Source organism: Leguminivora glycinivorella, chromosome 13 (genome assembly GCF_023078275.1).
Source record: "Leguminivora glycinivorella isolate SPB_JAAS2020 chromosome 13, LegGlyc_1.1, whole genome shotgun sequence".
In the NCBI taxonomy this organism is placed as follows: domain Eukaryota; kingdom Metazoa; phylum Arthropoda; class Insecta; order Lepidoptera; family Tortricidae; genus Leguminivora; species Leguminivora glycinivorella.
Genome location: NC_062983.1, coordinates 11,401,473 through 11,969,335, shown reverse-complemented (window position 1 = coordinate 11,969,335; position 567,863 = coordinate 11,401,473). Strand labels below are relative to the sequence as shown.

The following is a 567,863-nucleotide window of genomic DNA, read 5'->3' as shown; positions in this document are numbered from 1 at the left end:
ATAACAGTCCAGTCTGTATCGAACCGGGACCAACGGAAATTGCTCATTGCGCGCACACTTTTTAATAGTTTTTAATGACCATTTCCTTAATGAAAGCTTAATGAGCAATATGGTATGTGAATAATGTGATAAAATATGGCAAGTTTACATATTTTACGTGCATAGTGCAGTTCATGGTTTCCCCATTATAACTGATACTTTTGTTTTTCTTGTTAAATTTTATGATATGCACCTATTGTTACATGTTACATCATACTAAACTGAACTAGACGTATCCTATCCCGTAGCTAACCAAACAACTTGATGTGAAATCGCCTGCAAAGTTACGCTTCATAACCACAAAATAAATAATATAACAATATTATTTTATCTGCCAACTAAAATCAGGCCTGTAAGGTATTTTTATTTCCAATGATATATTTTTCTTAATCCTGCCAAAGGAAAAAATAATGGCCGCCCTCGTTGCCCCCTGGAAAGCTTCCGCGATAAATCCTAATTCACTCACGCGACCTGCAGTTCGGCAGCTCCTTGCGTTTATCCTCCCTTAATACTTAATAGGTTGGCGTGCTTCACACTGAGTAATCAATTGCAGTAGGGTGCAGTTTGCTCCTTGGTTACTATGGTCGTTGATTTTAATGAAGATATGATAAATATTCTCTTTTATACCTGTACCTATTTATAATATTTCCTCTGTTTAATTCGTCTTACCAAATGTTATCTTCAAAACTACACAATTTCGATAATTTTAGTACCCCGGATAATATCCATAAAAAAGTATGACCGGATTCGCCGCCAGTGATCAAGCACCACTGCTTCCGCGCCATCTGTTTTAAATTTAAATGAAACTATTTGGTATGACAATCACGTGCATCGCGAAGTTCAAAAACCTCGTTCTTTTACTGAAAACACCTGTCACTAATTATTTATACATAGAGTCTCAATTTAATTTAACTAATATATTCCATAGAATTTACTTACAAATGCCATGGCCAAAATTACTTAATAAATAAATCCGAAGTCTGCGTGAAGTACACTTCTAAAAGTTTTTGGTACAAAATGATACTTGAAGGAGTATGGATGGATACTATGGATGAAATTATTTAGTTTTTTTGGTTACTTTATGTTATCACCTGAAGTATTATAGTTCAAGCCTTATTTTAGAACTTGTATTTCATGCCTAAAGTTCATTATGATTCACGTCCAGGAGCCATTGAGCCACATAGTACAGAAAGTATAATTTGAAATTGCCCCAAGTTTTTAAGTCGGCAAATTGCCAATATTTTTGCGTGCTGTATGCAGTGCACATTCTGCACGTGCTTAGTGCATGAAAAAGTTATGATGGTATAATGTGTCGATATAAATTCGAACGGTACCCCTCATTTTCCGGTGCACACACCAGCAAGGAGACTGGCGGTATCCAAATTATCATACGTTTGTTTAATAACTGTGTAATGTATTTTTAATCGCAACTTCGTGATTTTTGATCGCACTGTCATTTACGGAGGTAGAGTCCGTGGTAACAAACCTCGAGTTTGGCTCTCTTCGGCTCATAATTGCTATGTAGCATTGGAACAACGTGACTTCTGTTTTCGTGCAGAACCACTGATAATTATCCTTCTTGAAATTTGACAACCCTAAATAAAAAGGAATAGTGCCGTGAATTAGAAAGGGACTATACTCGGATACTTCCTGAATCGCTGTCAAACTTCGGTTGTGTAGGAACCAGTGGCGGCGCGTCCATAAAAGCTGATTCCCACCGGCTTGCCTGTTTTTGGACATTTGAGCAGAGTTGTAAAGGAAATATGTAAGCCAAATTAGCCCCGGCTTGCCTATGAATATGTTTGACGCGCCGCCACTGGTAGGAACATTCTTGTATATACGGTATGGCAGTGTTTATCTCAGTTGTTCAGAAATATGTACTAAGACGCTCATAATAATGTATACTAACCTTTTTTCGAAAGAGTAATATTGATATTCTGACTAGTTGTACATATTTAACTGATAATAATCGGGTAATATGGCTGCTTATATTATCGATTTATATTGTATAGTCACCTGAAATAATATGTTTCACAACGAACATCGCAAAAATATCTGACAGCGTCTTATTTGTAGAGCCATAAGAGCATGTCACATATTTTAGCGGCCTTCTAACAATGTAAATTATTGCGGGCGACTGTACTTACGTAGATAGCTAATTTTTACCTTTCTATTAGGTAAGTACTTACACGTACATTTCCTGCCTGTTACAAAGGGATAATCGGTTTTAATTTGTATTGTTACCTGTCCAATTGTTATACTATCATTGTATGTCGGCCCGCATAAGCCTTTATCTATCATGGCATCTGATTTGCTATTGAAACATTTCATCACCAGATCAAATTAAAGATCAGACACTTGCAAAGTCAGTCTTAAAAAGTCGCTAGTCTTCTATTCGATATATATAACAAATACGCTTTGGATAGTAACAATCTGCATACATATTATTTGTGTACTTTGTCATGGTCTCAAAGTTTTTAGTAACTTTTGATGTATTGTCTTGTTAAGCATTTCTCGAATCGGACATCTAGTCCTGTTTAACTAAATTAAAATAATGTGATATGAGTCACAAAACCTTATGATTTTTATTTTTTATTTTGGGAAGCATTTCAATTTTCAGGGATATAATACAGCCTTTCACGTTCACTCTTCGAAATAAAAGTTCGAGTTACGATGCGAACAGCTAAAATGTTATCTAAAATTCAAGAAACTCAAATGTTATGCCTCTGATAGTATAACATACAAAATTAGAAATAGAAATATCAGAGTCATCTCGGAAATAGGAAATCCAATATTAAGGTACAACACATTGCATTTCGCAAATATTTCCTCCCGCTGACCTAGATATGGGGAACGTCGAAATTGCAATTTGCACCTCCAATACCCGCCCTGAAAATCAGGCGCCGGGAGTGCTGGGACCTGACTTTAGATCTTCATAATTATATTTCGGGACAATTAAATAGTTGATCATACCTACATACTAAAATATGTTTTTTTTAGGACATTCTGACTGAGATTGATTGATGTTGTAAATGACAGAGGACAAACTAAGCAGTAAGCAAACAAATCCAACTAATCAACTAAAAGAAAATACTTTATAAATTTACTTCAAAGTTGAAGTCTCATTGACTAGTCTGGAGTATTTCATTCGTGTAGTAACTGCTGAATAAAACCGATAATAAGTAATTTGCGGAATTATACTTAACCCCAATGTAATTTAGTAAGGTCTACAGACTTAACTTTGATATCTCTTGTCCTAATTTTTACATTCTGATATAAATTGTTAAACCCTTCCTAATTCTATTGTAGACCTAACAGACATCTTTCTTTTTTTCAGATTTTTGAAGGATGAATCAGCCGTAACTTTGCCGGAGCAGTATCTCCAAACAGGTGAGTTTGACAAGGGTTTCACCGACGCTGAGTGACGTTTCAAACGTTCCGTGTATTCCATTCGCCTATTCCGCCTCCATTGATAAGATAACAATCCTATGGCACAGTCGAGCCTTCAATGCGAATGTTTGTTTGGCTTTATACATCTTTGTTCGGGGTATAACTGCATAGTATCTAGAGTTGAAGAGTTTAAGGTGTCAGGTGCATATAAATTATGTAAAGATTTATCTTTTTAAAATAGTCTTTAGGCTGTTAAAAATATGATTTAGGTAGAAGCAGTGCTTTATCCTTGGAAAATTCCAATACCTGACTCAAATAATAAATAATTCGCAGGTATAGGTGATTTGTTTATGTTTCCACAAGTACCTATTTATAATATCACAGGTAGCTATGTAGTGTACCAAATAACCCTACGTGTATGCATAAGGAATTTTCGAACTTATGTATTGTTTTTTGCTTACTTTTATTATCAACTCTGAAGTACGACTACTATGAGTATACCTATTTATCAATATGTAGGTAGGTAGATAAGGTAGGTGCATGTGCTATTATGCCAACTACAATCAGTAGATAATTGTACGCTAGTTGAGCTCCTTGGGCATGTTACATACAGTCCATTTTTCTCAAGATACGTTTTAAGGGTTCAAAACCATCCCATATTCCACTGACAATAGACAATAGCTGTTTGTCATTCCGGTTGCCCGCCGGTAAAGGAAACACATACGTGTCGAACGGTGCCAAAGGAATACATCAGCTTTAATTATGGTACACCTGACGCATGCTGCTTCTCTTTTCAACTTTAAGATTCAAGATAAGTATAGCCGAGAAAAAAGAAGCTCGACCTATTAGTACTGACTTTGCTTAAATACATTATGCGCTGTGGATCTCAGTATTTACTTGTGTCGTTTTTCAAGTGTCAATCTAGGTATCTTGTACTAATGACGTGGGTGGGAATTAGGTGCCTTAAGATCAGTTTATGGATGTTAATGTATTCATTCATTGCATATTAAACACAGGGGTTAATTGTGCCCATTGAGTAGGCAAGTAGCACAATTACGAGGTGATAGGTACAGATTAGACTCATGCATTATTCAGGCAATATAATCTTTGATATTTGCGCGACCTTCACTAAATGCTACTTAGGATGGAACAATTCTAATTACTAAATAGATTATGTATAATTGTATTTGCATGGCTTTCGTGTCTATATTAGCAAATCATCATCATCATCCTCCTCCTTGCGTTATCCCGGCATTCGCCGTGGCTCATGGGAGCCTGGGGTTCGCTTTACACAACTAATCCCAAGATTTATTATATTAGCTATCTATACAGCAAATAAAGAACTGAATACTGAATGGGGAATATTTTTAAGGGTAATTTTTCGCAGCATGTTGTATTATATATTTGTAACACAAAAGCTTCCTTCCTTGGTTGTAACTTGGCTTGGCCGTGGCTTGTGTTTTGGTTGTCTTGATGCATTATAAATGGTACGATGTATTACGTTTCTTTGACAGTCCATATTAAAAACTTAAATCACTATTTTATTAAATGCTGTGTGATAAATTGAAGGCATGTTTACAAAAACAACATAACTACACTAGACATGAATTTACAGGAAACGAAAAAAACTAAATGTCTTCTTAAATATTAGCTATTGGACATAAACGTTGTACACGTTATTTAAGTAAGTGGCCATTAGTTCCGAAACACACGATTACACATCTCAAAGACAATTATTTTTAGAAAAAATATGAAAAATAAGTTCGTCAGTTATGCTGTTTTTGTAAAATTTTGTTAGTTATGTTCTTTTTGTTAGAAAATAAAACAAGTTTCTATAGAAATTATGTTTTGTATTCTATCATTTATCTTACTAAACTAGTGGATCTACTTTAATCTTCACATCCGCTGCTGTTGTCATCGTTATCTACCTCCAGAGACGACGATTCTTGACACGTATTATACAAAATTGATTGGTAGAATTGATGGCTCGATGGTTTGACCAAAAACTGCATCAATTTTCTCAAGTCGCCTACTTTGTGAGGATTAAGGGGAAGTGAAGACTCATAAGCACGTTTTAAATTGATGTTCTTGGGCATTTTCTTAATTTTTAAAAATTTTAGCAATATTCTTTAGGTAAGACTTTTCAACGATTCTGGGGATGAAATGTTATTTCCACTCATTTTTAAGATGTGAAAGAAACTTCTGGATAGGTTATTACGTACATCAAACGCGATAGTTTTGTTTCCATTTTTTTACAATCGTACACTTATTTGCCAGTTACATAACCTAAAACGTTACGTAAACTAAAAAGAGTTCACAGTTATGTTCTTTTTGTAAAAAACAATGTAGATATGTAGTTTTTGCCAAATGGGTATATTTTTGGGGACTGAGTGTGGACAATTGGGGTCATTTTTGGACACTATCTTTTGCTCTACGTATAGATCCTGCTTAGACGAATGCTATGATACCAAAAACTCAAATCCGCAAAAAATGTTAGTTATGTTGTTTTTGTAAACATGCCTTCAATTAATATCGTAAAATACTCACCAACGAAGATCCGCAAAAATATAACATGTGTTAGATTATGTTTAAAGTAAGCTAAATATTGTTTTTAAGTACTTGATTTTTTTTTATATTATTACAGGATTTTATTTAAAATTTCATTAGGTGGCACGAGTTTACGTTTTGTGGACGATGTCATGATGTGTCAAAAAGAGGTTCTTACAAATCCGGGATAATAATCATCTAGTAGCAAAATGCTCATTAAAATCAAGCCATGTTTACACTAGCTTAAAGCGGTCCCATAAATAAAGCTTAAAACGTAATTCACCCACTGCGCGACACTCGGGTTCGTTAACCCTAAACTGCTGGACGGGCATAATGGGCCGGAGAGCTGTCCTATCATTCACAAAAGATTCCCTCTTCACCGAGAGCTCGTCCCAACTATAACTTGGCCTCGAGATTCTTATTAACTGTGCGTAAGGGAGCTATAACTTATACTGGTTAAGTTGAAACAATTCGCTTAGTGATCATAGTGAATAAAGTTCCAGCTCTCGTGTTCAAGTGTGGCCCAGTTTCTTATACAGACGAAGCCACAGATTCAATCTTAGTTCTAAGCTTGTAGTGTTCAGGCCTATTGTGTTGCCGTGAAAAATGCCACAGACTAACCGTCGTATTCATAAACTTTCCTTTTCCTTCATAGCTACTAGCGCCGCTACTATTGTAATGGAAGGTAACTGAGAGGTAGTAATTTTTAACCCCGACGCAAAAACAACGGGTGTTATAAGTTGGACGTGTCTGTCTGTCTGTCTGTTGTGTGTGTGTGTCTGTCTGTGGCATCGTTGGTCCCGAACTGATGAACCGATTTAGATTTAGTTTTTTTTTTTTTTTTGTTTGAAAGCTGAATTAGTCGGGAGTGTTCTTAGCCACACTGAGAGAAAATACAACCAGTTTTCATGTTCGTTCAACAAGTTTTTGGTTAAAATAGCGCCTACGTGCTCTTTGGTTCAAACAACAAGCTACTTGTCATTTGAATCGGCAATATATTTGAATCAACAAGTCGATTTTATAAAAACAACCTGACACATATTGTTTTAAACATACGTTTGGCTGATTCAAACGGATAAACCGCAACAAGTCGAACTTGTTAAATTCACAATGCAAATTTCTCTCAGTGCATGTTTCATGAAAATCGGTCCACTATGTCGCGGTCGGGGTTTTTTTCAAAATTTTAATTTTGTGGTTAGGTTATTACCTATTATACGAAGACAACCGACTCGCTTAGAACGTGTATCTTTGCGTTGATATTGCCAGCACTGCTAGCAAAATGAGCCGACATTACGAGGGGTGCGCGAACGCATTCGTGGTTAGATGTAGATGCTCCTGCCTTCTTTTCCTTCTGTAACAAATTACTCGACAATTTTCATCGATCCTTTTTTCTCCACGTGCTCTCTACTGGATACATACTGGGTATTTTATCATCAACGCTAGTCTACATATTTGAATACGAGACAATAAAGACATAATAACTGACAACCACGAAACCAATTTAACTTACTTTGTCTGTAGAAAAAATAAAATGATAGCTGAATCCGTGTTCCTGTCAGCCCCGTAAGCCCGGTTTTTTTTATTATATCCAGCGCGTGCTGATGTCATTCTCGTCCTGCGTGGGGTGTTAAACGGATCATTACGTATTTGCTTTGTGTTGCGTGACGATTATTTTATAGGGCGGATACTTTAGCTCACCTTCCCCACATATTAACTAGCGTTTCCCTTTTTTTATATAAACCTTGGTTTCTCTTTAGATCACTGTTTAAGTGGGACTGTGATGGAGGGTACTGTTTTTATAAGAAGCAAGGAGTTGTGATAGATTTTCGAACACTTGGATTTGTCAATGAATGGTTTCTTAGTTTAAGACTTGTAAGACATAAATTAAAATGCATCTTTGCATCTGTAAAGACGTCTATTGAATGTTCTCTTCTAAAATAATTTTTCCTTGCTTCCGCTCTTGGACGACTCGACCCAATTCGCCTGTCGAGTGGCCTGTCTTGACTCAGCACTGTTGCGTAAAATAGTTCCTCGATTCACTAATTAACTCTACGTAATTTGTGCTACCCCAACTTTAATTACTAGTTTTTAATTAAACAAATTTGTACTGAAGTGATATCATACTATTCCAAGGATTTTTCTGAACTTTCTCGCCAGAATATCAAACCAAACTTTTGGCGATCAAGACACTACAAGTAGGTACTTCAAAAGACTTACAAACCGTCCAAAAAAGTACATAAATAACCTAAAATATTGTTTAATCATACTTGTTTTTAATGTTTTTATTGATCATAATAGCAATAACAGTACAGTGCTAAAAAGAAAAAAATATCAAGTCCCATCTAAAGTTTTTACAATAAGTACTACTTACATTCATAAATTAGGACGTGGCCGATCTGTAAGGTGTAATATCTCCATTTTGCCGTGGTAAAAATACATTGGAGGTAATAAACTGAAAAATATTTTCACTGCAACGAATTGCCGGGTGTAACGGCCTACACTGCCTACATGCTGCACATTTCGCTTTGAGAGCAAAAATGCACGCAGACTCATCCATTGTGGAAGCCGCGACAATCACTTTGATATGCGACAGCCTTGCGAACCTATCGTGTGGAATGTGGATATCCACTAAATATTTACTGAAATGTTAATATTTTACGTGATAGCAAATAAAATTCAACACACAACAAAGGTGAAAATAGAATATCTTTTTTGATATGCTATGTCAATTAAACGCATACGTATACATATTCTAAGAAAAAGCAGTGCCAGTAAAATTATTACTTACTAAAATAGCATATGACGAGATATCCAATGACAATAACCTAACCACAAAATTAAAATTTTGAAAAAACCCCCGACTGCGACATAGTAGACCGATTTTTATAAAACATGGCTAAGAACACCCGACTAACTCAGCGTTCAGATAAAAAAAAACTAAATCTAAATCGGTTCATCCTTCGGGAGCTACGATGCCACAGACAGACACACACATAGAGACAAACAGACAGACAGACGTCGTTTTTGCGTCGGGGGTTAAAAACTGTACAAATATTTGCTTTCCTGTAATTCTTGAGACTGACGGCGAAAGAGAAGAATTGTGGAATAATGTAAGCTCTATTACATTCCACGACACTTCTCTTCCCGCACAAACTCGACGTATGGAAACAGACAGATAGGTAGTATTGGTATCGCTCGGGGATGGTTTCGGGGGTTACGGTTATATCTTAAATTTAAACATTCAATTTAAATACAACAGCTCTACTGTTACAATGCCTTTGTCGTAATTCAGCCTTTGTCGCAATCCCAGACTGCAGATAAAAGGAATATACTACTAGATAATGATTTAACTATTTATACATATATGTATATACACTTCGTCTCGAGTTAGGTCTCCTGATACTGACGTGGAAGGAGGCGACCCGAACACAAAGCTGAATCAAGTGGAAGAAGTTAATTTTCAGGCTACACTCAAGCTAAACGAGGGTTAAAGTTTAAAGCCTAGACAGAGTGCATCTATTATGTGAGATATGAAAATAATAAGTAATTTCACACCAATGTTGCCATGTTTATGGTTACGTTTTAGGTGCAAGATTTTTTTAAATTTGCTAAATAATAAACTTTTTCTTCACCCAACTGGCACCCCTAGCATTTTAACTTTCATCTCTGTGTTTAATTTAAAACATAATGTTCTGCAATAAATTCCAAAGCGACACATTCACCGCGTTCCCTCATGTACGTAATCGCTGACGGCTAAACTTTCGTGCATAAAGAGGGTGTGGTGCATAAGTAATGTAGCTTTTTAATCTAATTAATATTTTCCTTTTACAATTTGCGCATTATACTGACCATGCTCAACTCCGTTCGACATAACACACTTTTTTTTTATAGAGTTGTTCTTATTGTTAGTCACAACTGTCACAAGTCAGAATATGTAGCCACATGGGACTGTTCATTTGTAGCTTAGCATATACCTATCATAAACTGCGTAGCCCAGTGGACTGTTTGCTATTATGATGATTCCGCTTGAAGTCTTGCAAAATTAATGATTCTCTCAGAAAGGCGAGGCTTATTTCAGAAGGCTCTATTTGTTACACACTACGGGTTTGCGTACATAGGTCACCGGGTTACCAGGACATCAAACCCACTTTTAGTTTTGACCCAATTTAACGCTGGAGGAGCGACTACAGCATTCACGGCTTTGAAATAAGCTGCTTTGAATGAGAACTCAATTATTTCGCCGCTTTGTGTACTTTGCGGTTTGTAATGGATTCACGTTTTTCTGACGGCGGCGGCTTGTTTTATGCTAGGACAGTTGGCGCTTTTTTAATGGAATTTATAACTTATAAGTGAAATAACAGTCATTGATTAGTTCATTTATAATTATTAATCCTGTAATTGGCTCTAGAATGTTGTTGAAAGTAAAATGTATTGTCTATAGCATATCATTAGAATTAGAATATTATGTTACGGTTCGTAAAAGTTAAGATTAAACCACTTTGCAAATGCGTAATACTTTTATATCCTAATACTTTGACTCCCCGCATAATATTCTTATCAAAAATATGTATTATGATGAATACATTGATGGTAACTCAATCCAATTAATGAGACATACGAGTAGGTCACATAGGTTCTTAATTGGATGCATTGAAACCATTGCATCGGCTATCATCTTACATCTAGTGTAAACTCTCAGCTGTTTTCGGTACGGTATTGTATTTCAGGCATTACTTAATAGGAGCGGACGTGCAATCCAAATAGGTCAATAGGGGAATCATTAAGTAGTTATACTCGTAAGAAGTAGATGTAAAAATTATATTATGGTTCTATAAAATTGGTAATATCTCTTAGAGATTACAAAATTAGTTCACAGGGTAAGTGCCTGGTGTATCAAAATACAAAATCATTTATTCAGCAAATAGGCCACGGGGGCACTTTTACATGTCAACATTACAGAGTATTCATTAAAGTTAAACAAATGAAATTAATAGAAATATTAACTAAAAATATTAATCATAAGCAAAGTAGCTATACACTGATATAGAATTAGAGATGTATAAAGTCTCTAAATGTCATATTATTACTAACTATAATCAATACATAAAGAAAGTGCAAACAGATACAAAGATAAAAGAAATCTATAATACTTCAATAGTTGTAAAAGACTGAATATTACAAGTAAAAATATTATACTTAATCAAATAATCCATGGAGATGTATAGCGTCTCCAAGAGTCAAATTTTATAAAATTAAAATATTTAAAAGTAAAAACCTTTGTCAAATAATACAAAAAAAAAAAATACAGAAAATGAACAGCTAAATTACACATTTCAAGAGATGTACAAGTCTCTAGTTGTCAATCATTAAAGAACAAATCAAGTTTACAAATAAGGGCCAATCAAGGATACAAATTAAGTTTAAAAATATAATCAAAATCTCAGAGATGTATAAGGTCTCTAAGTGTCCAAAAAACTAACATTAACTTAATCAAACGACAACAAGGTCATTAAAGTAAGGAATCTATTTTAAAATAAAATATAATCAAAATCTCAGAGATGTATAAAGTCTCTAAGTGTCCAAAAGCTAAAATTAACTAAATTAAACGACAACGTGATGGTCTCTAGTGTCATCCTTAAGACATTACTTACTTAAGTTTAATTCTTACAAGAACCGAATGTAGTGTCTCGCAATCCGCTCAAAAGTAAAGTTAAATAATCTAACAAAACATGTGGCCCAGGTAAGCTTGAACAGACCAGTCTCCACAAACAGCACCCGTTCACGAGTATGACGCGTATCTCAGCCATCGCCTCCCTCAACCTCCATTCGGGAAGGTGGCGACCCGATCAACACGCCACCGTAAGCAAAGACTTTTAAGCGAGCATGACATGTTCAAGCTAACAGCAAATTGACAAAAGAAAAATCGACACAGTGAAACACGACATTAAGCTTGTAGGTGACATTAAAGAGGGCAACAATGCCTAGTATAGCTATACATAACTAATTACATGCTCAACGTGACTTAGAGATGTAAAGGTCTCTAAGGGTCAGTGTACTATCATACTTTAAATAAATTTTATATAACTACGCTATATAATGAAAACAAAAATCTTAGAGGTGTATAAGGTCTCTAAGCGTCCTACTAACATAACTAATGATACAATACAATCACATGAGAAAAATTACGCTGTGTCATTTTTACTGGATACTAGTACGGTTGTATTACAAACTTCTGCTACCATAATCAAGCTACTGGCTTAAAGGCATTTTTATCATCTATAAAATCATTTACCGTATAGTAAGCTTTACCTAGCAAACAGCGCTTAACATGTGACTTAAATTTGCCGAGTGGCAAGTTCACTACATCAATGGGGATTTTGTTATAAAAACGTGTACAGTTCCCAACGAAAGACGTACTAACCTTACGGAGACGGTGGAAGGGCACGGCAAGTTTATGTTTGTTTCTAGTGTTATAGTTATGGATATCACTGTTAAGCTTGTATTCATGGATGCATGCATATCAATTTTTATACTTAAATATGTGTTGTTTTATTATGTATTGTGGTGGTTGCAATACTTCAGTTTTCAGTCCAAAGTCTGGAGTCGTTACTGTCGTTATGTTTATAGAAACTTAATAAACTAGTGCCTTATGCCTTTAATCGCAGTGAAGTGTTTATTTTGTTAATTAAATAAACACAAACTAGCAACAAGTGCACTGCACTTTAAAAAGTCGAAAATAAACTGCATATTTTACCGAGATTTAACCGAGGAAAACAGTAAGCGTCTCAAAATATCTATGTACATAGCAGCTGAAATATTCCAACCAGCATATTCTTTATAAAAAGCGGTACCGTCTCAAACTTACATTGTCTCCAGCTCAGACATTCGGAATGAGGTGGCCAGACTATCCCACTATCTCCCTACTCCTACCACCCCTTTTCTCCATTCAGCTTGAATACTGTAACTAAGTTAATGTACTGAATGTTAATAATTTTATCCGGAAAATAACACATGTATTTTTTTTACGCTTAACGAGTCCTCAGCAAGCTCGGCCGAGTTTATTCTTTCCTTACAAAAGGAATTTCGTTCTGATTGCACACTTCCCGAATTGTCATGGAACTCTGCACACGTGGAAAATAACATGAGTTATGTCCAAGGCGGGAAACACTTAGCTTATTTTGGTCCAGCTCATGTCATAGTAGAGCAAAGAGGAGTTGTGTATGAATATCGCTCTATTCTCTGGGATTTGAAGTTACAACGTTGATTGTATTTAAACATTTTGTTTAAATAACAGCTCTTGTGTGGATCAAGTTTTATTGCTGACCTGAAAACTTTACATTGTAACTAAACAACTTTTTAATGCCTACTCTTATGAACACTGTTAAGGCTAAATCGTATAATGGCTGCAGTACCTACAATTCTGTGTAATAGAAATATTGTGCCTTGACCAATGCCTTTAAATTACATGTAATTTAAAGCCCGGTAATCATCGTCACAACATTCAAAACTAGCGTAGTCTCGTAGTCGTAGGACTGGCCCTCTAGCCAAGAGTGCATTCGTTGACCTTCCGTGGCAGACGATACTCAATTGATGCCAGGTATGATATGACGATATCATGACAGGCATGGCACCGCTTTACATGTAGACGACAATATGATATGACTGATACTTTTTGAAGATCGAGATAGAGTATGCTTCATCTGTCCCTTTTCAGTATACAAGTGTGTTTCTTGAGAGTGTCTTTGACCCTGCTTAAAACCTTCCGTCTTTTTTTTTCTGTCTAAAGTCGTGTTTAAGCTACGAATGCTACACGATAGGATACGAAGCGTCAATTCTGAGGATCGTGACATCATGTCATTCTGATAAAGACTAGGTCCCTCCATAGTCTTGGCTAGCGGCCCTGTAATGATAGTGCAAGCAATCACGCGAGTCGCGATTGGAGCACAAAGGTTTGTAAGCTCCGGCGAATATTACTTAGTGCACTACTAGGAACAGACAAGGTTTTGTGGAAACGAGCTTTGTAAAATATTTTTTATTTTATTTTGATTCAATGTTTTATTATAAAAGCTTTTTTTTTAATGATTTTATGTGAACAGGCACTGCAAAATTAAGTTATCATTGGACTGCCTAGCTTGCATTAGGTTATTTTCAAAATTCGGTATTTTCAGGGGAAGTAACATCTCTGATAGTTACCAGTAATTGTGTGCATAAATGTTAACTGCAAATAAAGTTACTAAGTGTACGAAAATATATATGAAAAGCCAAAACTAACAATTTATGGGCCGTGCGAAATATTATATCGTCCTTAGTCTGGGATCGGTCTGAAAACCAGCGCCGGGCATCTTGTCCCGGCACACGCTGAGACCGAAACCCTTTGCCCAATACAAAAAATTATCTCTTTACTCACTATATTAATAGATATAACTCATCTGTAATAGTTTTTTAATAATTGCATGTATTTTGTTGTAACTGTATGTATAAGGCAATAAACCTTTCTTATTATTATTCTTATATGACAGGAGTTAAATATTTTATCTAATTTGCAGACACCGGGGCAATTGTTTCATTTGTCGCACAATTTTAAGCTTATTGCTGAATCGACTCAATCTATGCCGTATCAGAAAGGAGAAACGGTCAAATAAACGTAAACCTTGTCTTGTGGTGCGAGTTACATCGGGATGTGCAAGAATCTACAGATTTAATGACACTACTCTATATATTTTGTTGAATTTTCGCTTTTATCCTTTACAAATTTACTTGTTACTTGCTTGTGTGGTGATTTGTTAAACATTTCACCACCCTCTTTCCTCTCGTGGGTAGAAGAGTTCTCGTTCATAGAAATCGCCTGTGGGATATTGGTTTAATAGTGTGGACGATAGTTAGCAACCTGTCATTGCAATATCACGATTTCGTTTTCTTTTGACCCCTTAATTACTAAGAATGACACTGAAACCTGACATGTGCTTCGCACTCCTTTTGATATACAGACGAGAATGTATGTATGTATATTTACATTCCAAGTAACTCAAATAATGCCCCAATTCCACAAAGAAACGTTAAAGTAAATACTTGGAACCTAATACAAATATAATGTAATCTTACACGTGGATAATTTAATAAGAGTCCCGAGAATACGAGTACTACCTACATCTTGTTTGTCTGGCCTATTATATTTTTCTAGGTCAAACGGCAATGTTCTAGATTAGGAATATTAGAATGGATTACATGAGCATAATGTGAGTGGAATGTGTGAGACATGAGTATTATGATATATCTGGCCTTATAGAATATGGAATATGTTAATCTTTTAGTTGAGTGCATCTTTATCTGGAAATCCTAAATGTTTATTTGGTATATTTATTGTTTTTGTTTGTAACAAGTAATAAAGGAAAATATAGAGTGACGGTAATACGTTTATTTATTTTCCTGTTTTCCACGTGTAACATGAGACCCGTGCACAAAGAATAAAAATAAACTGTATTTCTTGGAGAATGGAGAAATGGATTCAGAATTAAAGATTGACGTAGGTATTTATCCTAGCTTAGCCTTCAGTCGACCTGGGTGAAGATAATTTATCGTTGTCTAAAGACGCCTGGCAGAGGACTAAATGTCGTGGGATTCGTGGGACAAGTTGACAGAAAAGTCAGAATACATTAATTATGTCAAACTGAACCGACAGCTCCTTATGAATAATTCCTTATAAATATCTTTCAGCATTTTAAATGGTAATGATTTAAAATGGCCGACTTTAATAGTAACATTCGGTTTTCAGAGCAATAACAGCCGTGAATTGAGTACCATTCATTAAATTAACGAGCAATTTCTTCTAAACATAACATACATAAATCGAAATGTTCGTTTCGGATGTAGACTTTAAAAAGCTAAGAACAGACGTAACAATTTCCCAATATCGATAGCCTTATTTATAATTAGTTCAAGTTACCCTAGGGCACAAGTAACATCGTATTAGACAAACCTAGTGCATATGAAACACAAGAATACAAATCTAACACTGGTTATTTTATTATGCAATATTTCTCGAAAAAGTTACCTCCCATTATTTCAGGGCTATTAAAGGTTGACAAACTTATAGAGAACCAACTGATATACAAATCACCAGTTTTCGGTAGCCTTAAAACTGTCTAGGATTAATTTTATGGGTGACTTCATTTGTACCTCGAAATCTCTAATAAGTAATTGTAGACCCTTATCAAAACGTGCTATTGAAATTCAAAAATGACAATAACACTTGTTTGAAGTGCCTTATGTCGCTAAATGGCCTCTGCCTTGACAAGGGTTAAGCCTCGTTAAAACAAAGCAATTACATTAAGCAAGTGGTTTATCCCATTATTTGAACCGCAACCCCATAGAGCTTGAAGTGAGTCAAGTGAGACGTAGCTCTATGGTATCTATTTCCGACGGCACGCGCCGCTTTTTGTTCAGCCAATTAGATAACAGGAGATTTACGGCGCACGCGCAGCCACTGCAGCGCCACAGCGCAGGGGACAGCGCACTCACTACAACGTCTTTTACAGCAGGGTTTTTCAAACTGTGAAAGGGCCCGGACCGTAAGACAAGTGTACATTTCATTTTTGACGACAAAATATGCTTGCTTAAAAAATATTTGGGAACCCCTGTTTTACAGAATGCATACGGGTCTACCATGTAAAGTTTTATTTTTATTTTTTTCTTGGTCACTGTGTCAAGTGAAAAAGAAATGAAGTTGCTTGAACATACTCCAGTGTAAGCCAACATGTGTCAAAACATCATTGTTTGCAATATTATTTAATTTTTTGTTTGATAGCATAGTTTAATAACATGTACGAGTATTATACAAGTATGAACTTCACATTACTCATTATAGTTTGTAGTGTTTGTTGCCAGTGTGCAATTATTAAATTGTTCCGTTATAAAAATACATAACTTGCACTCGCACTTGAAAAAAAAAAACATTATCAAAACCAATGTAGGTAATGATTATGATATGACACAAATCCGATATTTAGGGCCAGTTTCATCAACCACATTTGACAGACACATCATCGTCGCTCAGCAGGCGTCTATGGAATTTCCCATACAATAAAATTTAACGAACGCTTTAACGGTTTCAGACGGTTTGGTGTAACCGACTTATTGTTATTATAATTAATTAGTAATTACCCTATAAGTAAATGATCTCTGGTTATGCAAGTATATAATGCTTTGCATGCATTTATAAGCGGTTTTTATGTACTTGCTGTTAGCCGTTGTTTCATCTTGACAAATAGCAGCAATATCTTGGGAATAACACTGATTAAAAGCTTGCTTTTTCTTACGAGCTGCAAATTACATTACGCTACGATGATGAAACGACGGCTCATAAAAGAAAATAAACAGTGTTTACATGAGTTTCCGTTATTTTTCTTACAATTAAGTCTATGAGCTACAACAAACAACTTCTCTTTATTTGATATACGAGTAATAAGTATTAGTGCGTTTTGAACTTTTGACATTATCCGATCCGATATCGGGTGTAGGACCGATATCCACATCCCTTACATTTAAGCCGCCATCTTTGATTTTTGCTATTCAAATCCTTCCTACATCCGATATCGGATCGGATAATGTGAAAACGCACTTAGATGGAGTACTTACAGTCTTTTGTAAGGCTAAGGTAATCATTAACCAATGTCGGTGTTAACATATTACCGGTCTGGCTCAGTCGGTAGTGACCCTGCCTGCTAAGCCGCGGTCCTGGGTTCGAATCCCGGTAAGGGCATTTATTTGTGTGATGAGCACAGATATTTGTTCCTGAGTCATGGATGTTTTGTATGTATATAAGTATGTATTTATCTATTTAAGTATGTATATCGTCGCTTAGCACTCATAGTACAAACTTTGCTTAGTTTGGGGCTAAGTTGATCTGTGTAAGGTGTCCCCAATATTTTTTTTTTATTTTTTTATTTTTTTTTTATTTACTGATTCGGTTACGAAGTTTCTACACCAATGTATTATCAGCTGCCAAAGTGCATGGCGAATTTATCAATGAATTCATTCATAATTTCTCCATGCACTTTTGCAGCTGATACCTAGTACTTTCCCACCTTGTTACACCCTACTTACATTATACCTTTTAACATATTCATGGTCCAGAATCGGAGACGCAAAAATTAAACCATACCTATTTATTAAATACGGTAGGGAGCGATAATCCAAAGTTTTTAATGAAACAAATTCCATCAAAAATAAAATTTCCATAATGTTACAGTTATCTTCCAACTATGCAATGTCATCATGTGGTTTCACAACATTAACAGAATCCCTACTTTAGTGGGCGAAATCAACGGGACCGGCACTGATTTATAGAACGAGTATCGAAAAATTCAAAAACTCCACATATTTCCGGTTTGAAAGTGTACTTTAGATTCCTGTAGTAAAGTTGTTTTTGAAGCAAAATAATCTTCTGAAATAATGGTTAGTAAAGTTATTCGTAGAAGCACGTAGTTATTGGACAGTGAGGCGCAATAAGCAGCCGAGTCGACGAGCGAATGTAATGAGCCGCTATTGTATTGGCCGTCTATTGGAAAATGTTGTGAGAAAAGCTTATTCAGGGCTTGCTTGTTATCTTCTGTATTTATGATATTTTGTTATCCCTAGTCAGTAGTCAGACTATGTTCGATTGTTTTCGTCTGACCAAAATGGTAGGTGCCTTATAGTGCACTTGTTTTTAGGTTAAAGTTTTCCTCAATAACAGCATCATTTTTTTCCCTCGGCGTCGTCTACTTGGTACTTATCTCCTAGCGAGCTATTCTTTCAAATCTTGAAAGTTATTTTTTTGGCATGGCAACTATTATTAGCAGTTAAATCGTTCCTTTATTCCATTTTTTCCCGCTCCGCGAGAGCTCAATGAAAAATATATACACACAGAATTACGAAACTAAACGATTGCATTGGTTCAAATACAAAGTGGGGGAAAAAATCAACTGTACATTTCGCCACGCAGAACAAACACCTTTAGGGTGTAGTTGTAGCTCTAGCTGCTCTGGCTGGCTACAAAAAGAAATTAAAACTCAAAGCTATATTCCCACTATCAGAATCCGTAATGACTTCGCTAAGTGACGTCCTGCAATTCTGCATCCACAGGGGGTGGGGAACTGGAGCAACGGCCGCGCAGCTCGGAAGCGATGTTCATTTCACGCCACGTCCGATGAAACGGGAGGGATGCATGGGGCTGTGCGCTTTTATTTTCATCCTGTATGTTTTTTAGAATTAACCTAGCGAGATGCAAGTTGGATAAATCGCAAGAAAGAAAGAATAATTTATTTGCAAGAATATGTGCAGAAAAGGTGTGACATTGGTATAAATATAGTATATCAATGCGGCATGCAAATGTTTGCAGTAATCCCATTAGGTATAGGTAGGTAACTATATACAAATAAATCCCTCGAAGATATGAAAGTCTTTGAAAAGGTTATAGCAATACCTATCATATTTATTGCTTCGCGTTCAATTCTGCATCCATGCCACAGTTATTACTTTTATTCTCTTTTTCTGCAGAAGTTAAGTTGGACCCTCCTTTTTAACCGTGTAAGTGATTAAATGCAACCCCTGCGTCAGATTGTATTTGCGTTATTTTATAACCCACTGAATAAAACATTATTGTGTGGCTTATTGAAAATCCTAAAACTTGCAGTTATTACTCCGTTGGCTCATCGTCTGTTGTCAGCTCAAAGCATTAAATACTTATATCTGTGGTTGCCAGTGTCTTCGTCATTGTCTAACACGACGCGTTTATTAAAAAATTGGTAATCTTGAGTTTAGTCACGGCGAATCACATTTATCCATACTAATATTATAAATGGGAAAGTGTGTGTGTCTGTTTGTTTGTCCGTCTTTCACGGCAAAACGGAGCGACGAATTGACGTGATTTTTTAAGTGGAGATAGTTGAAGGGATGGAGAGTGACATAGGCTAATGTTTGTCTCTTTCTAACGCGAGCGAAGCCGCGGGCAAAAGCTAGTTACATATATTTTCGACAGTAAATTTGGAATTGTTATTGAATTACTAATATTTCCAAATGAAAAACAATTTAACTGCGGCTGGAGGTGTAATTTCCTTTAATTTATTGAGATAACGCCAAAATTGCTGTAAGTCCTAACCTAAGACTAATTTAAAACGAGTAATTTCGTACCAACTGCAGTTCAGTGTCCATAAAAGTAAAACGTCAACACTCAACAATGTAATCCCTCATAATTCTCATAAAGCACCACTTAATCCGTTTCACAGCGGATAATGCTGTCTTGAGGTAATCGTTAGGCTCGGGTGGCTATGTCGGTACCTCGGTACACCTCATTATCTACAGTCGTACTCTTCTAATCGACTAAAAGTGATTTATGTTGTTCTGTAAAATACACCCTGTTTTTATTGAATTCCGTTAACTTTAAGGGAAGATTTTTAGTTCAAATACAATCAATTTCTCTAAGAAACTAGCCTCTTAACTCTTACGGTTATCGAATTATTAAAAAAAAAACTGAACAGGTGTGTGGCATCCCTTACCAGTTCCTAATATTATTTGTTTTGACATGTGCCGTCAAACACTTGACAATGTCTTTTTTCTACTCCCGAACTGTTATTCGTCATTTACAGGGTCGTGCATAGATCTTTAAAACCCTACATAAAGGTCTATTCCCCAAAGCCAGCGTCCGCCGGCTATCGGCGCATGCGCGCAGTATCGAAAAAACTGAAAACGCATTGTTTGGCTTTGTAACCATGGCAACGCATTGTTATAACAATACAGCGCGCGTGCGCGGGAAGGCTTTGGGCAGCTGAGCTGACAGTGCAAACCTTCGCGTCAAAATACAGGAAATAGTGTGAATTTCACGAAAGTTATTCAAGAAAACTATTAAAAACTAAGTGCATGGTCGTAGAAAAAGTATTGTATGCAACGGTGTTTAACTGGGTCAAAAAATGCTCGTGGCTGGCGTCTTAATCACAATTTTCGGCTTCGCTTCAAATTGTTACCCACGCCATGACGCCACTCGTCTTTTTTGACCTCCTTTAAACGCCTGTTGCATAAAATACTATAACGTTATAATGTATGGAAACGTAAAAAAAAAATTGTTTCGAATTTAACAAAAAGCGATATACAGGGTGGTTTCTGATGATGAACCTAACTGCGTGTCAAATTTAACGGAAAACAAAAAAAACACGGTGTATATGATCTATCGGCTTTTAGTTTAAACACTCAAGCAAATGCAATGATCATTAGGTAATTATCGCCTTTAAAACGCCTGTCAAGTTATAATGTTGAATCAATTAAAACACCGCCTTATACGAAGACACAAAGAAACCCGTGGCATCCAGTTCCAGTCCTCCCAAAATAACTTTCACATGGTCCTTGAGGCCGGCATTGTCTTCCACATTAGGTAAGGAATGAGGACCTCCCCTCCCCCCACGGGGCTCATCTTGCGGGCTCACGCTCTGCTCCTGCACTCGGTAAACAACTTGTGGACGCTATAAAGAAAATTACGATGCAGACTTAATTTTGTGAAATTGTAAGTCGTAAAAAGAGGAATTTGAAATATGTCCCCTATTGTAAAGGCAATGCACGTCGCTGTGTTGGCTATTAACTACAATCATTTGCTTGAAGATAACTAGTTCTTTATACATACAAGTTTTAAACACAGTTGTCAATGTTTAAAGCTCTTATAACATGTTATCGCTTAATAAATGAGCCACCTACCACTTAGTACATTATTAAATTGATTTACTTAAACGTTATTGACAAGGAAATACACGGTACGTACACTTATTTCCCAGGAGAATTAAGTCATAAAATTGCTAGGGAATTTCTTTGCCAGATTGTTTTGATCACGTTACGCTTCGTGGAGGTAATAAAGCCTACTTTACTATGAACGTCGCCGTCGCTCGTCAATTTGTCGCGTAACAGGTCGTCTATGATCGCAATACCGTTTCCTTACTATCCGAACCTATCAACTCCCTTTAGGTTTATATTCAAATCTGAACGTTGTAACGCACAAAGGAAGGTTGTGTTCATAAACGTTCAATAAAGTAAGATACGAGGTTGATAAGGTAAATGTCGAATATCTTTGTTCTGCGTCGGCTTTGATCGAAAGTTATGATTTAAGTAGTCGGTTCTCAAGGGAGCGAGCGTTGTGGGACGTTTGGTTACGCTCAGTGAAGACCGTGTGAATCTAGCCTACCTACATATTTAAATGAAGTACATCGCAAGCTTAAGGAATGCAACAGTTGCATTCAAATTCGCAACTCGTTTATTGTTTAAGAATTGTTAATGGCGCGAAAGAGATTTGCGCGTTGGGTAGAGTTATGCCTGTTGATCGTCTTGTTCCCCCGTAAGCTTGATTCATCAAATCAAAACCATACCAGGAGTTTTTGCACTTTTGATTAATTTAATTGTATAAAACAACGTCCATCCAGCAAAATTATTTATTTGCCGATTCAATGCCGCGTCCACGGGATTTAAGTAATTAAAAGTAAAATAGTACTCGTACCGTATATTTAGCTTTTACTTTTGTTACAAACGGGTCAATTAGTGGGATATAATATAATAAGGAATGAAACAGGCTGTCTGCAAACAAGATTTCATATTCTATTAGGTCTCTAAAGCCCCTTAATTACTTTCGCATAATTTCAATCTGCGTCTGTACACGAATTCTTGAATAAAATTATTAAGTTAGCAGATAATATCTCAAAAGTACTTGGATCTTAATAACTTCCACGTCCCTGAACAATGGAGGCAGTTTTAATTTTCGTTCATTATGGTTTACATCGCTGATCTCCGACCACTGAAAGATTCTGAAATGGGAACTTACTTATTAAAACTACATTCATCACATGGAATCATATCACACACAATATTAAAGAGGCATTAACTATGTAAAAGATTTTAAGATTAATGTGTACAGTCCTCAGTCCTGTAGAACTGATTGTTGTACCTACGAGTTCGAACGTAGCTGCAGAGCCCTGAGCTGCGTGTAAAGTATTCGGTTTTGCAGTGTCATTGCCCCAATTTGTCGCATACCAGCAATTCTTTATACGCTATTACTCATTTCGAATGTGAAGGACGCAAAATATTCACTATTATTATCACGAGTTTTTAACCCCCGACGCAAAAACGAACGGGGTGTTATACGTTTTACGTGTCTGTCTGTCTGTCTCTATGTCTCTGTTTTTTTTTGCTGTTTGTGTGTGTGTGTGTGTGTGTGTGTGTGTGTGTGTGTGTCTGTGGCATCGTAGCTCCCGAACGGTTGAACCGATTTAGATTTTTTTTTTGTTTGAAAGCTGAATGTTCTTAGTCATGTTTCATGAAAATCTTTGCATTATGTCGGGGGTTTTTTTTTTTTCAAAATTTTAATTTTGTGGTTACTAGCGTTTTACGTTGCTTGATAGCGACGATAGCGTAAGCGTCACGAAATATGATATTCATTGTATGAGGAAATCAAGAAGCGCCCCTAAACGGTTACTTGCTTGATCACAAAATTACATATACATTTCCTGTGACGTTTACACTATCGAGATCGAGTAACAGCATTGTATTAACTTCAAAAACTCACGCTAACAGCTCAGTAATACTGCTTGGCATTTTCAGATTTCTGGAGATATTTTCACACTTCGTTCACTTTAATCCCCCTCCACAAGTGTCTCATCCAAATAGCAATTAACTTCCCAAAGGCTTCGCGATTAAACTGGCTTAAATTACATCCACAGACTTAGCCCTTATTAGATATTTTACTTGCGGTTTCAACATATTCAGCTTATGTAAATAAATACGGAGTCCCGAATTGTTGAAATAACTTTTAACTTTACAAACTTAATTACGCACAAAGCTTTGCCCACTGGCATCTGGTGTTAAAGTTTTCCACGGAACTCAATATTTCCTTGAAAATTGCCTAACTAACAGTTGTGAACTCCTTGAGAGTAACCATAGAACGTTTTCATTAATAGGGAATGGTCTTGCAATTAAATTTGGTTAATGTTTATTCAGCATCAGGTCACAGGTGCCGTAGCCGAATGGCATTTCTGCGACGCGAAACGAAAACGAAACGCCGCGAAAGGTAGTCTGGCTCTGTCGCGCCAATGAGCCAATGAGCAAGAGTGATAAAGATAGATATCTACGAGCGTTTCGTTTCGTGAGCGTTTGTGCCATTCGTCTACGTACCCAGTTAGTACTATTAAAATCGTACCAGATGTAAAAGAATCCCCGTGGGCTAGAATTAAATAACGAAACGAATTACAAGCACATACTTATTTTCCTTCATTCCAGCTTGATGCATTTATCATACACCCACGCTGAAACTGAACTCACAACCATACAGGTTCTAGAAATTTCTTTTTACCCTAGGCAATGTCACTAGTCTAGTCCGCCCACGAGAATCCATCTATTTTTTCTGTAGCTAAAGTAAATTTTATGGTACTATTTATTTTTTATTCGATTACCAATCTTACCGCTGCTCCGACCGTTTCACAACTTTATTGATGTTAAATAGTCTATCGACGCCCACGGATTAATTTTATTTATTATTTCATAAAAGGGCTTTTGATACGGGTAGGTGTCACAAAGTAAGTATTACTATGTAGAGTACTAGAAATTAGAACAGAATAGATAGATCTTTCTAGTGAGAATAAAAACCCGGGCAAGCGTTTATCAGTCCACCTATAATGGTGGGAGAGCGCAGGGATCAACCCCCTTAATATCATTTTTGGCTACGAAACCCTAAAAGCCGAAGCCTGATGAACTTAGTTCCAAACAAATTGAATCTGTCTAGGTTAAGTTAGACTCGAGCTTGACAAATTTTACAGAGTCTCGCTTCTAAACGAATTAGTATAATCGAATGATAGTTGTAAGTATAATCAGATAAGAAACGGGCGGCGTGACGACCCATTTAAATCCAAAGGGAAAGGTGGTCCTTGGAGGTCACGAGTACAAAGTTGCTAGGGACCGTGGGCGACGGCGCCCGGCGCCTCCCTCCTACACCTAGCGCAGGGGGTTAAAGGTACAGGCAGCTGTCGATCTTCATTATTTTAATAATGTTATTATAACGGGAAAAAATATGAAGTAAAAATAGTATTTTATGCAACAGGCGTTTAAAGGAGGGCAAAAAAGACGAGTGGCGTGTGTAACAATTTGAGGCGAAGCCGAAAATTGTTATTAAGACGCCACGAGTATTTTTTGACTCAGTTAACCACCGTTGCATACAATACTTTTTCTACGACCATGCACTTAGTTTTTAATAGTTTTCTTGAATAACTTTCGTGAAATTCACACTATTTCCTGTATTTTGACGCAAAGGTTTGTCAGCTCAGCTGCCCAAAGCCTTGCCGCGCAATGCGTTGCCATGGTTACAAAGCCAAACAATGCGTTTTCAGTTTTTTCGATACTGCCGAAAGCCGGCGGACGATGGCTTTGGGGACTAGACTTTTATGTAGGGTTTTAAAGATCTATGCAAGACCCTGTAAATGACTAATGTTCGGGAGTAAAAAAAGTCTCTAAATTGTGTAGGACGTTCTTAAAACGTGAATACGTGAAACGTGATAGTTAATTTTAACTTATAGACGGAAATTAAAATATAGACGACGATAATAACAAGAAAATTTAAAAGTATCTAAATAAAGCTTTACCTGCCTACCTTTTTGCTTAGCCATGATTCTTATTGGATTTATTTAATCTTACAAACTTCCCTCTAAAAAGTATAAATTCACCATAATCAAAAATGTTGGTTGCGCTGTCGTTCATTGCTTGAACCACACTACAACTCTACGGGACTCTTTTAATGTCGCATCAGGACGACAGTATTGTGTACCGTCCAACGCTACAGTCCTGATGAATGGCGTTAACTCGCCACGCGCTGCACCCCAAAACTAGCGATTATCGACCGGCTCTTATTTCAATTTGTTCCATAATGACTTCGCGTCAACTACGATGACTGTCATGATGACAATTTACTATGTTGTTACGAGAGGGGTCCGTTCGTTAAAATGGATTTGGTTTCTTATTTTCTTGTCTGTCTGAGATGAATCACAAGGAAACTAAAAAACAATGCCGTAGTTCTTTATTACAGCTGCTAACAGCAGTGACGTCGGCAGTTGTAGTTCTAAGTAGCTTTGAAAAGTTTTAACAGATCAGACCAGTCCGGTTCGACATTATCACCCCAGCAACGTCACACTGACAAATGACAGAAATTATAAACGGCCCACCAAGAAAGCAGAGCGTATCCAATCCCCTTAGGCCCATAGGAGCTTGAATTGAATAAGCTCCTATTCATTTGTTTACCATAAACATAATCGATAAACATGGCGCCGCTTCAATTGAATGAGACGCATTCGATTTAATTCGATTACTATTATTTGTAAATCGATTTGAGACTGCCAGGTGTTTTGTAATAAAGATACACGTTCAAGATCCCTTTGTTTTGAAGAACAATTAACTGCATGCCTGCGACAAGATAAGGCGTTATGTTGTTTACATACATAATAGGTATAATATAACATACGTGTACCCAATGCTACAAGTATCTTGCTGCTGCGATTGTGTAGTGTAGTCAATGTAGGTACGAGTTCCGAGGTTTTCAAAAAAAAAATTTGGAGCTGTGCACCTTTTGAAGTAATGGAATAGTGTGTGTAAATACTTATACTGTATCTTATAAATTTCCTGAAAAAAGAGATTTTTAGATATCCGATAGACCAAAGAAGTTATTTACGTCCAGACGACTTTTTTACAATGTAAGTAATAAGTCATAAAATGACGTCGGTGTTGTAAAAAAATAGGTAATATTTTCAAGGAAGACAATAATTGTATCGTCTTGTTTATCTTCCAAGGATTCCTCCTTATTGTGCTCAACGATACGACTTTATTGGTACGTGGAAATAGATCCACGTGTTACAGAAATAAACTAGCTTTCCTTTTTACGTACGGGAAGTTGTGACAGGCGATATTAATTATATCCAGTTTTGCCTTTTTGGGCTCACCTCGCCGAGTGCCAATTATAGGCAGTCTGGGTAACATCGGCACGGTTATAGGCTTAAATAGGATACAGACGACTTAATATAACTAGATTAAATATAGTATGTGCCGGTTTTAGGGCCACAAGGCAACCTGGCAATGGATTTGATAAGGGCAACATACATTTAGCGGACCCCTTGGAATCCCAAGAGGCATATCAAGTACCTAAGGAGGTATACGATAGATTTCTAAGTCTAGACTTGTATATAGGTAGTAACCAATTGGTTAAAATTAGATAGCCTTTGTTAAAGAGCTTAAATTAATCAGAAATTTAATGTAAAAGGATCCATTTTTGTATAAAAATAGAATTCCTAAGGGAAATAAAAGCCTTCTGGTTTTATTCCGAAGAGAAGCTACGTTCGCTCATAACATAACATAATTAAGAGGGGGTAGAGCAGGGAGAATTTTCAGAATCTGTCAAATTACCCCATTACACACACAAACACCCTTCACTCACACTACCTCAATTTACTGTGAAAGGTCAGTGACCCTTAATTTTTTTCAAGAGTGTTATTTTGAGTTTGTAGTCAACTACTGACCTCCTTTGAGAAATTAAACTGTAAAAAAGGTAGCATACAAGAAGACAGAGAAAAAATACGCATCATCTAGCTTTCCTTCTCTGTTCATGTCTCATGTGACTTAAATTTACCTAAATATGTAGATAACGTTCCTTACTCAGTTGATTGTTTATCTAGGTGTATTTCAAATTACTTTGCACTTCATTTTGCGTTACTTTTCTATACTTATTAGATTAAAAATCGTCAGCCTGCCTATCCCCGCAAACATTATCCAAAGTCGTGTGTGAAGGCCGATACCTCCAGGCAGACAATTATGGTCGCGTGATAAATGATAAAACATTCAGCCCTATCGCACTATTTGTAAGTGCAATAGGGACGGTCCGATGTTTTATCATTTATCGCACGACTATGATTGCCCTGCAGGTCTTCAGAGGCCTGTGCTGTGCATTACGTATATGCGGGTTGTATTAAAGACTATCAGATATTTTCTTTATTCTTTTTGGTCGTTAGGTTTTTTTATCATTTAGTTTGATACAAAATAAAGTATGTATATAAAATAAAAACCTAATGAATAGAGTACAGCTAGCAGCAGTCAAGTCAGAGACACAAAGAAAGACAGGGAATATCGACGCATATCTTATCTTACCCCAATACCGCCATCGCCATCTGCATCAGACTCTTTATCTTACACAATTTCCGAGTCTCTTCTCTAAATTTCAGTTTCTTGAGTTGAAAATGTTGAAACTCATACTTGGTAATAAATAAAACACAAAAAAACATATAAAAATCACAATATAATTTTAAATTATAGCTTAGGCCCTGTACCAGTTGCAGTTGCCACGTCTGTAAAGTCCCTTGTAGTTTCTTTTAAATGGCTAAATACCTAGATGTTATGTCATAAACATCTGTGACTTGACTGAAAATTAAAAAACATCGCTCAGAGATAAGGTTCAAATTAGCATGGCAAAAAATACAACAGTGCGGTCAAAATACGAAAAAGCAAATGTCAATGTCAATAATGTCAATATCACTGCCGTATTTCAGGCAATAAGGGCTGTTTTCTCAAATATGAAAAAATCTCAAAAGCAGGACTTTATAAAGACTTTCTAGGAAAATTATTTTGAACTTGATAGGTAGACCAATTTAATAAAAGTTGTACAAAAAAAAATTCTGAACTAAGTTTGTAACTATATATGAAAAGCATTTTTATCTTAGATTGCATATTTTAGAATCGTAACGATTTTTCTTTCAAATAAATAGAGAATTATTAGAATAGATTCACGGTGTCTACCGTAAACTGGGGTTACATTGACCAATTTGGGAATTTAAACTTCTCTAGCTTCTACATGTAATGGGTAGCTATAGCTAGCTTCTACATTTAATGGGTATTTATTAATGTAAAGAAAGAAAAAAAATGGGACCATCAACTTTTTTAGTCTTTTCCTGCTAAAAATCTAGAAAAGTAACAAAATAATGTACGCAAAAAAAAACTATGAGATCAAACATAAACTGACATTGGGGTTAGTTTGATACCCTATGTTTTTTTAAATGGTAATCGAATGTAACCCCCTGCAAAAGTATTTTATCTCAAGAAAAGATAAAAAAACGGTTCGCACAGTCAAATATTACAACTCTTTAACGCTATTTTGGGGTTACTTTGATCAAAAATAAAAATTACCTACCATCTTCGAAAAACCAACTTTATTTGTAATTGTTTCAATATTTATCACACGAAGAGATCAAATTATCTGCCTCAACTCAACAAGTACCGTGACATAATCAGACAATAATCAACTATGTGTCATTATGGTCAATATTACCCCATGCAAGTGATCAAAGGTACCCCACAGAGTAAATCATTAGTAATAAATGCCTAGTTTGACTTTATGATACAAAACTCAATACTTACAATGGTAGGTATAGCTAAGCAGAAACACATTTCTGGCAAGCTACTTAATATTCACTGTGAACCTTTTACTTGAATACCACTACGTTAATTTAGAAGTTATTTAAACATGAAAAATAGCAACAAACTATGCTTATATTTTAACACGTTATCCGCACTGCCCACGACCATACTTACTTGTTCACTGCGTCAGAGCACCATTTATAAAGGTTGGTTTAAGGTTATCATATGTGTAGATTTCGATAAATTTATTTTATTAATACATAACCGACTACTCATAACATATTAGTTAGTCAGGTTTTGTTCGTAGTCCAAAAGGGTCAACCCTAGCACATTTCCCTATTCACCCCAACGTTAGGGTGAGCGAAAATTACTAAATAAAACGACATATTTTCAAAGGCAAACCGAAGTTCACACCGCTGGAAGATTTTTTGTGTAAAAAATTAGCATGGAACATATAAAAAAGTGCTATCGACGTTCAAAAGTCGGTTTTGGTCCTATTCAGCACAAATTACGGTAGTTCATACCCGTTCCGACCCCATGAACCCAAAATCTTCAGAAAACGATGTACTAAGTAGCCCAAAGTGCAGCGCCGTCTCTAGGTGAATTGGGTTACTAATTTATGCAATCTACTTAAGTCGCAATAGATGTCATTTCATTTAGTATTTTAGAGGTAACTAGTAAAGATAATTTAGTTTTACAATTGTGCGAAAAAAGATTCTCATTTGGCGAGATTTTTTAACTGACTTCTAAAATTCAAAAGGTTATAAATGTATAGTTTTTTTTTAATATCACTTCTGGTCCAATTTCAAACCCCACAAATATTAACGGCAAACTGATAATGACATTAAGTTTTTTTGAAATAAATTTGTGACATATGTGGGTAGTTTAGTAATTATAGGCACCGACTGATTGTGGGTAGGTTTATATTTTCGCTCTCTGCTAATAAATCTTGTATGGAACGGACGTGTTTTCTTTGGTGCCTCTTCATCAGCGCTGATCTTCGGCTGGGAGCATACCTTACAAAATTAAATGCCAAAAACTTTATCAGTAATCAGTAAAAAATACTTATTTGAAAATAAAGTCATAACCGTTTTCATGCTTATACATTGAAATAGATATCACGCACGAAAGTAAGAACAAGGCCCCCTGGTGGCTGAGCCGGGAATCGAACCCGCCATGTCTCTCGCTATACCGTAATCCTCTAAGTGCCACTTGCACCAACGAAGATGGAGGATTAACCTGAGGGTTAACCCACTATTTTACATGGAATTTGACAGTTGACAGCCCATTAACCCTGAGTTAAGTGGTTGGTGCAAATGGGCCTTATAAGATTCATATACGAGGTGGTCAAAATGTGCCTATCAGAGATAACATGTATACACTAGAGAAATATATTTCGTTGGGTACTACACGGCGGGCGGGTGGCCTAGTGGTAATGACGTTAGCTGCGTAAGCTGAAGACCCGGGTTCGATTCCCGGCTCGGCCATCAGTAGGCCTTGTCGTTTTTTCTTTCGTGTATGATATCTATTTCAATTTATGTATGTATGTATGTATGTGAACACTTTATTGTACATAAGACAAGTTAGGACATATAAATACAGTATAGTTATGGTGTACAAAGGCGAACTTATCCCTATAAGGTGTCTCTTACAACCTTTGAGCGAATTGAGAATTTATTATTTATATAAACTTGAAAAAGAACAAATCAAAAATTATTCAATAAAATAATTTTATTTCTTCCCTAGTTGTATAGTTTCATACTTATGATTTTTATTTTAAAGTAATCCATTTATATTATAGCAATCATGGGTGAAACGTGGAGGTTGACAGAAGTGTAATTAACATTTCTAAATGTTGATTTCTTGTATCTAGTCTAACTACGAAGCAATACATTGACGTATAAATTGCGTCCATATACAGAGAGGTCATTCATAAAAACATCACTTTAGGTAAGTTATATATCTTTTATACAATTTGACAACCATTGACCACATATCCCAATTCACCCCTCTTCCGACCCTAATCACCCTCTTCGTAAACCTATTCACCCCCTTTGCGACCCGATTCCCCCCATTCCTGATCCTATTCACCCCTCAGGCCGCGGATATTTATCCATCAAATTGAAATTGAAAATTGAAATCGTCTGTCAATGAAAAGAAAATTGTAGTAAGTATGTATGGAACATAAACTTTAGAAGTGTAGGTATACACTACATTCAAAAGGATAATGAACAAATTCTGAGCAAAATTTCACACAAAAATAAAGTTAAAATGAGTAAATAATACAATAAATTTAAATGCCAACTTTGACAGACATTTTCATGCCCCTAAATATATTATTTTCCCTGGAACTACGGAACCCTACACGTACTGACCGTGACCCGACGCGCTCTTGGCCGGTTTTTCTCCTCAATGAAATGCAGAGATAATAAAAAATTACACCTCCCAATTTATAATATATTTTTTTTGCAAAAATTTCATTTTTTGCACAAGCTTTACCTTAGCCGACTGTACCTTTCTTTCAACAATCATCTATTGCTCTCCGAGATGTTTCTAAAAACCCCTTACTCAATGGGGATACGACGTTTCATAACAGAGTTCCTCTGACCACCTTTCTGCTCCATCATCAGATCACCTACATGATACCATAATATTGCAATGTCACGTGATTTACATATGTGTGCAAAATTTCAGCTCAATCGGAAACCGGAAAGTGGGTCAAATTTAGCTTCTACGTTTTGACCCAAACTAACAAGGCAAGTTGAATAAAAGCTTGTAAAAAGGCTTCTGATATCAGATTTGTAATAAGTTTAGTTGTCATAGTTTAAGAACAATGAGACAGACATATGCAACGACAATATAATACTGCACGTGTTTTGTGAGATGTCAAATCACCTCATACAATTTACCGCTCTAAGGCAACTAAGGTAGGGTTTGTTATTGCACTTTAATTACATATTAATGATTTTTAGCTCGTAAGATATATATTTGCTTTAACAATGGATAGATAATTATGCGAGTGAGAGTGTAATTTAGATTTTTATAAGGAAACAAATATTTTTAAGCGACCCGATCAGATATTTATACGGATAAGGACCCTCCCACATCTACCGTCTCGCGATCGTAGCGTCGGGCCAACTGTATGGCTAAGCCGCGCCGACGCGACGCGGCGTCTTTTTCCATACAGTTGGCCCGACGCTACGCTCGCGAGACGCTAGAAAGAGAGACTATGTTTTTGCCGGTCACGAAGCATCAGTGCAATTTCTTGCCGGGAATATGTCGTCATATACTTATGGCCCCTATAGAGAATCGGATATGTTGTCACGGCCGTTCATAGTCATATACGTATGCTGGTGACTGTTCCATCATTCTGTTCCATCTGGTCTAGTTGAATGGAGAAGTGCCATTCAAAACGAGCGTTACTTTCTAAACAACGATGAACTTAAACGTGTTCGTGGTATGCACAGGGTAATCTTTAATGAAATTGAAACATTTTTTTATATAAAAATTTGAACCAGGAGCACACCATACGGAATATTGTATTTAATAAATAGGTACTTATATACCCGCCCGCATTTCCCTTCCTTCTATTCGTAAGTAAGAATCGATTAATAAGTATCTAAATATGTAAAAATAAATTAAATTATAATTGTTTACATACAACCTGGTTGACAGAACTTGACGTAGGTGCTGTCATATATATTTTTAAAATGACGTACTGTTAATACCAGCGTAATGAAAATTTATTCCAATGAGTAAAAGAAAACATGAAACTCTTTTCAATTTAAGCGAACTAGAATGAAATCATTTATACTCATTCGGTTGTGTTCGTTATTTTCTTTAATAATGTGATATATTTTTATTTATTTTTTATGCACAAGCCATGCACCTTTAAACTTTAAATGAGATTGGATCTCCACCTGACATATTTGATTTACCCTATTTAATTTGAGCACAGTTTTACACTGGTATGGTTTTTCGTGTACGTACACTATTTTCTGTCAAAATATTTGTCAAATTTAATTGTCAACGCGGAGCGACCGGCGACACGTCTGCCTCCGATGAGCCGCTCACGGCATCTAATCGAAAGGAGAATTCTGACAGCAATGGCGAATGTATGGAAATTTTACGATAGTTTAAATTTAAGGTAAAATTTCTTTGTTGCCTTTGAGAGGAAAAATATAAAAAGCCTCAAAACTTGTAGTCCATTTATCTGGCTTTCAGAATCACATAATGTTATAACCAGGGTATTGAATTTTTTTAACAAAGTTTACTAAACGGCGACATACGTTTTTCTCATTTTAGGTCAACTTTGTGTGGGTTTAGTTATTACACCGTTAATAATTGGAGATTGTGAATAGTCAAAAGTTGTAGACACACTCTTTAAGATAATAACTACATTTATTTTATTTCATTTAATTTAGAAATGTGAGCAGCATTTGTTAAACGCCGAATGCACTTTTCGAGGATTTCGTACGACCCCCTCTTAACGGGGGTTTATTTTTCCTAAATACGATTTCTATATATGGTTATTTCTGAAGATTTTTTTTATACGTAAAAAAGATGTGATAATACGTAGTGGTAATAAATGGACAGTTTTCTAATTATTAAAAACTTAGCATTGCACTAATAAATCACGAAAATGCCAATATCCAGTTTCCCTACGATTGCTCCTTTAAACGGACCTAATCCATTTATTTTATTGCAGAGCCTATATTAACATTAGTATTAATTGTGATAAATCATGATACCGGAGCGAGCTACGAGGGCGCGAAGTGACGTAGCTACACGTCAGCCCAAGTGACATTTCCGCCCGATAACTTGACCGGGAGCGTCCTGCCTCAAGGCTCTGTTCTCTTTGCTAAGGGACTCGAACGATTAGGTGCACCCGTGTAACTGTGCCCTCAAAATACCTAACAGGAAGATGAGTCTGCATCTTCCTCCTTGCGTTATCCTGGCATTGGCCACGGCTCATGGGAGTCTGCGGTCTGCTTTTTTTATTTTCCGATCATTTCTTCTACCAAAAACGTTAATGACACCACACTGAGTCACTGATACTACTGACAGATCAGATTCATGATGTTAATCAAATTGAATAAGTTAAATCTGCATGGCCACGCTTGAAACAATTCATTAATAAGACCAATGTAACACACGCAATTTTAGTCATTCTCACTACATTTTTTCTTAATCACTAAAAATATGTGAGCGGACATAAAACTTAATAATAAATGTGAAAATACTCTTGTTATTGTTTACTCCATCATCTTATAGAATGCATTTATATTGGTTTACGTTGGTACTTCACAACAAGCAAGGGGAACAACATCCAAGGACTATTTTCTCTCATCACTCGCGAATATTACGCCTTTAATAGTACAGTTTATGCAAGGGCCAGCGTGTGTGAAGCGAATCTGATTGTACTAACGAGTGGGAGTGGGAAACATCCGTCTCGCAGCTCTTAGGACTCGTTAAGACGTTTTATCTTTCTGATTATCTCGGGAGCAGCGAACCGAGGAGTTAAAGGTGAAATAGTGGGGTCAGATGGGAAGGCCTAGGATTTACTGAGGAGCTTTGGTTTTACTGGGTATTGACGTATGTACTTATTGTGTATAATGGAAATAGCTTTTTAACGAATGCACTTTCACAGTTTTGTAACTTGTCAGAACACAATATTAATAAAAATATCTGCAATTAGGGTGTAACTTCCATTATAAAAGTATTTGACTCCCCTTTTAATATTTATATCATTAGTCAAGTCAGAACAGAACGGCGATGATTTCTGGTATTAAAGAAACAAATCGATGGGTGAAATCACTCAACCATCCCCAGTCACACAGATGGACTTTAAAAGGACCTGTATGCTCGAAAGACGCCGCGGGACGTAAGCGCCATCGACAATATAAGGTCCCTTTACCCAGATAATGTCACATTTTTGAAACTTGGTTACAAATTTACAACGCAATGCCTGATCGCTTTAAAAACAACTGTTCTATTACAGAAAGACGAAAAATAAATTGCAAGCATAACTTATCTGAAGATAAAATCTCAATGAATTACTTAATGACGTCATAAGGTAACGTCAGTATCGCGTGTCCAAATATTCATAACAGCTGTACGAATATGATTTAAAAACGGGAGTCAGCCGAGCGTGCGTAAATGTGGAAAGGGTGCGGTACCTTCCAAATTCACTGGGTTTCCACCCAACGACGCTCCATATAAATCGCTTAGACACATAACACTTTAGGGAAACTGTTAAACTATTTTAGTTAAAAATGATAGAATTTAGATTGGATTAGGAAATTTTAATGAAAGAACGTTATTCAATTTGAATGAGCACTGGTTTATTCTAATTCAATATCGTTGATTCCCTAAACTTCAATATTAATCGATTACTAAACACAAAACTAAACGACCGAACTAAATTGAAACCATTGTGGTCAACCGCCAACACGGCCTGACATCGACAATTAGTGCCTAGCCTAGCCCTTGGACCACATTTGTTAACAATTTAATGACCACAATAAAAAGGCCTGCGTGATTCAACCCGATTAGATTTTTTTTTTATGTTGTCATCTTTGCTTATATTCTTCCATAAACGGACACAAATATTTTAACTGAAACTTTTAAATGGCGATGGCGATTTTTTAATGTGAAATAGGTAAAATAATATTTAAATTGCCTCGCTTGATTTTGCTTTTAAAATGATAAAATAACCTGTGAAAGGGAGTAAGAAAAACCACTTTAAATTCGTGTTAGCGAGACTATTCGATCATGGGCACGCGATAAATATAATAAAATCGTTTAACAGTCGATCAGCGGCATAAAATCATATCTCATGGCTCCCCAGTGCAAGGGCCCCGGAGGGCGAGAAGTCAGCCAAGATCGATGTAAATTGAGCCCTGGATACCTACCCAACGTCGCAATCGCTCTCGCTTCGTTAGCGTTTCGTAGCTTGCTCTCCCTATTCCGTAGTGGCGCGACATAGCCAGACTGCGTTTCGTCAACGCCTGTCTCTTCGGCTAGGCCGGCTGATACTTGCCCGGGAATTACATTTCGAACATCTTGTTTGTTTATTTCCTTACCAGGGGTGATCTCGAGTACCTATTTCTCTCGTTATTCAATACGACGTTTCTTATTCTAATTCTGAGAAGGAAGTCAACGACATCTCTTAAATTACAAATTCTTTGAGACAGAACGCTCAAAATAAATGCTCAATTAGCTACAATTATCATCAGAGCGCGTACGTGTTAACAAAAAGCGATTTTGTAAGATAATTATATGTTTCACGGTCACGGTTTCTACGATTAAATTATAAGTTTACTGCATATGATGATAAACAATCTTAATTCGAATACAATTATTTACACTCAAAGAAAGGGTTCTTTGAAAAGGCCCTTTATCTATTTCTTCGTGAATAAATTCTCATATTTGAATGCTAAACTTTGCTGTGAAACTTCCGTTGCGTTTAAAATTATTCCTGTGGCCATTTTTCCTTGTATTTTTGCCTAAGGGTATACTTACCCTTTCTGACAACTGAACCCATCTGTCATCTCTGCTGCGGGGTGCGCGTCACGTGAATTATTTATAATCCATCAATCACACCGTACCTAATCGATGCCCGATCTTTGCTTTTAATGTAGAATAAATATAGAAAGTTGTTTAATTGCATTCCTCTGATATTTATTATTAGCTAGTATTAGGACAGAATGAGTGTCATATAAGGTTCATATCGGAACTTTGTGAAATATTGCCCCTAATTAGTGTGCCCTGAGCTTTGACGCAGTTATTGCGGTTTTGGTATTAAAAAACCTATCGCTGTCATAAATAACGATTAGAATTTTAACACAGAACCAATTTTATTAAAGTACTGAACCTTTTACCGTATTCAAAAATCCCAGAGCTTTATAAAATCCGTCCGGTGTAGAGAGCTTACGTACAGTGCCGCAACCCGTTTGTGTGCCCTGAGCTTTGAGTTTTGACGCAGTTATTCATTTTGCAAAAGCTAAAATACAACCAAAAGTCTTGTTTTACATTTGTAATTTGTATGTTTAAATCCTATAAAAGTTAAGCTAGGTACTCCAAGTTTTAAAACTAAAAATCTCGATGTATTTGTAACATTTTTTCAAGTCCACATGGTGCTACTTTATCGCATTAGTGCGACATGTGGTACTTTATTTGGGCTTATGGTTAGGTTAGCTGGAAGAGATCCCTTAAAGGGATAAGCTTGCCTTTGTACATAACCGTTGTAATTATTCACTATACGTGTAATTTGTTTGTTCTGTACAATAAAGTGTTTACTACTACTACTACTACTTATGTCGAAAATTTAAATAGCCATATTATGTACTGAAAAACGTCGTACAATACACGTGCGAAGAAGTAGTTTGCAACTAATGTCGATTTAAAACATTTCGGTCGTGTCATTTTATCGGCTTCGCCACTCGTTTCGAACTTCCATTTTGCCGCGCTTGTATCGTAATGTACCAATTTGTAACTAGTGATATTTTAGTAATTAATGTTATACTTTTGTGTTGTTGCAGCCACCATGGAGGAGCGGGAGGCGGAGGGCCCGGGCGTGCCCGACATGACGATGATGCCTCAGATCACCGAGGACGCCATCAACGACAACCTTAAACGCCGCTACAGACACGACCTTGTATATGTATCCTTTACAACTTAAACAACACACGTTTATTCACATTTAAATATAAATTTGGGGTCGAGTCTCCCTTATCTAGTGCGCCAGACAATTCCGTTCTGGGTTGTCGTTTCTTGAAGTGCTGCAGCTTCCAAATCTCTTTTGACATTCGACCACCACGTTTCTTTCGGTCGTCCTCTTCCTCGGGGGTTTTCAGGCAATCGGAGGGCCACTTTAACCGCAAAGTCATCGTCTCTCCTCATAACATGACCGTACCAGCGTAATCTACGTTACAGCATTTTGTCTGTGATAGAAGCCACTTTAAAGCTTCCGCGGATGTACTCATTACGTATTCTGTCCATTCTAGTAACGCCGCCAGCCCATCGTAGCACAAAACTGTAGAAAAAACCAATGAATATTTGAATCAAATTCACCTTTTCTGTCTTACCGACTATTATAATTATAAATGCTATCTAAACTAACTTTTCGAAACCGTTATCATTACAATTTTAATCCAATATTGACAACTAATGAATTTGCATGCCTAATTCAAATCTATTACATGCCGTATTTTGTAAATTGTAGCGTAACATAGTTTTTCTTTTGCTTCACGCGCGAATACCTACAATGACTGTGTTATTTTCGACAGACTGCGAAGTATTTTTATTTTATGACCTGGAACTGGAATTACGTATTTAAATATTCAAGGATTCATCCTTCATGTTTTATGCACCGTGAACACCAGTTATTTTAAAATAAAATTACGTGCATGTAATGTGAACAGTAATTATTAATTAATAGTTATACTAACATATTTTCCTTAATTATTACATAACAGACATACACAGGTTCAATTCTAGTCGCAGTGAATCCCTACAAGGAGCTGGGATGTTACACAACGGTAAGCACCGATCTATAATATTATTATAGCTATAGCGATCAATGGTATCAAAGCAATCTAGCCGATGAGTAAGATACGTTGATCCAGAGGCTGTGTCATTCTCGTGAGTAATACGATAATAACAGAAAGCATGTTCACATAAACATACGAAATTATTTAGGGAGACCGAAATCGTTATTACAACCAACACAGCTTTCATGTTTCCTACAATAAATGTCGAGCATTTATATAACTCGGATCATATGACTATATCTCTTACTGATACGCATCTCGCCAATCTTTTATCTAGATTCAGTAGTCGAGTTTAGTCGAAATCTGATATGCTTCTGTAGATGCCGGCGACTATCGTATCGTATCACTTTGTTTGCCGCTTATTCCCAATTCCATTTATTTTGTCATACCAAGGAGGATCGAGTATTATAGAGAGTTACTGTCAAAGTAGGTAAAATGTGTAATCACATTATCACAGTGCATAGACAGCCATCTCTCAAGTCTCAACACAAGCTTAAAACTTTTGAACCTCAGTTTTGACAATTTGGCCCATATTGTTATAGCTTGATATGTGTTAAAATGGCAAATATTAATATTAGCGCCATCTAGCCGAGCGTTCCCCAAAGGTGTAACGCCATCTAGGCCACCGAACCTACCTTTTTCTCTAGGGCTTTGAGGTACGTTTTTTTCTTAGACTTTATCCGTCTATACGGAGTTATATTGTCTTTGGTCATAAGTACCTATGATAAATAATATATTTTATAATCTACTGTAAAACAAGAGCGCTTCAAGAATAAATGACATTTTCGTTATTAATTTCCTACATAAATTTAGATAAAGATAAAAAAATCATTTATTGTATAAACCATTCTACATATGGCGCCTTAACCTACGTTACAAGAACAACTTACTCTCTAAACATTTAAGGTACTAGATACTGATTACACCTAAAACCAGTTACACAAAGATAAACGCAAAAATAGATGGTGCATCAGTAGAACAAAAAAATAAAAAATAAACAGGGATTGTGGAAGAAACATTGGCGCCTGTGTAGTGGCAACAAAAGGACGCCACTCAGCATATGCTATGATATGAGTACCACAGCGCTGGTCTTCCGTAGCAATAATATAGTTTACAATATCGGTCGACCATTTGATACAAACATGTTATAGATAAAACTTCCTGTTTTCATAGAAACATTTGCAAACAATCGTTCACTTTCTAGGAAGTAACGCGCTATGGTCGGAAACAATGAAGATCATCATAAAAAAGTGATTAATTATACGTCACACAGTAATCAATCAGAGGAAATCATTGATGAAGACGCTTATTCAATAAGCGAAGCTACGCTAAGCCATGTCATTCATGTCTTCCGTTTATGTATATGACATTAAAACATACCGAACCGAACCCTGTATGAAATGAAACACTCCCGCTCACTGTCTCAACTTATTTTAATAAATGGTGACACATTTTCATGTCCTAAATTTATTGTCGTTCTTTAAAAAGTGAACGTTGTTTTCTGCGTTCCCTTTCAAGATTTTGCACGCTTAACACATTACTGAAAATATGCAGTAAAATAACTTGAACGTTACAGGAGCACATGCAAGAATTCCGAGGCAAAGCCTTTGGGAACCTGCCGCCGCACGTATTTGCTTTAGCCGAGTCCGCCTATAGCTCGCTACGGGTAAGCAAACTCTAACTTTATATTAGAAACAGTTTCGTTCCTAGCCCCTTAGTTACATATTTACTTACACAGTTTCACGAGTAAGCGCAAAATTAAATCATTCGCATTATCATGTGACCTACTTATCAAGTTTAAAAAATATAATTATTTGTTGGCACATTTATACTTCCGTAGTGACTCGCTGTTGCCAGTTTCATCATCGACCAGATACATGTATCTCATCCTGCTTAAGATCGATAATCGATCCAGCTTTCGGGAAATAGCTGTCAACTGTCAATCAACATTAAAACCCTTTTAATCTGCAAGTAATCACTTAGAATTAATACTTATCTTTTTAGAATGGTGAGAAAAACCAGTCCGTAGTGATTTCGGGGGAGAGCGGTGCTGGCAAGACGGAGACGACGAAATTGATACTGCAGTACCTTTGCGCTGCCGGCGGCCAGGCCACGTGGGCGGAGCAACAGATTCTTGAAGCCAATACGGTTTTAGAAGCCTTTGGTAACTTAATACCTTTACCTTTTTGATTTAGAAATGCGCATATTTGTTTTTACTTGAAACGGTATTTTAATCTTACTCATTATTTAGGCAACGCGAAAACAGTCCGCAATGATAACTCCTCTCGCTTCGGTAAATTCGTGGAGGTGCGGCTCGACAACCGAGGAGGCATTCGCGGCGCGGTGCTCCGTGACTTCCTCTTGGAGCGAGCTAGGATCACCGGCCCTTCGCCTAGGGAGACCAACTACCATGTGTTCTATCAGCTGGTTGAGGGCGCGAAGGTATGTTCCACTGCGATCTAAAAAGTCATAATTTGTCTGTTTGGAAATGTGAAGTGGCTCTATCCTGAATCCTGATGGTCTTATTTGTTATTCAAGACGCTCCCTGATTTCTCTGAATGCCCCAGAATTATTTACCTTCACGGGAGCCAAGGACCTTGGTGTGGGCTCTCTTAAGCTGTGTCAATATGTAACTGACTTAATTCCCCATTGAATATAACATTAACATAAAAATGTGAATGATTTTTTTCCATTACTCCAGCACAACGCCGAACTACGAACAGCCCTCCGTCTCCGCGACGGAGTTCAGTTCAAATACCTTCGACCGGAAGACGAGGACCCTCGCAAAGGGCTAGGCGGCGAGCAAGGAAAGTTGGAAGCTCTACAACTGGCCTTAACAGTTCTACAAGTGCCGCTGCAGATGTGCGAAGGACTATTCAAAGTGCTGGCAGCGGTGCTGTGGCTTGGGAACATACAGTTTCAGGTAATCTTGGTTAACATTGGAAGTTCAAGCTATTTGAAATTAACGGAGTGCCCCTTTGAAAAACTAGATCACTTATGCTTTAACAATTGTGATGATAATTTGATAATGAAATATTATTTGGTAATTTTTAGGATGTAGACGGAGAACGCAGCGCCCTAGCACCGGAAGATGCGGAAGCAGTGGACGCGGTCGCGAATCTATTGGGTCTGGCGCAACCTACCGCGCATAAAGTTCTTCTAGAACGACAGATCAACGTGCGGGGCAACGTTACAGACATCCCGCTGAGGTTACATGAGGTAAGGAACTACGAGTATTGAGGATTATTATGTAGCAACGTAGCAACGGCACTATGTTTACAGTGGATGGGATATACATAAGAAGTGGTCGCTCTCGCAAACCAACTGTGGCTGGCGCAGTTACCGCCTTAAAGGTGATCTTCGAGCGAAATATCAACTGAAGCCAATAATTTCAGATCGATGTTTTCAATTAGATATAATTTTTAACGGCACTTATGAAACAAACCTTGTCCACAGGCTCGTGAAAACCGTCACGCCATGGCGCGAGCGCTCTATTCGCGCACATTCGCGTGGCTGGTCCGGCACGTGAACAGCTGTTCGGCGCCGGGCCGCGAGGCGCCGCGCTCGCTGGGCGTGCTCGACATATTCGGCTTCGAGAACTTCGCCTCCAACTCGCTCGAACAGCTCTGCATCAACTACGCCAATGAGAAGCTTCACATGTTCTTTAATAACTACGTGTTCGCGCTGGAGCAAGAAATTGTGAGTTGATTTTTCCACGTAGACTCTCTTACGCACTAGCGAAGGGCAAATAATATTGAGAACGGGTCATTTTCGCTAAACTGTGTTTACTGCCGTAGAATGTTACGAAGTCACATCGGTTTCGTCAATAGAGGATGTTCGTTTATGAAAATGCAAAAGCATAGATCTCTGAGTTCAAAATCTTTAAGTTTGATATGTGCTAAGGGCAACATCAATTTATGTGCAAATTTTGACACAGCCTTTTCGCCGACACTACTTCACCATGCCTAAACTACTGACCATGTAACTAAAACGTGCTTTATTCGATCTGTTTGTTTCAGTATCGCCAAGAAGGCATAGTGTACAACCAGATCCAGTTCACCGACAACGCAGCCTGCCTCGAGCTGCTGGAAAAACCTCCGAGAAGTTTGCTCAAACTGCTAAGTGAGCAGTGTCATATGCCTAAAGTAAGATTTTATATAACTTTATTTATAGGTAATAAAAATAGTTTTTTTAAGATTTCGGAAACGAATTTTCATTCAGATTTAATTACATAAATAACCTTTCTGTACCTAACACTGTGCGTAATAAATCATTTCATTCATTCATAAGATTTTTAATATTGTAACATTTTACGAATTATTTCAGGGCTCCGATGGCGCATATCTTACAAATATTCAGGGTGAATTCGGCGAGCATCAAAGCTTCGTCAAGGGCTCTCGCCGCAAATGGGAAGAAGAGTTTGGCGTTCAGCACTATGCGGGCACTGTGAGTAAACCTTAGAAAACTTAATTCTTTAACCTTTTCTGACCTTATTGAATTGTAATTCATTTTATCGCTATTGACGACATGTCTCGAATCAAATTAGTTGATTCTTCGTCAGGCCATGACATGAGTGCTCGTAGCGGTTACACTCCGTGCACACATGTTTTTCAATATTTAAAATATGTTATGAAAGTTAAACGTGCTATAATAGTATGTAAATATTTGCAGGTATGCTACAGCGTGCAAGGTTTTGTGGATAAGAACAGAGATACACAACAGGACGCGTTTATAGACCACTTGAGCCGATCGGCGAATCCCTTCGTCAGGGAATTGGCTGATTACGTCCAGGATCTGGCGCCTCCTGGACAGGTTTGTTCTACAACTTTATACCTATACTATAATCTTCGTGGTAAAATAAGTAGAAGATAATTATACGATATACATAACCTCTTGGGATCCGATGTCCTAGTACTACATACCCGGTATATGCAATGTACCGTATTTCTCGGCAATACGGTCTACTCTCGACTTCTCACACTGAAACGAGATACATACTGATCAGACCAAGAGACTCATCCACACGATTTAGTTAATGATTATAGGTCTCCGTTTAGGAATAATATCATGCAATATCAAATGTATGTATATCCGTCACTCTTTGAGTGAATTTAAAGATACTGTATTGTTATAATGTTTCATATTTGACAGGATCTATCGCTCTCAAGTCCAAGCTCAATGGGCACTACTCAGCGAGGGACGTCCAAAGGTCGGCCGACTGTTGTGGACACATTCAGAGCACAACTGCAGTCGCTAGTTGACATGTTACAAGCCACCGACGTGTGGTAAGTCTTTTTCGAAAATAAAGAGATTATATCAGCTTATTTACTTGGTTTACTTGTGCAAAACAAAAAAAATTGTTTCACAGCGACTTTCAGTATCTCTTAGGTCTAACAGAATTGTTATAAAATTGTCTTTTTACATACAACTTTTTGTTTCCGCCATCGCGTCGCTGCTGCCCGATCTGTGGAGTGTGATGGACTAATACATTTCTTGTTTTAGGTACGTCCGTTGCATAAAACCGAACGAGAACAAAGAGGCGGGCACATACAACGACCAACTAGTGCTGGAACAACTGCGTTACCTCGGCATGAACGAGATCGTGCGCATCCGCCGCGACGGGTACCCGGTGCATCTGGCCACGGCCGCCTTCCAGGCGCGCTACCGCTGCCTGCTGCCGCATCCGCGCCGCCAGTCCGACGTGCAGTGAGTACTGCAGATACTGTTTCGGCTGTTGGCGTTTATGAGCGTACGGGAGATTCCGAATTGTACTCACATTAGCTCTTTTGGGATACGGTTGGTCGGGAGGGATAAGATCGCATCCCTAATGCTCAGTTATACGGACTATTTTTACTATTTTATACCCCACATGGACTGTTCTTTCAATCTTATCCAGCGTACTTCAGTAATCGCCTAATCGGCCACCAATGATAGAGTTACGCGGCGGAAAAGATTTGTGCATGATTACCGGCAGTTCTCGAGGAGCGCAACAGATGGATGGGTAAAATAAAGATCTATTGAGATTGGCTCAATTACTAGTACTAAAACCATACCATCTGTCGTCAGAACCGATATATTTTACCACTTTGTCATATAAAAATATTATATCGATATTATTTTGTTTTCAGAACTATAATGTCAGTTGTGAGCGCGCCTCAAGGTGACTGGCAGATCGGTCACACGAAAATATTCATGAGAAGTTCTGTCCACATACCGCTGGAAGCCAAAAGGACACATTTGCTTCAGTCTTCAGCGTTACGGATACAAAGAGTGAGTGGTAATTTTAAGTTTTTTAGTGTACGCCACTTATCCTGGTCTGGGCTAGTAAATATAAAAAAAAAAAAACATTTATTTCGGACCACAAAATCCATACAAGGTTAATTAAATAAACACCTAAATACTAGCACTATGCACTAGGAGCCTACTCACTTTACAAGCCATAGCAGTACACTGATAGATTTGATTAGTAGCAACATTACCGTTTTAAATACTCAAGTAGATTATATACCTACCCTTAGTCACCACGCATTTTTATCTTGTGAAGTAAATATTAAGAAAAGTAAACTTATACCACAAATAATAACGTTAAGACCTCTAAACGATATTGACTCACTAATATTTAATCAAACACTTGAACGTCTCCCATGGGGTTGCATTACTTCGCTACCAACTGTAAATGAAATGGTACATTCTTTTAATAGCATGATTATATCACTATTTGACTTACACGCTCCTCAAAAACAGATTATTATCAGAGATAAAAGCTATCCCTGGATAACATACACAATTAGGGAAATGATGCGGTTGCGAGATCAGGCTCATAAGAGGTTTAAAGCATCTGGACTAAATGAACATAAAAAATATTACTCTGATTTAAAAAGCTGCGTCAATAAAGCTATTTTTAATGAAACACGAGCATATTTCAATCAACATATAAATCGTAATGCTAGTAATTCTCGATCTTTATGGAATAATCTGAAACGTACCGTGAAAATAACTGAAAAACTTCAAAACTGCGATATTCCTTTGCATTTACAAAACCCAGATCTTATTAACTCACATTTTCTCGATATTCCAGGTAACCCTGTAGCTTCGCAGTCATATCAGACCTACTTTGAATCCAATCGCTATCACACCTCTTCTTTTAAATTGGAAACAGTAGATGAGAGCTTTGTACTAAAAACAATTAAATCACTGAAATCCTCTGCTCTGGGCGATGACGGTATTTCATTAGATATGCTGCTTTTAACTCTTCCTCATTCACTGGGTACAATCACTGCAATAATAAATAAATCCATAATAACATCAGTCTTCCCTGATGCCTGGAGAGTAGCGTTAGTAACACCCCTTCCTAAAAAAAGTACCGTCAGTACTTTAAAAGATCTCAGACCTATAAGCATTCTTCCTTGCATCTCTAAAATAATCGAACGGCTTGTATATGCACAGCTATCCGATTTTCTTGAAAAACATCAAATCCTCCCTATTTTGCAATCTGGGTTTCGTAAATCGCGTAGTACGGCAACAGCACTTCTTGATGTAGTAGACAATATATTATCTGCAGAAGATATGGGCAGAGGAACCATAATGTCACTTCTCGATTTCTCCCGTGCCTTTGATGCAATTAATACAAAGTTATTGTTATCTAAAATGAAATATTATGGCTTTGAACCAGACACAATTCAATGGTTTTCAAGTTACCTTAATGACCGAATGCAAATTGTTAAACTTCAAGATAGTAGTGGTACAGTTTTGAAGTCTAAACCATCTATTTTATCTAGAGGAGTGCCGCAAGGATCGATCCTAGGCCCGCTATTATTCATTTTATACACAGCAGATGTTTGTAACGTAATAAAACATAGTAACTTCCACATATATGCTGATGATATACAAATATACGTCCCGTGTGATCTAAATAATATTTCTCAAGCAGTTGCGAAAATCAATGAAGATCTGAACAATATAGCAAATTGGTCATCTTCTAATTCCTTAGTGCTAAACCCCAGCAAATCCAAAGTTATGTTGTTTGGTTCTAAAAACCAAATTAAAGTAATAGATAACCATAAACCAATAATCTCTATCTCGGGTGAAGAAATAGATCGTGTCTCTGAATCGCGCAACTTAGGTCTCATAATGGATGAGTCTCTTCGTTTTGAAAGTCACATAGCAGATATTGCCAGAAACTCGTTTTATAGACTAAAAGTCCTGTATAGAATTCGTGATTTTCTTAGCGTTGATCTTCGTATCAAACTTTGTGATACTCTTATACTTTCAAGATTTGATTACGCGGATGTAGTATATGGTCCACGGTTATTAGCAAGAACAGATCGCATTATACAAAGAGTCCAAAATGCATGTGCACGTTACTGTTTTAAAGTTCCCCCACGAGCGCATATCACCCCTTATTTAAATTCATCAGGTATTCTCAAAATGGCATACAGACGAGAACTGCACCTATCTTCCTTGTTGTTCAACGTATTAAAGTCTTCTAAACCTGAGTACCTTTTTGAAAAACTCATTTGGCGCTCAAACACTTTAAAAAATTTTGGTCTCAGATCAATCAGCAACAAATTAGCAGCTTCACATCACTCCACGACCGCTTTTCGAGGTAGTTTTAAATATCAGGCATCTAAGTGCTGGAATAATATTCCTCCTCCATTACAGACTTTGAACCATCTTAATACTTTTAAAATTAGACTAAAAAGACACCTTTTTCAAATTCAAATTAACCTACCTCTTGGCATTAGAGTAATACCTTCCTATCTCTGATAATAGCCCAGCCAAAGTATATAGCATAATTAAATAAATAAATAAAATAAATAAATAAATATTGGGGACACCTTACACAAATCAACTTAGCCCCAAACTAAGCAAAGCTTGTACTATGGGTGCTAAGCGACGATATACATACTTAAATAGATAAATACATACATAGATAAATACATACATACATAGAAAACACCCATGACTCAGGAACAAATATCTGTGCTCATCACACAAATAAATGCCCTTACCGGGATTCGAACCCAGGACCGCGGCTTAGCAGGCAGGGTCACTATCGACTGAGCCAGACCGGCCGTCTTAATATTAATATTGTACGCATACAACAGTTGCTTTTTGTTTATAAACGTTGAATATGTATAATGTATACTTGTATACACATATAGGCTACTTGCTTCTTAGTGAAATCGGCTTCTTTATAAGAACTGTCAAGGCGAATTTGAACAACTTGCTAATATGGAGTTTGTATGATGTCGAATTGGGTGACGTCACGGTCAACTCAGTTACTTTATATATTTCTACGTGACTTATTAAATAGAAATTGGATTTAAAAATAACTTCTGTCCATGTTTTTCTTATAATTATCTGATGCTTTATTTTGTGCATGGTATAAAATATTTTGTTTTGACTACAGTTCCCTATTATAGCGCTTTTATACGCAATAGGTTCACACGCGCGCCCACACAAACACACACGCACACACACACACACACACACACACACACACACACACACACACACACACACACACACACACACAAACTAGTTTAGGTTAATTAGTTTAGGTTTAGTGAAGTACTTAGGGTCCGACTGAAAACCAGCGTTGCAGTAAAAAAATACTGCAACATTATGCTGAGTCGCGCCCCTTTTTAATATCCATGTTTGACCTAATTATTTTAATTTTAACATTGTAACATTGTGAAATTTGTGATATTAAATAAAGCCATTCTATGTCTATGTCTATGTCTATGTTAGTTGCCTCGCGAAATTTCGGATGTTTTTTTGCCCAATGAGTTTGTGACCTCGCTATAAGCGGACAGATTCTTTTTTCTTTGATTCCGGCGAAGTTTAAATACCTAATCGTAACACATTAATTCACAGTGGTACAAGGGCTCCGTGAAGCGTCGCCAATACCTCCAATGGCGCAACGCAGTGATCGTGCTCCAAGCGGCGTGGCGCGGTTGGAAGGAGCGAGCCGCTTTCCTTCGACTACGCCGCGCTACTTTAACACTGCAGAGGCACTTGAGAGGCGCCTTCGCGAGGGAAGTGGCAGCCGCGCTGAGAGAGATGAAGCGAGTCAACCAGGAGATCAAACTGAGGGAAGAGAGGAACAGGTTAGTAAATGATAAGACAGAGACAAAGAGTAAGCAGCGTAGCGCAGTTGGAAGGAGCGAGACGCGTTCCTTCGACTACGCCGGGTTACGGTAATGCTACAACGACACTTGAGAGGCGCTTTCGCGAGAGAGGTCGCCGCTGCGCTCCAACCAGGAGATCAAACTGAGGGAAGAGAGGAACAGTTTAGTAAAAGGTAGACATGGGATACGTGCTGCTGGTGAAAGGAACAAGCAGTGTTCTTCTGGCTAAGCCGCGGTACGGCACTTGATAAGCGACTTCTCGGGGGGAAAACGTGGCAGCACAGAGAAAGATGAATCAGGTTAACTGAGGGAGGAGGCGAACATAATGGTAACTAGAGAGTAGTTCCGCTTATGCCTTCATTGGATTTATATGCAAAGAATTCGGTAAATAATTCATTTTTGCAAGCAATCTTTAACACGGATCTTTTTCGTAACATCACCAATTATGTTTCAGCCTGGCAGAGAAAGCGGACCAGGAGCGAGTCGAGCTGGAGAACATGGCCGACCAGCTCCGCGGCCTCGCCAACCCGAGCGGGCGCGTGGATTCCGTCAACCTGGACAACCTGTTCGACTTCTCGCCGACGTGCCGGCGCAGCGCGGCGCGCCCGACGGCCAGCCCGCGCACCAGCCCAGCATCGCCGAGATCGGGGACTCCATGGAGCGGCTGGCCGAGGACCTGCACCAGGAGGTATTTATACAGCCACCGGACGCCTTACTAATACTGTCTCTGGTCTTTGACAAGTTTAAAAATTCATTTAGAGCGTGCGCAGACAGAGAGCGTTCTGGAGTTCTGCGTTCCGCGTTCAGAGTTCTGCGTTCTTTAGAATGTACCGAGTCTGTAGCAACAACGCATACAGCGGGCAGTCTGATCGCGGCGGTCAAAGCGGAACGCCGCGTTCTAGCGTTTTTTTCCCACCGAGACAGAGAACACCGGAACGCGGGGATGTCTGAGGTTGCAAACACAGAAAAAATAATGAATTGGTTAGAGAAAGGAGGGATTTCTGATGTCGAATCTATGGACAGTACACGACGAAATGCTGTCATGTTTATTTTATCCTTAAGGCCATGCATCGATAAATATTAGGATTTTAGATTCACTGGTGTGCTTAGCCCCGGAAACCTAGAGATCTGATTTTTGGATATGTATATCTTGACTCATCATCATTCTCCTGCCCTTATCCCAGTCACTTGGGGTCGGCGCAGCATGTCTTTCTCTTCCATACATATATATCTTGACTATATGATTGAAATTTTTGTACAGCTCGAAACACGAATGCTTACAATTTTCTCGATAGAAATTTAATCCAAAGTAAGGCCTTAATTTTTCGTTTAACTAACATTGTGAAAAAAATATGCAACTTTAATCAGTCTAACCTACTTTAAAGTGAAGGTTTCCAAATTATCTAGTCTCTCGTAGAAGGAAATATTTTTTATTATCGTATATACAAAGATTTATCATCATTTACGATATCATGAATTCAACAGAAAACGGCCATTTTATGCGGTTTCGTTTCTCTTTCTTTCATACGTCAATCGTATACATGTGTCCTTATTGTCAAAAATGTCAGACGGCCGGCGGGCCTCGAGGAGGCAAAACCTATGTCAAATCGCGCAGCGTTTTTGACAATTTATAATTACGAAAATTTGGACGTAGTTTAGCGAAAAGGATTTATCTCCATAAAATTGCCATTGAAATGAATGACTATTGTTATTGTCAGAAAGTTTAAATTCTATTGGCAATGTTTGTGGGTTAGATCCTTTTCCATAAACTACGTTCATTTTGTATATTTATTATATATACGCATGTGTGCGTATTGCCAAAGCTACGTCAAACTCTATACTATTTGAGTTACAAGATGCTATGAAATTTCGACAGGAACGATAATGTGTCCGTGGCCCTGTGGTACCAGCCATCAGCTAAATATGCTAACTTCTAGGTGATTTTTTTCCATTTTATTTCGAAATTTCTACTTTTTGTTTTTTTTTTTTCTTTCTTATTATACCAAATAAATTATAAAATAAAGAAATTAATATTAATTCATCTTCAAAAGAAGAAAACCTTTTCTGAGGGAGCCTAACCTAATGTATACAATGTTGTTTTGTGTGTTGTACATAATTTACACAATTATAAGTGAAATAAAATAAAACAAAAATAAAAAAATACATTCATTGAAAAATAAGAATAGATATTGCAATAAAAAAAATACAATGTTTAAGTTGGTTGGCCACGCAACGGGATTTGAACCCACAACTCTGGAGTGAAATCCTTGTACATATTGGATTGGACTGGCCCTGCCGGCCTGCTAAAGCTGATGTCCCTTGTTCGAATCCCGCCAAGGGTATTTATTAGTGTGAGGAGTACTTACAGATATTTATTTGGCTCATTTTCTCATTTCATCATCTCCAAGGCCATTTACATAAACGACTCATGGTTTTATACGTACTGATAAGTTGGATGTGTTTCAGTACAATTTTAAAATGTTAAATCTGCCGTTTCGGCTTGGCTATTAAAACATAAGTAATTATGTCGTTCTCTGCTATAATTCTTTGATATTTTCTACTTAGTACGTACTTCGCTATCAAACAACCTGTATGGTCTGTGCAGTGATCTTTCTGTTCTGCGGTTGTCTGTGATTAAAACTCGTTGACGTTGGTATGTCAAAATATTTTCTGTAGCTTATGCTAAAAATACAAAAGATACAAAAACAATGGTATAAGAAAGGGAAAAGACAGACTCCAGGTACATGGTTATTTTTTAAATACATCCAGCAGCGGGGCAGGCAGGGCCCAAGGTGACCGACCTACGCGCCGTGTACAGGAGTACCGCCTTCTGCATCTCACCCCTAGCGAGTGTCGCTCACTTTTGCCTATGAGATCGTTCGCCGAAACGACGATGATCATCGAATCAACCAAGTATCTCGACCATTTTCGAGAACTGGCGCAGGTAAGTACCTACTTGTAGTACGGTACTTCGCGGTCCACAAGATTGTATGGAAAATACTAACTGCTGGTGAATTATCCTAGTTATGAGGTCATGTCTGTGCAATGTGCCCGAGTGACTCGCCGGGATAGTGTCCGACAAATGTTATTATTATTGTTTATATATAGCTAAACTCAAGCTTAATCCAGAACTTTAAAATAAACCTAAGAATTGGCTTTCTCTTTTTTAGGGTTTCATACCAAACATAGGCACCAAAGGAACCTTTCTGGTGCGGTTCGGCCCGTCTATTTTCTGCGTGTTCGGCAAAATACTCGATGACTCTATGTCTCTTACATAGTTTCTCTTAGTGCGTTTTCACATCATCCGTTCCGATATCGGATGTCGGACATGGGTCCGATGGGATGGCCCATGTCCCGTATATTTACGCCACCATCTTTGATTTTTTTTATTTTGAAATCTTTCCTACATCCGATATCGGATCGGATAATGTGAAAACGCACTTACACACTACTTTACTTTTTAAGTAAGTAAATAAGTTAATCTTCTTTATTGCCCCACAAAGATAACAGGTTTACAAATTTAATAACAGAATTACATTGAAAATAAAGGCAGCAACAGGCGGTCTTATCGATGTATGCGATCACTACCAGAATTCCTTATTAGGGTAGCACGAAATAAAGCATAGTTTTGGTATTTCCGATGAACTACAGTATGGATTCTTCAAAAAAGGAGTGTACTTAGTTTCTAATGGGTCGGCAACGCGCATGTGACACCCCTTGAGTTGCAGGTGTCCATAGTTTCCGGTGACCTCTTTTCCTCTTACCTGCCGCCGACGTGGTATAAAAAAAATTGTAAAAGGTAATTTAAATAATATAAGGTACCTAGTTTTAATTTTCAATTTTAAAAACTTGTGTTTTTAACCAACTTCCAAATTTCGAGGAGGTTATCATTTATCAATTCGCGTGTAATGTTTGATGTTTGTTACTAAGTAGACAGGTTTCGATTTTTTTTAGTGTATGTACATATTATTGAAAGCCAGTTCTGATAATTGGATTCTGGAGAAATCGAGAAAACTCCTAAAGTCTGAAAGGCGCATAATATATAGTGATTTTTGTGTTTTATTAGAACATCATGCATTTCCATTCAAAACAGTCACATATGGTGAAGTGGAACAGTTTATGATGATCAGAGCGGAACTCTTCAACGACGAATTTAACGAGTTAAGTTTTTTAAGCACTTTGAGGTTTCAAGTCAGATTTCGATCATGCTGGAGTTTTGGTGATCTCTTTTGGATACCAATCCATGAAAGATCAAGGGAACTTCTCAAATTTGAACGGCACACTTGTAGTGACTTTTGTATTATCACCAAAGTCTCTCTAATGTTTTGGATTATGAATAAGGACACGGACTTACATTTGACGAAGTGGAACTGATGATGATCAGAACGGAACTCCTCAAAAACGCATAGCTCGTGTTAAGAGATTAATGAAAGAACTGCTGATGATGATCCGATTAGGAGCCCTTCAGTGACACATAGCTCATGTTAGGGATTTGCTCATTTATGCGTTTGTGTGTATGTAAATAAATAAATAAATAATAAATATTGGGGGATACCTTACACAGATCAACCTGGCCCCAAACTAAGCAAAGCTTGTACTATTAGTGCTAGGCGACGACGATATACTTAACTATATAAATATATACATAGAAAACATCCATGACTCAGGAACAAATATCTGTGTTCATTACACAAATAAATGCCCTTATCGGGATTCGAACCCGGGACCGCGGCGTAGCAGGGTCACTACGCGCTAGGCCAGACCGGTCGTCATCATTTCATGTGTCTCTAAACATTAAAGTTTATTATTTCTTCAGTATCGATCGCAGTCGCATGTGCGTTTCGTGTATGAGGTGCCTGGCTCGCTTTTATGTAGTGTTATATAAATCCGGATTTGTGGCTAGGTCCGTGTTATCAAGGTCCGGGTACCCAAGTTTAATATGTCCGGATTCACGGATTCTAAGTACAGTCCAGTTTGCTTTCTACGTACAGTAGAATGGATGCGTTTTTAATTTTATAACAGTGAGGAATGTAAATCATTCTGTAAAGGATGGGTTCGGTACCTCGGCAACTTAGCACTGCCGGGACTACACGAATACACAAGCAGACATTTAGAACGGGTACTTTTTTCTTTTGACAGAGAACAGGTCTTGGTAATCATAACTATCTAGGAGGCAAACGTTAATTAGTTTTCTTACTTTCATTTGATAATCCGGTAAATTTTTTTGCAAGGTTCAGGTGTTCCGAAATAGAATATTCATTTATTTTCGAACAATACTATAAGGCCCAGAAACTTCAAGGTACTACGTCTTTTAATATACACATAGTTTTAAGTAGAGGAGTTGAGTAGTTTTATGTGCTCTGCCTACCCCTTCATGGGATACAGGCGTGATTGTATGTATGTTGTATGTATGTATGTATGTATAGTTTTAAGTTTATAGTTTTAAGCACAATGTTAAAAGCATGGAGTAGAAGAAGCTCATGTGTTAAAGAATGGTACTTATGTGGTAGCTTTTACATGTGATTAGAAGACTGTAATCAGGTCCGACTAAACAGGTTCGTCCTTGCCACTAAAAAGCGCCGTGATGTCATCGGATAGTGACGGATGAGAGAGTGTTTAGAAAAATGCAATAAAAAGTGTAGAGACTTGAATATCGACCTGTGGTATACTGACGTATGCGATATCTGCTGATTCCCGAACCGTTACCACTTTTTATTTATTTGTTAGGTAGATAAGCGACCAATTATATATACCTACTCCATTTTTTTCTATATAGAGGTATATAGAAATAGGAATCGAAGATGGTATGGAAAATATCCTTGTACTGCATTAACCGTCATCTTCATAACTAAAACATAAATCATGTCTGTAAAAGTAAGTAAGTAAGTACAAGGAATCTCTGGGCAACTTGCTCGGTGAAAAACCAAAAAGCTATTTATTCTATAGTGCGTTTTTAAATAGTTAAGAGACAAATATTTACATGTTAATAAATATTTTTAAGAAATTTCACAAACAACGAATGGGTTTGTTTCTACAGGACGACGTGTAACCATCATCATTTCTTAGCATAAGGAGTATACGATAAGGCATAACATCGCTTCTGGTATTTGATAGGTACTAGTACTACTTAGAAGGATTGATCATTACTAATATGTAGTAAACTGGACTGGTATGGTGAAGTTAGAGAGTTACTTCAGATAATATATAAAGAAGGTCCTCTTCGATAGTACTAGGAAACCCTAGGCTTGGTCCATTCCTTGGCCAAAGAATTTAGCGAGTAATATTGATGTAATAGGCATAGTTGACTAATTACTCGTACTTCCCGTGGGAATTCATTTTGGTGGATTATTTGGTTATTTTTAAGTTAGTCTATATTTACTGTGTACCTAAGTTTTTATTTCAGATACCATCAGTTAAAGGATTTTATACAAATAATGCATAATATTTATTAGTTCATTATATCCAGTACCCGACATGCTAAACGAGCATAAGGTACAAAGTAAGCGTAGGTATATACCTAAGTCTGTATTATGATAAACTTTTATTTCATATATTAATTTCCACTAATTTTTAGCCACTATTTATAAAACTGAACAGTGTAGTTCCTCTAGGTTATGATACACATATGATGGTTTTGTTAGGTTGTTTTTACAGCTTCAGGTTTTTTACTGATCTATCACATAAAACTTGTCAGTAAATAAGTTCGAATTTTGTACTTTTTTAATGAATTGTGCAATAAAGTTTATATAAAATAATATTTACAAATATACATACAATCAGCCTGTATCCCATAAAGAGGTAGGCAGAGCGCATGAAACTACTCATGTTTCTATGCCAGACTTGGCAAATAAGGGGTTGAAAGGAAACGAAACTCTGACAAAATGTAAAATAAAATAATCATCATCATCATCAGTTGATTTACCTTGTACGTTAGTTTGAGCTAGCCAGTGCGTTTATGTTTAATTTACAGTTTTAAATTAGTCTTGACTAAACTGAGCTTGGCTTAAAATAATAAATAAAATTAATACCTTTCTGATGGATTGGACTTTGACTAAGGGGATTCTAATGTCAGCAGAGATAGGTTCTCTATACGTACTAGATAGGTACTACCTAGCTGTGAAAATTGATGAAGATAATATGTTAATGACTAAGGATCTGTCTACAGCTTCAAAACTACGGACAGTTTTTGAGTAAAAGGGTTCCTAATACCTAGATTTTTTACTATGTTTATGGGACAACATACGTATTATCTGAAACCAGTTCTGGTAACAATTAGCATTCATAAGTCATAACTACTTATTAATTTGGGCCTCAATCCTCTGTTCTTGAAATTATCGTCCAGTCGTATCGAATTCCTCAATAATTTCACACCCTATTTTTGTTGTTATAAAGCCTCTCTCTCTTTCAGTTCGATTAAAGAGATTTTTTTATGTTCAGCTGTTTACCTGATTTGACATCTTTGTTTTAAAAACGTGATTTTACTACCTACTAAATTTCTTTAAACTTTCAGTTAAATGTCAACAATCAGGACAAGGTTTCGCTTTCATCTTGGCTGCAGAAAGAGGAACCGCCGGACTACCCGAGACGTGTTGAAGATCCACCTTCTGAGTGAGAAAAACTGAGAGAGATACAGATTCTCTCAAGACATATGAATATTCTACAGGGTGTTTTCTTAGTTACGTTAATTTTAAGGATGCATTCCTATTATTCCTAATCTTATAATATCATTTACTTGGCACCCGAGCTTGCCTACGATTTTAATTGGATTCCAGACCATTGAGGTCAAATGGATTCTTGCAATTAAAAATCATCAAAAAGAAATTTGCACATAGCATACCTGTATTCTTCATCTCCTTGAATACATATAAAATAAAACAACATAACTACCAAATTGTTTATTTCAATCACTTATTTTCAGAATTACATCCTTATTTGGTTATGCTTGGCATAGTTTGTATTATACATTATACACAGTAGTATATTTTATCTTGTACAGGTACTGTATTTATACCTCCAACGACTGAGACCATACCGCCATTTAATCGTTATTCTTTATTTAAAATGTATATTGATTCACGGTGTCCTCATAAGTGTACACAATCAAGATACTTAGCCCCATTGAGTGAGTGTTTTTGTTAAATCCAATGTTTGTAGTTCTTTAAATATATCTATGGTTTATTTGACTAAAGGTAACAATATTTGAGTAAAAAAATGTGTGACCTTCGGTTTTTGGAATGATTGCTGGTACCATATGAGACCGCTAGCCTCGCACAGGGTTTTCCCTTGAATCGCCGACAGACATTTGTTCGAATATTATTTCAAAGACAACGTTTCAAATAATTTCATTTCATCGACAGTTCATATCGTAGAACAATCGATACAAGTAAAATCAAACCGTAGACTTTTGTTTCGTAGATAAGTTATTCCGAGTATACTTTATATCGTGGTATTTCGTTTCGTGTTTTTTCATTTCATTTTGTTTTACATTAAATACAGTTCATTACGCATAATATTATTTCAATTATGTTTTTTTCTAAAATTTTACAATTTGTTAACTGTTTGTTTGGTCACAGTTCTAACCTAACCTAAACCTACTTTAAAAATTATTCGTTGTTGTGTAGGGTCGCAGTTCTAACCTAACCTAAACCTACTCTGTAAACTGTTTGTTTTTGTGTGTGGTCACAGTTCTAACCTAACCGAAACCTACTATATGTGTAGACCGTTCGTTGATGTGTAGGGTCGCAGTTCTAACCTAACCTAAACCTACTCTGTAAACTATTTGTTTTTGTGTGTGGTCACAGTTCTAACCTAACCTAAACCTAATTTAAAAGCCATTCGTTGTTGTGTAGGTCACAGTTAACTTAACCTAAACTTACTCGGTAAGCCGTTTGTTTCTGTGTGATCACAGTTCTAACCTAACCTAAACCTACTCTGTAAGCTGGTCTCTAACCTAACCTAAACCTACTTTAAAAGCCGTTCATCGTTTTGTAGCATCGCAGTTCTAACCTCACCTAAACCTACTGTAATATAGGATTTAAGCCAATGGTCATAGTATAATTATGGACTGTATGTGATGTGCCACGATAAAATATGTAGTACGAGAAATGAAAAAGTTTTGTAATGATACGTCGAATAAATGAATTGCGATGTTTTGTATTTCTGCTATTTGAAGTACTTTGAAACGAATCAGCGATGAAGAAATATTAGTTGAATAGTATTTATAATAACTAAGAAAATTTTAAATAAATAGTAGTTGAAACAAAAATACTCGAAACAATTTTACTCGAACTAAACTTTCGATGATTTGTTGTCGATGAAATGATATTCGATGAAAAGTTTGTCGGCGAAACAAGGGTACACCCTCGCACAGAGGTAAAAGCACAGAATATATAATAGTACAGGTACAGAAGGCTCACTCCTTTGATGTCCACAAAATGCCGCCATTCTTATTTTTTACCTACATTAACAAACGGACCGCACGCGAGCAGGCGACATTGAATTTTATTGCGCGGCGCGAAAGTCGTCACCACTGAATGGGCCGCGAATTCGCGGCCGCCGACATGTACTTGTAGCGCGGCGATAAAAGCGCGGAGTGAGCCGCCCCTGGTAAAAGTAAGAAAATACTATAAAAATCTGTTATAATTATTTATTAACAAACATACCTTTTCAACATAATATTATGTAATAGGTAGACATGTTAGACTACATTTAATAAAAACCGGCCAAGAGCGTGTCGGGCCACGCTCAGTGTAGGGTTCCGTAGTTTTTCATATTTTTCTCAAAAATTACTGAACCTATCAAGTTCAAAATAATTTTCCTAGAAAGTCTTTATAAAGTTGTACTTTTGTGATTTTTTTCATATTTTTTAAACATATGGTTCAAAAGTTAGAGGGGGGGGACGCACTTTTTTTTCCTTTAGGAGCGATTATTTCCGAAAATATTAATATTATCAAAAAACGATCTTTGTAAACCCTAATTTATTTTTAAATACCTATCCAACAATATATCACACGTTGGGGTTGGAATGAAAAAAAATATCAGCCCTAAATAGGTACCCTAATAAAACATTTTTTTTCCATTTTTTATTTTTGCACTTTGTTGGCGTGATTGATATACATATTGGTACCAAATTTCAGCTTTCTAGTGCTAACGGTTACTGAGATTATCCGCGGACGGACGGACGGACGGACGGACGGACGGACGGACGGACGGACGGACGGACGGACGGACAGACAGACATGGCGAAACTATAAGGGTTCCTAGTTGACTACGGAATCCTAAAAAGTAGGTTAGGGAGACCGGGGATAGTTGACTAACTTTTGGCTTCAGCTCATATATCTTTGATGTTTGAATCAATTTAATGAAAATAATTGTTGTTACAGATAGAAGAACTATTCGGGTCTCTAAACCCTTTATTTTTGACGCAAGTATTTATTTGCAATTATAACACGTATCTATTCGATTTTCTAAACTCCAGACTCTTAGTTAACCTACCCCATCTTCGGAGTAAGTTGGCTAGGCGATAATTAATGTAAATAAAGAAATTATAAATTTAAATAAAATTTAAATATAGCCGGGGGCGCCACCCGGGGGCGGGCGAGTGGTCTAGTGGTAAGGACGTTAGCCGCGTAAGCTGAAGATCCGGGTTCGATTCCCGGCTCAGCCACCAGTGGCCCCTGGTGGGCCCTGTCGTTTTTTCTTTCGTGTATGATATCTATTTAAATTTATAATTTATATACATATTATAGTAGTGTGAACTAGTGTGACTACTTGAAAAAAAAAACAAATCGAAAAATATTCAATAAAATAATTTGATTTGTTCCCTAATTGTAATGTAAATACAGAAAATTAATAATTTACAATAAAACAAAGTGTACGGAATGTTAGTAGCTTTTATCGAATTACAAGACACACAAACTTCAATCAATTCAATCAAATGAATTTAAGTGATACCATACGGGACCGCTAGTCTAAAATGGGTATATCTGTTATAATCATAGTACCAGGTAAGGTACAGAGAGGCAAATCTTGACTGGGGGGAAATTGTAACTGATCCATTTTATATTATGATAAAAAAAATCTGTTTCTTTCTAAGAAACGTTTATTTATTACATACAGTCATGATGATGAGTTCTACATAGATCCACTGCACACGCCTACCATATATAAGCGGGCCGGCTTTTGAGTCTCACGCGTTCGAATTCAGAAAATTCTTATTTTCAACCGGTATTTTAGTGACAAAATCCCGTATCGCCCCCAGTGGACACTCTAATTAATAATTCAAGCATTATAAAACATGAAAAAAATGGACCAGTTACATTTGCCCCCAGTCGAGATTTGCCCCGCTGTACCTTACATTAAAAAATCATAACAATAAGCGCTTGCATAATTAATTAATTATACAAGCTATTACTTCTTCTTCCTGCCAAGTTCCATCCCTGCCATATTTATTGTTAATAATAAGCAATTATCATCTTTTTTTTTAATATTACAGCAATTTATTGTTGTGATTAGCAATATTCATTTCAAAATTCAATTTCATGAATTTCGACATACGACGTAACACGGGTACACGGACGTTCATTACATGGACCCTAATTCGGATCCGTGTAACAATGAAGGGACCGCAAACTCAACGTTCTTTCTAAGAATGAAAAGAGATTAAATCGCGTATAATTAATTTACTTATAAATATATCCTGATGTTTTCCGACGACAACATTAAAAGCTAGTTTTATTTCATGAGTAATAAATAACTATCGTCCTAACCGAAGACAATATAATTATAATCTAATGTAAGTCTATGTTGATTGGTCTTCGCGTAGTATCTGAGGTGCCAGTGAGTTGAGGTGGTGTCCAGCCAGAAGTTGAATTTCTGAAATGTTGCATTTGCAAAAAAAAAGTATTTGCAGCATGTTGTGTTAGAATGACGAATTTACATACCTAAAGATGAATTTTCTTAAATTTCAATTGGCATGAAGTGGAATTTGCAGCTTGTTGAATTTGCAAAAAAAACTCAATTTTTCCCACTTCGTTACCATTTTTCAAACACTTTGTGCTGCGGTTACAAAGTGAAAAGTATGCGAAATAACAGAAAATTTCGGGACCATTTTTTTATCTCTTGTTTTTTGCCCCAGATCGAAAGGGCTCGTAATTCTGAGTAGGAAAACCATAAATTTTACCTACCTTAGAAAAAATATTTTTGGTGATTATTCTCGCGAAAATGCCAAATGTTAATAATGTACCTACTATTTCAGTTCTTACATGTATGGTGTTTTTCAGAACAAGTTCGCATACCAGGCTATTTCTGTCAGGTCGAAATTTCAAAGGGTCATATGTAGGGTAGGCACTGAAAAACATCGTACGATACCACGTGCGAAGAGGAAATCCTAAACAAGCTGTCAAAAATTCGACACGAGTTTCTGCACTTGTATCGTAATGTAGGTACTATATACCATTCTGAAATAAAACATAAGGGACAACTGTTCGAGAAACATGAACATTTTGAATTAAAATTTTATTAAGTCTGATAAAAATATGTAAAGTAAATAAATGAGTTGGCCGTGGCGTCAGTAGCTACTCAGTTGCTTTTGGCAACTCTAGTTACTAGCTGTCACCTTTAATTTGACAATAGAGTCCATTGATCATTTTAGAACAATTGAGTGAGACTCAATTTCATATTATTTCCGTATCAGCAAAAAGTTCAGAAAATTAATTTTGACAGTTATTAAAATGAAGTGTTTTTTTCTTGCAAAATCTGTAAATTACGCCAATTTTCATTAATTTCAAACCTAGAGGTTTCCTTAGACCGTTTCCGTATAGCATCACCTGTATTCGCATAGTGGCATAGCAAGATCTGGTAGCTGATGCGCCACGGGTGTGAAAAATAGAACCACAGAATATATAATAGTACAAGTACAGAAGGCTCACTGCTTTGATGTTTACGAAATGCCGCCTTTTTAAATACCTACAAAATACTTACAAAGAAACGAGCCGCACGTGCGCGGCGTCCGGCGATAGGGTTACCTATGGATTAAAACGAATTAATACTCACATAAAATGTTATACTATTATATTCAAGTCTTGGGTACTTTCTAAGTATATATACTGTATTTATATATTTTTGTTCAAGTTCCAACATTACAAGCCTTACTGAACTTTTTCGTGGGACTTAATTAGTAGTAGATCTGTGTAAGAATGTCCTATGGTATTTATTTTATTCATGATGTCTATTAAACTAAGTATTATTAGCCATTCAACACGCGGACATCGCATATGAACCTTAAAAAAACTCGCGACGTAAAGTAACAATAGAAAGTGCGAACGTGCATTCCGTGAGAACGCGCGCCACCCCTGAGTAGGCCGCGAACTCGCGGCCGCCAGGATGTACTTGTAGCGCGGCGATAGAATCGCGGAGTGAGCCGCCCCTGATAGAACTAAAAAATGGTGAAGAGGCCGGCTGTGCAATTCCCATTAAGTTTGTACAGTTGGATCACGTCTCCGATTTGGGTAAAATTTGGTAGGCTGATAGAGTCCATGATGCTGAGCAAGAACCTTCCTTTGTTGTTACCAGATTTCTATGCATTTTCGGTAACAAAAAAGGAAAGTTTCATACAATCAATCTAGGACATTTTGGGAAACCTAGTGAATCTTGCTCAGCATCATGGACTATCAGCCTACCAATTTTTATCCAAATCAGAGACGTGATCCAAATGTACAAACTAAACGGGAATTGCGGGGCTAGTGACTCGCTGTAGGTACGTAGTGCGTTTTCACATTATCCAATCTGACATCGGATATAGGAAAGAAGTACAAGGAAAAATTTAAAGATGACGGCGTAAATATATGGGATATCGGTCCTACATGTGATATCGGATAGGATAATGTGAAAACGCACTTACCTACATCACGGGGCTAGCAGTGTTGCAGAACGTATGGTATATTCCAAAGGGTAAGTAAAGTAAGTATTGCAAAACAAAAAAAAATACAACGCGATTTAGATACCTAGGTAGCAAGGAAATGTTATTTGTAAGAGGGGTTAAATAAACTACTTAAACCTATACCCAAGAATAATTCGTTAATATAGATATTATAGCTGTCTCTATAAATCTCCTAAGGCGCATAATATGGAGTGTAGAAAAAACTCCATAAGCTATAGTAACGTATAGTAGCTTTGATAGAAACATTAAGAACCATTCGTTTTGTTATTTGACATTGGGCGAATGAATTGAATACAATATTAGTTACAACGCCATCTGTGAAGCGTGAAATTGTCAATGTCATTTTGCCGAAATATTTTTCTTTGGCTGACTGCCGATAGTTGTAGTTTACATTTATGAAGCTAGATGGAGCTTTAGCTGGGCTATTGCTCCGCGGAACGCATTTCGGCGCTTCTATGTGTGCGTGCTTGCGGGGGCTGAGGTAATTGACAAGCGCGGCCTATGAGCTGTCAGTCGCTCCTTTAGTAGCCCCTTAATAAATAATTACATACCTCAAAAATACAGCCAGCCTTTATCAAGTAGCCTTAGTCAAGGATGAGTATACGCGTTTCACACGCTTTTTTTATTAAGGAGGTTTGATTTTGCTCAATTAATAAAACTATTCATCGACATGCGAATATAAATATCGAATCGCTGTTCATCTGTAAGGAGAATTTAGTAGATGGTATTTTGAAAAATACTACAAATTTTGCCTTGTTTTTCTCGCGTTGTGTTAATTTTATATTCTTTTTAGAAGCTTGTATCTAAGCTCCACAAGAGAAATATTTCTTCATAGGAAAATGAACTTTCCAGTGACACGTTGCATGTACAAAGACACAAACGAAACTAGAACGTGAGTATTTGAACGCCGCCTGTGTGCGTTGCAACTCTTGAGCGGTCAACGGTCACCAGAACTCGGAACTCTCACAGAATGTACACCGCTCTCTGTCTGCGCACGCTCTTACGTTTTCTTGTACGTTTATTAATCAAGTTTATATATTGTATTGCATTTTTTCTTCTAGCTGGAACATGTACTGGCTGCCGAGATGAACGAACTGAGCAAATCCACTACCGAAGCGCAACGCAAACCAGACGGCGCGCCGTCAGACGCCATACCGCCCCCACCGCCCTCTTCCCTCGCCCTAACCTCCATCCTCCAGCCGTCCACTCCCGTATCCGGCACCCCCATGAACGGCACCAACGTCATGACTGCCTCTATGAACGGCACATCGAACGCGATGACGTCGTCGATGAACGGGCCGATGTCGACGTCGATAAACGGCGCGATGACGTCGTCGAGCGGCAGCGACATGCTGTCGGCGAGCCTGCCGCCGCCGCCGCCGGCCGAGCCGGTGCCGGAGTCGCCGGTGTTCCCGCCGCCGCCCGCCTGCTCGCTGCCGGAGCCGGCCGGCCCGCCGCCGCCGCCGCCTCCTCCTCCAGGAGTTAAAGGTGTGTACTCTTCTTTAAAACCTCTTCATCATCCTCCTTGCGTTATCCCGGTATTTGCCACGGCTCGTGGGAGCTGGGGTCGCTTTGACAACTAATCCCAAGATTTGGCGTAGGCACTAGTTTTTTACGAAAGCGACTGCCATCTGACCTTCCATCCCGAAGGGTAAACTAGACCTTATTGGAATTAGTCCGGTTTCCTCACGATGTTTTCCTTCACCGAAAAGCGAATGGCAAATATCAAATGACGTGAATGACGATTCCTTAAAACCTCTTCATGTTCTGCATATTTGGCGGTTACGGCTAGTTTTTACAGCTATGAAATGGGTGACTGTCTTAATATTAGCGGTGAAAGGTTTGTTTGTAGGTACGCCTACAAGTTTTGTTCTATTAATGTTTCGATTTCTTCTAGATACAACTCCGCCGGAGCTCACAAACGGCGTAATACCGAATGGAAAACTGTCGGTACTGAACGGCAAAGAACCGATATATGAGGCGGTCATACCACGCCCGAACGGAGAACCCGAGCCGGCGCCGCCGCCACCGATGCTACCCCCAGAAAACGGGTAAGTTACCAAATGTTATTCATTTTTATAGCTGTATAGTGCTGGTGCTAGCTGATTATCAAAGGTTTTCCAGCCTGTTGATATTCGTATCGCGAAAGCAACTAAGGTGCTTGACTATCGCCTGGAAGGTTCTCAAAATCTTCTGTCCTATGTACGCCTAGAGCCTTTGATATGACACGTTGCATATCCAGGCATGCACGTCCTCAAAACCTGTGGGTTGGCTTTGTTGTCTTCAACAATACGTAGCGTTTTTCGTAAGTACCTTTTTGTGGATAAAAAGTAAGTAAGACATAGATGTCGTGCCAGGTGGTGTTTGCGGTGTCGCGCCTGCGCGGAGGCACGAAGAAAATCAAAGACTGGCAAATAAAAATATGTGGTAAATAGTTTGCTTTCACTTCAATCGAGGAAAGGGACGGGAAGAAAACGAAAAATTACTACCCACAGGGAAACCAAGCCCTTCACTTCCCAACCAACAACACTCATCACAGAATTGCACATTTTTTTTAATTTACTCTACTAGATTTACGTCCAATCTGTATAAAAGACACATTATTAACTTAACACTTTTCGTAGATTCTCAACGCGGGAGCCCGAACCTGAACCCGCGGCCCCTCTACCGCCGCTACCAGTTCAAAAGACGCCACAGCCCAGACCTCCTAACATCATGACTAGCAGCATGACGTCACAGAAGCTCCCGCCGTCGATGACCAGCAGTATGACGTCACGCAAGTCTGCCACGCCGCCTCCGCCTGTACCCATGGATACCTGCATGAGCCCGCCGAATATGATGAACGGGGAGGCTAATGTAAGTGTGTGTGTGTGTGACTACAGACACCCCTCGACGTCATGACGTCATACAAGCTCCCGCCGTCGATGACTAGTAGTGTGACGTCACGCAAGTCTGCCACACCACCACTCGTGCCAATGAACACCTGTGTGAGCTCGCCACACTACATGAACTACGAACAGAGACTACTGTGAAACATGACGAACGGGAGCCTAAGCCAGGTTTAGACGAGCAATTAAATTTGCAGAAGTTGACTTCCACGAGTGACTTGCGTCGTGTAAACAGCTAACTTCTGTATTTTTTCAACTTTCGCTAGCTTGCTGCAAGCTCTGCGTGTAAACATCAAAAAATAGACTCGGCAAGTAACTTCTGCAATTATCGTAGGTTGTATAACTTGCACGTTTAGACGAGCAATAAAACTTGCAGAACAATACTTTTGCAATGTAATGTCCATATGTAAACAGTCGCTGCAAGTTGACTTCTTGCAAGTTTTACAACTTGCAACACTTGCCGCAAGTACAACGTGTAAACACATTTTAGATATCCCTGCAATAACTTCTGTGTTTATTTTGTCGACGGAATAAAGTTTTCTTGCTGACATGTCGGATAGAAAAGTTTAGACCCGTGACAAAGTCATCAAATTGATATCGCACTATGAGCAACATGGAGAATTATGGGACACAAAGTGTAAAGATTATCGAAACAAAATTAGGAAAAAAAACCGGCCAAGAGCGTGTCGGGCCACGCTCAGTGTAGGGTTCCGTAGTTTTCCGTATTTTTCTCAAAAACTACTGAACCTATCAAGTTCAAAACAATTTTCCTAGAAAGTCTTTATGAAGTTCTACTTTTGTGATTTTTTTCATATTTTTTAAACATATGGTTCAAAAGTTAGAGGGGGGACGCACTTTTTTTCCTTTAGGAGCGATTATTTCCGAAAATATTAATATTATCAAAAAACTATCTGAGTAAACCCTTATTCATTTTTAAATACCTATCCAACAATATATCACATGTTGGGGTTGGTATGAAAAAAAATATCAGCCCCCACTTTACATGTAGGGGGGGTACCCTAATAAAACATTTTTTTCCATTTTTTATTTTTGCACTTTGTTGGCGTGATTGATATACATATTGGTGCTAACGGTTACTGAGATTATCCGCGGACGGACGGACGGACGGACGGACAGACAGACATGGCGAAACTATAAGGGTAGTTGACTACGGAACCCTAAAAACAGCTTTGCTGCAGCTAATCTAGCAGCAAAAAGCAGGCAGCAAAAATTGTTTTTAACTTGATAGGTTCAGTAGTTTCTGAGAAAAATACGGAAAACTACGGAACCCTACACTGAGCGTGGCCCGACACGCTCTTGGCCAGTTTTTACAATTTTTTTATACCGTGAAGGTTCTTCTTATCGTAGTTCGATTAATAAATTGCGTTGTATTCCTATAACATCTCGTCTTAAAATCAATCTTTTACCCCCTTCCGATTCTTCCGTGTTTTCTTCCCCACTACTATTATTATCGCCGCAGATGCACGCATTTTACTATGAGCGGGCATTTTTAATTTGTAAATACTTGTGGTATAATCGCCAACATACTTATCCCATTTAAACACGTATGCAAGAACTTGCCAGGAAGATCTTGCTAATAACTTCTAAAAAAGACTTGCGACAGAAAAATTGCAGGTAGTCTAAACAGACCAACGATTTGATGCAACAAAAGTTGCCACAAGTTATTGCTAATATAAACAGTCCTGCAAAATCTTCCAGCAAGAACTTGCTTGTCAGCTTGCAGATGTAACTTGTGCTACAAAAATTGCATGTAGTGTAAACAAAAACGCAAGTTATTGCTCAATTTATTGCAGCAAGAACTTGCTCGTCTAAACCTGGCTTAATGTAAGTTTGTGTGTCTGTGACCAAACCGCCAGACATCATGACGAGGACCGTGACTTTGAAAAACACTGTCTTAATATTATGTTACAGGGATCAGGATTATTATTATTCGAGATTTAGAAAAGGTGATGCTTTTCCTAATACATATCCAGGTTATAGTTTTAATATCTTCCTCCAATGTCCACAGAGCACTGAGCGCAACGCGCGTCGCAAAGAGCGCGTCGAGCGTCGCCTCCACCAAATGGAAGCCGCCGCCAGCCCGCCTCCCTCCGCCGTTCCCCCCACCACCCCGCCTGCAGATACCACCAACGACCTCAGCGAGTTCGCCAAGCTGTACTTCAATGATCACCCCAGGTCGCCTGAAGGTAAGAATGGAATGGGATCGCTTAAAAATAAGTTTGTCAAAAATTACCTTTTCACGCATTCTGTCATCCTCATCATTAGCCTAAAACAGTGTCACGTTAGAGGGGCGAGCGCATTTTTTATGGCTGTGCACGACTGCAAGCCAAGAAAGTGTGGTGTGCCTGTATGTTTTACCAGAATCTAAACGCTACTCTCCTTTTGTTTGTATTTGAGGGAAGCCTTCGAACACCATTTTCTCGTAGTAGCTCGGGATCTAGTAGATGCAATCACTCACCAAAAACGAGAATCTACCGTGAATTTATGTTCCTTCCTGAGAGCGGTTTCGCGTCCGATCCGAATCCGATTAAAATAGTTCTACGGCTATGACGGATCTTATGTTCATGGATTCGGATCGGACGGAGTGCGAAACCGCACTGAGATTTTAAAGCAATACATATTATAGGTATAAAACAAATGAAAATAGAGTTTTATGGTATCGCGTATTTACTTTTGACACTTGCTTTCTATTCAGGTACAATAATAGCAACGCTCACACGCAAGAGCAAATCCATGGAGCTGCTCACCAAAGAGGAAATGATAACGTATCACAAAGGAAACAACATTCCCACGTCACACATACAACTGCACGACCCGGACAGTGTCACGGCCGCCGTCAACATATTCCGCGTAAGTGTGCATTGCAATTTTAATCTTCTTTTTAGTGACATCTAGTAGTAGTAGTTTTTTTTTAGTTCGGTCTATCACAGCTCGCTTTCTCGCGCGCGAATCCGTACATCTAGCGCAATTTCATGTACGGACTTGGGCTTGAGAACGCAACCATCTAAATCTGATTAGAGGATGTGTTGTGGTTATGTAGTCCACCTCATCGGTTTCGATGACGGCGACCTCAGCAAATTATGATTTATTTTGCCTGTTATGGGCCTTATGTGGCTAGCCAGGCCAGGACTTTTGCAGACGTTACAATAGAGTTGACCAGGCAGGCAAGCATGGTCGCGCAATAAATTATAAAATATCAGGCCGTCCTATCGCACTCTTCGTAAGTGCGACAGGGACGGCCTGATGTTTTATCATTTATCGCGTGACCATGCTTATACGCCAGATGTATTGAAAGTATAAACGTAGGAGGGCTTTGGTCTCTATTTGTGTTGTGCTTACTTACAATACCAAGTTGTAAATTGAAACTTATCTCAATAAGGTTAAAAAGTCTAATAACTAATGAGGTATTATCTTTCAGGACTTGTGTCGGTATATGAGAGGAGAGTTAACCGCGGACAAGGAGACGCAAGTGATCCAAGCTTTGATCGGCAAGGGCTTAGAACGGGAAGAGTTGAGGGATGAAATATTAGTGCAATGTGTCAGACAGGTAAGATCGTCTGTAAGATTCCTCTAGATTGATTCTTCTAATTGTACCCTACCCTTTAAACGGTTTTTTCTAACAGATTACCGAATGTCCGGTCGAAGAATGGGCGGAGCGAGTATGGCTGATCCTCTGCCTGTGCGCCGTTGCCTGGCAACCGTCTCGCGGCCTCTCGCGTTACTACTGCGCTTGGTTACGACAGCGGGCACGTGTGTCCCCTTCAGCGCCTGCGGCTCGGGCGGCGCATTGCGCGCAGTGGTGCCTTGATAACTGTCGAGGCGCCGCGCCGAGGTTGTTACCACCCAGCACTGTAGAAATTGCGGTAAGTTATAAAAGTAACTCTAAATTTATCACTTTGATAACATAGTTTTTCTACTGCCGAACTATTATTCGTCATTTACAGGGTCTTGCATAGATCTTTAAAACCCTACATAAAAGTTTGTTCCCCAAAGCCAGCCCCCGCCGTCTTCCCGCGCACGCGCGCAGTAACGAAAAAATTGAAAACGCATTGTTTGGCTCTGTAACCATGGCAACGCATTTTTATAACGTAACTGCGTGCGTGCGCGGGAAGCCGGTGGGGAGGGCTTTGGGCAGCTGGCTCGAGCGCTGGCAGTGCAAAATACAAGAAACTGTGAATTTCACGAAAGTTATTCTAGAAAACTATTAAAAACTAAGTTTATGGTCGTAGAAAAAGTATTGTATGCAATGGTGTTTAACCGAGTGAGAAAAAATACTCTCGGCGTCTTTATTAACAATTTTCTGCTTGGCCTCAAATTGTTACTTACACCACTCGCCATTTTTGACCTCTATTAAACGATGGTTGCATAAAATACAATTTTCTTTCAAGCATAACATAACTTAACATTTAATACTTCAATACCATTTTTTAGGCGATGCGGCGACTCGGCACGATAGTCTGCCGCTTCTTCTTCCTCGACGGACGCACTAAAGCCATCGACGTACACCCGGCCGACACCGCAGCGGCTGCGGCGCGCGACTCGCCGACAAGCTGGGACTCGCGCCGCATTCGAGGCCGGCTGGGCTGTGTACCAACAGCGGGGGAATCGGGAGGAGCATGTGCGGGCTACGCACTATCTGTATGACGTCATCGCTGCGTGGGAAATGTGAGTAGTGTGATTAATCAGACCTGGCATTTTCGCCGACAAGCTGGACAACACCCCCAACTAAACCTAACAGAGTTACATCGGTATTGTTTTGTTTCTTAGGCAACAAGGTCCCGGCGGTGGTTCTGCCGATAACCGCTTCGTGTTCAAGCGACGCCTCTTCCGCGGCGGACGCGAGCTACCGCACGACCCCGTCGAAGTGGCTTTACTCTACGCACAGGCCGTGCATAGTGTTGTCAAGGTAAACATCCATTTCCATAATGAAATGTACCCTTTTATTCCTATTTATCATTTCTGAGTTCTGTGTGCAATATTGGCCCTTTATTTTCTATAAATTACCATATCTCACCTAATGCGTCATTGTCAAAATGCGTAACAGTTGCGCGTGTACTGTCACCATTCAGTCGATCTTGCAATGGTTCTGAGCTCTTGGCGTATTGTTTCGTTACAGATGGACGAGTTCCCAGTTAGCGAGAAGGTGGCCTTGCAGCTAGCAGGACTCCAAGCACAGGTGTCGCTGGGCGAGCCGCCACCAAGCCCGCCTCCGCCGCACACGCGCGCCTACTATGCTCACCCCGACCAGTTCTTACCGCAGCGGGTAGCGCGCGCCCGCCCACAGCACCAATGGGTAAGTGTTGCAGGTGACCTGGCTTTCAGGCTTACAGGTGGCTTGGTTTCAAGCACAACTATCGCTGGGCGAGCCGCCGCCGCCGAGCTGTTACTTTTGCAGCGGGTGGAACGTGCTCGTTCGCAGCACCCGCCGCCATCGAGCTGTTACTTCTGCAGCGGGTGGAACTTGCTCTACAGCAGCACTGGGGCGGCCTAAATACATACTTCAATGACGAACAGTACAGTGGAAACAAGTACATTCAGTAAGCGAAGTGAATTCCGCGGTAACATGACTTGTAAACGTCGATCCAAGTATGGATAGCTGGATTAATTGTTATTGTATAATAATACCTAAAGTTTAGTTTTTAGTCTAGTTTTAAGTTTCTATTGCATGCCCTTCCAGGGTGTCATGGCCTTACTTGTATCTTATTAACTTATTATGTAAAATCTTAATTTTATTGTACATGACTACAACAACAAATAAATGAAATGAAATAAATGATGACATCAAGGTTTGGACTGCGGTTCGACTATAGACGTGTTGCCATAACCATGGAACATTTCATTTGTTTTCATCGCTCAGAGTGACGTGATTCCATTGGTTCTTAAAAACACATCTTTGTTCGAATCACAAAATTCACTATGAAATGTTAATGTTCATAAATGTATTCTTCTTTTCACCCAACAGGCCACAATTCTGGCTCAAGCACACCGGCAATTTGGCGCCGGGCGAGCAGAGCTGACAGCCAAAGCTCTGTACCTGTCCTGCGTCATGCAATACCCCCTTTATGGAGTCACTCTCTTCCCTGTCACGTACAAAGGATACTGGGCGCATGGTAATTTCTAAAACCACTAAAGTATAGCCAGTATTACATACATGTTTTATTATAAATCGTGTTTGCACATACCATACACAATCACATAGTATCATCCCCAAATGATTTGCTAAAATAAATAAATATTATAGGACATTCTTACACAGATTGAATGAGTCCCACGGTAAGATCAAGAAGGCTTGTGTTGCAGACCTACTCAGACAACGATATATATAATATACAAATACTTATTATACATAGAAAACATCCATGACTCAGGAACAAATATCTGTGTTCATCACACAAATGCCCTTACCGGGATTCGAACCCGGGACCGCGGCGTAGCAGGCAGGGTCACTACGCGCTAGGCCAGATCGGTCGTCAAATGTTTTGTTTTTGGTCTCTTAAAATGTTGATTTGGAAATGAACATCCTAAAACTTTTTTTAATTCCTCAGGTCCCAACGTTCTTCTGGGAGTGGGCGCCGAAGGCGTCGTTCTAGTTCGTCCATCAGACAAGGTGGCGCTCGCCGAGTACCCGTACAGCAACATCGCGGCGCTGGTCATGGACCCCGTGGACAACGGGCTCACCATCAGCCTCACGCACCACGGCCAGCACGACGGACACCGGTACCGTACCTTAGGAGATAACATTAGAAGAAGTGGTTCTTAAGGATTATTTGGAAAGTAGAAGGAGAGTAATCCTCACTATGTTCGTTTTCAAGATGTCACTTGCATCAAGCCATCTATTTTATACCTTTAAACGAGCAATTCTTGGTTATTTATTTATTTATATTAAAATACTAGCTTTTGCCCGCGGCTTCGCTCGCGTTAGAAAAGACAAATGTAGCCTATATCACTCTCCATCCCTTCAACTATCTCCACTTAAAAAATCATGTCAATTCGTCGCTCCGTTTTGCCGTGAAAGACGGACAAACAAACAGACACACACACTTTCCCATTTATAATATTAGTATGGAGGATATATACCGACGATCTCGGAAATCGCTCTAACGATTTCGCTGAAATTTGTTGTGTGGGAGTCTCCGGGGGTGAAAAATCGATCTAGCTTAGCCTTAGAACGCGAATTTTCGAGTTTTCATGCGTTTTTCTTTCGCGTTAGTAAACGCAAAATATGGTCGTTAATTTCGCCGACCGCGCATCGGCTGGGCGTAAGAGGTCGGTCTAATGTTCGCAAGCACATCGCAGGTGTCAAGGTTTGAATTCCGCCCAGAAATAAAGTTCTAGTTTTTTTTTTGGATTTATAAGAGTTCTTTTATATAATCCAATATAATACAATAAAATAGATCCGAGCGAAGCTCGGTCGCCCAGATATTTCACCGTTAAAACTAGGTTAGTTTTTGTTGTATCGGAAGTTTGTAGTTGTTATTGCAACCGACCCATTACACAACCCTCGGCCTGCTCGTCTTTTCAACTCGTAACGTGTGTGCAGGTGCATAGTCCTCGAGTCGGCGCAGAAGAACGAGGCGGCGTGGCTGATGGCCGCCTACAGCCCGGTGCTCGCCAACGGCCTGGCCGACGAGCCGCCGCGCCGCGCCGCGCCCGCCTCCGAGCGGTCACGCTTGGCCGCCGCGCTCAAGAGCGCGCGCAGGGCGCTTGTCGACTCTGGCATGCTTCGTCGACCTACTGAAGTCTCAGCTGGGAACTTCTTGAGAAATACGCTAAGAAGGTCAGTCGATCTCAAGAAGGTCAAACCGATCCTTGTCAACGCTCTGTTCGACGAACGATCCGGACTCCTTAAGAGCGCGTGCACGGCGCTAGTCAACTCTGAAATTGTTATATAAATTGCTATAACATCATCATCCTCCTTGCGTTATGCCGGCATTTGCCACGGCTCATGGGAGCCTGAGCTCCGCGTTGACAACAATGACAACTAATCCCAAGATTTGACGTAGGCACAAGTTCTACGAAAGCGACTGCCATCTGACCTTCCAACCCGAAGGGTAACTAGGCCTTATTGGAATTAGTCCGGTTTCTTCACGATGTTTTCCTTCACCGAAAAGCGACTGGCAAATATCAAATGACATTTCGCACATGAATTCCGAAAAACTCATTGTTACGAGCCGGGGTTCGAACCCGCGACCTCCAGATTGAAAGTCACACGCTCTTACCGCTAGGCCACCAGCGCTCTTCAAATTGCTATAACAGTGTAATCAAATATCAATGTTACAGTCCTATAGTGAAGTTTCTCTTCATACATTCAGGCTGAGCAAGCATCGACTAGAACGGGTGCGACTAGACATGGCCGCGGAAACACAAGGAGAGTGCTACAAGGGCTTCCCGGCCGGCTACTGGTGCTGGTCGCGCTCGCTCCCGCACAGCCTCACCAAGCTCAACGAGGCCGAGGAGGTGGCCGCCATGCAGATATTCAAGGTAACTCCATACTTGTTGAAAAGGCTAAAGAAACCGTAGATGTACCAATCAGTGGAAGAGTAATGGAAAAAGCTGACGATCGATTTTAGCCGGTCTCTGAATGCTGAGGATCGTGACGTCATGTCCTGAAGACGAGGTTCCTCCATAGGCTTCTGTTTTTCCCCAAGCGCATGGTTTCTCGTGCAGTTTTTAACCCCCGACGCAAAAACGACGGGGTGTTATGAGTTTGACGTGTCTGTCTGTCTATCTGTCTGTCTGTGTGTGTGTCTGTCTGTGGCATCGTAGCTCCCGAACGGAAGAACCGATTTGGATATAGTTTTTTTTTTGTCTGAAAGCTGAGTTTTAGTCGGGAGTGTTCTTATAATTGCATAGTTAAAGTGTCAAATTGTGAAATCACTTACATTAGTTTCATTGACCAATCATCCATACTAATATTATAAATGGGAAAGTGTGTGTGTCTGTTTGTTTGTCCGTCTTTCACGGCAAAACGGAGCGACGAATTGACGTGATTTTTTAAGTGGAGATAGTGGAAGGGATGGAGAGTGACATAGGCTACTTTTTGTCACTTTCTAACGCGCAAAATGTAGTTATTAATAAAGTTAAAAATTGTCCACAGGATATAATGAGCCACGCAGGCCTGAACACCAACGAGGGCAGCACGACGAACCTGGCGAACAACAACAGCGTCAGCAGCCAGGAGAGCGATAGCGACGACCGAGTAGCTCTAGCCCAGTCCTTACTACAGCGATGCTTACAGAAGGACACATTGCTCAGCGAACTTTATGTCCAGCTCATCAAGCAGGTACGGCTTACCAATATTAGCTTCATGCGTGATTTTTTAGGAAATATTGCAATTTTTTTTTTTATTGAAAACAAAGATTACAGTTATACAGTTTCTAATTTTTTCGCCAAACTTACGTTTAACGGCGAAATGAAGCACTAATTTTCAAAGTTAGTACCTTAAATTATATTGAAAGACTTATTCTAGACATAATAATATCTTATCAACTACTAATGGCGCTTTTCATTAATGCTTTAAAAACCTGTATTTGCCAAAAATCGCTTGTCCTTATCTGTCATGTTGACTTACGTATATGTGAGAAAGGGACCAAACACCATTTAACTAATCAGTTCAGTAACTATTTTATAATTGCGGGGGTAATTTTTCATTCAGGTTTTCTCCCTGTAAGATCTAAAATTCAATTTCCAGTGCAATTTCAAACGTGCAAATTCCAAAATTATGCGTCGTATACGGATTCGCTCCATATAATAACCTAACCACAAAATTAAAATTTTGAAAAAACCCCCGACTGCGACATAGTTGACCGATTTTCATGAAATATGGCTAAGAACACTCCCGACTAACTCAGCTTTCAGACAAAAAAAAACTAAATCTAAATCGGTTCATCCGTTCGGGAGCTACGATGCCACAGACAGACACACACACAGACAGACAAACAGACAGACAGATAGACAGACACGTCAAACTTATAACACCCCTTCGTTTTTGCGTTGGGGGTTAAAAAGCGAGCTCTTTATGACGTCATCGGTCATTGCGCGTTGCATCCGAATATATCGTAGTTTGGAACCGGTGTAAGATCTGACAAATAACACATACCTAATGTCTGCACAGACGACCGACCATCCGGAGCCGTCATCGCGCGTGTCGGCGCGGCACTGGGCGTTGCTATGCGCGGCCGTGGGTGCCGCGCTGCCGCCCACCAAGCCCGTGCGGCGACTGCTATTAGCTCACCTGAGATATCGTGGTACCGCGTTGCACGCTGGCGAGGAGGGCAAGTTCGCGCGCCGCGCTGAACAGGTATTTGTGAAATCACGCAGCATCACAAAACCTGACCAGAAATATACTACGCCCCATTTTAAGGAATTTCACTACAACTATTTTCCGCATACTTTACTGAACTGTCACCGCATACATCAGAATAACAGCTTGACAATTTAGTCATATATTTCTGGTCAATCTTTACAAGTTTTACAACAGTGAAAACATTTGCCACCGCCTCTTCATGGTATTTCCTGGATCGCACCGTACAGACCGAATCGTGAGAGCCGCGTTTTACTTGCCTCTAGTTCTTACGACACCAAAATTCGAAAATATGGTCCCTGGCCTTTCTCCCGTTCTGGGCAGGCCATCTACCTGTAGCATCTCCAACGTCCCAATTTGGGCTCGACAACACGCGACGTTACTCAGCGTCTTTTCTAAATTTGATCTGCTGTCCTCACTCTTCAAATTGACTTCAAAAATGAAAACAGTGTAGGTAGTCGACCGACCGACGATTACAAATTTTTACCTTATTACAGGTGGCTTTAAGCATAGCACAAGTTCCTCGAAGAGCGGCTGCACCCTCCAAAGAAGAGTTATTATGCGCGGCAGCCAGAAGGCCGTTACACGTACGAGTGCTATTACTGGATGGAAAACAACTTGGACTTGTGTTCGGGCCGGCTGCTACCGCCGACCACCTAGTGGCCATGCTGCGTGAAAAGATCGGCCTCAGTGAATCCGCTACAGGTACTTCATGTTACATATCGTCACTACTTTTAAAAAATCTCGTATCTCACGCTGTTCCTCAAAGTAAAAACGCAGTAAGTCTATATGCATTCCATACATACTTACTACAAATTTCTTTTCATTGACAGACGAAGATACAAGTTTTTTTTAAAGTAGTGACGATATCTCCTTAATACTCCCTCCAAAGAGTTTTATGCGCGGAATCATGAAAACAATGGACGTTGAGCCGTTGTTATCGTCTTAGAGCCCTAAGGCAACTTGTATGGGAACTGCGCGCTGACGTTGCAGTTGTCGTCAGGTCACATTCGTAGCAAAACTTAGCTACGTCAGTCACCTGAGAGCACACGAGCGACGCTCTCAACCGTAAAACGCAGTGGCCGTAGACGAAATCGGCTTGGAGCTCATAACTTGCATGCCTGGATTATCTGTAAATGTACATACATACAACATACATACAATCACGCCTATTTCCCATATAGGGGTAGGCAGAGCACATGAAACTGCTAAAGTTACAGTGCCACTCTTGGCAAATAAGGGGTTGAAAGAAAACGAAACTGTGACATTGCAGTGACAGGTTGCCAGCCTCTCGCCTACGCCACAATTTACCCCATATCCCACAGTCGCCTTCTTCGTAGAACCCACGGGAAGAAAGGAGGTGGTGAAATTCTTAACCCGTCACCACACGGGTAAATGTAAATGTAAGTTGGTTAAATATATGAATAGGAGATGATGATGTCTCCAGGGTTTCAGATACTCTGTATTTGCTCTCATCTATAATTCCTCGTTTTAATTTGCACCCGTTTTATAATGCTTCACAAACCGTGTCCCATACATGTCTCATAAACAGGGTACGCGCTGTACGAAGTGTGCGCGAACTCGACGCCGGCGGGCGCGGGCGAGCGCGCGCTGGGCGGCAGCGAACGCGTGGGCGATGTTCTAGCGCGCTGGGAGAAGGCTGGAGCCACCGCTGCTGCCTGCAGGTCTGTGTCTATCTACATAACTTTTAGCCTTTTAACCGCTTAGAACTATTCAGCGTAATGACCTGGCGTATAAGCATGGTCGCGCGAAATATGATAAAACATCAGGCCGACCAACTTACAAATAGTGCGATAGGGACGGCCTTATGTTTTATTATTTTTATCGCGCGACCATGCTTGCCTGCCTATATTTCCATAAATTTCAACTTTAATGCTATCACGATAGTTCGCTTTTTAACTACATTGTCGCATTAGCACGTGCCGTGAAGATGGGAGCAGCTGTACATAATATAAACAGAGCATTTTGTTAACACATTAGGGTCCGAGAAGAGGAACACTAACCCATGTCAACTGTATTCTTATATAAATCTTTAATTTCGTAAACAGGCTAGTTTTCAAGAAACGGTTGTTCCTCGGCGAGCGGCCACTTCACACGGCGTGCGCGGCTGAAATGGAGCTGTTGTACTACCAAGTGCTGCACTCTATACGACACGATCGCCTGCCCATCGAGACTGACGAAGCGGTAAGTGAAGAAAATGGCCAAAGAATTGGCCATAACTCCGTCTAGTGTACTACTGTGCCTGAAATTTATCGGACACGACTTTAGTTACCAATGTTACCATGGAAGTAGCAACAGTGCTTAGAGAAATTATTAGGCGCACTTTTAGTACCTACATGCATCCTTGTTATTGTACCACCCTGAGTGAGTTACATTTGATTACATTTACTAAAGCTTCAATTCTTGTACAGGTCATGGTAGCAGCCCTTCACGCGCAAGTAGTCGGTGGCGAGTGCGCTGGCGGCGGCGAAGAGTGCGCCGCGGCAGCAGCGGCCGTGCTACCAGCAAGGATCGCCCTACCAGCACCAGCTGTGAGGCTACACCATCTGGCTTTGCGTGGAACCCCGCCGCATGCAGCCATGCAACGCGCGCTTACCCTAGCGAGCTCTTGGCCGCTTACCAGGGCCACTATCTTTGACGTTATGGTGAGTTGATCATTTATAAGTAGTAAGTAGCAGTGCTACCAGCAAGGATCGCTCTGTCTGCTCCAGCTGCTCGTTTGCACTATCTCTTTGACATTTATGGTAGTCGATGAAGTAAGAGTTGCTTTGCTTGCACTAAAATTCAATCTAATATATCTTATACTTTTAAACTAGCAATTCTTGTATATTTATTTATTTATATATACCGACGATCTCGGAAACCGCTCTAACGATTTCGCTGAAATTTGTTGTGGGGGTTTTCGGGGGTGAAAAATCGATCTAGCGTAGCCTTATATCCCGGAAAACGCGAATTTTCAGGTTTTCATGGGTTTTTCTTTCGCGTTAGTACACAAAATATGGTCGTTAATTTCGCCGCGCGCGTTTCGACTCCGCTTAGCTCAGTCATACGAGGTCGGTTTAATGTTCGCAGATAGATCGCAGGTGTCAGGGTTTCGAATCCCGGCCAGAAATTAAGTTTTTGTTTTTTGGTTTTGTATTTATAAGAGTTATTCTTTATCTAAAGACGTGATATAATAAAATAGAACCGCCCAGATATTATTATTTTTATCTTCACTGTCATCTTCCGTCGTCCTAGCTATAGCTCAGATTGTTCTATGTTTTTTTTAAATTATAATGTTAATTTCCAGCAATCATTCACATCGAACTGGCCCCGCGCGCTCTGGCTAGCCGTTGACGCGCGCGGGCTGACCCTGCTCCGGCGGGGCTCTCGCGCGGCGCTCGTGTCGCACGACCACGACCAGCTGCTGGCCGTGTCGCCCGCGCCGCGCGCGCTGCTGCTCGTCACGCGCGCCGAGCGCAAGCACGCCAAGCTCGTGCTGTCCACAGACCAGGTAACTGACAACTTGATGTACATTCGTTCACATTGAGCTGGGTACGCGTACTATGGCTAGCCGTGGATACGCTGCTCCAGCGGATTAAAAAGGTTCTGGCAGTGGTCGGTCGGGACAAACGGACGCGTCCCGATCGGGCGTTCCAGCTCCGTTCGGATCGCATTCCTACGTAGCATTATTAGGGTTGGTACAACTGACGTTCATTTTTGACAACCTTAAATAGTCGAAAGGGATAGTGTCTATGCATTTGAAAGTGATAACTCGATTATTCCTTACTGTACGGTATAGCACTACTATTTATTCTGTGCCCTCCTGGATACATTCTAAGAAGTATTCTCTCTTAACACCCGTAGTTTTAACCAACAGTCTTGATATAGCTCTGTGCTGCTGTAATACGTGTCAAGGTTTGAGTAACCCGTGTATTTTTCCTCCAGGCGTACCAGATAGCTACTCTCATAAAGGACTACATCGAGGCGGTGCGCGGGCCCGTGTCGCCCGCCGTGCCGCCGCCCGCCGACCCGTGCGGCGCGGCGGCCGCGGCGCGCGCGGCGCCCGCCTCGTGACACCCGGCCGCCTAGTGCCAGTGCTTCCACGTCCGCCAGTGAACTGCACGCCGAGCCGGCAAGCCTTATACCTGAGATATGAGGCTTGCTCGCGATCGCGTGTGCCGACGGTTGAGAGGTGGCGATATTGCTGACCGATTGTAGACTGACTGATGATGGTGTACGGTTGGTCAGTGTGTCGATGCTAGTGCGAGCGGGTTGCGGTTTGGCTGATCGTTGATACGGTGTTATCGCACGTATAACTACAGGTACAATGCGCTTCGGTCTTCTTGATGACCGAAGTATGTTAGGTGTTTGGTAGAACGAAGGTCTAGATTGACGTTGGCGTGAGATGCCCTTCGAAAACCCACTAAGAAAACTTTCGATGTAACTTATAAACTGGTTCTACTGTGAATGATCTTTTACAATATGTTAGCTAATCTTTTTTTCGAAATGTAAATTATGAGCTTCCGATTCGCGTCATAATGTCTTCCGTTAGTTATCGTATTATTCGAATATCGATATTGTACGCGGCAGCCAAACCTTTCAAACCCCAACTTAGCACTAATTTTATGTAAAGTAGCTAAGTTGGTAACTACTCCTTGTTAGCTCCTTCCTCCTTGGTTAGTTGAGAGGAAAGATTAGATCATTCGAGGAGTAGTTTCGCTCGTAAAGCCCGAAGATGTTAAGCCATGACGGAGAAGTAAATGTCGAACTCACACCTGAACGATAAGGAATAACCTTACTGCTATAGCAGAAGGTTTACAATACGAAAAATACGATGCTAAAAAAGTTTACTAAGTTGGTTGCAAAACTATATTTTAATATTTATCTAAAAGCATATCAACGAGACAGTGTAAAATCCACATTTACTTCAGATAACAGCAGGCAGGTACAGTGGTGTTCGGTTTCGAGTGTCAGGATGGACGATTTCAGTTACCAGAAGACGGGGAAGCAAACAAAATTAACCATAGTATACAGTAATCTAAAACGCTAATTTACCCTCATTTAATCCTAACAGCCAATGTAGGAGTTTGTGACGAGGGGTGCGGGTAAATTAACAGATATTACGGATCATAGAATAACCATAATCAATCCATTAAATAAAATAGAAATAATATTCCACTACCCATTTCCTAACATAAAACTGCCAGTATTAATGCTGTTAAAATTAAAGGTGTTACTAATTAATGTTGCAGTTTAGACTTATTGAGTGTTAAAAATTATATTCAAAAGTTAATAGATAGCGTAAAGTTAATCTAAATCTATCCCTTCTCTGTGTACTGTAAGCTGCTCGTATCGACATTTTACCCTTTAGCTAAGCTACTTATACTGTGCATTTTGTGACCTAGTAAAATATACATTTAAATTAATTATATTACTCATTGATATAGTTGCTCATGTAACGGTAATGGCGATACGATTTTACTCAATTTTCTTATCGTTATCGCCTCTCAATAGTATAAGATTAGATGTTATATGGCCACGAAATGTACTCCATAAGTAAATTTATTCACCGACATTGCTTAGCAAAATAACAAGCAAATAGGTGTTATTTAATTAAATTCCAAATGGAATGAAATATTGCTATATGTATACCCGTTAGCTTAAATTCTAGCTAATCAATGGTGTTTTAAATAAACGTAACATCATCTAAGTAAATGTTGATGCTAGCTAGTGTAACCTGTCTAATATAATCCAACCCACAAAATTCTCTTACATCTAAAGGTAATGTTATAGGTAAAGGTAGTTTCTCACCTTCTCATATCACTCTATTACTTGTATACTTCTTTAGGTATAGCAGTTACTAGGTATCCTCGAGCCACCATGTTATGATTTTGTCAAAATGATTGCAATGCTATCGTTCAATGAAATGGGACTAATATGAGATCTTTTTATAAGTTCCTGGGCTAGAGGATCACATATTTCTATAATCACCTGGCATTCTGCTGCACTAGAAAATGATAACTGAAATCTTTTCTATTACTGCCTTTTCAAATCTAAGTTGATCAAACTAAAACATTTTTAGGCATAATCAAACCCTTGCCATCGATCGATTCGGCACATTGTGTCAATGTTCATTTTAAAAATTCAATGCTAATTTTCGTCACATATTAGTGGCTCATTTATCATAAGGATTTATGAAATCCGCCTTTACTAAATTATAAAGTATTTTTCATAAAGTGTTCGCAATGATCGCTTTTCAAAAGTATATGGATCTTTTGATTCAATTTTATTGATAGCGCAAGAATATCTTGACATTGGTTTACAATATCAAAAATGGGCATTAATATTATATTCGCATAAATCTCTTGATATCTTGTGTTGTGCCTTGAACAAGCAAGAATAATGATGCTAATATCCACCTGGACCACAATGTCTGAGGTATGTCAGTAGCCATTATTCTAGCGACTTATATTCAGTGAGCGACTTGTGCAAATTTATTGTGACTGCGAGATAATTACTTATTGTTTACAAATTATATAGCATCATCTATTATTATACTATACTAATATGCACAATGTTATAAATCAATATTTTATGGTTATACATAATATAGATCTAATTATGAATTTCATGCTAATGACTAATGACCCTAGGGTAACATACACTAGCTTAAGGCTCCATACTCTCCTTTAGTTGAGTCTCACATATTAGAGGTTAATTCTCAACAACGTCACTCAACGCTTGCGCTATGTTGACTGTTTATCAGTTTTGTACTGGTTTGCTTACTTGTATTTCTGATCTCATAATGAGTATTATTTATTTAGAGGCCATATTGCGTTGTAATTAATAGTTATTTTTCTAAGATTTATTTATTGCGATTAATGTACATATTTGAGAGAAACAAGTAAACCAAAGATTTTGAATCATCCCTTTGGATATTTTTAGTTTTGACAAATTTAATTACAATTTATTATTTAATATTACATTTTGTATATAAAATTATCATTAGAATGATAATCTTAACGACGTAAAGTTGTCTTTACATTATAGGAGGTATTTAAAGCAGTAGGGCTAATGCAACATTTGGCATTCAACAGATATAGTTAGCTTCAGCTTTTAATACTCACTAGAATTGTTTTTGCATGCATCAGTTTCATGCTCTGCATTTATTGGATATATTAACTTATTAAGGTAAATTGTAATGTTCAGTGCTGTTAGTGATGACAATATTTCGTAATGGACTTGTTTCTTTATAGGTTTAAGATTCTAATTATAGAACTAACATGACCTAGGTTTTGCGTGACTACCGCACTGTACTGCCCAAATAGACTGAAGTGTCCAAATATTTCCTTTTTGATATTTGATAAATTGTTTTGTTACATTATGTATGGTATTTTACTCCATGATTTGAATGCCAAATAAATAATAATTGATACTTGTCGAGTTTTATTTCAAAATTCATAATTAAAATAGTAAATCTTCACTGTGTTACTAATCCTAAATAGTCATCCATCAATGTCCCAATAGCAAACTGAAACAAAAGAAAGTATTATATTAAAAAAAAATGTTTTTAGTAAGCTGTATTCACTGTACGAGAACTTGCATGAGAGTTTCATTACAATAAATCAATTCAAGTTGGCTGCAGGATCTAACATCAATAGTCCGCAATGTATCTAAAATTGCATGCTTAAATGAGCCTCGGGATGATGTGCACGTTGCAGAAACTTTCAAAAAAATCTTAAATTTCTTGAAAAATTCACAAAACTTTCACGAAAAATAAAGGGAATTTAAATTTATGAAATGGAAATTTTCCATGTATAAATTTCTGAATTTTGGAAACCAAAATAGCAGTTGTATACAACCAAAGTATACAATGATTAATGACTCAATTTTAAAGACACTCACAATACCAGTGGCATCAACACGGGTGCCCACTATCTTCAGTCTGATGACATCCTCCTCCTGAATCACATTGTCCTCCTGTTTGCTCTTATAACAGGGTGGGTTTACATTTGGGCAGAACTCCATATCTGCTGGAATGGACTGCAAAAGACAAAACAAATTTATGACAAACACACAACCAAAAATCTGCCAGTCAGGGTGTTTTGAAAAGTGCAGACATATGGTGCTTATACTTACCTTTCAAGAACCACCACTACCACCAGCTCCCCAGGGAGCCAGCTTATAAAATGGTTTAAAAGATAATCAACCTTTTAGCAGAATGGATTTACCCAAGTTTGAAGTTAAGCGACATAATTTTGAATTATGCCAGAACTAAGGTGTCATTTAATTTTGTAAGCTGGCTCCCTGGGGAGCTGGTGGGTCTTGAAAGGTAAGTTGGTAAGGTTATATGTCCGGATCAAGTGTTCATTTTGACATTTGGTTCTCAACAGGTTAATAATGTGTTAGCAACTTAGCACATTCACAATCAGGACTAACACATTATAGAATGATAGTAAAGAAAAGTACCTACAAATAAAGAAATAAAAATAGCATTAAGAAAACTTACATGATGAGATATAAAACAACTGAGAGGTCCAATTTGAGCAAACATTCCAACCTGGAAATAAAATTACAATTTATAGTGAGTGTGAACGGGAAAACATCCCACAGCCGTTTTGTCAGTTTATTCATATAAAGAGACAAGTAAATCTCGCCTTAATGGTAACCAACAAAGTGGGGCGTTTAACTAAACACACTCACTTAGCCTATTTAGAAAAAATCGCAGAATGTATAAGGCCCTTAATACATTTGGATATTATAAGTTATACTCTAACTCTTACACAACAGTATATTACTTACCTTGTTAACTTGGGTGACAATAGCATCAAGCACTTCACCCTTGAATGGCCGGAAAACTATAGCCTTATATTTGATTGGATATACTACAAAGCCTTGCCCTGGCTGTATGAGGCCTGCACCTATATTGTCTATCGTGGTAACAGCTATCACAAAACCGTACCTGTAATAAAATGATCAGTCAGTACTTAAGGCAAGATTCATAAGTTTAACATAAATATAACCAAAGTCTTCCTAACAACATTAACTTACTTTCCCGTGCATGTTCCCTCGACTTCAGTGTATAGTTTTTGTTTTACAGTATCCAATAATTGAGGCCCAAAATACCGCGGATGAAGCAAAATTTCATGTTCCAAGGATATCTGTGAAATAATAAGAATGTAACAACATCATTGCAACATTACATTATATTCACAAGGCACGTATTGAGTAAACTCACATGATAAAACATTGTGCTTTTAAATATATTATTTTAGTTCAAAAACATTATTTCTTATCATAAATCTCGAAAAACTCCGTAAATACCGCGACCCGCGTAGCGTTGCGTCCGCGTCCGAGAGCGGCGAACTGTTGACATGACATTGACGTTATGTTCGACAATGTTGCCATGCTTTTGTTAACTTTAAAAGCAGTTTTACAATAGGCTCGAACACTATGACTTGTTGAGGACATTCAATGTTTTTACCGGTTTTTGTAATGTGGAAGTGGAAAACAATGTTATCTTATCTGTAGCAAACTGACACATCACTAGCTATTACTCAAAAATGCTAATGAATGGATATGTGTGTTCTATACTAACTTTGTTGTAAAAATGGCAAAAACTTACGATTATTTATTTAAATTACTATTGATTGGTGACTCGGGAGTGGGTAAAACATCTATATTATTCAGATTTTCAGAAGATGCTTTCAATATCTCATTCATATCGACGATTGGTAAGTGCTCAGTGTAGACACCAAAGGTTATTGTCAGATAACTTCTACCTTTTTTTTTCACATAATTTGTCATTGGAGAGGCCTTTTTGGTTTCCTGGTCTTTGTGATTTTTTGTACTCATCGGAACAGAAGAGTGCTGCAAAAGGGTGCGGCTCCATGTTTAACAGAACCCTTATCGAATTAATGAAGGAACTATTCATGACATCATACACACTAATTTTAATTATTAGAAGGTTCTAATTTATCAACTGCTTGTTACTTTCAGGTATCGACTTTAAAATTCGGACAATAGACCTTGATGGAAAGAAAGTAAAGTTACAAATATGGTTGGTATTGTAAATTTTAATGTTTTTCAGATTATAACTATATGACATGTATTTAATATACCTACCTATTTATATATTTTTTATTTTTATAGGGACACGGCAGGCCAAGAGAGATTCCGTACAATTACTACTGCCTATTACCGTGGTTCAATGGGTATAATGCTTGTTTATGATGTTACAAATGAGAAGAGCTTTGAAAATATTAAGAATTGGATAAGAAACATAGAAGAGAATGCCAGTGCGGATGTGGAAAAGATGATCCTGGGCAACAAGTGTGATCTGGATGCAAAGAGACAGGTAACACTTTAATTACAACCCACATAATGTTTCCTGCCTCTGGTTCAATGGTGTTCTATGATAATTAAAATTAATTGTTTGTTTCCCTTTGACATATTTCTTGATCTGGCCTCTTTTTGGGTCATTGGGACATTAATTCAATATTATAGAAAGTAATTTATATTATCACAACTTTACTGTGCTTTCATATAGAATTAAAAAAAAAATTATTATGCATATATAAATTTTTTCTCCCCTTAGATACAGAATGTAGATGCTATCACATAACTTTTTTTCCCAGTTCTTTTATATGTAATACAATTATACACTTTTTATTAATGTGACTTCCTCATAACTTCTAATATTAAAACAGGAAACTGCATATATCTACAATAATTAATGAATCATACCACTACTTCCTTTTGTATGTTTCTGAATTATTGTTATTGCATGTCAACTATTTTTATACTTGTTTCAAAACATTTCCTATAATAGTTCCTTTTATTCATAACACAGGTTTCAAAGGAGCGAGGCGAACAGTTAGCTGTAGAATATCAGATTAAATTTGTAGAGACATCAGCGAAAGATTCTTTAAATGTGGAATCAGCATTTTATACCTTAGCAAGGGACATAAAAGCAAAGATGGAAAAAAAACAGGTATGTAACTTTTGTACTACTTTAAACATTCACTTGTATTTTCTTATTGGGATAATGTTTTGTACACTGGTGGCAGGTTGAAGTAACAATCTCTACTTAACATTTATATTTGTTTAATTAATGGGTTGTTATGGGTTCTGCTGTCCATTATGTTTGAACATGATAAACATTCTCAAGTTATTAAAAAAACCATAGGCCTGTTTTTCATCTGCAAAACTATAATGTATTATTGTAGTTGATGCAGGTAAACATATGTGTGTATTGTATGTGTATTTAATAATTGGAACATTATTTTTTAACTGTAAAATATTAACTTCCAAGTTCCTTGTTTTCTTCAAATTATAGAAAATTAAACCAGGGTATGTCACAGCTTAACTAAGATACTAGTAGTACTTACTTTCATTTGTACTTCCTTGTGGCAATACTTTCTAGGTAAAAAGGTACAGAAAAGTAACTTAGCTAATATTAACTTTTTTGTTTCATGGCTGTCTTTGAAAACAGAAGGTAAAGGTCTTAGAAATGTGTTGGTGTTGTGTTGATTTTATTTTTAGTCTATCTGTGTTGCTTTTTATGCAGCTACCAGTATGACCAATGAAAGAGCATTGGTTGCTTTAACCCTTAATAAGACAAGGGGAATATATTTCCCACCAGCACTTGGACTCTATAAAATAAAAATCATTTTGTCCAATTTTCCTTAATTTTTGAATACATGCTTATCTCATTAAGGGCTAAAAGTTGCTTGCTCAGCTTGTTTGATGCCCTACAAACAAAAGGCCTAGCATAGGAGCAGCTTGATTAGTATATTAATCGCGAGCTAGACTACCCATCCCCAATTAGAAAATAATGGGTAGGTTTCTTGTTAGCAAGACTCTGTCACAAATCTGTGCTAGGCCTACAGCATTGGTCAAACTGTGTTAGTACTACTAGCACAATTGGTTTTTTATTTATGCTACCAATACTAATTCATTAGGTAGTTAAATAGTGAGACTGAGTTAGGCATCTCAGGAAATTAGTTGTGCTAAGGTTGCTAGATTTCTAACTGTTCAGTTTTTGCATGCATCAAATCAACTGTTTCAAAGTAAAACCATTCAAGATAAATATTTTTGATGTTTGAAAATAGGTGTTGATTTGAGATATCTGAAAAGCTTGTTCATTACACGCGTATCCCATTAATGAAAGTTATCTTACATATAGTAAATCTTTTGCAATGAAATAAGGGTGGATTCTGTTTGTCATTCTGTCGGCACTCCAGACAGCCAGAGAATAATAGTAGCACAGTTACATTACACAGTACAAAACATACTATTACTTTTGACTTAATCGTGATGTCACGATCCTCAGCATTGACGGAACGACTGAAGAAGAAGCAGATGTGCTCTCGAAAGTCGTATTTCCGAGTTGCAAACGATGTTCTTCGTCACATTTACAACAAAAAGAAAAACGATAAAAATATAGATAATCATGGGACAGTCAACAACACAGCTGTGAAATTGTGAATACAAAGTGCCAAAAATACGTATACACACCTTAGAGGGTGCGCACACGGGCTACTTTTCGAAGCAACTTTTTTGTCGCGACCATAGGCTAGTACGAAAGTGCGCACATGAAGCGACGCAACTTTTCATACAAATACTAAAGTCGTCGAGCAACTGTGTCGCCCGTGGGCGCGCACCCTTAATGTACAGACTATAAAGTTCTGTATACATATTTCTGGCACTTTATCTGTATAATATTTCATAACTCCCTCAGGAGAACTGTTTTTCTATAACTCCCGCGCCGCCTGTATGCAATTGCACATTTACAGTGAGAGTGTGATGAAAATGCTTTATCACTCAGGTGCAAGAAGTGTATGCTTCAATTAGTTCATGCCTTACATTTTCATTGCTATTCATGAATGATTTTTATAGTTTTTTGGTTGTTTTATGTACGTGACGTTATCTTATCGATCATGAATCATATTGTGACGCTGCACGGTTTGCAGTTCGATACAATCACAAGATCTTATGGGTTTACGTTGCGTAATCACGTGTAGGTACTTGTAGTACGTAGTTTGTACCTATTCCATAATTAGACGTATACGTCCATGGACTATTATACTTTGTAAATAAAACGCAGCAAATGTTCGTAGGTACTTAGTGCGAGTTGTATTTTCATACTATTGAGGATGCTTAATGCTTATGGCCTGCATATCCTTCCTCGTTTTCGTTTCTATAATCCTTATTGCTTAGAAGGACGTAGGTATAACTAATACAAAAGGCATTCGATAACAACGCTTTTGTTCAAGAGAAACCTGCATTGAGTAACAAAATTTGAGTTTGAAATTACTAGTTATACATATAGGTACTTTTTACAAAGACGAAACACAAATGCACGCTCTAAATTCCTAAGTTTTTTTGGTCCTAAAAATGAGTAACAGGAAATATATGATTATTAATGCATTGTATTTTAACCCCGATAACAAGGTGATAAGGCTGGGTTGACATTGCTCTTTAGCCAGAAAGTCCCCTCGTATTAGTCAGCCAGCTGAAGTGTTGTTTATTGTCAGGAGGCGAGCAACCCGCCGGCGCGCGGCGACCAGCGCCAGATCAAGGCCAGCGACCAGCAGCGCAAGCCCGTGTCCTGGCTGTCGCGCTGCTCCATCCTCTGACAACCCGCGCCGCCGCCGCCGCCGCCGCCCCACCACTCCCGCGTTTTTCAGTTCTCACCGCCAAGGCGATAGCAAACATCCTCGGTCCATTCACTGAACCCTCATTTAACTTTGCATGCTAACACATTCCCAAATTAACTCAATTCACGAACGCTCGACGACCTTCGGGGTTTGTTAGCGTGCTCCGTGTTTAACTCGCCGAGCGTTCTGCAATAATAATGTAGACTGAATGTTTGCTGCTGAAAAACCGAATTTACAACACTGTGACCGTGTACGATACCCACCTCGACTATATTTTTCGACCTTCACTTTATTAAACTGGTGCGATAACTTCACACGGGATCAGACTTGCTTTTTGTATTTTTATATCCAGGATTTATTACTTTACTTAGTTGAAAAAAAAAACAGTATTTTTGTCTGAAATTAGCTGTAAATTTTGTTTACTACTGATGTGACAAGTTTATTTTTATAGGGCAAAATTTAAGGGTGATGTTTATATTGAAAGAAAAAAAGTGTTTTAAAGATATTATTTCAATAGTTTTATTTAGTCGTACTTTTCCATTTGCTATTTTAATTAAGATATATATTTTAATGTAATATATACTATTTAATTTGAATAAACAGTGCTTTTTTACACATTGTTAATTGTTATTTTTCTCCCATAAAAATAAAACAATATTTTTACATTAAAATCTTTATTGCCAACAATATATACAAAAGACATAACATATTTATTTGTTTTTGTAAAACAATTGGAAGAACTTGTTAGCAGTGACCAATCAAATCCCAATTAGTTCAATGTTCTTAAAATTTAAGTAACAAAGTGGTAAATGCTTCATGATGCCTGTATCTGCTTAGGTGACGGTCTCAGAGGTCTCAGTACCAGGTTCTTGACTCCATTAAAGGTTGCACTAGTGATAAAACCTACAAACTTAATGGAGTTTTTAGCTGTTAGGATAACTAAATCACCAATCAACTGCAATCCATTTCTCCAATATACAGTATATACTGGGATAGGAGGCAGTTTCTCTGACCAAACACCATTGCGGTACTTTTTGGCATGTTTTTCTGCTGACAGTATGGCAGGTGCTAGTTTTGACTCAATGGAATCCTTCCCAATGCTTTGTGGTACAGAGGCTTTAGCAAAACCAAGTTCAACCAGCTTTTGGCCAATGTCTAGAGTTTCCACTTCTTTTGTCTGTAAACAAGGAAAATATTTAGATATGAAGGTACAGAAGGTAAGGACAATAATTATGGAATCAAAATTTTGAATGAATACTTCCATTACATATTTTTAGTTCTGTAGTTCAATGGATAATTATGAATATGTGGTTATTCAATAAAATTATTATTTTGCAGCATAGAAGAAAGATTGTGATGTGTGTGTGTGTGAATGATTGTGTATGACGACCGGTTTGTATATTGTTGTCTGAGTACCCACAATACAAGCCTTGAGCTTACTGTGGGGCTAATTCAATCTGTGTAAGAATGTCCTCTAGATTATTTATTTATGAGAAAGAAGCCTTCTATTTGCATTACTACTTAGTATCATATATCCTCCTTGCAATATCCCAGTATTTGCCATGGCTCATGGGAGCCTGGGGTCCGCTTGCATTACTACTTAGTAACCCTAGGATATTTATAAACAGTTTTGGTTATGAATGAGGAGGTAACCTGGTAGTACACAGTAGTAGTATTGGTATAAAAATCTCCCATTAAAATTCCTATGGATAAACTTGTTTGCATAGATCAAAACAATAAGTATTGACTTACCTAAATGAAAACAAAAGATTACCTTGGATTTTTGTAAATGCAACTGAACAGTGGAAACCAGGCTGTCCTTGTCCCTGGCTATGGGCTTCAGAGTGACCTTCTGATCTCGCGCCACACACTCCAGCCAGTTGACAGCATTCCCACTTACTATGTCAACACCCCACAACTGCAACAATATGAAAATAATACATTTTTTAGTAATCTTGGCAGTTTCTCAAGCGTGTCAATGTCAAGCTCATTCAAATTTATGGTGTTTGATACGTAACCTTCACTGGCAGCGGCGGTTTACTGGAATGCCATAGTGGTAAGTAGATTGGCGCGCGGTGATCCACCAGTACCCTCATGGGGGAGTGTTGTATGCCGGCATACCGCCCTCGGAGCGGTTCATGCTGCTTGATGAAGTGGTTCGGGACTTGACTTGCTTTAGAAAACTTGCTAACCTGATTAAAAAACATAATCCAGTTATGTAACGTCGTTATAAATATACAATTATGGTAGATGAACTATATTTACCGGTCGGATCTTATGCAGCGAGACAGCGAGGCCTGCGGTAGCTAATGCGTAAACCGCTATCTGTAGATAGTACAGGCATTCGATTAGTTGTTAAAAAAACAAGTCGTTTATTTTGATAATCTTTGTGACCTATTTACATACATTCACCCCGCGGTAATCCTGTTGTAACAAATTGTTTAAACTTTGTAAATACCCGCTGTCGGCCGCAGACATTTTGTTATTCAATAGTAGAACAAACTTTCATAGTTTAGACAAGAATTAGCTCATTTGTATTTTAAGAAAAATCCAAGACAAGACAAGATCTGATTTTCTAACTTGAACTTGACAATCAACTGACGTTTGGGCCAGTCTTGCAAGTTGTGAAAAAATGAATGCCACGTTTACCGGTTTATACCCTCGGAAACTTTTTACTATACTTGTAAACGGGTATAGTATAGAGTTTAAAAAACAAAATAGCGCTATTAAGCTAGGAACACACTACGCGGACGTCCGTCGTGAATCGACCGCGGACGGGAATCTGGACAATGGAAATACACATAACCGTGCAAACTATCGGTCGACGGACGCGGACGTGGCCTTGAGCGCACGGACGTCCGATCGAAATCTGGCTCTCTGGATGTTTTGTTCCGTGCACACTGATAGGTCGCGGTCGCGGTCGTTTTACGACGGACGTCCGCGTAGTATGTTCCTAGCTTTATCCATGAAAGTGTCATAACGATTACGACTCCTTTAGAGAGATACTATGTCCTATGTCAGACTAAAATAATTAAACGCTACTTTACCGGTTTTTTGGTTTTCTGAATTAATTCGTTTTTACATAGCAACATTACATTCCACGTCAACTTTTTGACAGCTTGCTCGCGGAACTGCTGTTTGTACCTCAAATTTGTGTTCATTTTAGAAAAAAACAATAAAAATGATTACTGTGTTAAATACTATTGATACCGGCCATGAAGATATGATACACGACGCCGAACTGGACTACTATGGGTTGAGACTAGCCACGTGTTCGTCAGATAACTCGGTGAAGATTTATGACATCAAAAGCGGCGCCCAAACACTTGCAGCTGACTTGAAAGGACACTTCGGTCCCGTGTGGCAAGTGGCCTGGGCTCACCCAAAGTTCGGGAATCTGTTAGCGTCTTGTTCCTATGATAGAAAAGTGATCATATGGAAAGAGACCGGAGAGTGGACGAAGTTGTACGAGTATGCAGGTCACGAGAGTTCGGTTAACTCTGTGGCGTGGGCGCCTGCGGAATATGGTCTAGTGCTGGCGTGCTGTAGCTCCGATGGCTCCATCTCTGTCCTGACGTACAACCAGGACGGAAACTGGGATGTGAAGAAGATATCCGGCGCACATGCCATTGGCGTAAATTCCATAAGTTGGTGCCCTGCTATCTCTGCGGAACTCAACTTGGACCCTTTAAATAATAAGGATGCACCCAAGAGAATTGTTTCTGGTGGATGTGATAATTTAATCAAGGTTAGTTCTTTATCTTTAAACTTTTAATATGTATGTTTACATTATCTCGTAATACTCTTGATTTAGAGCTTTTGGAGTAAATAATATTAAGAAAAGCAAACAATCACACCTAATAAAGTTAATCATTTGAAAGTTACTGTCTTTGCAATTGTAATTATTATGACATCATTGTTTGCACAATCATTTTGAGCATTTAGTATAGAGAATTCTTTATTACAAGCTTATTAATACTTATTCATATCAATTCATAGATTTGGAGAGAGCAAGGAGACCAATGGGTTGAAGAGAACCGCTTGGAAATGCACATGGATTGGGTGAGAGACGTTGCCTGGGCACCTTCACTAGGTCTACAAAAGTCCATGATTGCCAGCTGCTCACAGGACAAGAGGGTCGTCATCTGGACCAGCGATGACAATGTCTCCTGGACCCCCACCATTCTGAATACATTTGATGATGTTGTGTGGAGCGTGAGCTGGTCTCTCACAGGCAACATCCTGGCTATCTCGGGAGGCGATAACAAGGTTAGCCTCTGGAGGGAAGGCAGCGATGGCCAGTGGGTGTGCATCAGTGAGGTAGCTAAGGGATTGGGACAAACGCCAAATGATGAGAGGAGTACACTTTAATTTTTAAATAATTGTATTACTAAATCTTGTTAATATATAACGATGTGCTAAAATAATGATTGTACTTGATAAAAGTTGTCTTTTTCACTGAAACATCATAACATAAGAATAGAAATGTTGCTTCAAATTAATGAACATCTATTGAATCATTTTGTTCCATTTAACATTCCCGACATTCAGCAACTGAGAATACAATATTGTAAATAATTAAACAACAATTCAATTGAGCTAAATGAAGTACTCGCAATCTCTTCGGAGATCACGAATTTGTTCAATTTATTAATGAATAATGGTACAACATTAAAACTCAGTTTAAAAAACATAAACAATTTTATTTAACCTTAAATTATTACTAATACTTATATTGTTTAAATATCACATGTTATTAAGGTGGAAATCTATTAGTTCTAACAGCAGTGGCATCTTGTAGTACTCTGCTATGGACTTGAAGGTTTCCAGCTGTGAGTGCACCTCCTTCACGGGCACTAGTGGACCAAAGTCCCCGGCGCAGTCACACACTGTTGACAAGTTCTCGCGTTTCACCTGAACAAACAATTGTAAGTAGCTATAGTAATTGGTAACATAATGATATATATAATCCTTGTGATAAGACATCTGCCTACTTTGGAATTTATTTATTTTATTTGTTAGGAAAACTTACAGCTAAAGTTACAATAAGGCTTATAACATAAAAACAACAATCTGCCAAAGTTACAGAAAATTTTGAAATATATTTGAAGATCTAGTACTACATATGTATAAGTCAAGCTTATGAAAATAAGATTCAAATCATTGAAATCAATACCAGTTATTAAACTGCATGTTTAGAAAAGTGTATTTTCAACATGTAGTCTTACAGTCAATCGTGGTTAATCAACTTCAATTGAAAATAATTTTATTGATGTCAATGGCCTATTTTTATCATCAGCTTAAGCGCAGCTGCGTATGAACGATAATGATATTGACTACCGGTAAGGAAGTACGTAAAATACAACTGATAAATTATCATGCTGACATACGAGTTACTGCAGTAGGCCAATGTCAGTACGTTAATAAACTTATAAGAATAATGATTTGTAGGGGGAAACTAATATTAATATGAATCTCTAAAAATACGCTTTTTTAAAACATGCTTATTCTAATTTCTGTCTCAAAATTGATGTAGGCATTGCTTATCTTTAAGTACCTTATAACAAGAATAGTCGAAATTGGATTTATCGGTAGATTCCACGTCACATCTGGTGGCAGAATGCAGATCAGATTCAGTAAAGTTACGCGAGCGAATGCCTTCGGGCATTTTCGCGAAAAAAGATTCAAAAACTTTTTTTCCTAAAATGGGTAAATTTAATGTTTTTCCTACTCAGAATCACGAGCCCTTTCCATCCTACTAGGCGGAAAAAAGCGTCCCAAATTTAATTTTTCCACTTCGTAACCATTTTTCAAACACTTTGTACAGTGGTTACAAAGTGGAAAATATGCAAAATAATAGAAAATTTTGGGACCATTTCTAACCCCCGACGCAAAAACGACGGGGTGTTATAAGTTTGACGTGTCTGTCTGTTTGTCTGTGTGTGTGTCTGTCTTGGCACCGTAGCTGTGAACCGATTTCGATTTAGTTTTTTTTGTTTTGAGTTAGTCGGGAGTGTTCTTAGTCATGTTTCATGAAAATCGGTCCACTATGTCGCGGTCGGGGGTTTTTCAAAATTTTAATTTTGTTTGTCTCTTGTTTTTTGTCCTAGATCGAAAGGGCTTGTTATTCTGAATTGTTATCTAAATTTACCTACCTTAAAGAAATATTTTGGTGATTCTTCTCGCGAAAATGCCCCTTCATGAGCATATTGTATAACTTGTCACAAGGGTATAAGTAGGGGCCACCTGTTAAGTACTCAGTACCTGGTGGCAGCGGCTGCAGATCAGGTCCTGTAATGTGTAGACGAGCGCGCGCCGATCCATGGCCTCGATGAGGCGCCACTCCAGCTCCTGGTTGTCGTAGGCGGCGCCGCACGTCGGACACAGGCAGACAGGGCTGTCAATATAAAGGCAATGATTCATTTCAGGGTAAATCTTCAAGAAGATAATACGACTGCCAAACAGTTTTCCGCTGGTTATCATGCTTACAATAAAATTTTATCACTTATTATAAGACATCTGTCACTCTCACACAGACAGACTTGCCAGAACGTGACGGATGCTTTATCCACTTGGTTAAGTGATAAAACTAACTAAATTTGACTTGTGGTTAACATCTGACACAAACAGGTTCTTAGGTTCAGAATCCTATGCACAAATTTCCTACACACCTTGCAGACGATCTCGGACAATCAGCACCGCAGGATTTGCCGCATTTGGGTCTGACACTTGGCAGACTATAACTCACACGTCGTCCACGGTGGCGATGTCAGTCTCGCAGCTCAGGTCGAGGTCGTGGCACGTGGTCGTACACCTTGCAGCTGAGCTCGATCAGCCCGCAAGAGGCAGGGGTCGACACTGGCGGTATACTCACACGTCGTCCACGGTGGCGATGTCAGTTTCGCGGCACAGGTCGAGGTCGCGGCAGTGGTTGCACACCTTGCAGATGAGCTCTGTCAGCACACATGTAGCACAGGGGTCGCGCCACTCGGCTGCGGCGCTGAATTCTCCGACCCCGATTAGTCGGAGCAGATTGCGACGGACCAGCGTTATCTATACAATACAAATAGTTTATTTCCAAAAGTTCACATATAGACATTTCACAAATAATGACGAACTAAAGCGTGTGCGCGCGGCACCGTTCCGGCTAAGCCTCCATGTAACCAGGCTTTAATCCATACGATACTGGTGTGGATTTCTGACATCCTGAGAAGACAGTTGAACTAAGGGTACATGTTCGTCCAGATTGGGATCCAGCGAGATGACCTTGCGGAACGCGTTGGTAAACTGCGCCGCCCCGGTCACGCTTCCCCGTCACCAGGATTCAGTACAATGCGGTTGTGAATCTCTAAGAGATAGTTGAACAAAGGGTGCGATATTTCACCTGCTCGTCCAGCTTGGGGTCTAGTGAGATGACCTTGCAGAGCGCGTTGACGAACTGCAGCGCGGGCGCGTGCTGCGCGCCGCGCCGGCCCGGTCGCACCTCAACGTCGCTCGGTTTCAATACCGGCATGCGCGTGTGGATCTTTTCGTCATCCTGGCAATCAAAACATCACGTTATTGAGATTTACTACCACAACATTTTGAATCCTACTCAGTGGCAGGACTCTGCCGGTCAAAAACCCGTAGTTTAAAATGGCAAGCTTAGAAGTGTAAAAATCCGACCACTAATAGTTATTATATACTAGTTTTTGCCCGCGGCTTCGCTCGCGTTAAATTCGAAAATTGTGGAATGCTTCATACAAACTTCCACCCCTATTTTAGGGAGGTGAAGGGTTAGAAAGAGACAGAATGTAGCCTATGCCACTCTTGATCCCTTCAACTATCTCCACTTAAAAAATCACGTCAATTCGTCGCTCCGTTTTGCCGTGAAAGACGGACAAACAAACAAACACTCACTTTCCCATTTATAATATTAGTATGGATTACTGCTTCAGCACTTACTGGAACGGAATATTATTTCATGCCATTGTAATCGCAATGAAATGGAACACTGCCATTCACCGCGATCATACGCTCCTAGTGTATAATATAAGACATAGTCCACGTGTAGTACTCACTGGAACAGTTTCTGTGCGATCTCGCCAGCGAGCAGGTTGGGCAGGTTGTCGGGCTGCGCGGCGGCGGCGCCCACGAAGCCGCTGACGGCCGCCGCGAACGGCTCGCGGACTCCGCGAGGCAGGAACAACGCCAGGTTCCAGTTCATCACGATCATGCCCTCCTGGTACACATAATAACATTGTATAAACAGCTTGAGGTGTCGCCATCGAATATATCTCGCAGCTAAAGTGTACACACATATCTAAAATCTAAACACGTCTGAAATAACCTAACCACAAAATAAAAATTTTGAAAAACCTCCGACTGCGACATAGTAGACCGATTTCCATGAAACATGGCTAAGAACACTCCTGACTAACTCAGCTTTCAGACAAAAAAAAATCTAAATCGGTTCATCCGTTCGGGAGCTACGATGCCCCAGACAGACACACACACAGACAGACACGTCAAACTTATAACACTCCGTCGTTTTTGCGTCGGGGGTTAAAAAGAGTAAATGGGTCGATACGATATTGCCATGAAAATATTTAAAATACACTGCTTTAAGATATTTACCTCATCTTCTCCATTCTCTTCCGCTGGAGGTAACTGTGACGAGCCAACTTCGACGAGTCCCTCTGGTAATTTACCCTGTCAAAGAAAAAAGTAATCATTTAAACAAATTACTTATGTCACCCTCTTATGGGTTCCATAGTAAAAACTTCACAATAATTATCACAATATTCACAATTACCCAGGGCCTTATATAGGTAGTACTTTTTCCCTCCATTATTTTTGGGCGCCGGCGTAGGCGGCACCAAAAACCTAACAACGTAAATGACCTAAACAACTTTATACTAGTTCGTTATAAGTAAGAATGAGTTGTCTATGAATATGACTAGCTATGATACCTGCACGCCTGCTTGATTAGCTGGGTCCAGCCACAGCAGGTAGCTCCAGCATTGCTTGTAGCGGATGTCCACGCCATGGAACAGCTCCTTGTTTCGTATGCTCTGCACTACGAACTCTACGTAACCTAGAACACGATTATACATTAAAATAAACTTCTACAAAAATTGACTTAGGTAAAATAGAACAGTAAACTGTATTCGTCTCGTCTTAATCTTTTGTTGACGAACGGCAACGACCCAACGACTCTTTAGGTAATGCACTGAACGTAGCGTAAGGGGTCAACGGAATACTCAAGCATAATCATAATAATCATAATCATTTTATTGGTAATAAATAAATTACATGTCAATATTTCAAATACAATCGTAATAAATAAAAATTATTAGTACAAGACTAGGAACTATTATTGTAAAGAAAGAATTCCCTATAATCATAGAACGTCTGCTCTATAAGCCAATTTTTCAGTTTGGTTTTAAATGTTGCTATATTAGGTGTAGCGATTATTGCATTCGGGAGGTTATTATAGATCTTGCGACCCATGACGTGTGTGAGTTTCCTTGACTTAGCGAGTCTATGTGACACGCAGGGCAGCTTTCCAGCGCGCGCGCTACGGGTCTCATACTAGAGATGTGCCAAACCGAAAATATCGCAAACCGGGCTGAACGGTTTGATTTTCTACGTAAACCGGTTTCAACCCGGTTTGACCAAACCGCGAGTTGCTACGACGGTCCTTAGCGTATTAATGTAGCGGTTAGGTTTGGCCCGTGTGAAGCGATTCGTCAAAATTAAACACGAATCAAGTCGGTCGGGTTGAGTCGAGTCGAGTCAAGTTATGCCCGAAACACATTATATAACGTGACGCGCGATATATCGACTTAAAAAGCGTCACAATTAAAGTTGTGTTTGAACAAGCTAAACTAAAACTAAGTTAATGCAAATAAGTATATTTCATTTCATTTCATCAAAATATTCGTAATGGAGACAGAATTCACAGAATATCGGCAACGGCAGAATAGCGGGAGCATTTAATTATAGTTGTAAACTGTTATATTTTCCCATTTATTATTAGGAAAAAGAGCACCATCTGTTATAATTGATTTCAAACTAAAGCGCGCACGGCCGGGCGGACCGCGAGCGTGTTTCAGATTCTGGCCGTGGCACCACTTCCGCGCGAAAGTACAGCTGTCCTGCTTGCACTCGCTGGCTTGCAGTTCCGATGCCGATATTGGCTTCCCACAGACAGTCTTAAAAATTCATAATCTTAAAAAAAAATTGTATGCAAATTGACACTGACAGATCTGCCAGTGTCTTGTCAGTGTCAGTTTGAACTGTCAGATTGCATACAATTTTTTTTTAAGATTATGAATTTTTAAGACTGTCTGTGGGAAGCCATTGCCGGTTTCGTTATCAACATTTTCGAGTCGAGTCATGTGGGAGTGGGACCGATCGGTACGTTCGTTCGGCTGCGTTCAGTCTGCTCGTTGGAACCGGTTTGGTGAACTGTCAAACCGAGTCGGGCCGAGTTGAGCCTAACTCGGTTTGAACCGGGTTGGCAAACCGGGTTGACACATCTCTATCTCATACCTGCGCGGGGCCGTGTTACAGTTGGGCGTTGCGTCTACTTCTTCTCGTGTGGTCACTGCCATTTTAAAAATAAGGAGAGATGGTAGCGTCATAATACCGAGTGACTTAAAGTGAGGTTTGGCAGTTTCGGTTTGAGAGATCCGCACCATAGCTCTTACTGCCCGTTTTTGTAAACGAAACACCCTTTCCCAATCAGCGGCTCCCGCCCACAGTTCGACCCCATACTGAAGGTGTGAGTGTATGGACGCAAAATAGCACGACCGAACCATTTCTTTCGGAAGTAGTCTCGCTAATCGTTTAAGTGCAAAGCACGATGTAGCCAGTTTACTGCAGACTTTATCAATATGACAACTCCACGTGAGACTGCTGTTCAACTCGAACCCAAGAAACGTGGCATTCATTACTTGTTCTATGCGCTTACCGTTAACCGTTACTGACAGTGGTCTTGTTTGTCGGCTTGAGAGGTCAAAGTGGATAAACTGAGTCTTTTTGGTGTTTAATATAAGTCCGTTAGCCATAAACCACTTTGACACAGATGCAGCGGTTAAGTTTAATTTGTGTTCGAGTTCATCATAGGTCGAGGCGTCAACCACCACAGCTACATCATCAGCGTACATAAACGTCTCTCCGGTATCGATGGCGTTAGGAAGATCGTTTAGCAGTAGCGTGAAGAGGATATTGCAGACGGACGATCCTTGGGCATACGGAAGTTAAAGGGAACCTTACCTACATAGCGATCTTGCCATAAGCCGCGGTCCTGGATTCGAATCCCGATAAGGGAATTTATTTGTGTGATGAGCACAGATATTTTGTTCCTGAGTCACGGATGTTTTCTATGTATTTAGTATTTATTTATTTAAGTATGTATAACGTCGCTTAGCAGCCATAGTACACGCTTTGGTCAGTTTAAGTTGATCTGTGTAAGGTGTCCCCAATACATTTTTTCATTTTTATTTATATTATTTATGTAATGTTTATCAAACCAAAAGGACAACAAGAAGTCACGTTATTATTACTTAGTGGACTTACCAATGCCATCCAAGACGGACTTCTTCTTAGTGCACAGCAGTATCTTGTTGAAGTCGGCGTACACTATAACGGACCCTAGTCGCTTGAACTCTGCTACCAACATTAGAAACAGTTTTTTCATAAGTCCGTATAGCGTCCGCCGAAGGGCAGGGTCGTATAGAAGAGATGTGGGGGTTTTCAGCCATCTGAAATAGTTCTTTGTGTTAAATTTGCGGAAAGCAAGCAGTTTTCTGGTCATATGAAATGTCATGTTGAAAACATATTAGTAACATTAAACGTAACTAATAAAAGCCAAAATTGATCATGTACATATTTAATCCAGCCGTATTCAGGTCTTTCAACCCAAATGCAATTTGAAAATAGATTTCAGTCATAATAATTGCCCACAGACTAGATGTAAAGATACATAAAATGAGAAGTAAAACAAACCTGTAGAAGTGCGTTATCTGGTAATCGGCAAACACATTTTTATAGACTGTGACGTCTCTAAGCCAGGACGCGATCATCGTCCTTAACACTCGGAAGGCGGCGCTGCATTGAGCTGTCTCGTCGTAGGCTACCGAAGCGTTCACACCTGTGAACATTGTGAATAAAACTTGTGATAGGAGATCAAAACAATACTACTAAATATTGCAAAGGCCGGTGTTCCAAAATATTAATGGAATTGTGGTCGATTTCAGATGAGATGAGTGGCAAGTGGCCGTTGGCTCGTTGGGTAGACGATATTCGGAAGAGATTCTGGATGAGATTGGCTCAGGACCGGAATTAGTGGCGTACTCAAAACTCGAAGAGATAGGCTCAACAATAAGCAATTAATTAAAATAAATAAATCAATATTGGGGGACACCTTACACAGATCAACCTAGCCCCAAACAAAGCAAAGCTTGTACTATGGGGGCTAGACGACCATATACATACTTATATAGATAAATACATATTTATATACATAGAAAACATCCATGAGTCAGGAAATCTTACCGGGATTCGAACCCGGGACCGCGGCTTAGCAGGCAGGGTCACTACCAGCTACACCAGACCACCGGTCGCCAAAACTCGGGAATTATTGATATAATGCTGAAATAAGGATCTCACCCATAGGATCATTTGGCTGTGTCCGGCTGAACGCCGTGGTCACGCTCGTTCCCTCCTGCTGTAGAATGTGGTGCGCTTGCAACAACGCGCACACACATAACGCGTCGCTTTCCAGTTCTACGCATACAGAGTCATACGCGCCTGACGCGTTGTGTGTGCAGCCGGATAGCTCTTCTACTTCTGTCACTAGTCTGTAAAAATAGTTGTTGGTTTTTTCACAATATATGGCTGATATATGGACATTCATAGATAAAAGCGGGTTAAACTATATTCCATCAGATAATTAGTACTAAAACATTGTACAAATATAGTGCATAATAATATTATATTCCATCGTATTATCTCGGCAACGTTCGTATAATATTGTACTGAGTGGCCGAAATAGCATGTTCGTGAGTTTCCGTGAAAATACGAAGCAAAAACATTTCGCACTATATCTGTATTGAAGAACTTATATTTTACTAGTGATCAGGAAATGTAATCTCTTAAAGTTGTTTGAATTCGTACCTGTTGTCATCAGTCTCACGGCCGCCTAAGTCAGGGCGCTCCAGGTTGGAGGCCCACAGCACGAAGTTGTGCTTGACGAGGTGCCGCGCGTAGAACAGGTCCGCGCCGAACAGCGTCGGGTCCGACGGCAGGTTGCCGAGCGGCACGTGGAAATATCTGCGTAGAAGTTCTGTTATTAAATATGTGTTTGTTACTAAACTACTTATGTTGTGTAATTTAAACTGAAACCTGAGAAAATAAATCTATTATCTGAGAAAGACCATAAATTAAATATAACAAGATCATACCATCCCATACATTAAAATGCGACCGCCTACGAACGCGCTTACACTCCACCACACATAGATGGCGCCACAAAAAATGCCTTGTTGCCACCGATTATTTGTAGATTGGCATTAAGTGTCAATTCCGAGCCGTAAATCTATGTCATAGTCATGAGAAATGACGGGTCACCTGCACTGCTCCGCGGTGAGAGTGAGCACGGACTCCAGGTTGAGGTAGTGCCGTACAATGGTGCGAGCGCCCACACGCTGCCAGTCGAGTGTGTTGTACAGTGTTTCTACGTCACGGTACTAGAGGGAGCTACGACAGATCTGTAGTATGACGGGTCACCTGCACTGCTCCGCGGTGAGAGTGAGCACGGACTCCAGGTTGAGGTAGTGCCGTACAATGGTGCGAGCGCCCACACGCTGCCAGTCGAGTGTGTTGTACAGTGTTTCTACGTCACGGTACTAGAGGGAGCTACGACAGATCTGTAGTATGACGGGTCACCTGCACTGCTCCGCGGTGAGAGTGAGCACGGACTCCAGGTTGAGGTAGTGCCGTACAATGGTGCGAGCGCCCACACGCTGCCAGTCGAGTGTGTTGTACAGTGTTTCTACGTCACGGTACTAGAGGGAGCTACGACAGATCTGTAGTATGACGGGTCACCTGCACTGCTCCGCGGTGTGTCTCAACGAGTGAGCACGGACTCCAGGTTGAGGTAGTGCCGTACAATGGTGCGAGCGCCCACACGCTGCCAGTCGAGTGTGTTGTACAGTGTTTCTACGTCACGGTACTAGAGGGAGCTACGACAGATCTGTAGTATGACGGGTCACCTGCACTGCTCCGCGGTGAGAGTGAGCACGGACTCCAGGTTGAGGTAGTGCCGTACAATGGTGCGAGCGCCCACACGCTGCCAGTCGAGTGTGTTGTACAGTGTTTCTACGTCACGGTACTAGAGGGAGCTACGACAGATCTGTAGTATGACGGGTCACCTGCACTGCTCCGCGGTGAGGGGTCAGCGCTGATCTTCCGGCGAGACCATGTTAGTGGGCCACGAACGCAGCTGAACGACCTGCCCTTCTAAAACATCTGAACGCGGCCACAATTGCGAGGCGGTGTTCAGCGCCATCTAGAGTGCGGGTAGGTGTAGGTACATTTTAACATAATTAATAATAAAATAGCCGGTCAGGTCGTACAGCGTACCAATGACTTATACAACAACAACAAACTTTTCGTTAACGATCATTTAGCTCCTCATAATAAATTGTTATACAAATCAGTACGCGAACTCGGCAAGGAACGCAATTATAAATATATCTGGATCAATGACTGTAAAATTTTCATAAGAAAAAATGATAATACAAAATCAATTCATATATCATCTGAAAATGATCTTAAAAAAATTGTATGACTACTCATTAGCGCATTCATGGTACTCAGATTATTATTGTACTTAAAAGCGTCATGTTCATATGTGTATGTTAATAATATGTTTCGCATTTGTATAATGGAAATCATAATATATAAAAGTTTGGGAATGTCTTGTAATCTATTGAGACAGGAGTTTAAATCAATTTATTTTGTAATAAATTATTGCACGCATGTTAGATCGATAACAAAATTGCTTAATACATATAACTACGTTCTTAAAATAGTAATGTTTTACAGCTGTTTTATTCACATAATTATAATTTGCGCGGGAGGAAAACAAATAGGCATATTTTTATTAATCTATCAAAGTTATAAGTCTTAGCAATATTTCTATTTATTACCAAAACGTGAGGGGTTTGCGTACGAAGTCACATGAATTTCTATGTAATTTGATAAACAACGACTACGACATACTATGTATCACTGAGACATGGCTTAATGACTCCTTTTACAGTTCTGAATATTTCGATAGCCGCTATGTGGTGTTTAGATGCGACCGTGATGCTGAGGCTAGCGGGTGCCAGCGGGGTGGTGGTGTGGCTGTCGCGGTGCGCCGCGAGCTGTGTGCGTCGGAGCGAGCCGAGTGGCGCGCGCCGCCGCCGGCCGACGAGCTGTGGGTGAGCTTGCCGCTCGCGGCGGCGGCGGTCGCGCCGCGGGCCGGCTTCGATTCGCGCGACTCGCTCGCGCCTACACATCTACATATTATATGCACATACATTCCGCATGGTGAAAATTACGACCGACAATTTAACTCATTTTTATCTAGGGCTGAACAAGTACTCGATACGTATAATAACGATTTGTTTCTCATACTCGGTGATTTTAATATATCTAACGCAATTTGGTTCCGCGATGAGGATAGTGGCTTAATCGACATTACAACCAACAATGATTACTACAGCTCCCTATTATCTGATTTTATGAGTTTATCCCTACTGTCCCAATACAACTTTTCATTTAATACTAATAACAAACTTTTAGACTTAGTGCTATGTAATAAATTCTGTAACGTATTGACATGCAAGTCACCTTTAGTTTCTGAGGATCCTCATCACAAAGCCCTCGAGATAGCCTTGTCCTTGTCCTTACCAACTTCACTTATAAATAATAAAATCAACAAAAAAATGTTTTTTAAAGCAGACTTTGAATCTATACGCGCCGGTCTTTCGATTATAGATTGGTTAACCGTATTCTCATCTATGTCACTGGTCGAGGACATGGCCACATATTTTTATAAAACTCTTAACGAACTTATAGCTAAACATGTTCCCTGTAGACTCATATCAAATAATAGTAATAAACACCCCCTGGTTTACTAAGCCTCTTATTAAATTAGGTAAAGAAAAACAAAAAATACATAAGAAATGGAAAATATACGGAAATAGAAAAGATTACCTAACCTATGCCACTTTAAGAAAAAGATTTAGAAAAATGGAACGAGATTGCTACAATAATTACATTGATTTTAGTGAACAAAAAATAAATGAGCACCCTAAGTACTTTTGGGCCTTTGTTAAAAATAAAACAATGAATAATGACATTCCTGACAAAATGATTTATAAAAATAATGTTCTAACTGAGGGTATAGATATATGTAATGCTTTTAACAGATATTTTCATTCCGTATTTATAGAAAACAATTCAAATATTACGTTAAACTTCTCAAATACTTCCGAAACAGCCGTAGATATAGAATCTATTAATTTGAATAAAGATATTGTCCTTCGGGAGTTGCGACGTGTAAACGTTCATAAGGGCGCCGGTTCCGATGGAATACATCCACTTTTAATCTCTAAATGTGCAGCTGAACTTGCTGAACCTATTACGTATATTTTCCTATTTTCTCTAAAGACAGGAATATTTCCGTGCATATGGAAATCTTCAATAATAACACCCATACCCAAAACAACTGAGGGTAAGGCACTCGTTGATCAGTATAGGCCTATCTCCAAACTGTGCGTGCTAGGCAAAGTTTTTGAAAAAATTGTTAGTGAAGAATTGTTTGGAGCATTGAAACACCATATATCCGAACATCAACACGGTTTTTTCAAATGTAGGAGTGTCGAATCTAATATGTTGACTTTTACAGACTTTATACTTCAAGCCATGGACAGAAACCAACAGATCGATGTCGTGTACACCGACTTTTCAAAGGCGTTCGATAAAATTAACCACGATTTGCTTATTAACAAGCTTTTGGACGCCGGTGTGCACGGCAGCCTTCTAAGATGGATCGACTCATATGTACGTAATCGCAGTCAGGCCGTATGTGTTAAAGGGTACTGTTCTAATTATCTTAGCGTGCCCTCTGGTATCCCTCAGGGATCTCATTTGGGGCCTCTTTTATTTACAGTTTATATCAATGATATTGGCACAACACTTAACAACTCAAATCACTTATTATATGCTGACGATACGAAACTATTTAAAGTAGTCACCTCGGTCAAAGATTGTTTGGATCTGCAGGATGATCTTAGAGCCTTATCTTCATACTGTTCACAAAATCAATTGTTTTTAAATTCAGATAAGTGCTCTGTTATTAGTTATACCCGTAAAAAACATCCAATAATATTTAACTACAACCTTTGTGATGACACACTTAAACGTACGACCAATATTAGAGATTTAGGTATTATAATGGATGACAAAGTATCTTTTAATGCACACATAGACAAAATAGTTCAAAGAGCATTTCGAAACCTAGGCCTAATCAATAGACTCAGTAAACCTTTTAAAACCAATAAAACCCTCAAAATTTTATATTTTTCATTTGTACGATCCATATTAGACTTTAGTAGTGTCGTATGGAGCCCTTACTTCCAATGTCATAAATCGAGAATAGAAAAGGTCCAAAAAAAATTTATCAAAATTCTTAACTATCGCAATTTTCGTAAGAACTCCAGTTATCAGGAATCCCTACAACACTACAACATCTTATCCCTAGAAAACAGACGCAAATTAACTGACGCGACAATTTTATTTAAAATTATAAATAATCTAATCGACTCCCCTACTTTGCTATCAAAAATTAAACTTTCATGCAGTACTCGACCAGCCCGCTCCTCACGTAAAAAATATCTGTTTTCACCCCCTCACTTGAAGAAAAAATATACAAAAAATTGTTTCCTCTCCCGCGCGCCTGAAATGTATAATAATGTCTTTATGCATATAAACCCTTTTAATGTATCTATTTCAAAGTTTAAAAATGATATATCTAACTGCCTGTTAAATTATGCCAATCAATAAGTCATAATGGCTAGATCTCCACTAACGTAATAACTATAACTCAGTAACTAAGTAATATACCGATATATGTAGGTATAATTATAATGAACTTATCGATCGTAAGGTATAAGAACAAATTACTATAACTGAAGTTATTAATTAATTATCATTTAATATTGTCTGTGTTACTGGATCCCGTAGGCAGCTTAACTGACAGCGTTTATAATTTATTTATTATTTGCACATATGGTGTACAAGATTATCGGTTAAAATGTAACGCTGCCGGTTGGGTTGCACGTAAAATCTATTTCTACCGCTCAGTATCAACTTTTATAATTATTGAACAATACCTATTTGTTAAATTTTCGGCACTGTTTGTCTTTTATGTATTCCATCTATTGTATCTTTTGATGTAATGACTGTTTGTTGCCATAATAAAATAAAATAAAAATAAAAAAAAGATACGAATATTCCACAGACAATAACAATTCCGGGCCGAAAGGTTGTAAGTAACCGAAGCTTAATATGAAAACTTGACGTTTTTGTGTCGCTTTGCTAAATACCTCGCTCCCGGTCGGCGCCGTCACACACTCTTTCTTGATCCAAACCGCTCGCGCTCGCCGATCCTATACTGAACTAAATGAGCAAAGACCGATTCACAGAGCACGGAAAGATTCAGTTCATTTCGGTCATCGATGGGATTTTATTCCTAACAGTTCATAGTTCGTGAACGACACAAGCCTAGCGGTGAGAGTGAGCACGGACTCCAGGTTGAGGTAGTGGCGTACAAAGGTGCGAGCGCCCACACGCTGCCAGTCGAGTGTGTTGTACAGTGTCTCAACGTCACGGTACTAGAGGGAGCTACGACAGATCTGTAGTATGACGGGTCACCTGCACTGCTCCGCGGTGAGAGTGAGCACGGACTCCAGGTTGAGGTAGTGCCGTACAATGGTGCGAGCGCCCACACGCTGCCAGTCGAGTGTGTTGTACAGTGTCTCAACGTCACGGTACTAGAGGGAGCTACGACAGATCTGTAGTATGACGGGTCACCTGCACTGCTCCGCGGTGAGAGTGAGCACGGACTCCAGGTTGAGGTAGTGCCGTACAATGGTGCGAGCGCCCACACGCTGCCAGTCGAGTGTGTTGTACAGTGTCTCAACGTCACGCACGTGCAGTGGCACCAAGGGGAACTCCGATAGACCTGTAATATAAAATGTAATTAATAACGTGTAACATTATGACGCCCAAATGGGAAATACATAACACCCAATTTGAGCGAGTTGAATTTGGTTTACTTTCACGAATTAACCCTTTAACGGACAAGACTAAAAAAAAGTGGATTCAAACCACATTGCCAGAGTCCTAAAAATTTTGTGTAAAAGAAAAAGATACAAAAAGATATTCTTACAAGGTGGTCTTTTTTGAGACCAGTGACCTAAAAAGGGTTAACCCTGCTATGAAAAAAGGCCCGGGCGGTGATAGTGATAAAACAAGGAAGTCTGATCTATTCCTGCTAACAGGCTATCTTCCTTAATGAGGCCATTTTTCTCTGTCAAAGCATGTCTTGGGAACGCGCGAGGATCCGACTCTACTGCTACTTCCCAAGTAAGAGTATGGACATTTTCAGAATTTGGGACACGGCAGTTAGCGACAGTTGTTAACAAAAATTAACTCGCTGTCAGTTTTATGACAATTAAGCATAAAACCTGTCTAAAATTTTACTTTTTTCACATTCTGAATGTAGATTATTGCTTAAAGTTTATGTTATTAACATAAAAACAATGTTTTTATAGACATATCATGCTTAATTATCATCACGAAACTGACAGTGAGTTAATTTTTGTTAACAACTGTCGCTAATTGGGTTGTCCCAAATTCTGAAAATGCACGTATGATAGATTACTTTCAACTGTGTAACATATGTGTGTGTTAAGCTAAAACTAGGATCTTACCAGGCACTAAAGCGAGTAGCGCCGGCACGCTATGTAGAGTCTGCAGCGCTACCAGCGTGGGCCCGGAATGCTCCTCGCGGTACCGTTGTAGAGCGCGGCCTATTCTCCTGTACACTGCGCGGGGCTCCGTCTCTACCGCTACTTCCCAGGTCAGGTCGGTGCTCGGAAGGGTACTTTCCTCTGTGCCCAGGTTGATTCTATGAAAAAAAATAAAATTGTATTGTGATCATCAATTCTTCCATTATTACACTATGATTTGAGTTCTGCATTTATCCACTGAACACGCCAACCATATATAACCGGTGGACACTCTATTTAATAATGCAAATATTGTAAAACATGGAAAAAATGGACCAGTTACATTTGTCCCCCAGTCGAGATTTGCCTCGATGTACCTTAATAAAGTAATATCTGGGCGACCGAGCTTCGCTCGGTTCTGTTTCGTAACCTTGACATGTGTCGCCATTAAGTTCAAAAATGAATAGTACCTACATCGAGCGAAAGAATTCTCAGCCTTAACAACACAACTACTCCACACGAGATGGCGCGCGTTTCGCCACAAAAACTCAAATAGTGTATTTTTCTATTCGTTTTAGCCTTGACCTGTGTCGCCATCTAGTGTTTGCAATAAATAGTACTTACATCGACCGAAAGAATTCTGTCTTAACAGTACAACTACTGCACACGAGATGGCGCGCGAAGAAAAACGCATGAACACTCGAAAATTCGCGTTTTCCGGGACCTAAGGATAAGTTAGATCGATTTTTCACCCCCAAAAACCACCACATAACAAATTTCAGCGAAATCGTTAGAGCGGTTTTCGAGATCGTCAGTATATATAAATATATAAATAAATAAATAAATAAATAAATATACAAGAATTGCTCGTTTAAAAGTATAAGATTTAGAGAATGTTGTTGATGATTTGGATTTGGCCTACTATGGAAGGGGAGAGGAATTTTAGTTACAATTTATATATTTTGTACACTACTCCTGCGCCAAAAATAATCGATCTTTGGAGTACAAACAGTTTACGAACAAATTCACAAACTACTGTTTTTAAACTGGATTTTTTTATTGCAAACGCTGCTCGTTATAGGTAGCCTGATAGTAATCACTGCTGCTCATGGACACCCGAAACACCAAAAAAGGATTTGAGGTGCGTTGCCAGCATTTAAGATGCATGTACGCTTTTTTTCTTGAAGGTCGTATTTTACTTTCCGATTCCGTGTAGCACTTAAGCAGAACAACTTACTTGGCGGCTGCGGGTAAAGTTTAGGGCCTAGTCTTGGCATAGGTAGATGTATGACGTATAGCTTACTTGGCAGCGGTCTCGGCGGCTAGCAGCGTGTGCATGTTGGGCACCTGGTTGGTCTTGACGGAGTCTTGCACTATGACGAGCGCCTTCTTCGAGGGCCCGTGAGTAGAGTTCTGTACTGGTATAAGTAGAGTTATAGTATAGTTTACTTGGCAGCGGTCTCGGCGGCTAGCAGCGTGTGCATGTTGGGCACCTGGTTGGTCTTGACGGAGTCTTGCACTATGACGAGCGCCTTCTTCGAGGGCCCGTGAGTAGAGTTCTGTACTGGTATAAGTAGAGTTATAGTATAGCTTACTTGGCAGCGGTCTCGGCGGCTAGCAGCGTGTGCATGTTGGGCACCTGGTTGGTCTTGACGGAGTCTTGCACTATGACGAGAGCCTTCTTCGAGGGCCCGCGAGTAGAGTCCAGTACTGGTGTAGGTAGACGTGTTATAGTATAGCTTACTTGGCAGCGGTCTCGGCGGCTAGCAGCGTGTGCATGTTGGGCACCTGGTTGGTCTTGACGGAGTCTTGCACTATGACGAGCGCCTTCTTCGTGGGCCCGAGCACGAGCGCCCACATACTGCGAGTTGAGTTCAGGGCGGAGTGCTGGTATAGGTAGATATGCTTTAGGGGGGCTACGCCGTTCTGTAAGAAAACAGGAGAATAGTAGGTTGAAAAAAATGTATACATAAACGTACTGGACTTACCTTACCTGGATCGTACCTTAGCGAAGTAGCGACATCTACAATAAAAGCGTTACACTTCTGATACGGCTACCGCAGTTCATGTCATAATTAGTAACGCCGACGCGATATTGTATACTTACCCCCTTGGGCCACTTGCACCACCCGCTTAACTCGAGGTTAGTGGGCTGTCAACTGTCAAATTCCATATAAAATGGTGAGTTAACCTCGGGTTAACACTTCATTTTCGGTGGTGCAAGTGACCCTTATTCGTAAACGTTTATTTTTTACAAGTTAATAAGCCACTAATAAGTAAATAAGCCGTTTTTCCCTTTCTTACGTATTGGCATGGGTTAAATTGTGGCGTAGGCGAGAGGCTGGCAACCTGTCACTGCAATGTCATAGTTTCGTTTTCTTTCAACCCAAGAGTGGCACTGAAGCTTTAGTTGTTTAATGTGTTCTGCCTATGTTATGTTATGTGTGTTGCATGTGTTATGGGATACAGGCGTGATTGTATGTTGTATGTTGTTGGTATGATGGAAAGGAACAAACGATTTTCATCGGCTTCTCATATTCAGTAAACGTTTATGAATAAGGAGGTAAATCAATAGTGGAATAATCATTGTCTTGGAAGGGACTAGAATCCACCCACACCACACACCGATAATCGTGTCGTTCGTCTATATTTTAACTAATCTCATACATAAGGCAATATAATAGATTTACTTGATGTCTAAATTTAGTTTTACTTGATCCTTTTCCACGAAGAAGAAGAAGAGTTGTTGTCTTACCTGTTTCTGAAGGTATGGTTGATGAGCAACGCTTTTGAACTGCAGTTGGCTCAGTGTGAAGGAATCCGAGTTCGAGCCTTGGTGGACAAGTCTGCCAACATAAAACTAGAATTAAATATTGAAAAAATAAGATATATTACACATACAACATACATACAATCACGCCTGTATCCCATAAAGGGGTAGGCAGAACACATGAAACTACTAAAGCTTCAGTGCCACTCTTGGCAAATAAGGGGTTGTAAGAAAACGAAACTGTGACATTGCAGTGACAGGTTGCCAGCCTCCCGCCTATACGCCACAATTTAACCCATATATTAGATATATTAGTTTAATTAATATTACTTTGTATCTATCTGTGAGATCCTGTAATTGGCTTTCTGAATCATATCTTGTTGTACACTATTAGTTTAATAGCTGTTGGTTCTCCATAACATAAATAAATAAACGCCTTACAGCAAGTCTCTGAAAGTTGGAATCAGTTAAATCATTATATTAAAAACAGTCAAACACACTCTGGGGGATTGTAGGCAAGGCGCGTATGTATAGGATTATTTTAATCATTTAAACACCAAAGATATCTGACGTACACGGCTACAGCAAAATATCAAACATTCCGACGGTGTTGACGCTGATTACGCACGATTTGCGTGGCGCAAAATGAATTACGACTTATTTATATAGCCTTCGATCTTGGAGTAACATTTAGGCACACCTCGGACACTGGCGATCAAATATATGAAAGAGGCGCGTTCCTATCACACATTCTAAGCTCGTGTAGGTGAACGGGCACTCTGCTTGTATGAGTGAAGTATGACAGGTCGACTGTTCGCGTTTTTGACAGGCAGTAACTGTGAGGTAACCGAGAGGGGGTGGGCGGCACTTTCAGCGGGGAGCGGGAGTGGCCATACTGTACGATAGTACTATTTATTATACTGTGATGTAGGATTTGTAGTAGAAGTTCTTACCGTCTGGCCTCGTCGGGGTCCACCGTGCATATACAGCCCAGCTGCACTAGTACTCGGAATTCGAGACTCATCTGCGTCTCGTAGATGCCTTCAATCTCGGGCGCCGACAGCTCAGCTATCAGCTCTCTGTAACAATAGTTATTTGTTTTACAAGGGAGCAAAGTTGTTTAACCGCACGTGCCAATATTGATACCCGAGCAAGCGAAAGATTCCAATATTAAACCGCGAGCGCAGCGAGTGATTCAAAAAGTGGAATCTTGAGCGTTGCGAGGGTTTCAAGGCACGAAGGTTAAACACCAACCATTTGAAACAAACCGAGTGAAACACAACATTATTCATCACACCAACACGAACAAAATACTGACTCTAAAAGACCAAATTAAATCAAATCCATCAATTTATTAGATTTTTACGATTCAAAATCATCATATATAGCTAAATTCTATAAGCCAGCTTAAGACATCAAGTTAAAATTTGTAAGAAATTACTTTGCACTCTTGTGAATAAAATGCAATTTTGCTATCTGTTTTCGAATAGCAAAGTAAGCCTTTATTAGTTGGTATAGTGAAACATAATTTTGTTGTATTCAATACGAGATATAGTATATTTTATTCACTTTATCGTCCACAATAACTTGTAAAATCCAAGAAAATGTCGTCCTTTGAGACTTTACGCCCCAGCTATTGAATGAATAATAGTACATTACATCAGAGGCCGGGAAAATGAGGATTTCCGGCCAAGTGGGTATATATATCGCCGAGCGAGCGTGCGAGCGAGGCCGGATAGGGATACGAGGCCGGGAATCCATTTTCACGCCGAGGCATGTATAGTGCTTTTCTCAAACATACAATGAAATAAAAAAAAATGCTCTAAAGGACAATATTTTATAAAAAAAAGTTACTTTGCAGGCCTAGGCCTAAAAAATAATATGAAATCCCTTTACAGTCCTCTCGAGTTGTTGCGCCCAAAAAGCGATACTTCCCAGCCCATTTTAAGGAACGTAAAGACAATATTTCATTGCATGTTTGAGAAAATGTATTAACTTAAGTTGTGTCTGCTATCAGGAGAGCTACTCGACCGTCCACTTACTCCTGATGCTCCCTGTAGAGCTGCTCGCTCACACTGTACTGGTACAGGTGCAGCACCGGGTGCGCTCGCGGCAGTACTCGGCTGCACTTGCGCCAGTGCTGGCCGCTGTCTCTTGCCACTCAAGCTACACACTCACTCCTGATGCTCCCTGTAGAGCTGCTCGCTCACACTGTACTGGTACAGGTGCAGCACCGGGTGCGCTCGCGGCAGTACTCGGCTGCACTTGCGCCAGTGCTGGCCGCTGTCTCTTGCCACTCAAGCTACACACTCACTCCTGATGCTCCCTGTAGAGCTGCTCGCTCACACTGTACTGGTACAGGTGCAGCACCGGGTGCGCTCGCGGCAGTACTCGGCTGCACTTGCGCCAGTGCTGGCCGCTGTCTCTAGCCACTCAAGCTACACACTCACTCCTAATGCTCCCTGTAGAGCTGCTCGCTCACACTGTACTGGTAGAGGTGCAGCACCGGGTGCGCCCGCGGCAGTACTCGGCTGCACTTGCGCCAGTGCTGGCCGCTGTCTCTAGCCACTCAAGCTACACACTCACTCCTGATGCTCCCTGTAGAGCTGCTCGCTCACACTGTACTGGTAGAGGTGCAGCACCGGGTGCGCTCGCGGCAGTACTCGGCTGCACTTGCGCCAGTGCTGGCCGCTGTCTCTAGCCACTCAAGCTACACACTCACTCCTGATGCTCCCTGTAGAGCTGCTCGCTCACACTGTACTGGTAGAGGTGCAGCACCGGGTGCGCTCGCGGCAGTACTCGGCTGCACTTGCGCCAGTGCTGGCCGCTGTCTCTAGCCACTCAAGCTACACACTTACTCCTGATGCTCCCTGTAGAGCTGCTCGCTCACACTGTACTGGTAGAGGTGCAGCACCGGGTGCGCTCGCGGCAGTACTCGGCTGCACTTGCGCCAGTGCTGGCCGCTGTCTCTAGCCACTCAAGCTACACACTCACTCCTGATGCTCCCTGTAGAGCTGCTCGCTCACACTGTACTGGTAGAGGTGCAGCACCGGGTGCGCTCGCGGCAGTACTCGGCTGCACTTGCGCCAGTGCTGGCCGCTGTCTCTAGCCACTCAAGCTACACACTTACTCCTGATGCTCCCTGTAGAGCTGCTCGCTCACACTGTACTGGTACAGGTGCAGCACCGGGTGCGCTCGCGGCAGTACTCGGCTGCACTTGCGCCAGTGCTGGCCGCTGTCTCTAGCCACTCAAGCTACACACTTACTCCTGATGCTCCCTGTAGAGCTGCTCGCTCACACTGTACTGGTACAGGTGCAGCACCGGGTGCGCTCACGGCAGTACTCGGCTGCACTTGCGCCAGTGCTGGCCGCTGTCTCTAGCCACTCAAGCTACACACTCACTCCTGATGCTCCCTGTAGAGCTGCTCGCTCACACTGTACTGGTAGAGGTGCAGCACCGGGTGCGCTCGCGGCAGTACTCGGCTGCACTTGCGCCAGTGCTGGCCGCTGTCTCTAGCCACTCAAGCTACACACTCACTCCTGATGCTCCCTGTAGAGCTGCTCGCTCACACTGTACTGGTACAGGTGCAGCACTGGGTGCGCCCGCGGCAGTACTCGGCTGCACTTGCGCCAGTGCTGGCCGCTGTCGGTGTCTCGCGCCACGCGGCTGTTCACGTAGAAGATGCGGGGGACCGTGAGCTTGATCTGGTGGAGGTCGCTGCCCACTAGGGCCCAGAGGCGGAAGAGACCGGGTTCTGAGGTTTCAAGAACCTAAAAAATAGAACAAACATTTAGTCACTCGTAATTTGTAAGAATTGTGTGTTGTGTAGGAGCAAGGATAATTTATATAGGATTTACAGTCTTCATACTAAGAATCGTAACTCCAGTTTTAGCGCCACCTATTAAATACTATCTATGTACATCCTCGAAGCAGCGCTATTCGTTAGGAATAACATTAACTTGTTTAAACAAAAAGTAATAAAATCCCAGAGACGAAATAATGTAAACGAGCTTGAATTACCCCCTTCAACACTGGCAATGTTCAGAAATGGTCCGTATTACCGATGCATATTAATAGCTAACAAAATACCAGATGAAATAAAAAACGAAACTAAAGATGAAGTGTTTAAACGAAAATTAAAAGAGTTATTAATTAAAAAATGTTATTATTCTATAGATGAGTTTTTCAATGATACAATGTTAGACATGTAAAATAATATATAATAGAAAGAATTAAATAATATATCAGTAACTTTATAATTTTAATAATCCAATTGATTTCTAATTTATTATTGCATACAATTAGGTTTTTTATTATTGCATTTCAATTTAGTTATTTTATTGTTGACATTTAATTCCATTAATGAAGTATTAATTAAGTGAAACCTAAAAATGAAAATGCTTATAAATTAAATTGAATTAAAATGTATACCAATAAATTTTATCAATTTCAAAATAAATTTTGCCACTACATGTCCGTGTAATGTTGCTTAAAATGCATGTTATTTAAAAATCCATTTTATATAAATAATTATAGTTTTAGTCTTAGTTAAGTAAGTATATTGCTGTATACCCTAACAGGGTTCATGTGATCTTTTGCTGTAAATAGCCTATTTAAGACCTTGTGTAACACATGATTACAAATGCAATAAATGAATTATGAATTAAATTAGGAATATCATAACTACACTGATGATGCCTACAATTATTTTTTTTTCAAAATGTGTATTGACGTGATATCATGATATTAAAATAAAGAAGCATGTAAATTGCTCTTATAAAAAATAAAAACCTAACCACAAAATTAAAATTTTGAAAAAAACCCCGACTGTGACATAGTAGACCGATTTTCATGAAACATGGCTAAGAACACTCCCGACTAACTCAGCTTTCAAACAAAAAAAAACTAAATCTAAATCGGTTCATCCGTTCGGGGGCTACGATGTCACAGACAGACACACACAGAGACAGACAGACACGTCAAACTTATAACACCCCGTCGTTTTTGCGTCGGGGGTTAAAACACGCAAAATTATATGGGGAAAATATGATTCTGGCCACTTCTAGGCTGCGAAACAGCGCCATCTAGTTTTAAGCCTAAAAGGCTCATAAATTTCAGGGGTACGCTTTTTTGTATGGGCTTTGTCAGTCCCGTATTAAATCGTCGATGGTAGAAGTAAAAGATTTTAAAAATTAGTAGTCATAAATTTGACAACCTGCTAGCTGTAGGAAATTAAGTATAAGACGTGTTAGTGAGGTGCATACCTGAATGATCTGCCACGGCGTGTTGAGTAGCGTGCGCTGCGCGCGCTTGATGAAGCTGCCGAGCGTGGCCGCGGGGCCCAGGCTGCGGGGCGCCGACACGGAGCTCTCGTTATCCATCCTACCTGTTGTAAAATTTATGGTAAACTATCGTTGTCTCTCATTACCTTAATTGCTGAGTGGCACTTAAACTTGAGCAGTTTCATGTTCATATGTAATGCGTAATGGGTTTAGTAATAGTACATTACATCAGAGGCCGGGAAAATGAGGATTTCCGGCCAAGTGGGTATATACGGATAGGGATACGAGGCCGGGAATCCGTTTTCACGCCGAGGCATGTATAGTGCTTTTCTCAAACATACAATGAAATAAAAAAAATGCTCTAAAGGACAATATTTTATAAAAAAAAAGTTACTTTGCAGGCCTAGGCCTAAAAAATAATATGAAATCCCTTTACAGTCCTCTCGAGTTGTTGCGCCCAAAAAGCGATACTTCCCAGCCCATTTTAAGGAACGTAAAGACAATATTTCATTGCATGTTTGAGAAATAGTATTTTGTCGGAAACGTTCGTATTAGTCGTGTTCTTTCGGTCAACAATAGTACTTCTTGTACTGAGACTGATTGAAATAGCCCTCTTTCGTGAGTTCGCTTGAAAATACGAAGGAAAAACATTTCGCAAATCTGTACCCTGTTTCGACCGTTACCCTGTACACTACAGACGTGAATTTATGTAAGGTCAATGCGGGTAAGTGTTCCTTATGGCTATTAAAATAGGCGGTTCTGTGGTTAATTCACGTAATCCAAAATTATGTCAACAAGTTAATTACCTCGTTTACTCCTGTTGGACATCTTTCGTTGCTCTATCTGCCATTTCCATTTCTTCTTTTGGAACAATATCCAAGCTCTTCGTTCTTCCTGTAATAAATATTTTAGTTTCAGATGTGAAGGAATGAAATGAAAATAACCATGAAAGCCTTTGGGTGGATATAAGTAGAAACCTGGCGGGCACGGTCGCGTGATAAAGCATATCACGTCGGGCCGTCCTTTTCGCACTATTGGTGAGTGCGATAAGGACGCATCGACGAGATAAGGTTACTAGTATGGTACGCCCGCTGACCCTCCACACGAAGAGGCAAAATTGCAGACTCTTTCCCCCTTATTCATAAACTTTTACCAAAGTTATCAAACCCATAAAGTTCGTTTGTCCTTTTCTATGGCACCAATACGTCGGAAAGGGATAAACGAACTTTATCGTCTTGATAACTCCCTCTATGGGATAAGTTCGCCTTTGTACTTGGCATCTCAATGTATGTTATTTTTAATGTGTTTTTGTACAATAAAGAGTTACTACTACTACTACTACTACTAATAACTTTAGTGAACAGTTATGAATAAGGGGTTTGTAGATATAGACCTTCTTGAACTGCCTCACACATATAAGCCTCCTAAATCTTACCCGCGTAGTGCCAAAAGGTGGAGGCGGGCCAAAAGCCTCCCGCCAGGTGGCAGCTTCTTTCACAGGCGACTCTTCCCGTTTTCGCTTCACCGTCACCATGGGCCGGGACGGGCGAGGAGTGTCATCTTTGCCGATATCCTCCATATCCATTTCTGTATCCTGTGCATTAAATTCTAAGTTATTATGTCATAAATTGTAGTTTATTTTTATAAACAATAGTAGTAGTATAACTACAGATTTATCAAAATTAACTGTTTAAACATCCTATCCAGTGTTAAAGCAGGTACGAATGGAATGAACAAAACTAAAGGCTCTGCTGTCTCAAATTATATTGAGAATCATCAGTAAAAATGACCCACCCACCATATTGCGAGTAGTTCAATTGTTTTTTAATGCACATATTAGACTGTTGATTGACGACTTCTCTATTGAATTTGCTGGTTTTGGAATCTTACGCATCTTGGTATACTGCAAACGCGAGTCCGAGATAACTTACCACGTTCCCATCATTATTTTCATTGGTATTGTCCCGTTTCTCCTTTGGCTGCGCGGTGAACATGTCCGTGATTTTCCTTGTCTTGAACTTGTCGGTCTTGGCTAGCATTTTCTTGTGTAGCCAGTCGGGGTACTGCACGCGAGGTACCGGGTTGTCCAACTAGTCACAGGACAAAAATAATGTTAGAGAAATCAGGAATTAAAATATGACATGATTGCGCGTGTAGCCATGAATGCTGTTAACTAAGTTGCATTCAAGAATAAATATTAGTTCGTGAAGATCAGGCTGTGGAAGTATAGTTTACCCCCTGCATGGCGGCTGGTATGGTGATGATCTTCTGTAGCGCTTCAGTGGCACTCCACTAAGTCGTTCAATATAATGCGCCGCGTCGAGCACATTCCTTATGTCGATGCTGCTATCTTTGGGCCAGTTGAAACATAGTGTCAGACAACGCCCCCCTGCGCTTGGCGCTGGGCCCTCTGGCGAGTAACTTGCCTTGTCGCGCGCGAGTCCATACTGAAGTTGCGTTTTTATGGACTCGCGCGCGACTAGGCAAATAGTGCTAAAGGGTCTGGAATGGTATTAATCTTCTGTATAGCGCCACTCAGCCGCTCGATATAATACGCCCAGTCCAGTACGTCTCTGATGTCGATGTGTTCGCTGACGCTGCTTCTTTGGGCCAGTTGATACATAGTCACACAACTTACCCCCTGCATAGCAGCTGGAATGGTAATAATCTTCTGTATAGCACCACTCAGTCGCTCGATATAATACGCCCAGTCGAGTACGTCTCTAATGTCGATGTGTTCGCTGACGCTGCTGTCTTTGAGCCAGCGCCGCAGGTGGTGCCGTTTGACGCCGGGCGGAGACTGGAAGATGGCCAGTGGGATCGCCCGCTCGGTGACTGGCGCGCCTTCTGGCTTGCGCGATATTATGAACCTGAGGGTTTGAAGAATTTGAAAGTTTTTTTAACGAACGAATTGTCTGATGCTTCTGATGGTAAGCGCACATGCAACTCGAGGTGGGCAAGCATGGTCGCGTGATAAACCCTATCACGCGAGGTCGTCCTTTTTCGGCACTATTTGTAACAATCTTATGCCGGTTATGCTCGGAAACTTAGTGGTTAGTTAGTAAATGTTTTTTTTTTTGTTAAGGCAGTAGTTTTTTTATATTTAATATTACGCAGCATACAACATGTCTTACCTGCAGGCCAACCCAGCATCCTTCACCATCTGGTCACCTAAGAACTCTGCAAGCCGTTTCGCTGTAGATATAGACGTTGATTTCTGTCCCCCGTAGTCCTCGAGTTTTTTGGACATGGATCGGTTCTCGGAGATAAGCTCGAATAGCTCTGAATCGGGCATGTTCGAACCCTTGCTGTACAGCACGTCGAGCCAGTAGTCCGCCACCTAAAATTATTTTAATCGTTTACAGAAACGATAATGCACTTCTTCCTAATAGTTCGTTACATTGTCTTGCTGCCGACATTTAGGGCCTTGATTTTGATCTCAAATTATGACATCAAACAAGCAAGCAAAGAAAAACGGTGAATAATAGATTCATATTTTTATCCTTCGTTGCAAGTTGCAAGTGATGAGACGAGGTCATTACGTGGCACTTTATTATTCTATGAGACCGTGTGCTGTACGAATACATCATAATTCTAATTTATTAACATACAAGTAAATTAAATGGTACCTTGGCGACAGACGCGTAGCAGGACTTCAAATCGTTTCCCTTCAAAAACGCCTCGAACACAGATGATTGGAAAATTTTGATTAGCTGTAGTTCTCCACGCCGTTTTACTTCGAAACCTGATAATATTAAAAAACATATATTATGTGTATAGTAATTTTAAATATGAGTTATAATTAAATATGAATCAAGTTCCTGTCTAAATAAATAACTACATACACAAACCGACGCTAAGCTTATATGCGTAATTAAGAGCAACAAACCCTTCAACTCGGCCAAAGAGCCGTCAAAATTAAAGACAGCGTATCGTTTCTTCAACCTCTTGCCCTCTTCCTTCGAAGCCGGAAGCACCATCGCCAGGTAAGGCCCGTCCACTTCAAAGAAGATGGAGTTTTCGGCGCGTTGCTCATACTTCTTGGTGACGGGGTCCACCAGCTCGAAGTATTGGTCATTTGTGAAGTGGTCCTGATTAGAAAGGTTTTATTTATAAACTTTTTCATATGTGAGTGTGCACGGGAAAACATCCTACTTTGTCGATTGCTGTAACGCCGCTTTGTCAGTTTATTCATATAAAGATACAAGTAAATCTCGCCTTAATGGTAACCGACGAAGTGGGACGTTTTACTAAACACACTCACATATATATATTTTAAAACAACTGTTTTTCTTTCTCCTATAAAAATTACAAAGTAATATGACGAAAATTTGCTATTTCAACAAAGAAGAATTATAAGCATTGTTAATCTATGAAGTGAAAATCAATTACATGTGTCCATGAACTCGAACTTCTCATAAAACCAATTAATTGAATAATTATTTTGAATTAAAATAATGGTTACATAAATAAATAAATATGTGCACCTTGACCATGGCATTTAGAACTGCATTAGGATAGGACACGTTAATCTTCTTCTTCTTCTGATGTGTCGTAAGTACCGTCACGTTCTCAGGGAAAGATGCTGGCAGTACACACCAAATACCTACAAAAATCTTAGGTTTAACACACATTACGGCCTTCGTTCAATCTATTACATCTATTTCCTTAATAAAAATAGAATGAAGTGCATAACCCACAGAGTTATAAATGTAACATAATAAATTAGTATTTTAGATAAGAACAGGCGGTTTAACACAACCTGAGCTCTTGCGAGTCCATACTTGAAGTCGCAGTTGATGTATGTTCTCTTCAAGCTGTGTTAGACCGCCTAGTGTAATTGAGAAGAGACTGTAAAAAGTGAGACATTTAACTTCAGTGTATGTTTGAAAATTACCGTCAGTGTCCAATTCCAAGGGCCTTCCGACTTGCTCGATGATCTCCCGGGCCTTCATAATGATGTTGGCGCCAGTGTAACACACGATTCCCGCCATCTCCATACTGTGCCAACGAGCTCTGTAATACAGAAATAAATATTATAGGACGCGGTATCTTTGATAATGTCAGCACAGACTGCTCCCTGCGTATTACAAAGCTGCTGACGCTACTTTGAGGGCTGTCCCAAAAATCGCTACAATGCCGTTTGTTAGACGATTCGTGAGTATTTTTGGGTCATATTTAACAAAATGGTAGAAGTAGAAACTTAAAATAACTACAAATTTTGGTTTCAAACTCGAGGGGACTGGAACTTAACAAACTTACTGGGATCTGAACTTTTGTTTCGTTCGTGTCAAAAATACCAGTCCACAAATGTTAAAATCTCACCCTCGTCGCATGACGTATCCGTAGAAGGAGTTGAGGATGCACTTGTGTGCCACTCGCTGACTCGTTGAGAAAGCGTTGCTTTCACATAGTGCTACTGCTGCTGCCTTTGGTCAAAGTGTAAACACTGGTCAAGCAACCTTAAAGTTAAACTGCCGCCCGAAAGACCGCTTTGAACAGTCAATCCTGCTATGTCTACAGCCGCATATAACGTGAATATAATAATAATATATAGCGGTGTGTCTCACCCTCGCCGCATCACGTATCCGTAGAAGGAGTTGAGGATGCACTTGTGCGCGAGCTGCAGCGAGTCGTACAGCACCTCCCGGCTCTTGGCGGACTTGATCTCGGCCGCGTCGCCGCTCGCCACCGCCTCTGCTACTTTGGCTTTGGCTTGTTTGTTTAGGGCTTTGTATTCGTAGCGACGGTCTCTGTAATGGGAAGGGAATACAGTAAGTTTCAGATGATACAGTCAGTAATGAGCAGTGTAATTGCAAATCATCATCATCATCATATTAGCCCTTTATGGCCCACTGCTGAGCCTCTTCTAGTACGCCACTTGTCCCGGTCTTGAACTGGTCTCATCCAGTTGTGACCCCCAATTTTCCGGTGTAATTGCAAAACCGGTGGACTTTAACTCAAAGTAACAAAAATTACAAATCGTTATCGTTGGCTAATATGATGGTAAGTTGAAAAGAGATTTTCATTTGTAGGTTTGAGAAATGGGCCACTGGTATTAGGGATGGGATGGGAGGTGGCTAACCTAGCTGCCCAGAGCCGTGGTCAATGGAGTTCGAACCCTACACCCAGAGGGTGTACAGTAACATCAGGATTTCCCGAATGCAATTGTATAAAAAAGCGATTTTGTCTTACCTTGGTAACTTCAATGAGAAGCATGTAAAAGGCGAAAATAATTTTAGATGGTAACTACTGACAATTTCATAATGTTCGATCTATCGTCAAATATTATTTTGAATACTTAGAAACCTTTGCTTGATCATCGTATGTTAAGATTTAAGTCATAACATTCAACGTTAATTAAATCCACTTAAAACTAGTCTATGTTATCGTAGATACTACAACAGTAATGTATTATCATTAGCACTGACCTGAAAGCTCGCACGGTGTCGACGTAGAAGGAGTTTTCCTTTTGACAAATGGTGGTAGTCCGTACTTCTGTCTTGGTCACTTTGGTTTTCTTATACGCGACCTTACAGTAATCCGCTAAACGCTTTTTCTCGTACGCAGCCTAGGGGACGAAGATGTAAAAAAAAAATGAGTTGAATATGCACATGATGCACATCGAATTCATTTTATGACAATTTGAGGAAAGATAATGTGTAGCCTCAAGTATGGTGGTTCGTAAACTTGTCTCTATGAATTACTAGTTATTTCTGGAATAAAAGCAGGGTTCGAAAATATCCGATATTTATAATAAATATCAAAATATCGGATATTTATATATATCAACTTTGATATATATCCATTTTGTATGGAAGGCATTTTATTTTTTTGTTGCATTATTCATGAATACTACTTTAGCTAAGGAAAAATGTGATAAAAAACATAAAATTTAGTAGCAAAACAGTAACAAACACAAAAAAACTATATTTTTAACAATGTTACATTTTTTAAAACCATTTTATTTTGAAATATTTATAAAAAAAATATAAATATCGGATATTGATATATATCGTCAAACCCAGCTGGATATATATCCGATATATATCGGACATATATCTTGATATATATCGGATATATATCTTGATATATATCCATTGATATATATCCTCGAACCCTGAATAAAAGTACAGTCATCGATAATAAAGCATTGACATAAAGTCAAAATTATGACAAAAAAATGCACAAGTTCCATAGTCGACTGCTGTCAGTCCGACAAGTGTCATTGGTGACGGCTATATCTCTGACCTGGTATTCCTTAGACAGGATGTATTTGCTGTGACACATTTTCGCGAGGCTGCTCGCTCAGTGTGGACCCGGCTACTGAACCGCTGCTGCTGGATGCGCTGGTACTGGCTGTAGTCTAGTACTGGACTACTGGAGTATAGCCAAGTGTTGCAGTAGGAAACTAGTCCTGACCTGGTCTTCCTTGGGCAGGTTGTGGAAGTATAGCCAAGTGTTGCAGTAGGCTAGTCCTGACCTGGTCTTCCTTGGGCAGGTTGTGGAAGGCGCGGGGCGGGCCGCCGGGGTGCAGCGGCGGGAACTTCTCCGTCTCCAGCTGCTGCTGGATGCGCTGGTACTCACTACGAGTCGCCGGCACTGGAATATAAATCATTCTTTTGAATAAACATTATGATCTTTGCAGGCATTGATTTAATGACTGGAAGAAGTGGAATTCCTTGCTGGGGTCTATATTTCCCAGCTCATATAACCCATCAACCTCTAAATCTAGTCCATGGGCCAGCTGGTCCAATTTTGCCAAACGGTATAATTTGGGGGTACTAAGTTTCCTTTTTACAGCAGTTAGGTAGGCTTATAAGGATGTTAAAAAACCATGATTGCCATCTCAAAATGGTAGCTAAACAAAATGGCCGCCAATCCAAGATGGCGGATATTGAGTTTTAAAAAATCGACCATAACTCCAGAAGTATTGGTCCGATTTCACTTTTATTTTTTTTAAACGAAAGCTCTTTTTATTTACTTATATACTTGTCATATTCATTGTTTCGCTAAATTCAACCATTAGTTAGTAATTAACGAAAAATGTAAAAAAAATATCTTTTTTTCTAAGACTTTCTGTCAAAAATCATGTTTCTACAAAATACCTTGCATATTCTAATAAATATTTAAATGTAGAAAAATAGTGGCATTAATCACCTTTAATTTGATGTATAAAAGATACAGATTTAATTTACAAAAACAAATAGAGGCTTATATTTAAAGCTGCCTTCGTTGAAATTCACCGTTGTGCAGTTGGGGTGCATACAGTACTAAAAGATGTTGTAGAGTACAAATATGCTGTTTTTAGTTTATTTTAGCAATTGTACAATTAGAATAATAGTTTATGTTAATAGAACATGATAGTATCCATGAGTTTGTAGATATTCTATAGTACTAGGATAAAATTTGTTTAGATACCATATGTGCAACACACCTCAATGATGAAAATTAAGTATTTAAGTGTACTAGGTATATGACTAACATGTATCGAGACTGTCAAGATAGAACCATTAACCTTTTGACCGCCACGGACGGCCACGGTGGTCACCGGAAATTCTTGCCAAGGACGCCAACGATACGGACGCCAAATGCAATAAAATTGGGACTCCGTAATGCCTAATTTCGCTCATATATTCGCGAATTCGCTATGCAATTCTGTTGCGATTGTGCCCGGGAGACGGAATACTCCGTCATCATCTTGCGTATAAGGGTTAGATCGTATTCCGGATTGAAAATAGTTCCGCATTCAAGGACTCTCAGATTTGAAAAAAAAACCTACGGACGAGCGGGTTAGTGAAAAGCACCCCCAGAATTCGGGCAAACTTTAGAAATGTTCTTTAGTACAGCATTAATAGATATTCCTTACCTATATTTTACCGATTACCAAACAACGAAGCCGTGATATACCGGATGGACAAACTTTGAGACATTTATCACCGCTTAAAGTAGAGCTAAATATTATTAACATGTATTGTTGGTCATTACCGAACGAAAAACGTTAGAAGACGTTAATAACAGACGTTTTAATTACCTACTCACGTAAGTTGAATTTTCATAATAGGTGTTCCAAAATGCGAATGTTTCTATGCAACCTGCTATTGAATCAAGAAAAGTTAGCACCCGTATCGACGAATCTCAATTAGTAGAGAGTAACTCCGGGGTTATGCAATCTGGCCAAGTTTTTAAACAGGAAGGCATTTATAAAAGCCGCAATAGGGATGATAGATGTATAAATGTATGCCTCAATTATCTTCGATATGCGGATAACATTGTCATCTTCAAAGAAGCACATGTTCCCCTTCAGAAGCCGATGATGTATGCCGTCGGTGAGTGTTGGGTTAAAGTAGTTAAACATATAGAGGTATGTACAAATTGAAAGTTATGGCAAGGACAGGCTTATCCAAAGCTCCATATTTCAGCCTTTATAACAAGTAACAGAGGACAAGTTATCCGGAACAACAAATAAAGCTTGGGTTAAGGAATGCCATAAACGACTAACGGCGGTAAGTCATAATAACTAAATCATCCTTCAATGGACCAAAGGACACAGTGGATCTCGAGGTGATGATGCGGCCTACGAGCTGGCCAGGCAGCTGGGGTCGACTGCTGATTCTCCCGATGCCCTTCAGCAAGGTATGCTGAATAGGAAACTACACACAGCACACTGGCAAAACCAGATCAAATGCTTCAGTCAAACAAGCCAAGCCTAGCATCAATGGAAAACTCACAAAGACACTCCTTTAACTAGGGAAAGTCCGCCTGAGAATAGTAACCAATGTCAGAACAGGTCGTAGACTATTTAACAAACATATTTTCATAACAGATGCTATGAACATTCCCCTGTGACGAGGGTGCCTGTCACCTGGTGATTGAGTGAGCAGAGTGGCTCCATACAGGAAAAAACATCTCAGATCCCCGAGAGACCTCTCCAAAGTTCTCCTACTCAACATTAAAGGTCTAATAGGATTTCTCGAGGAGATAAGCTGGCAGGACTAGCTAAATCCCCCACATCACGCAAAATAGGCACAAAACGTCGAGTTGTGGCGAACCATAACACAATACAGAGACTTGGGTCGGCGTCCCTGCCGGCGGAGATCACAGGGAGGACTTGGATGCCTTTTGTAGGCTAAAGGACGTATTAAGGGTAAGGATACCAGTCACTGAAGACCAACATGTTTGATCAGTGTGTAACTGGGTACTTCTCACCGTGACATAAGCTTGCGAGATGTGGACACTAACAATGTACTAAATAAAGAGGCTAAAAGTTGCATATAGAGCACAACACGTTCGGTATGTCTTTCTACGATGGAAGCGAAACGAGATGATGCTGATGCGGCGACGGGTCAGAGTTATAGAGATCGGATTGCTACTGTAAAATGGGCTTGGGCCGGGCCAGGGCACGTAAGTCATGATTGAAGGTGGAATATGCGTGTATTGTTTTGGAAGCATAGCTCAGAGACAAGACCTGCTATAAAAGTTCGAAAAATTAGGAGAAAATTAATCTGTTACCTGTGATTGTCTTGAAGGCTTGATATTGGTGATATTGGCTATACAATCTACATTATCGGTAATAAGTTATATATTTCTGTGCGTAAATTAAGGTTTATTCGGTAGTACCTATATCACGTTATTTAGTAGTCGGATACTTCATAGATATGCCTTATTAATGCATTATAGTGCATTTCTCAAGACTATTATTTTAACTAAATATAAGTTTTCTCGAACACGGATCAGAGTTAGGCTTAACCTTTTAAACGCCAAATATTGAAACAATATGTCGTGCCCCGGACACCAGACAGACGTGGATCGCGATTATTTGAGCAAAATTAGGCATTAAAAAGGCCCGCATGGGTCCCCAATGTAATTGACAAAACTGATGGCCATGGTTGGCGTCCTTAGGAAGCATTTCCAGCGACGGCCATATCCGCCCATGCTGGTCAAAAGGTTAATGTGATGAGATAGGACCTCAACTATGTCTAGTTTATTTATTTTGTATTACCTCGGTTGGTTGGCGCTGCATCACTAAAGAAATTTTATAAAAATAATAAAATATCTAAAACAGTACTTTACCTATGTCATATTTTATTATATTGTTAAAGCTAATGGATTTCGGATACTATCATGTTCAGTTATTTTCTTAATTGTAAGTAAAATTGCAGAAATATACTAAAAACAGCACATTAGTAATCTACAACTTCAACCTGAAGCTTTTAGTACCGTATGCACAACGGTGAATTTCAACGAAGACAGAATTAAAATTAAGCCTCTATGTGTTTTTGTAAATTAAGTCTGTATCTTTTATACATCAAATTAAAGGTGATTAATGGCACTATTTTTCTGCATTTAAATATTTATTAGGATATGCAAGGTATTTTGTAGAAACATGATTTTTGACAAAAAGTCTTAGAAAAAAAGATTTTTTTTTACATTTTTCGTTAATTACCAACTAATGGTTGAATTTATCGAAACAATGAATATAACAATTATTTGAGTACACAAAAAGAGCTTTCGTTTAAAAAAAAAGAAATGAAATTGGACCAATACTTCTGGAGTTATGGTCGATTTTGTAAAACTGAATATCCGCCATCTTGGATTGGCGGCCATTTTGTTTAGCTACCATTTTGAGATGGCAATCATAGTTTTTTAGCATCCTTATAAGCCTATCTAACTGCTGTAAAAAGGAAACTTAGTACCCCCAAATTATACCGACTTCTTCACTGGCCCATGGACTAGTGACAGCAAAGCGATCCGTGTGATCCGACGCCTTTCGACCGCAACCGAACTAAAACCAACTGACTCGGACCGAGAGCGCGCGAAAACGTCCGATCAGCTCTCGGCTAGTACGAGCGTGCGTTACTGTACGCCATATGCACAATTTGTCTCTCGCTCTCTAGGTGTACTACTGTACTAAATGTCCTAAAAGAACGAACTACACTTTGGAGATCGTACTAGTTGGGAGCGATCTTTTCAGTGAACGAGCAGGCACAACTCTTATCAACTGTGTCATATGGGTTCCATTGTGGGCCACTTTGAGGCGTAGGCGAGACGCTGGCAACCTGCCACTGCAATGTCACAATTTCGTTTTCTTTAAACCTCTTATTTGCTAAGACGCACTGAAAGTCGAGCAGTTTCATGTGCTCTGGATATCTTCAATGCCATTCAGGGGTTCCCAAACTATTAGTACATGACTCAAATTTTATGTTGCCATTTGCCGGTTTGCCCGTAATAATACAGTAACTTTGTCGTTTGAAAGTATGGGGCCGTATGCGTCAAATCCTGTAGTTCTGATTTTTTGCAGACTTGTTTAAGATGTTGGCCTAATGAATAATCTAAGTTTATGACCTCGAGCTCCGAACGTAACTTTGTCAAAAATCAAATCATAAGTCTCGTTTACGTCTTAACCCTTAAATGCATGACCTTGACAAAGATTTATTCAAATTCAAACTTTGAAATGCTGTCAATAGAGTCAAAAATGCATGATGCATATTTACATCACTATGCATTTAAGGGTTAATGCCCCTTAATGCAGCGGCTTAGTGGGTCAATGAGGGCCTTAAAACCTTTTATAAATAATCTTTTTATCTTAATAGCGTTTTGCACTACTTTACCTGTTCGTCAAAATAATATTAGGGTACATGGCGCCCACATCCAAATGGTATATCAACGGGTTCTCATCTCTCCTCGGATGGTCCCTCATGTGCTGCAGTTTCTCGCGTATCTCCGCAACCACCTCGTCCAGGTTGGTGACCATAGACAGAGGAATGCCTTCTTCGACCTCTATGGCGTGCTTCATGGTTTTGTCTATGGTATCGATGAGTTTGTCGACTGCTGTGGGCTCGACGCGGAACTTGCATTTTATGTCGGCGCGGAAAACGCCTGAAACGGTTGAAAAAAGATATATTATGTTTGGCTTACAAATTAAGATTGGCAAAGATTTTAGTGTCAGCCTAAAATCTAATAATCAGCTTTAAAAAAAAATTGATGAACCTCAAAAAATCCGCCACGTGCCTTTTTAATGCGTCCAGAATGCCAGATCTATCGGTAAGTGTAACATGCGTTTGCGTATTGATCTGCACGTACGAAAACGCTGCAGTATTGCGCGACGTAGGCTAGCCGTCACCGAGTATACCGCCATTGCACAAGTCGTCATACCTGACTCAAGCGCCTCCACGGTCAGCAGGTGCCCGTCACCCATGAGCTTGTTAAGCTCTTCCACCTGCCTGTTGGGGAGCAGCCGGCGGCTGTCGCGAATTATAACACTCGTTATCAATATCCCCCTTACCTTGTTGCACAAAGTACTAAGTCGTCATACCTGACTCGAGCGCCTCCGCGTGCCCACTAACGTAGGTCTCCGCGTCCAGCAGGTGGCCGTCAGCCGTGAGCTTGAGCTCTTCCACTTGTTTGTTGACTGCCTGCGGCTGTCGCGAATTATAACACTCGTTATCAATATCCCTCTTAGATCTCTTGTTACAGTGTACTAAGTCGTCATACCTGACTCGAACGCCTCCACGTGCCCGCCGACGTAGGTCTCCGAGTCCAGCAGTCAGCCAGCAGGTGCTGTCCGTCAGCCGTGAGCTTGAGCTTCCCTTCTAGAAGGCGACTTAAATTTGTTCAGGCTGTCGCGTTTTCTTTCAACCCCTTATTTGCCAAACACTGAAGCTTTAGTAGTTATCAATATCAGGCATGTATGTGTACTAAGTCGTCATACCTGACTCGAGCGCCTCCACGTGCCCGCCGACGTAGGTCTCCGCGTCCAGCAGGTGGCCGTCAGCCGTGAGCTTGTTCAGCTCTTCCACCTGCTTGTTGGGGAACACGATGTTCGCGTGGAAGGCTTCCACCATGAGCAGCGACTCGCAGAGTGTGCCGGAGCCTTTACGGAGTACCTATATTGTAAAAAAATAAGGTTTTATCGATTTTTTTAATCTGCTTGTTATTGAAAACAACTCTGATACTTTAAATTGGATCATTATGTAGTCCAAGACATTTTAAAAGGACCATCAGACGTACCTGTTAAAAGCAGTTTTATGCTCCTCAGTTTATACAAAATTAAATTGTAAATAATAGATTTTAAAAGTGTTTAAAGTTTTACTTAAACCGTTTTTTTAATCTGCTTGTTTTTGATACTTTAAATTGAACTATTATGTAGCCCAAAAGGCATTCCAACAAATTCGAAATTGCCATCAGACATTCTATTAAAAGCAGGCTATACTGTATTAAGCTCCTGAGTACATTAAAATTAAAACTTGATAGTGTGTGGAAAGTACTTTTTGTAATTTAATAGTATTTTTTTTATTTATTTCATTAAATATTAATTGATAAGACTTAATGAATGATTTAAAATTAATCAAAAGAGATTAGAATTCATCTTTGTCATGATTCTCCAGGAAACTACAAGGTAGTATTTTCAGATGTGCTAAAGTTAATGGCTTCTCAGCCGGGCCAAAAAAGAATATGAATTAAAAAGTGGCATCACCATGTCATCCCGTTCTCTTAAACATATTGATTAGAAAGAGACGACGCCACTTTTTAATTTAGAATAGAATAGAATAAACGTTTATTCGTGAACACAGGTAAGACAAAATTTCTATTCATTTTTGCCCGGCTGTATGGTAAAGCTTACCTCATCTGGCTCCAAAGGGATAATCGTGCAGAGAGCGAATATGAAGGGGTGCACGTACTTCATGTACAAGTAATACGTGGCCACGGCGTCCGACACCGAGTAGTTTGACAGCACCTGCCGGCAAAAATCAAGTATAAACATTAAGTGAAGATATATAAATAAATATTGGGGACACCTTACACAGATCAACTTAGCCCTAAACTAAGCATAGCTAGTACTATGGGTGCTAAGCGACGATATACATACTTAAATAGATAAATACATACTTATATACATAGAAAACATCCACGACTCAGGAACAAATATCTGTGCTCATCACACAAATAAATGCCCTTACCGGGATTCGAACCCAGGACCGCGGCTTAGCAGGCAGGGACACTACCGACCGAGCTAGACCGGTCGTCATAATTATATGTTTACCCATGTAGTCATCATCATCCTCCTTGCGTTATCCCGGCATTTGCCATGGCTCATGGGAGCCTGGGGTCCGCTGTGACAACTAATCCCAAGATTTGGCGTAGGCACTAGTTTTACGAAAGCGACTGCCATCTGACCTTCCAACCCAAAGGGTAACTAGGCGTTATTAGAATTGGTCTGGTTTCCTCACGATGTTTGCCTTCACCGAAAAGCGACTGACAAATATCAAATGACATTTCGCACATAAGTTCCGAAAAACATATTGGTACGAGCCGGGGTTCGAGCCCGCGACCTCCGAATTGAAACTTGCACGCTCTTACCGTAATGTGATTTTTTAAGTGGGGATAGTTGAAGGGATGGAAAGTGACATAGGCTACTTTTTGTCTCCCTCTAACGCGAGCGTAGCCGCGGGCAAAAGCTAGTAACATATAATTCTAAGTGTACATTGGGCGACAAGAGGATATCGTTCAAGTCCAATACAATAAATTAGAGATTACCTGCGGCTGCTCGGCAGCCATGCGGCACATGTCCTCAGGGTCGAGTTCCACGGGGTCGTAGCGCAGCTTGGCTTTAGCCACGGCCTTCAGACCCTGGGACCCCACCGGCAGGTAAGAGTCTCGCTTCACCCAACTAAAACAAGTACAGAATTGATTATGCCGAAAAAAAAGGTCAAATTAGCCTTTAAAAAACTAAACAATTCGACATAATATTTTATTTTAATTCAGAATCTCTCACTTCATTCTGATTGGTTAGGTTTTGGAGGAAAAAACCGGTCAAGAGCGTGTCGGGCCACGCTCAGTGTAGGGTTCCGTAGTTTTCCGTATTTTTCTCAAAAACTACTGAACCTATCAAGTTCAAAACAATTTTCCTAGAAAGTCTTTATAAAGTTCTACTTTTGTGATTTTTTTCATATTTTTTAAACTTATGGTTCAAAAGGGAATATATTATTGGAATATTTAATACAGCCCGGACAGCTTGAACATGTCATGCTCGCTAAAAAGTCTTTGCTTACGGTGACGTCGTTGATCGGGTCGCCACCTTCCCGAATGAAGGTTGAGGGAGGCGATGGCTGAGATGCGCGCCATATTCGTGAACGGGTGCTGTTTGTGAAGACCGGTCTGTTTCAGCTAATAGGGGCTATGCTATTCTATGTAACATTAATTTTGAATGAGATTACGTTGAGGCACTCTGTTCGGTCCTACAAAGAGCGGACGGACGTATCGGACTCCTATCAATAGATAATGTGATAGAATGTTGTGCTGTGGAACTAGAACCAAATGTAGTGGTGATAACTCTATATAGAGTCGGCCGAGAAATGGATCTCTTCTATGATAGTTTGTATAAAATACTAAATAAGTTTAAGTACAGAACAAATTTGCACCTAATAGTACTGTTTGTTTATTTTTCTTTCTGACTCTTGGAGACCATATACATCTCCAAGGTAAAAAAGTAGATTAAGTATACTTAATATTATTTTTTTTTTCCTTTGCTTAAGACAACAAGAGTCTTTTACAACTCTAAAGTTATTTTAGTTATTCGGCCTAAATGTAATTTAAAAAATATTACGCTAAAACACCAAAACACCACAATACATTGCCCTCATGCTGTAGCAAATATGTTTAACGATTACTTTTTTTTCTTCATGTATAATTTTTTTAGATGTACTTTGACACTTAGAGACTCTATACATCTCTAACATCTCTTATTAATAATCATAATAGCTTTGTACTTTGTATAATTTTGTTGTGTTAATATTTTTTTTTATGAATACTTTTGCTTATTAAATTGTATCTTGTTTTTTTTTAATGCATGTCAAATATAAGATGTAATGTTTTGAAAAGAAGTGGCCCGCCGAGTTTCTTGCCGGTCCCATAGTGTACCTCCTACTTTACAAATAACAACTATGATATGTGCCTCCTCCAACTGAGGGGGACTGAAATCTTCTCGAGGCTGAGGCGTAGGGTTAGAGCCGGCGTAGTTTTATTTGACGTTCATAAGCGCATTGTAATATGCCTACTTGGAAAATAAATATTTCATTTCATTTCATTTCATTTCAAAGTTAGATGCTGTGGGGGGACGCATTTTTTTCCTTTAGGAGCGATTATTCCCAGTGAATAATACCATGAATATCCCACCAAACGGTCAGCATAACTTTTTTCGGGTGAGACTCTGTTTTTGGTGCCTCTATTCCTTTTTCGTTTGGAGCTAGCCACTGACGTTTGCGTGTGTGATTTATATATAAGACCCATTTTTCATCTCCAGTGATAAGATGGTCCAACCAGTTGAATGTGCGGCGAAAAGACAGAAGTTGTATGCAGATATCGGCACGGCGGTTTAGTTGATGTCTATCAAGTTCGTGCGGTATCCAAACACTGTATTTATAGTTTTTTCCCAACTCGTGTAAATGTGTTACATGAGAGCAGCCTAACTTGGTAGCAAGAGTTCGACTCGTTAGCCTCGGATCTCCTTCAATTAAGGTTTTTAATTTGGCTACATCAATCTTCACCGGTCGACCAGACTTAGGTTGATCTGATAATGAAAAGTCGCCACTACGAAACCGCTGGAACCATCGTTTCGCCGTGGCCTCAGACACAACTTCAGGAGCAACACGCTGACATATATTACGCACTGCTTCGGCGGCTAAATGGCCAGACTGAAATTCATATAGTAAGCAATGCCTTACATGCACTTTTAATTCGTCCATTTCTTCCTTATATTAGCTCGGCGACAGCTAGTGAATGACTGACGAGAAACTGTGCGACTCGCCCTTTATATACTTTCGACCATAGAAGATTCTAGAACTCTCTCAAAAATTTTATGTGGAATTCAATCGATCGCTCATTACTTTCTTACCAACCCAATAAATACCTATCCAACAATATATCACACGTTGGGGTTGGAATGAAAAAAAATATCAGCCCCCACTTTACATGTGGTACCCTAATAAAACATTTTTTTTTCATTTTTTTATTTTTGCACTTTGTTGGCGTGATTGATATACATATTGGTACCAAATTTCAGCTTTCTAGTGCTAACGGTTACTGAGATTATCCGCGGACGGACGGACGGACGGACATACAGACATGGCGAAACTATAAAGGTTCCTAGTTGACTACGGAACCCTAAAAACAGGCAAGAGCGGGACGTCGATATATAAATTCTTTCGCAATATCTCTTTCACTGTTATTGTCCTTAACGCACTTTTTTGTTCTATAAATCCAGTTAGTAACAAAAGTATATTTACTTCCTAAAATTCCTGTATTCAAACGGGGGCTTCTTTCCATTTTAGCAATTCGCTTACGTTGCGCCTTAAGGGGCATTGATCAGTCACCGGCATGATTTCTATACTTACCTTGTCATATTACGTCTTGATTAAAATGTCATACGAAATTGTCAAACGATTAAAAGCGACAAGGTACAGAAATCATCACTTCTTTATGACGATGACTGTTCCCGTTTTTCGTTAAAGACATTTGCACGTATGTAACGCTGGAACTTTTTTTTATAATCATCACCAAGATTCTTGCTTCATGTGCATATCGTGCATGTGCTAGATTTAAGCGTATGGCGTATACTTGTAGACAATTAATATTATAAGTCGACATCCAGGTTACGCAACCAACTGATCGCGTCAGGTGTCAAGTTGGTATAGAGATCCACCGGGCTGCCTTAGAAACGTCTCTTTGGGCATCGTTCGACTATGTGCTGGGTAGTTAGATCCTCAACGCAGTCGCAGTTTTCTATATAACAAGCTTAATGCAATTTTGGATTTATACTCACTTAGCTACACGAAGTGTAAGGAAACTCTCCGAAAAGCCCTCCAAAATATGACGTACGAAGACACAGAGAATCTACTATTAGTTATAAAATGAATATAGATAGGTAATAGGTAGGTCTAAACATAAAAGATAAATAAATAAATTTTGTAAGTGAACATTAAAATTAAATTAAATTAAGTTTGAACCTTGTTTTGCCGTACTTCTCGCCTGGAACACAGGGTTTCCTTAGTTCGGGCAAATGTAAATCATCGATAATTTTAAGTATTTGTTGGATGTAATGTAAATATGCAATACTTGTTTTCAATAAAAAATATGTTTATGTTTACATAACGGACTCTCGTTCCAGCTAGCATGTGTGTATGTGTGTGTGTGTGTGTGTACCAGAGACAATCCATGTGCATGGCGGGGCGGCACGCGTAGGTGCCGTCGCGCGCGGCGATCTTGCTGAAGCCGATCTCCTGCTTCATATCCAGACCCAGTATGGCCGCGCGGGCCTCCACGAACGGCCAGTCGAAGAAATCACCTACAATGTAAATGCAATAATATTAGATAGTTTGTAGATTTTCGTTGGTTTAAAATTGGTCCCTAGTGCTATGAAGTTAGAAGTTTATACTAAACTGAAATAGAGACCATACATCAAAGAAAAAGCGACGAAGCCGGGAATCGAACCCGGGTCTCCAGCTATCGCGGTTGACGTGATTACCCGAAGCCGATTGGCCGAAGTATGTGTGTGTGTGTTTGTTTGTAGCATCATCAGTTTTGGTGTCGACATTAAAACTTCACACTACGACGTACGGGTACTTCCCAGAACGATAAAAAAATTTAAGTAGGTATGATGGATCCTTCAAAGGACTGGATTAAATTGATGCTCAAGTGATGTGGTATCTACCATACCATAGATACACCTACAGAAAAATGCTTACCGTTATAAGTGACAAAAATATGTGGTTTTACGTCCATAATGTGATCAAAGAACTTCTGAATCAAAGCCATTTCGTTTGCTTCATTGAATATTATGAATTGCCTGTAAAAAAAAATAACACGCACAATTCATTTATTGGATATTTCCCATTTCTCATTTATTTATTTACTCATGCATAAACTTACAGCTAGGGTGCCAAGGCACTTATGCGGTAGATACAAAATAGCATTTTATACAATTATAACTAGTACATTAGAAGGTTCAGATTAAACATAAGATATAACATGATATTGGAAGAAAGGATAGTCTTTCTAGATATTGTTCTATTACTTCTTTCACTTAAAAAATACTAGGTAAACTTATTCCTACGTCTGGCACCATAGCAAGTTTATTTACATTGATTGATTTATTTTACATCCTGTAAAGTCAAGCAACACTTACCCTTCAAACTCAGGCTTAGGCGTGTACTCAAAATCCTCAACATCCACCGATATGATCTCTCTATTCGTTATCAAATATCCTTGCCCGTCTATCATGTAGAGATCATCATAATCTGGTCAGTCTGCGAGTCAGGGAACTTGAGAGGTAGCTTGGTGGTTTCTATGTCGAAGGCGAGCACGATGGGGTCCGGGCGTTCTAGGATGTCGTCGCGTTTGGTGAAGAGCGGGGTCTCCGTGCCGCGGCTTTTGATGGTATACCAGGAGCCACAGAATATCTTCATGTCGATGGATACGCGAGCGTGGTATGGTACGTCGTGTTCTCTGGTGGAAGAAGTTATAAAATAAGTTAGATATTTTTTTATTTTAGAGAACTTAAAATGCCAAATTGATTTTATACGGAAATAGCTATTGCCGGCGGCTTCGCTCGCGCTCAATTCGAAAATTGCAGAATGCTCCATACAAACTTCCACCCCTCATTTAAGGGAAGTGGGGGGGTTAGAAAAAGACAAAAAGTAGCCCATGTCCTCTCTATCCCTTTAACTATCTCCACCTAAAAAATCACGTCAATTCGTCGCTCCGTTTTGCCGTGAAAGACGGACAAACAAACAGACACACACACTTTCCCATTTATAATAGTATATAGAAGTATAGATATAGTATGGATTAATAATTAATTACTTATATCATGGAATTCCTATGATGATAAAAAAACATACTAGCCGATCGACAAGGTAATGCGGCTTCCAATCCGAAGATCGTGTACTTATTTGTCAAATTGTTTTTTGGTGAGAAGTAAGACTAGGAGTGAAGGCACCAGTCTGCCGGGGCTTTTGAGCCAACTAACTATTTATAATCCCTAATCTTACCTAATTCTCAAATAGGCATTAGAATCATCATCGCTTGTAGGCAATAATGGAACTAAATACATAAGTCCATACAGAACCAGACCTACATCACAAGAAAAATAGAAGACGGCTGTGCTGACCATCAAAGCTACACTTTATAAAATTATACCTGATGTCTAGTATATTTTCCATGTGGTCTGTGGTCTTCTTGGCGTGTTCGATGGCCGCCGCGCTGGTGAGCGCGTTCGTCAACATTTCTGCGTAAATGGCGTCCTTTTTCTCTCGCTCCTGGAATTACAGTCAAGAAGTAATAGATTTTTTTTTAAATATAAATGGAACCAAACAGTGAGTGATTGTTTTTGTCCTTTCCTGTATGCAAATACGAAATCATTTTGCGATTCCTATCAATATAAACATTTTTTTAAACCATCACAAGAGATTTTTATATTAAAGGAAAAAATGGAAAAATTTACGCTTCCGGCGGGACTTGAACCCGCATCATTTGCAATCCGTGCAAGGCTCTTAACCAATTAAGCTACGGAAGCCACGCCGGACATCGCAAATCTTTCCAGGCCTTTCCTTATGTACACACGTCTTGGGGTGACGTCTAGCGCCATCTACCGACAGACTATTACATCTTGTAACGGCACTGGAGTCTCAAGTTATATTGAGAATTCACCAGTAACAATGTGCTAACCCATACTAAATTACAATTAATTAGTGCCGTTACAAGATGTAATAGTCTGTCGGTAGATGGCGCTAGACGTCACCCCAAGACGTGTGTACATAAGGAAAGGCATGGAAAGATTTGCGATGTCCGGCGTGGCTTCCGTAGCTTAATTGGTTAAGAGCCTTGCACGGATTGCAAATGATGCGGGTTCAAGTCCCGCCGGAAGCGTAAATTTTTCCATTTTTTCCTTTAATATAAAAATGTTTAGAATCGTTAGCAGACGTTTCTGCTTGTTAAAAATACATCACAAGAGAATAAGCTCATAAGAAATAATATTAACACTTTCTTGCCTGCAAAACTTCCCGCTATTACGGTGCTGTTACACGGGCAACACAATTGACAACAATTCACATACCATTGCCACGTTTGTTCAATATGCACCAACGAACTATGGAGCAAACGTGGATTTGGTATGTGAATTGCTGGCAATTGTGTTGCCCGTGTGACAGCACCTTTAGTTTCACTAACAAAAACGTTTAAGGATAAAGACTTGAAATAATTTTAATTATGGCTATAAACCAAAAGAATATAAAATGATCAGTCTCATAATATTTTATAATAATTTTTATGGATCTTCAATCATCTTATTTTTCGATCATGTTTTTCAACAAAAACATGTCCAGATTACTTACCTTGCTAAAAACACAAATTAAGAACTATTATTTCACCTTATTTTTGTTGACAGCCGTCAGGACCTCGCGCCGCACTTTCATCATCTCGTTTTGTGACATGAAAGAAAGCTTCAGGTAACGCTGCTTGAGCCCTGAGAGGTGATTTAGCTGTAATACCACATTATTAACAATTACTTGTTTGTATAGCAAGCATACAAAACAACTGGCAAAAAATAAAAGGAAAAGTTCAATAGCTGTGTGGACCTGGATAATAAAAATGTGATTGATATACCATACCTATAAGACTGTTGTAATCACTTACTATCAGGTGAGAAAGAAAAAGATTTTTCCCCTCACTAACTCGGAAACACGTGTTTTGTCCTTTAATACCAGCGGGTAAAAACGCATTTTATCCACTAGTGGGTAAAGTAATTTGACCTTGAATAAAGTCAATTTAACTGCTTTAAAATTGATAAAAGTAGGTGAATCTAGTAATAAAGATTATTTACCACCTGTGGAACTACTGGAAGCAGTGATAAACGCATTTTTTGCGTTGTAGTTTCCTCGCTATAGTGAGGGGAAAAGTTTTGTGTTACACTGGTGCAAATGTATTTTACTTCTCGTGTGTTAAAAAACTCGCAAGTTCAGGATTCTATTCTCGAACCACTCGCTTCGCTCGTGGTTCAACTATAGAATCCTTCCACTTGCTCGTTTTTCAATTCCACACTCGGCGTTAAAATACAACTTTGCCCCCTTGTATAACAAATAACTATTATTTGCACACACACATCAACATAAACCATAAACAGTAAAAACAAACAGTAAAAAAAACAGACTATAATACTAAAATGCTAAAATGGTGCAATAAAAAATAATTACTTACTTACTTACTTATAGAGATGGGCCGAATACGGACTTTACCGAATACGAATATTCGGCCGAACATTCGGTTCAGCTGTTACCGAACTGAATATTCGGTTCTGCCAAATTTTAAATCCTGGCTAAAAACATTTCAAAACATTTCAATGATTGGTAAGTAAGTAATGGATACTAAGGCTCTTAATGTTCCTACAATTTAGTGCACAAGAAAATTTTGGTTTTTGTATGTTAAGCTACGTTATTTTACTTTTTTACATAATTAAATTAATTATTGTAGGTATATTTTAACGCTTTTTTAACTCCCTTTGGTGGTTCCTTAGAATGCTGAAATAGGATGTAATTATCTGATGAATTACGAAACAACTTACGCTACTTATTTACTTTGTTTATTCGGTAAATATTCGGCAATATAACCAAACTATTTGGCCAAATACGAACATTGAAAAACTTGCCGAATATGCCGAATACCGAATATTTACCGAATATTCGGCCCATCTCAACTTACTATATGTGTCAGCAAAAAGGTGAGCTGTAAGGCCTGTAAGTATGCTGGTTTGCTACCAACATTTACTCAGTTTAACATTACCTATGCCAAATCTTGGAATTAATTGCAAAGCAGACCCCAGGCTTCCATGAGCTGTGGGAAATGCTGGGATAACACAAGGAGGATGATGAACATTATTTCATTGTCAAATTTCAATCACTGATCATGTGACTGCAGCTTTTATGACATAACTTTTTGTAGTATTCCATACCATATGCATACAATCAGCTTAAAGGCATTCGAGGGGTTTATGCCTAAATATTAAATTTAATCTCCTTTCATGTGACATACCAAATCCAAATCTTCTTTCTCAATAACTTCTATTTTATGAATGGTGCCAGCAAACTTTTTGGACAGGTACTGTATGACTTCCTGCTCGCACTCCTTACGGGCAAGCAGGAGGAAGTATGGCTGGAATGTCAGGGAGATCTTGAACCGGCTGCCGTCCATCTCTATGAAGTAGTAGTCCATGGCTGCGACCAAACGCTTGTCTTCATCTAGGACTTCAGCCTGAAATGAGACATTTGGTCTGTCTCAAGTTTATGTTTTTACAATAAAGAAAGATATTTATGAAAATATTTATAGTTTAATTTGGTGAGTCCTTGACTTGTCATAGTAAGCAGAAATAAGAATAATTGTTAGGTCTGTAATTTAGACTGACATTGAATTTCCATGCTTACGATAACTCCAAATATTGATTAAGCTTAAGGAAAGGAATTGATTATACAAATAAAGCTTTACCGTGTGCATGTTGATCAGGTAACCTGTTCGCTCTTTGGTATCGCGTACTCTGTCGAAGCCATACTTGGAATCGATTCTATCATTCTCCAGCGCGACACGGATCCGGGATTCGGAAGATTCCTCGCTATGAATCAAAAATAATTTTACATTATACAGACAGCAGATTTAAGTTGTTGAATATGGGTAAATAAAATTGTGTAAATTAAGTACCGTGAGCTCGAAGATGTGCCTGCATCTCGCTTATTAGGCTCTTCTTTGTCAGATCGATATTTCCCAGTATTTTGGAGTACCATTTGTTAATGTTTCCTTTAAAATATAGATTGTTTTTAATTTGCTTTTGCTCCACTCCACATAAGTCGATTCAAACTGTCACTTACGGATTTAAAGGATTATTAAATAAACGGAAAATACGGAATTTTGGGGAGAGGATCAGGAAAAGGTGACATATTATGTTAAAGTTTGATATTATGGCTAGAAATAAATGAATATAATGATTTAAATACATATGGGGAAGAATCGGAAATGAGAAGTAATGATGTAATAGAAGTGGGAAATGGAACTTTTAAATCTGACAGTTGATTCATCAACATGGTACGGTCATATAGGTTACATGAAAAGAAAATATGATTTAGATCAGCGGGATCAGCTCCACAAATACACGCAGAGCTGTTCACGCGTCCTAGTAGTTTAAGATGTTCCGGAGTACAAACGTGACCCAATCTCATTCTAATCAACATACTAGTAGCAGGTTTTGGTAGTGAGATTTTAGAGAACCAAGGTTTGGCAGGAACTGACTTTTGAATGCTGCGGTAATGTGATGCAGCCGCACCCGCACCAGATGTCCATAACTTTATCCATTCCTTTCGTAAATATAATTGGGGGAGTGCCAGCAGGTCTTGAGCAACATTCTTATACGGAAACATGTCCCCACAACGAATAGCGTCCTTGGCTAAAACATCTACTTTTTCATTGCCCCTGATCCCCCTGTGTCCAGGGATCCAGGCGATGGAAACTATGAACCCTTGGTCGTGACATTTTAACAGAAGGTTACGGATTTGATAAATGATTGGGTTGTGAGATTTGCATTTAAATGGGAATTTGGCTATTGCCTGAATCGAACTTAGAGAGTCTGAGAAAATTATAGTTTTATTGAGACGCATTATTATGATGAACTCTATTGCTTTAAGGATTCCTAAACACTCACCACTGAACACAGAGGATTCTGGAGGCAATTTTATTTTTTGATATATCTTAGATTGGGTGTGAAGTACACCGATGCCAACACAACCCTTGTCAGATATCTTGGAGGCATCTGTGTATATATGTTGAGCGTCCAAGCCATCTGTATCAATGAATTGAAGGAAATGTTGATTTTGTTCTATATCATTTTTGGAGACACCAATATCAAGAAGAACTGAAGGAACAAATGACAGAGTTTCATATTTATGCTGGAAAATGGGAAGAGTGGAAGAGTTAAAAGTGGGAGCTGAAATAGATTTAAATTTCTGGAAACTTTTAATTAAACATGGAAGACTCTTGTGTTTCCAATAGTTGGAAGTTGAAATTTGAAGCAGGAGTTTGGACAAGATACACCATAGTTGATGATTTGAGAATTGGGAGCAGCGGAAAAGAAATCTATCAGAGAGATATTGGCGTCGTAAATGCAGTGGAGGCTCAACACACTCAACTTGCATTGCGTTAATAGGACTTGATTTCATAGCACCACAGATCAATCTCAGTGCTTTAGATTGGATACGATCTAGTTTTTGAAAGCCGGCTACATATCCTGGCTCTAACAAAAATGTCCCATAATCTAGAATACTTCGTATCAAGGCATTGTACATGAGTTTCATGCAAAAAGGGTGTGAACCCCACCAAACACCTGAAACACACTTAAGGATATTCATATTTTTCTCACATTTAGAAATTATGTAATCACAATGTGGAAGACCTGTTAATTTACTGTCTAAAATAATGCCTAGAAACTTGGTTTTATCTTTAATGGAAATAGAGTGGTCATTAAATTGAACATTAATCGGAGGCGGAAACATTTTTCTTGTAAATAAAACTACTACGCTTTTAGGAACTGAGAGTTCTAAACCATTTGAATCTAACCATGACTTCAATAAGCCCAAAGAACAAGAAATGGATCTACTGGCATTTTCAATAGAAAGGTTTGGTGAGTATAATAATAAATCATCAGCATATTGCAAAACTCTAACAGTACCATTTAAAGAAGGTTCTAAGTCAAATGTATAGATATTATATAATAAGGGACTTAATACTGATCCTTGTGGAAGCCCTCTCCACACTAGACGGGAAATCTTATTGTTGTCATCTATGGGAAGGCTAATGGACCTTTCTGATAAGAGGTTTATTATGAAATTGGTTAACATAATCGGTATATTCAATTTATGTAGTTTTGCCTGTAACACTGATACTAAGACATTATCGTAAGCTGCACTTATGTCAAGAAAAGCAGCTACTACAGACTCATTTTTAGAAAATGCTAATCTAATGTCTGATACAAAAATACTCAAGCTGTCATAAGTAGATCTGCCTTTTCGGAATCCAAACTGACTGTTAGAAAGTAACTGGTTATGTTCTACAAAATACTCTAATCTATTTTTAACTAAATGTTCTGCTATTTTAGCAAATACTGAGGAGAGGGCAATTGGACGGTAAGAAGAAACATCTGAAGCTGGTTTGGTGGGCTTTAAAATAGGAATTACTATCTGAGATCTCCAAGAATCAGGGATTTTACCAGACTGAATGACCGTATTTACTATGTTAAGATAGTAAGCAAGAATACCTTCACTGGCATTTGCTAAGAAGGAATAAGGAACACCATCTTCCCCAGGTGAAGTATCTTTTAAACCACTTATTACACCTTTTAACTCCTCCATTTTAAAAGGTCCATCAAATGTAGTATAATGGTTAGACTCGAAAGAAAAAGCAGCAGGGTGAAATACATATTCTTCAGGAACAGATGCCGGGCCAATTTGTCCATGAACTGAGTAGCAAGGTTAGATGGAAGGATCTGTCTAGAAGACTCATTGAAAGCATGCCTAAATCTTTTAATATTATTCCATACTATGGACGGTTTTACGCTAGGGCTAAGAGACAAACAGAATCGTTTCCATCCCTCAAACTTTTTCTTTCGCAATAGTTTTTTAGTCTCTCGAGAAACTTGTGTGTATATTTCGAAATTTTCAGTTGTCATTAAATTGCAATATTTTCTTTCAGCGTCCTTGCGGTTTCTGATTGCTTGAGAACAATCATCATCCCACCAAGGCGGAGAAGGTATTTTACCAGATGCACTGTTTTTAATTGGAAATGTTTCATCAGCTACTTCAGACATTGTCTGAGCTAAAGCAACTGAGCAATTAACTACATTACTATCATCTATAGAGGGTAAACACAACAATTTCTTCTCTACCCGGGATTTAAAAAGTGTCCAATCTACATTAGTTAAGTTATACTTAAGCCTAGGGCTAGGTCTTGAAGATGATGGAATAGAAGATGGGAATGTAATAATGATAGGGTAGTGATCGCTCCCATAAGTTGATTCCAAAGTGTGCCAAGTGAGAGAAGATGCAAGATCAACTGAACAAATTGACAGATCAATAGCGCTAATTGATTCAGTGGGTGCTGATCGGCGGGTTGGAGAGCCATTGTTTAAAACACAAAGATTGTGGTCGTCTAAGATATGTATGAGGCGATTACCACTATAATTAGACATTGAGCTACCCCATACTGGGTGATGTGAGTTAAAATCTCCTAAAATCAAAACGGGCCTTGGAAGAGAAGAAATTATTTGTTCAAGCTCAAGGAAAATGGAGGATGATGAACTTGGTGGAATATATACAGAAATGATACAAATGTTATTTACAATGGCAGCAACAATTGAAAAATCGTCACTGTGGGATGGAAGATGATAAGGTGAAAATGATATTGAATCCCTGACGAGTAGAGCCACTCCGCCCCACCCGCCAGGACGGTCTTCTCTGAGGCATGAATATCCCGTAACTCTAAGAAGAGCTCCAGGCTTAAGCCATGTCTCAGATAGGGCAAAAACAAAAGGTTGAAATTTGTTTAATAAATGGATTAAATCTGTTTTTTTATTTACTATACTTCTGCAGTTCCACTGAATTATTCTGGCCATTATTTTGTATAGTTAAAACAAGTTCTTCAAGCATGGGGGCAACGTGGGACGGTATTTTTACATTAGGCTGGGATAAAAGACGAATTAGAGTTTGAATTTCATTAGCTACTGAATACTCTTTGTGATCCTCTTGCTGTAGAGCACAGCCGTTTTGAGGAGATGGGATAACATATTCCTTAACTAATGCATTGTGAGCCGCTACATCATACCCTACTGACTGCTTCCTAAATGTACGTGGTTTCACAAAAAATGTTTTTTTATAACTATGTGACTGTGTGGTTGCACCACTTGTACCTGGGGCTGTACTAGGAACACTACGGTGTAATATAGGTTGAGACTGTGGTTGAGTTAAGAGGACATCGGCAAATGATTTTGAAACTGCTGGATGTAGTTTAACAGCTTCACCATATGAAACGCAATTATTAGCCATAGTGACTTTGATTTCCTTCTGTCTCTTATGCTCAGGGCAAGCCCTGTTAGTGGCAAAGTGAAAACCATTGCATAGGCAGCAAATGGCATCTTCCTCCTCCACTGAACAGGTATGACCGGCATGCAATTGTCCGCACTTAAAGCACTTAGGTTTTGATCTGCAATGCATTTTTGTATGGCCAAATTTAGTACAATTGTAACACTGAATAGTGGGAAAAATATAAAGTTCAACAGGTAGTGAGTTATAGCAGGAAAAGACTCGTTTTGGTAAAACTTGGCCATCAAAAGTTAGAACAACTGTTTCAGAGGGCTGCCAAGACACGGACCCACTGACTGTCACTCTGTGGTTCAAACGCCGAACTTTTAACACTTTTCCACACCCAGTGGGTACAGAAATGATTGATATTATTTCCTCCTCCGACCACTGTGAGGGAATACCCCGCACCAGGCCCATGCGAGTTACAGAAAATGATGGTATGTAAGCTGACAGATTTTCTTTATCAAGACTGGGATTGGTCACAAATAGATTGGCATCAATGTGATTGGAAAAGGCCATGGATATCCTTGTTCTGCCAATTCGTTTTACGCTACCATTAATGACGTTCTTAAAAGCATTTTTCACTAGGAACCTTCCAAAGGACACCGGATGAAGGGACGAGTTAGGGTCTGTGTGTTTTAATTGAACGTGCACCGTAAACGGTGCAACATCAGCAGCTGTAAATAAATTTCGGCCAACTTTTGGTTTTTCAATTTCTGTAACAACTTTATCTGCGATTTTTGTATCAGAATTAGGTATAGGATGAGATTGGGTCTTTTGAACACTTTCACACTCACATACATACTCCCCAACAGCATTACGTTTTCGTTTTTTGTTGCAGTCCTTGCACCTTTTACTCTTGTGTACTTTTCTTTTTAGATCATTTTTATTAACAGATGCATCCGTATCTATGCTAGATTCTACATCTATATTCATGGCGACTTGAAGGTTTTCGCCTCCCGGGTCGGGAGGGTCGTCCTCCTCCATCGTGAAAAATGAAAAAACTTACCTAATATGAGTAGATGATGTTATATATACAAATTAAAATAATATTTACATATGCAACTATCTAAAATATATACAAACGACCAATTCACTGATCCTAATCCTAGTGAAATTAATTAAAAATGTACAAGAAACCAAAACACACAACCGCCGCGTTTCACGTTTCCCGCGCTTTTTCTGTCACTTCACTTGTCTCATGTCAGTGTCAATTTTCGCGCCAATAGCTCGAGTGTGCAATTAATTTTTGTATTTTTATCAATGTTTTTAACAATAACCGGAACAGCGTATAGTATTTCTGTAGAGCCCTTAAAAAATATATTAGAGCTGTCAGTGACTGTCAGATGTCAAAACAATTTGCGGTCACCACATAGCGTATCGTGCTGTTTTTGTGTATTTTCTCAATTGGACAACAATTTTATGAACACGAGTGTGTGCACTACCATGCAAATAATTATAAGTGAATAAAGAAAATCTGACTGATCATCATGGGTGATATATATGAAACCTCTGAGTATAAATCCAGATGTAAATCATTGGACGAGAGTATTTCCGATCAACTTGTAGATTTTGAAAGATTACGCATCTCAGCACTCACCAAGGCCGCTGAAATAAGCCCTGTTGTAAGACAAGTCACTATAGGCCCAAGAAGTCCTGCAAAGAAAGAACTGCAATATGAAGAAAATTTGGAGGTTAGCCCAAAGCCGAGAATTGTCGAAGAAGACTTGGTTGATGATAGAGTTAGCGACGATCTTAGGTATGCCCTCATCATTAAGCAATATGAAAAGAACCTGCGGGACACTTCCGACGAACTGTTTAATAATCTTTTAAACAGTATGCTAGCTAGGCGGGCCGAGAGTATGCGTAATTATTGGGCGAAGCAATCTGAGGAGTGCGAGCGGCGCGCGCGAGAGCTCCGTGAAAAGAAGCTGCAGATGCTCCAACACTTGCATGATAATGATAACCTTACAGTCTTAGAGCAAGCCAAATTAGACGAGAAAAACGCACAAATAAGTAACAAGCAAACTATAGAGAATATGAACCGAATTCTCGAAGAACAAAACCAAGCTACTGCACGCTTCGCCGCTGTAACAGACAGCCACACAAAAATATGTATATGCTACAATGAAATCACAAATATGTTACAAAAAGATCCCCAGGGAAAGGCAGTATGTGAGAAATACATTCCGGCAATTAATTCTGTAATAGGAAACATTAGTGCTATAATGGATTTATGTAAAACAGGGGCCCTTACTGACAAGAGTGTGAAACAGGCTGAAGTTTTAGTTTCAAACATTGAAAATATTAGAAAGAAAATGACAGAAGAATTAGCCAATATAAAAAAACAGGAGTTAATCAAAAAGCAGGAGGAAGAGGCTCAACAGCAAGAGATTTTACGGCAGAAGCAGTTAGAAGAAAAAAGAGTACAGGAAGCTAAAGCAGCAGAGATTGCTCAAATAGAAAAAAGTTTGACAGACCAACAAAAAAAATCGCAACCAATGTTTTATTCTCAAAACAACTATAATTACTTCCAGGAATTAAAAAACTTTTTAGATCAATATGAAAATCAATATAAAGGCTTGCTTGAAAATGTTAATATGAAAAAGTTTAGATTTGACTGTCAGAAAGCTGTAAACACTCCAGTCAATGCCATATCTTCTGTAAGCGGAATGCACATGAAGGACAAATTTGACAAGCTTGCTAAACTTCTAAGAGGTGAGCAGGTGCAAGTTTTAGACACTTACGTCACAGCAACACAGCATCCTCAAGGACTCTACTATTGCACTGCCTTGTTGGCTAAGAAGATAGTAAGACAAGGAGACTTGCTAGTGTCTAGCAATCCTGAGGCAGCCTTTCCTTTAGCTGCTGTTACTGCAGCTCTCTGGTCCCAGTTTCCTGAGTTTGGCAAGCTCTTAGAAGCCTACTTCCACAGGTTTTGCCCATACCTAGTGCCAATGTTTTTACCTCAGAAAGAAGGACAAACAGACAAAGATTTCTACCTATCTAGAGGCTACACATATAATGATGAAGGTGTAGTAGAAAAACAAGATAAGTTTCTAAAGAGAATGTCTGGTATATTCAGGCTAAGATGTGCAATTTGGATTGCTAAAACACCTAGATTTGTAAATGCTCCCAATCCTCACGGCCCTCGGTTTGGTTGGCAGTGGCTGGCTTCCTTTGTAAACCTAAAACCTGAACCTGACATAAGTGCCACATTAATTAATGATTTCTTCAGTGTATGTGGTGCTGAATTCCATAAGCTGTATGGGAAGCAGTTTGTGAAAATAATTAGACTTATAAGCTCAGAATATCTTGCCATATTAGAGAATATTGATGAAGGAGGCCCCAAGACCAGATTGGAAGTGTTCTTGCAGGAGGTATTAAAAACAGGAGTAATACAGCCTCCTACTGGTATTTTACCACCCAATACTTGGTAGTTAGCATGTAAGGATACTGTGTTACTGACTATACATACTATGTTGTTATGGACATACATGACTCATAAAAATACCATGTAGTGACTAGAGTCAGGCCAAGCTAACTCTGCAGCAAATATGAGCATGGACTACAAAATATGTTAAATCAAACTTTTAGGAAATGAAAAAATAACACAATTTGTCATTTTTAAATGCTACAAAGTTGCTTTGGTCTAACAATCTATTTTCCTAACTTTGCTATTTAAATTAAAAAGTGTTAGTAAAATAAGATCCTATGTTGTTATACAAGCTCTAAGCACAAATATTTGATCTGTTTTTTATCTGTATAAAGTGTTTTAAGGAATTAGTAGTTAATGTTATAGGACAATGCATGACAGTTGTGGGTTAGCATTTTCATAACATTGTACAGTGTTGTTTGATGAGGAAACTAAAACATTTTAATCACACATTTCTGAGACCAAAAGAAGGAAAGAATGTCATAATAGCCTAACTTAATAATTCTAAAAAAGTATTGTTTTCCTAATATATTTGTACATAAAAAGTTAATGTTACTTGTAGAACTGACACTTTATAATAAATGATTTTTTTTTGCAAAAAGTTTCTGGACTTTGTCCATCAATAGGAATATGGCCCTATAATAGGTATCATCACACTCAAAAAGGTTTTGTGCAAAGTAATAATAAGATTTTGTTATACATTTTTATATTGGTAGTTTCTCTGAATCTGTCAAATCCAGAAAAGTTTATTATTCCATTTTAATATTTATATAATATAGTTTTTAAATCTTTTGGTTCCATGATGTATATATCATTCTGTTTCCTCTTCAAATTTGCTGCTGGATATTTAAATAATAATTGCTCTTTTTTGTACTGGAAATTAGTTAACAGAAAAATGAAATGTATAAATTAATGATCCTACCTAATAGACAAGCTTTAATCTTAGTGAAGCATAGTGCTATATTTGGTGAACATTTATGTAAGTGCAGTGTAAGCTTTAGCCACACAGACTATTCCAGCCGGTGTATTATGCTTCCAGTTTTATCACTTATCCATGTGAGAAGACATCTGTTACTCTCTCGCTGACATATTTGCCAAGCGTGACGGATGCTTTATCCACATAGATAAGTGATAAAATTGGAACCATAATAGGCCGGCTGGGAGGGACACAATGTCATCAATGTGAAACAGTCAGCATACCATCAGTATTCAATCATAATATCAATGCTGTCAATCATTCTGTCAATTCTGTGTAGCCTAAGCCTTAACATTCACTAGCTCATGACTGTCTACATCTACAGTAATATGTCTAAACATGGAAATAACATGTATGTTTTGAATAAATTTAATTTTTCTATTTGCATTTGCAAATTTTTAATTACTTATATTATAAGCTACCCAAAGGTTGTCTGGAAGAGATAGGGTCGCCTCACACCGGAATGGCAGCTGTGAGCAACGGCCGGCCGGTCGCTGCTGAGGTAGTTTTAAACTTTGTCTACATATTTAAAAACACCAATATCCAAGGATTATTTATATAGGATTTACATACTTCATACTAAGAATCGTACCTCAATTTTTTAGCGCCACCTATTAAATAGAATACTATCATAACTCCACTGATGATGCCTACAAATTTATTTATTTTCAAAATGTGTATTGACGTGATATATTGATTTTAAAGTAAAGAAATATGTCATTTGTTCTTATAAAAAATATTTGGGGAATTTAAGATTTTGGCCACTCTTAGGCTGCGAACAGCGCCATCTAGTTTTAAGCCTAAAAATCCCATACATTTCAGGGGTACGCTTTTTTTGTATGGGCTTTGTCAGTCCAGAATTATGCTAGGAACATACTACGCGGACGTCCGTCGTAAAGCTAGGAACATACTACGCGGACGTCCGTCGTAAAACGACCGCGGACGGGAATCTGGACAATGGAAATACACATAACCGTGCAAACTATCGGTCGACGGACGTGGACGTGGCCTTGAGCGCATGGACGTCCGATCGAAATCTGGCTCGCTGGATGTTTTGTTCCGTGCACACCGATCGGTCGCGGTCGTTTTACGACGGACGTCCGCGTAGTATGATCAGTGTGCACGGAACAAAACATCCAGCGAGCCAGATTTCGATCGGACGTCCATGCGCTCAAGGTCACGTCCACGTCCGTCGACCGATAGTTTGCACGGTTATGTGTAATTTCATTGTCCAGATTCCCGTCCGCGGTCGACTTACGACGGACGTCCGCGTAGTGTGTTCCTAGCTTGAACATGCCAATATCACTTGACTAACTCAAACAAGTGGCCGCTGCCATTCCGGTATGAGCCGACCCATAAAAGTCCCAGAATCGGGCCCCTTTTGCTATACTCTGACCGCCCCTGTCTATACTACTGTAATGTTTGACGTTATCACGTCAATTTTTTTGACTTTAACAACCATAGTTTTTTTTGCAAAGATAGTCCGATAGTTAATTTTCAGTACAGATGGTGTTTTTTTTACGCACTAGTGCGAGAAGTGGTTCATTATATCCCAGGTCGAAACTTCGGAGGCTCAAGCTAGGAACACACTACGCGGACGTCCGTCGTGAATCGACCGCGGACGGGAATCTGGACAATGGAAATACATATAAAGCTAGGAACACACTACGCGGACGTCCGTCGTAAATCGACCGCGGACGGGAATCTGGACAATGGAAATACACATAACCGTGCAAACTATCGGTCGACGGACGCGGACGTGGCCTTGAGCGCACGGACGTCCGATCGAAATCTGGCTCTCTGGATGTTTTGTTCCGTGCACACTGATAGGTCGCGGTCGCGGTCGTTTTACGACGGACGTCCGCGTAGTATGTTCTAGCTTAAGCTAGGAACACACTACGCGGACGTCCGTCGTGAATCGACCGCGGACGGGAATCTGGACAATGGAAATACACGTAGCCGTGCAAACTATCGGTCGACGGACGTGGACGTGGCCTTGAGCGCGTGGACGTCCGATCGAAATATGGCTCGCCGGATGTTTTGTTCCGTGCACACTGATCGGTCGCGGTCGCGGTCGTTTTACGACGGACGTCCGCGTAGTATGTTCCTAGCTTTAAGCTAGGAACATACTACACACACCTATCAGTGTGCACGGAACAAAAGATCCAGCGAGCCAGATTTCGATCGGACGTCCATGCGCTCAAGGCCACGTCCGCGTCCGTCGACCGATAGTTTGCACGGTTATGTGTATTTCCATTGTCCAGATTCCCGTCCGCGGTCGATTTACGACGGACGTCCGCGTAGTGTGTTCCTAGCTTTATACTCACAAATGTAGTATCTTCTTAGTAGTTTGTGCAAACTACTAAGAAGATACTACGGTGCCATAGTATCTTCTTAGTAGTTTGTGGTGCCATTTGGTTGACCCGTCATACAATTTGTAAAATTGGACAATTTCGTTTGTTGTCTATGGTAAACAAATTGTCAACCAACACAAACGTCAAAGTTCACTATTGACCACACTCTTTGATTCTCATACTGTGAGAATTGCAAGTATTTTAGTAAAGAGCTATGGATAATTAATTAATGTATCTATCCAAATCAATTATCACTTAAAACGATGTAGTGACTTAATTGTTACGTTCCAGATATTGTTGCATTTACTGCTATGTATTGTACTTAATAAAGTAACTTATATTGATTCCGCCCTAGTCTTGTATAGTATAGCGTTTTGCGATGGGTAATAAAGACGATACTGTGTTCCTGGCGAAGTATTCAGCCTTCAGCCCATACCGGTTGTTCCGGCGTGAGGTGGGGTTCGCGCCGCCCCTGGGTGCTGGTGACGCGCTGGCCCGTAGCCTCTATTGTGGCATGAAACCCATCGCCTCTTGGAGCTCGGAAGATGCGAATGCCCTTCCCACAGGAGGCGTGTTCAACCTTGAATTTTCACCGGACGGGTAACCAAACGCTACTTAATCGTATGTATATGCTTAAGACTCACTTCCTTGTGAGGTAGCCTTGATTTTGCACCTCTCTAGTTGGCACAAAAAACATGTCTGAAGCTTCCTGATTCTGTTGCATATCTGAAACTTTCTGATTGTGATCTGTTGTCGTTGAAATATACAATTTTTTTTTTCCTACAGTAACAAACTAACCTACATAAGTAAAGAACTGAACTGTTTTGTTTATAAACTGGAATCAGCTGATTTCCTTAAATGTGTTGTTTCCTTAACTGACCATATAAATTTATGTTGCAAGTACACAATTTAAAAGCAATATGAAGTTTATGAAAAAAGGCAGAAAATGTAAATATTGTAATTCCATTATAATACCTCCCCCATTATGCCTCCGGGCATTAGACGGGCTCAATCTCTTTCTGTTTTCAAAAAAATGCTTAAAGAACATTATCTATCTCTCCCTTAGTGATTGTATTGCTATATTTACTCTGTGGTTGGTATAATTGCTGTAGATTTTTGGTTTGTTACTAAATATCTGGCTTGTTGTATATTACTATTTAAGTATGTTTATGTAATAACAGATGCACCTACTATGACAATTTTCAAAAACAAACTCAAAACTTGGCTTGTTGAGCAGTCGTTCTATAGCCTTGATGAATTCCTGACTAGTAAATATTAATTATATATAAGCCAATTGTAATAACAATTACTTGTTAGTAGATACGTAAGATGACATGTAATTATATATTATCAATAAATTATGAGTATGAGTATGAGTAAGTCTATTCATATTCTCTTATGTGTATGTTTATTTAATTTGTGTGTTTGAAATCAGAATAATTATGATTTTTTATTTTGTAGTGCCTACTCTTTTTGATTATGTTTTTTTATTTCCGCTACCCAAAGGTTGTCTGGTAGAGATCACTGTTTAGCAATAAGACCGCCTGTTGTCAGCCTCTATTTATAATCATCATTGTCTCCACTGTATCTTTTGCTGAGGTGTGCGAATAAAGAGTATTCTATCTATCTATCTATAATCTGGAAAGCTTTTGTAATTCCATTTTTAATTTTTATGGTGGTAGTGGTTTGAATAGTTTTCAAAGGAAAAGTATCATTAAAAGACATCATTATAATGAAAGACTTGTTTTCAGCTCCCTATTGGTAGCGGCCTGTGAGAAGAAATCTATTCAGATATTTGACTCACTCACTCACCGGCGGATACACACAGTCAATGGAGCTCACTCGGATTGTGTCAATTGTGTCAAGTAAGTCTCAATTCTCATTTTTTTTTTTGCTTTTTATTGATTTTATAGGTGAAGAAGACAGGCATTAAATAATAAATGTGTTATCTTACTGAAAAAAATACTGATTAGATGGCATTTAAAGTAATGGTCTGTTTATTTTGGTAATTAAGAGCATTTCAAAACAGATAACAACATAATTTGGTAGCAGAGATAGTGATGTCTCATGAAGTCAACAGCTTATTTGCATATTAACCAAATTACATTTGTTTTGAATATTTTCAAGTCAAAGTAAAATGGATCTGGCAATGGATTAAAACTTCTGAACCTCACAATTTTATTCTGTCAATTTGGTCCATATTCCATTTTGATATGAATTAAAATTGCAAAATATGAATCCCTCTAGCCGAGAATAAACCAAAGGTGTACATCTAGACTACGATACATTTTTCTTGATATCTGTCTATCAACACTGTTTTTAATAAAAGTAAAGTGTAAATTGAACCTCAAATATTTTGTTAGAGAATTTTGATCCTAGTTGCAGTTTAAATTAAGTTGAGTTTTCATTCATCATTTCAAAGAAATGCTACTTTATTTATTCACATGATAGTTAAAATTCCAATGAATCGAAATGTAATTCAAAATAAAAATAAACATTTATCACATTTAGTTGAAATATGTAAAATTTTGCTGTCAAAGTTGACTCACCCAATTATGAGTGGTTTGTATTTTTGATAATTGTGCAAGTAACATTTCCTTAAAGTAAACTCTAATATTGGACATGTTTTAAGTGCCAAAAATAAACAGGACTTTATTCCCATACATTAAAGTCGTGTATACTTATTATTTGCACTTTGGCTGCATTCTTATCTGTGGCTGACTGTACAATGAACTGATTTCCAATCTGTTTATTCAGATACCACACTAATTGATTCACAATGTAGTCATTGTAGCCAACAACGACCTTGTTTCCAAATATAGGAAGTCAAGTTACTTGAGCTAATTGTGCTAGGAATTCAATCAATACTGACTTGTCGTTTTCTAATGCTGTTCTCAATTAAGGATCACCTGTAATGGAACTACTTAATTGAATGAGAGACTATTAATTACATGTAAGAATATCAAGATTGCTACGACATTTCATTGACAATAATTCAAGTTAATTAGTTGATATAATATCTTAGTCTTATTCTCATCAAGATCAAGAACAGATTATGGATATTTTTTTGTATTAGGTATGATTTGAAAGATACAATATAGACAGTCAACCATTTGCAACTAAAAAAGGACCGAAATTTAAATTTACTGTGAGAAATAAACCTTAATTACTACAGTTATAATCAATTTTAAAAACGATTGGCCGCCGAGCCCTATATTTTTAAAATTTGCCGACTTTTTTAGTGCCAATATTTGCTTGACCGTCTATAGCTTGCTTCATTATTATTATTTGTTTCTCCGTTTTTAAACTCTCGGGTCTTTCGAGCCCGGTCATTTATAAGGCGTGCGTGGGGATATAGATCCAACACGTAGAGGCCGTTTGGAGATATTTGATGTCATGTAGAACGCCTGCTGGAACCCATTCACGGGTACATGAATAAGATACCCGTGAACCGGTTTCAGCAGGCATTGGAAACTATTGTCAATAAAATGGAAAGAATAGATCAGGTCTTTGGGTTGAAGTTTGGATGAGTTATGAAAATGGGCTATTGCAAAGGTCCGGACACCTACCATAACATTGCGTTAACAAGTTATCGAGGCAGGCGGTGACTCGCCACTCGGTAGATGGGCACTTGATTTGCCATCATAAAGACGGCCAGGCGCAACACCGGCGTGAGTGGCTCAGGGGTGTCGAGAGGTGGTGCTGCGCTTTCTCCGTAGTTACTCGCGGCGTTATGCCCTTTAACACTTCCACCCCTGGAGCGATAGCTAAGACGTTCCTCTCTGGACGGCCAATGAAGGCAAGCCAGAGCTGAGAGTCCTGCGGGTCCCCTTGGGGTTCCACTCCGGCCGGTGAAGACACGCCGGAGACGGAGACCCTGACCGACTCTCGGGAACACTCGGGTCCGTGGGGTCGTCACTCCCCAACAGCTCGCCACAAGCTGCCCTGCGAGCTTATTATTATTATTATTTAAGCTTTATTTTTCCATATAAACTCTATTTGATACATTATATTTATAATTTCTGCCTTTCCATCATGTTCTTTAAATGTTTAAATATGTTCTATTTGTGGTTCATCTTGGTGTCATTTTATATGGATCCCTGAATGGGTAAAAGCCTCCTCTAACCCGTGCCATTTATTTCGATTGGTGGCCAGCTCCATCCAGCTTGGCCCTGCAGCCTTAATAATGTCTTCTGTCCAGCGCTGTTTAGGTTTTCCTCTTTTTCTTTTGCCTTGCACTTTTGGCCCTGTCCATGTAGTTGCTTTAAGGGTCCATCTTTTGTCTGTAAATCTTGCAATGTGGCCGGCCCATTTCCACTTGAGACGAAGTGCATGTTGGAGGGCATCCGTTAGTTTTGTTCTTTTCCTTAATTCTTCATTTTTTTTGTCTTGTGTATCCTCCTCAAATGTAATAGGGTCCTTTCCATTGATCTTGCTTACTTCATACTCATGTTCATATATTTTTTTTAATTTCTTCAGATTCCTCGACGGGCGAATGTTCGCCACATGCTCCGACGACACAACCATAGCACTCTGGGACGTCAGGAACCTAAAAAAGAAAATATGCTCATTACTCGGCCACAGCAACTGGGTGAAAAACATAGAGTTCTCAATGAAGGACAAGCTCCTTGTCACCTCGGGGTTGGACGGGAGTATATACACTTGGGATATCAATTCTTATTCGGAGTGTAACTTGGTGTACCAAAGAGTGTTCCACGCGAGTGGGCTGATGCGGTGTAGACTGTCGCCGGACGCGCGGCAGATGGTGATGTGTACGACGCGTGGCCTGCTGGTCATCGTCCATAATCTCAACTTGACTACGCTAGCACAGGACTTGCACGGCTTCAAGGTAACACAATTGACGGTCTAACGGTATCAAGAGGCAACTCCCATAACCCATTCAATAAAATGGTAACGCCGATAGTTGATATGGTATTTCCGGATGCGAAGTTTCCCAAACAATATGACCTTCGAGAAAAGTACGCACTCCCATCTTAAAGGCCTGTAACACACTCTCAACGCCTCTGATGTTCGCTGACCATCAGGCGATCGGTCTGCTCGTTTGCCTAAAACATGGTGCAACCAACCTTCCGATTTATTACTTTACCTTATTGACGGTTATACTCATAATAGCAACTCCAAGAGTAAATAAATAGTAGATACATGTCGTCAAATCAAAGTGAAATATTTGTCACGTCCATTGATAACTTTTAACCTTTATTTGCAAGACTAAAACATTGGTGGGCAGATAGTAGCTACTAGTCACTATATGATGTAAACAGCGGTACGATGCATTAGTTTTGCCCTTACCTATAAATAAAATAATTTTTAGTTTTTGTGTCAATTTTTTGCATATTTATACATTTCTTACGAAATCCAATCCTTCCAGCCCAACATGTACAGACTGATGCAGATGAGCAACCAGCTGATCCCGATAGCGGCGCAGTATGACCACCTGTTCGACTCCAAGCGAAGCCAGAACCGAATAGAGTTCATCAGCGACTTCCCGGAGGGCAACGACGCGGAGGTCGTCAGTGCGTTACAGGTACGGTTGCCAATACAAATATTGAAATTCCTGATAAGGTGCCGAAATTTAGGGCACATTAGGAATTCCTGTCTGGTAACTCTTAGGGTGACGCGGCGAGCACTTTTTTAACGTTCCTGATAAACTGACGAAATTTAGGACATATCAAGAAAATTCCTGATGTTTGGTAACTCTAGTTTCAGGTCAGTAACTCTCAGCGGTCTGACACAGCTTGCGTTCTCGCGCGTGATTCCATAGGTACTTACGTCTCGTCACTACTTTGAAAAAATCTCGTATCTCACACTGCTCCTTAAAGTTAAAACGCAGTAAGTCTATATGCATTGCATACATACTTATTACATTTTTGCTTTTCATTGACAGAAGAAGCTACAAGTTTTTTTTTTCAAAGTAGTGACGATCTACATCTAGGGCCGACTTTCTGTGCCAGACCGCAAGTTTTCTTCAATCTCCAGAAGTGTTCTTACTAATACAGTCATGTTGAAAATATCGACGGGGATAGAACTCAAAAATATGTACAGTATGTACAGTCAACCAATTAGAATTCAAAGCCACTCTAGAACCTTGTCGTATTGACAAAGTGTTTTATTTGCTATAGAAGTCAGTATGACTTTTACAGTGGCCTAGGATTCAGATTGGTTGACTGTACACAATGTAACATGAAGGTTGTGTTATGATTGTCGTTCGTGAATGAGTTATTTAGAAAGTATTTTTTTTTTCAGATTCATCCTCTGGGTTGGAGCGCATTAAGTAGAAATATCAGCCACGACGATAGATCAGAGGTAATATTTGATTAGGATTATTGTGATTTTCTTTGGCTAGTGGTGCGTAATGAGATGCATAAAGTATTTTCGTGAATAGGAAAAGCTGATATTCAATAGGCACATCATTTGTTTTTCAAAATCTGTAAATGTTATTTTTGATTAATTTTAAATCGAGGGAAGGTCTCCTAAGATAATTTTCGCGTAGGACTACGGAATCTCATAGCCGCCCTTATTGATCCGCTATCAAAATATACCCTGTATATTGCATGATTATAATATAAGACCTGATTTAGACGGCGTGCGAACTCGCATGCGATTTTAGTTACATTGCGGGATGTTGAGGTTACATACAATTTTGCACAGCCATCAAATACCGCAATGTAATAAAACTCGTATGCAAGTTCTCGTACCGTCTAAATGGGCCCTTACTCGCATAACCATTCGAGAGTGTACATATAGACAAGAAGTTATAGAAATTAAAACGTGGTGAAACATCGAACACAAAAAAAAAACATTGTAATTCACATTCCGTTTTCGTGAATTGACTCTAGTAGAAGGACCCGGCGAATCGACAGTAGTAAAAGGGCGTGTTATACAAACCGAACAATCGTTATGGTGCAGTGGTCGTGCATCCACGACATCCAGCCGGTGGAGCGGTCGTCGGACAAGTCGGTGGTGGACCCGCCGCCGGTGGCGGTGGCGCTGCCGGCGCGGCGCACGCGACGCCCGCCGCGCCGCCCGCGCCCGCGCCCCTACCGCCAGCCCCGCCCCATGGCCTCCGTCACGCCCGCGCTGCCCGAGCAACCGTGAGTACACACACATCTACACCGCCTTTACACCTGGGACTTACTTACGTAAATCTTTCTTAAGCAACTTATGGTTCCATTTACACTTATGAAAAACTTATCGTAACTTTTGCTTACGGAACATTTGTGATTTTCAACTTACTGAAAGTCTACATTGTTCCAAGTGAGCAAAGTTGAAAAGAAAAAAAAACGACCGCCTTAGTTACTTATTCGTAAGTTCGGTGTCCTGCCGTTTCGCCAAAAAACGTTTCGTCAAATTTCATTTCCCAATAATCATATCGCAATAGTTTCATTTCCCAAAGTATTATTTGGCAAAGGTATGTTTCGCAATGAATTTGTTTGGTCAAATTATCATTTGGCACAATTTTACTTAGTCAAATTTTATTTAGACAAAACTTTATTTCGCAAACGTTTTTAATGGCAAAACTTATATCCCAAAAACATGTTTGGTCAAAATTTCACATCGCAAATTTCGAAAATATTTAGGCATTTGTATTTTCATTTCTACGGGATTAATTTAATTTACCGAAGATTTTTTTGCCAAATTTAACTTAAAATTGTCAAATGATAATTTCAGTTTTATTCCCAAGGCTTCAGTTGGACAAGAAAAGTTTGCTCAGCTTTATTTTTGTCAAATTAATTACTGGACAAAACTATTTTGTCAACTATTTTTTTTTGTCAAAAAATGTTTCTACAAATTACACCATGCAAAACCACGTTTGTCAATAAATATTACAAGGCATAAATGTAATGTAATAATTGTATTAGTATTGTAACAAAAAACTCGTGTGTGACAGGGTCAGTTTAGGTGCGACGACGTGAGTGAGCAAACCGGAAATGGCTTTTTAAAGTAATTAAAAATTAATAGAACATAATGGTCTTGAAAACATAAGGTTTCTTTTTAATAAAATGTATCCGGACATGTAAGTGAAAATGTCATCCTTGACATTTGCAGCAGGAGGCAAAAAAGTACGACATACACATTATTTCACATAAATCTTGGATACAAAGTATAAAATCAACAAACAAATTTCTAGTGTGCCATTTAATTACAATATATTGGGAAATGGAAATTTTGCCTAACAATACCTTTGACTAAATAATATTTGGTAAAATGAAATTTGACCAAGTAAATGTTTTGGGAAACAAATACTTGCCAAAAAAAGTTTTGCTAAATGTCAATTTGCGATAAGTTGTTTTGCCAAACGTTTATTTGGGAAATGATAATTTGGGAATAATAGTTTGGGATGTGAAACTTTGGGAAACGTTTTTTGGCGAATCGTCAGTAAACCCCAAAACTTATCAATTTATTTCGATAAGCTGTGAGTCGCTTCTGTAAACAAACTCGTGCCCGTTTACACTTGAAAGTTTTCAGCTTACGAAAGTGGTCAAAACTTACCGTAAGCTGTTTACAAAAACCATTTACATTTGAAAGTTTTGCATAAGTTGCTTACGTAAGCGGTAAAACTCACAGGTGTAAAGGCGGCCTTATAACTTAAGTGTGAGGCCTGAGTGCGTCGTGCATATCAAACAATTGAAGCTCATACAAGTCGACGTTGCTGCACGCACCATTGGGCGCGTGTATGAGTCGTGTAAGTGTTGTATATATGTATAATGGCCGCTGTACACATGTTTTTTTTTTATTTATTTATTTATTTATGTAGCCAACGGTTCCACCAACCCTTGGTGGAACCCCTTGGCCAAGATAAGAGCCGCTGTTTACACATTGGCGAACCAATCACTTGGCATTGGCTCTTCATGAAAGATGGACGTGGAATGGAAAAGGCTAGGAAATTCTAGGTCATTTACGTTGTCAGCAAAGTTTGATTAAAAAATAATAACCGTGTAGTAAAATTAAATTATTTGAAATATTAACAATTTTTTGAATATTCTGATAAGCACATTTATCTTTTTTAGGAAATACATTAAAAAATTGCAAGGTTATTTTATTTCCTAAAATCAACACTATTATTGGCATAGATAAACTTATTATTTTCGTAAATATTTCACTACTGTCCTCTCTGACGGCTGACGACAAACTGAATGAAGCGCCAACGTGTAAACGCAGTTGGCCATTGGCGCCAAGATCCTTTGATGTGTGGACAAAAAACCGACATCAATCGGTTGGCCGGCCAGCGCTAGCGCCAACTGCCAACATACCGCCAAGTAGCCCTCTACACGCTTGGCCAAGGGGTTCCGCCAAGAGTTGGTGGAACCGTTGGCCACATGTGTACAGCGGTCATAAGGCCAGAGTGTGAGCTCATTAGCTTGCACTCGAGCCTTATATACTTACAAAACTTACATGTTTGCACAGTTGCCACCTCTATTGCAGCATTCTTTGTAACCGTAGGTAAAGATATATAAAATTATTAACGGTTTTACTCGATTTGCGTTTTGTATGACCGGATGTTCTCCTCTACAAGTTGCAAATGTCAATCGATTCTCGTGAAATTTTGTGACCCGATTCTATGATTAAATAAAAAATGTCGTCACTCGGTTTAGGATTTCAAAAACACCACCCTAATCCGATAAGCGCGTGAAGGCCCGCGCGGACGTAGCAACGACAAATAGATACTTACTTAATCTCCAATATCGCACACGCAATTTCACACTTTCGATTCGAAGTGTGCAGATTGTCGTACAAAACTATGAAATTCACTTCCAACGTGATAAATTGGTGATAATAATTCGGCAGCGGCACGTCAGCGCTGTTGCGGCGCGCGTGGGCCGAGCACCGCGCCGCCGCGCCGCGCGCGCCCGCCGTGCCGCCCGCCGCGCGCGCGCCGAGCCCCGGCTCGGCGGGGTAAGTCGTCGCCTTCATCGCAACTCTACTTTACTTTCACATTATTTATTTATATATTAATACCCTTATTCATAAACGTACACTAAAGTTATCGAGCCGATAAAGTTTGTTTGTCCCTTTCTATCACACCGATTCGTCGGAAAGGGACAAACGAACTTTATCGGCGTGATAACTTTAGAGTACGTTTATAAATAAGGGGGTTAATCTTTATTGCACAACAAACTAAGGTACAAATGGCGGACTTATATACTCCTTGGAGCGTCGGCGTCTAATGCGGTGTAGAGAATATACCGGGTGTCCCTAAAACCGACGCCAAAACTAGCACATTAAGCAAATTTGACCTTAAATAAAATATCATGGTTTTTTTTTCTCATACTACATACATACATACTCAATACTTCGTAATAAGTGTTTACATTCTACTTTTCAAAGTAGAACGCTTTGGGATGTGGTGTTTACTGTTCTTGACTAGACGCCGTCGCTTGCGATCGCACTTAAAAAAACTACTTTTGCATGTAAAGCTTTTCTTCACTCTAATTTCTTTGGAAGTAATTATGTAATGTTACTTAGTATATTCATATTAAATTCCATGTTGAATCAGAATGTCGTTTTAAAATGAGAGTGTAGATAACTTTCATTTTATAGTGGCGAATAATAAGATATTGTGCCTGTTGAGTGTTGTATAATTATGTTGTCAAACACAATTATGTAGGTACAAATTATAAACATAAAAGTAAGTGTATTGTTTATTTAATGACTCCGAACGAGTTGCTTTAGCTTTTCAGTAACTTCTTATATTCCGTTTTTGCTAAATCTAAAACTATTACATTAAAGAAAACACATAAATCGTCACTACTTTTAAAAAAACTTGTATCTTCGTCTGTCAATGAAAAGAAAATTGTAGTAAGTATGTATGGAATGCATATAGACTTACTGCGTTTTAACTTTAAGGAACAGCGTGAGATACGAGATTTTTTAAAAGTAGTGACGAAATGTTACTACGTCCTACCGATTTTTATTTCCAGGGCCCGTAACTTTCATGCCGATGACATAAATTTGACGTCACACTACATATAGAATGATTCAAGAGTTTTATTTAATAATTATTCATTATTCATAACTCATTTTTTTAATCATGACTTCAAAACTAATCTATTCATATGTGAAATAATGAATACCTGCTTGATACTTGAAAAGTAAATTAAATTATTTGTTTATTTTTTATACATACATTTTATTAAACAGTTTTGTTACCATATTTTGATAAATTATAGGTAAAAACAAAACAAATGGTTTCCTTTTCGTTTCACGTATCGAGTAGGTATTAATTATTCCACGTATGAATAGCTTACATTTGAAGTCATTTGTAATCGATTAAATTGATTAATGAATAATGATTAATTATTATAATAGAACTATTTGAATCATCCTATATGTAGCGTGACGTCAAATTAATGTCATCGGCATGAAAGTTACGGGCCCTGGTTATTTCAAAAGTAACGCATTTTAAACACAGTTAACGTGTTAAAACAATGGAACTTAATTTTTTGCAGAAGAATGTAGCAAAATAGCGTGAATAATGATGTTAAGCGGATATTTTTAATACCAGGACTTATCCTCTATTCAGAACGATGTATGGGAGGCGTCCATCACGATCAAACAACACAGAATGCTGCAAGAGTTGGCCGGCAGGTGAGCATTACTTGTACACTAGCCCATTAGCCCATTATAGTATAAGCAAAGAGGATCGAGTATTATAGAGAGTTACTGTCAAAGTAAATGCCTGAGCTAGTCAACTAGGTAATTAATTAATTTAACCATAAGCAAAATTTCTGTATCATCGTACCTACGTCATACAATAAACATAGCTACATAGGTGGATATGAGTAATACGTGTTTTTCTTGTGTTAAGTAATTTAGCTTGATACACATTTTTACTAAAGTATAACATGCTATTTCCTATATCAGCAGAATTTTAATAAACAGGGTCAAAGTCAAATTTACGTAAATCATTTTCAAGTTTGTTTATATTGATTTAGACTAACACGATTTGCACTCATAATTTTAGAACAAAACGGGACTTAATCGCGTAAATGTAAGTGTTTACGCGATTAAGTCCCGTTTTGTTCTAAAATTATAAGTTTGTTTATGCTTCATTAGTGACAAATTGCATGCATTACGTGACTTAAGTATGTTAAAATAAGGTTCTGTAGAGTTATTTAAATTGCTAAAATTGTCAGTGGGTTCCGGCAGAGCCAGAAATTTGTTTGAGAGCCGCGACATCGTATACTTTAGACTCTGACACAGAAAATTGTCTAGGTGGAGCAAGATCATATTATACATAAGAAGGATAATCTAATGGGAATAAAAAGTACTATGAAAATATGTTAAGAGGCGCTCCTAGGCGCCTTCATAGTCTACAGAATTTATGAATCTTTTCTCAGCCATTTGTCTCGCTGGGCAGTCGGGGTCGCCTGTTTGATGGTCGTTCGGTTTCTTGAAGTGCGAACAGGTTGCACACTTCGGAGGTTTGTCCTTTTTTGGACATTCTTTGAAAGTGTGACCCGCTTCCCCGCAATGTCCGCAGATGTTGCACTCCATTTTGCAGGTCTTTGCAGCATGATTGTAGATCTGGCATTTGAAGCAACGTGTGACTAGGGTGAAATCTCTCACTGGGCACGACGACCAGTTCACAAAAATCCTGTCATTCTTAATTAGGGCCTTGCGGATCACTCCAGGAACCTCAATTATGTAATTACAGGACTCAGCATCCTTTTTCCCGGATTTGTGACTAAGTCTCGTAGCGGTCAAAAATTTCTCGAGCGTCCAGTCCTGTATCTTATCGTCCAAGTTTTGTTTATAAATGCACTTCAGGACATCATTTTCATGCATTTCCGCGGGAACTCCAATTATGACAATTCTGGGCTTGCGTTTTAGTGGCTCGTCAACAGTGAGTCCAAAGGTAGTGAACTGTGATGATTGTTTCAGTTTTACAATGTCCTCTTTAGAATCAGTGCTTATCACTACACCGCCGTTTCTTACTTTGCGTAACCCTCTCACGTGCAGTTTCATTTCGTCGGGCCGAATAATCTTTTGAACGAGGGATTTTGTCTCCTCGCTCGACTTCAATTTGTCCACTGGGTATATTGCGACTGAGCTGATATTAGACGGTTGGACATACCTCGTTCCAGATTTCTTCAGGGCATCGGCAAATGAAACTGGTCCAGGGGCTGGTCGGCTGGATTCCTCAATCGTCCTCTGTAGGTCTTGGATGCGTTGCACTAGGTCAGTTTTTTCCTGGTGAGCTTGATGCGACTGATAAGCTTGGATCGCATGGGATTTTAGCGATTGGTACTCAATAGCCATTTGTGAGGCGTAATGAGTCACGTTGCGACAAAGAGTGCTTATTCTGAACTTCTGGTCAATGTTAAGTTTACCTTCTGCTGCTGTTTGGCTAATGTCTTGCAAGTTTAGATCTATCTTTTTAAACCAAGCTTTGATGTCACTTGTAGCAATGACCTTCGGGGGCTCTTCATCCTGCTCCATGTTTGCGGGCGCGGGCGCGGGCGGGACGGGCTGCGGCGTGGGCGTCGAGGGCGGGCTGCGGCGCGTTAGGCCACTCCGGTTAAAGGGACTATTCCCGTTTGACATTTCAAACACTTAGTTATCCTATGTCGACATTATACTACAGCCACGAAACGCGATAGCTGAGTAATGACCCAGATTACGCACGAAATGCAGAATTATGCACGCGAATAATTAAATATCTTAATTAACACGTCCGAACTCATTGACGTCTAGAGATGCAAATTTCATCAAAAAATGTGTAATCACAGTGCATAGACTGCTATCTCTCTCGACACAAGCTTAAAACTTTTGAATCTCAATTTTGACAATTTGGCCCATATTCTTAGCTTGATATGTGTTAAAATGTCAAATATTAATATTAGCGCCATCTAGCCGAGCGTTCCCCAAAAAAGGTGTCACCATCTAGGCCACCGTACCTTTTTCTCTATGGCCAAAGCCTGACCTCAAAAGGTACGTTTTTTCTTAGACTTTATCCGTCTTTCTCCGGAGTTACATATGTCTTTGGTATAAGTTTAATTCACAAGTCCTTGAATGAATTAGTGAATGAAAATATACATGTGTATGACAGATTAACCAATAAAATTGAGAGTTACGACTGTATGTATATGATGTATATCGATACAGGTGTCACTCATATAATCAAACTTTTGTTCATTCCATTTGAACGTGCCGTGCTTTCGTAAATTAATCTGCACCTAACTTACCCAGTGTCCTGAAGTTATTGTATTTCTCTCTTTTTCCGTATATTTCTTAATCAATAGCAAAGGCATATAACTCGGTATAGACAGATAAAGCCAAAAAAAAAAACGTACCTCAGTACCATACAGAATACGGAACCCTAAAAAGGTACGGTGGCCTAGATGGCATTGCACCTTTGGGGTACGCTCAGTTAGATGGCGCTAATATTAATATTTGACATATCAAGCTAAGAATATGGGCCAAATTGTCAAAACTGAGGATCAAAAGTTTTATGCCTGTGTCAAGAGATGGCAGTCTATGCACTGTGATTACACATTTTACTTTGACAGTAACTCTCTATAATACTCGATCCTCTTTGATGGTAGTTATAGCGTCCTACTATTGGAGCGTCATTTCATCCGCTACTTTTGATGCCGACTGTATCTACTTTGTCAAATAAGAATGAATAGATGAACATAAAGATCCTGTATAAACAATTTGCAGGGGCCAGGGGCACCGCAACTTCAACATGCAGCGCATCATGGGCATCAACACCGGTATCGCGCCGCCCGCTGCGCGCGCGCGCCCCAGGCCACGCGCCGACGAAGATGAGGAGAGGTCAGTCATTCGCTCACAAGATGCCAACAGGCTACTTTTTCTAGTCAAATCAGTTTCCTTTTAGAAACTGCCAAAACGATTTCTTGAAATATGGGTGGAATGTTGCTTGAATATGGAAAAAGTATGAAATCGTGTCGAGTGACGTGACGGTAAATCCATTTACTTTACCTATATATTTCTATCCCACTTAATTAATAATAGGCCCCTCCCCCCGGCTTACCTTCACTGGCCGGCTTGAGTGAACACTGAGCAGGGGCCGCAGGACTCTCACCTCTGGCTTGCCTTAACCGGCCGTTTAGAGTGGGGTGCCAGAGCTATATGCTTGCAGGGTGGAAGTGAAATATGCATAAGACGCGAGTTGGCACAGTGGCTGTTTCATACAGACTGGGTAGAAAGCGGCGCACACCTCTCCACACCCTGAGACGCTCACGCTATGTTGTCCCCTTGTCGCTCCGTGCGAGCGGCCGTTTTCGGGGACCCATATAGTGAGTTGGCGAGTCACCGCCTGTCTATTTTGTCATGTTTTATATTACATATGAGCAAGGCAGGTGCCATTGTTTTTCCGATAGTACCGGTGACCAAACCACCAGCAACTCAACCTAATAGCCCGGTTTCTTTTTGTACCTGTTTCTTACTATAGTTCTACACTAACCGGGGCTTGTCCTTGGGTGCATTATTATAGTGCGGACAGGGATAATCGCCGGTTAGTGTCACATTACATTAAGATTAAATTGTCTTAAAGGGCCTCTGCGCTGTTGGCTTCGGCCCCACGCACGCCTGCCAAAAGTCCGGGACCCCATGGTCCCCAGAACTAGAAAGGACATACAAATAATAATAATATGAGAAGTAGAAGTCTGTCTCACTTACAAATAGTGCGAAAGGGACGACCTGTGGCCCATTTCTCGAAAGGTACAAGTCTTGTATTACAAGTGTGTTTCCATGACAACCCATACGATTTGACAGTTCGCGCACTTGTAATACAAGGCTTGTACCTTTCGAGAAACGGGCCCCTGATGTTATATCATTTTTCGCGCGACTAAGCTTGCCTGCCTGATGAAGTACTAGAGTTTTAATATATTTATTAATTAAAGTTTTCAAAAACCATTTTTGTTCCGTCAGCACATCACCATCAACGTCCGGGCAGACGCCGCGGGCGGCGTCAGCGTCACCGGAGCCAGAGAGCGAGGGCATCAAGTACTTCATCCGGCAGAACCGCGAGCGCCTGCTCTACTACGTCGAGGAGACCAACGAGGGGAAGGGGTTCATCAAGGTATTTGTTCTTTCAGGGCCGGCTCACACCGGAATGGCGCGGCCGGCAGTGGTTGGCGTAGGTAATTTTGAACTTGCCGCGGATGCACTTTACAGCTTCCCGGGACCCAGCAAACAAAGCGGTGAGAGGACACCGTGGGGTTTAGTGGGTAGGGGGGCCTCTTTACAGCCTCGAGCCCCACATAACCGACCGGGTCGCCCACCACCTCAGACCCGACGGTATGCGTAAACGCATTCCCCACGAAAAAAAAAAAAGGTAATTTTGAACTTTAAGTGATACTGGTCTTTTTAACCCCCGACGCAAAGACGACGGGGTGTTATAAATTTGACGTGTCTGTCTGTGTGTGTGTCTGTCTGTCTGTTTGTCTGTCTGTCTGCGTGTGTGTCTGTCTGTGGCATCTTAGCTCCCGAACGGATGAACCGATTTCGATTTAGTTTTTTTTGTTTGAAAGCTGAGTTAGTCGGGAGTGTTCTTAGCCATATTTTATGAAAATCGGTCCACTGTGTCGCGGTCGGAGGTTTTTTCAAATTTTTAATTTTGTGGTTAGGTTAGTTAAATATGTAGATAAATTGAAATATAATTGAAATAGAGTCGGGCTAATGAAAGTTGAACCCAGTATTTTTTTAAAACAGCAACTCTGGATGTCATACCGTCGATTGTCATCTGTCAGTGTGACTGTCACTTTAACGAATTTCGGTAAAAGTTAACAGCGAAATCTATAAATAATAATGAATAAATAACACCATAAAAATTAGTAAAGTAAGTGCTATAAATTAATTAGAATTAATAAAAAAGAAACCATGTTATCAATGTGTTGCCAGCTCCAATATTTTTGAAATTGCCACGTTTTTTCGGGCTCAACTTTCATTAGCCAGACTCTAGATATCATACACGAAAGAAAAAAACGACAAGGCCCACTGGTGACAAAGCCGGGAATCGAACGGGTCTTCAGCTTACGCGGCTAACGTCTTTACCACTAGACCACCCGCCCGCCGTGGTACCCGACGAAAATTCTCTAGTGTATGTTATCTCTAATAAGGCTAGGCGCCTTTTGACCAACTCTAAGGGCGAGCAATTAGTGCTTGCACCTCCTATATGGATCCTTTGCGGGATTACGATTTGTTGCCATCTATACAACTAGGGATAAATCAAATTATTTAATTGAATATTTTTCATTTGTTGTTTTTTTTTTTTCGAGTAATCACACTACTATACACGGTGTTTCCGGTATCACTCAAAACCTCAGACACCCCAACTGATTTTTATTTTTTTAAACTCATCTAAAGTATTCATCTTTTAATCTGATCGTTATTTTTTTTTAATTGAATTTTAATTTTCTGTACAGCTCTACTTGACTTTTAGCTCTACACTCAATAAAATAATTGCTAACTACCATCATAAACCATAAGACTATTTATTTGTGTACGTTACTGCAACGACATAAGGTTTACCAATAGACAGCTAAGATGTCACTGTAAAACACTTTAAAGCTTTGTCACAGTAAACTTCAAGTTGGACAGGTAATCGCAGTAAGCAAATAAACTCAATATTCAAAATGACAAGGTTGTAATTAGGTACGAGTTCAATTTGTTATGACTTATGTTAAACATCAAGATTAAACTGACAAACAACGTCAAACTCGTAGCGGAAAAAATAATCGTCCAAGTAACCAGCCAGTATTAATACCCTAAATACTGAAAAAGTTAAACAACCTCTAGCAATGCGATATACACAATGTTGTATTACGAGTACAATAGAATGGGCACGTAAAAAATAACTAATAATACTAATTTAAAAAAAATATTACCCCCATCAAGATATAGCTCAATCGATTCTACTATCGATTCTGAACAAACTGTTTTCAGGTTTTTAGTGTTAAGTGAAACACGGTGTATACAAATCAAATTATATAAATTAAAATTATATCTGTCTGTGGCATACACGAAATAAAATAATGTTTTTCGGATTTGTTCAAAATTTTAATTTTGCGGTTAGTTATTATTTTGTATAAAGCAGATAAAAGTATGTAGATAAAGTTTAAAATTAATTCACACTAAAAGTGCTCGCCGCGTCGCTGCCGGCCGCTGCCATTCCAGTGTGAGCCGAGCCGACCCTCACTCTGCTTCAGAAAGTATGTCACCTGTTAAAAAATTGGAGGTGTCACTCTCTCAGAAGTTATGAAAAAAAAATCATAAAAAATGTTAGGCCTTGAAAAAGTTTTGTCTATGGAATGTTATGCCGTTTATTATGAGTTATGATATATTGTTCGTCTAGTAATAGCTTGGTCAACAAGCGAAGATGGACAACTAAAGCGAAAGTTTAATACGGGATGTTGCGGATAAGCGCCAGTTGCATAACATATTAAAAGTCCTCGGACTTTGGACGTGAGCAACAGGACGCCATAGACGCGCGCCTAATCAGAACCAGAGAGAAACACCAAGCACTTCGCCCTATGACGTTGAATTTCCGTAGTTACGAACAAAAAAACAACTACAGTCAAAGTATTAATACAGTTGCGGACTAAGTGTCAAAAATCTGTATCCACAGCCTTAGCCCATAACCAATAAAGTTGTGTATACATATTTTTGGCACTTTGTCCGCATCTATATTTAATACCTTCACTGTACCATCCAGTTTAGTTGTAAAGACTATGTCCGGGTAAAAATACATGTCCTTTAACGTCTACCCAGATAGAAAACGAACTCTGTTTTGGTGAACATTTGAAGGATGGCCTGTTAAGATGTATTCTTACGGGTAGATGTTTGCTATACGCCACCCTAAAGCGATTGTGAATTGAGGGAAGGCATGGATGAATTCGCACACATCCAGCAGGCCTACGGGGCGCAGTTGGGAGCGCGATGGCCCCGGCAAGGCCAGAGGTCATAGGTTCGAGCCCTGCCGGAGGTGTGAATTTTCCCATTTTTCCTTTAATTTAAAAAAATATTTGAAGGATCTTATTATTTTTTGCAGGAATTATGCTACTCGGCGGACGGGCGGCTAGTGTGCTCACCCTTCGGCTGCGGCATGCGGCTGCTGGCGCTCAACGAGCGCTGCGGGGAGCTGTCGCACTGCGTCGAGGGCTTCAGCGGCCCCAAGCCCATGGTCAGTCACTCCACGATATCACAGTATAATAAAGAGTACTATTGTACAGTATGGCCACTCTCGCTTGCCGCTGAAAGTGCCGCCCACCCGCTCTCGATTACGTCACAATTACCGCCTGTGATGAACCCGACCAGTCGACCCATCTCATTTCACTCATACAAGCATGGTAAGCGTTCACCTACACGAGCATAGACGGTGTGCGTAGAAACGCGCCTCTTTCATTTATTTGATCGCCATTGTCCGAGGTGTGGAATTATGATAGACTACATGAGACAGCAGTCTGTTCGGTGGAAGAACGGCTAGCTCAGACCCAGTGTCCTCTAAGAATGCAAATTGAAACTATTCATTTGTTTTCACGTGAGGCGAGATACATAGCATAGTAATTAGTAGAGCGGCGAGAGGGTCTCGGGAAAAGTTGATGTGACTGGAGAGTATACTGCTGACAAGTGGTATCGTTGTGATCGGTAAACTTTACTGAGTACGAAATAATGACTTGTCACTTTCTCAGACTGTGGGGGGGTTAACTATGACGTCACAAAGATCGCGGTCCCGGGTTTAATTTTTTTGCCAATTTGTCTAGAACCCCTTATCCAATTTTGAAAAATGAGGTGTCGATTGAAAGCGTATAACATGCTGGGCAATGAAAACGGCCACTTAGCTAAAAAATATGTTATATAAATCATTTAACTACATTATTAAGCTATCTGTTGCTTTTTAAATTTCTACGATCGGATAATAAATAAGCAAACTACAACCACATACCTGTAGGCGGGGAGTACCGCTTGACACGCGTTCCCATACATTCGGCGTCTACCAAATTACACCTCGCGCAAAATTCGTTTCAAGCAGATATACCTCTAATCTTATTCATCGTAACCTATCAATATTGATATCATTTGAAAGCACAATTAAAGTACTTTAAAAAACAATGTCAATCATTTTTTTAAAATCAATAATCGCCAGTCTGTGGTGGTTACAAAGGAAAAAAGTGGGTATGCAATTTGACTGGTTTCCTAGGTTTGATACCCTAGACGAGTTTAAAAGGGAGGTAAAGGTGACATATGGGTTTTTCTCTGGCCTAAAAGCTACACAGAGGGTCAGGGGAGAAAAAACTAGGGTTTAAGTTTAGTTTTAAGTTATTTTTCCTTTATTTGTTGATTTTATTGTGTTAAATTTTTTTGTAATTTTATCAAGGATACACGTTGGTTTCTTTTGCTAAAAGTTGCCTTTTTTATGAGAAATGTTATGAATTTTATGGCTTTTTCCGATAGAGACTAAAATTAACTTTCAAATAAGGCCACATAGTCATACTTTTACTTATATAATATTAAGGGTATGACTATGTATCAGTAGGCCACATAGTCATACTTTTACTTATATAATATTAAGGGTATGACTATGTATCAGTATGACTATGTGGCCTTATTTGAAAGTTAATTTTAGTCTCTATCGGAAAATGCCATGAAATTCATAACATTTCTCATAAAAAAGGGAATTTTCAGCAAAAGAAACCAATGTGTATCCTTGATAAAATTACAAAAAAATTAAACACAATAAAATCAACAAATAAAAGAAAAAATAACTTAAAACTAAACTTAAACCCTAGTTTTTTTCTCCCCTGACCCTCTGTATAGCTTTTAGGCCAGAGAACAACCCATATGTCACCTTTACCTCCCCTTTAAACTCGTCTAGGGTATCAAACCTAGGAAACCAGTCAAATTGCATACCCACTTTTTTTCCTTTGTAACCACCACAGACTGGCGATTATTGATTTTATGAAAATGATTGACATTGTTTCTTAAAGTACTTTAATTGTACTTTCAAATGATACCAATATTGATAGGTTACGATGAATAAGATTAGAGGTATATCTGCTTGAAACGAATTTTGCGCGAGGTGTAATTTGGTAGACGCCGAATGTATGGGAACGCGTGTCAAGCGGTACTCCCCGCCTACAGGTATGTGGTTGTAGTTTTCTTATTTATTATCCGATCGTAGAAATTTAAAAAGCAACAGATAGCTTAATAATGTAGTTAAATGATTTATATAACATATTTTTTAGCTAAGTGGCCGTTTTCATTGCCTTTTTGAGTCACAAAAATCAAAAAAGAGAGTAAAAAAAAAGTATTTTTTGCATAATTAGAAACTATGTGTTTGGCTCACGTGATCGCCTTTGGCCAATATAATCTTGAACCTTGTCAAAATGCGGTAAGGTTTAAATTGGGTTTTGAGATGGACATAAGCGACAATGATTTTATCTCTAGTTAAATTGGTTTGCGCAATATTATCGAACGTGTTTACCGTTAGGTCATAATCTACATCCGTTTGATTTTAGATCGTGTCCACTCCACTTTAACGACACGATCATGAACAGACGTAGCGTAGCATAAACATCTTATGATACCGAATAAATATTTCGATCTAATACACTATCACTTCATTTTTAAAATAAGCTGGATTAATAGCCGGATTCACGCAAAGCAATGCAATTTCCTCACGCGTTAAACGTGCTATGCAGATGTGCCTCGGCCGAGGCAGCACGTACATTTTGCTCGGCCATGCATCCTGCCTCGGTCGAGGCACGTTTACATTGGATGTCTGCCGCGTGAGCACATTGCCTCGCTTCGTGTGAACCAGGCTAATCACAAAGTAATTCAATAGGAGCGCGCAGCGTTGCGCAATTCTATCGCGCGGTAAATGTAGACTTGCTATCGACGCTGCTGGCTCTGTGTGGACACGCCTAGAGCTGCGTTTTCACTTAGTGTTCTAAACGAGCATTCATTCGTTCGTGCGCAGATGAAAACACTTAACTTCCATACCTTTATCTGTGCAGGAACGAAAACGCAACTAAATGTATATTCCGTTTCCAGGTGGACGTAGGACAAAGTCTAGGCCACCACCAGGACCTGGTGGTGAGCTGCAAGTTCAGCCCGCGCTACCACCTGCTCGTGACCGGCTGCCTCGAGGGCAAGATCGTGTGGTACGAGCCCTTCAGCGGAGAGACAATGTATTAGATACTTAATTATATTAGCCCTATCAAATATCTTGTTTAAATTTTTTATTTATCTTTCCAAGATTCTCCAACCAGTGAGGATGGATCTCATCAAGACTGTTCGCGTTTTTGACATGCGGTAACTGTGAGGTAACCGAGAGGGGGTGGGCGGCACTTTCAGCGGGGAGCGGTAGTGGCCATACTGTACGATAGTACTCTTTATTATACTGTGCCTTAGTTTAACGTTTGACGTTTCTTTACTGCCAGTTAGTATTCCGAGGACTTGTACGCTACGCCCCGCACTCAGCTTTCAATATTCGTATTTCCTTGTCTATGAGATAGTCCCCTTGAGATAGGACTCAATTTAAATAATGATCGTTGGGCTAAAGCAATAAAATAAAATGAACATGGTAAAATATTTATTTAACAATTTACACTAAATTGATTCACATTGTAATACAAAAGATATAAACCGAATTCACTATACAACATGCATGCAACATTTTCAACCTCAATCCACCATACTACAAAATCCCACTTCAACCGGCCTAGCAAAGATAGCTTTGCTCTACGACAAAACTCTGTGCGTCTCTATCACTCTTCCATATTAGTGTGACAGTTACAGTTGCGTTTCCAGGTCCATTCAATTAAGGCCAGGCGATGTTGTCTTGCAATTATGATATCCAGATAACTCGAGCGCGGAACATGACTTCAAATCGACTCTCAATTCAGTGCGTGAAAAACAAAAACACATCGCGTTGTTCTTGCGCTACGAGCCTAAGGCCTGATTTAGATGACGTGCGAACTCGCATGCTATTTTAGTTACATTGCGGGTTGTTGAGTTTACATACAATTTTGCACAGCCATCAAATACCGTAATGTAATAAAACTCGTATGCGAGTTCTCGTACCGTCTAAATGGGCCCTAAGGGTCTTTATGGGAATTTAGCGTTCGTAAAAATTTTGGAACTTTTTTGTATGGGAATTTCAATTAGTCTTGCGTGACGTTGATGTGTCTCTTAACTGTGGTTGATGCAACTGGCCCTTATTATTTGATACGATTGAGGTGCGTTAGAACTGGTTAGACGTGTCCGCTCTCCTTGAGCTTGGCGACGAGGGTGTCCACATCGGGGAGGATGGAGCCGCCCTGGCGCACCGGGGGATCTTCCACCGACACCACCTTGATCCTGGGCGCCACGTCGACGCCGAGATCCTTGGGGGTTAGTTTCTTGAGGGGCTTCTTTTTGGCTTTCTGAAAGAAGGAATATCATGTAGGTGCTATGTTTGTGGCTTTAAATTTTTAACACATCCACTACCAGACAAAAATTGGCGCTCTACGTCAGAACCGGTCGAACCGCGCGTTTGTATGGCGAGCACCCGGCCAGCGGGTTCTCCGGTACCTGAGTAAAGTTTACGAGTGCCCGGCAGGCGGGTTCTTGGTTGTGAAAGTGTTAACATAGCAATGGATGATGATTAATTGTGACGTTATCTGGGTAAAGGGACCTTACTGTTGATGGTGCTTTAGGTGCTTACGTCCCGCGGTGTCGTATTTTGTACACGAACATCGCTCATAACGCCGTAAGCGCCAACGACAATAAGGTCCCTTTACCCAGATAATGTCACAATTTGGCTATCAGATTTAATGTGCAACAACTGCAAATAGAGTAGTGAGAATTTGACTTTTGTTAGTTACCTAAATATAAATGAAGAATAAAATGTCTTAGGCAACAGACTGGCCTCAATACACGACGTTAAGTGGATGCACACACAGAGATGTGCCTCGACGGAAGCAGATCGGCCAGGAAGACTGGAGCCCACCGAGGCACGTCCACATTGACCGTTTGCTGTGCGAGGACTTTGCTTCGCGATGCTACTAGCTTCCTGTGATCTTGTTAAACCAATATCAAATATTGAATTACCATGATGTTAGGCAGCGTGGCGTATCTGGGCTCGTTGAGGCGCAGGTCGGCGCTGATGACGGCCGGCAGCTTGGTTTTAATCACCTCCAAACCGCCGTCGATTTCGCGCGTCACCGTCAGCCCGGCGTCGCTTTTTTCCACCTAAAAACAGTTTCACATAAGGTCAGTCGTAAGACTCAGGAATTGTTCAATATTGAAGCCCTCTGCCACTTTGAAAGAAAGATTAAAATCACCATACGAAATACATTGCTTTGGCGTTGTAAAGGCTTATACAGAGGGTATGTCGAGTTAAAATATGCTAGTTTTATTGTCATATAACACCACCTCTTATTCATATTGCCACTTAGCGAGTAAGTATGTGTAAAGACAAATGGTTCCTCAAGGAAGAAAAGATAAATTGACACATTTTCTTCAGCTTGATTTACCTAGTTCAAAGGAAAGCTTTTTTTTTATTCCAAGTCAGATCACTGTCCAAGCGCGGATCCAGCTTCGTGCCCAGGGGGGGGTCACGTGGTAAAGGCCCAGGCCCCCCGGGGGGGTCACGTGGTCTATTTGTATGGCCAGCCTAGGCTCCAGGGGGGGGTCATGACCCCCATGACCCCCCCCTGGATCCGCGCATGTCACTGTCAATTTTGTCAAGATAGGGGTGTAGAATTAATAAAAGTTACCTTTGAAGCGAATGTGCCTTGGGGCCAATCCAAAAAGGCAGCTGTCATTTGGGCAGTTTGATTTGAGTCATCATCAATAGCCTGGAAAGAAGAATAACATAAAATTCAGAATTGATTTAGAACTATAAATCCAATCAAAAAATACATACATGTACCATATGTCTGCATCTCTGATTGGACTAATAATAACTATGATCAGGAATAAAAATAGTTCTATGATTACAGTTATGGGATTATCCCATTAGGGATCATCCATTAATTACATCACACCTAGAGGGGGGGGGAGGGGGTCCACAAAATGTGACATGTTGTGACAGGGGGGAGGGAGGAGTTCGAATGTTTGTAAGTCACATACAAAATATTTGCAATATCTAAGTTAAAATCTATTTCAACTGAACCTCTGTGATAAAAATACAGAGTTGGCAACAGCTCAAGAAGATCAAGTTGGCTTAGTAGAAACTGTACAGAGTATAGCAGTTTTTGGTGGTGCAGCCGATGACCGCCGTCGCACTGAAGCTATAAGAAGCTGCAAAACCTTGGACGACTTACAGACCGAATTGATTAAACGAGGATACCACATCAGTAGATCTGGGTTGTACTTAAGACTCCTTCCCAGGCGAGTTAACACAGAAGAAGGAAAAAGACATGTCGTAACAGTCCCTGTAAAACTATGCAGACCGGACACTACGCTTCATGCAAAACACATGGATGGCAAATTCTGTACAGCTACCTACTATAAGAAACCTAGAGTCTCTAGCATCAATATTGGGTCCTGGGCAAGTTTTCTTTTTATAAATGGATGATAAGGCACGCGTGCCCTTGGGAATAACAGGTGCCCACGCTCAGGCACCTATATTGATGCACCTCCAGGATGCTTCTCCAGGTAGAATTGCTTTCAATCGAGTAGAAAGGCGAATGGCACCTCTCAGTCGTGAACTGACAGGTGTTATCCTGAAACATGACGCTTTCGGTTCTCATCTGGACTCCAATAATAATACTGACTTAGAACTAGAAAAGCGAAATTTTGAAAGTGCAGGCATTGTCTTAGCCAACATTTGGAGCGAATTGGTTATTGACGACTTTCCTGTTATCGCCGAATACATTTCACCAACAATCACCAATTTGGACATTGAACAGGCCAAATTGCTTAAAAATGACGCTACTTGGTACGCAATTCACGTCCGTGAATCTCAACATCTGTTACAGATAGTGAAATGCGAAGTTGCGGCATGTTGCGGTGTTATTAAGACAAGGGTTTTTACCACCACCTGTTTTGATAAAACAGACGGCAGAAGGGTATGGAACTGTAGGAACCGATGACACCGATGCTAAATTGGCCCCACTGTTATTGCAGTTGTCTTTGGATCTACGAGCGTCATCACTTTTCAAGCAGGTTCCGTACGATACATATTGCCCAAGTTTACAAGCGTACCTGTTCAAACGGTCTTTTGACATATGTGGCTTGTATCTGGCATCATACAAAGCACACCTTCACATGAAGCAGGTACATAAAAAAAAAGAAACTATCCCTAGCTCGAAAATCCGGCCTCAAAGAATTGCGGCTAGACTGGCCAGGGAAATGCTTCGCTTGATTAAAAAAATTGACGACAGGTCTGGCTCAGTCGATAGTGTCCCTGCCTGCTAAGCCGCGGTCCTGGGTTCGAATCCCGGTAAGGGCATTTATTTGTGTGATGAGCACAGATATTTGTTCCTGAGTCATGGACAGAGGGCGGAATTGCTCATGGCAAAGATCAAACGTCAATAGAGTTGGAATGTTAAATTTTATCGACATATTCAGCTATCGATAAATTCAGTCACCTTTTATATTTCTGATTTTAACATCAACCTCTTTGATTAGATTAAAAGTAAATTGAATGACATTTAATTACCATTTCTGTCACTAGTCCTTTTGCAACTAATTCACGTTTGAAAAAAATGGTTAATCCAAAACGAAAAACAGTCAACAAATGGATAAAGAAGTATCCTTGTCTTACTTACGTCGAAAACAACTCAACAATATACTGATAATTTCAGTGTAATCGATAGTCGATAAAATTTTGATTTTTGCCATGAGTAATTCCGCCCTCTGGTCATGGATGTTCTCTCTGTATACACCGTGTTTCCGGTATCACTCAAAACCTCAGACACCCCAACTGATTTTTATTTATTCAATGGTAATTATAAACTTCAAATTGGACAGGTGAAGCAGTAAGCAAATTTAAACCTAACATTCAAAATGACAAGGTTGTAATTAGGTACGAGTTCAATTTGTCATGACTTATGATAAACTTTAAAATTAAACTGACGCACAACGTCTATCTCGTAGCGGAAAAAATAATCGTCCAAGTAACCAGCCAGTATTAATACCCTTAAATACTGAAAAAGGTATATAACCTCTAACAATATGATATGCACAATGTTGTATTACGAATTTGTAGAATGGGCACGTAAACAATAACTAATAATACAAATTAAAACAAAAAATATTACCCCCATCAAGATATAGCTCAATCGATTCTACTCTCGATTCTGAACAGTTTTCAGGTTTTTAGTGTTAAGTGAAACACGGTGTATAAGTATATAAATGTATATTTAAGTATGTATATCGTCGCTTAGCACCCATAGTACAAGCTTTGCTTAGTTTGGGGCTAAGTTGATCTGTGTAAGGTGTCCCCAATATTTATTTATTTTATTAATAGTTTTGGAGCAAAACAACTGTGAAGTGAAAAAACAAAGGATGCATAGAACGCATGGACAGACGTAAGGTACAGCGGGGCAAATCAACCATGTTTTACAATATTTGCATTATTAAATAGAGTGTCCACCGGTTATGTATGCTGTCCTGTTCAGTGGATACATGTAGAAATGACGCAAAAAAAATGACGCATTGTGGTACGACGAAGGAGATGTGGACTCTAATAATGTCCCAGAATCTGTCGAGAGTGTGACAATCATTCAATCATCCCTGACATGCCAGTCATCCACAACAATGAAAGAATGGATGCAAAACCCTTGGACGGAGGAAGAGTGAGTGTTGAATTTTTTTAATATTGTTGATTTTCTCATTTTCTGTTCGTTAATTTTATGAATCATTTTAAGCAATCCCAATAAAAAGTTACTTTCGAAGTGTTTTGTGATTTTTACCTTCTTAAACTAAGAATCTAAATGTGACGTCACACTAGGGGGGAGGGGTGTAGTTTAGTGTGACGACGTGTGACAAGGGGGGAGGGAGGGGTCAAAAAATCATGAAATTGGTGTGACGTAATTAATGGATGATCCCTTAAGGGATAAGTCCGCCTACATTGTATATTACTGACTCTGTAACTGTGTCTCTTTTGTTTCCTTTATGTACAATAAAGCTTATACATACATACAGTTAGTATGCATAATTCACAATTTCTGGAAGTTACACCAAACTCATCTAAGGTGAAAAATAAATATTGACGGAATATAATATTTTATGTACACTATTCCAGTGTAATGCCCTTGGAAACTCTTACTTGCAAATCTATAAAATAGTAGAATAATTACACATCTATTTTTTAAAGACAGTTAAATAACTTTCACTTCAGGGAATAGATAAATTTTGACAGTCCCCAAAAACCAACCTGTTTTCCAACTATGACAATGTCGGCCTTCTCATCCTGAGCCAGTTTGGCGAGGATCTTGGCCACATGCAGGGGCTGCAGGGTCTCATACTGAGCACCGGCCACCTCCACGTGGATGGCGCGGTCTGCGCCCATGGCCAGGGCTGTCCTTAAGGTTTCCTGATAAGAACGATTAATAAAATAATTAGAAAAATGACATGAATTTTATTCTATGATGGAGAACTAATAGGTCTATTATTAATTAAAATTTGGCTATACAGCTAAGTTTACATATGTATATTGTATGACTGTTTGTTCTTAAATAAATTAAATTAAAATAATAATAAATCAATATTAGATTGTACTATCATCTTTTAAATGCTTTTATCAATAAGCCCAATACTGCAGTCTCCCAACAGACAGGATTAAAACAATGACACTATCTAAACTATGGACTGTAATTGTCTGAAAATAAACAATTTTTTTTTGAAGCGTAAAGGCATAGAAAAAATGTATATATTTCCTATTACCTCCAAATTATTCCACATCAAAATGCATACACACAATGCATGCACATAAACTGCAGTTTAAGTTAATTTTTTTCAGTGTAATTTAATTGACTGTGGTTATACAGTAAACAACCACCAAATCCACTGAGTTATGGTATAAGTTAATAGTTAATTGGTTACCTGAGCTTGTGTGGGTCCGCAAGAGACTGCAACAACCTCGCTGGCCAGCTTCTTCTCCTTCATGCGGACTGCCTCCTCCACCGCAATCTCGTCGAACGGGTTCATGGAGTGCTTCACCCCATCTGTCACCACACCAGACTTGTCTGGCTTCACACGGACCTGAAAAAGGAATCAACTTGCTGAATTTCGAGTCAGGCAATGTTAGGCAGGGTAGGGTGGGTATATAAAGTTGTAACATTTGACAATACCAACATTATAATCTGTACAGGTTTATAAAATCCAAGGCCATTTTATTAGACTGAAGATTAAATGTAGGTTGTAATTTAGTGTAAGTAATAGTTAAGAGTATCCAGCCTTCATTGATAAAATGACAAAATTACTTGTTTACTTTAAGACATTACGAATAGTATAATTTAAGAAATCCACAATTTGAATAGGTACCTAAAGTCAAAATTTGTAGTATAATAAGATAATTTTTTGAGAAGGTACACAATTTACTATAATCATCTGTTTTTATCAGTGATTAGATCGATCCCCGAACTTAATATCTCTAGTAACCTAAAATATTTTAATTAACTTACCTTGACGGCATAGTCGATAACTCTCTTAACTCCGACCAAAACGCGAGACATATTTAAATACTAATTAATTTAAATGTGTTTTAGTAAAAACAAAATAGAATCTAACTTCGAGTTCGAAGTCCAAAATAAAATGAATAGTGATGTATGTGAACTGCCAAGTATTGGGCTACGTCCAAACTGTCAAAATGCGCTTCCGGCTGTCATCGTAACTGATATCGATTATTAATCGGTAACATCACTGTGTAAGAAGGTATTGCTCGAGGAATTATTGATAATTTAACGTTTTACGTTTCCATACATAAATTTATTCTAATTATTGTATAAATTTAGGACTTCAACACACACTGGCTATTTGCACATAAATAATGAACAACTGAGTAGCGCTGAAGCTTAAGCTAAGTAGTTTCATGTGCTCTGCCTACCCCTCTCTATGGGATACAGGCGTGATTGTATCCATGTAATGAACAACATTGCTCTTATTTTCAGATGAGATATTATTCAAATTAGAGCTCCAATTATTTTCTAACCTTTTTTGCCAGGTGTAGGCGGTCACGTTTTCCTTTTGTGAGGATTGTGAGGATTTCCTAGTATCTGGTATCGATCCAGAAACCCTGAGGTCAAGTCTCATCCAAAGCAGTAATTTTTCAGTTTTAAATTTATGTTGATATACTTAGATCAAAAAGTACCTACAGGTACATAGTTTCTAAAAGCGACTAGGTATATGAACGAAAAGGAAAGGAGAAGCCAATAAAAAAAACATCTGTTATTACAGTAAAATTATTTTATTCCTTCAAAATGAACCCACGCCCCTTTCGTCGGGCGGCTGAAGAGGAAAGTTCTCGGATCGATGTCCAGGGGGTAGGTAGTTCTGGCGCTCGGCTTCAGTGTGAAGTGCTCCAGGATGCTCATTATGGCCACCTTCACCTGGAGAGTGGCGAGGCGCATACCTGTAAACAGAAATAGATGTGCATAATACATTGTTGTCGTCTCAGTGAAGAGTTACCTAAATTAACAGAATTAATTGTGCCTCGAATGTATCTAATACCTGAGTGTAACGGCCCGGCCACGACATTGGTCTTGTCAGTGTCAGTTTGAACTGTCAGATTGCATACAAGTTTTTTTTAAGATTATGAATTTTTAAGACTGTCTGTGGGGAGCCTAGCGGCCCGGCCACGACATTGGTCTAAGGCCGGTAGTCCACTATCATATATTTGTCATAGAAATATGATCATAAGCAACGTGCCGTCCTCTTTCTTCACATTGGAGAAAAAGGGAGGCATACAGACCTATGATCATATTTCTATGATAAACATATGATAGTGGACTATCGGCCTAAGCGTGACAGCGTCATACAATATACATACATTAGAGCGAGACACAGCGATGGGACTTTTCATTCGTACGTACCTATGGATAACGCTCACCGCTGTCGCGCTTAGATCAAGTCGTGGCCGGGCCGAAAGGCCTGAGTGGACGCTCGGAAAGGAGCATTCGGCGGGGCGGGCGAGCGTGTGTACAGCCCTATGCAGCATCGACACGTAAGACGCGAGGTGGCGTGGCGGCGGCGGGGCGCGCGCCGCGCCGCTTGGCGGCGCGCCTTACGTCCTTCCTATACAAAATGTACTGAGGAGACGCAATTGTTTGACGGGCATGCCGGCGTCGTCGCACCATGGCCTAATAGTGCGCACACGAGCGTGCAACTTTTCCTACGAAAGTCGGGCACTCGGGTCTATACTGACGAGTCGCTTTTTAGCTGCCGGCCCCGGTAGAACTCAAAAAGTTCATGGGCATTGACACCGTACCTAAACATTTTTTAGGTCCCTCTCCAAACGGCATAAAGGTAAACTTCGGCCTGTTAGCGATTTCTTCTTCAGAAAACCGTTCCGGGTTGAATTTGTCGGTTCTGGATAATATTTGGGGTCAACTTGGATGCTACCGATTGGTATTATCACTGGAGTGCCTTCGTTTATTCGAATAGGGTCTCGTCCTGGGATAGCCAAGGTGCAGTCTCTAGTACACTCCCGGGATAACACAGATATAGGCAAGTAGAGACGTAGAGATTCTGAAAAAAAGAAATAATAAATGATTCATAAAGGATAGGTGATAATTCAAGGAATTCATTTTACATAATATACAGTACCATTCAAAACCATATCCAAATATTTAAATTGCTCGACATCCTCCAGTGTGTATTCTCCTTTAGTCTTCAATTTTAGGTCTAAAATCTCGTAGCGTAGTTTGTTTTGATGTTCTGGATGCCACGCGAGCTAAGTAGAAAATTTGTTGATTACTTCGGGTGCTTGTTTAAAATAAACTAATTATAGAACTGTGAGTCGCTTAATGCAATCATACCTACATCAACAAGATATTTAGCAACGCTGCGTGAAAGATGGACAGAGTCGACGTCGCACCATAAGCGTTCTTTATCTTTGGTAGGTACTAGCAAGAACAATACATATGTCGCAGTAAGATAGATAAAGCCGTTATATAGTTATAACCCTCGGAATATAATTATACGTCGTAACATAGTTAAACGAAAGCGATTAATTGCTATCTTACTAGGAATATAACTATAATACGTTACTAGTTTAGTCATATAGTTATATGACTGGATTCAGTTTAGGGAAATGATTGTAGGCAGGAGTGCGGCGGTGCGGCGGAGGTATAGTTATAACCCTAGGGATATAATTATATGCCGTAACATAGTTAAACAAAAGCGATTACCATCTTACTAGGAATATAATTACAATACGGTATTTAAAATTGCAAACGGGATTTAATCGCGTATTATACTATGTATTAAGTCCCGTTTGTAATTTTAAATATGTGTAAAAATCGTGAAAGTTTAAATCAGTGTTTTATAATACGTATAGCGGGACGATTTGGAATAACAACACCGTCACTGACGTTAGAACAAAGTTTATTTTGTATCGAACATAGTACACAAGGTTTGGTTACTAAACAAACGAATCCAAGCTATATTGTTTAAAACGTAACAGTTAGGGCATGCTCCCGGTATTTCCCAGTTCTTGATTTCCCGGGAAATCCCGGTAATTTTATGGTGGCGAAAGAACCGGGACAAAAATTTAGGAACCGGTGCTCCCGGTTCTTTCAAAATATCCGATTTATTCATTTTTTAAATTGTATCTGCATTTGGATTTGTGCGATGGCAGTTTTAATTTAATCTGACAAGATAAACATGATATTTATCGCAAATAGTGCAATTTGCAGCACTACACTGCTACAATTATACTACTGAACTTAATCCTGTAATATAACTATATTACTTAACTAGAGACGTATTATAATTATATCCCTAGACTAAGTTTAATCCAGTGATATAATTATATAACTAAACTAGTAACGTATTATAATTATATTCCTAGTAAGATGGTAAGGAATCGCTTTCGTTTAGCTATGTTACGGCATATAATTATATCCCTAGGGTTATAACTATACCTCCGCCGCACCGCCGCACTCCTGCCTACAATCATTTCACTAAACTGAATCCAGTCATATAACTATATGACTAAACTAGTAACGTATTATAGTTATATTTCTAGTAAGATAGCAATTAATCGCTTTCGTTTAACTATGTTACGACATATAATTATATCCCTAGGGTTATAACTATACAACGGCTTTATCTATCTTACTGCGACACATATACTTATACCGCGACTGACAAAGCCCATACAAAAAAGCGTACCCCTGAATTGTATGGGCCTTTTAGGTATAAAACTAGATGGCGCTGTTTGGCAGCCTGGAAGTGGCAAAAATCATATTTTCCCCAAATATTTTTTGCTTGTTTTTATTTTTTTCAAGGACAAATGACATATTTCTATATTATAATATCATGATATCACGTCAGTACACATTTTGATAAAAATAAATTAGTGTAGTTAATGATAGTATTTAATAGGTGGCGCAAAAAAAATTGAGGTACGATTCTTAGTATGAAGATTGTCCTATACAAATACTGTATAAATCATCTACTAAACCTAACCAAGGCTACTTACAGTAAATAAGGTTATCATGAGGGCATTGCTCGATGTCTCAAACAAGTCTAGTAGAATCGTGAACACTTGGCTGGTGATATACTCATCCGTGAACACTGGAAATAAAAGACCACGCCGTGTTGGTCAACTTGGTCCTTCGAACCGGACACAACTAAAATTGTGTTTATCTTCTTGATATTAAATTAATAGTTGACATGAAGTGGATCACATGTGACTTTCTTAAGCAAAAGGTATCACCTTGTCACTTAATCATAACGGTGCTCTAACATGTTATCTGTATAAAGTTAAGAACGAAGTTCATGCTTAAGGTAAGCTATAATGTGATATATTTTACTCGAAGATGTCAAATACTTTACCTCCTTCAACGTCCCCATCCCGGAAAGCCATCATGACTTGATAAATGTCATTGCGTTTATTGCCAGTAACTGTGCGGTCCTTTATGATTTGACGAGTTAAAGATACAAGAAGATTCTCTAGCTTCTTCGTAGTGAACCTGAAAATCCCATGTACTGAATAAAATTGAACACTGAAAAAACAGCACACCATGTTATATGTTTATTTATAACAACTCAGTGCGGAGTAACATTAACATTACTATATACGTCGTCAGTGCATGGTCGGTCGGATTGGGTCAGAGCAAGAATACGTCCCACCTGATTGTAAGCCGCCATGTGTCCTATTATGTACGCCTGCAACTCCAGGGGAGTTACATGCGCGTTGCCGAATACTTCACACTCGTTGAGCTGTGACAAACGCAACGCAACCTTACTCACCGGTATTAGGAACAAAATTTTACGGGTAAGTAGGTAGATTTGGGTCGTAAACTTGTAACAACCTAGGAGTCTACCCAAGTAAGTTTAAAGCTCGGCCACACATGCGCGTTTTTAGAGCGTAGGCGGAGCGTTAGCGGAGCGCAATAGAGCGCATTGATAGCGGTGCGTCGGACAAACGCTGGCGTTGCGCTCAGCGAACAACAACGAGCGCGGATTGCGAGCGTTCCGCCAGCGTTCGTCCGGCGCACCGCTATCATTGCGCTCCGCTAACGCTATACGCTATCAAAACGCTTTACGTGCGGCGGAGGCTTTATTCTCTTTTTATAACCTCAGCAAACTTACCGTAGCTTCATTAGTCTACTAAGCCCAGGTACAACAGACGCTGCTAGATCTTTCACGTTACCCCAAACCGTGTGATCGAGTTGGCGCGTGATCTCTCCAGTGATGGTGGCGAAGAAAGAGCTCCGGTCTTCGAAAGTGTTGTTCTCTATACCGCATATTGCGTTTGCCATCACGTCTGTCGTAAACATTGTTGTTATCTGGCCAGAAAATATTTAACATCATCAGAATGCAGGGAAAATTCGTGAGGAAACCGGACCAATCAAGTCAAATTCAAGTATCACAGATCACCTGAACTGAACCTGCAGGTTGACTGCTGTGGTGGAAAGACGGACTTAAGGGATCGATTTGCATATAAGTACCTAGTACCCAGCAACACTTATTGTTGGTGCTTGACTACTACTCATAGTCAAATAAGTAGATAAAGCTTACATCTTTCAGATCCATGTCTGCCGTTTGAAGATTTCTCAAATACTTGACCATTTCGTCTCCGACTTTGACAATGCTGGGCAAATACCCCTTCAGTTTGGAGGTACTGAGCGCCGGCGTCGCATGGTTCCGGGACATCTTCCAGTCCTCTCCTTTTGTGAAGAAAGGGTTCCAACCTGCTATGACGTCGTGATTTTTGTCCACCTGTTAGATTGAAAATTATAGACAATTTCTTTTTAAAAATAATGCATGCGCTTTGTGCGGAAAAGATTAAATATTCATGTACAGTGCTTCCTTAAATCCTTAGTGCGTTTTCACATTTTGCGATCCGATATCGGATGTAAGACTGATATCCCATATATTTAAGCCTAAATGACCGGATAATATGAAGACGCACTTATTTGATACTTATTTATTTTTTATTCTGTAGTATGTGTCTTCAACAAAATAAATCCAGGTGGTCCTTCGAACCGGATTATAGATCTCGAATCACAAGATTTGTCTTTATTGAGGGTATCAAAACGTAGTCTTACCGGGTAACCGTTGTTGGCATAGTTGGCGAAATCGGTGGTAAGGATAGTCCGTATGGTTTCAGGATCTCGAACCACTAGGGCAGGCTGGTTCAAGTGATAGTATCCCACCACTGGAGCTTCTGGGAACTCTCTAAAATTGATGAAAAGAGATAAAAAGTATATAAATATGCTAAATATAGGATACTTAGTAGGTACTTACTAATACACGCAAGTACAAGTGGTTTAAAGTTTATACTTTATAGGTAACTACATCGCCACAAGTACTATAGCAAAGTACAATAAAGAGTACTATCGTACAGTATAGCCACTCCACTTACCTCACAGTTACCGCCTGTCAACAACGCGAACAATCGACCTGTCTCACCGAGCTTAGACTGTGTGCTAGGAACACGCCTCTTTCATATAATTGATCGCCAGTGTCCGAGATGTGACTATAGGTTCCTACGGTAACTCATTGACATAAAGACATGTAGGATGTAGGTATGCACTTACTTATAAAGCTCTGCATAAAGATGCGCTATATGTTTCTTCACCAAAAACACCTGCTTGTAATGTCCAAAGAACCACTCCCGTCCGGACGCCACCGAAACCTTTTGCTTCGTCCAATAATCAGAAGATCTACTTTTATTAAAGTATAATAAAATTAATATTAAACAGAGTACAATTATCAACCACATGTTTGTCAGTCACTTGTTTATACGCTTATGCGATTGTATTAAACGTAGCAGAAACAAATGAAGGAATGCGTATGTAAATGTGTTTTACTATTAAGACTAGAGCCGAATGACACATTAATCTATGTTTTATAAGCGCCTACTTTACATGTATGTGCATTAAAATGTTAATACAATGATAATAATAGTACCTACCTACCTTTAGTCTCAGCTTATCAACTTATTTCCACATCTACGTTACTTACTTGTTTACTAAGTAACAATGAAAGATAAAGCAGAAGGGATCTACGAATCTACATGACATGGTGGATTCGTGTGTAACTAATTCTGACACTACTAGCAAATAGGTTTTATATAAAATACCTATAACACTATCTAGAAGGACCTGCAGCCAAGAGTACACCTACCTACAATCATTGACGCTCAGTTAGTGACGGCAGTCCAAGTTGCGGAAACTTTCCAAAAAAATCTAAAATTTCTTGAAAAATTCACGATACTCACGAAAAATAAAGGGAATTTAAATTTGTGAAATGGAAATTAAGTTTCCGTCCATACAAAGTATGGAAAGTTTCCGAAGGTTTCCTATATAAAAATTTCAGAATTTTGGAAATTTTCCGTCGGCACATCAGTACGCTCAGTAGCGTATCGTAGTTATCTATATCCAAAGCTCTTCCGTATTAGTCCGCCAAATGAGTATAGTTTGCCAATCTTAGTACAACGTTGATGCTGTAGATCTAGATGCCAGCTACTTACGTAGGTACACAACAAAATAGGTAGAATCAAACATTATTCTTGTCTCTAAACGAACTGTATTTCTAATATTTCTATCTCGTATAATCTACATAAACACGTTCCGTTAAGATTTTCCAAGATCAATAGGTTCGAAGTGCAGTTCTGTGCCGCTCACAGGAGTGCTGATGAGGAAGACGCCGGGCTCGCAGGCCAAAGGGAAGCGCTTCCCGGCCGGTCGTATCTTGAAGCGGTCCAACAAGCTTATGATAGCAACTTTCACCTGCAACGCGCCAAGCCGGGGAGCTGGTGAGAAAATTATCAATTACTAGTGTGAAATGGATCTTCAAAAGTATTAGCATACCTGCCGATTTAGTCAAAGTCACAATGGCGAGCGAAAGCAACAGGCTCTGTCTCACGAATACGAAAGAGCAATAGAGACAGAGATAGCTTCAATACGATACAAAGCCTGACCGATTTGCAACTGTCTTAGCAGCGCCTTGTGCGGAAATAGGAGAGGCGTAGAGAGTATTGGTTGGTTCTTTTCTTTCCGAACAAAACTTTTCTACGGGAGTCAAAAATCTACAACTGTGGTACATATTGTGTTTGTTATCATGTCACCGTCATTTGTTATCGCCATCGTTTAACAGAAGGAAGGATTAAATGGGCCTGCTGAAGTTTTTTAAAGTCACCTACCCAAGCAACGCTTCGGTCCTTCGCCAAAAGGCAAGTACGTGTACTTAGGCCTCTTAGCTATCTCCTCCTCTGTAAACCGTTCCGGGTCGAACTTCTCAGGATCCGGATAATATGTAGAGTCCATGTGTATAGCCTGATTGGGTACAATGACCTGGGTTCCTTTGGATATTTTCAAGGGTTTCCCCGTGGGGAGAGTGATGATACAGTCGTTGGTGCATTCCCGAGATATCACAGGGACGGGGCAGCACATTCGTAAAGTTTCTGAAATTATGAGATGCGTAAGAGTAACTGGCTTTTAATGGGGTTGTCAAGTTGGCAATTGTCAATGATTTGCAATGATCTCGCCATACAAGCGGGCGGTTATACGACCATACGACCGGTTTCTGATATAGTGCGCCATGTTTTGTCTGGTAGTGATTGTGTTAAGACGCTGACAACACCCAATGGCCTTAACGCTAGCGTACACTGTCTATTCGTATGGGAGTAAGTGAGAGCGCGAAGTCACTAAAAGAGGGCGGCTAATAGGTACGAAAAGTGCTGAAAAATATTAAAATAAAATAGAAAGATGCGTTATTTGTGCAATATGTTTCGTTAGTGTTTTAGATATGTATATTTTTGTAATTGTAATTTTAATTAATGACGAACTCGAGACCGATCTTGCAATTTTTTTATATCGAGCCGATTTCATTAAATCGTGTATCGAGTACGGCTATGTTCGTTGAAATATAGTGAATAATAACATATAATTTACTTGCCTTACTAAAACTAACGCCGTGTCTTGCGTGGGCGACGGTCGCGCGACCGTCGCCATCGCATCGTCTACTTCCATATCGATAAGGTTTGATTTCGTAGGTATGCGTCGCATCGCCGTCGCGCGACCATCGCGCGACCGTCGCCCACGCAAGCCACGGCGTAACAGTTACAGTTTGTCTGCGCAAGTAACATCAATTTTGCGCAATTGGGTGTTGTCAGCCCCTTAAGTTCCGTTCCTCCAAGATTTGGTTTAAAGGGCTAGATAATCCAGGCCAAAATATCACACACGGTTTTTAAATAATTCTTCGGATAGAAAGAGGAGGCCAAGCTATGCTGTCGCCATCTGTAAAGTACTTCAACCGACAATTTAATCATTTGAGGCACTTGGGGGTTTGTATTTTATTGTAGAAGGTATTTAAATTAGAAGGGGAAGTATTAGAGATATATTTATTGCTTACCTGAAAGCACCTTCTCCAAATACTTCAAATTCTCTATGTCTTCTAATGAGTATTCCCCTTTGGCTTGAGATTTGAAATCAAAAATTTCCTTACGAAGTCTGTCTTGAACTTCAGGATGCCATGCAAGCTGAAAATATATGTTAATCCATGCTAATATTATAAATGGAAAAGTGTGTGTGTCTGTTTGTTTGTCCGTCTTTCACGGCAAAACGGAGCGTTGAATTGACTTGATTTTTTAAGTGGAGATAGTTGAAGGGATGGAGAGTGACATAGGCTACTTTTTGTCCCTTTCTAATGCGAGCGAAGCCGCGGGCAAAAGCTAGTAACACATACATGAGACGACTTAGGAAAACGTTAATATGTGTAAATAAGCAATATAAATTAGCTAAGCTGTTAATCAGGCATGACTAGGTATATGAATATTAACAAAGATTTGTTAATTACTTTAATTATAAGATAAAATACTTTTGCCTTGGTATGCTCAGCAGTGAGTGGGCGATAAAGGGCTGATATGATGATGATGATGATGATGATTTGCCTTGTATGGCAGCTACTCAATAAAATCCGTAAAGCTCGAGAACATGCTGCCAATTTGTAAGCCAAGTCACAAAATATTTTCAATCACAAAATAGCTTTTTTAGCGTCTTCCGAAGTATTTTAGGAGAATCACACTTCGTATGATGAATAAATCTAAATTTGCCAACCATCACACTCACAAAGACAATCACGACATGCTGTCAAGTCTCAAACTCAGGGTGCAATTTTTTCTTAGAATTTTAAGCGTGTACCCGACAAACGAACTCCCAGAGAGAACTTTTAGTACAGTCAAGCCATAGAACATTCAATAGACTCACAGCGAATAACGTGTTAACAACTGCATTGCTGCCGGTTTCGTACTGGTCCAGCATTATTGTGTACACTAGGCTACTTATGTAATGGTCGGTGAACACTGGAATGTGCAAGAGGTACATTTAAGGTTCCTAATAGTCAATCTAATCATATCGCGTAAACTTAACTTTAGTCTACTGACTATTTAGGTCAGGGGTCATTATTTCGTCATTAGGGGTCATGTAGTTCAAGCCGCTGGGCATACTACGTGTCATACGCCGGGCTGCATAGTACCAAAGACATATATAACTCCGTATAGACGGATAAAATCTAAGAAAAAAACGTACCTCAAAGCCATAGAGAAAAAGGTACGGTGGCCTAGATGGCGTTACACCTTTGGGGAACGCTCGATTAGATGGCTCTAATATTAAAATTTGACATTTTAACACTTATCAAGCTAACAATATGGGCCAAATTGTCAAAACTGAGGTTCAAAAGTTTTAAGCTTGTGTCGAGAGATGGCAGTCTATGCACTGTGATTACACATTGTACTTTGACAGTAACTCTCTATAATACTCTATCCTCTTTGATAGTACGAAACAGTACGGTGTTTTTAAAAACGCCAATCACTACTCGCTGACAGTCGCTATCAGCCGGAGGTCACGTGAGTTTCGAGTTGGTTTCGAGTGCCTTGTCTAAGGTGCCGATAATATCCACTGCGGTTCAACTTACCCTTTTCCGGGTCGTTTTCTCTCATGGAAACTGCAACTTGGTATAGATCGTTTCTTTTGTCACCAGTTGCTGTTCTCTCTTCAATCATCTTACGGGTGAGGTACAGAAGTTGCTCTTCAGATGTCGGAGAAGAGAACCTTTGAAATATAAAAGAAAGCAGTGTACCTAATGCCTAGCACTGTTTTCTGAATTTGACATTTTTTAAAGATTGTTGGAAAAAGAAATCGGTAGATTATAAAGATTAAAGCGTAGATTTTGTCCTTAGAGTTTGTGACATTACCTCATCTGGAATAACCAGCTCAGTCTAGGCCAAGCGGTTTGCAGAGCATCCTTAAGATTATCCTTTACGGTGGTCGCGAAGCAAACTTCTCTGGTTATCCTAACGAATAGGGAGTCGGGGTCCTCGAAAGAGTTGTTCACTACGCCACAGATGGCGTTTCCGAGTATGTCAGCGGTGAACTTTGTTGATATCTGTAAGTATAGCCGAAATCTCGAGTTGTTCTATCATTTACACATTACATAAAAAAATAGATGAGTAGGTATCGATGTGGCCAAATATTGAGCGTTAATTGATTAACCGAAGCGCGCAGGTCTACATTTTGACTCGGGCAAGACTATTTTAATTAGGCCAGACATACAAAACGAAAGCATTATCCCGACACACAACAGGTCGCAACCCTTTTAATTTTAGGAAAAGGTTCAACCCGTTCAACGAGATGTACATTTGATATAAAAGACTGGAGCTAAGCATCTACTTAGGACCAGCACGAATTCGCACTGACGAAGTAGGTATGTATTTTTTTAAGCTTAAGTTTCAGCTCACAAAACCACAAGTTCTAATCAAAAAGCCACATACATCTTTGACGTCCAACGCCTTAGCTCCACCGTCGCATTTCCTGGCGACATACTTGGCCATCTCGTCGCCAACAGCCGCCATGCGCGGCAGGTACCACTTGAGCTTGGCGACGGTGATGGCAGCCGTGGCGTGGCTGCGGACCGTCCTCCACTCCGCGTCACGGACGAAGAACGGGTTGGAACCCGCGAGGATATCGAACTTTCTGTCTATCTGTGGAATAAAGTAAAACCCTATTTCATTTGGTCCATAAATAAACAGACCAGAGATAAAAACGCTCAGTGAGGGTTCCGTAGTTTTCCGTATTTTTCTCAAAAACTACTGAACCTATTAAGTTCAAAACAATTTTCCTAGAAAGTCATTATAAAGTTCTACTTTTGTGATTTTTTTCATATTTTTTAAACATATGGTTCAAAAGTTAGAGGGGGGACGACTTTTTTTCCTTTGGAAGCGATTATTTCCGAAAATATTAATATTATCAAAAAACGATCTTAGACGTTGGGGTTTGAAAAAAAATATCAGCCCCCACTTTACATGTAGGGGGTACCCTAATAAAACATTTGTTTCCATTTTTTATTTTTGCACTTTGTTTGCGTGATTGATATACATATTGGTACCAAATTTCAGCTTTCTAGTGCTAACGGTTACTGAGATTATCCGCGGACGGACGGACGGACAGACAGACATGGCGAAACTATAAGGGTTCCTAGTTGACTACGGAACCCTAAAAATTGATTGAGGACACTAAAGATAGCATATACTTACACATGTTCAGACTCACTCATGACTTGCGTTACCATGTCACACTTTTCGTATGCCAAAGGAAAAGTAAGCTCTTTATTTACCCCCTTATTCAAAAACGTCCACTTAGATTATCAAGCCGATAAAGTTCGTTTGTCCCTTTCCGACGTATTGGTGTGATAGAGAGGGACAAACGAACTTTATCGGCTTGATAATTTTAGTGAACGTTTATGAATAAGGGGGTTAATATGTACTGTCACATTTGGCATGGCCCTCTGCTCAACCCCATTGTTGTCATGTGATGTGATGTAATAAATGGACGACCCCTTAGAGACTGCATGTCTGCTCCTCAACAAGGGAAGTTCAAGAGGGAATATACCTAATCCTACTATGATTTGCAGCTTTATACATACATACATACATACAATCACGCCTGTTTCCCCTAAAGGGGTAGGCAGAGCACATGAAACTGCTAAAGTTACAGTGCCACTATTTAGTTTAGTTCTTTAGTTTTGTGCAGCTTTATTATATAATTTAATTAATTAAATTGATATATATAAAAATTTTACCTTCCAATAAAATTTGTATTATTTTGCCTGGTATATCCGAGGTCTTTATAGAGAGAGTACGTCGTAGACGTCGCATCGGACCGATAGATGGCGCCATCGTTCGTTGTAAGTCGCTCCGGCGTCTCACCGCCGCGATGTTGGTAGTCCCGTTTTTCCCCACCTGCAACACAAGGCCCCCGCGCCCCGACTCGCCACCAGCCACCCTCATTGTTGAGGAGAAGTGCCGACGGTATATTAAGCCTACCAGGAAGGTCAGACCTCGGATATACCAGGCAAAATAATACAAATTTTATTGGAAGGTAAAATTTTTATATTATTTGTGCCGTTTGTATATCCGAGGTCTTTATAGAGACCTGTTTATTATCTCCTGGTGGCGAGTCAGCTGGCGCGCAAGCCTTTGGTAGCCCTATTGGCATGGCATAGCATAGAAGAATAAGTGAATCAGTTGAACCGATTTGACAGATGTATCAGTCGAAATAGCCTTCGATCCGCGAATATCTCGGTGCCAGAAACGCATAAAGAGATTTTCGTGATGACGTTTAGCTTTAGTCAGCGAATAGTTAGAGAAATGACATTATTATACATCGCAGATCAAAACCAAAAAAAAAAGATGTAGGCGAGGCTGACTTGAACAAGATACAAAAACCTTAGATACACTATTATTATTAACAGACACGTTATTTTATCAGGTTATAAACCCAATTTCAGACACAAAGTGTGGAAATTAACTGTAAAAGTAGTGTAACTATCTGTACTGTAACAGGGTAACGTAATTGATACTGCTTTTGTCAACCCTTCGTAAAAATTATCTAAATCAATATTAGCTTTGATATGACTATTTAAAGTCCAACGTCTTACGTCCATATCAAACACAGAAAAAGGTCATCACTCACGTGCCCAAGGGCTATTTGTTACAATACTGGTATTTTCGATCAGACTATTTCGCGTCAAGCGAGCGCGGTTGCAAGCGAGACTCCTGAACTCTGAATTTTAGTGAGGGCATTTGAGGATACCGATCGCTCGGTAAGACTAGCCTAGAAGATGAAAAGTACGAGCGCTGTCGATTGCTACTACACTGGACGGAGGTATCAGTCGATTTCTTTAAGTCAGTCATTGACTCTTAGGGTAATCCATTACCTAATCCAAAACCCGATGCGACGGATTTCTACTTCGTGCAATGAAGGTCGACAGAGTAGACTGAGAGGTGGAGACGTCAGTGTCGCATCGCTGGTGGTTGCTGAACACGTCGTGGTAGCAGGTCAAGGGGTGAATTTAACACCGCCACACATGCGCGCTTTAAGAGCGTAGGCGGAGCGCAATAATGGCGGTGCACCGCACTAACGCTGGCGTTGCGCCCAGTGGGCGCTAGCGGGAACGAACGAGCGCTGATAGCGAGCGCAACGCGCGCGGGACGCGAGCGGAATGCACGCGCATTCAGCGCGCTGATAGCGAAGCGGAATGCGCTTTATGTGTGGCGGAGGCTTAATACGTACCGTTGTACGGCGTAATGCAGGGCTCTCGCAGACGAAGAGGTACGATGACGGGCGAAGCAGAAGAAGGCGAGGTCACCGAAGGTCACTTACTTGGCTCCCAGGGGGTGCATACTGACCTCGTACGACAGTCTGTTGGAGTCAGCAGTTACTGTCGTAGTTACTCGTAACAGAAGAGATGTAGTCCTGCCATCGTACAGCATAACATAACATACAACTGAACTGTGCATAGCATATAGTGCTATGCGAACCTTAAGCCGGCTGCATGTCACTTCAGTCGCCAGCGCCACCGCCTGTTGAAGATTATTCTCCATCGGAAGAGCTTTACTTCGTACAATGTTCCGATTATTGAAGGTCTTATCGGGCTGCAGATGCAAGCAAAACAGGGGCGATTGGCCTACAGCTATCGGCAGCTGTACGAGGTAATGCTGGAAACTGCAGCGGTGCAACCTTCCTCTGTAGACCACGAAAGTTGTGAAATTTATGAAATCAGGTTCTACGATCGAATCAAGCACTATATTAATTGAGTATAGTCGAGCCAGATGATAACTACTGAAGTACTCCTGAGTTCCTGGCCCCTTTCGCTTTGAGCTGGAATCTGAAGTTCACTAAGGCGAAGCAGGTTTATTTTTCCCAATTTGTTTATTAGAGGCTCGGCGAATAAGTTAATCTCTCGAATGGACAGGGGGCGCCACAAGCCTCCGGGAAATCGTCGTGTACTTGGAACCCCCGCGGCCAGATTGCCGATCGGTTTTGGTGTCCGCCCGGTAAACAGACGCACGCTCAGGATGCAGGACGCTGGCTCGAATTCAGATCTGGACATTCTGAAAGGGATTTTTTTTTTTAATTCCGCAAACCTTTACGATGTCTTTGACCTACACAATGAGCGATGTACAGGAATCACAGGGTCTTCTCGCGAGGCGCCTCTCCGATTAGATAGCTCGCGAACATCGTCAGGACACCCTCGCAGCAGTGCGGCTCCTCGTCCGGTTATTGACGTCTTACCTCGTTCAACTATGGGTCTCCAAACCACGTTAGGACGTAGCATCTTAAGAATTTATCTGTTCTCACTTCGGCGACGGAGGAGTCCTTGGTCAAAATAGAGTGTAAATACAGTCGTACTTCACGGGAACTGGAAAGAGAAGAGTGGATACCATAGTGTACGGGATGTCAGCTGATAGCGGCGCCCGGCGTCACATTGGAGGGTAGTATCAGCCTGGTCAGCAACAGAGTCTGCAACGATACCGTAGCAGACGGAGTCTGGATAGTCGTGGTCGTGGCACCATTGTAGGGGAAGACAGTGTTCGCGGTGAGCGTGACATCTTAGGCGCGACGGGCGTTATCAGCGTGGCGGCTAGCAGCACCAAGGGCCCACATCAGCAATCTTACCAGCTTGTCACTGCAGCAGACGCTGTTATGTTCGGCGGTGAGATTGAGACGGCCGTCGTCAGCTCGAAAGGCGTCTCGATGCCCTGTCGCGTCGCGCAGTATCGTGCTCGGTGGCCCTCTCGAGGTCGCCGCCGTCAGCGCGGGAGGCACCGGCGCCAGCGTGGCAGTCAGCTACATCGGTGAACAGCATCAACAGAGTTCGCGGCGTCGTCACGGCAAACGCGGCAGGAAAATTAGCGACGCCTTCGCGGCAGCCGCAGTATTGCGCTCGGTGGCGCGATGAAGGTCGCCGCGTCTGCAATCTTACCTCGTGCGATCGAGGAGACATCAAGGCGCCAGCATGAGCGTGTCGGCCGACGACACCGGTGGAAAACTTCAAGTAGCTTGCGGCGTTGTCACGGCAGACGCAGCAGAAGGATTGCGACGCCTGTGCAGCGGTTAACAGTATTACGCTCCGCATCACCACTGAGGCGCCAGCATAAGCGTGGCGGCCAGCAATACTGGTGGACAGCTTCGGCAGGGTCGCGTCTCGCGTCGTTGTCACGGCATATGAACGCTCTACATCACCATCGAGGCGCCAGCATAAGCGTGGCGGCCAGCGATACTGGTGGACAGCTTCAGCAGGATCGCGGCGTTGTCACGGCAGATGAGCTCGCTGCATCACCATCGAGGCGCCAGCATAAGCGTGGCGGCCAGCGATACTGGTGGACAGCTACAGCAGGTGGACAGTCAGCAGGATCGCGGCGTTGTCACGGCAGACGAACGCTCTGCATCACCATCGAGGCGCCAGCATAAGCGTGGCGGCCAGCGATATTGGTGGACAGCTTCAGCAGGCTCGCGGCGTTGTCAAGGCAGACGCACGCTCTGCATCACCATCGAGGCGCCAGCATAAGCGTGGCGGCCAGCGATACTGGTGGACAGCTTCAGCAGGATCGCGGCGTTGTCACGGCAGACGAACGCTCTGCATCACCATCGAGGCGCCAGCATAAGCGTGGCGGCCAGCGATACTGGTGGACAGCTTCAGCAGGATCGCGGCGTTGTCACGGCAGACGAACGCTCTGCATCACCATCGAGGCGCCAGCATAAGCGTGGCGGCCAGCGATACTGGTGGACAGCTTCAGCAGGATCGCGGCGTTGTCACGGCAGACGAACGCTCTGCATCACCATCGAGGCGCCAGCATAAGCGTGGCGGCCAGCGATACTGGTGGACAGCTTCAGCAGGATCGCGGCGTTGTCACGGCAGACGAACGCTCTGCATCACCATCGAGGCGCCAGCATAAGCGTGGCGGCCAGCGATACTGGTGGACAGCTTCAGCAGGCTCGCGGCGTTGTGGCGGGGGCAGAAGGTGGCCGCGCTGGTAGCCTGCGTATTGACGACTGATCACTAACGGCACGGCGCTCGCGTCGGGGCAGCAGCAGACATACTTACAGCGTCGCACGCGACGCCTATGCGGCGGCCACAACGTTGTTCGGCGGCACCGCAGAGATGGCCATCGTTAACGAGGAGGCAACTTCTACGCAACCTCGGCGGCGCCGACGCGGCGGACAACACTGCCGCGGTCAGCGGCGCTATCGCAGCGCTACAGTAAGTTTCGGCGCCGACACGTGGCTTGGGGCCTCCGCACCGAATCGGAAACCGAACATATTCTTTCTAAAATAATATGAATCTGCTCACCCATTCGTCGGAGAAATTCAAACCTCCTTGAAGCGCGGTATTCCTCCACCGCGCCCGCCGCCGCCGCCGCCGCAGCCCGCAGGTCGCGCAGCACGCGGTCGCGAAGCACGTGGTCCCCGGAGCACGTGGTCCCCGGCGGAGCAACTTACCTACGTTACCGCTTATATTCTCGCGCGAAACTTTTAATACGCGGATAACACTTCCTACTTTAGTCTCGGAAATGCGAATAGTTTAAAAAGAAAACTGATTAACGGTAACGATTTTTGCAGCATGGAACTTTCTTACAAAAAAGTGGGTAGAATCATAAAGCACCGCTCGTTCATTTCTATAGTGAGAACCCCGAAAGACGAATAATGATCGCTAGCGAGGCATAAAGAATTGACGGATGAAATTGAAAAATTTCATAATTCCGAAACGTTATAAGCCACTTTTTAAATAAAAACACGAATAACTCTGGTTTGACCAGAAATAACAAGGAAATAGAAACTAAAAGATTAATTTCGAGACACCATGCTGTAAAAATGTTCGAACGGAATACGCGACAACCGGTCACTTCGGCGTTCGACGAAACAATGAGGGTGGCTGGTGGCGAGTCGGGGCGCGGGGGGCCTTGTGTTGCAGGTGGGGAAAAACGGGACTACCAACATCGCGGCGGTGAGACGCCGGAGCGACTTACAACGAACGATGGCGCCATCTATCGGTCCGATGCGACGTCTACGACGTACTCTCTCTATAAAGACCTCGGATATACAAACGGCACAAATAATATATACTTACGATGAAGCCATTAGAAGCGAACTCCGGGGGACTCACTACCACGATACCGCAGTATAGGACAGCGTACGTTTGTTAGAAGAGTTATTACTGGTCTTATACTGTGACGATACGATGGTCACATCGTTGAACAATGTTGAGTCGGTGTAGTCGATGTTGTACTCACGAAAAATCCGTTAGTAGCGAAGTTAGAGAACTCTGTGATGAGGATCGTCTTGGCCAACTCCGGGTCCCTCACGAGCAGCCCCGGCGTGTGCAGCTTGAAGTACCCCACGGCCGGCGCCCGGGGAACTCACTGCCACCACGATATTATTATTCACTTTTAAATATCATTTTCCCCTCACTAGCTCGGAAACACGTGTTTTGTGTTTTGTTCTTTAATACCAGCGGGTAAAAACGCATTTTATCCACTAGTGGGTAAAGTAATTTGACCTTGAATAAAGTCAAATTAACTGTTTTAAAATTGATAAAAGTAGGTGAATCTAGTAATAAAGATGATTTACCACCTGTGGAACTACTGGAAGCAGTGATAAACGCATTTTTTGCGTTGTAGTTTCCTCGCTATAGTGATGGGAAAAGTTTTGTGTTACACTCGGGTGCAAATATGTTTTACTTCTCGTGTGTTAAAAAACTCGCAAGTTCAGGATTCTATTCTCGAACCACTCGCTTCGCTCGTGGTTCAACTATAGAATCCTTTCGCTTGCTCGTTTTTCAATTCCACACTCGGCGTTAAAATACAACTTTGCCCCCTTGTATAACAAATAACTATTATTTCGCATATAGAAGTACATAATTGCGCCAAAATACGGATTAACTAGACAATTTGCTTTTGTATTTATGTCCGGATTCTCCTCTACAGGTCGCAATTCTCAAACGATTCTCGTGATTTTTATTGACCTTATGATATGTTTTTTTCATCAGCCAATGACTTTAGCAGCAATAGCGTTAACGGAGATTAAAACTGGTAATGATGAATAGCGGTCTGGTAGAGCTAAGATGAGCGATACAATACCACTTAGTTCTTTAAGGAACTTATATATACATTTAAAAAGAACTTACTTATACATTTCATGGGCCACCGTCTTCACATGTTTTTCTTGGAACAGAATGGGTTTATAATGTCCATAGAACCAATGGCGACCTGACGCCGTAGGAACTCCGCGAATCTTCCAGTAATCTAATACGTTCACTACAAACTTGTAAACTAGTAAAATAAGTCCGAGACACGCTAATAAAATCCACATTTTGACAAAGGTATAAATGAGGCAATCGAAAATTGGGATAAAATGAGATCTTCTTTTTGAGAACGAGAAGAGTGTCACAATTGGCGACAGCGCTGAAAATAGTAAGTATTTCAAGTGCATAATTGAAGAATGTAAGATAATAAAGACGCTTAGACTTTATGGCTTAGTTATGTTATGTTATGCAAATAAGATAAGTTTTCACGCACTGGATATAATGCAACTGATTAGCGTAAAGTTTGTATTGTACTACTTTTGGACGTTATCTTCGTTTACTTTGAGATTTGAAATTTAACAGCATTATCAAAGCCTAAAAAGTGAAGGTTATTGCAGGCTAGTAATTACATGGATGATATTTTTTATTATAGCATATTATATGTAATGGTCTGTAAATCATGAAATAACAAAATAGGCGCTGAAATGGATGAATATATTTATATTAATTTTGGGTATTTTGAATGGTATAGAACATATATACCATAGATCAAGCAAACGTATCTACTTAGCGTGTAAATCAGTGAAATAGTTGTCCGTCTTTAATAGTAGGCGCTCAAAAGAAGTCAATCAAAACATAAAAAATGCCTCGTTTGATATTCAATTGCAACAACACAAAAATTATGAACAATCAAGAGCCTGAGACATATTTAAAATTACAGGCAAGAAACAACTTCAGTACAAAATTTGACACGCTCGGCCCCTATACAAATAGATGAACTTGTTTCTTCTATCTAAATATAGTTCTGTGGTATAGAATAAAATAAAAATATTTTAATACCTTATTTTATTACAGTTGCATGATGTCATTCTCCATACTTTTCTTACACTAACATTAGAATAATATAAGTATCACTACACACACACAATGTGGACTAAAATTTGAACTCCTTGTACTTCTTTGCTGTTTTCGAATCCGTATTTTGCTGTCGTTTTCGCTTGTTCTGAAAATAAAATAAAAACAATACTTTAGACCAGCCATTGTCAAAGTGTGGTCCGCGGACCCCTAGGGCTCCGCAAAGCCTCTCTGGGGGCTCCGTGTAAATTTTGGGTACCTGATATGCAACTTCAACTCTCTTCCATAAAACCAAATATTCACCAATTGTTAAAAAATAAAAAAACTGCTTCATGTAATACCTCACATTATAGAATCTAGTGATTAGATTTTACTATCATGATTGCTTATTAAAATAAAGATTGCAATAAAAAAAAATTTAAGGGTTCCGTCAGATGTTTTACTTTCTAAAAGGGTTCCATGGGAAAATAAGTTTGAGAACCGTTGCTTTAGACACAGTAATTAATTTGGAAGTTACAAATTCGTTTATATTAAATACCTACTAACGCAAATAAATTTAATTAATCCATGTTTTGGCCTGAGTTTTAGGGTTTAAAAGGGTTTAAAACTCTGTCCAGAGTGTGAAAAAAAGCTGTTTTAGAAAGACTCCATTATTAGTTTCTTGGGTACCTTTCTGTCTTATTCACACAGATGAAACGCTCACAGAAGGATCTTCTTCGAACTCTGAGTACATACAGAAGGTTGACTCAGGATAAGGTTGATTCACGAAAAATACGGTCAACTTACGTCCAATCGTCTCCGAATAGATGTAAAAACGGCCACCCCGCAGCGAATCACAAAAGCTTTCTAAGACGAAAGGCGGATACGGATAAAGCCTCATACTCAACACAAGGGAGGATGTTGAAAGAGAACTATAAACTAAAGGCTAGGATTTTCGTTATAGCTGAGGAGTCGCGCGCCGCGTGTAGTATACTGCGGCGTGTCACTGACCTTCTGCCTCGCCACGTGGTCGGCCAGCATGTCGGAGAGGTCCTCGCGCGCGCGCGGCCGGCTCTCGCGCAGGTGGCGCTCGTAGCGCGCGGCGACGGCCTCGGGCTCCAGCTCCAGCTCGGAGGGGTCGAGCGCGACGTCCACGCCGCCCGCGTCGCCCACCGAGCCCGCGGCGGCCGCCGCGGCCGCGCCGGCGCCGACCGCCGTGCGCTTGCCTAGTAAAATAAAATCATCGTATTTTACATCAAAGTGAGTGAAATGCTAAGCGATATCTGAAATGAGGCTGCCGATATTTCGAAACTGGATCAGCTCATTTACTAAATAAAAATATCATGGCCAGGTCCGGATTAAAAATTATGTAGACAGTCAAGACAAATCTCGTCACTAAAATAGGCGACGAAGGTAAGACCACAGAGAATTTGAATTGCTCCTGTGTTATTTATTTTATAAATTATGGCATTTGGAGTTAAAGATGGATCTTCAAACTACATATAGCTATGTTGCCTTGAGGCTGGAGCTAGTCTTGTAGGCTGACACGAAAATCTGGTTCTGACAAATAAAAGTAAGAGGGTGACCTTCAATACCTTGTGGAGCATAAGGATTGAGATCTAAGATGAGCCTTACCCACTGACATAGGAAATAATCCGAGTTCTGACAAAATGACATAACTCACCCGGGTTGGCGGCGCCAAGGTCGTAGACGTGCGTGGAGGCCATCATGCCCGCCGTCAGCCCGACGCGCCGCTCCGGCACCACTTGGTACAGCGCCGGCGTGTCGCCCCTGACAATACACACACAACATTAGACATGAATACACTGAGACTTCAAATACAATCACCAACAATAATTAAATTAGACTTTTACAATTTTATTTATTTATAATAGCGTGTTCTGGCATTCTCATTATTGACGTGGCATTAGCATAGTCTCGCGAGAAAATGCCTGGCACATACGCGCGCGTTTGTTTCACTCGAATCATTTTGCTCGGCAAGATGGCGGCCCTCGGTCATCTGTTCATAATATTTCCGAAAGTCCCGCGGCATCGCCTAACCCTATTCCAACACAGCTGAGCTTACCCCTCGATGTCGCTCTCGACCTTCTTCTTCCTGAGCTCGATGGTGTCGGGGGTCTCCATGCCGGGCGGCACGGAGCTGATGCCGAGCGGCGTGACAAGCCCCTCGCCGGGCGTGGCTAGCTTACCCCGCGGCCTCCGCTTCGCCCTTCTCGGCCTCGCCTTCCGACTCCTCTGTTCAACACATAAATAGTAAGTTATGAATGATAGTTGATTGATTTTAGTGGAGCTTTTTGTTATTGGACGAATGTCGCAAGGACCTCAACAACCATGTAATAGACTTAAATGGCTATTTACAAACAAAACATACCTTCTTCCGATTCCTCTTCGGATTCCGATTCCAGTTCACCCCACATTGTCCTGTCGATATCTTGGTCTTCTCCATCCTGAAAAAAATACAAATATTAATAAAATAGAATAAAAGATGTTTCAGGCATTGTTTGAGTAGGTACTAGGACATATTCTACTCCTTTACAATGGTAAGAACCGGGAGGCGAGAGTCCCTAATACCCCTCCACCCTAAAGAGGATGACGTTCCCTCTGCTTCGTAACATCAATCCCACACCGGAAAAAAAAATGATTATTGGGCTGTCGTTTTGGCGGTTAGGGCACTAGATAAGATAAGATAAGATAAGATAATCATTTATTTGTTTGCTACAATACACACCAAAATTAAACAATTAAAACAAAAATAAACAATGAAAAGTACTAACACTACAGAAAAAACAACAATAGCATACATTAAAATATGGGTGGGTTTGCTGTGTGCGTTGCAGCAAAAACAAAAGGGTCCTGGCTCAGTTATATGCTCCACTCTTTCGGGCGAAGCAACTGGTAATTCTGCTAGAGCCCAGGTCACTAACAGATCGTTGTACAAGAAAAAATGTAAAAAAAAGTAATAATAATAGTAATAGTTTGCCTATGTCTAAACGATTGCATTATAGTAACATGACATAAACATAAATTGCAAAAAATAAAATTACAAGGAGTGTGCGTGTGTGTGTGACTGTGTGTGTGTCTGTGTGTGTGTGTGTGTGTGTGTGTGTGTGTGTGTGTGTGTGTGTGTGTGTGTGTGTGTGTATGTACACTAAAAACAGACCAGACTAGATTAGATCCGGTAATCTGCAACCAAGTACCCGTATGGGATTCCTAAATTTTGCTTGTCCAGTAGGTATTTTTTGAAATGAAATTTGAATGAATTCTTAGTCTTAAGGCATCTTAATGGTGGAGGGATATTATTCCTAGTCAGGTGTCGGCTCCGGATTTAAATCGGACGTTCTGGTGGCAGAACATTTTATTAGAAGCTAACTATTCACACTTGCCTAACACCGATTTTGTGTCGGAGCCGACAAGAGATGTCGGCTGTTTTGCCAGTCGACATATCCGGATAGAAGTATAACTTAGTATGGCGCTATTAGTCGGATGTCGGATCCGACGCCGCGCCGCCCGCACCCCTCGTGCCGACCGAACCGTTTGAAATACAGGCCCGACACCCAACATTGGGAATATATGCGCCGACACCCGATTAAAATCTGAATCCTACATCCGACATAGTGGGAACGAGCTTTTAAAGGTGGGTCTATGCTAAACGAACCGAGCACGAGCGAAGCCGTGATCGACTTCGTCGTTCGCAGCGTCAAGTGTGGACGTACAACGAACCTACAACGATCACTTTCCTCAAACGTGGTTTTCCGCAGTGTGCTCTCGGCACTTGGCGAATATGGACGATATTAATAATATTGCAGCAGCCGCTGCTGTTGTCGCGATTATTATAGCAGTAGTCATGCAAAAAAGGCCAAGACGATGCCGGCTGCAAATTTTGATATAACTCAATTAATGGCAAGGAAGCATCTTCGGTCCACTTTTCCATGATGCTCGGCTCGAGCGACTGAGGTCTGTGACTAAACGCACTGCGAGCGCGAAGCAAATCCCATTGTGTTCGTCAATAAACCGACAGCCGACGGAACGCAGCCGAGCACGAACGAAATGCTCGGAGCGCGCTCGTTCGAGGCTTGTAAGTCAGTCCGGTCCACACTAGACGAATCGTTCGGCTCGTGCTCGGCTCGCCTAGCGGAGACGCACGTGGAAAGTTGACTTACATCGGGACCTAACGCGTGGTGTCCGAAGACGTCGCCGTAGAGCGGCTTGCCGGCCTCGTCGACGGGCGGCTTGCCCCAGCCGCCGGCGTGGTAGCCGAAGGCGCAGCCGTCGGGGATGGGCGCGTTGAGGCCGGGGATCTTCAGGTTGGGGTACGACGGCGGCGGCCCGTAGCGCTGCTGCGCGATCAGCCACGGCGGCGGCACCTGCCACAAACAAACATTACTTATTTGTCTCAAAATGTTTATGTGCATTTTACATACATACATACAACATACATACATATGAGCTATGCTGTTTTGGGAAATGCTTTATGTACAGAACTGCATGAATAAATATATTGCGTAAGACTAGTATACATCTTGTATATAGTTAGTTAAGTTTTGTTAGTTCATAAGTAAACAATATTTGTACGCCTGTCGGGGCAAAACAAGAATCGTGCTGTGGATATTTTTTTTTGAACACCTATGTATATACGCTTGTTTTATGCAAATAAAATAATCATTCATAATCATTCATAATCATTCATTCATTCATTCATTCATTCATTCATTCATACAATCACGCCTGTATCCCATAAAGGGATAGGCAGAACAAATGAAACTACTAAAGCTGCAGTGCCACTCTTGGCAAATAAGGGATTGAAAGAAATCGAAACTGTGACATTGCAGTGACAGGTTGCCAGCCTCTCGCCTACGCCACAATTTAACCCGTATCCCATAGTCGCCTTCTACGACACCCACGGCAAGAAAGGGGGTGGTGAAATTCTTAACCCGTCACCACACAGGCTGCAGGCAATGTGCATTTTAAAGCACATTAAATACGTACAATAAACTACTGCGGTTCAAACAAATTCGTATCTTTTTATATCACAACTTTTGTCCGCGGCTTCGATCGCGTTAAATTCGAAAATTACGGAATGCTCCATACAAATCTCCATCCCCAATATTAAGGAAGTGGGGGGTTAAAAAGAGACAAAAAGTAGCCTATGTCACTCTCCATCCCTTCAACTACCTCCACAACAAATCACGTCAATTCGTAGCTCCGTTTTGTCGTGAAAGGCGGACAAACAAACAGACACACACACTATCCGATTTATAATATTATAGTATGGATTAAGTTCAAAATTAGAGATGCAACGACTAGTTGTTTGGCCGGATACCGGATACCGAATATTCGGCCCAACCATCGGTAAATATTCGGTATCCGGCCCCGAATATTCAGACAGCAGAATTTTACCTATGGGGGCGTCCATTAATCGCGTCATACTGCATAGGGGGGGAGGGGGTCATGAAAAAATCACCAAATATCACCATGGGGGGTGGGGGGGTTAGGAACATATCACGTGTATTTTTTTTGTTACACTAACGTAAAGAAAAAACATTTCTGAGCTATTTTTATATCAACTTTTACAGTAAGAACTTGCGTTGTGCAGTGCAAAGAGAACAGAATAGAAATATAATATAATTTATTCGTGAACACAGTCAAGATTAATTAGTTAATTACACATTACAACACAAACAGAAAGGAATGAAGTGCCACGAAATGGCCTCATCTCAGCGTGTTGCTGGTGACTTCCAGCGCTGATCTTCCGATGAGACCATCAAGTGAGAAAAAAAGAGCTGTGTGCAGTCGGTTATTTTTAATTCTCAAAGATTTTTTTAGTTTGCCAAGAGTGTTTAATTTTTCTTATTTACCAACAGTGGCCCTGAAGCTTAAGTAGTTTCATGTGCTCTGCCTACCCCTTTATTGGATACAGGCGTGATTGTATGTATGTACGTATAAGGGCCATTTTTTTTTCAATGTTGTCCACCCCACTTTTTTTGTAACATGGGTATTTTTTACGCGATTCATATTCAGAATCGCGAGGTCTTTTTGATCGTAATAGGAGAAAAAACCGGCCAAGAGCGTGTCGGGCCACGCTCAGTGTAGGGTTCCGTAGTTTTACGTATTTTTCTCAAAAACTACTGAACCTATTAAGTTCAAAATAATTTTCCTAGAAAGTATTTATAAAGTTCTACTTTTGTGATTTTTTTTCATATTTTTTAAACATATGGTTCAAAAGTTAGAGGGGGTTGTGTCCCCCACATTTTTTTCCTTTAGGAGCGATTATTTCCGAAAATATTAATATTATCAAAAAACGATTGTAGTAAACCCTTATTCATTTTTAAATACCTATCCAACAATATATCACACGTTGGGATTGGAATGAAAAAAAAATCAGTCCCCACTTTACATGTAGGGGGGGGGGGGGGGGGGGGGTACCCTAACAAAACATTTTTTTCAACTTTTTATTTTACCACTTTGTCGGCGTGATTGACATACATATTGGTACCAAATTTCAGCTTTCTAGTGCTAACGGTCACTGAGATTATCCGCGGACGGACGGACGGACGGACAGATAGACATGGCGAAACTATAAGCTACCATCCACACTCATAAGACGCATGTCTTGCGGCGCGTAACGGACGTCTCCACCACGCCGCCTGAATGTAATTCAAAAAACGTCTCCTCAGTACATTTTGTATAGGAAGGACGTAAGTCACGTAAGACGCGCCCCCAGGCGGCGGCTCAGGACATGCGTCTCTTAAGTGTGGCCTGTCCCTAAGGGTTCCTAGTTGACTACGGAACCCTTAAAATGTCCCAAGATTTCCTTTTTTTTTTAGACCTTCCAGTTCGTTACCGCCATACAAAATGTATGAAAAAATGGTAACGGAATAGAGAAAAACCTTGGGACACTTTTTACTCCTATTAGGATTGAAAGAGCTCGCGATTCTGAGTGAAAAGCAGATAAAAAATTCCAAATAAAAAAAAAGTGGGGCCCAATTAACGCTCTTTCATTTGATATGTTACACGCTAAAAGACTATTTCAAAAAACTTTGATTTCTAATTTTTACTTTTACTCCCCAAAAGTGGCCCCTATAGTTGTTTTTTATTTTATTTAAATTACATGCCCGTCTTTGGTTCACAAGTTTACATATGTGTGCCAAACAAGTTAATTGGTTCAGTTGTTTCGGTTCAGTGGTTTCCTTTTTGAGGTACGGAACCTTAAAAATGAGGGGCCAAAGGTTTAATTCTCATAGAAAATTTGAATTTCGCGCCAAGATTTGGTTGATTCGTGGGTTGGAAAAAAGTCTACTTAAGTTGCCAAAAAATTACACGTCATATTGGCCAGGGGGGGAGGGGGTCCTGAAAATATCACCAAAGATCACCATGGGGGAGGGGGGGGTCTAAAATAAGCCAAAAACGTATGACGCGATTAATGGACGCCCCCTATAATACCTACAATTTAAGCAGGGAGCGGGCGCGTCGTGCAGGTTTTTACTTGTTTCGTAGTAGTGAACTTCGCGCGGAGTCCGTTTTAGTTTAAATGTTTATTTTTTAATAATAAACTTTTGTAAATTTTTTTTTTTGCATTTAATATGTCTACCCTAAAATCATTCAATCAAAAATAGCACATCCGGTATCCGGCCGGATAGTACGTCACTATCCGGTATCCGGCCGAATATTAAAATAAGGGCCGAATATATATATATATAGTCCTCCACATCGATTTCGATGACGGCGACCTCAGCAGTCAAGATTTTTCCCTCTTGTGAGCTCTTATGTGGCTAGCCAGGCCAAACTTGCTCTTAAAAATTCGATCACACTCACGGCAGTACAGTTGACCAGCCGTGTTGTATGTATACACGTAGGAGGGCTTAGGTCTTTCCTTACGTAATTGGCGTTTTGTGTCTAATGTCGTGAGGCGAAGGGCCGAATAGGCCGGATACCGAATAGTAACCGAATATTCGGTGCATCTCTATTCAAAATATAGTGGTTCTTCGGAGTTCGGCCCCAGACCACGCCATATGGAAGGGCATCACGATCCTCAGCCATGACCATGAACAAGCGACTAATAAAGGAGAAGAATAAATGACACGCTTTATGCACGCAATGAATGAAGTATGGCTTTCATACCTTGTGTGAGCCAGGTCCTACGGGCATGCCGAGTGCGGTACGTAACTCCTCCGACAGGTCTCCAGGCTTTTTCTCCCGCAGACGGGTCTCGAACTCTTTGCCCTCGTAGTACAAGTCACCGTGGATCGTCATGCGGGGCTTCGTCTGCCATCTAAAACAAGTGAAATATACACGGTAATTCCTTAATATTACAAAATCTGAAAATTCAAAGCTTTATATTAAGTTTTCTATACATTTCATCAGGAATTTCTATAAAATACCTCTAGGTTTTTTATTGTTTTTAAATATCTGCAATAGTTTCTAATTTTTCTAACCCACGTTCGAATAATAGCAGGCCAAATCGAAAACCCTAACACATAAATTAAGCTGTTGAAGACGACACTTACTTGAAGAAAGCGTCGTGCAACTTCTGATAATCGATGTCGATCTTGCCAAGCTTGGGGCGAGCGCGCTCTCTCATCTTGGCCTTGAGCGTTTTCTGGTCGTCCTTGTCTTGCAAGGACGCACGCATCTCCATGATGCCAGTCTTCTTGATGAAGTCCGGGAGGTCGAATGGCGGCTTTTCTATACCACGCTTGCCTTGCAGGTACTGTATAACAAAATTACTAATTAGAAAGTTAATAATATAGTTGAAGTTTAAGTCTTTAGTTTTAAGGTCAGCAAGAAACGAATAACTTTCCGCAAAAACAACTGTTTCGTGTCAGGAAAAGATCTCGTCAGCAGCTTAAAAGAAGTGAGCAAAGAATGATTACATGCATCTCTTTTATATCCCTGCAAGAGATCTGATTTACATACATAACACACAAGAAAAGCATATACAGATGTAGTGCGAAAAGGGTTCCCTTCGTATATCTCCGGAAACGTTCGTATTTGTCATGCTAGTTCAGGCAATGTCAGTACAGATTGTATAGACTGACTGAAATAGCAACACAAAATGAAGGCAAATCTTTTCGAACTTGGCTTGGGGTCACGTCATACATCACCAGCTGCTCCAGCTACTGACCTTCCTCTTGTAGCACCAGTGCCGCGGCACCTGCACGGTGTTGCGGTGCGCCTTGAGCTGCACGAGCAGCTTGGGGTCGCGCGCCGTCACGTCGTACATCTCCACCACGTCCGGGCGGGCTACCAGCTGTTTTAGCTCCGCTACTGACAGCCTGGACAGCTTCTTTAGTTTACGCTTGGATAGGCGCTCCTTCTCGTCAGCTGCGCTTTTCTGAAATAAAATAATTTTGTCATTAGGTTCTCATGTAATGACTTTAGTTTTCTTGTACAATTTAAAATTATGAATCACATTACCTAGCTACAGTGCTGGCTAGTTCTACAAAATTATTCAGAGGAAGTTGAGGAAGTTAGCTCAACCCTCTGACAGCCAAAGACTGCGGAACTGTATCTACAGATGATGGTTTATTGCTTACCTCGACAGCTTCTTCATCAGCGGCGAACTGGTCCTGGACCTTCTCCTGCGGCTTCGGCTGCGCGCGCGGAGCCTCCTTCTCCTCCTTGACCTCCTCCTTCTTGTCCGCGATGCGGAACGACTCCAGCACGCGGTGGAACTGCCGGTACATCGGCTCCAGCTCGTGGAACTGGATGCTCTCCTGGACATATCTACAGATAAAAATAAATAAAAGTATGAAATTTGATACAGTGGAAAATGTTAATTATTCAATGAACGTTTTCTGTATCCTGTTTTTCGCTAGGCGGTGATACTCAGGCGCCAGATCTTTATTGACAGCAAACTCAAAAAATCCATCATAACTCAACATTTATTTGACTGGTGGATCAATACAATAAAATAAATGTTGCTCGAAGTTTGCTCTCGGAAAGACCTGGCGCCTCAGTATTGCTGTCTAGCGAAAATAACGATACAAAAAACCGTAATTGGTACATATTTGTTATGTTTTATATGAATGCAATAAATAAATTATATAGTCTTATCTTACTCAATCTCAGCCTCCTTTTCATTTTCCTTGTCACTAGACTTCTTGTCTGACTCTGGCTCCTTAGCTGCTTGCTTTTGTTTGGCATCCTCTTTGCGCTTCTGCTTTGCTAGCTTCTTCTTCTTCTTCTTGCGCTTATTCTTGTTTACTCTGCTTTGACCCTACAGAAACAGTAATTGTCAATATCTTTGAAAGTCAGGCTGTGCTTTTATCTAAGAAGCATTACAGAACATTTACTTTATATTATTTGCATACCTCAATTTTAGAGATAACTGGAGGTGTGGGAGTCTCAGGTCTGCCGTCGTCCGAGTCTGCATCATCTTCCTCTGCGTCATACTCTGTGCTGATCACTGGTGCTGGGGGGGCTTCTGGCTCTTCATTTTGTTCTAAGATAGATACAAATGTTATTAATGTTTTTTTACAAATTTAAAATATAGTAAAGTATTAAACAAAATAGTATTTACCTTTCTCTTGTCCTTCAGTACCTAGAGCAGCTTGTCTTTGGTCTTTATATGCCAGAGCCTCTTCCAAAGCTTTTGGAAGAACTACCCCTCCCACAGGGGCTGGTTTGTTGCGGAACTCTTCAGGTGTATCAATTTTCATTGTAAGCAGGGATGGTAATGCAGGGGGCGGTCCTGGTGGAGGTCCTTGCTGCTCCTCTTCACCACCATCATTGTCACCCTCATCACCATGGTCATCCCACCCTGGGGGCCCATCTCCTCTTCCTTGTCTGCCCCAGCCTGGTGGGGGCCCTTGGTTATCCCAATGACCCATGCCTGGAGGCCCCATATTAGGTGGAGGGCCCATCCCAGGTGGTCCCATATCCATTCCTTGGTTATAGTTTCCTTTCATGTTAGGTCCACCACGCATCATTCCAGGTGGCATCCTAGGTGGACCCATACCAGGTGGTCCCATTGGTGGAGGGCCCATTCCCATTCCAGGAGGTCCCATGCCCGGTGGCGGACCCATTCCAGGTGGTGGTCCCATACCCATCATACCAGGTGGTGGTCCCATTGGTAAATTTTGTGGGCCACCAGCTGAGCTTACTGGTGGCATAGTCCCTGGTGGACCCATTGGAGGCGGCAATCCACCCGGCGGCATTCCGCTTGGAGGCATTCCTCCCGGAGGCATCCCACCTGGAGGCATTCCACCTGGAGGCATGCCACTTGGAGGCATTCCTCCAGGAGGCATCCCACCCGGAGGCATTCCGGCGGGAGGCATACCACTCGGGGGCATTCCCGGAGGCATAGTAACGGGAGGCATGGACCCCGGAGGCGGTGGCATCGGAGGAAAACTTCCCATCGCCGGTGGACCCATTGGGCCATCGTTCGGTGGCCCCGTGCCGGGAGGACCATCCATTGTTATGTATGTTTTTGCACACACCGATTAGTAGAATTAAACCGTCTTAAAATGAGCAAAATATACACAACAAACAAAATGAAATTGAGGTTGGTCGCTTAACTTGACACAACGCTGACAGAAGGATATTCAGTGTCACTTTTTTGTTGCCATTATAAAAAATAAAACTTATACTGACAAGTTTGTTTAAGACTTACAAATAACAACCGGTAAAATTCTTCTCATCAAATTTAAGAATTACGTGTACGAATTATATTGTTATACGTTTGTACTGAATTACTGATCAAATTGTTATTTTATTACAAAATATGGTATATAATGGCGCAACCTTTGAAGTCTTTTAATTATTCAACATAATTTTTAAGTCGAACGACCGTGTCTGTCCCTTTGGTCTGCTGTGTGCCGCATCCTAAACTACTCTGAAGATCAAAATGACAGTTCTCTTACCATCTGTAAAATAAGATTTTGTTATCAAATTCTTTTGTGCTTACGAAGATTGTTTTCTCGTATTACCATCATTGTTGCGTCATAGCATTGTTATTTTATTTTCTGTTTAGTCCTCTGGTTTTTAAACATGACAGAAATGGGTGAAAAATACAATATCAAGTGTCCTGGTGTGAAACGACTAATGAAAGAAGCGCTGGAGTTGGCGGAGGCCACCGAAGAATATTGCGCACGGCCTCTAGAAGACAACTTGTTTGAGTGGCACTTCACCGTTCAGGGTCCCAAGGGTACCGACTTTGAAGGTGGCATCTATCACGGTAGAATATTATTGCCCAAAGAATATCCTATGCATCCACCTCATATAATACTATTAACGCCAAATGGACGTTTCGAAGTAAACAAAAAGATATGTTTATCAATATCTGGACACCATCCTGAGACTTGGCAACCATCTTGGTCAATTAGGACTGCACTTTTGGCTTTAATTGCTTTCATGCCTACTCCTGCTGAGGGAACTATTGGGTCACTGGACTACACTCCTGCAGAACGTAAAATTTTAGCTAAAAAATCATCCAGCTGGTCATGCCCTCAATGTGGGGAAATAGCAAAGCTCTTGTCATCTACTGCAGCCAAGCCATTGACTGAAGAAGAACAATCAGTATTAAACCAAATTGCATTTAAAGGTGAGGATGAACAGACACAGAAAGCACCTGAACCTGAGACAGCTCCTGAGCCTGAAGTTCAAGCATTGGAGTCCACAGAGCCCAGTACCAGCTTCTTAGACCAACTCACAGAGATCCTGGTTGCTCTCCTGGTTGGCGCCATAGGGATATTTATTTACCGACGTTGGAAAGCATTTGAATCTGTAGGAGAAACTGAGCTGTAATGACAGTCAAATTCCATGAGATCATAGGGCCTAAGAACACTTTGGAGTTATTTTTATTGCTGTATAGCAAATAGTGTTTTGCAAAAATAAATTATTTGATATTGTACACTTTAATTGTTTCAATCTAAAAAGTGTATTGTTAAGGTATGTGTGCCTTAACACTAAGTACATAAGGGGCATTCATCATCACATAATAAGGTTAAACCTTATGCATTAAACTCATCATCATGCACTTGATATTATAGTTTTTGTCATGAAATCATTTTTATTTAACTACATAAGTGTTTTGTTTTGTAGGTTTATAGAAAAAAAAAAGATTCCTGTATAGAGTAGGTATTTATTGAAATTACTGAAAATATTTAGTAAAATCAGTTTGTGGCATTCCAAAAAGTTAGCTGATAGTGATAAGATTTTATAATCTTGGAAGTTTTATTATAACATATGTTAAGGAACATAACTTTTATCTTAGGTTAAGAATATCATAAAATAGATTTGTGTATTAACATGTATTTTCATCAAATAATGTAATATGAAAATCTTTAATTTTTACATATTTTTGTTTATCTTGACTATCAAATATTAAATTGTATTCTTAACATATAAATGTTTCATTTTTCTCTTGAAGTTAGTCCTGTACAAGTATTTTTAATGGCATTTAGGAATAATTTTATTCAAATACATATATCATCAAATTTTAAGTACTTTCTTAATACCTATTAATAATATGCATTCAAAAACTCACAACCTGTATATTAGTTGGTTTTTTACTTTTAACCATCACTCAAATCTTTAGGAAGGTGGTTCTCAATTTGTCTGTTTTTTTTAATGTTTGGCAAATTGCCAACAAATTTGCGCTTCAGAAAAATGTAGCACAATTTCTCAGTTCATTGAGCTTATCAGCGATTGATTTAAATCAGGGCTAGAAATTCTAGTATAGTCCCATGAGGTAATCCACATGTTACACCATCTGTTTCAAATAGCCAAGCTAGATTAGGGTGCCAGGATTAAATCTGTAACTTCCAAGTGCATGGATTTTAAAATATTGGGAACTCCTGATTTAAAATAAGTTATATACTTTTTTTTTTAATACAACAACAACATACAATCACGCCTGTTTCCCATAAAGGGGTAAGCAGAGCACATGAAACTGTTAAGTTACAGTGCCACTCTTGGCAAATAAGGGGTTGAGAGAAAACTAAACTGACATTTCAGTGATAGGTTGCCAGCCTCTCGCCTACGCCACAATTTACCCCATATCCCACAGTCGCCTTCTACGACACCCACGGGAAGAAAGGGGGTGGTGAAATTCTTAACCCGTCACCACGTTTCACGTCACGTTTCTTTTAATACTTGTGAGGAATTGCTAAAGCAATAAAAATTAAAACAAGATTTTACACTTCACTTTTATTGTGTTACATTAACTCTAGAAAATATATTGATGCTTATTTTAGCTCACAATTTTGCAGAAAGGGTGTTAACAGAACCCTACCACCTTTTGCAGTGCCTATTGTTCACAGGATGTGAAAGAAGGGGAGATTTCAACTTTAAACAATTAAATTTATTTAGATGAGGTCAGCAACATTCATTGGCATCTCATCAATCTGTGTTGAGTAGTACTGCTCAATATCTCTCAGGATTCTGATATCATCTGATTTGACGAAATTGATTGCAACACCCTTGCGTCCGAAACGGCCTGAACGACCAATCCTGTGGATGTACAACTCGCGGTTGTTGGGCAGGTCATAGTTGATGACAAGGGATACTTGTTGGACATCAATACCTCTTGCCCAAACATCAGTTGTGATTAACACGCGGCTGTAACATGAAAAAAGTATTATTAGTTTATTTAAAATTTTCCAATTTCATTATCCTTTCAATTTTCTTCATTCAAAAGTGACAGATGGGCCTGATTTGTAAGGAACAATTAAGTAAATCTATTGCAACCATGGTATGTATTAGAACTGGATCTCTACAGCTGTAAGGTAGGCTTTCCAGTTCTAGTGCTGTTATGCAAAAGCATACAGTTATGTTAAAGCATGGTACTCTACCAGAACAAAACCTGACGAGATGTTGATGTCTGCATTTTAGTTTCATCAAATATCCATTAACTCAGCTTCATTTAGTCTTTACAGATAGAAAATGATTTGGGTCATACCTTTGTCCTGATCTGAACTCCTTCATGATATTATCTCTCTCCTTTTGCGGCATGTCACCATGCATGGAGCTGACTGTGAAGTTGGCTTCCTGCATTTTTTGTGTGAGCCAGTCCACCTTCCTCTTGGTGTTGCAGAATATCACAGCTTGTGTAATGGTCAATGTGTCGTACAAGTCACAAAGTGTGTCGAACTTCCACTCCTCACGCTCCACGGCTACAAAGAACTGCTTGATGCCTTCAAGTGTCAATTCATCACTGTAAATAACATAAACTTTTGTATGCCATGAATAAATTAATTATATTTCTATTTCTAAACGATATATTATATTATCGATATTTCTATTTATTGGACGTTGACCCTGAAGGAGGAGAATAAGCTCTTAGTGGCAGAGCGGAAGATCTTCAGAAAGATTTTAGGCCCTACGAAACGAGAGGATGGCTCTTGGAGAGTCAGGAAGAACTTGGAGGTGGAAGAGCTAGTGGGCGAGCCCAACGTCATCGGCGAGAGTAAAACTTCTCGTCTGCGATGGCTCGGCCATGTGGAGAGGATGGGAGAGGATCGTGCGGCCAAAAGAGCTCACTTGTGGCGATCTACTGAAAAACGGCCGGTCGGAAGGCCCAGGTACCGATGGATCGACGAGGTCCAGAAAGACCTGCGTGACCTTCAAGTGACTGAGTGGCATCAGATTGCACAGGATAGGAGCGAATGGCGGAATCTAGTGTCGGAGGCCAAGATCCACTTCGGGTCGCTGAGCCATCGCAGTAAGTAAGTAAGTTCTATTTCTAAATATTTTTGTCAAAAAAAAACATACAAACATTGCTTTGGGTTTTACACATGTTTTACATGGTTAAATTGTTAGAAAGGGCTAATTAGCCAGCAACCCTGCTAGGTTATCAAAATACAAACTATCATAAACGGAAGTTGATGTTGCAATGAATATTTTATTTTATTTACTGTGTACTTTGGTTACTTATTAGAGTAATTTTAAATTATCCTTACCGTTTAACTAAAATCCTAATGGGATCTGTCATAAACTTGGAAGTCATTTCCAATATCTCATGAGGCAAAGTAGCAGATATGAGTACCACTTGTGTTGCCGGTGGCAGGTAACGGTAGACATCATAAATCTGCTCTTTGAAGCCCTTGTTAAGCATCTCATCAGCTTCGTCAAGGACCAGCATCTTAATTGCTCTGGTACGGAGTACACGTCTTCTGATCATGTCTGTAAATAGGTAATAGGCATGAGTAACATTTCCTACAAAATGGTAGTACCTATGTATCTATGTATTTCAATAAGAACTTGCTATGTAAGTGATAGCAACAGTTCCTAGATCAGTTGCATTTATTTTTGAATCTATTCCTTACCAAAAACTCTTCCTGGAGTTCCAGAAACTACATGCTGGCCATAATCCAACTTCCTAATATCTTCACCAAGATTTGTGCCTCCAATGCAAGCATGGCACTGAACATTCATAAAATCTCCCAAAGCCAGGATAACTTTTTGAATCTGTGTAGCCAACTCGCGAGTGGGCGACAACACCAGAACCTGCGTCTCACGAAGAGTCGTGTCCAACGACTGCAGAATGGAAATTGAAAATGTGGCGGTTTTACCCGTGCCTGACTGGGCCTGGGCGATTACGTCTCTGCCTTTCACAATTGGCTGAATACTTCTCTGCTGAATAGCGGAAGGTTTCTCGAATCCTGGAATTAGAAAGTTTGACATACATAATACCATTCACAAATACCGTTTAACAGGTAATACTTAACTTGAACATACAAGAAAATATAATTACCATAAGTATAAATTCCTCTCAGCAATTCATCCCGAAGGCCCATGGAATCAAATGTGGGAATAACTTCCACATCTTCGCTTGTGTCGAATTCAACATTTGACAAATCTTCCGAAATTATTTTTCGATTGTACGAAGCCTCTGACGCCGTCATTTTAAGAAGGCGTTCTTTTTATTATTAAGATAAGCACTGTTCACTTTCACTTGAACACGTTTAGCAAATTTAACCAGAAATGTGTGAAAAATGCACAAACAGTCTACAGTCGTCACGTTTGTTTCAACATGGCGGCCGGCGACTTTTATGAAATGTTGCCAGAAATTCCAGAACCAAGCCAGAACAGAAGTAGAAAAGTGACGCCGATGAGCGTTTTTAGCTGTGACTGCAACAGACTTTACACTATTTAGAAACTCCTTTCATTGAAATAATATTTTTATGAATATTATAATTATATATTGATAGTCTTTTATGGCACTAACTGCTTAAGTATTAATATTCCTTCTATTTTAATATATTTATCGTAAATTAATCCAATAAATTAGACTCCGCGCACACGGGCGACAAAACTGTTTTGTCTCCGTCGCTCGGTCTATGGGCTAGTATGAAGGTGCGCACACGAGGCGACGCAACTTTTCATACAAATACGAAAGTTGCCGAGCAACTTTGTCGCCCGTGTGCGCGGAGCCATGACTTGTTTTGCGTTTAATTTTTGCTATAAAGATTTAATTTATAAATGGTTTAACTCCGGTTTAACAACCAAAATATAATTAATTGATCCTTAAATAATTCTAAATGGTTTCAAATTTAAAGGATAAATCAAACACTACAATACTCAGGACGGGTAAAAAATAATTGTTGAAATATAGACCAACGCATCAATATCTAAACGTAAATAACAACGCATTCTGATTTCTGATTTGTGGTTGTAGGCAAAAAGACCGATCATATTTGAACGAATCAAAATGGATGCTGGGTGTGAATGAACTACTGAAAACGAGCAGCTTATGTCGATTTGTAGCGTGAGCTCGATGGTCGGATTGAGAAACTGGTGTAGTGATTTATTTAGTATTAATTTAAGCAGTGTTTTAGTCGCGAGTGCCGTCAATAACGAAGTGGTCCGAGTACTGGTTTAATTCAGTAGTCACCGTGTCGGAATAAAATGTGTTTATCCAAATGTTTAGAAGATCTTCATAATAAGCAGGCGATCGTAGTAGGATGAGGACTGTATCGAAAGTGTTGAATGTCGTGCCTAGCCCGCGCCTGGCGCTCTGCGAGCCGCGGATCCCGACGTTCGGTTCGATATGGCGAGTGCGTTCGGACTAGAGAGTCGCTCGTGTGTCGCATGAGCGGTCAGAAATGAAATGCATATACAGGAAGCAACGAACACAACTCTGACAACATGTTCCAAAATGACAGAAGAAGTAGACAGAAGACATGGCGTAAACGGGAACAGCAGTAGCAAGACAGCGAGCGAGGAGAGTCCCGTCGCCACCTCGGCGCACTCGGGCTCGGGCGGCCGACTCAAGTTCTTCAAAGGTCAGTAGGGGGTCACTTGTTAAAACAGCTGATGGGTCATTACGTATAAAGTTGTTATTTGTCTTATTTAGCACTCCTGCAGTAAACTACTTAAGGAAAACTAGAAAGTCATTCATGCTCTGATAACCATGCTCAGGCACATTTGACCGAGTGGTTGCCAATTGTCTGTGCACTACCTCTGCACTATTGTTGTGTGTTTCATAAGAATCCATGGGCAGCCTACCAGAAACAAATTAATTTAGATTACAGCTTGATAGACAGACATACTTATGTTATGAAAAGTCCAGAAAGCAAAGTACAGCTAAAATAAAACAGAAGTAACTTACCAAAACAAAATTAATTTACAATTTGGTATATTGATTTCATCGGTTGGTCATTAATTTAGTAATTTACCTTGTTATGAAAATGTCAGCTGTTAGTACAAAAACACAGCAGGACATAAATAAGAATAACAACATGATATACCTGAGTTGTTTCCTGTATGAATTTAAGATATAATAATGAAAATAAAAAGGTTAAACTTATTAAATCTTTTCAACTAAAAAAATATCTTGTACATAAATGCCATTCCTTTTATACTACTAACAAGGCATATACTTCAAACTGGACTTACATACTTATGCAACAATGATGAATATATAATACCATCATTAATTCCTTTTTTATTTGTTGCTATCTACATAATGTGATCTATTACAGTTCACTCATATAAGGAATGCATAATAAGCCCCTCTAACTTGATCCTATTGACTCAACATCTGACAGCAGCACATTCTAACAAGCATTTAAGGCAAGTGTTATTTGATATGATATTTAGATGGAGCTACGGACAATTAGTTATCTATCTACAAATAAACAAGTGCATTAGTAACAGAACAAAGATATAATAAACTAAGTTTCAAAGAGTAACTCTGTCACTTAGTATTCATTAACTTCATCATAGTTTTGCTTATGAGCAGATCTGAACTATGGGAGTAAAAGTTTAACAAATCTTGCTAAGTGGACATTTTAGAGTACTTACAGCGATGAAAATATTAATATCCTTGTAGTAATGTATTAGAAATCTTGGATTCAGGTATAGAATCAAATTTAACACTGATCTGAAGATAATAATCTTGGTTTTATTTTAAATTTATGTCAGCTTTAAGATTTGTTAAAGTTTAACTCCCATAGTTCCAATCACTGCTTATGAATCTTGCAGTGTTGTACATAAAATTACTATCTATGATTAATATTAACAGCAACTAAATTTAGTATAAAATGAGGTATTTTTTTTTAAATATTTGAAAATAATTTATAAACTTAAATAGGAACCATAAATAAGGTAGCAAGTAACAGCTCGAGCTTATTGTTACTCTATGCAGTCTTTATACACATATGGTACAGTGGGGCAAATCTTGACTGAGGGGGGGCAATTGTAACTGAACCATTTTTTCCATTATTACACTATTAAGTTGAGTTCCACATGTATCCACTTAACACGCGTGCCATATATAACCAGTGGTCACTTTAGTTAGTAATGCAAACATAGTAAAACATGGAAAAAAAAAGGATCAGTTGCATGTGGCGGTAAATTAACATCTGTATTTAAGTACCTACACTGTATAGTAGGGCACTTATTGCTAGAGACCCTATCCCAGTTGATCAGTATAAAATAAACACTTAAAATACTAACTGCCCCAACTTCCACATCATTATTAAACAGTAAACTTAGCACAGAAGTGGCAATAGTATCTCAAAAATTTGTCAGGGATGGTAGGATTTGTAGAGTAGAGTGGTGTCTTTGCTATGCGGTTATATAAAAATAGACCATAATTATTTTACTGTAGATAACAGGAAAATAATCATTCATCTAAGTTAAACCTTTTTTTGGATCTTTGGCATCATTAGTGTATTAAGTACTTTGTCTGATTGATGTGATCAGATAATTAATATACATAGTGTCAAGAATGAATCATTTAACATGTTATACCCACTGTACTATTACTTATCAGGCACATTAGGCAGCATCCCCACTTAGGCGTCGCGTGTCTCGCGGAGCGCAACGGACGTCTCCGCCACGCCGCCTGGGGCGCGTCTTACGTCCTTCCTATACAAAATGTACTGAGGAGACGTTTTTTGAACTGAATGTAATTCAAAAAACGTCGGAGACGTCCGTTGCGCGCCGCGAGACACGCGACGCCTAAGTGGGGACGCTGCCTTAAACTTATTATGCGACCGGTCTGGCTCAGTCGGTAGTGACCCTGCCTGCTAAGCCGCGGTCCTGGGTTCGAATCCCAGTAAGGGCATTTATTTGTGTGATGAGCGCAGATATTTGTTCCTGAGTCATGGATGTTTTCTATGTATATAAGTATGTATTTATCTATTTAAGTATTGTATATCGTCGCTTAGCACCCATAGTACAAGCTTTACTTATTTTGGGGCTAAGTTGATCTGTGTAAGGTGTCCCCAGTATTTATATTTATTTATCTTAGATTGTATTTCCTTACGTCCTTTGATACATGGATATAAAATGTAAGATGTAATGATTCCAGATGGCAAGTTCATCTTGGAGCTGGTGCGCGGGTGCGCGCGCGCGGGCGAGCGCGCGGGCTGGGTGTCGGTGCCGCGCAAGACGTTCTGGCCGCCCGCCGCGCCGCACACGCCGCCCACGCCGCCCGCCGGCCCGCCCGCCTCGCTCAGCGTCTCCGACGACAACTCCTCCATCCACTCCTCGCCCTGGCAGCGCGACCACTGCTGGAAGCAGCCCGCTCCGCGCCGCAACCTCTCCAAGGAGCTCGCCATGTACTACTGCCGGCCCGCCGCGCTCACCGCGCAGGCCATCCGCGCCGGCGCGCGCGCCAAGCGCCGCCGGCCCTACGACGCCACGCCGCAGGAGCCGCGCAACGGCCTGTGTCGCAACGGCGCCGTGTCGCCCGGCCGCGACGCCGTCGACGGCGCGCCCGACGCCGCCGCCAAGCCGCCCGACGAGCGGCGGACGGACTGCGACCGAGAAAAATATTACCACATGAAACTCAAAAAACCATATCAGTATCATAAGTTAAGGGTGTACAAGAAGACGAAACCGGCGATCAGGCCCAAGGTACTCGCCCGGACGATAGACAAGCTGCGCGAGCGCGTCGCGGCGCTGCCGGCGCCCGTCAACGCCAAGCTCGTCTCGTGTCGCCAGGAGCACATGATGGTCTCGCCGCGCAAGCGCATCCTCCGCGAGCTCGAGCGCGTCAGCTTAGAGGACCAAGGCACGAAGAGGCGCGCCAAGACCGTGCCGGCGCTCAGCACCGCGTCGTACCCGCCGTCGCCCGGGCCCGGGCCCAGCCACGCGCCCGCGCGCGCCGCCGCGCCGCCCGACACGCCGCCCGCGCGCCCCACCAACGGCACCGTCCGCAAGGAGCCCGTCAGCAAGAACGTCAGCAGCTACAGCATCCACTCGCTGCTGTCCATGCCCGACGACTGCCCGGCGCCGTCGCCCGCGCGGCGCTCGCCGCACTCGTACCCGCCCTCGCTGAAGACGGAGTCGCCGTCGAGCGTGCACTCGCCGGACCTGAGCCCGAGCCCGGACAACTACCGCTACCGCTACTCGGCGCTGACGCTGGGCTCGCCGACGCCGGGCGCGCCGCGGGACTCGCCGACGCCGCCGGAGCTGGCGCGGTACCGGCACGCGCCGTACGCGCCGCCCGTGTCGCCGTACGCGGCGCGGCCGTGGGGCCCGGCGACGTACCGGCGCGAGGAGTGGCGCGAGCTGCAGTACGTGTACGGGTACGGGTACGGCGGCGTGGCGCCCGTGTACCGCGCGCCGCAGGCTCCGCTGTGGATGCACTACGGCGTGCCGGTCCCGCCCGGGCCCTGGGCCCCGCTGGCGCATCCGCTCATCGACGACCACATACCTAAAGAGGAACCTACGTCAGGTGAGGACTGACGATTTGATCACATAACGTTTTCGTTATTTGTGACGTTTTGTAATTTTGTTTATTAAGATGCGTTTTGCTGGCTTGTCACCTTGACCCCCACCAAAGAACGGCCGCCAGGCAAAGGTCAAACTATAATTAGTATTATTGTGGGCTAGCACCATAATGATTCCTTAAAACGTCGTGGTTATCTCCCTATAGAAGTCTTGTCGTTGAACAACAGAAAAGGAAACCACTTTTTCCTACTAAGGACTAATTTTATAACAGTTAAAGAGTTTAACAATTTTATATCTTTGCTTGTCATATAAATAGTATGTTTTGCTTTTTCCAGATTTGCCACTGAACCTGTCAAAGCACTGAGAGGCGCGGGCGCAGCTCGGTTCGGAGCACTCTGAACATTACTTTTGTACATGTATTACAAACGCAATCAAAGACTTTTAGCTTATTTAAAGTGGCATATGATTATGCAATATCTTTTTTATATGTTATGCTATACATTAAAGAACAAGTTCGAACAGTAAACTTGTGGTGAAATGTCGACACCGTTGTCCCATCAACATTCCATGGTCACGATTATCGATTGGAGAGTATTGGAAGTCCAAAAAGTACATCCCACCTAATCCAATAGCCTATAAACGCTCGGAAGCGGTTAAATTTATATTATGCACTTTTTGCACATTGGCAAAAAATATTTTTGTATAAATGTGGTTTTCCGCAAACTTGTTTGTCTGGAAATCTATTTACAAATCATTGTATATTACACGGGAAAAAAATATTATATTTTAATATAGATGTACGTATGCAGAGTCACATGAGTATTTTCATACAAAATATTGTACTCCGAGTTGAATATTTTAATGCTAAGACGATCTAATTGAACAAATAACACTAAATCATTATTGACGATCAGTGCCTTTTCAAAGAAACTATTAATAAACATTTAAGAAAAGTAAAATATCGCCAAATCCTGATAATTTCCAAGCGGCCGCCGTCGGCGCGCTGAGCGGGCTCCGCGCTCGCGGATCTATTTACACGACCTTAATACCCGCTCCTTACTTAAAATTCCATAATGTTTATGTTCGATCTCATTATTTAATTTAGAAAATAAAATGAGGTAAAGACTACAGTTTTGGGATCAAATTTGGATGTGTGTTTATCTAACATGTATATTAAAAATAAGCGACATTGTATATAATTTGTGAATGGTGTATTATTGATGGAAGTCTGGGCGTAGATTTTATCAGAGCATTAACCGCTTATGATTTATCCGTAAGAGTTTATTACCTTCAAATAATTATTGTATTTGTACAGTATTTTTTTAATGAGTATTTTATAATTATTACGAGGACGGTTGGTGGTGTGTGCTCGGTGTATGTGAGTGCTCTCAGCTGGGTCGCGGGCGTCGCGGCTCGCCGTTCTGTGCACGGCTCATATTCACATTATGCTCACAGTCTGGGACAAGGCAGACATTAGTCTCCATGTTGTTTTATATCACACTACTAATATGTAATTGTAGTAACATTTTATTTGTATTGGATGGTGTTTGGTGACTGATGGCCCACAGTTATCTGTGAGCGATCGTGAGTGATCACCATCAGCCTAGTGTGAATATGCCCTCATTCGCGCACAGAATTGGTCTGCTAGCGGCCGTCTGCACGCTTTGAGATTAAAACGTAGATGTAGTATTTTACTGCAATTTAGTTGAAGTATGGGGTTATGTATGTATTTGTAAGGACAGTTAAAGGACGGTAACGGACTGACTTCTGATGTAATAATATTCATTAATGGAATTGTATAAAATAGTTGTGTAATCGGAGGCCTACTGTAACAATCGTATTGTCCACCAACAAAGTTGATTTAGTGTAAAAGTAGCTGTAATAGATCCTGCTCAATTAATTCTGAGTACAGTTAGGAAACTACTTCAAGTCAATGTCCTGTGTGAGAGTGAACTGTATCGTTTTCTGGTAATTTATGTATTTTCTTGGGTTTATGCATCCCATCGACAATAATATTATCTAAATAAGGTTGTTACACTTACCTATCAACTGTTATATAACTTAAGCGTTGTAACAAAACTGAAGCAAAGTCTCTTTCAATATTTCCTTTAGGGTGGTTTGTGTAAACCTGACCTATACTTCCAGTCTTCATACTTACTAAATGAAATCTCGAGGATTAGTTAGTTTATCACAACTTACTTATATTTCAGTAGTATTTCAATTATAAAATTACTAAGACCGATTGGTTTTGAAAAATCGGTCTTCATCAGGACAACCTTTAGAGTTAACACGAAACGCTCCTTCATAAGTAGATATGTAGTTGTTAGCTCACTTCTAGATGTATTGTGTGGGTCAATGGAGAGGCAGAAAATTTAAAATTGAAATTTATTCTGTTCTTTGAGTGAACGTACACTGACGAGAATGACACTATAAATCCTGATCTCTTCTTAACTTTACGAAATCTTCCTATATATTTTGCACACTTTATTATTTCGAAACAATTAGATGGTTGAGCTATGTCTCAATTAAATCAGGGTCACCCCATGAAAGCGGAAAGTACATCAGAGTGCCATTTTGTATTCTTCTTTTATATGCGTAAAACCATAAGTTCCTCTTATACACGACATTGTGCAACTGCCGTATAAAACATAATAAAATATTTTTCTATGTAAACGATTCTTCGAAGCATGTGATAGCGCTTTTCGGATATAATGAAAGCGAGTATGTCGGTGTCTTAAAACCACATTAAATCATATTTATAATGCGGAAAATAGTTATTATCCATTTATATTAAGATGTAGTTATGTACTCGAATAAATATAACTTTTACAAAATGTTGGTTTTTTTTATTCTCATATGAATTCCTTGGACATGATCAGTAATAAATAGCCAATTTACCCTAATATAGGTTAAAATTGTGTCTATTCACTGCTCCCTCCTAACAGAGAGTGGTAGATAGATCCTAACAGAGATAATATAGTGCTACTGAAATCCCTCTCTGCTGGTAAGAAAGGGTCCATTTCCGAAATTGCAACGATATACATAATAAATAAATAAATATTGGGGGACACCTTACACAGATCAACTTAGCCCCAAACTAAGCAAAGCTTGTACTATGGGTGCTAAGCGACGATATACATACTTAAATAGATAAATACATACTTATATACATAGAAAACATCCATGACTCAGGAACAAATATCTGTGCTCATCACACAAATAAATGCCCTTACCGGGATTCGAACCTGGGACCGCGGTTCAGCAGGCAGGGTCACTACCGACTGAGCCAGACCGGTCGTCAAATATATATATATATATATATATATATATATATATACTTATCATTGTTTAAACGTCGGCAGAAACAGAAACGTCGACAGATCTCCGTGTTCTCTGAATAATGGGGCCAGACACACTTCTTATAATTATAACACACATACCCGTACTGACCTTCCGTAAACCGAGGTGGCTTTTTAAATGCAGGGGCGAAATGAAATAGTACATTACGATACAAGTGCGTAAAAAAGGAAGTTCGAAACGAGTGGCGATAAATTAAAACACGACCGAAGGGAGTGTTTTAAATCGACACGAGTTACGAATTTCCTTTTTGCACGCGTATCGTACGACGTTTTTCAGTACAGATGACCCTCCGAAGTTTCGACCTGGCATATAATGAACCACTTCTCGCACTAGTGCGTAAAAAAAACACCATCTGTACTGAAAATGTTGTTTTCAAGTCCTGTAATTGAGTTGAAGATTTTCTATAGACTATACAGTTTTTTTTTCATAGGCGACGAGGAAAACAGTACCGGTACGTGCCATATGATATAAAAATTTGGGCGTTAACACTTTGAATCCCTCACTTCACTACGACTAGGATTCTATTTTCGAAACATACGCTATGCTAGGGATTTCATTAATTAATTCTTCGCTTCGTCCAGATCTTGCAATGTACACCATCGCAGATGAATATACATGCTAAATATAACCGTAATACGTAGTTACCTGAGCAAGCGAAAGATTCAAATACTGAACCCCGAGTGTAGCAAGGAATTTAAGGCACGAAGGTTACAAATTTTGCAATCAAATTCCCATCAATTTATTAAGCATGTTGAATTTAATTATTTTTCTATGCATAAGAATAATAAAATAAAACTCACGGATATCTCGATTTGTGCTTTATTTATGAAAAAAATTGTAAATTATCCTACAATGAATCTCCGAATGAAATAGACTTACATATCATTTTATGTATCAAATACATTATTTTGCTCGACTCCAGATCAAACCACATAAGAACAATATAGTTTAAAATATTATCTACAGAATCCATCCTCGGCGATTCGTTTACCAAAAATACAATCTTCGTTTAAAGTAACCGCCGGGCGCGCGACGGGCGGGCGGCGGGCGCGGGGGTCGGGCTGGCGTGGCGCACGCGCACGCACACGCACACGCGCACTCGTATTTACAACAGGAATATACAGTTCGCTCAGCCGAGCAGCGCCTCCATGGTGTAGGGGTGCGGCGGCGGCGGCGGCGGCACGCGCGCAGGCTCCTGTCAGTCCAGGATCACCAGCTGGCACGGCGGCGCCGCGCCCGCCGCCTTGCCGGCGCCCACCGCGGGCCCGGCGCCCGCGCCCGCGCCCGCGCCCGCCCGCCGCCCCGCGCATGGCTCGCCACGGCGCGCGCGCGCCGCGCCGCAGCTCCCCGCCGCTCAGGCTCCGGCGCGCAGACCTGACGAAACACATACATTAAGGCTGCTTTCAAAAAAAAAACGTCAAAATAATGTAAAATTGATAGTTTTAGTCGGTGAAATACTACACTTTCCGTTATCCAATAGATTTATTGAATTCAAATTTCAGTTAGAGCATCTTATTATCTTGATTTTTGTAAGGCTGGATTTTTGAAAACCAAGTCACTAAATTAATTATGATTTTTTTTCTAATTCACGTTTAGAAAAACACACGTATAGAGCTGAGTTAGTCGATCTTATTTGTAAAATTTGGACAATTTTGATTACTAAAACAGGTAAATTTATAATTCGTAAACCCTGTACTACAAACTTCTCAGACTACATTTTTATTATAAGGTTTTAAAAAAGAGTAAACAAAGCTAAGACGAATTCAATTTTTTTTCAGAAATTACCTAAAATTAAGTGACAATTTCTTTGAAAATCTACATCACATCGAAATAATTTTTGTACTTAATTAATCAGCAACGTTTACTTAAATTGCTGTTATGCCTTAGTGATTATAAATTGCTATTATTTATTTTTGGCAATTTTTTGAAAACTGGCCTTCACCGGTACAATTATTACCACTTTTGGACATTTTCTCATATTTTGTTAGACCAAGTAGAAAAAGTCCTATAATGTGATATATATTTGTAAACAACTCGCAAAGCCCTTTAATTTGATACCACACACGGTATGATCAAGCGCTCGGTTGCGATTTCACTGTTTTTCACACGAAAGCCCTCTTAAGCAAGAGAGATTCGACCCGCTCGAGACACATTGTTTGACTAAAGGCTCATATTCAGACGACGAGAGAACTCGTACCGTCCGTGATCCTGATGAATACGAAAAGCGATAGAAAATGTTGAAACTCACTTAGCCGCCTCGGTGGCCCTGAAGTAAAGATCGTCCGGTGCGTCCATCCATGAGATAACGTGACGTCGTCCGCCGCGTCCTGTCAGATTGGTCGGCTTGCCGTTCACCTGCACATAAACAATAGTTACAGTTTCTGAAGACGACCATGTGACGATAAAAATAAGTGTGTGATTTGATACTTATATAATTATTAATTTTGTACTCCCTCTGACATTAATATTACATCAAAACGCATGAATTAGAAATTGTATAAGTAGGTAATATGTAGACTAGTATATAAGTAAGTACCTCATAAGTACTAACATTATGCGCCCTACCCGGGTGTCATGTACTGACTACCTCAAACTAACACCTTCTGTAATGCACATGACTTTAATGTTAAATAAATGAAATGAAATACTCGATAAAAGCAGTTCAAACGTTTTTGATGTTTAAAACGCCGTCTTCAACCGCATTCTATATCAGATGAAATATCACAGTACTCGGCGTGCTCCAAAATACCAGACAATGCACTTTCATACTTTAAGAATACACGCATATCTGATTCAATATCTACCGCCATCTATAATGACAACCACATTTGAAATTTTACTATGATACCGGACGAAATAATACTATATCAAATCCCCTAACTGCACTGTGATGTGCCCGGCCAGTAGTTGCACATAGCACAAGGATATGGGAATAAATAAGGGTACTGACGTGAGTAAAGACGTGTGCGGGCAGAGGCTGGCCGGTGGCCTGCGCGCGCGCGCACATGGCGGCGTACTGCTCGCGCGAGGGCCGCTGCATGGGCGCGGGGTGCTTGTTGGGCCGCTTGGCCGGCGGCGGCGCGGCCGCGCCAGGCCGCTCCAGCCCGGCTCCTGAACGATTTACACACTATTATGTTGGTGCGTCGCTTTCTACCACTACTAGACGAAGATTACACCATGACCATTTTTAACCCCCGACGCAAAATCGACGGGGTGTTATAAGTTTAACGCGTCTGTCTGTGGCATCGTAGCTCCCGAACGGGTGAACCGATTTAGATTTAGTTTTTTTTTTGTTTGAAAGTGGAGTTAGTCGGAAGTGTTCTTAGCCATGTTTCATAAAAATCGGTCCACTACGTTGCGTTCGGGGGTTTTTTCAAAATTTTAATTTTGTGGTTATTATTATGTCGGTGCCTCAACCAGAGGGAATTGATGGAATTAGGACGCGTCGACCACGAAACGCACGTTCTGTGTGCAAGTTCAATATTGACAACCATGTAGTTAAATAAACAAAAATGTATGTTGTCAGCGTCGGCGTTCAAAGTGTACGTTCAGTTTCTCTCGAGTAAATCCAACGGATTTGACATCGTACACAAAATAAACTACTAGAACGGTTTTTTTTTTATTTGAAGCATCTCCTTCAAATAATAAGCCCTTGAGAAGTTACAAATTATCAAAATAATTTTAAACTGAGTTTAATGGATTGTTTGTCAATGGAGCTAATGTTTAATATGTTGATAATGGAGCTAATGTTTAATATGTTGATAATGAGAATTAGGTTCAGAATACAAACCTGCAGCTGTTCCACGAAGCAGTGCAAAGAGAAAAACATTGTTTATTATCATTAGGTAATAAAGCAAACGTTAGTCTTTGATAGGTTACGTTTTTTAAGATAACGTTTTATTGTAAAGTAGACTTAGCACTCTTAACAGATGTCTTGAAACTTTGTGGATGTATGTAATAAAGCGGGAGAGCGGAAGGCCGAGATATGGCGTATAATCGTGAATGTCCGGTTTAAAGTGTGACGGCGACTCCACGCGCTTCAAAGAATGTGAATAGATCTGATTCTGTCTACTCGGTTCGGTGTGCCGTTTTCAAGTGATCAGCATCGATGTCGGTTTTCTGCATAAATCAAAGTTTCGACAAACAGGCATGTTCGATCGTTCGCCAAATGTGGGGATGTCGTGTTTATGTGTAGATGTATAGAGTAGGGGTCTACTGACTGTCGAGGCCGTTGATGTCGTCGTAGGCGCGGCGCTTGAGCGGCTGCGGCTGCGGCGGCGGCGCGGGCGCGGGCGCGGCGGGCGCGGGCGAGGCGCGGCGCGCCTCCTTCTCCGCGCGCGACAGCACGCGCTCGTACATCAGGCTGCCGTCTGTACGGAGATAATCCTATCTTATAATACTTTTATTGAAGGTCATGGTGAGGATGTCAAAACTAGTTAAGAGGGCTATCATGTGAAAAATAGTGAAATCGCAACCGAGCGCTTAATCATACCGTGTGTGGTATCAAATTAAAGGGCCTTACGAGTAGGTTACAAATATATAACATATTATAGGACTTTTTCTACTTGGTAGAACAAAGTATGAGAAAATGTCCAGAAGTGGTAATAATTGTGACGGTGAAGGCTCGTTTTCAAAAAATAGCCAAAAATATATAATAAAAATTTTTAATCAATGAGGCATAAGAGCAATTTTAGTTGCAGAATATTTTTGTACAAAAATAACTTCGAATCAGATTTTCAAAGAAATTGTTACTTAATTTTAGGTAAATTCTGAAATAATTGAATTCGTCTTAGCCTCGTTTACTCTTTTTCAAAACCTTGTAATAAAAATGTAGTCTGAGAAGATTGTAGTACAGGCTATACGTATTATAAATTTACTAGTTTCAGTATTCAAAACTGTCCACATTTTACAAATAAGATCGACTAATTGAACGCTATACGCGGATTTTTCTAAACGTGCATCAGAGAAAAAAATCATAATTAATTTAGTGAGCTAATTTTCAAAAATCTCGTCTGATAAGAATGAAGATAATAAGATGCTTTGAAACTTCAATTAAATATATTTACTGGATAACGGAAAGTGTAGTATTTCACCAACTAAAACTATCAATTTTACATTATTTTGACGTTTTTCTTGAAAGCACTCTTAAAATCGCAATCAAGTCAGCTCATAACATGAATCTACCGTTTAATCAAGAGGAAATAGGCTTATTCTACATTTATATGTCGAACGGGAGTGAATACAATTAAAGTTTACGATCGTGTTCGTCCAGCTAAGTATACAAATCCACGTCATATGACATATAAATGATGTAATGCGACACAGAAGGGAGGTCCTCGTTTATCGGGGCGAACTGTTCCGTGCCGGCGTGCACGGACGGGACGGGAGGGGTGTACTGACCGGGCGCCTTGGGCGGCTTGGGGAAGGCGACGTGCGGCGGCGCGGGCAGACAGTCGCGCGGCGTGAGGCGCAGCCAGTCGTGGCGCGCGGCGGTGGCGGGGGCGCCCAGCCGCGCCGCCACCGCGCCCACCGGCCCGCGCGCGCGCGCACCCGCCCCCGCCCGCCGCGCCGCCCGCGCGCAGCTCCGCCGGGCCCAGCCCCGCCATCGCCACCGAACCTGGGGGGAAATATAACCGATTCACATCACCGTTTCGAAACCGGCTCCTCGCTTGTCCCGGCCCCGTAGCCGAATTCAATCTTAATCTATCTCTAACGCTCTTGCTTACTGACACGACAGAGCCGGACTACATTTCTGCGGCGTTTAGCATTACAGAAATGCCATTCGACTACGGGGCCTGGAGGGAGCAAAGTTGGCACTTTTTTGTTCCTGGACACATTTTTTTAAAATTTTGACATACACTTTTTTTTAAATTTCTTTAACATTCGTACTTATTAATATTATAAATCGGAAAGTGTGTATGTCTGTCTGTTTGTCAGTCTTTCACGGCAAAACGGAGTGACGAATTGACGCGATTTTTTATCAATTTCTTCATATCTGATGTCAATAATGTGAAAAATTGTATGTGTCGTGTCATATGATAGCAAAATCACTTTCACCTCGGGCGTTAATACTTGAATCCCTCACCACGCTTAAATTCTATAACTGAATCTTTTGCTTCATTCAGGATTCAATGGACATACATTCATCGCCGTAAATATCTCATTTTACTCCCTCGTTACACAATCTACTATTGTTAAAAAAGAAAGATACAAATATAGTAAGAGTGTATAGGTGGTGTACTCACATTCGTGTTTGACCTGCTGCAGGTTGATGGGCGCGAAGGGCGAGCGCGCGTGGTGGCGCGGACGGCGCAGCGCGCGCGCGAGCCTGCGCGCGAGGCGTGTGAAGGGCGAGGCGCGCAGGTAGTAGAGTGTGTAGGTGGTGTACTCACATTCGTGTTTGACCTGCTGCAGGTTGATGGGCGCGAAGGGCGAGCGCGCGTGGTGGCGCGGACGGCGCAGCGCGCGCGCGAGCCTGCGCGCGAGGCGTGTGAAGGGCGAGGCGCGCAGGTAGTAGAGTGTGTAGGTGGTGTACTCACATTCGTGTTTGACCTGCTGCAGGTTGATGGGCGCGAAGGGCGAGCGCGCGTGGTGGCGCGGACGGCGCAGCGCGCGCGCGAGCCTGCGCGCGAGGCGTGTGAAGGGCGAGGCGCGCAGGTAGTAGAGTGTGTAGGTGGTGTACTCACATTCGTGTTTGACCTGCTGCAGGTTGATGGGCGCGAAGGGCGAGCGCGCGTGGTGGCGCGGACGGCGCAGCGCGCGCGCGAGCCTGCGCGCGAGGCGTGTGAAGGGCGAGGCGCGCAGGTAGTAGAGTGTGTAGGTGGTGTACTCACATTCGTGTTTGACCTGCTGCAGGTTGATGGGCGCGAAGGGCGAGCGCGCGTGGTGGCGCGGACGGCGCAGCGCGCGCGCGAGCCTGCGCGCGAGGCGTGTGAAGGGCGAGGCGCGCAGGTAGTAGAGTGTGTAGGTGGTGTACTCACATTCGTGTTTGACCTGCTGCAGGTTGATGGGCGCGAAGGGCGAGCGCGCGTGGTGGCGCGGACGGCGCAGCGCGCGCGAGCCTGCGCGCGAGGCGTGTGAAGGGCGAGGCGCGCAGGTAGTAGAGTGTGTAGGTGGTGTACTCACATTCGTGTTTGACCTGCTGCAGGTTGATGGGCGCGAAGGGCGAGCGCGCGTGGTGGCGCGGACGGCGCAGCGCGCGCGCGAGCCTGCGCGCGAGGCGTGTGAAGGGCGAGGCGCGCAGGTAGTAGAGTGTGTAGGTGGTGTACTCACATTCGTGTTTGACCTGCTGCAGGTTGATGGGCGCGAAGGGCGAGCGCGCGTGGTGGCGCGGACGGCGCAGCGCGCGCGCGAGCCTGCGCGCGAGGCGTGTGAAGGGCGAGGCGCGCAGGTAGTAGAGTGTGTAGGTGGTGTACTCACATTCGTGTTTGACCTGCTGCAGGTTGATGGGCGCGAAGGGCGAGCGCGCGTGGTGGCGCGGACGGCGCAGCGCGCGCGCGAGCCTGCGCGCGAGGCGTGTGAAGGGCGAGGCGCGCAGGTAGTAGAGTGTGTAGGTGGTGTACTCACATTCGTGTTTGACCTGCTGCAGGTTGATGGGCGCGAAGGGCGAGCGCGCGTGGTGGCGCGGACGGCGCAGCGCGCGCGCGAGCCTGCGCGCGAGGCGTGTGAAGGGCGAGGCGCGCAGGTAGTAGAGTGTGTAGGTGGTGTACTCACATTCGTGTTTGACCTGCTGCAGGTTGATGGGCGCGAAGGGCGAGCGCGCGTGGTGGCGCGGACGGCGCAGCGCGCGCGCGAGCCTGCGCGCGAGGCGTGTGAAGGGCGAGGCGCGCAGGTAGTAGAGTGTGTAGGTGGTGTACTCACATTCGTGTTTGACCTGCTGCAGGTTGATGGGCGCGAAGGGCGAGCGCGCGTGGTGGCGCGGACGGCGCAGCGCGCGCGCGAGCCTGCGCGCGAGGCGTGTGAAGGGCGAGGCGCGCAGGTAGTAGAGTGTGTAGGTGGTGTACTCACATTCGTGTTTGACCTGCTGCAGGTTGATGGGCGCGAAGGGCGAGCGCGCGTGGTGGCGCGGACGGCGCAGCGCGCGCGCGAGCCTGCGCGCGAGGCGTGTGAAGGGCGAGGCGCGCAGGTAGTAGAGTGTGTAGGTGGTGTACTCACATTCGTGTTTGACCTGCTGCAGGTTGATGGGCGCGAAGGGCGAGCGCGCGTGGTGGCGCGGACGGCGCAGCGCGCGCGCGAGCCTGCGCGCGAGGCGTGTGAAGGGCGAGGCGCGCAGGTAGTAGAGTGTGTAGGTGGTGTACTCACATTCGTGTTTGACCTGCTGCAGGTTGATGGGCGCGAAGGGCGAGCGCGCGTGGTGGCGCGGACGGCGCAGCGCGCGCGCGAGCCTGCGCGCGAGGCGTGTGAAGGGCGAGGCGCGCAGGTAGTAGAGTGTGTAGGTGGTGTACTCACATTCGTGTTTGACCTGCTGCAGGTTGATGGGCGCGAAGGGCGAGCGCGCGTGGTGGCGCGGACGGCGCAGCGCGCGCGCGAGCCTGCGCGCGAGGCGTGTGAAGGGCGAGGCGCGCAGGTAGTAGAGTGTGTAGGTGGTGTACTCACATTCGTGTTTGACCTGCTGCAGGTTGATGGGCGCGAAGGGCGAGCGCGCGTGGTGGCGCGGACGGCGCAGCGCGCGCGCGAGCCTGCGCGCGAGGCGTGTGAAGGGCGAGGCGCGCAGGTAGTAGAGTGTGTAGGTGGTGTACTCACATTCGTGTTTGACCTGCTGCAGGTTGATGGGCGCGAAGGGCGAGCGCGCGTGGTGGCGCGGACGGCGCAGCGCGCGCGCGAGCCTGCGCGCGAGGCGTGTGAAGGGCGAGGCGCGCAGGTAGAAGGCTGCGCGCGTCTTCATGACGGGCCGCGCGCCCTCGCCCAGCCCGTGCGCCGTCGCCACGTGCCGCGCCAGGTGCGCGCGCAGCTTGAACTCCTGCACCGGAATAAGCGATTCAGTTTCACTTTCCGATGGCAACTACACACTTGTAATGGAATCTATTGATCACATGTCTTCAGTTTTACTCTACTTTTAGCAATCGAAAAACGATAAAATATAACAATTCGACTGACACCAACATTATAAAATCTAAATCTTTTGTTGATCGACACAGAACCCGGGCATTTATTTCTTAAATTACCAATATAAAACTTAATAGCTAGTGTTATATACATAGGTGATTTTAACGTTTTTTCATCAGTTTCCACACAATTTATATGTGTGGCTTATATGCCAGAAAATTGTCTAGGCGGAAAAAGACTGAAAAAATATTTTCATAAGGCTAAGTATTTTCACTTGTTAAAATTGTATTAAGTATTCGTAAGTGGCTTTCCGCGCTTATCGGGTCTCCAGGTCCCTGATTGGAGCACGGAGCAGCAATTAGAATGGCAGCAGTAACGGTACCTTGGCGCAGTTGAGCACGGTGCAGCGGTGCGGGCGGTGCGACACGGACAGCGCGGCGTCCTCGCCCTCCGCGCGCGCGCCCTTGCCCGCCTCCGCCTCCGCCTCGCCGAACACGCCCGCCGTCTGCACCCACACATTATAAATCAATATTATACGACATTCTTACACAGATTGACCGAGTCCCGCGGTAAGCTCGAGAAGGCTTGTGTAGCAGGTACTCGCACAACGATATACACATACTTAGAAAACATCCATGACTCGGGAACAAATATCTGTGCTCATCACGCAAATAAATGCCCTTACCGGGATTCGAACCCGGGACCGCGGCGAAGGAGGCGGGATCACTACGCGCTAGGTCAGACCGGTCGTCTTTTATGTACTCTTAAGATCAGATCCAGGAGGTAATAACTTCCGAATTCATGATACGGTGTGAACCTAACCTGCCTGAAGGTAGGTCATGTCCCGATACAGTTTTTTTGTATGTAGATTTTCCAAATAAGACATGTAATAATTATGGTGGTCCTAGGATAAGGTAAAAACGGTAGTAAGACGAAATCTTAAAAATTGTATCTGTGCCAATAAACCGTATTTGGACCATTTAAAGATCTCATTTTCGGAAATTTCCTTATTCACACTAAACACGGATCTCCTCATTCATCACACATGAATGGGACCCACATCGATATCATAACCGCGTAATGAGAGTTAGAAGCTTCACTCACACCCACCTTAAGTCCTCCATATTTCTTCCAGTACTGCCAGCACGTGCCGCACAGTCTGTACTGTAAATGCTGCGGTCCCCACGTGTACCACTGGTTTGAATTTGTCACTGCAATACAATAATTAACACACGTACTAATTAATATAATAATAAAATTGATGACTACCATATAATAATTGATGACTACTTTCTTCCAAATAAGAAATGCATTACCTATGTTAATATACCATGCAATATCTTTGTTAGCTGAATTCCTAAAACTGTATCATCTAAAACTAAAACTAGTTTAAATTATAATATTTGTATTAACGTAAATTAGTGAATGATAGAATTATTTGAATGTGTCTAAATTAAATAATATTATTTTGAATTGTTAATTAATTATATTGACCAGATAAATTGTAGCATGTTATTATTTAAGTCTTCAAAAATAAAAGGTTTTTTTATTTTTATTTTTTTACTAATTAATATGAACAGTCGTTTACAGAAATTATCTATACTAGAAATTTATAGCTTCTTTTACGAAATTGTTTCAGCAGAAACAAGTCTATCACTGGCAGTTTGTCGAGCGTGAACTGAACATTCCTTACGACGCTCTGCTCGCTCTATGTGAATACAAAATGAACAATCAAAAAGAACCCATTGTTTCGCTCAATAACCTCATTTTCCAGCGGCCACAAACTCTCCAGAAACACAGCAGAAAATGTTGACCGGAGCAGTATTATAAGTTCTGAGAGCTAAAGAAACTCGAAAAGTTGTTATCTGTCTCTTTATAGGCTTCCGCTAGTGTGAGGATCGTAGCAGAGCACGAGTTAGGCCTGATTTAGACGGCGTGCGAACTCGCATGCGATTTTAGTTACATTGCGGGATGTTGAGGTTACATACAATTTTGCACAGCCATCAAATACCGCAATGTAATAAAACTCGTATGCGAGTTCTCGTACCATCTAAATGGGCCCTTAATGATAAATACCTAGTGCATATATCTGTCACTTGACGACGGGCGCGTGTGTCCGATTTTCACATAATTCATCCCGCTAGTGGTATATCCATAACTCTCTCTTCTTCATTTTTTAACTTCTGATTAGCAAAAATGTCTGCAATCGATGCCACTAGGCTTAGAATAAATTTAAAAGTGGAAAATGTCTGCCTTGGGTGAGACTTGAACTCACGGCCGTTGGGCGTGGTTCGTCGAAACCTCATGACTGAGGGTCGTGACCACCATAAGTCGCTGTACGTTGCAGTGTTCTCCACTCAGGACGATCTTTTGCCTTCCTAAAGGATCCCTGGAGCCCAACGCGTGTGACCTTCATGATTGTGCTGAACCAGCGCGAATATCCATAACGAGTCCCTTGCTGATTAAGACAGATAATAAAATAAGGATTTTTTTTAGTAACCCTGTGACTTCACAGGGTTCAAGGTTGTTTACAACAAGGTAATTTCACATCTCGGACACTGGCGATCAAATATATGAAAGAGGCGCGTTCCTAGCACACAATCTAAGCTGGTGTAGGTAAACGCGTACCAAGTTTGTATGAGTGAGATATGAAAGGTCTACTGTTCGCGTTTTTGACAGGCGATAACTGTGAGGTAACCGAGAGCGGGTAGGCGGCACTTTCAGCGGGGAGCGGGAGTGGCCATACTGTACGATAATACTCGGTAATGTTATGGTTTTACCTTGGCAGGAGGCGCAGAGCATGGCGGGCGCCTGCAGCGCGGCGGTGCCGTTGGTGCCGCCGTTGAGCACGGCGCCCGGCTTGCCGCCAGCGTTGCTCACCAGCGCCGGGTTCGGCTTGTTGCTGCAACACCACGCTTGCACGTCAGTACACTTACGAGGGGCACGTGCCATACTACTACCTCCGTTTCAAACAAGCGCAAGCAGTTTAGAAATAATGTAACCATGACTAGTCTGTAATGTTCGAAATTTTGAACGTCTACATTATCGTAAACAGCATCTTTACAAGATGTTACATTTTGTATGAGCATCATCATCATATGGAGCAGTGGCTGCTCGAGTCAGTTTACATCTTTGGCTGTCAAACGACTAAAAGACACATGTGTACGTCTGTACGTACACCTGTCTGTTAAAAGTCACATTTGCCTATCTGGTACTCAAAAGCCTGACCAGACAGACGGCACCGTTCACCCAACGCAAATGTTAGGTTCTCGACATCTGAGATGCAAACAAGAGTATGAAATATGGCCAAAAACTTAGCTTCAAAGCTAAATTACGGTAATTTATATAAGGGGATATTTTATGTAAATGTATCAAGTTTTCTACAGTCAGTCTACATAAATACCGTTCTAGCAGTATGAGAGATGTGGCAAATAATAGAGCAACATAAGGATAACAAGTATGGAAGAGCGCGCTCGGGTACAAACACTCACTAGTTGGGAATGTAGACTTGCTTGAGCTTGGACTCGGCCTCCACGGCCTTGACGCGCTTCTGCTGCACGTAGCGGTCCGTCGTCTTCCACATGTAGTAGTACTCGACGAGGTTCTTCAGCGTTTTCCAAGGCAACTATGTACGAATAACAATGTTAGTACAATGTGAAATACTAGTAACAGGGATTTTACTAGGGAAGTTATAATACATTGATTTAAACTAACACGATCTTCACTCATATTATTAAATTTAAACGGGACTTTAATGTCACGTCCGAAACGTCGGGTAAAATATAAACGTAAGTTTTACGCGATTATGTCCCGTTTTAATTCAATAAGTTATAAATACATCCAGTGAAAAAATCATGGGATACTATTGATCGTGGCTGATAACAGGCACATTGAATAGGATAAGTTCTTAGTGTCGATATTGAAGGACTGACTGTTGTATCAACAATGCTTCTAGGCTAATATTAGGGCTGGTTGCAAGAACAATGAAAATTATGAAGACATAAAAAGCTGCTCGGTTGTTAAAAGCCAATATTCCCATAATTGACGGTAAAGAGATATGATACTCTTTGGTAGTCCTCTGATCCTTCATATTATAAGAAATAACGAGAAAAAGTTTAAATATGTCATCAGAAACGTCGGTAACCTTTTTCAAGTAAAGTTTCAACTCCAAATCTGGACATGTCTGACTACACGTGAGTGAGCAATCAATCGGCGGTCTTTCTTGAATCTAATTCTATTGGGTTGGTAAGAAAGTAATGAGCGAATCATAACCAATATTGTAATTTTTATTTAATTTATTATTTTAATCATTTATCAAAAATATAACGGCCTTCGTTATCTACTACTTGTCTCCATCGTTCTGGTAAAGAATGAATAGCATCGGCGAAGAAGTTCTTAGGTTTAGATTCAAAAAACTCAGCTATGTACTGTCGTAGATGGGCTTGATCATCGAACTTTTTTTCATTCAAGGCATTGCTTAGCGATCTGAACTGTGCCAAGTCTGGAGAGTACGGTGGATGAGGTATCACTTTCCAACCTAGCTCCAATAGCTTTAGCCGAGTCACTTTTGCAATGTGTGGGCGAGCATTGTCGTGTAAGAAAAAAACTTTAGCATGCTGTGGACGATTCTGACAGATTTTTTGGTTTAAATTTTCAATCTGATTACAGTATACTGATGCGGTAACAGTCATTCCACTTGGTAGGAGTTCCCAGTGAATAATACCATGAATATCCCACCAAACGGACAGCATAACTTTTTTCAGGTGAGGCTCTATTTTTGGTGCCTCTATTCCTTTTTCGTTTGGAGCTAGCCACTGAAGTTTGCGTGTGTGATTTATATATAAGACCCATTTTTCATCTCCAGTGATAAGATGGTCCAACCAGTTGAATGTGCGGCGAAAAGACAAAAGTTGTATGCAGATATCGGCACGGCGGTTTAGTTGATCTCTATCAAGTTCGTGCGGTATCCAAACACTGTATATGTAGTTTTTTCCCAACTCGTGTAAATGTGTTACTATGGTGACATGAGAGCAGCCTAACTCGGTAGCAAGAGTACGACTCGTTAGCCTCGGATCTCCATCAATTAAGGTTTTTAATTTGGCTACATCAATGAAGATTGACCGGTCGACCAGACTTAGGTTGATCTGATAATGAAAAGTCGCCACTACGAAACCGCTGGAACCATCGTTTCGCCGTGGCCTCAGACACAACTTCAGGAGCAACACGCTGACATATATTACGCACTGCTTCGGCGGCTGAATGGCCAGACTGAAATTCATATAGTAAGCAATGCCTTACATGCACTTTTAATTCGTCCATTTTCTTCCTTATATTAGCTCGGCGACAGCTAGTGAATGACTGACGAGAAACTGTGCGACACGCCCTTTATATACTTTCGACCATAGAATATTCTAGAACTCTCTCAAAAATTTTATGTGGAATTCAATCGATCGCTCATTACTTTCTTACCAACCCAATATATAAATATCTCAGGATACTCACAAAGTCGTGCCGGATGTCGGCAAAGTCCTTGCCGTACTTGTCGAGCGCCTCCTCGAAGAGGTTGGCCTCGGCGGCGGACCACTCCTCCATCTCGTCGCGACACAGCACGGGGCCCGACGCGGGCACCAGCGACGACAGTGCCGACTCTATGCTGTAGCCAGATTTGTGGAGGGTGTCCATTGCGTGGAACTGTGGGAAAACAGGGTAAGTAAGGTTTAATTTAAGTAGGGTTATTATTGACAATTTTTAAACTAAAGAGCATTTGTCTAGAAAATGATTACATTTTTAATATATTACTTGAGAAATATCATTTTTATGTAGAACTATTTGGACAACAAGGATTGAACTGCTGCCACAGAAGGTTTATATTCTAATTTAATCAAATGGAACACCAATCTGGAGCTCGACAAAAGTTTGTACAGTAACCCTAAACACATGTAAGTAACGGTATTAAGACGGGACAACGTAACATTCTAGGTTTGAATTTGTATTGATAGAAGTATAATTTTGTATATCCCAGCAAAGTCACTGGCAAGTGACATATTTTCAGCGTGATTGACGTAATCAGCTTGGATTCCGTCGCGTGAATTATTATTGCGTGCAACTCATGACGCCCGTTGAAAAGTTTCGCTAGTTATTAAGATTATTGGTGTTAAAATAAGGGCCATCGCAAGGATTCTTGCTTAACATTTCTGATACTGGTGTTTTGGATTTTCCAGTTTGTATTGCGACAAACGCGTGTCCGAATCCTTTGAGGGTGGAATTCAAAAGGCAATCCAGTTGGGTACAACAAAGCCTTTGTGCAGTTAAGGGTCAGCCGCTAATGAATAGGTTAGGATTCATGGACATTGCTAGAAGCTTCTAAAGCTCAGTAAAAGGAATTGGTTATGTAACGCAACTCAACAGGGCAACAGGTTATATACAGCAAATACATATCATTTAATGTGTTTATTTGTAATGAATGATACAACACGAATACATATTTTCTACAATAGGATTAGTTATTACTAATATCTAAAGGCATGGTCTCAAGTAGACTAATTTGTAGGTACTTTAATCCAACGACCGATTACGTCAATCAAATTTGAAATTTTATTAATTAGAATAAAATCCAAGTTCCAATTACTCAAAAATCAGTCTGGCACCCGAGGAGTTAAGGATTAGCTCCATACTATACAACGGTAAATAGCGAACACGTGAAATAGTATATTATGGGGCGTAAAATAAAAATTGTAAACGAGAGTTAGTTAAATCGCAACGGATTGCCGGAGCACATTTACTGTGCGAGTGTGATGTAAAGAAAGAAAGAAAGAAAAATATTTTATTTGCAAACACACATCCAACAATTCGAAACAAACAACAAAAGACAATAAAAAACCGCGATGAAAATGATGATGATGTGATGAAAACTTGAAAAGGTGTTTGTCAGTGAATGTTGTCGGTTTTTTCACAGATCAACCGGTTGTTCGACAAACAGGCATGTTCATCAAGCGTGTTAATGGCAAACAGAAAATGTGTATTAAATAATTAGGTGTTAAAGAAAGCATAGCGTAGCGAGTGGCGTAGGCAAGAGGCTGGCAACATGTCACTGCAATGTCATAATTTCCTTTTCTTTCAACCCGTTATCGCCACTGAAGCTTGAGTGAGTTTCATGTGCTCTGCCTGCCCATTTGTGGGATGCAGATGTGATTGTATGTATGTATGTCGTATGTAAAGAAAAGTGTACAGACCAGTGTGATGTCACGGGAGGCGGCGGCGGCAGACATGTGCAGGCTGGGCTGCTTGACGCTGGAGGAGCAGTCGAGCGCGCGCGCGAACGTGCCCACGGAGCGCGACACCACGAGGAACTGGTCGATCTGCCGGTCCGTCAGCCCGTGCTCCGGCGTCCACACCAGCGTCTCCAGCTCGGAGCTGACGCGCCCGTCCTCCTCGCCTGCACGTTCAAATCAGAGTCAGTGGGATCGCAATCGCACATAAGTAATCAAAGGGTTAGTTGCATCAGATCGTCTATGGGACTATCTACACACAGGCGACGCACGTCGTAAGACGCGAAACGGACGCCAGCACCAGTACCAGCAGTAATTTACACTCGGGCGGCGCGCCTGAGTGTGGGTTGCCGCTATCACTGACAAAGCGTAAATTTTATTCTATGGGATGTTTGAGAAGTTTGTAGATCTCCGCTGTGATTATGATATTTATGATCAGTCAGTTAACTGTGGTTGATGAGACTTATTTAGCTAATTTATACATTCAGCTTTCCTCGGCCACGAAACGCAATCGACACTAACGCGTACCACTACTAAATTCAACTGGGGTGAATTCAGTTTCAAGGTCAGCGTCGAGTATCGAGGGTTTACTGGTGAAACCCGATAAATCGAGGTAATTTTTCTTTGAAATAAGAAAATACGGGAGAATTGCACATAGTTCGAATTTCAAAAATCAGTTTACTCCACTTATCGGGTTTCACCAGTAAACCCTCTATATGAGCTTTGTGGCTTTCAGATTAAGCGTAAATCTCCAGTATAGGTACTTCTTATTAAGTACCATATTGTGTCTCGTTATATGCAACATTTACACAAGATCACAACACTGAAAGCAGCCTTATTTTTTTCTTTTCAAAAATAAACTAAAAATCTAAGCAATGCAAGGATTGTATTGACTAAACTAGGACAAGAAACACTGTACTAAACGGTATTTTTAACTGAGCAAACATTTGGGCTGTAGAATGATAAGTTCATTCAGGGATATTCCTTTGAGTACAGGGCATCTTGTTATATACTTTTCGTCATTAAATTAAAAACAAATTAAAAAAGCTAACGTACCTTCTTTTAATAAATTAGTTACATCAGTCTGATATCTACTTCCAACTCGGATTTCTCCCTTATCTGCTAATAAAGTCTTTTGTGAAGGATCAAATACTAAACAATAAAAAAATGCGTCCTGAAACAAAAGAAAAAAGTTTGTATTAATACATAGCCTTGACAATAGTTATTCGGGGACGTGAACAAGTACAAGGATGTCAAGGATATTCGTAACTGCGCAATAACTTCTAGAGTTAGTGGATATCCTTGAAAATCGTAATCGAATCTGTGGCTGAGAGGACGAGGTGAATTAAAATGGTGGATGGTGAGTTGTAAAATTTGGGGAATCATCAGCCACGCCTGCTGACTTCTAGTCGTTCTACCCTAGAACTCATCTCACTTATCAGGAGAAATATACCTATAGGTGATGTTGTATCAATGCAAATCAAACCGAAGTTGACATCAGTTCAAGGCGTGATAGGACTTTAGCCCTATTTCGAAAGCAATGAGTGAATTTAGCTAGTGCCTGTCATTAAGATAAGATAAACAATATCGCGAATGACACATTGAACCAAACATTTCATCCAAAACGGTGACACAGCACTATTTGAGTGTTAGGCAATGATGTATTTAATAGCGTTATTAAGTATTTCTGCTTATTTTGCTAGTTTACTTAATCGGTGCAAATGGCTAATGTTTTGTATAATCATTATTTGTTTAATATTTTCGACGTCGTTTAAAACAAAAATACTGCCAGTGTCACTAATCACTATGGCACGCCACTACCGCCTCGAAACCGAAATGTCAAAACTGAAGTTGATGTTTATCGGCATACACGTAAAGCCTATGTTGCTATGTGGTCTGTGACAGATGAGTCTTTGGCGTTGGACCTGCGATTTGGATATCGTCACTACTTTTAAAAAAACTTGTATCTTCGTCTGTCAATGAAAAGAAAATTGTAGTAAGTATGTATGGAATGCATATAGACTTACTACGTTTTAACTTTGAGGAGCAGCGCGAGATACATATTTTTTCAAAGTAGTGACGATATATATATTCGGCGTTGGCTTCGAAAAAGTTTAAACCCATATACATGTAAACCCGCCTAGTAGATAATGTTATGAGCAGCTTCTTTGGGTTGGTAGGCAAATAAATAAACACGCGAACTAATTTGGTGTCCAAAGTGTGTAGGTACATGAAGATGGATGTGTGTGTGAGATGGTGTCGGGCAAGAGTTCTCGGTGTCGCCCTAAAGTCGCCGTCAATAGAACTTGTGAACAATGTAAACAAACCTTGTAGTCAAAATGTCTTTAATTTTCATTCTAACTCATCAGATACTGGCTAAATCCATGTGTTATTTAATCAATTCATATCACACTAGCTTTTACCCGCGGCTTCGCCCGCGTAATAAAAGTATTCTTATTGAAACGTTTACAAAAAATAAGATTTTCATTTGGATCCGTAGGTTTCTTTGTAGGTACAGATGTCCGCGATTATTTCGATTAAGGTAAAGCGGGGCAATTCTCGACTGGAGGGCCATTGTAACTGATCTATTTGCTGTACGGTCCGGTTTTGGCTGACTGTACCTTACACATATTACTATTGCTTTAAAATAAATTCTTGCAATGATTGTAGAATTGTTACAAAGCGACCACAGCGTAGGTAGTAGGTACGAATATGTATGTATTTTACCTATTTAAATATTTATACTGGGGAAACTTCATATAACCCACATAGCCAGTATCTCGACGCTATGGTCGGTAGGGTAGAAAGTACTTCCTTGCATTATCGCTTACAATTTTTTCCATTTTGCTTATACTTATTGCAAACGTAAACATATAAAAGGCAAGCAAACAACGATCTTCTTACAGCACATTGAATGTAATAGTTATTACAGATGCAGGATACTCGCCGATGCCTACTTACTAATACCTTCCCACTGAGCCACCTGCATTTTATCCCCGTCCCCGTCCCCTATTTCTATCCCTATCCCTATCCCTAACCCTATCCCGTCCCGTCCCGTCCCTGTCCCTGTCCCTGTCGCTGTCGCTGTCGCTGTCCCTGTCCCTGTCCCTGTCCCTGTCCCTGTCTCTGTCCCTGTCCCTGTCTCTATCCCTATCCCTAACCCTATCCCGTTCCTGTCCCTGTCCTTGCCCCTGTCAAATTATCATGCTAGGAGGTGAACTATAAAAAATCCTTTCTTAGTGCTCCTCTAAGGAACTTCCGTGTTAATTTGAAATCTCTTGAACCAGAAGTAAAGATAAAAACTAAAGCTATATTTATGGCTATTTTGGATATTTTAACCTCATTGCACAACAACAGGGGAGAAAATTTCTTTTCCACCTTATTAAATTTTAAAATCGTTGTATTTATCGTGATCAGCGACCCGATAAACCATAAAAACGATACCCATATTGTGCTTTTGACTTTACCCCCTTTGCACCCCTTTAGGGGTCAAATTTCTTTAGAAATCCTCCTGTGAAGTTTCGAATAAAATAGTCAAACTAATCTTGTTTCCCCATACAAACTTTGAACCCCCATTTCACCCTTTTAAGAGGAGAATTTTGAAAAATCCTTTCTTAGTGCTCCTCTACGCCATATAAGGAACCTATGTGCCAAATTTGAAATCTCTAGGACCAACAGTTTCGGCTGTGTGTTGATATGTCAATCAGTCAGTCAATATCTTCTTTTATATATTTAAACCCCATTGCACCACAACAGGGGAGAAGGTATTTCACTTCCGCCTCGTTAGATTTTAAAAACGTTGTGTTTATCGTGATCAGCGACCCGATAAACCATAAAAACGATACCCATATTGATTTTTTGACTTTATCACCCCCTTTTCACCCTTTTAGGGGTTAAATTTTCAAAAAACCTGAAACACGTAGTCAGTCATATGTCTTAAGGAATCTTCCTGTGAAGTTTCGAATAAAATAGTCAAACTAATCTTGTTTCCCCATACAAACTTTGAACCCCCATTTGACCCCCTTAGGAAGTGAATTGTGGAAAATTCTTTCTTAGTGCTCCTCTACACTATATAAGGAACCTACTTGACAAATTTGACGTCTCTAGGACCAGCGGTTTCGGCTGTGCGTTGAATGTCGGTCAGTCAGTCAATATCCTCTTTTATATATTTTTTTGATATTTAAACCCCATTGCACCACAACAGGGGAGAAGGTATTTCACTTCCGCCTCGTTAGATTTTAAAAACGTTGTATTTATCGTGATCAGCGACCCGATAAACCATAAAAACGATACCCATATTGATTTTTTGACTTTATCACCCCCTTTTCACCCTTTTAGGGGTTAAATTTTCAAAAAACCTGAAACACGTATTCAGTCATATGTCTTAAGGAATCTTCCTGTGAAGTTTCGAATAAATTAGTCAAACTAATCTTGTTTCCCCATACAAACTTTGAACCCCCATTTGACCCCCTTAGGAGGTGAATTTTGGAAAATCCTTTCTTAGTGCTCCTCTACACTATATAGGGAACCTACGTGCCAAATTTGAAATCTCTAGGACCAGCGGTTTCGGCTGTGCGTTGATATGTCAGTCAGTCAGTCAGTCAGCTTCTTCTTTTATATATTTAGATTATGTTCCTCAACCTTTAAAGTAATAAAATTGTGCTAGAATATTGATATTTTATAGAATGGTTTGTTTACATTGTTGACAATTTCTATTGACGGCGATTTTACTCCGGTACATACTCACATCCTTATTCAGATAGCTGAGCAGCGACTCTGTCTCGTTGAGTAGCGTGACAGTGCACTTGCCGCGGATGTGGGTGGCGGGCAGCGTCTCCACGTGCCGCGAGAGGAACAGCTCTCGATGCTTGGCCTGGTGTCGCTGCTTGGGCGCCAGGCCGTCTGTGCCTGGCAGCTCGCTAGATTCCTCCTCCATTGACGCTGGAATTCAAAGATAACTTTCATTGAATTTGTGATCATTTTGGACCGCATAAAGGTCTATCAGTGTTAGTGTGGTACTTAATTATTGGTCAGCGTCAAATAGATAGTGATCAAATATATCGCAACACAGACGTTTAGCTAACATAGCCGTAACTATGAGCACATATTTGATGCTAAGTTGCTGACGATACATTGTCGACGATGGCATGCTTTTGTGTAGGGTAAACCATACTTATAGCTAGGCTAAGTTTTAAATGCTAGGCCCCGTCAACTTTAATTTAAAATGACTAAAGGTATTTCGATATTAATCATATCATATATGTTAGTAGAATAGATAAAATGGAGTCTAATAACCATACTTTACTAAAAGGCAAATAAAAGAGAAGAGAAATCTTTAAAATACTAAAAACATATAATTATTAATTAGAATTATGAATTAAACAATAGCTTATAGACTTAATTTAATTCTAGTATTTTCTCGACATACTTAGACAGAGAAACGTAAACAGTTATATATAAGTCAGAAAAGCAATCTTAGCCACAATTGCTTAAATCTATAAATCTCTCAAATCTGTCTTTTCCTCTTTCAAGAAAAATATTTTACCTTTCAAAGAAAATACATCAATTTAAAAAAACGAGCTCATACTCGTTGCAATTTAGAGGGTATTTTTTAAAAGAACTTTCATCCACTACTATAATCATCACGAATTTAAGTATTTGTTGTCAAGTGTTGTTTTTTTTTTATGAATACTTTTGCTTATTAAATTGTATCTTGTTTTTTTTTTTAATGCATGTTAAATATAAGATGTAATGTTTTGAAAAGAAGTGGCCCGCCGAGTTTCTTGCCGGTCCCATAGTGGATACCCTCCTCCAACTGAGGGGGGACTGAAATCTTCTCGAGGCTGAGGCGTAGGGTTAGAGCCGGCGTAGTTTTATTTGACGTTCATAAGCGCATTGTAATATGCCTACTTGGAAAATAAATATTTCATTTCATTTCATTTCATTTCATAAAGCGACATCGCTATATTTATATACATATATATCGGCATCATAAAAAGGTACCTAAGCAGATAACCATAGTATTACCGGAAGTTCGAGTTTCGAGACATCGCACCAATCAATGCGCTTGGGCAACTACAGGCAAGGACACGCCATACAACGAGTTTTTATGTGCAATAAAAGCAAAGTTCTCGTTAACCCAAGCTATGAGGTTTTTTGTCGCATTTATGATTATAAAAGTCCAGGACAGGGCCATAAAAGGTAAAGTAAATGTGCAGCATTAATTGATGTCGGAGTAAAGAGCGGATGATTGTGATCCCGAGCCGCGGCCGCGGACAGGCGGCGGCGGCGGCGGGCGCGCGGCGTCGGCAGGTGTTGCGAAACATGCCCACGTCGGCTTCATAATTTTTATACGCCGGTACCCGACCGCCGCCATTACGACACGAGGAATATTTATTTAATTACGATGCGCCGACGTAAAACTTCGCCTGATAATCGTATTTTGTTTATTACAGATAATATATATCCCGCCTAATTAATAGGTATGCAAATTATTAAAACAAATAAACATATCCCATTACAATTTAAAATAAAAAGGAAACATTCAGATGATCATTAAAACTTCCGCATTTAAAACAGTTGCGTATGTTTTCCTGTATCAGTGTAAAGTCAAGTGGGGCGTTGTCGCCGAAAAAGTAAACACGGGGACTGTCGGTCCCGCGGGCTGACAAAAGAACCCCGCTGAGGGAAGGCTTTCTATTCCAATAGCTCGCGCTTTTGTATGAGGGCCAAGGCAACCAGTGCGATTTATGCATAACCACTACGGGAGAACTACAGATGCTGAGTTGCCTCTAGGAGATGATCGTGTGCTCTCGGTGGCGATTGGAATAACAGAGGCAAGCTCGCGGCGTTGCAGCAAAGCGTCATCATGCTCGTGTCATGAGGTACACACAACTGGCACAAGTCTGTGCTGTGACCTCATTACAATTCAACACCTCAAATTGTTATTTACTGACAAAGGTAAATTAACGCATGACTGTTTTATACAATAAATTAAAACTTGAGTTAAGTTAAGATGGTGTCTGAATGAGGTAAGTAGCGCGTGCCGGCGGCTCGGGCTCGGGGGGAGGGGCTCGGGGTGGTTCGGGCTACTTATTATTACCCCGCAGACACCTAACTAATTACACACGAGTAATAATAAAAGCTCTGTTCGGTAAGCCTGGCCGATTCGGCGTTAAATAGGGCGTGTATTATACGACAGATGTCACAGAATTCTTTAGTACAATGCAAGGCACAATGGATAGCGTGGAATAATAATACTTTGTTTAAATAACGATTTCGATGCAGCATTACTTTAAGATGCCATTAAAACAAGTTTTCGCTTAATAAATGAAAAATAAATTAAGACGACCGGATACAAATCTAAACATTATTGGCATAATAAGGTAAGGGTGAAGGAGACAAAAAGATGAGAAAGACATTAAAACAAGCGGGTGAAATTAATTCCAACGGCAATACTGAGATGAGAGTTGGTGTGAGGCAAAAACTGAAAATACGATTGTTCGGTCCTCCCAGTTGAGAGCTGGGTAGTTAAGGGCCAGTCGATAATGCTTCTCCATCTCATTGTCGATATCGATACGCTACATAAATTAATTTGCAACGACTTTTCATTTTTAAGCAATATAATAAACATATAAGACTGTATTATTGGAGTAATACGAATGAATTAAATCTTAACACACTTACACTACCGTCAAAAAGTTTAAGACCAAACACAATGTTCAGTGTCATTCCTTTCTAAAAATCATCAAACTAAATTTGTAATGAATAGAAAACAACGTAATCTTATTATATTGATCGGCAACCCATTTGTTCTGCAAGAAGACAACGATCCCAAACACTCAGCAAAGATCTGTAGAAGCTACACAGTCAATAAAGAACGCCAAGGTGTGTTAAAAAATATGATTTGGCCACCGCAATCCCCAGACCTTAACCCGATCGAACTTTTATGGGATGAACTCGACCGTAGAGTCCGAAGACAATGTCCGACATCTGCAACAGCTCTATGGGAGATACTGCAATACGAGTGGAAATCCATTAGCCAAGAAACGCTACACAAACTTATAGCAAGAATGCCAAGAATCTGCTCGGAAGTGAAAAAGCGTCGAGGAGGATTTTTCGATGAGAAAAACGTTTAGCTTTTATTTTTTATTATGATCCCTTTTTAAAAATTGTTATACGCTTTATTTTGTCGGTTGTAGGTACTGAAAAGTAATATTCTCATAGGAACTTCATGAAATGTTGATTATTTGCATATATCGTGTTTGGTCTTAAACTTTTTGACGGTAGTGTATGTTAATGTATTTTTCTACTCCCGAACTGATTTGTCATTTACAGGGTCGTGTATAGATCTTTAAAATCCTACATAAAAGTCTATTCGTAAAAGTCAGCCCCCCGCCGGCTTCCCGCGCACGCACGCAGTAACGAAAAAAATTAAAAACGCATTGTTTGGCTCTGTAACCATGGCAACGCATTGTTATAACGTTACTGCGCGCGTGCGCAGGAAGCCGGCGGGGATGGTTTTGGGCAGCAGGCTCCAGCGCTGGAAGTGCAAACCTTTGCGTCAAAATACAGGAAACAGTGTGAACTTCACGAGAGTTATTCTAGAAAACTATTATTAAAAACTAAGTGCATGGTCATAGAAAATGTATTGTATGGAACGGTGTTTAACTGATGAGTCAACCAAAAATCATTCGATCTTCGCGTCTTTAATCTTTATTAACAATTTTCGGCTTCGCCACGTCACTCGCCTTTTTAGACCTCCTTTAAACGCCGGTTGCATAAAATACTATAACACATGTATCTTAATATTCTTAATTAATTGATTTAGAGAGAGTCTCTGCTGAAATTAATTATATGTACATACATAATTACAAATATGCTTGTACGATTTCTTTCATTAAAATCTGACACGTCAACGGTGGTGACGATGTTGATGGTATACTTCTTAATGGCGAACTCTATCACGTAAGTTCCAGTAGGATACGATACACAAGGCAAGACCCTTGCACTGGGAGGTGAGATAGTGATGTATCGACACGATAAAGCATTCTATCGGTGGGCATCGGCATCCCTATGTTAGCGACGGCGGCGGCGAGGGCCCGCCATTTACCGCGGCGCTCCGGGCCGGGGGCGGCCGAATTGCGGGGGATTTACTTTATGATAATTATTTGGATTGGCATCGCGAAGGAGCTAGGGCGCACTCGACGGCCGAGGCGACCGACGCCACGCGCCGGCAAAAAATCACGGCTGGAACATCGGCCAGTTTTTATCGCCACCAGCCAATTTGCAAAACGATCGGCTTTTTTTGAATCGAAATTTGATTGACGATGTTCTTGGCTAATTATTGCAGTGTGTGTTACTGGCGGGATAGTTTGTCCATGTTTTTGACAACATGGGAACATTCTATGTGTATTCACCATAAGCACTATAAAAAAAAAGACTTGTGGTCGATTTCGTTCGATATTATACACTGTCATACTATGACGAAAGCATACCATAGAACAGTATCAGTGCATTCTTAGCATGTAGAATGCGGAATATGAATGTCACAGTCACAGTTAAGCGTTATCATATGAACTCGGAATATATCAACAAATATGTAGCATTTATGCAGTAAATTGATGCGAATTACCTACAAAATCCACACTGCTACAGCGTGGTCACCTAGGGTGAATGCAAAACTAATTGTCACTTCAGTTTTAAACTAGGACTCTCATTAAGCACCCTCTGATGAACCAAAATTAATGGCCGTTCGTTGCAATAAATGTGTTTTGAGAGATATAATACCGCTGCGAATTTAGCACCGTCCGAGTCCGAGCAGAAAGGTTTCCACGCGCTGTCTGTGGGTAGTAAAACTCCCAAACCGGAAGACCGTATCTGGGTCATTCTAATTTTCATTAACCCTTTTTCTTTTGGTAAAATAAAAGAGTTTTATATGTATGTATATATGGTATATTATATGAACTTCTGAGATCTAGTTTATATTAAAACGGATTTTATTTCAGAAGTCGATTTGTGGATATTTACATATTTATGGATTAACTCAATTATGGTCCTTTATTAACTATTAGCTAGGGATAAATTAGGATAAGCTAACAGATTTTAGAAAAAAATATGGGCAACTAGGAAATGGAAGGGCTCATCTCTCCTTGAAATCTGCATGGGTTGATGGGTATCATGAAAATTTCAAGGCTTTATAGTCGGACGGGTCGGACCAAGCTCGTCGTCGAAAGATACTCGTCACAAAGCTGGCACGACTAGGAGAGTAGGAGGACAACATTAAAACATGACTTTTGTAACAAATGAAGAAATAGATTCGAGAGCATATTATGAAGTCGTTATTGACAGTTTGGGGCAAGATTATTGAAAATCTAGTCACAATTGTGACTTGACTTACATTTAAACTACATCAAGTTGTCGAAGAAAATTTATATTTGATAGTTTATAACACTCTACAACTGTTTCAATAGCCTAGACCTAGAGATAGTCTTTGTTGCACGTGTGTAGTGTACGACAAGTGGCGAAACTTGGCAAAGTATACTTTAGTTAGCCAAATCATAATGTTGGAAAATAATCATCATGCATGATAGATGCAAAATATGTACCTATCTTAATTTTAACACTATAGTTTGCTTTTCGTTTACGCATGCTGTAATAAAAAAATGTGATGAATACGAGTGAGCATAAAAGCGGCATATTCAGCGGCGGCGTCCGCTTCGAATGAATATTTTGTGTCGGAGATTTTTATCGTTATTCATACTTTTTGGAAGACGTATGATAGATTGTTTATGACATTTTTATAGTCGACGATACGAAAAGGTTAGAATTTGTCGTCGTGTTTAATGTTTTGATGGCTTAGCAGTCCTGAGATCTTTCAGGGGATGACTGTCGGTAGCGGCCGTCTCGACTACAGAATGGAAGTAGTTTGGCAATTTAATAACAGAGGATTAGGGCTCCATACGCGTCACTACGCAACTAATTAAAGCGTAGGCAAAGAGAAAATGGCAATCTGTAGAGTCCTCCCCCCGCTAGTGGAGGGGGGGTGTCGGTTACGTGTGCCCCCTTGGGGTGGTCGGGTGTATGGTTTTTCTGCTCGGGCATCCTTTGCTTACTTATTGATCCAGTCAAATGTGTGGAGGTGGCGTGGTGGGTGGCGCGCCCGGCCCCGCGCCCCCTTCAGGGGGTACGTCCAAATAAATCTGCCGCCCGCGAAACACCGCAGTGACAACAGCGGCCGCCGGTAAGATGCGGCCGCACTGTCTCCGGTTCGGCCTCAGACGCAAATGCGACCACAGGTGCGAGGGGTGACCTTCGCGCCGTATGTCGTCACAAAAATCGTCGAGTGCCATTTTAATTGGAATGATTTCCATCGGAAGGCAGCGGCGGGCGCGACCTTAGGAACAGGCATGCGCGCAACCGTCAGCTAGGTACCTAGTGGCGAAACCGCGACGCCTCTGCTCTCTTCGTAGAGGTCAATGACGCCCTTTTCCCAAACAACAGATAACAGAACGATAATTATTTTGCAACCCGGATTATCAATCCCGTAATAACGTGAGCCGAATACACAAAATCCCCTCTATAAATTTGATCCACTTAATAATGGTCTATCATAGATTTTCAATGTGTTAGCAATACCGTTGATGTGTTACTGATAGTCAACGGTAACGGCCTAAACCAAAGTTAAAGCTAATTGAAAAAGTAAATCACATCTATTTAAAAGCCACATCGTCATCGTCTGTAAAAATATTTCAATCGTTGTGTTTGATGGCGCTTTTATATTTAACAAACCCTAGTAGCTTCGTTAATCTGATCTAAACTGCAAAAAAAGCTATAAACGCCCAGAGCCCATTTCTCGAAGCTACAAGTTACAATTTACGAGTGGTTGTCAATGTCTAATATGACAAGTTGGAAGGAGACTTCCGCTTGTAACTTGTAACTTTCAGTTTTGTGAAATGGGCCCCTAGTCCCTAATCCAAAAATACGGCTTAACAATTCTTTAAAGCATCTTCTGTTGACAATTTGACACATCCGAAATCAAAATCGTCGCATAGTAGGATCTGAGTTGATCTGTGTAAGGTATCCACCAATATTTAAATAAAAAATTAATCAGTGAGAAGTGTGAGAACCTTTCGCTTTTCGTTAGAAGACACCGTTCTTTTAGTTTCTAATATAAGAAGCAATCATAGAGTTCATTTACATTTGGAACTAAACTTCAGGCTGTTCTAGATTGCCTAAACAATAATAAGAAGCTCTGTGAGATAGAGAAACCAGGAACCTCCCACGGTGGCCCCGTTAAAAAAAAACGATTAATTATTTAACCTTTATTGCACAACATAAAGTACAAAATTACAAATGGCGAAGATAATACCATATCATACAACCCTCCTCACCTCAGGGCTCGACGGAGACCTTCGCTTTCAGTAGGTCAATAAGATATTTAATTTAAATACCTTATACAGGGTGTAATGTTTATCACTGATAATATTTAAGGATGTGATGATATAGCTGATATAGAACCCTAATCACTAAAAAAGTATACCTTAATTTTACCTAAAATATTTTTCGTAATTTCCCGAAATTATAGAACCTTAATCAATGAAAAAAGTATACCTTAATTTTACCTAAAATATTTTTCCTAATTTCCCGAAATTATGAACACCAAACGAGCGGCACCGGCGGTGATTCACCTACTTTTATCAATTTTAAAGCGTTGTGCTTTAGGTAAGCGGGACATTAAAGACGCGTGTTATTATTTACGACTGCCGCAGGCAGGAGTGAATAATAGACACAAGTCTTTTATGTCCTTACCTCCTGAGTTACACACAATGTTTTTCATCACATTTGAGAGAAAAATACAGAGGAAACAGTCATAAGGCAAAACCTTCAACCGGCGGCGTTGCGACCAGTAGTGTATCGATCTACATCAGATTATTCAAATTAAATGCATTGTTTTTGATAACAAACACTTTTTGAATGAAAACAAACACGAAAATACTGCATATAAATTAAATGCAACGTTCAAAACAGCATATAAATCATATAATTACATTACATTAAAAATTACATTACATTAAAACATTTATTTTATCTACACAAATTCAACATTCATCATAAAAAGGAAGAAATTAAGCTAAACAATACAGAATTTGAGAGAACATCGCTTGTGCTTTCCCTTATAACGTTGATCTGGTTCCTACTTCCTACACTAGGCGAGGCCTGTGCTGTAGGTAACCAGCTTACATCCGAGTTACAAATTTGGCGCAAAATTGTCACAGATAAGTTGACAATTATATTTATGTAAAGACATGTTAAAGATTATGAACTTAAACGAATTGAACTAAAGTTTTACTTATTTTTCATTCATTTAAGGCGATATATTTCCGTAGTCGCTGCGCGCACTCGTTTTTTGAAGCCGTTAAAAACATATGAAAACGCAATGGAAAAATCTGAAAACGATATATGTTAAATTTCAGGATCTGGTGAGTATGTTATGGAGTTGAACAACATGAATGTTACAACTTCGCTCGATAGAAAATGACTCCAAAGTTACCTCTTCTCTTAACAATAAATCGTTCCCATGGCTATGATAAGAACTTTTTTGACTTGTTTTTTACTTCAATATATAGGTAATAAGATTATCTAGACGAATCTGATGAGTTTGTGCCGGTAGCGCCATTAAAATAATATAATATTTACCAAATACTACCAAATCCGCAAAGGAAAGATGGAACAACTATGAACCCAATTTTAAGACCTGTTACTAATCCTGTTTTTGCAAAAAAAAAAAATTTTGTAAATTGTTTTGAAATTGAAAACATTTTCGATGGCACTTATGGCCTCTTCAGTCGCGCGGCGGCGCTTTCAGAGGATGGACCTGTGTCAGTTTTCTCCGCGTGGTCACGTGTCATTGAAACAATGGGGAACAAAGCTTTGAGGAGGCAGAAAAAATAATTGCGTGCTAGAAAACAAATAAATAAAGAAAATTCTAATCAAAGCCCGTGAAAAGGTAAGAAAATGATAATTTATATATACACGTAAGTATTTCATTTTCATATGATGTTATCAAGTGACATTTACGATATCTAAACATCATAGATTTTAGAAACCCCTAGATGACGGGTCTGTGACGTCATTACAGCACAACTTTTCCACTTAGAAAATATATAACTGATGTCCAGCTAGTGAACAAACTTACGCAAAATTTTCATAAAAATATTGAATTGTTCGAAAAAAAGGCGGCGGTAGGTACAGTACTGATTGAAGATCAGGTACGGTAGGTATTTCTGTCTTTCAAAATTTGATATAAGGTTGATTAGATCGTGCTACCCTCCGTCTATATTTTTTCTGTGTCTATGCCAAACATGTGGCCAGCCTGACAGAAATTTTGTTTGACAACTATCGCCATTTTTCCACAATAGTTAAAAGATTTCAGTATTTTAACTTTTCAATAAATTTTGATGAAAGTCCATAATCATATACATTGATAAAGCATAGAATGGTATTGATAATTTATTCTGTGCTGGGTTGTATTCCATTTGGAGGTACGGTAGTGGCGGTAGTGCCCCCGCCAACACGAGTCAAGCGAAGAGAAAAGCTGTTTTCTTGAATCATTTTGTCGTTCTTCTGAATCCTCGAATTTTGGGTCTGGTTTAAACCAGATAAATATAATTGTCAGGATATGATATCAATAGCAACTTTATTAAATAGACAAAGTTTCAATTGCATAGTTTTCATACTTTAGATTTTATTCATATCTTAATATAAATAGCACAGATTTCATCAGTGACTGGCTGAGTGACTTCATCTTGTTTGAAGTTGTAGGTTCATAAACAACAAGAATAAAATTCGAAACTTTGGCATATATATACAGCTTAAAGGCTTTCAATATGAAAAAGAGAAAGCGTTATTTATTCACGACTGACAAATTTTATGTGTCTTTTTAAACAACAGTGACATGACATAATATCTTTTTACATAAAGTCTATGGTCAAAGAAGCTGATGGTTACTGTGTTCTGTTAACAATAGGTTTATAAGAAAAAACTTCTACATAAAGTATTAACATCTCGGCATGTTTTATGCCGAGATGTTAATCTTTCCCCTCCTCCCACCTCCCCATTTTTATGTCCCCATTTTCAGTTTTTTTATATATTCAAGAAAACCGTAAAAGCTACGGTTATGATGTTTAGGAGAAGTAGGTATATTTCCATAAAATTCTCTACTATCTTTGCAGGTAAATAATTGTAACTCGTAATTTTCAAATTATGCTCCTATTTATTATGGGACTAATGATGAAAACGCAAAAAAATCTATTGTATACATTTGGACTGTTATGATACAGCTCATTTCTATGGAAATCCAATTTTATCTTCGTGGTTTCAGCATTGGACCCTTAATAAAAGTTGCTCATAATGACATCAAAAGTCGATATGCAAAGTCTGAATGGTCCTTTTTATTTCACCCTGTCGATTTGTAGCTAAGTGCGATTACTAAGAAGTTTCGACGATGGCAGTTGGAGAATCCAAAAACATCGATAAAATTGATTGTAGCTTCCGACGTCCTTAAAAGCAACGACAACGCTGACCAAACATACTGTAACTATAAATCATTCGTATTACTTACACAAATGATGAAACCTAATAAAAAAAAATAAGGCGGTGATCCTTTACTATCAGGCGATACAGCTGCTCATTTGCCTCCTATTTTATGAAACAACTAAGAAAGCCCAGTTAAAATACGGCGATCATTATACTGCGATCCGTCTGTGTCATGCTGCCGCGCGAATTTGAGTTCCCGTGTGCGACAAGCGAACAGAGCCGCGCGGGCGGGGCTGCCCAGACGCCGCGCACCTCACCCCCTTGGTTTGGTTAGTTTGACAGATCATCTCGCCTTAAATATTTTCATCTGTTGTACTCTCCGTTTCTAGGCAACGGTGGGTGCCTCACGTACGCACGCGGTCAAGCGCGAGTACTCGAGTAGAGCATATAGTCAGATTGTAAAGTATAGATAACAATTTATCTGAGTTAAATTTACGAAATAAATGCAAAACACACTGAAATAATTGTACAACATAAATAAAATGCATTTTTCATACCGTATAATATACACCGTGTTTCCGGTATCACTCAAAACCTCAGACACCCCAACTGATTTTTATTTTTTTAAACGTATCTAGAATACGCAACTATGGGAACAAATCAAATTATTTTAACAAATATTCTGATTTGTGTTTTTTATGTAGTCACACTACTATATCCGGCCTTCACCACTGGTGGTGCTCGTCATTTTTTCTTTAATATATGACATCTTTTTTCGATTTTTAATTCGTATCTAGAATATTCATTTTTTAATTTGATGATTATTATTTTTTTAAATTGAATATTTAATTTTCTGTGCAGCTCTACTCGACTTTTAACTCTACACTCAATAAAATAATTGCTAGCTACCATCGTAAACCTTAAAACTGATTAATTGTGTACGTTACTGCAACGACATAAGGTTTACCAATAGACAGCTATGTCACTGTAAAGCACGTTAAACTGTGTCACAGTAAACTTCAAATTCAGGTGACGCAGTAAGCAAATTTAAACCTAACATTCAAAACGACAAGGTTGTAATTAGGTAAGAGTTCAATTTGTTATGACTTATGATAAACTTTAAAATTAAAGTGACGCACAACGTCAAACTCGTAGCGGAAAAAATAATCGTCCAAGTAACCAATCCAGGTTCAGGTAAAAATCCTTGGCAGATTGAAACATCCTTTGCCTTAAGTATTACAATACAATACAATACAATTCCACTTTATTGCACAACCTCGGAAATGTACATAGGAACACACACACATTACAATAAATAAGTATTGTACGTATTGTATTAATTTTTAAAACTAAATCCATTATTCCCTTTGGAATAAAATAGAACATTATGCTTCAGTACACGTACAGACGCAATGTTACCTTTAACCAGCAAATGTGATGAAAAATATTTTTCATCACACCCGCACTTTAAATGTGCTATTGCGCGCAGGCGGAGCGTGAGTTATAGAAAAATCGTTCTCCCAAGGGAATAATGAAATTTCTTGTACCGCACTTAACTTTTTTACATCTATTTACATATTTTTTACATTGCGAGTGTGATGAAAAACATTGTGTGTAACTCGGGGAGTATGAATATTACAAACTCGAGTCTTTAAATCGCTCCGGCAAGCCGTCGCGATTTAACTTACTCTCGTTAGTAATATTCAACTTCCTCCCCTTGTTGCACAATGTACTATTTCCCCTCACTAGCTCGGAAACACCAGCGATATTCTTTAATACCAGCGAGTGAAAACGCATTTATCCACTAGGTAGTGGATAATGTAATTCTAGTCACATTTTCTGCTTTAAAATTGATAAAATTGGGTGAATCTAATGATGAAGATGATTTACCACACGCGGAACTACCGCAAACGCGTTTTTTGCGTTGTACCACAGTATAAGGACGACTCAGTAGTTACTCTCCGGCAGCGGCGACGCGAAAGGTACCTACTGCGTTCGAAAGCACGTGGTTGAACAAAATGTTACTCGAAGTCGCCCAAAGTAAGATGTAATTATTCAATACTATTAACTATAAGTATTAGTATAATAATACCACATTATATCAGTCAGAAAACACAAAAAATATCATTATGCATATTATTCTTATCCACGTTTATCCAAATCCGCTTGCACATGTTGCGTACGTACACGACGCGCTTGCGTGCACCCCGCGCGGCATATAGTTTTGTTAGAAGAGTTATTACTGCTTTATACTGTGGTTGTACTTTCTCGATTTGTGTACGTTACTGCAACGACGTAAGGTTTACCAACAGACAGCTAGGTCACCATAATAGTTATTTGTTATACAAGGGGGCAAAGTTGTATTTTAACGCCGAGTGTGGAATTGAAAAACGAGCAAGTGAAAGGATTCTATAGTTGAACCACGAGCGAAGCGAGTGGGTCGAGAATATAATCCTGAACTTGCGAGTTTTTTAACACACGAGAAGTAAAATACATTTGCACCCGAGTGTAACACAAAACTTTTCCCCTCACTATAGCGAGGAAAGTACAACGCAAAAAAACCGGCCAAGTGCGAGTCGGGCTCGCGCACAAAGGGTTCCGTAGCAGCAAATATTTAACCAAAATTACAGTTAAATCAACCTATCTCAAAAACTATAAGAGATACTTTGATCAAACCAAAAATCGTTGAAAGAGTTAATTAGCATGCATCACCTCTATTTTTTTTAGAATTTTATACTCCGTAGTTATAAAAATAGAGGGGGGGGACATACTTTTTACGACTTTGAGAGCTGATATCTCAAAAACCGTTCACTTTAAGAAAAATGTTTTTAGAAAACTTTATATCATTTTAAAAGACCTTTCCATTGATACCCCACACGGGTATGTACATCGAAAAAAAAATTTTCATCCCTCAGTTACATGTATGGGGGCCCCACCCCCAATTCTTTTTTACTATTTAGTGTCATAATTTTGTAGCGGTTCATACAACACATATTCCCATCAAATTTCATCACTGTAGTACTTATAGTTTCCGAGTAAATCGGCTGTGACAGACGGACAGACGGACAGACGGACAGACGGACAGACGGACATGACGAAACTATAAGGGTTCCGTTTTTGCCATTTTGGCTACGGAACCCTAAAAACGCGTTTAACACTGCTTCCAGTAGTTCCACAGGTGGTAAATCATCGTAATCACTAGATTCACTTCACTTTTATCAATTTTAAAGCAGAAAAAATGACTATATTCAAGGTCAAATTACTTTATCCACTAGTGGATAAAATGCGTTTTTACCCGCTGGTATTAAAGGACAAAACACGTGTTTCCGAGCTAGTGAGGGGAAAAACACTTTAAAAGCTTTGTCACAGTAAACTTCAAATTGGACAGGTAATCGCAGTAAGCAAATTTAAATCCAACATTCAAAATATCAAGGTTGTAATTAGGTACGAATTAGGGAATGCAATCTCGACGAGATTGGGGCCCAGGCGAGATCTCGGGAATTCATGAAACCAATCTCGCGAGATCTCGCCAATTTCGAGATCTCGCGAGATTGGCCGGTTTGTGGGTTTGATCTTGTAAATAATCACAATATAGCAATGAATAAGGATAACAATAATAAGAATGATTGCTATTATGGAACAAATATTTATCTTGACAATTTTTTCATATTTTTTGATATATTTTACATTGTTTAACATAAATTATGTACCTCACAACTCACAATATAGTTTTTAAAACTTTGAAGTATAGATTATCGTGTCATCATCATCCATCCTCCTTGCGTTATGGCTCATGAGAGCCTGGGATTCGCTTTGACAACTAATCCCAAGATTTGACGTAGGCACTAGTTTTACGAAAGCGACAGACCCGAAGGGTAATTAGGCCTTATTGGAATTAGCCCGGTTTCCTCACGATGTTTTCCTTCACATAAAGCGACTGACAAATATCAAATGAGATTTCGCACATAAGTTCCGAAACCTCATTGGTACGAGCCGGGGTTCGAACCCGCGACCTCCGGATCGAAAGTCGCACGCTCTTACCGCTAGGCCACCAGCGCTTCAAGTAGGTATAGTAAGAAAATTTTTATGTAATAAAATAAAATAAAATTATTCACGTATGAGTAGAAGCGTGACAAATTCGAATTCGTTGCCATGCCAACCGCGAACAGTATACAGTAGAGACTACTTAAAAATTCCGCAACGTATGCCTTTATTAATGAAAGGATAAAAATTTAACATTATAAAAGTCAAGGTTATCCCTGCCATCATTAAATAGACCCACATAAAAACATTAGCTGTACTCAATTAATTATGACTAGTTGACTACTAATAAATTACATAAAAATATTAGACTACCAATACAATTAATACGCTTCTTAAACCCGACAGTTAAATAAGAAACTAAAATAGGAAAAAAAGCAGAAAAATATAAATACTGAGTTCCACGGTAAGCTCAAGAAAGCTTGTGTTGTGGGTACTCAGACAACGTCATACGAGTACTTAGAGAACATAGAGAACATATCTATGTTTATCACAGAAATAAATACCCTTACCGGGATTCGAATCCGAGACCGTAGGCGTAGCAGTCAGAGTCACTACCCGCTGAGCTAGGCCAGACCGGTCGTCAAAAATATAATAATAACATATTATAACATATAGTAGTGTGACTATTTAAAAAAGAAATAAAAAATAATAATAATACAATCATTTGATTTTTTGAGTGTAAAATAGAAATTGTTTTTGGTTGCCTAACAAACGACAGCCGTAGTGAGGTTGTTGTAGACTTCTGCTCTCTCGACATCCAACAAAACTCTGTGCACGAAAATTCGTAAAATAGATGGTTATATTCACACAGCCGTAAGTGTAATACCATAATGGCAAATCACCCAAATAGCCCTGGCTTCGAATTATTTCGAGAGTCTGAATCTGTCATTCGTCATTCCGAACTGAGATAGGTATTTTTTGAGCGAAATAAGCGAGTTGAATCTCTAGATCTCTACTGAGTTAACGAGTTGGAGAGTTCAGTTAAATGATATAGTTCATATAAATCACTTACAACTTGTGAACGAAACATGTCTAGTCATTTTGCAAGCTTCGAATAAGACGTTTTATGCTTGAGTTTAATCTCGTTGATCTCGCGAGATCTCGTCGATTTTTCGGCCGAGATCAATCTCGCTAAAAATGGCCGAGATCTCGTACAAAAGAGATCTCGCGAGAACGAGATTGCATTCCCTAGTACGAATTCAATTTGATAAACATTAAAATTAAACTGAAACAAACAACGTCAAACTCGTAGCGGAAAAAATAGCGTCCAAGTAACCAGCCATTATTAATACTACAACCTCTAGCAATGCACAATGTTGTTTTACGAATTTGAAGAATGGGCACGTAAAAAATAACTAATAATACAAATTAAAAAAATATATATATTACCCCATCAAGATATAGCTCAATCGATTCTACTCTCGATTCTGAACGAACGGTTTTCAGGTTTTTAGTGTTAAATGAAACACGGTGTAGTGAGGGGAAACGTTTTGTGTTACACACGGGTGCAAATGTATTTTACTTCTCGTGTGTTGAAAAACTCGCCAAGTTCGTTCGCTTCGCTCGTGGTTCAATTAAAGAAACCTTTCACTTGCTCGTTTTTCAATTTCACACTCGGCGTTAAAATACAACTTTGCACCCTTGAATAACAAATAACTATTATTGTTCTTTTACATAGCTATCATTTTTTAGGGTTCCGTAGTCAACTAAGAACCCTTATAGTTTCGCCATGTCTGTTTGTCCGTCCGTCCGTGCGCGGATAATCTCAGTGACCGTTAGCACTAGAAAGCTGAAATTTGGTACCGATATGTATATCAATCACGCCGACAAAGTGGTAAAATAAAAAGTGAAAAAAAAATGTTCTGTTAGGGTTTTTTTTTTCATTCCAACCCCAACGTGTGATATATTGTTAGATAGTTATTTAAAAATGAATACCTAAGGGTTTACTAAAATCGTTTTTTGATAATATTAATATTTTCGGAAATAATCACTCCTAAAGGAAAAAAATTGTCCCCCCCCCCTCTAACTTTTGAACCATATGTTTAAAAATATGAAAAAAATCACAAAAGTAGAACTTTATAAAGACTTTCTAGGAAAATTGTTTAGAACTTGATAGGTTCAGTAGTTTTTGAGAAAAATACGGGAAACTACGGATACCTACACAGAGCGTGGCCCGACATGCTCTTGGCCGGTTTTTTTTAACGAGAAACAGGTAAGTCATTTGACCATAATCTCACCTGTAGACCAGGAAAAATAGCTTGACCTGGACATAATTCGATAACCGTAATTTTCTTTTTCTGTCGTATAAAGTATCATTAGTGATAGTTAAAATACAAATTATTAATCAAATTAGGGTTCTGATTCAATTTAAAAAAAAATAAAAACGAACTTTGAATATTTTTTGATTTTATAACTAAAGTATTAAATGTAATCCGGAAAAAGTGCTTGTATTATGTTGTGACACCTGCATTTCATAAAAAAACATCTAATTTTTATAAATAATTCATACAGAACTATCATTTATAAAGAAGGTTTAGTAAGTTACACATTTTCAGGCGTATTTCACTAGAAAATATTGTTAACCGTAATCCTGCAATTTATTATGAATATAATATTACGAGTGTTGATAAATTATTAAAACTTATACCAATACTTTTGGCGCTTGTTCAAAATCTTAAATATTGATAATTTTAGGAAAGGAAAAATACCTAACTAAATTGAAAGATGGTAAATTTTGCCGTTAATATATTCTTAGTACTATACGAAATCAATTAAACAACAAATATGTAAGATTCATTACTTAATTGATATTTTTCTTACTTGCGCTTTAATATGAACGTTATTACCTGCAGAATAAGGTCGTGCACAGAGTAGGTATAGCTAGTATAGTAGTAGCGGGAACGGGCGGCGAGTCGTCGACACGTGTTTCGCTCGGCCATATCAAGGGCGCCGCGTTTTCAAAACGCTTCGATAACAAATATTTCACCGTCCAGTATAAGAGAGCTCCCTTATTACAAGTGACAAAAGTCATACAAATCAATTAGTCCGATAGGTCACGTTAAACTGGTCAAGTCGTTAGCTCAATAATAGTACCTATCGAGCTTGACGAGATGCTTGGATCACAACAACGTAATATGTATGAAAGCTTGCGGCGGCGCTTAAGACTGTATTCTTTCGAGTCGTGTGTAACGTATTTTGGCGAGGCAAATTTGAAGCACAGTGCGTGTCTGTCTCACTCACTCTTACGGTAAACCTAATGAACTGTTTCACTTTCAGAGGATTTTTGAAGTAATTTGGGTAATGTGACATTGTCGCGGTGAGGTCTTTCCGGTACAAATTTATCGGTGGATCTTTTCGGAATTGTGGACGATGAGCCGATGCGATGTCGCTTCATTTTGAAGTGTCGACTCTCGCAAGGGAGTTCTTAGAGGACCGCGAGGAGCGCGTGTGACTGTTGAGTTTTTGAATGATTTGAAGTTTGTGAATGATTTTATTTTGTGTGTATTTGTGTGGGCATGAGGTGTTTGTGTTGCGAGAATCAAATCAATAATATGAGTGGTACAAATTTCATTAGGGGACCTCATGTGTGAGAAACTCAACACTCGAATGCTGCGTCGTAACAATGCGAGCCGAAATCGCCTAATCGGAAGTGTCCGACTTGGTATCGACTAATCTATACACGTTGTAACATGAGAAACCAGAAATCAAAACCTGGTTTCTGGTATCTGGTACCCGGTAACCGGTAACCGGTAACCGGTATCCGGTATCCTGTATCCTGTATCCTGTATCCTGTATCCGGTATCCGGTATCCGGTAACCGGTATCCGGTATCCGGTATCCGGTATCCGGTATCCGGTAACCGGTTCCGGTAACCGGTATCCGGTAACCGGTATCCGGTAACCGGTATCCGGTAACCGGTATCCGGTAACCGGTATCCGGTAACCGGTATCCGGCATCCGGTATCCGGTATCCGGTAACCGGTATCCGGTAACCGGTATCCGGTATCCGGTAACCGGTATCCGGTAACCGGTATCCGGTAACCGGTATCCGGTAACCGGTTTCCGGTAACCGGTTTCCGGTAACCGGTTTCCGGTAACTGGTATCCGGTAACCGGTATCCGGTAACAAAAAACAAACCACAAAAGTTCATAGTTGATCGTTATTGGTACAGTCAGCAACTCAGCTGTGAATACAGATAAAGTGCCAAATATATGTATACACACACCTTAATGTACCAAGTACCAACACTTGTACAGGAAATAAAATACTCTATACATATTTTTGGCACTTTGTCTTGCCAGCTGTGTTGTTGACTGTACACGATCTAAAAAGGAGCCGAACGGTTATTATAATTACGCGGTGACTTGCGTAGTCGGCGGCCGCGCGATACATAGTGCTGTCTCTGTTCAGGCCCCGTAGCCGAATGCCATTTCTCAGACGCGAAACGAAAACGAAACGCAGTCTGGCTCTGTCGCGCCAATACGCAAGAGCGATAGAGATAGATATCTACTAGCGTTTCGTTTCATGAGCGTTTGTGCCATTCGGCTACGCACCCTGTTCTCACTACCACGAATTTGAAGAACAATATTGCTGTCTCTCTCAATCTTTAGGCGTCATTCATATATTACGTCATACTAAATGTGACAATCCATGTTAAAGGATTAAAAAAGCGTGACATTGGGGGGTCCAAATAGTAGTCCATAAACCACGTCTTTGACCAACGTGAGTGATATCTCTGTCACTCTTTACGTCTTTACTAACAGAAATTTAAATAACAATAGTGCTATCTCTGTCACTCTTTACTAACAGAAATTTAAATAACAAAAATGCTATCTCTGTCACTCTTTACTACCAGGAACTTAAATTATTATTTATAGTGCTATCTCTGTCACTCTTTACTATCAGGAACGTAAATTGTTATAGTGCTATCTCTGTCACTCTTTACTACCAGGACCTTAAATTATTATAGTGCTATCTCTGTCACTCTTTACTGTGTGCGGGAAGTGCACATACCACGAGTTTGACTAACATGAGTGCTATCTCTGTCACTCTTTACTTCTAGGAACTTAAATATTTTTTTCGGTTTCGGTTTTGGTCTTGGTTTCGGTGTCGGTTTTGGTGTAGGTTTCGGTGTCGGTTTCGGTTTCGATTTCGGTTTTCGTTTCCATTCCTGTTTCGGTTTCCGTTTTCGTTTTCAGTTTTGTTTTTGTTTAAACTAACAGAACTAAAACTAAAACCAAAACCAAAACCAAACCAGAAACGGGAAACCGAACACGGGAAACCGGATATGGGATACCGTATATCGGATACTGGTTACCGGTTACTGTCTACCGTTTACCGGATACCGGTTACCGTCTACCGGTTACCGGATACCGGTCACCGTTTACCGGATACCGGTTAACGGTCATTGGTTACTCTTTACCGGTTACCGGTATCCGGTAACCGGTATCCGGTATCCGGTATCCGGTAACCGGTATCCGGTAACCGGTATCCGGTAACCGGTATCCGGTAACCGGTATCCGGTAACCGGTATCCGGTAACCGTTAACCGGTAACCGGTGACAGGTCTCCGGTATTCGGTGACCGGTAACCGGTAAAGAGTAACCAATGACCGTTAACCGGTATCCGGTAAACGGTGACCGGTATCCGGTAACCGGTAGACGGTAACCGGTATCCGGTAAACGGTAGACAGTAACCGGTAACCAGTATCCGATATACGGTATCCGATATCCGGTTTCCCGTGTTCGGTTTCCCGTTTCTGGTTTGGTTTTGGTTTTGGTTTTAGTTTTAGTTCTGTTAGTTTAAACAAAAACAAAACTGAAAACGAAAACGGAAACCGAAACGGGAATGGAAACGAAAACCGAAATCGAAACCGAAACCGACACCGAAACCTACACAAAGACCAAAACCGAAACCGAAAAAAATATTTAAGTTCCTAGAAATAAAGAGTGACAGAGATAGCACTATAATCATTTAAGTTCCTGGTAGTAAAGGGTGACAGAGATAGCACTCATGTTAGTCAAACTCGTGGTATGTGCACTTCCCGCACACAGTAAAGAGTGACAGAGATAGCACTATAATCATTTAAGTTCCTGGTAGTAAAGAGTGACAGAGATAGCACTATCATAATTAAAGTTCCTGGTAGTAAAGAGTGATAGAGATAGCACTCATGTTAGTCAAACTCGTGGTATGTGCACTTCCCGCACACAGTAAAGAGTGACAGAGATAGCACTATAATAATTTAAGGTCCTGGTAGTAAAGAGTGACAGAGATAGCACTATAACAATTTACGTTCCTGATAGTAAAGAGTGACAGAGATAGCACTGTAATAATTTAAGTTCCTGGTAGTAAAGAGTGACAGAGATAGCATTTTTGTTATTTAAATTTCTGTTAGTAAAGAGTGACAGAGATAGCACTATTGTTATTTAAATTTCTGTTAGTAAAGACGTAAAGAGTGACAGAGATATCACTCACGTTGGTCAAAGACGTGGTTTATGGACTACTATTTGGACCCCCCAATGTCACGCTTTTTTAATCCTTTAACATGGATTGTCACATTTAGTATGACGTAATATATGAATGACGCCTAAAGATTGAGAGAGACAGCAATATTGTTCTTCAAATTCGTGGTAGTGAGAACAGGGTGCGTAGCCGAATGGCACAAACGCTCATGAAACGAAACGCTAGTAGATATCTATCTCTATCGCTCTTGCGTATTGGCGCGACAGAGCCAGACTGCGTTTCGTTTTCGTTTCGCGTCGGAAAAATGGCATTCGGCTACGGGGCCTGAACAGAGACAGCACTATGTATCGCGCGGCCGCCGACTACGCAAGTCACCGCGTAATTATAATAACCGTTCGGCTCCTTTTTAGATCGTGTACAGTCAACAACACAGCTGGCAAGACAAAGTGCCAAAAATATGTATAGAGTATTTTATTTCCTGTACAAGTGTTGGTACTTGGTACATTAAGGTGTGTGTATACATATATTTGGCACTTTATCTGTATTCACAGCTGAGTTGCTGACTGTACCAATAACGATCAACTATGAACTTTTGTGGTTTGTTTTAAATAGTTCTATGCAGATATAGATTAGAATACCTATTCTATCGGTACTTTTTGTATAGGTTATTATAATAACTGGACAAAATAATTATAATCAGTGCCGGCGCACTCAGCGATCACGATTCTTTCGCCGAGCTACAAGGCCTTGATATATAAGATGTATTATTTTATCAGCAACAAAAATATGTGATGATATTGAATTAAGGCAAAACAAGACATATAAACGCTCTCCATTATTTCCTCCCTGGTTTATGAAGCTAGAACAATGATTTTTAACACATACGAAATTCGTACACTGAAATAAAGTGATGATACTATAAATATACTCGACATTCAAAGTCGATAATCTAGTGACGTGAGAAGTTATTGATATAACAGAATTTTGCACAAAATAGGCTCACCCTTTGATGTTGAAAATGCCGCCACTCTATAAAACAAACAGACCGCACACGAGCAGCCGACATTAAATTCTATTGCACGGCGCGAAGGTCGAAAGCCGCGCCCGCACCTGGGCGTAGGTAGCGAGATCGGGTGCACGTGCGCTTACCTTTGAAATCGCCGACACGCAGGTGTCGCCGTTCGCCCTCTCTTTTCATTTATGTTTCTGTTTCAATCGGTTAGCCGTTTGCCGGCGGGCAATAAAGGTTGTTTTTTTAACCGACTTCAAAAAAAGTAGGAGGTTCTCAATTCGACTGAATGTTTTTTAGGGTTCCGTAGTCAACTAGGAATCCTTATAGTTTCCCCCTGTCTGTCTGTCTGTCCGTCCGTCCGCGGATAATCTCAGTAACCGTAAGCACTAGAAAGCTGAAATTTGGTACCAATGTATCAATCACGCCAACAAAGTGCAAAAATAAAAAATGGAAAAAAATGTTTTATTAGGGTACCCCCCCTACATGTAAAGTGGGGGCTGATTTTTTTTTCATTCCAACCCCAACGTATGATATATTGTTGGATAGGTATTTAAAAATGAATAAGGGTTTACTTTTACTAAGATCGTTTTTTGATCATATTAATATTTTCGGAAATAATCGCTCCTAAAGGAAAAAAAGTGCGTCCCCCCCCCCTCTATATTTTGAACCTTATGTTTAAAAAAATATGAAAAAAGATCAAAAAAGTAGAACTTTATAAAGACTTTCTAGGAAAATTGTTTTGAGAAAAATACGGAAAACTACGGAACCCTACACTGAGCGTGGACCGACACGCTCTTGGCCGGTTTTTTTTGTATGTATGTTACTCGATATCTCCGAGAATCGTGGACCGATTTTCAAATTATTTTTTTTAATCGAACGGGTATAACCCCGAGATGGTCCTATTGGCACCAAGTCGGGGTCTGATGATGGGATCTTGGAGAAATCGAGGGAACTCTTCAAATGTTATAGGCACATGTAATGTTTTTAGTGTATTTTTAATAGGTACACCAATATTTACGATTGATGGTAAAAATTTTTATGTCGCTGAGCTGATGATGGAAGGTCAACTCCTCAATGGTTAGGAGTTAAAGGATAATTCTTTCACTACTGTACGTATATAATATCAATAGGAACCACTAAAATCAATAAATAAATAAATTTTTCTTTAATATAAAACCGCCTTCAAAAATAAGCGCGTTACAAAACACGGAGAAACTAAAACGCAAAAAATAATAAACCTTTGAATTCAGATTTCTTATCGTATTGCAATAATCTAAACATGCAAATTATAAACAAATCAATTATTTCCGGAGTCGGGGCCAGCCTGGGTATGGTTGGGTGGGGCAAACAGGCATGAGGGATAAGAAATCTGAATTCAAAGGTTTATTATTTGCATTTTTATTTGACATTTTATAAACTGTACGAAAAAGATCCGGATATTCATGCAACTTTTCCATGGTTTCGAAATATCTGTAATGTTCGGATAATTTTCGCATAGGGTGAACCCAATATCTCCTGTGCCTCTGCATATTGAGAATTTGCAGCAAGGCAAACGCATCTTCATCATCGGACGAGGAAGACGTTTCCGCAACGAAATCAGCCTGTATAATGACGCATCGAGCCGTGTTTTCACCTCTTGTGTGTAATTTAGATTGCGTCCGCGCCCCGTCCGCGCCTCGTCCTCGCCACGCCCGCGCCACGCCACGTCCGTTGTGTTTATTTTAGACGTAAGACGCGCCCCCAGGCGGCGCGGCGCGCGCCACGCCGCCGCCACGCCGCCTGGGGCGCGTCTTACGTCCTTCCTATACAAAATGTACTGAGGAGACGATTTTTGAATTACACTCAGGTGGCGTGGCGCGGACGTCCGTTGCGCGCCCCGAGACACGCGACGCTCTGGTGTGGCCGGTACCTTACGTCCCTAACCTATTAACCGATCCGCCGCGGTGACGCGGCCGGTGCGCGGCGCGCTCTCCCAGGCCCGCGCCCCGCGCGCTCCCCCGCCCCGCGCCAGCCGCTCTACGACAACTTTGCACCCTTTTAAATTACTGACATTTACAGTTTCTTAAGCGCGACCTTCACAGTATTAATTTTGATAAAATCATGATTATAGTACACAAAAACCTAGTCTTAAGCAAAAAAATCTCAGTTACAATTTATACCTACTGAGAAATTCATGTTTATTTAAGCGTTAAAAATATATGTTTAAGATCGGTGCTAAATGTATATATATACTCAATACAATGCAAATTGATATATATATCATGGTCACCATTTTTACCTACCTAGATATTCACATTAAATGAAAACGGTAAAAAAAAGTACACAATCAGATTTATTTTCTGTGTAATATCACTAATAACTGATCGCATCTGAGTGCACCACAAAGTTAATCTAACAAAGTTTTCGGTTAACTATTTTGCTGTTAGCGAAAAGTGGGATAATGTACTTTATCTCATGATTTTTATAAGATATGAATACGATCGTATTTTTTTTTATCTATGTACATAATTACTATTTGATGCTTAATAATAATACCCAATAAAATATCAAAAAGGACGAGTTATTGAATTATGTCCAGGGTACCTTACTTTTACTCCACTACTGATGGAAAGTGCCGATGCAGTCTAGGATGAAGCATGTTTATGTTTACTCAAAAAATGTCTATTCACTCTTGATTTAAAAATCTTGATTTGAACTACTCAAGTTTCAGTGCCTCTCTTGGCAACTAAGGGGTTGAAAAAAAAAAAATGTGACATTGCAGTGACAGATTGCCAGCCTCTCGCCTACGTCACAATTTAACCCATATCCCACAGTCGACTTCTACGATACCCACGGGAAGAAAGGGGGTGGTGAAATTCTTAACCCGTCACCACACGGAGGAATTATCAGACATTTAACCAAAACATGATAGCACCAAAAACAAAACTTAGGTCTCAAAATCAATAGCTGTTGCATCACTATAAATTATAGAGAAGGGTAGAGCCACAATCCTGACACACAGACAAATTTATGTCGTGCAATAAAGTTTATAAATAAATCAATTTTTAGGAAAGTTCGTTTAAATCCCAATCCTCTTCCTCAATCAATATTTCTCGTCCACTCCGGATAATTCTTCTATCTATGCTATTCATGTCTCGGAATAGGTAAGGTTTACATAGTTACATATTTGCAAATTACAATGCTTTTTGTATCACGTCTACCTTAAAGTTTAATCTGATATAATCTCATTTGTCCAATTTAATCTGATATTCTCGCATTTGTTAAATTCTCATATCCCCTTATTTGCCAAAAGTGTAACTTTAGCAGTTTCATGTGCTCTGCCTACCCCTTTATGGGATACAGGCGTGATTTATGTTGTATGTATAAAAAGTTGAATGGCAACGCACACCGCAGACTACCGAGCAAAAATGTCCCCACTTTACTAGTGGGGGAGTAACTGTTTAGTAAATGACAATATTTGTAACTTTCGTAAAAAATATTTATTATCTTGGTTATTGGTGAGGTGAGGAATAAGGAATATATGTAATATGTATTTCATCGGCGTTTAGTGATTTTTGGTCAGTGACTTCCAGTTCAGGTGCTACTTTCGATCGCGAAGTTATGGCTGGGAACTTCGAACCTAGTCTAATTTTTTTTACGAACCCAGGCTTCAAGGGGTTTCATCACATCATCGTATTTGTTTTGCGTTATCACGGGAGCTAACTCACTCATCGAATTCACGATGAAAGACATGCGATCGATACGAACAAAAATAAAACGACGGATATGGAGAAATAAATATAAGTGTTCTTCTTTGTCTACTACGCAAAAAAAAAACTAGTAAATACAGAGAAGAATCCTTATACTAACACTAGTTCTACAAGCCAAATCACAACACACCAACCACGTTTCAGAACTTCTATCCCTAAAATAAGATTCAAATTGGTATAAACTTTTTACGTTCACTTCGTTTCGTTCCCGTGTCGCTCTTTTAGGTATGATTCGTCGAATTTACAATCTATACAAAAGGAAAAATCTTTTTATGCATCTTTGGTAATACTATTATGATTACAAAAAAAAATTAGGTCAAAGTTTCAGAATAAGTACTACGAAGTCCTGCTGCAAATAGGAATTTCCTATCAACAAAAACATGCTCAAACACCGCAGGAATGTTTGAGCTTGAACTACATTCATTTAGTATGACTAAGAAATCTAACATCATCTCAGTCAGTCGCAGTACATCTTACTGTACTGAGACTAAATGAAATAGCATGACAGGTTTGTACGCTTCCGTAACAATACGAAGGCAAATCTTTTCGCATTACATCTGTAGTAACAAATCGGTGTACGTACTCTTTGGGAAATCGATGTTATAAAACTTATAAATACTATAGTGGTTAAATTGGTTAATCCCTTTCTTGGGATTACGTATCCACTTTCTAGACTGTTTTGGAATTTCACTGAGAAAGCCAAAGCCCACAGGACACTTCCTGAGCATATTCATGAAATAGACTCAGTAATAATTGTAATAAATAAATAATAAATGTAGACGTAGAGGTACTAAGCCCATGGTAAACGGTTCTGTATATTGCATTTTGATATTGACGGATAAAACACGGGTCGATGTCATTTCTTATGCACCCTGCTTTTTGAGTTGCCTGTCTAATGACTTTGGAAGTATGTAAAGTTCACTTAACACTAAAAACCTGAAAACCGTTTGTTCAGAATCAAGAGTAGAATCGATTGAGCTATATCTTGATGGGGGTAATATTTTTATTTAAATTTGTATTATTAGTTATTTTTTATGTGCCTATTCTATTGTATTCATAATACAACATTGTGTATATCGCATTGCTAGAGGTTGTTTACCTTTTTCAGTATTTAGGGGTATTAATACTGGCTGGTTACTTGGACGATTATTTTTTCCGCTACGAGTTTGACGTTGTATGTCAGTTCAATCAATGTTTATCATAAGTCATAACAAATGGAACTCGTACCTAATTGCAACCTTGCTATTTTGAATATTGGGTTTAAATTTGCTTACTGCGATTACCTGTCCAATTTGAAGTTTACTGTGACCAAAGCTTTAGTGTTTTACAGTGACATGTTATCTGTCTATTGGTAAACCTTATGTCGTTGCAGTAACGTACACAAATAAATAGTTTAATGGTTTATGATGGTAGTTAGCAATTATTTTATTGAGTGTAGAGCTAAAAGTCAAGTAGAGCTGTACAGAAAATTAAAAATTCAATTTTAAAAAAAGTAACCATCAGATTAAAAGATAAATACTCTAGATGAGTTTAAAAAAATAAAAATCAGTTGGGGTGTCTGAGGTTTTGAGTGATACAGGAAACACGTTGTATAATGTACTTCGGTTTTATTTTAAACTACTTCTTATCTTATGTCGTGTGAATTGTAGAGTCTGAAAGAAAAACTCTCTCTTTGCATTATCCCGACATTTTACCACGGCTCGTCAGAGCCTGGGGTCCGCTTTGGCCAATAATCCCATCAAATCTATTGGGTTTAGTCTGGTTTCCTCTCGATGTTTTCAATCACCATGTGTGTTATTCATCATTAAAAGCAGTCTTCATTGCAGGTTCAGGTTTTCGGCAACTAGTCAGTAACTCAGTATGTACATTACATTCCCATTCCATATTCGATTGATATAGCCGATATTCAAGCTTCAATTGATCGGCGAGCGCCAACGAACAGTCGCGGTGGTTCGCTGCCGGCGAAGGCCCTTCGTTTGCATTCGTTCATTTGGGATCATCCACATATTACGTCACACCAAATTTCAGGTTTTTGGACCCCTCCCCCCCCCTATGTCACGCTTTTTTGTATCCCTTTAACAGGGCTTGTCACATTTAGTATGACCCCCCCCTCCCCCTTACACTGTGACGTAATATATGGATGACGCCTTTGACCAGTCCTACCACGGCTTACTTATGCATCATGATTAGCATGAATATCATAATCATTCATATAATATAACAGATCGACGGTGGTTGATAATCATAGGTTAAGGTCTGAAATGTCTGAATATTCGGTTCCGAGATGTGTATGTTATAGCTAGAGTATTGTAACATTTGAAAGTGTCTAGAACGTTATCAGCGTATCAAAATGGTTTTAATTTTAACATGTGTAACATATTATGTAGGCAGTGCTCGTCAGACTTATTTTTAGGGTTCCGTACCAAAAAAGTACTAAATGAACCCTTATCCGGCTCTGTCCGTCTGTCAAATTACTAAATATCTCGAGAACTATTTATGCTATCGGTATGAAATTTGGAATTTTATTATTTTTTTATTAACATTAATTATAAAACATTGCCAAAATGAAAGGGGGCCAAACTGCAAATGTCAAGTTACTAGGTCAAGTGGGGTATCGTTAGAAAGAGCTCAAACTGTACATATCATAACATGAATCTTAAAAACTTTTTTTAAACCTTTTACATTTACATTTTTAACCCCCGACGCAAAAACGACGACTGTCTGTCTGTCTGTTTGTCTGTCTGTGTGTGTGTCTGTCTGTGGCATCGTAGCTCCCGAACGGATGAACCGATTTGGATTTAGTTTTTTTTTGTCTGAAAGCTGAGTAAGTCGGGGTGTTCTTAGCCATGTTTCATGAAAATCGGTCCACTATGTCGCGGTCGGGGGTTTTTTCAAAATTTTAATTTTGTGGTTAGGTTATCAATTTCACCACCCTCGCGGGTGTTTATTTTTTGTTATACCACTTTCGATGTTCTTTGCGAGAGCGCATGTTTATGAGCTTTTATCTCTGAAATTCTGTTATTATTGACACCTATGAATGAGGGTTGGTTTAACCTCTGGGCTGGAAGGTGGCAGACGGTTTCGATAAAGCTAGCGCCAGTGCCAGGGATTACTGGCCAAAGAAATCTCAGGGTCTCAGGTCTCAGCATGAGCCATGGTAAAAAGCTGGGATAACTTAAGGAAGAGATGATAGAGTCCGGCTCTATTTACCTGTGATATATAAAATGGGGTAGCATTTTGTTATTTATAGCAGTTTCGATATCTATTAATGACAAAACTAGTCATAAAGTAGCAAATGTCAGTGTGCCGTTATGTTATGGGATTCATTTTGCTGCGGACGAGGAGGTTTACGGCTTGTTCGATGATATGAAAGGATTGTCAATGGTCGGTTTTGTTTGGCGCGGTCGGCGGCTGAGTGGCGGAGTGGTAATGTGGTAAAAGTGTAATGAGAGGGTCGGTCGACTGGGCCCTGCGTGGAGCGATGCGGCGCGGCCGGCGGGCGGCGGGGTGCGGGCGGGCGCGCGGAAGGAATGCGTCGTTTTCGCATCGGGAGAAACGAATGCGTTTTAAGCGTCGCGGGTACACAATGGCGGCGTGACGAGATCCGGTTCGCGGGCGACGCGGGGTAAGAGGGCGGGGGCTCTAATCGATAGCCGGCGAGCGACGGCCGGGCGACTGCGGCGCATAGGTGACAGCTCGGGCCCAATCAAATTACCGGCCATGGAGGAGAGTTGCAACGCTATGCTACGCACGGCGGAGCACACGCCGCGGCGCTGCAGCGGCGCGCCCGGCGCCCGGGACCTCCGGGACACCCACGCGTGCATCTCGCTATTACAACGGCTGCATGAGACGTCACGACCGTACCGATTCATATGATCCGTCACTAACCTATTATTAAAAACATCTATAAACAGTTAAATCACCATAGTAGTTAATTCGGAGATCTAATACACTTCGTTTTCGAAGCAACGCCGGAAACATAAATCTCATTAAGGATTTCTCGAATCTCGCCAACAGTTCCCGGTTCAAATCAGCCTTGATATTCGGCGATAGGATGACTGCTTTGCACTAAATTGGTTAGCGGATGTCGGGCGAACGAGACGTCCACGAGTGCCTCGGTTGAGGATTGGTGTACGCGCATCTAATTATAGGTTATTCCACCCGCGTACCATACAACAGATCCACGTACACCATTAACGACCTGCACGGAAAAAAAATATTTTAACAATACTACCAGAACGTTTAGTAAAATAGATTTATCGTAACTGATACTACAATCTCGTAATAAAAACAACTGTATTGTTACGTTTACTATATTTTGAATTCAATAGAACTAAGCAAACATTAATATGCACTAAACAGTTCTGTTTGAATTACATATACGAGAACTCTAGTTTTATTTACAACTAATAGAATAAAGGTTACGATAATTCTATTAACAAGAAGCTTCTTGTAATGCCAAAAAAATAAAAATTATCTTTACAATCTTAATCTTAGCGGTTACTATCACAGTATACTTCCTGTAACTTTTTTATACGTTGCAGTAGTAGTTGTTGTAGTTCTCGTAAAGAAATAAAAAGAATATTCTTGTAATGTAAACTCAACGAAGAGTTATATTTAAAAATATTAAGTTTGTATAAATATGTACGCATCGCTGTCAACTCTATTATTTGTATCGTAGCGAATGCCATCGCAGTATAGTTGATATGACTGTTTTATAAGTTGGTATTACTTTGCAGCTCTTGTATATAATGACAATAATATTCTCGTAATGTATACTGGTGAACAAATAGTTCTGTTGAAAAAGTAGTTAGTTAGTATAAATATGTGTTTCGTTTTTGTAACGAAACGCCATGTTTAAGTACCATTGTATATCTTAGTGAATGCTATAGCTGTATAGTTGATTTTACTTTGCGCCTCTTGCAAAAAATAACAATGATATTCTCGTAATATACACCGAAAAATAATTGTTATAACAAAAATATTGTCCGCATAAATAAATGTTTTGCTTGTGTAACGAAACGCAATGTTTTGCGGCGTGGTCGGCGGCCATTTACGTGTCATGAGAGATCACGCGTGGACGCGGATCGCAATAGGTTATATTATTTATCGTTAAACGTACTCACTACGTATTATCCATTCGTTTGGTAGTTTCCATTTTAGGAAATGGATGAAGAGGTGCAAAAACTCTTGCAAGGATGGGAGATGGCAGAGTTGGCAAAAGCAGGTGAGTCACATACCGTACATCATGTAGAACTTAGTAGATAATTAGAATGATGAGTAAAAAGGCATTTAATGTTGTATTCATTTTACATTGCATACAAATTCATACGACATTACGTGGGCAAAATCTAAATACTGAACTAATAAGGACTGTCCACGATAAAAAGTGGTCATACATTAACATGATAAATCTTTCTTCCTGAATGCACATTTTGAAGCAATATTATATTTTGATAAATCTGTATACATAAAACTATATAATAATTAAAGCTATTCCTTATAATGCTTTAGTGTGTCTGAGGTTTCGCCGAATGTATACCATCAAGCATTTCATTTCTTGTACAGTGTTTTTTAACAAACTTCACACGCTTCCTGGCACAATTTTATAAATACTTATATTTTTATAAGCTGTTTTACACACATTAGAATGACATCTTAGCAGACAAAAAAATACTTTTTGAAACTCATTTCGACTTTTGGTAGTCAGGAAGACTTTCTACTCCAAGCACTGACAGTTGTTTTTGTATGGAGAGCCAAAAAGTGTCAAAAATTCGAATTCAGCAAAGTTAGAAAATCTCAGTACTTTCTTAATCTGATTACAATCAGAAAAATGATTACTATCGTAAAATCAGTATGTAATAGGGTATATTTTGGCTATTATAATTAAACATTAAAAAAATATTTTTGTCATTAAAACTGTTGTACTTAAAGACTGCAAGAAGACACTGTACAAAAAAATATTGTTATCATGAGATACATACTGCTAAAATTCATAGGCCACCTAAAGTTTATAATTTGTTTGTATTTTTATAATGTAGTTTAATATCTACAAATTATTTGACAAACATGCTGCTTATAAATTCTCATTATTCTCAAGATTTACCATGTTATATATGACCACTTTTTATCGTGGACAGTCTTTATATATATCTGAAGTGGACGTAGAATATTACTTAATGTAAAATTTATTCATAGAAATTTTAATGTCTTTTTCAGATGATTTACAATGGTTGCAAGTTTCCTGTGACCCATGCCATACTGTGGAACAAAAGTGGAAAAATTCTGCAAAATATAAATTTTGGACGAAATGAAGGACGGTTCTATTAACACTGACGAATATATGAACAAAGTCTTGCACTAAGGATCGTTGAAATATATTTTTTAACAAATTATATAATTATTTTATTTACTTTCAGATTCACCAATTTTCACCGCTCATAGCATCCATTCCATATGCTGGGTGACCCAGGTTTCCGGATCCCAGTTTCAACTCTAGGCTTCTGTCTGTCTCTTGGAACTGGTCCTAGCAACCTGCATTTTTATCGGTAGGTACCTATGAATTTGTCTGTGCACTGTATAGACAACTAACATTTCTTGTACATGTAAGAAAAGGTTTGTTGTCTATACAAGGTGGTACAGTAGGATTAAAGGCTGAGCCACGCCAGATACGTGTACGTAGACGTGCGCGTAGCGTACGCGGTGTAAATGACGAATCCTCATTAGAGATTACACCGCTTGTGTGACGTGTTTCCCGTGTGTGTCTAGCGGTGTATCATCTCTTTTGAAGATTCGTACTTTACAGCGCGCACGCCACGCACACGTCTACGTACACGTATCTGGCGTGGCTCGGCCTTTAATCCTACTGAACCACCTTGTATAGACAACAAACCTTTTTTTACATTTACAAGAAATGTTAGTTGTCTATACAGTGCACAGACAAATTCATAGGTACCGATAAAAATATAACACGTTAACGCAATTGTATATTTATTAGAGAGTACCATAAATGCAGTTGCTGTAACTAACTTTCTTGTTCTATCAACCATTTAATGAAGTTTACATAAATGAAGAGAATGTAATATATATCAGATGACTTGTATTCTTAACGATACCTATTATTGGCCTAACTAAAGTTTTATAACCTTTACAAGAATTTCTTGTGGAGTTTACATTATTTTGTTTATTTAGACACTCCATTTGTTATAAATACTGAATAATCTAGTAATACACACAATTTGACTGTGTGACCCTTACAATATTTTTATTTTATGATACGTAATGTATATATTACCTTTACAAGAATATATTGTCAAGGTCACATTTCATTTATTAAGCTCTGCAAGAAAATATTATTTATGTGTACGGTCCACGTGTTATGATTACTAAATATTCTTGTAATACACGCTATTTTAATGTGTAGCAATTACAAGATAACTAGTTCACTAAGCTCAACGCATTTAAACAGACTAGTTTAGTTATTTATACTATGTGAACAATTGTCCCAGAATTTACTAGATTTTCTCGTTCAGATTACACTATTCAGGTATCATGGACGAGACTTTTTTCTCCGTGTGTGCACGGCTACCTATACATATAAATGGTATCAACATAAGCGGCCAACAGTACATGCGAGCATGTCTATATACGCGATGAGCAATGTGATGTAAACCGTCACGCACAGTGAGCGCCGCTCGTCTGCCATACCTTTTCTGAAGATCGACTATAGCAATTGTCGAAACTAATGTCTTCTTTGGAAAAACATGTTATAATTTTTTGAGTTCGTCTACAAACAAATCATACTATCATGCACTACGATGTCATCTAATCTACATGAGTTATAGTATACAATACATAGATCTACAATCCTATCCCGAACTTTCTTAAAAAAACACATTTGGCACGATTGGTACCAGCGACACAATACATGCTGTGACGGATGTCACCAAATGTATTAATGTATCATGCATTGAGATTATTGAGATATGACTTTTAAGAAATATAAAATAAAGACAATGTATTATACAGGGATCGAACCTGCCTCTCAGCTTGTCAAGTAAAGAGCGGCGGAATCAAGGAAGAATAAAATATTTAGAGGAACGTCAATCGATCGGTGCCATTGATGCTAGCTTGGAACAAGTGTAAAGCCGTTTTAATATAATGTAATTAATCAAGAGGCCACCGCAATTAAATCGATGACATCATCGAGTCGATGCTTCGCGAGGAAAAAGAGCACAATTCAATCAACAAGCCGGTGTCACCATTCGCGATACATATAATATGACGTTTGAGCATTAAGAAAACAAAGAAAGAAGAATCATCAAAAGTAAGAGCAAAGCAGAGAAAGATCTAAAATCAAATGTTAACTTACGTTCATTTCCGACGTCGAAGTTACCTAGACAAAAACAGGCGGTCAAAACAGTTGAAATAAGACGTGTGCAAAGTATCACTACACTACTCATAGGTAATAATTATGTTTGTAATACTTGTAATAGACATAATGACCTTGGTTACTAGAATCTAAACAATCACTATTATAAACGAATATCATGAACATTTTCTGCTCTACAATAAGTGAACTATCTACCTATATTTATTTTTGTTTTTATCCCTTTCAAATGGGTTACAAGTTGTACCAACTGCTTTATATTACTCATTTAGCAATAATAAAGGGAGGAATATTAGAATTACCCACTTTAGAGCAGGTACGATTGATGCAAAAGCAACAGTTATACTTTGCCGTAAAGGCTTCTATATTCGATCTCTTCAACTCATAGACTACCTCTATCAGAAACAGCTTTTGAAGCATTTACGAAATTCGCGTTTAATACACATAGGCGGTTCTTTACTTGAAAATATCGAGATACTTTACTTGCAGGATGCAATGTTTTGCCTGTTTGAAAAAACAAAAGGGCGGCAATTAACGCAAACCACTTTAAGAATGTTATTTGACAGTTTCAAACCTGTAGTTACAACCAACAACGTATAAAGATCATTTTATGCATTTTTTTCGAATTTGTACAGTAACCGAAAGTCGCCTTACGTATAATCCGTTTAGTAGGTAGCTATCTGTGGTCTGTTGGCGTAAGGAGTGACAGCTTTGTACGTGTATATGAAAGGGTTAAATTATAAATTATTTGACGGTGGCTAGCTTACCTATCGCGGGGTCTAGAACTGCCTGTGCTGCTTGTTCTTCCCCGACTGGCGTCTTTAGACATATTTTCTTGAGTTTCATTGCAACCGGTGAGTCTTCTGACTGGGCCACTGTAAAAAAATATAACATTATAACATGTCTTATTATTATAATTTATAATAATTATATAGATTCAGTGTCAGACTTTAAAAAATATAGAAGGTAAACGAGCAGAAGACGGATCGCCTTATACCAAGGTATTGTGGACACCCGCAACACCAGGGGGGTTGTTCAAGTACGTTACGGGCCTTATTACACCCAGTGTTATAGTAGAATCGTTGATCCCTTTTATGATAGTCGATATTAATCAGGATATTTCAGGATCTTTAAAAAGAATAGGGAAAAGGGCGGGGCGCCGTAAAGTTGAAAATAAAATCATAATGAATTTGAGTTAACTAATAATTTAGGCAACATGATTAGAGTAGTGCAACCTTAGGAAGCTATTTAATTATTGATTGAAGCATAATGAAATCATATACATAAAAGCTATCTATGATACATTGGTAGTGCTAATATTTCAGGATCAGCCAGCACGTATTGCAAGGATAGACCTTTTAATTAAACAAGTTGGAATATGTGGTGACGTTGCACGAGTTAATTGAGAGTCCCATAATAAAACAGGATATATGAGTATTGTGTCTTGGCTCGACTTCCTGCTCGCTATTGTCAATCCTTTGTACTATGTAGTTATATGTTGTACATATAACTATTATAATTAACACTGTGAATGTGATGATGACTCATGTCAAGGACTTCATTGGTGGCAAATTAAAACTGTAATTTACCTTAACTATGGCAAAAACAACCACATGGCAACAGAGTAAGGAGGGCATGAGCCACCCCTCCGTTCAGATCTTTTGTCAAATTCTATCGATGTTAGGGACCGGCCACATCAGAGCGTCGCGTGTCTCGGGGCGCGCAACGGACGTCCGCGCCACGCCACCTGAGTGTAATTCGAAAAACGTCTCCTCAGTACATTTTGTATAGGAAGGACGTAAGACGCGCCGCCAAGCGGCGCGGCGCGCGCCACGCCGCCGCCACGCTAACCAAAAACGAAAAGTGATCCATTCCTTTTGTTCCGCTGATTATAATCCAATCTGTTAGCTAAAGCCTTGCTGGCCAGTGGAAAGAACAGTCTTTAATAGAAAACGATGGTCTTCCCGAGCGATGAACGCCATTCGAGAAGGTTTTGGAAAATTTATTGTCATAATATTTAATCATAGAATCTCATCACAAAATTCTAAGAGAATCTGTAGATGAGAAATCCGGACATTCAAAAGCCAAATGCCCGAGTAAAGCAGTAGACCTACGCTGTCGTTTCAGCCAATAACAAGGTTGTAATGAAGGAGTAAGTAAGTTCCCTTTCCGAGCCCACGTGTATGTGCTTAACCTAGTAAATGATAGAGCAAAATCGAATAAAAATGTAGCAGGAGGTGTCTGCGACCTTGACGGTAGCGCCGGTCACAGGGGACTCGGCCGGGGGCGCCGGGCGCTCGAGGAGACCGGGTGGGGGCACACTGCGAACTGCGAACCACGTGTACGATTAGGTGCCGCAACCTTTGTTGCTAGCTTTGTGTCGCCTTTATGAACTTCCGTGGGCAAAACATTAAGGACTCTACTAAGGTATTTAAGGTTTGGCACGATACTGTTGAGTTCACTAATATCGTGCTATTAAGATTTCTTAACCCGTAATAATTCGCAATGTAAAAACAAACCGGCCAAGTGCGAGTGGGACTCCCCCACCGAGGGTTCAGTATCCGTACAAACTTTCAAAGTTTAATAAATTTTTACTTTATTTGAAAGAAAATATTTTACGTAAAATCTCGTATTAATTTCAAGTACGATATACATCTGCAATGAGTGATTATATTGAAAGTTAAAATCTGAAACATTTTTTTAATAAAAAAAAAGTTTCCAAGATGATTTAATTTTTCCTGTAATATTTAGCATAAAACCAATGTTTCGTAAAATTTTCATGATTTTTCGTGGATTTTCCACTACAAAAAAATATAAAAAATAGTTTTGATATGTACAGTTTGAGCTCTTTCTAACGATACCCCACTTGACCCAGTTGCTTGTCATTTATAGTTTGCCCCCCTTTCATTTTGGCCATTTTCTATAATTAATATTAATAAATTTAAAAAAATAATACGGACCGACAGACAGACGGACAGAGCGGCACCATAAGGGTTCCTTTTGTACCTTTTTGGTACGGAACCCTAATAAATACATATTTCACTGCATAATTATGTAAATACGACTCTACTCGTGTCTTTTAGCCTCGACTCCTCCGAGTATTACTCAATACTCATTTGTGATGATACTGATGATTGATTGATAGAGTCCAACCAAGATTGATAGAGTCAAAGCAAGTTAGTTACGAAACTTACGAACGATTTTGATAACACAGGTTCAGGAGTGTTTTAAGAACGTCACACTTGCCTTCCGGCTTAGCTAGGGCTCTTTCTAATGCAGTTAAATTTAATATTTGTTATGGATATATTTGATGAAAGGGCTTGATGTTTGTATTCTGCAATAATATATTGACACGATTCTATTTGTAGAGCTATGAGAGCGGAGCTCGAAGAGAACCTATTATTGCAGGTGGCTGTACCAGATTACACCACAAAAGCAGGTTTAAAAAACTCGGGGGTGCACTCTGCAGTTACGTATAACACTGAGCATTACACAAAGTTACTGCTCTACTAATGCATATAAATTTAACTCCTAGTAACAAATTTAATGTTGTCGAGTGTAATTCTAACTTGCCGGTTATGGTTGTTTTTTATACCTCCGTTAATGCCCGCCAGGATTACACACCGCATCGTGGTTCGTTGTCCGCCCAGCGTTAAGGTAACATTTATCAATTTCATTGGTATTTTAAAAATAACTTTATGAAATTAACACCTAAGGATGTTAAGGACCTTCTCGGTTTTGGGTCTATCGATAAATAAGTATTACTGGAAATAGTGGAAACACGGTTTTCATGATTAATCCATTAAAAAGGTATTTAACCATCATTTGAAATTGGTTAAAAAGTTAAAATAGTAATATAATATGTGCAATGTAAACCATTTTGATTGTGCCAAGTAGTCTGCATTGTACGCTCATTCAATGTCAGTCTGTACGGTGATCCGCTCCGTAGATCGCTAGACTGTGTAATATTCAACATGTCATATTATGTCACACGATTATAGAGATAGCGACATGTATCACGGTCTATATCACCAAGACGCAACATGTGCAAGGCTTTGATGGAGACTAACATTTCTACGAAAGGTCGCAATATTGGTAGAGTTATGCCCCGCCGCGCCGGTGCAAGTGTTATTTTACAGGTCACACGTCTATGAAACTATGACGTTCACTTAACCCTTGCACCGGCGAGGCTATCAAAATTACTGTCAACTTAGCTTGGTGTGTTCTAGAGCAGTTAGAAAGTATGCAATAACTTTATAGTCAAATATTTTATGACTGTTAATCGAATAATTTGAATGATGTGAGTGACAATTGGCAAATTAGTAAATTTCAATTCGGACAGTGGTTGTTCAGTCGAGTTCATAAATATGTGTACATTTTTTCACCTTATTGCATCGAGTTAAGGTGGAGAAATGTACACATATTTATGAACTAGACTGAACTAAGGTGATATTAACAGAATATACAGACAGAACAGATACGTAGGTTTCACGGAAAGTATTGGAGGTAATTATTACCACTGCTGTAATGAAACTTTACTCGTACTTCGTAATTACGTGACACATTAGATAAAAAAATTTTTTGAAAATATTTTTATCCTTCTTTTTGAGTTGTAGAACCTACGTTACTGAATGATGCAGCTAAACGTATGCACCACCATTTTTGTTACACCCTGTATACTACAGTGATCAATGTCACGTCACGTGCCGTCGTGCTGACAATATAACTACATCATCGTGTCTGCAACATCGTATGAACCTTTAATGAGATCATGAGTAAGTAATTGTTGCCGTTCCAGGTTTCAAAAATAATACGACTGACGTTGAAGAATGGGTGATAAATTGATAATGTTTTACATACAAACGTATAATATAATATTCTACAAAAAAAGTGTACGTCTTTTTAACCGACTTCAAAAAAAGGAGGAGGTTCTCAATTCGACTGAACGTTTTTTTTTTATTTTTTTGTATGTATGTTACTCGATATCTCCGAGAATCTTGAACCGATTTTCAAAAATTTTTTTTCAATCGATAAGGTATAGCCCCGAGATGGTCCCATTGGCACCAAGTCGGGGTCTGATGATGGGATCTTGGAGAAATCGAGGGAACTCGAAATGGAACTCTTCAAATGTTATAGGCACATGTAATGTTTTTAGTGTATTTTTCAAAGGTACACCAGTATTTACGCCTGATGGTAATCTATATATATAAACGGCAAAGTCCTGAGTGACTGACTGACTGACTTAAATCAACGCACAGCCCAAACCGCTGGTCCTAGAGATTTCAAATTTGGCACGTAGATTCCTTATATAGTGTAGAGGAGCACTAAGAAAGGATTTTCCAAAATTCACCTCCTAAGGGGGTCAAATGGGGGTTCAAAGTTTGTATGGGGAAACAAAATTAGTTTGACTATTTTATTCGAAACTTCACAGGAAGATTCCTTAAGACATATGACTGACTACGTGTTTCAGGTTTTTTGAAAATTTAACCCCTAAAAGGGTGAAAAGGGGGCGATAAAGTAAAAAAATCAATATGGGTATCGTTTTTATGGTTAATCGGGTCGCTGATCACGATAAATACAACGTTTTTAAAATCTAACGAGGCGGAAGTGAAATACCTTCTCCCCTGTTGTGGTGCAATGGGGTTTAAATATATAAAAGAAGATATTGACTGACTGATTGACATATCAACACACAGCCGAAACCGCTGGTCCTAGAGATTTCAAATTTGGCACATAGGTTCCTTATATGGCGCAGAGGAGCACTAAGAAAGGATTTTTCAAAATTCTCCTCTTAAAAGGGTGAAATGGGGGTTCAAAGTTGGTATGGGGAAACAATATTAGTTTGTCTATTTTATTCGAAACTTCACAGGAGGATTCCTAAAAGGCATATAACTAATACATGATTTAGGTTTTTTGAAAATTTGACCCCTAAAGGGGTGCAAAGGGGGTAAAGTCAAAAACACAATATGGGTATCGTTTTTATGGTTTATCGGGTCGCTGATCACGATAAATACAACGATTTTATAATCTAATGAGGTGGAAAAGAAACGTTCCCCCTGTTGTTCTGCAATGGGGTTAAAATATCCAAAATAGCCATAAGTATAGCTTTAGTTTTTATCTTTACTTCTGGTTCAAGAGATTTCAAATTGACACGGAAGTTCCTTAGAGGAGCACTAAGAAAGGATTTTTCAAAGTTCACCTCCTAGCATGATAATTTGACAGGGGCAAGGACAGGGACAGGGCCAGGGATAGGGACAGGGACAGGGACAGGAACGGGATAGGGTTAGGGATAGGGATAGGGATCGGGATAGGGATAGGGATCGGGATAGGGATAGGGATAGGGATAGGGATAGGGATAGGGGACGGGGACGGGGATAGGGATAGGGGAGGGACGGGGACAGGGACGGGACGGGGACGGGGACGACAAGGATAGAGATAGGGACGGGGATACGAATAGGGATTGGGGTCGGAATAATCGGTCGGCAATCGATATCTAGGCAGTGTAAAATGTAGGCGGCTCAGTGGGAAGGGATTAAGTAGGCATTGGCGAGTATCATAATTTTATGAGGCTGAGCTGATGATGGAAGGTCAACTCCTCAATGGTTAGGAGTTAAAGGATAATTCTTTCACTACTGTATATATATTCGGACTGATACATATAATATCAATAGAAACCACTAAAAATCAACAAATAAATAAACTTTTTAACAAAAAATAAAACCGCCTTCAAAAATAAGCGCGTTACAAAACACGGAGAAATTAAAAAGCAAAAAATAATAAACTTTTGAATTCAGATTTCTTATCGGATTGCAATAATCTAAACATCCAAATTATAAACAAATCAATTATTTTTGGAGTCGGGGCCAGCCTGCGTATGGTTGGGTGGGGCAAACAGGAAATAGCAAGGCGACGAACAGGTCTGGTACCGACTACAAAAAGAATTGATTTGTTTATAATTTGGATGTTTAGATTATTGCAATCCGATAAGAAATCTGAATTCAAAGGTTTATTACATATTTTTAAATTAAAGGAAAAATGGACAAATTCACACCTCCGGCAGGACTCGAACCTGCGACCTTTGGCCTTGCCGGGGCCATCGCGCTTACCAACTGCGCCACGGAGGCCTGCTGCTGGAGGTTTATTATTTTTTGCTTTTTAGTTTCTTCGTGTTTTGTAACGCGCTTATTTTTGAAGGCGGTTTTATATAGTCTCTAAAGTTAAAGCGGCTTTTTCTCATTTTGACATCATATTATGATTGTTGTAGTGACATAGACATGTAATGTTTACGTCAACAGTCGGTTTGGGTGTGTGACGTGTGTACCGATTGTTATAAGCTGAAAGGCGGGTGTTGAAGTGGTCATGAACTCATGAATGCATCACGGGGTTGTTTGTGCTGAGCTGCAATGATGCACTAAGGCTGTCGCTAGTGTGTCATGTGTCTCGGTTACGGGCAGGTGGCAGGTGCAAGCCTGCACGCTGCGCCGTGCGGAGGCTGCGGCCCCGCCGCCGACCTATCCCCCTCCCCTATCCGCGCACGCCATCTTAACAAATCGATAGGATATGACTGTTCTCCACTTCGCGGGTGCGACTTTTGGGCGCGGACTAGATGACCCCTTGATTAACCAGAAATTACAATAAATACATTCTTATGCAATTAAGGCAGAAGCGCTAAATTCATTGACCGTTTGCCATGCCATCACAAAACGATTATTATTTTTTATTATTTACATTACATCATTAAACTAAGTACAAGTATCATAGATAGAACTAAACCTTTACTTCCCAGGATCGAACATAAATTGTCTATTGATATTGATACTAAAGTATACGTACTGACTCAGAATTTTCTTTTCGCATTTACAATGGCCGGTTGCCAAAACAAATAATTGTCTTATCGAAATAGAAACTATATCTGGAAGGATACTTTCCTCTTTAAAAAGTTTACAATGGAATGTGATTGAGTGTTTTCATCAGCAAACAGAATTAATTCAATGAGAAGGTAATCCCAACAGTCCTATATCCCGACCGGGAACGGGAGTAAAACCGCACCCCGGTCCCGCCATCTCCACTTAAATATTCACGCCCTCTAATGACACAACATCGGGCCGCTTTAACAAGGTTCTAGGTAGACGACGTGCACGAGTCATACCCGACTCTATCACGACCTGTTAAGAACACAGGAAACGTGTTAAGATAATGGGTTTTTCTGAAAGTGATCGTTTTAGAGATATTATTTGTGTGTAGCCCTTGTTTAGGGATGTCACTATTATGTATATCCACTGTATTAACTATTTATATTAATGGGGTTTTAAATAAAATCTTTAATCTTAAAAAGGGTATCAGCAACCTAGTTGGGGAACAAAGAAGACAAAAACGCGTTTAGCAATGAGCTTCAAATGCGAATGGCAAACACTACGATTTGAGCGAGCGCAACACCGGCGAGCGAGTTAATGACCCGTGCGAAGACGCTGCCCAGACTTCCTGAAATAATACATAACTCGTTCATTTTGATACCAAAGTGACCTACTCCTGAAACTAGTGAGATTATATCCGAAAAAGAGCCATCACTAATTTACCTACATATTTACATATGCGTTAATGCGTTTTCACATTATCTGATCCGATATCGGATGTCGGAAGTAGGAAGGATTTCAAAGGCAAAAATCAAAGATGGCGGCTTAATCAATGTATGGGAGGTCGGTCCTACATCCCATATCGGATCGGATAATGTGAAAACGCATTTACTCTATAGTGCAGCGTGTTTGATATGTTATATACACTTATTTCTTATGTAACTACATATTATCCTCCTGGGTCCTGGTGCCCTCGTACGAGTACATAAGGTTTCAACTTTTACAAGAATAAAAGAAAGTTCTAAATTCAAAAGCACAAAAAAATCCAGGCAGGCAATTATGGTCGCGCGATAAATGATAAAAACGTCCCTATCGCACTTACAAACACCTCTTGTAAGTGCGATAGGGACGTCCCGATGTTTTATCATTTATCGCGCGACCATGATTGGGCCTGCATGAGGTTAAATACAAAGATGTAATCAATGAAATAATTAGTGCAAGCATCGATATGGTTTGGCACTAATCAAAGGTACGTGGATACTTTTTTGTACCATTCGTTTAGTGTTTTAGTCTAGAACGCCGTCAGCAGCGTCGCGTCGTCATTACGATTACAAGAACCGGTTTTACGCACGATACGAGCTGTATCAAGCGAGCGAGGGAATCCGCCGGCTTTACTCGACAATTAATGCTTAAAAGATATGCTAAGCTGTCGTTTATTGCCAAAATATATTTGAATAAATTGATTACGAGCCCAGTAACAAAGACAGCGGAGCGACTTTACGACTAAGATAGCTTTTTTCTCAGTAACCTCTTTATTTATCTTTAGTAACCATTTAGAGAAGTCACTGAATGAAAAAAAAAACTGTACTGTATACCCACTTACTATCACAACAAAGGTGAGGTTAAGGAAACAAGTCCCGACAGAAGAGCACTCGTGGCGTCATACTTACTACAACACTTAAAATCTCTACTTCAAATTGAGTAACGAAAATATTTGCTGAATTTGCCATGACTCGTGTCCGCGACCTTACTCAACTATCTGTCTAGAGGAGTTTTCACACAATCTTTAGTAGATAAGTGCTAAAAACTGTAAATGTCTTTGTACATATTTTCGTAAAGATACCATTATGGAAAATATTTGCATCTTACGCCTAGGCACCGAGCTTACCCTTTCACCTAGCACCTAGTACACCTGTGGTGCAAGAAGTTAGGTTTAGTATTCGTTTGGGCGCTGGGTGGACAAGTTCGCATAAAATATTATTACGTATTCTGTAACATTGATATAGAAATCCTCTCTGAACCTGTCACTGCAATGTCACAGTTTGGATTTCTTTCAACCCCTTTTTGCCCAGAGTGGCACTGAAACTTAGTAGTTCATGTGCTCTACCTACCCCTTTATGGGATACAGGCCCGATTATCTGTCTGTATGTATGATACAGAAATAGCAGAAAAGTAGAATAAATTTGGTTTTACAACGTGAGTTAGGGCACTCCTACTCTCCTACTAGATGTCCTTATCGACTACTGAGCTGACTGCTGTGCCAAACCTCTAGAGATCTTATAGGTAATCTGGAGTTTGTCTTTGTCACTAACAAGGACGCAAAAAAATGAAAATGCGTATCATACGTAGTGCTCCTTATGTGCTATAGCGGGCACCTGCAGAGCCTCAAACCGATCGACCTTGGAGTTAAACACAATGACTGCCTCAACGGACAGCATCTTTTCCGGATTGTAATTATAACACACGAAATAAAGCTTTAAAACCTTTCGGGTAACAATGACATACAAAAAAGTAGATTATAGTCACGTATCTATACGTCATGTTAGAGACAAAAGGTAAGAATATTGGTTGAATTCAGTCTCGTATCCCCATATTTGGGCGAGTCAGCTGTATACGCCGTGTTTTTTATTGAATTCCGTTAACTTCGACATATAGTTAGGTCCATTATAGGAAACAGAATATACACATAACAGAACATAGTTAGTTTTTTTTTATTAGTAATTTTTTTTGCTGCTTAGAATTGCTGTTAAGAAACGGGCTTTGTGTGTTCGATATGAGATTGACATGTCATAGCTTTGACACTTATCTAGTGTGAGTTAATTGCAAAGCCCGTTTCTCAACAGCAATTGATGTAACATCTATCGCAGGTGTATGTTTTTTTTAGGAAAAATATGCCATTCTGTTTCCTATAATAAACCTAACTATAATTATGTCGAAGTTAACGGGATTCAATAAAAACACGGTGCATATCCCGCTTGCAGACAGTTCAGTGAACATGAATTTAATGTGAAAAAGCCTTTAGGCGGCTTTTTAGGGTTCCGTAGTCAACTAGGAACCCTTATAGTTTCGCCATGTCTGTCTGTCTGTCCGTCCGTCCGTCCGTCCGTCCGTCCGCGGATAATCTCAGTAACCGTAAGCACTAGAAAGCTGAAATTTGGTACAAGCATGTATATCAAACACGCCAACAAAGTGCAAAAATAAAAAATGGAAAAAAATGTTTTATTAGGGTACCCCCCCAACATGTAAAGTGGGAGCTGATTTTTTTTTCATTCCAACCCCAACGTGTGATATATTGTTGGATAGGTATTTAAAAATGAATAAGGGTTTACTAAGATTGTTTTTTGATAATATTAATATTTTCGGAAATAATCGCTCCTAAAGGAAAAAAAAGTGCGTCCCCCCCCTCTAACTTTTGAACCATATGTTTAAAAAATATGAAAACAATCACAAAAGTAGAAGTTTATAAACACTTTCTAGGAAAATTGTTTTGAACTTGATAGGTTTAGTAGTTTTTGAGAAAAATACGGAAAACTACGGAACCCTACACTGAGCGTGGCCCGACACGCTCTTGGCCGGTTTTTTTCACATTAAATTCAGTAACACAGTCTGAAAAAAAACAACTGTAAATTTGATTTAAAATCAGTACAATCCTGGCTCGTACAGTCACCGGCATAAATAAGTGATGATTTCTGTACCTTGTAGCTTTAAATTGTTTAATGACAATTTCGCATGACATTTCAAACAAGACGTTAATGTGACAAGGTATAGAAATCATCACATATTTATGCCGGTGACTGTACCAATGAGTTTTTCGGGACTTAAGTAAGAAATATAGTTTGATAGGTCAATTAATATTTATTATCACTATTCCTAGTTCCCCGGTGTTCTCGGATCAGGAATTAGGAGTACATATTGAGGTTCTACACGAGGCAGAATTAACGCTGTATTTTCAGTATTCAGCACAAATTACGACATAGCTTCGCGGTAGCATGTCGCGGCGGATTGTGTCTCCATCCGCCTTTTTCAGCTCATTAAAATAATGACTGAACTGAAACATCACTGTAACAAACGAGAAACATTTTTATGAATTTGTAATTTGTCTAGCCTTGATTTTAGTTTATTTAGGATAGAACGATGGAATATATTCCACCTAACAATTTGTTCAGCACTTTAACGACTCCATTCGTCCGGTTTTGTAGTCGCGGGACTCGTGAGTTATATATCCACACCACATTATCCACAATTAGAAAAAGAGACGTTTCGCGGGCATTTATATAATGTGTATAATTTTACAGTCACTAGTTGAGTAAGTTAACATTTAAAAGCTCTTTCTACGTATATACCTACGTTACTACTTACGTTAGATGTCAACTATTGAGTATAAGCATGTCGAGCACTAAGGAGTTTGCTTTGGTTATTATTAGCAGCTAATCATTTTCTTTGTAGGTAACTAATTTTGTACATTTTAGTAGAGATATAGATGCCCCGAATAGTGGTTTTGTCCAAATACAGAATATTGGCATGACATGAGTACATTTTGAGTCACATTTAGTTGACATATTTTGTGGTTAAAGTGAGTTTAGGAGTTCATGTAAGCGAGTTCCGAGTCGCGGTTACAAAAATGTTAGAATTAGAATGTACGTTAGCCGGTACGGGATGTTAAAACAATGCGACGGTGTTGTACAAGTGCGGATCGGTTGGATGCGCGAGGTTCGTCGACCCGGTTGGTCGTGCCCCGTACCCCGCGGTCTCACTTTCGTTGCGTCCGCGCAGGCCGAGGCCTCCACTCCACGTGCCCGCGCGCAGCTGCCGCGTAGTCGACGGTGACGTCACCGCCGCGTCCCGGCACGACGCTAGCTGCCGGGGCCGGTAGAGCGTAGAATTGTTTGTGCTCTTCATTAGGACCCCCATGGGAACCATGTTAACGATGCACTACCCATGACTTTCCTTAAGGTAGCGCATTATCTATAAAGCGTTATCTTATCAAATGCATGCATGCCCTGAGCGCGGTAAAAGAAGAATAGCCGAAGAAGTATACATATAACCATCATCAAATAAAACTAACGCTGAAAACTTGCAGAGGAAGACCGCATAGTAATGAACTCCTGCTCAACTGCATACATAGAGTGACCTAAAGAAAGTGCAAAATATAGCGCACTGGTGTAAATGTAAAGCAAACCGACTAGTAAGTAAGAGTAAACGAAATTAAACTACTAAACGGTGACTCATATAAGGAGTCTCTCTAATATAACGTGTGAAAGATCAAGCACCAGTAAGGAATGAATTTTTATCTTTCAGATGTGCATGTGTTATTTTTTGCTACAATGGAGAAAAAGGTAGAAATACCTAAGTTATATTGTAGTATGTAAATGATTCTCCTGAGTATATTGCCCTTGTGAGGGTGAAATAAGACAGCTCAAAAGTCAGGGCTGGGAAAAAGGTAAATTTCCTTAAGATGACCTGTCCATTTATTTCTCTCCATATTATTTGACAGCGGTAAATTGTCAAACACAAAGCCATGCATAGAGCAATAGTATAGCAATATTACCAAGAGCTTACTATGCCAACCGATAAGAGATTACCGACGAGCGGCCACAGAACGCCAGCGTTCCGCCGGCGCACCGCTATCATTGCGCTCCGCTGACGCTCCGCTAACGCTAAGCTATCAAAACGCTTTATGTCTAGCGGAGGCTTTAGTTACTAAATAATATTAAAATAAAATCCGAAGATATCAATTAGAACTCAAGCGTCGCAGAAGTACAGTCAGCAACTAAGATATGAATACTGTCAAAATGTAAAGAAATTGTATACCCTACCTTAATTGTTCAGGCAATAAAGTTCTGTATACATATTTATCGCCCTTCAAACGTATGTATATTTTAAACATTTTTATATTAAAGGAAAAATTGAAATTAGAATCGTTAGCAGACGTTTCTGCTTGTCAAAAATGAATTTAGTATGTATATTTTAATTGCTGACTGTATTAGGGTAGGGGATAAAAACGATAATTTTATATAGCTTAAATTAACATATAACATACATATAATCACGCCCGTATTCCCGTAAAGGGGTAGTCAGAGCAGATGAAACTACATACTCAAGTTTCAGTGCCACTCTTGGCAATTAAGGGGTTGAAAGAAAACGAAAATTGTGATACTGCAGTGACAGGTTGCCAGAAAACAGGATTACTGATGTGTGGACTGCTGTGGATACGATTACCATAGCTATGAGTCTGCTGGACTGCTATGCTAGTCGCTAGGCGAAATTCTGACCGCCAATTACTCATAGTTTTTACGATTGCCGGGTTCCACTATTTCCAGTTATCGTACCTACAGAACTTAAAGAGGCTCAATAAAGAGACAATCTACTTTGTGAATACCTATAAGGATAGCCGCCAATCAACACGAGTTTGCTTTGGCCGATGAGCGCAGGCATATTCATCAGGTTTTCAATTAAATCAACAGACAGACAACATCTAGCTGTTAATTCAAGTTATCTGCACGATATAATCTTGTTTTGTGCGAGATTACCGAGCACATCTTCATGAAACGATAGGATGATATTTGAGTGAATCAACTTTTTCTTGTTTGTTATTGCTATGGTTACGGTCCCCTGGGTCACCCTGATTATATGCAAAATAATGCTATTTAAACTATGCAAACATGCAGTTTTCTGGTGCCACCAACCCCTTTATTTAATTTGCCACTACTCTACATGCAGGATTGCAGGATTGCATAGTTTAAGTACCATAATTTTGCATAAAACCAGGGTGACCCAGGGGACCGTAACCATGGCAATAACAAACAAGAAAAAGTTGATTATAATGGAATGAAAATGTAGGATAATCCTCGTCTCGAAGAATACAATTTAGCGGGCAATGGGGTCGTATTGTTTTCATCTAAGCTTAACACAATTCAGGTCTCGGTTGCACGAGCAGGCAACGTAACGGTGCCGGGTATCGGAGTTTTAAGGCGGGGGTCATCGGTGCGTGGCGATGGCGACAATTAAAACCGGGATAAGTGTTGCGTGTACCTGCGAGATGAGGGCGCCACGGTCGATACGGGAGGGGCGGCCGGGGAGGCATCCAGTTAGGAGTTTAGAATACAACTTGCCGAGTATTGATGTCTCCCGAGCTATTTTTATTACTTGAAAGAATCACATGAAGGATGTCTACGAACTTGCGCCGTAACGACTTATTGTGATTCTCGGTGCGTAGTCGGTGTTATTCTACTGGGGCGCGGGGGTCAAACAAATCAGTCATATATTCTACATTGAAAAGGCAACCAGTTATTTTCCTTAATAAAAACAAAAAATGTTTAGCATTCATTACGATGTCAAAGGTTATATTTATTGACGTATTTCTTACCCCCTTAAAAACTGCAGCATTAACGATAATACATAAATTATGAACGAAACACACTTTGTGACGACTGATGACCATCAAATTCGTACCCAGCTTTGATTCCCCAAAGCTCGGTGGTTTTACTTAATAAAGGAAAGTAGATGAAACTCTTAAGTGTCTTGTCTACAAACATTTTGGATGTCGTCGTCACACCTAAAAATACCGAATTTTTTTTTCTTCTGATGTAATGGAAGTAGCTATAGTAACCATACGTATCGATAAAATTGGTATAGTTAAAAATGTACAGGTCTAACAGATCTACTCTAATGTAGCTCATTAAGAACAGTAGGTACTCGCTGTGGTCTTTAGTATTTCTATTTTTAACCGACTTCAAAAAAGGAGGAGGTTCTCAATTCGACTGAATGTTTTTTTTTTTTTTTTTTTGTATGTATGTTATTCGATATCTCCGAGAATCGTGGACCGATTTTCAAATTTTTTTTTTCAATCGATCAGGTGACGAATCGATTTGTTTATAATTTGGATGTTTAGATTATTGCAATCCGATAAGAAATCTGAATTCAAAGGTTTATTATTTTTTGCTTTTTAGTTTCTCCCTGTTTTGTAACGCGCTTATTTTTAAAGGCGGTTTTATTTTTTGTTAAGTTTTTCTATATAACATTCAGAATATACATTCCAAAAAACTCCAAGCTGAGGTTATTATTATTACTGTGAAATATATAATTTTTCATCACACCCGCACTTTAAATGTGCTATTGCACGCAGGCGGAGCGTGAGTTATAGAAAAATCGTTCTCGCAAGGGAATAATGAAATTTCTTGTACCGTACTTAACTTTTTTACATCTTTTTACATAATTTTTTGACATTGCGAGTGTGATGAAAAACATTGTGTAGTATGAATATTACAAACTCGGGTCTTTAAATTTAACTTACTCTCGTTAGTATGTTCAACTTCCTCCCCTTGTTGCACAATGTACTATTACTGTTATTCATCACGTTTGCTGTTTAAAGGTCTCTTTGCGTCTACGTGTACTGAAGAATAATGTACTATTTTATTCCCAAGGGAGTAATGGATTTAGTTTTAAAAATTAATACAATCCGTATAATACTTCAGACAAAGGATGTTTCAATCAGCCAAGGATTTTTTTGCACAACTAAAATTTGACTATTAAGCTATAAAAAAATATTATATGGTATGAAAAATGCATTTTATATTTATTTTGTAAATTTCACGTAGATAAATCGTTATAATTTGCAATCTGGCAGGAAATTGTGACGGCCATCTCGATTTGAGTTTGATCGCGTTGCCATAGCAATGGGCAGTACAACACCGCCATTCATTGAAGGTTTTGCCTTATGATTTTTTTTCTCTGTGTTTTCCTCTCAAATGTGATGAAAAATATTGTGTGTAACTCAGGAGGTAAGGATTTTGTATACTCGTGTCTATAACTCTCTCCCGCCTGCGGCTGTCGCGAGTTATTAACACTCGTCGACCAAATCCCCCTTATCTCCCTTGTTGCACAATATACTATTCAAATGCCCTTGCCCTTACTGAATTGTGGGGTCAATCGCCTGCTTGGCGTTGATTTGAGAATACTTTTCGTAAACAAAGGAGAACCGACATTCCATAAAGATTTAAGTGTATGTTTTTTTGTTAGAAAACCAAGTGAATAAATCAAGACGCGTGCTCGGAGCCGGCAGCGGTCGGCGTGGGTAAACCGTTGGATCGTTTAAAAACTCGACCGGAGCTTACTCCAATTCCCACAGCTAACCGAGGGGATCTCCTCAGATAGACCAGTATAAGTTCACCGTATTTATTATGCGTATAAGAAGACCACAGTTACTCTGAAGCCTGGAGCTCGGCGAGAGATGGTAATGCATGGCCCCTGACCGCTGCTGCTCGCGCTGCCGTAAGTAGCTGACAAGTGACAACTTACGCTAATAAATTAATGTCGCAATATTTTTGGAATGAATTTCAGATAATAACAATATTAGGTACCTACATTTTTGTGTAATTACTTGGTTAGGAAGAATTGGTAACCTAGCGGTATACTTTTTGGAGGCAACATCACAGATCAAGGACTGATTTCTGATAATATGCGAATTGCGAAACCCAGCTATTGATGGCCTTGGAACGAAATATCATACATAATTATGTTCATTAACATTCTGGCGAAGGAAAGGAATACATTGTTCTAATGCATACAACATTTAATATACCTTTCCCCCTCACTAGCTCGGAAACGCGTGTTTTGTCCTTTAATACCAGCGGGTAAAAACGAATTTTATCCACTAGTGGATAAAGTAATTTGACCTTGAATATAGTAATTTTTTAGGGTTCTGTACCTCAAAAAGGAACAACGGAACCCTTATATATAGGATCACTGGTGTGTCTAAAATTGTTTTTATCATGCAGAAACGTCTGCGAGCGATATTACATATTTTTAAATTAAAGGAAAAATGGAAATTTCATACCTCCGGCAGGACTCGAATCTGCGACCTTTGGCCTCAAGGTCGCAGGTTCGAGTCCTGCCGGAGGTGTGAATTTTTCCTTTAATTTAAAAATATGTATGTATGTATGTATGTATGTATAAACTCTTTATTGTACAAAACACAAAACACAAATATGACACAGGATAGACAGTACAAAGGCGAACTTATCCCTTTAAGGGATTTCTTCCAGCTAACCTTTGAGTAGGTGAAATGTGATGAAGAATGGTAGACAAATATATGTAATATCACTCGTGTCTGTCTGTCCGTTGTCACAGCCAATTTTCTCCGAAACTACCGAACCGAAAACCGATTTACTTGAAATTTGGCACACATATGTAAACCTGTGACCCAAAGACGGACATGTCATTTAAATTAAGAAAATTCAATTATAAAGCCACTTTTGGGGGGTAAAAGTGAAAATTAAAAATCAAAGTTTCTAGAACTATATTGTGTTACATATCAAATGAAAGAGCTTTTTATAAGTATTTCAAAAATATTTTTTTTATTTTTAGTAAAGTAATTTTCAAGTAATTTAAGAAAATAGGCAAAAAATGACCATTCCCCCCCTCCCCCTTATCTCCGAAACTACTAAGCATAAAATTTTCAAAAAAATACATGTACTAGTTTTCAATCTATAGATTACAGGAAAACCTATTAGAAACCTACAGTAAAGCGTAAGTCGGACTTAAAAGAAAAAAACTCAAATTACGAATTTCACTCACTGCCGCTATAAGCAGTTAACAAATCTCTTGAAATTGTGTGAGCGCGTTTGAATTGGGGGTTCAAAGTTTGTATGGGGAAACAAGATTAGTTTGACTATTTTATTCGAAACTTCACAGGAAGATTCCTTAAGACATATGACTGAATACGTGTTTCAGGTTTTTTGAAAATTTAACCCCTAAAAGGGTGAAAAGGGGGTGATAAAGTCAAAAAATCAATATGGGTATCGTTTTTATGATTTATCGGGTCGCTGATCACGATAAATACAACGTTTTTAAAATCTAACGAGGCGGAAGTGAAATACCTTCTCCCCTGTTGTGGTGCAATGGGGTTTAAATATCAAAAATATATATAAAAGAAGATATTGACTGACTGACTGACATATCAACGCACAGCCGAAACCGCAGGTCCTAGAGATTTCAAATTTGGCACGTAGGTTCCTTATGTAGTGTAGAGGAGCACTAAGAAAGGATTTTCCAAAATTCACCTCCTAAGGGGGTCAAATGGGCGTTCAAAGTTTGTATGGGGAAACAAGATTAGTTTGACTATTTTATTCGAAACTTCACAGGAAGATTCCTTAAGACATATGACTGAATACGTGTTTCAGGTTTTTTGAAAATTTAACCCCTAAAAGGGTGAAAAGGGGGTGATAAAGTCAAAAAATCAATATGGGTATCGTTTTTATGGTTTATCGGGTCGCTGATCACGATAAATACAACGATTTTAAAATCTAATGAGGTGGAAAAGATATTTTCTCCCCTGTTGTTGTGCAATGGGGTTAAAATATCCAAAATAGCCATAAGTGTAGGTTTAGTTTTTATCTATACTTCTGGTTCAAGATTTCAAATTGACACGGAAGTTCCTTATAGGAAGGATTTTTCAAAGTTCACCTCCTAGCATGATAATTTGACAGGGGCAAGGACAGGGACAGGGACAGGGACGGGGATGGGGACGGGATAGGGTTAGGGTTAGGGATAGGGATAGGGATAGGGTTAGGGATAGGGATAGGGGTAGGGGTAGGGGTAGGGGTAGGGGTAGGGGTAGGGATAGGGATATATTACATATAAACTCATTTCTGGGGGCCGATTTTTGAGTCTCACTGTCACTAAAATACCGGTTGAAAACGGTGAATTGCCTATTATTTTCAGTGACAATTTTCTGAATTCGAACGCCGTGAGACTCAAAAATTATTATATTATATTATATTTATTTATTTGGAGATCCAACAGCTATGACATAAGTATATAAAACATAGCAGATACGGGAAGCCAATTACAGGAACTCACTGGTAGTGACAATTTATATAAAAAAATATAAAATCGGCCCCCTGTTTCGTTTTGGTCAAAATATCTATTATTCGCAAAAATGACTTAAGTTCTTACTAAAAAGGAGGCGCTTAAGCCCTTCTTGTAGTGTACGGAACCCTTGCAACGCGAGTACAACTCGCACTTGGCCGATTTTCTGCTTTAAAATTGATAAAAGTGAGTGAATCTAGTGATGATGATGATTTACCAGTTACCACCTGTGGAACTACTGGAAGCAGTGATAAACGCGTTTTTTGTTTTTCTTCAAGAAATTGACAAATCCCGAATGGCAGACCTAAGCGACGAAAACCGTCACCTATGCTTAGCAACCCTAACCTAATAGATGCCTTATATGTATTATTCTGAGTACGTATTAGGCAGTCAATTAAAGCACATCAGTGTGCCATCTATACTTAATACATACATATTACTCCACTTTAACGTCTGTAAGCACACGAATAAGCAATGCTCGACTAAATTCATGTACAATATTCAGTGGGCACAGCATTATGTACCTACACGTTTGTATAAGCAGTACTTTGGCGTCTGCAAAGTTGTAGGTACATAGAGTTCAGGTAGAGGGACGTATAATGAAAGTAGATGAGATGAATGTTTCGGTTCCAATTAGAATTGATTAAAGTCGTCAGCTCGCTGCGTATCGACTGTACCGCAGACCGGAGCTTTTCAAATTCGACGGTTAATCAAAGGGTGAGTTCGGTAATTCGAACAGGGAGGAGGGGGACACGTATTAGTTTGACCGGCAACCGACAACAATGGGCGAACATAATCTCGATATATATATATATATGTACACGACACGTGTAACGATATATTATATATATGTACGTATTAATAAGTGAGTAAAACTAGAAGGCCAAGCCGTTTTGGCTTTGTAGAAAAGAGATAAATAAAGTAAAGGGGTCGGTTAGTATTTTAAAAGCCTATTATGTATGTTATACCAATACCACTTTATTATATACTATACTCCTGTATATAAATAATGGCATCCTACTCCTAGAACTATTGACATGTTATCTGCATACAGAAAAACGAAGCTTTGCACTGGACATGAAAGCTGACGAAGAGTTGAAATCAGCATTAAAAAAAACCTTTTACTATTTAATGAAATGTATGTATCCCTAGACTCTTCCTGTTGATAAGATTATCAGACCGCATCTCCTTCTTTTATTTCCGTTACGCTGTTTTTCTTAAATACCTCGCTTTTTTTCTTATTTTTTTTGTTTAAATACCTCGTGTGCTACTCGACGTTTAGTAGTGAAGTTTAGAAGTAGAAAGAGGATCGAGTATTATAGAGAGTTACTGTCAAAGTAAAACGTGTAATCACAGTGCAAAGACTGCCATCTCTCGACACAAGCTTAAAACTTTTGAACCTCAGTTTTGACAATTTTGCCCAACTTGTTAGCTTGATATGTGTTAAAATGTCAAATATTAATATTAGAGCCATCTACCCGAGCGTTCCCCGAAGGTGTAACGCCATCTAGGCCACCGTATCTTTTTCTCTATGGCATTGAGGTACGTTTTTTTCTTAGACTTTATATCTATCTATACGGAGTTACATGTCTTTGGTAGTGACAAGAAGAAATAAAAGCCAAGTCTATGAATAAGTAAAAAAAATAGTCTATTTTTGTCTTAGGTTGTGAAGGTTCATTCAGTCCTACTTAGTTAAAAATGTTTAAACCCTTGTCTGATAACTACAAACCAGTTTTACTACTGTTTTTCTGGCTATACAAGCTAAGCCAACCAATATTGATACACGGGCCACCATGAAACAGTTAACATAATTGCTTACATCGCGCTGTTGACAGATCTGTTATCAACGGCTTATCAGTGAATTATAACTCTGGGCGAACGTAACGGCTACTTGTTCCGACGATTTTACGCAAAAACTGTCTTCATTGTTCATGGTTTTGATTTAATGTTTCGTAGTCCATCAAACTTTGAACATTACGGTGAACATAAAACAGGATAGTTGAATAATAAAACGGAAATATTGGGAATATATGTAAATGGACACTTCCGTAATACCTTGTGGATCGACGGCGCGTGACTTTATAAAATTCGATTATGTACTGCCTAATTAAACAATCATATTTTTAGATTATTCGATAGATTTAAGTTGGTGCGTCGACAGCATGTTTGACAAACACATGTAAAAACGTAAAGGACTTACGTTATAGTGATAATAACATTATAGTGATAATGATATATTTTTGAACATTAAGAGCCTGAACAGAGCAGAACAGAAAGTGCTATCACTCTTGATCCGATTCGCAAGTCGTCGTTCCGAAGTTTGAGCTAGATAACACTATGCATGTATTTTATTTATTATAGCGACGCGACATCCAGCTATTATAGATGATAAATTGATAATTGATAACGGCCTGAAAATAATCAATGGAATCAGGCGTTACTTTGCCATTGTTGTCATTTGAGATCTAAAGCAGAACCCCAAGTTACCGACATACTATTAAAAAAAAGGTATACATAGATAACCTGGCTTCAAGTGAGATTGATGCGGTATAGATTCAAGCGATAATATTTTAAGTTTAGTCGATTTACATAAACTAATAAATTTGGAATAGAAGTTATTTTGATCTTTGCCTACAATACAATCTAGGCACGTGTAAAACCTAAACACTCCCACTAAAATTAACTTGATACCCAAACGTGCCTAAAGTAACTGACAGCCAAGCATGCTTGTTTTAACGCCCTTATTATTGTTACTAGTAAAATCAGTTAAAAGCAATATATATATGTGAGTAAGGTACATAGTATATATGAAAGCCATAGAATATACGCCGTGAAATTGTAGATTTTTCTAATTCGTTTTGCTATTGAGTTTATTTAATGTAGGTAATCCCGAGTCTATTTCGTAATGTAATATAATCGGAAATAAAACAACTGATATTACGAGATGGTTGTACAAAAATCTATTACATTCGCTTGAGAGATATTCTAATCGAAGAATCGATTTACTTTAGTTAGGGACTATCCACACACAGGCGACGCATGTCTTGTGCTGTGCGTCGCCTGATTGTGGGTTGCCGCTTAAGCATACCTAGTCTTAGCTTTATTCATATTTTGTTAATTACAATGATAACTTCTCTGAAATGTTCAAAATTAAGTGCGTAATTGGGTCGTTTTAAGACAAAAAGCCCCTTATTCTTTATTCTTAAATATTCATATTATTGATGCAAGCTAATGTCGTCCTTATGGTAAGCGAAGTGGGACCTTCGTCGTAATGTCGCAATTATAGATTCAATAGGTACTTTAGTGGGGTAATTATTAAATCATAATCCAGAATAGTCTAAATGCGACTGTTTAAGATAGATAGGGTGGTACTAGGGATTGCAATCCGGTCTGATTTCCAACTCGGCCGGATCCGGCCGGATTTTGGCCCCACTCCGGCGGATCCGGCCGGATTGGCCTTGAGAATTAAAAGTGCCTCACAGTACCATTTTTTCGTATGTTTTCAGCATAACATGAGAATTATAAGGGTATTCTGCTTCTAGGTTAATAAAACAACCGTTTATAGTTAAAATACCATCATTATAATCAGGTAACCAGCAACTTTATTCACATATAGTCGGTTCCAAAGTTCTGTAGTTAAATTTTGAATATGATTTTAAGAAAATGTTATCACATTCCATGTTTGGATGTTTGACAATTATTTTAAAACAAATAAAACCGCCTTCAAAAATAAGCGCGTTACAAAACACGGAGAAACTAAAAAGCCAAAAATAATAAACCTTTCAATTCAGATTTCTTATCGTATTGCAATAAGCTAAACATCCCAATTATAAACAAATCAATTATTTTTGTAGTCGGTACCAGACCTGTTCGTCGCCTTGCTATTGCCTGTTTGCCCCACCCAACCATACACAGGCTGGTACCGACTCCAAAAATAATTGATTTGTTTATAATTGGGATGTTTAGCTTATTGCAATACGATAAGAAATCTGAATTGAAAGGTTTATTATTTTTGGCTTTTTAGTTTCTCCGTGTTTTGTAACGCGCTTATTTTTGAAGGCGGTTTTATTTTTTGTTAAAAAGTTTATTTATTTGTTGATTTTTAGTGGTTCCTAGTGATATTATATGTATCAGTCCGAATACATGTACAGTAGTGAAAGAATTATCCTTTAACTCCTAACCATTGAGGAGTTGACCTTCCATCATCAGCTCAGTTGATTTTTAGTGGTTCCTAGTGATATTATATGTATCAGTCCGAATACATGTACAGTAGTGAAAGAATTATCCTTTAACTCCTAACCATTGAGGAGTTGACCTTCCATCATCAGCTCAGCCACATAAAATTATTACCATCAGACGTAAATACTGGTGTACCTTTGAAAAAATAAAACCGCCTTCAAAAATAAGCGCGTTACAAAACACGGAGAAACTAAAAAGCCAAAAATAATAAACCTTTCAATTCAGATTTCTTATCGTATTGCAATAAGCTAAACATCCAAATTATAAACAATTCAATTATTTTTGTAGTCGGTACCAGACCTGTTCGTCGCCTTGCTATTGCCTGTTTGACCCACCCAACCATACACAGGCTGGTACCGACTCCAAAAATAATTGAATTGTTTATAATTTGGATGTTTAGCTTATTGCAATACGATAAGAAATCTGAATTGAAAGGTTTATTATTTTTGGCTTTTTAGTTTCTCCGTGTTTTGTAACGCGCTTATTTTTGAAGGCGGTTTTATTTTTTGTTAAAAAGTTTATTTATTTGTTGATTTTTAGTGGTTCCTAGTGATATTATATGTATCAGTCCGAATACATGTACAGTAGTGAAAGAATTATCCTTTAACTCCTAACCATTGAGGAGTTGACCTTCCATCATCAGCTCAGTTGATTTTTAGTGGTTCCTAGTGATATTATATGTATCAGTCCGAATACATGTACAGTAGTGAAATAATTATCCTTAAACTCCTAACCATTGAGGAGTTGACCTTCCATCATCAGCTCAGCCACATAAAATTATTACCATCAGACGTAAATACTGGTGTACCTTTGAAAAATATACTAAAAACATTACATGTGCCTATAACATTTGAAGAGTTCCCTCGATTTCTCCAGGATCCCATCATCAGACCCTGACTTGGTGCCAATGGGACCATCTCGGGGTTATACCGGTTCGATCAAAAAAAAAATTTTGAAAATCGGTCCACGATTCTCGGAGATATCGAGTAACATACATACAAAAAAATAATAAAAAAAAAAACATTCAGTCGAATTGAGAACCTCCTCCTTTTTTGAAGTCGGTTAAAAAATAGACTAAAAACATTACATGTGCCTATAACATTTGAAGAGTTCCCTCCATTTCTCCAGGATCCCATCATCAGACCCTGACTTGGTGCCAATGGGACCATCTCGGGGTTATACCGGTTCGATCAAAAAAAAAATTTTGAAAATCGGTCCACGATTCTCGGAGATATCGAGTAACATACATACAAAAAAAAAAAAAAAAACATTCAGTCGAATTGAGAACCTCCTCCTTTTTTGAAGTCGGTTAAAAACAGTCATTTTCTTCGATGTCTAACGATGGAGTGGACATTCAAAGAAAACCGAGTAGTCTGTTCTGAAAAAGAAGAGTCGTGGAATGTATGGACCCCATACATTTCACGACTCTTCTCTTTCGCCAAGTATTATTTTGAAGATCCTCAATAATATAAATATAATGCCTAGGTTTGTGTACCGTGCTATTGATAGATACAGTGAGAACAAGGAGTGAGTGAGAAGTGTTGAAGACAAGAACTGGCTGGCCACGTCACGCTTCGTGAACACCAGCAGGGATCAAAACGATCAAGGCGCGTATAGCAAGTAATCCTGTCCAAAAATTGGTTGATTGCTTTGCATTGCAGATGAGTATCAGTAGAAGTTTTTAAATGAAGATCTAAGTCTAAGAGCATACAAAAAAGAGAAAGGTGGGAGTGGCATTTAGGTACTTAATGCCTGTTAAAAAGCAATAAGGTTAAATTTCTCGGGAGTTGTTAAAGCGGTACCTACGCGAAAAATCGACACCGTGATAAGACGATATGATCTTACAGTCTCTACAGACGAAAAAAAATAATGAAGAAAAGTACCTACAATACAGAGTTCTGCCTAATTTTATTACAATCTCAATCATAGGTATAATATATCACAATTAATCCTTTTGTCAGTCTGTATAAAAATATCCAGTCTCCTATAAATACAAATCTACAGTAGCTATTAAAGTCAGCAAGAGTAATTGACTTTATTAACTTAATAGGGTACCCTTTAATTCTCATATTATGCTGAAAATATACTTACAGAAAATGTTTTTGTTTGGAAATCAGACCGCTTTGCAATTCCTAGCTTAGAGACGTTCAAATGTTGGCGCAAAATTAAAATTTTCGCACTATCTTAATATATTGAGTTACATAACCCGATCCGGTAGCATGAAAAAAGCACCGGATCCGCCGGACCGGATTGCAATTCCTAGGTGGTACCTATTTCAATATTTATAGCCGAGAATCACAAGTGCGATAGGCCATATGCGCCCACGAGACGCGGCCAATTTCAGCACGATGTACCTACAGTCAACCAATTTGAATCCTAGGCCACTTTAGAACCCTGTCTCATTTAAGCCGTGTTCTATTTGACATAAGAAGTCACATTGACGTTTACTGTGCAAAGGTTCTACAGTGGCCTATGATGCAAATTGGTTGACTGTACACATGGTATTCCATCGTATGTAAGTAATGTATAGGTATACAATTATACATGGTATTCGATCGTAAAACTAATAGGTGTACCAAACGGTGCTGTCTTAGTCGACAGCGGCGGTGACGTGCGTGTGACTGTTACGAAAATCGATAGCAAATAATGTTATTACTAATTTGCATTTCAAGGACTGCTCTAGTTAGATATTACTTTTCGACGTAATTTTGTAACTTAATTATATTATAATATAAGAGTTTGCCAAATTGGTATAACAATGCATATAGGGTAAACTGCACTACACCCAATAAAGAATTCTCTGTATACCTATCGTATAAACACAGTTAATTTTTACGTACAATTTCTATTACTTTCCACCCATCACCTTTCAATAACTGACCACGTTATGCTAAAATAAATTCTGTTTACTAATCTACAGAGCAGAGTTTATTTTTAGTACAAATGGGCCAGTTACTGGCGATTTACCCTAATTACCGACTATACTTTCTTCGTTTACATAGTCATCTACATCATTATGAAGAGTTCAAGATGACAAGAAGTAATCAACCCAAACTAGGTGAGGTAGGTTATAGGTGGTTTTATCACCGTAGATCTGCCTTCACAGTCCAAAATGTACTGTATATTCTTGGATCGACTTGTTCGTTTTTCGTCACGTTCCTAATTTTGTCCGATTCTGCTTTCGTCAACTTAGTCTGCAGTCATTATCGTCTTTGACCATAATGAGTTATTGGCCTTTTTCTTATTTCGACTCAATCGTTTTTCGTCATTTCGTATTTGGTCATATTCTAAGTTGGTACCTGACCTAAAACTGCGACAAAACACGAAAAACATATATTTAACAGCAAACATGCCGAAAGAAGATCATGACGAGTGAAGAACGAGACGGATTAAGATAAAGATGAACAACTAAATTGACCGTAGTTGAGAAAGACCATCGACGATCGTGACGAATAAAGAATAGGAAACGAAAGCAGAATCGGACCAATTTAGGAACGTGACGAAAAAAGAATGAGGCGACCTAAGAGTATAACCAAACTTACCACCGAAACTTATGAATTTGTTTACGTTCAGATTTCAAGACTTAGTGCATATAAATAAAAAATATCGTGTTTCGAAATTAAATTTGCCGAGCAATCTTAACTTCGAATGAGGGTTGAGGCGGTCAGCCAACACTTGGTTTCAAGAACCTTAGAGACCCCTCGTCGCAAGTGTTACGTCACAAGTGGTAAGAGAGCTAGGTTAAAAAATTCAACATACTTTTATATGCTAGTTATGTATGTTTTTTATCAGATTGGGCAGTGTCAAAGAATTGGTCATTATTTTTCGTAGTCTATGTTGCATTCTTAATAGGAGAACGTATTAGTAACAGTAGCGTCGAAACGACTTAACTGTTATTTGTCAAGGGCCTGGTAACTTTCACATATAACCTTTTTAACGAACATGCAAAGTAACGTTGTTGTGTTAGTTTTTAAATTTTGTTTATCCGAAAGTCCCCACGATTAGCAACACATTGTCGGCAAATAATTATATATCGGTACGTTTACCCCCCGTTTATGCAGATTGTAGATAGATTCTAACTTTGTTTAAGAAGGGCAATTTGGTAATTCATTCACCATCTTCGGCCGGGTGAATGCTCGAACCCCCGTCTATTGGCACTTTCATAATTTTGCTGGTTGCGGCCTTGTGGAGTGAGATATGGGGGTGGGCCTTTTCAACAGTTGAGATATTATTATAATTTGTGTTTTCGCTAGCAGACGGCTACTGAATAAGGTAAAAATTTACTTACTTTGATGCTTATCTGCTAATTGTATGAGCGGGTTCGGCAGGTCCCGCCGCCGGTAGAAGCACATGACTTTTGCTTCCACGTTGCCTGATGCCGTCTTGTTCAGTTCTTCTATCCGCCGGATTTGGTACGGAGACGTCGACGACGTCTCGAAATAGACGCAGTCTGTGTACAAAGAGAACACTGTTAAATCCAGGTGTTACCATACATTACGATACAACAATATTGTAGGTACGTATATGTTAACTTCGATGTAGTGAGCCCGTTCGAAGATCTGATAATTTAGGTCAATATATCCGTCGCGCTGACGGAATATACTCTAAATTAGTGCGACAAGGACAGAGAGAAAACCGTACGTAAAAATGTAATAAATCGTAGTTTCAGTTTTCTTCTCCTAACTCGTTACGAAATTTTGGGAAACAATTAAGAAAGAAATTATGTATCTGACCGTTGTTGTAGTTTGTATGCCAGGCGTTTGTTTACGGCGCATTATTTGGGCGTTTTAGCGCTTTTTGAGTAACCTAGTTCTTATAAAGACAATATGTAAAAACTACCAGTATTGGCAGAATTATTTCCTCTTCTTATACTACATAAAATTAAAACTCCATGCTTTGTATTTGTAACTGCGTTTCGTTAGACCATTCTATTCATCACATTATGGATAACATTATATAATTCCATAACGTAATTGAATTCTTTCTGTCTCACATAACATATTTTAGGATCGAACAACTGACTCTTTTAACTTAGAGGTGTATATGGTTGGTAATGTCGATCTCATTTTAATTAATTTTGCAAATTTTCAATTTACGAGAATAAGGATAACTCTGGCGTAATAATCATGTTCCAGGCATCTCTTTTGTACAAAGAGGAAAATAGTAATATTATATCTTGAATAACACACCAAGTAAAGAAGCTAATTAATTTTACCACTAATTAGCGTTAAAATAATACACGATCATGATTAGAGATGGGCCGAATATTCGGTATTCGGCATATTCGGCAAGTTTTTCAATGTTCGTATTCGGCCGAATAATTCGGTTTCAATGCCGAATATTTACCGAATAAACAAAGTAAATAACTAATGTAAATCTCACGTATTCCATTGGATAATATGCTCCTATTTTAGTAGCTTTTTAAGGAACTGCTAAAAAGAGAGAAACCTATGCGTTAAAATATAAATACAATTGATTTGTAAAAAAGTTAAAAACCTTAGTTTAAGAGTTGAGAAGAGTTCAGAGCGGTTTTAACACTTTTAACGAAGTTTTAGTTATCTTACTAAATCATAAAAACATAGTTGTAGTAACATATGTAACCATTATCAATCATTTAATAGTTTTAATGAACATCCCCTTTTAAAAAATGGCGTAACCGAATATTCGGCCGAATGTTCGGTTCGGTAAGAGCTGAACCGAATGTTCGGCCGAATATTCGTATTCGGCAAAGTCTCGGCATCTCTAATCATGATCAATGCATTATTAGCCAATTTTTATTGGCTATGTGAATATAGTATAAAATTTCCTAATTGTCGGTTAGTTCCATCGCCATGAGCCGCTCATGTCGCGTGGAAAGTAGTTGGAGCGGAACGGATGGCCGGTCTGTATCAGCGGGTACCTTACCTGCACTTATGCCAGTTGCTCGTACCACATAACAACTAAAAATGGCGCTTATTACCGTTACACCACATAGCAATACTAAATAGTTAACGCGCGCACAATACGATGCTCCAAACCTTTCATACCAAACAAAGCCTATGTAACTGCGTTAGTTGTGGACTATTAATCTTGTGACAATACTGCACTCGCGTTTCTCTCGATTTATAGACAATTGGAGTTTGAGCTTTGTGCCGTATTGTCGGAATAATAAATTAACTATTGCATGTCGACTAGTGGTTAATTAATAAATACTTATACGATACCACGATAGAATAATGTGAAGAGATATCGTATTTCGCGAATAGAAGTTTCCATTCTAGTGCGATTTCGAGGTCACCTAAAATTAACTTACGATGAGACGTTGTGATTCGCCGTGGTATAGGTAGATAGGCGGGTGCTCTTTACTACGTCATACGAAATACCACTGGAAAACTTTGTTTAACATATTGTTATTACTTATTGAATATCAATTCGTGGATTTTGATGCATGTGCAGTTTTGCACTCTGCAAGTAATTTCATTTTGAATAAGTTATCTTTATCTACCTATTATACCTACTTACTAGTTACCGTGCTATAAATGGGAGCATTCTACTAAACAGGTAAGGTACTACATCTTGATACATCCTTGTACTTTATAGCTCACCAGCCAATAAACAATCGACCAGGTCCGCCATTCCCGCCAAGCATCTACAAATCTAGATCGCTGTGCTATCCTACCGCGACCCGCTGTAAGAACGACACTCGTACTTTAATACCGATAGGTAAGTAGCTAGCTACACCCGCTGCCGCCGCTGGTTCTATTCTATACATACCAACGGCTACGTCCATAGCGTACCTACCTATGCATACTCGCGTAGCTATGTGGGTATATAAGTTGGGCATTATGCGGCTGATAGCGGTGTTAACGTCCGTTCAGTTTTGCCAAGACTTTGGTGTATTTTTGGAACGTGTCAATAAGTAAGTGTATATTAAAATTAGCCTGTATACGTCATCGTGAGAGTACCGAAGTGATTGAATTCGCTCTCGATGAGATTTTGCTGGTTAGATCGCCACGTGTTTTGCGATATTCCAGACTCAATAAATGTGCTTACAAATAAAACTACAAGTTTCGTCTACATGTCATAATTAACATGAATAGACTTCTAAAATTATGATGAAGAAATATATTTATTTACCAAAATAAATGCGTTTAAATGACCTAACTAAATAAAGGAAGAGTTCAATTAAGGAGTTTTCGGGAGGGGAAACTTGAACCAAAGTAGGAACCGCAGGAGATCTAGCCAAGATGATAATAGTTTGTTGAAAACGTAACAAACGCAAAGGCAAACTTAAATAATGTATGACAATGGTAGAACAGGAGAACCTCTTTAATTCGAATCCCTCTGTAAGTCGTCTCGCCAGTTGTCTACGAGAATTACGAAATGTCCCAATAGTTCTTGTAGAAATGAAACAGACAAAAATTTTATTTTGATGAAGGTGTAATGTAATGTTTGTAAAGTTAGAGTTTTGTTTGGCTCTGATAACAAACCTGATCTGATTTTTGACATTGTTTAAGGTTCTACACCCGAACCGAATCATCATCATTTATTTAAGTGTTGGATGTCGGTGGAGTAACTTCCATGTGTGTTAATGATCCTAACCGGATGGAGACCATTTATTAGGTAAGTCTTAGCCGTGTGTCTGTTATCAGGGCTAGTTTCCACATTCATTGTTTTTCGCTGGTACCCAATCGCCGATGTCCGGGCGACTATATCTATTAGAAGGTAAGAACTTGTAGTAGGTACAAGGCGATAAAAGGTAGTTGGGTGAATCAACTTTTTCTTGCCTGTTATTGCCATGGTTACGGTCCCCTGAGTCACGCTGGCTTTATGCAAAATTATGCTACTTAAACTATGCAAACATGCATTTTTCTGGTGTTTGCAAACCCTTTCCTTAATTTGCCACCTACAAACATGGACTACATGCATGCTTGCATAATTTCAGTAGCATAATTTTGCATAAAACCAGCGTGACCCAGGGGACCGTAACCATGGTAATAACAGGCAAGAAAAAGTTGATTCACCCAGTTAATCGATTTTCAGCGCGATTGATGACCTCATCGCGAGGTTAATTTCTGAAGTACACCATACGAACGGTGTTACGATGCTAATTACTAAAAGTCTTAAACTCCATTAAGGTGCTACGAAGATTATTACATACTCTACTTAAAAGCTACTGTTTGCTAACGTTTATTGCCAACTAAAGTAGGGCAATCAAAATAGCTGAGCGAATAATGTGCTTACTAACACCAATCTGAACACTACTTTGTCCAAACCTTATAAAGTTATCCAGGTATTGTTTTAAACCTGAGCAGATTTTTTGAGACTAAGGTTTCAAGGTTCTTGTAGAACCGTTCTTGTAAACCGAACCTTCCGTTTTGGTGGTAAACAACGAACCTGAATCACCCCTTGTCATGTCTACCCCGACCACGCGGCTACTATTAAAGACTTCCCATCAGGAGGGGTGTCTCGTCACAAAAATCTTAAAGTTTAACTCTTTCCAACTATTTCAAAGAAAGTTGTAACTTGACACAAGTACATAGCCAGTACATCTTCTGCAGATTACGAAAAGCCAAGCCCTATTTCAAAATTTATAACATTAACCATATCCGAGATGAGGAGACGCCATCGCTTAGCTAGGCGCCCTAACCTAACATACTAATTTACTCATGTGATACTGTGGACTGTGAACGACCTCCTACGTTTCTGTAGTTTACTAGTCCTACTCTTATAGGTCACGTTTATATCCCTATTCCTGTAAATTTAAAATGTACCTATGGTTTGCACAATAAAGTGATTAGTTTCTCTACTACTACTATTAAAAAGCTAATACCTACTAAGCTATACCTTAGTTAATATTGCTAGTTTGACAGAAACCTAACCTATCGTTAGTTGCCAAAGTGTGCCAAAAATTCTACCAACCCATTCGCATCTGGTGTGGCTCGGCCTTACATCTATTCCAGAGGAAATAAACCTACAGCACTTAGGGTTTGCTCCCGGGAAATACCGGTACCGAAAGTACCGGGAATTCCCGGGATTTTTGGCCAAGCAAAGAACCGGGAAATCAACTTGAAAAATCCCGGTACTTTCGGGAAATACTTTTTAGTGACATTTTTTGCTACAAAATGTACTTATTTCTGTTTAAATGATTTAAACAGTTAAAAAATAGGCATAGGTACAGTAAAACGCGCTTAATCACTATTTAATAGAGGGTGGCAGTGGCAGCCTGGCAGCTGTGGCCACCGCGATACCCTAGCAAGCCCCACTAGCCAGTTCAGCAGTCAAGTTTTGTATTTTTTGGTGAAGGTTTGTTATATTAATTTGTGTATTTAGTTTCTCTCTTTCAATCTCATTTCTCATTTGACTCATTTTTCTGCATGTTATAAAACTGTGTTCGCGGATTTTGCGATAGACTCAAAAACTACTAAACGGATATTTATGCGTTTTTCACCTATGTATGAATAGAGTGATTCTTGAGGAATGTTTAAGGTTTTCTTATTATAAATTGATTATTAAAACATGACTCTATATGTGCTAAAAGTCGGTAAAAATCACGCTGCTTAAGAGCTTCAATCGAAAACCGTGCCCGTAAATACCGATCGACTTAAAATAACAAAACAATGTATGGTGGAATTGTCGCTCTTATACATAAATTTAGGCCTAGAAAAAAAGTCGGCAATGGCCATAGCTGGGCATTAACTCGTTAATCCGTTAATCGTTAATTAACAAAGTTAACATTTCGATTAACGGATTAACTTTTAAGTTAACTTTAAAAAATGTTAACGGATTCGTTAACTTCCGTTAAATTTCATCGAGTCCGTCAATCGTTAATCCAGCACCCCAAGCGGCTCGCTGCGCCGCGAAAACCCGTACTGCTACTGTAAAAGCCCGTAGTATGGCAAAACCTAGGTTTTATCGGTAAAAGCAGATCCGTCGGTTATAAACAGTCTAAAGACCAATTGGCGACTTTGGATCACTTATTCGAGATCTTCTAAATCTTATTAGGCGTGCTAGATCTATCACTAACCTGGGAATAGAGTGCAATCATCAGGCATGACAGACAAATCGCACAACCGACGCATCGGGTTAGAGTCCGGCGCGGGCCTTAGATTACTTTACCAGCATGCTGTATTGTGCTACACCGAGTTGTCATCTCAAAAATCAATCTGAAGAACCGACGCACCACGATCGCGACCGCGTGAATGACCCAATAATTACCAACCCGAAATAAAACCTAGGAATTAGGCAACCAACGACGGTAAAAGCCCGAAGAGACCGTAATTATTACATTTCAGTTTTTTACCGATTGGCGTCACGGGTTTTAATGGTTTTTGGTGGATACTTAGTAAATACATATACATAATACCTACAGTGGAGTCCTATTTTTATGACGTGTGAACGGATTATCGATTAACTTTAACTTCCGTTAAATCTACCGAAATGTATCGCTTTAACGATTAACGAAGTTAACTTTTTAAGTAACGGATTAACGATTATCGAAGTTAACTATTTGATTAACGGTGCCCAGCTATGGCAATGGCTTATGTCTAACTTTAAAGGATAACTGCTATAAACATGCTTAACTTAAAAAAAATGTTTACGTATAATGTGGTAATACGGTATTCCACAGAAATTTCCAGAAAATGACTAATTTTCTCGAGAACGTTCCCTTTGACTATCAAAAAAATTGTGCACCATCTCAAATGTTTTGTTTCCTTTAGTTTTCCTTTAGTTAATTATTATATTTCTTTAATAGTATTTTGTCTTATTTCTTTTACTAATCCATTAAACATCTCCCAGTAATAGCAGATAGCTTAATCGGAGCAATTTATTGCAACGGTAACCATTAAAGCCTATGGTGGCCAGATAGTCGGGTTTAAGCGGAATTCTTCACGATTTTTTGCTTGCTCCCGACTCCCGTTTCCTTATAATAAAAAAATTACAGATAAAATAATACGCCCATCGAAGGCGGTACGGTTCGGTTATGGTAATATAATAATAAAAGATATGAAATGCCAAAAAATATGTTGTTTTATTTGAAAAAGCGAAAAAAATTGACCAGTCCCGAAAGTACCGAAAATCCCGGGAAATCCCGGTTCCATATTGCTTCGGTACCGAAAATCCCGGTTCTTTGAAACAGTACGGGTACTGCAATCCCTATAACAGCACGTACATATCTAGTCGACATCTTTACTACTTCTTCTGGACTTGCTAGGAGGGTTGGCTTCTTAATGGGCAATTAACAGATATTTTTGACAGGATTTTGGAGCAAGGGTATGGCATAGATGACGACCGGTCTGGCGCAGTCGGTAGTGACCCTGCCTGCTGCGCCGCGGTTCCGGGTTCGAATCCCGGTAAGGGCATTTATTTGTGTGATGAGCACAGATATTTGTTCTTGAGTCATGGATGTTTTCTATGTACATATATAACTATTTATATATTATATATATCGTTGTCTGAGTACCCACAACACAAGCCTTCTTGAGCTTACCGTGGGCCTCAGTCAATCTGTGTATTAAGAATGTCCTATAATATTTATTTATTTATTTATAGATATCTGAATATGGGTTATTAGTTATTAAAGTAAGATATGATTTTTGGGATATTTTGTTCGAGTTTATACAATCCAGAGAAGCAAGTTTATTTAAAATTTCCTCAAAATGTATAGTTCTGACGTATAACTGGACACCACAATACAGAAACCATAATATAAATACACTACTCAAGAGTTAATAATAATGCTTAGCGTAATAGTAATCTCTTTCAGAATACCTTCGGATTACATCCCTTACCTTTTCAGTTGCAAACTACTTTTAATTTATTCACAAAGAATCAGTTGCAGAATAACAAACATACATGTATTACCCTGTATTCCTGATAACAGCAATAGACGTAAAGATTTGTTCGAAATGAACATATTCAGCCGCCGAGTTCCTACGTGCTTTAGAAAATAGTTAGTAAAATAATAATTTGCGCCGACCGACTGGTCGGTCGTGTTCTCAGACAGGACCAGTTCATTGTTCGGAAACGCTCAGTACGTGGCTTTCACCAATGCACGACGTCACCGTAATGGCATAGCGCACTCCTAGGTTGATAGGGTACCTACGTGATCCACTTTAGGCTATCACGTTTGCGGATAAGATCTTTACTCATTTCTACGTACAAGCAATATAAACATATTAGGGTCCATGTAATCTTTATTATTGTATTTAGTTATCATCTCAAATAAATTACATATTATGCGACCTACATAATTAACTTAGTTATCTACATTATTATTTTCGTAGCGTATACGAAATATCAATTGATACCTACCGGTTTGTATTCGTGGAGGGAAACTTCTTAAGGAAATATAATCTAATCTCAATCGCCTCAATAGGGCTTAATTTCCCCTCTGGAGTGGGAGGTCATATGGCAGGACCTTTCGTAAAAACTAGTTCGTGCCAATTGGTTTGTGCAGTGGATATGCTATCGGGAAGACGTTATGGTGACAGATGTAATCTAATGAAAAAGAGAAATTTGGTATCCACGCATATAAAATGCATCTTTACGACGATTAGACAATTAATATCAATTGGTGATTTCAAGAATCCAATAAATAAACGTAAAAAAAACGATGTGTGGGCTTGTCCATGGAGTCAAATAAGGCATGATATGTACTGACACTGACAAATTGTTACATTTTTTATGGAAGCATGATCTTTTCAGTGTTCCATTTCCGAAAGGTGACATTTTTGCTTCTATCACATCCAATAATAACACAAAATACAACAACGTATGTACAAGCGGTTCTAATGATAGATTAGGTACTATCATAATCAGAAATAAAGATATTTTGAAACAACCAAAGTGACAAAAATATGTATACAGGACTTTATTGCCTGGACATTAAGGTATATTTTGCACTTTGGCTGTATTCATAACTTTGTTGCTTACTATACTTGATTTTTGAATGAATGATGGTGAAATTGGTGAATCATTGTTATTATTTGTTATGCATGATCAGGTATCATCTAGCCAATTATTAATTTTTACATAATTAATCTTGTTAAGACAGTGACTGATGTATGTAAAAGATTTATGTTGGTAAGTTGTAGTACATTTTCATTGTATTTAATGCCTTATTATTAACATGATGGAGTTGAAAATTGATAATAATCATGTTTGTTGCAGTTAAGGGGGCTTAATCTTAATATATGAAGAATGTATCTATAAAAAACTAATGGAAGGTCAGATGACAGTCACTTTCGTAAAAAAACTATGCCAAATCTTGGGATTAGTTGTCAAAGTGGACCCCAGGCGGCTCCCATGAGCCGCGGCGAATGCCGGGATAACGCAAAGAGGATGATGATGATTTACAACTGTACATAGAATATAGAAACTAATGTACATACTAGTGTATCTCATGGTAAATATAAGTCTTCTACATACACACTTTTAAAGTACATACATACTCAACTATGGGAACAAATCAAATTATTTTAACAAATATTTTGATTTGTGTTTTTTTAATGTAGTCACACTACTATAATATATAAATTAAAAACCACACGCCACTGGCGAGGTGGCCTAGGGGTTCATGGCGTTTGGCCCGGATTGCTAAAAGACGCCGGTTCGAATTCGGCCTGCACCACTGGTGGTGCTCGTCATTCTTTCTTTAATATATGACATCTTATTTCGATTTTTAATACATACATACTGTTAAATTATTACAGAATAATCTTTTAAATTTCTTTGTCCTATTTTATATTTGCATTAATCTTTTCATTGAGGCAAATATACAGTCATATTGATAGAAAAACCCTATTTTTTTATGTACAACAATGTAGACTGAAAGAAATTAGAATTGCATGAAGTTTTATTTCACAAACATAACATTTTGTATAATCTAAAAAGTAAGATCCTTTCAGTAATACAAGATTTGATTTGTAACTGAGTACATTTACATTTTTTTTTTTATATTAGCCTAGTGTCCCACAGCTGGACAAAGGCTTCCCTCTTCCCTTCCCATGTATCCCAGTCTCCACTCATTTCCCACCAGTCCTTATCAAAAGCCTAAGGTAAGTCAATAAGTAATTAAACTCTTTATTGTACCACCAACATAAAATATACAAGACAGCAATTAAATAAAAGAAAGAAGAAGGAGGAAGTACAAAGGCGAACTTATCCATGATATCCGATCTCTTCCAGTTAACCTGAGTAATGAAAATAAGTAATGAAGCTGTTAGATTTAAATTGCAAAGGTCAACTTGCCAACACCATCTTTTCGATTTTCTGCAATACTGGGTTAGATTTTGTGGGACCCAGTTGGCTGTATGCAATATTATTTCAAAAAAATATTGGTTTATCCTATGAGCCAATAATAGTACATTGTGCAACAAGGGGAGGAAGTTGAACATTACTAACGAGAGTAAGTTAAATCGCAACGGCTTGCCGGAGCGATTTAAAGACTCGAGTTAGTAATATTCATACTCCCCGAGTTACACACAATGTTTTTCATCACACTCGCAATGTAAAAAATATGTAAATAGATATAAAAAAGTTAAGTACAGTACAAGAAATTTCATTATTCCCTTGGGAGAATGATTTTTCTATAACTCACGCTCCGCCTGCGTGCAATAGTGCATTTAAAGTGCGGGTGTGATGAAAACAATTTAAGCACAACATAAAATTAACTCCTCTTTTTTTGGATGGCCAAGAGGTGAGTCTTGAATTTGGCAAAATATGATGTTAAACAGGTTTAACAGTGTAGGGTGCAGCAGCCTAGCCAACTTTCGAAACCATGATAATTCTGCCTTTATTTTCTCATTGTACAAGGATTTTTTCTCATTACTTGATTTTAACAATATCACCTTGTTGACCTTGTTATTTAAGTTGTTAAAAACGACACATGTATTCAATTTGACAACATAACCTGAACAACTATAATTCATAAACCTAGTCTAGAACTCAATTTGACATTTACAAAGCATTAGCAAAGAAATTGATTAGTATTAAATGTATGTAATGGTAGTTAACTTATCATCAGAATTATTATTAACCATACATGTCTTAGGCTGAATCAAACTGTGAAACTTGTGAAAGTTGTTAATTGTAGTTTAGGTAAAACATGTAATAATACCGACCTAATATCTAGTAGGTTAATTCTTATCAGCATAGTTATATTATTTATAGTAATTTGGTACTAAAATTTTATAATGAATACAATGAATTAATAAAACTTTTATAATGAAACAAATTCAATTGGTTGATAAAATTATGGCTTATTTAAACATTTGGGAAACATGTATTATTTTATTTTTATATAAATATTTAAAGTAAATAGAAGCCTCAGTATTGAACACAACTCAACAGTTAAATAATGAGGTTATATACAAATGGCAATAATGACAGGTCAATGAACTCTGACTTTCACTTGGTGGAAGGCTAGAGATATTATTAAATAAAATAGAAGATATGTACACTTACACAAATAATAGTTTAGTCAAAAATATTTGTACATTTTGCAGTTTAAGTCACAATGAATAATGAATAACTGTTCTAGTTAAATAATAGATAAGGAAAGTGTAACACAGTACATTAACTAATATTTATTTTCTGACTTAAATTTATCCTAATAGAGTAAGGTAAATTCAGGTCAAAAAGCAATTAATATTAAATGCTTTAATTTACTTAGTGGAATATAAATTTAGACCATACAAAATTAACAAAGGTTTAACAACATTTGAAATATTTACTTCAGAAATGTAATAAATTTATAAAATACATAAAGTTAAACCGGTTACGATGTTATATCATTATTTTTATTAAAATTAGCTCTGCATATTTTGATCATTTTGTTTAAAGTGTAATGAGCACCTGACCAAACACAATCGTACATGAAGTACCTACACTGCATGAGATATGATGGGAAGTGTAAAGGGAAGAGCTTATTAACATTCCGCGCGCGAGCACGGACTTGAGGTCGGGACCGTGGCGCCGGTCAAGCCACCGGCCCACCCCGCACTAATCACTTTAACCCGATATCAAACCCCAAACGAAACACAACACACCTTGAACCGTCAACGGCACCTTCGCGCTACACCAAACATCCTAGTATCCTCCAACAACCCCAACTTAGGGCTCAGACACCGCAAACTCACATGAAATTGTTTTGACAACATCCAATATAACCTAAAATCTTGTGTCAAAACCATACAAACTTCATAAAATAATTCCGAAAAACCATATTCGAGATTAGGTAAGTGATGCTCCTCCTTGCCTAACCACCCGCACTCAGTACGCAAGCCGATACAATGATACCTAGATGCAAATGCTAATGTCCTATTTGACGAAATTTAGTATAAATATAACTTTCCCGCAAACACCGTAAAACTTTGATTAAATTCGCGTAAACCATGTTATTTTGTTGATAACTTGACTATATAGAAAGGATTTACATTAATTAATTAATGTGAGCGATTAATGAAGGTACGACAATCAAAGCAAAGCACCGCTAGTCGGCTGGCGGTGAACCGGCGAAGCTACAACAAAAATAACCAATTATTACTACTTACCGCCGACTCTGTACATATTCGCAGCCATTTTTTATACACAATCACTATTCATTAACACTTAAATAATCTACATCTGACACAATTATTAACTATAACACTATGTAATTGAGCTTTTACAATGTTTTTCATCACGTTAACTCCGGACGCCTTTCGCTGATCGCCATTTTCTTTCACACTACTAATTTGGCCAGTGCGCAGTCGCACTTTTTAGCGTAAACTTCCTGCTCTTAAAACAAAGCAATGACATGTTCCTAAAATTTTATTCACTAATTACATCAAAACGACGGTGTAGTAAATATAAAATACGTAATATTTTACAAATCATGTCCCTAATTGAAATATAATTTACTATGCCCTAAAAATAAAAAAAATATTTCATTCAATAACGTTTCGTGTTTTCCTTACACGCGACCGCATGAAATGATTCACGGATGAAAAAAAAGTATAAAAATAACATTTTTTCACTAACTGTAGCAATTTATATTTTTAGTTTAGATGAATTTATATAGGTCTATTATTCTAATAAATAATAATTATTTATTTCAAATATAATGTGTATGGTTATAATTATTGTTTTAAACCAAGACATGAAACGGAACGTGTTTATTAAAGAAAAAACAAGCCACGCTCGTTTGTCTATGCGCCATCTATAGTCTATGAAAAAATCATAGACAAAGCATGTTGTTTTCTTTTTTATTCATTGTTGTAGGGCAAAGACACTCAATATGTTCAGGTATTTTGGGATAAAGTCAACAAAAACTGAAGCAATGAAGATTTTTCCGTTTTTAAAATTATGAAAACATTGTGTGTTTATAAATTATTAAAATTGAAATTTCATTTTTATTTCGCAATCATGTTGCGTTTTCACAAATGACGTGGCTGAAATGACAGCTGTTTTGTCTTTGGTATTGACAATTGCCAAATCAGCCCGACTGGCCCTTCTGTTAGAAATTCCTTATAAAATCTAATTTAATTCGATTTTCTGAATGAGTGTCTAACTAGATTGTAGGATTTCACTTATGTGCATAGTCTTAGGTCACTGCATGTCTTCCTGGTACGTAACAAGTGTTGGATTCAGAAAAAGGTGTGAGCTAAGCGAATACGTGTTATTATGGTGTTTTTCTAATATTTCGTTTGTAGATCTAAGACATGGCGACGTATGAGGAGTTTATTCAGCAAAACGAAGACCGGGATGGCATACGGTTCACCTGGAATGTGTGGCCGTCGAGCAGGATCGAGGCAACGCGGCTTGTCGTGCCCCTGGCCTGTTTGTACCAGCCACTGAAAGAACGGCCAGATCTGCCCCCAATTCAGTATGAGCCGGTTCTATGCACACGGAACACCTGCCGCGCTGTACTAAACCCTATGTGCCAGGTCGATTATAGAGCCAAATTGTGGGTGTGCAACTTCTGTTTCCAGAGGAATCCTGTGAGTATATGTTTACTTTCTCTAATGTGGGTTCTAAAGAATCTATGGTGCTGTATAGCCCTTACACAAATTCATCTTGTTGGTTAAATATTCTACAACATTTTAATATTTACATGGAACCTATTTTTTATTGTATTTTATTTGTTTAGCAAGTTACAATGACTATATCTATTTACATTATGTTAATACAAAGTAGCTTAGGGAAGGGTTTAAACTGCCAGTGGTCAGATCCACAGTTTGAGGAACCACTGGATTTATTTTATTTATTTATTTAGGTTTGCCAACAGGTGTAATACAAAGATACTTATACATTAAAATTACTTTAAGATAAACTTGCTCGAGTATTCACCCAAATACAGGCAAACATGGCATGCATGTTTCAAAATTTTTCTTCATCCTAAGAGGAACTAAGTTGAAATGGAAGTATACATCTAAATTAACTAAGTAGGTAGGTACAACTTTAAATACTGATACTATGAGTAATCTAGTTAGCAAGGAGGTAGAAATAGTTATATACGTAATTAATTTCAAAAAGTTGTAATATGTATTTTACGTATATATATATATGTATGTTACGCCTTACGGTTTATCTTAAGTGTATGTAAATATGTTTTTAACTGATTATGTGTCATTTTCAACATGTCAGTATTATTTTGTTTGTACAATATGTTATGCTCTCTACAAATTCTAGGTATTAAACTGTATTTATTTTTATTAGTGGAGAATCCTTTTACAAAGATTAACGTTTCCCACGGAACTTACCAATGAAAAATAAAAGGCTTTGTGTCCATCTTATAATATTTAAAATGCCGTGATAGTCTTATTTCAATATTGTAATATGGATTTTGTATATTGTTGATTAATACAATATGTTATGTATTCAATGATGGACAGTGTACAAAAGATATACTTATAACTACATGATAAAAAACCAATTGTTGAAGAACTAATTTATACCCTACAAATTATTTTACACTCAGTTACTCTCAGTTTTCTTACATCCCTGTTTAACTTGATAATTTTCAGTTTCCCCCACAATATGCAGCCATATCAGAACAGCACCAACCCGCTGAGCTCATTCCAAACTTCTCAACCATCGAATACACAATCACACGCGCTCAGACCATGCCTCCGATTTACCTGCTGGTGGTCGACACTTGTATGGATGAAGAGGAACTGGGAGCCTTAAAGGATTCCCTACAGACCTCACTCAGTTTGATGCCGCAGAATGCACTGGTCGGTCTTATTACATTTGGCCGTATGGTACAGATTCATGAATTAGGTTAGTACATGAATTATTTTAGTGATGAAAGCTAGTAAGGGGGAGGCTATTGCGCCAAGAGGTAGCTGTACAGTTGCTAGTTACATATAAATGTTAAATGATTTCTAAATCTTAGGTAGATAGTGCATTACATGATGACACACAAATTTTATGAACATAAGTCCTAAACTTTAATAGCATGATAAGACAAAGCAAATCACAGTTCCTTTGTAAGTGACTGTTCTATACTAATAACATGTGTCAAATTTTCCAGGTACAGAAGGCATATCGAAGTGCTATGTTTTCAAAGGAACCAAAGATTTGACCGCTAAGCAAATTCAAGAGCAGCTGGCGATCGGCCGCGTCAACGCGCCCAACACCCAACAACGACCTGGCACCCAGGCGCCCACGCCCCCAGCCCACCGCTTCCTCCAACCAGTCCAGCAATGCGACATGGCCTTGACTGACTTGCTCGGAGAGCTCGGCCGGGATCCTTGGCCTCTAGGTGTAGGCAAGCGACCATTGAGAAGCAGCGGAGTTGCTCTCTCATTGGCTGTTGGATTATTAGAAGTGACTTATCCTAACACTGGAGCTAGAATCATGATGTTCCTCGGAGGCCCATGCTCCCAAGGTCCCGGTCAGGTGGTCAATGACGAGCTGAAGCAGCCTATCCGCTCGCATCACGACATTCACAAAGATAACGCCAAGTACATGAAGAAGGCTATCAAGCATTACGAGGCGCTGTCTTTCCGATCGGCAACGAATGGCCACTCGATCGACATTTATTCGTGCGCGCTGGATCAGACTGGGCTGATGGAAATGAAACAGTGTTGCAATTCAACTGGGTAAGATATTTTTTCACGAGTTTTCTCTAGTGATCTAGTCATCGAACTTTTGTTAATAATTGGTGCATACCCATATAAGTCAATGGATGATATAAGATCTTTTTTTTATGCCACGTCGGTGGCAAACAGGTATACGGCCCGCCTGATGGAAAGCGGTCACCGTAACCTATGGACGCCTGCAACTCAAGGGGGGTGTCACATGCGCGTTGCCGACCCATTAAAAACTTGTACACTCCTTTTTGAAGAACCCCATACTGTAGTTCATTGGGAATATCTCGGCAGGGAGCTCATTCCACAGCCGGAGCGTTCGTGGGAGGAAATTCCTCTGAAACCGCACGATGCGCGACCATTTAGGTTGCAAGGTGTGTGGATGAGCGCCCTGTCGATGGCGAGCGGTGCGATGATGAAAAGTGGCCGTTGGCATCATGTCAAACAGTTCTTCAGAACACAACCCATTGTACATTGTATTGTATTATTTGAATTGAATAAGAATAATGTTTTCAGTGGGCATATGGTGATGGGTGACTCATTCAACTCCTCACTCTTCAAGCAAACCTTCCAACGCGTTTTTGCAAAAGACGAGAAGAATGACTTCAAAATGGCTTTCAATGGCACTTTAGAAGTCAAGTGCAGCCGGGAATTAAAAAGTAAGTAGCTTTTCCTTTATTATATATCTAGCTTTTGCCCGCGCCTTCGCTCGCGTTAGAAAGACACAAAAAGTACCCTATGTCACTCTCCATCCCATCAACTATCTCTACTTAAAAAATCACGTCGACTCGTCGCTCCGTTTTGCCGTGAAAGACGGATAAAAAAACAGACACATACACTTTCCCATTTATAATATTAGTATGGATTCTTCTTTAATCATTTAAGCTCCCATCCACACTCATAAGACGCATGTCTTGCGGCGCGCAAAGGACGTCTCCGCCACGCCGCCTGAATGTAATTCAAAAAACGTCTCCTCAGTACATTTTGTATAGGAAGGACGTAAGACGCGCCCCCAGCGCGGTGGTAATACATCACAAGAACAAAATATTTTAAAGAATAACAAATTGTTTTTAAAACAACTTCATTATTATTTCTCAGTAAGCGGCGCCATCGGTTCTTGCGTGTCGCTGAACGTGAAAGGGCCCTGCGTGTCCGACCAAGAAGTAGGCATGGGCAACACAAGCCAGTGGAAACTGTGCACCTTCACTCCTAGCACCACCATGGCCATCTTTTTTGAGGTAAGTTTTGTGACATCCATTTCAGGCGCACGTAATGCCTTTACCACAGAACTTAATTTAGATAGAAGAAACAAATTCATATATTTGTATAGGGGCCGAGCGTGTCAAATTTTGTACTGAAGTTGATTCTTGCCTGTAATTTTAAATATGTCTCAGGCTCTTGATTGTTCATAATTTTTGTGTTGTTGCAATTGAATATCACGTAACGAGGCATTTTTTATGTTTTGGTTGACTTCAACTTACAAAAATTGACGCCCGAAAGCTGCAAGCTGCGAGTAAAGACGGACAACTCAGTGGATTTCACTGAGTTCATTTGACACGCTAACTAGATACGTTTGCTTGATCTATGGTATATATGACATCTGTGGCCTTTACACAGTAAATCGTCAAGATAACTTCTCGTTTGTCAGTATATCATGTACAAGTAGCCTGTTGTTCAACATTGTGTTTGGATGTAGATTGTTGCGATTTGAAAAAGGGTTAATATAATGAAAACCTTTTTTTTATTTCAATAGTAAAACAAAATCAAAGAAAATGTATTTAGTCTAATAACTGCAAAACCTACCTATACTTACCTATTAAGCTTACATATTTTTTGTACAAAGCGCAATGTGCTTGCAGCAGATAGCACCTTGTACGTTGGTGGGTAAAATGCAATTCTCTGAAAAAAAAAATGCAGATTGTACCTTATACGTTGTTGTCGTCGGTATGTTAACAATCTTTATATTCAGTAAGTAAGTAAGCACTTACATTGTAGTACACCAACTCATTTGTTTATGTGACTTTTGTGTTCTAAATAAATAAAAAATCAACTCTATTCCTTACGTTTTAGGGTCTGATGAACCAAACCGGCCTTTATGGAATTTATCGTTCGCAAATTGCATTGCAATTTTCTTGTGTGGGATTTTCCTTAGACTTTTGCTGCGTGAAGTTGATGTGTCTGTTAACTGTGGTTGATGACCTTCTTTTTGGTGGCTAGGTGGTGAACCAGCACGCAGCGCCAGTGCCTCAAGGTGGACGCGGCTGTGTGCAGCTCATCACGCAGTATCAGCATTCGAGTGGGCAGCGTCGTGTGCGCGTTACGACGGTAGCTCGCAAGTAAGTCATGCATGACGCGACGCGTCGATTGGGGCGCGTCGCTTGAGGCGCGCCTTTTGTACTTCCTATACAAATTGTACTGAGGAGACGTTTTTAGGGTTCCGTACCTCAAAAGGAAAAAACGGAACCCTTATAGGATCACTTTGTTGTCCGTCTGTCCGTCCGTCCGTCCGTCTGTCAAGACCCTTTTTCTCAGGAACGCGTGGAGGTATGAAGCTGAAATTTATATCAATTACTCAGGTCTACTGTCCCTTGAAGCTGTGAAAAAATCAAACTTCTAAGCCAACGCAATCAAAAGATACAGCCGTTTATGCCGCAAATTTTCGACACTTGCAAGGGAATCAAAACCTACAGGGTGCTTCCCGTGAACTCAGAATCTTGAAATTTGGTACGAAGCAACGTCTTATAGCATAGATAAAGGAAAAATTACGAAAACCATAAATTTTTAGTTACACCACACAATATATTTTTTTTTAATAATTTTAACCTTACTACCCATTTCCTCATAAACGCGTAGAGGTATTAAATTGAAATTCATACCAAATACTCAGGTCTATAATACCTTTAAGCTGTAACAAAATCAAACTTCTATGTCAACGCAATCAAAAGAAACAGCAATTTAAGCTGCATATTTTGAAACTCGCAAGTACTCGCAAGGGAATCAAAACCTAAAGGGTACTTCCAGTCGACCTAGAATCTTGAAATTTGGCATGAAGCAACGTTTTATAGCACACATAAAGGAAAAATTCCGAAAACCTTAAATTTTTAGTTACATTACAAAATATATATTTTTTAATAAATATAAACTTATTACTTTTTTCCTCATGAACGCGTAGAGCTATCAAGTTGAAATTCATATCAAATGCAGGTTTGTACGGAACCCTCGGTGCGCGAGTCCGACTCGCACTTGACCGGTTTTTAAATTACACTCGGACGGCGCGACGCGGACGTCCGTTCCGCGTCTTACGACGTGCGTCGCGTGTGGGTTACCGCGTAGGCGGCCATAAAGTGGGAATAATCACATCAGCTGATTGGAATATTTCGTATACGCCCACATTTGTAAGTTTAAGATTTGTTCCAGCTGGGGCGACGCCGCAGTGAACCTGCCGCACATCGCGGCCGGGTTCGACCAGGAGGCCGCGGCCGTGGTGATGGCGCGCCTCGTGGTGTACCGCGCCGAGCAGGAGGACGGGCCCGACGTGCTGCGCTGGCTCGACCGCATGCTGATCCGGCTGGTATGTTGTCCTGAGTGTTGTCTATAGTCTTCCAGCAGTGAACCTGCGCACATCGCGGCCGGGTTCGACCAGGAGGCCGCGGCCGTGGTGATGGCGCGCCTCGTGGTGTACCGCGCCGAGCAGGAGGACGGGCCCGACGTGCTGCGCTGGCTCGACCGCATGCTGATCCGGCTGGTATGTTGTCCTGAGTGTTGTCTATAGTCTTCCAGCAGTGAACCTGCGCACATCGCGGCCGGGTTCGACCAGGAGGCCGCGGCCGTGGTGATGGCGCGCCTCGTGGTGTACCGCGCCGAGCAGGAGGACGGGCCCGACGTGCTGCGCTGGCTCGACCGCATGCTGATCCGGCTGGTATGTTGTCCTGAGTGTTGTCTATAGTCTTCCAGCAGTGAACCTGCGCACATCGCGGCCGGGTTCGACCAGGAGGCCGCGGCCGTGGTGATGGCGCGCCTCGTGGTGTACCGCGCCGAGCAGGAGGACGGGCCCGACGTGCTGCGCTGGCTCGACCGCATGCTGATCCGGCTGGTATGTTGTCCTGAGTGTTGTCTATAGTCTTCCAGCAGTGAACCTGCGCACATCGCGGCCGGGTTCGACCAGGAGGCCGCAGTGGTTGGTAAGCTTTCTTAATTGGGGGTAAAATATATGAATGAATTTTAGAGGCGGGTCTACACCAAAAATGCATTTTTACTACAGTACTGACCAATCTGGCCATATCACACACTATTTTGAAGGACCGGTGGCGGGCCGGATACAATCCTTTCGCGGGCCGGACATGGCCCGCGGACCGTACTTTGCCCACCACTGCCCTAATGGAAGGCCGGAGTGCACACTCATATTGGGCGTGCAGTGCATGTCAAACAATTGAAGAAGTGTCGTGAGTCAACGCTGCAAATCGTGCACACGGGCGAACCCGCCCCAGAGATGCAAATGGCCTATACGAGCTCGCGCCACGCCCTGCTATCTTCAGCGACCCTATGGCTCGCTCCAGCTCAACTCGCCCTCATAGCCCATTTTCGGCGGACCGTTTCCGGCTTGCATCCGGTTTCCCGCCGAAAGCGATGGTGGCGTATTTTTTAAATGAAACAAGATAGGTATGAGACGAGTACGAGTGAGATCAGCGGGCGAAGCACACGAGTTCGATAAACTTTATCACATCTGTGTGTGCCTATCGCGCTTATAAATAGTGCGAAAAGTACCACCTGACTTTATATCGTTTATCACGCGACCATGCTTGCCTGCCAGAAAGGATATGTATGTACACACTCGAGGACGGTCTAGTTTCGGCGGTCTTGTACAGCCGACATTAAGTTCATCCTTATCATCAAACAACTGTATTCATAAATTATCAATACCCCATTTTTAACCACCACCCCAAAATAACCTTACTCCTTTCCTTACAGTGTCAAAAGTTCGGCGAGTACGCGAAGGATGACCCGAACAGCTTCCGACTTTCAGAGAACTTCAGCCTGTACCCGCAGTTCATGTACCATCTGCGTCGCTCTCAGTTCCTGCAGGTCTTCAACAACTCTCCTGATGAGACCACATTCTACAGGTATGGAACTTTTGCACACATAACATGTTACATAAACTCACGACGGAACTTGTACCACTAACTAGGTGACGTTAGGAAATCACGGTCTATCTGGGGGCATGGTACAAGAACTATTGTCTTAAACGTGTAGAGTTTGTGAAGAAAGGGTTTGTAGAGTTAGAAGCTTGGCCTTATGGTATCGTCTTGGCAACATTTTACATGAAAATGTTTTTGGTGGGATAATTATTCACAAGCAAAAAATTGGTTTTGTTATTTCACAGGCACATGCTAATGCGCGAGGATCTGACCCAATCGCTGATCATGATCCAGCCGATCCTGTACTCGTACAGTTTCGGTGGTCCGCCTGAACCAGTCCTGCTGGACACTTCATCCATCCAGCCCGACCGCATCCTGCTCATGGACACATTCTTCCAGATCCTCATATACCACGGCGAGGTAAGTCGTGATCATGATCCAGCCGATCCTGTACTCGTACAGTTTCGGTGGTCCGCCTGAACCAGTCCTGCTGGACACTTCCTCCATCCAGCCCGATCACATCCTGCTCATGGATACATTCTTCCAGATCCTCATATACCACGGCGAGGTAAGTCACACTGATCACGATCCAGCATCCAGCCAATCACACTGAGTTCATGATTCGTTTCAGCGTAAAGTGAGCATATGACTAAGACGGACAATCGGCTACTTGACCCTTTTTTAAAGTCTGTCTTACAAAATTTAGTACTGTCTAATTAACCGAAATAAAAAATTGCACAAAAAATATTTTTAAAGTATACTTTTACGTAATCAGGCGAAAACAACACAGTCATGTTAATCTATAGATTATCTGTGCATCAGAACCTTTAGCACAACTTGCCTTGTCGCGCGCGAGTCCATACTAGAAGTCGCGCTTGATGTATGGACTCGCGCGCATAAAGTTCAGTATGTCAGTGATTGTTTTGACATGCAGTAAGGTTCGAATTCGATGACGTTACTACAACGCTGGCAGCGTTTTCGGTGGCCAAAATAAATAAAATAAAAAACCGGCCAAGTGCGAGTCGGACTCGCCCACCGAGGGTTCCGTACAAACTTTCTTTCAAACTACCTAGTAAAAATAATCTCATATTTTCATATAACTCTAATGACTTGACTAGAAGACAAAAGTATAGGCACTAATGAGTATTATTGTGTATAGCGCCATCTCCCGGTCAATTTGCTAACTAATTTGCGCGACCTGGTTTTTCAGGGATAATTCTTTATAATGTTAACCGATTTAAACAGTTTTTACTTTATTGGACAGATGGTTTACGTAACATCTCGTATTAATTTGAAGTACGATATAGCAAGGGTGGGTAAATTGAAAGTATAAATCTGAAAAGTTTTTTGTGAATTAAAAAAAAAGTATTCAAAATACAAACACGATTATATTTTTCCTGTAATATTTAGCATTTAACCAATGTTTACTAAAATTTTCATAATTTTTCGTTGGTAAACTTCAGAGATAAGGGGGGGGAACGGTATTTTTTTTTATATTTTCCTTCAAAATTCTTTTTTTTTCCACAACAAAAAAATTATAAAAAATAGCTTATTTACGTTCAATTTGAGCTCTTTCCAACGATACCCCACTTGACCTAGTAACTTGAAATTTACAGTTTGCCCCCCTTTCATTTTGGCCATTTTCTACAATTAAAATTAATATATTTAAAAAAAATATACTTTCTATTTGTAGAGGTTTACAATGTTCATAACTATTCCAAATTTCAAGTTGATAGCATTAGTAGTTCTCGAGATATTTAGGAATGTGACAGACGGACAGACAGACGGACAGAGTCGCACCATAAGGGTTCCTGTTGTACCTTTTTGGTACGGAACCCTAATTACACACATTTTTAATCGAAAATACGTAGTCATCATACACTTTTAATACCCAAAATATTTTTTTTTTAATGTCAAATACTACAGAAGACAATCATTTATTGTGCCAAATTCGGTATGAGTCTAGTAGCCTATCTATTCCTAATGATGCCTTATCAGATTTAGGTTAAATCGTTTTGTTACAGTCTTAGGCCGATAGTTCAATATCATATGTTTATCATAGAAATATGATCATAGGTCTGTATGCGTCCCCTTTATTCCAACATAAAGAAAAAGGACGGCATGTTGTCTATCGGCTATAAACTGATCTCCTTAATGTGTAATTTGCAGACGATAGCGCAATGGCGCGCACTCCGCTACCAAGACATGCCGGAGTACGAGAGCTTCGCGCAACTGCTGCGGGCGCCCGTCGACGACGCGCAGGAGATCCTGCAGAGCCGCTTCCCCGTGCCGCGGTACATCGACACCGAGCACGGAGGCTCCCAGGTGAGTCTACAGCATTTATACTGACGATAGATGGCGCTCTCCGCTACCAAGGCATGCCGGAGTACGAGAGCTTCGCCCAACTGCTGCGGGCGCCCGTCGACGACGCGCAGGAGATCCTGCAGAGCCGCTTCCCCGTGCCGCGGTACATCGACACCGAGCACGGAGGCTCCCAGGTGAGTCTACAGCCTTTATACTGGACGATAGATGGCGCTCTCCGCTACCAAGACATACAGTACGAAAGCTTCGCTCAACTGCTGCTATATAATTATAATATAATTGTAAAGGATAAATGATTACTAAACACGAATCATAATTACTATGTGTGTTGTGACGTAATTTTTCCCTGCTAATAAGATTAAACTAAGGTACAGCGGGACAAATGTCGACTGGGGGGCAAATGTAACTGCTCCACCATTTTTATATTATTAAATAGAGTGTCCACCGGTTATATATGGTAGTCGTGTTCAGTGGATACATGTAGAACTCAACATCATAGTGTAATAATGAAAAAAACCGGCCAAGAGCGTGTCGGGCCACGCTCAGTGTAGGGTTCCGTAGTTTTCCGCATTTTTCTCAAAAACTACTGAACCTATCAAGTTCAAAACAATTTTCCTAGAAAGTCTTTATAAAGTTCTACTTTTGTGATTTTTTTCATATTTTTTAAACATATGGTTCAAAAGTTAGAGGGGGGGGACGCACTTCTTTTTCTTTTGGGAGCGATTATTTCAGAAAATATTAATATTATCAAAAAACGATGTTAGTAAACCCTTATTTATTTTTAAATACCTATCCAACAATATATCACACGTTGGGGTTGGAATGAAAAAAAATATCAGCCCCCACTTTACATGTAGGGGGGGTACCCTAATAAAACATTTTTTTCCATATTTTATTTTTGCACTTTGTTGGCGTGATTGATATACATATTAGTACCAAATTTCAGCTTTCTAGTGCTAACGGTTACTGAGATTATCCGCGGACGGACGGACGGACGGACGGACGGACGGACAGACAGACATGGCGAAACTATAAGGGTTCCTAGTTGACTACGGAACCCTAAAAATGGATTAGTTACAATTGCCCCCAGTCGAGATTTGCCCCCCGCTGTACCTTATTTCGTTTTCCGATGTCGGTGAAAAAGGAGCTTATTCGCGGATGTGCAAATATACTGTATATTTCGATAAACATACCCTAGGATCTAGGATATCCTTAGTCTAGCCATAAGATCTGTCACAGATGTTTTAAATAATAAAATTTAGCAAAAAAAAAGTTATTCTTAAAAAAATTTGTCATGATACTCATGATAGAAAACCGGTATTATATAAATAAAAAAATAATATATATTATATATGAGGTCCACCGGGATATTTGCGTCTGGTGGAGAGTGGAGTATTATACCTACACATCACACGCAATTACAGTCGGCGTATTATGATTCCAATTTTATTACTTACATACATACATACATACATACATACAATCACGCCTGTATCCCATAAAGGGGTAGGCAGAACACATGAAACTACTAAAGCTTCAGTGCCACTCTTGGCAAATAAGGGGTTGAAAGAAAACGAAACTGAGACATTGCAGTGACAGGTTGCCAGCCTCTCGCCTACGCCACAATTTAACCCATATCCCATAGTCGCCTTCTACGACACCCACGGAAAGAAAGGGGGTGGTGAAATTCTTAACCCGTCACCACACAGGCCATACTACTATTACTTATCCACGTGAATAAGACATCTGTCACCTCACACTGACATGCTTGCCAAATCTTAATACGTGATACTTTATCGACATAGACAAGTGATATAACCTAACCACAAAATTAAAATTTTGAAAAAACCCCCGACCGCGACATAGTGGACCGATTTTCATGAAACATGGCTAAGAACACTCCCGACTAACTCAGCTTTCAGACAAAAAAAACTAAATCTAAATCGGTTCATCCGTTCGGGAGCTACGATGCCACAGACACACACACAGACAGACAGACAAACAGACAGACAGACAGATAGACACGTCAAACTTATAACACCCCTTCGTTTTTGCGTCGGGGGTTAAAAATTTGAAGCATAATACGCCGGCTGGTCAAGATCCAATATACCGTGGCATTTTTAATTGATAGATACACGGGGCCAAAAATCAACACGTCCTCTATGCACGTAACGCTTTATTAAAAAAACTACCAAAGATTAAATTTATAAAACCTGACCGCTACTCATTGGTTTGTTTTTACCGGCCAATAATCTTTCCAGCATGTCGTTAACCTTCTGTTGAGTTTGTAGAAAATTTCGGAAATGCGTGTCATCATAATGGGTATTCTTCACAATCGGTCTTTGCACTCTTTTTTCAATTTTTTCTTTGTCGCTGTGCCGCCAGCTATTGTCACCTCTCTCTAATTTTTCATGAAAATTTTCTATTTCATTATGATATCGTGATTTATGGTATTGGATTACTCCGCGTTCCTTTTTTGTTTTTCTTGCTTCTCTTGAAGTGCCCATCTGGGGATGTCGAGGCAGATCGTTGGCTTCATTGTTATGATTCATTTCGCGGGCTTTCATTTCCACTTGGTGTGGATGCTGCTTTTGAACTGGTTTTTTGAAATCAAATGGGTCATCGTCATCATGGTGGTACACTTTTACTGGCGCTTGTGTTGTGAGTACTACATTTTGCAGAAAAGGTTTCTGCAGCACTATTTTCAAGGGTGATATTTCTGCAGAATTTGTTTGTACTGTTATAATTTGTTTACCGGAAGCCGGCTTTTCTTTGTTTCGTTCTTGAACATCTTTTAGATCTGTCACATATTCTATATTCGTATGATGATATTTGTCCATCATACTGTAATCATATGGTCTGTTTTTTGATCCATTTTGCATTGGTGTTGGTTTATATAGGTTATGGCTGTTTCCTGGAGGTATTTCTGCAGCATGTGGTAAATATTGTAGCCGTTGCAGGTCATACGGATTTCGGTTTTCCATTTTCGGTTGTAAAGCTAATGGAAAATATCGTACACCCTCTGCATTAATGTCTGGAAGTGGTATGTTGTCTCCTGGATTTCGCTGCAAAGACTGTGTATCGAGCTGTGGGTTTTGTTGATTATTTTGCAAGAGCTGTGAATCAAATGTTAAACCGCTTTCTGCTTTCAGTTGTACAGCCTGAGGGACGTAGGTGGGATTTACCTTTGGAGCGTTTGGAATATTGTTTACTGGGGCTTGTGGAACATATCCTGCGTTTTCTGGATTAGGATAATATCGTAAGCGGTTCTCCTCTTTGAGTTGTTCTACCTGTGGTACATACGGGTCAATATTTTCCGGGTGTTCTGGGCTGCGCTTCGGTAATTCATACGGTAATCGGTTGACAGGGCTTTGCTGTAAAGGATGTGTATCACATTGTACTTGATCGTTTGTGTTTAGATTATTTTTTTGTGAGTCATATACTAACCGATTCTCGGCATTACTTTGCAAAACTTGTGCGATATGTGGAACAAGGTTGTATGGATTCCGTTGCAAAGATTGTGAAAATGGCAGCAGGTTATAAGCTTTCGTTTCTTCCTGTTGAGGCATGTATGGTTTAGGGTTGACTACGTGTTGTTGCACTACAGGTTGTGAAACTTGCGGTACACGGTTTTGTTCCAGTAGAATATTCTGTTGATTTTCGGAATCTGTTGGTTGTTCCTGACGTTGCTTAATTGTCTTTTGTGTTGTGACGTTTTTGTTTATGTTGTCAGGTATAAGCTTAACATTCTCTGGTTTTAATTCTTCCTTCATCATTGTCATTTTTTCAAGCATTTTCATCATTTTCTCCAGTGTTTTTGCGGCGTCCTGTATTTTTATTTGACCTTTGGTCGTTGTCGATGGTTTTTTTTCTAAAAATATAAAAGTAATGATTAAAATAATACTTATTGAAAATACATTTTTTTTTTAATTATAATTTACCTGTGGTTGTACTTTTTACTGTTGTGGTACTTGTGGTTGTCGATCTAGATGTTGTAGTTTTCGTCTGAGAAGTGGAAGTACTGGTTGATATTGTTGACGTCGTCGTTGTTCTTAACTCTCTTAATACATAATCTTTTATACTTTGTGCTATATCTTTTATGACATTCGGCGGAAATGAAGTTGTTATTTTACTTTTTATAGTTTCGTTTTGACTTATAAATTCATCATCGTCAGTAGTAATTTTAACCTGGTCTGAAGTTGTACCGCTGCCCAATCGCTGCTTACGTTTAGTGATTTTTGTTTTAGATGGAAGTATATGTTTCGTTATTATGTTATTGCTATGATTTTCTACTTCGTCATTATTTTCTCTCGAATTTGTTTGCATATTATTTTGCTGATCTCTTAAATATACTCTGATATTTTTGTAATCAGTATTGTGAAGGCATTCGATCCTGGTTTCTTGAATAGTTCGGCAATTATATTTGTTGCTTTTCGTACCTTTTTTGGATTCTAATTGTTCTGAACTTCTATCTTCAATTACGCTGAAATGTTTATTTTCATTTTCGTACGTTCCGGGGGTCACAGGATATTTTTTACTGTCAGGTACTAATTCCCGAACGAACGATCGGATTAACAATGGCTTAACTGAATTAATTGGCAGTACTTGTTTATGTGTATATATATTATAAGCTTTAAGATCTTCGCTACTTCGAATATCTTGAGTAATATTATTATCGGTGTATGTATCAAAGTACGGTGACCAACTTTTTTCGTACGAATATTTAAGTCTAGAGTCTACGACTTTATTGGTATCGCTGTTAGGTGTAAAAGGTGATCCCTTTTGATTTCGATCGGTTTTCAATTCAAAAAGTTTATTGCTATCTTCGGCAAAGAACCAGGGTCGTTCATACTCTTTTGCTATGTCTGTACTGGAATGTACATTATTCAACGGGTTGGTTGTTTTTAATTTATCATCCATTCTATTTCTTGTAAGAATATTTATTGCCGGCTTTGACGCTTGGCTTTCTGTAACAAAGTGGTTTGTGGGCGTAGGCATTCTGTATTCTTCATTTATTACATTGTTGTCTGATTTTGATGGTTTGTAATAGAATAAAGATGGTTGGCCTATATCTTGCTCTTGTTTATCTTGCTCAAGGTCGAATTTGGGTTCTATTTTATATATGTTTTCATCAATATATCCCGGGTCGTTCTGTTGTAGTTGTTGTATGGTTACAGTAGGATCCTCTTGTTCATTGTAAACTCTATTAGGTTGAGATTTCAATTCAGATTGTTTAGGTTCAGGTCTTTTATTATTTATCTTTCCTTTGTCGGTATTGTACAATTTTATTAGATTTCTTTGTTGATTAAATATTTGATTAAACAGCGTGGATTGCGATTGTAACACATTTTTCAATGCTTGATTAGTTTCAGTATCCTGGAGAATCCCGTCTTTATAAACATCGCTAATATTTATGTTACCTGTTACGCCATCAAAGCTAATATTTTTAGACAGATTGCCTAATGCTCTAAGGTATGATTCATCCACTATATTTAACCTTTCTTTACCGTTATTAGCATTTGTAACTTTAACGTTATTATTTTTCTGATGTTTCAGCGTAGTACTTGGTTGATGTTCCTTAATAGTTCCGATGGGACTCTCATTATCTAATAGCTTAAACTTTTCCCTTTCGTTTTGCATTTCACTTAAAATATTATTGATTATATAGTTGCCGTTTTGCTCTGACACTACTTTTTGTTCGTGTTGTTTTAACTTATTGCAAATGAAGTATTCATTATAGCCACTTGCATCTGGTACGTTTATAAGCCTTTTGATATTGTCCAATATATCGGTCTTTTTATCACCATCATTACTTACGTAGAAATTTTTGAGTTTACAATTGTTTAAATAATAGTTTATTAATGACATTGGTTTGTTTTTGAATTGTATTTCGGGATTTTCTTCTACATTTCGCAATGTTCCATTTGAATTAAAATCAGAGCCCTTAGTTGTGTTTACATTTTTCAGTTGTCTCTTGGACATTATTTCCTCTACTATTTTTGTAATGTAGTCGACATCTATTGCGTGTTCAGAAACCGGAATATTTCTGATTGTTTTGATCGTTGTGCTCCTTTGCTGCGATAAATCGGGCATCTTGTCATTATTCGCTCTTAAAACCTTCATTAAAGTCTCTAGATCTGAATTTATATTGCTTTCAATCTTATTTTTTTCATTGTTTTTCTTTGTTGTTTTTGGAGACGGTGATTCGATACTTGGATCTTCAACGTTGATTCCTTGAATTATTTCACGAATAGGCTGGCTAGAAATAAATGATAACGGTTCCTCCTCCACTTTCAATTTATTGGTTTTAGCTTTGGATTCCAAAGTTTTTCTTTTTTCTTCTTTATGTAAAAAGTCTAAATATTCAAAAATCTTTTGCAGTGGCGGCGTATCTTCGGTTGTCAATACATTTTCTGAAATTTTAACACTACATTATTCATCGACTTCATCATGGTCACCGTGATGGCCTAAACTTTATTTTTTACTTGAAAAGTACTTACTTTCGGTAGTCGGTATTTCTGTTTTCTTGGTTGTCGGTTTTGTCACTGGCGTGGTGACCGTGACTGGAATATCTGTTTTACCAAGACATTCTTTTTTGAGCTGCCTGTTCAAAATTAAGGAAATAGAAAATCAGGATTTGAATCAGAATTTTAATTTTTCCATAGTACTTATATTTATTTATTTATTATTGTAATGAAGTAACTTTTTTATAATTTTATTATTTAACTAATATTATTACCTTATGTGATACAACATGTTTAATGATCAACTTTCAAATTAATCAGTGACACTGTGTAGGTTAACTATGTGTATACCTACATAAGATCACAATAAAATTATTAGACAATTGATTGTGATTCGATTTTTCGAACACAATTATTCATTCTTTATTAAGCTAAGACAATAAGTACGAGTAGGTATCAAGAACGTTTTTCGTCAAGAATCAAATCTGAAAATGTTATCGTGGCGCAAACAATGCGGCATAAACTTACTGATCGTTGATAGCGTCGATGTTTACGTTGTGCCGCCGCAGCTTCCGCAATGTGCTCGCATCGATGTCCTCCTTTTGGACGCCACTGAGCAGCAGCACGCACAACACATCTGCAAAACCACGCCGTTTAATATTAACCCACGCCGCCATTAGGACATAGATGACTGAGACCTGGTACGGGCTGTTTTGAAATAAAATTTGTGAGCAGAATGATGACACTCGGCAAAAAATAAATAATAGATGAAAATCTATATGAAAACGTGCCGTTATCCATATATAATCAAGTACACCAACACGCGTTTACACAAACCGATCTTTGCTGTCGCGTTATCTGGGTACACGTAATAAATGTGGGTATGAAGAACAAATAAACATTCTTACAAACTGTAATCAACACTCATACCCAAATCACAATCATCGTTCTATTTATAATCTTATTAACTTTTGATCAATGTTGGAAACACCATGAGCTCACTTTCTTCTAGTCGCGACCTATGTTCCGTATAGTTTTTTAAACCGTTTATAGTCGGTGGGCGCGTGCCGCGGGAGAACGTACATGTAAAGACGGCGGCGGCCAACAGGGCCCGGCACAACATTATAATAGCGATTTTTTGTCGCCACAATGGATCTACTCGCAGCTCGCGTTCCTTTTGCTCTACGATACGTTTATTTGTCGCGCGCTTATCTCAGCTGAAGACGTGTTCGTTTAGGGACAAGTGTTACTGTATATGAGTAGGTATATACTGTTGTTATTACCTATGGTATGAGAGCTGTTGTGGGCGAGTCGTAACCTTTTTATCAGTTTTAAGTGTAAGTTTCGTTTTTATTCAACCCCTTATTTGCCAAGAGTGCCACTGAAACTTGAGTAGTTTCATGTTCTGTGCCTACCCGTTTATGGGATACAGGCGTGATTGTATGTATGTATGTTTAGTTTAGTGTAAGGAAAATTGTTAATAGAGGCCTAACGAGAGTAAGGTACTACGCTAGCTGACTATGTCACATTTACGAGTTTTGAGTTTTATGATGAAGTATAAAAGGATTGCCCTATTTAATATTACAATTACAATTGGTATAAACAAAACCTAATTTAAAAATGAATCAACATTACAAAAGGTTTAAAGTGAAACATGACACAGAGTAGAATCAGTTAGGTACCTACTTAAAAATTCTGAGTTTTTGAGTGATTGGAAAATATGAATATGAATAATTTAGCATTTTGGTTATATAATGAAACGTTTTTATTTTATGCTTGTTTGAGAGATCATATCAATTCAATTATGCGACAGAGTATGTTAAAGGGGTATAATATGCAGCCTTTTGTCCAAAATAATAATCAACGTTTTTACTTCAAGAGAGGTAACTAACTTCCAAGGAACAAATTAGCTTTACTCAAATGTCATATGACCTATAGTGACTACTAATATGACGAAATAACTAACTTCCAAAGAACAAATTAGCTTTACCCAAATGTCATATGACCTGAAGTGACTAATATGATAAAATAATTGTAAACATTTATTTGTATTACAATTCGGGCAATTCTCCATTTAAGCGATCCTAATTAAATTTGTTTTTGGGATAAATTTAAATATGTAATTCAATTGGCAAATATGGGACATAATAAAACTGCGTTGGTTATAAATCAATGACACCAATTATATATTTACTCGTTAGAGACACATCAAAATATACTCAACAAGGGAGTAAAATCATAAACATGGTTACTATTAAGTTACGTATAATGAAATAGTAAAATATGCTTATTTTTAATTACAATTTCATTAGTCAGTTTCATCAATTTATTCAGGTAGTTTTCATTAATTAATTTTCATAGTTAAATACGGGTAATTATTATTAAATAATCAGACATAAACAGCGTTGTAGAGTTGTTTATAACGAAACACTAAAACATTAACTTTTTAATTACATCTTCATTAACCCATTTCATAAATTAATTCAGACAATTTTCATTGAATAAATTCAGGTATTTATTAAATAATCAGATTAAGGTACTTCAAATAATTTCATAAATTAATTCAGACAATTATTATTATTATTATGATATAATTATGATATAATCAGATAAAGGTACTTATCTCTGTTCGTGGCGCTGGTAGAACTAAAAGTGACTGCTCGCCGACGAGCAGTCCCTTTTATAACCAGTCCAGGTAAACTTGCCAGACCGACCCGGTTTCTTTGTCTACCGACATTATTGCCATAAATTTAAATGTTTGAGAGAAACGTACCTTAAAATGTTACAATTATTAAACATTATAATGGCAAATCCAACACGGCCATACTGACAAGTACTTCGATCTCGAAGTACAAAAGTATTTACATAGTTATACATCTTAATCTTGCTCTTATACTAAGTAGCCGCTCGTAGAGTAGAAAGAAAGAGTAGAAAGCTCCGTCACCTGTTGCGACATGACGTCGAGCAATCATCAGACACACAACCGACCAACAGTATTTTTGTAGCTGTGGGCCCTGGCATGAAAGCTCCGTCACCTGTTGCGACATGACGTCGAGCAATCATCAGACACACAACCGACCAACAGTATTTTTGTAGCTGTGGGCCCTGGCATGAAAGCTCCGTCACCTGTTGCGACATGACGTCGAGCAATCATCAGACACACAACCGACCAACAGTATTTTTGTAGCTATGTGCCCTGGCATGAAAGCTCCGTCACCTGCTGCACCATGACGTCAAGCAATCATCAGACACATAACCGACCAGCAGTATATATACAATTGACAACATTTCATATTTTTGAGTACTACTTTTTAGGGTTCCGTAGTCAACTAGGAACCCTTATAGTTTCGCCATGTCTGTCTGTCCGTCCGTCCGTCCGTCCGTCCGTCCGTCCGTCCGTCCGTCCGTCCGCGGATAATCTCAGTAACCGTAAGCACTAGAAAGTTGAAATTTGGTACCAATATGTATATCAATCACGCCAACAAAGTGCAAAAATAAAAAATGGAAAAAAATGTTTTCTTAGGGTACCCCTCCTACATGTAAAGTGGGGGCTGATTTTTTTTTTCATTCCAACCCCAACGTGTGATATATTGATGGATAGGTATTTAAAAATGAATAAGGGTTTACTAAGATCGTTTTTTGATAATATGAATATTTTCGGAAATAATCGCTCCAAAAGGAAAAAAAAGTGCGTCCCCCCCCCTCTAACTTTTGAACCATAAGTTTAAAAAATATGAAAAAAATCACAAAAGTAGAACTTTATAAAGACTTTCTAGGAAAATTGTTTTGAACTTGATAGGTTCAGTAGTTTTTGAGAAAATTACGGAAAACTACGGAACCCTACACTGAGCGTGGCCCGACATGCTCTTGGCCGGTTTTTATTGTTTGGTTTGAAAGAACTCAATACTAAAAGATACACGTATTTTTTTATTTTTCCAAAAACTGCTATTTTAATGAGAAAGTCCCTTATTACTACTTCGAGTAGAAAGAGCTTAAGAAGACACAGCTTTATGGCTCCCCACAGACAGTCTTAAAAATTCATAATCTTAAAAAAAATTTGTATGCAAATTGACAGTTCAAACTGACACTGACAGATGTCAGTGTCAGTTGAACTGTCAATTTCCATACAAATTTTTTTTAAGATTATGAATTTTTAAGACTGTCTGTGGGGAGCCTATGACTTCACATGTGTTGATTCATACACTTAAGAAAACGACAAAATAATTTCCAAAAAAAAAAAGTTTTAACATTCAACTTAAACAGTCCGGTATGTCTGACTGTCAAGTGTCACTGTCAAACTCAAGTGACTTCCTAACTGGAAGTTTCTTTTGTTATAGTGACAGCTCTAAATCAGCTATTGAGGTCACATCCCCATTAAACTATTTTTTAAGATTTTTTTGTTATCATAAAAATACGGGAAAAAAAATTATATTAATATTATATCTCGAAATGGTTTTCGACTTAGGGACACTGAAAATTTTGAAACGTTGTCAATTATACATAGTATATAATATATATTACACATTTTATTACATATGTATATATCCAACAAGGCTAATCCGGACTTAAAGCAATCGGCAAAAAAGCTACCTTTTTTTTTTCAGTTATTTATTGTAACCTTAAATTAATGTAACAGTATAGCAAGTACACAATAAATATAGCCAGTTTTTTTTGCGGAATGCTTTAAGATAATCAGCACTTAATATGGCCATTTACCATTTTGTATACTATTTTACATTTTCTTTACAGATATAGCATCATCGATAGGTATATCTTTCATCAAGTTTTATCACAAAATGTTTTTATCTTTGTACTGTACTGTAAAAAGATACAATATCCTAGGACTTCAATTAATCGAGCTATATATTTATTTCTGATTACTTCACGATCAATCAACAAGTGTGAATATTATTATATCTTCCAAACAGCTCGGCCAGTCTGACCTAACGACATAATATTTTATGAAGGGCATGTCATGTAAGATGCAAATGCCGTACAAACTGAAAACTCATCTTCCCTTATTCGTAGCTTATTACATGGTAAATAACGCTTTATCAGCAATAGTTTTCAGTAAATAGTATACCTAATATATTTATTAAACATTACAGTATCACATATTAACTATGTAATGAGCTATCTTGAGAAGTAAAGCATAAACGTGACGAATAATCAGGAAAAGAAGCATATAGAATCGCCCACTTATTTATACAGTTATATTTTGAAAATGGTCCCTTTTCCCAAAGAATCTTATTTATTTGAATCTATTCACACTATTTTCCGTAGGTACTCTACTCAGCATGAAAGATGAATAAGTACCTACCTAGTGACCCTTTTTTTTTGCAGAATCTTGTTCTGTGAGATTTGTATTATTGTTCATAATTTAATTTATTAATCTTATTTTTTTTTGCTTTCCTTTTTTTAATAATGACTTTCTTGTTGGGAGACCAAATTAATAATTGGTTCGTATAAACGAACCCGCTGATATGAAAACACTTTTTTTTTTGTTAAATTTGACAGTCGCCAGGATCCCTATCAGGAACCACTCGGCAAATCACTTATTAAATTAGAAAAAAGGTTTTTTTTAACCGTTTTCATACATTATAAATTTGTCAATCATGTGAGAGACCCGTAGAAACAATAAAGTCAGTCTCAAGTAAATGACGACACATGTAACAATAAATAATGATAAGGAATTACAAAGGCAGCCTTTATTACTACGCTTACTGAGCCACTAAATTCATTCCCTGAATAACTCGATAACAGTAAGAGAAAAAACAATATTTTCTTACAGAAATTAATTGTAATTTACCTAAAGAACCGTCCCCTAATATTAACGGAAATCAATAAAAATTCTTTGTAGATAATAATCTACCCAAACTCGAAAACCAGGCAAGCACAGAGTAAACTCTCTTTATAAAGCAAGTTGCGTAAGCCTTTATTTGCACTAGGTCCATTTATTTATCTACGTATATATTAATATGTATGTAAGTTCATTTATTGTATCTATATATGTTTATTTTATAATAGAATCAACTTGTATTTAATCATTAAAATCTCATACTGGCTTTTTTAATGGCGCCCACCAGACTATCTCTGTTTTGCCCAATGGTTGACTGATAGAAAATGACTTAAGGCGTTAAGTTCGCCATTTGTACTTGTTATTGTTAATTTGTGCAATAAAGTTCAAATAAATAAATAAAACTTTATTCGTTTTTGAGCCTAAGATATGCGATAACAGACACACAAACGTGAAAGTAGAATTAAAATCTCAGACACTTTCTTAATCGTTACTTCTCAACGAAAAGAGAAGACAAAATTGTAAACATACTCGCAATGATGATAAATAGATTTATCATTTATCAGATCAGTAGTTTGTCCGAAGTAACAGCTACTTGGAAAAAGTTTTAATGTTAATTGAATTCAAACCAATAGGGATGTGTGTGTAACATTACTGTTGGGTACTAAAAGTAAATTTTATTGGTCCGCAATTGGTGAAATAATTTTGAAATACGTTAGTGCGGGATACAAACGTTTAAGCGTTTCTTAAAATAAGCACAGCATTTATAGTAGCAAGTTTTGAATCTATTTTTTTTTATTAATTAGGTAGGTAAAGAAAGTCTACCATATTTATTAAATAGTTTGGTTTAAATTTAAATACCTCAAACTGTACCTACATGGTGGGCAGAAACAGGTTAAAATAAGCACAGCATTTTTAGCAGCAAGTTTTGTGTCTATTTTTTTTATGATGTACAACGTAAGTATGTAACTAAACTACTGTATTTAAATAAACCAATAACTTTCACTTTGAAGCCATGCCACTATCTGAAGAAAACACTAATATACTACTTTTAAATTTGACATTTTTGTAGGTAGGCAGGTTTAATTACTTACTAATTTGTTTGTTTTTGGTATAGTATAGTGAAATAAACAACGAAACCACCTAAAGTAAATCACATATCGATTGCCAATTTTTTTGTATCTCATTACAATGGCAATCCACTTAGGTCTCATTCTGGTCAAAGTGGAGAAAAATCATTATAAAATGTAAGCGAAAACAAATATTGGACAATTGAAAAGCGAGTATTAAAAAAAAATAAAAACGATTTTTGAAACGTACATATTTGCTTGAAAACATCGATCTTGAGTCAATTATTAGTATCAAATTTTTATTTATTAAGTGAAAACTGCCACTTTGCTAAATACATAAACAAAAAAAATATATTAGTGTTTTTAAAATTAGTGTTTCTCAAGAGAAATAGCTAAAAATATTTTTTGGAAAATAAAATAAACGTTGGTCAATACAGAGATTTAGACCCTATATCCATACGAAAATCGAAATATTGTTTTGCAGTTATAGGATCACTCCGGATCAGTAGTGTCGTAATACAATCTTTACAACAAGAACTTGTTTACCGAATTATGTCATTAACAAAATATAATCTATTCCCAAAGGAAGAAACTAAACCAGTATTGTTCTAAACCTGTATTGTTCAGTTCTGACTTTTATACCCTTTCTTCAGGATTTAACTGTTTTTCTTTTAAACAACATGATCTAATAAGAGGTAATTTATTTATTCAAGATGTCATAATCATAACACTAGCTCTTTCAATAACTAGCTCGATTAACTGCAGTTCCGTAATAAGTAAACAAAATCAGTTTAAAACACAGTGGGTACAACAATATTTCTTCAAAGCAAGATTTTTTACATGATAATGCAGAGCCCTCAGGGCCTTACCGACTTTAATGATCATAACAACGCCAGTCCATTCAGGTTTTCAGAAGGTCCCGAAATCGGTGCACCATGCGTCGGCCGTGCAGCCCCATCATCGCTGTTAGTAGGACCAAATGTAGGAAGCACAATGTTGTGGTATCGGCAGCCCGAAGAAACTTCACTCCGAATGGTGGTATGAAAGTTGGTCAGCAGATTTCAATCCGTTATCTCTGAAATAATTCACAGTGTTAAAAGATGGCTAGGTAAAACGTATCCCACTTCTGAATTTAGCATTTTGGTTATATAATGAAACGTTTTTATTTTATGCTTGTTTGAGAGATCATATCAATTCAATTATGCGACAGAGTATGTTAAAGGGGTATAATATGCAGCCTTTTGTCCAAAATAATAATCAACGTTTTTACTTCAAGAGAGGTAACTAACTTCCAAGGAACAAATTAGCTTTACTCAAATGTCATATGACCTATAGTGACTACTAATATGACGAAATAACTAACTTCCAAAGAACAAATTAGCTTTACCCAAATGTCATATGACCTGAAGTGACTAATATGATAAAATAATTGTAAACATTTATTTGTATTACAATTCGGGCAATTCTCCATTTAAGCGATCCTAATTAAATTTGTTTTTGGGATAAATTTAAATATGTAATTCAATTGGCAAATATGGGACATAATAAAACTGCGTTGGTTATAAATCAATGACACCAATTATATATTTACTCGTTAGAGACACATCAAAATATACTCAACAAGGGAGTAAAATCATAAACATGGTTACTATTAAGTTACGTATAATGAAATAGTAAAATATGCTTATTTTTAATTACAATTTCATTAGTCAGTTTCATCAATTTATTCAGGTAGTTTTCATTAATTAATTTTCATAGTTAAATACGGGTAATTATTATTAAATAATCAGACATAAACAGCGTTGTAGAGTTGTTTATAACGAAACACTAAAACATTAACTTTTTAATTACATCTTCATTAACCCATTTCATAAATTAATTCAGACAATTTTCATTGAATAAATTCAGGTATTTATTAAATAATCAGATTAAGGTACTTCAAATAATTTCATAAATTAATTCAGACAATTATTATTATTATTATGATATAATTATGATATAATCAGATAAAGGTACTTATCTCTGTTCGTGGCGCTGGTAGAACTAAAAGTGACTGCTCGCCGACGAGCAGTCCCTTTTATAACCAGTCCAGGTAAACTTGCCAGACCGACCCGGTTTCTTTGTCTACCGACATTATTGCCATAAATTTAAATGTTTGAGAGAAACGTACCTTAAAATGTTACAATTATTAAACATTATAATGGCAAATCCAACAAATACGCAAAATCGAGCATATTCCGGTTGATTTGGAGAATTTCCAGGCATTAATATCCAGTTTCGGAACAATTTGAATGTAATATCATATGTTTTTTAAGAACATAAAGATATTATGTGAGTGTGTTTAGTAAAACGTCCCCCTTTTTCGGTTACTATTGAGGCGAGATTTACTTGCATCCTTATATAAATAAAATGACAAAGCGGCTTTATAGCAATCGCTCGCAATTTCCCGTGCACACTCACATATCGTCTTCGGTTACCGCGATATTTACTCATGAAATAAAACTATGGAAGCATATTATATCGCGTGTAATGAATTTACAATTCATCCTGACGTTTCGAACACTTTACAGCGTCCGACAGGTGACTGAGGAAATATTACAATGTGCAAAAACTACCCACATACAAGAAATATTAATGAACCATAAATAATATAGATTTTTAAGGCTGGATCACACACTGTTAATAAAGCTAGTTGTACAATGTGAAAAAAAAAATACATTTACTATGTTGTAAATTCATTATACGCGATGCAATCCGTTCCCAATTTTATTTTACAACATAAAGATGTTATAAATAAAGGGTTATAATTATTATTAACTTCACATTAATTATCTTTTCCAGGCCCGTTTCCTGCTGTCGAAAGTCAACCCGTCTCAGACACATAACAACATGTACGCGTATGGAGGGGTGAGTGGCATCTTTTCAAATTATATAACTTTTTGCCATATTAATGAAATTCGTACCTGTCAAATGCATGATATTCAGAATTTTAGCTCCCTGCTCCTACAAGTTCTATTAATTTCATTTACATTTATTTTATAACACTTTTACAGACTACAGTGAGTACTCTGCATCGATAGCATGGTCGCGCGATAAACGATAAAACATCAGGCCGCCATCGCACTTACAAATAGTGCGATAGGGACGGCCTGATGTTTTATCGTTTATCTCGCGACCAATGCTGTCGGTACAGAGTACTTATAAAGAAGAGGTTTTTTAGAACGTCATAATTAAGTATGTTATGGTAGAACTTAGAACACACTTGCATTTTCACTGGCTTAGACGTTGGAGGTTATATAGTTTCAAAATGTAATAAGACGCGATTAATAATAAGTCTGATTTGTACATTTGGTTTTTATTTTTACATATATAGGACAGGGAGCATTTTTTAAATGATTCGCATGGCGTGATATCCCGACAAGAACCGGCCATTACAGCATGGTTTTAATTTTTTTTTTTTTGTTTCATCATTGTATTGGCGAAAACCAGGCGATGCCGATGCCGTCAGCGGTAGTATTTTTTTTTATTAGTTGCTTTTAAACTAATCTTGGTGGGAACTCAAAATTTTATATTGGCTTTTTAAAAATACGCTGCAATGGCATTTTTTTTTTCAGATTGACTTATTCATTTCAAGGCATGCGTTTGCTAAATTACGCTGTTTAGTCGTTACAAAATCTGTTTTATTCATATTATATTTGAGGAGTGTCTTTTCAAAAGGACTTATTTCTATAAGTCCTTTTGAAAAGACACTCCTCATTTCTTCTTATCACGAAAACTTACTCCTACAACTTTTCTGTAATGTATTTATTTATTATGTATAAACTCTTATAAATAATATAGGTATGTAGTGTCTGTTTTTATGGGGCTAAAGAACGTTTTTTTCTGTATTTTGTATTTTTAGGATTCTTTCATAGGTATAATAATTAGGTATGTACATAATACTTGATCTGGCAGAGTGAATAGTCACTAGAGAGGGCCAGTTCATTCATGGTTTATAGAATGCTTAGCGGGGTATATATCTACACATTTGATTTATTTTGCGCATTTTGGTCCTCTGGGTATGGATACTCTGAGGTATATTCATGATATTTAACGCACCTACTAACCAATAACGGCAATAACATAGATATAGCCCTAAGTTATTAATATTTATCTCATTTCCACAACTCCCGAGTACTTATACAAGTTTATTTAAACAGGATGGTGGCGCCCCCGTGCTGACGGACGACGTGTCGCTGCAAGTCTTCATGGAGCACCTGAAGAAGCTGGCCGTGTCCTCCACCGCCTAGTCGACGTCCCACCTTGTAGGATAGGCAGGTCTTTAGGGCACCCGGTTATGCCTGGCAGTACATCTCTCACACAGAAGCTATCTTACCGGCCTAGAAGTGATATTCGTTGAGGCTACGTGGCGAAATGTACGCAACTACGATGCGTAGTGTGAACGATTGTACTTTAGGCTATAGATCCTGGTCTGGTCTGGTTGGTTTAGGCCGAAAATACACTATTATATGTTTATCATATATATTTGATTGTAGGTCTGTATGCCCCCCTTTTTCTCCAACGTGAAGAAAAAGGACGGCATGTTGCCTATGATCATATTTTTATGATAAACATATGATAGTGAACTATCGGCCTTAGTGGTAGAGGAGAAGTGTCATTAAGGAGCCAGATTTTGAGAGCCCCTTGCATGATTTTAGTATATAGAATTTCTGAATGACTTCTGTATATAGAAAGTGAGAGGTAACGGTATATCGCTACAGTCATTTAAAAAATTAAAGCTTGTATACAGCTTGGTCAGAAATTACCAATACAATTGGTTCTTTCAAAACCTTGCTCTCTTTTACCACTTTCTTCCTTACATAAAGAATGTGTGCAAATTTGTTACTGTTGGGACAATACTTAGAAGATTTTATTTAACCAAACATCATCCGTCAACACCTCGCTCTTCTTTCCAAGATCGCCGCTAGTTAAGTTAAATTTTGTATTCTCCATTATAAATTAAAACAAATGTTTATGAAATGATTAAATTATTTATTTTAAGAAAAAATATATCGGTCTATACATACTCTCGCCAATTCCTCTTCTCTGTACAGTTTATTTTACAATCCCTGTCATAATAATATATATTTGAAAATAAATATTGTACAATAATAATGTAGTGTGTTAATGGTACCTACGAGTAGTAACATGAATACATTCACTATCGATTATATCCTTTAAGAACCCTTCTTGTCTAAATACTAACTACTCAGCTTGTTTATACGACACAAATTCTTAAAATGGCTACTTATATATTTGGTGGCTTTAATAGACGACGAAACACTTTGCTTTACAAAGAAGTAGCCAAGGGTAGCTCAACCTACGCAACTATGTTAAATGCACAAAAACAATGCAATAATTTAAACACCTAAATTATAATTTAATAACACATTAACCCCCTTATTCATAAACGTTCACTAAAGTTATTAAGCCGATAAAGTTCGTTTGTCCCTTTCCGACGACGTATTGGTGTGATAGAAAGGGACAAACGAACTTTATCGGCTTGATAACTTTAGTGTACGTTTATGAATAAGGGGGTAAAAAAACATTATAATAAATATGACACCTATAGACAATTAGACATATCATAGTCACATGTTAGACTCTTTACTGAAAAAAAAAGTTTTAACATAAATAGGCATAGGATTGTCGAAATTACAGTTTTGGGACATAATCTCTGAGATAACAGTACTAATGTGACACTGTTTTTTGAAAAGAGCAAATAAAAACTAATGTCAACAGCAATCGTATTACTACATCTAATAAAATTTGCAAATTAATACATAAAATAAAAACATTGAAAATCCATCGCACTTAAAATCCATCGCACTTAATCTAATGGTCGGTACCGCCACGCCGTCAGTGGCGTTGCGGACTAACCCTAGGCTATTCTCCTTAAGCCGTTTTCACACTATCCGATCCGATATCGGATGTCGGAAGCATTTCAATAGAAAAATCCAAGATGGCGCCTGTAATGTATGGGATATCGGTCCGACATCCGATATCGGATCGGATAATGTGAAAACGCACTTATACTGATCAACATTTGTTCGGCGACTTTTAAAAATAACTTGTATTTTGATTTTTATCACCCTTGAAAGTTTTTTCTAAGAGGTAATGTATTGCGAATTCTGTTAAGTCTAAAGTGTGACAGACAACGTCAATGACAACAATAATGGCGTACATTGAAGCTAATATTTATTTTGTATGAAAAATTAAAAATTTAAAGACTTCATAATTTTTAAAAGTCACTGAATAAATGTTGATCAGTATAAGGAGAATAGCCTACAGTTCAATTCTTCGCCTTTGTTACAGGCCCCACTCTGTATATAATGGAACTAAGATCGGTTTTCTTTAATTTTAAGTAGTTTTTTTTATATTTAAAATGTAAGAGTTTTGAATGATTCACGGTTATTTTCGTTAGACTTATATTCACGGTCTATATCCCGGTCAATATAAGTTTAATATTTAAAATGTGTTTTTAGGGTTTCGTAGTCAACTAGGAACCCTTATAGTTTCGCCATGTCTGTCTGTCTGTCCCTCCGTCCGTCCGTCCGTCCGCGGATAATCTCAGTGACCGTTAGAACTAGAGAGCTGAAATTTGGTACCAATATGTATATCAGTCACGCCGACAAAGTGCAAAAATAAACAGCGGAAAAAATGTTTTATTATGGTACCCCCCTACACGTAAAGTAGGGAGTGATTTTTTTTTTCATTTCAACCCTAACGTATGATTTATTGTTGGATAGGTATTTAAAAATGAATTACTGAAATCGTTTTTTGATAATATTAATATTTTCGCGAATAATCGCTCCTAAAGAAAAAAAAGTGTCCCCCCCCCTCTAACTTTTTAACCATATATTAAAAAAATATTTAAAAATCACAAAAGTAGAACTTTATAAACTTTCTAGGAAAACTGTTTTGAACTTGATAGGTTCTGTAGTTTTTGAAAAATATGGAAAACTACGGAAGAGCCGAGCGGCTTTTTACCAACGCGGCTTTAAAAACCGGCCGAGAGCGTGTCGGGCCACGCTCAGTGTAGGCACTGAGCGTGACCCGACACGCTCTCGGCCGGTTTTTAAATATTATGTTGTTTTAATTGCATGGAGCACAGGAAGGTCCACATCTATGTATTGGTTTTTTGTAAGGAAATACAACTCTACGCTACGCCTACCTGCTTTAGTTGACTGTTGCCACACTGAGACAGTGGATGCGCCAGAGTATAAAAGAGTGATTACTATCTCTTGTCAAAGATCTTGTTGAGACGAATCAAACGAACCCAAACACGAAGTGGTTTCAAGACCTGGTCGTGGAATACTCTTGACTACCTTCCAGCTTCATCATCAGATCCTGGGTACCATCTCTTGTCAAAGATCTTGTTGAGACGAATCAAACGAGCCCAAACACAGAAGAGTTTCAAGACCTGGTTGTTGAATACTCTTGACTACCTTCCGGCTTCACCATCAGATCCTGGGTACCATCTCTTATCAAAGATCTTGTTGAGACGAACCAAACGAGCCCAAACACGGAGTGGTTTCAAGACCTGGTTGATGAATTCTCTTGACTACCTTCCAGCTTCATCATCAGATCCTGGGTACCATCTCTTGTCAAAGATCTTGTTGAGACGAACCAAACGAGCCCAAACACGAAATGGTTTCAAGACCTGGTTGATGAGAACTCATGACTACCTTCCGGCTTCATCATCAGATCCTGGGTACCATCACCTCTTGTCAAAGATCTTGTTGAGGCAAATCAAACGAGCCCAAACACGAAATGGTTTCAAGACCTGGTTGATGAGAACTCATGACTACCTTCCGGCTTCATCATCAGATCCTGGGTACCATCACCTCTTGTCAAAGATCTTGTTGAGGCGAATCAAACGAGCCCAAACACGAAATGGTTTCAAGACCTGGTTGATGAGAACTCATGACTACCATCTGACTTCATCATCAGATCCTGAGTACCATCTATTGTCAAAGATTTTGTTGAGACGAGTCAGTAACCTCAAATGATATTCAATAATAAATAATACTTACTAAAAATATTAGTCAAGTTAATTAGTTAGTTACCAAAGTCGTCAACCCAAGGATCAAAGTTTTCGGTCGCAGTATACATGCAACAGTACAACCAAACACGCACACAAGTGCGGTTTTGGACACGGCGGGTGCCGCACACAATGACAAAATAACTTCGCGATCGTCGAGCCGCGTGCGGAGCGGACTAACATACGTCCTGCCTCTACAAGCTCTGCCGCGGTACTGACATCGCAAGCGCGCGTAACCGGTAATAAGGAGGCATTTTTAAAAAATCGTCAAAAATATTAAATTGCAATTAATAGAAAACTTTTGCATAAAATCTGTTTGAGTAAGCGTTGCAGATTATTTTTATATTAAAACTAATTCAAAAACACGTAAGTTTTCGAAGAAATTGACACTTATTCTGAGGTGATTTCTGAAACAAATTGGATTCATCATATCCTCATTTACTCTATTCTAAAGCCTTATAACAAAGAAGTAGTCTCAGATGATTGTAGTACAGGATATACATAATACAAATTTACCACTTGAAGCATTCAAAACTATCCAAATTTTACAAATTAGACGGACTAAGTCAGCACTTTTCGCGGGTTTTCCTAAACATGCACCAGAAAAAAAATCATAATTTATTAAGTGAGTTAATTTTTAAAAATCCAGTCTCACAACATGTAAGTTAAGAAGATGTCCTAATCGAATCCTGAACTTAATAAGTCTTTTAGATGACGGAAAGTGTAGCATTTTGCCGACTAAAACTATCAATTTTACATTATTACGACGTTTTCGTTGAATGCCCTCTTAATATCACCACTATACACCAAATCATGTTTTTACACAACATGAACCGTAACTAAACGACGACAATATTACGTTTCACAAAATAGGCGTCCCTTTAAATCTAAGTACGGTACAGTGAGCAATAATTTGAATACAGCGAAAGTGCCAAATAAACGCATACAGGACCTTATTGCCTGTACAGTCGAGTATACAATAGTGTTTGTAGGTACTTTGGTTGTATTCAATGCTGCCGACTGTCGGCCAAAGTCCCAGGTAAACCGAAACACACCCCTATTTATATGGTAATCAATTTTTTCACTGAAATCTTTTGTTACTTTGCCCGAATGCCCGCCATATATTTGACTCTGATCTGATTATAGTGAACAGGTTTGCTTCTATGGAATAGTGTCATAATGAGTCAATTGGTTTATTCTACAATAGGGAACTTGACTGTACTTAAAATAAAATATTTTTCACCACACCAACTAATGGTAAAGATCAATTTTGCTATTCGAAAACGGATAGCAAAATTGCATTTTATCCACAAGAGTTCAAAGCAATTTCATACAAATTTTAACTTGATGCCTTGAGCTGGCTGGTAAAATTTACCTACAACTAATTATTTTCAATCATAAATATTTAGTAGATTGCTGGATTTGATTTAATTTAATGTTTTATAGTCAGTATTTTGTTCGTGTTGGTGTGGTGAAAAATTTTGTGTTTCACTCGGTGGCAAAACTGGCAAAGTTTGTTTAACCTACGTGCCTTGAAACCCTCGCAATGCTCAGGATTCCATTTTTTAAATATTGGAATCTTTCGTTTGCTCGGGTATCAATATTGACACGTGTGGTTAAACTACATTTTCCTTAAGGCAAAATGGCATGGAAAAAGACACGTCGCGCCGACGCGGCGTCAGGCTTTGCCATACAGTTGGCCCGACGCTACGCTCGCGAGACGCTAGATGTGGGGGGACCCTAACAGACAACAGACAGTCGGGGCCAGGTCAGTTGAGGAAGCGAATGGATATCTCCCGTTCGACGTCGGTGCGGTCGAGCGCGTGGCAGAACTCTTTGAAGGAGATCATGTGGTCGTTAGCCTCGCTCTGCTGTATGGACCCGCGTATTTATTGAACAAAAATCAGAACTACATTTTCCTTAAGGCAGATAATTTATCTAGGTGATACAGGTAGGCCTGACAACACTCGACTATCAAAAAAGTAAGAGCCTTGTTACACTTGACCGTAATGCAGACAGTCGGGGCCAGGTCAGTTGAGGAACCGTATGGACATCTTCTGTTCGACGTCGGTGCGGTCGAGCGCGTGGCAGAACTCTTCGAAGGAGATCATCTGGTCGTTGTTGGTGTCGGCTTCGAGGATCGTGCGCTCGGCGATGCTGGTTAGTTGCTCTTCGCTGCGAAGTTAAAAGCATATACAATTTAAAAAGGGGATTGTTAATATTGAGAGAGGAAAATAAGAACTAGGTACCTATGTTTGCTCTGTTAGCAACAGAGCTGATTCAAATAATTGTAGCACAAATATTATTGAATATTCAAAAACCGATAAATATTTTGATCTTATCACAAGCTATTAATACAGTATTACATGCATATCTAATCAGCCTGTGGAGATTAATAGGATTACTCTGCAGTAGCTACTTTTCTGAGGCTGACACTCTGTTTCTAGAAGACCTAATGTCTGTAGTATATGTAGTATGCTATGGCACAGTTGCTGCAATTTTAAGGTTTAGATAAAAATAGAGTGTTGTATACTATATTTATCTGTTTATTCCCCAATAGAATGGCCTGTAGCACCTGTACCGGTCAAAAATATGCAATTTTCTGCTGAAACTTAAAACTCCAATGCAGTGAATTAATACACCTAATTTAATGCAAATAGTAAAACCACAATAGCTTGACAGACTAATGTGAAACTCCTAAAATAAAAACATTCTTAAAGGATGCCAAATCACAACCGGCTTACATACCCCATCGGCCTGTGGACCATGGGAGTGCCAGCTTGAATTGATCAAGCTATAATAACCACATAACATGAATAAAATGTATGCTATACCTAATGTTGACTCCAACCATCATGTGCAGGATAGCGAGCAGCTCATCCCTGGAGATCTTTCCGTCATTGTCCAGATCGTACATTGAGAAGGCAACTGAAAAGAATCAATGGTTATTAAATTATTCTATGAATGAAGTACAATATGGAGTTTTGGACTCCATGAAGTATTGCAGATGTTTGACTGGAGGCCAAAGGGGAGTGACCTCTCCTATTTTTATTTTATTCAGAAAATGAAGGAAATGACAGTTCACACTGCATTGTGCTAGACCAAATGTTGGGCATTAATTTATTGCTTGCATGTAGGTAAATTAATATGCAGAAGTTTTGATTTGATTAAACAATGATGCATAAACAATAGTATGGCATGATAGTCACATGGCTCTATAGTACAATTATGCTTATCAATGAGTGTTCTTTCTGGAGAAGCAAAGGTCAAACATTTACAAAGTCGTTGATTGATAACAGCTTTTTTTTTTTTTATACTATGTTGGTGGCAAACAAGCATACGGTCCGCCTGATGGAAAGCGGTCACCGTAACCTATGGACGCCTGCAACTCAAACAGTGTCACATGCGCGTTGCCACCCCATTCGAAACTTATACACTCCCTTATGCTGTGTTAAGTATAAGTACACAGCAAAAATGAGTGTACGGCTTAACCTTAATATGGTAACAATACTAATAATTATCTTGCACAACTATGCTATTTTTTCTGGGTCCTAGAGTTATGTATGCCATAGCAGAAAGTACATAAATCAAATGCCTAGTCCCATATCTGTCACAGACACTTTAATTAACACATCAAAGGTTATTAGTTCTGTCAATTTTTGATGTCGGCATTCCAGAGGTTAATCAGGGTAATTAGTTTTACTTACATCTTAGTTTTTCCTCCCTGCTATTCAATTTGTTCTCTCTATTCTTTCTAATAGGCCTGAAGTGAGACAGCACTCTCATGAATTGTAGGAAGTTGACTCGGTCATCATGACTCTCGGCAAAGAAGGAGTGAACTATGCGCTCACTGAGAGGGTTAATGGCCAGTTCGGGTATGCGGAGGAAGTCTTCTCGAGATAATGTACCACAGTCATTTTTGTCCAGGGATGTAAATCTTGAGTATAGGCGCTCAATTTGGTTGGGAGTGACTGTGGAAAAATGGTGCAAAATTTTATCCTGACTCAAGAAATAGTACTTAATTTGTTTAGTGTTTGAAATAAAATTTGGTTTGTTTTGTTTCTAAAAAAAACCCTAAATTAATCTTCAATTCCACGAGCACCTATTGTATTGCATTGCATATTTCTGTAGAGATCTTAAGTAAAAAAAAAAAATCTGTTAAATACATATACCAGGGCCTATATGATTTAGTGGAAGGGCTTTGCCCCTCTGACAATGGCCATGAGACAAATTAATATAATATACAAAGTACCTAATGACAAAGAAAAGTAATATATTGTAATAAAATACTATGTACTATGTTATAGGTACCAAAACAGTATTTAACCAAATGAAAGAGTTTAAATCACAATAAATCCGCATTTTGACCTTTGATACACTGGGCAAAATGGTAAAACAAGGAAATCGCACTATACGTAAACAAATAAAGGTCAAACAAAAAATGCGTAATTAAAACTTACATCCAGTTTCCTCTTGAATTTGAGCTATTTCCTCTACTCTCAACATCAAAGACGATTTGTTTCCCATTTTAGAATATGTCCTACAAGTACAAAGTCAACGTACACTTGATAAGCCTTGATTAATCTAAAGAACGATTAACGCGATTGGAACTTAGTTTTGTAAACGATTAGTCACAGTCGTACTTTAAACTTTATTCTTAAACTGAATATACATAACACTCATCTTAGTTTATAGCACAAATAACGAATTTGTTAATGTATTTCGTCACCACAAAATAAATAGGCGGAAAATAATTGTCCTTCAGATCGTTACACGATTTTCTGTAATCATTTCCATGCTGAAAATGTTATAAATCTGATAGTCATAGAACAGACAGCACAAGGATATTGGAATGGAATGACAGTTGACACTAAACTAAACTGACGTCCTCAATTTTCTTTCACTGTCAGTTGTATCGTTGACAGTTATTTGAGGGTTGCCAAGTAAAATCATGAATTTCCCATTGATTTCACTAATTTACAGACAATTTAATTTTGTAGTATACTAACTGATTTATTCACTAAGATGCGTGCTTACGCTTGTATAGTTATTCTGTTATTATAGAAAACATTAAAATACGTCATTAAAATAATTGACAAAAATAATCCATACTAATATTATAAATGCGAAAGTAACTCTGTCTGTCTGTCTGTCTGTCTGTCTGTCTGTCTGTCTGTCTGTCTGTCTGTTACGCTTTCCCGCTTAAACCACGCAACCGATTTTGATGAAATTTGGAACAAACAATCTTTAGACCCTGAGACAGAACATAGGCTACTTTTTATTTCGAAAAAAAGGGATGAAGGGGTTGAAAAAGAGGTTGAAAGTTTGTATGGGATTTCTTAATTTTAAATGATAAAACCATGAAACTTTATATTTTAGCACTTGATAAGAAATCATTAAACATATATTTAAAGTCACATACAGGTCGAACGCGATTAATTAACATTATTTTTACCTTTAAAATAAACATGGTGGGAAATAAACATTAACTAAAAGCGGGTAGATTATATTTATTTGTCTACCCCGAACATTTATATAAATTAATATCGGGTAGTTTTGTGTTGTTTACATCTCCGGTGACATTTTGCTGGGACGTCAGTCTTCCGCGACCACGGCCAGTGCAACCTGGCCGAAACGTTGGGAAAAAAGGTAAAAATAATGTTAATTAATCGCGTTCGACCTGTATGTGACTTTAAATATGTGTACAAAGCGCGAGAACTTAAAGTGTTATATCATTAAACATCTTGATAAGGGATAGGGATAGGGATAGGGATAGGGATAGCGATAGGGATAGCGATAGGGAAAGCGATAGGGAAAGCGATAGGGATAGCGATAGGGATAGCGATAGCGATAGCGACAGCGATAGCGGAAGCGATAGCGATAGCGATAGCGGAAGCGATAGCGATAGCGATAGCGATACGGATACGGATACGGATACGGATAATATGGGTATCGTTAGCGGAATACGGATAATCGGTCGGCGGTCTCTTACAATCAGTGTGCTCTAAGACGATCGTTGTTTGCTTGCTTGAAGATTACGTTTGCGATAAGTATAAGCAAAATGTAAAAAATTGTAAGGGATAATAGAAAAAAGTACTTTTTACCCACCGATCATAGTGTCGAAATACGGGCTATGTGGGATGTTTATAAAGGTTTCCCCAGCGTATATAGAATTACCTACGCTGTGGTCGATGTGTAATATTTCTACAATCATTGCAAGCAAAAGTATTATGTGCAATCGAAATAAGCGCAGATAAATATACCTACAGAGAAACCTACGGTCCCTACGGATCCAAATGAAAATCTTAATGAATACTTTTATTACGCGGGCGAAGCCGCGGGTAAAAGCTAGTAATAATTATATTAACGCATATGTGTGCTGTGTTGTAGGCACTCTGCACGTAACTTGTGTTATGTGCACATTTTCATACTAGCCCCTAGACTGGAAAAAAGGTTGTCGGTGACAAAGTTGCTAGTGGGCGCATAGCATACCCATACGAAGAGAAATAAGAAAAGATTCCACTTACAAGATATAGAAGACATTTTTTATTTTTTTTATTTGCGCCAACATTGCGATAAGTGTATTGACTGATCGTGACCCCCATTTAGATTTTGACGTGTATGCAAATAATAAAACTCAAAAAGTTCAGAAAAGTTTACATTCTGGCAACCTTAAAATACGTAGGATTATTTGAGCGTCTTATAAAAACGTAGGAGTTAAATCATTCCGGAAATAATATTTTTACATTTCAAACATTGTATTTCAGTTGCTTAGCAACTGTAATCGTGGTTTTATTTAGTTTTGTTTATTTTATACTACAGTGAATCCACTTTTCAGTTTATTTCCTTTAAAAATATAATTTTGATGTATATGAATTGATACGAAAAATGTCACAACAAACAATAGCATTTTTGGAAAGAAAATCCGATACAGAACAATTAGAGCCTGTTATAGAACTAGACGAAAAACTTAGTGTACTGTTTGACCGACCAAAAGAAGAAGGTGAATTCGAAGAAATCCCACCCCGAATATTCACTCTCAAAGTTGTGAAGGAACCGTTGACTTTACCATCATTGAACAACGCCATCTATGAGTTAGGTGTGGTAAACTTATGCTGGCCTGAGATTACTGAGCCTGTGTTTGAAACGCGAACATGCTTTCCTCCAAGTTACTACACTAATTCCACAAAGGAACGCCTGTTGCTGGCTTATGCGGAGAATTTCAGGCGCCAATACAATTTCCACTATAAATTCAAAAGACCTCTTCTGTTACAAGCACCCAATGAATGTGGTTTGCAGGTACCCTCGATTTTTTTAAATTTTTGTTTAACTATTCACATACCTAATTATCTATCAGATTAATTTCATTACTATTATATTATTGTTTCTTTGTAGAAAATGGTTAGTACTACCATCCGGCCTACAAAACTGTGTTTCCCGGACACCAACACATGGCAAGGTGTCGCTTCACTGGTATCAGACTTCTTTGACTACGAGCCTCTGACGAAGCCTATGTTATTGGTAAGTGCTTTCAATTCTTCAGAAACTTTACTTTGTGCTTGTAAGTAGTAAGCACATTCAACTTCTTCTTCGGCGAGTTTTATGTCGCTGTAGTATACCGAACTGGTCAACAGATGGCGTTACAAGTTTCTTATAAAACGTAACATTGAAAAACATTGGATTATCCTTGTTGCTAATGTGGTGTCTGATTAACAATAACACCATCGCGTTTCCTCCCGTGGATGTCGTGGAAGTCGACAGTGGGATATGGGTTCAATTGTGTTTGTGGCATAGGCGAGAGGCTGACAATTACTGCAATATTATCACAGTTTCGCTTAAGTACCTACTGTGTACTGTCAACTACTTAATTGCTAAGACTGCAACGTGAGAAGTTTCATGTGGTCTGCCTACACCTTATAAACTTGTCGTTACAGTAATATCGAAAAAAAATTGAGCTTACGGGCTTCTACTTATATGGACTCTTAACACTGACGAGCTCCTTACGTACCTATACTTATTCAGGTTTTCCACGGTTTTATCTTTCATCGAAAATGTAAAATGAACTTTCCTACGAAAATTTCAAGAGCTTATTAGAACGAGCCGTTCAATGTTTCGATCATGTCTATTGTTCATAAATACATATTCATTTGTGATATTTCAATTTGGCGATTATAGGTAGGTATTGAAATTCAATTTATAGGTCCTTACGTGCATTTCTCGGTATGGTTTAGCAATTTGCCAGAAATGGGTTGGTTAATGATTTGACCATGATGCAGGGTAATGGGTAATAAAAGTCAATGGCATAAAGGTTCAATCAAGTTTAATCAACATTTTCGAGATCACAAACTCTGTGATACTAGTCATAATTTTATAATCCAAATTTTTAATTTTGTACAAAATATCATCTCTCGAATCTTTTTATTTATAATAAATGTGAAATGCAAATAAAGTTCCTCCCATTGGAGCAGCTGGGTTGGGGCCGCGGGCCGCGGCCGCGGTGGACAATATTTAACATTACAATAATACACTCTATTATTTAGGAATGTACTTACAATATTAATAATCTCTCAATAATTTATAATTTTGATCACAGTTTCCTTAACTGTTAACTTTAACATATAATACAATTCCGAGTGACATCGAGAATGTCTACTATATAAAATACTGAGCAATAGAAAACAATTACACAACGAGTCTAGCTCTAACGCGATAGAGTCATCTATACCTTAACAATATTACCTTGTTCGCACGATTGGCACATCGAATACGATCGCATCCTTTCGCTATTTGGTTTGGTATCTGTCCGCGACTGGGACAAGTGGACTCTGTCCGTCGGTCCTCCCCACACCCCCCTGCACGCACCACACACGCCTAAATACACAGTGAACGGTTGAAATGACGCCGTGACTTAGCATTAAGTTTTGACTTGAGGTAGAACATAGGGATCCAACTATAAACTATAAGGATACAACTAGGAATGTAATCATCAAATGGCAACATACAGCGATACTCTTAATAATTATTATATGTATATCAGAATGTGTGCATCGGAAATCAATTTGTTTAAGATCCATTTAACAGACACTACACTTATTATATTTGTTAAACTGGAAAACTGTAATTATTAAAGACATTCAACGAAGCGGCTCGACGAACTCCGCAAACAGTGTCGGGTCTTAACTAGTCTTATGACTAAAGGGAAATAATGCATAGCTTTTCTTTTAGAACAAAGAAATTACGCAAATTTGGCTACACATATCACAAGTGAACGCTTACTGGCGACGTAGACTACATATGTACACATAATTGAAGATATTCCCTGTAGCGAGGGGGCCGGGTGCAGCCCGCTTATTTGCGACGCGCCGGATCGAGCGTGGCGGCGGGCGCGCGGCGCGCTCGCAGGTTATGCAGCAGCGCCCGCAGCTGGTGCACATGCATGCGGGTCACGCTCGGGTCGGCGCTCGCCTCCAGCCACGCCAGGAACTTGTCGCCGTGCTCCAGCGCCTCGGCCGCGCCCGCCTCCCACTCGCCGGGCAGTGCGGCCGCGGCTCGCGCCTCCCCCGCGCCGTTGTTAAATAGTAAACTGTCGAGCACGGTGCGCGCTTTGGCCTGACTCTTGTTTTCGGTGGGCTCTTTGTTTTCGGCGCCTGCGCCGGGGCTGGCGGCGGGCTCGGCCACGCGCACCGCTTCGCCCCTCGGCTCTCGCACGTCACCATTTTGCGGGGGCTGCACGGGGCTCCTCGTGCTAGGTCGCTCCTCCTCTGTTTTCCCTTTCGTTAGGTGTGAGTACAGAATATTCTCCGATGTCTTATCTTTTGGCACCTGCGAGGCCGACTTGAGCTTGTCTTCCGGCAGAGGCATCGCCCCGCCGAACTGTTTGTAATACTGCCACAGCCAGGAGTTTCGATTGTAGTCAAGATGTGAACTGATAGGGACCGTTGGCGCAACAGGCTTTGGTGGAAGGCTCGGTTCGCTCTTGCCGAGGGTTAGAGGGTGAGCCGCCGTGGTCTGCGATGTGAGATCGAGCATAGCTTGTTGCGTTTTGAGCCAGTACCACAGGGAGTCATCGACCGGCTGGTTAGCGGTCGTAGACGAGACGTGATGACTTGATTTGGAGCTGTGTCTCGAATATGGGTCCGAGTGAGAGTAGTGGTGGGTCTTGCTGCGGTGCTTGCTCGGTTCGTTCATGTTTAGGACGCCATTATGTGCGGGCTTGGGAGAGCGCACAGAGCGTAATGCACGACTCGCGGGCTGCGCGGACAGTGCCGATAGGCCCGGGTTCAGCTGCGCCAGAAGTGTCAAATTGGTGGCGATCTCGTTGAAGCTGAGACCGAGGTGTGAATGTGCAAGACCAGGCAGATGCGCGAGCCCGGATAGCGGACTGATGGCACTCATGGAGACGCTAGCGCCAGGGTCGGGCCTGCGGTCGCGGGGGGATGGCGGAGCGGGAGCGGGGGCGGGGTCTGCGCGGCGGGTGGTGAGCTCGACAGGAGCATCGACGGGCGGGGAGGGGTGCGGGGCGTGCGCGGGTGCGGGAGCCGGAGCCGAGAGGTCGAGGCCGGCGTGCGGTAGCGGCGCGGGCGAAGTCGCAGCGGGCGACTCGGTGCGCGCGCGTTTTTCAAGCGGCTCAGTGTCGCTGCTCTTGTCGGTGTCAGGCGACGACAATCTCGACGTCATGTAGCGCAGCTTGTCCTCGTTCTTGCACCAGCCGCGCAGCGTGGACTCGGGCACGCCGATGTCGCGCGCGACTGACGCCTTGGACTCGCCGTCGTTCACGCGTTGGATGGCCTCGATCTTGTCGCCGGGCGTCAGCGCGCGCATTGGACGCTTGCCCTTCGTCGCCATTGTACCACCTCGCCTTCTGCAACAAAATTATAACACTATAGAACAACTGTCTGTAATTAACGACCGTAAAAAATATTTGCTCGAGAGATAATGCGAATTCAACAAGATGCTATGCCACAATTGACGACAGAAAACATTTGTACACTAATCTGGTGATCTTGTAGGTACCTATATCTATTGCTCAGACGTGACAAAATACACATTTATTTACGAGTAAGTAGTATCATTCCTATTTCATGACAACAATACACGATAAGTACACGGACCCTAATCACAGTATAATAAAGAGTACTATAGTACAGTATGGCCACTCCTGCTCCCCGCTGAAAGTGCCGCCCACCCCCCTCAGTTACCTCAGTTACCGCCTGTCAAAAACGCGAACAGTCGACCTGTCATATCTCACTCATACAAGCATGGTACGCGTTCACCTACACGAGCTTAGAATGTGTGCTAGGAACGCGCCTCTTTCATATATTTGATCGCCAGTTTCCGAGATGTGCCGTAATGAAAGAAAGAATGAAAGGGCTAAATTTAATTTTGACCTTGTAAAATTGTTCTGCAAAGGAGCACTAAGATCGATCCCTTTAGGGAAGGGTGCTAATTCCCCAATAACAAATACATAATTGATTATGACAGGAATAAATAGCTAACAATCTTTAATTTAGTGTTTATATTTTCAATTAATAGCAAACTTTTCTCATAACAAACTTTTTTCATTACTTGAATGATTTGTAATAAGTGACATTTCCAATTCCTATAGTTACGCGTCCCACAGGCCACGATTCGTTTGTGTCGCATATCGGATACCTTTAGTTTTGTAATAATGTCCTGTTTACCTACAATGTCACAGATTGCACAAATACAGACGCGGACGTTGCACCGCGCGTTATCAGCGTCTATTGCACCGCATACAAACATTCTTTACTACCGACGGTAACACGTTTATTCATTTAATAACGTTACAAAACTTCTGAATCGCAATTTAGGTAATAGAGTTTACGCGAACCCATAAACTTGCGAAAAGATAAACAAAAAGAAGACATAAAATTATGACCTACGACAACAGTGGGCGGCAAAAGTTGTCGGGTCGTTGACACGGTGACCTTGTGCGCGCTCTGCTCTCGGTCACCGACAGATGGCGCTGCGTGTACCGAATCGTGGACTTCTTCAGTTGTGTACTGTTTTGACGTTTCTGACAGCATTTTATTTATTTACTCCTGTTTGTTGGATGTCCTGTCTTTAGTTTGCGTTTTACATTTAGCTATTACATTAAAAAAAAATTGAATTGATTTGTTTGTTTCACATATTTTTAAAGATTTATTTTGTGTTAATTATCTGCTTTAATACGTTTCGTATATTTGCAAAATATTCTCATGTTACGTTTTAAAGGTTTCAAGTAATGTAATGTTATAATTTTATGCTAGTCGGGATTTTGATTAATTTCTAGTTTATTTCATGACTGTTAGTTTTTATGGGGTCCGATTTCCACGCGTAGCTTCCAGTTAGTTATGTACAAAAGTAACAAAAAACTGGGGGTAGGTAGCGCTGCCTAGGTATTAACTATGTATATGAAACATGTTTACAACTATTTTTGGTTGATTACAGACTAATGATTTCGCGCTTTTTTATGTTTTTTATTTTCCTACTTTTAGAAAAATATTAGCGAAAATATTGGATTAGCCTAAATTAGCCTTAAACATCAGTTACCGTTTAAAAATGGAGAAGAGATTAGGTAATATGCATGTAGCTGTTAAACTTTATCAAATTATCAATATGTGCAGCACTGTTTAATAGGCAGAATGGCAGAAGTCACATAAAATAGTGTCACGAATATTTTATATAAAATATTTATAACTTCAAATATAAAATAAACTATTTTACGGCCAAGTGCCAAGGTTTAATTTTGAAAAGTTAGGGTAAAATACACTACTCTAACTACTACCCAATTTTCCATCGCTGGTTCAAAGGGTAAAATCAATTTAGAAACAAATTCGCAAAAACAACATAAAACTGAATCTTTAAAACTTCAGCAAAGTTTTTGTTTTGATGTGCAAATTTGCGGTATCCTGCCTAAACAACAGGTAGTCTTTACCCAGTTGTGAACTAATCTAACTTTTCTCGGCACTGAACTTACTTGCGAGCCGGCACGTGCGCGCTGTTTACAATGTCCGAGAGTGCCGCCGTCTTGCAGGAGTGTCTGGCACTGAACAAGCGTATCACGGTGCGCTGAGCGCTCACTGATCACTGTCACTGATCACGGTCGCTGGACGTCCGTCGCGGGGCGCGCGCGGCGACTGTGTGCGGTGATAAGGCCCGGCCGCGGCCGGCCGCTTCTCGCCTTTGTGTCCGGCCGGGCGCCCCGCGCCCCGCGACCTCCGCGCCGCCGCGCGGTAAACACCGGCCTAGCCCCCGCACTTTATTATTGCAATTAATTCCCTTCGACGCATCAGCTTTCTCGGCGACCATTACCCTCGCGACAATCGCCCCGTTTTCGAACGCTCCTTTTTCCAAGTTCGCCCGTGGAAAGTTTTCGGAACAATAAAGACGCCCCCTTCAAAAGTAGAAGTACTAAACTTTGTCTCTTAATATCGTCTCGCGTTCGTCTACGGAGTAACTAGTTAGCAACTAATTATGTACGCACTTTTGTTCTTTCAACAAACAAAGTTTGCTTAGATAAGTGTTTACTAGCGATTCAGTTTTCGGAGTAGCTACGCGTCGTAGCGGCCGCTACGAAAGGTTACGTGCCAACATGGTTCTTTTACAACCGTTACGAGTTTTGGGCCGTTGACTGCATGTTTTTTCGGGTTGTCCGTTTCGATGCACAGTTTCTTGTGCAAAGTGGACATTCACTTGGACAATGAGCTGGCATCTGTAGGCCCTCGGAGTAATGAATGTTAGCAGTTAGCTAGTGATTAGTGAGGCGGCGTGCGTCGCTGCCTGGTGATTAGTTGGCAGCCGTCCAGGGCTTTCCTTGAGGCCTCGACGCGGCGTGGGAGGCCATTGTTAGCCGTGAACACTAACACCACATACAGACAGAATACTCATGAATCCAAAAACAATTGTAGAAAAAAGATGAAGTAGGTGCGGTACTATAAGACAATCATAATCTTCAACACGCTCTCTAGTTTTTAAGTTCGTTATAAAGTTTATACTACAGTCGTGGTTTTTGTTTACTACCTGTGAAGTGCTGGCGTGGCTAATCCGTCGCCTAAGCGTGGTTTCCCACGTGCGTGGTGTTTGATAACGCCTACCCATTCACAATGGCGCGATTACATTGTACACTAAGATTTAGATTTTATGAAAGTTTCTTTGACAGCTAGTTGTGCATACTTATATCAGTTGTTTTTTTTTATGTATATCGACTTGCTTTCAAACAGTAATTATAATTGTAAAAACTCCTTAATGACCATTGCGATATTTTCAGTGCGAAAAAAATAGGCATATTTTAATCTTCTATTCTCATTACTAAATAGTGTACCTACCTATATTATATTCTTATTGTTTCAAATTACTACAACAAAGCTCACAAAGGGCTACATTTATAATTTCACATGCATATTTATTTATTTACAAAAACAGTTAATACCAAGGTTGAAGGCGTCAGAGATTATACAACATTATAAAATGGCGTAGCAACAGATCGCATATATAAGTACCTGTACCTACTATACTCGTACTATAGGTACTATAGGTAGTTCGTTGCGACACTGCACCGATGGCATTATAGCTATAATACCTACGTTGTACGCGGAAAGTCGGGGTTTTTGCCTTGAACTCGCGCGTGATAGGCAGCACTGTACAATCGGCAAAACAACATGGAACGCGAACTGATAATCTTGGAAAAGTGCCATCAAACTAAGGGTCTACTATCCACTATAACCACTACCTATTTTTTTCACACTTCTAAAATTTACGTAGGGTGTACACTCTACATACTCATAGATACTAAGTTCGGAAAAAAACGAATCTAGTTGGACTGAGCTGACCTATGTTTATCTTCTACAAAACAAGGGATGTGTCCTCGTAACTATGCATGGTTTATAGAAAACGCATAATTATGTAATCATATAAATTTCGTAGCATCTTTAAAATTATCTTTTTATTTTATTTATTAGAATTGTTCTAATTTGTGAGTCTCTCGAGCTGCAAGCGTCCAAAACTATGGTGACTGCCTACCATCAGGTAGGCCGTATGCTTGTTTGCGACCAACGTAATATAGAGGTAAAGAATCATAAAACCAATTTTTATTAGGTTTTATTAGGTACTTTAGAGTGAGAATATGTCATTAACAGGTAAATAGAATGAGTATGTAGGTAAGTAATTACATATTGTACATATAATATGTAGATGTGTACGTGCAATATAAAATGATTTCGCCAGGACGCTCGCCAGTCACCGACATTAAACCGCTACCTAGCGACAGTAGCGACGCACCCATCCTTGACTGTCAGCTCTGACTCAGCTCAAGTGACCTATAGATACCTCGCGACTAAAAACTCGAGCCGCGGCGAGTGCACTCGCGATCGGGCTAATGAGTGTGTGGGCGAGCGAGGGGGAGGGGGTCGAGGGGCCGGAGGGGGGGAGGTAATGGCGCGCGGCGTCGGATGTCGCCGGGGGGTGCCGCGCCGATAACAAAATCACTAGAGAACGTTACGCGGGGATGTGGGAATGAAGATGGCGTGGATGTGGTATTTGTATTTGAGAATATGGAAATGCAAGCATAAAGCGTTCGTTGATGTCTCCGACAATTCCTGAATGTGGGCTTGTGGGGACTCCTACCGATTGCATAGGTAATCTGGACACTGATCGCTGGATGAAATGAACGAAAACAATGTTTTTTGACTTAACAAAAAATTAACTCGCGATAATATGGGCAAAGCCTGATGCGTCGAGACCGGCGGACGTCAATGAGTAGATCAATGAGTAGATCAGAGTTTTTTTTAAACAGAATCCAATCCTGAAAAAACTTTGAAACTCATTTCATCACGCTCCTGTGTCTAGTTACGTCTTAGTCCACTTTGTAGTTTTTGTACTGATTACTGATACATTTAATTGAGGACTGTTGCTACGACCTCAGGTCTTGTTTACGTAATTTCAGACAAGACCGGGAAAACCAGATAAACTACCGGTTTTTATACAAATTTTATACAGGAATTTCGAAAAACTTATCAACAAAAATAATCCAACCTAACTACCACATCCAAATTTCACCGGCCGCGGGAGATCGGCAATGCCCGAAATACAGTGCAGGCAGGGCGCCGCGCCGTAAATCGACGACGGCGGGCTTTGTGTGGCCTCGGCCGACACACACAGTGACCGGCCAAGACACACAGGAACACACACCAGACAAACGAGCCACAGAAGGTCCATAGGACTGCCCAATTGCCCATGAAGTAATAGACAAGTTCTGAAGTTGACTATGAACTTATGAAGACAGAAAGTTCTTCAGACAACCGCCCGGGCACACTCATCAGGGTTAATGCATAGAATGTCCGTCCACAGTGCAGCGATCAACTATATCTGACTAGTGAAGGAGAGAGATTGACAAGTTCTAGAACCAAAGACATATGGATATTATGGATAGATATTTAGGTACCTAGTTGTTGTTACAGCTTCGGTTCGGTTCGAAAGTCGTAGCATTACGTCGTTTTCCACAGACTTTCGAACGGCGAATTCATGCGTTCGAGATTCAAAAATCGGTCCCCAGTCAAGTTCATATTTTTAAGATGTAATGTTTTGAAAAGAAGTGGCCCGCCGAGTTTCTTGCCGGTCCCATAGTGGATACCCCCCTCCAACTGAGGGGGGACTGAAATCTTCTCGAGGCTGAGGCGTAGGGTTAGAGCCGGCGTAGTTTTATTTGACGTTCATAAGCGCATTGTAATATGCCTACTTGGAAAATAAATATTTCATTTCATTTCATTTCAATATTTCATTTCATTTCATAAATAAAGGGCAAGGCATAAAAGTGTGCATTCTTCTATCCGGTACTTTTGTTTTAAATGTTTTAATATATACCCCAAGAATTTGATGTGGTACAAAGTCGATTCCATCATTAATCCTCAAGATTTAAGCGCAAATTAATTCAGGTTGGCCGTAATAGAAGCAGAAGCTGAGAACCCTAAGCTTCTGGAAGCTTCTAAGTTTATGAACCTAACAATTTTACGGTTTTCAACTAACATTCAGCCGTAGCGAACCTGCTGCACAAGCGCGCTGTGCCCGGAGCCATAGTTATAGTATAGCGACTATGCTATACTCGGTGATGTGTGCGATTAAGGTGTGCAGACACTTTCAAATGCGTGCGTAGGCGCGCCTGAGCTGAGGTGACCTAACGGTTGCAACTGGGACTTGCGGGTCGCGGCGCGAGGCGTGACAATTGATCAAGCTTTCGACTCAGCCGAGTGGAGCTACCTTTTGCTACACTGTTGGATCAATACATCCTGGGAATATCTTGGCTACTTAATACATTCTGTGACAGCATAAAAATATCATATTGAATATAGGTAGGTACTATAAGCGATTCACAGTCTTTGTTATTCTTTTATTTTATTTTACATTATACTGAAGATAGCATTTCCGGTGTAGTTGACTGCGATATTATTATGTCACAATTCAGGTTTAGATTTCCGGTACTGACAGGAAAATATTACTTCCAGGTACTTACTTAATAATAATTTTATCCTTATAGAAACTCGATCATTTCGTCCTTTAAACGACGTAAGTAATTACTAATTGTAATTTATGACGTAAGTAAGTATCATATTTTTATGTTGTCTTAGGAAAACCGATTACGCAAGTCTTGCAAAATAGAGCTGAGTTGGTAACGAATTTGGATAGCCTAGAAGAATGCAAAAATAATTTAAATATATATAAATATAAATGTTTGGGACACCTTACACAGATCAACTTAGCCCCAAACCACACCTCGGACACTGGCGATCAAATATATGAAAGAGGCGCGTTCCTAGCACACAGTCTAAGCTCGTGTAGGTGAACGCGTACTATGCTTGTATGAGTGTAATCAACTGTTCGCGTTTTTGACAGGCGGTAACTGTGAGGTAACCGAGAGGGGGTGGGTGGCACTTTCAGCGGGGAGCGGGAGTGACCATACTGTACGATAGTACTCTTTATTATACTGTGCCCAAACTAGGCAAAGCTTGTACTATGGGTGCTAAGCGACGATATACATACTTAAATAGATAAATACATACTTATATACATAGAAAACATCCATGACTCAGGAACAAATATCATCACACAAATAAATGCCCTTACCGGGATTCGAACCCAGGACTGCGGCTTAGCAGGCAGGGTCACTACCGACTGAGCCAGACCGGTCGTCAAAATTCAAATTAATGTAATATCGAGTTTGAAGTTTAAAATAACACTTAAATGGTCTCGTTTATCAACAGTGCTAGCGTTATTCTCAACTTGCTGCAACTTACTAGATTCGCTTGTAAACAAATTTACAAGGAATATATTACACGTCTTGATTTATGTAATAATCAAAGAAAACCTACCTCTATGTATGTATTAACCAGTTAAGTTTTTTTTACAATCAACGTACTTATTTAAGAAAAACTCTCATAACATGCGTGGTCAGTTTTTAATTGTAAAAACGGGGCTGCATTTATTTATAGTTAGGAACAATTTAATGCGACGCCGGACTGCCAGATCACGTGCCTGTTTTCCCTAAACTCGGCTGCATCGCATGCGCAAATGCATCCGCGTCGCAAGCGCGAGGTCGCGCTTGACGCATACTGTCACGGCCCTGCATATCTAACCTACACGGCGTACTAAAATATATGCGAGATAACAGTTCTTTATTCAGGGTTAGTTTCGTTATAAGTAAATTCTGGTTTCCAAGGATAACCCAACCAAACTATAAAATTGCTAAATATACTAGTAGGTGTCATCCGGTTATTTGTACCGGTTTTCCCTAAACCGCGTGTGATAGCGATCGGGATGATTCATTCCTCAGGCACATCCTAGTCTGAATCTGGACAACCGGGATTAAATCTGAGGTAATACCGCGAACAACGTTCTACGTATTACCCTCCCTGTCACACTTACGTACTGCATAACGGAATTTTCAAGTGCGATAGAGAAGTAATACGTTGAATGTGGTTCGCGGTAGGTCCTCTGCAGTGCAAGGCATATACGAGTATCTAATAGGATTAGTAGATTATACATTGTAAAGTAATCTGAGATGATCGTGATGATTTGAGGCTTATATAGGCTATCCTTTGCACGTGCATACCAGTTATCAAATGTTTTGTACCTTATTTAAAGTTGTGAATTTATATTAATTTTGTATACTCACAGCTAGTTTAGCGATAGCTTACTTTATACATATTATAGTCTCTAAAGAGACTAATTTCGTTTTAATCAAACTTTTAAAATCTGATTTGTTTTAATGAACTGCCTGAAAACCCGTGTAGGCTATTAAGTCACGAAGGTCATTTCGACAGCGCAGTGAGAGTTCGCGTCACGGTTTTTACCAATTGATCGTTCAGCATAGGTATTATGGCGCAAATTACATTTTATCCGCTTAAGAACATTCTAGATCGACACCTTTGAAAAGGAATAAATACCCATTAGAAATTCCCAGGATTGTGACAGGAGTTTGTCGCTATACTGCTTGATTCAAACTATATACTTATCAGCAATCATACGATATGGATTGGATGTCTACTTAACAAAATCAAGGTTCCTGTAAACAAAAACGTAATTTCTGAACCGGGCTCATGTATAGTTTTGCACTACTGTTTCCATTTAATTTTTACAAATGGGGAATGAAAGTTATGGAAGTACTCATCGGTTTAAAAATGCTCAGTCTTCATTGACGGTTCATTCTTCAGATTCATAGACTAACTTCCGTACTTTCGCATTCCATTGAACTACCCCATTACCAACCGTTAATTAGGTGTCCCAGTGCACATCGTGAGTTCAAGTCCCCCGGACTCGTTATCCCTTTCCTTATGGATAGCGTTTCCTGTTCCGCGAACCGCGGAGGTCGGCTGCATAACAAAGAGGTGACGTGCCCCTATGCGTTCGCGCAGGTAAAATGGTCGAGTTATCGTCGTATTGTTCTCGAAATGCTTGTTTTCGCTGCGTTGTTTATTTAATTAGATTCGTGAAACTTTTGGGTTATGGGGCCTATACAAATGTGAGGTTCGGTCATTACAATTAATATTTTTCACCATCGCGATATTCGTGATTTTAGAAACATGGTTATTTAATAAGATCGAATAAAATAATGGCTTCAGCAGTAATTTATTAGCTATTGGTATATGCTATCTTGCTATCCAGACGTTATTCAGCTAGTTGGTGTTGTTTGGAATAAATCTACTTCTATCAAAGATATACTCAGCTATTACATTTTTTGCATTAGTCCAGTGAACACATCGAAACGGGTGATGACATCGAAACAATTTTGATGATAATCGCCGCTTTACAAAAATTTTATCACTTGATTAGTAACGACTAACGATAGAAATGCCCTTTAGGATGTTGATATTTTACAGAACTGGATCAGAAATAATCGGTGGATGGTAATGGCCAAATGGGATAGTTTACATATATTTACAGGAGGTGTAGCGGAGAATGAATTATGATTATTTGGGGGCTGTTCAAGTATTACTCAGTCACATATTTGCGTATATCAAATCAACATTTATTTAGTTAGTTAAGTTTACGGTCAAAAAGACCTCAGGATCGACGCTTGGCGGAAAAAAATATTTACGAGTAGAAAACCCTCATTAATTGAATCAGATTGTTCCGAAATTGTTCTTGTACGGACTGGTTTTTAAAGCATATCACTGAGGGTCAATAACATCGATGCAATCTCACGAGCGTTGTCGTTTGTCGTGGACGTGCCCGAATCATAGTATTCTCCGTTTAACGAAATATCAGTACATAGACTACATAGTATGTGTTGTATTGCACGCGCAGGTCTCTCACCGCCGCGCAGGTGTAGTCGAACCATAACTCGACAGTATACACTGAGGAACAGCTGTCTTTTTGCGCTGTCACTAGTTTTGCGTTGTCACTACATTTGGCGAATCTTCTAGCCAACAGGTTTGCCCTTACTGCGGTGGCTCGCCTCTGCCTTTCTATGTCCTCCTGGTCTTTTAAACTGGACAAGATGTGACCAAGATATCTGACTTCGTGTACTCTCCGCAATTGAACTCCATCAAGCAAAAGAGGTGGTACATGTGTGGGCATATGTGCTGCCTCCATGAGCATAAATTCAGACTTGTCCGGATTGTATCTCATGCTGGCGTATCTCTCGCATTCTGCAAGTATCTTACGCATAGCTCCCACAGATGGTGCTAGTAGGACCATATATTATCGTCTGCATATGCGATGTGATTTATCATTTGCCCATTGATGGAGCAGCCAACCTCGGTACTGCTCAAAGCCTGCGACAGCCCATCCATGTACACGCTGAAGAGAGCCGGAGACATACTGCCTCCTTGTCTCACGCCACAGTTTAGCCCGCTGGCTGTGGACAGAGTTGACTTCCATCTTACTACGTTCTTCTGCTGGGAATACCACTTCTCCAGTATCTTAATAATTGGCGTGGGCGCTTTCCGTTCCCGTAGTTTATTCCACAGCAATCGGTGGTCAAATACAACTCAAATGGACTTTCTATCACTACAGGAGTTGTGCCATCAAGATGCAGAACCAGGACCCTCAAAAAGGAAAAAGTAAAATGTAACTAATTCTGTTTTATTTTTCTAATTTAGGCCACTAGGTGAGTGTTTTATTGTTGTATTATTGTGTCGACTTTTTGTTTATGTTATACTAACAGGTAGTTTTTAAAATATCCAATAATGTATAAGTACTAACCATTATGGGCCCTTTGTTGTCTGATATAATAAATAAATTAAATTAAATTAATTTACTAAACTTCATAAATTAAATAGTCAAATCGATGCAAAGTTAGCTTAGACAATTTTATCAGATAAACGGATATCAAAAAAGAAAGTAATATCGAATAGATAACACTTTCAACCTAAAACTTTTAGCGTAAACTAATACCTTAACCAATCTACCAGACTCTTGGCTTCTCTATTTGTAGATTTTTTTTTGTTTACCAAAGTAACTATTCTTCTTACTGACTTTTACTTGCACTAAAACTAAAGCAAAATAAATTTATACAATGTTGTATTGCAATATATATCATATCATGAAGTATTTTGCAGATATTTGTCCAAAAATATTGGCAAAACGCTACATTTTATAAATGCGTCAAAAATTAACCTTTTTTGACGCTTCATATCTCGAAAACTATTTGACAGACATTGATAAAAAAGATGTCAAACTGTTTGAAATTTAATGCGCTTTCAACATTATAAAGCAACTTTTGACCAAAAACGCATAGTTTTTTAATAAAAAAATAAAAACCAAAAAAAGTCCGATTTTTTTACTTTTTTTTTTAAATTACGAAGTTAGCACACTTTTTTTTTGCTTGCAAAACATAGTCTTACATTCCCCCAAGGACTTCAAATAACATACCAAAAATCCAGCTTTACATCACACTTTGTTTTTTTAGCCGATTTTCATGTAAGATTTGACCGGTGTACAGGATCGTTACATTGTATTGTTAAAAACGGTCACATAGAGCGGCTGCGTTCGCCATTGTTTCATATGTCGGTTGACATTTCGAGTCTCGAGCGATCTCGTATCAGCAAGACCAGTCACTTCTCACAGGGGCTGCATTTTTCGTCACAAAAAAGCTCATTGAGACGTCATTGCGCTCGTTGCGGCGGACAAAGGAGAGCATGCTTTATGCTAGTTTTTACATTTCCTGCGCATAGACAATAGGTGCTGAGATAGACAGGAAAGGGTCACTGTATGATGTATCATGACAATTCACGAGCACGTACTCTATTCCATAGTTTCTGTATTAGAAAATCAAACGTTATATTTAGACTTATAAGGTTTCAATCCATTGAGTAAGAAGCGACCTTTCGGGAGTTTATTTTCACTCATGATTCTCATGAATAATAATGTGGAACAAAAAAATAATTGTATGGATATGCTCCGCGTATGTGTGAAGCGACGAAATTTGATATTTCTTAATTTATTCTTTAACCTTTGGCTTCTGTTTTGGGGATCAGTGCGTTAAATTACGGGATAACTCAAAGTTATTCTGAATTATGCAAATTGTGTTAGCTAAATCCTAGTTTTATATGGCGTAGGCGGTAGGCGATACAGATAACGCCTACTCTTTGGGCACAGCTCTCAAAGTTGGGAATTAAATAAAGCTGTTGCTAACGACGTAAAACTTTAAATTTACACATTTATTTTAATACCTAAATGTAAGTAAATATATTCAGGAGTATACCAATTATCCAAAACCTTGTAACAGTATCTAGGTCGGATAAAGTTTTTACACTAATGTTTTTAAAATTACTTATAAGAGTTAAAAGGTACAGCGGGACAAATCTCGACTGGGGGACAGTTGTATAATGTAAAAAATGGATTAGTTACAATTGCCCCCCAGTCGAAATTTGTCCCGCTGTACCTTATAATACAATTATCTACCGATTTCACAAACTTTTTAAAATATTTAGTGCGAATAATACTTAAATTGTCTGATGCTTATAAATATAATTTATGATATCCACCACCAGTTTGCCAAATTATACCCAAGTAAGTTACTAAATAAGTCTAGCTTTCCTTAACTTTTCCAGAAAGTGAAAGTCTGAAAGTACTCAGTATTATCACTTTCACTGTTTTATTGTCAAGGAATAGTACTCCTGGGTACAATAGCGAGTTGTAAATGAAAATGCCTCCCCTAATAAAGACCGGCGAAGAGCGATACACAAAACAAATTTAATATCTGAGGGAGCCGTTACCTGTTGCTGCCTCGTGCGTGCTCACAGATCAAAATAAAGTCACCACTTTCGTAGATCACAATATTCTTTTTAAAACAAAATAATAGTATAATAGTTACTATTTACTTATCCAAATTTGATTGTGGTCATGGATTTTTTTGTTAGCTAGTCTATTTAATCTGATACAGTTATAAGTAGACATGTAGAAACCTGAAGAGTGCGATGTGCTGTGTGGGTTGGTTGCGAGATTGTGTTTTGGATTCGTATAAGCTCGCGAGATTATAATCACTCAAGTAGGTAGTGTAACTAAATTATTATAATAATTGTACAAAAGAGATTTTTATACGTGAATATAAATATAAAATTATATATTTTATAGCCTTACTTAATGCTGTTTTTGCGGTGCTTGTATAGAATATATTACTCTAAAAGTTTTAGTGCCTATATTAGAACTGGGCCCTATGTATTTAAGACGATACAGGAGCGAAAATGCTAAAATGGAAAGGATTTTAGTTTAATATACTTAGTACTAGACCGTTTAGTTTTTTTGGCTAAGTGCCACCAATTTTGAATACCACACCCTTTTTTTGCGCCATAATATAATCAATAAGGCCATTTTTGGGAATTTTCGATGGGTTCTAGCGTCTTTAAAAATAAGAATATCAATAAAATCGAAACGGTCCGAAACAGATAAAATAGTTATTTGTTATACAAGGGGGCAAAGTTGTATTTTAACGCCGAGTGTGGAATTGAAAAACGAGCAAGTGAAAGGATTCTATAGTTGAACCACGAGCGAAGCGAGTGGTTCGAGAATAGAATCCTGAACTTGCGAGTTTTTTAACACACGAGAAGTAAAATACATTTGCACCCGTGTGTAACACAAAACTTTTCCCCTCACTATAGCGAGGAAACTACAACGCAAAAAATGCGTTTATCACTGCTTCCAGTAGTTGCACAGGTGGTAAATCATCTTCATTACTAGATTCACCTACTTTTATAAATTTTAAAGCAGTTAATTTGACTTTATTCAAGGTCAAATTACTTTACCCACTAGTGGATAAAATGCGTTTTTACCCGCTGGTATTAAAGGACAAAACACGTGTTTCCGAGCTAGTGAGGGGAAAATAATATTAAGTAATCTGGGTTGAAAAAATCATTGCTCTATCTTCAAAAACCAGGGAGGAAATAGTCGAGAGCGTTTGTATGGAGAATTGACCCCTCCTGTATCGTCTTAATGAACTGTCTTTACACATGTCAAAATATTTATTAAAGCTCTGGAATTCCGAATTAGAGGTAGATATGGAGATTACGCCTCATCAATTTCAAGACATAAACTTCAGCCGCTATCATTAAGGCGATCATGCAATGATTTGGTGTTTTTATACAAAATCGTCAACAATCATGTAGATGCCCCTGAAATTCTACATATTAATATAGGGTTTCGAGTGCCTCGTAGAACAGAACGTGGTTGTCGGAGCAAAATGCTGTTCAGTGTTGGAAGATGTCGTACCAAGTATGCACAGCAATCATATATCAAACGCGCATGCAGGTCGTACAATGAAAACTGTATGAACACTGATATTTTTGGCAGTTCGTTAGGAATATTTAAGAAAAGTGTTTCTTCTTTACTGAGTTAGATTTTAAAGTTTTTAAAGTTTATGGTCAGCTATTCTCGGTCTTATCTTATTTTTGTATTAGATTTTTTGCAGTTGTCATGTAACTAATATTCATAGTATTAAGTTTATAAAAAAGTATATTTACATACATATATGAAACTATAGGTCTATTCTATAAGAAATTCTAGCTTTTAGCATATTTACATACATGTTTTATAAGACTGTTTGTTTCTCAATAAATTGAAAAAAAATGTCATGTTATTTCACAAGCCAGGTTTTTGTCATGGCCGATTCGATTAACACATGGTACATTTTTTAGAAATTTTCACTTGGATCTTAGATATATTCGGAAGGGTCAAAGTTTATACATTCGTTTTAAAAGGCACCACTTCTTCGTTTTCTACTTACCATAATTAACCTGCACGTAATTAGAGATTAGCGCTGCAAGTCATTAACGTTTTATCAGAGTGTACCTATACTAGCTCGCTCGACGTTTCCTTATCAGCGTTATTGGCATTAGCATCTTTTGTTTCGGAGTACAAAAAGAAAAGCGTTCATGAATTCGGACTGTATGGTTGGTACTGTTGCTAGGTAGCTTTGGAATCTTGAAATTTAAGACATTTAGGTATTAAAATAACATTTTCCCCTCAATAGCTCGGAAACACGTGTTTTGTCCTTTAATACCAGCGGGTAAAAACGCATTTTATCCACTAGTGGGTAAAGTAATTTGACCTTGAATAAAGTAAAAATAACTGCTTTAAAATTGATAAAAGTAGTTGAATCTAGTAATAAAGATGATTTACCACCTGTGGAACTACTGGAAGCAGTGATAAACGCATTTTTTGCGTTGTTGTTTCCTCGCTATAGTGAGGGGAAAAGTTTTGTGTTACACTCTGGTGCAAATGTATTTTACTTCTCGTGTGTTAAAAAACTCGCAAGTTCAGGATTCTATTCTCGCACCACCTCTATACTTCACTCGAACTTCAACTATAGAATCCTTTCACTTGCTCGTTTTTCAATTCCACACTCGGCGTTAAAATACAACTTTGCGCCCTTGTATAACAAATAACTATTATGTGTGTCTCTTTCCACTACCTATATGTACCATATACGTAATAATAGTAGGTACCTACTTCAGTAGAATTTTTGCAACCATACTTTTAGCGTAGCTACAAAATATACGGAACGTAATAATTACCGGATACCTAATCCAATTTGCGAAAAGTTTCTAAAAAGTGTAAAAGTTCTCGTAAACTTTAGGTCAATTTGACAGCAAATAATCAAAACTTTCATGGGGGAAATCGAAAACTTAGGTACATTCCCATTCGATAAGATGAGAACTTGAAAAGTGTACGTAAATCAACCATTTGGAACTTTGAAGGTACATTACTAGTTCTCAATTAGCCTGATTGAATGAATCCTTGTTAACTTATTCTAGATATGGTGTACGTAACTTGAATTCAGAGTATTCAGACCAGACTTTCGAGCAGCGCGCCGCCTATCCTATGTGAAAGACTATCTAAACAGACGTCTTTTCTGAAACCAAAGTATTTGTAATCGTGTGACATTGGAATACACCTCTGGAAAAATCCAAACGCGATAGTCGACTCGTCAGATAATTCAAATATGGAACGGACCGAATTGCATTCTACCCGCGGCTGCGCACGTTCGATAAGGGATTTCCGAGAAGCGGCATTGTGACGCACCCGTCCGTCCCTAACTACTTAACCGTAATAAGTGGCAACAAAGCGCCGTGCGCCGCGCCGCGGACCTCGGTCGGACAACGCGCCCCCGTACTGGGTATTATTATTCAGAGGGAGAGTTAATACTCGTAGGTCCGCGTTTTTTTACATGAAAGTATGGTTCGACTGGGTAGGTGTGTAATCAATATGGTGATTTAATTTGCTGCTATAAACGAGCTGTTTTGATTATTTACTAAACCAACGAAGTGCCGCGAACGGACACCGCCGCGTCTTCGTTTTCGTATCGTAGAGGTGGCTGCGGCCCAAGCAAAATCTGCAGCTAGTTTTGATATTCTTTTAATAGACATAATTTAAAAGGTATTTCATGTTATTGTCGTGAGAGTCGCCTGCTCTATTTCCAGACCGATAAGACGAAGAAAACGGTGTCCATGGGCGGCGATAATCGCTTACCATCAGTCGATTACTTCTCTTCTTCTTGCCTCCTACACTTATCATAAAAAAGTTTAAGATATCACGGCCACGCTTTGTGCGATCAACTCGCTGCATAGACAATTTCAAGTTTCGAAGTACCTATATATCAGGCGTATGCACATAGCTTTTTCTAAATCACCATGGCTAGAGACGCGCACGTAACGCGGCGGCGGCAATGGCGGCATTGTCGCGTTTTCCGGGAAAAGATGGCCGCCGCCGGCCGCGCCGCTGTAGCGTGCGCGCGGGCAAATGATTATCTCCAATACTTCGTTCCCGGCGCTTACCGAGCGCTTGCTACGGCCTACGACTGATGTCGTGTGAACCAGGTCCCGTAGCCGAATGGAAACGCCACCGAAACGCTGCAGAAAGGTAGTCTGGTTCTGTCGCGCCAATGTGCAAGAGCGTCAGAGATAGATAGCTACGAAAGAGATATTATCGTGAGCGTTTCGTGAGCGTTTGTGCATTCGGACAGCTACTTAACTGTGTGCGTAGCACAGTTAAGTAGCTGTCCGGTTCGAATTTTAGTTATTCGATGTATGTTTTCGTTATCCGACTGATCTGCCAGTGTCAAAAGAGGCAGATGCCATTCACGATACACGTGACATTGAACTCACGAAACTGAAAATGAGCTTATATATATTTACAGTCATCATCACTTTGTAAAGTTTGTAGAACTGCAGAGTTGCAGACTAACTAGGCTTGTACGTAGAGACCTATCTGTTTGAACTGTTCAAATTGAACATGATTAATATTTAATGTAGGTATTAGGACTTCTTTCGTCGTCATAGAAGATGTTATCAAAGATTCTAATTATACTGGTTTCAGTGAGAAAAATGCTTGCTGGTGACAATGGTGACAGTAATAGCACAAGCAACCTCGCGCCGCCGCGTAAAAACTAATTGTTAGGGTGCGCCGTGCCGTGCGTGCGCGGGCGACGCGGCGCGGCCCTCTGTCGCCTGGGTGGGTATGGGTATTAAGGTGAAATACCCCATAATGGACGGTGATGCCATTATGGACAAAAAAACACAAATCCTTAAAAATAAGTATCTAAAATTAGTTTCTAAAAACTAACGGCTATGTACCATAAACTAGAGTTGTAGAGCTGTTTCATTTTGAAGTTTCAATTAATTCGGTTATTTCTGAAGGATTTGGGGACAAGATAAAATTCATCAGTTTACTGAAAAAAATATCAAGACGAATTCTTAGTAATGTGGCTAAGAGAGTTGAGTTCATGTATAAAATAATAAAAAAATAATACTCGGTGTAAACTTGAATGCGTTTTACTTATTGCATTAAGCATGAGATAAGGTATAAAACATACTAGCTTGTTGCTCTAAAGATATAAAGAAATGGCGTTATTTTGCGAGTGTCCATTACTGGAACCGAAAAACTGCCTACCTCCTATGATGGACAAGGAACAATTTACAAAACCAAAATTTACAAGAAACAATTCTATGTTAAAATAACTCAAACTAATTGTATTTATGGTATATAAAATTGACTCATTGAGTATCAGTTGGCTTTAAAAGTAAAATTTTAAACTTATTTCACTGTCCATAATGGGGGATCCATTACTGGAGAACTGCCGTCCATAATTGGAGAAAAAACACCTAGTTTTAACTTGTTAAGTATGAAGAAACTAATAGGAGTATCCATTCTACAATACGCTTGAAATGTAAAAGAAGGATAGGACATTCATGATTTAACACGCTTAGCGGTAGAATTTTTACATTTATGAGTGAAATATCAAAAACAGGCGAAAATTTTCCTTAAACTGTCCATGATTGGGTCCGTTACCTTAGGTACATAATGTACCTACTGTAGATACAATGAACAATTGCCGAACCGAACGCGTATTAGACAAACGGACGAACAGGATTTAATGAACGTTGTCCGTTGTAATCATGTGACTTTGACTACTTTAACAGTATAAAAAATTGAATAACCCTTCAAGAATGTGATGGAAAGGTCGATCATTCATTAGGTATCTATATCTATGTATTAGAAACATCTGATTTAGAATTGAAACTACACAATACATTCTTCAAAGAGAGGGTCATTTCGGCACGACCCACTTTAAAGGATCTAATATCGTGAATTCGTGATCGGACCGGAATAACGAGTGCCACTGAGTGTCAAATTAAATTTTCACGGGTCTATGACAAAACACTACAGTGATCTAATTTGTTGACCGCGTGTATATTTTACAAACAGTATCGCTTATTTGGCCATTAGTGTTGGTGTGTCTTGTCTCTTTTCAGTAAGGAAATAGGCAGCTACTAGCTACCAATGTCTACCATAGATAGCTGTATGGCGCTAAAGCAGATGTGCACCCCATCGCCCACGGAGCACGGAGGCGACACGTGAAAGGGACGGCTCGCGATTTTTTGCCGCTTAAAGGATTCCATCATTTCGCTAGGCAGGTGCTCGTTCACGCGCCCGCGGTTTTATGTGCCCATGCCGCCATTTTTGTTTGAGCTTTATGCACAAATGGCTTTTGGTATAGGTAGCAGTAGCAAAGTAACGAGTAATGAATCCTTTATACCTAAAATACTATGAAAAAAGAAAATTCCAAATTTTACAATCCTTTTACTGACACTGGATATGAAAATTAACTACATGCCACTACATACTCGTACATACGGAAGATTTACCTGGCTTTACGTGTACTAACATTTTTGCACAGGCCACTCGCGACGGGTAAAACGACCGACCAAAATCGAATCTTAACACATCTTATTTCAGGACCTTCTGCTTGCAGAACATACATTCTACTCAGGAAGTATATTTCGGACCTAAGTATTTATTTTCTCGTGCGACAAAAAGTCTAGCTGTCAGATCAGATGTGCCAGTCTCCTTGATATAGACTCTCAGTCAATGCCCCAACAACCTCTATTGCGCAATCCTTATTTTTGGGCGCCACTGTCATGAGTAAGCAGAGTTAGACAGCGACGGGCGAATTCCTCGTGTGTGCTATTCTTATCTTATGTGGCGCCTGCCCTTCTTGGATGCACTTCGACCCACGCCAATCTATCCTTAGTTGACCATTTTAGACGACGTTTATCGATACTTACATTCCTATTATAGTTTGACCAGTGGTTACACACAGAGTACATCTGAATGTCTGCCAAGTTACACCAGTTTCACAGGAGCAGGACTGGCTTCTGTCGAACGCAAATAACCCACTACTTACCTACCTATTATTTTTTTCACCTGAATTTTCTAAACGATACTAATTAATACAATTTTTTTTTTCCTAATTCGCTTACTAAGATGTTGAACTGATACACATATTGCATTCAAATATCAATGTGTTTGTATCCAAAATTCAAAATCCTTGTGTGTCGGATGTGGCAACGTCGGTAGTGGCACGTAGTGGCGCGGCGGCGAAACTCAAGCCGCTGCGACCGGCAACCCGTTGAACTAAAGCTAACTGAACGACACTCTTGACAGCATAGCCTAGACAGGAGACAGGACAGCTACGAAATGTTACCTGCACTAAACAAGAATTGACTGTTATTTGAAATTTGAATCGAACACCTCTTATCGTTCGTGCAATATAGCGATTGCCATTGATTTAGATATTAATGCGTATAGAGTTAGACAACGAGAGACGTTAGTAGCGAATAAAAAACAGCCAAAGAAGATAATAATATATCTGTTAGGCTAAGGAATTTAGGTTCGAGTATTCAGAAAACATGCAAGACGTGGCTAATTTGTCGGATCACTCAGCTAATGAAAAAAATATCGGCTCGGGTCTGCGGCCGAAGCCCGGGTACCGCCGGCTCGCGTAAGAAATCGCGGGACAATTAGCCAGCAGGTAGACGGACACGCGGTAATGAGGATGAGGACAGGCACGCACACGATACCGATATCCAGGCCTATTCAAACGTAATATCCGAAAGATTCAGTCATCTTGCGTTTCCCCATGCCAATACAGCTAAGGGCAAGCACGACCAAAATGCGCGATACCCGAATGTCATCCTTCAGATGTCCTAATGATATCAGTATACTTAAGTTAGATTGACCTGATCGACTTATTGTGAACAGCGTCGGTGGACTGAAGCATTCACGTTCGTGGCCACGTTAACCCATTCGCTTATCGAGCACTGGCACTTGAACATGCTGACGAACAGTTATAAGGACGGGCTTGGATTTCCCTATTAGATACATTATACATTACATCTACAGCTTTTGTTGGTGGTCTTTGGGTTAGTCACTGATATGGTGGTGAGAGACGACGAAGGTTAGGATATGTTGGCTGAAATTTAATGCGAAAAAATGTTCAGTTCAGTTGTAGGTAAGCACTTATAGACTGCTAATTAATACCTACGGGTCCTACGGGTATGTCACTTGTATTAGTAATCCGCCTAAATAAGTTCTCTTTGTAATGTCGTACGTGTGGATGTATAGCCAAACCAAACCCTATTTTCTTTTATGAAAATAGACTTTACGCTTTGACCAATGACCGACACAGTGCTCAGAGAGGAGTTAGATTTCACAGACAGATTCTACCTAAACCTAATCACAAGGTCCCTGTAAACTTAGAAGTCTCATGTTATGAATTGTGGGAACGCGTTCAGTAATAGTAGGTTTACCTAAGCCAGTTTCACCCGAGACATTCGACGCCCCCGCGGTCGTTGAAATTAGGCGCGGCGTAATGTGCGCGTTTGTAACCGCAGCAATAACTATATTAACAATGTGAACTGGGTATCCAGCATGTCATGGCTGTAGAATACGAGTATCAACCGTTCGTATGAATGTTCGAGAATGGTCTTTCTTGCCCGCGACGCGCGTCGGCGACAGAGAACAACCGCTCTTGAAAATCTACGATCGCGGCGGGTCCGAACGACCAAGGCGTTATCTATAAGTTTCACCCATCTCCCACGCCGACGCCGTCGGTCGCGTCGCAATTAGGCGCGGTGCGCAGACGCAGGTAGGAAGGATAATGAGCGCGCAGGTACGCGTCCGCGGCCGCGCTCGCGTCGCGATAACGATATCGACGAAAATGATCATGACGGTCGAGACGTTTTTTTGGGATTGGCACGTACGGTTTGCTTTTTACGTCTTAGTTGTTCGCTCATAGCGAACAAGTTTTAGGATAAGCAATGAATGAGTTGTTTACCTGAAGGTGGAAACTTTAATTGTTATTGGCTTCTAGAATGAGTTAGTGACTTTGGAATGCATTTTTACCTAGAATGTGTATTGTGTATGTTGCTGTGCAAAGATCAATCCCGATATACTTATCATCATTAAACGGGTTGATCCATAGAAGTAGATGTCCTTGGTTGACTAAATGACTACCCAGAGTACGAGTATAATGAAATTAATAAATACCTATGTACTTATGTATAAGTATAACTAATATATAAAACAGCGTCTCAGTTCAACCTGCAAACCACTCTCATTACCACTGACATGGTTACATTTGTTAGTACTGTATCTTGGTTGACGTGAAATATTAAAGATGCTCCGCTTCGCGACGAAGCTGTAAATTTAACGATTAAATCAAACATTAAAGTGATTAAGGAATGTTGCTTAATGTCCGTGCAAGTAGCAATTATCTAGATGGCGTTAGTGAATTACCTTCTCGGAGAAGTCGTCACATCAGTTGACCGGTCGCGCTTATTAGCACATAAATTCAATTAGCATGGAAATATCAACAGACTGCATAAGATCTTTATGGCTATACATGAAGTGTGTAGGTATTGTACTGATATATAACGTCTACTAAGACTATTATTCATTGACAAGCGAATATATAGGCACGTGTGAGTATCTCTGAGCTATTGTGATATGTTCCACACTTTACTAGTACTACGAAATATGTGACAAGTTGACAACCCCTGATTGAAAGATTTTAAAAGTGGCATTGCCTTGTAGTGGCAGAAAGCATGCTCTTTCTTTAATCTGTAGATTCTCTAGCAATTGTATTTTTATTAAGTATTAACTCTGCAGTCGAGTCATGGCCAAAATGTCAAAAACGCCGTCGATATCGTCAACCAACGCTGATTGATTATTTGATTGGTGCCTCTGTAAGATTTTTGCATTGATCACGTCCTTCTATCACATACTTATTATTTATTATATTCTATATTGCATATACTCGTATACCATTTTCATCAATAGCGTCAATCGTAATCATACTAAACCCCTCAGGCCCTCGCACTCCCACGCGTCCACGACACGAGCGGCATAAAGCGCGAGTAGCGGCGCGCGCGCAGCGGGTCATTATCGCGGAGCCGCGCATGTATCCGTGTCGTCATGGCGCCGCGCTGCGCTCCACCGTGCCCCGCCGCACCTTTAACCCTTATTGTACGCCATCTGGCAGATCCGAGCAAGGATAATATCCGTAATTATTATCAAAAGACCATTGTGTATGCTCACGCTATATCGTTTCGTTTTTAGGGTTCCGTAGTTTCTTCAATTTTATAATGAAATTGTATCCCGTCATTCCTGACTACGAAAGGAGTTTTATAGGTCTACAAAATGATACATTACTTAGTATTACCAGCCAAAGCAGGTAGTGTAATAGTTTTATTTGTTACGTTGCTATACGTAGAACAATATAACATGCGTCATCGACACAGATGTTAATGACACTCGTTCAGTGGCGTCATGGGTTCATTGGCAATTGGTGCGTACTCAAGATTATGCACTCTTACTCACACTTACCTATCAATTCCAATAAAATTATAAATATGTAATTAATAATGCAAGGTACGGTATCACTAAACTTCAAAGTGATTGGTAATCGACACCGTCTGATAATCCTTGTGGTATTGTGTGGGGATTTCCAGAAAGCTTTCTTAGCGAAGCTCTATTCCATTTGAAGAAGGAAGCACGGACGTATGGCACTCGTACACACATACTGCCTTCTTTCATTGAGTAGGCATAGTGTAGCTTCAAGCATCGATCGTTTCTCAGTAAACAACGCTGTTTTTTGCGCGGGGCACAGCGGAGCGCACCAGCGGGCGGCGGTGACGGGCGCGTAAAGAGCTCACCCCGTGTTCCAGACGCTTCCTGAACAATCGACTGTACAGAACCATTATAATAGTCACCACTACTCTCAACAGCTATAAGTGATTGAAGTACATGCTCAGGCTGGTTTCTCTAAAGTGAACGCTTGCCCTTGGTCCGTGAGCGTGGAGAATAACAGCCCTCTTGGTGCCCAGCCGCCATCCGGCCGTCGCGCCGGCCGATAATTTACCGCCTCCCCTCCCGTCCACACCCCCCCCGCGCCCATCAGCCGCGGTTACGTAAAAACTTGCAAGCTGCGCTTTGCTTTCTACTGGCGGACTAATAATACCTGGGAGCGTGTCAATGAACGACGACATAATAATACTAGACAATGCCAAACTGGGAGTACTGACGGGCGGCTGGTCGGGGTACCAGATCGTATCCACCTGAATCGATTTAAAAATATCGGCAATGTTGGCCTCAGCTGAAGTGTGTTGATGGAGTAAGTGCACTGTCATATTGAGTCCATCTGACGACCACATGATGCGTATTATTGTCCTCAATATGTACCTTACGTATATCGGCTTAGATTTAGTCACGCATTTGGACGCACGACGTAGGTGAAGATGACGACAATGCAGTAATAGTTATTTGTTATACAAGGGGGCAAAGTTGTATTTTAACGCCGAGTGTGGAATTTTTCGTCCCGAAGGTCTCTGCTATCCATGCTGCTACTGATGACTGCCGCAGTCAACGCAGCCGAAGCAGGCCGCGCCTCCAACTGGTGGCGGTAGACTTCATCTGTTCATTTGTTCTTTTCTTTTCTGCAAAGTGAACAAGAACTTTGTATACTCCAGCTATACACTCAGGCCCTGGTCCTTTGAAGTGATTAACTCGAGAACCGTTGGAAACGGCCGGTGTAGTTTAAGACTAACTTACACCAAGATATGTAATTGGCCTCATTTTATAGTCGAATCATAGTAATGACATAACTAAACTCAAGATTGCATGACCAGACTAGCCTAGTACAAGTAAGTCAGGTCATTATTTAACAAATCCACAGCCAGTAAGGCTTTAAAACTATTAAGGTGCGATGGTACGAAAAGTACATGTTTTACCGCCATGATCGATACTATATATTAGTCAAATTAATTATGTAAAATAGATGACATCTAGCGGCGGGCAGGTAATTACTGGTGTACAAAACACCATCTAATATTTGCTTGTAAATAACTTCACCCATCAATACATTTCATTTATTTTCAGGCAAGTATTATGCCATTTATGCCTTAAGTTAAGACTTACGTGAGCGGTGCATTCCAAACTAACCAACCGCTCAATATAATAATGATGATTGGCGTCGTTTAAATAGCAAATACATGGAACAAACTCACAGTTGGCTTCGTCACTGTAGGCTGTGAAGCTCCCCACATGCGCAAGAAGGCGTACAACTCGTGAGAGGTTAACATGACACACCCTATGCGTGATCATAGCCACCTTCCAACACAGCACAAGCTCTTGTTAAGAAGCTCTGTAACATACATGGGAAATACTAAGTTCCTTAATGTAACGAGAGCGTGATAATTTTTCCTTGGAACTAAGCCAGTAGGTGATAGAATCAGTACAACACAACTGTCGTTCAAGTAACATGATAAGGTTACGAGAAATTAATTTACAATTGGCATAGTAGGTGCTCTCAATTACAGATCCGGCTTACATAGCCGTTAAATAATTTAGTAATAAACAATGACAATCAAGACATTACAAAATATTGTCATGTATTTTTTTTTTTTTTTTTAATATATATTAAGCAGAATACATGGCTGTTCCTTGGCAGGACCTTTAACAACCGCTGATTATTTTTTTCTATCAACATGATAAAATTAATAAATGGTAATAATCAATGTGTACTAGCCACCAATTTTGCTATAAGACAACACACATTACCATATCAAATCTTCATACGAAAGCCACGGTGATACGGCTTCTTTCGTGGCTGTCAGCGCAACGACCGCAGAAGTTGGCCCTTCATGACAAGGTTGTCGCGCAGCTTGTAGCATGCATTCGTTCAGCTAGGCATTCCGAACAGTTGCTCTCTCCGCTCTATTGGAAACCGTAATTTCACCAGCGACCTCTGGAAAGTATGCATGTAAGTGACCCTTTCAAGGTAACCTTGAGATCATTACTCTTTAAGGTCATAAAACATGCTTTTGACAAACAAGGTCTCAAGCTAACCTCTTAAGGATATACCTCTTAAGGACTATATAACACATGATGGCATCTCTGAAGACCTTCATCACAAATAACAGAAGCAGAACAATCCTCTTAAGGATAGACTATATAGCACATGATGGCGTCTGTAAGACCTACATCACAAATAACAGAAGCAGAACAATCCTCTTAAGGATAGACTATATAGCACATGATGGCGTCTGTAAGACCTACATCACAAATAACAGAAGCAGACCAATCCTCTTAAGGATAGTCTATATAACACATGATGGCGTCTGTAAGACCTACATCACAGATAACAGAACAGAACTAGCCTCGTAAGGGTAGTCTATATAACATATGATGGCGTCTGTGAAGACCTACATCACAAATAACAGAAAGAGACCAATCCTCTTAAGGATAGTCTATATAACACATGATGGCGTCTCTAAAGACCTACATCACAAATAACAGAAACAGACCAATCCTCTTAAGGATAGTCTATATAACACATGATGGCGTCTGTAAAGACCTACATCACAAATAACAAAAACAGACCAATCCTCTTAAGGATAGTCTATATAACACATGATGGCGTCTGTAAAGACCTACATCACAAATAACAGAAACAGACCAATCCTCTTAAGGATAGTCTATATAACACATGATGGCGTCTGTAAAGACCTACATCACAAATAACAGAAACAGACCAATCCTCTTAAGGATAGTCTATATAACACATGATGGCGTCTGTAAAGACCTACATCACAAATAACAAAAACAGACCAATCCTCTTAAGGATAGTCTATATAACACATGATGGCGTCTGTAAAGACCTACACCACAAATAACAAAAACAGACCAATCCTCTTAAGGATAGTCTATATAACACATGATGGCGTCTGTAAAGACCTACATCACAAATAACAAAAACAGACCAATCCTCTTAAGGATAGTCTATATAACACATGATGGCGTCTGTAAAGACCTACACCACAAATAACAGAAACAGACCAATCCTCTTAAGGATAGTCTATATAACACATGATGGCGTCTCTAAAGACCTACATCACAAATAACAGAAACAGACCAATCCTCTTAAGGATAGTCTATATAACACATGATGGCGTCTGTAAAGACCTACACCACAAATAACAAAAACAGACCAATCCTCTTAAGGATAGTCTATATAACACATGATGGCGTCTGTAAAGACCTACATCACAAATAACAAAAACAGACCAATCCTCTTAAGGATAGTCTATATAACACATGATGGCGTCTGTAAAGACCTACATCACAATAATAGGTCTTATGCACATGGTCCGCCTCCTTAGGCCTGCATTGCATAAACAGAACTACTTAAGAAACAATAATCAAAGTGCTAAATGTATAGCAGACATTAAAGTAATCATTATAATTATGACTCACACTTTAAGTGACGGAAATCACTTCATTTGTGGATATCACATTAATTACACTACCATGGATACCACAAGATTCAGGTACAATGTGCTTATCAGGAAACCCTGTGAACAGAATATATTATTAACATCATGTAAAGGCAACACAACTCGGTTCTTAATCCGGCGTGTATATATGCAATGGAAACTCAGTTCTTAATCTGAAAGTAATAAGACAAGCACAACTCGGTTCTTAATCTGAGACTAATAAGACAAAACACAACTCGGTTCTTAATCCGGCGTGCATATATGTAATGACAACTCAGTTCTTAATCTGAGACTAATAAGACAAAACACAACTCGGTTCTCAATCCGGCGTGCATATATGTAATGACAACTCAGTTCTTAATCTGAGACTAATAAGACAAAACACAACTCGGTTCTCAATCCGGTGTGCATATATGTAATGACAACTCAGTTCTTAATCTGAGACCAATAAGACAAAACACAACTCGGTTCTCAATCCGGCGTGCATATATGTAATGACAACTCAGTTCTTAATCTGAGACCAATAAGACAAAACACAACTCGGTTCTTAATCCGGCGTGCATATATGTAATGACAACTCAGTTCTTAATCTGAGACTAATAAGACAAAACACAACTCGGTTCTCAATCCGGCGTGCAACTTGTCTTATTTTTCCCGTGCCCCTAAGGTAACACGCTTACTATATATACCATTATTGAAACACATTCCAGTCAAGCAAGAATAATCATATGGCACTTGGCTTGACTTATCGAGGTTTCACTACATTCAAATAATGTAATATTTTACCTATCATTGTTCACTTACCAAATGGTTCTTGACAAAGGTATTTATATATCATCATCAGGCATGGTGCATAAGCTTAATAATTAAACCATCAAGCTTGCCAGACACACTAGAGAGGTGCTCCAGCTGTAGGTATATGTGCAATTTAAAGCACAACATTATCCATATAGCTGCCACCTGCACAACTACATAATTTTGTTAGTTGTGTTAATACTATGCATATGCAAGAATACTTAGTACAGGTGATTGAGTTTTTATAACAAAATATCATTATTTTTGATTCTTGCAAAAGTCACAAAACATGTAAAATATATATATTCTTGTGAAATCAAGAAGCAATAGAAGTGTACAGTTATTTTTTTTTTATATTTCAAGGAACAGAACATATTAAAAGTAGACAATACTTGTCAACTTCAAACGTTACCTGTTTGTCATGCTTCGGTTCAGAAACATTCCTTCGCAGTGAAGGGTTAAAATTATTAGAAGCTCCAATTAAGTTATTTACCTCAGATCATTGCACATCTGTTAAAAACTTAACTGATTGGCATGTTTCAAGCCCAATTCCAAATCAAACTGATTTGTTGTAACAGACAAGTATAGCATGTAGACCGTTAAAGTCCATCAGGTCTATAAATATCAAAATCTCTTACCATTAGCTATGACAAATTTTACCAGTGTCATAAATAGTTCAATAGATATCCAGTTTGGTGTTTCCAGCTTTTAGCAAGATTTAACCTCAGGAACTTCTGGAATCATGCCTTACCAATGCAAGTATTTTCAACTTATGGTCAATATTCACCAGGTTACCGGCAGGCAACTACTGTAATCAATAAATTAATCTGGAAAGGAATGTAATTAAGGAACAAATTATATCACTGATAATGCATTAAATGGACACTGGACTATGTCATGATAATAAATGTTCCAAATGTCTGTCTAGGTAATATATTTGTCTTTGGTTCAATTTAGAACATGATTACATTGATTACATTTCTTGTCAAAAATGTTTGCAATGCTAAACCAGCATTATTATAAACAAAACAGCATCAACAATACACTATACTTCAGTGCTATGCCCTTAATTTTAACACACATTATGGTTTTAACAAGATGCATAATTAACCTCATCAAAATATTATTATTATTTTATCAACATTTTTGATGAATTTGTGCCATGTAATATAGCAACATGTTTCCTCATTTAGAAAAATGCAAGATCATACAGAGTTTATATGCATAAGAATGTCACTAAGACAGATTTCAAAATACAGTCCCCGGAGAAGTGTTAGTGAACTTATAACAAAACACAAACAAGACAAGACAGTTGTCAAAGTTTTCTTATGCTTATTTACTCATCCCTTTATACCAACCTGTAGTGAATTTAAAATGTATTTACTGTCAGTATACTTACATAAGCCAGATGCAATGGTACAATATTATTGAGTAGGATAAATACCTTATTCCATGTCATTCCGGACAAACTTATATTTAATATGACAAATAGGGCAAGATAATGATCATCTCTCTTTGTAGATCATTAAACCCATAAAGTCACCTGTTATAAGGAATCATTTAGGTGTAATTTAGATCTAAGTACTTGTATCTTATACTCTGTTTCACTGTGACACTGTGACAATTGTCAATATATCACAAGTAGGTTCAATATGTATTATGTATTCTGAAACATATCTGGAAGCACAAAAACACAACACACAAGTGAGCTAATGATTATTCATTACTGCAGCCCCTCTATATATACTGGTAATACTCTTTGCCCGGAGCATTATGTGAATGACAACTTGGATGTGGTTAGCATCTCACCGTCCATGACTTACTGTGGTACTTATTGTGATACATTTTGTGAGTATATAAAAGTATTAGTATCTTCAACATGTACATAACTAAGTTGATCTGAAAGAAAGAAACACAACACAGGCTACTATAGTGGATGTTGATAATTTCAGCCCCAGAGCACTGTGTTTGGATCACTTTTACTTCCGATTTCACACTCATTATGATAAATTATTACTCCAAAGTGTGAATATCTCGTAAACTGCAATGAATCTGAAAGACAACACAAGACACGCCAGCACACTAGGCATGTTCTATCTCTTTGTTGGCACAATTACGGACAGGTATTTGATCACTGCCTTTGCCTTTTACACTTTTAACTGTAGTATATGGTGCTAGTGTCTTTACTCGTCGAATCAGATCGACTGGTGTTAATTAAATACTGTTGGATGACAATGAATGGTTACGAGCGCGGCGCGAGAATGATGACATTGTCAATTTCGGACAAATTTCATAGTACGGGCGTATATGGGTACTTAATATCGCGCTTCTGAAACTGTTAGAGTAAAAACACCAGGATACCACTATTAATTATACAGTTTATTAAACGGAATCTCAAAATACAAGTTCAATGACAAGCTATCTTCAAGTGACGCTCTGAGTCCGTCTGCCGCCATTTTTGACAGCGATGCCTAGGGATGGGGACCAGCGACTAGTGATGTCCTTACATAACACACGAGAAGTAAAATACATTTGCACCCGAGTGTAACACAAAACTTTTCCCCTCACTAAAGCGAGGAAACTACAACGCAAAAAATGCATTTATCACTGCTTCCAGTAGTTCCACAGGTGGTAAATCATCTTTATTACTAGATTCACCTACTTTTATCAACTTTAAAGCAGTTAATTTGACTTTATTCAAGGTCAAACTACTTTACCCACTAGTGGATAAAATGCGTTTTTACCCGCTGGTATTAAAGGACAAAACACGTGTTTCCGAGCTAGTGAGGGGAAAATAAAATGAATGCATGATTTTCCTGTCGTGTAGATTTTATAGACAATTTCCTAAATAAAGTCAAGAAACATATTTAATGTGAATTTGCATCACCCTCCGGTCTTTTTAACCGTCGCCTCATATCTCTCAAGAAGGACGGTTATCAAGTCGTCTGTATGTTTTTTTTTTACTTTTTTTGTTTTTATTTTTTCTGTTTGTTCCTCGATATCTCCGTCGTTACTGGACCGATTTTGAAAATTTTTTTTTTGATTGAATGTATATTGCATACAGATTGGTCCCATTTTTCTCAGAACCCAGTTCTGATGATGGGATCCTGGAGAAATCGAGGGAACTCCTCGAATCTGAAAGGCATACATATGGTGAATCTCCTTGAAAGCAGCGACGCAGTTAACATCGGGGACTTAAATCTACGAATGATACAGCTAAATCACACTAGAACTGTTGGTGCTGGACTAGAAGTGAAAAAACGTATCGATGATGACCTATGTGTATTAAAACATACAGGGCTGCCCTCAAGACCATGCCATGCAGGAAACGGTATATTGGACGTAGCTCTACTCACCGGAGAAGTAAGACATTCGTAAGGACTGTATCGATAAGTATAAGGACAAAACAAACCTCGTCTAAATGTTGACATGTGCATAATTTTATATTATTATGTTCCGAGAGTATGATCTGAAGGTATTGGTAAGCACTATTTGATATAAGAAGGTCTAATTTTTATTTTATTTTAGAGACTTTACGGTACTTTCATTAAGGTCTAGCAAATAAATTTCGGACAACCCCTATCTGGCTTAATTTGAGAATATTTCAATGACTGTTTGCACGATTTCAACAAACAAAGGTTAATATGCTGCCAAAATATATTCTTTAAGAGTCCTCTTCATGGTTTTTCAATTGCGTACTTGCAGAATAAATGCGGTGAATTTATATACCGTTCCGGATTGTCGTAAATTTTTGATGCAAGCAGGATGAGAGAAACAGATAAAAAAATTAGCCATAGGCCAAAGTCTAATTGACATTCACGGTGTTTGAACAGTGCCTAAACCAAATCGATATAAACAGTGTATGATAGTTAAATTCGACATCAAAGTCGGAGTTAGAGGAAGCACCATGCCACATTCTCTAAATGGCCGCCATACACAGATCCTGAACTTTATTTCTTAAAAATAACTATGGCTAGACTATGTCCAGATATTCTGCTTTGTGGATCATATGTCGTTGAGGTTCACACAGTACAATTTTTTTTCGCAATCGTATCGTTTTTTACGCACTTTGTGAATTTTCTAGTAGCATTTGTCCGGAATCGTAATTGTTACTCGGGAGGATTAAGTCAATACTGTCTAAACCACGTCGAGTTTCTAGTACAAAATGTGAACCTTATTATGTGCCTTATTAAGCCTATGTCTTGTTTTAAGAAAAAAATATAATAGCAAATAAATACGGCTACTCAAAGTTGTCCTCATACTTAACGATACAGTCTTTATGTGCAATGTAAACATCTTGAATCAATATCTTCGGATCACCTGCCTTGGCTTTTCTGTATGGACATTGACATGGAGGAAGAACGGAATGAAACTAGAAACATGCGATTGCTATACGAAGACAAAGATCTAGCCAAGCGTTACATTGAGCTAATTGAAAATAACATTGATCCAGGTGCGCAGTTACAGACCGACGAACAATGTGAGCTGTACATAGAAAACCTTGAAAACACCGCTAATATGGCTCTAGATATAGTCGTACCAAAAAAGGTCCAAAATAAAAAAGAATTACTACCATTGGACATACAAGATATGATCAAGAATCGCAACGCTGCAAAACAAAATGTAAAGAGGACTGGTGGACATTTACAAGCTCGAATCAACTACAACAACGCTAAAAAACAACTTCAAAAAGCATTACAAGACTACAGAGAAGCTACATGGACGAAGATAATAGAAAATACAAAAGACAATAGAACCAAAATGTGGAAGATTCAAAAATCTTTAAAAAAACCACCACAAAAATTACCCTACCTTGAAAACTGCTATACAGAGAAAGATACGATAGACAAACTGGTCGATGCAGCGATAGTAAAGGAGTCTCCAATAAAAGAATCAGATGAAGGTAATGAACAGTATACTCCATATCAACCACTCGAAGAATGTAATGTTTTAGAAGTTAAAAAAGCTATCTACTGTTTTAAAAATAATAAAGCGCCTGGGCCAGACCAAATAAAAGTAGATGCATTGAAATTAGCGGGTCCTGCATTTTATTGGGCTCTAACTAAAGTCATAAACTATGTCTTACTAACCGGTTATTATCCGAGGAAGTGGAAATTGGGTCAATGTATTTTTCTACATAAATCTGGGAAAAATTATAAAGACGCTAAATCTTATAGACCCATTACATTATTAAACGTCATGGGTAAGATTTGCGAGAAAATAATATATAGCCGAATACTTAAGGCATGCCATCATTTAATTCCCGATTACCAACATGGTTTCATGCATAAACGAGGCACAGGAACACAGATTCTACGCACATCGAAATATATTTCAGATGCTTTGGAAGAAAGACATAGCGTTGCTATGATTTCAACAGACTTGAGTAAGGCTTTTGACTCCATAAACCACAAAGGCCTTATATTCAAATTAGTGGAAAAGGATGTCAGCAACAATATCATCAAAATGATTGAAAACTACCTGTTGAACCGAAAGGTGCAAGGAAGGTTTCGAACAACGACTGGGGACGAAGTGGAAATTCCACACGGAGTGCCTCAAGGGTCCATCCTTGGGCCTTTAATATTTAACCTGTACGTGCATGATATACCGAAGACAAACATAGCCGGCCAGATGCTTTCTCAATATGCGGACGATTTGTGTATTCTAAATTCAGCAGTTCGGCCAGATCAAGCTACACAACGCGCTACATGGGCTGCCAATCAAATAGTCGATTACTATGAACGTCGGGGACTACGCTGTAACGTTGATAAAACAGAGTGCATAATGTTTACCCATAAAAGAGTACGCAGCGTACGTAACCCAAACGGCTACAAACCAACAGTCAAATTAAAAGGAGTCCATCTTGAATACAAAAACTGTGTCCGATACCTCGGGGTCCAATTAGATAAACGACTTAGCATGAATGAACACGTCAGAAGCGTTGTAAGAAAATCTAAAAGTGTCAGAGGAATGTTGGCACCTATAATCGGCTATTACTCTAAAGTAAACATAGAGACCAAACTAAGGGTGATTCAGGCATGTCTCCTGCCTATACTAGACTACGGAATAGTGCAACTTCTCCCCCGAGTAAGCAAGACGAATATTTTAACGCTTGAAAGGCAATACCGTATGGCTCTTAAGTCTGCGGGAGGTTTTCCTCGTTCAATACCCACGGAAATGTTATGGGACTTACTTGATGAAGATCCATGGCATCTTAGACTTCATGACTTACACCGAGATATGTTAGACAAACTAAACAATTTGTGCATCCCAGGACTAGAGAACCCAGGGCCAGAATATATTAAGTATGGTCAATACAACCCGATGATGTACAGCAACAGAATCGGCGAAATAGATTATATCAGTAAAAAAGACAGACACAAACAAGTGAGTAAAAGGCCCCTACCCTCAAGGGAACATCTGTTAAAATAAAATTGATTCGAAAATTTGTAAAAATAAAACATAAGTGTATTTAGATACTAATGTACACACTTGCCTGTGAGCTGTAAATTGGCTACACGACATAAAATAATTGTATAGATCTTTAAGACATATTACATTAAGTACACAACCCTTTGAGGACATTATTTCTATGTAACAAAAATGATATATAATAAAACACTTTCTATTCTATTCTATTCATATGGTGATTTTGTGTTCTTAAAGGAACAGCAAGCATTTAGGTACGGAACAGTGACATTTGGTGCAGTGGAACTGCTGATGATGGCCAGAACGGAACTCTTCAAATCTGAACGGCACGCTTATAGTGACTTTGGTATTTTTATAAGAACAGCATGCACTTTCGTCCAGAACAGTGACATTTGGTGCAGTGGAATTGCTGATGATGGTCAGAACCGAACTCCTCAAATCTGAACGGCACGCTTATAGTGACTCTGGTATTTTTATAAGAACAGCATGCACTTTCGTCCAGAACAGTGACATTTGGTGTAGTGGAACTGCTGATGATGGCCAGAACCAAACTCCTCAAATCTGAACGGCACGCTTATAGTGACTTTGCCATTTTTATAAGAACAGCATGCGCTTACGCCTAGAACAGTGACATTTGGTACAGTGGAACTGCTGATGATGGTCAGAACCGAACTCCTCAAATCTGAACGGCACGCTTATAGTGACTTTGGTATTTTTATAAGAACAGCATGCACTTACGTCCAGAACAGTGACATTTGGTGCAATGGAACTGCTGATGATAGTCAGAACCGAACTCCTCTAATCTGAACGGCACACTCATAGTGACTTTGGTATTTTTGTAAGAAAAGCATGCATTTAAGTTCAGAACAGTGACATTTATTTAGTTATGTTTGTTAAGCATATTGAGTTTTCAAGTCAAAGTTTGTCAAGCTTCGATTTCTTATAATATAATCGGATTCATGAGGAATTGAGGAAACTCCTCAAACCTTAACGTTATACGTATATTCATATTTGTGTTGCCATCTAATAATTAAAGCATTAAAAGCAGTTTTAAAAAATACTTACACATTTCTACATAATCCAACATTTGCAAGTAGCTTTCACCAGAACTCGGAAGGCGACGGTTTTTTTTTTTAAAAATTATGTAAAGAACAATTTTACAGAAAACAAAAAAAAGTGACAAACGGTGAATCTATCTCTATCTCTTCCGGTGGGGAATTGCCTAAATTCTGCTACAAAAAATTCATATAACTGAATCGTAACGCTTTAAAATTACGTCTCTGTCAAGGGTAACGTAACGAGACAGCGAACTCTGAACCGGAAGCGATGTGATTCCACCCCGCCGGAAGCAGGTAGCAGAACCGTAATATCCCCGGTGCACTTGGTTATGTCCAAAATTGCATTCTGCGAACGCCAACACATCGTTAATTAAAGAGTTAATGTGGTTAAATGTCCTTCCGGATGGTAACTATTTGATTTAGTGATAACTACATCTTATATACCTACATAAAACATCCCTCATGTCACTCTTCGCCATTACTTCTTGATATACTAAAATATTGTTGTTTGTTGATTCAGTAGGTAACTACTGAGGCACACTCAACATCCAAAGCATGCTGACTAGGGTTGCAAAAAAACGGTTTTTTTTCTGGCTTGAAAAAAAACATGAAAAAAAACCGTGAAAAAAAACAGTTTTTTTTCTGGAGTATGTTTTTTTTCTAAAGTACGAAATCTGAAAATTTGCAAAGTAGTTAATACTTTTATAAGGTTTTTTAGACTTAATGTTAACTATTAAACGAATTTAATCAAATAACTTTAATTTCTGGTCTTATAAAAGTAAGTTTTACGAAATTTGTAGTTGGTAGTTATCACTATTTACTGTTGGCAACACCACGGCCTCTCCACGCTACACGCAGCATCGGGGATTCCCCAATAAACCTTTTTATACTGAATGTTCATTGAGTTAAAATGTACGTTTTTGTTATTGAAACATGTTACAACTCACGAAAAACCGTTATTGTCATTTTATTTGTTCATCTGAAAAAAAACCATATTTAGAAAAAAAACCATGGTGCTCGGTTTTTTTTCATGTTTTTTTTCACAATTCTGAAAAAAAACATTTGGTTTTTTTTCTATTTACAACCCTAATGCTGACGTTCGGAGTGCATTATCATGGCAGCTTACATTTGCAATCTGTGGAATCCACAGGTGTTTAGAAGCGTGGATCCTTTACAAAACGGATAAACAGTAAAAATATACCTAATGTTTATGTACACATTAACGTTTCCTTCGCTAATATTGAATTCCTTCCACCCGACGGAGCAACGTCGCGATTTTATTTATTACACCTCACGCCGCGTGAAAACAGCGCAAGCGTCCTTACCGTCCTCAGATAACGCCCGCCGAGTTGCTCAAACGCACTACGTGTCTTATCGACGCCAGTTTTTTGCCTCGCGCGGTTTGATACGGACAAAGAGACTAGAATAAGTAGAACTAGCTCGTGGGAACGTTGAAGGGTTGGTTCAGTCAGTTGGCGACGTCGCGGGCAAAAAAGTCGCGGGCCTGCGTGAGAGCGGCGGTTAATTGGAGCCCCGTTCGGATCGATTGTTATTCCAAATGCGGATGAGGGCTTGCTGGCGCTGTTAGATGTATTATCGGCTCCGGTCATTTATCAACGACATGCTGTTTGATGCTTTTTGTGCGTTAGATATGGACTACGTAACTTACATACGATTTTGACGAGTGTACAGACGACTACAAAGAGATGTATCCATTTTTTCACCTTATTGCATCGTAATAAGGTGAAAAAGTGTATACATCTCTTTGTAGTCGACTGTACAGTGTAGGTGCATATATGGAAGGAATGTTCTGTTTGCTCTTTTTTAATTAAAATTATTAAGTCTTTTGTTCAGGGATCCGGTTTGAATTCTTAAACGTCAATGATTGCAAATATTCCCCGACTAATAAAACCGCAGTAATATTTAAAACCCCATTGAAGCGTAATAGAAGATAATTTATACCCGTATTATTTTGCATGTAGGTGATTCAAATTCTAGACTGAAACCTTTCTCGGGAGCGGTGCAAGTAGGTATACGAGCACGTCATGATAAATCGCTACTCTAAAACTCCTTCTCCAATTCTGACACTACTTGAAATAGCCTTGCAGCTATAACTCTTGCTGTAGGTATCAATTTCTCGAAGTGTTTTCAATTCGGATTGGGTTATATAACGCTGCAGCTCTTATCAGCGCATACAAGGCTAGGATCCGTTATCAGAGCCTTGTGCAACGCAACGTGTTCGGTTGGCAAGGTACGCGAGATTGGCTCCGCTTACTGCCGAGTAGGTAATAAAGAATTAATGCAATTGATTCGTGCGTGATACTCGTCGATAAGAATCGAAGAGTAACTGCAAAGGATCTCGTGTATTTAGATACATTGGTAAACTTTTTAAAGAGTGAGTCTTCTACTAAAAAAACCTATTTACAACTAAATCTAGCTGATTTTTAAGGATTTAAGTACTTTTTCTGTCGAATTTCTACGTTTCTATTTCATTTCTACCCTATTATTGACTTTAAGAATGTACCTATCATATGGATTGGACATGTATTACCTACAATTTTTGTAGGAACAGGCTGCGCAGTGCGCACAGTTGTTGGTCCCTTATCGGTGACGACGACGACAGATTAATGCTTTTAATGCCCTTTCTGCGAGTTAGGAAATGCAGCTTTGTGTTGATAAGAAAGAATTCCGCGTTGTTCTATGTAATGCTGATGAGGTCATTGCTTGTGGGTGGTCCTGCATTGTCTTTTTCGTCGTAATTATTATGGATTAATATCCAATTACATATTATGCATTTTATCAGGGCACGGTTTTATAAATTCTTCGACAGTTACTGGTTTATCGCTGTGCCGGTTTAAATCCAACTATGGGATGGTTTACCTTTTCAACAGTCTATGCTTGCTCTGTAGTTTGTTTTGAAACGCTGTCTAAGTAAAAAATTGCATTATCTATTTATTCGCTATGTCCTTATCTATGTTGGTGGTCTTCAACAAATCAATCATCGACTGACTAAACTAAATGGTATAATTTTTTCCATAAGATTTATTGCCAACTGTGGCTCTAAACTTGAAATTCTACAGTGCACATCTGAGGACGTTGTAGCCTTGTATAAATATATTTATTGGTTTTAGTAATTGGCATTGACATATGTCGTTCATCTCTGTGATGCGTAGTGCTTCGCTTTGGGATTGAGAAGCGTGAGTGCGCGATTCTCACCGGCCCGGCCAGTGCTATAACTCGTAGTAGGGACTGGCCAGGCTAGAGCGTTTTAGTATAATTTCTCGCTTACGTAATTGTTATGCTGTTAAATTATACTGATGCACTTATTGGTTACCCTCTGGGTTCGAAGGTCAGATGGCAGTCGCCTTCGTATCTAGTGCCTATGACATTCTTGAGATTCGTTATAAAGATCGCGACCGTTATCATGAGTTGTCGCAAAAAGCTAGGATCACGCGAAGAAACTAATCCACTAGCGGCGACGGTCCTTTTTACTTAGGTATATCATGAATCGCCTTTTTTGCTTGTACCTTAAAAGTTGGACTACCTCTACGGACAATTTAAATCTTCCCCGACATAAGTAGGTAACACGTACTTGCGCTGTTTCAACACTTTCAACATCGGCGGCGCACTTTACGCACTGCCGGCTCTGTCCTATACCTGACGTTGACGCGCGATCTTATTACGGGCAAAGAAAAAAACAAAAGGCGGCAGCGGCGGCGAGGCCCTGGAGATTTATGGAGGCGCGGCGCCGCCGGGGGCCTGCTAGGGCTGCCACCAGTGCCACCCGGGATGGTGGCGTATCGGGAATACCTAAAATACAGTTATTTGCTTATTGTGAGATTTGCTGTAGCACTTTCTAGTCAGCGACGTGCATTAAACTTGTAAATATTGATACCTATACTATTGTTTTAGCCAACTTTGTATTGCCTGGAAAGATAAGCAGTAAAAAATTAGATATTAGGTAATCATTAGGGTTCCGTACTTCAAAAAGGAAAAACTGAACCCTTATAGGATCACTCGTACGTGTGTCTGTCCGTCTGTCACAGCCCATTTTCTCAAAAGAATAGGTTAAAGTAAGTTTTTCTTAAAGAATAGGTTATTAGGTATTAATAAAGGTTTAAGTAAGTCTTTTCCTAAGTTAATGTAGGTATGTATGTCTTGCAAAATTTGATCTATAATTTTACTACAGAGCTGTCATCATATGAGTCCATTGTTAGGAAGATCTATTATGAAAATTAAAGTTAGGTACATCCATCTTCTAATTTTAGTGGCCAGTTAAAATGTGTAAATCGTAGACAACCCTGGATCAGGCCCCGAATCGCGCTCGCGACTTCCAGGAAGCGCGATGCGGGCAGGCAGGGCTGTGCACGCCGCACGCCGCATATTGATTGCGCGCGCTTCCGCCGCCGCGCCGCGCCGCGCGCCCTGGAGCTTGACCACTGCCGATTTATAGGGACTGGGGTACTGAGGGCTGCTCTGCTAGTCAAGGGACATTTGAGAAGAAGGGCTATGGTATGATTGCGTTTATTGCATGTCCCCGTAGCTGATACCCCAGTGTTAACTTCTAAGGATTTCCCCAAACCTATCGACGCGGAATCGAGTCTAGCCGACCAGAAATCGCTCGTTAGTATGACTCGGTCGCGCGACCGTCGCCCACGTAAGACACGGCGTTACGCGTCGTCGTCGCTGAATGGCGTACGCATCCGACCAAACGCATGTTCATACTAAGTGCGTTTTCACATTATCCGATCCGATATCGGATGTAAGAAGGACTTCAAAGGCAAAAATCTAGGCGGCTTAAATGTATGAGATATCCGTCCTACATTCGATATCGGATAGGATAATGTGAAAACGCACTAACGAGCAATTTTTGGTCGGAGAAAGCCGATTCCGCGATTTCGGCGTTTGGGGAGACACAATTAAGCGTGTGAACGCGAGAGTGATGCATGATGTGATGATGATGACAAACTATAAATGTGGTTTCATTTTAAATACATCACCTTAGATATTCGTATGAGTATCCTGTACGACTGAGCTTTGAAAGTCAGTTGGTTAGATTGGACTGATGTTCTAAAAGGTCACACGCAGGTCCGAGTCCTGTCGGAGGTCTACATTTTCATGTATTTTAAGATTTTTAAGTTTAAAATAATTATGTAGTACCTATCGTTCGCAGACAATTCTGCTTGTAACAAATTGAGATATATTTACAAATGCTTTATTTATGCACCTATTAGTCGATGTATCATCAGTATGCCGAAAGTATTTTGTTATTTGAGCAGTTCCAAAAAATTGGCTGCTCCGTGGAAAGAGTTTAAATGGAAAAGTGTTGAAGTGCTTTGAAGTCCCAGTGGACTCGCAAATGGACATTTGCTTCCGCATGCGTTTGGCAAAAATTCAACTGAGCGGAATTTACTATCCTTTGAAACTTTTTTAGGAAGTAAATTAGTTTCTTTACGTATGTTTATTATCTGAAACTTAGATTAGGTAGGTGTAAAATAAAAGGAAATACTAACGTATAGGATTATGTAAGAAGGTGTATTATTTTGGACATTATGTACTCCGACATACCTAATGTACAAAAATGTGAATGCCTAGAATAGGCGAGACGACAAAAAAAACTATTTAGTCCATTAGTTAGATTATCAAAAAATTTCGGACACATATATTTTCTTTTTTCTCGTAAACAAAATATGACGACAGTATAGTGCGTTGAAGTACGCCTAAGTACATTTTTTACTTAAAAGTGACGTCACAAGCCCCCACTCCGGTACTTTGATGCTCTGTATCTTTGTATTTTTTCATTAATTAGATACAATACAAACAACTTCACAATACTGGTTAAAAAGTTACACGCGCCGAATAAGTACCAAGCGGTCGCGGCCGCTGAAAACTAGAATTTCCGTTCAAATACCTCTGCATCGATATCGCGGTTTTAATTACCCGCGTCGCAGAGATAACGTCATTGTACCGCGCTGTGCTGGCCGCTCCGTGCGAGGTCACTGGTGTAGACCGAAGCGGGCTCGCGAGTCGCGTGCGAGTATGAAACTGGGTGACAGATGACAAGCTAGATCATAGCATAGCCCTTATGATTCTTTTGAACTCCGTGTACAATTAGCCTTTTAATTGCCTGCGTCGCAGAGGAGATAACTTCATTCTACCGCGCTGCGATAGCGTGCGGTGCAGCGGCCGCTACGTGCAAGGTCACTAGTGTAGACCGCAGTGGGCTAGCGAGTATGAAGCTGGGTGATAGATGACAAGCTAGATATAGTTTAGCTCTTATGATTCTTATGAACCCCGTGTAAGTTCTCCTTTTAATTACCCGCGTCGCAGAGGAGATAACGTCGTTGTACAGCGCTTCGATAGCGTGCGGAGCGGCGGCCGCTATGTGCGAGGTCACGGCTTAGACCGCAGCGGGCAGCGGAGCAGGTTCACATTGAATTTTGAGTCGCGTTTGTTCATGAAGCTAGGTGACAGATTATTGTTTGTATGAACCCTTAGATACAGTTATTTACTTAGTTCGAATGCATGGTACGCGGTCCTCATCTCACGTGTGTCACGTGTGTGACACTGCGCTGGCGCCGGTCAAACAATTAGTAACCGGAACTTTCTAGACGACGAGACCGACGCGAACGCCGTCAAGTTTACTATCGTTCACATCTATCGTATGGAACGTCGTTTGCTCGCTAGTGCGATTCATGTCATTTCGGTGAAGCCGTAAATTCCATGGGGTTCTAAAAACTATACCATTAAGTACGAGTAATACGTAATACCCACATATTTTGGTGTTTTTTTTTTATTAAAGAGGCCCCAGTGTTACGCTTGATAATCACGATAAAATTCAAGTCGCCTACGCCTGTAGGATTAAATATCGCACACTATTCAGAGTCAAAATACAAAATGTTTACTGTTGCATTGCTCTCACTGAAAACCCCCAGACCGGGTTATCAGAGTTTTCGATAAGTATACCCTGGCGGCGGCCGCGTTTAATTGTGCGTCTGTGGTTGGACGGTACGTTTCCGCCAATGACATAATTGCAGTCGAGGTTATTCTCGCCGCATCGGGGAGTGATTAACGCCAAGGTTGTTATTGCATCCCGCCGCGACCGCGGGCGTGCAATCGCGCGGAGCGAGCCAGCGTGATTGCGATCTGATTACGCATGGATGCTACGGGTTTCGCGGTTGCACTATCACTGGGTATCTTGAGATAATTCCTGGGTAGGCGGTGAATGAAGCCGGCCGCGGTGGTTGCGTCACCATCGAACGGATATAGCGACGATCGATCACGTTTCCTTTATTTTTGCGGACGCCATACCGTCGTGGCATGCATTGCACGTCCTCAGCTTTTGCTCTAATGACCGACTGTTATGTTTAGGGTATGCTGATAAAAACAGCTAAAATACCTTAAAGTACGAAAGGAAATAAAGTGACCATTACGAAATACCTAAATTACGATCAGTTTGACATTTATCCGATTGATGAGCCAAATCAGTAACTTTCTAGTGCAGATTTTAAACTTACGCCTAATATTTATCATATTTGGTATGTCTAGAATATTATTTTCCTTTATTTACTGTTTTTAGGTGCACAGATTCAAATTGATGTCTTTGTTATGCACTTGCATTTTGTAAGTGCAAGAATGCCAGTTTATCATATGACATTGGACTAGTAAATCGCCTTGAGCAACTCTTGACCTCAAGTAGGTGTTACTAAGAAACACAGGTACATCTTAATCAGTAAATACGTGACGATAAAGGAACCGCGTTACACACCAAACGTGCCTTTTCCTTCGAAGGTCGAAATGTCCGTAGCCGCTAATTGCTCTGCGGGGAACTTCATGTTCTGTCCAAGTATTTCGACGCGTTAAGTCCGAGTTCCGCGTGGGTGCATCATTGCACTTTTAAAACATCCACCGGAAAATGCTGTTTAGATACTTTCACAAATGTTACATACATTGCTGCTTGGTCGAAGAGATCCAGTAGGATGCACGAAACGAAAACTTCCTTGGACACGATTACATGTGATGTAAGCGAGAGCCGTGGAAAAGGGAAGAGTTTCATAGTAAAGGAACTGGCATCTCATTGGCAATAAGTTTGAAAGTTTTATTTTATGTGCCGCTTTCCACGTGCAGGCCACTTTGGCTTGTCTCCCGTAGGTTGTGCGGATATTTAACTGTACAATATATTACTTCTTATTTGTCCGGCGTGAGAGGTAGTTTGGACAACGGGCATATATTGTTTTCCATCGAGGACAAGAAACTTGTTCTAAAATCTAAACTATACCATGCAGTTCAGAAGCGTTTTCTAGTTATGTTAGTTCCCCTACCACACACTTCACACATACCTACATAGTTTAAAGTTTACACAACCGAAGCATTTTCTAGTTATGTAATTGTTCCCCTGAATAACTGATCCATTAGTAGTAGTAGTTTAAAGTTGACAAGCAAGATTTTTTCTAACAAATGTTTCTACTCATGTTTAACAAACAAAACACAACTATTTCGAATACGGTTAAATGATTCTACAAAATTTTAGGTCTTGCCGGAACAGGTAGTGACGTAAACTAGTAACTAAGCATATTCGCCATGGCCCTTCCAGGAATATCTTCCAATATTAATATCTCGCATATATAATAAGTTAATAATTCAGTTTCCGGCAGTGGTCGGGATAGTTTTAACCGCCAGTTAGCTGAGTCTCCCGGCGAGTCGTTCGTAGAAGCCCCGTGGGCCCACCCCGCGATACATTGTTATTTAAGAATATGTTTCTGATTCCATATTTATCTATATTCTTCACGTTTCCACCTATTAAATTAAGCGAAAGAGAAGCGTTTTTAGGGTTCCGTACCTCAAAGAGGAAAAACGGAACCCTTATAGGATCACTCGCGTGTCTGTCTGTCCCTCTGTCACAGCCGATTTCTCCGAAACTACTGGACCGATTTACTTGAAATTTGGCACACGTATGTAAACCTGTGGCCCAAAGACGGACATGTAATTTAATTAAATGCAATTTAATCACAGGGGTCACTTTTGGGGGGTAAAATTGAAAATTAAAAATCAAAGTTATTAAAACTATATTGTGTTACATATCAAATGAAAGAGCATTTTATCAGCATCTGAAATATATTTTTTGTATATTTTTTGTTTTGGTAATTTAGAAGTAATTTAAGAAAATAAGCAAAAAATGACCATTCCCCCCCTTATCTCCGAAACTACTTAGCGTAAAATTTTCAAAAAAATACACGAGATAGCCCTCTCCATGTAGATTACAGGAAAACCTATTAGAAATCTACAGTCAAGCGTAAGTCGGACTTAAGAGAAAAAAACTCAGATTACGAATTTCACTCACTGCCGCTGCAAGTAGTTACTAAACGTCTTAAAATTGTGTAATCGAGTTGGACAGGTATAAAGAAATTCATTTCTGTCTTTTTCTTTTTAGAACTTGTTCAATTTTTTTTTCATTTGTACAAAATGACTTAAGTTCCTACTAAAAAGGAGGCGCTTAAGACCGTTTATAAATTGACTGAGCAAATTTTTATTCAAATCGGTCCAAAAAAAGGTGTCTGTTTTCGGTTTTTATCGGTTTTTTTTTTTCGGTTAAGGTTTTCGTCAAACATAGAATTTGTGCCACCGAAAGCCCAAATCTGAAGTCCATTTTGCTCTATCTCTTATCGTTTCCGAGATATATACGTAAAGTCTTGAAAGTTCGAAACGTTAACTTTGCCATCATAGTCGTTCAGGCGCTCATGAGTTCTTTGTATGGAAAAGTCGAAAACCGACTCGCACTTGACCAATGTTCATAGAACGTTGTGGTTTTTTTTTATTAGCAAAAATGACTTAAGCGCCTTCAGAAGTGTAGGTGCTTAAGACCGTTTGTAAGTTAAAGTTAGCTGTGATGGCTCAACGAAGAAAGAAGATTTCAGTATCCTACTTATCAGGGCGAGCGGTAGCGAAGCCCTCCTATAGTCGACAAAGTTCCGAACCTTGTGGTACATTTTTTGAAAAAACTATCACGCCTATGAAGTTGTGCTTAAACATAGTAATTTATCATTTTCATATTCATATCTAGATTTCATATCTGTAAAAAAATATTATTTTATTGTCATTTAAAAAAAATCAAATCTCAGTTTTGTGTTCAATATTGTACTACTAACGCCATCTGTTAGGACTCTAAGGAGTAAGAAAACATCGTTTACTATTTTGTATAACTAACGCCATCTGTTAGAAAACTAAAGAAGTAACGTTGTATTTTTGACGTCTGTCAACTATGACGATCAATCGAAACTTGGCACTGGAAATGGCGCGTAATTCAATTTTTCTATGGGAATCAAAACTTAGCCCCTACATTTTTAATATTATGTTATGGCTCGTCAAAGTTTAGGAAGCCAGCCAGAAGCCAAGGGAAGAAAGGGAGGGAGAGAGAGGTTATCAACACGGTGTTTTCAGTCAAAAGAAAAAGTAAATTTTATTTATTTATTTATTGTTGAGAAACCCAATGTACTTAGGATATGTTTAGGAAACTCAACGATAGAGTTGTTCGCTGTCGTTCGCTAGATGTCACTGTTACCCCCGCAAACTGGGCAATGACTTGTTTTCGTAAAATGTATAAGTATTTTTTGATGTCCACATTTTTCGTTAGATGTCGCTGTACCACCTGCAAACTAGCGAACGGCTTTCTATGGTTCAATAACATATATTTAAATTGTATTAATTTCATCTTTTTTAGGGTTCTGTAGTCAACTAGGAACCCTTATAGTTTCGCCATGTCTGTCTGTCTGTCTGTCTGTCCGTCCGTCCGTCCGTCCGTCCGTCCGTCCGTCCGTCCGCCCGTCCGTCCGTCCGTCCGTCCGTCCGTCCGCGGATAATCTCAGTAACCGTTAGCACTAGAATGCTGAAATTTGGTACCAATATGTATATCAATCACGCCAACAAAGTGCAAAAATAAAAAATGAAAAAAATGTTTTATTAGGGTACCCCCCCTACATGTAAAGTGGGGGCTGATATTTTTTTTTTCATTCCAACCCCAACATGTGATATATTGTTGGATAGGTGTTTAAAAATGAATAAGGGTTTACTAAGATCGTTTTTTGATAATATTAATATTTTCGGAAATAATCGCTCCTAAAGGTAAAAAAAGTGCGTCCCCCCACCCCTCTAACTTTTGAACCATATGTTTAAAAAATATGAAAAAAAATGCGTGATACTCTGCAGCCGGACCACCACGCTTTATTGTGCTCAGATTACCATGGTGGAATGTACCTCTGACATACCCCTTGTGCCTCGTCGGAAATTGCATGTACCTCAGTAGTTTGCCAGAAATATACATTTAAAAGGGGTCCGGCTGGGGAGTACTACTCCCCAGCCGGACCACGGCTGTACCCGCTCATATCACTGACTTCAAGATATAATTTAACTATCACAAGAATGTACCTGTTACATACCCGTGAATAAGTTGTTTATTCTTTTTAAAAAGTGGCCTTATACATTATTTTTCACACATTAAAATTTTTGGTTATCGCGCTTAGTACGCGATTTCGTTAGCGCCTGAAATATGTGAATAGCAATGTTTTGCGTTTATATGAAATTGCGGAAAAATCTCATAAGGTATTACATCGACTTAAATTCAATTGTATATTTAGTATACATAATATGTGTAATATTTATTACAGTATAATCTTTGTGTTATAACTTTCACATCATAAATATGTATATTATAATTCCGAAAAACTCATCGGTACGAGCCGGGGTTTGAACCCGAGACCTCCGTATTGAAAGTCGCACGCTCTTACCGCTAGGCCACCGTTAGGTATCTTTATTTATTTTTTTCAAGTTTAAACATGATACAGATGTAGTGTGAAAAGGTTTTCCTTCGTATTTTTCCGGAAACGTTCGTAAGATGCATTAGGGTAATTCCGAATGATAGAAATGCTCGGATAATTCCGAAAGGGAAATGTAGATATGATGGAAATAATGGCGATTTTTATGCGACTTTCGTAATTAGGTGACAACCTTAATGTACAATCAATAAAGTCATGTATACATATTTTTGGAACTTTGGCTGTATTCATAGGTGTGTTGCTGACTGTACGAACGTGTTATGCTATTTCGGTCAGTGTCAGAAACAACAGTATAATATTTAAAGTAGGTATGGCTAATCCCGCTCCCCGCTGAAAGTGCCGCCCACCCGCTTTCGGTTCTACCTCAAAGTTAGGTACCGCCTGTCACAAACGCGACTAGTCGATCTGTCATATCTCACTCATACAAGCATGGTGCGCATTTACCAACTGTATGGATATTAGGAACACGCCTCTTTCGTATATTTCATCGCCTTAGTCAGAGGAGTGATAAAACGTACTAACGTAGGTAAGGTGCATTAGGGTAATTCCGAAAGTCATCTAATTACGAAAGTCGCATAAAAATCGCCATTATTTCCATCATATCTACATTTCCCTTTCGGAATTATCCGAGCATTTCTATCATTCGGAATTACCCTAATGCACCTTACGAACGTTTCCGGAAAAATACGAAGGAAAACCTTTTCACACTATTACATCTGTATCATGTTTAAACTTGAAAAAAATAAATAAAGATACCTAACGGTGGCCTAGCGGTAAGAGCGTGCGACTTTCAATACGGAGGTCTCGGGTTCAAACCCCGGCTCGTACCGATGAGTTTTTCGGAATTATAATATACATATTTATGATGTGAAAGTTATAACACAAAGATTATACTGTAATAAATATTACATATATTATGTATACTAAATATACAATTGAATTTAAGTCGATGTAATACCTTATGAGATTTTTCCGCAATTTCATATAAACGCAAAACATTGCTATTCACATATTTCAGGCGCTAACGAAATCGCGTACTAACCGCGATAACCAAAAATTTTAATGTGTGAAAAATAATGTATAAGGCCACTTTTTAAAAGGAATAAACAACTTATTCACGGGTATGTAACAGGTACATTCTTGTGGTAGTTAAATTATATCTTGAAGTCAGTGATATGAGCGGGTACAGCCGTGGTCCGGCTGGGGAGTAGTACTCCCCAGCCGGACCCCTTTTAAATGCATATTTCTGGCAAACTACTGAGGTACATGCAATTTCCGACGAGGTACAAGGGGTATGTCAGAGGTACATTCCACCATGGTAATCTGAGCACAATAAAGCGTGGTGGTCCGGCTGCAGAGTATCACGCAAAAAAAATCACAAAAGTAGAACTTTATAAAGACTTTCTAGGAAAATTGTTTTGAACTTGATAGGTTCAGTAGTTTTTGAGAAATATACGAAAAACTACGGAACCCTACACTGAGCGTGGCCCGACACGCTCTTGGCCGGTTTTTTAGACTACGACCTATCTATGTATGATCTATCTATTCAATTCAAACAGATTTTAAATTTGTACTTTTTGGAAATAATTGACATGTTATTAATATTATAAAATAAATGATTATGATTATGGTCGCCTGCATCTAATATATATAGGTAGGTACTACATGTGCCTTGGCGACCCTAACATTATTCAGATCAGCGCTGATCAGCGCTGGCCCCTGGGTCAGCATTTATGCTGAGGCGCGACCATTTCGTGGTAAACCCGACATACTTTTTTTTTTTCTTGGCTTATTTTCTTTGTAATTATGAAATTACTTATGTAAATAATTTATGTGGTTACCATGAATAAACTATTGAATCTATTATGTAATTTGAGTACTTGGGTGTACAAAAGTTGAAATATAATCTATCCAACTACTGTTAATTTCTTAAGTATATAAGAGCCTTGGGACATAGTTTTTAACCCCCAACGCAAAAACGATAGGGTGTTATAAGTTTGACGTGTCTGTCTGTCTGTCTGTCTGTCTGTCTGTCTGTCTGTCTGTTTGTCTGTCTGTATGTGTGTGTGTCTGTCTGTGGCATCGTAGCTCCCGAACGGATGAACCGATTTAGATTTAGTTTTTTTTTGTCTGAAAGCTGAGTTAATCGGGAGTGTTCTTAGCCATGTTTCATGAAAAATCGGTCTACTATGTCGCGGTCGGGGGTTTTTTCAAAATTTTAATTTTTATGCAACTTTGGAATACCTATATTTTTAAATATGGCACTTGACTTGAATGTACAGCACTCTAGGTGAATTCAGCATGTAGTAGTTAGTAGCCGTCCATTATCAAATCTCAAACAAATATTGTAAATCTGAATGCTGCTATCAGTTCCCGGAACGCTTGCGCTAAGCGCTAGCGGAAATTAGCGAGTAATCGCTAGGAATCCGAGAGGCAGTGGCCAACTCACAGACATATTTACCGGATGACACACACTTCTTCGCGAGATACGGAACCGTTGTCTCATTTAGGTACAAATCAGCGCTGTAGTAGCATTAATACTATACTTAAAATGAGGAAGTTGCAATTTATAAAATCTATTTCGGAATTAATTGTCAACCAGACCCCAGACTCCATGAGCCGTAGCAATAACATAACATATTGTACAAACAAAATAATACTGACATGTTGAAAATGACACAAAATCAGTTAAAAACATATTTACATACACTTAAGACTAAACCGTAAGGCGTAACATACATAATTATATATACGTAAAATACATATTAAAACTTTTTGAAATTAATTACATATATAACTATTTCTACCTCCTTGCTAACTAGATTACTCATAGTATCAGTATTTAAAGTTGTACCTACCTACTTAGTTAATTTAGATGTATACTTCCATTTCAACTTAGTTCCTACTTAGGATTAAGAAAAATTTTGAAACATGCATGTCGTGTTTGCCTGTAATTGGGTGAATACTCGAGCAAGTTTATCTTAAACCAATTTTAATGTATAAGTATAATTGTATTACACCTGTTGGTAAACCTAAATAAATAATAATAATAATATGGCGGGATAATGCAAGAAAGAAAAGAGAGACATTCTCTATCTAGACATTGCAGCAGTCAAAAGAAAGAGCGAACTGCTCTGAACTATACACTATTGCCGTACAGCCTGGCAGAAAGAGTAGACAATAATAACTACATATTATCAATAGAGAGGTAAAGTGGCAAACGAAGTTTTCGGTAGGCTTGATGAATACTTCAGCATTTTAAACACATCATAGTGTTTTTTTTTATTATTATTATAAATGGGCTTACTGTTGGCCACGGACTAGCCAAAGGCAAAGACGTGGCCTACGATGGAGTGAGCTCGCCCAGAAGATGACTCTTCACCCTTGATTTGAAAGTTGCCGGGTTTGTTTCTTGACCTTCATATTTGTAGTATGCATGCGGTGTTTATTTGGATATATGTCTGTTCCAAGTCCACATTCTCTCCGTGCTGGTCGCGAGTCTGCATCGCGTTGTTTATTGAAATCTGAAACTAATTAAATCACTATAAATGTATGTTGACTCCCTGCTTCCTACTAACATTTCTAATTAGAATTCTTATCATATAATATAAGTCTCGATGCAGACCAATAGTGTAGTGAACGAATCCAAGTACGAAAGAGGGGTCGAAATAGTTTTGCACTTTAATTATAATATGATAAAGCTTAACTAACTTTGTAAATTGTGTGTCTGCATTAGTGGGGCAGTTGCTCTGAGATCGTTTCTGAAATGGGCCTTGCCGTAGGTCATCGATTCACCTATTTGTAGTTGACTATTTTATCTTCAGTGCGTTCTACGTCTTGGTGATATCAATACAGTATATACCTACACTGCAACCTGCAACCGTAGTGACCTAGTGACACATTGGCGCGTGAAATCAAGCCCAGTTATCTATGCTATCTTGCACCAACGAAAATGGAGGGTAAACCCGAGAGTTAACCCACCATTTTATATGGAATTTGACAGTTGACAGCCCACTAACCCTGAGTTAAGTGGTTGGTGCAAGTAGGCCTAAACAGATTGTTTCGACTTAAAATAAACTTTTGAAACAATACGTCATATTATCTATAGGTACTCGAGTAATATTCTCCATTTCGGTCAGCGTTGCGCGCGTGTGTGATCCAGGGTTGCCAACCGTAAAGCAAAACTTCCTCGTACGTTTCAGCTAAAATTCTCGTATTTAGACTTTCAAACCTCGTACATATAAAAAATATTATTATTATGCATCGAAAACGTGTTTAAAACAAAATTAAGCATATTATACTATCGGGACCACTCCGTAAAGTACCTAAGAAATGATCGCACCGCACTGCGTCTGTGGATTTTTTTCACGTAAGTGATAGCGATAAAAAAATAACACTTTCTCGCTCTCACTTTCGTGAAAACATTCCCTCGTACGGTTGGCAACCCTGGTGTGATCTCGCATCAATCGCGGCGTCCATTATAATGACTTCTAATGGCTTATCGCGAGTCGCGAGTGTGTGCGCCCGCGCCGGTTGACTCACGAGAGTCGAGCATTTGCGAGGTGCGCCCGACTGCCCGACAGTCGACACAATACCAACGTTGTAACGCGTTGTGTTGTAAGGTGTTTAGAAAATATATTTAACGTTACTTTTTTTGTATATCCACTGTGTTTTTTTTCGTTTTCCGTTAAATTCGACATGTTGTTAGGTTCGTTATCAGGAACCATCCTGTATATCACTTTTAGTTAAATTCGCAAAAAAATATTTTTCTCTTCATCGCTTCAACTATCTCCACTTAAAAAATCACGTCAATTCGTCGCTCCGTTTGGCCGTGAAAGACGGACAAACAAACAGACACACACACTTTCCCATTTATAATATTAGTATGGATTTAATAACAAGTTTTATTATCTAGTGTAGGAACATATTTTATGACAAGCACTTTCATAAAGTTCGATGTTTACTACTTAGGTATTAGTACCTGCCGCTCCCGGGTCTCCGACTCTCCGCTTTCGTTTTAATTTAAAACGAACAACAAAGACAAGGGCTAAACAGCCACGCTATATTAAAAAGGACGTAAAGGGTTTAGAATAATAAGCTTCAATAGGCTTTGAGAACTTACCATGTCAGTATCTACATCCTTTTATCGCGTGCGGTGCGACGCACCGACGCCTAACGCAGCTGCGTGCTTTTTTATTTGCCCCGATCGCCGTTCGTGGCTAAAACAGCACTTTAGTACTCAAAGAAAAGGGTGCATGTGATCTTTTGTTTACGACCTAACTGTAGCGCTACCGTCAATTTACAGCGCCCGCGCACTGTCACGTCCATCGCTAAACCGGCGTAATGTATGCGGAAGTCTATTGAAAGTACGCTGTTGTTATACACTACGTGTACACTACATATAGCGTCCGCGATAATTCAGCGTATGTTTACTCAGAATATCTTGATTACATACGCGTTATTGTGCGCGCGGCGTCGGCGGAACGCGCCCGCGCCACCCATCCTCGCCAATGACGAATGATAAGGTCCCCTCCCCGCGGGGCTTAGCGGGCATTTGTTGAAACCGTTTATCGATGTCTCTAATTTAATGCATATAGGTCGGTTTTAGTTTAAGCTCGGTATCTTACTTCTCAATCAAATCAATCTCTACCACAGTATTCCAAGTCCATATGATTTATACTCTTATACATACATGTATGTGACAGTCGTATAGTATTAATTTATCAAACGAACACCAATCACCTCAATATATGAAAGGGTAATCTAAATTCAAACACGTTTATTTCCTTTATTCGGCCAAATCATCTTTAAAGTTATATTTTATTTAGTCGAAACAAAGTTAAAACTCAAATAAAACAATAATATATCTGACAAAACCATTTGAATACAATGCCAGTCTTAAATGGCCTGCCGTCCTACGCCTCCAGTGTGAATTGTTAAAAGTATTGAGGCGAAACAGTTGGTATTGTCGGGTCACATTAAACTGGTCGATTTATTGTGTTGAGACTGAAAGTTTCGCAGATATTGAAACGAATAGCGCCACCTGTTGGACGCGTGTACAACTTCGGTAATGGCGGTTTCTATTGCTTAAAGGATTCGTCTGACTAAATTTAAATTTATTAGGCTGGGACTTGGGAGGTTTTCGTCGCTCTTGGTACTTATTTCGAATAGGGATTACAAATTGGATTCACTAATAAATCAATTACGAGTATTTGCGTAAGTTTGTATGTTTGGCAAATTCAATGTGTTTTTTTGATGATGATGTAAAGTTTATACATCTTATAAGATTTACGACAGTGTTCGAACAATACTTATAAGATGTCACACCTATATATTGTCCAATTGTCCAAAGTTACGGTTTTGGTTGAATACACTCGTTTTCGATATTGGTCCTGGATTGAATCTTGGAAACTTAAAAATTACGTTTCCAAGATTCAAGCCAGGCCCTTATTTGGCCTGTTGACTTCTATGTTCCCTTAATTCTAATAAGAAATATTATCTTATTAATTTATCAACATTAGCACTTCTATAAAGCTAGAAAGGTGTAGGTAAAAAACAACAAGGAACAAAGGATTTTTAACTTTCAGTAGTACTTTTTCCTTTTTATCCTAATGCTTCTTACCGGGAAGCGTTCTGCTTATTATTGTTACACTCCCTGATTAATTTTGAGAATAAGAATTAAGTCCAACCAGAATATAGCCTGCTTACCAAGCCAATTCAAATCCTGGAATGCACGAAATTAGAAGGCGCGGACGTGCGTCCTTCCGCCGTGTGTGACGTAATTGCCATCGCCACGCGAAGGGAAAATCGCACCAATAGTTAGCACTTCATATAGCTAAATAAATTACTTACAAATTCAAACTTCAATTTATCAGGTGATAGTTTTTTAAGTTCTTACTTATTTGATTTCATAACATAAATATGAACAAAGTCCAACTACTTTTACAAACCATTTGGAATCCTGGAACGCAGGAGGGCGATCCCGGGCTGCGCGAAATTAGAAAACGTGGACGTGCCTCGTCTCGGTGTGTGTAACGTAATGGCCACGCGAAGAAAGGGGAGATAATTATGCAGAACACACATTGCCCATATGTATTTGTATACCTAGGTTTGGTATAAATAAATGTGGCTTATCATCACACTACCTATGCTTCAACGTCTATTCGCTTGAAATTCTAATAGAAATTCGTCCTTATTGCAGGTAAAGCACAATAACTCCTTACGCATCGAACGCTATAAATTATTTAATACTTGAAAATTCACAACAGTGATTTAAACTTTCATGATTGTTACACATAATTATTTTTAAAATCGGGACTTAATCGCCTATGACTACCTACATATTAAACTCACCTCCAACGTTGTCTGCGTTGTCCCCGTCCCGAGACCACGGGGAAAAAATTGAATTAGTTAACTGATCCTGTCCTTCTTATATGATAAAGTTCAAGTAGCCGCTGCTTACCATGCCTAATATCCTGGAACGCAAGAGGGCGTAATTAGAAAAGCGCGGACGTGCGGTTCGTCCTCCCGCCGCGTGTGACGTAATCGCCACGCGAAGGGGAGATGGTTACGCGGGATGCACACTGTCAATAGTTTGGGCTTGTAAATAAATTATTCATCGTGAATGTTTAAAGGAAAGTTAGGAATTTGTAGGGGAAGTATGTCCAAAATGACATATAGTTTTTTAATCATAACTTTTTAATGGTAGTTTACAGCACAGCCATAGTTAACGTTAATCATATTTGGTCCTTAACCTATCGAATTTAATAAACATTTTCAGCAAAAAATCAACAGGAAAAAAAATAAAACATATTTAACCGGGATCGGTCAAAATCCATTTTGTCCATATGCTTCGGACAAAATGACATATTGTTCCTGGACAAAATGACATACACGTAGTAGCTACACATTTATTGGCATAATTCGCAAATAAAACGCTTTGTTCGTCTCAGATAGGGCTTCCATCCGTCCGGGTTTCCCCGGATTTGTCCTAGTTTGGAGGCCGTCCGGGGGCCGTCCGGGCGGGGAGTCAAGAAGTGTCCGGGGAAAACCCGGACACTTTTCACGTAAGGAAGCACACCATTGAATTTAAGTATTATCAGCGAATTTAAGTTGACCGATTAACTAATATCTGTTTACATAATAGAAAACCGGTCAAGTGCGACTCGGACTCGCTCACCGAGGGTTCCGTATTCGTACAAAATTTCAATGGTTAAAAAAATCTCAGTTCATGTAGACATAATGACTTGACTAGAACTACTAGAAGTATAGGTATTATTGAGCATTATTGTGTATAGTATAGTGCCGTCTCTAATCTCTATCGTCTGAATTCTCTAACTAATTTGCGCAACCTGTATTGTATGATGGTTTTTCAGGGATAATTCTTTATAATGTTAACCGATTTCGACAGTTTTTACTTTATTTGAAATATAACGTTTTAGGTAAAATTTCGTGTAATTTTGAAATACGATATGGATGTAACATGTCTATGCAAGGGTGGTAAAATTGAAAGTTGGAAAAGTTTTATGTCAATTAAAAAAAGTTTCCAAGATACACACTCGATTTAATTTTTCCTGTAATATTTATCGTAAAGCCAATTTGTCGTAAAATTTGTACAATTTTTCGTTGGTAAACTTTGGAGATAAGGGGGGAAGAACGGTATTTTTTTTACATTTTCCTTCAAAATTATTTTTTTTTATTCAACTAAAAAATTATAAGAAATAATTTGATATGTGCAATTTGAGCTATTTTTAACGATACCCCATTTGACCTAGTAACTTAGTAACATAAAAAGAGACAAATTTTTTTTGTTAGAAAAATTACACATTACACAAATTACACATTGTGTGAAATTAAAAAAATAAATGCATGAAAATTAAAGGTCATGTTTTTTAAAAATAAATTCTGACTCGTCCGGGGAAAAAATGCGATTTACGCCAAATGTCCGGGTTTTTTGTATCTTTGTCCGGGTTTGGCGAAATTCGAGATGGCAGCCCTAGTCTCAGAACATCGGCACCAGAAGCATGAGCCCACAGCGAACATTTTAAGCACCACAATCAGTCTTCTCCGGGCTTAGAACTGGAATAGAGCTCATTGTAGTAAACACAAGCACAATCCTCGTCGTCATCTTGAGAAACGGTAGGAAAATCTTCTTCCTCTTCATTGTCATCAAACAATTTTTTTTAACTTTACGTTTTCTCTTAGCTGAGGGTGCTTTGGGTTTATTTTTAGATTTTATTTCCTACATATTATTTTCTGTCCCGAATATTTTGAGATGGCTGAGCGGTTTAGGCATCTGTCCGGTAAAGAGTGTATTCTTGTTCGATTTCAGCTCTGGACAAGTGGACAGGTCATTCTTTCTTTATAATTATTATGTAACATTTAATTTGTAATATACACCGTGTTTCACTTAACACTAAAAACCTGAAAACAGTTTGTTCAGAATCGAGAGTAGAATCGATTGAGCTATATCTTGATGGGGGTAATATTTTTATTTAAATTAGTATTATTAATTATTTTTTACGTGCCCATTCTATTGTACTCGTAATACAACATTGTGTATATCGCATTGCTAAGAGGTTGTTTACCTTTTTTCAGTATTTAGGGGTATTAATACTGGCTGGTTACTTGGACGATTTTTTTTTCCGCTACTAGTTTGACGTTGTTTGTCAGTTTAATCTTAATGTCTATCATAAGTCATAACAAATTGAACTCGTACCTAATTACAACCTTGTCATTTTGAATATTGAGTTTATTTGCTTACTGCGATTACCTGTCCAATTTGAAGTTTACTGTGACAAAGCTTTAAAGTGTTTTACAGTGACATCTTAGCTGTCTATTGGTAAACCTTATGTCGTTGCAGTAACGTACACAAATAAATAGTGTTATGGTTTATGATGGTAGTTAGCAATTACTTTATTGAGTGTAGAGCTAAAAGTCAAGTAGAGCTGTACAGAAAATTAAAAATTCAATAAAAAAAAAAAGTAACGATCAGATTAAAAGATGAATACTCTAGATGAGTTAAAAAAAATAAAAATCAGTTGGGGTGTCTGAGGTTTTGAGTGATACCGGAAACACCGTGTAGATAAATCGTTGAAATAACACATATTAAACTGTCACAATTTGGATTTCTTTCAACCCCTTTTTGCCAAGAGTGGCACTGAAACTTAGTAGTTAATGTGCTTTGCCTACCCCTTTATGGGATACAGGCGTGATTATATGTATGTATGTAAACTGTTCATAGAAAATAATTAACTGTGTCCTTAGAGTATGTTTACATAACAACAACCTCTGTTTTACTTACCAAGTTATCAATAAAAAAAGTCCCTCAAAGTTCCAGCTTAGAATATTAAACGGTGTAACAACATAAAGTTGAAGTTTCTCAACTTTAGGGCATGATTGTGGGTGTAAGGTGGTGTGTAACTGGGCTTAGCCGGGTTTATGGGCATTGGACAGCGCCGCGCGCTTTGGTCAAACGGCGTAGGTGCCAAAGGAGTCATTTGCTGAATTTAGTTAAACTGAACTACCAACCATGTTAACTACGTACATGTTACAAACTTAGTAAGTACAGAATTACAAATATTTATGCCTCCTGTCAAAAATACCAGCAGTTAACCTTCAATATGATGTACTTACCTAATTATACGGGTCAAATTTTAAGTTAAACTTCACTTACTTCCCGGTTTCTAACAGAGATGCTTCCGCAATTTTACAATGTTACGTAGGTACCTAATACCTAGGTACTCAAAGCCGCGAGCAAAAGCTAGTTTATTATATTTATACCAATTATACCCAGATTTGGTAGGTATTTTCTGCATGCTACCTACTTTGAAATACATACGATGAATTGACTGCACGGCGAAATGCGCTGTAAAATATATTTTACAATATTTTTTCCTCGAATTGGTATTTGTGAATAAAATAGCAATGTTTCTCGGCCGATTTTCGGTTTTACCCACATATTTTTCCCTTTTACCACTTTATAAATTTTCAGTTTTACAGTTTAGTCCCGTGAAATTTTTATTTAATCGTATGTTATACGAACTAGTAATACTGTGTTCTGTGATCATGTATTTCCTTTTGCATGCGTACTAATTACCTATTCCGATTCAATTTATTCACTGTAGTTTTATTTGTTATTTTTAACCGCCGCTTCAAATCTCTCAAGGAAGGTGGTTCTCAATTCGTCTGTATGTTTTTTTTATGTTTGTTCCACGATATCTCCGTCGTTACTGGACCGATTATGAAATCTTTTTTTTTGATTGATTGTATATGCATACAGATTGGTCCCATTTTTCTCAGAACCCAGTTTTGATGATGGGATCCAGCAGAAATCGAGGAAACTCCTCAAATATGAAAGGCATACATATGGTGATTTTTGTGTTTTTAAAGGAACAGCATGCATTTACGTACGGAACAGTGACATTTGGTGCAGTGGAACTGTTGATGATGGTCAGAACGGAACTCCTCAAATCTGAACGGCACACTTAAATAGTGACTTTGGTATTTTTATAAGAACAGCATGTATTTAAGTTCAGAACAGTGACATTTATTTGTTATGAGATTTGTTATGTTTGTTAAGCATATTGACTTTCCAAGTCAAATTTTGTCACGCTTCGATTTCTTATAATCGGATTCATGAGGATTTGAGGAAACTCCTCAAACCTTAACGGTATACGTATATTCATTTGTGTTCCCATCAAATAATTAAAGCATTAAAAGTAGTTTAAAAAAATACCTACACATTTCTAACATTCGCAAGTAGCTTTCACCAGAACCCCAAAGGCGGCGGTTTTTTTTCTTAAAAATTATTATATGTATAGGTACCAGTGGCGGCTGGTGCAAATTTCTGCTAGGCAACACTGAGCAAAAAGAAACCTACCTTAACATTAGGTACTTTACTAGTAATCAATTTTAGGCAAGCTGGTGGGAATCGGCTTGAATGGACCAGTCGCTGCTGATAGGTACTGTACGTATACATTTATGTACGTTTTTATAAAAGAATAATAAACAAAGGGATTGTTAATATTTTCCTTCAAAGGAAAAGCAAATGTCAAAGGAATTGTTGTTTGTTATGTAAAAAATATGAGCACCAAGAATTTAATACTAATTGTTATTATAAGGACACCTGTGACTTAGAAATATGAAGGAAGCACCATACCACACGTACATAAAATATGTAAGTAGTATTCAGATTAAATCTTGGGCAATAAATATGAAATTGAAGAATTTATGTGACATTTATAATTAATATTAAAGTAATCGACAGGGGTCTTGTTGTGCCCATTGGGCAACCATCCTTTTTAATTTTAACCTTTATTTTTCTGTTAGGTATATTCTTATGACAGCCTTAATCAATTTAATCATACATTATGTAAGTAGGTAGGTAAGTAGGCATACGTACGAATATCATGTTAAGTAGCCATATAGGACACATTATTAGGACATACAATTTCCAATTTCTAGAATATTCCTCTCAGCTTTACCTAGAAATCGTCTTAACACGGCTCCACGGCCATTGTAAAGCGCGCGCCGGAGGCCGCGTCGCGTCGCCATGGCAACCCCACCCTGCCTACCTGCCCTCATTAATATGTACCCGGGCCGGACAGCGTCTACTGGATAACTCGAGGCTGCCAACCCTGGGAATCGGCACTTGATGTGCCATGGCAACCTTAGTAAGAAGCAAGAGGTAGGTATACACGTGGATTGATGAAGATTGGGTTGTCGAGAGCCTGTTTTCGCTGTTTCAATACATTTTAATACAAAGACATGATTCTTTATAAAGCAAAATATTTACATACCATTAATATACAAAAATTATTAACTTAAAAGTTTACATGTAATGGTTTGATGTGGTGACAATCTAGCAGGCAAAGTATGGTCGCGCTATAAATGATAAAACATCAGGCCGCCCCTATCGCACTATTTATCAATGTTTGTTATGTAATTTACAATATATATGATGTGGATGTACTTTTATAATAAAAATAAAAATAAAATATCGTACTTGCCGGTCTGATATTTTGAACATGTCAGATCATATAATTTTTTGGTCGTAAGTTTTGGAATCTAGAAAGAAGCACTGTGACGAAAAATGTAGTTGTGTTTGAAAAACAACTGTTTAATTTGGCATTTGCACACAATGCCGTTGATGTCTTTTATTGAAAACCTGTGGCATCACTTTACGGTTATTATTTTCACCGCGTGGTACTGACAGTTCGTCCTATAGCTTTTAGTTAAGCTTGAAACATTATCGGCGCTATATCTAATCTCACGATAAAGTTGGGCACGAAAGAGAGCGTTCGAGTGAACTTAAGAAGGATGATAAAGCTCTTATTCATGTCTTTTTCGCACCACCTATTCGGAAGACGCCTTTTTCCTGTGAAAGGATCAAAGTTGAGTTGTTCTGGTCACAGGTTTTGCATACGTACCTACTATTTTTAACAGTTTAGTAAAGATTATAATTTTCCTTAATGGATGATGTAAAAAGCAATAGGTATGTCACATACATGGCAGCAAAAATATTCCCTACGCCCTGGATTTACTAAACGCCCTTGCCTTAAACGTGTTGTCTTCTCCTTCGAGAGAAGAGAGAGAAACATGACAATGTTCCTTGTGAAAAACCTTCTTGTCAATCTTCTTAACTTTACTGGTTCGTTGTTTTCAAAGTAATCAATTTAGCTCATTAATTAATTATAAATCAAAACTTTAACATAAACTTAACAACATTTAGATATAATTTTCACTCGTCGCTTTTCACTAATAATGCAAGTAATTTCTTAGACCACCACTCGTCAACCTGTTGCAGAGAGGAACATTCACACTGCAAAATGAAATTTGAAACCGAAAGTTTCATTTCTCTCATTTACCATATTAAAGAGCGAGAGGCGCAAAACGATTCGTATTCCAAGTAAAATCCTAAGGCTCAACTTTCCAGACAAAGTTGTTGAGTTGTTAATTATAGTAAGCCACTTCGCGTCGAGAACTTGAACTTTTCTGCGAGTTTCCTTTTCAAATACACGTGTTGATATTTGAATGAGTCTGAGAATTAGCTAGAAAATTTTCTTTCATTGTAATGTGTTTTACTGAAACGTTATTTTTTTACAATGATTACTTCTTGCATTATACGCATCAATAAAGTCAGCAGGGCTAGCACATATCCCGAAAATATGTCGAGCCGCCGCGAGATGACTAGCCGTCCTTATGTCATTGGTACAATTTATTAGAAAAAGACGTGGCGACATACTCTCGCGACAATCATGTGCTAGCCTTGCAGACCAAGCTTTTGATACCAAAACATGACATTTAGGCATCACACGTGCACACGTCTGTCCTATGCTCCTAAGCCCCCGCGTAATTAGGTATACAAGTACAAATTAAATTCGAGTTTTGAACTCTTATAGAAATAAAGTTCCAAATTCAAAATCGGAAAAATTGGCCTGGGACTTACGAGGCTATCAACGATTTCGACTTTGGCCGCACTTTGCGTAGACAGGTACCTATTGTAAGTAACTAAGTACATATACAGGGTGTAACAAAAATGGTTGTGATCCGTTTAAGGGCGTATTCAGTATCGTATTCTCATCAGGAAAAAGTAGGATAAAAATTTTTTTTCACAAAAAATTTTTTTATCTTTGTATGGAGATTCGACCGATTCGCGCGGCCCGGCTCATACAAAAGTGAAAATTTTTTTAGCGAAAAAAAAAATTTCTTCTACTTTTTCCTGATAAGAATACGATACTGAGTACGCCCTTAAACGGATCACCACCATTTTTGTTACACTCTGTATTGTAACATTTGTATCCCACGCACATCCAGTTAGAAGCCAGATGCGGCACGCGCAGATGCGCGCGCGGCGGTTGATCGCGCACCGCGCCCGCGCCGCGAGCGCAACGATTAATGACGTGCGCTAATGGCGTCCATCTGTGTGGGAAGTCGTTTAATAATAATACTATAACGATGCTCCTACGGTTGGGCCGGCACTGGTCAACTTTGAAATAGGTCTGATTTATTTCGCGAGTTTGTGCGCCGGTCGATATTGGCTAATAGTCAGTTGTGACTGACCAAATATTTTAGGGAACTGATAATCTGTTTAAGTACCTACATTTTTTTCAACCGACGTCTACGAAATGTAAGTAGTAGTCATGTTTGATACATTCGGGCATTAGGTTCCCCTTGATTGATTAGGTCTTTATTAAGCGCGATAGACTGAGAGCTTCTTTTCCTGTGCAAATAGAAAACAATTTCTTAATTTTAATAACTTTGATAATTTTATCGTATAAGTAGTATCTAGGTATGCTTTGTGAATTACAAATTACGTCAATTAACTCGAAAACATAGTAAATGTAAACGTTTTTACTAGCTCTTATACACCGTGTTTTTTTTGTTTCCCGTAAACTCTTCACGCAGTTAGATTCATCATCAAGAACCGCTCTGTATATAGCTTTTTGTTAAATTTGAAAATTTTTTTTTCGTTTCCATACATAATAAATGGATTAATTAGTGTGAGAGAACCTTAATCATACCTAATATTAAAATCATTGTCAAGTGTTTGACGGCACAATGTCAAAACAAATAACATTAGGAAGAGGTAAGGGCTGCCACACACGTGTTCAGTAATTAAATTTTTTTTTTAATAATTCGATAACCGTAAGAGTTAAGAGGCTAGTTTCTTAGAGAAATTGATTATATTTGAACTAAAGAATCTTCCCTTTAAGTTAACGGAATTCAATAAAAACAGGGAGTATTCACGAGCAGATCTTTACTTATACTGTCTATTTTCAAAGCTTTGGCAGTTTGTAGCTTCGCAACTAATTATCAAACAAGACCCCTAATAAAAAGAAAACAACATAGAAAACACAGCGTAAGCGTCTATTCTAACTGATGATGGGGTCGGTCGCTGGCTCCCGATCTCCATTATTGAGAGGCTCGTCAAACTTAGCGCGACAAAAGCAGTTAAGACCAGACGTCGCCGCTGGCCGGGCGCGCATTTACATATATATACTACATGTTCTATGCTTGTATGGATGGAAGGTACTGCTCTAGTGGAAAAGGAATAGAAAGCAGCCGCATTTGCGATAGGATTTACCTATTTAGCGCTCAGTTGTTTTTTTAATCTAATTAAAAGCTCATGGCAGAAGCCTTGATGACGATGTCTGCCGCTCTCACTCGAACAGCATGGGTTAAAACTAGAGGTAGGTAGACTCTGGCCGGGGTCGCATTTACATGTATACTACATGGTCTGTGTATGTATGGAAGGTACTGCTCTAGTGGGAAAGGAACAGAAGGGCTGCCGTGGTTGCTATAGGATTCACCTATAAATTTGCATTGGTAAATTGTTATAATTTTACTCTTGATAGATGACCTGTCAGTGTCAAAACGACTTTTCTTCAAATACAATACCTATGAATGTTCTACTCCAGGACCGATAGCATGGTCGCGCGATAAATGATAAAATGTTAAGCAGTCCTTTTCGCACTATCTGTAAGTGCGATAGGGACGACCTGACGTTTTATTGTTTATCGCGAGACCATGCTTGCCTGCCAGATCTAATTAAGAATCCGTTATAATACCAGAATGCGCTTCCAAGATAATTAACATTGTCAACCATTTTTCAACAGACTTTCTGACAGCATTTGCCTTATCAGTAGATAACATTTAAGGAGATGAGAAGGAGAAATTTTCGTAATTCACAAAAGTATCTTAACGCTCCTGACCAATTTGCGCGTGTGATAATAGACCGCCAGAAACACTGCACGGACCGTTTGTGCCAATCAGTTCTTAATCAGTGTGTCTATAAACGTGATCGCAATCCGAAATCCATCATGACTGGAATTGGTATCGTGAGCAGACGAACAAATAATTGGAGTCTCTAGGCGAGATCTTTATATCAGTCTATTCCGATTTCTCAATTAGAGCGGTTTCAAAATAGCGTTTTATACGAGGGTGCGCCTGTAGGTCAAATGTAGGGGAAAATAATGCGCTTGTATGTTTGCGCACGTAAAAATATGATAGGCTAAAACCGCCCTTAGCGCATGTATGCCTACATGTTGCCGTTTTTCAATTTGTAAAATCGTATAAGAATTAGTGCGCAATGCTATTTTTCAGGCAGACCTTGTGTTTTTAGTTATGTGTGATTAAATCTTTAGAAAAAACATGGTTAAATTTAAAATCATCCCATCTCTGTCTTATGCTTTTATATCTTACTTACCAACATTATAAATAGAGCTCATTTTTGAAACATCACTAAAAACTTCTCCGTGTGCGAAAATTAGTGGCTAAGGTGATAAATAACGCGAGGGGTTTATTTATTTTTATTTCAACTTGTAGAAGGCGTGGGTGGTTAATGGATGGAGTGGTGGAGTACTTATACGATTAAGTTATCGGGACTAGAGAGTGTAAAGGCAGAAGCTAGGTACCTGGCTGTGTGCCGAGACATTTACCCTTATTGAAATAGATTTAAAAAACTTTTTCCCCTCAATAGCTCTGAAACACGTGTTTTGTCCTGTAATACCAGCGGGTAAAAACGCATTTTATCCACTAGTGGTTAAAGTAATTTGACCTTGAATAAAGACAAAGTAACTGCTTTAAAATTGATAAAAGTAGGTGAATCTAGTAATAAAGATGATTTACCACCTGTGGAACTACTGGAAGCAGTGATAAGCGCATTTTTTGCGTTGTAGTTTCCTCGCTATAGTGAGGGGAAAAGTTTTGTGTTACACTCGGGTGAAAATGTATTTTACTTCTCGTGTGTTAAAAAAACTCGCAAGTTCAGGATTCTATTCTCGAACCACTCGCTTCGCTCGTGGTTCAACTATAGAATCCTTTCACTTGCTCGTTTTTCAATTCCACACTCAGCGTTAAAATACAACTTTGCCCCCTTGTATAACAATAGTTATTGAATGTGTGTCGTCAATTCGCTTCCTAAAGTTAAAAGTGATGACACTGCCCTCACTATACATTTATGAGATAAGTTTATTTGTTAAATATAATATAAGTTTATTTAGAAATAAGGCATCCACTACAATATATCAGTCTCGAAACGGCTCAGACTTATGCTATCCTTACCACTCGAAGACAGCATTCTTTTCAAATAATGTTTTGTGTATGTCTATAAAAATATTTAATAAATTGCCAGTAGAAATAAGGAACTCTGACATGCCTGAATTTAAATATAAATTAGCTCAATATTGTTTAGATAAGTGTTTTTATAAAATTAACGAATATTTCCTATGACTTATAAATTAATTAATAATAATAAATTATATGAATGTAATAATGTGTCTTGTAAATTATAGGAATTAATATTATTAATAAAAATCTTTGTTGTGATGCAAAGTTAGCTCATAGCCTCATACTAGTATTAGGTATTAGTACATAACATTTACATGTACACACTTAGTTAAGTATCCCTAGCTAATAAGAAAAATTTGCATGCTTCTTTAAGTAAAATTTGTTCGAGAATAGAATCCTGAACTTGCGAGTCTCTTTCGATCTAGGACAAAAATTGGTCCCAATTTTTTTATTATTTTGCATACTTTCCGTAGCATGTCACGAATATATGCCATTTTTGGTTCATTAAGTGACTGTTTGGGGGCGCTGTTCACTTTATTCAGAGATTAACATTTTACGCGACGTTTACACTATCGAGCAACGTATTCTTAAAAAGCCAAAAATCGCAGTAGAGACTCAGATTCCTGCTAAAGTGTTTTTATCTATAGTTTTCAATTTAAACGCAGCTACGCACTACCGAGGTGATTTTCCTGCCAAAAAAAAAGTGTCCTTTGACCGTCCGCGTGATCCAAGGTCAGCAAAGGTCCGGTCATACGTCTGACCCGGGTTGTTTACAACTGTAATCACAAGTCATTCTTATTAAGCATTTTGGGTGTAAGACGGAGTGATGGGTTCTTTTGACCTTGGTTAGGGAGAAAAAGATGAAAAGAAAATGTATCGGAATATTTGAAAATTTAATATAAATTTTATTCTATATGTAAATTTTAGGTAACCTACTTACTGAAATCAAATAACTAGAATAACAATCTTTTATAGCTCCGAAATGCACGCAACTGTGTATCGTGTAATATTTTATTTTGCGCAGAATGTTTTACCACATGACATTGTTTACGGTTCGTTTAGAACTTTGCCATTCAGTCAACCAATTGGAACCCTAGGCCACTGTAGGACTATGTCAAAGTGACGTTATAAATCATATTGTAAGAAATCTCTTACCGTTTGTCATTTTGATATGCTTGTAGAGTGCTGGCCTAGGGTTCCAATTGGTTGACTGTACCTAATGTTAAGATTGGATCGGATCGGATATGTCGTGTCAAAAATTACGTTGACAGAACTAATATTTGACGTATTATGACGTATAGATAGAACTTAGTTCTTTTCTTCGCGACTATAGCATTTAATACTATAAGTACGTAATTTTAGTAACCAATCACAACTATTGAAACAAAGAATTGTAGAAAGAATCAAAATTCTAAGTTCTAGTTCTAATTACTCAACTACCTTTGACCATACCATACAGCGAGCTTCTTTAGAGATGCGGTTAGCCAAGCGAGCGTACCTCGAACATGCCTGGGATGTCACGAGCTCACGAGTCACGTAAGCATGCAGTCAAAGAGCTACGGGCGAGGCAAGAGGCTTGCTGTAGATTCGGCAATTATTGTCCGTCAGGGCAGCGGGCAGCGGGTGGGGCGGTGGGTGGTGGGGTGGTAAGATGGCCACCGTAATTAATTGGCGCGACGCGAGGGGCCGACCGCGGCGCGTCTCGCAGCGGCATTGCGCCCGCGTCTGGTGACCATGGATTGCGATGGAATGGTCTTTTTATGGCTAGTATTTTCTACAGTGTCGCTATTGAGTTTAGTTTTTGACGAGAAACTAGACCTTTAGTTGCAAATGCGAGTTAAAAGTCAATATTAGATCATTGAATACCCCCCACATTTATCGGGTTACTTTATTGTTTACTTACCTAAGTAAACATGAGATGTCTGAGATGATAAATCATCTGAAATCTGAAATATCTATTGATATATTGGACAGTTCGTAGAGCCACGTATAACACAGGGAAAATAATCTGTCTACGCACTACGCACGTGCTTAATCTCAGCTGGAACCATGTTGACTACATAAAATTTTCAGTAATTTAATTTTACAACTTACATTATACATATAATATACCCACATTTTTATTATGCCTAATCGTTCAATTGAACGTCAGTTCAAATTTAGTTACGTAAGAAGTCTTTGAATGTACGTTTACTTCAAAGGCCAAAAGCAAAGGTATTTCCAATACACATTTTGAGATTCTCGTTTGTGTAGCGTTCCTAAATGCAACTACTAAATATCGTTTATTGAAAACTGATCCTGTATTTCAATAAAGACTTGGCCACCCTCGCGCCGTCGACCGGCGATCCGACCGTAAACGTCTCACCCACGCCGCGGGCGCCCGCTCGCCACTCGCCATACCTACCACATCGGGTCCAGCGCACACAGACCCCGCAACGCTTCTAAATCAACGACCAAATAGGTCCACATACACTGGTAACCTACCAATAGCGCACTATATCACAGTGTGTCGTATCAAGACCTCTCACCACGAGCACATTAGACCCCATCGTCGTCCACTTTACTTAGACCGAAGGGAAGGGAGACGGATCAAAGTTGGATGGCCGAGCGGTCATACAAATTGCATGGGTGTGAGTAACGTTAGTGCTAGTGGACCTCGGGTCGCTTGAGCGTAAATTCTGTTGCGTAAGTTAGAAGAGACGTCTGGTGCTCGAGATAGGTCGGCCGAGGAGATATCGAGGAAAAGGGCTATAGGGGCGTGGGTGCTCGTAGCTACCTACGTAGCTGTGTTCAGCAGATAACGTGCACGTTCGGTAACCTAGTAATGGGTGCAAAAAAGTAAACTTTAAAATATGAAACTAAAAACTATAAATTTGTTTCTAACGATTGTTCATTGTTTATATTCGTTTTTCTTCATTCAATGGTTCTGTATGATAAAGGCTGGCCGTTCAAATTTAACACTACCTTTATCCCTTTTCTTCACGTGTTCACGAACTTTACAAGTTGCATAGTAGGTAAACACTGAGTAGCTCTATCATGAATGTACCTATGTCAAAATAAATAAATTGAATAGCAAAATTTCAATATCACCGAGTCACAGTCACGGCAAGCTCAACAACATAACGAGGTATCTGAATAGGTATCCTGGCTGATGACATCGCTAAAGCCCCTCCGCACGCGTCGCCGTCGCAGCGATCACGGAGTCGAGTCGCCGCGTTAATTTTGTCATATTGCGCGGCGCGACTCGGCACTACGCGTTATCGCGGGTAGCACGCCAGCGCATTCTCGTCGTTCATGTCATAGCACTAGCGTGTTAGCGTGTTGTTCTCAGGTCGACCAGTGTAACTTGACCTTGACACTTTACATTCATACAAAATATAAGCGTAAGGTATTTTACTAGTTGCATAAAAATTGGTTCTTCCTGATGTTTGTGCAAAGATGATGATGATCAAGGATATTTATAAGTGTAGGATATTTGCACTTTTTATAGGTATGTAAGCATAAACTCAAATATTAGATGACCTATAGTCAATTTAAAATAATCAATATTTTCACAGTGATTTGAACACACAGCCCACACAGGTGATTTGAGACGAGAGCGCTGCAAAGAATGGATATTCCTACGGCCATCACAGTCATGCAATTGGTTGCACGCTCCAGCGGAGCTTTGAATGTTTCATCTCGAAGTTAATATCTATAACGCATTCAAAATTGAACGTGATAAGTATGATTATTAATAGTGATTTTATATGGAATTTGACACTCTAAGAACAAATTAAATTACTTTCATAGAAAATATTTTAACTTGTTATTTTAAGTAGTAACACTACTATTATGTTCTAAACATTAAATAAATGTCATATACAAAGAAAAAGCCGAGTGGAGAATAGCCGAGTGGTTCTGGCATTCGCCCGGTAAGCGGAGTACGCTGGTTCGATTCCAGCTCGGAGCACTGGAGGCTTTGGTCACTTTTTCTTTGTATATGACAAATTTATTTAATGTTTGGAATTTGACAGTTGACAGCCCACTAACCCTGAGTTAAGTGGTTGGTGCAAGTGGGCCTTAGCGGTCTAACACAACACACAACTATTACAACAAGTCGCGCCAAATGTGCTAGACTGACAGATTTAAGTATTTATTGATGCTATATATTTTTTATAACAAATTGTGGTCTAAGACTGTAGAGACGTCTCAAATTATGACAACAGCTAACTAAACCATTCCACACATCTATCACAGAGCTAACGGGCGGATAGTCTAGAATTAAAACTGTTGTAGCCGCCGGCGCGTAGACGAGACTATACACACGAAATAGGGCAAGATACTCGTAAGTGAGCAATTCGAAGCAGTGCAAGACTGAACCGTTATTCAACACGTTCTGCGATCTAACACAGCTCATCGTCTCAAGATTATCGCTGTAAGAACTGTCCCCTGCAATGGACTTACTCGACTCGTATCGACACTGAATTGAGTTAAATAATTAGAAACGTATAAACCGATATAAACCTTTCATTGACATATTCATTTTGGGCGTTAAAAATTATCCAAATACAAAACGAACTAAACCTGTCCCAATCGTTTAGTGCCGACGAAACCAAATCTTCAAAGTGGATGTCAATAGTGGTAGCGATATTTTGATTAAATATAAATAGTCCCTCTATTCATTTGCGAAATGGTATGGTATATTTGATTAATAGGTACGCATCTTTAACAGTTAGCTGTATTAGTTTCGCGCAAGATCATTTCAAGTTTTCCCACCACCGTCCAGCATACTCACACATCTCTCGTAAAAAGCAGCATACCTACGTACGAACATTGAGAATACAGTCAAAAACAGTCAGCTTCGTGAATTTATTTATTTAGTCTTGTTGCATAACATCCTGATGTGAATTTAAATCTAACTAGAAAATTGGCCCTCTTGATAGTTTTGTCGTTCAGATTTATCAGCTTCCGAGGGGCCTCCATCAGTATATCGTGTAGCTGGGCTATCTCTAAGGACGTGCAGAGTCTTCGGAATTAGGCTGGTCTAGTAGAATACATAGTGGCTGGGCAGAGAATGCCGAGATACCGAGATTGCGACGAAGATTACGGTGCCTTATGCAAATCACGAGAACGCGGCTAATGACGCAGGTACGCTGTTCCAAGTGGCCAGTCGCAAATTAAAACGGCTTACATAGTCTAGTTTAAAGTTATTAACGTCTGAAGTACTAGCGAGGTTATGCACAATACTCGGTACATTATCTATTAACTTTCTTATGACCAGCATTTTTGCGAACCCTTGACCAGAAGATATCAATAAATGAAGGTGACAAAAGTGTGACTTTATATTAGAGTATTAAGTATAATGATTGCATATCTTGAATACCAAATTGACATGTCTGTGTGTCATGATGTCTTATGCTGCGACAACGCACGCTTGCATGCGCTTGCATGCTTGTTTATGGGAGAGAATCCCTCCCTGGAAAATTGTCCTGAGAAACTCATCACATATTATCAGTAAACATAGCCTAAGTCCGGCCGGTTAGCTTACAGCTTCTTGCCTAGGCAAGTACCCAGGTACTTGACGCTGGTAAGGTGCCGAGAGCTAAATTAGCTGGACCGAAACCCTTACCACCGCACCTCGACTAATTCAAGACTTCAAAGTTCCCATTAATTCACAAGAGAAGTGGAGTTCCTCTTTCAAAATTCAATATTTAAACTCTGTCACGTTCTCTAGTGAATTCTAGCGGATCCAAGGAAAATTTAATGTCATATTAAGTAACTTTTATATGCTTCTACAACTACTTATTAACAATTTTAGATAACCTTGTAATACTGGAGGGTTTTCTAAGTAAACTTTCTCGTTTCGTTTCAATGCATACGATTTTATCAAATCTGTTCCCGTATTTATTTTCTTCTGTTGATCAGTAAGGTATTTTCTTCATCGAATTGATGTGTTCTATCACTCTGTGGTACGAGGCATGCCCCACCATATTTAGACTCTAATAAATTTTCTTTAACTATAAACAAATCAAGATCCGAAGTCCAATCAGCGTAAACACGGGGAATAAAATTAAAGTCGTATAGTAGGGCCCGGTTTCCTCATTACGCCGGGCCGTTGCCCGCCGTAAAGTCGGCCCGAATGTAAAATGGCACTCGTTTATGTAGACGCTTTGATGGCCTTTTAAACAGCGCCGACGCTGTCCTGCGTTATAGCTGTAGCTGTACCTGTAATATAATATACGAGTTGTCCATTCCATGTAGTAAATTTACCTCTATATGGTTTCATTAAGATCTAGTAAAAACGAATTTCCTCTAAAAGTCCAAGGAGTTCTTGGTAGAGCTTGTAGTTATTCTTGTATATGTTGAATTGTTGATCCGCATCTTTGTTGACCAACACAAATGTGCCGCTAGAATCTTTTTGTGAGGTCGGTTGTAGATCTTGCACTAATTATAAATCATGGCAGCGTTCATGTTTTTCGGCAACCTACATGATTACATCGAGTATATGCTTGTGATATGTGTTAAATGCGTTACTTTGACTACTTGTATCGACGAATATAGTTGGAGACTTGAAGTTTTGCTACGGCAGAACTGTGTGTAAGTTCTAACTTCAAATGGAGCTTTGCCATAACGTACTATGCTATTACATATCGTAATTTCTGGAAATTACATAAGTACACATATGTAGTGTTCGTTACATATTCAGTCAAGAGTAATTAGTATTAAGGTGTGAATCTCGTAGGCTCTAAGCAATAGAGGACATTATGTTATTTGTGTCCTCATTGATTGTAACCTACATAGTTTACCTAGTCTTGTTACTCGCGGCCGTACCTACGTAAGGAGGAGTACCAATTTAGAGGTATATTGAAATGTCTGACCTCGTCAAAGGAACGTGGAAAAAATAATGCCAACTTGCGTATGAGGTAATTGCGGGACATCTAAGTTTCGGAAATTTCGAAATGGTACTGAGCTTTTTGGAGCACTCACATTTTGGTGGCATTGCGTCGTTGGCGGACTTCTTGTGTCTCTGAAAAGCCGTAAATATTTTGTAAATTTCGATGGCTCGAATTAGTTCGAAGAGGTAAACCGAATGGAAACTTTAGTTTCAGAAGAGAGGGTCGTTTCTGCTAAGACTGAAGTCAGTTAGAAAGGAGATTTCCAGAGTTAGCTGTGATTGTCTGTACGGTTTCAAAACATCTTATGTTGTTAAGCTGATTCTATGAAGTTTGAGTCTTACCAAAGATGGATAAAATTGTTTCTATACTGTGTAGTCGTGGGTCAAATGCATGCGAACGCAGACGAGTTTGCGGAGCATTTCTTGCTGCACGCGAATGAAACGCTGCCGCCACATGTTGCGGCTCGGCGATGCAAGTTTTTGTTGTTAACTCTCTCGACACGCTCAAAACACGCTGACTGCTGCATAATTTAAGTAGGTCAGAGGACAAGCAGTTTAGGAGAGAATTCTAGTGTTTGACATCTGCAATCTGTTTTCAGTTTTGATATAAGTAGCCTAGAATATAAAAAAAAGTCTTAGGTTGTCCAGCATGCTTCAAAATGTTTTTCAACAGCATCACTGACCCAACTAATTTTGTATGGGATGGTTTTTCCTAAATATCTATATTTCCGACCTTCATAAAAAACTTAAACCTTCTTCTTTTTTTATCTACCTGTATGTTTACGAGCATAAGGGATGATACCGTTAATTTGTTACCAAGAGACTGTCTTTAAGTTGTTATCTGTCTAGTAATTCTGTCTAGCTTTATCTATAACATCCGCACGCGATAACGCGTTTATACGAGAGCCGGTAACCCTGCCACGATTAGCCACGCACACCCGCGGCGATAACAAATAGAATCCTGTAAAAAAGCGACGTCGTGCCCCCATCGATGACCGGGGCTTTATTTCAACTTTATCGTTTTTGCCATAACTTGGCACGTAGGTGCGCCGAAAGCCGGTAAAGTATGTAAATTACGGTCGCCCGCGGCCGTTCTCGGGTGCCCACTTATCTATTCAAATTCGGCGACGCCGGCCTGCGCTAATCAAAATCCGATCAGCCATTAAGTCCTCTCGCTATCTGGCCCTAGTTTACGACCGCGGGGGGCCGTGATCACTTATTTATGTGGCGGGCTGAAAAACTACCCTCGGAGTGCCTTTGCCGCGCAGTCAGGTTAGGCAACCAGTATTTGTGATGGCGTTATGAGTCGTCTAACTTGCAGTTAGAGTAGATTAGAGTTATAGCCTTAATAAATTTTGAAAATGTTTGGATATTCCGATTGGACACATCCTTGGCTCTGATGCTTAGCGAGCTGATTCATTACAATAATCGGTCTTTTATCGCACGCAAATCATCAATAGAACTTTTAGAGGATTTAGGCTTGATGAAATTTAGTTACTCTGTATAGTTGTGACTAGTATTTCTACCATTCGGAATCTAAGCTATTGAGTTTCTACACTCAAGATACTGCAAATAATATTTGAACTGTCCACGCGGCGTTGTAATCAACCGAGCCGCGCTTTTTATGAGCTGCCTTTAGCGGTCCGCGCCAGGGATAAATTTAACCCTCCATACCCGGACCTATGGGCTTCGGAATGCTTTGTGCTTGCCATTGCAGCGGGCCAAACGACTTGCGAGAAGGCATCCCGAACAGTAGCCGCCACAGATATGTGCGCCTACCCGGCGGCGACTGACTATAGGTAGTACGAGCACCTTTATGAGTTTTCAAATACTTTGTTACAGTGTTTTATTAGAGACTACTGCTCCTGTTTACAAAGTCTTTTGTGATTTGCAAGTCATTTTTTTAAATAACTTTTATGTACATTAAAAATATGCTTAAAAAATTTACTACGGCCGTGAAATACAGAAGGCGGCTGGTTTGATCCTAGTCCGGGCACTACTTGCAAACTTTATTGCATGGTCACTTTGTTACAAACGTCATATGTTTGTATCAGTTTCTATTTAATGTAGGTATATTTTTATCTTGTCCGCCATCCTTTCCTCAGAACTATACCTTCAAGCTGAAACCTCAGATAAAGGAAAAACAGTGAAAATAATAGACTTAACATAAGATTAACATTATCTTACATTTGTAAAAGACAACCAGTCAAAGATATATGAAGTGCTACGTAGAAAGATTCTGCAGACTTTGCTGATTCTTTTTCATCGTCCTGTTAAAATGATATTACGCTGTTAATGATGCAAGAGGTTTTGGATTCTAAATGTACCTATCTGTGTATCTGCGATGATGATTGATAATGTCGATGGTAACTTGCAGTTCGAAGATGAAAACACATATAATCTAAATATATAAAAGAAGAAGCTGACTGACTGACTGACTGACTGACTGACTGACTGACTGACTGACATATCAACGCACAGCCGAAACCGCTGGTCCTAGAGATTTCAAATTTGGCACGTAGGTTCCTTATATAGTGTAGAGGAGCACTAAGAAAGGATTTTCCAAAATTCACCTCCTAAGGGGGTCAAATGGGGGTTCAAAGTTTGTATGGGGAAACAAGATTAGTTTGACTATTCTATACGAAACTTCACAGGAAGATTCCTTAAGATATATGACTGAATACGTGTTTCAGGTTTTTTGAAAATTTAACCCCTAAAAGGGTTAAAAGGGGGTGATAAAGTAAAAAAATCAATATGGGTATCGTTTTTATGGTTTATCGGGTCGCTGATCACGATAAATACAACGTTTTTAAAATCTAACGAGGCGGAAGTGAAATACCTTCTCCCCTGTTGTGGTGCAATGGGGTTTAAATATCAAAAAAATATATAAAAGAAGATATTGACTGACTGACTGACATATCAACACACAGCCGAAACCGCTGGTCCTAGAGATTTCAAATTTGGCACGTAGGTTCCTTATATGGTGTAGAGGAGCACTAAGAAATGATTTTCCAAAATTCACCTCCTAAGGGGGTCAAATGGGGGTTCAAAGTTTGTATGGGGAAACAAGATTAGTTTGACTATTTTATTCGAAACTTCACAGGAAGATTCCTTAAGACATATGACTAAATACATGTTTCAGGTTTTTTGAAAATTTAACCCCTAAAAGGGTGAAAAGGGGGTGATAAAGTCAAAAAATCAATATGGGTATCGTTTTTATGGTTTATCGGGTCGCTGATCACGATAAATACAACGTTTTTAAAATCTAACGAGGCGGAAGTGACCTTCTCCCCTGTTGTGGTGCAATGGGGTTTAAATATATAAAAGAAGATATTGACTGACTGATTGATATATCATCACACAGCCGAAACCGCTGGTCCTAGAGATTTCAAATTTGGCACATAGGTTCCTTATATGGCGTAGAGGAGCACTAAGAAAGGATTTTTCAAAATTCTCCTCTCAAAAGGGTGAAATGGGGGTTCAAAGTTTGTATGGGGAAACAAGATTAGTTTAACTATTTTATTCGAAACTTCACAGGAGGATTCCTAAAGACATATTATGACTAAATACATGTTTCAGGTTTTTTTAAAATTTGACCCCTAAAGGGGGTAAAGTAAAGTCAAAAACACAATATGGGTATCGTTTTTATGGTTTATCGGGTCGCTGATCACGATAAATACAACGATTTTAAAATCTAATGAGGTGGAAAAGAAATTTTCTCCCTGTTGTTGTGCAATGGGGTTAAAATATCCAAAATAGCCACAAGTATAGCTTTAGGTTTTATCTTTACTTCTGGTTCAAGAGATTTCAAATTGACACGGAAGTTCCTTAGAGGAGCACTAAGAAAGGATTTTTCAAAGTTCACCTCCTAGCATGATAATTTGACAGGGGCAAGGACAGGGACAGGGCCAGGGACAGGGACAGGGACAGGGACAGGAACGGGATAGGGATAGGGATAGGGATTGGGATTGGGGTTGGGATTGGGATTGGGATTGGGATTGGGATTGGGATTGGGATTGGGATAGGGATAGGGATAGGACTAGGGATAGGGATAGGGATATGGATAGGGATAGGGATAGGGATAGGGATAGGGATAGGGATAGGGAAGGGGTAGGGGTAGTGGTAGGGGTAGGGGTGGAGGTGGAGGTGGAGGTGGGGGTAGGGATGGGGATAGGGATAGGGATAGGGATAGGGATAGGGGGATAGGGATAGGGATAGGGATAGGGATAGGGATAGGGATAGGGATAGGGATAGGGATAGGGATAGGGATAGGGATAGGGATAGGGATAGGGATAGGGATAGGGATAGGGATAGGGATAGGGATAGGGATAGGGATAGGGATAGGGATAGGGATAGGGATAGGGATAGGGATAGGGATAGGGATAGGGATAGGGATAGGGATAGGGATAGGGATAGGGATAGGGATAGGGATAGGGATAGGGATAGGGATAGGGATAGGGATAGGGATAGGGATAGGGATAGGGATAGGGATAGGGATAGGGATAGGGATAGGGATAGGGATAGGGATAGGGATAGGGATAGGGATAGGGATAGGGATAGGGATAGGGATAGGGATAGGGATAGGGATAGGGATAGGGATAGGGATAGGGATAGGGATAGGGATAGGGATAGGGATAGGGATAGGGATAGGGATAGGGATAGGGATAGGGATAGGGATAGGGATAGGGATAGGGATAGGGATAGGGATAGGGATAGGGATAGGGATAGGGATAGGGATAGGGATAGGGATAGGGATAGGGATAGGGATAGGGATAGGGATAGGGATAGGGATAGGGATAGGGATAGGGATAGAAATAGGGATAGGGATAGAAATAGGGATAAAAATAGGGGACGGGGACGGGGATAGGGTTAGGGGAGGGACGGGGACAGAGATGGGACGGGAACGGGGACGGGGACAGAGATAGGGACGGGGACAAAGATAGAGATAGGAACGGGGATAAGAATAGGGATTGGGGTCGGAATAATCGGTCGGCAATCGATATCTAGGCAGTGTAAAATGCAGGTGGCTCAGTGGGAAGTAGAGTTTGCATTATCCGACGGGTTTTTAATATTCGAATAATTCGGATAATACAATTTTTATTATTCGAATATTCGAATAATTCGGATAATTTCGGATAATTTATTAAATGGAACAAAATAATGTTCCAGGTGCGTATAAGCGTGGAATTGATAACGGCTGAGATAGATGAGCGCCATAATGTGAAATTTACCTACATATTTTATTTATTTCTTGCGTAAATCAACAAACTGTAGAAATTAAAACACACCTAGCTCTCTATCTTTAGTTCTATGACTAGAATCTTGCAATCAGATAGTGAGCTGTTGATATAAGACAGTTAGTAGTAGTGATTAGTTAGCTGTTAGGCATAAGGAGAAGTTTTTCTGACAACACCTTTACCTTGAAAATGGATGGTAAAGAGGATGGCTTGTGTAGAGTGGAACGTGAGACAACATCATTGGATATGATGACGGTTATAGGGCCATACAGCGTTGTCATATTATCCGATCCGATATCGGATGTAGGAAGGATGTCAAAGGCAAAAATCAAAGATGGCGCCTTGAATGATTTCGAGAATGTATAGGAGTCGGTCCTTCGCTCGATCGGATCGGATACTCATCTTATCTTAAATCTGCGGGGTACCTTCCGGATACACTTCGACCCATCGGGATCTTTTGTGCAATTACCCCCTTCGATCTTAAGATCCTTCAACTATTCAGGAGCTTCTCGACCATCTCCACGTATCGGATGATGAGGCTCATGGGTAGCTCTCTGATGTCCTTTGGTACTAGGTAGCCTGCTCCAAAGTTCTTCATTCTTTGTCTGGCGAGGGCGTGACATTCACACATTAGATGTCTGACGGTCTCTTCCTCTTCGCCGCACATGCGACAGTCAGTGTAGTCAGCGTGTCCCATCTTGGCCAAAATGCCTTTGATCCCGTAATGGCCTGTGAACACCCCCGTTATAATTTGGAGTTATCTTTTGCCTAGCTTTCCTAGCTTTTTGCTCCATCCAGATTCTACCCTCCGCATAAAGAGCTTTGAATGCTTCAGACCTACCAGGGCATCCCACTCTTTTTGTTGATTAGCCTTTGTTTGGTCTTTCATAGCCGTTTTAATGGTTCCTTGTGAAAGGCCCACAAAAGGTCCGGTGCAACCTATGAAGTTGTCTTCAGATCTGGCCTTGGCAAGTTCATCAGCATTTTCATTGCCAATGAAGCCTTCGTGCCCCGGTATTTTTAAATCTAGCAGTAAGCATGCCAATGTACCTGACGTGTAAAATTTTATTTTATCAATAAAGGATTGTATTGTATTGTATTGTATCCATACCAGTTGCACCTTGTTTTGCCTTCCAAGCTTGTTAAGAGCTTGGATGCCGTTTAATACCAGTCTAGAGTCAACTCTGGGCGATGTGAAGGCTTTCTTTCCTTGGGTTTGTCTAACTATATTCTTATGTACACAGCTAATTATTGCGTATGTCTCGGCTTGGAAGACAGTGCCATAATTGCCCATGCTGATACTACCACTGTAGTCACTAGTCATTTGCATAAATGCCTACGCCCGTACCAGATGCCATCTTGGACCGGATCGGATACTTAATATAAAAAGTTGAAAACTCTTTTCGTAGGATCTAAACAAATGCGTCCTGGTTAGGGTCTTAGAACAGGAATGAGCAACGATATAGGTTCAAAACAGAATAACCAAAAAATGAGAAGACCAATTAGTCGAAGACACTTCCTATCCAGGTGTGGATCATTTTAGACCTTAGTTGCACAGTGGCTGGTACCAAAGTACCAATGGAAGGGGAGAGGTGATAAATAAGTAAGTAAGTAAATTCTTTATTGTACCACCAACATAAAATATACAAGACATAAAATTTAAAAGAATGAAGAAGGAGGAGGTACAAAGGCGAACTTATTTAAATATTCAAATCCAAAACGCCTCAAATTGCTCGGCAGCGATTTGATGGGTTTTAGTTTCCAAGCTGATCAGTAGATCGACTAAGATTTCAAAGTATAAGTAGTAATTAGACCTATTTTAGTGTATGCATGTAACTGAGGACTTAAAAGGAAAATGCCCTATATTTCTTAGTGAAGTGGGGGAATTCTGGCGTACTAAATTGCCATGGAACTGATAACAACTAAATTCGGAGTGAGGCGCTAAATTTCAATTTCAAAAAAACAAGGAACTAGGAAATCTAGGTATAAATCTCCCTTATTAAGTATGGTTTTACAGATAACTTCACGTTAGCTATTAGCAGTAATGAAAGTAGTAACGTTTTCATATTAAAAAATAATACTTGAACGTTTTTCTGTTTTTTTTAATCATCCAATTAATCGAATATTTGATAAGAACTGAGTGCGTGGGGTGAGGCATTCTGCTTACTTCTTTGTCCACGAATGCTTTTTTTGTTTTGTAAATATGTATTAGTTTGATTTTTAAGATAAATAGGTGTTAACTTGTTAGCAATAACATTATCCGCATTAAGAATTGATCGAAGTTGGTTTCAGTGACGTCTATCTATTAAATATATTACTTATAAATAAAAAATAATGTTTATAGAAATTATCCGTTTATCCGGATAGTTTCACTTGGATTATTCGAATATTTTCGGATAAAAATATTGGCGGATATTCGAATAATTCGGATATTCGAATATCCGGATTGCAAACCCTAGTGGGAAGGTATTAGTAAGTAGGCATCGGCGAGTATCCTGCATCCGTAATAACTATTACATTCAATGTGCTATAAGAAGATCGTTGTTTGCTTGCCTTTTATATGTTTACGTTTGCAATAAGTATAAGCAAAATGGAAAAAATTGTAAGCGATAATGCAAGGAAGTACTTTTTACCCTACCGACCATAGCGTCGAGATACTGGCTATGTGGGTTGTATGAAGTTTCCCCAGTATAAATATTTATATAGGTAAACACATATAATACAAATAGGTATTCATATCATACGAGTACTTTAATACTTTAGCCAGCTAAATTCAATCATTATCACATAAGTACCTATTGATTTGAAGCTAGTATGTTTGGTGTGGGCGTTTAATAATAGGTATACTACGTATTGTCGTATTTTTACCGGGATCGATGGATCGCCCGCCACCTGGGCTCTTACCTGTCTGCCTTCACCTAGCTACGCTACACGTTCCACTCGTAGGTACTTGTATTAAACTTGCGCACATGCTTCTATTAAGGTTCGTTTTAGTGTAGATCTCGTCTCTAATATGTATCTACTTAATCTAATACATTGAACACAAACAAAATTTTTTAAAACAAAAATCTACTGCCATGAAACATTGTAAATTGTACAACAAACATTAAAAACGCGTGTTATAATAATAATAATAGACATACATAGGAAAAAATCATAAGGCATAACCTTTAACGGCGGCGTTGCGACCAATCCAGTAGTGTATCTTCACCTACAAGACTATGTCAGCCATTGAAGCTACTTAATCCTATGAATCACAACGAACGCTGTAACATGGCAAACCTGCATGTTGCAGTCGCCGCGCGCACTGGCCGCTAAGAAGAAAAAGTACGGCCATATCACGCGTCTTTTGTTTTTTTGCACAAAATTTTCTCTGCCGGGGAAGGCTCATATACATTTCAAGTGCTAATTATTTCATTGCATTTAAAACTTGTGAAATACTTCTATTGTAAAAACAGTGTGCTTGTGTTGGGCTGCCTCTTATGCAGGTACTTATAATTGTATAATATGTGTAAATAGTTAAGTTTATTCGTTTAATGTTGAAACCTAATCCAAGTCTTATTGTACGTCACTGTTTCGCGAAAGCGAATAAGGCCTGGGCTAGGTTCCGACTGCAGACCTAAGTACGCACGATTGTTGCAGCCCTTTCTTCTACTTTAAAATTTAAGAAGAACTTTGCTGAACGTCGCTGCTTATACTACTCAGCGCTGGAACATTCCAGTACTGTATATCGGATTCTTCCATATTTATAAATCCATTGTTTTTTACTACAAACACTTTTTGAACACAAACAAACACTAAAATACTGCATATAAGTAAGTTAATTTCCCCTCACTAGCTCGAAACACGTGAATCCTTTAATACCAGCGGGTAAAATCGTATTTTATCCACTAGTGGATAAAGTAATTTGATCTTGAATATAGTCAAATTTTCTGCTTTAAAACTGATAAAAGTGGATGTTTAGTGATGAAGATGATTTACCACCTGTGGAACTACTGGAAGCAGTGATAAATGCGTTTTTTTGCGTTGTAATTTCCTCGCTATAGTGAGGGGAAAGAAAAGTTTTGTGTTACACATGGGTGCAAATGTATTTTACTTCTCGTGTGTTGAAAAACTCGCCAAGTTCAGGATTCTATTATCGAACCACTCGCTTCGCTCTTGGTTCAACTATAGAATCCTTTCACTTGCTCGTTTTTCAATTGCACACTCGGCGCTAAAATACAACTATTTAGGTGTCCGTGCCTTCGCTTGAACCACTAATAAGATTAACACCTTCATAACTCGGCCCTAATCGAGTGAATTCCTCGACTAGTAGCGCCATCTGGCGCGCCAGTCAAGTACTAGTGTCGCCCGGTTACCAGCGCTCGGCTGCTTTTTCCTCAGTACGCTTTTGTAACTCGGCCGAGCAACACGTTTACAAAAGCAAGTCTTAAAAAGTTCGAGAAATTTAAAACATCGAAAAGATTATGATTACTTCTAACTTCGTGATATTCCGCTCGGTGCCTTTGGCCCAGCGACGAGACGCAGTGACCTCCTGTAGGCACCGTCATAAATACGCGGATACATATGCCTCACTCACGTGAGACTGACATGGCGTCGTCCCGTGAGACGACAGACGTCGTCCCGTGAGACGACAGACGTCGTTCTGTGAGACGACAGATGTCGTCCCATGAGACGACAGACGTCGTCCTGTGAGACGACAGACGTCGTCCCGTGAGACGAAAGATGTCGTCCCGTAAGACGATAGACGTTGTCCTGTGAGACGACAGACGTCGTCCTGTGAGACGACAGATGTCGTCCCGTGAGACAACAAACGTCGTCCCGTGAGACGAAAGACGTCGTCCCGTGAGACGACATGACGTCGTCCAGTGAGATGACATGGCGTAGTCCCGTGAGACGACAGATGTCGTCCCGTTACACGACATGGCGTCGTGCTGTGACACGACAGGCGTCGTCCAATGAGACGACATTGCATTGTCCCGCGAGACGACAGGGTTGTTCTTGTGTGGTGGCATGGAGACGATGAAGAAAACTGACAGCGATGGGACGCAGTGTAATCCTATGCACCGTCATAAAGAATATAAGGGACAAATGCCACGCTCACGTAAGACGAGACAGAGCGACGTCCCGTGAGACGACATAGGTTCGTCCCTTGAAAAGTCATAGCTTTGCCTCGTGAGGTGACAGGACACAAGAGATGTTTTGAAACAGATGAGGTCCCATTAGATAACCTGGCCTATGAAAAGATAGGGCCCACGATCCGATAGGGCATCGCCTCGTGATATGACAAAGGAGATCATTCATTGTGCAGACATGATTCGTCATTAGAGACAACATGAGTAAAGTTGTGCTGTGCGAAAAAGTACACTGTCATATAAATTGACAAGCGTCGCCCCGTAAAAGATTAAACTTTGCAGCGACTTGGAATTTGGATTTCGTTGTCCTATGCGATGATTTACGACATCCTGTGAGAACCCATTGGGTTATTACATGCTATGCACTAATTCACCTTTGGTGTCATGAGACGAGCGTTATGATCACGAGGCAAAATGTTGTATTTGTACTCGAATCTCAATGAGATTATGTCGCTTTAACATCTACTTTGCGGTAATTAGCACAACTCTTAACTAAACATACTTTGTATAAGGTATTTCTAAACATATGTACTTCGTAGAAGGTCTTTCGAATCAGAACCACAGCGTACGTGTTAACCTGAGACATACACAATTACACAGTTTAGTCATTGTCTTATTAGACAAAAATCATCACGTGATGGGTTCCCATAAGTGGGGTCGTTTTATACAGGTAAAGTGAACGACATCGGCGTCGTCTCAATTGCCTAATTAGCTAATACATAATCAGCGTGGTCACCTGACCAACAGATGAATGATTGTGAGGAATGTCCAAATTTATCTCGCTCGTGAATATCTGAACGGCCATAATGATGACGAATGTGTGATCCAATTACTGTAAAGCAACGCCGTTATTGCCAACCTAATTTGTCATGTCAACTTTTAGAATGCTCGTCATGATAGAGGTTTATTAGCAGGTTTGACGTTGTGAAAATCCACTTCCACATCTAAAAACGTGTGGGTGGAGCTTCGGTAGCAATTAACTAGCACTTTGTTGCCAGATACTAAGCGAATTAAGAAATATACATAATAGTGATGCTAAACAGAATGAAAAACCACTTTATATTACAAAGCCCTTCTTGCCCAATCAGAAAGGGAGAGGGGGTGGCGAAGATACCAATGGGAAAAAGAAAATCCATTAATTTATGCCACTGTTTTACGCTATTCCTAGAGTGCAGATTCTTTTAAATGAATGATTAGAGCTCTAGTCTCATCAACTCACGGGCGTCAATAATTGACGCATGGTCTTGGGTCTTGATACGGACTTTAGAAATGCAGAAGAACCACTCAGGTACTTAGCAAATGTTGACTATTAGCTACAAAATAACTTACCGCAAAGGAAAATTCTTGTACTAGGCTCATTACTCTGTGAAACCTGGATATTCGTCTGTATTTCAGCAAACTTATAGCTGTCCGGCTGAAACATCCAGTCGGACTAATGGCGGATAATGTTCCAGTATATGTTGTTCAGTATACCGAACTGACAAAAGTATTACTTCTGTAACAATCGACCCAGTAGAGACTTCTGAACCAATTCATTTAGAAATAAAAAGCTACAGCTCGGAAAGTTTTCTAAGTACGATATATACATATATGTACTACAAATTGACCTCAAACTGCCGTTAATCGACCAACGGTTAGAATACTCAATCATGCATTATTACTAACGTTAGCTAGACCAAGGTTACAGACAATCCTTGAAGAGGTTAATTACAAAGACAACAAACTCGTACCGGAAATCTGACTCCCAAATATATACGATATTTTGTGGATAGTTTGGCAAAATGACTTAAAGGATATGTTATTTAGTACAATAGCATTTTAGTATGCCTTGTTGCATTGTTACTCAGGACGGACTCTCGTCGTAAAAGGATTTGTCGGTTGCCCAGTTCGAGGGCGTAATGTTACGAATCCTATGTTTCTATAAATAACTAACGAATTAGACTAAAGAGACGACCGAACAATATTCTCAAACTATTTACAGCGAAGAACTATGGCTTACATCTCTTGACCGAAGTAAATGAAGTTGGTCCTAAACTTAAACAACTACACAAAACAAAGCAAGAAACCGTGTAGGTAAATTGTATTCAAAGTGCTTATTTGTTGTATGAGTATGATATATCGAAAACACTTTAAGCTCATTAAAACCAATAGGGCAATACATTTTCCGAGAGAAGCCGATTTTCACAATTTGCTAAGGCACTCTTATGGATAAAATGTTGAAAGGTAGTCACTGAATGTGGAGGCCTGGTTCTGAAATAATAAATTAAACGGAAATTGAAGGATGAATCTCTTTCGATTTTAGAACACAGTTTCCTCTTACAAATAAAGAGGCGCTCGCATCCTAAAATTATCGCCCGCTACTGCGGTATTACTAACAGAAAGTTCCCGTTTATTTAATTTGACAAATGTTTTCTGAACAGGTTTCTGGGACCTAGAGAGATTAACAGAAGTTGTATATTTACAATTAACTTTTGGAACTCCATTAGCGCGTTGTAGGATCGATACACATTTCTGCAGTTGCTTACTAAGCGCCATTTATTAGAATTTTGCGGCGCGACTATTAGTCAGTAACAGAGTAGACGCCACAACTTATTCAAAAAACGGTTCGTAAGGTCAGAGGGCGAGTCCCAGTCCCAAATGAATTTAGTGTAAGGAACTAGAAATATGATGTTTATAACATTACTGTGCTTATGACTTAATTTAGAAGACTTCGGACTCCTAATATACCTGACATACAAGAATTTGTTAGGACACTCATAAAAGGGAGCGCAGATTCTAGGCAAAATGGGTTTCTAGTGGTAACAGAAAACTTAAAATTATTGCCGTTTAAATAGATATTGATGAACTATAGTTATCAGAAGTAAGGTCTTGAAACCTAAATGAAAAATAAAAGCTCAGCGCTTAAGGTACGCAGTACTTATAGCTACGTTATTTTGACCTATTGGTCTCGGATGACAGGCAAGTGTAAATACCATTGTCATCGTCCGTGGCGCTACATGCTACAGCCGTGCGCACGTACGACTTTTAAGAAAATTCTAATTATATGCCATACGATAAATAAATAATTGTCATCTCGATATAATTGTAGAATCAGGTATTACCCTACATAACAGTTGCATCTTGTTTGTGGGAAGTCCCGCTGCATATGGATTTTGAGAAATAAGCAAGAATACAGTAAATATTAACCCGTATGTTTATGTGTATACATCAGTTTATAAAGAACGTGAGACATTTATATTATTCGCACAAAAGAGCAATATAGAATATATTGCTTTGCAATTTGGAGATAAATTACGAAAGTTCTGAAAAGAAAACTATGTATTTACTATCTTAAGCTGATGACTGAATTTTTATTATAAATGGGTAATCGTACATCATTAACCCTTATTTGAAGAGTTATCTGTCGTCTTACATTCTTATTAGAATATCGAAATGGACTAAAGAGCCATAAGTCGTAATGTTTTAGAATTACTAGCTCACGAATCGTACAATTTTGCCTTTATAAATTCGGCTAGTCAGCACATAAGTCATAAAAATGATAAGCCTAAAAATATATGCATCACATATTCATAATTATTCAAACACAAATTAAATATTTCAAATATCGGAAAAAAGCATACTAGCTAGACATAGTAAAAGACTAAATAAAGTTGACGCGTACAGTGTACAGAGGATTCCCGCATTAACATTCATGTATATTCATGGAAGTATCAAAGTCAATTTAATTAGAAATAATTGCCTTCATTTGATCTTCGCCTAAGTATGTGTGACTCATTAGATCATTGATTCGTTTCAATCGCTTGTATCCCAAAGCTTTTTGCTCAGTTGACCCATTTTAATTTAATAGGAAAAATTTGCATAGTTTCCGTTCTCGTAAAGACTTTGAGTAGGAGCTTACCTTTTATTATATGGATCCTTAGCTAACCATGGCCATGGTATTGTCAATTCAGTCAGAAGCCGAAAATGTATTATCATCTTATTTGCAGTTTTGCTACCAGTCCAGCAGTAACGCATACATTATCGTGATGTGGGTATACATTACAAATTAACATATGATAGCGTGCAATTTCTTCCAACCCAAGCGTTCATTTCAATTGTTTTGGCAAATGTATATTTCATATACAGAATTCATAACACATTATGCTATGGGAAATGTTGACATTTGGCAGTGGGCTATGTAAGACAATGTTTAAGCTATGTCAATATTGCTTATTACTCAGTATACTAACAATAATATGTGCATATTCGGAGATACATATAGGCGCATTACTTATGGTACAGTAATCAATTTACATGAAAAATAAAAATTTAAACATAATGTCATAATGCTCATGGCAGTGCTATGATATAATTGTGTATTATAGTTACATGATATAAGTATAGTTATCTTAAGCAGAAGAAGACTAGTATCTTGGTGAATTTATAAGACAAAAAACATGTATATGATCTTGTTCTGACTAGGGACTGTTGTAAGGGAAACGCGAGACAAATTTAGCCGACGTTGATGTAACACCCATTGATGAAGGGGAAGCTCTTCAGAGTTTGGGTTGCTACAGATATTTTCTCACAAAAATGTTATTGAAATAACAGGTTTTATTTCCGTAAATATTGTAATACCGATCTATTAACTACTGGCTTCCTGTCGGTTTTATGTTATACATAAATTAAGTGATTCGCCACCATCATAGAGTCATAATGGATAACTGTGCTGTGCTGTGTTGAGTCAGTTTCAACTCATGAAACCTTAGTGGCTAAATTTTGAAACATCCCTTTGTATACCTTCCTATTTCTTATTATGACATTTCTGTATAAATAAAGTATATCAGTCACAGTACGCCCTAACCAGCGCCGGCAGAGGTTTAAACACGTCTCATTAGTGGTTCAAGCGAAGGCACGGACACCTAAATAGAACCGTTTTTCCCCCGAAGGGTAAAAACGGATATTTAGGTTCCTGCCGAAGCTTGAACCACCCTTAAGGGCCTTGCCGGCTAAAGGTACTGAGGAAAAAGCAGCCGAGCGCTGGTAACCGGGCGACACTAGTACTTGACTGGCGCGCCAGATGGCGCTACTAGTCGAGGAATTCACTCGATTAGGGCCGAGTTATGAAGGTGTTAATCTCATTAGTGGTTCAAGCTTCGGCAGGAACCTAAATATCCGTTCTATTTTTTTTACCCTTCGGGGGAAAAACGGTTCTATTTCATACCGTAAAATATTTTTCTATCAGCAACCATCCCCATCATCCATAGAACAAAATAATAGTACATTATTCTTCAGTATAAATAAATATAAATATATGCGATGATCAGCCCTCCCCATCATCCATAGGTGCGATGAAGACAGCGTTTGAGCAGCTCAGCGTTTCACTTTGTTTCTCAGGGAATGATTTTCTTCTTTGCTAATAAGTTCCCTGCCCAGTTTAATTAGTTTAATATCTACATATTTGGTTAAGCTTACTACTTATACCCATTATCCATATACTATTTATTGGAAACACTAGATGGCGACACAGGTCAAGGCTAAAACGAATAGAAAATACACTATTTGAGTTTTTGTGGCGAAATGCGCGCCATCTCGTGTGGAGTAGTTGTGTTGTTAAGGCTGAGAATTCTTTCGCTCGATGTAGGTACTATTCATTTTTGAACTAGATGGCGACACATGTCAAGGATACGAAACAGAACCGAGCGAAGCTCGGTTGCCCAGATATTATCATATAATACTGGGACATGACTGGATATTATTGAATCGATTAGTTTCGCTAAGTTCTGACGGCGCTGCGGGCTTTTCAATAATGTTTATACAACGCGGACTTTCCTCGCGGCTTCAGGCGGTCGGAATTACTAATTCACTCTTTCTTACTAGTCTTACTCATAATAATATTAATGTTTATCAATGTAACATATGTTTACTTTGTTTTTATTCTGTCTTCTAATCGTTCGTAGATATACCTAACGATTTTTTTTCTTAAATGTAAAAAAAACAATTAATAATATACGAAAAATCTGCAGAAAAATAATTGATCTCAAGAGACGCGGACGATATAAACCTTATTATGTCTATTAATACGAGTATTTACGTGGTCTCTATGTTCAGTCAAAAGTGGGGATGAAAGCCCTTGATACATATTTAGAAAAGAAAACTGGAAAATCCACCAATATAGGTAGGTACTTCTATATTACCATTTTACGTTCACGGACATTATTATTTTAAGAGATTTTCTTTACGACTTTTCAGTAACATAGCAAAAAAATTACAGAAAAAACTCATACTGCTTATCTACAAATAAAAAATTTGGCCCAAATCGTCGCTAGTGGGTAAGGTGCCCGAAAGCTGGCCGCATTGCCCCGCTGGATAGCTATAGGTACTTATCCGCTGAGCGAAATACTGGCCAGCCCTCTGGTCACTAGATGCGTCTGTGCGTTTTCAGTTATTTACTTAAAAGAAATCGTACCTGTACGTCGCATACCCTCTAGTTATACTACGAGTAGATAACGTCGACCTCGGGCCGCCCGCCGCGTCCGCCGGAGCACTTCCACGGCCGTCGCCGTGGCGTCCCCGACCTGCCGGACTTTCAGCTTCACCTTCAGACCTGAGTGTGAATATACGAGTAGGTACATATTTCGAAATTTCAAAAAAATGTTTTGCAGCACTTTTGAGTCTTTTTCTCTTTGTAACCCCCGACGTAGAAACGACGGGGTGTTATAAGTTTGATGTGTCTGTCTGTCTGCCTGTTTGTCTGTCTTTCTGTCTGTCTGTGTGTGTGTGTCTCTCTGTGGCATCCTAGCTCCCGGAGCTTCATGAAATTCGGTCCACTTTGTCTTTGTCTAAGAACACTCCCGACTAATTCAGCTTTCAAACAAGACTAAATCTAAATCGGTTTATCCGTTCGGGAGCTATGATGCCACAGACAGACTCACATACAGACAGACAGACAGACAAACAGACATAGACATACACGTCAAACTTATAACACCCCGTCGTTTTTACGTCGGGGGTTAAAAACAAAGCTTGACTTCAGTATGTTCAGCTACGGTTCCCACCATCCCCCTTCCATCCCTGTTCAATCTGTTCATCCCTGTTCGTATAAACGAGTACTAAACTATGAAAAAGCGCCAATGTCGAATGAGTGAAATTATATTTCTTGTTTAACAAAAATTTTGTGACCGTGATGTATGTAATTGCGTCGAGATATCGGGATCTCGGAAAGAAGGCAATCACGGTCCATAATCCCGGTCGATATAAATCTGGTGACACTAACCGTGAATCATTCAAAACTCCTACACTCGAACTTGACAAGTTGTATGCCCTTTGGGTATATTAAGTGTTAACCTCTCAAAACAGTCACTAGTAGTAGTAGGTAGCTGTTACTGAGATTCCTAATATGATTGTTGGTGATCAGGGCCGTTCGACGGTAAATAAAACATTAAAAACTTTATATGTACAGTTTATACACACCACATTATTTACACACAAGGAAAAAGCGCAGGTTATTTACAAATAAGGCTATTTATACGTATTATTTGCAAAAAGTACGCAAAATAAACCACTTTCGCCCACTGACATGACAGAACAGAACAGACGAAATATGTACAAAAAACAAAAGACGCGCGCTGGCAGCGGCATCCGTAGCGGCCAGGCTGCCAGCACGTGCGCAGCACGGAGGTTGGTTGTTCTTCGCCTACAATGATACTGTGTATCGTGCATACCTACTAGCGACACCTACACCTACAGGCCGATGAACGCAGCGGGCAGGTACGAACGCCTTTAATAAGTCGTTTGAAGTGTTGTCACAGCCACGGGCCGCGATCGTGCAGATATAGCTCGTGCCTCCCACGATGACCCCCAGTGTCCCCCAATTTCATCTGTAATCTCATGGTATTATGAGTCAAGGCGCGCGTCTTTGTGATAGGAAGTACAGGTACTGCGTTGTTGCACTCGGCGCGGCGCACACACGTGCCGAAAGAGGTGCGTTTGCCAGCTAGTGACTTCACAGCTGTTATAGAACAAAGGGACCACTGTGAACAAATGGAGTGATCAAGCGATAGAATTAGAGGCAGATATTGAAAGAGATACTTTTTGCATTTAAAAATATTTCAATTACGAAGATTGAGGGCAGGTTTTTGATTTTCGTCAGCATTTTGATTTGTTCAATATTATCTTCACTGATGGGCGTGTAAATTCTACTAATGAAATATAAATTCTATCAATAAAACGAGTGGACAATACAGACAGACAGAATGTAATTCAAAAGTAACAAGTAAGTTTTCCATAGATTTTTGACAAAACATGCGCTGAAATTCTGAAATCGGCCGTCTGGGCGCGATGACATGATGCCATTCGTTTACACTCTGTGGTCTACCGTAGTTATCTCTCTATATCGCTATTTCGCTATTATATCTGCGCTACGGAGTGTGAACGATGGGCATTTTGATTAAGCAGCCTGGTCTTACAAACACCAACAAAGGTGTACCAGTTTTTATTCCGAGCTCATTTTAAAGTGAATCCTCTGTTATACTGACTGCTATGTATTCATATTCTTTATCATGATATGAGCAGGCACAGATAGATCGTTGCCGCGACGTGTGACGGCGTGGGGGACACCTTCAAAACAAAATCACGATATCGATAGGTATATGCACCTACAATCACAGCGATACGAGCGATATTAATTAATTAGGTCAATCACCTTATGAACGGGAAGGTTAAACTAACACAGTACAGGGCATAGACTTGACTTTTAAAAGACGGCAGCATAGTTAGGTACCTACCTACTTGAGTTTAGGAAGGGGATATGACATAGACCGAATGGCACGCGGGTGGAGCCGACTAATACCGCGATAATAATTAAAGCCCGTGTGGTGACGGGTTAAGAATTTCACCACTCCCTTTCTTCCCGTGGGTGTCGTAAAAGGCGACTGTGGGATATGGGTTACATTGTGGCGTAGGCGAGAGGCTGGCAACCTATCACTGCAATGTCACAGTTTCGTTTTCTGTCAACCCCTTATTTGCCAAGAGTGGCACTGATACTTTAGTAGTTTCATGTGTTCTGCCTACCCCTTCATGGGATACAGGCGTGATTGTATGCATGTATGTTGTATGTATGACACGGTCTACATCGTCCGGCGAACTTATCTGAGGGACCCTTAACATACAGTTTGGTTGCCGCTCTACTCACATGAGCACTTAACAGTCATAAAACTAAAATGAAATGAAATGAAAAAAAAAAACTCATAAGTACCAATAGATCGTGTCATTCACAATGACACGCAAACGTGTCAAATGTAACCTTTAATGGATGGACACTACGAGCCAGAGCATGCGTCATCGTGAATCCATGATCTATACGTACAGTTAGCAGCTCTGAGACTGTACCACGAGTTTTTAAGTTTTAGAATAGGTACGCTACTCGACAGCGAAACGTCAGAAAATGACAAATTGTATGGAGAAATGAACCGCGCCCCTTACTACTATAGACACGTTACTTGAGGGTACCATACAGTCTGTTATAAATGTTTTATCATCATCATCATCATTATCAGCATATCCTCGTTCACTGCTGGACATAGGCCTCTCCCAATGCACGCCACTGCTCCCGATCTTCAGCTAATCTCATCCAGCCCGCACCAGTTTGCGGATGTCGTCACTCCATCTTGTCACAGTCACCTTTCGGCTCCACCGACCGTCTGTCCTGCGACTAACGTGACCAGCCCACTGCCACTTCAGTTTGCTAATCCGGTGAGCTATGTCAACTTTGGTCAGTAATTTCTGATGCGATCCCTCAGAGATACCCGAAATGAAAAAATAAAGTATTTTATAACACGGTGTAACAGGGATAGCGCGCGCGCCATCGCGCCCATTTATAACAGCCTAGTGTTCAGCACCATAATATCTGTACTAGAAAAAAAATTACATTCATTTTCCGTGACGTTTCGGGCCGATTTAGATGGTAGGTACCAGATCTAGCATGCGAGTTTCATTACAATGTTGCACTTCAATTAGTCTGATGTATCTAAAATCGCGTGATCTAAAATCGCGTGCGAGTTCCCGTCCGTTCCGTCTAAATGAGTCCCTAAGCTATCGAGTAACGTATTCTAAAGGGTGTAGAACCCATGGTAGCGGTGCCCATAGCACACATCGGGCTCAGCTGCGATAACCGCAGCGTCTGGGCTCTGGAGGCGCGTGCAGCGCGCAATTTAGCGATGGCCGCTCAGGGTTGGCACAGTTTAGAAAATAAATATATTACCCATTTTTGTATGTAGTAGATTAAACGCGGTGTCTGGCCCCATAGCCGAATGGCATTTCTGCGACGCGAAACGAAAACGAAACGCCGCGAAAGGTAGTCTGGCTCTGTCGCGCCAAGACGCAAGAGCAATAGAGATAGATATCTACGAGCGTTTCGTTTCGTGAGCGTTTCGTGAGCGTTTGTGCCATTCGGCTACGCACTCTGGGCTCTAGAGGGCGTGCAGCGCGCAATTTAGCGATGACCATTCAGGGTTGGCACAGCTTAGAAAATAAATATATTAACCTTTCTTGTAGGTAGATTAAACGAGGTGTCTGAGCTCTAGAAGCTAGAAGTGCGTGCAACGCGCAATTTAGCGCTGGCCGCTTAGGGTTGTCGATGTCTAGAAAATAAATAACTTTCAGATATTTTAGTCATATCACATAATGCAGTAGTAAATAAAAATCCACCTAGAGTTGTCGCTCTCGAGCCAGATAGAGAGGCCGACAAATGCGATTTTCGTTTTCGTAGGTACAACGCATAATATATTATCATCAATGACGCCGGAGAATTTGTAAAAATAAAATTTTCGAAAATACCTCTTTCTCATATAGGATTGGAGACAGCTCCTCACAAATATTTCTTATTATACTAGTGATTTTCCGTAAGTATTTACAATGTTTCCAAAACATCTATTTATCCTAAGTATCGTAGGTAACTTGTTTATAACGCTTTTATTCAGCACTTGGCTACCATACCGGGCAATTCGGACTTCGTAAATAAATACATTAGGTCTGCAACTCCCGTCGATTGATAACAAGTGGCGCACAGCTTCGATTGCCGATAACCGCAGTCTGAGGCAGCGCTATTCAGCGTCTTGGGCATAGGGTTGTCACAGTTACGAAACTTAAATGCGTCCGGTTGCGAAGCTAGCCCACATTTTCCGAGATGGCCGCCTCGTGGGGTTGGTGCTGAAAAATACAAATTTTAAGTTAAAATTGTGTGTTGTTTTTAAAATAGTGATCGAAACTGTTAATGTATACTAGCGCGCGGTACGCATTTTGCTTACATTCTGTTGTAAGATTTTATTAATTAAAAGTAGAGTCCAACCAAGGTTGCGATAAGACAGCTTTATAAACAGTTTTGGGTGAGTAGGGTAGTCACGGTCACGAAACTCTGCGTCCTTGCGAAGCTAGCCCACAATATCCAAGTGGCATATTATAGACGTGGATTCAGCTGCCGCCGATAACCGCAGTCTGGAGGCTACGCTTATATTAGCAAGATGGCCGCTGCGTAGGGTTGCCGCTGCTGAAAAATAACTGTTTCAGATCAATTTGACGTTTGACGACCGGTCTGGCTCAGTCGGTACTCGGTAGTGACTCTGCCTGCTAAGTCGCGGTCCTGGGTTCGAATCCCGGTAAGGACATTTATTAGTGTGATGAGCACAGATATTTGTTCCTGAGTCATGGATGTTTTCTATGTATATAAGTATGTATTTATCTATTTAATTATGTATATCGTCGCTTAGCACCCATAGTACAAGCTTTGCTTAGTTTGAGGCTAAGTTGATCTGTGTAAGGTGTCCCCAATATTTATTATTATAATTTATACCGTGTGCCGCTTATAACACAGTGATCGTACATGTAAGTATACATATAAAGAAATGTATTGGAGTGGCACGTGTTTTATTAACAATGAAACAATGTGTCACTTGTAAAATACATAGGATTAAGAAACCTGCTAAGGCTAAGCTAGAACCTAACTAGGCTAATAATTAAATGATTTGCTGAAATCAACTGATTTATTTGCAACAAATTGATTCCACCCCTAGTGCCGCGACTAATGAGTGAGATTTTTTTCTAGTTTTCTGATGTGCGCCTTCTAGGAGGTACTACGGGCTGTAGGTACATTCTGTTACGTAAAACACTTGGTCTGTCTTGGCAGCCCTAGGTCCGCGGCGCCCGCGTCCGGCCGCCACTCGGATGATCGGAATCGTTGACACCGCGCCAGCCGCGCGGCAACGACCGCGCGCCCGCTTAATTGCCGCGTCACCTTCGCGCAAGGGCGGCCTCGCGACTACCCCCCCTTTACCCCCCCACCCGCGCCCGCACCGACTCGTGTTCGCGTCACGTTGCCTACGACGGTCAGACACCCGTGTATTGTTTTTTTTTTAAGAATTCAGACAGTCTTTTGTTATCGTCAATTGTTTTGTAGGTATAAGGACGGGACATTTGTCAATTCTAAATTGTTCTCAGTTTTTCAGACTTTCTTATCGGCTTGTCGGTAGCGTCAATTGTTTCTCGCGTCAACCAGCAACTCAAATTAATTGAATGTAATGCAAATAACTACTTATCAATAAGGCAATTCGAGCCTCAGTACTTTCTCTTGTATCAAAATAGTCTACCTCGAAGAAGATAGTGCCACTGTTTACATTACCTAATTTGACATTTGAACGAACTTGGTACTGTTGGTACTAAAAAAACTTGGTACTGTTAGTACTTGGTAGTTGATGTACTTATCTGTGTAGGGTTTGCGCGGAAACTCTTCTCGTGATATCATTGATACGTATGGGTTCTAAATATATGGGTACCTACCGGAACGATTCTAGGAAAATTTCCACTTCTGTAAAGAATCCCTCAAAAATAAATGAGGGCTAAGTTTTAAATTGATAGTCACCCTAATTTATGTAGTCGCAAATAAACCAACCTACCTTATAATACCTACACGTGAATCTAATTCGCTAAACGTAATTGATGTGATAATTTGACGCTCATTGTCTTATATGTCTAGATTGTCTATTCATCTGAGATTGTAAAGGTATACGTATTAGGTATAATGACACCTGAGTACGTAGCCGAATGGCACAAATCCTCAAGAAACGCTCGTAGATATCTGTCTCTATCGCTCTTGCGTATTGGCGCGACAGAGCCAGACTACCTTTCGCGGCGTTTCGTTTTCGTTTCGCGTCGCAGAAATGCCATTCGTCTACGGCACCTGATGCGCTTGTGGTATTGTTACAAAACGTCGTGGTATCTATTATATTGAATGGGATTTTAATGAAATGCGGTTAAATGGTGGAGCAAGAATTTATCTTATAGCAGTAAATTATTTTTATTAGTAACGAATAACTTTAGAAGTTATTTTATATCGTCGCTTTATAGCTTCCATATACCTTCTTTGCGTATATGCAATGTAAACATCGAGAATAAACAAGATAATAAATATTAACTAACTTATAAAATAAGTCTAGATAGCTTTTATTTAGCAATCTGAAATTTAAATATTGCTAACTGGTAACTGTTTTGCTTTAAGTATTACTTGGGCAATTTTTATCAAAGTTGTCCACCCCACTTTTTTTGTAACGTGGGTATTTTTTACGCGGTTATTACTCTATCTACTTGTTGCATGTCGATAGACGGTCGCATTTTAGTGCATGGGATGGTGTAATTATGCTACAACATAATTTAAAGATAAAGATAAAAGATAAAAGACATTTATTCATGACGCTCACAAACACGTACGTACATGTACACACAAGAATAGGACAAAAAACAGAGAACAGAACATTAAGTAAGTGCGCATCACGAAATGGACCCAACTCAGCATAATGCTAGCTGGAAGCCAGCGCTGGTCTTCCGTAGGGCCCATTCGGTGATGCCACGACAGATAACAAACACACAACAAAGAAAAAGAAAATGAAGAAAAGAGACAGAAAAAATAAAACTATTTACATAAAAAAACCAAGAATACACATAAATACACAAGAATACACAAAAAAACCAAGAATACACATAAATCACAAAAAACGGGAAAAAAAGGAAAACATAACAGAACACAAATTTTAATAAAACATTATCAACTACATACATTACATTGAACGCGACCACATCAGCTGTCAGCCCAGCCTGCCGCATCTAGCGCCACCCAGCCCGGTGGCGGAATTTATCGATATGAATATTGTAGTTCAGTAAGAAGTCCAAAAATCAAAAGTGGGAACAGTTTTGTAAGTAGCTATACGCAGTCTGAATTCAACTATTACAGAAAATTAATTTTAGCTTCATAACTATCTATAGCTACCATCTAAATTCCTAATCAGCGTTCAATTTCTTTACCGACAACAGAGACGTAAGTGCTGACTCTGCTAACTATAGTAGGTGCTAACATGTACTTAGTACACTGTAGTGGGGACGTTTATCGACAAAAAGAGGCCAAACCTTTTTTTTCTTGACCAAAGCATGAAACTTGGCACAGTTGTTCCTTATATCAAAATAAGCCGATTAAGATCGGGAGCCTTCGGGAGCCTCCCCCCTGGGGCTCGGGAGGGGGGGTCAAAGTACCGCTTCACCCGGCTTGCTTTGAAAAATTCTAACATACCCCGTTTAGTTTATAGGTCATGTTTGGTATCGTTTTCGAGTAAATCAATAACGTAGAATTCATTTTTGGTACGAAAATTATAATTTAATGGTAAATAAAATAAAAAAAAATGAAAAGTTTGAAATTTTCATCTATCATTTACAAATTCAAGTCATCATAAATGTCAAAACTGTTTGCTTTTTCTACAAATAAAAAATATGATATGAAAGCCTATTTAATATAGATTATGAATAATATAACTTTTACCGACCTTTATTAACGTTAAGTTTTCTAAAAAAAACCTTTAAGAGCGCTATGACAAAAAAAGGCGATATATTGTAAAATGTACAATATTTATCGGCAAAATTGTACACTTTACTCATACTAAAAGACAGTTAAAGTACTTGTTTCAGTTAGAAAATCTAATTAACTGTCGGTTCATTAAAAAACATATGGATGAAAAAGCGTTTTCAATTAGTAATGATTTTTTTTCTGATGCTCGTTTAGGAAAAACCGCGCGAAGCACAGATTTCGGAGTTCTTATTATGTACAATTTGATAAGCTCACTCTCATAAATGCTGTAAATTTTAATTCCTAATATCTTGTACTTTAGGCCCATTAAACAATATTTATCATTTAATCCTTTGAAATTGAGAAATTGAAAGTAAAACGAACTCAATTTTGTCTTGAAAATACATCGAAACAAGTGATCATTTCTCCGAAAATCTACATGTTATCGAAGTTATTTTAGTATATAAATAATCTGCACAATGTGCTTAAACTGCTGTTATCCATTTGTCGTTATAATATTTTATCATGATTTTTTGCCAATTTTTTGAAAACTAGCCTTCCTGTCGCTATTTTACCGGCGACGGACGCCTGCGATTTCAGTGCCGCGCCGGAGCTCGAGGAGGTAAGACGTATGTCGCTTTGGTCTCCGAGTTTTCATCGCAAACGTCGAGAATATTTATCGTTGTGTGGGTCGGACGCCTTGTTTATACACGGGCTATCCTCGCATTGTGTGTGTGTAAACAGCGACCAACGAATTTGATCCTAGATCCGTAAATATTTGCTTTTGTAATACTTTGTTATGTTTGAATGTTAAAGTATTACAACATTGTGATGATAAAAATGTGAAAATTACAATACGGTCAAGATGATAAGATACATCAAGATGGTACTCGGGATCTGATGATGGAGCCAGAAGGTGGTCACCAGTACCAGTGAACCATGTAAGTAAACGACTTCGTGTTTAGGCTCGTTGGGTTCGTCTCAACAAGACCTTTGACAAGAGGTGGTACTCAGGGTCTGATGATGGAGCCAGATGGTGGTCACCAGTACCAATGAACCATATAACTAAACCCAGAGATGGGGAAATCGTAATCGATTCCGGATTACACGATTACTTGATTTTACTTTGTAATCTGACACTACTGGGTGTCAGATTACTTGTAATGTAATCAAGTGAAACGGTAAATTACCATTACATGTAAAGGAATCACTAATCATCTATACAATCATTACTATTACCAATAATTCGGAATCATAGTCGATTCAAAATAACTGAAATTATTGACTTGATTACTTTCAGATTACGAATATGTAGTACCTCAGATTGCTGACTGTCACTTTGATACAAAAGTCATCATGGGTGTTGTAAAATAGGTTTTAGGGGGTGCTGATTCCAAAATTAATGACCAATGTGGAATCTGACATTGCTGACTGTCACTTTGACACAAAAGTCGTCATGGGTGTCGTAAAATAGGTTTTAGGGGGTGCTGATTCCAAAATTAATGACCAATGCTCAATCTGACATTGCAGATTGTCACTCTGACACAAAAGTCGTCATGGGTGTCGTAAAATAGGTTTTAGTTGGTGCTGATTACAAAATGAATGACCAATTTGGAATCTGACATTGCTGACTGTCACTTTGACACAAAAGTCGTCATGGGTGTCGTAAAATAGGTTTTAGGGGGTGCTGATTCCAAAATTAATGACCAATGTGGAATCTGACATTGCTGACTGTCACTTTGACACAAAAGTCGTCATGGGTGTCGTAAAATAGGTTTTAGGAGGTGCTGATTCCAAAATTAATGACCAATGTTCAATCTGACATTGCTGACTGTCACTCTGACACAAAAGTCGTCATGGGTGTCGTAAAATAGGTTTTAGGGGGTGCTGATTCCAAAATTAATGACCAATTTGGAATCTGACATTGCTGACTGTCACTTTGACACAAAAGTCGTCATGGGTGTCGTAAAATAGGTTTTAGGGGGTGCTGATTCCAAAATTAATGACCAATGTGGAATCTGACATTGCTGACTGTCACTTTGACACGAAAGTCGTCATGGGTGTCATAAAATAGGTTTTAGGGGGTGCTGATTCCAAAATTAATGACCAATGTTCAATCTGACATTGCTGACTGTCACTCTGACACAAAAGTCGTCATGGGTGTCGTAAAATAGGTTTTAGGGGGTGCTGATTCCAAAATTAATGACCAATGTTTAATCTGACATTGCTGACTGTCACTTTGACACAAAAGTCGTCATGGGTGTCGTAAAATAGGTTTTAGGGGTGCTGATTCCAAAATTAGTGACCAATTTGGAATCTGACATTGCTGACTGTCACTTTGACACAAAAGTCGTCATGGGTGTCGTCAAATAGGTATCCGGAGGTGTTTGAAAACTAATGACCAATTTGGAATCTGACACTGTTGACTGTCACTTTGACACAAAAGTGATCATGGGTGTCTTCAAATAGGTTTTCATGGGTACTGATCTCAATATTAATGATCAATTTGGAATCTGACATTGCTGACTGTCACTTTGACATAAAAGTCGTTATGGGTGTCATCAAATAGGTTTCCAGGGGTACTGTGCAATGTCAGGTTCCAAATCGGTCATTACTTTTTAAATCATTTCATTAATTTTGGAATCAGTACCCCCTAAAAACTATTTGACTACACCCATGATTCCTTTTGTGTCAAAATGACAATTAGCACTGTGAGATTCCAAAATAGTCGTTAATTTTGGAATCAGCACCCCCGGAAACCTTTTTGACGATACCCATGACGACTTTTGTGTCAAAGTGACAGTCAGCAATGTCAAGATTCCAAATCGGTCATTAATTTTCAAATCAGCACCTTCGGAAACCTATTTGACGACACCCATGACGACTTTTGTGTCAAAGTGACAGTCAGCAATGTTAGATTCCACATTGGTCATTATTTTTGGAATCAGCACCCCCTAAAACCTATTTTACGACACCCATGATGACTTTTGTGTCAAAGTGGCAGTCAGCAATGTTAGATTCCACATTGGTCATTAATTTTGGAATCAGCACCCCCTAAAACCTATTTTACGACACCCATGACGACTTTTGTGTCAAAGTGACAGTCAGCAATGTCAGATTCCAAATCGGTCATTAATTTTTAAATCAGCACACCCGAAAACCTATACTCGTGGTATATGCACTTGAAATGTGAAAGTGAAAATGCTAGAATGACATGTAAACCACGAAGTTGTATAGTCATATTGTTCATTAGTATTGGTGACCACCATCTGGCTCCATCATCAGACCCTGAGCACCACCTTGAAGTAATTAGAATTGTATTTGTCTTATTTTATCATCATATTAATATATACTTTACTCTAATACTTATCATATAACAAAAGCAAATATTTGGGATGGGGTCTACTTTTATAATTATTACTTTAATTTTTTAAATAAATTTTAACATAATTGATATTATTTCGCGCTATATTCTCGTATTTTCGTACAAAATAATGTTTATTAGAAACCAAAAGTTTATATCGAGATAGTAGATTGTGGTTGTTATCAAAATTCCATAGAAAGGATCAAGATTGTTTTGTCCATTATTGTAGTGCGAGCGAGTGATAAGACGTGCTAGAAAGGGTCGGCATATTGAGCTCGCGCGGCGGGTAAAATACCTAATTTCGCCCGACGCCGAAATGTTATAACGCTCTTAAGCCGCGCGGCGTCGGGACGCCGCGAGCGTAATTTTAAAATGCCTTTATTTTAAAAAAACTCTATTAGAACCCGTTTAGCTATTAGGTCATGTTTAGTATCGTTTTCGAGTAAATAAATAACGTAGAATTTAGTTTTGGTACTAAAATGACTATTTAATGTTAAATGAAATAAAATAAAAAAATAATTTTCTGTGAGTTGCAAATTCAAGTCACCATAAATGTCAAACGGTTTGGTTTTTCTATAAATATAAAAATATGATATTAAAGCCTATTCACAAAGGATAGTATGCGTTCACCTACGCGAGCTTAGACTGTGTGCGGGGAACGCGCCTCTTTCATATATTTGATCGCCAGTGTCAGAGGACTCAGAGGTGTGTTAATGCATAAATAGAAAAAGATTCATTATTATTGACTCTGGTGTCGACAACGGCAACACTCGGGTCGGACCACACGATCTAAAGACCGACTGTACCTGTTATTTATTCATTGTAGTAAATCCTGTAAGAAATTTATATAATAGTATTTTATACAATCGTGATATAATACAAAACTTTTCAGTCGAGTACCATGTGTAGTACGGTACGAGAGTGAAAAGCTTAATTATATCACTATTGTATACAATACTTTTTCTACGAGTCATCATCTTCATCATCAATGGACGGAAATATCACCATTCATGCAAGTTAAAATTAATGTCAATAGAGTCGTTCACCGTTGTATCAACATCGAATTACCTAGCAACCAATTGTTTGTAATAACCGTCTCTGATTGGCCGATAACGCGACAGATAAAAAAAAATGTGTTTCTGGTACCTAAAGAGGTAGGTACTTCGACCACTCATTCACCGTTACGCAACGACTTGGTCTGAAACAATATGTGCATTATCATTTTAGAGTCTACAACTATCAAATTACAACTTTTTGGTGGATCACGTAACCTTCAGTATTACCCACTTACGTTACGTATCATACAAAATTATTACAAACTTTAGTAGAATCTGATTTGCCTCTGATATTGCTCCATCTTGTGATAGTTTGACACCTTGGGTGGCCTGGCTAAGCTTCAAAGCCAAAAGAAAACGTTTCTAGATTAGACATAGTATGGGATAGGTACGATAAACGCAGCTTGAAACGATCAACAAGGGAGAAACATGGCCACCCAAGGCTTCAAACTATTACGAGATGGAGCAATATCATAGATAGGTTAATCAGATTCTACTAAAGTTTGTAATTATTTTGTATGATAGGTAAGTGTGTAATAGTGAAGGTGATCCACCAAAATGTTGTAATTTGATAGTTGCAGAATCTGTTTAAATAAAATGACAATGCACATATTGATTCAGATCAAGGGTCCTTACGCAGCAGTGAATAAGTGCCGGAAGAACCTCTTTACTAGAAAAGATCGACACTTTGGAGAACATACCTCCTTCCGAGGCTGCCTTACTTCATCATATACTGCCATTTGTCTAAGACTGGGGCTAAAGTCATGCCAACCACACCCTTGCTGCCGACGCATTAGGACACCACGGACTCCACTGCCAGTCTAGTGCTGGCCGAATTTTGTGACACGCTGCACTTAACGATTTAATCCGCAAGGCTCTCCGCACAGCGAACATACCGACAACCCTCGAACCTGTCAGCTTGTCAGCAGCAGACGGAAAGCGGCCTGCTGGTTGCTCGCTTTTGCCTTGGTTTCTGGGACGACCCTTGGCGTGGGGCGTGACCTGTGTGGATACCTTGGCTCCGTCCAGCGTCTAACGTTCGGCCCAGAAACCAGGAACTGCTGCTGCAAAACGCAAAGTTTAAACGCGCAAATATGCATTTTTAAAAAACAACTACATATTTGCGGCAATTACATTTGAAACATTTGGACCATGGTCATCAGACACCAAGCAGTTCGTGAAGGAAGTTTCCACCAAACTTGTCTGGGTGTTTGGTGGCATACGCATAGGCTTTTACATCATATTTTTTATTTAAAGAAAAAGCAAACAGTTGACATTTTTGTTGACTTGAATTTGCAAATCATAGATGAATATTTTTTTTTATTTATTTACCATTAAATTATAATTGTAGTAACAAAAATAAATTCTTTGTTATTAATTTACTCGAAAACTATATCAAACATGACCTAATAGCTAAACCGGGTCTAATAGTTTTTAAAATACAGGTATTTTAAAATTACGCTCGCGGCGTCCCGACGCCGCGCGTCTTAAAGTAATTTTTTTGTGGACCTTAACGTTTGTGAAGGTGGATAAAAGTTATATTTTTTATAATCTATATTAAATAGGCTTTCATATCATATTTTTTATTTATAAAAAAAGCAAACAGTTTGTCATTTATGATGACTTGAATTTGTAAATCATGGATGAAAATTTCAAATTTTTTTAATTTTTTTTAATTTTACTTACCATTAAATTATAATTTTAGTACCAAAAATGAATTCTACGTTATTGATTTACTCGAAAACGATATCAAACATGACCTAATAGCTTAACGGGGTCTAATAGAGTTTCTAAAATAAAGGCATTTTAAAATTACGCTCGCGGCGTCCCGACGCCGCGCGTCTTAAAGTAATTTTTTTGTGGAACTTAACGTTAGTAAAGGTGGATAAAAGTTATATTTTTTATAATCTATATTAAATAGGCTATCATGTCATATTTTTTATTTGTAGAAAAAGCAAACAGTTTGTCATTTATGATGACCTGAACTTGTAAATCATGGATGAAAATATCAAATTTTTTATTTTTTTTTATTTTATTTACCATTAAATTATAATTTTAGTACTAAAAACGAATTCTACGTTATTGATTTACTCGAAAACGATACCAAACATGACCTATTAACTAAACGGGGTAAGTTAGAATTTTTCAAACCAAGCCGGGTGAAGCGGTACTTTGACCCCCCCTCCCGGGCCCCAGGGGGGAGGCTCCCGAAGGCTCCCGATCTTAATCGGCTTATTTTGATATAAGGAACAACTGTGCCAAGAGAACTTTGTCAAAAAATTTAAGGTTGTGCAATAAACTCCCAAGTAACTGAGAGACTTTGCATTGTGAATTTAACAAGTTCGTCTTGTTGCAAAAATTTTTCTGAAACGGAATAAATCACAATATTCATGATACCAAGTCGAATTTGTTCGAACAACAAGGTCAAACTTGTTCAAAGTAATTTGATTGAATCAGCCATACATATGTTTAAAACAATGTGTCATGTTGTTTTTATATAAAATCAACTTGTTGATTCAAATAATATACATATTGTTGATCAAATGACGAGTAACTTGTAAATGTACTAGTTACACTAACAAAATCGAACTTGTTGTTTGAACCAAAGAGCTCGTAGGCGCTATTTTAACCAAATAACTCGTTGAACGAACATGAAAACTGGTTGTTTTTTCTCTCAGTGTAGGTATTGCGTTGTTTTCGTAATGTTAGTCGAGTCCTTGCGCGAATCTTAACCTCTGGCAGTTTTTTCGACAAATCCTCGAGCCGGTGCGCCCGTGCCCTGGTTGACCCGGTTTATCGGCGAGGGCGACCTTCTAAAGTCACGAGAGACGAACTCGTAGGCATTTTTTTACCACGCAAACCGATTTGAGCTAACTGGGTGCGTAGCCGAATGGCACAAACGCTCACGAAACGCTCACGAACCGAAACGCTTGTAGATATCTATCTCTATCGCTCTTGCGTATTGGCGCGACAGAGCCAGACTATCTTTCGCGGCGTTTCGTTTTCGTTTCGCGTCGCAGAAATGCCATTCGGCTACGGCACCTGAGGATTTCACTATAATGTTGTTGTGAAGTTTCGGTTATGTGTTTTATTGAAATTTCAATAGGCAGGTACCTACTATCAGTAGATTTAGATAGTATAAGATAGATAAGTAGGCGTGTACTGTATTAATTTAATACTAATGAAATTTTATTATAAGGAATATTACATGGTATAAAAAAGTCTCTAATAGAAAAGGTAGATAGTTACGCGGGAGCACCACCACGATCAACGATGTTTTCGCCAATTTGCATGGCGTCATCTTAATTCCCCAAGATAAACTGCACCTAATACGTTTTTAAGCGTCCGTGAGTAAGTACCTAATATAATATCCCTTCGAGACCTCACGCGTCCAGAAACGCGGTGTTTGCGCGACGGCGATCAACCCGCCCGTCCCAAATCTAAACGACGTAACTTGGTGAGGATTGTACGGTACTTAGGACCTTTTTACAGTGGAAGCGAAATCCCCGACGGCGTGGACATGTCACGTCTCCGTTTTATGTCGCGAGCCAACGTGGCAGATATAGATAGACATATTTGTGCTCCCGATGTAAATGCTGGATGCTCATAATTTTGTCTAACGGACGAGTTCGTACTCGTAGGTACTTAAATGAAAAATTATATATTGGCATTGCTCGACCACTATCTTCGTGCTGATACTTATTATAAGTACTGATATTACCAAATATTTATGGTCGTTCTTCAGTTATTAAACCTTCAACTGATCATAATAACCGTCGTTTTAAGGGAAATTAATTGCGATAAAAGCTTGACTGCAAATTCCATACCTAGATACAGTGCTATATATGCTACGATTTAAGTACCTATATACGTACACTTCGGCTCCGAAATATGTAACAAAATCTTATGGCTCCAATTATGTATATACATATAAGAAGACATTTTGAAATTGAAATTTATCTTTTGGATTATTTCAGACATCGCACGTTCAGTCTTTTCTAGGGCCCGTAACTTTCATGCCGATGACATCAATTTGAGGTCACGCTGCATACAGAATGATCCAAATAGTTATATTGTAATAATTAATCATTATTCATTAATCAATTTAATTATATAAAAATGACTTCAAATGGAATAATGAATGTCTACTTGATACGTGAAACGGAAAGAAAACTAAATAAACAAATAATTTAATTTACTTTTCACGTATCAAGTAGGTATTAATGATTTCACGTATGAATAGATTAGTTTTGAAGTCATGATTAAAATGATTAATTATTAAATAAAACTTGAATCATTCTATATGCAGCGTGACGTCAAATTTATGTCATCAGCATGAAAGTTACGGCCCTGACAATTACGTACGTAAAATAAATGTAAGTATATATATGTTATAATTTTTAATGATTAAATATGTATGAAATAAGATAATAACTCCTCAAGCGGCGCAAGTACCTATGCAACCATTAATAGTGGTTGCATATTTGAGCCGTTTGGAGTTGAGACCCTAGGGCCCTGGGGGAAAAGCGCCCACAGGGTCTTCAAAAAATGCAGCCGCAAGCTTGTCGAATTGACACGTGACCAGAGGGCTGGGTCATATCTGGCACAGCGGATCAGCATTGTCATACAATGCAACGTGGCACTGGCAATATTGCCAGCCTTCTGGGCACGTTGCCAGACTTCTGGGCACGTTGCCAGCCTTCTGGGCACGTTGCCAGTGGACGGCGATTTGGGGCAATTTTTTTATTTATAAGTTTAGATTTTAGTTTTAGTTTGTAGTTTCATTTAAGGACTTATTTTATTGTTTTTTTTATTATTATGTACTTACTTACTGTTATACTTATGAATAAAACGCAGATAATAAAGTAGCAATTTTTCAACCAAAAACAACAAGCGGTTTCCGTCAGCCTTTAAAAAGCTCACCGTGCCAATACAAAGTGAAATAAAATAATTTCAGCGGCACATTCTCCCAGTGTTTTGATAACAATCAGCCGCTCGCCCCTCCCTTTCGCTTTCATTCATGCCCAATGCCCAACTAAAACAAACTTTATTTCAATTTGTAAATGTGTTTGTTCCAGCGCCGGTTTCATTGCGCATGTGTGCGTTTCAGGCAAAGATTAGGTAGTGTCGTAGAAAGTATGAATTCTATTAGGTATGAATAATGGTGTTTTATTTTTTATATACCTACCGTGTTAGTGTAAGTAATTAGTGACCCAACTTTTGTACTAACAGCAACACCGTTAACTAACCATCGGTAGACTTTATGCCCTTGTAATAAGGATTACAAATGTACAGCTAACAGTGATGCCGATGCTACTAAACGTGATTTATAAATAACGGCAACGACTATGTTAGAATTATGTTTTACAAAATTTTACATGGGCCTAACTTACACATGTATATGTGGAGCTAATTTCAGCTTTCTGGTCCTTATTTGGTAAAAAAAAATATCTCAAAAAAATCTACAGTTCTTCGGCTAATTTTAGATATAAGTAGTTTAAATTGCAATGATTGCATAAAGCAATATCTTGTTTTGTCGAGTACATTAAATAAAGTAAATTAGCATGTCAGTACAAATTACTGCATGATTATGATTAAGGAGCCAAAAAAATCACATATGTGAAGTCAGTAAGACTAGCACCCCTGAATACAAATATAATATATAAGATACACGATATGCGCGTAACGCGTAATATGTTCATTTTTATTAAATAAGAAATTAATGCAACGTCAAGGAAACTGCGCCCAGTTATAGAATTAATTTAATATTAATGTAGCCATATTAGAGTCTAACACAAACTGTAAGGTACAGCGGGGCAAATCTGACTGGGGGCCAAATGTAACTGGTAAATTTTTTCCATGTTTTACAATGTTTTCATTATTAAATAGTGTCCAACAGTTATATATGGTAGGCGTGGTCAGTGGATACACGTAGAACTTTACATCATAGTGTAATAATGGAAAAAATGGATTAGTTACAATTGCCCTCCCAGTCGATGCGATAAACTCCCATTACATTATCCCATTTAAAACACATTTTGCAAACTCTGTGCTATAATGAAAACCAGTGCAACCATTTTAAAAAAGCTGAATCGTCAGCGAACGATGCCTCATTTAATTTTAAAATAAATACAAAATTGGATAAATTATGCACGTGAGACTTGAATTCAACCCACTCAACACTTTCAAATTTATTCTCAGCTTCTGTTAACTTGGCATAGCTACCAGTAAAGCAACATAAAAGTTATATATTCTCGTAGAGGCTTGCATTCAAAGTAACGATAAAGGCACTTCTCCGTTCAATAATCTTTGGCGCATAGCAGTCTTAAACACATAAATATGTAGAAGGTATCGCCGCAGATAAACTTGTAAAAAGTTATGAATGAAACCGAGAGTGCCGTAGTAGAGTTGTAACCGCCCCCCGCGCCTCCCCCTGAGTCGCCATTCGTGCTCGATTTGCCGCATTAGTTTTATTTTGTTTTGAGTGTTTTGACTTGTTTTATTATGGAATGGATATGGAATTTATTGTCGTTCGAGGTGACATCTTTGTAGAACATGTTAGTGTTTTATTTTAATAGGCTACTTGCCTCCTAGTCAAATCAGCTTCTTTTTAAGAACTGTCAAAACGAATTTCAACGTCTTGCTAATATGGAATTAATATGAAATCGAATTGAATGACGTCACGGTCAACTCAGTTACTTTATATATTTCTACCTGACTTATTAAATAGAAATTGGATTTAAAAATAACTTCTATCCATATTTTTCTTATATTTATCTGATGCTTTATTTTGTGCATGGTATAAAATATTTTATTTTAAGTACAGTTTTTAAGTTTTTTTTTATGTATTAACTTAACTAATTACTATTTTTCGTTTTTTCCAGGTAAGTAAATATTTGTTTGGCGAACGTCATAGAGAATAAGAGTAAGAGTTTTTTTTAATTTATTCGTAACTCGGTAACATATATTTGGAAAGGGTACAAGTATTCGATACAATTCGTAGTAATGTACTGTAGTACTGTATGTAGTAATGTATCTGGTGTGCCCTAAAAGTTCTTGTTGAAGTGAAACTTATAATGCGACTTTCAACTGATAGCGTTAAGCGTTTAACGCTCAGTGTTGCCAACTGGAAGCCAGCGCGGAGGGACACCATTGTGCACTATTTTTTAACCCCCGACGCAAAAACGACGGGGTGTTATAAGTTTGACGTGTCTGTCTGTGTGTGTGTGTCTGTCTGTGGCATCGTAGCTCCCGAACGGATGAACCGATTTAGATTTAGTTTTTTTTGTCTGAAAGCTGAGTTAGTCGGGAGTGTTCTTAGACATGTTTCATAAAAATCGGTCACTATGTCCCGGTCGGGGTTTTTCAAAATTTGAAATTTGTGGTTAGGTTATTATTATTTTATAGACTGTACAATCGGACCGATCGCTAATGCTTAATGCGCAGTACCTATTCCAGGCACTACAAGTCAAATACATATTCATATTGTCAATATTTAATGTCTTGATGTAATCTGCTCGTATCCACAAGCAATTGATCATCGCCCGGCAATTCATTCTCATTTAGGCACATTACCTAAGTGTGTTTAAGTGCAGTGAGACTAGGGTTACCGACGTTTGGAACTTTCCTGACATGTCGGGAATTTTGACTGTTGTCAGCGATCTAAATGAAAATTTTCCTAACGGCTTTGTTAGGAAAATGTCAAGAATTTTTTTTTGAAAATTTGGGATTTTTCCAGGAAATTTAAAATTTGTACTGAATTTACGAAAATTTGTAAGACTTGTGCCTGACTTCCTATTCTGCAGTGACTGTCAATATAACTTTTAAAACAGAACTTCCCGTTTAAAAATGATGATGTTCAAAAACCGTAAAAGTTTAAACCAAGACTGTCATATTCCAATAGTACCTAATGTTGCTTTGTGTTTGCTTTGCTACGAGGTTGTTCTGTAATAATAACGTTTTCCGAATTTCCATTTTAATTTCAGATATTCAATATGCCTTTTACAAAACTCGTTTGCGCGTAAATGTAGTCAATCGTAAATAAAGTTGTATTTACAATGAGTCATAAAAGCACCGGAAGAAATATGTTGAATTGGATTTCAGTTTTTCTTTCATAAAAATATATAAACGGCAAGTAAATAAATCATTAACTAACCACAAAATAAAAATTTTGAAAAAACACCCGACATAGTGGACCGCTTTTCATGAAACATGGCTAAGAACACTCCCGATTAATTCAGCTTTCAACCAAAAAAAATATTAAATCAAAATCAGTTCATCCGTTCGGGAGCTACGATGCCACAGACAGACAGACAGGCAGGCAGACACGTCAAACTTATAACACCCCGTCGTTTTTGCGTTGGGGGTTGAAAATAAAATTAACACAATTTTATCAAAAAATGTAAGACACATCACAAGCTTTCTTGAGCTTACTAAGACGTCTGCTGCGTGACGATGATGTGTCTGTCAAATGTGGTTGATGCAACTGGCCCTTAGTGACACTTACGCAATTCTGATAAGGTATCATCCACTTAGCAACTAACGCTCGTCGTTAGCAACATCTAACCAAAACCTCTTTGACGTCCGTCCTCCCAACCTATCCATACCTATTTCCAGTCTTAGCTGTGTACCAGTGTGGGCAGCGCGGGTCCTTTATGGTTTGAGCGTCCATTTCCACGGAGCAGCTGCATCCGCGGGCCGCGCACTCTGTGATAGGCGGAACGGGTTACTATACTGCATTAGACGCATATTATAATTCCATACTATCGTATTAGGATGCCCTGTTATTGATAGTTTATGTGCATGTAATTAAAGTAAAATAATGTACAATTTTGACGACCGGTCTGGCGCAGTCGGTAGTGACCCTGCCTGCTACGCCGCGGTCCCGGGTTCGAATCCCGGTAAGGGCATTTATTTGTGTGATGAGCACAGATATTTGTTCCTGAGTCATGGATGTTTTCTATGTATTATATATTATATTTGTATTTATATATTATATATATCGTTGTCTGAGTACCCACAACACAAGCCTTCTTGAGCTTACCGTGGCCGTCAGTCAATCTGTGTAAGAATGTCCTAAAATATTTATTTATGTAATAAAAAAAAAAAACTTAGATTTCAAGTGCAAACCATTTGACGCTCTGCTAATATATTATGTCTTATTTGTAGTTGCTAGTGGGTGGGCAGAAGCTGATTTTTAAATTATGATTCCATTGCATCGTCCATTTTCACGAGGAAGCTGCATTCGCGCGCTGTGGTCAGGGGACTCGGTTACTATAGCATTATGGCATATCACATTTTACCAGCTTAAAAGAATATGCTGCATATCCTTGTCCAAACTTGGTGGTGGAAGGCCAAATACGATGCGATATTCAAAATTGTTTTGGCGAGAATTCCACGCGCATTTTTCCAACTCATGCCGCCCTTTTCAACTGGAAAACTGGCCAAAAACACAAAAACGAAGAAAACTGTTTGTTAAAACCGATTGTAGGTAGGGAGCTCGTTAAAAAACAAAAATGTAATAATGGTCTATATCCCAGTTAAAATAAATTTAGTGAAATTAAGTATGTGGATTGTTCAAAACTCCGATTGTAGGTAATTCCTAAAGTTGCTCCTCTTAGCCCAATCGCACAGCCTTACTGCGTCAACACAGCTCGCTATAAGCTAGAGCTAGGCCGTGCGAGCCGTCCAAACTACCCAAGGTATATATGTACCTATGTGTGTGTTCGAAGATAGTCCGTCTTATATAGCATATGTACCACGTAGACTAGGTTTACGGCGAATTAATCGTATTTGGATGACCTATATAGGTAGGAAACCTCGATCCTTACAAATTGTATAAGGTATGTTAAGGTCTTTTTACTAAACCTCCGAAAAGACTCGAACCTGAGACTTTTTGGAACACCAGTCCAGTCTTACCGGAGCTGAGGTCCGAATTTTCCATTAAAAATGTATTAAGTAAGTATTCGCGGACGTTTCTGATTGATAAGCGAGCTGTTGTATAATATTGTTTTCCCCTCACTAGCTCGGAAACACGTGTTTTGTCCTTTAATTAGGGATTGCAATCCGGTCTGATATCCAATCCGGCCGGATCCGGCCGGATTTTGGTCCCAATCCGGCGGATCCGGCCGGATCCGGCCGGATTGGCCTTGAGGATTAAAAGTACCCAAATAGTAACTTTTCTTGTATGTTTTCAGCATAATATGAGAAATATTATGGTATATTGCTTCACGATTAATAAACCAAAAGTTGAAAGCTTAGAAATCAACATTTTTACCAGGTAACAAGTAAATTTTACTAAAATAATCAGTCGCAAATAAAATTCTTTCATTTTTTTTTTTTATACTACGTCGGTGGCAAACAAGCATACGGCCCGCCTGATGTAAAGCGGTCACCGTAACCTATGCACGCCTGCAACGCAAACAGTGTCACATGCGCGTTGCCACCCCATTAGAAACTTGTACATTCCCTTTTGCTGTGTTAAGTACACAGCAAAAAGGAGTGTACAAGTTCTAAGGAGGGTTCGGGTTGCCGACGACTCAAAGGACAATAGACGGAACAAGTTAGTTCCGTAAGTCCTCCCGTCATCAGCACACCGCACCCTCGTTGAGCTCTGGCAGCCTTACTCACCGGCAGGAACACAACACTATGAGTAGGGTCTAGTGCTATTTGGCTGCGGTCTTCTGTAAGGCGGAGATACTACCCCAGTTGGGCTCTGCTCTAGATTCGAGCGAGACGATATCCGCTGTGCTGTGCCCTACCACACAAAGCGGAATATCATTCGCTATGCCCTACCTCCTACAAAATTCTTTTTAAACTTTCATAAGATAACAAAATTATTTTTACTGTATTGTTTTACAGTAATACCTATAGAGCTTTTAAGATACAATTAAGAACGGACATTATAACATTACCTACATGCATTATGAGATAACTATTTAAAAAAAGATAATTATTTTTTGTGTTATTTTACAGTTAACTTTTCTCACACGCAAAGAAGAACTAAAAAAACTACAGTAGCTAAATTAAAGTCATCAAGAGTAATTTTATTGACCTTAGTATTATTTGCTATTGCTGAAACCACAATCTTACTGGATACCTTTTAAAAATGTTCATATTTAAGCTTTGAATTTTTTTTTATGATTCTTGTAGCAATGTGCCTTCATACTTCTTATATCATGCTGAAAACGTTGTTGTTCTTGTAGTCCTACGTCACCACAGAGATGAAAAGGGCCTTCTCAAGCTCGCGCCATGCCTTCCTATCTTCAGCTACCTTCGTGGCCTCGCTCCAGCTCGACCCGGTCGCTCGTAGTTCATCCTCAACAGAATCGCTTCCATGAGTTTACAGGGCGCCCGGAGCCAAGGCTCCTTCCAGCGGCAGGCCATTTCCAGCCGAAAGAAATGGTTACGTTATTTTGTTAGAGGGAACTCTTGGATTTGTGTGCTACCAATGTACTTTTTGTGTCGCGGTTTCCTCACTAATGGGTGTTTGCTATATGCCACTCAATAGGTCTTGATTTCGGATAGTGTTTGGCCAGAAAGATCGACCTCAGTGACATGTTAACGAAAAGTTTTGTCGTATGGCCCTTTGTCACTCTCCACTATTCCACATTTTGCATCCAAGCAAACAATTGCACAGATTTTACTACAGATTCAAAGACGGAAAGTTTGACGCGTCACTTGAGCACATTATTTTACTCCCAAACGGTCAAGTAATGTAAAAAACGTACGTATTAAATTATTTCTTGATTGGAAATCAGACCGGATTGCAATCCCCTGTTGAGCTACGTTCAAATGTTAGCGTAAATGTTATTTTTTTGCACTATTCTAACATATTAAATTACATTACCGGATCCGGTACCAGATCCGGCGAACTTCACCGGATCCGGTAGCATGAAAAAAGCACCGGATCCGGCCGGATTACCGGATCCGCCGGACCGGATTGCAATACCTACTTTAATACATGCGGGTAAAAACGGATTTTATCCACTAGTGGGTAAAGTAATTTGACCTTGAATAAAGTCAAATTAACTGTTTTAAAATTGATAAAAGTAGATGAATCTAGTAATAAAGATGATTTACTACTTGTGGAACTACTGGAAGCAGTGATAAATGCATTTTTGCGTTGTAGTTTCCTCGCTATAGTTAGGGGAAAAGTTTTGTGTTACACTCGGGTGCAAATGTATTTTACTTCTCGTGTGTTAAAAAACTCGCAAGTTCAGGATTTTACTCTATTTTACTCGCTTCGCTCGTGGTTCAACTATAGAATCCTTTCACTTGCTCGTTTTTCAATTCCAGACTCGGCGTTAAAATACAACTTTGCCCCCTTGTATAACAAATAACTATTATTTAAATTAATTATTAAATTGGAACACAAAGATGTTAAAATACCTTCTGAAGTACTCGTAAATAAGAGCGTTTTATGCATATCTCTGCCAAACAAGATGTCCTGGCAAGCGTTTTAGACGTTGTAAATATGTAGTAGTGCTAATGTATAAAATGGTGCTAATGTATATAAGGTGTTTTCGAATTCTTTAATGCATCTTTTTAATAACGTGCGGCTCGCTTATATATATATATATATATCATATACATCGGGTCGTCCTTAATATGTCACATTTATTACTATGTAAATGTGTATGTATAATACTCGTATATATACATATGATACTCGTATTTTCAACGAGCACCCACGCGTTGAGCATCAGTTTTAGTTTAATTTATTTTGTAAAATTCGATGATACTGGAGTATAACTGACTAAAGAACATCGTGATACACGCAATATTTAGGAAGTCCAAAGGATAACAGATTAAAATGGGCAAATTTAGTTTGATTGTTTTTTTTTTCAGTGTGTAAACTTTTATACTTTTTTTACTCAGAATCATGAGCTCTTTCGATTCCCATGTCTCACAAGCTTTCTTTCTTCACTGAGGGCATTTGAAATCTCATAGAACTTATAGAGGTTACCTCAGTGGAAAGTAAGTAATGTATTATTATTTTTTGTGTCCTAGAAGGATTCTGAGTATTATTTCCAAAATTAAGTGAGGACATCTAAACAGCAATATATCTTTAGTGAAAGTTTAAAAAGCTTGAAGACAAATAATGATGTTCATTGAAGTTTCTGTTTTGGCACAATTAAGCGTGTTTTAAGTTTCGGTACAAAAAAATGATAAACTTATAAATTTATACAAAACATGATTTATTATAGGCAACTTTACTTTCATTGTTCGTAAGCAAAAAAATGCAAGGCTGATAGTCATTATTATTCGAAAACTTTGTTATTTTAATACTGTAAAAGTATGGATTCCGGTCCGGTCAAAACTAGAGTTAAATCAAAATTAATAGGACACTAATTCCTCTAATATTGGCCATAGAGCAACAGAAAAGGTACGAAACGTAGGCCTAGACTAAGAATATGACTGTGACTTGATATTTGGATGAGAATACATCTGAAGCGAAGCCTGAGCCCGGGCAGACCGCTTGTCTCGAAGCTTCACTATCTAAGTGATTACTTCGAGCAGAAAACGCTTGCGCTCCAGTCAATGCTACGCTATATGTAGATTATGTAACGAGCTCTACGCCGTAGCAGATAAGTGATGCCAGTGCTACGTAAGCGGGGCTTGAGACGCTACAGGAGCGAAAACGCTAATGGTCAGGAGCCCCCCTTTCAATTTGGGAATTTTAGTTTAATATACTAGTGTTATTAACTAGATTTATCGAAAAAAAATTGTCCATTCAGAACAACTCAGTTAAAAGATATTGCGAAAAAATGTTTAAAATCGAGGTTCCGCTCTCGATTGTTTCCTACTTCAAAACTTAATCAATCGTATCTAACGAAATTTGAGAATCTGAATAACAATGAAATAATCTGTGTCGGACCGGTTAGTTTTTTTGGCGAATTGTTACAAATTCCACACCTTTTTTGAGCCATAATCAATAATACCGTTTTTGGAAATTTTTGATGAACCTGTGTTGAACAAATCATTGCTCTTTCTTCAAAAATCAGGGAGGAAATAGTCGAGAGCGTTTGTATGGACTATTGACCCCTCCCGTATCGTCTTAAGAACACTGCTTCTAATAAATATTTATTTATATTTATTTATTAAAAAAAAAAGATCATTAAAACGGACATGTACATACAAATATATTACGATGGAGCTAAAATTTATAAAATAATCTCGATCTAGAGGGTGCGTAAATTTTAATCTCCTGCTGAAAGATTGTTATGCAAGCGAAGTGGCTTCAATCACATGCAATTGAGTAAGGTATGTAAACCAATACTAGGAACAAATTAAGAACCTAATTTCCATTCCTGGTGAGTTTTTTGAATATGACTAGATCAGCGGTTCTCAAACTTATTTTCCCATGGAACCCTTTTAGAAAGTAAAACATCTGACGGAACCCTTAAATTAAATAATTGTTTTATTGTAATCTTTATTTTAATTTAACATGCAATCATGATAGTAAAATCTAATCACTAGATTCTAATGTGAGGTATTACATGAAACTGTTTTTTATTTTTTAACAATTGGTGAATATTTGGTTTTATGAAAAAGAGTTGTAGTTGCATATCATATCAGGTACCCAAAATTCACACGGAGCCCCCAGAGAGGCTTTGCGGAGCCCTAGGGGTCCGCGAAGCACACTTTGAGAATGGCTGGACTAGATAAATGACTTGGTACCAGCTTATGAACTTACTTCTAGCTCACGCGGACCGACCGCGCGGAGTTATCCGTACGACTAATTTTTAACCCCCGACGCAAAAACGACGGGGTGTTATAAGTTTGACGTGTCTGTCTGTGTGTGTGTCTGTCTGTCTGTCTGTGTGTGTGTCTGTCTGTGGCATCATAGCTCCCGAACGGATGAACCGATTAAGATTTAGTTTTTTTTGTTTGAAAACTGAGATATGTTTATGTTTATCCGTACGACTAATTTGTTGAAGTTGTTGTTCGCGTCCGCGTGGACCCGCCCGCTTTACTATAAAACGCTCCCTGAACTTAATACATATTATTCCGATGCGGATCGCTCCGAGTGACACTAAAACCAGCCTCAGGAATCTCACAAAATCATGAATATCTTCGCATCATATATATCTCCCAGTGTAGCATATACCGCGAGACGTGACTGCGTAATCGCGAGCGCGAGGATTAAGACGGGCGGCCACCGGTCAGGCCCCCCTCCCCCCACCGGGCCCCCTCCCGGGTCGGGGCCCCCACAAAGCTGGATGAGGCTTGCGGCCGGAGCATTGTGCGGCGAAACGACCAGACATGACGTAAGTCGATAAGAGGCTTCTACGTGAATATTCTGTTGTCTTCCAAGAATTACATGTCACGCCTTGCTGGCGGTCTGTCGAAATTGTGGCTCAGAATTTTGCACTAATATCTACACATATAATTATTATAGTATACATATATAGGAATATAAAGTTTCTAGATGATTCTTACCTCATAATTCTCATAAACCATAATGCAAATGCGAATAATGAAATCGTTTACCTATTAAACTTGGTATCCTTGGTGTCCGTTTTTCTAAGAACATTACAAGTACTTAATAGCGTATCAACAGAATATATTGTAAATTTCACTTTAGAAAATCGGAAAACTGTGAAAGTTCAGTTTCTTTTGATGTTTAAAATCCTTAAAAACGTCCATGTGTGTCAAGTGATCATCATTTGTTCCATTTGTTTGCTATCCTCTAAATTTTGAAATTAATATATAGTTAGCGGCTCTATGTATAAGAATTCAGAATCGTCTACGATTTTATTTATGGCTCTCAAATCAATTTAGTAATATTTACTTCTACGGAAATATTTTCCTTATGAGGCATTATAATTTTAGTGGCACAAATTACCCATATTTAAAGTCAGTAACAGGTCGAACGCAATTAAATACATTATTTTTACCTTTTTTTGACGATTCAACACTTTCAACCAAATTGCACTGGCCATGGCCTTTACAGAGCAGCACTCTGACACATACTTACAGCTTTTGATTACTCTAGTCTAAGAATATTAAATAAATAAAATAAAAATGCGTTTATTTTCAGACAACATTGGTCCATAGCTTTGTTAGTAGGTAAACTTGAACTTTTTTTTTATTACATACATGGAAAACCAACAGCTGAAGTTATTAATACAATCCAAAATAAAATTATAAAGCCAATTACAGGTTCTCACTTATAAAAAACAGATTAAAACCAAAATCTTTCCTATCTTACAAACGTGCAAGTACCTACAGTCACAGCCAAGCTTAGGAATGTGTACAATGTATATATATACCTATGTAATTATTACAATTTGATGTCAAGATACGCAATAGCGTGGCCAGCCAAGAAGAAGAAGAGAAAAAAAGGAAAAGAACCAGTAATCTAGTAGTAGAAGTAGTAGTAGTAATATAAAAATGTTTAGAATCGTTTAAACACTAAAATATTGCTAACCTACATAGGTTCCTATATACCGGGTATGTATTACCCGGTATATAGGAACCTCACCTAAACACACTGGAGTAATATCCGGCCAAGACAGGCAAATGAAACTACTTACGTATCCAAATATTCAATACCCATTCCAGTGCAAATGCTGCTCTGCTCTCCTTGGACACTATCAAGTGGGATGCAGAGTCTCTGGAAGGGCCGTACACTTGAAAGGCAAGCAGTTTTTATTCTTGTCATGTTTTTTATTTTAACTTTATGCTTTTTTTGTTCCTTATGTTTCTTCTTTTGTATGTTGCCTTCCGTGATTTTTCTCACTTAATGGTCTCACCGGAAGACCAGCGCTGGAAGTCGCCAATTTGCTGAGGTGAGGCCATTTCGTGGCACTTTATTACTACTTTATGCCAGTGTAAAATTGTTTATTATCTGTTTGCTTTCGAATAAAAATATTCTATTCTATTCTATTCAAAGCCATAAAAAATATCAAAATCTAGGTATAATAAGAGCTAAAATAATTTCCATTCCTTTTTGGGATAATTTATCCACATCAATGTGACAGCATTTGTTTCTTCACAAATGACATTTCTTGTTCATAAAGAGGTGATAATTTCAACAGTTGGACCTGATTTAAATTTTCAAAGACTTTTTGATTTTGATTCATCGACATTTTCTGGAGAATTCCAGTCCAATGTACAAAGTTTTTTTTTTTATATAGCCAGATCTAACATATGCATCAATTAAGGGAACGTGATAATTTAATCGAAAATTGGAGTTAAAAATATCAAAACAAGGCTGTCAAAACTAATTAAAACTTGTCAAAATTACTGCCATCTTACCTTGCACGACTCTGCCAAGGTACACTTTAGGAAAGCTATTTATTTTAGCTATTCTTAAATAAGTATCCCCCTTTTACAAGACAATACACTAACTACGAATATATTCTATAACCCCAGTAAAAAAAATGTCGTTCCTTCAACCTTTCACAACGCAACGACAAGCCGTAACACATGCCAAGCATTGACCGCAACTGCTGACACACGCGCAAAAATACCATAGGATTTAATGCCCCAAGAGTTGTGGAGGTTTGCATAAAATGGGACTTTAGTGCTCATAAACTGTGGCCCTTCCAGCGAGCGCTCTTCGTCGCTTATAGATCACTTTACTCTAGATGGAGCGTGCAAGGCTGTTTATCCTTACCCTGCTTACTAATATAATATTGTATTAGGTCAGGGGAACCTACTATTGCATTGCATGCATGCTGAGCAGGTTTAGTAAGTCTCACCTAATAAACCGAAATATTACCTACCTATAATTATTATAATATTGTTTTGCTGTGTGGTAAACTGTAGTTAGACCAAATAAATCTACAGCGGCCATAGCAATTTACGACATCATTTTCATAAAAGTTGGTTTCATTCAAATAATGCCCATTCTGTGCTATCAAAATCGCTATCGGATTTAGTTTTCACAAATTCTTAGTTATTTTAACATTATCTACTATCATTATATGTATTTTAAGACCATAATGCGACTGTCGCACAAATATGGTGCAAATTTTTGGTACCTTATTGTGTCAATCATTAAGCACGGTCAATTTGATATACAAACTTCATCATCATCTTTATCATCATATCCGCCCTTTATCGCCCACTGCTGAGCAAGTGAGCATAGACCTCTCTTCTAGTACGCCACGTTCCCGGCTCCAGGCTAATTTCATCCAGTTGTGGCCCGCAATTTTCCGGATGTCGTCCACCCAACGAGCCAACAGATTCCAGGCGCTCCAAAAACAAACATCATGAAGCTGCATCTTGAGGAGGTAGTCTATAGCGTGGCCTAACGAGCGGCCGCGCCTAATGTCTTCATTTGTATTCGGATTCACCTCCGAGCACGCAGATACGTCCGCCGGGGTAAATACGGCGATAAGATGGCCCGCGATATTACCACCCCGTTTGGTTTCTGTCACATATACGTGGCCAAGGGGTACCAGATAATACGCGATATACATATAATTATATTATATCCCACCCAATTTAATAATTTCTGTGATACTAGGTCGATGAATTTGAGGTAGTTAAATTCACCTCAAAACTTCAACAGATTGCAAAATCCTCAGTGTAAAAAAAATATGTGAAGCGAACGGACAGAACCGAAAACAAAGCTTGCGCGTAATTTTGGTCGCTTCAACCTATTTAATCTTGATTTTTTTTAGAATTTATCCGTTCGTAATAATCGCAAAAACCCTGTGCTAAATTTTCCTATAAAATAAACAATAAAATCAAAATAAACCATTACAAAACACACTGGATACAACCAAAATGTCGGGCATAGCAATCAGCGTCTTTGAAGCAAGAGAATTAAAAAGGCTTCAAAATTTCAAATATGGCGGTCGCCGCAGCTGGCTCCCCCTATGTCCGGCCGATTTTTCTGCTTTTTATTCCAAGCCGTAGTTGGAAATTATTTTTCGCAGCTTTTCCCTGTGAGTTGGCGTCTATGGAATATTATGCTGTAGGTTTTGCTGTAGGTATATTTGTGATGTCATTTAATGGAGACACTTTTAGAATTATTTTGATTACGTACAACATACTAGTGTTGAACATTTAAATCATTTTTAGGGTTCCGTAGTCAACTAGGAACCCTTATAGTTTCGCCATGTCTGTCTGTCCGTCCGTCCGTCCGTCCGTCCGTCCGTCCGTCCGTCCGCGGATAATCTCAGTAACCGTTAGTACTAGAAAGCTGAAATTTGGTATCAATACCTATGTATATCAATCACGCCAACAAAGTGCAAAAATAAATAAAAAATGGAAAAAAATGTTTTATTAGGGTACCCCCCCCTACATGTAAAGTGAGCGCTAATATTTTTTTTCATTCCAACCCCAACATGTGATATATTGTTGGATAGGTATTTAAAAATAAATACGGGTTTACTAAGATCGTTTTTTGATAATATTAATATTTCGCTCCTAAAGGAAAAAAAAGTGCGCCCCCCCCCCTCTAACTTTTGAACCATATGTTTAAAAAATATGAAAAAAATCACAAAAGTAGAACTTTATAAAGACTTCATAGGAAAATTGTTTTGAACTTGATAGGTTCAGTAGTTTTTGAGAGAAATACGGAAAACTACGGAACCCTACACTGAGCGTGGCCCGACACGCTCTTGGCCGGTTTTTCTGAAGATATATATTTGATTACTAAAGAAGAAGATTACTAAAGTTTTGAAGCTGTCCTTAGATAGCTTTAGAACTTTAATAATCTTTATAATCTTATTAAAGGTCGTTACCGTTAAAGCGTTCGCCAAATTTGATTACATGGGAAGCTTCATAGTGATGTTGATCAGTCTGTTAACTGTGGTGACTGGCCCTAAAAAATAGATGCGCTAAACTAAAATAATTATTTAGTAACATACTTATTTATTTCTGTCTTCGTTTAAAGTTAAAGACACTTATCTATTTGGAGAGCGTTTCAGTAGGTATTTTTATTTTTACAATAACGGAAAAGCTATCATTAACAACCCAAAGCGATATTCTAGCAAATATTAACACTCATGAAGCACAGCGCGACGTATACACTATACAATCCAATCGTAAACAACAACAAAACAATGCGATATTGAAATGTATTAATTCGGGACGCGTACCGTCGGCGGCTGGCAACCTCGCAGACATACACAGGCAAGGCAACCTATGGCTATACCTACCCACTACCCAGACAACTGCCCCCACTACCCGCGCCTGAGCCAGACAGACCTACTTACATACATATTACGCGGCAACTTTGACCCACTTTCGGCGAGTAACTTTTATTGTCCACAACTTTTGCGCAGCGCGATATTAAAGCTTTATTGGCAGAGAAAAGAGTTTTATCTAAAGGGGACGATGCATCAGCAATTAAATAGCGGAATCAAAGTTTGAATTTAAATAGGGTTGTTTGTTACTCATTTATTTGTTATTCATATCCTATTCTTAAAGTAAATATTTGATCCGGTCGATTAACTTAACATAAAATAATAAATAGTAGCTGTTTAATGAGAAAACGTTTAAAATCTAGAAAATAAGTACTCTATCAATGTATACTTTTCAATGAAAATGTAGCTACAAAGTTTACGTTTTACGTTAGTAATAATAACGAATGTATGTTATTTACTCACTAATGTGCAGACTCAATTTTCAGAACCTAGCTGCAAAAACCAACCTCAATCCATTAGATACTTCTCCTGGAAAATATGAAAGAAATAAAAACAAGGCGTCCGCAAAGGCAAAGCCTGATGTAAAAGCAATAAAAGCAAGCAGAATACAAGAAAAACCGCGAGCAACACAACGGGCCGCTCCTATAAGGGGAAAAAATACCTCTCTGAAAGAATCGAGAACATAAAGCTAACTCAATAATCATAATGAGGCAAACGTCCAATTTACGTTTACGATTCGGCAAACATTTCGCATTAAGAAGACAGCGGAAGCACATAAAACAGCGTCTGGTGCGGCGCGGGGCAATTTTCTTTCATCAGCGCCCTCGCGGCATAAACAAGCGTAAGCGGGAAAAACTCCCTGAATAATAATTAGGGTTTTAGATTAGGCGGCCGACGACGGCCTATTCGACCTCTCGCTATTAATTACGGTGCCCAAGGCGGCGCTATATGCTCGGATATATAGGCTTGAATTTCCGGACATATACCTAACGTATAGGTGGTTTGCGCGTCTCGCGCCGGGGGCCGGCGGCAGCGGACGGCGGCCGCCCGGCGCCTCCCCCGTCTAATTGACGCCGCACCGGACGGACGACGCCCGCGGGGACGCGCTCCGCCTTCCGGGCTCCGTGCTCCGAGTACGATTTACAACATCGGCCGATAATCTTTTCTTGATGACACACCTACGTAACGACCGCCGGATTACGCGCCAACTTATTGTTTACGCAGTTAGCGCCAACTTTATCCGCCCGTTTCCTAAGTTCTGCATCTCAATTTTGCAGAGTTATGCTGGCGTTTACGAGCAGGGAAATAAAACTGCGCGCCGTGTTTATACCCGGCTCGTTGGAATGACGCGAGAATAAGAGACCTGTTCAAATGAGCGCATTCCTTTGTTCGAATTTCCAGATACGTTACAAAAACCGTGTCTTATATTCTCGGCGCATTGTCTCCCGTCGGGCGACGTGCAAAAGCAGGATTCACTATCCTCCTATTATTCGTCGTTAATTCCTGTACCGCTATTGTCGGCCCCGGTACAAACGGCTGCAGCGAGCGGCCCCATGGCGCGCCGAGCCGGTGTGAGTGTTCATTATAGCGCAGAGACTCGCTGCATGGAGTCTTATTAAGTTTCAGCGAGCAAGGTGTCAACACAGCGCTGCCTACGAGTTTCCGTTCCCTTTGGGGATACTAATTAAAAACGTTCTACGCGAGCCGGAAGACCGGCGAGCGCGGGCCCGGGGCGCGGGCGGGAGGGGAGGGCCGCGTAACGAACGCACTAATTATTAAGGGTCCGCCGATATTGATTTACGAGTCGCCGTCCCTACCGGGTGCCGCGTGTGCCGGACCCCGAGGAATAATCGACGCGAACCCAAACGCGAATTAGATCCCGTCGATTTCGAACGGGTTCGCTGAAACCGGTTCGCGCGTACAAAGAAAATTTAATTAAAATCCGACTTTCGATTATACAACAGAAGCTTTCTTTGTTACGCGATCTGCGAACGGTACAAAAACTTTCTGGAGCGTCAGGTCCACTAATTCACACCTAACAAGCGGGAATATAATTGAAAATGTTATCGTCTTTTATTCGCTAGAGATTCTGGAGCGTAATGAGCGGCGCACCCTAAAAAACATTACCGAAAATTCCCAATTTCCATTTCCATGCTGGCGTTACTCGCGACGAGAAATTTGCATCGGAAAGAAATGCAAAAAGAGCAAGATATCCGCGGCCGCCTCCCCAGCCCCCTCGGCCGCGTGTGAGGGTGCGCCCGGTCTAATGACTGCCTCGATAGTGTTCTGTCCACACCGCCGAAGGATTCATTTGCGTCATCTCCTGAAGAACGGGAATAGCTTTTGGGGATCATTAATTAGAGTACCCCAGGTTTTATTTGGTTATCGTTGCGTATGCAGCGAGTGACCTAATTTGTTTCGTAGGAGAAGAAATCCTGTGTGATTTGTCGCTGCATCCACTTATTCGGCCCTGAAGGCACGTTTCTCTTCTTTTTCATTTTGTTGTGCTGAATGTTTTTTTAATGCATTATTTGCAGATAGGTTTTTTACTCCGACTGCACCAATTAAGACAGATTTAGTAGGTACTGCTACTAGTACCTAGAACCTAGTATGAGGAGAACTTATGCATTTATGGACATATTTATACCTAGCTATCTATAACAAAATACTACTTTATATAGATATGCTATCAATTTTATCGTTCACACGGTATCTTATATAATTGTTATTATATTTCATTTACTTTTGCTCCTAATATTACGTGTTTCTGATTAAAATGAAAAGATTAGGATCTGTGGGATCTCAGGACATTCAAGTCATTGAACTTTTATTTAAAAAAAAAGCTCATCTTTTATGTTTTGTGAAGCCCAAAGTTTTATTTTAATAATTCCAGATCGTAGGACGCTCGTAGGCTGGATTATATTACCACGAGTGGCCACAACTATAATTGCCTGCGCTGCGCTGCCGCCCACGCCTGACCTTTGTTTTATCGGCCCGTATTTACGTTTACGTTCGTCTCAACTAATCTGCCACGGCCCGTAACACTACGGTGGGCGTATCGCGACCACCAGGCTCTCATGGTCCGTTTTACGGCGTGTAGGTGTCCTGATCCGTTTGAGTACCATTTTTGAGCTTCTACTATAATACTTCCCTGGATGGCCACGGGCTAAGACATCGCGAGGTGGTGAAATCTACCCCCTTGATGTCGTAGAAGCCGACTCTGGGATTTGGGATCGACTGTGGTGTGGTGTATTTAGAATACGAAAAATGACATTCATTGTATGAATAAACTAGCCCAAATGCTCTTAAGGTGAAAATATGTTAGATCCATACGTTATTACATAAGTTGAGTTCCACATATATCCACTAAACACACGTGCCATATAACCGGTAAACACTATTTAATAATAGAAACATTGTCAAACTTGGAAAAAAGTGCATCAGTTACATTTGCCTCCAGTCCCGCTGTTGGTTGATGAAATTGGCAACAGCAAAAAAAAATACACTTTCCGTTACGTATTCGCTATCGAGAAACGTATTCTAAAACGTCAAAATTTCGTGGTAGAGGCTCTGTTCATAAAAAATGGATTATTTCCTTGTGATTGTGGTTCATTGTCGTGGGTAATTTCAAAATACAGTATGTATCGTTCAAAATAAAATTAAGAGTTTTTAGGACGAAGTACCTACGTATATTTTTTCTCTATTTCCCATTAGAACAACCTGAAGAGTTTTGAAGTCTTCTTCTTCATCTCTTCGGTACGGTCTGATACTAGTAGGAGAAAATATATTTTTCTTTACTGTTTCTGATACTCAAAAAGACGACTGTCGACTCTCGAAACAGCTCCGCACACTCGGATGAGTTGCGAATAACAGACTTCATTGAACAAGCTAGTCAGCATTCGGGCTCGCACAACAGCCGCTTCAGAACCAGGCGACTGCAGCATGGTTACATTGGTTTACCTACAGTACTTTATAACTCGAAACATACAGCTGTTTTGAAGTAGAGCCACAGGTTTTATAGCAAATGTCAGATTCTTAAAGTTGTGTTAACGCCGTGTCTTGCGTGGGCGACGGTCGCGCGACCGTCGCCGTCGCGTCTCATACTTCCATATCGATAAGGTTTGACTTCGTATGCGTCGCATCGGCGTCGCGCGACCATCGCGCGACCGTCGCCCACGCAAGCCACGGCGTAAGGTAGGCCTTTGTTGCACAGTTGGCGCGGCTATATTATGTTGTCAATGCTTCTTTCTAGGTTGACAGCTATACAATGAGGACCTGATTAATATCTCCCAAAACGTCCGCTCCGAAGTTTCATTTTACCGCGGGTTCATCCGAGCACGTCGACACAAAGGCAAAGGCTGTCCGCACCCGGTCAGGGCACCTAGCCAACTTCACAATCGCATACGCTTCGTAAGCGATTCGTAGCTAGCTCTCCCTATCGCCCATCTGTAGTGGCGAGACAGAATCAGATTGCGTTTATATCGCCACGTAGCATCAACTATTGTCACTTTGGCTAAGCCGGCTGGTTCGCCGAAAAATGCCATCCGGCACCCGGGCCCGGGTCTGAAGCCGACACGGGATGCACACCCGAAATTGATATTATTGAAAACGCGGAGGTAAAGACAAACCTATCCGTTTCATGTGAAGCCCTTTATGGACGGCCGTCTAGGATTGCCGAGTATTGAGCACAAACCTCGCTAGGTTTGCACGTAAATCTGTTTTAGCATAGTTAGACTGATCAATAAAACTTAGATTTAAAGGGAACGCGAACACAAAACATTGATATACATATAAGCTACTCGTAGTTTGCTGTTTGGTAGGGGCAAAAAGTAAAATTAAAATGTAATTATATTTTTTGTGATTTTCAACGTACTTACCTAAATCACCGATCCACCGACGAGTAGCTTATATGTAAATAATAGGTAGATAGGTAACTGAACACTAGACCGCTGCAAGTATTTTTTCTAATTAGCTTATTTATGTATGCAGCGGAATCAAAATTGTCCCTCTGTAGCTTACTAAGCAAAATATTGCCATTTTAACTAAAAGGGTTCTTCTTGCCCATGGGAAGACATCTTTTAAAACGACATAAGGTTTACCAATAGACAGCTAAGATGTCACTGTAAGACACTTTAAAGCTTTGTCACAGTAAACTTCAAATTGGACAGGTAATCGCAGTAAGCAAATAAACTCAATATTCAAAATGACAAGGTTGTAATTAGGTACGTACGAGTTCAATTTGTTATGACTTATGATAAACATTAAGATTAAACTGACAAACAACGTCAAACTAGTAGCGGAAAAAATAATCGTCCAAGTAACCAGCCAGTATTAATACCCCTAAATACTGAAAAAAAGGTAAACAACCTCTATCAATGCGATATACAAAATGTTGTATTACGAGTACAATAGAATGGGCAAAAAAAAATAACTAATAATACTAATTTAAATAAAAATATTACCCCCATCAAGATATAGCTCAATCGATTCTACTCTCGATTCTGAACAAAGTGTTTTCAGGTTTTTAGTGTTAAGTGAAACACGGTGTATATAACAGACACCACGAGCGGCTTGAGCCATACTTAATTGAAAAAGAAACCAATCACATTAACCTCTTTTTTTAACGAAATTCAGTGCATTTGTTTATAGCCTCCGGAAATGAGGCCCGTGAGTGCAACGATCGTAACTCGCGCCATTTCGCGAGGTGCAGGTGTTGTATTCCAAAATATCTTAACCTCCTGAGGCCCCCGGTACATAATTTTGTACATAGTTCAGAATCTACTTCGTACTTTTACTCAATAGTGAAGAGTTCCGAATTCAAAAATAAAACAAATGCTGCCGGGTCTTAGAAGGCACGGAGAAAATTACCTCTGACTTGAGACATTTATGCGTCACGTCACAGCTCATTGCAGTGCCGGTAGTAAACATGTACCTACCATCGGCAGGAAGACTTGGCTAAAACTAATCAGATTCTTTGAGATTACGAGCTTTATCAACCCGAGTTTGCCATGAAGCCCATGAATCCCAGTTAATTCTGGCAAAAATCGATCCTCATTATCACAAGACACAACTGGACTTAAGTAATATGGTTTTCTTGAACAAACAATAACCTTAGGTAAGAAGCAAAGACATATATAACTCCGTATAGACAGATAAAGTCTAAGAAAGAACGTACCTCAGTACCATACAGAAAAAGGTACGATGGCCTAGATGGCATTACACCTTTGGGATACGCTCAGCTATATGGCGCTAATTGACATTTTAACACATATCAAGCTAAGAATATGGGCCAAATTGTCAAAACTGAAGTTCAAAAGTTTTAAGCCTGTGTCAAGAGATGGCAGTCTAATATGCACTGTGATTACACATTTTACTTTGATAGTAACTCTCTATAATACTCGATCCTCTTTGGTAAGAAGTAATACAAGAGTTACCTATAATGAAAAACAAGTGAAACTTATAACTGTTAGAAGCTCAATGAAAACAAGTTTAAAACTAAAATGAATCTCGAAGCACTAATTTTCTCATATAAATTCTGTTTAAAGCTTTACGCTCTAAAGCCATATATCGTATGCGAAATAAGATCACACACAAGTATTATTTAAATTAAACTCGCGACAGCGCGGAGCACGGAGATACTTCGCTGCGCTGAACTGCCCGAGTAAAGCGTTTCCCAGGCTCTTGACTATAAATCTCGCCTTTTGGGCGTTCTGGGTACGGATGACTTAATATTAGGCGGTGCATATGTGGTGACTGGTTTCCTCGCTCATCAGAACTAACAATATGGGTAATGAATGGTAAATAAAGTGAAACCGTAATGAATGCAGAAATATATGTCACACGTAAAACTGTTCTTAAAACTCATTCTGCATTTATTTCATTCTAATTTCTAAATTCCTGGGTACGTAGCCGTGGCACAAACGTTCACGAAACGAAACGCTCGTAGATATGTATCTCTGTCGCTCTTGCGTATTGGCGCGACAGAGCCCGACTACCTTTCCGGGGTTTCGTTTTTGTTTCGCGTCGCAGAAATGCCATTTGGCTACGGCACCTGGTCTATTCGCTCATACGATACCGATAGCATTATGTACTTTTCTCAAACATGGTATGAAATATTGATGTTATGTGCCTTATAATTGGCAGCGAAGTATGACGTTGCAGGTGCGGCTAGGACGATTGATAGATAACGGAATTTCATACAAACCTTGCAGGCCAAGGCCGGCAAAGTCCTCGTCCGTCCGCGGATAATCTCAGTTTTTAATTTCCAAACACAGATAATTGTGACATAACATCCAGGTATTTAGCCAATTAAAAAAAATATGTCTTCGGCCGGCAACCCCCTTTGTCCCGGCCTCTGTAGTAATGTACTATTCTGGCACTGCAACACACTGTCTATCTTTTAAGGACATGTCAAGCGCGACCACCTATCTTGCTTGGCTAGGTACTACTCAGCCAGTTAGTAGCAGTACGTAGTTGGCCACAGTAAGGTATTTATAATGTTTGCGCTCGTTGAGGATAATATTTCACACAGCAGAAGAGTGCAAGTACTTTCTGACACTGTAATGCATTGTTCGTCTTTTGCGAACATGTCAAGACCACATTCTTAGTTAACTTGCTTCGCTATACTACTACGGCTGAGCGGCATCTAGCCCCGGATAATCTACACGCCAAGGCATGCAGCTGCAGTCGAGGCGTTATCAAAGCCCGGATCGTAAACCGGGAACTAGACGATCCTCGCACGACCATCGTTGACGACTTGACGACAGTCGTTGACGAGTTGACGAGCGACGTCAGCGCGCCGGACCGTGGCATAAACGCGTGCACACTGAATAAGGAAGCCTTGAGGTACTTGGAATGTTTTTATTAGAGAAAAGACGTTTTATTTTTCAGGTTAGTGGTTTAATTGCTGATTAAACAGATATAGGTAGTACCGGATTCCTAGATTCTTCCAGATTCCTAGACCTAAAGGAAGTACATGTTTTTAAATTAAAGGAAAAATGAAATTCACACCTCCGGCAGGACTCGAACCTGCGACCAACCGAGCGACGGAGGCCCGCTGGATGTGTATGAGTTTATCCATGCCTTTCCCCGAGTTTCCCTAAGGAAGTATTCAAAAAGTCTGTCAAAAATCAAAATTACGGATACATTGTGGTGTGTGGTGATTATGTGGTTATCTATTGTTGATTATAGTGTGATTGTTGTTAATTTATTATTATGCAATTATATTATGTAAGTTATAATGGAAATTATCTTGAAACAGTTTTCCATTATTCAGTCAATAACCGTCAGTTCACAAGTTACAAGTCGTAGTCAATGTCTAATATCACAAGTTGGAAAGAGACTGCCGCTTGTAACTTGTAACTTTCAATTTTGAGAAATGGGCCCCAGGGGCCCGTTTCTCGAAAGGTACAAGCCTTGTATTACAAGTGCGCGAACTGTCAAATCGTATGGGTTTCCATGGAAACACACTTGTAATTCAAGGCTTGTACCTTTCGAGAAACGGGCACCAGGGGTCCGTTTCTCGAAGCTACAAGTTACAATTTACAAGTCGTAGTCAATGTGTAATATGACAAGTCGGAAAGATGCTTCCGCTTGTAACTTTCAGTTTTGAGAAATGGGCCACAGCTAAATAGTCCCAATTTTAACTTATTTTCAGAAGCAGTTAAACATAACAAGAGGTTAATCCTCGTTGATTGAGGTATTAGCCATCCGCGTCAGCCCCGGTCGTAAGGTCGCGAGCGTTTTTATTAACCGACTTCAAAAAAGGAGGAGGTTCTCAATTCGACTGAATGTTTTTTATTTTTTTTTTGTATGTATGTTACTCGATATCTCCGAGAATCGTGGATCGATTTTCAAAATTTTTTTTTGATCGAACGGGTATAACCCCGAGATGGTCCCATTGGGACCAAGTCAGGGTCTGATGATGGGATCTTGGAGAAATCGAGGGAACTCTTCAAATGTTATAGGCATATGTAAGGTTTTTAGTGTATTTTTCAAAGGTACACCAGTATTTACGCCTGACGGTAGTAATTTTATGTGGCTGAGCTGATGATGGAAGGTCAACTCCTCAATGGTTAGGAGTTAAAGGATAATTCTTTCACTACTGTACATATATTCAGACTGATACATATAATATCACTAGGAACCACTAAAAATCAACAAATAAATAAACTTTTTAACAAAAAAAATAAAACCGCCTTCAAAAAGACCAGACCTGTTTGCCCCTCCCAACCATACGCAGGCTGGCCCCGCCTTCAAAAATAATTGATTTGTTTATAATTTGGATGTTTAGATTATTGCAATACGATAAGAAATCTGAATTCAAAGGTTTATTATTTTTGGCTTTTTAGTTTCTCCGTGTTTTGTAACGCGCTTATTTTTGAAGGCGGTTTTATTTTTTGTTATTGGAGCCCTAGTTTAATAAGCAAAGTGCCTGGACCGGCGGCGAAACGTTACGGTTATGGAGGTAGGTGTTCGGCAGCTGCGAGGAACACCTATTAGGTAAAGTACCTATGTCACTAGACTTCTGGGTAGCGTAACAGTGACGTTTTAGAACCTGTACCTACTTGGCTGTATGAGCTATCATTAAACGGATACGGACAGCTTATAAATTTGAACGATACTCATGACTTAGGTATCCATACTAATATTATAAATGGGAAAGTGTGTGTGTCTGTTTGTTTGTCCGTCCTTCACGGCAAAATGGAGCGACGAACTGACGTGATTTTTTAAGTGGAGATAGTTGAAGGGATGGAGAGTGACATAGGCTACTTTTTGTCTCTTTCTAACGCGAGCGAAGCCGCGGGCAAAAGCTAGTATATATAATAGAGTAAGCGGTGTATGTTCATTTGTAGATTGCATATTTTAATAAGTAGTACTTTTTCGCAAATTACTAGGTACCTACATGGAGCAACATTCTTCATTAAGTAAATATTTACTTAAAAGGCCTACGAACACAGGCATCGCATATGTAACTGAGATATTGAGCACTCATTACCAGAGGTTGAACATGGTCACAAAAAAAAAAAATGTAGATACTGTTAACCTAGGGATGAGCGGGGCCTCCCAACACAGGCAACTCCTTGCTTACCGGGCGGCTCCATCCCCTAAATTATGACCATGTGTTTAAAGAAATAAAGAATTTTTGTAATTTTGTATTTTGTATTTTTTGTATCTCGGACACTGGCAATCAAATATATGAAAAATGCGCGTTCCTAGCACACATTCTAAGCTCGTGTAGGTGAACGCGTACCATGCCTGTATAAGTGAGATATGACAGTTGACTGTTCGCGTTTTTGACAGGCGGTAACTGTGAGGTAACCGAGAGGGGGTGGGCGGCGCCTTCAGCGGGGAGCGGGAGTGGCCATACTGTACGATAGTACTCTTTATTATATTGTGACATGGTGGTCTATCTACAGTATCTACCTAATAATTTGACATTATAAATATGTCATGTCATTATTAAGTAAGTTTAAGGCGAATACGAGTAGCTCACCTTTTGCGAGCTCTGCTCATTACCTAGACTTCTCAATTTAAAATTGATTGCACTAAAGGCAGCTTACGTAACTTAAATACAAATATATGCAAGGGTACGTTTCGCTGACTACATATACTCGACCACGCAGTCGTAATGTCGTAAAACACCCGCTCGTACCAACATCGGTCGTATACCTAGTTCATTAACCAGTAATCAAGTCGGGGGAGTACCTCAAGCGCGCATATTTGAACTAATGGCATTATTTATGGCCGGGCATAAGTCATATATGGTACGGATCTGCACCTGTATCCACTAGTAGTATCCACGACCGTCCTCGGATATACGGGTAGCCGTAAAATGCTCACTAGATCTATCGTATTGACGTGTAAAATACAGAGTCGTAACCTGGTGATGCTAATAACAATATTTACATTACATTTGGGCCATATTTTCAAAGTTGTGCACCCCACATTTTTTGTAACATGGGTATTTTTTACGCGATTCCTACTCATCAGAATCGCGAGGTCTTTCGATCCTGATAGGAGAAAAAAAATGTCCCAAGATTTCCATACATTTTTTAGACCTTCCATTCCGTTACCGCCATACAAAATGTATGAAAAAATGGTAACGGAATGGGAAAAAAACCTTGAGACACTTTTTTTTCTCCTATTAGGATTGAAAGAGCTCGCGATTCTGAGTGAAAACCACATAAAAATTTCCGACTATGAAAAAAAAACGGCCCATTTAAAAGCTATTTTTTTTTCCTTTCATACAAAATTTGAGGACATGCAAGGTTTGGTTTGCTGTCGTAAAGTGCCAATGCGGTGTTGAGAAAACTTGCAACTTATTTTGTTAATAATTTACTACCCATGTAATTATGCCGGATGCACCCGGAAAGGTGGGCCAAAGTGACGACTGAGTGGTTACCGCAAATTAGCCGGGGCAGAGGACGACCAAAGAAAAGATGGCGGGACGACCTCGACGTATTTTGCAGAGACTGGCAAGAGCGGGCATCAAACCGTGAGGACTGGAGAAAGGAAGGGGAGGCCTTTGCCCAGCAGTGGGACACCATATAGGCTATTAAAAAAAAAAAACTAGTTTTAAGTTAGTTAAGGAAACAAATTTTGTACGCCCAAAGGCAAAACACAGAGGCTCTGTTTGTATATTAAGACCGTTTTTAACACCTGTGTTATACAAATAAATCTTCTTATTAACGCAAAACTACTTAATGTTCCGAATTTGACACTGACAAGTATATTAGTGTATTTTTAGGTTAGGTTAACTTAAATAAATAATAAATAAATATTATAGGACATTATTACAGAGATACTGAGTCCCACGGTAAGCTGAAGAAGGCTTGTGATGTGGGTACTCAGACAACGATATATATAATATACAAATACTTATATACATAGAAAACGTCCATGACCTATGCTCATCACACAAATAAATGCCCTTACCAGGATTCGGACCAGGGACCGCGGCTTAGCAGGCAGGGTCACTACCCGCTAGGTTAGACCGGTCATCTAACTTAACATTATTACCTCTCATAACCCCATAGAGTTGGCCAGTCTCGTAACCGTTCGCCCGATAATATTCAAGAAAGGAGTCCGGAGTAAATAAAGCCGCACCGTCCGGGGCCCGGCGCTCACGGGCGCGTGATTGTGTTCGCGACTCCACTTGTAATTCACCTGGTTCGCTTTCATTACCGATGCTATTCTGGAAGAGCTGTTTTTACCTCGTCAGAGGTGGTAGAAACGAAGCTACTAGGCCAATAGATGAATAGAAGTTATTCAATATTACTTATCCTCGGAATTATCCGAGCTAACTTAACAGCATGCGTAGACAAGAGGTCAATTTTGGACGTTTCGTAGTGTAGTGAAGGTATCTCTCTCTGTCGGGCAATTAAGGAAACGCAAGTGAGAGAGATAACTAATCTACCTATACGCTATGGAACGTGAACGATTGGCCTTTTGTCTACCGTGTCACATATTTTATTGTTTTCCTGTAGCTCGTCAAACAAAACGATTCATTTTCATCCAATTTTAATACAATATTTAGGTTATTGAGCTAACTATCCTACTGACAAATTTGGCATCCCACGGTCGTAAAGTCAGTATTGTCAGCTTGAGCCTATTGTTTATTAGTTGTGGAATCTGATGTGGCAGTTCTAAACCTAGGGATTTCAGACAAAGTGACATATCACATCATAATATCAACTCATTGTAGTCTCTGGGGAGAACATTAGTTTTCATGAGATGTTTTACGAGAGATTTACTACGTCCACGATGTTGCTCCTTTGAAAATAATCAAAAGTTATCAAAGAGAATAAAACGTTTATTTTTTATGCTTTGCCTATTTGAAGAAAAGCTACCCATGTCGAAATGTCATCAGCATTAAATCGCCAACTCACTTGATCGATACATTCGTCGCCACAAGCCATAGCTAATTTTAGTTGTCCACTAAGTATCAGTGACTGGCCAGTGGGTCCATTGAAATTTGTGATAAAATTTTCTTTTACTGACTCCACCGACACGACTAAGCTATTAGGCACAAGTACTTATAGTTAGGTACTTAAATGCTGACTAAGTAGTCATCTGTTTGGTAAAACTTGCACATGTAGAAAGGTCGCCATCTAATTTCCCTGTGCGCTAAGGCGCGGCGTAATTCTTCGGAACGAGCTGAGTCCGCCGGCCGCGGCCAGCGCGACTCAGCACCACATAGCGCCCGCGGGCTTGGACAACTATAAAGCACAAGAAATAGCCAGGTCTTTCAAATAACACGCAAATATAGTTTTCAGTAGTCTAGGAAAGAATGAGGAATCGCAATCAGACTAACAGAGAAAATGTTAACGCTATAGTCACGTTTTGACGACACAGATACTGATCTAGATAACAGGACTAAAAAATAGAAATTTACGAATATTCTCTTCCCACCAAGGGCACCAAGTCACTTGAATACATTTTCGGTTTTACTGTAAAAATTAATAAAATGTTTGTTAAATTTACTGCTGCAGAAAAATAATGGGATCAAAAAAGTTGGGGTAAAATAAAGTATACGTAATGGGTTATGGTTTATGAAATTATATTCAAGTATGCATCTCGTTTAAATGTTTTTATATATAAAACAAAATCGACCCAAAATTTTTCTGTGAGAACATTTCTCGCAATAGGTATCGAACATTTTTAAATAAGTGAAGGACCTACTAGGACTCTGAAAAAAGTTAGGAGTTTGACCGCTCGTGTGACCCGCCGTGTGTCCCAGTGATTCGGTATTTTAGCTGCGTCGACACGCGAGCTCCCGCCTCGAGATTACTGCGAAATAGACCCCCCCCCTTCTCCCCACCGAGCACGTAAGAATTCACCTTCCACCGACCCCCTCGCCCAAAGGGTTAGATTTTTTACTCGCATCGGTTCATTTGTTCTAGTTGTTTTACAATCGACGGTTATTCAGTATTCATGTTCCTAGTTCCGAGTAAGGTGAGCTTGAAGCTCGGCGAAGCGAAGCGGGCTATGTACGTAGAGTATGTATAGTGGAGGGTAGGTATAAGCTATGTGTTCGCGTTACATAAACTGAACGGCGACGGCTAGTCGGATCCAAGCGACCAAAATACGGGCACCTGACGCTCAAGCCTGGGGCGGGTTAGTCCGAGCATCTAGTGCTTCTAATAGCGGTTTATTTTATCAATATTATTGTACGTCCTACTTTTAAGTGATCATTGTTGGGTCAGTAATGAAATAATATAATTGTCGTCTAACGTTAATACTATAAAACTTACAACAGATCCAATTTTAGACTTTGCAACTTATGATGAGTTAGTCTGACAATGGTAAGATCCACTTTTCGCCCCGCTCCCTTCCCAGATCACTATCCTTGGCGGCCTATTATAATTAAGCGATTAAGCGTCTTAATACGGAGTCCATCCCATTGTACTACGACAGATCGCTATTCTTATTATGATGAAAGCTGATCCGCCCCGCTCTTCGCTCATCGAGCGCACAAAACTGCCCTCTGTAGTCGCTCGTCTTGCGGCGTGATTGTTCCCACTGCTGCAGGAGAGGCGCGGATGTCGTGTTACTACGACTTATCATTATTGTTGCTATGATGATTGGTGTTAGACCCGCTCTCCGCCCCGCTCGCCGTAATTTAGCAGCGAGCGCACAAAACTGGCCTCTGTAGTCGCTCGTCTTGCGGCGCGATTGTTCCCACTGCTGCAGGAGAGGCGCGGATGTCGTGTTACTACGACTTATCATTATTGTTGCTATGATGATTGGTATTAGACTTGCTCTCCGCCCCGCTCCCCGCCCCGCTCGCTACCCTAGGCTCGTCGTAATTTAGCAGCGAGCGCACAAAGCTGCCCGCTGCGGTCGCTCGTCTTGCGGCGCGATTGTTCTCGCTGCTGCAGGAGAGGCGCGGGTATCGTGTTGCTATGACATATTGTTATTATAATGGTTGGTCCGCTCATCGCCCCGCTCTCCTCCCCGCTCGCTACCCTAGGCGCGTCGTAATTTAGCAGCGAGCGCACAAAGCTGCCCGCTGTGGTCGCTCGTCTTGTGGCCCGATTGTTCCCGCTGCTGCAGGAGAGGCGCGGGTATCGGCTTGCTTCGACTGATCGCTATTGTTGTTAACATATGAATCATATTTTAGAACGTTACCTGCATTAGTAATGACATTTCATTCATTTCATTTATTTATTCATAAACAATAATAAATTGTGTTTGACTATTACATAGGTAAGTACTTAATTAATAAAACATGCCTTTTTACAATTTCCTGCAAGACACACCTCGGACCTCGGACATTGGCGATCAAATATATGAAAGAGGCGCGTTCCTAGCACACAGTCTAAGCTCGTGTAGAATTGTAGATGAACGCAGGTCGACTGTTCGCGTTTTTGAAAATTCATAGTCATAAAAATTGTTTTGGGTACATAAATTCACCCTAATCACCTTAAACACGACACATGAAACCAAAATTATTGTATATGCACTTGCAGTGTAGTGTGTTTCGTCTGTGAGTTGCGATAAGTGGGTCAACCCGCATGCCGTTTGACTCACAACACTGCGCTTCAGAACCTGCCTACTGCACCTATGGCGTAGAGCGTAATGCACACGCTCTGTCGCGGGAAAATATACACATTGATAGCTAATAAAATTTGCAAGCCTCATACATAGCCCTGCCGGCGTATTATGCTTGTTTCTATTTTTGAGGCGCTAGCATAATACGCCGGAGTGACAGATGTATTATCCACGTGGATAAGACATCTGTCACTCTCACGCCGACATACTTGCCAAAGCGTGACGGATACTTTATCCACATAGATAAGCGATAAAATTGGAAGCATGATACGCCGGCTGCTGTATTTAATATTTATTAAATAGGATCATCCTGCATAACACTCAAACACTATACTACATCGCACTTTTTGGTATACTATATCATAGTTTAGTAAAAATAAAGAAAGACAAAATAAAAATACGATATTTCTGCTAGACTGCTACCCAGCACAACACATCGGAATCTGGAAAGACTAACACGACAAAATTACTCACATCGATATCAAGTACTACAAATACGTGAATTGCAACCAGGTTTCATCCCGGGTCTGTCCGCATGCTTTACAGGATATGGTGCCTTCAGGACCTGACAACTGCACCCCGTACCGCCAGCCTAGTCGAAGTGACAATCGTTGACTCTAAGTGGCGATCGAAACGCATTCTGTCGCGCAACTACAGAAGAGCGAGGTTATACGAAACACTCACGAATTGTAGTTGATAGTAATGTTGGCTAGGTACCCAGGCCCCGTATCCAAATAGCATTTCTGCGACGCCAAACGCCGCAGAAATGCAGTCTGGCTCTGTCGCGCCAATACGCAAGAGCGATAGAGATAGATTGCATTTCTGCGGCGTCTGGCGTCGCAGAAATGCCATACGGCTACGGGGTAAGGCAATTCGCAGTGCAAACGCCTGTGGCGAGAGTATATACGATAGGCTGCCGAGGCGATTACCTAACACAGGTAACGTAAAATGTATAGGCGTGCTATAGCGCTTGAAACGTGACGCAAGGAAACCAAAGTACCTGCATCTGAAATCTGAAGTGAAACTATATATGTGACATTCAAAAGCAGTACACAGCATATTCTCTGTGACGAGAGAATACGATAGTTGGCCCAGACTTCCTGGAAATGCAAATGCTACACTACAGTTTAAGCACTGTAGGGTTAGGCAGGCATATTTTATATTTGTTTCTAAATGAAAAAAAAAAAAGAAAACAAGCATCATAAAAAAAATTATTACAATTCCATTCACTTTTGGTGTTTAGGTATTTTATTATTGGTGGCTAATTGGCTATACCTATGCCTATGTATTTATACATTCTCCAACTAATAATAATTGTTTTAATTCACTTTTGCTTAGCAATAATTATCCATAAACCATTTTTATCACCAAAACCTAATTTCAAATGCAAAATAAGTCGAAAATCTATTGTACGTTCTCCGCCCGTCGTCGAGTAATAATGTAAGCTGTCCACAGAGCGACCTCCAGACGGGCATATAATACGACTGCTGTACACAATGTTTTCATGAAACGCACCTGTTGCCGCGGAGGTGGGGGCTTATCAGAACTGCGCACTCTTATCACCTGTGACGCGCTCGTCGATACTGCGCACTCTTGCGGGTCATAGATGTACGAGCAAGTACGCGTACTTATGGCTCGACCTTTTTCAATTATGTGTCGCGTAAATTAAAACCGCCGCCCATAGTCGTCGACGATCCAACCGGTTTGAAATCTTCGTCGAGCCATTAGTACGCGTACATGCTCGTACGTCTATCATCCGCTTTATTTTATCAAACCTGTGACGAGCTTAATTTATCAAACCTGTGACGAGCTTGTCGAGTTACTGCGCACTCTTAACTCTTATTTCGGTTGAGGGCCCTTTAATCGGTACCTTTGTGGAGTGGGAGGTCAAGTGATTGCTGGGTGTGTGGAGATAATTAATCCTCAATGCTTTATCTTTATAGGTATGCATAGTTCATATAGCCACAAGCGGAGCAGAGACGCTGCTTAAATCATCTCATATAACTCGTTGTTTATGTTACCTTCCATAATCATACAATGCCATACTATTTGTTAGCCATATTATTAAGTGCAATAATATGGTTTCATAGAATATTCAAACGCCATAAGCAATTATTGCCATATTAATTGTTGCCCATATTATTACCTAACCTAACCTACTTTCTGATAGCAGTTTCATTTTCCAGGGGTCACAGTTCTAACCTAACCTAACCTAACCTACTTTTCCAGCAGTTTCATTCTCCAGGGGGTCACAGTTCTAACCTAACCTAACCTACTTTCTGATAGCAGTTTCATTTTCCAGGGGGTCGCAGTTCTAACCTAACCTAACCTACTGTCTGATAGTATTTTCATTTTCCGGGGGGTCACAGTTATAACCTAACCTAACCTACTTTTCAAGCAGTTTCCTTTTCCAGAGGTTCACAGTTCTAACCTAACCTAACCTACTTTCTGATAGCAGTTTCATTTTCCAGGGGGTAACAGTTCTAACCTAACCTAACCTACTTTCTGATAGGAGTTTCATTCTCTAGTCCTTCTAGTACCTATTATAGTAGTTTTCGATTCTGCCAAAGCACATTATGGAAATTGACTTTTCTGGACGCTAGTTTGTATGACAAATGATGGTATAGAATGTGGTAATTACGGATTTCGATGATTCTGACAAATGACATTATGGAAACTGACTTTATGGGAAACAAAGTTTCTGGCACTAGATTAATATAGTAAACAATGATTATGGCATAAGATGTTATGAGAAACAATATTATGATTGTTGAATAGGATGGCAAATAAAATTATGGCAAATGAAATTCTGGCAAATGGGGGTATCCCGTAAAGATGTATAAGGTCTAATGATGATTATGATGATGCATAGTGCAGCATTGTATTTTTAAAAGGGCTTATTTCTCCATGAAACTAAACAAAAATTAGCCCTTTTGGTATGATGCAGTTCATCAAACACGTTTAGAGTGTTTTGATTTGTTTTTGTTACTTATTTTCTGCTCAATATACTGATAAAACCATCGATCGTGATCATGCAATGGAAGACGGAACAGCCAGGTCATAGTTTAAAACTAGCTTTTTTAACGCAGTAGTGCGAGCAAATCAAGCAATGATTCATTTCTTGTCTGGTCGAAACTCTTAGCTTAGATTTAGGTACTGAAAATCGTCGTACGATACACGTGCGAAAAGGACATTCACAACTCGTGTCGATTTAAAACACTCCCTTCGATCGTGTATTAATTTATCGCTACTCGTATCGATTTTCCTCTTTTCCGCACTCGTATCTACAAGTATTTTGTTTGGGTTACAAAAAAAAAACACATTATTTACTCTACTACGTTTTATTTATGTCTCTTTAACATTACAAATTTGTAGATGTATAGATAAGTGCTATACAAAAATCTTGACAAAAGAAGTACAGATCGCTGAAATGAATGTTGATAGTAATATTAATGAAGACTACTTCAACAACTGTCAATTGTGAAATGCCGCAAAATACTAGTTGCTCTATAGAAGACCATAATAATATGATCCCCGATCCTTTACAACCCAGCAGCTCGGTACGCACGTTACAATTTTTTTTTAATCTTCTTTAGTGAGGACAACTGAGTACGACGGCATATTTAATTGTTTATAAAGTTTGAGGATACCTGGAAAAAATGAATACATTAGCCATTTTGAAAATCCAATAAATATTCACTGCTTTCGGTCACGCGTGTACGCTGCGACCATTTTGCGACCGTTTGTCGACCGTTTGGTGACCGTTTGGCGACTGTTTTTTACATGGAATATTACCGTCTTAATCCATATTTTAACAACTTGATTGGTTTTCTAGGCATTATTTTTATTATTTCAGTATAGTATATGCACCGGAGCACTAAAACTTCACCAATCAATATACATAACACGCAAACACCGAGTAGTCAATAATATTATTACTGGTTAAACTGAGGTAAATTGATGGCGCGTTGATAAATTTAGACTTATTTTATGAAATCACTCGAGCAATTTAATTGGCCATGGTAATTAGCCCACATTATATTACAAATGCAAACAATATTTGTCTTTAACAATGGGTAAAGTCAATAAAGACAATTTTAGCGTTTACTTGATAAATTATAAGGTGAAAGATATGTAAAAAATATCTCTTTTTTCTTAATTTTATTCTCAAAAAACCGTTTTTTGCAAACATTAAATCTTCTGCCAAACTGCAGGACATTTTGTTGGCAGAATAGAGTTGGCAGAGTTATAATGACTATAATGAGTCTAAGCCGTCAATTGTTCCTGAAAGCCCTGCATACATAGCCTCTCAATAAGTAAACTGTGCATTGGTTCAATTATTTTATCCGCCTGATCAAGCCGCGTCCCTCGCGACGCCACTCAGCGTTTCACCCTGTGCTCTTGCGACGGCTCGAGTCGCGCGCGGACGCGACGCGCATAATTCAGTAATTCCACACTTCAAATCAAGTTCACAGTCAACATCTCGTACTTTTCTTACATGCATAGTTTTGTTTTTAACCTTTGTACAATAGGCTACACGGTTGCAATTCTAACAAAATACTGTAATACCCACGAGTTTTTCAAAATTACTTATCGATAACCAATGCAGTAATGAACCTTAAATCTCCAACTTAAAGTGCTTTTTGGGAAGCTTAGTGTCCAGGCTCGCATGTGGCCGAGGACTAATATAATCCAGGCTGCCTAGAGTCAAGGCAGGGTTGTCACGTCAGTTGATTGTTTATTCAGCTGGTTTTTTTTTTTTGTATTGTAGAACCTCTACGTCGTAGAGCCTTTTGTGGCCAGGTTCTACGATATTTATGATTATGAGGTATATTAAATACCACTTTTCCTCGTTCCTCTAGGCATCAGTAATAGTTTCACTAGGTACCTATATCAAAAAAGGTATAAGCACTAAAATAGTCTGCTAAATATAAGTTCTTGAAAATATGTACTTGTTCAGTACTTGAAAAATTGTGGCACGGATGTGGAATAAGAAATTCTTTGTATTAGTCAGCTTACGAATCAGACTTCAAATTCTGATTTATTTCAAGGTTTACAAAATCACAAAACGTTTTTCCAAAGGTATGACAAGGTAAACGTTTTTCATATCTGCAGTAAACACTTAATTAGACGATGTCTTGGATAATGGCCAGGCGGTAGCCTTGATCACATGTAGGTACAGTTGCAAGATACTGCACCAATATTCTTACACCTTTCTCACATATAGAGAAAACGAGTGCAGGGCTAGTCAACATTTCAGCTACTTACTGCAGTTACAGTTTCTTCAAATACCTTAACGTATTCAGATGATAGTGACAACCCTTCGACTGCGGCGCCTTGACAGCGCGGGCCGTTAATACCGCGCTGCTCGCGATTGACGCGCGGTGGAATTTATCGACGAGCACACTCACGCGCGACACGCCAGTGCTGCACAAGGGACTATCGATGAAGCTTAATATAGCTACCGAGTACCTTAACTGGTCGTTATGCTGCGCTGCTCGCGACGCGACACAACAATGCTGCACTACGGTCTATCGAAACAGTTTCATATAGCTTTCACTCGGGCGGGCGTAGCACACTAGTTCGATAAACTTTGTCGCATCGGTGCATCCCTATCGCACTCACATATAGTTCGAAAAGGACGGCCTGGCTTTATATTGTTTATCACGCGACTATGCATACCTGCCAGGAGTGCCAGGTCGATATTGCAGCGGTAATAGCGGCTCTGGCACACTCATGCACGACACCAGTGCATGATCTATCGATAAGTTTTATATGTCTATCGACAGGTCGCAACTGACTGTCACAAGAGCCGCGCTGCTCGCGATTTCCTGCTGCGGAATTTATCGACGAGCAAACTAGCGCGACTGGCAAAACTTAATACACCTGCCGCAGTGCTTATTCGAAAGCGCTAATCGCGATCGCTATTAACGCGATGATTAATAAGTTAACCAACCAAATATCCGTTTTTAACTCAAAATAATCAATTAATATCGATATCGAGGCGATCCCCTGCCTAGACGTGTCGCTTTGTTGCGTACGGTTCAGTGCTACTGTAGACTTATGTGCGACTATATGTATATTTGTATATAAAGAGCGGCAGCACGTGGCTCCCCTACGCTTACCATTGTTAACAAGAAAATAACCATAATTATATTTTTGGAGGAGCCATTAGTAAATTAGTATACGATCCATGTGGGAAATATGCTTTCTAGGAAAAACTATTCAATGTGATTTCATGGGCTTGTATAGAAATCTACAGCTCTCACAAAAGATCGGTCGTGTTGAAGTTAATAACTTTTTTAACCTCCTGAACCAGGTAAATACGGCGTTCTTATCTTTTCCTTCTTACTAGCGATACACATTATCATATAAGTGGTTAGATCTTCTCCATGTTTTTGCAGCTGCGAAAATTAATGCATCTATTATCCTATTTATCCTGAATTAATAATCCGCGGTCGTTGATTTCTAAATTTCCTAACAGGCCTTATTCACGAGTACGATTTGACATTCTCCATGCAAAACTTAACTAAAATAAACTTTCAGACTAAACAATAGGTATCCCAAGAGCCTAGTGATAAGTATAAGTTAATCCCTATTACCTATTCCTGAACCCGTATTATGGGCGGTCAAGCACCGAAAACCTACGAGTACTTACCAACTATTGAGTCAAAAGGACCCACAGGGTCACCCGGCAACCCCACGTGAATAACGAACAAGGTCCGCGTACAAGTTTAAGCGATGTGAATAATATAGTGCCAACATCGGATAGTGAGGCATTCCACTTGCAAACTGTTGACAAGCGAGTCGGAGGTTTACCAAGCATACGATACAATTTTTCTTTAATTAGCAGCTTCTAATTATGTTATTACATATTTCGTAACTGTTAGTGGCAACCCACACTCAGGCGCCGCATATCATAGGACGCGGAACGGATGTCAGCACACTCAGCACCGCGCCCCACGAGTGTAATTTAAAAAACGACGAAACGAAAAAACGACGCGTCGCTTGGCGCGTCTTACGTCTTTCCTATACAAAATGTACTGCTCCCGTAGCTGAATGGCATTTCTCCGACGCGAAACGAAAACGAAACGCCGCGAAAGGTAGTCTGGCTCTGTCACGCCAATACGCAAGAGCGATAGAGATAGATATCTACGAGCGTTTCGTTTCGTGAGCGTTAGTGCCATTCGGCTACGTACCCTGAGGAGACGTTTTTTAAATTACACTCGGGCGGCGCGGCGCTGACGTCCGTTCCGCGTCTCATGACGTGTGTGGATACTGTGGATAGTCCCTTATATAGGTGCATCGAATAGGCTGTGTACTCAATTTCCTATTCAATGCCAAGCCGTTTTAACTACTCGATGCCTCAAGGGAATGAATTACCAAAGATACTAAATTTATTTCTACTGAAGAAAACCGTAGCGCAGGCACGGGCCACTGTAAGGGATGAAACCTATAATAAAATCGAAAAAGCAGTTTCAGATAGCGAGATATTCAGGATTGCAAAAGTGAGATACAATTCAACACAGGATATCAAAACAAGTAAATTTATCAAAAGTAAAAACAACATATTACTAACAACGGAGCTAATGAATGAAGAATTCCCTAGCCTCCCTACAGACCCTCTCCCGCCAACCCAAGGACCTATACAGGAGATCGACATTATTGAAGTCAAGGCCAGTGTAAAAAAGGCGAAGAAACATAAAGCCACCGGTCCCGATGAAATCCCGGCAGAGATTTGGAAATCTCTTGGCCCAATAGGGCTGGAATGGCTAACAAGACTCTTCAACCTCATCCTGCAAACTAAAATGATGCCGAACTCGTGGAGACTTAGCCATTTAATCCCGTTTTTCAAAAACAAAGGAGATGTGACGGATTGTAGCAACTATAGAGGGATTAAATTAACGTCACACACTTTCAAAATTTGGGAAAACATTATTAATAATCGCATCCGACTGCTTTCTACTATTTCACCAAATCAATTTGGCTTCACGTCCTCGAGGTCCACTACCGACGCCATACAAGCTGTTCGAATTACCACTGAAAAATACCGGCTGAACAAGGAAGATCTGCATCTTATATTTATAGATCTAGAAAAGGCATTCGACCGTGTACCACGCAGACTTGTATGGCGAGCGCTCAGAGCGCAACTTTTGCCGGAGATTTACGTGCAGCTAATACAGGACATGTATAGCCAAGTTCACACCAAAATAAAAAGCCCAGCAGGCCTCAGCGAAGCATTTGCCGTGGAGGTAAGGGTGCACCAAGGCTCTGCACTTAGTCCGCTACTATTCAACTTGGTGATGGATTTGATCACGAAAGGAATCCAAGCTCCACTTCCCATGAATCTCCTGTATGCGGACGACATAGTGCTGATTGCTAACACAGCAAGTGAACTGCAAGGCTCCTTACATCGCTGGGTCAATGCTTTGGAAGAATCGGGCCTCAAAGTCAGTCGATCCAAAACGGAATACCTGCATTGTAGATTCAGCAAGAACAGCCAGCCATCCACTATTTGCTACTCTGACTTGAAACCAGTACCAAAGGTGAGGCAGTTTAAATATCTGGGATCACTTATCTCTGAGGATGGGAATATAGAAAAGGATGTAGCACATAGAGTAAATGTGGGTTGGCAAAAGTGGCGATCGTTGACCGGAGTCCTATGCGACGCTCACATGCCGGTTCGTACTAAAGGAAAAGTCTACAGGATGGCGGTAAGACCAGCGCTACTCTACGGATCGGAATGTTGGCCTGTGAACGTAGATAACGTGCAGAAACTTCACACGACGGAGATGAAGATGCTTAGATGGTCGGGAGGAGTCACGCGTCTAGACAGAGTCCGAAACGAGTACGTTCGTGGCAGCTTTAAGGTGGCTAAGCTTACAGAAAACCGTCTAAGGTGGTTTGGGCACGTGATGCGTAGGGATGATGAGTATGTCGTCAAAAGAGCTCTCGACCTGCCGGAGAAAAAGAGAGGCAGAGGACGCCCTCCGTCAACATGGTGGACCAGCATGGCCAAGCTCCTTAAAACCAATAATTTACCTGACCCGACAACCCTCGACAGAATGTCGTGGCGCACAGTAATTAGGAGAGCCGACCCCACTTAAAGTGGGAAAGAGCAAGGAAGAAGAAGAAGAAGAACACTAAATTTATTTCTCGTATTTCTTATAAAGTACCTGATTTTCCATTGCCAAATTATTCTTTCGACGTCGTAGTCTGTTGTGTAAAATTTTCAAATCGACCATTAAGGTTGATTCCTCCATGACGCATCTTAATGATTTTAAAAATCGAACTGTCAGATATCAGTTAGCTATTTCTTTTCTGTGATACTTAGCGCATTTTGGCTTAGGATGGAAGTAGGTAAAGATCTGATCACGAGGTCCCGCTACACTGGTTGTGACACTATACTCCTCGAACTAACAAATACACGTGGGTAGTGTCTACACGGCCTGAAGAAAAAAGTCGGCGGGTGAATTGACGGTCAACGGTTTAATAAAGAATTAAATGATTTGGATAACATCCCTGAATGTAAAGACTGAAGTTATGAAGTGTACGATTCGTAGAATGGAACAGGTAAATAATTATCTAAATTTAAAATAAGTAGTTTTATCGCTGATTGTGCTTATTTATAAACATGTAAAATTATTGTTGAGACAAATCTGTGAAACCTAGAAATAATTAGGCTGTGTTTTTTAATATAATTCTTACAGCCTCCTTCAGTATCCATTATGACATCAGCTCGATTTAACCATTAGTACTACCTCGATGTCCGTCAACGTCCCTATAGTTTCAGCAGGACTAGCACATGATTATCGCAAGAGTATGTCGCCGCGAGATAGATCACACGTCTTCTTTTAATTGTATTAATGATTTAAGGACGGGTACTCGGGTAGTCTATCTCGCGGCGACATAACTCTCGCGTCTATCATGTGCTAACCCTGCTGTTTATAAATTTTACGATACCTACCCCTAAGTTACCAATACTTCTTTCATCAGTGTTTTAATCGGACCCCATAACCCCCTTAATCCCCTCGTAACCGCAACCCACCAGGCCCTGGCAAAATAATCACCGTATTTTTCTCAAACTCTAATTATAATCTCCGTGCGTGCTACTTGCGCGCATCCCGAGCTAAAGGGGCCGGGTGCCATTAACGGGACGCCGACGCTGCGTCGTCCATTCCCAACCACCTACGTCCCCCCTCGTCTCTACTCGCTTTCGAATAAAGCTTGGTTTAACTTGAGTGAACGGCAAAGCGAGGTTGGGCGGGTGGTACATAATTTACGCGGGGACGATAGACGGTCGCGATTGTTATTACGCGAGGATATTGGATTCGGCGGCGACGCGATAGCGACGTGCTGCCCGCGACGGCTGACGCAGCAATTGCCTTGTATTAAAGATCGGGTGATACGATTATCTTTAGGCACGCCGTCATTATGGAACACGTCACGATTACGTAGGTTCTTCTAGGGTACGACGCTATGCAAACCCCGTACCACTGCATACAGGCCATTCAAGCTTTTTTCCCTTTGTGTGTGCATATAAGATGTTTACAATTACAATCGCAAAATAATCAGCACAAAATAATATTTCATCGTAATGATGCCGGATAAATGATAAATATTTGATATCTATGATATGATACCTATTGGTAAATACGATTTGGCTTTTAAATAGGTTAAGTATTGACAGAATATTGATGCGAACGAAGCCCAATGGCATATCCGGACGCGTAGGTATTGGATGTGCTTTATTTAGGGGAGTAAACAAAAGCTGCCGGGCCATTACAGAGACTTTATGCGTTGTTTTCCGAATTCCCCCGGCGCCTGATCTAGTATACAACACGAGAATATTCTCGTTCACAGACGCGGGTCGCAGTGAGTGCCCGTAATTCAGCGCCTAATCGCGCTGTTGACTGCCGATGTTGATAGGGAATATCGGCAATCCCGGTCCCGACCCAGCCGTCCAAAACACCACAGCGGTGCGTAATTCCGTCCAAAGCAAATGTTTGATCAAAGCGTTTGCCGCTCGGATCACCGGGGCGCGGTGTGATCGAGGTTGCATGTCCTCGACGTTGACGTTGCCCGAGGGCCGGACTTTACCAAGATAGGGCGTAACTTCAACCCAGCTTTATTCTAATCGCATTCAGTGATTTTTTCTACGTCGGCGACATTCACGCTAATGCATGCATGCTCTTTTAATTACTTACATCATAATGAGCTAGCCGGTATAGCGAGCTTGCTATAAACTTCAGATTAGAGGTAGCAATAGTCTATTAGGTAAAACGCGTAAAGGGTATTTCGGGTCATAACTAGGTCGAATGTCCTGCTCGTTCTGTCCTCGAATATTGGAAAACGTTATTTTAGCTAGGAATTGTTATTGAAGGTTTTATTCGATGTGAAGATTACAAAACATTGCCGTCGCTCAGGCGCGGATTACGGGCTTATAAGGCGCGCCGTTAGCGTGTCGCACGCTCGCACGTGAGCGTCGGAATATTTCCCGTTTCCTTTAACTAGGCGCGGAGTAAATGCCCGGAGCCAGGTGGCGAGGGGCGGCCCCCGCGAACCCTTGGAGGAACGTGTAGGGACTCGGACGCACGACCCGCGAAATTCCATTTAAAGATGTCGGGATAATTTAGTGCTGACGAGGCGAAGGCCAAATTGACGCGCCCTCCGGGCCGCCGGCGTGTCGCCGCTCGCCGTATCGATCACTCTTTTTTCCAAGCATCACCTCGAGGGTCGGGTACGTAAATAACTCTCATCCGTTTTCGCGGGGGCCGAACCGAAACCTCTGCGAATATTCCATTCTTTAACGTACGCACGCCCGCCCGCGGCCGCCACTTTTAACGGGCTGCGTAAGGATAAAATGTATCGCGTCAATATATTTTCCTACCGGAGAGCTGACTAATCAATATTGGAGCTTTGCCTGCGGATCGTATGGCATCCTATGTACACAACGGGTCGGCACATTTTAAACCAATATTTTTAGGGACAGTACTCGACCTTTGTTTTAAGATGATCACTTCTCACATTTTGGTACAAATCATAAAAGTATACTATTTTTTTTCCTTGACAAGACATGTTACACCGTATGCAAATCGTACAACATATTTTAAAAATATGAAAATCAGTTTATAAGCTTTCTCATCTTTTCTTTTAACGTACTTGTAACATCGCTTTTAAAATTTCGAGATGTTCCAAAAACGAGCAACCCTCTCTCGCGAAGGTGGGTCAGCGGACACGCGGACACTATCAGAAGGGATGCTTTGTCCGTTATCAGCCCCTTGCGGCAGTCCACTCGGATGCCTCCGAGGTTTCGCCAAAAACCCAGTCTGTTGTGATATTTCGCCGTATGGGTAAAAGGTAGAGGCTCATGTCCACACAAATATGTGAATTATTCGGTTTAACTTAATATAGATTTAGTTATCCAACTTTTGGAATGCACATAAAACGCTAATAGGCTTTTGAAGAGATTACCTCAGCAAAGCTTTTACGGTACGTAATTACATTACGTGTGAGGAAGTATACGTAATTACGTAGGTGCATATCAAAATTGCTATCGTACGACTAATCACTTTTCAGGCAATAAGAATAACTAACAATATAGACAATGCTCTAAATTAACATTTGAATGGAATGTGTGTGTCTTACAGATAATTCATTTCGAACCACTTGCTGTAACTAATTAATTATCATCCCCATCTACGCCTACACGCGTTGTCAGCGGCGCGGCGACTTAGTTTTCAGTGAATATATCTTTCGGATACAAAACCCTAAATTTAGTAATACAATTATAGGACTTCTAATGAAGCGTACATGTATCAAGCACGCTAGATAATCGTCGGTAAATCCCACAACTCTACAGCATTTAAACGCCTGTTCATACATGCTAGGCGTGCATATGTATACCCTCCACGTGGGTTCGGGTATAGGTGTAGGTAGGCACGTTTAACGAGGGCAATCTTATCTACTCGCGCCGTGCGTCGCTGTTCTTTTTACATTGCCCCAGGCGGTCGCCGCGACGTACAGATTACGGAACAGTTAGAGGGTTTGTCAACTGAGGGTTTATTATATAGTCTACATGTTAAGTGCTTTCCTTTCGTAACTAACGCACAATTCGTAGGCTCTTCGATCTCTCAAAAGTAACTAAATAAGAAGTTATTTATTATACTTAGCCCGATTTCAATTATCAAGGTTTTTACGCATTAAGTTGTAATTGTGTTCAGCACGTTCAAGTTGAATTAAACAAACTACATTTTAGCTAGTCTTTATCAGAGATCAGAGAACACAAATGTAAGTGAACAATAAATGTTAAAAAGTAAATATCCTCTAATATGAAAAAAACCGGCCAAGTGCGAGTCGGACTCGCCCACCGAGGGTTCCGAACTTTCAATAGTTGAATAATCAAATGTTAATACATATAACTCTCCCTCAAGACTCAATTTCCCACATAACAAGTAATATTTAATATACAATTTTATTACTAAACAACGTCCAAAGAAAATCAAGACAATTCGACTTCAATAGTTTACGTTACAACATTGTCGTCAGGACGCTCCTGATCCTGACCCGACCCCATTATAATGTATCAGGAAAAACGCGATGTAGGAATTGAGCGCTCAACTTACAGCGACATCTACCGGAAAATTAAGTACACTAATGTGCGCGAGCTTAAAGTATAGAAGATGATTTTTATGGTATAATTATTTATTGCATGAACCGATTTTAATAATTTTTCCTCTATTTGAAAGCAGGTACTTTTATTATTATTTAATTAACATTACAGGAACAATAAACACCCGCAAGGGTGTTGAAATTGAAAATGAAAATCTGAAAAGTTTTTTTATAAATTAAAAAAAAGTTTTCAAGATACATGTACTACGATATTATTTTTCCTGTAATATTTGGTAAAAAATTCATAAATTTTCGTTGGTAAACTTCGGAGATAAAGGGGGGAATGGTATTTTTTTACATTTTCCTTCAAAAAACGATTTTTTTCCACAACAAAAAAGTTATAAAAAATAGTTTTGACATGGACAGTTTGAGCTCTTTCTAACGATACCCCACTTGACCTAGTAACTTGACATTTATAGTTTAAAGTACTTTCCCTTCATGCCCCATAGTCTTGAGATATCCTGTACCTATACAATTCCAGAAAATAAATGAGTCTCTGTTCAATTACGGGTACTCTGTGCAGTATCGAGAAGGGTGGTATGCGGGAGGGGGTGTTTTAATTAGAGCGCGGACGCGGCCTCGTGTCCTGCCCAATACAACACAAAGGCCGCCTTGGGCGCGCCTACGCCTGCGACACAAGGGCCTTGTGCTGGACGGGAATAGCTCTAAAGTGAAGATTAAATAAATCATAGATGTTAAATACAATAAAATAAATATTGAGGACACCTTACACAGATCAACTTAGCCCCAAACTAAGCAAAGCTTGTAGTACTGTGGGTGCTAAGCGACGATATACATACTTAAATAGATAAATACATACTTATAGACATAGAAAACATCCATGACTCTGGAACAAATATCTGTGCTCATCACACAAATAAATGCCCTTACCGGGATTCGAACCCAGGACCGCGGCTTAGCAGGCAGGGTCACTACCGACTGAGCCAGACCGGTCGTCAAGTTAATAAATGAATATTGAAGGACGATCACCTCGGGAAGTTGCGGGCGTCCTTATGGACGCTGCTTACGACGGACTTACTTATGATGTTGCTACGGAGACTGCTTACGATCAGGCGGACCATATGCTTGTTTGTCACCGACGTAGTATAAGAAAAATGTTATCTACACAAATCAGTCAGAATAGTCAATTAGTCAGTCAGTAATACATGCCCCTATCAGAGTTCGACCCAGGAACCTCCTTCTTAAACCGAACAGGCTAATAGAAGATCGCTAACGCTTTATAAATGCCAAATAGATAGGTCATCCATGCCCACAAATTTCCACTCCAAACTATCAAGATATTGCCCAATTATCTCCGTGTGCAAAGCCAAGTCTGTTCACATATAATCCAAGTGTGCCGCGTAGAGCAATCTACACAATCTACATACAATTGCATCACGGCCCGGTGACGGCGTCATCTGTGCGAAAGCCCTCGCTGCTTCAATGCGTAGATCTTGGAGCACAAATTTCAAAAAGGTGGTATCCGCCATGTTTTGTGTACTGATTTTGATGAGGTTTCGTGTGAAGTTGTAGAGAAAAACTCACAGATGTGAGGGGAAGTAGGAAGTTGTCATTTTTAAGATCCCCTTATGCAGAGAAAGTCCGTTCCCATATAACCCAAGTGTGCCGTCTACACACAGAACACCCCACGTTGTATTGGTCTGTGCGTCTACACAATCTAGATACAATTGCATCACAGCCCGGTGACGGCGTTATCTGTGCAAAAGCCCTCGCTGCTTCAATGCGTAGATCTTGGAGCACACATTTCAAAAAGGTGGTATCCGCCGCGTTCTGTCAGGTGATTTGAGAAAGAAACTGTGACGAGAAGAAAGTTATAATTTTATTATACTTATACATATATTACATAATTCGTTTGAACGTTTTTACGATAACTACCTCAAGACGGACTATAACGGTAACGGTGCTCTTACACGGGTAACACAATTCCAAGCAATTTAATAGTAGTAGTAGTAGTAGTAAACACTTTATTGTACAGAACAAATTACATGTACAGAGAATAATTATAACGGTTATGTACAAAGGCGAGCTTATCCCTTTAAGGGATCTCTTCCAGCTAACCTTAGAATATAATTTACATACCATTGCCGCGTTTGCTCCGTGGTTAGTTGGTGCGTATTGAACAAACGCGGCAATGGTATGTAGACAATTGTATTGCCCGTGTAACAGCACCGGTAATGATACCTATTGATAGCAAACATTTGTTTAAAAACACCACATACGTTGTAATCTCTAAAATATAATGCCTACTTCGTTAGTAATACCTATATTACAACGTACCTAAAGTTAATAGTTATTTGTTTTACAAGGAGGCAAAGTTGTTGTTTAAAACCCGAGCAAGCGAAAGATTCCAATATTGAACCGCGAGCGTAGCGAGTTCAAGGCACGAAGGTTTAACAAACTTTACCACCGAGTGAAACACAAAATTTTTCACCACACCAACACGAACAAAATACTGACTATGAAACATCAAACTAAATCAAATTCATCAATCTATTCAATATTTATGATTCAAAATCATCATTTATAGGTAAATTCTACCAGACAGCTTAACCCTTTACCGCATGGATTTTTTAATCTCTACGAATTAATTATATGTGATAAAATAACATAAACGTAATAAAATAAAAATTATGAAAAAAATCTAAATTCAACCTAATTAGAAATATTAGTAAAAAACCACCAGTTCCAGATTAGGAACTATATGCATCAATGGCTACGCCGTGTCCCTGGTCTAATTTGGAACAGTATGCGGTAATATGTATGGGAACGAAGATGACAAAAAAAATACAGTTTCAAAAAACGTTTTTTACTTTTAATAATTTCGCGTGAAAAAGAAAACCAAAGCACTTGAAGACAATATAAAAATAAACTTTTTACATGAAGAACATTGTCGTCAATAAATTATTTTACGTGAAAAATCTGGAAACAATTGCGGTCTTTGTTTAGGCAAAAATAACATCTACATTTGTGGCAATATATATTATGCGATGTCAGGCTACAATGTTTGTAATACGTTACCTAAACTGTAAATTTTAAATTGTAGATTTTTTTGGAAATTTTTTATTTTATTTTAAAATACTTTAAGTAAAATAATATATGTGCGAAACACTGACTGCATGAAGTTCCATATTTGTCAAACTCACAAAAAAACCACTAATGCATACAGTTCCACATTAGTCTAATCTATTTTACCTATAACGCATAGTGTTCCATTTTAGGAACATACTTTAACGACATCATACATAGTAATTTAAATATAAATACTTATGCGTTTTACCATAAAATCATGCGGCATCTATTGTTTTAATAATTACTACTTAAAATATATTTATTACACTGAATACAATCACGAAAATCGTATATCAAAGTTGTAGATCGCACTTGCAACTAAAAATTGCCGAACGTCGGTAGAAATGAAAACGTTTCATGGACCACTGACTAGATAGAAGCCATAACGAGTACAGAAAATGTTCCGTAGTATGCATACTTTCTACCCGGTAGAAGTTGAGCAAAACAAATGACATTTCAATTGATTTACGAGGAAAATAACATTACGTTCCAAATTTGGAACCATATGCGGTAAAGGCATCAAGTTAAAATTTGTATGAAATTACTTTGCACTCTTGTGGATAAAATGCAATTTTGCTATCTGTTTTCGAATAGCAAAGTAAGCCTTTAACAGTTGGTGTGGTGAAAAGTACATTTTAAGTTTATATGTAAAAGCTTTGGTTTGTGATACACTTTTTCACAAAAATCGCATGCAAAACCATCATATGTATATTCTATCAGTAGGTACATTTATATTAACTGTAACATTATAGGTAGATACATTCGCTATGATGGCTGAGAGGCCGACACCGGCTGCGCCTCCCCGTTTCGGCTCCGTCGAGCGGCACTAAGGAGCGCTGGCGGTGATAACTGGCATAACTTACCCGGACGCGACCGTGCCTACGACATCTGTAGCTTGCCCTACTTTTAATCTGATTTTAATGTGGTTTTGCATGTCCTATGTGTGATTTGAAACATGGGAACTTGAAACTTTGTATTAAATACTTTTTGTTAATTAAACTACCTCATTTTTTATTGCTTTTAAAAGTGGTGGAAAGGGTGTTAAAAAGATGTAATTTTTATGTAAGTGACTATGAAGTGACTTATAAATATGTACCATTCTGAGTTGCAAGTAGGTGTTATATCGTCACTACTTTTAAAAAATCTCGTATCTCACGCTGTCCCTCAAAGTTAAAACGCAGTAAGTCTATATGCATTCCATACATACTTACTACAATTTTCTTTTCATTGACAGACGAAGATACAATTTTTTTTAAAGTAGTGACGATATACCAATTATCTAGCTACTGTTTTGAATTTTTTATTTTTAACCCCCGACGCAACAACGACGAATTTTAACTTAATTTCAGCATATATTTCACATTTAAATAATTTGGTTAGTTCACGTGCCCATTGTTTAAAAGTTGGATTAAGTTTGACATTGGAAACTCTGTGAAATAAAATTATAATTTTAAATTATTTACGGAAGCTTATCAGAGATATGACTAATTTCATTCTACGTTATATGCCGTTGCTCAGTTTCCTAGAATCCTTTGTACTTTGTAGAGCCATGTGTACATTTGTGAGGCGTTTATTTAGCTGAAAATTAACTGTACGAAACTATTGGAATATTTCAACTAGTGTCTATTACCTTAGGGACAACCAAAAAGAAATATATTAACCCTCAGTTAACTACACTTTCAGAGTCAACGTATAGTTTCTAACATCATTTCATTTCTCGTAAACTTCTCAAATTCCGCAACAAATCAAATTAAACGGCATGAAGTTTACCTCTTTGGAGGAGTTATCAAACGACACTAGCGCCAGAGGGCGCCAGCGGCGAGCGGTCAAAGCCGGGGGTTCCCCAGGCGGCCTTTGTGGACGGTCTTACAAGTTGTGTTCGACCTTCTACCAAGAGTTTTGACTGCGGTATTCGATATCGTCTATATCGACTATATCGATATCGACTAGCCGCCGCCGACGAACGTGTCGGAGTTTTTAGCTCTTTCTATACCACGTCGGTGGCAAACAAGCATACGGTCCGCCTGATGGAAAACGGATACCGCAAATCACGGGTAGTCACATGCGCGTTGCCGACCCATTAGAAACTTGTACACTCCTTTTTGTTGTGTTGTTATTTCTAAGGAGGATTCGGGGTGCCGACGACTCAAAGGACAGTAGCTCATCAAGCAATTTGAGCATACAGTGTAGTCCGTTCTTCTTCCTTCCTAATATATCTGTACCGAAAACGAGATTGTATTTATTTTTTGATTCTGGTAAGTAACCGTTAGTCAGCTGGTCACTTTCTTTACACAATGAATTTAATTTTCCGTGCCGCTATCGAGTAATGTCAAAGTAATGTATTCTAAAATGCTAGAGCCCGTGGTAGAGGGTCAGTTTGCACGTCAGAACTATTTACCTTGATATCAAGGATATTTGGTTTTGCTAGTTTGGTACGTTACTGCTACCTGACCAGTAGCCATCTTGATTCGGTATTCCCTAATAATGAAAAACATGATTTCCAGTTGCTTGTTGTTAATAACTGTGCTGTTTTTAATAGTTGAAACGTTATTAAGAATAACAAATAAGTAGGTACATATATGTCGCTTGCTTACCGGAGATATATATCAGAAAACTTCGAAATTACCTAATCAATATATAAATTTGATCTTCTCTCTTATCTGTTTTTTCTTAGACCGTGGATGTCCAAAAAGCACCGCTTTGACCGTGAATTTCCTCATAAATATCTTCATGTGATGTGGTAAAACTCTGGAACTAAGCTGAACATGATTATTACAATCTGATTAATGAATCTTGGAGACATCTCAACATGCGTTCAAAAATCCCCGCCCACACAATTACATCAACTATCCACTGTCAATAATTACTAGAGAGGGCTTACGGGCACTCAGTCCCAGCCGACCCGTCCCACGACCCTTTTAAAGATTCAAAACACCGCGGGCAGGGATGGACCCCTTTGAAGATACCTTCATTAGCGGGGGGGTCTGCTTGACCCCGCGGGGACGGACCCCGGCTACAAGGTTGGCGGGACAGCCTGTGCAGTTGGCGGTGACCCGAGCGTTTAGGTTTAGAATTGTCATCGATGATGAGATGTCTGTCGATGGCTCGTGCCGTAGCTGAATGGCATTTCTCCGACGCGAAACGAAAACGAAACGCCGCGAAGGGTAGTCTGGCTCTGTCGCGCCAATACGCACGAGCGATAGAGATAGATATCTGCGAGCGTTTCGTTTCGTGAGCATTTCGTGAGCGCTTGTGCCATTCGGCTACGTACCCTGGGTGTCTCTAATTTTCGTGTGTCATATCAGAAATAAGGAATTGAACGATACGAGTTTTTATATAGTTTATTTAGTAGTTTAGTTAGTTTATTTTTATGTAAATATGTAGTGTCTGTGTATGTTAAGCGTATTTAAAATTCCTGTTATTCTTTCGTGTTTTGTTGCCGGGTAAGATGAGCTCAATTGATAAATATTAGTACTAATGCCGGGTCAATAGGACAGATTTTTGCAAATTGGACCCAACCAACCGGTTTACATTATTCAAAATCGAACTTTTAGCTTTTAATAAGTAATAATAATATGCACCTAAACATTACAATTAATGTTTTAAATATGTGGGTTGGTTCCCGTTTATATAAATCCTTCATTAAATTGATGCATTTTTCTCAAGAGTGAACAGGCTGGCCTTTCCACCGTCGCCCGAGCAACTGACCGGCTTATCATTGCGAATCGTGCGTCACAAGTCAAGGATTAAGTTGAGAGTTGAGAATTTCGCTTAATTGGAAGCACTAAACGTTCGTAATAGATTCCACTGATGAATACTTCAGTAGATTAATTCAGTATAGAATTTGCAGCATAAAATATCACTAACCGATAACGTTACATTTATGTGAATTGCGAACTTGATAAGACTCAATTGGTAAGCAAGACTGGTTCGTATATTTGTATATATATACGTGCGAGATTTTGTTTACCTATTTGGTTTATTTGACGACAAGACATCAGGCCGTCTATATCGCACTATTTGTAAGATCGATATCCCGAACGTCCAGCACGGGAAGCATGGTCGCGCGATAGACGATAAAATAGCAGGCCGTCCCTATCGCACTATTTTTAAGTGCGATAGGGACGGCCTGATATTTTATCGTCTATCGCGACCATGCTTCCCGTGCAGATGTTTTCTCATTTATCGACCATGATTGCCTGCCATGTCAATTTAATGAAAGGTATCGTATAATTGGCTGGCTCAGTCGGTAGTGACCATGCCTGCTAAGCCGCGGTCTTGGGTTCGAATCCCGGTAAGGGCATTTATTTGTGTGATGAGCATAGATAAATCTTCCTGAGTCATGGATGTTTTCTATGTACAACTATAAGTATGTATTTGTCTATTAAATTGTGTTTTAAATTGTGTCTCACTGTGTTTACAAGCAATTACCAACTAAATTATGATATACGAGGGTGTGAGGCCTGCACGGGAAGCATGGTCGCGCGATAGACGATAAAATATCAGGCCGTCCCTATCGCACTTACAAATAGTGCGATAGGGACGGCCTGCTATTTTATCACTTATCGCGCGACCATAATTGCCTGCCTGGTGACCTGACACACAGGTTTATCCTAGTTCGGGCACCAGACTTCACCACAAATCAAATTTAATTATGTATTTGATTAGTTTTAGCTATAATAAAATTAATGTAAATTACATTTTTTGTGGTGAATGTGTGATGTAGTATGTATTTACCTATGTCAGTAGTACGTAAGCACTGCCTATATAATCGTGTACCTTGCCTAATATCAGTCAGAATAAATCATATATTCATCGAAGCTGTTGTTTCTCTAATGCCATCCGTACATGGCGACCCTGCCAGGATGGTACAAGAAAATTAATTAATTTCGTGCTCAAGACACGTTTATCTGAAAATGCCAAGTTACGAATGTCACAGTCATACACAGACTGTGAGTCGCTTATTCTGGACCTAAAAAATAATTTCCTAACCAAAAAGTCAAGTACTGCTATTCACAGTAAGTTAATGCAAATAAAACAGCAATCACTTTCGATTGATGAATTCGGTACACAAATTGAACAGTTGTTCGTTGATTTAACAATTTCAAATATACAAATATTCTATTCTATTCTATTAAAGTATGTATAATCGCTTAACACCCATAGTACAAGCTTTGCTTATAGTTTGGGGCTAAGTTGATCTGTGTGTAAGGTGTTCCCAATTATTGTTGTCGTAAACACCTTTGAGTAATTAAAGTAATAGTTACTCAATGGTAAACACAAACATTTTTTTTTTTAATTTCCACTGAGCACCTAGATTATTGACAAAACAACAGGGCTGCTTTAATCTCATTGTACCTATTGAGTTTTTGTTGCCTTCAGAGGTTTAGTACCAAACACGTTAGAAATGTCATTAGTAGTGAAGGCTTTGGATTCGAAAACTCGTTAACTTAATTTTCCGGGTTTGGAGCCCGCGTAAAAACGTTAAATGTAAAAAAGCGTTTTAAATGGAATGTATATATACATGTTGATTGAACCCCATGTTTTCGCAAGGGGTTTTATCAACGTTTCGGTTTCTGCTCCTTGATTGTTCATTCCGAAAAATAAAATATTACTTATAAATATGTATTGTGCAATGCTTGATCTAGTGTGTAATAATAAGTGTGTAGCGCGAACATTTGATACTCACGTTGTATTTGTCTCTACCTTTCTAAACATTGCTTGAAAACAAGAATATGTTGTTGGATCATAATAAATAATAGTTATTTGTTATACAAGGGGGCAAAGTTGTATTTTAACGCCGAGTGTGGAATTGAGAAACGAGCAAGTGAAAGGATTCTATAGTTGAACCACGAGCGAAGCGAGTGGTTCGAGAATAGAATCCTGAACTTGCGAGTTTTTTAACACACGAGAAGTAAAATACATTTGCACCCGAGTGTAACACAAAACTTTTCCCCTCACTATAGCGAGGAAACTACAACCAGGGGCGGCTCACTCCGCGATTCTATCGCCGCGCTACAAGTACATCCTGGCAGCCGCGAGTTCGCGGCCTACTCAGGGGTGGCGCGCGTTCTCACGGAATACACTGAACATCAAAGCAGTGGGCCTTCTGTACTACTATTATATACTGTGCTACAAAAAATGCGTTTATCACTGCTTCCAGTAGTTCCACAGGTGGTAAATCATCTTTATTACTAGATTCACCTACTTTTATCAATTATAAAGCAGTTAATTTGCCTTTATTCAAGGTCAAATTACTTTACCCACTAGTGGATAAAAAGCGTATTTACCCGCTGGTATTAAAGGACAAAACACGTGTTTCCGAGCTAGTGAGGGGAAAAATATGTATTGTGCAATGCTTGATCTAGTGTGTAATAATAAGTGTGTAGCGCGAACATTTGATACTCACGTTGTATTTGTCTCTACCTTTCTAAACATTGCTTGAAAACAAGAATATGTTGTTGGATCATAATAAATAAAATATATTCTTCGCGTCCCATTCTCAAACGTCGTGGAAACGCAGCCTTAACTCACTTACACAGCATATGACGTAATGACGTATAACGTATGATAACAAGAGTAATGACGTAACTAACTACACGTAGGTAACAACTTAACTGATAATTATGCCTCTTAGAGTCTCCCCTGTCGCGATATACCTTGACATCTTTCAGAAGTATGCCACATAATGGCTTCGATGTAGCTTTTGTGCAAAATAATGTCATTGTGCGTGCGTCCAGCAGGCGTCGTGACGTCACGCTGACACCGTCTAGACAGTAAAGTGCATCGGTGTACTTAATATAATATCGAGTTTCTGCGCCGTATCGGGGCGTGTAGGTGAGAGCACAGAATATATAATAGTACAAGTACAGAAGGCCCACTGCTTTGATGTTCACGAAATGCCGCCTCTTAAATGCCTACAAAATTCTAACAAAGAAACGAGCCGCACGTGCGCAGCTTTGGACGATAGGGTTGCCTATGGATTAAAACGAATAAATACTCAGATAAAATGTTATACTATCATATTCCAGTCTTGGGTACTTTCTAGGTATATATACAGTATTTATATTTTTGTTTAAGTCCCAACATCACAGGCCTTATTGAACTTTTCCGTAGGACTTAATCAATAGTAGATCTGTGTAAGATTGTCCTATTTTATTTATGATGTCTATTTAACTAAGCGTTATTATCCATTCCACACGTGGACTTCGCATGTGAACCTTAAAAAAAACTCGTGACGTAAAGTAACAATAGAAAGTGCGAACGTGCGTTCCGTGAGAACGCGCGCCACCCCTGATTAGGCCGCGAGCTCGCGGCCGCCAGCATGTAGCGCGGCGATAGAATCGCGGAGTGAGCCGCCCCTGGTGAGAGTAACCTGGCAGGCAAGCATGGCCGCGCGATAAATGATAAAATGAAATGATGACTATTTGTAAGTGTGATAGGGACGGCCAGATGTTTTGCAACTGAATCTATAAATTGCTACGACAGAGCCAGTTGCGTTATGATTGCCAAGTAGGGTCAATTATTGTCACTTCGGGCTAAGCCGGCAGTGAAACCTTTTCAATAAGTGCGTTTTCACATTATCCGATCCGATATCGGATGTCGGACCGATATCCCATACATTACAGGCGCCATCTTGAATATTTTCTATTGAAATTCTTCCGACATCCGATATCGGATCGGATAATGTGAAAACGGCCTAAAACGTCAAATAAATTTTCCATTTTTTTTTTCATTAACTAAACAACAAACATGGTTAAGCGTTTACCATGCGTCAAAAATAGGTTCTGTAATGTATATTCACAGAGGAAAATGGGGGACTTATTTGTACGGAAAGCTGTCAAGTGACTTGGTTTCCTTTCTTCGTAACTTTCGTAAGCACGTCCGCACTACACCGCCGCGGCGCCGGCGATCGCGTTTTCCTAACTTTCGCGGCAAACTCCGGGGAATAGGTACTAGGGCGGTCAAAGGTCAAGTACTAATTAATACACGTGAATATAATATCTGCTTTATTACATTATCGAGAGGGAAAATGGTACAACAAAAATAAAACAGCAAAACAGGAAAAAACGTTCGTGATGGCTGAGAAATGTTATAACGCTCAATACTGACATAGTATTTACATACAACACGCTCGCGCTCACATTAAACGTAGGAAAAAGTAAGTGGTGGTTTTAATATTTAAATATAACGCGCGTGTAAACTTGTTTTCCCCTCACTAGCTCGGAAACACGTGTTTTGTCCTTTAATACCAGCGGGTAAAAACGTATTTTATCCACTAGTGGGTAAAGTAATTTGACCTTGGATAAAGTCAAATTAACTGCTTTAAAATTGATAAAAGTAGGTGAATCTAGTAATAAAGATGATTTACCAGTATTTGTGGAAATACTGGAAGCAGTGATAAACGCATTTTTTGCGTTGTAGTTTCCTCGCTATAGTGAGGGGAAAAGTTTTGTGTTACACTCGGGTGCAAATGTATTTTACTTCTCGTGTGTTAAAAAACACGCAAGTTCAGGATTCTATTCTCGAACCACTCGCTTCGCTCGTGGTTCAACTATAGAATCCTTTCACTTGCTCGTTTTTCAATTCCAAACTCGGCGGTAAAATACAACTTTGCCCCCTTGTATAACAAATAACTATTAAACCATGAGTAGGGTTTACATACATGCATACCAATGTAACATGGAAGTGATAAACGCTTGTACGCTAGTGAGCGGGCAAATAAAACTACCCGTATGTATTTATGCATCTAGTAAAATTCTGCTTTTTTGTATAATCACTCGCGCGTACTATATTTAAACGCTCTCAATTCCATAGTTTGAAAATGCCATCAAAAATAAAGTGCGTGCTCTTGTCCCGAATGACTCTACACGCTTTACTACCGTAATTAGTGTAACACGCTTGTACGTTGAAGTGCACGCCAGACCAGCGACCACGGTCGGAAAGATCAGAACGAATACCGAATAGTGTCAAAACGATACGAATGGGCGTGCAGCGTGGCGTGCGGCGTGCATGTCAAACAATTGAAGCTCGTACAAGTGTCCTGAGTCGACACTCGCCCCGCCGAACTCTCTGCAACAAGCGTCCACTCAGGCCAAATCATGACGACCGTATAAAACAGCAAAGCAAATTCCAGAGTGAACAGGCATCTTCTGGGCGAGCTCACTCCATCGTAGGCACGTCTTTGCCTTTGTGGCTAGTCTGTGGCCAAGAGTAAGCCCATTTATAATATTAAAAAAAAGCAAACGAGAAGTCGTAGGTACAAATCGAGTTCTACTATAATGGTTGTGCGCACGATAGTGGTGAGACAAATAGTCGGAGTGACGCCCACGTTCGTTTTCTCAACTTTCGCGGTGATCCCCAGAGGGCGCGGCAATCACATGCATAAGTAATGTTAAGTACTTGTACTAAGAATATACATAAACTAAGATTCCTGTATTTATTTTCTATACTTAAGTTCCACTAGTTCCACTACAGTAATTAGAGAACTTTTAACGACGATTTCTTGTGGGTAATTTAGATTAAGTGACAAAAGTAAGGAAGGATGATATAGTTATCAATTATGTTTCAATAAAAAATTTCAACCGGGACTAAACTCTAATCTTCACCAGAAAAATTTGTCAAAAGTATGTAAGCATTGTATGATTATGACGTAGGTAATTCTTTATTCTTTATTTATTCCTTAAATTAACATTAACAGCCTAGCTAAACATGTCAATCGTACATCGTACAGGAGGGTATAAACATGAATAATCCTGCTGGTACACTTATATAAAATAGTGTGGCGGAACATAAAGTACATAATATAGCAGGTACTCACACGTGGATCGAACTTGGAGTAGTTATAGACTCCAAGTGACGGGCGCCGATCGCAAGGAATTGCGGCTCCGTGCTGTGAAACATATCCAGTTTGCTGTCGCTGGCCAGTATGTCATTGAGAAGGGTTAAAGCGTGGTGCAGTGGTGAGTGCGACAGAGCATGGGTGCGTGCCACCGGGATGGCGAAATTTTTTTATGCGCAGGTACCATACGTTAAATTACAACAGCGCCACCTATTATAATGAGTGTCGAAACAAACAATTTCTCAAACAAATTCTTTAGAAAGTGGTCAGAAATCCTACACAAAAGTTGGTCCCTGCGTCGCGTCCGTTGCCGTCGTCGTCGGTCGTCGCGAGGGGAGACAGGGGTCGCGTGAAGAAAAAAGATTAGACCGCCGCCGGCCGCATTTAGCGTTATTAACGCGCTCTGCGAACGCGACGCTATACATATACGACGCTAAACACGCGTAAGAGTAGAACATATGAATTATTTAAGCTTAAGAATTGCTACGAGTACTTACCAATGACTTTTTGCTACAATGCAGGCGGTTTAGCACAGCTTGATGCGTTATATCTTCGAATCATCTTTTACGTAGTGTCTTCAAATGTGGATTCTCGTGCGAGAGTGAAGGTTTTGCCTCCTGTACATGAATAAGTAAATACCTACCGTGAGAGGGCTATGCGACGAAGCCTGGTTTAATGCTTTAGATAGTAAAAGGTGTCGCACAAACCGAGACTAGAACCTCAGGTGGTATAAGTTTTCTCTGCCAAAAATGTGGCAGGTCGTGACGCTCGCGAATCGGCCTCCACAGTCACCAAACCCGTTGTCGAAGCAGCAATGTGTAAACCGTCTGCAATAGACGTAAAGGCCTGTGATGATGATGACGCGTAATTATAATCTGATAGACAGAGATAACACTCGAGCAGATCGAAATTTACCGGAAAATATTTATAAAAGAACAATATCTACAAATCACATCACATAACCACACATAACCTTCTATTTCCCGCCTTGTCTTACCGAACCGTATTAAGCATGTGCCTCCGAATCCTCATTTCGGGTGGACCGGGGACACGTGCGACGGCACGTGGCGGATATTTATAGCCGCGGCCGTTACGACTCCGCGCAGCGGACGGAAGGGGCACAGACATGTCGAATTGTCGGTGGGTGGATAGGCGTGAGGAAAGAAAGAATTATTTATTTGGATAACGGGGTGAGCATTTCTTTTTGTTTGCCATTTTTTTAATTTTGATTTTTTTAGGGAATTTTAGGTACCAGTGAGATTGAAAGTACTCAGAATCACGAGTACTTTCAATCTCACTGGGAGACAAAAAGTGTCCCAGAATTTCCATACATTTTTGTTACTTTCCTCTTTTGTTACCCCACACAATATGTACGGAAAATGGTAACAAAATAAGAAAAAAATCGTATGGGACAATTTTTTTAACTACTAGGATTGAAAAAGCTAGTGATTTTGAGTAGAAATAGCATACATTTTTTCAAAAAATATCACATTTCATAAAAGTGGCAAAAAAATGATCGAGTACGGGTTGCTTGGCATTTTTTTTTTGGTTTCCCAAGTAGGAACTATCATATTATCGATGCACGAAGCATGTGCGCACTACGTTTTCATATTCGTTTCAGTATCCAACAATTTTGTTTTAAGTTTTTCGAATTCGTGCATGCCCCTTTCGTCTATTGCATAGACCCCACGCAATAGACGAAAGGGGCACAGACATGTCGATCGGTCGATAGACGTGAGGTATATGTATAAGAAAGAATTATTGATTTGGATAACGGGGTACGATTTGGTTGGTATTTACTATTTATTGTCTTTTGGTAGCCTCAGTCACAGTATGGCCACTCCCGCTCCCCGCTGAAAGTACCGCCCACCCCCTCTCAGTTACCTCACAGTTACCGCCTATCAAAAACGCGAACAGTCAACCTGTCATATTTCACTCATACCTACAAGCATAGTACGCGTTCGCCTACACGAGCTTAGACTGTGTGCTAGGAACGCGCCTCTTTTAGATATTTGATCGCCAGTGTCCGAGGTGTCCCTCAGTAGAGAAAATCTCATATTGTTGACGCACTGTATTAAGCTGCGCGCGTCCTTATTCAAACTTGCTCGTGCTTGCTTTTAATAGCTGTACCTATTGGTGCGGTGTAATATCTGTTCGCTGATTAGCAAACTAATTTTCCAGATTTTGAGATACTTAAAGGCTATATTTATTTTCAGATATTGTTGTGATGTCATTGGCCTGTTAGTTCCACTACGCAACAGTTTTGTTTGTAACCAACATCATGTTTGGAGTTAGGCTACGAATCTGTTACAGCATGCTACAGCGCGCTACGCCGCGCCGTAGCCGGATATTTATTAGAGACGTCCAAAATATGAGTGTCGGCGGCTACGACACTTATATTTTGGACGTCTCTAATAAATATCCGGCCGAGTCGCCAGAAAGAACCGGTAGTTATATACTGAACGATACCAAGTTATCATACATTCACTTCGACGGTACAATCAAATTGTAAGACCTACTAGATTTTATCACTACTCTTAGAGACATTTCAGACATTTTCTAGTTTCTTTATAACTCAAACTCATACATTATTCAAGGCAATTTTAACCGTCTTTGGTACTTTATACTTGTCGATATTGAATGGATATCTTAACTTAAGGTACGTTTGTGAAAAGATTTTTGTTATACAAAATACATATCATTATCATTTTACGCCGTCCTGTCAAATTTAAAAGCGATTCTTCCAGGCCCTACCTCGCTGACCTATCTATCCATGTTTAAAAAACAAACCATCCCGTCACCGCGGTTATTACCAGCCGTCCCAATCCGGCAGATAACAAAACTCAATTTGCAAGGACCGTGCACCCGCGTCGCGGGAGCCGCATATTTCCCCCCGGCAGGAGGGGGGTTAATTAGTCGCGAACGGTCCGGCTCCACTCCATCTAACTTGTTTCCTTCTTTATTTGCCCACTTGAAACAAATGTGGGGATTCGGCGCGATAGTGCGCGGGTTGCCGGCGCGATTTACTGGCCTCCGAGTTTAGATAGCGGGTATAAAGGAGATCTAAGGAGATTCGCTTGCCTGGATATTTTAGCCGGGAAACGTTTTTTAATGTCTCGTTTTGTGGTAATGCCTAGCTTTGCTATTTTTACGAGGTTGGTAAAAAATGTGTGAAGCTGAAGCATGTCTCTGCAAAGAAAATAACCACAAGTTTGACAAGTTCAACAAGGGTACGGCATATTACGGGCGACATAACGTACTTATGTGATACCTCTAGAGTTACACGTGTCCATAAACTAGGTACCGTGACTGCTTACCATCAGGCGGACCGTGTGTTTAATACCTACCTATAAAACAGTTACTTGTAGTGTTTTTGCCTCAGCCGCAACATACACTCTACTCTACGCAACTATGGTAAAACTTCGTCGCTTACTGGACCTAACTGAGATTACCAATTACAGTACTCAAAAGGATGTGAAAAGATATATTTTTTCCTACACAAACATGTTTGAGCCATTCTCTATTTTTTCGCTGGCAACACCGTAATCGGTCTGTTCGGGGCCATCGGGCGGATTTAGAATTATTAATGATCGCTTTAAAGCGGAAGAAACACGGAGCACTTTTCCGGAGGATGCCTGATTGTTTATCCGGCCGGTGGGATTAAAGATCACCTTTCAATACCTGCACACTTACCCCCTTATTCATAAACGTATACTAAAGTTATCAAGCCAATAAAGTTCGTTTGTCCCTTTCTATCACACCAATACGTCGGAATTTTTAAGTATACCATTTGTAAATATTTACTGTTTAAAACAGTCGAAAAAGGTGAACATTCCCGACTAATAAATAGCTTTCAAACAAAAAAACACTAAATTTAAATCGGTTCATCCGTTCGGGAGCAACGATGCCACAGACTACTATAAATAAATAAAAAATAAAATCTTTAAACAAGGAGTGCGTAGAATTGCCGCCTAAATAAAAACACTGTCCAAACATCTAACCCTATCACGGCTAGTGGTCCTCTTCAAACACCTCCGAACTACTTAAATCTATGACATCGTGATCGATCGGGTTATTCTCGTCGCCAAATACTTCGGGCCCTCACTTAATTCTCGGTTAAAAATAAATTCGGACAGGCGGGCTAGTAATTATTGAGGAGTCTAGTATTAAGGGGGGTGGAACGTGTCTCGAAATTTAGTTACGGCATCTGGGCGGCGAGCTTGTTTGGCCGATACAGGGCTTCTACCATGAGAATACTTTGAATGATTGAATACTTTGCACGTGTGGTTACTTTCCTACTTTGGGTGTCGGAGAAGTCGGTTGTGGGTTTGATCATGGCGTAGTAGGCGAGAGGCTGGCGTCTTGTCACTGCAATATCACAGTTTCGTTTTCTTTCAACCCCTTGATTACAAAAGTGGAACTGAAACTTGAGCAGTTCTTGTGTTTTGTCTACCCCTTATGGGAATACAAGCATGACTATAGTATGTAGGGTGCATTGGGGTAATTTCGAAGCACAGAAATGCTCGGGTAATTTTGAAAGGGGAATCTTGATATGAATGATGGTAATAATAGTGTTTTTTATGTGACTTTCGAAATTAGACGAATTTCGAAATTACCCCAATGCACCCTATGTATGTATTTGTAGAATATACTTTGCTCAATGGCGTAAACGTCGTGGGCAAAATGACATTAATTGTTAAGTGTGTAGAAACTGAGCTGGCTTCGTAGTCTAATGGCATTTCTGCGACGCCAAACGAAATCGAAACGCCGCAGAAAGGTAGTCTGGCTCTGTCGCGCCAATACGCAAGAGCGATAGAAATAGATAGCTGCGAAAGAGATATATTATTATCGTCAGCGTTTGTGCATTCGTCTACGCACACAGGCTAGCCGAATGGCATTTGGCGACGCCAGACGCCGACAGAAATGAAGTCTAGCTCTGGCCCCGCAGCCGAATGGCATTTCTCCGACGCCAAACGAAAGCGATACGCCGCTGGCTCTGTCGCGCCAATACGCAAGCGCGATAGAGATAGATATCTACTAGCGCTTCGTTTCGTGAGCGTTTCGTGAGCGATTGTGCCATTCGGCTAGCCACCCTGTTGCGCCAATACGCAACAGCGATAGAGATAAATAGCAACGAAACCTATACACCGTGTTTTTTTTGTTTTCCGTTAAATTCGACACGTCGTGTATCACTTTTAGTTAAATTCGCAAAAAAAAAATTTTCATCCTTTTCATACATAATAAATGAATTTATTAGTGTGAGAGACCCTCAAAATTACATTCAAGTTAGTGTCAAGTGATTGACGGCACATGTCAAAACAAATAACATTAGAAATTGGTAAAGGCTGCGGCACACGAGTTCAGTAATTATCTTAATATTTTTAATAACTCGATAACCGTAAAAGTTAGACGCTAGTTTCTTAGAGAAATTAATTGTATTTGATCTGAAGAATCTTCCCTTAAAGTAAACGGAATTCAATAAAAAACAGGTTGTATTATACAGTAAAGTATTGTGTAAAACGTCAAAAACTCATGGTAGGAGTCTGTTTGGCCGATACTGCGCGTGTTTCGAACTGATTACAGTAGATTATAAATTTTGTTCTAAAATGGGACTTTGAAGCGAGACTTAATAAGTTCTTGCTTTGGAAGTTTTGGGTGTCTCGCTTATTACCGTTTTTTAGTTAATTTACATTAGACTGAGTTTATTCTTGATCGGTCATGGAATACATCTTGAATTGAAGCTAATTTAAAGCAAAGAGGATCGAGTATTACTGAGAGTTACTGTCAAAGTAAAATTTGTAATCACAGTGCATAGACTGCCATCTCTCGTTAAAGCTTAAAACTTTTGAACCTCAGTTTTGACTATTTGGCCCATATTCTTAGCTTGATATGAGTTAAAATGTCAAATATTAATATTAGCGCCATCTAGCCGAGCGTCCCCCAAAAGTGTATCGCCATCTAGGTCACCTTTGAGGTACGTTTTTTTCTTAGACTTTATCTGTCTATACGGAGTTATGTCTTTGCTTAAAGGTATAAGATAGACATAGACATATACCTACTTAGACCGCGATCTATCGCAGTTCTTTTCTGTCTCCTACCACACACCCGCTGCCTTTAACAAAATAACAAAATATTTGCATATTATTATTCTATCACTAGAATCGCGAATCCTTGAACAAATTACAATAATTATTAAAACTACTTATTCTTAATCATCTATCAATGTCAAAAGTAAAACTTGTTCCAATCAGAAAACGCCTCCGAGCAGAAACTGTTCATACGAAATAAATACTTACTATAAACCATTTTTATAGACAGCCTGTGGATCCCTACAAATCAACTCACTGCTCACATCACATACTCATAAAATACTCAATTATGTCATACCAAAAACTATTCTACGCCCCAGGAGGTAAGTCTCATTTCCGGGTTTGATTTGAAAAGTGCGTATTCCGAAGTTCGACCCTTTTTATACAGAGTGTATCGTTTGTGAGTTTATAGTGTCAGCAATAAAACCTTTGCAGCTCGCCCCGAAGGGCCTAATTTACGAGGTGTTAACGCATTGACAAGACCTGTTAACGCGTTTAACAGGTGCTCTGGCTTTGGGTCAAAAAGTTAGTGAGTTACTAGTATTGTTATTGAATAGTAAAAGTGCTTATGCTGATGAACCGCTGGTACCCTAGTGGTAAGTGCGTGCGACTTTCGTTCCGGAGGTCGCGGGTTCGAACCGAGGCTCGCACCAATGAGTTTTTCTTTTCGGAACTTATGTGCGAAATGTCATTTGATATTTGCCAGTCGCTTTTCGGTGAAGGAAAACATCTTGAGGAAACCGGACTAACCAATAAGGTCTAGTTACCAAAAACGTCGGGTTGGAAGGTCAGGTGGCAGTCGCTTTTAAAACAATAGTGCCTACGCCAAACCCGAGCGAATTAGTTGTCGCCAAAGCGGACCCGAGGCCTTTGAGGAGTTTTTTTCCGCGGCAAATGCCGGGATAACGCAAGGAGGATGATGATGAGTATAAAGAGTCTTATGCAGTTTTACACGTTCGGAAGTAGGGATGTCACGAATAACAAAATATGTGTCACATTCGCGAATGCGAATCCTTGAACGAATATTCAGAATGCGAATGTGCGAATGCGAATGCGAATATCGCTGAATTTCATAAAAAACCAAAATAAAAACCAAGCAATCACCAACAATAGATAAAAAATTTAAAATGCTTACTTGGTCAAAATGCCAGTACGAACTTCACGCCGTACGAATTTGACCTATCTGCGCATGCGCGAGTCGACAGTCGAAAGTGCAATTGGAGCGGCCGGCGCGAAGAGGAACAAGCTGCGACTTGCACACATTCGCATCGCAAAACATTCATCGTTTGAAGACGAAGCGAATGTCAATGCAAATGTTTAAAGAATGCGAATCATTCGCATATGCGAATGCGAATGCAAATATTCGTAACATCCCTATTCGGAAGACAGAATAGGTACATTTCATTAATTTACTGAACTAGTGATATTAGGGCCGTTTTTTTCAAACTTGTCTCAGTTTTTTTGTGGGGTGGTAACTTTGAAAAAATGGCTCATTAAATACCAGTACCGGATAATATTTCAGTATAAGTAGGTATCATCCATCGTACATAAGATTCAGACAGATCCAGAACATAGCCGCCCATGCACAGAAATCATAGGTACTATATTTTTATTTCATTATTTAACATCGCCTCTAAAAGTCGCCTTGTCGCTGATGCATAAGTCTGTACTGTACAGCTGATAGGTAGCCAAGCGACCACACTTTTTAGTGTATTTATCAGGTTTTTGAAATGTGTAGGCTGGATAACTTTGTATTCTCAATTAAATTGTAAGAACGTCGCAGGGACAAAAATGGACAGAATATTGATATCAACGTGTCATAACCGCAACTTAAAAAATTCAAAGAAAACCCCGACATAGTGGACCGATTTCCACCAAATATGGCCAAGAACACTCCCAACTAATTCAGCTTTCAAACAAAAAAAACTACTTAAATCTAAATCTTCAGGAGCTAAGATGCCACAGACAAACAGATACGTCAATCTTCTAACACGCGCAAAAACGTCGGGGGTTAAATAAATAAAAATAAAATCACTTTATTTCAGACACAATAGGTCCATATAAAATATACAAAAAACAATACATATAAAACTTACACTACGAGTTGCTTCAGTCGACAGACTAGTCTTATTTTTACTTTTTATTCTCGCTTTGGTGAACGGATGACCAATGTCGAAAAATGGGGTTACACAGATTCTCGGAGATAGTGCTAAGTATAAGATTGCCTGAGCTTCTCAATCTCTCCCAGAAACCTGCTACCCGACTTCTGATGATGGCAAAGAAGTCAGGCACCCCTCCATCCGCGATCCGCGAACATGCCCGATGCGCTGCAAAACCTGGGTAACCTCAGTAGAATGCGAAAATCGTCATTGTATTGTATTCGCAAAGTTGAGAATGCTTTTCTACTGTAGTTAACCCAAAGTTGGCAGGTATACAGACACTGGCAAAATGCTCGAAACAGAGACACCTTGACACCATCTGTACACCTTGCAAACTTGCGCGCGAGCATGTTACACCTGATAGACAGAGCTCGTCTTTCCCTTTAAAAAATCCATCACTTCACATCACTCCGTTAAAAAATCCATCACTTCAGTGAAAGCTTGTCCTTGGACGGTGTGGTCTCCCGGCGGAAGCGCTTTGCGTGCGCCCGCGCAGCCGGGCGCGGAGCAGGATGCGGTCACGCACATTCGCGAGAGATCGCATCGCCGGGGGACGCACGCGATAGCGGGGACAGCAGTAGGGATGGACGCGTGTCGATGGAGGTGAAAGTGCAAGAATATTTTTCTGACATTAATAGCAGTTGTGAGAAGATTTCAACCACCGACCACTTAACTCAGGGTTAGTGGGTTGTCATCTGTCAAATTCCATATAATATGGTGGGTTAGCTCTCCATTTTCGTTGGTGCAAGTGGCCCTAAGGGAACTTTCTAATTACGTCAACACAATCTTAGTCAAGTAATTTTTACGGAATTTTTAAGGTTTTGTCTTGTAGTAATGAAAATAATATCACCACAGCATATTTTATCTCATATTTTTATAGCATCAGCATATATTACCTGCGCAAGGCAAGACCTAAGCCCTCCTACCTGCAACGCGACTGGTGAACTCTACTCCCGTGAATATGAAAGAATTTTTATAAGGGCAAATTTGGCTTGACATCCAAGTTTATGAGAGGAATAAACTCTTGATTGCTGGGTCGCCTCTGACGTAGCGTTTTCATAAAGAAATAAACACTTTTGAAAAGGTAATCTCATATATAGTTGTATCTACAACTTGAATATTTGTCATCAATACTTCTAAAGTCGATTTTTATCGACAATCGACACGCGGTCGGTCTCGTCCCTACGCGGATGCGCCGCGCAAGGGACGCACGTCCCGCGGCCGCGCTCATTGCAATTCGCCTGACTGCCGAGTGCCGAGTCTAGTGACACTAAACTACTGTACCTAATCAAATCGACTTAGAACCTAGCTAGAAGTAAAGAATGGACAACTTTAACCTTAGATAGGCCACATATCCACACATGTAAATCTAGTACAAGCATTGCTTAGTTTGGGCTGGACCGGATGTCGGACCATACATTACAGGCGCCATCTTGAATTTTTTCCATTGAAATCCTTCCGATATCGTATCGGATAATGTGAAAACGGTCTAAAGGCGCGATTTGAATTGTATGTTGAATTATATACGTTAGATATTAGTAAGAGCGATATGGATCGGATATGTCAGTGTAAAAAGTGTCCAAAAAATTAAGAAACGTCCTTTTTCACATATCTAATCGTTGACGTATCTTAACATTATTATCTTAAAAGTCTATCGCACCGTAAATCATTCACGTGTTAATTAATGGTCCTCTCCATATGTCCCACAAATATTGATTTATATATAGTCAACCAATTGCGAACTACAGTCGAATCCTGATGCTACTACTCGTGAATTAGCGGAAGCACTTAACTGCAGTCACCACGCTGTGGAATACCATCTGCATGAGCTTGGGTATCGAAAAGTTTTGGCTCGATGGGTACCGCACATCCTTACCGACGCCAGTCGTACAGTCCGTGTCGCCATCTGTCAATCACTTTTGCTGCGACCCCGGCGTAAAGAGTTTTTGACTGATCTGGTTAACGGGAGATGAATCATGGATTTATTGGGTTGGTAAGAAAGTAATGAGCGATCGATTGAATTCCACATAAAATTTTTGAGAGAGTTCTAGAATCTTCTATGGTCGAAAGTATATCAAGGGCGAGTCGCACAGTTTCTCGTCAGTCATTCACTAGCTGTCGCCGAGCTAATATAAGGAAGAAAATGGACGAATTAAAAGTGCATGTAAGGCATTGCTTACTATATGAATTTCAGTCTGGCCATTCAGCCGCCGAAGCAGTGCGTAATAAGTATATGTCAGCGTGTTGCTCCTGAAGTTGTGTCTGAGGCCACGGCGAAACGATGGTTCCAGCGGTTTCGTAGTGGCGACTTTTCATTATCAGATCAACCTAAGTCTGGTCGACCGGTGAAGATTGATGTAGCCAAATTAAAAACCTTAATTGAAGGAGATCCGAGGCTAACGAGTCGTACTCTTGCTACCGAGTTAGGCTGCTCTCATGTCACCATAGAAACACATTTACACGAGTTGGGAAAAAACTACAAATACACTGTTTGGATACCGCACTAACTTGATAGAGATCAACTAAACCGCCGTGCCGATATCTGCATACAACTTCTGTCTTTTCGCCGCACATTCAACTGGTTGGACCATCTTATCACTGGATATGAAAAATGGGTCTTATATATAAATCACACACGCAAACGTCAGTGGCTAGCTCCAAACGAAAAAGGAATAGAGGCACCAAAAACAGAGCCTCACCCGAAAAAAGTTATGCTGTCCGTTTGGTGGGATATTCATGGTATTATTCACTGGGAACTCCTACCAAGTGGAATGACTGTTACCGCATCAGTATACTGTAATCAGCTTGAAAATTTAAACCAAAAAATCTGTCAGAATCGTCCACAGCATGCTAAAGTTTTTTCTTACACGACAATGCTCGCCCACACATTGCAAAAGTGACTCGGCTAAAGCTATTGGAGCTAGGTTGGAAACTGATACCTCATCCACCGTACTCTCCAGACTTGGCACCTACGGATTACGCATTGTTCAGATCGCTAAGCAATGCCTTGAATGAAAAAAAGTTCGATGATCAAGCCCATCTACGACAGTACATAGCTGAGTTTTTTGAATCTAAACCTAAGAACTTCTTCGCCGATGCTATTCATTCTTTACCAGAACGATGGAGACAAGTAGTAGATAACGAAGGCCGTTATATTTTTGATAAATGATTAAAATAATAAATTAAATAAAAATTACAATATTGATTATGATTCGCTCATTACTTTCTTACCAACCCAATATTATGAGAACGATACACGTCGTGCTTTTTGGCTGCCTCGAGAAGAAACGCCACCAATTCAACCGAAGCTGAGTCAAAAGAACCGCTTAAAAGTTTTGCTTTCTTTTTTCTGGGATTCGCAAGGCATGCTGTTTCATGAACTATTACACAATGAAACTGTAAACGCTAACAAATATTCAACACAGCTCACCGAACTATCTTCTGCTATCAAGAAAAAACGACGAAGACGAGCCACTGTAATTTTACTACATGATAACGCTCGACCTCATGTCGCATCTACCGTTCGCCAACAGCTGCAGAACTTGGGCTGGGAGACGATACCCCACCCACCTTATTCTCCAGACCTCGCACCATCAGACCTTCATTTGTTTAGAGCCCTGAAACGACATTTGCGGGGTAAACAATTCAATGATTTCCATGATGTACAGGTGGAGTTGAACAACTTTTTCGAGGCACAGCCATCAGAGTTCTGGGCGAAAGGCATCCAAACTTTGCCGGATCGTTGGCAAGAACTCATAGATGCTAATGGTGATTACATCATCGACTAAGCTTTTTGTATTGTAATAATAATAAAAAATATAAAACGTAAATTTGTGCCAACCCAATAAATTAGATTGTAAGAAATCTCTTACTGCTTATAATTTTGACATGATTGTAACTTTGGTGTCCAGTAAGACTACGAGAACTATTAATCATTTAACTGCCGTAAATCAGATATTAATAAAACATACAATATCCAGTATATCCACCTTTTGGAAGCGCTGATGGTAGCCTAGCGGTAAGTACGTGCGACTTTCGTTCAGGAGGTCGCGGGTTCGAACCTCGGCTCGCACCAATGAGTTTTTCGGAATTTATGTGCGAAATGTCATTTGATATTTGCCAGTCGCTTTTCGGTGAAGGAAAACGTCGTGAGGAAACCGGACTAATTCCAATAAGGTCTAATTTACCCTTCCGGTTGGAAGGTCAGATGGCAGTTGCTTTCGTAAAAACTAGTGCCTACGCCAAATCTTGGGATTAGTTGTCAAAGCGGACCCTAGGCTCCCATGAGTCGTGGTAAATGCCGAGATAACACAAGGAGGATGTTGATCCAGTATATCCACCTCTTGACAAAACTAATCTTCATAAAACTTTGTACCACAGGATGAGAAATATCTTAAATAACCATTAAAATGATCTTAACAGGACTGTACAGTCAACCAATCTGAACCCTAGGCCACTGTAGAACCCTTTCACAGTAAAAGTCAAACTGACTTCTACAGCAAATAAAGCACGGTGTCAATACGACAGGGCTCTAGAGTGGTCTAGAGTTCTAATTGGTTGACTGTACCTTCATATTACTTAACTAGTTTACGATAGGCATAAATAAAGGTAAGTAAGTAAACGATGCTAGTTTTCTGTAGGAATGAATGAACGACAGTGGGTTTAAATATAATTTGCAATAAATATTACGATTATGCGACATGATAAAAAATCACCGTGCAAGAAGCGGGCATTTTAATTACATCCTGTATTGCGAGAATTCTTGAATGTAATTTAATTGCCTACCATTAATTCAATTTAACTGTTTGTTTGATTTCCTATCAGTAATATGTAATTATCTACCTAACTTCTCTCGTTGCTTGTCTTACCTCTGTAACTAACCATACCTATAGGTACCTAAAAACTGAAAAAACGTCAGTAAAATAGTGGTTATGTTGTGCAACATACAGGTAAGTTAAATATTGCAAAGGAGAGTCTTGTCGGAGCGATATTTAAACTCGAGTTTGATACTCGAGATATTTAAACACTTAAATAAATATTATAAACTAGGCAATTAATAAAAGAAAAAGTAACTAAAAATCTGTGTAAATTTAAAGAGGGCTCCTGAGGCATAGTGCCCAAGATGCTGGCAGCATTTCCTCGCTGAATCGCAATGCTTATAAGTTGAGCGAGGAAGCTGCCAGCTTTTTTGTTTACCCCGTAGTATCAGTCAGCCGCTTCGCCAAGTCATTGTATACATTCTGGGCGCCCGGGCCTCGCGGACCAAAGAAAAGTTAATTACTTAGGATAGGATAGGCAGGAACTACAAATTTCATAACTACTAAAGCTTTTTTCTTTCTTCCGCTACTACGGCTGAGCAAGTGTAATCTTTTCTGAGGCATTGTGCAGAATTATGTACAGAAAAATGATCGCCAGCTTTACACGCCGAAAGAAAAAATCACAACACACGAAATGTAATTTTTTGTACGGGACAGCCTATAGAATGCTCCTTCAACGAATTTTGTTTATGACATCCTAGTGTTTCAATAGCCTCAGCTTTACCCCGACATCAAATTTTGGGCGTTCCAATGCAGCACGTCTATTAAACTCCATTATATTCAAGGCGTGCTTCCGTGCGAAGGGGCAGCTCTACCTATAGCGATTATTATACCCAAGGCGTTACACAAGATAATAACTGTTAACAGTATTGTGATATGAGCGAACACTTTTCAATGTTAAAATGTTATAAGCGAAACAGCCAGCTCTAACACTGATTTCATTGAGTCTTATAAAATCTCAGTATCTACAAAGATTTGTACCATAATAGTTAGAAACTCTGGACCTGCATAAATCTGTACATAACACGAAATTAATTTAAACCAAGAGACCAGTTTAAAAAGTTACCTGCTATTTATAGGAAGCTCAATCAATCAGTTCATAGGTAGATTGCAGCTATCGGATACCGCAAAGTAGTGACAGCCGATTTCTCCGTAGTAAGGTAAACATCCCTAAATTGCTTTTGGCTTACAGATCTAGTTCAGATACACAGATACAGAATGAAAATTAATTACACTCTTAGTGCGTTTTATATCGGATGTAGGGCATATCCGATACATTGAAGCCGCCATCTTTGATTTTGCCTTTGAAATCCTTCCGACACCCAATATCGGATCGGATAATGTGAAAACGCACTTAAGTTTACCAGTTAAAACATTGGAAAAACTTTTAGTTAACATCGATTCGATTCAATAGATGCCTGTATCAGCACAGTATAATAAAGAGTACTATCGTACAGTATGACCACTCCCGCTCCCCGCTGAAAGTGTCGCCTACCACCTCTCAGTTATCTCACAGTTACCGCCTGTCAAAAACGCGAACAGACTACCTGTCATACCTCATCAATACAAGCATGGTACGCGTTCACCTACACGGGCTTAGACTGTGTGCTAGGAACGCGCCTCTTTCATATACATATTTGATCGCCAGTGTCCGAGGTGTGGTATCAGTTAAAATACTGATAATGTTTTTTAGACTTCGTCAGCAACCCTAGTACAAATTAGAGCGTGCCGCGCTTTGAGCTGCGCTTGACCAAGCGTTATTCGAATTTCGAGCAAGACGCTAGAGCCGGGCGCTTATCGATAACGTGCGGCCGCGGTATCGATCGAGGGTATCGCGGACGCCACTCATGCGATGTGCACTGCGACCTCTAATTGCGAGATGTTGCGACCTAATGTATCGATGTCGATTTAACCATCGTTTTGTAAGATTACTCTTTAAAATTTTTGTCGATGCTGTGCAACCGCGGTATCGATCGAGGGGTCGCGGATAACGACGCGCTGACGCCACTCATGCGAGTCTGCGAGCTCTAATTAAGAATGTTGTGACATTGTGTTGTCTAGGTGTAACTCTATGAAATATTTACATTTAAATATTCTTTTAATGTCTTGATATTGTTTGTTCTGAATCTTCGTTTCTAAGATGGCCTGTTGTACCTACATTTCTTTTCGTCCACTTCAGTGTTTTCATGAACATAGTTTTTTTTGAAATATTACTTTTTCTCGCTATAGCAATACTATGAACTAAAATGGATTATCTTAGAGGAGTCTATATTTAGTCATAAACTAAACGTATAATTTTTCAAAAATATATTTTCTTGTAGTGACGTAGATAACTGTCTTTGTGATTCACTGACTTTTCAGTCTATTAGAAGGTGAAAAGTGCACAGCGCAAAATTTTAACAGCGCAGAAAGTTTATCGATAAATAAAAAAATAAAAAGGCAACAGCCGTCCAGCAGCGCGACGGGTCTCGAGGACGAAGAGCGGCAGTCCGCGCGAGTGATTTGCGCCACCCGTCGCGGCCGCGGCGCCAGCCCGCCGTGGGGAGGCCAGCTCATCGATATCGATACATGACAATACATAACTAAACACTAAGCCAACCAAAACAAAAAAGGACCTTTAAATTCATGTTAAGTCCAAAATCCTTAGCCGCAATTTCGCACGGGTCGCAATGACAAAAGGGTCGCCCGTTTCAAATCCGAAGTTCGCCCGCACAACCTTGAGCGGAGCCCGTTAGGTAACGCAGGTTGTGGAACGTGTCAAAGCCCCAGTAAACATGTCCCGCCGCGGGGCTCGGCAAACAAAGGAGTGTTTTTGTCACGGGGTGGCGTGTCCGTGGCGACGCGAGTCGCGGGCATCGCGGATCGATATCGCCGAGATCTCGGCCTACGCCGGCCATTTGCCTACCTCGACGCCTCCGGCGCCGTGTGTACATAACCCCACCGCCCGACACCCTAGCCGATACACCCCCGCAGATTACCGCCTACAAAGCAAACTTCATTGGTACGTGCATGCAATATGCGCAAGGAGCAAGCCGAATTGCGCCTAGCCCGGCCAGATTGCTTTGATATCCTAGCCGGCACCGTAAATAGGCTATTGCAGAGTCCGAGCTAAAGGCGTCCTGCCCGAATACTCCGCACACACGCTCGCAATCACGTTAATTACTCAGCCGGTAACGAACAAGAGCCGGCCAGGTAATATCTTTGATACAATTCAATGGTTCTTGGGTATGATACCTTTGCAGTCTTAGATACGTGCGCCTATTTCTACGAAATAGATACAATACAATACTGCCTATCAAATGCTAAACATTATGCTAATCGCTCGGGTATTTTCTAACATTTCATTATTCCTGTAGGCCTAGCACATGATGGCCGCGGGAGTATGTCGCCGCGAGATAGATGACACGTCTTTGTCTAATTGTATTAATGACATAAGGACAGGTAGTCTATCTCGCGGCGACATACTCCCGCGGCCATCATGTGCTAGGCCTACTAATCATTTAGTAAGTTAAGTAACTCATCATCGCAATTCCAAATTTTGGTTTCCTATAAATATCGAATCGACCGACTAATCGAAATGTGAACAGGTAAAGAACCAGGACACACTAAACTAATTTTGAAGCCAAGAACTAAGCTTCTTAGGCTAAACTTTGACCAAAATAATTTTTGTTAACTATTCATGGAGATATTATTATCCTATTAGGACCAGTTGCATCAACCTCATTTGACAGACACATCATCGTCACGCAGCAGAAGTCTATGGAACTTCCCATACAATAAAATTTGACGAATGCTTTAACGGTGACAAACGGTTTGATGCAACTGGCCCTTATTCTTTATATGTAATAGCTCATTATCTAACAGATGACAGTCATGTTACTGTTACGCCGTGTCTTGCGTGGGCGACGGTCGCGCGACCATCGCCGTCGCGTCTCATACTTCCATATCGATAAGGTTTGATTTCGTATGCGTCGCATCGCCGTCGCGCGACCATCGCGCGACCGTCGCCCACGCAAGCCACGGCGTTACCTTCTCCGTCTGCTACAAATCATCAAGAGATGCAATTATCCAGGTTAGAACTGTTATTAAATTTATAAGTGTTGTAAGACTTGTAAGTTCAGTACGTATACGAGTAGAGTATATCGTAATCAATGGCTTTCGAACAACGCGAGCAAAAACTTGAAAAGGGGGGTTCCATTACAAAGGATCGTGTACGGTAGCAAAGAGGGCCGAGTTCCAATTGAAAAGCTGGGCGGGCGCGGCAGTAAATCGGCCAAGTGCAGTGCGGAGCGAAAGTTTACATTTGCATATTGGCCTTTGCGGAACTTTTGCTAGGGATCATAGTTTTGAGTTCTTCGGGTTATCGCGGCTGCAGAAAGCATTAAACGGAATGTGTGAGGTGATTTTATAGTTTCTCTGGTGCGATGGTGATTTGCGTAATTGAAGTTCTTAAGTTTGTGTTAATATTGGTTTAAACGTTTCTACTTACATAATTTGAATTTTAAGTACCTATTTATTTATTATGAAAAGAAATTCTATATTGAACCCATTTGCTATATCACTCGGTATAGGTAGGTAATGTCTCGTAGAAATCCACGGTTGACAAAGTTATTTTTCTTTTTTTAAATCATTTTATATGCAAGATTTAAGAAATTGACAGTTAAATATAATAAAAGGGAGTAAATACCTACTCGTTTGACTATAGTATTTTATGCAACGGGCGTTTAAGTGAGGTCAAAAAAGACGAGTGGCGTGAGTAACAATTTGAGGCGAAGCCGAAAATTGTTAATAAAGACGCCACGAGTATTTTTTGACTCAGTTAAACACCGTTGCATACAATACTTTTTCTACGACCATGCACTTACTTTTTAATAGTTTTCTAGAATAACTTTCGTGAAATTCGCACTATCTGTTCCTGCACTCACCCTGTCGCTCGCACTCCCCCCCGCCGCCGCCAGCCCCCGGCGCCCCGCGCACCCCGCTATATCCCTTAAAGGCTTCCTAACAATGCTTTAAGAGCTATATCGTATGCGTGGGTGCGCGGGGCGCCGGGCGGGGGCGGGCATCTTTTATGTAGGGTTTTAACGATTTATGCACGACACTGTATATGACGAAATTGACGAATAACAACACGGGAGTAGAAAAAATAGTATTTAACTACAGTACCTATACAAAGTTAGGCCTAGTATCAATATCAGAGGATTTATGGCTGATAAGTGATAATTCATTAAAGCATACGGTATACGATTACATACTTACAAAACTATATGTACTTATAGTGTCACTTTATACATTCGCAAATTAGGATGACAAAGCAATATACCTAAATATCTTTGCACAACTGTAATAATACCTCGAGCTACCATCATTACCGTAATCAACAAGCCCCCGGCTCAAATCTCTGGTCCTCGGAGGTCCCCGTCGCAAACAATGCTCCGAATGGGGCGCGCGCGAGACGTGAATGGGAATGAATCGGCGCCACTGGGGTACGGCATCGAGTATTAATAAATATTGCGTCTATTGAAACGTGTCTCGGGGACTAACATTAAGATATAGGTTAGGTCGACCTAATTGTTTTTAGACTACGTCAGTCTCCGTACCTTATGGAAGCCTGCAACTCCGATGGTCTAGCACAACTTACGCTCACAGCTGCTAGTCAATACTTGAAGTCGCGCTTGATATATATGGACTCGCGCCGAAGAAAGCAAGTTGTGCTAAAACATCAGAGGTGTTCAAGGCGAGCCCGTACATAGTCGTTGAATTTGTCTAAAATCTCAGATATGGAATTCAACTACCTACGCTATTTTTGCAATTGTGATAAAAAACATGAATTTATTTTATCAACTTTCTTCAACTACTTCCATTCGGCTATTTGACGGTTTTCAGCACAAGTTACGAATTTCAACAGCGACTATTATTCGTATACCTACCCCCGCAGCGTTATCCCGCAGCGACTCGATATCCAGTTCGAGCCAGAACGAATTTCCAAGTAATTACCATAATTTTGAGATATAATATACTGAACACAAAATGCACTCGCAAAAACCTCATTGAAGCAAACCTAATCGAATTGAGCAGGTTCATAAGTAAATAGGTAGCTTGCAGGCAACCGATTACAGGTGATATTCCTATCGCTTTCCACACCTTTGCCTCTGAAAACCAGTGTAACTGTGACTTTGGAAGTCAAACGAATTACCCGTGACTGTGCATTATTTAGGCCTTGCAGGGCTACAGATGTAGTGCGAAAAGATTTGCCTTCGTATTGTTACGGAAACATACGAACATGTCATGCTATTTCAGTCAGTCTCAGTGCTAGATCTACTATGTACTGACATTGACTGAACTAGCATGAAAAATACGAACGTTTCCGGAAAAATACGAAGGAAACCCTTTTCGCACTACGTCCTGTAACTCGCTGATTGGCGCGAGATTATAAACTATCCGTCCTTATGTCATTAAACTCATTAATACATTTAGGAAACGACGTGTGATCTATGTTTGTCGCGTCGCAGTACCACAGTATAATAAAGAGTACTATCGTACAGTACCTATGGCCACTCCCGCTCCCCGCTGAAAGTGGCGCCCACCCCCTCTAAGTTACCTCACAGTTATCGCCTGTCAAAAACGCGAACTGTCCTGTCATATCTCACTCATACAAGCATAGTACACGTTCACCTGCACGAGCTTAGAATGTGTGCTAGGAATTCATATTCATACTCATACTCATTTATTTGTAAAGCCATTTTACACGTCAAGATTTGGTTTAAAATAATAACAATAATACTTAAGAAAATAAATAGAAAGAAGATTACAAAAGTTAGGCAATTAAGTAGGAACAATTATTACAGGTTGACGACCGGTCTGGCGCAGTCGGTAGTGACCCTGCCTGCTGTGCCACGGTCCCGGGTTCGAATCCCGGTAAGGGCATTTATTTGTGTGATGAGCACAGATATTTGTTCCTGAGTCATGGATGTTTTCTATGTATATAAGTATTTATATATTATATATATCGTTGTCTGAGTACCCACAACACAAGCCTTCTTGAGCTTACCGTGGGCCTCAGTCAATCTGTGTAAGAATGTCCTATAATATTTATTTATTTATTTATATATTTACAGGACAACATTCACATTAAAAATGCACAAAACTATTTTTCTAATGAACAAAAAACACGTCAAAAGTGTAGAACGGGTGCTCGGACAGCCAATTTTTTAAGCGATACTTAAACTTCGACATACTTGGCGCTTCAACCACATATTACGGCAATTTATTATAGACGGCAGGGCCCATTACATGTGTTAATTTGTTGGATTTCGCCAATTGTGTCATGTGGTCGCATAGTCTGTACTTTTTAATAAAATGGAATAGCATGGAGCGATCGTGTCGGATGATAAATCGCAGCGTCGCGTGTCGCATGCACGACTCGCAGTGCTATGCAGGATATTACACTTTTCTAGGGCCCCTGAAACAGGCGCGCTTTGTCGATGCTTTGCGGCCGGTTTGCTGACAATATGTCGCTTGGCGATTGAGAGGCAATTTTGAGAGCCACATTAGTCTTAATTAAGGCTTTGAGAATTTATCATGCACGCTGGATAGTTTAGTAGATAGTTTAAGTTTGTGACTTATGATAGATTCTGTAGAGACTGTAGATATGGAAATCTGATAATTTACCTAGTGGAGTTTTCCAGTAATGTTATGTGAACCATCTTATAAAACGGATAGCAACATCTGTGCCTGATATCAGCGATTGACCACACCAGTCACCACTATGTTAAGAGTAGAATACAGCCAGAAAGAAATATATACTAAAGGTATTGTTACAATGAAAAAGATACTTATTTACCCTCTTATTCATAAACGTTCTCTAAAGTTATCAAGCCGATAAAGTTTGTTTGTCTCTTTCCGACGTATTGGTGTGATAGAAAGGGACAAATGAACTAGGGACAAATGAACTTTATGAATAAGGGGGTTATTTTTTAAACGAAAACTAGATGTTTGTTTTTAGTTAAGTCGAAATGTTTAATTAGTTTTAAGGATTATGTTTACGTTGCTATACCCTCACAGGGTTCATGTTGCTACAAGACTGTACTTCGCATAAGTTCATATAGATTCTACTTACACATGAAACGCAATAAAGTACTGAGTATAGAACGACAAAGAACAAATCTTATACAAGTTCTTAAATATCTAATTATGATACATACCTACACTACGTTAAGTATATCACCTTATCTACAATTCAAGCATAATCACACATAATTACATTAAATCTCTTTGTCTAAACATTTTGAGAAAAAATAAACTCTATTGTCGACATCCTCAAAAATATTACCAAGTACTTACCTACGAGTAACATTAACATATATATTCGTCCTCTTCTTTATCCACAAAGTCCAGGCAAGATCCCGCCATAAATTACTATTCTAGGTTGGACAGTCCCAAGTAGTATTTGCTAGGAGTAGGTTCGAAAACATAGTATTTCCAAAAGGCACTCGTTTTTACCATTTACAATTGTTTTTAATTTTTGCTGTGAATCAATCATCTCAAATATTAGTAAGGTAACAATATAAAGTTCTCATAAATAAATTAAATACAACAATATTTCTTTCTACTTACCCAATGTAGGTTAAGTTTTTTCTGATATTATTACGCACTGTGACTTAGATAGTGACGTGAAAAGTTTTTAAAACTCTTTATTACTTGGTACTCATTATACTAAGTACTAATTGTCTCTTAACTATTTTTACCCCCGCCCATCTGGGGGAGCATACACCTGCCATGTGTGCGGACGAGGGATCCTCTCTCGAATTGGGCTATACAGCCACGAACGTAAGTGTCGCAAGGATGCTGCTTGAATCATCTGAATCATCTGTTATAGATGCAAAGGCCTGTTATTATTTTTGCCTCAAATAGTTACCCACACCACTCGTCTTTTTTGACCTCCTCTAAACGCCTGTTGCATAAAATACTAAAGTAATGGAATCGTAAATTCAACAGAATATGGTAATTGTATTGCTTCGCTTGATTACTAATAAAGGCATAATTAAATTGCACCAACATCACGTGTCAAAGCATTGTTTATTTTATCATCAACACCCACTCCCGCCGAGCGAGCAAATATAGAACGACTCACGAATTTCACGATGACGTGCAAAATTATCAAATAAACCTTTAATGGCATGACAATACAAACCAAGGCACGTGTCGTGAAAGGAAACTACATACACGGTGTAACACAAGGAAACCGAAAGTTGTTAACCACGCATTCTTGAGGCAAAAGAAAGATAAAATGTTATAGTTATGATGTCAAGCAAAATTCGAAAAATATTTTTTTTTGTGTAATTTTTTTTTTCGGATTTATTTTCACATAAAATGTACATGTTATTCGTAAAAGCGGCAATTGACATAAAATTTGTAATTTTTTTTCTAAAAAATACTTTTTGCAATGAGTCACTTGCAACTGTAGGATATCTATCAACGAGGATACTTAGATTCTGCCCGATAATGGCTAATTGTTATTTTTCATCAAGTAATAAATTAAAACCGAAATAAATTACACATATGAAAGAGCAAGTCCTCTGGTTTGACTTGCTCAATTTAAATTATAACTAATTGTGAAATATTTTCAATTTTAATTTAACTTGTGTTCCTAAGTAATAACTCTGAAACTAGGCGAAATCTAGAAAAGTTTTTATGACATTTCAGTCTTCTAAAGTGATCAAAAATACGCTGTAAAAATTATTCGGTTTCCTCATGTTACACCGTGTATAACGCTACACGCGCGTGAAAAAATCTCAACCATAAACAAACTGACCGTCATAAATAATCAAAAGCTATAAGCGAATTTGAGCGTATTTCAATATCGCGACATCCTTAACCTACCGGGTAGCCCCCGGGTAGCTACCCGCTAGGGTAGCGGTAGGGGTACTCGTAAATCTTGCAGGTCGGGTCCGGAGTTTTGAATCATTTAGCGCGGTGCGAGCGCGACTTCCGTCCGGCGCCCCCGCGTGTCTTGCCGAGACAAAGGGACGGTAGGGATGGGCGTACGTGTCGATGAAATTGATGTTTGGATTTTTTGTTGTTGAAAAAAAAGAGAAACTGATGTCAGGAAGGACCATCAAGTTTCATATTAGGTACCTACATAGAGGTGCTTCTATTAGCTTCAGAATTGTCTTGTGATAGTCATAATTTAAATTGTTAATAGATAAAGATCGCTTAAGTTATGATAATTACAAAATTATTGATCAGTTTTATTTTCCGAGATCGACTGCAATAAATTAACATTTTAAGTCGCAAATAACAAAGTTTACAGAGACCAAGCTTCTTTGATACTCGATTTTTGGTTCTGGATTTCTTCTGGAACTAACGTGTTTCGAGGGTCGGCATCTAGCCATATCTTTGGTAGCTGCCGATGCAAGGTCATCAGAACGTCGCAGCGACGCGTTTTTTCATAGCGCTGACTACTGACTGTCGCTCAAACTACGCTAATGTAGAGTAGTCCTTAGAAACTTAATATACCTAGTTAAGAGATGCTTATATTCTCTTTGACCAAATAAAAATACGTTTACGGACGTTGATAAAAGCGCAGTTAAGCGCTCTAATTAGTCCAGCGTCCACTTCGTTAGCTAAAACGAAAAACAAAACTTATCGACAAAGTCATCGACTCGCCCCCGCCCGCCTACACGACGTCCGAGCCTCCCCTAATTTGAATTCACGGAGACTCGCGACGCGTCCGCCGCGCCGGCCGCGCCCGACTTAATGAATCGCGAGTGGGTGGGGGGTGGCCCGAGGGTGGGTAGAAGGGGGGCGATCGGACGGCCACCGCATCCTCCGCGCGGATAAGTGACGCCCGTGTTGCTTCGTACATACTCCTTATGTAGCTGGACTCCCGGTATATAAGGCCTGTATACCTACCCCTATACCTCCGTGCCAAATTTATGTCCCGCACATGACTGAGGCCGCGGTGTACCTTTAGAGGGATTTTGCGTGTTTACGTTGCCCGATGATATTCAGGGAATTTGCTATTGATGGCATCTCGGCTCATTTTCACTTGTATGTACTTAATTTAGTTGCCGTCAATGGCTTTGGGTCAAAACGGATGGGAAAACGGTGGAACAGCATTCTTAATTTTATGATAAAAAGTCTCGTTTTTACATTAGCAGGCTGTATGCTTTTTTCCAAAAAAAACCGGTTTGCACGGTTTTTATTGATTCTTCGTAGAATCTGGTCTATTAAGCACCTGCTATCTTTTTGTACCGTCTTTGAATAAACTCTAAACGACGTGTTGGATCTAATTATTTTACTAAAAAATAAAGAAACAAACAAAAGCTTGATACAGTCGGTACAGTACTTAGACCGACATTTAGTACACAGACTACTAATTGCCAACGGGACTTTCTAAATTTGAATTTTAAAAATATTCAATCCTAATTCGAAATTTAAATCACAAAAAGTGGCAAGCGCGGCCCAGTTAGCGTACACTCAAGGTTAACAGACTTCGCGATTTTTGTATTTTTCACAAACTCGTATCTAATAAAATCTGTCACTGAAAGCTCAACCTTTTTACCCTTGCTTAAGTTTTACATTAATAAACGCTTTGGAAGGTAGGGTTACCTTATGAAAATTACCATTGGGATAATTTAGATGCAGATTGGTTCTGGACGTCGCAAGATTCGCGAAACTAAAAGACGTATGTGCCATCTAACTTCTTATATACTTGAAACCTTTTGGATAGCGTAAGGATCGAACGGAAAGGTATTATGCGATTTTGTAAACAAAAAGTGGTTAATGGGCCATTATGTAAATGTCGGGTGACCAATCAAAATGCAGTAAATTATTCAGGCGATACGATACGGATGCCCGGGGCGGTTTACGTCCGATACTGAACACAAATATAACATTGTACAAAGATTATAGGTACCTACATACATATGTAGTATATGTATGTTTAGTTATAATATAGGTATAGGTAGTAACTTTTACACACATAATAAAGTAGACCGACATCCGTAATTTTGTTTTATAGTTTTATAGAAATCGGTTTTCGCTCAATTCGTCATCCAGGAAACGTAGATATATGGAAAGACTCTTCCCCATATTCGAGACGACGTGAACAGAAAGTAACCTAAACCTTGCTTTTATGACATGATATGACATTTGGTTTTGACGACCGGTCTGGCGCAGTCGGTAGTGACCCTGCCTGCTACGCCGCGGTCCCGGGTTCGAATCCCGGTAAGGGCATTTATTTGTGTAATTAGCACAGATATTTGTTCCTGAGTCATGGATGTTTTCTATGTATATAAGTATTTATATATTATATATATCGTTGTCTGAGTACCCACAACACAAGCTTTCTTGAGCTTACCGTGGGCCTCAGTCAATCTTATATGACTTACAATGGACAATTAAAAAATGAAAAATGAAAAATTTGACTAACCTCCGACATAGTAGACCGATTTTCATGAAACATGGCTAAGAACACTTCCGACTAACTAAGCTTTCAAAGAAAAAAAACTAAATCTAAATAGGCTCATCCGTTCGGGAGCTACGATATCACAGACAGACACACACACAGACAGACCAACAGACAGACAGACAAATAGACAGATAGTTACACTTATAGCACCCCGTCGTTTTTGCGTCGGGGGTTAAAAACTAAAATACAGGGATTATTATTATAAATCAATTAGATACCTATTATAAACTTGTTTTCAAAGGTCAGTCAATGAAATATGATGCACTGCCACAATCTAGTTTAATAATGCTACTGTTTGTCATTTGCTTCAAGCACGAAGAGATAAAGAGAAATATGTCGTTAATTTCGCATATTGTAATACCGACTAGTAGGGATTACCTTTGAAATTTGGTTCGCGGACGCGTATACAAGGTGCTCGCGAGGAACCCGTATAACTTGAACCACGCGTTTCTGAAGTCAAAAGAAAGAAAAAATGTTATATGAATTTTAAAATTTTACGCGAAAAAAAATATTTTTTTTTTTTTTTTTTTACTGTTTTGGACGTGTTTTCACATAAAAAGTATTTTTTATCCATAAAGTTGGCAATTAAAATGAGTTCCTTAATTTATTTTTCTAAAAACCAATTTTTTTGGAAGTTTTTCTTGTCACATTTTGACATCTATCAATGACTACTGTGAGACTGACTATGCTCCACAATTACGCATCAGCGCCGTTAAGAAGACCTTTTCTACTGAGTAACAATACGGAAATGTTTTTTTTAATTGGCAATAACTCTGAAACTAGACGAAATCTAGAAAAGTTTATATGACATTTTAGTCTTAATGTGACCAAGAATATGCCGTTAAAGTTATATGTGTTCCTCGCGAGCACCTTGTATAGTTAATTATAATTTAAGTTAATTAATTATAGTCAATTATTAGTTATAGTTCTTTTGTGTTTGTAATTTTGCACCGCCTACAACTTCTCTGCTTTGCCTAAAGGTTGACTGGTTATGGCATGAAGTTCGCCTATTGTACATTGTGTTTCTTTGTTCAATATAGATTAAAATAAATAAATAAATATTGGTATTTCATGGTTTTGATGAAAATTATCTTTTGCCACATGTTCAGTTTATTGGGGTCAACAGTATTAACAATATTATGTAAAAATTTCATCAATTCAGGATCACATTGAAAAAGTCTGAAATACGACAGACTTCTAGAACTCTGAACGAAGACTACAATAATGGTAACAAAACATCACAACATGTATTAGAAAAAAAATACAAAGGAAATAATTACTGGACGCCCCAGCGCGCGAGTTTTTGGATTTATGGAGGGGTCCTCACATCGCGTGGGAGCTAGATGATACCTACTATTGTCAGTCCTAATAAGTTAAAATACGGTTGCAGAGGACGTCACAAAATTCTAGGAAATTACTTACAACCTATGCCTACCTACCTAATTGTTCTCTATGAACATATGATTTGTAGGCGTCCTTTTTCTAATGTTTAAATATTGTATAATAAGATTGTTTATAAAGTTGAATAGTTATAAAGTAAAAAAAACACACCTACCAAGCAGGCAAGTATGGTCGCGCGATAAATGATAAAACATCTGGCCGTCCCTGTTTTATCATTTATCGCGCGACCATGCTTGCCTGCCAGATAAACAGACAACATTGCGAAACTAAGCAGGTACATACATACATACAATCACGCCTGTATCCCATAAAGGGGTAAGTAGAGCACATGAAACTGCTTCAGTGCCACTCTTGGCAAATAAGGGGTTGAAAGAAAACGAATCTGTGACATTGCAGTGACAGGTTGCCAGCCTCTCGCCTATGCCACAATTTAACCCATATCCCACAGTCGCCTTCTACGACACCCAGCACGGGAAGAAAGGGGGTGGTGAAATTCTTAACCCGTCACCACACAGGCATAAAACTAAGTAGGTAATAAGTTTTTATCTAGTTTATTGGAAACGGATACGCTTTACAAAGTAAACCAAATAATGCATTTCGTCGATAATTAAATTTAGCATTAATCCACAGATACTCCATAATTATTATAATTATAGCATTAAATTAACAAAGAATAATTACGCTTGAACGCTAATGTGTGGTGGCGGCCCTACCGAAGGGGAAGCTAACGTGAGACCGTCGGTATTGACGGGTGCCCTAATTGTTTGCCAGTTACTATTAATAACAATTTGCCATTATATTGATGCATTTAATTTTCCTTATACTTCTAATATTGCATTCAGATGAATATGGTCGAGTAAGACCATTTTTAATTTTACTAGCTGAAATTAAAAAATGCGGAAAACTTCGTACAAACTTCCACCCCCATTTAAGGGAAGTGGTGGGTTAGAAAGAGACAAAAAGTAGCCTATGTCACATATCCCTTCAACTATCTTCACTTTAAAAAATCACAATTCGTCGCTCCGTTTTGCCGTGAAAACGGACAAACAAACAGACACACATACACTTTCCCATTTATAATAATTAAGTATGGATTGAATATAATAGTTTCCTTTTATTAATAATAGATTTGTTAAACTTTAGTTTCAAACAATCAAAATAATAATTCCACTCCCCTACTGACTCGGCGGACTCGCTGGGTCGATTCTCACCGCGCGTGTTGCGTGGGAGAAGGATACCGCTGTGTCAATATTTATTAGATCAGACCCCTTATTATTCAAGTGGACTAATGTAAATCAACTAACCTAACAGCAAAATTAAAATTTTGAAAAAACCCCCGACCGCGACATAGTAGACCGATTTTCATGAAACATGGCTAAGAACACTCCCGACTAACTAAGCTTTCATACAAAAAAAAAACTAAATCTAAATCGGTTCATCCGTTTGGGAGCTACGATGCCACAGACAGACACACACACAGACAGACAGATAAACAGACAGACAGACAGACAGACAGACACGTCAAACTTATAACACCCCTTCGTTTTTGCGTCGGGGGTTAAAAAAGAACTGAGAAAATATTAGAGCAATTATAGAACAACTCAACAACGACTTTGATACTACCACAGTTTGTAAAAGATGTTTTTAACGTTTTTTGTGTACCCTATAAAAATTTATCACAATTTGAATGTCTAAATTTTTATGTCTGGTAGTATTTTTAACCGACATGTAACTAGTGCTCATGAAAACAATTTTATCAAACTCAAACTCGATAATTATCATACTGTAGAGTTGGCCGTTTATAATACCTATGAACCCTTAATACATTACCACCATACTACCATAATATTGTAGAGGTATTAACAATCCCTTTTAGCTGCTAAGGGCCAGTTGCATCAACTACATTTGACAGACACATCATCGTCACGTAGCAGACGTCTATGGAACTTCCCATATAATAAAATTTTACGAACGCTTTAACGTTGACAGAGGGTTTGATGCAACCGGCCCTTATTCATACATCTCTCACTTAAGTACAGACAGCATGTTAAGTAAAGTCGCCGTCAATAGAACTTGTGAACAATGTAAACAAACCTTGTAGTCAAAATGTCTTTAACTCCCATTCTAACTCATCAGATACTGGATAAATCCATGTATTATTTAATCAATTCATATCACATTATGATCCTCAACCTTTAAAATAATAAAATTGTGCTAAAATATTGATATTTTATACAATGGTTTGTTTACATTGTTGACAATTTCTATTGATAGCGATTTTACAGACAGTGTGTTACAAATTCCTGAATTATTCTTGAATTTAAGTATAGACCGAACAGTTACAGTTAGCTTTCTATACTTAAAATATAATATTTTATACAGTGCACGAAATTAGAAGAAAAATATGGACAGTAGTTATGTTTAAAGGTAATTTATATTTAATAAGTCAAAGAGAAAGATATAAAGTAAATGAATTGACCGTACGTCACTCCTCAGTATTTCATAGTAATCGCATATTAGCAAATCATTTTGACAGTTCTTAAAAAGAAGCTGATTTGACTATTCTAAAAGCATCCGAGTTATAATAAGTTCTCAAGTAACCTTCGGACATATTATAATTGTATCACTCATACTAACTAATATTATAAATGGGAAAGTGTGTGTGTCTGTTCGTTTGTCCGTCTTTCACGGCAAAACGGAACGACGAATAGACGTGATTTTTTAAGTGGAGATAGTTGAAAGGATGGAAAGTGACATAGGCTACTTTTTGTCTCTTTCTAACGCGAGCGAAGCCGCGGGCAAAAGCTAGTCATTTATAATGTGAACAGATCGGTAGACATCAACACCCCCAAACAAGTCGGGGGCCGATCCACGTGGCGCGCGTGGGAGGCTCGTCGAATTTAGACACTTGTTTAATACAGTTAAGTACTTACCTATAATATTTATTTCTTGCAGGTCTATTATATGCCATTAATAACAAATACATACAACATATGATTACTGTTACCAGCTGCTAGTAAATCGTCGATTTTAGTAAAAATTTGACAAAAAAATTGCTATTTTATCAGAAGTTCTACATCAGTGAAGACACTATAAGAGATGTCATCTCAGCAATGGTATTTTTACACTAAAGCAATTTAAAGCCATAAGCGATTAAATTAAATTATCCCTATTTATAAAATAGGCTACTTGACCCTTTTTTAAAGTCTGTCTTATATGATTAAGTACTGTCCATTTAACCGAAATAAAATATTACTATATTTTATTATACCTTAAAAACAGCAAAACATATTTTTAAAGTATACTTTTACGTAATCAGGCGAAAACAACACTGTCATATTAATCTATAGATTATCTGTGCATCGTGGATGCTTTATTACTATTTCTGTAATTTTAGACCAAAAGGGTCGTACTTATTGTCGGTTGTGAACAAGACGCTACTTCCGTATTGCTTCAACTTGTAATCATAAGGTTGACAACTTCTTGGTACCTTTAGATTGACAATATCCATTGAGGTATAATGTACTAGAGAGGACACGGCGAACAAAAAGTTTGCGCCACGAACATAAGTCCACTGGACTTATGTTGCCTCAGTCAGTCTCTGCGCGTGGCGGGAGGAGGTTGTCTCTGACTGCACACAAATAAACTGAAAAAATGCCTTCCTGTGCTGTAAGACACTGTTCAAGCCATACGAGAAAATGTAATAAAAGTGACGGTGTCAGATTTCATCGGTTAGTAGACAAGCTATTTTGATTTAACTTAATTTAAGTAATTATTATAATGAAGGGACGGGCTCCTTAAACGCGAATCCATGGCCGCCATTTTGACAACTGAAATCATAGATGAATCGCGCAGACATGACATGTAGGTAATAAGGTATAATAATTGTGATCATATTCTGTTTTCAATATATAATATAAAAATATTTATTTCAATTTATAGTTTTGAATATTACACGGTTCTAATTTGAATTATTTCTGAATTATAATTCTCATTATTGACGAAAAATAGTGACACCAAAACTGAAATAGTATTTAATGCAACCGGTGTTTAAGGGAGGTAAAACAAGGTGAATGGCGCGATTATTATTCTGAGCGACAGAAACTTACAAAACTAATTTTATTCAAGGGAAATTAAAATGTATGAAAAAAACAATTACGTATTTTTATTTCACTGAGTAGAAATTAAATATAACACAATGTATAATAGTGCTAAAAGTAAACTACTTAGTATTTCACACACAAAGTATAAAACAAAGGTCTACACTAAAAGTGTCGCGTCTAGGTGGTCAAGTCTTACTCTATGACACGGTTCGCTTCACGCGCATGCGCCTCGCGCTGCCGCCGCTGCCGGTCGGCGCACAGAATATGTTCGAGTTGTCATTTCTAGTACGTAGTAGGTACATAGTAGTTCAATGACAATATCACGTTTATTTATAAAAAGCTCTAGATAGTGTTTCCGACCATCCTAGTGCAGCCATACCAAGTGTGACTTTTTTTCGCACTTATGTGATTGTATCCGAACGGCCCTCGCAGTACTCAATTTAAAGTCGTTCTAGAAACATCTCCCGAAAAAAAATTAATTTGCGAGTAATATGGTAGTTTGTGTCGAGAATGGATGTTATAACACAACATATAATAAAAAGAAACCGCCCGATATTACATTCCACGTGAAAGTATAGAGTTTAAGGTGATATTTTTACGAAATAGTAAATACAAAAATTTAAATTTTCGTCGTCCGCCATTTCTTATAAATGTTGCCAGTCCAATGATTTTTTTTCCGCCGAATGATGTTTAAAATATAAGTAACCACAATTTTAGGTTCTTTGTATGTAAATTTAATTAAATACATTTTAAAATGAAAAAATATTTTTCTAAGTTTAAAGACAAACATTTTATTGTTTTATCGAAATTCTAATTCTAGCTAAGAATTAAGGGGCTAGGCTTTAATCAAGTAAACTATGAGAATTCTTTTAGATTTCCTACTAATCCGCTTCAGTCTGCGAAACGTACGAATGTCATGGTACTCGTATTTCAGTCAGTCTCAGTACAAGAAATACTGAAATTGACTGAACTAGCATGAGAAATACGAACGTTTCCGGAAAAATACGAAGGAAAAGCTTTTCACACTACTACAACTTTCGATATTTTCACAGTTTTATTTTATGTGTAAATATCGCGCTAATAATCAATGTTAATAAATTAAAAGTAAATTTGTTTACACATGTATGCCTGTACGTGGGAGCTAGAAAAGAATAACTTCTCGCTCCCAATTACAGGATAGTAATTGGATGACTTTGGTGCGGCAGGGTCCTCGTACGGTCATGTGTTAGCACTATAATAATACTCCCAACTCGCAACCACACGCACCATATCAAAAGGGTTCCTGTTGTACCCGGTTACTTTAGATACCTAATAGGTAACCAAACAAAAAATTATCTGTACCTATAGGCACTCAATATGTATATTTTTAAAATAAATTCATAAAAAGCATACAGTAGCAATTAAAAGCGTCGGTGGCCTAGCGGTAAGAGCGTACGACTTTCGATCCGGAGGTCGCGGGTTCGAACCCCGGCTCGTACCAATGAGTTCGGAACTTATATGCGAAATGTCATTTGATATTTGCCAGTCGCTTTTCGGTGAAGGAAAACATCCTGAACAATCTGGACTAATTCCAATAAGGCCTAGTTACCCTTCGGGTTGGAAGGTCAGATGGCAGTCGCTTTCGTAAAACTAGTGCCTACGCCAAACCTTGGGATTAGTTGTCAAAGCGGATCCCAGGCTCCCATGATCCGTGGCAAATGCCGGAATAACGCACGGAGGATGATGAGTAGATTTGAGTAGTAACTAAGTACAAGTAGTAAGTAGTAGTCGTTTGAATCAAAATGCCGCCACCTTAGCTGATGCTATAGGTACTTAGACTTCGTAGCTGGGCTACAAAGTCGTAGCGGTCGTAGCACATCGCACATAAACGTAGCAGCAGGCCTCCGTAGCCGAATGGCATTAAATTTCTGCGATTCGAAACGCTGCAGAAATTTAGTATAGCTCTGTCGCGCCATTACGCAAGATACGGGCCTACGGGGCCAGTGTGCGTAGCCGAATGCACAAACGCTCACGAAACGTTCACGATAATATCTCTTTCGTTAGCTATTTATGTCTATCGCACTTGCGTATTGGCGCGACAACGCCAGAATACATTTCTGCAGCGTTTCGGTAGCGTTTCGCGTCGCAGAAATGCCATTCGGCTACAGGGCCAGATAATGATGTGTAGTATCAGGCGTGATTATTTTAAATGTAATAAACGTCAAGGAATAGGCTACTAGACTCATATCGAATTTGGCACAATAAATGATTGTCTTCTGTAGTATTTGATATAAAAAAACAATATTTATAGATTTTGGGTATTAAAAGTGTATCATGACTAAGGTGTATTCGGGTAATGCCGTTAATCGGATAATTCCGAAATTGAAATGATAATCACCCGTGATTCCATAGTAATAAGGGTCCCTTTTTGGAATTTACCGACGGATTTTGACGTTCGGAATTACCCGAGTACACCTTACGTACTTTCGATTTAAAATGTGTATAACTTTTTATTTATTTTGACCACCGAAAACGCTGTCAGCGATGTAGTGACGTCATCGAATTCGAACCTTACTGCATGTCAAAACAATCATTGACATATTGAACTTTATACCTTCATACTTAAAAAGTCAGATAATGGCGTTTTCGAGTAGAATGTTATTAATTTAATCGTACTTTACGCTGAATTATGAGTAAATTGGGATTTAGGTTATTTACATTTTCAAAAACAGACAAATATATTACCACTGCAACAAGTGATCAGTAAAACAAATGCTAAACAATTTATTTAACAACCAGCACAAAAAAACGGCAAGGCCCACTGGTGGCCGAGCCGGGAATCGAACCCGGGTCTTTTTCTTTCGTGTATGATATCTATTTCAATTTATAATTTTATTATAGTATAAAATAATTTGATTTGATTTGGTCCCTAGTTGAACCAGCACAAACTTGTCCGTAAAAATTGGACAAAAGAAACTGTAACATAAATACCGAAAAAGTAATAAAAATCTTCTCCACTTTGCGCCATCCAACACTTACTCTTAAGTTTTCAAGACAATACCCAGCAAAAAACCTCGCAAAGTGCAAAAACAACTAAAAAAAGTAAAAAGTGAAAGCGTTCAAAACGAGAGGGAAACCGTCCAAGTTGGGCCGACTTTGTTTCCTAACTTTGGATTCTATTGGAGGGGGAACCCCCCCACCGACAATGGGCCGACCTAAACGTTGTACGCTGAAAAATGTTATGAATAAACAAAGTTTCATTCATGAATTTGGGTAGTTTGAGAGCGGAAGAGAAAGTTGTGTTACAAAGTTTAAGATAGATATGGATGCTGTGCAAATGGATGGTCTATTGTCTTTGGTTTATATAGTTTTGTATTATATTTTGCTTTGTTTAAATGCGTAGCTATTTCAGAGAAATATAATTTTTTAGATCATTTGTTTGCTATACTGTATTTAAACTTTATTGCCCAAATTTACAAAAAAAGAGTAGAAATGGCATTCTCTACCAGTCAACCAATCTTATTATACTACTTATTATACCTATATTTAGAACATACTCTGTTAAAAAAGTATATTTGATAAACTATGTGTCACATAACATAATATACATAAGTATAATTTATATAGTAACTTAAATAGAGGAGCTGGAAAAACGTCAAGAGCCAACAGTGCAGTTTCACGTAAATACATTTACCATAAAAAAAAATCTAAAAATAATACATGTTATGTTTAGTACTGACAACGCCCTCTACCTTTCAGTTACGACACCGCGTAGTAAGCGGCAATGGCGCCACTGCCTTGTGGATGCTTTGCTTGGTAGCTCGTTACTTCTCTA

At 39.4% G+C, this 567,863-nt stretch overlaps 20 protein-coding genes and 1 long non-coding RNA gene across 26 annotated transcripts in view; 9 read left to right on the top strand and 12 right to left on the bottom strand.

Annotated features, from left to right (window-relative positions):
• The window catches only part of LOC125232873 (myosin-I heavy chain), a 130,895-nt gene extending 47,198 nt beyond the window's left edge, over nucleotides 1-83,697 (top strand). Inside the window, 41 exon segments of the mRNA XM_048138688.1 lie at nucleotides 37,965-38,086; nucleotides 38,901-38,963; nucleotides 40,552-40,641; nucleotides 40,980-41,139; nucleotides 41,227-41,417; nucleotides 41,677-41,898; nucleotides 42,030-42,194; nucleotides 42,432-42,674; nucleotides 42,995-43,120; nucleotides 43,302-43,421; nucleotides 43,647-43,787; nucleotides 44,127-44,260; nucleotides 44,478-44,681; nucleotides 45,104-45,245; nucleotides 48,855-49,087; nucleotides 49,563-49,681; nucleotides 49,684-49,796; nucleotides 64,109-64,535; nucleotides 64,945-65,098; nucleotides 65,672-65,903; nucleotides 67,965-68,142; nucleotides 68,652-68,806; nucleotides 69,375-69,503; nucleotides 69,580-69,819; nucleotides 70,388-70,484; nucleotides 70,487-70,528; nucleotides 70,531-70,621; nucleotides 70,724-70,862; nucleotides 71,073-71,249; nucleotides 71,919-72,066; nucleotides 72,502-72,673; nucleotides 73,497-73,733; nucleotides 74,269-74,437; nucleotides 75,054-75,239; nucleotides 76,071-76,256; nucleotides 76,757-76,964; nucleotides 77,812-77,944; nucleotides 78,329-78,464; nucleotides 78,692-78,925; nucleotides 79,570-79,773; nucleotides 80,208-83,697. Coding sequence (XP_047994645.1) covers nucleotides 37,970-38,086; nucleotides 38,901-38,963; nucleotides 40,552-40,641; nucleotides 40,980-41,139; nucleotides 41,227-41,417; nucleotides 41,677-41,898; nucleotides 42,030-42,194; nucleotides 42,432-42,674; nucleotides 42,995-43,120; nucleotides 43,302-43,421; nucleotides 43,647-43,787; nucleotides 44,127-44,260; nucleotides 44,478-44,681; nucleotides 45,104-45,245; nucleotides 48,855-49,087; nucleotides 49,563-49,681; nucleotides 49,684-49,796; nucleotides 64,109-64,535; nucleotides 64,945-65,098; nucleotides 65,672-65,903; nucleotides 67,965-68,142; nucleotides 68,652-68,806; nucleotides 69,375-69,503; nucleotides 69,580-69,819; nucleotides 70,388-70,484; nucleotides 70,487-70,528; nucleotides 70,531-70,621; nucleotides 70,724-70,862; nucleotides 71,073-71,249; nucleotides 71,919-72,066; nucleotides 72,502-72,673; nucleotides 73,497-73,733; nucleotides 74,269-74,437; nucleotides 75,054-75,239; nucleotides 76,071-76,256; nucleotides 76,757-76,964; nucleotides 77,812-77,944; nucleotides 78,329-78,464; nucleotides 78,692-78,925; nucleotides 79,570-79,773; nucleotides 80,208-80,336 — 6,786 coding nt within the window. The 5' untranslated portion in view covers nucleotides 37,965-37,969 and the 3' untranslated portion in view covers nucleotides 80,337-83,697.
• LOC125232872 (DNA-directed RNA polymerase II subunit RPB7) lies at nucleotides 83,691-85,626 on the bottom strand. Its single transcript, XM_048138686.1, has 6 exons — nucleotides 85,501-85,626; nucleotides 85,314-85,423; nucleotides 85,065-85,224; nucleotides 84,772-84,822; nucleotides 84,168-84,305; nucleotides 83,691-83,793 (listed from the first exon to the last, which is right to left on the bottom strand). Exons 1-6 carry the CDS (start codon nucleotides 85,510-85,512, stop codon nucleotides 83,743-83,745), a joined length of 522 nt encoding a protein of 173 aa, XP_047994643.1. The 5' UTR covers nucleotides 85,513-85,626; the 3' UTR covers nucleotides 83,691-83,742.
• A 183-nt stretch (nucleotides 85,627-85,809) lies between these two features.
• LOC125232871 (ras-related protein Rab-8A) lies at nucleotides 85,810-90,538 on the top strand. Of its 2 annotated transcripts, XM_048138684.1 has the most exons (6): nucleotides 85,810-85,996; nucleotides 86,262-86,322; nucleotides 86,415-86,619; nucleotides 87,115-87,255; nucleotides 87,757-87,759; nucleotides 89,801-90,538. In XM_048138684.1, the coding sequence occupies exons 1-6, from the start codon at nucleotides 85,873-85,875 to the stop codon at nucleotides 89,900-89,902; spliced, it is 636 nt and encodes a 211-aa protein (XP_047994641.1). In that variant the 5' UTR covers nucleotides 85,810-85,872; the 3' UTR covers nucleotides 89,903-90,538. The 2 variants fall into 2 exon arrangements, with proteins under 2 accessions (XP_047994641.1, XP_047994642.1); XM_048138685.1 differs by lacking the exon at nucleotides 87,757-87,759 and having other exon boundaries at nucleotides 85,813-85,996.
• Nucleotides 90,539-90,580: 42 nt separating this feature from the next.
• Nucleotides 90,581-92,520, bottom strand: LOC125232869. Its single transcript, XM_048138681.1, has 5 exons — nucleotides 92,330-92,520; nucleotides 92,189-92,248; nucleotides 91,942-92,115; nucleotides 91,698-91,841; nucleotides 90,581-91,100 (listed from the first exon to the last, which is right to left on the bottom strand). Exons 1-5 carry the CDS (start codon nucleotides 92,399-92,401, stop codon nucleotides 90,738-90,740), a joined length of 813 nt encoding a protein of 270 aa, XP_047994638.1. The 5' UTR covers nucleotides 92,402-92,520; the 3' UTR covers nucleotides 90,581-90,737.
• A 501-nt stretch (nucleotides 92,521-93,021) lies between these two features.
• Nucleotides 93,022-94,591, top strand: LOC125232431 (protein SEC13 homolog). The gene is made up of 2 exons (XM_048138088.1): nucleotides 93,022-93,671; nucleotides 93,923-94,591. The coding sequence occupies exons 1-2, from the start codon at nucleotides 93,105-93,107 to the stop codon at nucleotides 94,292-94,294; spliced, it is 939 nt and encodes a 312-aa protein (XP_047994045.1). The 5' UTR covers nucleotides 93,022-93,104; the 3' UTR covers nucleotides 94,295-94,591.
• A 14-nt stretch (nucleotides 94,592-94,605) lies between these two features.
• On the bottom strand, nucleotides 94,606-142,906 carry LOC125232730 (DNA polymerase epsilon catalytic subunit 1). Its single transcript, XM_048138488.1, is given in 48 exon segments — nucleotides 94,606-94,837; nucleotides 96,188-96,320; nucleotides 96,798-96,976; nucleotides 97,308-97,460; nucleotides 97,939-97,942; nucleotides 97,984-98,144; nucleotides 98,540-98,614; nucleotides 98,875-98,999; nucleotides 101,489-101,673; nucleotides 101,918-102,062; nucleotides 102,581-102,771; nucleotides 103,088-103,243; nucleotides 104,344-104,363; nucleotides 108,760-108,858; nucleotides 108,963-108,975; nucleotides 109,058-109,208; nucleotides 109,960-110,156; nucleotides 111,722-111,903; nucleotides 112,733-112,823; nucleotides 113,701-113,826; nucleotides 116,286-116,518; nucleotides 118,013-118,134; nucleotides 118,837-118,924; nucleotides 119,466-119,624; nucleotides 119,962-120,120; nucleotides 120,669-120,900; nucleotides 121,165-121,370; nucleotides 121,660-121,775; nucleotides 121,920-122,121; nucleotides 122,518-122,636; nucleotides 122,928-123,046; nucleotides 123,601-123,783; nucleotides 124,462-124,601; nucleotides 125,514-125,632; nucleotides 128,543-128,589; nucleotides 130,642-130,909; nucleotides 131,742-131,916; nucleotides 132,654-132,767; nucleotides 133,568-133,700; nucleotides 137,231-137,372; nucleotides 137,773-137,873; nucleotides 138,213-138,312; nucleotides 138,315-138,532; nucleotides 139,226-139,344; nucleotides 140,455-140,565; nucleotides 142,112-142,330; nucleotides 142,562-142,685; nucleotides 142,772-142,906. Coding segments are annotated over 48 exon segments (6,705 nt in total). The 5' UTR covers nucleotides 142,855-142,906; the 3' UTR covers nucleotides 94,606-94,669.
• A 5,644-nt stretch (nucleotides 142,907-148,550) lies between these two features.
• On the top strand, nucleotides 148,551-151,985 carry LOC125232958 (mRNA export factor Gle1). Its single transcript, XM_048138811.1, has one exon. The coding sequence runs from the start codon at nucleotides 148,683-148,685 to the stop codon at nucleotides 150,630-150,632; it is 1,950 nt and encodes a 649-aa protein (XP_047994768.1). The 5' UTR covers nucleotides 148,551-148,682; the 3' UTR covers nucleotides 150,633-151,985.
• Nucleotides 151,986-154,119: 2,134 nt separating this feature from the next.
• Nucleotides 154,120-176,176, top strand: LOC125232745 (DDB1- and CUL4-associated factor 10 homolog). Of its 3 annotated transcripts, none has more exons than XR_007177778.1 (12): nucleotides 154,120-154,558; nucleotides 155,710-155,823; nucleotides 158,438-158,807; nucleotides 159,348-159,503; nucleotides 160,223-160,282; nucleotides 160,886-161,070; nucleotides 163,766-163,873; nucleotides 165,501-165,565; nucleotides 168,644-168,757; nucleotides 169,877-170,027; nucleotides 172,998-173,129; nucleotides 176,000-176,176. XR_007177778.1 is itself a non-coding variant. In XM_048138511.1 (10 exons), exons 1-10 carry the CDS (start codon nucleotides 154,338-154,340, stop codon nucleotides 176,141-176,143), a joined length of 1,647 nt encoding a protein of 548 aa, XP_047994468.1. In that variant the 5' UTR covers nucleotides 154,120-154,337; the 3' UTR covers nucleotides 176,144-176,176. The 3 variants fall into 3 exon arrangements, 1 of the variants encoding a protein (XP_047994468.1); XR_007177777.1 differs by having other exon boundaries at nucleotides 165,483-165,565; XM_048138511.1 differs by lacking the exons at nucleotides 163,766-163,873; nucleotides 165,501-165,565.
• Nucleotides 176,177-176,525: 349 nt separating this feature from the next.
• Nucleotides 176,526-183,718, bottom strand: LOC125232525 (electron transfer flavoprotein subunit beta). Its single transcript, XM_048138231.1, has 6 exons — nucleotides 183,565-183,718; nucleotides 182,984-183,142; nucleotides 182,316-182,474; nucleotides 178,708-178,788; nucleotides 178,040-178,180; nucleotides 176,526-177,372 (listed from the first exon to the last, which is right to left on the bottom strand). The coding sequence occupies exons 1-6, from the start codon at nucleotides 183,613-183,615 to the stop codon at nucleotides 177,202-177,204; spliced, it is 762 nt and encodes a 253-aa protein (XP_047994188.1). The 5' UTR covers nucleotides 183,616-183,718; the 3' UTR covers nucleotides 176,526-177,201.
• A 623-nt stretch (nucleotides 183,719-184,341) lies between these two features.
• On the bottom strand, nucleotides 184,342-190,430 carry LOC125232728 (cytochrome P450 6j1-like). Its single transcript, XM_048138487.1, is given in 10 exon segments — nucleotides 184,342-184,511; nucleotides 185,367-185,462; nucleotides 185,465-185,626; nucleotides 185,705-185,831; nucleotides 187,584-187,678; nucleotides 187,940-188,076; nucleotides 188,699-188,895; nucleotides 189,128-189,328; nucleotides 189,658-189,787; nucleotides 190,150-190,430. Coding segments are annotated over 10 exon segments (1,500 nt in total). The 5' UTR covers nucleotides 190,335-190,430.
• Nucleotides 190,431-190,556: 126 nt separating this feature from the next.
• On the bottom strand, nucleotides 190,557-203,342 carry LOC125232970 (probable cytochrome P450 6a13). The gene is made up of 9 exons (XM_048138828.1): nucleotides 203,078-203,342; nucleotides 202,185-202,313; nucleotides 195,384-195,593; nucleotides 194,808-194,998; nucleotides 194,528-194,664; nucleotides 193,822-193,916; nucleotides 192,968-193,094; nucleotides 191,757-192,017; nucleotides 190,557-191,366 (listed from the first exon to the last, which is right to left on the bottom strand). The coding sequence occupies exons 3-9, from the start codon at nucleotides 195,462-195,464 to the stop codon at nucleotides 191,188-191,190; spliced, it is 1,071 nt and encodes a 356-aa protein (XP_047994785.1). The 5' UTR covers nucleotides 195,465-195,593; nucleotides 202,185-202,313; nucleotides 203,078-203,342; the 3' UTR covers nucleotides 190,557-191,187.
• A 685-nt stretch (nucleotides 203,343-204,027) lies between these two features.
• On the bottom strand, nucleotides 204,028-215,602 carry LOC125232477 (splicing factor 3B subunit 2). Its single transcript, XM_048138159.1, is given in 14 exon segments — nucleotides 204,028-204,197; nucleotides 205,040-205,254; nucleotides 205,713-205,819; nucleotides 206,115-206,236; nucleotides 206,238-206,284; nucleotides 206,421-206,496; nucleotides 208,210-208,413; nucleotides 212,168-212,318; nucleotides 212,554-212,756; nucleotides 213,171-213,380; nucleotides 213,583-213,772; nucleotides 214,108-214,265; nucleotides 214,360-214,490; nucleotides 214,569-215,602. Coding segments are annotated over 14 exon segments (2,778 nt in total). The 5' UTR covers nucleotides 215,464-215,602; the 3' UTR covers nucleotides 204,028-204,128.
• A 155-nt stretch (nucleotides 215,603-215,757) lies between these two features.
• Nucleotides 215,758-217,389, top strand: LOC125232479 (ubiquitin-conjugating enzyme E2 J1-like). The gene has a single exon (XM_048138162.1). It carries the CDS (start codon nucleotides 216,038-216,040, stop codon nucleotides 216,791-216,793), a length of 756 nt encoding a protein of 251 aa, XP_047994119.1. The 5' UTR covers nucleotides 215,758-216,037; the 3' UTR covers nucleotides 216,794-217,389.
• Nucleotides 217,390-218,182: 793 nt separating this feature from the next.
• LOC125232478 (eukaryotic initiation factor 4A-III) lies at nucleotides 218,183-221,026 on the bottom strand. Its single transcript, XM_048138160.1, has 5 exons — nucleotides 220,743-221,026; nucleotides 220,315-220,650; nucleotides 219,949-220,171; nucleotides 218,949-219,203; nucleotides 218,183-218,608 (listed from the first exon to the last, which is right to left on the bottom strand). The coding sequence occupies exons 1-5, from the start codon at nucleotides 220,891-220,893 to the stop codon at nucleotides 218,356-218,358; spliced, it is 1,218 nt and encodes a 405-aa protein (XP_047994117.1). The 5' UTR covers nucleotides 220,894-221,026; the 3' UTR covers nucleotides 218,183-218,355.
• Nucleotides 221,027-221,657: 631 nt separating this feature from the next.
• On the top strand, nucleotides 221,658-227,035 carry LOC125232666 (serine/arginine repetitive matrix protein 1). Its single transcript, XM_048138419.1, has 3 exons — nucleotides 221,658-222,273; nucleotides 224,808-226,178; nucleotides 226,510-227,035. Exons 1-3 carry the CDS (start codon nucleotides 222,099-222,101, stop codon nucleotides 226,536-226,538), a joined length of 1,575 nt encoding a protein of 524 aa, XP_047994376.1. The 5' UTR covers nucleotides 221,658-222,098; the 3' UTR covers nucleotides 226,539-227,035.
• Nucleotides 227,036-230,337: 3,302 nt separating this feature from the next.
• On the bottom strand, nucleotides 230,338-325,890 carry LOC125232601 (metastasis-associated protein MTA3). The gene is made up of 18 exons (XM_048138327.1): nucleotides 325,533-325,890; nucleotides 313,286-313,447; nucleotides 285,805-285,912; nucleotides 250,595-250,788; nucleotides 246,904-247,021; nucleotides 245,812-246,014; nucleotides 244,082-244,270; nucleotides 242,071-242,204; nucleotides 241,360-241,481; nucleotides 239,690-239,790; nucleotides 238,962-239,084; nucleotides 238,273-238,493; nucleotides 234,935-235,116; nucleotides 233,755-233,904; nucleotides 233,325-233,330; nucleotides 232,485-232,645; nucleotides 231,783-231,889; nucleotides 230,338-230,908 (listed from the first exon to the last, which is right to left on the bottom strand). Exons 1-18 carry the CDS (start codon nucleotides 325,558-325,560, stop codon nucleotides 230,491-230,493), a joined length of 2,727 nt encoding a protein of 908 aa, XP_047994284.1. The 5' UTR covers nucleotides 325,561-325,890; the 3' UTR covers nucleotides 230,338-230,490.
• A 550-nt stretch (nucleotides 325,891-326,440) lies between these two features.
• Nucleotides 326,441-354,891, top strand: LOC125232373 (protein transport protein Sec23A). Of its 3 annotated transcripts, XM_048138012.1 has the most exons (15): nucleotides 326,441-326,586; nucleotides 326,673-326,960; nucleotides 327,987-328,242; nucleotides 328,496-329,066; nucleotides 329,571-329,713; nucleotides 330,153-330,292; nucleotides 331,272-331,390; nucleotides 332,472-332,625; nucleotides 334,023-334,174; nucleotides 334,435-334,511; nucleotides 334,660-334,757; nucleotides 336,359-336,514; nucleotides 352,684-352,749; nucleotides 353,332-353,352; nucleotides 354,042-354,891. In XM_048138012.1, the coding sequence occupies exons 2-15, from the start codon at nucleotides 326,682-326,684 to the stop codon at nucleotides 354,129-354,131; spliced, it is 2,322 nt and encodes a 773-aa protein (XP_047993969.1). In that variant the 5' UTR covers nucleotides 326,441-326,586; nucleotides 326,673-326,681; the 3' UTR covers nucleotides 354,132-354,891. The 3 variants fall into 3 exon arrangements, with proteins under 3 accessions (XP_047993969.1, XP_047993968.1, XP_047993970.1); XM_048138011.1 differs by lacking the exon at nucleotides 334,660-334,757 and having other exon boundaries at nucleotides 334,435-334,609; XM_048138013.1 differs by lacking the exons at nucleotides 334,660-334,757; nucleotides 353,332-353,352 and having other exon boundaries at nucleotides 334,435-334,609.
• A 3,826-nt stretch (nucleotides 354,892-358,717) lies between these two features.
• On the bottom strand, nucleotides 358,718-362,792 carry LOC125232374 (calcineurin B homologous protein 1). Its single transcript, XM_048138014.1, has 4 exons — nucleotides 362,386-362,792; nucleotides 361,633-361,896; nucleotides 360,760-360,853; nucleotides 358,718-360,100 (listed from the first exon to the last, which is right to left on the bottom strand). Exons 1-4 carry the CDS (start codon nucleotides 362,450-362,452, stop codon nucleotides 359,956-359,958), a joined length of 570 nt encoding a protein of 189 aa, XP_047993971.1. The 5' UTR covers nucleotides 362,453-362,792; the 3' UTR covers nucleotides 358,718-359,955.
• A 2,021-nt stretch (nucleotides 362,793-364,813) lies between these two features.
• Nucleotides 364,814-524,012, top strand: LOC125232727 (coiled-coil domain-containing protein lobo-like). Its single transcript, XM_048138486.1, has 3 exons — nucleotides 364,814-365,224; nucleotides 365,321-365,446; nucleotides 523,917-524,012. Exons 1-3 carry the CDS (start codon nucleotides 364,814-364,816, stop codon nucleotides 523,992-523,994), a joined length of 615 nt encoding a protein of 204 aa, XP_047994443.1. The 3' UTR covers nucleotides 523,995-524,012.
• Nucleotides 366,229-371,173, bottom strand: LOC125232445 (protein distal antenna-like). Its single transcript, XM_048138102.1, has 2 exons — nucleotides 370,905-371,173; nucleotides 366,229-368,786 (listed from the first exon to the last, which is right to left on the bottom strand). Exon 2 carries the CDS (start codon nucleotides 368,768-368,770, stop codon nucleotides 367,274-367,276), a length of 1,497 nt encoding a protein of 498 aa, XP_047994059.1. The 5' UTR covers nucleotides 368,771-368,786; nucleotides 370,905-371,173; the 3' UTR covers nucleotides 366,229-367,273.
• Nucleotides 393,603-396,235, bottom strand: LOC125232446. The gene is made up of 2 exons (XR_007177743.1): nucleotides 396,008-396,235; nucleotides 393,603-394,499 (listed from the first exon to the last, which is right to left on the bottom strand). It is a non-coding gene; the product is annotated as an uncharacterized LOC125232446 (long non-coding RNA).
• Nucleotides 524,013-567,863: the final 43,851 nt, after the last annotated feature.

What these genes read in the sequence shown, in the direction of transcription:
- LOC125232872 (XM_048138686.1), bottom strand. An exon ending in GAGGGAACATGCACGGGAAA is followed by an intron (nt 85,225 to 85,313) that starts GTAAGTTAATGT and finishes ATTTTATTACAG; the next exon opens with GTACGGTTTTGTGATAGCTG. An exon ending in GTTGTTTTATATCTCATCAT is followed by an intron (nt 84,306 to 84,771) that starts GTAAGTTTTCTT and finishes TGTCTTTTGCAG; the next exon opens with TCCATTCCAGCAGATATGGA.
- LOC125232871 (XM_048138684.1), top strand. Translation starts at nt 85,873, where the DNA reads ATGGCAAAAACTTACGATTATTTATTTAAATTACTATTGATTGGTGAC. An exon ending in AAAGTAAAGTTACAAATATG is followed by an intron (nt 86,323 to 86,414) that starts GTTGGTATTGTA and finishes TTATTTTTATAG; the next exon opens with GGACACGGCAGGCCAAGAGA. An exon ending in ATCTGGATGCAAAGAGACAG is followed by an intron (nt 86,620 to 87,114) that starts GTAACACTTTAA and finishes TTCATAACACAG; the next exon opens with GTTTCAAAGGAGCGAGGCGA.
- LOC125232869 (XM_048138681.1), bottom strand. Translation starts at nt 92,401, where the DNA reads ATGTCTGCGGCCGACAGCGGGTATTTACAAAGTTTAAACAATTTGTTA. An exon ending in AGGATTACCGCGGGGTGAAT is followed by an intron (nt 92,249 to 92,329) that starts GTATGTAAATAG and finishes TACTATCTACAG; the next exon opens with ATAGCGGTTTACGCATTAGC. An exon ending in AACCGCCGCTGCCAGTGAAG is followed by an intron (nt 91,842 to 91,941) that starts GTTACGTATCAA and finishes ATATTGTTGCAG; the next exon opens with TTGTGGGGTGTTGACATAGT.
- LOC125232431 (XM_048138088.1), top strand. Translation starts at nt 93,105, where the DNA reads ATGATTACTGTGTTAAATACTATTGATACCGGCCATGAAGATATGATA. An exon ending in GATGTGATAATTTAATCAAG is followed by an intron (nt 93,672 to 93,922) that starts GTTAGTTCTTTA and finishes ATCAATTCATAG; the next exon opens with ATTTGGAGAGAGCAAGGAGA.
- LOC125232958 (XM_048138811.1), top strand. Translation starts at nt 148,683, where the DNA reads ATGGGTGATATATATGAAACCTCTGAGTATAAATCCAGATGTAAATCA.
- LOC125232745 (XM_048138511.1), top strand. Translation starts at nt 154,338, where the DNA reads ATGGGTAATAAAGACGATACTGTGTTCCTGGCGAAGTATTCAGCCTTC. An exon ending in AGGACTTGCACGGCTTCAAG is followed by an intron (nt 158,808 to 159,347) that starts GTAACACAATTG and finishes CAATCCTTCCAG; the next exon opens with CCCAACATGTACAGACTGAT. An exon ending in AGGGGAAGGGGTTCATCAAG is followed by an intron (nt 170,028 to 172,997) that starts GTATTTGTTCTT and finishes TATTTTTTGCAG; the next exon opens with GAATTATGCTACTCGGCGGA.
- LOC125232525 (XM_048138231.1), bottom strand. Translation starts at nt 183,615, where the DNA reads ATGTCTCGCGTTTTGGTCGGAGTTAAGAGAGTTATCGACTATGCCGTC. An exon ending in TTATCGACTATGCCGTCAAG is followed by an intron (nt 183,143 to 183,564) that starts GTAAGTTAATTA and finishes TTCCTTTTTCAG; the next exon opens with GTCCGTGTGAAGCCAGACAA. An exon ending in AAGGCACATTCGCTTCAAAG is followed by an intron (nt 178,181 to 178,707) that starts GTAACTTTTATT and finishes AACTGTTTTTAG; the next exon opens with GTGGAAAAAAGCGACGCCGG.
- LOC125232970 (XM_048138828.1), bottom strand. Translation starts at nt 195,464, where the DNA reads ATGGCGGCTGTTGGCGACGAGATGGCCAAGTATGTCGCCAGGAAATGC. An exon ending in AGGCGTTGGACGTCAAAGAT is followed by an intron (nt 194,999 to 195,383) that starts GTATGTGGCTTT and finishes CTATACTTACAG; the next exon opens with ATATCAACAAAGTTCACCGC. An exon ending in AGGACCGAAGCGTTGCTTGG is followed by an intron (nt 191,367 to 191,756) that starts GTAGGTGACTTT and finishes TTTTCTCACCAG; the next exon opens with CTCCCCGGCTTGGCGCGTTG.
- LOC125232479 (XM_048138162.1), top strand. Translation starts at nt 216,038, where the DNA reads ATGACAGAAATGGGTGAAAAATACAATATCAAGTGTCCTGGTGTGAAA.
- LOC125232478 (XM_048138160.1), bottom strand. Translation starts at nt 220,893, where the DNA reads ATGACGGCGTCAGAGGCTTCGTACAATCGAAAAATAATTTCGGAAGAT. An exon ending in ATTAGGATTTTAGTTAAACG is followed by an intron (nt 219,204 to 219,948) that starts GTAAGGATAATT and finishes TGTTATTTACAG; the next exon opens with TGATGAATTGACACTTGAAG. An exon ending in GAGTTCAGATCAGGACAAAG is followed by an intron (nt 218,609 to 218,948) that starts GTATGACCCAAA and finishes TTCATGTTACAG; the next exon opens with CCGCGTGTTAATCACAACTG.
- LOC125232666 (XM_048138419.1), top strand. Translation starts at nt 222,099, where the DNA reads ATGCATATACAGGAAGCAACGAACACAACTCTGACAACATGTTCCAAA. An exon ending in CCGACTCAAGTTCTTCAAAG is followed by an intron (nt 222,274 to 224,807) that starts GTCAGTAGGGGG and finishes TAATGATTCCAG; the next exon opens with ATGGCAAGTTCATCTTGGAG. An exon ending in TAAAGAGGAACCTACGTCAG is followed by an intron (nt 226,179 to 226,509) that starts GTGAGGACTGAC and finishes TGCTTTTTCCAG; the next exon opens with ATTTGCCACTGAACCTGTCA.
- LOC125232601 (XM_048138327.1), bottom strand. Translation starts at nt 325,560, where the DNA reads ATGGCTGCGAATATGTACAGAGTCGGCG. An exon ending in GAATATGTACAGAGTCGGCG is followed by an intron (nt 313,448 to 325,532) that starts GTAAGTAGTAAT and finishes CTTTGTACACAG; the next exon opens with ACTGCGTCTATTTCGAGACG. An exon ending in ATTAGCAGATAAGCATCAAA is followed by an intron (nt 285,913 to 313,285) that starts GTAAGTAAATTT and finishes ATTTTTTTACAG; the next exon opens with TGGCCCAGTCAGAAGACTCA.
- LOC125232373 (XM_048138012.1), top strand. Translation starts at nt 326,682, where the DNA reads ATGGCGACGTATGAGGAGTTTATTCAGCAAAACGAAGACCGGGATGGC. An exon ending in GTTACGACGGTAGCTCGCAA is followed by an intron (nt 331,391 to 332,471) that starts GTAAGTCATGCA and finishes GATTTGTTCCAG; the next exon opens with CTGGGGCGACGCCGCAGTGA. An exon ending in CCGAGCACGGAGGCTCCCAG is followed by an intron (nt 336,515 to 352,683) that starts GTGAGTCTACAG and finishes TATCTTTTCCAG; the next exon opens with GCCCGTTTCCTGCTGTCGAA.
- LOC125232374 (XM_048138014.1), bottom strand. Translation starts at nt 362,452, where the DNA reads ATGGGAAACAAATCGTCTTTGATGTTGAGAGTAGAGGAAATAGCTCAA. An exon ending in CAGGGAGGAAAAACTAAGAT is followed by an intron (nt 360,854 to 361,632) that starts GTAAGTAAAACT and finishes GATTCTTTTCAG; the next exon opens with TTGCCTTCTCAATGTACGAT. An exon ending in ATGGTTGGAGTCAACATTAG is followed by an intron (nt 360,101 to 360,759) that starts GTATAGCATACA and finishes TTAACTTCGCAG; the next exon opens with CGAAGAGCAACTAACCAGCA.
- LOC125232727 (XM_048138486.1), top strand. Translation starts at nt 364,814, where the DNA reads ATGTCACAACAAACAATAGCATTTTTGGAAAGAAAATCCGATACAGAA. An exon ending in CCAATGAATGTGGTTTGCAG is followed by an intron (nt 365,225 to 365,320) that starts GTACCCTCGATT and finishes GTTTCTTTGTAG; the next exon opens with AAAATGGTTAGTACTACCAT. An exon ending in TGACGAAGCCTATGTTATTG is followed by an intron (nt 365,447 to 523,916) that starts GTAAGTGCTTTC and finishes GTAACATTATAG; the next exon opens with GTAGATACATTCGCTATGAT.
- LOC125232445 (XM_048138102.1), bottom strand. Translation starts at nt 368,770, where the DNA reads ATGGCGACGAAGGGCAAGCGTCCAATGCGCGCGCTGACGCCCGGCGAC.